The sequence below is a fragment of the Trachinotus anak genome, unplaced genomic scaffold, assembly GCF_046630095.1.
Source record: "Trachinotus anak isolate AG129_WGS33_773 ecotype Australia unplaced genomic scaffold, CSIRO_AGI_Tana_v1 ptg000024l, whole genome shotgun sequence".
Classification (NCBI taxonomy): domain Eukaryota; kingdom Metazoa; phylum Chordata; class Actinopteri; order Carangiformes; family Carangidae; genus Trachinotus; species Trachinotus anak.
In genome coordinates, this window is record NW_027273875.1 from 8,901,994 (window position 1) to 9,397,782 (window position 495,789).

The window sequence follows — 495,789 nt, forward strand, 5'->3', positions numbered from 1 at the left end:
GAGGCTCTGGGGTCAGCGTATATTGTATCGGGCTGTTTTCTTCTACCGTGCATGTTGATGAGGTCGCAGTCTGATTTTCACTTGTGAAACTGACAAGACATGTGGCCTCACATGTTGGTAGAGACAGGACCCTTTCATCAAGGCTGACAAAATATTAAAGAAAATACCTAAACGGTTGACAGATCTGCAGTTTTCTCTATGGGTATTCATCACTTGTCTTTGCTGAAGTAGAGAATGATCACGCATTGACACTTTTTCCAGTACGTGGATTTGATCTTACACCAAAAAAAGATCAAGACAAGCACTTTTATTTTTGCTCATTTACATCACAGTCATATTGTATATGACACTCAGACATCATATGTATGTTGTTATGGGCTTTGAACTGCATTTTTTATGAAGTTATTTCAACCTCTATAGCCATCTAGATGCACAATGTGTTATGGAAATCTGAAAATAATAACAATATGTGTATGTTCGGGTGAGATTTTTGTTGACTGTGCTATGAGCCTAGAAAAAAAGAGACTGAAAAAACACCAGTTGGTTCAAGCTTTTTTTTTTTTTTTTTGTCAATAACATAAACATATTAGCATCTCTTTGAAGACTTGTTGATTCATGAATTACAGATACATAGATTCTTGTGGAATAAACATGTCTGTCTGTAAGTAAATGTGTAAGAGGAATTGGTCAGGACTTGCTAAATGTTGTACAGTTGTTTGGAAAATTCAAAGATTTTGTCTATCCTCACCATTAACCACTGTAAACCTTGTTCCTTATCCATTTCCTCAGAAGAGTCACATTTTGAGCCTCTTGCCTTGGAGCTTTCAGTTTACGTGGTGTGTAGATCCTCCTGTGGAGTTGGCTGGTCAGTCTGTGGAGTAACCCAGGGTGACCTTGAGTTGTAGACAAGTGACACCTCACTTGGGGTATTTGACAAACTGACACTCACTGATACAGAGTGTCCAACTCAGCTTGTCAAATACACTAAGTGGGGGGCCTGATCTCCCACAAAATCAAAGATGGCTCTGCAGAATAAATGAACAAGACACTGGTACCAATCAAGCAACACACAGGACCAAATACAGAGGAATGCATTGTACATATATATCTTTTTACATAAAGATGTTGTTTTTCTGTGCTCAACATTTTAGAAATTAGAAGCCAGTCTGTTACCTGTTGATGTTGAAGCAGACGAGTCCGAGTGCAGAGCTCTTCTTTCCTCTCACAAGAGTTCACAATGATGACACTGCGCACAAGACATTTCGTTTGACCATTAAGCGTCAAAGCTGAAAAGAGGAAGTCAAAACAAGGAAGATAACTGCAAAGCTAGCGCTCAGGAAATATGTGGAAATAAAGTGTCAACATGTCATGGTTGTGAAATGCCGTTGAAGGCTCTCGTGGCTCGTAGTGTTTGAGATAATGGTTTGCTGACACTTATTTGTCAGTTTTGTTCGTCTTTTGTGGCATACTTGTGTTCTCACTATTGTGCTCAAAAAATGTTCGTGGACCTGTATGTATATGGGTTCATTGTAGTTCATAGGTTCATAGTATTGAAAATCAAGGAAGTAGCAACCTCTCATGTCAGATTTAGTTCACTACATTTTAAGGTTAAAGTTGCACTTAAGAGCAGTCTGAATACTATTGGATGAGATTTGTACCTTGGGGCTTCTATATGATCATGATCTTGAGTCAGTATCTCCATCAATGATAATGTCAGCAACATTTTCCTCTAATTTTAGAGCATGCTTCCTCCTGCTCCCTTAACCATCACTTTTCCTGCACCAAGGACAAGCGTCAGTATTTAGTCTGCACTGCTGATTGGTGGTCCATCTGTCAGTTTACCACCCCTCCCTCTGTGCAGGAAAAGCCACAAGGAGCCAGGCAAAAAAAAAAAAAAAAAAAAAAAAAGACTAACATCTGTTTTTTCCAACAGCATACATGTGGTGGGGAGCATCGCTTTACTTTAACACAGAGCCCCTAACAACATCCTGTCAGTCTATGTAACCAGCCCACCCAGTACCCAGCCCCTGCAATTATTTCATAATGTCTGGACTCCCCAAGGAAGACACTGTAAAAGTTATCATCACTTTTTATTGCCAGACAACAACCAGAATGTACTAGGTACCATAATGTGTAACTTCCTCATGTCACTCTGGACCAATACACCGTGAATAACTCACTCGACTTCCCTCTATGCCTACAACTGTACTGTACTTGATTTACAAGGTGACTGGGCATTGAATGCACTGTATACCAACTGTTTGAGTGGGCTGTTGTTTTTGTGGAGGCTCAGCTGTTTCAGTGAATCTCTATGTACCAGCCTAATCAAAATGTTCTGCCAATCAGTGTTCTTTGCAGAAGGAAACATCAAGGCCACAGGGATACAGGAAAGAAAAAGACTGGCAGTGATGAGCCCAGACAGCTGGGAAAAGCCAAAGCAGGGAAAAGGCCTAAACTGAACTTGATATTAAATAACAACTCCCACCACAGCTGTGAGTGCAGTGTGGGAAGTAACTACAATGCATCTTTAGCTTCTACCTCATTACATCAGTGTATGACAACATACACATACACAGAAATGCACACAGCCCTGTATGTGAACTGAATGCTGAGGTCTAAAATCCTGTCTCTCATGCAGAAGATGTGCAGATGTACAAGTACCAGCGATCGACATCTCTAAAGCAAAGTGAATGTTCCTGGATGGTCATGGTATACAGCAGCATAGACTATGCTGCTGCTATTTTAAAAGTGCAGCCTTAAGAGGATGTTTCACTCTTTCAAATATCTAGTGTGCTTGTGTTTGATACTTTCTCAGATAACTGCCAGTGAGTCTAAAGTCAAATCGTGGCACTAACCCTCCATACCTGCAAGAGAGGTTGCAGAAAAAAAGCTCCTTTAAATGAGTTATTAGTCACTTATATGTTTTCTTCCAGAGAGCTTGACAGGAGGACTGATATCACTCTTGTATCTGTGTGATAAATATAAAGTTACAGCCGGCAGTTGGTTATCTTAGGGGGGGGAACAGTTAGTCTGTCAAAATAGCAAAATCCACCCACCAGTATCTCTGAGGCTCACTATTAAACATGCAGACACATAGTGGGTTTTAGAGGCGCTGGTAGGTGGATAATGATACCTGACACAGCCCGGCCAGCTGCTTCCCTGTTTCCAGTCTCCAGCAAAGTTAAGCTAACCGTCTGCTGGCTGTGGCTTCATATTCAGAGTACAAAAATGAGAGTGCATTTATTGCCAATTTTGAACAGTTCCTTTCAAATCTGCCAACAAAATGGCCGCAGCAGTTTCAGCCCTTTTAAAACACGTTTCCTCAGATTGTACCAGTGCACAGTGCTGTGAGTTAAGAAATCCAGTCGTTAGACAAAATCCCTGTTTCACCATATTTAGAACAAGGTATCTGAAAACCTGGAAAGTGGGTAATACAGGAAGAGACATGAATGTAACATGAAGAAGAATAAAGTGAGGAAGCAGGGCGGGTTGTTTGCTGAGTCCTTCTATGTAAAACACTGAGGTATCTGCTGTGAGTTTTGTTCGCATTGTAACTATCATGGCGGCTTATCTTCAAGTAACAGCTCAGAGTGTGAGTCATTTCAACACCCCTTTCAGGCCACTAATACCACACATATAGGGGAAGTTGGAGATGAAAAAACATGACCTCCCTTTAGTGTTGAGAAAGAGATGGCTGATTTTCATCAAGTAGTTAAACAAGAATTAACTGAATTTCCTATTGCAAAAATAGCTGAATTCTTACCACCTTAACTTATTTGGTGAAATACACCACAAGCAGAAGAGGGAAGTGTTGCCTTCATACTGGAATTATTTTTCCACTGTTTTTCATTTAATATATGATATAATAATATAATGTTATGAGAAGTTGAAAGTTGTTGAACTTTCAGCTGGAAGGAGCATGTGGTTGTGGAAATGTGCTCTTATTTAGGTAGACAAGGCAGATGCTGTCTGCACTCTGCACCCAGATTTAAACTGCCGATCAGAGAGGTTTTTTATCTGCTTACCTGTCAGTCACTGGGTTTATTATATACCAGTATTTGGGTGTTGAGTCTAAACCTGAATGCTCCAAGTGGGATTTCAAAAATGTATGTGACACTATGTGGCACTTGAGTCTTTTTCAAAGAGGGAAAATCATCTCTGTGCATAGTGTTAACCATTGTGTTTGCAGAAAAATAATTTGCATTTTGTGAGGTTTTGCATAGTTTGCTATGAAGCCATGTTTTAGAGATTTTAATAGTTGGTTGTGGTAGTTTCAAAGCTATTCTAAGTTTGCAGACATAACTTTAAAAATCAACCTCAATGCTGCATTTCTTTTAGTTAAGTTCTTGAACTGAAGTTCTTTAAACACACTATGTAGCACTATGTTCACTACTGATTAAATTACTTTGCAATTCTAAGAAACCAGGGATCACTGACTAAATTGATGTGAATAAGCTGAATCAATTTCATATTGGTGCCATGTCACCCTCATTGGAGACTGAGGGTAAAGTGCCACCATGTGGCTCATTGCAAGACTGCAACTAGAAGCTTGTGAACCACAAGGCCAAAAGCAGATGAGTGATTGCTGTGGAGTAATGTAGAGATATCAATATATTGCGTGGATGTCAAGATAAACCTAAATCAACATCTGAGACATCACATAAATGAAACCGTTTTCATTACTTCACATATCACAGATATAGCAGCAGTATTAGTAAAATGCAGGAGAAGAGGAGGCAGTTTAATCTGATTTTTATTCATTTGTGAAAGGAAGACTTTAAGCAGCAAGATCTGATGAATAACCTGGGCAAGGCACTGTCCGTCAATTTACAATATTAATTATGTTTCAGTCCTTTTTGCTTCAAGACAAGATATTGAGTAGCATCTTTTAATACATTTCTTTTTCACACATGATGACTTGAGTTCAAATTGTACTTGATTCTTAAAGGAAGGCTGTCAATACATGGTGCTTCAGGTAGAACATTCAGTGCAGCATAATTAAAGTTACTGTCAAAGGCATGGAAAGGTATCCAAAATCCAACAACTGCATTTTTATATTTCATGGCAGATACAAGAACTACACGCAACAATGGGCAGAGACACAGTATATCAAAATGCATCTTGGTACAAATGACAAATGTTCATTCAATAACAGACGTAAAAATAAAATAAAAAGAAATATTTATCACTAAAATGCATTTACTTTGAACTTAATAGTGTAAATAAATCTTTGAAACACTAATTTCTAAAAATCTATGAACAAGCAAAACCCTCTGCATGTCTGATTGCAAAAATGTAATGGCACAATAAAGTAAGTTACGTTCATTTCTATGCAAAATGATTTGGCCTGGTTTAAATTTCCATTCATGGTATATAGCCTGCCTTTAGCAATATACCATTAATAGTAATTCCTGTAGCATCTGGCTTTCATTCGTCCTATCATAGGCTTTTGGGTGTTGCTTGTTCCTGAAGCTTACAACTACAGCAGTGAGCTGTTTAATTAGTTAACAACAAAATACTATTTTCAAATGCACTTCATTTTGAACAAAAACTGTCCTTGACAAGTACTTGTATAATACAAAAATATCCTCAGAGGTGTCCTTTTTTGCACCTTACATCATTTTATCATATCTGAAAAATCCCAATTACAAAATACACAAATGTAGTTAAATACATACAGTATATCAATAATCAATAATGCATGCATTGGAAATAGTGCCCGTCTGGGACAGTACATATGCTGTGACTCATCTTTCAAAAGTAAACTTTCCAGTGCATGTTTAATGAAATTATTTTTATTTTATGCATCAAATTCTAGGAAGATTTTGTAGAAAAAAAATGTTCTCTTCAGTGAAGAAAACACACGACCAAGCAGGTCAGATTAAAACCCAAACTTTCACCTTTACTGAGAAATTCACTGGCATTTGCTGACTCACAAAAGCCAACTTGAAATGTGATAATTACAGTGTAATTCCTTAAGCTCTACTGGTTACGTTGATAGCAAAAAAGTGTATTTTGATGATCGAACAACATCTTCACTGATGGCCAGAGTTAAAAATTAAAAGAAGAGGCATAAAACTAAGATAAAACACTTTAAGGTACAGTAAAAATAACTTCAAATATCCTATAAACTGAAATGCTGAACTGAGCTGAAGATGAAGCCAATTTACACCTCATTTAAAAAAAAAGTGGGTTGATGTGGGCTGTGTAGATACAGAATATGCATTATATTTATTTGATTTTGGAGGAAAAATGTCAGCCTTAGTTCTTCAGTGTATGCAGGCAACAAAAAACATCACCGAGCCACTTTCTTTTTTATGGTGCATAAGAAAGAGTTAAATTGTGGACAATACATTTAAATTTTAAATTGAAAGATGGTTTCAAAAAATTGTACATAGCAATAGAAAAAGATGTGAAGCTTAGGTTTCTTAGTTTTCTTTTAATGCTATTTTAAGTTCATTTAGTCTACAATTAAGGGTTTTTCATGCAGATTTGAAAAGAAATAAGAAATCCATGTGCTTGAGCTTTAACAGTAAAATTTACACTGAAACCTTGTAGTTACAAAACTGACTTGAAAACAGACAAAAAAAATCTAAACAAAATTGATCACATTGTGAGTGGGGTGTTAATATGGTTATATTTGTAACAGCTAGCAGATTCTGAAAACAGTCAAATGAAAAGTAAATACATTGTAAATTTACAAAAAGTAATACTGCTCTATGAATGCTCCACGCTGACATTTCAGAGTGATAACATATGTATTTGCTTGTGTAGATTACAGCGCATTTGATTTTAAAACGATGGGCAACACCTCATGGGAGGAATATTATTGTTTGAAAAATCCATTTGTTGTGACAAACTGTTGCATATGTGTACAGCAGAAATATGTTTAAGCTGAAATTTGGATTGGTCTCCGAGTTTTTTTCATTTGAAATCATGATACAAAAATGTGACAGAAATATATAAAGTCTGAAAATTGAAAATTCTAACTCAATGTGTCATGAAATGAGGCGTGAGCCCATTACTAAAATGCTACATAAACCCCTTGTCAGGAATGTACTAATAAAATACAGTATGTCCCTTTTCAACCAGTGACTTGCCTAAATTCAAAGTTAGGAACAATAACAAATGGAATTTTCCAGATCCACATTTCTACATTGTGCTGTGCTTGTGCAGCCATGTCATGTTGTGGATCTGATTTATTTGCGTACAGAGAAAACAGCTTGAGTGAGGCAGGACTGCAGTCCAGGCAGAAAGGCCCAGCTGTATGGGCTTTTGCATTACTGAATGCATACATCACATGCATTCGAACTCATCAATGCGTTGTTTGGTGTTTCCTGACCGGATCTGTCTGAGGGTCTTGTACTTGTCTCGTCCAGCTCGCATGTTCTCTGCGTGGATCATGTCATTCACCGTTTTCTTGGTCTCATCCCGAGCGTTGGCCAACTCTGAGCTCAAAGCCTGGAAATACAGTTATCACAGTATTAATACACCTCACACCACCAACTTATCATGGACATATGAGACTCATTCCTATCTCCTAATATGCAAAATTACTTACAACAATTTTAGTGATTTGCACCCGTTTCTGCACTAACCACATTTTACTTGGCTCAAAATTTAAAATTCCTTCTTTATGATCGGACTCTCGTTACCATTCTCTCTTCTCCTCGATAGATCAAAGTGAAGAGATGATGACTTTTACCTGGTTTCACCTTAGTAATTGTAAGTGTCCCTAATTATTAGTGCATTCACATTATTTGCACTACAACAGTGATGCTGTGTAACTGACATGCTCCTACAAATGGTAGCAACTCAAAAAGTATGTGTGTGTCCTATTAGATTGAAATTCTACAATTATCCTTCTGATCTATCAGTCTAATAGTTTATTGACAGATCTACTGAATCTTGTACAAGAAATCAGAAACTTACAAGTAGATGTTTCTGCAAACGTTCATTCTTCTCAGCCTCGGTCATGCGCTCCTCTTCACTGCGGTCCTTGTACGTGGCAGCAGCTGTGAACTCAGCGCTGGCCTCAGCGCTGCTCTCGTCATTCTCGTCATGCTCGTTCTCTGCGTTGAGAGGCTCCTGAACATGAGCTGACATCACTTTGTTTTTAAGCTCTTCTTTGGTCTTCTCCAGGTCCTCCTGCACCGTGGTGGCCTGAGGAAACACAGAATAATGAGGTGATTATGTGCCTATATTTAAGTTCTGCTACAATTTCGACTACATTGTTAAGAGAAGTAGTGTAACTTGTAAAGACAAGTTTACAAGCAAAAGGCTCTGGGAGGCTTTATCTGTGACGCATTCAAAGTCAACTTGGAACACAACATTTTCACAGCCTCCACCTTGAATAATATGATGAATGGATGCTCTGGGAGTCAGAACTCCAACTTGGAAACTCAGGGCTGAGAAGCTGATGCTCTGACATCACTCACTCGCCATCCACAAAAACTGGTTTCAAATGGGCTTGAATAAACTCTCCTGTGCCTGAACCTGCCTCCTGTGTGATTTTCTTGATGTACCCCACAGATATTTTCACATCTGTTTTGATACTGCTGTGGACCAATAGCTTTGGACTGTTCCTGAGAGTTCTGAATATGACTCCACTGTCTTCACTTCTGTAGTTGGTTGCATTGGTGTTTTGTTTGTTTTTATCTTTAAAAAAAAGTTAAAAAATAAAATAATAAAAAATGAAAGAAAAGAATAAAACTCATCAAATGATGAGTATGTTCTTGGGCTATACTAGTAAATGACATTTGAAATTACTGTTGTGTGTAATATTCTGACTAAATTGACGTAAAATAGTTTGTGACAGCCTCCTCCCTTATCTCTCATTTTTCCTCCTCAGTTTCTTTGATGTATACAATTAAGCTCCGCTGCTGTTACAGATATTCATGTGCCGCCTGCCATAAGAAAACAAGTTTCTTGCCATGTTGATCATTTACATTTGCCTCATTTTGCTACGAGCTCAGAATTTGAGATTTTCAGCTTGGAAATTTCTGACTGCCGATGTGACTCAAACGCAGCATTAGGCACAGTGGCGCTTGGAACTAAATGCTTAAGGCAGCATACTTACAATGCTTAATGCTCTCAGTGACAATGCTAACAGGCTTGTAATGTTTAATCCCGTAAATGTTTACCATGTTCACCACCTTTATTTAGCATGTTAGCATGCTAATTACTCAACTGAAAATGAATCAACTAATCATTTCAACTCTACCATGCTGACTGTACAACATGGTTTCTATTATTTTAGACACTAAAATGACTACAATAAAATTTACACAATCCATTAAATACACTAACAGTCCACTTCAGCCATATTGCATGGGAGGGCAAGTTCTGTTACAAAAGAGAACAACAATTAAAAAGAAAAATGAAACAAACAAAAAAAAACTTTCCATAACATTCCTCACTTACTTAGAAAAGCAGCCTGACTGTTTTTGTCTGGACGAGACTGTTTTTCTTAATTTATTTAATGAAGTGATTTATTTCTATTGCTTTTAATGATTGAACTATACACAGGAAATATCATAGTACTTGTGCTGGTGTTGGAAAATTAGAGCCAATTATGAGTAAGACTGGAATGGCAGTTAAATGTTAGCTAACAGCAATCCTTAATAGACCACAATATCATGAAGGGGCAAAAGAGTTAAACAGGATTTCCCTCACACAAAGAGAGCCGTCACCACCACAAACAGTATGAGTCACACTGCCCAAAAACATGAAGGGGCTGGGCTGGCACACATGCTTTTTACCAAAAAAGTCATGAGGCAAGCTGGGAGCTTTCACCCCTCCCCCAAAAACACACAACAACAGGACCCCAGGAATGTCTGTCCTCACTGCATCACAAGGGAGGGGCTTTGTGATCAGCAGAATATCCAACAGATGCCATCCAGTTTGTATCTATGTTGTAAATGTATAAATGAAACAATAATTTGTGAGATTATTTCATAATATTGAGTCGAGTTTTCACAAATTATTTGTTCATTTATATATTTTACACAATTTATCCATATGATTATTTATTTCATAATGTCTTTTTTAATGTTTTTAATATTAAAAGAGTCCATACTATGGAGGCAAGTAATTTTCAAGGGTTCAAAAGCCTTTCCAAAATGATCCTGTTATTAATCCTTTTTCAATAAAAAGCATTAAACAAACATGCTCTCTTCATGTCATCAGTCCTAATGTTGAGTGTTTATTTTCAAAAACCATAACTGTCATTGCAATCAAATGAAGGTGAGTATTGATTACTACAAAGATAGCAGAAAGTCAGACCACACCTTCTGTTGCCACTGTATTGCCTCCTCTTCCTTCTTCTTTTTGGCATCCTCCAGGAGAGAAATCTTCGAAGTCAGGTCAGCCAACTCCGTGGCCTAAAAGGACGACATTTTCCTTTAACTGTCTCTCTTAATGTTTATATTTAAAGCATCAGAACACAATCAAACCTGTACATCTATTCAAAACGTATGATAAGTGAAATAGGTATTGATAACTGACCAGGTGCTCTTGGTTCTTCATCTGGTTCTGTGACTGTTGCAGCAGTGACATCTTGGCATCCTCAGCACTCCTCAGGTCACTCTCGAGGCGTTCAGCCTCCTCCTGCGCTCGCTTCCTCTCAAGCTCCAACTCCAGAGCCTTCTGTGTTTGCTCCTCCAGCTCTGTGCAGACACACATTCAAACACAGAAAAGTACTACAGGTAAGCATCATGTGGAACAAAAACCCACTGTCACCATTCATTACAGTATGACAACCAAACTTTCTTGAATACTGTCAAGTCACCCACCTTGCTGGGCTTTTTTTGTCTGCTCCTCAATCTGCTTTAATCTCTCCATTAACTCCTCCTTTTCCTTTTCAATCTTTTCCTTTTCCTTTTCTGCAAGTTCTCTTTTCCTCTTTTCATTCTCCAGCAGAGCTCTAATGGAAACAGAGATAGTACACAGAATACAAGACGTATTAGATTCTACAGTAATCAGGTACAGCAGATAACCCCCCCATTTATACACTGAGTATTTAAAAATACATTAGTTTACACATCCCATAACCATCACATACAATGCAGGGCTTCAGTGTTTGAATTAAAGTCTCTATAGCTCCATAGCTGTTGTTGCAAAGAACAAAACTGACCCTCTTGTTGCATGATATATTTTTAAAGCAGGTCATTCTGCTGCAGTATACAACAACTAACTGTGGTCATTAAATGTTTGGTATATTTACATTATTAGGTTATGTCCTTAATTTACTAAATTATTTCAAACATCAGAGGTCACATCGAGTTGTCAAATCTGTGTGCAAAATATTTAAACATTTTTCTGATTCTTACCTTTCCATCTTCTTGTGATTCTTCTCCTCCCGAGCCTGAGCCTTCATCTGCTGCACCTCAATGGTGTCAGGTTTGCGGCGGCGCATATACAGCTCATGGTTGCCCATGCACAGAGCGAGAATGCGCTTGTTGATACGCAGTCTCGGAGCATAGAATACAAAGTCCTAAAACAGCAACATTAGAGGTTTTTATCAGAGCTCATATGTAAACTTGTACAGCGTCTTTAATTGTAACTGACTGTCTGTTATTAAGGGTTTACGTACAGGTGCTTTCTTGTCAATTGGTTTAATGACAAACTTCTTGTCATTGAAGGAAATGTTCCTTATTTCACTCCAAGGAAATCCAATCTTGGGTGTCATTCTGTTGAAGCAAGTGCAAATACAAAAACTCTGGGTCAGCTGGGTTACATTGGACAGGAATTTGTAATATACTGTATAACAATTATACAAAACGTGTAGAATGGTAATTTTTATTATTACACTGTCACTCACTTGTCATTCTGTTCATATATGTTGAGGCCCAACGCGTCCACTCCCAACCACAGTTCTGTTCCTTTCTTATTCTTAATGTTGAAGTAGTTGACTCCATACATCTCAAGGTCTTGAGCTATCTTCAGATACTCCATCATGGATTCCTCTCTGTGCACAAATAAGACATGTCTTTAACTAGCGCTCGCTCACCCTGATCACCACACAGAACTAATCAGACAGCACTGAGGTGAAGGTGGCAGGGATGTGTGAAATGTGGAGCAGCAAGGCTGAAAATAAGCCTTGGCGAGAACAAGACAATGAAGAGGAAAGTTCAAGCTACACATTTTCAAGGTAGTAGATTTAGACTGTGACTCTGTGTTTGCTGAGACCTTTCAATGACCAATGAGTGAAACACTAAGGAGAAATAGTTTGGTAGAGACTCCAGACAGGTAAAACCAGGTGCAATATTCTCCCAAACACACAGATTTCAGTCAGTATTTTGGGGTAAGAGTGTGAAAGATCATCTTGACATAGCATTTATTGAAAAAGCAAGGGGGCAAAGATGTTTCTGTCCTTCAATTGTTTGTATGTGTTCAGGCAAGTGAACATGTGTGCCAGTGGTTACCTAATCATGCCCTTGTGCTCCTCATGCCACACTTGAATCCTCTCCTCCCACTGGTCCTTGTTGAGTTTGTGTTGGTCCAGAACTCTGTGAACATGGGAGGTCAGAGCGTCACAGACACCAGATGAAAGGTGACATCTATCTGACATTACCAACCAGACTGAACTGGTGATGAAACCTGTGTTACCTCTGAGGGAGCAGCTGTTCACTGGACAGATAGCCCGGTGTGTGGACTTCCTTATTGTAGTCAGCATACTTGGCCTGGACTGCGTAGGAGGCCAGGAGGACTGCAGTCTCTGGAGGGCAGTAAATGTCGTCATTTAAGATTCCCTCCTTCACCTGCAGGAAGAACAGTCGCTGTGTGGCGTCCTGGATTAACTCCTCTGACACATCCTCGGGGTAGAATTTGGCACGGAACTTAAACAGCAGCGGGCTTTCCTTCCTCACATCCTGGGCTGTCACCTAAAATAAATCGTGACACGGGTGAGGGGTAGAGGTTATAGTTCTGTAAATAGACTTGAGTTCACTCTTCACAAAGGAGGGAAGAAGAGTGTTGTAAAGGAAAACGATGAAGAGCTCACCTTCTTATTGAGCTTGAGCCATGTAGAGAAACCCTTTGTATCCTGGTATTGGAGTCCAAAGTACCAAACCTCCCGCAGCCCAATGGTCTTAACGACCTTCAAACAGAAGAGCAGAACTATTATTAATGTGCCCTCTCCCCAGCACACTGGCACACTCCACTCCTCACAAGCATCAAAAACGAAAATTATATTTACAAATAATTTTAATCTATATGTGACTGAATATCAATAAAGTATCATTTTAATTTCAATTCTAATTTGATTACTCTATTAATCATTTAAGCCATTCTTCTTAAATGACCTTTGATGACATCACCTCAGAGAAACTGTGATGGACATTTTTCACTATTTTCTGATGTTCTCTAGGCCAAATGATGAATAGATTAATACAAAAAAATAATTATTAGATAATCAATAATGAAAATAATTGCAGCTCTAGTTTTTTCGCACACTTACAAATATCAAATACTACAAATACAAATTATTTTGAGACCTACAGAACAGGAATTTTTTGGAACCAAGAACCTTCAAACATTGCACATGTGATTAAAAATAAATATAAAAATCTAAGTGTGACTGTATTCTCATTTGGTGTCTCATTTGGTCTCCATACACCATAGAATTCCCTTTTCACATCCGCAGCTATGTACTTAGTATGGTAATTACACTGTAGTTACAAATACAACTAACTGCTTATAGTTTATGTGTTTTTGACAGTAACTTGAGGGTTAAAAATACACATTATCACACACAAAACAAACTATTTCTAACAAATAATAAATAAATACAATAACAATGATAACCTCTGCTTCCAGATAAGGTTTGATTCAAAAGTTTGTTAATGTTATTAGAAAGCACATAACAATGGTTACAAGTGAGAAGTTTCTCATACCTGGTCAAAAAGCTGCTTTCCTGTTGTATTGGGCTGAATGGCGAACTCCAGTTCAGCATCCATTGTGGTGACTCTTACACTAATCTGAGGAGGAGAGCAAATTGGAAGAGTGAGCCATTTTTAGATATAGACACCATTTTGGATAGTTCAGTTTGGATCAGTTAAAACATCTTGCATATAACACTGAGCTAAAATCAACCTTGCATTTCTTCATTATTACTCGTGGCATGATCAGGAGATTACTGGCTCTTGTGTCTCAAAGAAATCGATCCATGCTTACTTCTTCGATTATGAATTTGTTTTACGGTTTCAGCAATCACTCTTGTGATTGATTTTAATGACTTAACTTCATACAATTTACACACAACTCGAACATTGGAAAGTCATCCCAATCTGTAGTCAACGCTCAACACTGAAATCCTGGGGAACCATTTGATGTTTAAACTGAATAAAACACCATCTCTTTTTTTTCTTATTTTTTTTTTTTAAAACATATGTACGAAGTGAAATGTTCCCCTCATGCAGGTAAAAAATTATTAAAAGACTTCTACGTATAGAAAATAAAAAGATAATATCATGACATGTAAAAGATATTTGAAGATAAAAGATATTTTGATAATGTGTAGATTTCATAAAGGATCATGTCTTCTGGTTCCACACAGTGTATGACAAATGCACCAATCTGGCTCTGTCTCAGTATAGAACTTATCTGCAGGAAGTAACCACATCCTCTGGTGGCTGGGCCTTGTGAGGCGCTGCTGCTAAACACTGAGCTCTCATGAGAGTCGTCTACATCCTGCCATGTATCAAGCAACCTGTCAGCTTTCTGCTAAGCTATCTGCCTTTGCAGAATGTGACAAAAACCGACTGTGAAGTAGGTTTGTTTCTTCTTCAGGTAACAAACAGTAAGGCATTTCTTATTATTATTTCAGTTTGTGGATTGCACAATTACATGTCAAAAGTTGAATATATTTATTTAACCGCAGAATTCCCCTCAATAAAGAGAATACATGTATTTTTGTACTCAGGAAACTGACTATGTAGGTATTTCTCATTTTGTCTGTCTCTTAGACGTGACGAGAACAGCAGCATGAATGTCTATTGGGAAATAACTGCGCAGGCTGAGGCCCACGCCTGCCCTGAATAACAATGGTATGCATTATTTCCCAGTTGCGGGGCTGATTAGAGTTGCGTTCTTTTCCATTCATGTCAGCAGGCCCCCATTTACTGCCCAGGACACTTGCCCCTCTGTCACTTCCTGTCCTCACCAGCAGTTTGAGTTGGAGAGAGAAACCTACAATCTGGGCCTACACACAGCAGCACAGATGTTTTGAGTCGTCTAGACACAACTCTTTAAACTGACAACTCTGAACTTCGATGAACATTTTTCCATTTATGCAGATGAGAGCTGAGTTCACCCTGCCACCCTGTTGTGGGTTTAAACGGTTTCATTTCCTGAGTCAGAATGGCTAATCTTGCATGAAAAAGGAACTACGCTTATACATTTTTCTGCCTGGTTAGGGTGTGTCTCTCATGGCCAGAATTCAAAAACACTTAGCACACTATTATTAGCACATGCTCAAAAAAACCCTCTCAGGCCCACGTGTCATGTTTCCATGACTTGTTCTTAACTGTTTTTTATTACACCAAAACTTTACTCAACAAATAATTTCCTCAATTTTTAACAAGCTAAACATTTAGCAGGATATCTAAAGTCCAATTTTGCGACAATGTTATAATAATTTGCTTTTCAATAAACAATGGCCTATTGAATGACTTCAGGGATATGTTATTTTAATATCTGCTTTGTCCTTATTCATATGGCTGTGTCCTGCTATGACTACTGGCCACGCATAAATCATAAAGGTATCATTTCCTCTTCTGATAGTATGACTGCCCTTTGATTGATCAAACTAAATCATCACTTCATAGCTTATCACCTAATCAAACATAATGTGATGTTCTCAAGGCAATTATTTATCTCAAAGTGTAATGGGAACATGTTAAGTCCTGCACCACAAAAAGCAGTGGTATAAAAGTTGACTTGCTACTTAAAATATACAGATTCACATCTAGTTTTGAGATAATTGTACAAACTGCCTTGGACTGCGGTACATTATTGGGCATGATAACAAACTCGTCTTCCATATCTTCCATGCCAGAAGCTGTATGAGGCTATACTTGGGCACAGGAGTGCTTTGAGCTAAATGCTAACATCAACATCTTAGTTCAGCATGGTAGCATGCTAAGAGTTGACAAAGAGTACAGTACAGTATGTACAAAGCCTTGTCAAAGCCTTGCTGTTAGCATGGCTCAATGGAAATGGAAAATCCATTTAATTCACAAATCTGCCTAGTAAGTGAAGGACTAGTATCAGTTTAATTAAAGCTCATATAAGTTTTAAAGTTGTAATGCTGAAAATATAATCTGTTGAATTCAAAAAGTCAATGGAAGGTTAAAACTGAAAACATGAAAGCTGTATCACTGCCTGAGAGAGAAAATTAAAGCACCAACTATCATTTGTAGAAATTGTACATGTTTGTTATATAATTATGTCAAGATGAAGAAAATAACCCCAGAGTGAACCCTAAGAAACACCTCAGATTACCTTGCCAGAATCAGGAAGCGAAACTGCTGAGACTCACAAAAAAGGTGTGATTTATATATGCAGAAGAGTCCAGCGCAGAAACTGTGATGGAAATACTGTTTAGCTTATTATTTTTCTCCACTGAGATGCACTTTGATCCAAAATCATATAAGTGGGAACATTCCCTTAATATTCAAAAACATCACTATATACTGTATGTTACAAAAAACCATTTGATGAGGTCATTAATAGTGAAAATATCCACTGAGAACACTTCAGCTCACCACCCTTATATGGCCACACCTGTGTTATCTCATTGTGCTGTTCACAGCCACAATCTCTCTAACCAAAGCCAAGGGAACAAAGAAGTTATCACTAAGTTATTTTGGTGTTGTTTTAAGATGGTCCCTAACACTGGTTAATTTTATGTTACCATGCCTGGTGCCCAGAAAGGTCCAAAACCGCTTTAGGTAAGTGGTCAGTTGAGCACAGCAGCACATCTCATAACAGGCTGTACCACCTCAAAACGACAGACATAATCAGAGTAACAATTCATATGACGGTTGATAAATCTGAGTCACAGATCTGAGTCATGCCATCCTTAACAGTCATACAAGGTCAGCAAATAAGGTCAACAAGTCCTGAACAATGGATCCACCCTGGTTACCACAGCAACCATGCTGAGAACCCACCACTACCTGATTCAAAGCTTATCTGACAAACTGAGGACAGAAACAACACAGAAAAATATATGTTAATTTAGAGACATAAATTAAGAATACAACTAAATTAGCTCATGTTGAACAGTTTTGTTAAAATGTGCAATTAGACTCTACCCTGGTCACTGCCAGCAGCATGCAGTTAACACTTTAGGTAATGCCAAGCTGAATATGAAGTGTGAAAATGTGGGAAAATGTGACGGTGATGACCTATCCTGTGTGAAGCGCAGTATAAAAGCCTTGTTATGATATCGCTTAAAGCTAATAATACAGGGAAAATCATGTGAAAAGGCTTGTGAGCAAGACAACAAGCATGTTTATATCCTCTAAAGACAATGTACAAATATCACCCTCTACTAAAGCACTGACTCTGGAGTAAGCCAGCAGGATAAATATATATGCAGCAAAAAAACACTTTTCTTCCTATGTAAAAGCACGACTTTGATGCGAATGGCCGGTTAAGCAGAGCAAAAATTGCTTGTCGTAATGGGGCTTTATGCAGACAGAAGTTTACAGGAAGAGGGAGGACGGAGAAGAGGATAAGGTTTCTTTCTATGTGGGGGGGCAGTCCATTCAAAGGAGAGAGGTCTTCCAGAACTGTTTCCCACGACCACTGTTTCTTAAATTTATTTAATGTCACTATAAGCATAATGGAATAGCTTACTTGTTTTTAATAAAAACAACCATGACCGTCAGAGACTGTTGCTTCCTCCTCTCCCATCATCTGCAATCTGTTGACTTGTAATGTCTCCAGTTACTGTGTACGTTCACCTGACTTGTCACCAGCTTGCACCACCTGTCCTATGTTTCCCCACTAGTAAAGGTATTTTATCTGCTGGACACTGCTACTCCTTACCAAACTGACTATGTTGCCTGGGCTTTCAAGCACTTGTTGTGCATGTAAGCCTTCATTCTAATGACATATTGGCTTCCCTTTCATTTAAAATCCTGTGTTGTCATAACCATACGCAAAAATATGTAGATCCAATAAGTTAAGATTACACAGCAAATATTTTTTTAGGTATGCCTCCACCTAATACACCAACATAGCTTTTGATTATGAACTTTTCATTACCAAATTTTGTTTTCCCAGAATTGTTTAATCCTGCTACCTGCTCTGTTTGTTTTGTTTTGTGTTTTGGTAGATTCAAGCCCCTATTTTAACAGGTCAGTACAGTATTTACTTAATCAAACTTATTAACTGGGACAAGGCTCTGTGAGGAGTGACTCTGGATCATGAGCAGATTCGGAGCAGGACACAATGTTTACCACACAAACACACGTCCACTGATACAAACCACCAGCCCTTCAGTTTGCAGTTTTATATTGGCTAATGCTCACTGTAGTGCTTTGCTTATTTAATTCTTTTATTATGTACACAGTCTGAGCTTTGCTGACTTGAGGGTTGTACTGGACACTATTAAAATGACAGCCAATTAATAATCATTTATTCGTTTTAAGTTTAAATAATCTACAACATCTAATGGTTATGGTATTTTAGCATCTACAGCAGTAGGTTATGCCCCTGACAAACTATTAGATGATTTAAACTTAAAATAGTTTATACCAATGTTTTGATTCCAACAGCAGCTACAGACATAAACAAGAAATCTGAACAAGCCTATGAGAATAAATCAATAATCAAGCACTTACTTTCAGAAGTTTGATTTTCTCACAACCTCCAAACAGAAAACTTTAAACTACCTACATGTGAAAAACCCCTAAGGTTTTGACTGTAGATTGTCCACCACTTGTGGCTCTACACACTGTTAATCTGCTCTGCTATGTACTCTACAGACCCTTTTAATCCCCTGCTGGAATACCTCTGGCTCTTTCCATTTCACATTTCTCTATGTTAAAAGTTTGGTCGTCCTTACAAGAAAACTGCATCTGTCATGATTTCTACTTTATGGGCTAAAATGGTAAGTTATGCTTCAGTTTTGTGTGATAATAATCATAGTAATACTCTGCTTCTGTATTTGTGGATAGAAGAGTGTTAAGTGTTAAGGTGATTAACATTATTCACCAGTTGTGAATAATGAAAAACTGGTTCAAAAACAAGCTGGTTGTCTCCTGCACTAACACTGCAGTGGTTCTATTGTTAAACCAGAAAGTAGGAAGCTAAGAGAACAAACTATTACAGCAATACAGGTCAGTGAACTGGAAAATACGTATCTTTGTTACAGCATGGGGTCAGATTTTAGCAAGAAAATCAAAATAGAATATTATTTGTGTTTGTTTAGTGCTTGAGAAAAAATTTAATATTATGTAACATGCTTCCTTGATAAAGCAGATAATAATTTGCAACTACAGATTAAAGAAACATCAAAACAATCAAAATGTAGGACTGCTATAGCTCCATTAGGATGTAAAATAACACTTTAAAGACTGACAAACACAGACATACAGCAGGCCCTGTACTAGCTGTGCTGCTGTAATGCAATCTAAAGTGGAGCATGGCATCTGAGGACCACGCTAGGGGAAGCAGGGAGGAGACCAGCTAGACCATGATGTGAAAGTCCATATAAGGCTGCAGGCGAGGAAATTACCAGAAAGGAACTGATGTAAGTGCAGAAACCTTGAGTCACAACATGACTTCCTTGGGAAACTGAAGCACTGCCAAGAGGAGTGCAGCAAAGGCAGAGTTTCACAATAATTATAACTTTTGTGAAACATCAAGGTTTTTGTATAACTAAAACACGGAATAAAAATAAACTATGTTTGAAAAAACAGGGTATCAAAACGGTTAATGAAAAAGAAAAAAATTTAAACCATTAATCTTTTAGTTCTTGAGCCAGCTTGTTATGGATGTGACTAGAAATTGGGAAAACAACTTTCACTGGGTGTGGAATGAGTTTCAGAGTATTTGCTGAATCAGTGTGCTCAGCTTCCTTCTTTCACATGCGTTGTCTATTGCATATTCACATGGCGCAGCGAGGTTCACTAAAGGAAACAGATCACTGAGCGCTGCAATAACAGGTCTGGATTTTAACCATTTCATTGTTGATATCAGCATCCGTCAGGTGTAATGATGTTGGGAAGAGATGATTTCACAATGCAGCAGCTTATACTCTAATGTTTTTTCGGCATTTGCACAAAGGGAACAAAACATCTCCTTTATGGCTCCCTAATTTATATTTCTGTCATTGGCAGCACATCACATGTTGCTCATTAATGAATATAGGCCTTATTGTCTAACTTATCCCACAATCCTTTCCTGTCATCATTCGTTGCCCCTGTTTATTTTGATAAAATCTTGCTACTTCCTCTAGACCATCTATTCTATCTAACTCGTTATCATGTCCTCCACAACAGAACTGCTCTTAACTTGCAGTATCCTCGTGTTTGTGAACTGATCATGACAACTTCTTTTGAGGTCTTTAAGGTCCTTAGCTGTTACTGCTGCTGCAGCTGCTGCACATACAGTACCATAGGCTGATACTCTGGTGTTGTTGAGGCTAACAGCGTCCCAGCTGCACTCTTTAGACATTTGGCACAAGTAAAGGTAAAATACATATCACCATCATAGTAAACACCTGCAGTGAGGAAATATAAGCGTCAGAACATTGGAAAGTCCCCTTCAACTGCAGCTATAGTTTAGCTCCATTTACTACAGTTTATCAACCTTTTATGATACTGATCAATAATGTATCACTGCTCAAATGCACACTGAACATAAGAGTTTTATTAACTAACCTAACAGCAACATTTTTTACTACCTAGCAAATTCCCTCCATAAAAGGTTTTAAATGCTGGCATGATTAGAGGAATTTTCTTTTGGAAAGATGGGGGTAGTACAGGCTTTAAATGCCAGGATGCTATAACTTTTTTTTCTGGTTGACAGCCAGGAAAAATATTGAGGAAGTACTAGCAGAAACAATACTGCAGGAAGAGACCAGGTACAACCCTTGGTATCATTTTTCTTTCTGTTTGTAATTTGAAATCATTCAGGTATTTAATCAGTGAAAGCTCTAAAAAAAAAGACCTAGTATCACAGTGGTTAAGTTACCAGCTGCCCCAAAATATGGGCCTAATGCAAGTACCCTGGGAAGAAATCAGACAAGATGATCTGATGTTGCTCCTTTAAAAATATATATACTGGTTTAATGAATTACTGTCTATATTGTACAAAGATCACCTTCATTACATGGGTCATAAGTGACTCTTTTTGTAGCATAATGTTGCTTTTATTGTCAAAGTGTGTATCACAGCTCATTACAGACTGAGGATAAGAAGGCTGTCCACACACACACGTTCCACTCCCTCTATCATCGTCTTATTTCAAAACCTTTATGCTGAGTCAAAGCCCAACCCACACTTCATCAGGGGCAAACAGAGGAGATGGGGTAGAAATCACTTTCACTTCTGTTTGCCACTGATGAAGGCAGAGCTCAAATGCTGGGCTTTGACTAATCACAGTTTTGTTTGAGCAAAAATAAAGAGTAAAGTCTGTGTGCAGTGAGCCTTTCCCCTCCTCTTTGTTCAGAGCCCATTCACCACCCGCACAAATCTGTCCTCTAGCTCTGGGTGCTGCATTTGATAACGCAGCTTGGAGAGCAAAATCTTGCCCCTCTTTTCCCATCAGAGGCTCTTAGTGCCTCCTGGCGTGCCACCTCCCTGTTTTAAATTTGCCTCCATTAGCTCCAGATCTGGGCAGCACAGCTGGCCTGAGTGACAGCTCAAATCCCTCCTTGTTAGACCTGAGAGAGGGAGGCCTTGGGAGGACTAGCTCGCCTGCTACTGCAGGCCACACGGCGGCTTCAGCTGAAAACCGCCTCCTGAAAACGTGACTTCAGGCTCCTCAGTTGTGGACAAAAGCCCGCAGTCGTGTATTATAGTGAGGTATCAAGCCTGAGGGCCTGGATGAGAGATGTGATTAAAGGCGCTAATTTCAACGAGCACGCCAGCGGGAGCGCGCACACGCACACAACTAACGGAAAGTACAACAATAGTCCTCCGGTGAGTTTGAGAGGATGTAAAGATGGAAAAACACCGTGAAATGTACCGGGGCTAGGTGGTTTCAGTGTGAGTGCTGAGTATTGGTCAGACACTCGGTCCCAATGAAAGCTGTACGGAGATAAAAAGACAGAGACAGAGACAAAAAGACAGATACATGATAACGTTAATGCAGTTTCCAGTCTTACCGTTTTCGGCATCTTTCCTTTTCTTTTACGTCTGGTTCTGTTTTTTTTTTCTTTTTTTTTTTTTTTAAGTTATTAAATCAGACGAGCAGTTAGCGAGACCAACAAAAAACTTTTTCCCATCAGAACAACGGCGCCAAACAAACGCCCTCCTGTCGAGAGGGAACCGACGCTAGTTTTAGCTTGACTGCGATGAGCTGTTTTCAACCGTGCGCTTGAGAAAATATTTTTTCCTTTGTTACGCCTTAAAGTGAAATGGACTGGAGCTTGATTTCCTGCTAACGGTACCCCTGCCTGCAAAACCACACCCAGGCCGATGACAGGACAGCAGCCAGCCAGACCGAGAGAGAGGGTTCAGCCCTGCAGACTCCGCCCGCGGCAGCCGCATCATCATGGCCGCGGCTCGCTTCACTGCCGTCAGCCTCAAAGTTCAGCAGCACTCCCGCCCTCAGCAGACACGGTACACACCAAACCCCAGGTAATGCTTCCTCAGAATAACTAGGATGCTTTTAAAAATATGAGAAGGCTGCAGCAATATGGGTTTTTTGTTGTTTTTTTTTGTTTGGTTTTTTTTTTTTGTTTTTTTTTGGACACCACATCACTTCCGTTAAAGCAACAACACAAGGCGAGTTTATTTATATAGCACCGTTCAGACATAAGCCAGTTCAAAGTGTTTTACAGAGGCATGGAAACACATGGAAATAGAACACTTTAAAAACAATAAAAACAACTTTGAATAAATGAGATAAAAATATTTGGATATTCGCAGGCCAATGGAGAAGTGCAATTACATTTTAGAAAGTAAATAGTGGAGGTGCAGGCTTTTTAAAGGGTCTTTGCAGTTTGCTAGCAGCTATCACAAATTATATATGAGGTAATAATCATAAAATTCCAATAAGTTTGAGAGAAAAACTTAGACAGGCTGACTAATTGTAGCCTACTTGGCATGCACTTCAGCTTAAGTACATATTCCTAATCAATGTATTTGTTTTTTCATTTAAAATTAAGGTGTCTTATCACTTCAATACCTTATGTACTGTACGTATCGTGAAAATCTTAGTTGTCACTGTGTGTCTGTGCATAGCCGTACATCCTGGTTGGCTACATCTAGTTTTTCAATCAATTTCAGTGCATTTAACCCACATAAATAAAGTTAATTCAGTGGGTAGTGCAGTCGTGGTGGGCCCAGTACAAATGCACAGCAAGGATATTACACAGGGTTTGAATCAAATATGACATTTACGTCAGTGTGTTAACCACATTTTTAAGTAATTACATGAGGAAGGACACAATAATGCATGGACAAGAACTTTTAACACTGAGGTAACTTAATCACAGTTTCACTTCTATAAAGCTGGGTCACATTAGGTTGAATGTAAGTCAGCAGTTGTCAGCTGTAACAGCTTTTTACACAAGGGTGTAGGTTTGGTCTCAGAAGAGTGGTAGTTGGAGGTGGGGGTTCTTCGACAAACAAATACAAGCTATAAGTAATATAATTTTTTTCCCCATTTCTGTTTTTTATCACCTAAAAAAATGATGATTACATTTGTTACCATGCTTTCTATAATGTTAGTTTAGAATAAAGAGAGACCTGACACTTTAAATAAATGATTTGTTATTTTCTTATGTAAAAATGTTTGACAAGAAAAATCCAACCAACAAAAATCCACTGTCAACACTGGACCTTTATACTCCATAAATAATGTTTTATTTCTGGTGTTCTTGTGTCTTTTCAGGAGAATTATCTAAATACAAACAGATAAATGAATTCTTTTTCTCCTAGAAATGTAAAGGAGTTTTTTCAGCCCTGAGTCTGGTCTTCCTCAACTAGCTGCATTCAGACCCAGCAACCTTCACTATGGCAGAAGGGTATGTTGCCTGAGAGGCTAAATCCTGGGCCAAAAAGGTCTGCAAAACACTCTACTTTTTGTAAAGCTTAAATGCTGTGAAGGCACAGTAATAACTTAAAGCATTTTGACATTTTCACATTCAGCTCAGAGCTTTTCCTATCTGGATTTTGATAGTTGGACAGTAGGAGGACATGCTGTAGTGGTCTGTTAATGAATGAATCAAAGGCAGAACATGAAATCTTATTCCCGTTGAACTTGCAACCACGCTGTCATATGTGAAGCAGAAAGACACAACTAACCACACTCTCAAGCCAAAACAGCAAAAACAGGTGGTATGTCACGTGAAGCACAGACAAACTACAACAGTAATGTAGGAACTACCCAACCAGTTATGACACACATTTACAGTAGGAATGTGGTACTGCTAACTAGTACTGCTAACTAGTATTCGGTTTATAACCAAAGTTGAAGCAGAAATAACAATAGCTCTTTTCATTAAATGGTGCTATATTTTGTTGAACTAATGTGGTGGAGATAATTACTCTGACTACACACTTTACCAATGGTGTTAGTAATTGTAGTGTTGGCAAAAAAATCCAGGCACTGCACCAGAAAATTCCAGCTGGGCGGTGTGATGACCGGGGCGGCAGTGGAGTATAGTGTGATGCTAAAGTTGTTTTCATGGTTATCCAACCGTTCTGTGACCTCTCGTGCCCTGTCGATGGATAAATATCATCCTGGAAACTCCACCTCGATGAGGACACAAATACTTCTTTAAAACACGACCCAGATCACTCAGAATAGCTTTGTGTTTTCTTAAATTTACTTTGCTCTGTCAGGGGTTCAGCTGGCCTAAAGTGTGTCACATAACATTTCCCTCACCATAACAGAGTGAGTCCATACTGTTTCAACATGAGAGACAAGGCTTCAGGCCTTTTGACTTTTTGTTGTGCACTCCAGATGGAGCATTGTGACTCATCTAACCATATTTTTTCCCCACTGCTCTGTAAACCAAAATGTGTCTTCTTCATACCACTTCACTGATGAAAACACATTTTTGTGTGTGTAGAATAGATGCTGTATAACTCTGTCACAGCATCTGTCTCTGGCTGCTCTGGATGAAAACTCATGCTTGCTCACACCAGACTGAGAATTTGTGGTCAACACTGTCAAGCTGAGTTGCCTGCCTTCTTTTCTCTGCAGAATGATTGTAGGTCATCACAGTTAAGGCACAAAAAATGTTCTCCACAGCAGCTCCAAGCTGATGATGTGTTATTCTGTTTCCTTTTAGCTTCTCTTAAGCTCCAGCCTTAGCTAAATCTTCTACTCCTGCTACACATGCTCCAAGGCACAAAGGTATTTTGTTCATGTTGACTGACTCTGTCCAGCATTTTTATTCATGTAATTTTCAGTTTGTGTACTTGATGAAAGTTTAGGATTTAGTCTGAATGTGGCCCGCAACATGTGTATTGTTGTTATTATTATTATTTTCTGTTTGTTTTTTGCATATTTTAATTTCCAATCAATATATATATTAAAAAATGAGCAACAGAAATATAATATGTTTCAAGTTTTCTGCTATGAAAAAAACCCCAAAAACTAGAACTTCAAGCAGTTATGAACGGGGTCCAAGCCCCCCACTCTCTACATCATGCATACCAATTTTTGTACAAATCTGAGCAACTGTTACATGTAAATGTCCGATTTACATGTATTGTCCGATTAGTGCCAAATTTGGAAGACAGACTGTGAATGGAGTATGTAAAGTAACATTTTCTTTGACAGAGATTTGCAACAATATGTGTTTTTTAGGTCATTAAAAATATTTTCTTGCTCATAACTTGGGAATTTTTATAGTGCAAAAATTATTTTGGTAACTTTTAATCAGACACATGTGGAGATGTTATGTGCAAATCTTCAGGCAGGTCAGGCTTAAACTGTAGGAGTAGTTCGAAAAATTAAGTTTTGCAATGGTAGCAACTTGTCAAAAAATAAATGGAGGAAGTGGGCGTGGCCTGTGTCATATGATTAAGCCCCATTCAGGGAATGCAATGATATAAGTTTTTTTAACGTACCACCAAAAATGTGAGAGGTATAAGGCAAAATGCGTTTACCTTGATTATGGCGCCCCTGGTGGAAAACAGATGTAATTTTTGTTATGAGAGGTCTCTGTACCAGTCAACAAGTACCCTATGAATTTCATGGCTGTCAGATTAATATTTCTAGTGAATGAAACAGTTTGGCCTCAGGAATGGTCTTGGAACGTCCCCACCAAAATTTTGTAGAAATCAGTGCAGCCATTTATGAGATATAAAGTTCCACATTTGTAGCGCCCCCTAGTGGCCAAGGTTCACCAAATTAGGTCAATTTCCTTACAGTCCCATGTTTTTAATTTGGTGCTAATAGGACTTTGTTTAGGGATGATATGTAACAATATGTATTTTGATAGGTAGCAATAAAATTTAGTTTGTTAAGAACGTGTGGAATTGTTGAAATAACAAAATTATTTTGATAACTTCAGATAAGGTGGGTCTGAAGATTATACGTGCCAAGTTTCAAGCAGATCGGTAGGAGGAGTTCGAAAAAGTATGTTTTACATATTTCGTGATTTTGCAAAACAGTTGTCAGGCTGAAATGGGCATGGCCTAGCTCATGCGATTCAGCTCAATTCAGGCAACACAACAATATAAGGTATTTGAATGTGCGACATACGGTTTGGGGGTTACAGGCCAAAACATATTTACCTTGATTATAGCCCCCCTTACTGGTGGGTGTGTGTCGTTTTTTTGTGTCTGGGTTTTTGCGTTTTTATATACAGCCTGTGGTTACATGCCAGCCCCCATGAGGCAAGCATCGGGAGGCACGCCAGCGCCAGAGCTGCAGTTGTCACTGTAATGGGAAGTGTATTGTAACTGGTAAAGACTAATTGTGGTATGAATTAGAATTGTTGGAATAGGTCCCGCCCACTTTGACCAATCATCACCAAACTTTTTGCGTGCACTCAGGAACCACCCTACATCATGCATACCAATTTTTGTACAAATGCGAGCAACTGTTATGACGTAAACTTTCACCATTTTTGCCGCACCCTATTGTCCGATTTGTTCTAAATTTGGAAGAGAGACTGTGAATGACCTTCCAAAGGAGTATATGAAATTTCATGTTGAGAGCATTTTCTTTGAAAAAGATTTGGAACAAGATGTGTTTTTTAGGTTGTTTAAAATTTGTTTTTGCTCATATTTTGGGAATTTTTTTATTGTGCAAAAATTGTTCTGATAACAGGCATGTGTGAAGATGTGCAAATTTTCAGGCAGATCAGGCTTAAACTGTAGGAGGAGTATATTTCATGATTTTGCAAAAAACTTTGTAGGCGGAAATGGGCGTGGCCTAGCTCATGAGAGTCAGCTCAAGTCAGGGAACATGCAGATCTGAGGTTTTTAAATGTGCGACATATGGTTTGGGAGTTACGGGCCAAAAGGTGTTTACCATGATTATAGCGCCCAGTTTAGGCTGTGCAACCTGTTTTAGTGGTGGAAAAATAAAAATAATAGAGGAGAATAAAAATCTGTACAATTACAATAGGGCTCCCAGCACCGCTGGCACTGGGAGATGCATTGCCTTGCACATGCGTCCCCCAGCCCGCTGCAGGCTTGGGCCCCTAATGACTACATGAAGGAGTTCCTTGACTCTGACTGGTGCCTTACTACTCCCAGAGAGAGCACAGCACAGAGATGTCACTGCGTCGTATGCTGACTCATCCCTACACTCCCAGGTCAGGATGACCTCCCACAGTCTTACGCTTCTACCACTTCTCACAGCAGCTGAATTAACTCAAGTCAAAATGTATTTATCCACTTATCACATTTTTTGTGGATATTTATATGACGTCTCTGTGCTGTTTAAAACAATATTTCAGGTTTCATGTTTTATATTATTTGTTGCAGTACACTGAGTAAGAGTGAAACTTAATATCTAAACTTTCAGTTTCATAGTTATCTAAAGACACTCCACTTACATATTGATACTAAGGAATTTGAGTTTTGTCTCTTTTTGAAAGCTGTTTCAACTCTTTAATGTGGTAACATTTCAGGTAGTGCTAACAGACATGATCACATACAGCTGTCTTCTTATGATGCTGTACAAGTCAACATGAGAAAACTGTAACTTCCTACATGAGTCCTACATGTCTCCATATGTTTTATTATTATTTATTGGAGGAATGTTTTAATTTCTTTGCAATAGTTTAACAGGCAGTTTTAGTGTCTGTTCAGTTCATGTAAAATCATGTAAGTCTGTTAAAGTGTGTCTTAGTGACACATGCTATGAGCTATTGCACCATTTAACCAGCAGATAGTGTGCATGTGATGTGAAACTGTAACCTGTTGCACAACTACAGCTGCTGTACTTACAAAGTGAAGCTGAAGATATTAGATAAAATAACTTCTCAAGAGCCATACAAGTTTTATAGATTTCAGGATGGATTCAAATGTTTTACATGATCATTTCAAAGTATTAAGTAACATATTATGTACTTTAGCTACATTGCTCTCAATTAATTTACCTTCCTCTAACAAACACTGGAGACTTTTCAATGAACAACAGTTTTAGCCATCTATTCAGCCATCTCAGAGAAGGCATGATGTTATATGTCAGTGTGACTGAGATCAAATTTGGAGTCATCTAACTTTTTCTATTACAGGGTAACTTACTCAAGATGTGTAATAGTTATTGAATAGGTGTGGCTGACTGCTGGAGCTATTATACACTGCTAGAGAATGACAGCTATAAATATTACATAGCATTTTCTTACCTTTCTTCACTTCAGACAGAACTATTTCCAAAGTGTAATAGGCCACTTTGTTTACATAAATGACTGAGGTTGCCACATAAAACTTTCAACATAGTTGTTTCTGTAAACATGTCCGGTTTTGTTTCTTGTCTCATCAAAAAAGATAACACACAGTTTGAACAGAATTTTGCTTTATTTATGGAGAGAAACACATTTTGTCATTAAGACTTACATTTCGTTTGAGCCCACAGACCCAAATAGTCTATTTTTGTATATTTTGGTCTATAAAAGCAATGCTATCCAGTCAGTGTGGATTACAATACTGCAGATCATCACAACACAAAAAAACTTGCTTTATATTTCCCTTTTTACATTGCAGACACAATGGTCTACTCAAACAGGAGACCTACAATACTTCAAAAAGGTGACCACTGCATTTCTCAATATTAGAAAACAACCAAGTATGGGATTTAAAATGTTTGTGGTTTAACCTGAGTATTACACTGTATATATGTACAGTACAGTCAGTGTTCAAATATGTGCGCCTCTTGTTGTAGCATTTTGTACACCAACAATTCAATATTTAAATTATATAGTAGCACAAGATGCAAGACTTCAAGTGGCTCACAATTATCTGACCATAATTGTTTGTGTATGTGTGTCTGAACCAAGTATTGTAACAGGTACGCAAAGTGTGCACATCAAAAATCACTTTGGTCTTGATCTTAGCCATTAACAACCGATTCTGACCGTAACATTAAATTGACAATATCAGTCTTAACATCTTGAAAATAGCACTAGTCTAATGCAAACTGGCCTCAGATACCAAAAATTATTAAATTACAATTGGTGAATAATTCAATAGTAAAATAATTCACAATTTAACACACCAATGCTTTGTCATCATACAGGGTTAGTCATTAAATCAACTGCCAAACACTTCAATAAATCCCAGTTTTAAAAGGATCTGTGCCTTGAAAGAGCATTAAACATCAAAGACAAATCTGAGTAGAAACTGACACTGGATTTACCATTCAGCATCAGGGTGCTACTGATACTGTCATCTGCTTTCTTGTTGCTCATCTGGAGGGCATGTGGTGACATCATCTGGCACCCAAAGATCAGCCACTGGCAGAGTGTAATTTCTATATTGTTCATGTAACCTTTTTGAACTGTCAGACTGGACTCAGATTTGCATTTAGTGTTAAGTTACTCTTAGTTTACAGTGCATGGAAAAGAAATCCTTTGTCCTCTGAAATATAGAATTCATTGCATGACAACCCATGTGTTGAAACATAAGAAATTACATTTGACAAAGCCACCCTAGAATAACTTTGGCATGTTTTATTAGGCAAAATATATTCAAAAATATTGAAATTCCCATTAAAATAGCATAAAGCAGACATGTCAGCTTAGAGGAAATAGATGCACTTAACCAAGGTGCACAGTTTACAACACAGAAATTGTCTAAGTATTTGAACAACTGAAGTAACTGTTACATTTACAGATCGCGTTCTATATATACACACACATGTGTGACTATGTACAGAGAGGACATGATGCTTACTGCTATACACAGGGTATCTGTGCACTTTTAGGTAGCACGTAAATGTCCCTGTAAATTAACTACTGTACCCAGTAAGAATTAGTACATACCAATGGGCTACTCCCAGTGACACACAGTGTCACAAACATTATGGCATTGATTGTTTTCCCCTTTATTTAAATAAAACTATTTTCATATTATACATTTCATATTTTGTTACATTCAAGGTATAGATACAATTTGTATCAACAAGCAAAAGTCAATTCTAGACATTTGTGGCTTAGTTGTTTGCGGCACTTACAAAGGGAGGGTGGGGACAATGAACCACCGTTCTGTAACCTTTTGGCAAAGCAGTAAAATACTGGATTGGTGCATTGAGAGTCTTTTGCAGTGATAATGAGGCTTTTACTTTTAGCTTGGAAACAATCTATGGCCCAGTGAAAACAGCGCGTCTTTCTAGAGGTAGTGTTACGTAGTGTTGTTAAAATTGAACTATTTGAAATGAACATGTCCTATATTTCCACACTCTTTTTCATTAGGGAAAATGTCCAGAATGGCCAGATGGAATTTTTGAAAACAGTCGTTGGGGATTAGCAGCAACCATCAATGCCATTTCAGCATTATGGGCACACATTTAACGGCCACAGGGCTTGGAATGAATTTGCTCTAATACTCGTTAAGCCCACGTTGTCCATGAGTGTGTTTTATCTAATGACAGGGAAGTGCAAGCAGGGTGGCACAGTGCCAGAAATAGTAATCACAAGTTTGTGAGCAGAATGAGCAGTTAAAATTAAACGTATACACATTTTTATGAAACCAAAAACTAATTGGGTTTTACGGACGATATAACAAGATTGATCCAAATTTAAATTGATTTGACATTATTTTCAGTTACTGTAAATCACAGCCAAGGAATCATATGTATTAATTGATTTATTATCTGGCACAGATGTCTGTGAACATCACTCAATATAACCACTGATTTACCTGTTGATAGCAAAAATTTAATTTGCTATCAGTGAACAAAAAATTCAATTTTCGGTTTGATTTGTGATGTGAACTGTATAAGTGTTATTAATTCCTTAACACACCTAAGAAAAATGTACTGAGTTCATCAGGGCAATTGACTGTTCCAGTGTTCAGGTTTAAGAGGGAGCTCACTTATCACTAGAGAACCATATTACTTAATTTGGTCTCTCCATCAGCAACAAAGCTGACATTTTTAGTTTAATCAATGACGGCATACTCTGTGATTTGTGCACTGAGAATATTTTTTTCTAATCTATGACAATTCACCTATCTCAAGGGAAAGAACGGCACGCAAACCTTTAGCCAAATGCCAGAAACAACCTTGACAGCAGCCTTGCAATCTGATTGTTTCACATGAAGAAACATTTAGGCAGTTTGTTTCACCTTCTCATGAACAGACAGTCAGCCTCAAATGGCCTTGTCTTTTTTCATGAAAAAACAAAGTCAGCAAAACCCAAAACTCATTTGGGCAAAACACATTCAAATGTTTTTTTTCCTTTATGTCTGTTCATATACCACGGTTGTACCTAAACATTATAAAGAAATATATATTTTTGAAGCACCACCAATGAGACAGTCAGGCTCACATAATTAGCCCTGTTAAAGAGTAATACCACTCAGTTTAAAAATTCCCACTGATTTTTCTTGAACACTTTCCTAAATCAAAGGATAAACTTACAGGTCTGCGATGCCATGAAAACATAATCTGATGCTGCATGGGAGCCAATCTTTCTGGACTTGGTGTTTGAGCTCAACATCACTTCCCTGTGTTTTTAATTATTTATTAAATCAGTAAAACACCAACACAATAAACTGTCCCCTTATTATTTTTGTTATTGACTTACAATGGAGTCTTTAACACAAATCTGACATTGAACATTATGGGGGAGACTCATTTGATACTATACAGTTAATTTGTAATGCGCAGTCATGCAATCCAATAGCAGGCTTGGGGTTACCATTACTGAATCCTGAAATTAAGTGGCATTTCCCTTTAAATGCGCTCAAAGCACGATCTAGCTATTAGGATTGTCTTTACATGTCACAACTTCTCTGCAGTTCAAGGCTGAATGTTTCATGCACCACTTGGGTGGGAGTAGAGAAAAGGCAATGGTTCATTAAAATTAAGGGAGTTAATCCTCTTGGGAGCATGAATGTGTTTAGCAGAACTGATGGTAATGTGTCCCATTAGTTCAGATTTATTGTGAATAAGTGGTAGGTTTGACCTGATGACCTAGGGGCCATACCAAACTTCATGATTAGCATCCAACATTACCATCCTTAATCCCCCATTCATCTTTAAAATGTAAGGGTCCAATCAAGATCACTGGCTTAAAAACTGACAGGCCGTGGGCATACTATAAAATGTGAGCAAATCAAATGATCTTTAAACAGTTTTTTAAATCCCATGTTCATTCTTGGCTACATGGGAACTTTGCACCCTTAAGGACACCAACATTACATCATCTGATTGAAGCTGCATCACATAAATCAACCCTATTAGCCCAGCTTTCTAGATCTCAAGGTGCATAACAAGGATATACACGACAAGTACAAAGTTTTGCAATGCCATCTCCTCATTTTAACTGTACATGACAAACTTTAACTTTAAGGTACTACATGTTACATGTAGGATTTTCACAAAATATATCACTACTTGAGCAGAGTCTTGCCTGTAATCACTGTTTTTGGCAGGAAAAGACTGAAAATTAGAAAACTGAAAGCATCCTGAGAGCAATGTGCTGCAAGGCACAGCCAAACCCTTTCATAATCCTTGGAGACTGGTTGCATGTATGCATACTGTACGTCTGTATTTGAGCAATTCAGTCCCCTTTACCCACACCACCACAAAATAACAAAATTTCATCTCCAACATGCTTTCTAGCATTCACTTCATTTTTTTTATACAATTATTGAAGAGTCATATTCTACAAGATATCACAAAATGAGTCCAATATTTAATCAATCGCAAGCCTAAGTGTTACAGACTGATTTTTTATCATTTTATCTGACAAATGTAACATCAGGCAAATATTCAGTCTGTTGCAGAATTCCTTGTGCAAACATTTAACCTGTGATGGTAAACACTGTTTCCATCTATAATAGAAAATTTCTACAACTTGTCCCTATCTAAGTCACATCACAGCCCGGTGAAATGAATTCTCAAAGTTTCACTACATTTACATGCACATAAGAAACGAGGTAACTGTCAGAAATCAGGTAAAGGCATGAAATTTGACAACTTGTTCAGATGAACTGCAATTGTATATATTTTTTTAAATGCATGCATTTATCAGAAAATAGTTATGTCCTGTCTTTCCTCCACATGTTGAACCCAGTTTGGATTATTTTGTTTATCTAATACGTTAAAGGACCAGTGTGTAGGATTCAGTGGCATCTAGCGGTGAGGTTGCAGACTGCAACCAAATAAATAACTCGCACCCTCCCACCCCCTCACCCCACCCCACCCCACCACCACTTCCTAAGTGTGTCGTAGGACCTTTGGTGGCCTTCAGACAATGTAAAATCGCGAAAGGCCCTTTCTCTAGAGCCAGTGTTTGGTTTGTCTGTTCTGGGCTACTGTAGAAAGACTACCCGCTCCCTATGTAGATATGAAAGACTTATTCTATGCTAATGAAAACACAATGATTCATTGTTTCAGATTATAATACACGAATGAAAACATAATTATGGATAATATATTCCATTTCTGCCAATAGCTCCACCTTAATCCTACACATTGGTCCTTTAAATAAGAAGTTTAGTAATAGGATGTTGACACATTGACATTTAGACTGATAGTAAAGTAAGAGGTTGGGCTCTCTAATAGGACAGCATGTTTTATTGTCTGCCAGTTGGAGGCTGTTCAACATAAACTGGATTTTGGATTTCATTATTCTAGATGCAATGGACACTAGTAACACTATTCCAGAAAGTGTACAAATTTTCATGGCCCTACAGAAATCTATAAAGGTCTTAATGTCTCTAACTGATAAAGGAAAGTGGGTTTCTCATATCTGACTTGTGCGTCAGGAATCAGGTCAGTGACAAAAGCTGGAAATCATCAGATTACTTAAGTGCATGTAAAAGTAGACTTTGAACCAAAATTAACCTGTTTATGAAAACAAACTGCTCCACTGACAACCTGAAGGAGTCAATTAGAGCTACTGTTTGAAACAAAGATACTTTGAATATTTTCACATTGAAAAGAATCAGCACAACAACTTTGACAAATATATAAATAGGAAAATCCTGGATGTGGCATCTAATAAAATCAGAAAGGTAACTATACAGTACACCATAGGAAATGATCACAGATGTTAGTTAATACTATAATCGAATCAACCCTATGAACCATGTTTATACTACAATTCAATCAGTCCTGTGCACCAAAATGTAAAAATTATGTACTGACACTATATAAATTCTATCTTTTTTTGGCATTATTTAGCAGCTTATAAATGACTTTGAAATAATGGCTTTTGTGTGATTATATGTACATAAATATGTGCACATGCATACAAGTCAAATCTCTTTTTTGGCTTGCTTTGTGCACTGTCAAAATCTACCAAAATAGTAGCTTTGTCAAGTGAGGCTGAGAAAATATATCTCTTTAGATACTGAGATAGTGCTTTACATTTGAAAGTATAGGAGGCTTCAATGACTAAGACTTCCATTGAAACCAATCAGACAATGACTAAAGCGTGAGGTCATTCAGATATAAGGCCATTAAATGTCATAGTTCATGCTGTGAGGTATGTACCTACCTCCCTCTTAATTATCTTCAAAATAAATGCACAAAAAAGACAAGAATTATTTACAGCAGAGGCAGACCTAAGCTAGGTTATTTATAGTTCCACTGCACCAGAAACACTTTAGATTCCTTTCATAACACATTCACAGGGCCTGAACAAGATCTTCTAAAAAGTACATGGTGTACAAATGTTGACATACTTTTATGTCAGATTTAATAAGGCAAATGTGGGAGATGTTGCTGAGTTATTACTTCCTATCTCGACCATGCTGCCATGTAGCTAACCTGTTTACTGATACACTTAGTTCACACTGAATCACAAAAGGACAAAGTTCAGTATTACACTAGCTAGCTACATTAGTATATTTAACACAGTTTATTCATTTGATTATTTATTTCATCATTATTCAGTTATACAATACTGAACAAATGTATATTCTATAACAAGTAATTAATTAAAAATCAACTGATCTGAGGGACATTTAACAGTCCTGTTGAATGTTAGCAGACTAGTCTGTGTATTGATTACGGATATGGTGGAAAGCTGCTATGTAGCTCCTGCTCAGGTTGTATGAATGTGTTATGAATCAGATTTCCAATAAGGTATCACCTTATATCAACTTCACCACACTTCATATAAAAATGTAGATTTCATATGTGAAATATCTTACAATTCAACTTAAACTTATTAGACAAACTTCCTCTATGCTGATTATGTCTGTCATCTTAGCGATGTAAAATGTGATCACCAGATTTCCCATCAGAGACATTTAAAAAATTATTAACTCCTGAGGGCAGATGTTGCACATGCAGCAACACTTAACAAGTGCCTATCTTTGCAATCAAATTCCTTCCTTTCCTTACCACGTCACTTTTGAATGTTTCATATGGTTAACTGCTCAGTGGCATGACCTCAGTTTTGTAACAATAACAGCGGCAAGTTGTTGTGGATCTGTCAGATGAGGGTTCTTCTCCATTACTGAGTGCACTACGTAAGCAGGAAAGATGTTACAAAGGTTCCGATATGTTTGATACTGGTGGTCTGGGATGACATACCGCTCTTGGTGTTCAGCTGCAGATGGGGTCTCCCATGGTGAGTTCCATATTTGTTCCATTTTGTCTGGCATGCTGCGGACCATCACCCGCTCGCAACAGGGCATCAGGCTGTTACTTAGTGGATATGAATGATATCCATAGGACTCATTACCACAAGGCAGAGGGTCCCAGCTTGCATGCTGCTCACGGCACAGTGGAGGTCGCCTCTGTCTCATTGGGTTACTATCATATAGCCTTGAATCCGATATACTGTCCATACGAGTCATACCAAGAGACCGTGTGGGCTGTGAGGACAAAGGTGGGAGGACATTCTGAGTTAGGGGATAGTCTCCAGGGCAACTGGACCTGGCTCCCACTGCAGCATGCTGGATATGTGGTGCTAGATGAGATCCAGACTGCTTACGGGGACCCTGCTTGGGCTCCTCCGGTCCGTAACTCTGTACCCTAGTCAGTGCTTCATGACGAAACCCATGGGAGAAAGACTGCATTCTACCCTGTGCAGAAGACTGCTGCTGCCCTTTCATGCTCTCCTCTAAGCTACTGTCCACAGAGCTTGGGTACAGGTCCCCGTAAGAGGAAAACGAGTCACTGTTTGAATGGCTGAGGCAGGATTCAGGGCAGTGGCTGGGATTTCTCTGATACACACCATGCTCGTGCTCCATGCTACAGAAACTATCGACATTATGCATGCTGCTCATGCTCATGTTTGAAAAATCACTGTGCAGTGAATAATATCCATGGTCGCTAACTGAGTCATACTTCGGGAACTGTTCACTGTATGTAACAGAGGCGCCATGACTATTAGTAACTAAAATAGGAGGATACTGTACACTAGACATGTGCTCCAGAGAACTGTGTGCGAACTGCAAAGAGCCTGGCACTGGGCTGCTGGCTGATCGTGTGTTCAAGGCCCCAGCTGCATGGCTCTTGGCAGGCTGCATGGTGGGCACACTAAGAGCGGACACAAGGGAAGGCACTGAATTTGTCTCAGACTTCCGAACAACGGACAGTGCCTCTGGAGGTTCGCAGGCCACTGAACGAATACTGGGGTCAGATTGACGTTTAGGTGCCACACGTTTGGCCTCAGAGTTGCTGTCCCCCTTTGCAGTTGCTGGACCAGCACTGCATTTAGCTAAAGCCCCCTCACTCATTGTCTTCACTGCAGACAATTTGGCAAAGGCTCGTAGTTCATCGGCCACTGACCGCTGCGGCTGGTTCACACGCTCTGGATGATAGTACTTGCACTTATGTCCATATGTGCACTTTTTCCCTTGTTTAAAGAAAGAGTAGATAAAGTCAAGAAAATGACAAACTGACAAACATACTGACAAAAATGTACCATTATTCAGACATTGCTTTGAAAAGACATCTGGGGAACTTACCATAGGGGCAGGGTTGTTTTTTGTGCTCTGGAACAACAGGGCGCTTGCGAAGGAAATTTTCTAGGCTTGGACCATGTCTTCCCAGTGGATCATCTGGTGGCATAAACCTATTCAAAATATGCCATTATTAAATAACCAGTCTATTATTCCAGCATGAAAAGTCCCTGCCACAAAATGCGACCAATAACTGGTCTTCCCAATTTTTTAATTTTCTAACAATTACAAAATAGATTATGTCACAGACAAAATGGTTTTAAAAGGTTTGAATAAATAGCCATTTATACCACTAATCAATTTTGATATAACAAAGTTTGTATTGTAGTAAATGGAAAATGCACGATGGTCTCTTACTTGTCATTGACAAATGAGTACATTAGGAGACGCTCTTCTATGAACTTCTTCCACTCTGGCTTCTCATTTTGCAAGTCCCTGTAGTTGTCATTTGACACAATAATTCCATCAGAATCATAAGCCAGCTTCACTATGAAGCGATCATCATAGCACACCACCCTCCTGCCTTGAACTCTCCGAGATGGGGTGAAAACCAGGATCTTCTCTTTTTCCAGCTTGCGTAATATTTCTTGATCTGAAAGAGATGTTTCAAAAACCTTTTAAGTTTGATCAATATCTCATTCATGGCTCATTATAATTCAGCCAAACACAATGAATACCTATGTTATATTGGTATATATTTTAAATGGCAATTGTATGCAATAGGGTGAATTGTCATACTTTATCAGTCAATGCGTGCACCCACTTCTTGCCAAGCATGACCACATCACAAATTCATTCTTCCATCACATTAAAAAAACACCATATTTCTCTTCTAACATGGCTGACTGCCACCAGGCCTGTCCTACAGTAGATATTTATACAAATATCATCAACTACACCTTATCAATAATTACATATAGCTTAACTACCTGTGATGAGGGCGTCAGGTCTTGACTGTTCCTTCCTCCAAGCTGGGACAAACACAGTGATGTCTTTGTGTCCTTTCTCCCGAAACCACTCAACAGCAAGTTGGATACCACGACAAGAGAATACTTCTTTGTTTCCATGGCTAGAAAACAAAACAATGTGGTATAAGGTCTACTTAAACTTCACAAAATGGGAATCAATTAGTGGAAAATGTTTCAAAACACAAATACACTTTGTATAAATCACAGACCAGTTAAACAGGAGTGTATGTCTGGTAGCGTCTTACCTCATTGCCACATTTGAGCCATCAATGACGATGGGCCTGAGGTTATCAAAGGTATCCACAGATTCATCCTCCACGGACACTTCTGGACTAACGGTCTCTTTAACACAGGGGGACCGTGATATTAATGTGGCCGTACTGCTGCAAGGTTGAATTTCAGGCTCTACTTTGTTTCCAAGCCTCACTAACTCAGCAAGAACATCGTTGATTAAAGCAGCAGCCCCCAACTTGTTGAGCACAGTCTCCACCTGCTCTCCTGAATAGCCCAACTTCAAAGCGAATTCCATCTTACTCTGGTACTCCCTCTCACTGGCATGCTTGATCCCTGGTCCCGAGCTGGTCTCATCCTCACGGAAATCTTGCACAGTGCTACTCTGGGAAAAACTAGGCCGGTCAAGGCATGGAGAGCGACAGAGCTGTCGATGGGGTTTTGTGACAGCCAAAGGCTCCCGCTTCTTACAGCTGCTGTTGTTCACCTGAACCCTCTGGCATTGCTGCTCCTCCGACTCACTTTCTGAGCTGCTTCCATCCTCAGACTCGTCAGTGGCATGCTGGGCCTCAGTTGAATCAATGTTCTCCTCCCTGCATGGGCGTTTTTCCATTTTGAGCTTCTCCACCATGGACCATGCTGTCATCACGTTTGTCTTGACACCTCAGATTTCCACCCCATGCTTCCTCACCTCCACCGCAACCAGGGAATCATATTCAATGCTGGACTTTAGCACTACAGGCAATTTGTGTAGGGCCAAAGTAACACACTTTCCCCTATGTGAGCAGGCTAAATCAAACTATTCCTGAAAGAAGAAAAAACATGTTGAAAGTATCAGTTAGTAATGTGTTAAACCTTTATTTAACCACAAAATAATTTTGAAAGGAATCATTTGTCTGTTCCCGTACATTTATTTTGTTGGCCCACCCAAAGAAACTTTTTTGGAAAAAAGGCTCCTGGCAAAGAAGTTCAAAGTGTAGCAAGAAACTAGAGCCTACTAGAATGATACATTCCTGTGCAATTGTTAATTGACTTGAGAGTCTGGTAATCTTTATATGCGCTCACCTTCCCACCCCTCTTGTGGTAGACCACTCAATTTTCTACCTATGGGAAACACTGCTTTCTGGGGCAAGCGACAGAAATTCAGACAAATGGAACATATTAGTCACCTGCCCACATAAACAAGTTACCAAAAAAAAAACCACAGCGATGCAGGAAAAGGGTTGATCAGAATGTGTGAAGGCTTAATTTTTTATTCAGTGTGCATTTTTGCAACGTCTGCCAAGACTGCAGGCTATACTTTTTGTATGACTGTCACTCCTTATCTGAGTCACACCAACTAAACATATTTGCAACTAGTGATGTAATTGAAGCTGTAAGCTGTAACTAACCGCAAACTCAAACTATAACAACACGTATACAGCAGTGTTGCAGTTGTAAACATGTTTCCCCTGGTTGTTGTTTGTATGCAGTGAGAAAGCTACCAACAAAACAGGTAATGAAAATGTTAATATTTACTGAAGTTAGGTGGAAATAGCATCAACAGTTCTCAATAAGGTGAAACGAATGACAATTTCCTCCATTTCACTAACTTCTTAGAGGTAGTCTTATTTTTCAGATCTTTCCATCTCATTAAAGTTAAATGTACTTTTCTCTGTTGTGGATATTCGTTGGTGTATTTATTCACAATAAACAAATACAAACAACAGTGTCACCGGTGCTATAGAGAAAACAAAGTCTACACTTGTCTTTCCTGTCTCTCAAGCTTATTGTTTATTAAATGAAAACTCGTCTTCCTGCACAAAATGTGGTAATGTCCTTTACCACAGAACAACCCTCAGCTTTATGAGCACAAAAGGCTTACTGGCTCACAAACAAAATTCAAGCATGGGCCAGACACACACTGGGGTAAGTGCATGAGTTAATATAACCTGAGTCAAAGTGTGGGCTGAACAGTGTATCCCTGTGCCTCCAGCCCTCCGACAGACAATCTGAATTGAACAGAATTCCTAAGAGAGCAAAGCTGTTTTATGGTAAAGCAGAGTGAGACTTCAAGAAGGTGTGTGTGAGTGAGTGAGTGAGTGTGATTGGGGGGGGGGGGGGGGGGGGGGGGGGGGGTACAAACCTTACAACACTGTCAACAACATCTCCAAGTGTACATTTTTTAACATACGGATGTTGGTATTAAAAATAATGTTAATAAGGATTGCAGTCATGAACAGAAACACTAGACTACTTTCCCCCAGTCTTGCAGAGAGTATAATACAGCCAGCTTCAAGCTTCAAGAGGCGCAGCCCATGATGTGCGTTGCTTAGCAACACAGCCTTGTCATCAGCTAACTCCTTTTTACCAGTCACGACTAACACAAACACAGCTCATCATCTCTCTTCAGGCAGCCAGTAAATGCAGAACACTTACAGCTACACTACAACTCTACACTGAAACTCTTGAGCCAGCATATTTTGCAATAAAAAATTACATTACATTACTTAGACATCTATCAGTGCTGACCATTGAAAAAAAAAAAAACAAACTCACTCTGGATTCCTAGGTGTGTGTATGGAACAAATGTTGACCAATGTATTTGTCTGAGATATCTACTTTCAATGTTGGTTCATGTAATGAAATAGCAAACACTATGTCACTCATAACACCCTCCACAGCCACTGACATTTATGGGAGATCCTTAAGTTTGACAGATATTCTGAGGGTCAATTTATGGCCCTTTAATGTCCCTTTAATGTCAGCGCTTTGTGTAGGCATACAGCATTACAGCACTTCCTGTCACACTACTGATCACAACTAGTATCACAAGGAAGACAACAAACTAAGGTTTGAACATTGAAAACAAATACCTCAAGAAGGAGGGATGTTGAGGTACTATTGTGGAACTTTTGGATTAGCAACAGACACAGGACAAAAGCCCACGGAACCCACTGCCGTCTCAGACATTTTATGAGCACATCAATGCATGGTTAAGGGAGCAGAGCTCTTCCAGTCCTTTCCCTTCCACCTCCAGATTCACAGGCTTAGACTCAGCAAGGCCTCCAGACCATCTCTGCACATGCACAGCCTCATGTAGTTCTGTTTCATAGCAACAAGTGAAGCGGGTCCCTGAAGCCATCTTTTACATTGGTGACCCTACATAATATTCAGCAGTATGGAACAGAGATAAACTGCACTATGGTCAGTTAGTGTTACATTCATTGCTTGGGTAGTGAGAATCTTGAAATCAAGGGCTGATAAATTTAGAGATTCTGAAGGCTGACCACCACTGTATGAAAATGACCCAGCAGGAAAACAGAAGGTCACGTAATGTTACTGTGACATCAGCACCACCAGCACTCTGTTACCTTACACAGAATAAAGTCATTACTAATAAGGTGAAAGGCTGATCACTGACATAAACTCCCACTATGCTTACTTTTAAAAAGACTCATCACTTCAAAACTACAAAACAAAGCTGCCTTTGAACAGTGGCTCCTGTAACACCTGGTTAATGTGTTCTGAACCACCAACTGCGAAGATGTGAAGATTATTTAGACCTTTAAATAACTCAGTTACTCCATTCAATAAGCAATGGAAGGACACAGTAAACAGTCATCCAGGACATGGAACCAAGAAAAAGAATCTGATCTTATTTTGTTATGTACATTGATCAGATGATGGCACTATGCTGCCATCTCACTTTATATTCACTGTAGCAGTGACATCTCCACAATCCTCTATATAACATTGGTAGATGATCTGTTCCAGTGTGTCAAGCTAACACTAACACACAAGAAAGACAGATGTCTGTTTGGTACAAAGCTATTCAAATGTCCTCTGTTGCTCAACACAAACCCTTTAAAATACACATTTTGTGTGTGATTGCTTCATCATCAGCGTAGAGATCTAAAACTATTACAGCTGTCACTAATCATTTCCAATGGAAACATACTGTAAAAGTCACGCTTAAAGGAAAGGAGAAGGAAAGTATCACTTGGAAGTCTTAACATTCGTTTTTCTTTAAAAATGACTAATTTAACCATGTGAGTTTATAGTACGTAAGCATTAAGGCAAATGGATGATTACTATTCACATGTCTTAATGTGGAGGTTCAAAAAAACCATCCAGTCTCCCCTCCCTGCAAAAAAATCTGGATTATTACCTCATTATAAATATAGAAAATAAAGATGTATCTATTCTATGTGTTTGTATGAATTAATCAATACACGAATCAGGGAACAGATATCATGAATATGATCACACACAACAACTTGCTTCAGTCATGTCATGCCCACCCCCTTCCCTATTTTTCTCATTTTGAAAGTATATTGTTAGTCATAAACATTGCATCAAGTTCTTACCAACTTTGCTCAATTGATGTGAGCCTCTACTTAATCAGTTTTAAGTTTCCATTCTCACTCATTTGGGCATATTTCAGTCGAGTTTGAACTTTTACAGACTTATCCAAGTACGTGGTTAACCATGTCAGAAAATATTTCAAATCAGAACCGAGGATATTATCCCTTTGGTAGGATGGTATTAACAGTAAGCAAAAAGTAAAGTGTGAGCTGAACCGTCCTCATGTTCTGCCAGTTTTGTCTTTACAGCAAACTCAATGAATGTGAAACCAAATCCAAAGACTGTATTTATCGCAATGACAGTGACCTTACTGGAAGGCTCCTTAACTGTTGCATTAACTATGTTGTTGCACTCATCGGCTCACCAGTTGACACGTCAATATAAAAAACTGAAGTGCTTGAAATCATTAGCATCATTTGAGAGGGATGAAATGGAGGAAGGTTAAACAATATGACAGTACAACAAATCTCATACTTACAATCCTCTACATCGAGTAGCGTTACAGCATTACCACTGCTCACGACGTCACCTTTGAGGATCAATTTGATTATACTTAACTGGTTTGATACCCTTAGGCCCCGAGTTACGGTTAGCACACGCTAACAAGCTAATGTAACGTTACTAAGCCAGCTGGAAAGTCAACATTTTAGCGACATAAACTAACCGGCCTACTTCGGCTCATTTTGATGGCCAACGGCTGGACAGCGGTTGGATAACGTTAGCAGTGTTATCCAACGTTGGCAACGCTAGGTAAGCTAACATACAGAAATGATAGCCAACTCCGTGGCTCCACAGGCTAACTTAAACGCCAGATTGCTAACGTTGGTTAGCTTTAGCTGTTGAGCGTGTGCTAACATTTTTGCCGGAATACTACAGTAACTTGAGACAAAGTTAACGACGATTCAATATTACAGACGGAGGTGAAACCACAGCAGCGCGACATGATTCTCTACATAATCTGCACATAAATCACTGCGGTCGTGCACTTCAAACGCTGCTCATCTCACCTTGTTGCTGTCATCCTCCTCGCCTGTAACACTTATGTTTTGCTGCCATTGGCGCTGTCGCAGTTTGGTCAGGGTTGCCAGATAGCGCGAAGGAAACAAGTAACTGAAGCTGCGAAAGAGACACCGGGGTCAGAACACCGCAAACTTCATTTCTACCCTCAACATACTTGATCACATATTTTATCAGAGCATGATATTGAGTCTTTGTGGCTTGTAACACTAGTTTGAGAACTGTCAGTAACCTATACCTGTGTGAATGCTTCCCTCTGAAAATGAGGGACATTTAACCAGAACACTGAGTCTTGCAAACAAGCCAAAACAGACCTGTCATAGATTCCTACTAGGGTGCCTAAAATAGGAATAACTATTATGAACTTAAATTGTTATATACATTCTAATTTATTTAAGACCATAACAGCTAAACCTACATGACTGACTTGCTCCAGACTCCAAAGAGTAAGTCCCATTCAGTTTTAATCACAGGTCCGGTCTAGCGGACCATAGTAGTTATGATTTGGTTTTTTTAAAATAAATTATGTTTCTAATGTTCATACATACACAAGATTTCCAAATTGTGTGTAGTCATGGATCTCAGGAGCTCGACTCTAAGTCAGTTTCAGTCCTGAACCAGAATAGGGGTTTTCATGTACATGTTCTCTGCAGGTGTTCCTGTGAACTTGAAACTCTAAACCGCTCATAAGTGCCAGTGTAAATTTGTTTTCCTATGAGTAAGATATACAACAGACTACTAATCTGTCTAGGTTTCCCTGCCTTTGGCCCCCATTGGTGCTGGGAGAAAATTCAGCTCCCACTGACTCTGAACAGGAAAGTGAAAGAGAATGAAATCAGAAAGAAACTATGTCTTGTCATGTTTATTTTAGTGTAAGGCAGTGTTCCACTCTGACAAAACTGTAACAGACTTTCAAGAGGAATCCTGTAGTGTAACACGTTTGTAACTTTCAGACAGTAAAAAAAAAAAAAAAAAAAAAAAAAAGAAAAATCCAAAATTAAAAAAGAAAACTCAAAACTAATTTTGCCAATTTGTAATAACCATTCTAAATACAATGTTACAGTGTACAAATAGCTGATAATATAAATACATGTTTTGACATTGGTTCAATATTACACCATATAAAACTACATCATCTGACAGTTTAACCTCTGACCAATCAAACATTAAATTCACAAGAAAATGATACAAGATGAAAATACCAGTTTTTCTTTTTTTAACATATGGTTTCAACTCCAAAACAAAAACAGATTTTTCATTCCATAAGCTTACAGTAACACAAAAATGGAGTGCATCATAAGAATTTTGCACTTCACAGGTGGTCATACTGCTGGAAAATGGACCAAGGAAAAACAGCAGCTACAGTAAGGCCAAATTGGTTTGTCAGAAACAATCAAACAAACAATTACGCTCTATTAGCTTTTTTTCTTCGATTTGTTTTCCTTTACCATTTTATAGATATTTTACTCTGGCTGCTTCCTATATGTCTCATGTAAAGCACATACACAGAGTAACTGTGTGTGAAATGTGTTAAACAGATAAAGTTGCCTTGTCTTGCAAAGCTATGTAAATGAAATGCTAGTCCATCTGTACATTTCCTGTAAAAGATTTTGAGATTAAGCCAAATACAGTGACAGCTCAGTTCATTTTAAGTATAACCCATGAAGGTAGAAAGAGACATGTTCACTATGTGAAATTGAGATATTCCCCTCTGAGATACTCATCATCTTTTTGTTTCCTAAATCCAATCTGGCCTGAAATGAGGTAAACCCAAGAAAACAGCTAGAAATACCCAATTTGAGCATCATGACAGGCCAACAGAAAGCAAACAGAGCAAACAGAGGCTGTGAAAAAGCAGTAAACACAAACATAAGCTGGCACTTAAAAGCATAAGCATACATGTGTTTAGAGGCAACTGGCAAAGTAAGCAAGACTTGGCTAGCACCATTTGGCTGAACTATGGAAACCAGGCTAATGATAATCTAAGTGTGGCATTACTATTGAGACCTGGATACTGAGGCTACATATGAGTAAACACATTCTAGTAATATTCAATAGCTTAATGAGATGAATCTGTGAGCAATTCAAATGCAAATCAAACAATTACTCCCTTAAATACTTTCAGTGACTTGACACGTTATGTGATCTGTGAGAAACAAGCAACTGTTACTGTGCAAATGCAGAAAATCCCTTTCGACTTCCCAGTAAGACAGTGTCATAGATGATGCAACATGATGGCAAAGACTCCACCTTTCAGAATCATTTCAAATTTGAATTCGTGTCCTGTCCGTCACAGCGTACAGCTATTTCTCAAAGGAATCAGTTGTGCAAGTAAAAATGAAACAACAGTTACTCCTCTGGGTATGACATAAAAGCACTCATTGGCACATACACATGTGATTGTAAAGCCAACTGCATGATTAAGAGCCTTTCAATTAAAGGTCGTCTCGGGGCGTTTGTCGCAGGCTACAGGGCACGCCACATCCCTGGGCGTTCTTGTTTCGCTGAGGACGGCCATTTCATCTTTCAGCACACCTGCGTTTAAAGGACTCCCAGTATGAGCTGTTCCTTCTCTATTAGCCACTGGTCTGCTTTTACCACACTGGTTGTAGGACTGCAAATTATTGGCAGCTTTACAAAAAACATCATCATCAATATCATCCGATACCTCCTCCACCATTCCAGGATAAACAAAGGTGCTATGAGGTAAACAAGAATCTGACTGTAAAGGAAGGTGACACTGTCTATTGTAAAGCTCTGCATTCTGAGACGATACATCACAGGACACTCTGTCTGACACAGCAGAGCAAAGACGTTGCGCTTTACTGTCAGAAAAATCACTGCTGGATGAAGTAGAAAATATCTTGTGTTTTACTTGAGCTTGACTAACACTCTGTACTTTTTCAGTGATTCCCCCATCTGTCAGGGGAAGGCTTAAAGCCATCTCTGACCTTGTTTGCCATGATAAGGCCATAATGCTGCTACTGTCTTTAACCTCCGATGCAGACACGAGTACATTCTTTTTGTAATATGGTGAAGAGTCTCTTTCAGAGTCCTGTTCAGTTTGAGGACTCGAAACGATAGCAGCTCTTTCCTCTCTGTATGTGTCAGACATCTTCAACTCAAGGCTCTCTGTGTCTAGAGACCTACTTCTCCTGTCTAGAGACAATGGATTAGGCATGGACTGGCTGACCCTTGTAAGACCTAGGTGCCGTGGGAGACTAGCTATTGCCCATGTATTACTGATCAGATTCTGTTCGTACAGGTCTAACATTTGATAGTCAAATTCGGCGAATGCATCTTTTTGTAGGTAGCTTTCCTCAAATTCCTGATAGGGCGACGAAATGTCCTCCTCCAGTTCCATGTGAATCTGCTCGTCGTATTCACCCTCATTATGCATATCCACTACATCAAATGTGACTATGGTGGGTAAGGCCTCCATATTTGGAGTGAAGGCAGAGTTTGTCTCCAAATCATCCACACTGTTGTGCAAGTTACTCAGCATCTGCGAGTGTTTTGTGTAGTCCACGAGTGCTTGAGAAAAACACACAGTTTGCCCATCATCCAAATCATTGTTACAATCTGGAGACTGAGAATTGATATTTCTGTATGGTAAAGCCACAGGCTTATTTTCCTCAAGATGCTGCTCTTTGGGTTCACAAAAAGTTTCAAAATCTGGGTCAGATGTGCTGCCAAATGAAACGCTGCTATGTCTTTTCTCACAGTCAGCATTAATGGATTTTGTTCTTTTTTCTGTGGAAGCAAGCATATTTCCCTTTTCATCAAACACATCTGGTTCTATATTATTCTTGTTGCCTGATGCTTGTGGTTTTGCATTCAAATTGCAGTTTTTATTCAAGCCGATTTCTTGCCGAACAAACACATTTTGTGGCAATTCTGGGGATTCGTTGTTCTCTAGAAAATCGTGAACTTTATACAGTTCAGCACTTATTTGTAATCGATTCATTTCTGGAACAAAGGCGGAATCTGACACACCAACTGGCTCACTTAAATACTCGCACTGTTTTGAAATGGGCAGTTTTGATTTATTTTCATAATGTGGACTGATGAGACTCTCATCAGGTGCAAAAAGTTCGTAGAGGGCATCACCGCTGTAACTGTCCCTGGGTAATCTGTCTGTCCTTAGTCTGTCAGTTTTTTCTTGACCTTCATCTGGCCCCGGGGTAGTTGAATCATAGTAACCCTCGTCACTATTGGGAACTGATTCTTGATGCTCGCTTTGGGGAGTTAACACATCAGCAATTGAAGAAGTGTCCATGCCACTGGCTTGCTGTACACTGTTACTGTTCAATGCATCCATATTGTGAGAACTTGTCAGCTCGGCAGTCATATCTGTGTGGTCTTGGTTGCAAGCACAGCAGATTTCTTCTGAAGCATTATTTCCCCAGAAATCTTGAAGACACTCTTCATCCAGATTTTCAGGTGAGGCCATTTCTTCTCCGCCACCCTGATAAGTAAGGTAACAAGAGGCCCTCTTTCCTCCATTCCTGCTCCTTTCTCCAGAAACCGTGCTCTCTGTGATGCTGTCATCTTCTTGATCTGCAATAATGTCCCCACAGCCTGTGAGCGAATCAAAGCTCTTTAATGATGCAACGTCTCCAAAAATTATGTTTAGCTGATCCGATGAGCCAGCGGGTGTTTCAGACTTTAGTACAGGTTCAGACATCATCTGAAGTTTGAGGCATGGCTCGCTGTGTACTCTAGGAGTCTCTTCACAATCACTGGAAACTACAGCCATCAGATTCATTTCCTCCGTTTGATCATCACACATCTGATCATCAAGCTCAGACTTTGGACTTTTTTGCTCCACACTCTTCTCTAATGCCGTTGCATCAGCATCACTACATTCAGGACCAACAGAAATATCACATATAACATCTGCAAAATCAGGCACATCAGGTTCAGATCCCAGGCACTCTGTGACATACTGCTTGGTGTTGTCCTGGACAACAGGCACCTTCTTCTTGCAGTTGGGGGAGGACATTGCAATCATCTCAGTTTTATCCAATCCAAAATTTCTATGGTTTCTGTGATGCTTGAAACTGTGAAAAAGACTCCTCAAACCCTTTTTCTGCCGGCCGAGAGTCAGTGATTTCTGGTCAGCAGTGGGATGACTACATTCATTGTGGCAGCTACTGTGGAGCTCTCCAGAAGAGTCCCTCTGGCTGTGGTATTCAGAATCTGCAGCAGAGGTGCACCGACCTCTCAGACTGTCATCATGACCAACCTTACTCAGCCCATCGTGCGTTCTACTCTTGGTGATCCCTTTCTTAGATGACCACTTGTTCTGATTTTTATTCCTTCCTCCAAAAAAACTTGGTAAAATGCAGATACCTTTACGAACTCCAAAAAATGTCAGGGCAGTCCGCCTAAATTTGCCAGATTTTTGAGGTTTCGCTGCGGCATTCAGCGTATCCGACTGAAGCTCTTCCGTGATGTCATCGGGGCCACATCGGGAAAGCTGTTCGGAGACTTTAGCTAAGTCCTTGGTGTCACTGGGTAGCTCGTCTACCTTGCGAGAAGCCATGCCTACCGCATTTACAAAAGCAGTCCAGTAGAAGGCATAGTAGCTGAATTTTCTAGAGCAGCTGGTTGGATGGTTGCAGTGAATTTCTCCTCCATCCGATTGAGCCCTGCAATGCGAAAGTTGATACCAAAATCAATGATCAGTTAAAATTGGCTACAGTGATACGATGTGAACAAAATGCAGAATTTAATTATATTTCCAATAGAGGGTTGGTATTTCTTATGTCCAAAATACCCATGAGCTTATTTTACTTTTGCCATCTGCTTGTGTATTCTGATATAAAAACATATTCACACTGTCAATATGTATTTCCATGAGCCACTGTCTCTGCTAGTCTTCTCTCTGGGTCAACTCATTCCAGATAGTGGGTTATGCTTTGTGTAGCCATGTGTACCTTTCTTTAAGCCTCTCCTCTTTTATTGACACTTGTGACTTACAATGATTTCACCTGAAGTGAACAGAGGCCCCAACTTTGCTGAGTGTTTAGGTTTTTATGCCTCAGTGGGTTCTTCTTCATGGTTTATTTTAATGTTTTGTCTTAGCACCTACTGCATGCACATGTTCTGTTGTATTTCCTGGTACAAGGTCATGTTATGGTCTACTTTGTGTCTTTTATGTTATAAATGTTTATTTTGTTTAGATCTACTAGGATTAGAGCAACTCCTTCTCCAAGAAAATCCATATAAATAAACTGGTACCAAAAAAACTGTATCCCAGCTGTAAAACTACAGACCAGTGAAATTGGCTTTAGCGTATACATCATCAATAAAAAGTTTCCAGCCCTAGGCAAGTTAAGGCATTAAATACCCCATCCTTATACTTTATTAAGTATATCTGTTGTTTTTTTTATGCATAGTTTTTGGCAGAATAAATCCAATAGAAACAACCGTATCGTAATGTTTGTCTAAACTTGAAGGCATGCAAGTGAAGGATACACACAGACCAAACTATCCTGTGTAAAACTGTCTTGACTTTTGTTTTGATAGAAAAATGCAACTATGCCACTGCTGTGCTGCTCTGAAATCAAAGCCTTATCAAAGAAGGCAGCTAACATGAAATGAAATCCATTTATTCAGCCTTCGCAGACCTAATCTGTGATGTAAATTTTCATCTAAAGCCAAACTAAATGCCACATGAGCACAAGCGAAACGATGCGTGCTTAGCTAACTGAGTCACAAAGTAAACAAACTTACCTAATACAGGCGAAATCGTGCAGCACGGAGCCGGTGCTGGTTTCTCCACCTGAAGACGAAGTCACCTCTCAGTGCATAGTTTCTGGCTTTAACTTTGGGTTACAGCGGTCGGCTAGTGGTCGACTCGGGCCCCGGAGCCGCTCAGACCAGATACGGTTTCATTTGTTAGCTTGCTGCGGTGCTTGCTAGCAACGTTAATCCCTCTTACCAGTGTGTGTCCTGCAGTCTGTGGCTGTGATGTGGGTCTGGCAGCTGCCAGCTGCACTGGGACTGGATTAATGTGTCTAGTTTAGCCACGCATGCCGATTGCACTTGAGATGTTCACAAAAAAGCCCAGCGTTTAAACGCTGGATGCTGACCTCATCTCCACACTCCTCAGGTAATCTCCTTTTCAGGCTCTCCTCTCGGCGCATGCTAGTGACGCAACATGTGTGTAACGTGCTTACTAACGTAATCATATTTTTGTAACAATTACAATGGAAATTTTCTATTATTCACAAATGTTAATTTTTAAAAACATTACCAAAATCTGAACGTTTATTTCGCGAGTTTACAAAACGTATTAGCTTTCTAAAAATGTAAACAAACAGTATTTTAAATTAGGCTAAATTACTGTATTATTCCTCTTCGTCTTCTTCTTCTTCTTCTTCTTCTTCAGATTACACAATAGCATGGGTAATCTGGAAACCTATAAAAAACCTATATAATTACGATGGACCAGTGAAACGTCTTCCTAGACAAATAACCAAGTCCAGTTGCTTTCGTTTTAAAATTCCTTTGAGATACCTGGACAAATGAGAATATTCACAGGCTTTTGAAATACCAAATAATCCACAAATCTATAAATAATAATGTACTATCATTAAGTTAAGTATGTGTAAATATGTGTTAACTGTGGACATTCAAACCTTCAAGTGAATACATAATCATACCTTAAATAAAATCCTTCATTTGTTTTGTTAATAATTTGGACTCAGGTATAACATTTTCGAATTAAAGCTTTGCTGTTCTCAGAGCTTTGACTGTTAAATGGATTACTATTTCAGTAAAATACACATATTGCAAACAGATATTGTTGCAAACGCTTGAAGAATGCTGCGTGGGTAATTTTATGCCTTCTATGAAACTCAAACTCGCAGATCTGGGAGGGTTTTAGGAGAAGCACAAGATGGATCATTTTGGTTCATGGTACATAATGAGGGAGAAAAATGTTTTAAAAAACTTTTTATCATTAAAATATTTGTCTTCTTTTCAGTCACAATTACTATACATAAATTTACAGCAAGGACCTTTTTTAAATGAGGCAATGTGATGCCCTTTTTAAAATGTGGTCAAACCTTTTGCTACAGTAAAAATTACTCTGAACAGTGCATGATCAGGCAGTATTTACAATATAGATCTACTGAGAATTAACTTAGTTTTTACAGTGCAATTGTGTGTTTCCTCTATACAAAGAAGTCTCTAACTGCTTATTATTTACTCTTACATACTCCTACGTACATCTTAATGTCAATGCTGTTTTTCAAAGTGCTTTTAAATTGTTTTTGGTCCTCTTCATAAATATCCTCTTTGCTGGTGTTTTTGCTGATCTTCTTGAAACCAAGTGTTCCTGATTTTTTTTCCATGATGTATTTTCCATTTATGTCTTTGACTGTCGCACATCTGTCCACTCCATTTTGGTGTTTTGTAGTGCCTGAGTCTTCTTCTCATCCACCTGTACATAATCCACTTTGTGCTCATCAGACAGAAAGGGCTTCTGCTAGACATACAGAGGAAGAGAAGGGATCTTGATTTACAAATCGTGGATTATGCATTTCTCATTGTTAGTGATGTTGTGCACAACATTAAATTCTTCAGTGCCATAGCAGTAGCATTCTTGCAAAGACTGCTTCAACATGATATCGCATATATTGGTGTGCATTTTATACAAGACAAGTTCTTAGCATTTTTTAACCTTGGCGTAACCACTGATTTGGTAATTTAAAAGGTAATAAATAGGGTCAGTGGAGCTATAAGTAAGTAGTGATTATAATGCTGTACCCCCTGCTGAGTGTGGATGGGCTGAGCTGAGGTAAGTTGCAAGAAAAATCATTTTCCAACGTCAAAGATCATTAATCCCTCCCCACTTCAGACAGTTATTTTACATTCATCTGCAACATCTGAAAGCTCGTGTATTTAGGTGGTGTGAGTTAACTTTTCCAGTCAAGGAAAATCAAAAAGTCTGTTAGTATCTACAGAGGCTCCATTTGTATAATGTTCCAAAACGTGGTTCATTTCTGTGATTCTGTGATTTCTGTGATTTATCTGATCGTAACATACCTTCAGCACAGGAGAGGGGGATGCGGAATTGAAATCCAGGGACAAATAGTCAAGGTTTGATTTTCTTGGCCAGGGTTGAACTGCTCCATCTGAGGTGAGACAGAACTGTTGCCTCGACTCCTGTCAGAGACAGAAAGCAGATCAGTACATGAATACGACACACGCATTTGAGCTGCTACAAAGATGGCACAATCTCACTATGCACTAAATAAAAAGGTACTCTTTCATTTTAAAACTGAGCAGAGGACAACATAGGAAACAACTGGCAAGGAGAGCCCAGCTCAACAACATGTGACTAACATGCTTTTCCTAAAACTCTATTCCAGGGAAATGCATAAAATATGCACTATTATAAAGACAAGCCTTGTACAACTTCACACTGTTAAAAATGTTCATAGCCTGGAAGGTCCTCAGTGTGACACATGAAGTTGTTTTCCACGCCCACAGTCTTAGCTGTGCTCTTAGCAAATCTTTCCACTCACTAATGTTCCCACAATTATAGAGAATGTCAGATTTTGTTCTTTTCAGTGTTCTGTAAAACAAACAAGGTGTTGATATCAAACATATTAAAGATATCAAAGTTGTGTATGTTAGTATATACACAAATGCCCAAACTCTGAAAGATCAGACATAGATCCACATTATGGTGGAAGAGTGCCATTAAATTCCACTCATTTTTTGGAAAATTCAATCCAACTTCTCTTTAGGCCATCAATGCCAGATCAGGTCATATTGCACAATATTTTTCTGGTGCATTGAGGGAAAAACAGAAAAAAAACACTTGCTGAAGTGACTTCATTAGTCTTAAATCTGAAAAATGTACAGTCAAAGGTCTCATTTAAGCTCTAGTAGAGAGAGAGAGGTGCTAGCATTCTTAAAACTGCCATAGTGTGAATAGAAATTTTACCATTGAATCTTCATCTCTTGGAATGTGTCCATTCTCACGTTTTCTTTCAAGAAGTAAACAAGCTGCTGAAAAGCTGAAATTACACAAAAACAGGAAGAATTAACATCAGATTAACAGACAGCTGAGGTTTTACAGAAATTGAGAAACAGGATATTATCCTTGAGCTGAGTATACTTACTTATAACCAAGGTCGATGATATTTAACTTGTTATAATGCAAAAATAAAAACCTTGATTTATTGAGTTAATTGTAAGAAAAAGGTTGCCACTCAACTAAAACACATGACTGGAACCAGCTATTAGTCTCAATTTACAGGTGATAGGTATTACATATTTTAATGCCAGAATAACCTGTAGACAACATCTACATCTAAGTTATCAATGTTTTCTGATGCTGGCGAAGGTTTGTTAACATCATTGATGCTTGTAAACACAGCTGTATTTTTCAATTTTGATTTTTGTTCACACACAAAATGCTGTACTGTGAATTTAAATCATATCCAAAAAAAAGGAATGGGCCTTGATGGCAATTTTAACATGGTCATGTTTATGTTATCAATTGTGTTGAGGTACTGTACTTATACAGTATGTGAAAGAATCTCACCATGATTCAGTCATTGTTCTGCTCAAAGGAAGATGAGTGGGACACTCTGTGATTGTAGAGAGGCCTCTCAAGTCAAGAGGTGGGGGTCGAGCTATGAATAAAGAAAGGACAAAGTTATCAGATTGGTTATAATTCTCTTATGTGCCACAGTTTTCAAACAGTGACAAGTAGTATCTTCTAGTAGCAGTAGTAGTAGTAGTAACAAATCATGGTTAGAAAAGGGTCTGTGTATCTGATGTCTGCATGAATCCTATACTGGCATTTCCCAAAAATTTGCATGTGACACTGAGTGAGCCACACTCAAAAACATCTTGAAGGACGCCCTCCCATCAGAGATGAAATAAAAGCTCAGTTTTCCACAAAATGCCAAAAGAATTTCACATGAACTATGCAGGCATGTTATGACTCTCACCTCTCCTCAAGCGAGGCTTAAGGTGCCGGTGAATTGGAGGTGGTGTAAGCTCTCCAGACTGACACATTAGCTGGCTGAGAGACATGGAGGATTCAACATTGCAGTTTGCGTTGAGGAAACTGAACGTCCTGGGGCTCATGGGGATGTAACCATCAGATTCAACAGCGGTAACAGAGGGAGATGGGGAAGCCATGGGGACATATGACTCATCCTGGTAGCTTTGAACTTGAGTGGCACTTAAACAAGGCTGCAAAAAGACAAAGAATCACGAGATCAGACAAGTGCACAATGTTGTCATTTTGGTGTAACTGGAAAATTTGTTAATTTTTATGGCATGTGTTTTCATTTTTTAGAAAAATGAGACTCCCACTTGGCGTGCTTAAAGTGCACACTTTTAGATCCTGCAGTGGCTACAAAGGCATAGTTTGATATTTTGGGAAATGCACTTATTGGCTTTCAAGGGAGTTAGCTGAGGAAATCAATACAACTTTCATGTCTTTTATTTATTTCTTATCGTGGGATTTTTCTGCTGTTGATTATCATCTTACCAAATTTAGACTCTGCCTTCTGTTCCTCATCAACCTGCTATCAGCATCTCCTAGAAAAAAAAAAAAAAAAAATTATTATTAAAAAAGTGACATGACTGATTACTTTCTCAACCATTTAAATCAGATGTGGAAGACATTTTTCCATATACTGGCTTATCATAATAGTACAGGATAATGTTTACACTGAGAATGTGTTTTTATTGAGGATTTACCCATTCTGAAATGGTCCAGGCTCGACAAAGACGTCCTCCGGGGAAATAGTGCAGAGTGGCTTGAGAAATGCCGGACACTCATTGCCCTCGGCTTGTGAGCTCCTTCATCATTTAGTTGTTCTGACAGATGATTAGGCTTAGGTGGCAGCGGGGGAGGTGTCTGTCTGTCGCTCGTCGCCTCAAACGAGGCAGAAGAATAAGGTTTGTCAAACTGGAAGACACTTGTGGGACAGTGACGTAGTGGAGAGGAAGAGGATGACGGTAAAGCCATGGAGGTGCATGGAGCGCTGAAAGGAGGGTTAGTCAGCCTTCCATGGGGGAAAAGAGATGGGCTGGGGCTAGCATGAGAGATGGATGGAGAGGAATCAGTGTAGAGAGGTGAGGGGACAATGTCCTTGACAGCATCGTCTGAGGACTTCTGCTCCAGAGAGATCTCAGAGTTTGAAAAGCTGCCATGTCTACAGATATGGAAAAAATGAAAACATTACATTTGTTAGACATGAACTGTTGCCACCATTTCATCTTGTGTCAAGGGTTTTAGAGATTGTACATACCTACTGGTGCTTACAGTCCCTGTCTCACACTGCGACAGAAAGAGGTAGTCCAGTGGATGACTGGAATCTGGTTGGCTTGATAAAGATGCTCGGTCAGAGCTGTCTGGTGACATCTGAAGAGAGGTGGGGGTGTGTGGAAAGCCTTCTTCTGAGCTTTCTGTGGAGAACAAGGGGAGAGGGGCAGAGAACATTTAGTTTCTGAAATGTTACAACCACTAAGAAGTGATAAGAAAACATCATGTTGACACCAAAGAGTGGCACGCAAACCATATGTATGCACGCATGCAGGTTTCTCCAAGCGTGTACTCACGATATGCTGTAAATGGAGCAGGTGAATTTGAAAAGAGGAATGGTATTTTTTGCAGGCATGTTGAAAATAGACATATGAGCCCTGTTCCTTCTTTTGTTTATATAGTCTCCAATCTTTCAGTCAGGTTGGCCCTCGTTCAGAAATTTGTTTCATTCCATTTCACCCAAGGCCACTGAGTCAAGGCTGTTCCTCCAGAACCATGAGGGAAAAACATCCAAAAGTCTTTGCATGTTCTCATGAAACATTTGCTCTCCTTAACTTGAGGTCACCTTTTATAGGAATATAAAAGGTTGTACTACAACCACAAGAGAACTGTGGTTGCAGAATAACCTTTTATATTCCTTTGCAAAAGTTATGAGATGCCGTCTCACAGAGCTCTTTTGAGATCCAGGTGGAATCTACTGCTGCCGTCCTACTTTCTCTGAATAAAAATTAAAGCAACATACCTTTAGTTTAGTGTGTGGAATACAATTTAGCATTATAATCAACCACTTGTGTGTGTTTTTCTGAGTGCCTAATGTGATTTATGGTGACATTCAGAGCGGCGTATCAGCAACTTTCTGCCGTTGCTCTATCTCCTTCACACAGATGATAATGTTCTAACAGACAGTCTCCGCAAAAAAACATCACTGTAAGTATGCATTTTAGGCAACAGTAAAGTAGAGGCCAAAACAGCATCATCCTGAGAATAGTCTGTAGAGTGATCATGCGTCAGCAAAAGAAGTGATAATATAGAGATAAAAGTAAACACCCACCATAAGAATTCAGTGCCCTTTATTACCAATTAAAGTCCCCATTTTCATGGAAGCAATACAAAAATCTCATTATTTATCTGTTCATTTGAGGGTGACGTCAGCTCCCTGTTGATCTGCTGTTATCTCCTCGATTTCAGCTGCAACGTTAAGCTGCACGACAGGCAAGCAGCAACTACAACATTTTAACTGTAGGAAACATCTTACAGCATATACTACACACAAATTTGAGGTCACGTTTTAATTTCCTGTCATCACACCATGTACACTGCTTGAGTCGAGCACTGGCCTGTATTCATTTACATTCCAGAGGAGTTCTATGGAATAACAGTAGTTAAAATATTTACATATTTATAATGTTAACATTTTGCTGTATTGCTGTATTTACTTGTGATGGTTGTTGTTGTTGTTGTTGCTGTTTAAAAAAAAAAAAAAAAAAAAAGAGCACATGTGATTGGTATCAAATGGTGAACCGCAATGTGAAGATACGTGATTGTGTGTGGGTTTAGGAGCTCAGTTACAGAGAAATTTATCAGCATGTTTGACTGATCTAAAAGGAAGACAGCACATGATGGTAAAACTGTTGTATGTTTTTCATTATTAGTCAGATTGACTGCAATTTACTTCTTCAAATCTTGATTGTTCCCCCTTAAATTTTCCCTCTGGTGTATTTAAATTTGGAAAAAACCCTATTTTCTTGTGAAAAGGGAGAAAAAAAAACCTAGGATTAAACATAAAATGATGGCATTCCCCTGAGGTAAAGGAATGTATCAGATGTCTATCTGCGCTAAGTTGTACTTAATGTTAGGTTCCTGCTGAGTTGGGAATATGGACAGAGAAGTAATACAGGCTTCTGGGATTGTTTGGAGCCTCTTAAAGGAAAGTAATAAGTTAACCTCTCTTTCATCATTGTGGGTTTTTCCCTCTCCTACTCAATAATTTTATCAAAGTTTCATGTGATATTGTTAGTTGTTGGAGTTGAAAAAACAAACAAATTCAGAATCACTATTTTAGGATCAAGATGGAATAATCCCCTTTAAAAGCTGCCATGAATCCTCTGATAAGTAATGCACAAAATGTTCACTATTTCCCATATCACAAGTTAAGAGACTGGATTTTTATAATAACCTCTGATGAAATATATACCTTACAAATTTTGTGAAAGCACTTTTAGTAAATGCTGAGATAGATACAATTGTCAGAGCTCTAGCCATAGACAGAAGCTTATAAAGACTCACTACTGTCTTGATCAATCACATTGAAAACTTACATTGATAATCTACAAACACTTTTAATGAAAAAAAAAAGTGTCTGATCATTACTGGCATTTGAGGATTCCACAATTATCAAACAAAAAGGTAACAAAAATAATAGCTTTGGCTTTTCTGTTTGGAAAAAGAATCATTCTATCAAAGTAATTTGCAATAGAAAACTCTCTTTGGGATTTAGTGTTTTAATGTTTTGAATATGGAAAAACTGATTGACAAGTTGAACAACCATTTAATTCCTTTGGACCAGGTTGAACCTGGTTTATTAGGTCATTGTTTCTTTTTGTGCCTTTTCAGTATTTTCTTTCTCTTAAGGCCATTGAAGGCTTTAAATACATCATGATAAAAGGTGAATATTCATGTCTAATTCAACTAGACAGTGTACATATTAACCATATAATCCTATTAATTCAAAAAATGATCTTTGTCTCTTTCTTTTTTGTATTTGCTGGGCATATTTTCTGTTTAAGTTTGTATTTGTATATTATAATGAATAAGCTGTAAATTTAAAAAAGAAACAAAAAAAAGTTCAGCACTCTATCACTTACTCAAACCTGGGAAACCATGGAAAAAAATTGGTATCACCATGGAAAAACTGGTATCATCAGTTTCATTTATGAAATAATGCACAATGCACATGCATTGATCTACACACTATAATCAAAGAGCAAATTTACACAGTTTCTCAGTAAAAGCTGCACTCTGAACATTGATGTAACTGAAAATGAATGTAAAAGTTTGAAATTCACTGACTTCACTATTGAAAAATCGTGTTAGTGATCAGCAAAAATTACCCTAGTGCATGTTTGAAACGTGTCTGTCTGTCTGTCTGTAATAGTTTTACCAAAACCACACAGCACAAAAGGAACAGTTTGTTTTGACCTAAATTTAAAGTCTGACTTTCATTCCACAATTTCCTGTGAGGGGACAAGTGACACCAATTTCATCTGGACCAGAAGAACGAATCTACACTAATACTCTGTGATTTTCAATGGGACAGGTATATACAGGTATATACAGGTATATGCTAAAAATCTTGCCAAGTGCAACTTTAACACAGCCACATATCAAAGTGAAAAGATTGAAGTCTTTCTGCATATTTACCTGCATCCTCCAGGCTCCCAAACTGACAAATCTGACTGATGCTGCTGATCCAGCTGTTCATCTCCTCCTCAGTTTTGGCCACCAAGTAAAAGATGCGAGATGAGGTTTTCACCACAAAGAGGTGCTTCCCATGGAAGTCTCGCTTTATCCTGAGTTGACCATTCAGCATTTCGACCTCACACTCTCTCAGGTCAATGGTGCGGATTGGCTTTTTGGAGTTCTTGCTTTGATAGTACTCCAGCACATCAGGATTACCACTCATGCGACCTCTGCGAAGCACAAACCAGCGTTTCCTCCACGCCTGAAGGAGAAAGGAACAAACAGTTTATCATGGAATTACTCTTAAACTTACTCTATAATATTATTCCTTTTAAGCACAGTGCTTCATGATTCAAGCAGTAATGCCTCCCCCCATGACTACCATTAGTCATGACCAGTCATGGGAATTAGATCACAGCTCCTGCTCACAACAGCTAACCTAGCAACTTTAAACTCAGTTTTTTTGCTTTTGATATGGTCAGTAAGCGGAACCTCAACTCTAATTTCCCAGAAGTACAGAGAAGAGGAAGTTCACTGTATTTAACAGAAAATGTCGAACACGAACGAAAGAGGTATTTATACAACATGGTCACTGCTTCATACTGACAATTTACTGAAAACTAAATTCTGAGTTTGTTAACGGCTATTTATAATGCCTGAGCCCTCACTGCATGGAGGATGCCAGTCATGATATGGTTAAATATGTGGTACTGACTAAGAACAGTCCATAACAGTAAGGCTGAATGTATAGCTGTGAATACCATTTTCACACGTTGTTTTTGTGGCTTTGTTTTCATTGTATGGGTGGTGCCTCTCCTAATTTGTGCAGTGTGAAACTTAAAACACAGCATGGGAGGGTGATGTGGTCCTGCACAAGTCAGTTGGTAATTTATGTGTTCATACCAGGAAATGGTTAGACACACCACACTTACTGCCAAAAACACAAGCTTAAGAGGAAACCGTAACTAGACAGATGGTAATTTGATCCTATAGATGTTTTGAATATAGACATTTGCGTTATGAGGAATAAGTCATTGTGTATAAACAGGTGCATCCAAAACGAATGATTTGCTTAAGCTTAAAAGTTGTTGTATTTTTATTTTGATCTTTCAGAAAAATAGAAAGCAAGTAAATACAGAGCAAGTCAGAAAGTTTCACCTTCACTGTCTCTTGGTCTTACTGAGCAGATGATAAACATTCCTGCTCAAAAAGAGGTGTCACCAACAGTTCAACACGTAACACGCTGTTTCACAACAAACATTTTGACTTATTAAAAGCGTGGGCGTTTTGATTAACATGAATGACGCCTATAGTTCTATTCAAGCGTCCCAGTAAGACAAGACAGTGTGACAGTGAGCCAACATACCAGGACCCTGAAGCTGAAGCAGCTAAATGGAATTCAGTCATCATTTATTTTATTATCACACCTCTGCCTTTCCTACTGTGACCTGTCAAAGTGTTGTCAGTGGAAAAGGCATCCACATGTGCAGGTTAGAATGATGCCAATATCAGTTCTCACAAATCTCAAGCTTATTGTATCAAAAATGCTGAATATGAGAAAATAAGTGTAAAAATACAGCATTCAGTCATTAAAATCCATAAGAGTTTTTCCTTTCAGGATTCAAGAAATGGGAGTGAATCTTTGGCAGGTGGTCTTTATATTGACATATATTTCATCAAAAGTAGGAGTGAAAAAATTAAATAGCCAAAAACCTAAATAATAATAATAAAAAAAGGCAGGAATAACACACTGTGGAATCAAAAGGCAATATTTCTATAACCTTCAAGCGATATGACAAAAACTGATAAACCCACATGTATATCTTGATAAAAGAATACAAGCACTTGTGAGTAAGAGCCAACTTCACCACCCACTGTAGTAGACTGGACACAGCAGATGAGTGTTAAACACTCATTTGTCAGGGCAGTAAGTGGAAATGCAATGTTGGCACAAAATGAGACAACAAAAGTTGTTCTATGTCAGAAAGGATTTGGTTTGAAGTGTTTTGATGCTATTGTCTCTGAAAAAGGTGCCAAAGGGAAACTAAGGAGCGTTTGATGGCATCATATACCATAATAAATGTTACCCTGATAATTGAAATTTCCATAATGGCATGTCCCTGTACCTGACATTTGAATAATGAGGCAGATAGTGTACCTGTCCTTACAACAGTCTGAAAAAAACATCTATTTACTTTGTCCTCTGGCATCAACAAGATTTGCATGATGTGCTAAAATAAGTTTCTATTTCCCGTCCCACAACCCAAAACCCCAAACCCCATCAGTGCGCACTGACACCTCTCCACACCCTCTTCCCTGCATTGGTGTTGATAAGCGGCCCTCCTCCACCTCCATTCGCACAGGGGAAGTACAAACAGCCATCACGGAGCTGGACTATTTCTGCTTGTCGCTTAAGTCTGAAGTGTCTGACTGCTGCTGACACTGCTTTCCATGTTTCACAATACACACGGTCATCACACAAACACATACACACAGAGCAGAGTGAGTGGCCAACATTATCACATGACCTCAACAACCACATAACAGTGAAGGCTCTATACTGTCCATGTAAGCAATTATGTATATGTATTTGTTGTAAGTCTGTCTGAAGTACATCTGCAGCTTGTGACATATTGTTTTTATCATAATACTGCACGTTGTTGTTTTAACTATGAAGTCCCCCCACGAGCCAAAACACAACAATAAGGTGCTGTTATAGAAATGAGGAAGATGACATAAAGGAGACTGAATTACAGCTCAGTTTAACAAACGCATATTAGCCTCTAGTATGTTTCCAAATCCTCATTCCACATCGTGACACACACACACACACAAACACACACACAAACACAAGGCACAACAGCACAACCTGGAATTCCTACAGAGGACGTAAACATGTGTCCAGTGTGTACTCCTACTCACAAATCTCTTTAGTTTCTTCTCCGGGGGGGATTTAATGAGCCAGCCGGTGCAGACCACATCCCCAGCACTCATCTTGACTGCAGAGTGTGTTGTCCTCACGGCGGCGGCTGCTGCTGCTGCTGCTGCTGCTGCTGCTGCTCACTGCTCACTGCTCACTGCTGCTGTGAAACTGAGAGCACTGCGAAGCATATCCTGTGTTCTGGTATTCAGCCCAGCTACTCCAAAGGAGGAAGTCAAGAAACTGATCACACTGACAGAGAGAGACAGAGAGAGGAGGGGAGAGAGAAAGAGAGAATTATGTGTTTATTTTCTTAAGTGCTCGGGGCAAGTGGATGGAGCTGTTGGCCTGTGGGGAAGGCAAACAAATAGTGAGGTTTGACAGGTTTGAGGTCTGAGTTGTGTTGACCAACTCTATAACACAGAAACGCCGAGTCACATGTTGGTAAAAGATCTTATCTTAAGATTCATGTGTAATACGATAAATGTGTTATTGATTCCATGTTACTGTTGTGGTGATGTTTGTTTGTTTGTTAAAGTGGTTTGTGAACTCTACAGAAACAAGAAGTGGTTTTCACTGTGAAAACAGATAAAAACAGTGACTTTAGGGTGGTTTCTCTCATGGTTTCTGGCTAAGTACCTCAGGTTACATCTATGAGGAACCGTAAACCCTTATCCTGTGCTTAGGGGATCAGTACATGGAACTCATTATGAATCATGGTAATTTCATTGGTCATTGGTTATGTTGTGTGTTGTTTTTGTGTATTTCTATGTATGTTTTTTCTTGTTGAGTTTTGAGTATTCGTATACAGGCACGTCTAGGGACGTCACGATAAATGCTATGGTATGTGGCATGGGCCCAAAGTAAACATTAAGAATTATTAGTAGTAGTAAAATTACTATTAATTTATATAGTAAATATAGTAATATTAATAGTTGTACCAGAGGTAAGGTACAGTTATATAAGATCAGACAAGCCCTTAATTTCTGTTAAATGTTCTAACCTTAACATCATTATCAGTCCTGTTATGTGACTGTGTGTTTATAATCAAATACATTATAAACACATGAGACACACACATGCTAATGAAATACACAAAACACAACATAGCGACAAAATGGCTTCTTTTCCTTCATATTATCTTTCATCAACTTCAACTTCTCTTGACAGTAAAAGCACTGACATCCCACTAATCATTTACATCTCATCATCGCAGTTTCAAATTTCCTCTCTGAAGGGAAGTACATACATCCTTGTTGTCATAATGAAAACTATTTCCTATTAGGGAAATTAACTGTTTTAACATTGACAGTTTTCAACAGATGAACACAGACCACTTTGACGACAACACTGTGATCTTCCAAAGTTAGCAGCTCTGTGCAGCTGATTGCAGTCGGTCAATAAATGCCGTAAACAGACTCAATGTCACCCCTTTTCAGATTTCAGAGTACCCACCAGAGGGCGACATAATGACCTAGTTTATCACATTATCACTGGGTAAATTTCATATTCATACATTATGACTCAGTGAAAACCCAATGAAGATTTGTACATGGCTTATATTACACCCACATACACTGGCCCACATATACTTAATATTACAGTGCATAACATCAATATTTTCATTTAGTTAAAATACAAATCCATGGACATAAAGACTTACATGGTGTGAAAAAACAAACGCCAGGGGCAGTTTTCTCTTGTTCTACTTTTATTTTTCCCCTTATATAAATTTCTGTTAATCACTGACATCATTATATTTTCATGTGTTTTGTATGGATATTTAATCATATCATAATAAGTCGTTATTATGATATGATTAGCTGTGATATTCTTCTCTCCCAGACCGTTGTCTCAGTTTCTTTTCTGGTGATATTGCCTAGAAAACTTCCCTCGACCAAAATGCAGTACATTAAACAGGCTGTGGAGGGCAGCAGTACACCCTGGCTGCATTAAAGCTGTAGACATGTCGAGAACAAGAAACAGCGTCGCGACAGTCACCAAAGAGCCTTGAGGGAAAAGAGCCTTAAAGTGCTGCCACTCGGTGTTACACTATTCAAAACAGAGCTTATCTGTCACCTGAAATGACAATAACATTAACCATCCAGCCGATGACTATAGGACTGTAAAATGCTGTGATCCATCATAGCACAAAATAACAACAAAAACAGTGTCCGCTCGTTTAAGGCTTTGCGGAACTCACATCCATCGCCGTCGCCATCTTTCCTCCATAGGCGTTATCCCACTTGCGTTTTCTCATGGTGACCAATCCTACGTGTTCAGAGAGTCGCTACATTACCCATGACTCCCTTCAAACGTGTGACCTGTCTCTGGCCTTGGCGTGTAGCGCGGTGCTGCTAGCTGTCAGTGAGGGAGGTCTGCGGGACTTGGTCTGCGTTACCTAGACGGGGTCCTATCCGACAAGTCCGCTACTGAACCGGGAACCGCTGCCGCGGAGCTGAGCCACAATGCTGAAATGTAGGACTGTGTGGAAAAAGCTTGCCCCTCTAGCTAGAGACTCATCGACTCTGTGCCGGCAGGATGTGAGGAGAGCAGGTCAGTAACTAGTTACAGTAACTTGCGGTCTTCTTGCTAGCTGGCCTCAGTTCAAACACACGTTGCATGATGTTACACGGTGTCGCCAGTTTGTTTATCCTGACAGGTTAATGTCCGCTAGCTTGGTTTGTGTGTTGTGATCGTGGTCTGCAGGTTACAAAGCTAGCTTGGCTAATTAGCAAAAAGCAACGTACAGAAGTGACATGTCGATAATTAGCTAACTTCAACCATGTTGCATCTCACAGGTTGTAGCTCTTGTTTGAAGTCTGCCAGACAGCAACGATAAGGAATAAAAGATTAACTTGTGTCACTGCCATGTTTGCATTCAGAGCTGGTTTGTGCCTATTAAGTGTAACCCTTCAGATTTTGCCATGATTTGGATCACGGGGTTCTTGTTTTTTCACCCCCTTGTGACCCTGACAGGATAAACACAACAGGTACATGCCTAAAGGTTGCTGGAGTGTTTAATAATGAAATCAGGAAACAGCGGGGAGTTGTCAGAGGAAAGTAATTCATGAGAGAGGGTTGATCAGAATGGAAATCCAGTCCTCTGAACCCAACTCACACTGCATGTGTGTCATTTCTTTAATTAACCCAATCAAAAGCACAGGGATTCTCGTGCACACATGGCACCAAAGTGTGCCAAAGCACACGCTGAAATTTAGATATGAAAATGTGCTTGCATTGGGGCCCATGTGATATAATGATAAAATGATATAAATATAAATGTTGTTTCTTTTGTGTCTATAAGGGCACTACATGGCTAGCATTTGTATTACTTAGCCATAACATATTGTACCCATACCTACTTTTGTTCATTACACCGATGCTGCCCATGTTTTGTAGAAAAGAAAGTTTAAAAAAAATAAATAAATAATAAAATGATAGTAAACTCTATATAGCCCTTTTCCCAAGAAAGGTGCAAAGTGCTTTACAAATCAAATATCTAAAGAAATGAAAACAATTTATGAATAAGATCAAACAAATACGAGTAATCAGTGTAAATGGCAACAATAAGTCAAATGTTACTGAATGCTTTCACAAAAATAAAAGTTTTAAGAAGGGATTTTAAAGGGATTTTAAAAAGGGATTTAAAAGGACTTAGTATGTCGAAGTTCAACGGGCAAGCAGTTCCACAGGGTGGGGGCTCTAATGGCAAAAGCCTGGTCACCCTTTGTCACAAGCTGTGACCTGGGAGTCATCAGGAGGGATCCATCAGCAGATCTTGGTGGCTAAATCAGAAAGGTATTTGGGAGAAAGTGTATTTAAGACCTTCAAGATGAGCAGCAAAATTAAAATCAATTCTAAATCGAACAGGGAGCCAATATAAAAAAGCAAGTACAAGGGTTGTGTGATCATGCCCCTTGGTAACAAGCCTAGCAGTAGCATTTTGAACCGACTGGAGACGGTGGAGGGAGCCGCGGCCGATACCTGAGTAAAGTGCATTACAGTAGTCAAGCCGAGAAGAGATAAAATGACACATGTTTTCAGTGTCAACATCCATGAACATATTTTGCAGATGTATTGTTCAGCCAGCATTTACACAAATAGTTTCAACCTTTGGAAACTCTTTATTAGTTATTGCTCAGTCTTAACTTGTCTGTATGTTTCACATTGTTACCAAGCTAGCAACTCTTTGGCATTCAAACACCATTTCACACGCTGTAAACTACCAGAAAAGATGATGGAACACAGTGTCGTGCCTCTTATGTCTCGCCTCATCGTTGCTATTTGTGCAACCAAATACCAAAGTGAGATGCTATTGACTGATCAGTGAATATATAGTTTAATTAAGTGGCTTTGTTAGTTGTTAGGTGTTTTACCATAGTCCACTCAAAAAAAAGATATTTTAATCATCAAAAATGACAGATTTCATCTATAAATCCAAGTTCAGTGTATTAGTCGTGTGTGTGTAATACATGGCTTGGAGATGTGCTGCAATTTTAATTGATCTCTTTGGATTACTTTTGCGAGGACTGTAAGAGACTGAAGTTTATACAGGTTTGTCCAATTTATTTGTTCTGTTTACTGTTTGCAGGGTTGAACAATGGCAGTGCAGTACGTGTACCAGCAGCTCACATGTCCAGTGGGTCTGCAGGGGGAGGAGGGGAAAATAAGCTGTACGTCCTCCTAGTTGGAGCTGCCTGCCTTGGTGGGGGAATATATGTAAGTTATTACATGCACAAAAATATATCAGTGTTCATTTGAAATTAAGCATTTTTTCTGGTGTTTGTTCCTTCTCGGTTCAGATACTCACGCCTGAGAACTGACAGTGCACACTAGGTCTGATTGGCAGATTTCGGCTGTTGAGTAAATCCAGTGCATTTTTTGTTTTCACAGGCCTACCGAACTGTAAAGGGAGACCAACAAAGATATATGGAGCGTATGGCAGAAATTTCCTCCAGACCACATAAAGCAGCTTCACAAAAAACAGCCGTACCCGCCCAGTCAGAACCGCCTGGTGAGCAATTTTTGTTAGTGATAATAACATTTTTACCTGTTTACTTAATTCCACCAACAAGTTCAAAGATAATCCCATCAGACCAAGAGCATTTCAATGTGTTACTCTTTTTTTTTAGTTGTAAACAATCAAGAATATCACATTTATTTTTGTTGTGTTTTGTTTTAGCTGCAGCAGCTACTGAGACAGGAAGTGAGTTATTTCTGTCATTTCTGAGTATATGTCTCTTAACATTTATCGATCAAACTCTACCTCTATTAATACCTGAATACATAGTAAGACTGACCCATGATATAGTCATGGTAATGAAGGACGAGCTCGTGCATTAGCTACAAACATCTGATGCAGACTGTATATATAGTATTTTCTGCATAACAATTTTGAGGGAAAGCTTTTTCTTTTTTAAATTGTAGTAAAAGGTTATTTGCTTTAGAATCAGCTGACTCTGTGGTGCAGTGTGGTGTAGCTTCCTCTTTATTGCCATGTAAACAGCAGATTTTGAGACAGCAGAAGAAAATGTATTTAAAACTGTATTTAAATGATTTTTATGACCAAATTGCTTCTTAGTTTTAACCCTGATCTGTTGAATTCATTGTCTGAATGTCACATACTATGCTGAATAGCAGTCTGAATTGACACCTCACTTCATAGCTTCTGTTTGGTAATTCTGGTCATTTTCTCTCTCAGCTGTCCCTGAGCCAAAACCTGGGGCGGCACCTTCACCAGAGGAGCCGAGCCCTGCGGCCCCTGGTGCTGAAGCAGCGGCCCCCAGTGAAACAACTGAACCACCTCCAGGTAGTCTGTATTCATTTCTACACACCTAAAAGCATGCGTAAAAAGTGCCTCCTGTATAAATGATCTGTTTGAACTAAAAAGTAATAGGAAAAAAAACTTTAAAGCACACAAGATACACTTTGTACACTTTGTACTTTGATGAGGATTTAGGTGAGAATTGGTGACACCAACTGGTAAAATCAGGTTAGTGCAAAATAAGCAGGCTGCAAATCACACCTGTCTTTTCACTCTTCTTTATACCCTGCTCATAATTGTCCCACATCAGTGATGTGTTAAAAATATAGTTTTATGATGATGACAGGATTTGTACACGAGGCCGTGTGGATATTTTTAACTCGTATTGTCTCGTCCATGTGAGTGTTGTCTATGTCCAGAAGCTGAGAAGTTTATTGCATGAACTGTGACTTCTTGTTGCACGTGTTCATTTTCTTGTTTCACCTTTTTCTATTTAGTGATGCACGTGTCATTGTCGGCGTGTTTTGCCTGATGTCATTTATTTTCTGTCCTCACATTGTAAATTAACCCTTTTACAGTTTCAGTGTAGGCTTCGGACGCTCACATCCTCTCCTCCAGTCTGAACTGTGAATATGTGGTTTTTTTGGAGTTGTCAGTATTTTCTACAAATATGTTGGCTCCTTCTGAACTTTGCTGTCATATTTGTGATATCAAGTGGACCCCCTTCTGTCTAGCATTTTCTGTGAATGTGTCATACCTTGTGAAATTCTTTTCCTGGGATTATACTCAAAATATTTTTTTAATTTCAACTGTTATGTGATAATATTGTTCATAATTGGAAGCTGCCCTTGGATTACAGTGGATTACATTTTCCTCCAGAACTTGTTCCATGCTGTGTCCGACATGTAGATCGTCTTCACAGCAGCTTCTAATCTAGACAAGAAAAGTACTGGTACTTGTGAACAACAGTGTTGTAACACATGAGCAAACAGTAGCAGTGACACTTGATGAAACATATTACTGCACGCTCAGCTCTTTGGTAATATTTCTGTCAGATACAGCCATGGCTATATTTGTTATTTGTTTCCTAGTAGAGGATCAATGTGTGGTTTTGACAACACAAATGGGTACTTGCTAAAGAACTTGGTAAATATGCAGACAACATCTACATCTGGATGACTTCAGCACACACAAGAGGGCAAAACAGAATCAACAGTAAAGTCAACAGGCTAACAAACTTTCAACCAAAAAGCTGCTGGAATAATGTGGTGTACATTATGTATGTTTCTGTAGAGGCTAACCACAGAATGGGCAACTTCCAGTTATTATTGTGATAGTTTGCATGTTCTCCAGAATATTCCTTGGGTAAAGCTGAAGAAATGCATGGATCCGTCAATGATCTCTAAAGAATTTAGTCTAAACCCATATCATGGATTGCCTCAACAGCAGATGAGCCTGTGGTAGAAGCATCCCCAGAGGAGGCAGCAGAGCCACCTGCTGCACCTGTAGTTGAGGAGGGTAAGATTTGAGAAGATACTCTGATCTAATTCGTTCTATTGGAGATATTAGACTTTTCGTAGGTACCATTTATGTCTTCTTGATCTGACCCAAGTCTCTGCAGTAGACACAAACTACAGCTCAGTTAAAGATGGAGTTTACATATTAGGTGTGGTGCAGATTAGAGGCGATTACGTAACCTTTGCCACTATACTACCAGAACCAGCACCGCCATCTGAGCCGTCCCCGGTTGAGCTTACAGAACCCCCCCCTGCACCTGTTGAGGAGAGTGGTAAGCACTCAGTCAGACCTGTGCATGGAGCCAGTGATGCACTTTTACCACGTCTGAGGGTTTATTTTGTCTTAACTGGTTAAATGATGCGGTTGTACTAACAGAACCTACAGCAGCAGCAGAAACCCCCGCAGCAGAGCCAGCCGAGCCTCAGCCTGACGTTGTGGCACAGAGTGGTAAGACCATAGTCCAGCTTCGGTTGGAGCGGGGAAGCGGGCAGACACGACACCGATACTTTCTCCTTTGATAATGTTAATGTTAATTTCACACAAACCTTTCCTCTATTTATATTTTTAACATTTTTTCTCATTACAGCTTTTCTTCCTGCCTGTTCATGTCTCTTTCACATTGTTTGGGTTCTTGTAATGATAAAGGTTAATTTCACTCACATGAAAAATTTTATTTCTTTTATTTACCAGGTCCATTTACTCCTTTCAGGTGTATTTATGTAGGTCATGGGTTGTGATGAACATGTAAGATCATGCACTGACTGTGTCTCTCTCCTGTTTTTTGCTTATTGCCCGTCTCTCGCTTCCTGTCTTTTGCTGCCACACTCTCATGCAAACTCTAGCAGTGGACTCCACACCTGCCTCTACCAAGGTCCCCTCACACGCACCCTATCTCCTTATCGGTGGAGGCACCGCCTCTTTTGCTGCTGCCCGGTCTATTCGAGCCAGAGACCCCGGTGCCAGGGTCAGTCCGGCCTCTGTTTTCAATTCATTATCCACCTAGTTGTACCTGAGTTTCTCAATTAAACTTGAGTGTTTTTCCTCATGTTTGCTACCAGGTATTAATCATTACTAATGAGCCAGACCTTCCATACATGAGACCACCTCTGTCGAAGGAACTGTGGTTCTCTGATGACCCCAGTGTGACAGAAACACTGCGATTCAAACAGTGGAATGGAAAGGAAAGAAGGTGTGTTTAAGTCTCTTGTATGACTACTCTGTCACAACACCTGTCTCTGTCTCTGTCTCTTTGCTGTGATGATAAGTGGTTATTACAGTGACATCAGTCAGACTGTCTTGTCACATCGCTTTCATTACAAAGTAAAGCTTCCTTTGGTGGCATTTTTTCTTTTCAGGTAGACATCACTGTTCAGCTCAGAACTAAGAAATTCTGTTACTACTGACTTCCTTTTTTCACAAAACAAACCACTGTTGATGCAAAACAAAACTTGCATCACGTCCTGTGTTGTAAATGGGTTTTTTTTCCCCCCCAGAAAAGACCTGTTAGATGCAGTGTCTTGTTACTGTCATAATACCAACTAAAATTGCAAGTGTATAGTGAAGATCTTGTATTACTCGCTGGCTGGTGTATGCATAAGTTGCTGCCCAATGAGTTGTAAAAATTCAGCAGGATGTGTATAAACATATTCTTAAGAAGAAAAAATGTTCCATCAATTTAACATCTTTGTATTTATTTGCCAGTATTTACTTCCAGCCACAGTCATTCTACATTCAACCAGAAGAATTGAATAGTGCAGAAAATGGGGGAGTGGCTGTTCTCACTGGCAAAAAGGTTGGTTTGTATTTTTCTATCAGACATCACAGTGCACTGACTTCATAATTACATACACTACATGTTAGCAGTCAGATAAATTATTCATACCAGAAGTTATGATTTATTTTTTATTTTTTTTGCAAATGTAAATGTACTTCTCATGAACAACAAATTCATGATTTAATCTGTTTTAGGTGATTCACATGGATGTGAGAGGAAACAAAGTGAAACTGGACGATGATACTGAGATTTTATACGACAAGTGTTTGATTGCTACAGGTAAGCCACTGTAAATGCGTTTGTCACTGCATGTGGCTTAAACCTGGTGGATGCTGATTTGAACTTTGCTCTTTAGGCGGCGTTCCAAGAAATCTACAGGCCATTGAAAGAGCAGGAGAAAAGGTGACGAAGAGGACAACTTTGTTCCGCAAGGTCAGTGTTTCGCCACAAGGGGGCTTTGTTTCAGATTGGGAATTTCTGGCTGCAAAGCAAAGAAGAGTAATATTTTACACGTGAAGGTGACAGTAAAGGTATGACATGAGGAAATACTTACTACTCTGAAGTAAATATGATAGAAATTTTGTTCTCCTCCACAGATCGAGGACTTCAAATCACTGGACAAGGTCTCCAGAAACGCCAAGTCCATCACAATCATTGGTGGCGGCTTCCTGGGCAGCGAGCTGGCCTGTGCCCTCGGCAGGAGATGTAAGACTCCTGGACAAGATGAGAACATGACAGAATAGGTTATAATGCTGATGTTTAACACGAGTGAGTTGTTCCTCTGTTGTTCATTTTCTTTCTCTCTCCAGCTGCTGACTTTGACCTGGAAGTGATACAGATGTTCCCTGAGAAGGGCAACATGGGAAAAGTGCTGCCTGAGTATCTGAGCAACTGGACAACAGAAAAAGTCAAGAAAGGTTAATGTCCCTTCTGCTTGTCTGAACCTCATTTCATACAACTAGCTGAATGGCCAAAGGAAAGAGACAGCTTTCCTTTATATGTCAGATCTGTTGTTCTTCTCATTAATATATAATAACATTCTCCCTTTGGTTTTCTAGAGGGTGTAAAAATCATCTCAGAAGCTTTGGTGAAATCTGTGACCTACAAAGATGATAAATTAGAAATCCAACTGAAGGATGGCCGACTGGTAGGTTCAGATTTCTGTGCAGCACAATTCAGGAAATTAAGAGACTTATTAGTCACTTATTATTTTGTGCCTTGCCCTCGTAGGTGAAAACAGATCACATTGTTGCGGCTGTTGGCTTGGAGCCCAATGTTGACCTTGCTAAGTCAGCAGGTCTGGAGGTGGACTCTGACTTTGGTGGTTTTCGGGTCAATGCAGAGCTGCAAGCGAGGTCCAATATTTGGGTGGTAAGTTTAAGCTCAGGAGGTAGTTGAGGTACCCCAGTAACAACAGTCAACGAGACCATGAAGAGCTGTGTAGGAAAGATGAATAATACATCATTCTGATCAAAATCAGATAGTTGACAGATCGTCCTCCTGCCAGTATTGTGACAGTTAGGACCTCTGCCTGCAGTACATGTACTGTGTCCATCTTTGGAAAAATAGAAATTGAAAATTAAAGAGCATGTTTACCTGATCTAGTAAAACTGATCAGAAGCTGTGGTAGCAATTTTGCTGTTAATGTTGAACCTCATGGGCCAGTTTGACCTGGATCTTAGGTCATTTCAAGATTTCAGATTAACCTTCATGGACTCAATAGATGTGACTCACCCCAGTTTTTTATTTTATTTAAACATGGAAAACATGGATACTTTTGAGGGGAGTTGGTCTAAAGCGATAAATTATTGACTGAATTTAAATATATGGAATAAATAAATCAGTAATTTATAATAGGTTATTATTAAATAGATTTTTAAGGTTTAATATGTTTTATTTAGTAGATCAAGTTGAACTGCAGTTTTATAAGCATGACATGTAATGTTGGATCCTTTGACCTTTTCAGTTTTTTCTTTGATTATAGTGCCCTCTACAGGAAAACTCAAGTCATGCTCCAGACAAAATACACCTCTGTAAACATGTTGTCATGTCCAGCTCTTCCTTTGAGTTTAGGTTTTTGTTTGTAAACGAAAAACTTCTCAATAGCTTTTAACGTGGAATAATAATCACACATTCTAATCTATGCCACATAAACTCAAATATCCTCATTTTAGGCAGGAGATGCTGCATGCTTCTACGACATCAGACTGGGCCGCAGACGAGTGGAGCACCACGATCACGCTGTTGTGAGTGGTAGACTAGCAGGAGAGAACATGACAGGAGCCAGCAAACCCTACTGGCATCAGTCTATGTTCTGGTGGGTATTAGACTACTTCCCGTTTCCTCAGTCACACATCCAAAACCGTTTTCTAAATGAGTGGAACGATGAAACCAGCTTGAAGTGAAGGAAGATATTTTAGAAAGCGAGGGCCAGTCTGAATTGTTAATTGCACTTGTCCGCATTCATAGGTTATATTTAAATAAGTGGGCACTGGGGCAGCATGTACAATTCTGCAAATGACTCAGATTTAATCCTTTTAGAAGTCAGATGAACATGCTTGATTGCTTTGAAGTCTTGAATACCATTATGTCCTAAAATATTTAAAATGCCTTTAGAGGACATTAAGGCAGGAGTTGGCAGCGGAGGGCTGCGTTACTCAGCCAGACATTTTTCAAGCCCATCATAAGAATACTGACTAAAAATCGTAGTACAATGTGGATTGTGACCGTCACTACACAGATGACTGCTGCATTTAGTTTTTAGCAGCTGGTGAAATGTGACACACTGCTCACAACATGGGCTCACTGCTGTCGAGAAAAGAAAATCAACACACAGGGCCGTTAGTCAAGCTATCTTGACTTACACACCAGCAGATGTAGTTAGATAATATGTTGATATTCCTGTCAGTGTAATGTTTCATTATCAGGCTGCTGCGGTGCCTCTTATCTTTGCCTCCAAAGATAAGTGAAGGGGACACACAACACCACAATCATTATTTAGCAGCACTGGTCAGTTAGTTCATTTAAAGGTCACCAGGTCCATGTCTTTATATTTAACTTGTTACAAACAAACAAAGTTCACAGCTAAAAGTGCTCTCCCAGCCCTGTTTGCTCTGTGTGTGTGTGTGTGTGTGTAGTAAATGGTACAAAATTACAGTATATATGCATTGTCAATATATAATATGTAGCTCTATAATGGATATTATCAGTAGGTGAAAATAATAATACTGAACACTGAAGGTCTCGTCATAACGAATGCTTCTTGCTCTGAGGACTATAAATGATATTATTCCATCAACACGTTCTCATGTGTTTTCTCACAGGAGTGACCTGGGCCCTGATGTAGGTTATGAAGCCATCGGGATAGTTGACAGCAGCCTGCCAACAGTAGGAGTGTTTGCCAAAGCCACTGCCAAGGACACACCCAAAGCTGCTACAGAGAAGTCAGGTAGGAACGTTCACTGCGTAGTGAAAAAATGTTAATCCTGCAAAGCAGAAACAAACAGCGAATTTAATAACAAAGGGTCAGGTTGAGCCTTTCTCATTAAACACGCTGCAGGAACCGGGATCCGCTCAGAGAGTGAAACAGAGGACACAGCCGTTAGCCCAGTGGCCTCTTCAACACCTGCCCCCGCTGTGGAGCAGCAGAGAGACAACTATGGCAAAGGGGTCATCTTCTACCTGCGAGACAAGGTGGTGGTGGGCATTATCCTGTGGAACGTGTTCAACAGAATGCCGATCGCAAGGAAGGTACGCACCGTCCCTTTAAAAGGAAAATCCATTGTCATAGTGAAGTTTAATCAATGGATTTAGTTCATGTAAATTGTCTTTGTGTCTGTTATTTGTAGATCATCAAGGATGGAGAGGAACATGCAGATCTGAACGAAGTGGCAAAGCTGTTCAACATCCACGAGGATTAAGACGATGGAGGCTGGCACTCATCATGGGAGAGGAGTTGTGCTTCATGTGAAGACTGAACTTTGGCAGCCATTGCCACACTCTTTAAGACACAACTGATCACGCATAAAAAAAACAAAAACAAAAACTGGACGTTCAATGTAAATTATGTCATGTGGCTGAAATATTTTCATATTTGGAATTTGTATCTGCTGCACCTGTTTGTTTTTTTTTTTTGTTTGTTTGTTTTTCTATTCAGGAAAAATCACCGTCTCATCTTCCTGCTACGCCCAAACGTGTGTGATGGTATATCCGCTCTCCCCACCAGGCTGAAAATGTTAAACATGGATAATCGTTTCCCTCTGTGTGATCAAAGCAGCTTGTCGTGAGAAAAGCTGCAATAAAAGCTATTTTTAAATTGGAGTGATCCGTTATTTGCTTCTAGATAGGAGCAGTGATGACAAATAGGTTGACCTGCATTAATCTGAGCCTTGACTGTTTGATTTTTTGAAGTCTGTGTGGTTGAACTCATCTGTCCTGGAACATTTAATCAGTATGTGCTGCTTGGCAGATTCACTATGGTTGTAGTGTGATTGAACCTTAAAACTGAGTAAGGCATTGTTGAAGATCTAGCCTCAGCTAAAAGCACTTATTGTTATATAGGTAGGTTAAGGACACCTGACAGTACATTTTACAGTGTGAGGAATTACAAACAAGTAGATCCAGTGTGTATTCCAAGAAAAACAACATTGAAAAGAAGCTTGGCCTATTTATCTTCTCCGGAGGTAAAGATGCTCAAGCATGCAGAAACGTTTTTTTTTTATATATATATATCTTCTAACTGTGGGCTTCTTGTTATTAGGATTCATGTTTCATATTCTCACTTATTTCTTATCCTATTTGACACTGTGGGCTTCAGAGCGAAGTGTGGAATGGCCTTTCAAGTGTGAGGCAAACACGTGCAGCCATAACGTCCCATCGCTGTCTTTGACATTAATTTTACATGAGTAAATGGCTGAACTGCCTCCCCCTCACTATGGGGGAATAAACATGAGCTTCAACATTTATGTCTGAATTTGACTGGCGATTTGTAGATGAAATAATTAGACCAGAAACTTTGGACGGCTCTGCCTATGACAAATAACCTCTGGATATGTATTTATACTATAAGAAATGTCTTATACTTGAATTCATTGGAACTTAACACCTTCATCCTTTTACCCTTTTGAATGCAACAACAAGCTTCTTAACTTTGTTACCTCTCTGCTTTTCTCGAACCTTTGTCTAAAATCTGCAGTTTTGTAAGATATTTTATGTTCTATAATTGCTGACTATGATTTAAATTATGGTCTTAGTTGATCCAAATTATAATCTATCTCAAAGATCTATACACATATTTAAACTACAAGATGTTATATACAGATAATGCTGTGTTGTTGTTTTCAGGGTTTTTTTTTTTTTTTGCTTGCCACACTTTACAATCAACAATTTGAAAAATTGAAAAACAGAGTGAAAGCCCAACATGGAGGATGTCAGGATCAGTTCTCTACTGAGAGACAATAATGTTGAATTGGTGTTGGAGTAGAGCAAATCCTGGAATATTTCATATTGACTGGATTCTTTCAAGCTTGTGGATTTGTGGACACAGCAGTCCAAATAATAATTTGGAGTATGCTTGATCAATATAAATATGTCTTTAAATAAAATACAAATAAAAAATAAATAATATTTATCTTTAAAATAAATTATACTCAATAGTTTTATTATGTTTCAGCAAAAATCCTGATTGTAAATCTTATGTTTATGCTTCGAATCCTGCCAACCTGATGCTGTCATGATGATGATGATGAGCAATGTGAGTCCACTCTGCTATGAAAATGGTCCTGTCTCTTTAAATGTTCTTGCAGTAATTCCTTCAGCATGCATATGGCCATAAAAAAGAGATAAAGCTTGAAGTCATCCACACAAACACGGGCAGAAAAAAAAAACTTCCCTTGGATTTTGAATTATACAGCAGCAGCACTATTTTACACCTGCAGAGAGGGAGGCAGGCTCAGCCGAGCCCAGAAGACAGAGTCTGACTGGAAGAGCAAACAAGTTCCCTGCATCTCAGTTTTTTTTTTCTTTTTCAGTTACTTTTCTCTCCTTTGCACCAATCATTTGTTTTTTTCTGGCAACTAAGAATGTTATTGCACATCTTGTGTATGGCATGGGTTTCATCTTTCATTTCTCTACAAGGCAGGTAAGACACGATTTAAGGTTGGAGTATATCAACCTTCCTTAATTTAATTGTAGGAGAATTCTGCAAAACTGCTGTTTGGTTATCCACTGTAATGTATAAACTGTATATTTATTTGACTGTGTTTTTACTGTATTTAATAAGATTTGACACTGATAGCAGTACATAACTACTGATAATAATGTGCTTCTTTGACCCAGAGGCATATCAACAGCAGTTATCTTAAAGTGAGAAGAATCATGCATTAAATATTTTGTAATCTATAATTAAAAGACAATGGTTCCATTAATTGCAAATGTTCATTAATATAAGATCCAGGATTTAAGTACAAACAAGTAATTTCACTGACAATTTCACTGAACTAAGTCTTTGTATAAAGATATTAAAAAACTGTTTGATACATCTGATCTGAGCACTGTTCAGTATATTAAACCTGCTAATTACAAAATGCATGTAATACCGATATCTGTAACTCTTCTAGTTAAATTGTTAGATATTATATCATCTGTGGCACAAATTAATTTCCTGATTGGATAATTGGAGGTATTAGTAAGTATTATTAAGTCGAGGAAAAGGAAGAAGAAAATGTCAGGACATCCACAGTTTGTCGTCCCGTCACCTGGCAGGTCTGTGCTCTGTAAGGAGATGAAGTTGCCCAGCAGAGCGGCCAAGCCCCCCTCTCCATCTGACTTCCTGGACAAACTAATGGGACGCACATCTGGTTATGATGCCCGCATCAGACCAAACTTCAAAGGTAACACAGTGTGGCGGGCGGTGGGAGGACCTCGTCTGCCAGGACAGGTGTGAGAAAGTACCCTGCTCAATTTGCATAGCAATCTGGCCAGTGAGGCAGCACAAATCATTCACAGATGGGTCAGGAGTGAGGGATACTGCAGGCTATGATTTTTTATTTTTTTTATTTTTTTATTGTCATGTGTTGCCACTGTTTTTATGCTGACCCACAGCCTGAGGTTGTGATATTTTTACACAGTCTTCTCCTTCTCAGATCTTTTTTTTGTCAGAAATGTGCAGTTACCCTCGTACATTACACCACAGGCTCATTTCAGTCCAATCATGATCTCTCATGAGTGAGGCCGGCAGATTCTCTCTGACACACTTCCCCCTCAGCCTCTGGGGTCGCATTTCATATTTATTTTATAGTTGCTCCACATCCTTGTCAGTGCATGCCGGGTAAATCCCGACCGATTATCTATAAATATACTAATGTAACTAAAGGAGAATCAATAAAATATTGCCTCCTAGGAAATGAGTCACTGAAATATTTAAAGTTTCAGTGGTCGACAGATGGACTACGCTAATGGGGGCATAGTGGAAGTGACAACACAATTTCATGCTGGTTATCCTGGATAAGTCTATTTATCAGGGCAGAGTGTGGCACATTATGGGAACAAGCAGATGTTATTTTGCAGGAACGTTCTGCTCTTTACTGATCTCAGTACTTCATGTGGTCTCCTCAGAAAACATCACCAGTGGTATTAAAGAAACCAGTGTGACTATGATGTGTGATTACAATCTGCTTCCTTCAGGTCCTCCTGTCAACGTCACCTGTAACATCTTCATTAACAGCTTCGGATCCATCACCGAAACAACTATGGTGAGAATTTCACAAACTGTATAAGCCACAGTGGTCCAACTTTATTTGGATGTCTAAAGGTCATGAATTCAATGTTTTACTTAAGTAAGAGTGCATAAGTATTACAATCAAAATATACTGAGTATGTAAGTATAAATATACTAAGTGAAAGACTCATTTTAAGGTTGCAGTAGGTTAAGATGAGGCTCCTTTTAAGTACTTTATATTCTGCTTGGTAGCTTAATCTATAATAATAAACCATCATTTATTTGTTGACTATATTTTGTAACAATATAATCAGCAATGATTTTAATCTAAAAAGTAACTAAAGCTTGTGAACGTAAATGAAGTGGAGTAAAAAGTAAAATATTTCCCTCTGACATAATAACTCAAGTACAAAGTGCAAATACCTCAAATTTGGACTTTTGAATAAGAAAGATCTGAGGCAGAAATATTTAGGTTATGTTGTACCAGCAGTGCTGAATACTGCAATGCTACCAATGCTGTGGCTTCAGTCCATGTTGCATCAAACTCTTTGGTGTTTATTCATTTGAAGAATTTCTGGCTCTTCCCTCTCTGTTTGGAAAGGCCAGGTTTCAGGATTCCTAAACATGCTGTCATTAGATTGTGACTAATAAGTGACTGTTGTGATTTTCTCATATATCTGTCAAATCTTGGGCTATCCTTTATTTATGAGGCCCATAGAGAGTGTTTGGGGATGAGCTTGTATGTTTTTATTTATTCAAGTTTAGAGTTAGGAAGACTAGTGCATTTTCTCTTGGGAGGGCCATTAAATTTTAATTGATGAAATTGAAAGTGGAGTTGCTGTCATTCAGGCTATGAGCACTCCAGTCTGTTAGTCAGCATTTATGCTGTGTTTTCCCTCCCACAGTTAGAGTTTGTTTTGGCACAGTGCCTCTCACCTGCTGAGCAATGCTGCAGGTTTATTTGTTTCTTGCTTGCTATTTGATCCCAGCCCTCTCACAAGATTTACTGAAATGAATGATTATAGTTAGATGCATATGCATATGTATATGTCAAATGTTATTGATTTTTTTCTGCTTCCACTATGGCATGAATTACAGCTTGTGGATAAATATTTTGTTTCAGTCATTTATAACTAGTGTGATGTCTAATTATGACTTAACTCTGTACTGTAGGACTACCGCCTCAACGTATTTCTGAGACAACAGTGGAATGACCCTCGTTTGGCATATAAGGAGTATCCAGACGACTCTCTGGACCTGGACCCCTCAATGTTGGACTCCATTTGGAAACCCGACCTATTCTTTGCAAATGAAAAGGGAGCAAACTTCCACGAGGTTACAACAGACAACAAACTGCTTCGGATATTCCAGAATGGAAATGTCCTCTACAGCATCAGGTGATCCTAAGTTGAAACTGGGAATCTGGCTGAATAATGCACCAGGATGTGTCTGTATCAGACAATGACCATCCAGATCCATGGTTTGTTAAGATAGGCCAAATGAATATGAACTTCTACCTCTACAAGTTGCAGTCTAAACCTCTAAGTGTGAGGGCAAATGATATGTTTGTTTCACTTCAGTTCAGCTCATTTGTAATTGTACTGTACAGCCCACACTGTGAACGAGTTCATGTAAAACAGTAACTGCAGGCTGAAACTGGATTAGGTCAGTAATGTGGCACTAAAGCAGTGGTGAATTGTAGCGTAATGATAAGGAGTATAATGAGAATATACTGTAAAAAAAGAGGAGGCAATGTTTAAAGCTCTATTAGTGCTTCTGTTGAACATGAACCAGATGATCAGTTGCTCTGGATGAACCCTTAGGGATCAACCATCAACCAACCAACAAAATAATAGACTCAAAAAGTTAGTATCTGTTTTGAAAAAGTCCTTGCTTACAAACTGTATGGCTAACCACAGTATCTGTGGATGATGCTGAAGCTTCGGCACCACTCACTTTCCTCCTGTCTGCAATATTGCTCATCTTCACTCTGTCCTTACTGTAATAAAGAGAAGAACGGTACTTAAAATAAGCAGTGAAGGACATCACAACTCAACATAGAAAGCTGTGTTAGCGGAAGAAACACAGTGTATTATCAGTAAAGTCCTTGCCAACACCTCTGTTGAGGGATGGGGATGTTCTTTTTTTTATCTGGATCTCTGTGTCCTATAAGGGGCGGGGAGGCACTCTACTATTTTTTTTTTTCCACTGATGATGGTGCTGTGTTCTCGGCCCATTTTACGTCAGGCCTTTCAAAAGGCTGACATGTTGTCTGTCAGCACCTGCTGGCCCTTTGTGGTTTGTGTGGGGTTGGAGTGGAATGGAAAGATGAAGAGGAGGACATTTGTCAGAAAGGTTAGAGCTGCTTGATGTGTCCCTTAATGTACGGTGAGTGTGCAAAAAGGGTTTGAGTGACACCTGAGCAGGAAATATCTGGTGCCGTGGGGTTTAGGAGGTGTTGGTAAGGTGGGTATCCACTCATTTTTTTTGTCTAGACATGGGTTAGAGTGTGAGGGTATCACCTTTTCATTTTACACACCATTCCAGTACCATAATGGAGGTTTTGTGCCTGTTTTCCAGGCTGACGCTTACTCTTTCCTGCCCCATGGATCTGAAAAATTTCCCCATGGACAGCCAGACGTGTACCATGCAGCTTGAAAGCTGTAAGTTCACCTTTCATGGCAGGGATGATTTCACACATAGATTCTGTCATAAACTAATTACTTGTCATATATATATTCTCTCTTTCTCCCTTCTAGTTGGCTACACCATGAATGATCTTATTTTTGAATGGCTGGATGTGGGGGCGGTGCAGGTGGCTGATGATCTGACACTCCCTCAGTTTGTGCTGAAAGAGGACAAAGGCCTCGGCTACTGCACCAAGCATTACAACACAGGTACATGACATATGACGACCTGCCATCCAACACGCCTGATAGATGCTGCCCATCAACTTCTAATAAGACTGTCAGTTTGCACCTGTATCTCCTCCTGTGGTTAGGTAAATTCACCTGCATTGAGGTCAAATTCTACCTGGAGCGTCAGATGGGCTACTATCTGATCCAGATGTACATACCGAGCCTGCTCACTGTCATCCTGTCCTGGGTGTCGTTCTGGATCAACATGGATGCGGCTCCGGCCAGAGTGGGACTGGGCATCACTACAGTGCTCACCATGACGACGCAGAGCTCTGGCTCCAGGGCCTCCTTGCCAAAGGTCAGTGTGTAGAAAATGCAACTTCGTTATTGTTCATTATAGATTCTGGGATGATTTCAAAAATGAAAAAATGGTCATTGGATTGAATGTGTGCATTGAGCTTTTTTCATTTAAATGTAATTACCACCTAGAAACCATCCATATATATAATTTCCATTTGTTTGTTTTTATTTGGAGCAGAGATGGTAATAATCTCAGGAAAACAAAGGTAAGACAGCCAATAAAATCAGAGAAATGAACATTATAGCATAGCTTCAGACAGGAGTCTTGGGCATCAAATGTTAATATTCAAGTTAAATATTTTAAAAAGTACTTGAGTAAATGTATTTATTTACTTTCCAATGTTAAAAATACAAAACAAAAGAGAACCAGAGGTCATAAAGATGCAGAGTCACTGTTTTGACAACCATCTCAATCTTTTAATGTCTGTACATTTACTTAAGCCCTGTACTTCAGTACAGTTTCGATCATTATCAATGATAATTAAAAATTGAACTCTGACAGGGATCATTCTTCAGTATGGAGTAAGTGGCATATTTACTTAAATTATACTTACACTACATCCACTGTTTAATATCAATGAACATATACGGAGTAATCTGACATGTAATTCTCAACATAGAGTTTTAATGTCGTACCATCTTTCTTTCATGTCACTGCCTCACACGTCATGACCACTAATGTTAACTGAGTGAGTCTAGTCATTTGATTTTCATGGTTTTACAGGTTTCCTATGTGAAAGCAATAGACATCTGGATGGCAGTTTGTCTTCTTTTCGTGTTTGCTGCACTATTGGAGTATGCAGCCGTTAATTTTGTTTCACGCCAGCACAAGGAGTTCTTCAGACTGAGGAAAAAGCTCAAAGAGCAGCAGCGGCAGAGAACTGTGAGTGCAACCCACCCACTCAGCCCCTCAGGCGGCTGTCACCTGCTATTCTCTGTGCCCAGTTATGCACGAGCGACACAACTCAGCTGCATGTTGCACCATAGCCAGGAAATGCAGAGATCAATGACCTGTAATTAATTCAAGCCATTACCTTATCCCACTGTTGGCTGAATATTCTCAGCATCTTGCTGCCTCACTTTGGATTTCATTAGAAGAAGAAAGATAATAGGGGAGACAAAACAGGCTAAACCACCTTTAAAAGTAAAATATTTCTTGAATGTAGCAGCATGACAGCAGCTGGAGGATTCATTAATACCATTTAATATTTATACCACGGTACACAAACCATCTGCTTGAATCTTTTGTATCTATTCATTTGTTGGGATCATGCAATGCGACTGAAATTTGCTGTGACGACATCTCCAAGCTGTCTCATTTCACATTAATGTCAGACTTGTATTCACTTTGTAAGAAACAGACGATGATTACTTGTTAATGTTCAAGATTTGAAACATATATGCAGCACAGCGGAGCTGAATCGTATTTTGCAAACGGTGCAGTCTGTTTGATGATGAAATTCACATTAAATTTTTTGTGCCCATCAGCAGGGAAGTGGTGACAGCAAGGTGAAAGGAAACAACACGTCAGGCAACAGTGCTCCTCATGGGAGCGTAGCACAGCAGTGCAGTGCCTGTGCCAGGGTATGTACTGTCACCTTGTTCAAGTTTACCACCAGCTGATCACTGCCTCAAAAAGACAGCAAACATCCGTTAAGGTGGGTGACTCTCAATGTGAGCAGATAATTATTCTACGCTGTATCTTTTTCGTCCAGGAGGAGGAGCTGGCACAGCAGGGTTTACTCTTCCAGAGTTTTGGACTTGCGCTGTCAGCAGGAAGCGCGCCGGAAATGGATGCCACACCAGTATTTGCTGATTTACCTCCAGGTTTAGGTTTCTATGACATACGCAGGCGATTTGTGGATCGGGCAAAAAGGATTGACACCATCTCCCGAGCCGTTTTCCCCATGAGTTTCCTCATGTTTAATGTTCTGTACTGGCTTACCTATAAAGTTCTACGACATGAAGACGTTCAAGCCACATTGTGACGACACAACAACTGAGGACCATAAAGACACTGGATACCTTTCTGCTCTCCTCACTGAAACATTTACAGGCTGAGAGTCCTCAGCTGAGCCATGCGAGATGCGTTGTGACTGCATGTCCAGTGTCATTGCGAAACTCAGTGACATGGAAGAGTCCATCGGTTTGTTTAAATTTTTAATACTTCCAAAGAAATGCACTTTTTATTGGCACTGGTGCTTTACATATTACATACATCAGTGTACAGTCAGCATCTTAACTATGTCACCTCACACTTTTTGGAAACATTTCTGTATGTGCACATGTATTTGGACTGCAGCACTTCCCTCCTAGGACTGCTTTTTTTTATATTGTGTACCAATTTTCACTGGTGCCATGGTCAACAGTGTCCTAGGCCATAGGTTTCTTATCACAGAGATTTAACATTTATGACATTTATCATGTAAGTAGAGATCACATTTTGGAAAAACTGTTGTGTTTCTCACCTTAACTATGCTTTACAGGCCTGGGAAATACATTAATCAAATTATTATTATTATTATTATTATTTTTTGAAAGCTGCTGACCTCTAGGAATGAATGCTATTTTTCATGACATGACTATTTTATCTGAAATAATATCTATCAGTTCAATTACATTTTGAACCACATGACAGGAAGCATATCTGTAATAACTACCAGGATAATCTGCTGTTGAAATGGGTTTCAGATTTAAATTAAAGTACTCAATCACTAAAGAAGTAAAGGATTCACTATCCAAAGATAGATGTCACTGTATAATGATATTATGGCAAGGCACTCAAGTCAAAGTGCGTCTTTTATTTATCACTTATCTCCACCATTTCAGCCATCCCTTCAAATCTTTAGTTTTAAACCTGATACTGGCCCGACATTTATATTACCAATATTCAATCCTTCAAAAAGAGTAACAAGTTAAATGAATTTAAATGATGAAATAAGGGATTATCAGATGATAAGTTCTGGAGAGTGGTGCCGTATTGCAATTAGTTTCCATTCACATTAAAATCAGCAGAAATATTCATATTAAATATATAATTTCAACAATGAGGTTCAATTCAGTTTGTCTGAGATTGACTTGCTTGGTAGTGGAAATGGTTTATTAGGGTTCAAAAGACCAGTAACATTCTTCACAAGCCTGCACTGTGAGTGCTGCATTGGTGTATAAACAAAGCCCAACTAAGTTACACACTGAGAATACATTTTCTGTGTGTATTTTATTATAAGAAACAAATATACTTTCTCTGAAACTCCATAATCTTTGGTCAATGTAAAATAAAGAAATGCTTTAATTTGAAATACTAAGTGCACCATAGTGTATATGTTCATTTTAATCCTTATACACAATATAAGATTTTTTTCCAAATCCAGGGATTTCCCTCAATGTGAACACCTAAAATCAGCTATGATATTTTAAATTTCAAACTGTGTCTTTCTCTGTGGTCAGAGGCATCCAACCAGCACTGAACTACTTTTCACTACATCTGTCTTCCCTCTAATACTTTTCTCAGTCAAGGTTATTCTAAACCCTCACTCTACTTTCATGTGGTAAATGTGCAAAATGCCACCGCGGTAACTGTCTCCAGTTGTTCCTGTGGCTTAACATATTGCCGGATTAACATCTCTGTGTGCACATGCCTGAAGACTATGTCCATCTCTCGAGATCTCATCTCATTTTAAAAATAAATCTTGACATAAAATGAAGCTGTCACATTAATATTTGATTTAAATGGTAGCTGTCACATGCATATACAGTAGGTGGAACAGGGCTGCATTTATCAGTACTACAAGTCTGAGACGGGTGCTCTACACAGCAGTAAAGGGATGTTTTGTTGTTTTTTTTTTTTTCCTAAGAATAATGAAATTTCTATTGTTGTTGAAGTGAATACTTAATTAAAGAAAGTGTCCGATATAATAAAAATTATCTTGGAAAAGTAAAAAATACATCTTTATTTCAATCATTTGTTGTGATACATTACGCTTGTCTTCCTCAGTCACACAGCTGCAATCAGCTAACCGCAACTAAGCCCACACCAGAGAGAGACAGGGACAGAAACATAAGAACTTACCACAGTTTATTACACATACACAACACAACTTTCACTTGCGCTGTAGACCAGACTCAAAGACTTGGATCTCTAGCCACAAGAGGGAGCTGTTGGTTCTTTTATGTCCCATGTGAGCAACATTACACCATATCACACTTGCCCACATAGATTATATAAAGGACAGCATGAGAGACTTTCCTTTTTACCCAGTCTGAGGTGAAAACCTCATATTGTATGGGGTTGACTTTTACACTTAGTATTACTAAATTAAATTCTAATTTGGTATTTAGCCCATATTCATGGTGTGTGACACTGACTGGGAAAAGCCACTCTTTTCCTACAAATTATTAGTTACTTGCTAAAGATTTAAATGTGCAAAGTCTGATATAATACCTGCCCTTTTTTTTTTCTCATTTAATTTCTCATTTTTAATGAGGCTTTAAATAACTACACCACATGCTCTGCAAATGTCAGCCTGCACTATGGCTTTCTCACAGAGTGGGTTAGTTTCTCTAATCCAACTCAAACTCTGGTAGTACACATTTATTCTTTTTTGACTTGTCAAAACAAGCAATTAGGCCAGATCAACATGTTATATAATAGGGTGATATGTCAAAGTACAGAAAATTACTCAGCCAGCTGCTCCATCCAAATACTCACTGAGGATAAGTGCTAAAAATCTTTGCACATTTTATAAATTCACTGTCCACTTTCTGAAGGTGGAATACTTTCTAAGTGACACTCGCCATGTTTTCTGGATGCAGGAAGAAGTGGATCAGAATCCTGGCTAATTATATATATATATATATATATATATATATATATATATATATATATATATATATATAAGGTGGAACTTATGTTAATAAGCTGCTAATAGAAAATTGAGCAAGAAAGATACATATGGCACATAAATAAGATCACACAACACAGAAATATAATTATGCAAGCTTAAGTATGCCAAAAATGTGTTTTGCATATTACACATTTCTTATTTATTTACACGTCCTTGCTGATTATGGTGTTTTATTTTGCTCATCTTGGTACAAATGCAAAAAATAGCAACAGTAACATGGCTTTTCATTCGAGATGTGGTAAAATACTTGCAAATTAATTGGGACTGTTTGAGAACACAGGTATTGGATTTGCATTAAGTTGGTTTTCCATTTTGGGAGTGGGGTCGCTCTCCCCGGGACCCTCCACCAAAGTGTGTGCACCGGCTGGAGACGTGGCAGAGCCTCCGGTCGTATGATCCCAGCTCTGCACGAACCCCACCCCGTTACTGCCCACCCTGAACAGACTTTTAAATATCGCTTGTCCGTTATTTTAGGCGGAGATGTCAGTTTAAACATTTTCCAAGGAGAGAAAAGTCCTGCACGATATCTCCTGCATGTCTCAGCACAAATACTAGACATGAATTTAGTGGCGGTGACCACCCAAAACAGTGCCATTTTTAGACGTTTACTGCTGACGTTTACAGAGGCTTCAAATAGCTTCCGTTTTACACTGGTAGTGATTGGACTGCTCTCTACTTACCCACTGAGCTAACGCAGTGGCTGAGCAAGTCCGACATCCTACACTTCAATGGAGGAACAGCCCAAAGATCGGGCACAAGACAGGCAATACCACCACCACGGAGAGGACAGAAACTCTATTCAACATACAACTTGTCTAAAAAATGATCAGAGCCACTTCCAGCGCCAGCATCAGGAAACGCAGACGAAGAAAACAGGTTGGGCCATCCGGAAAAGTTAGCTAACGCTTTGCTAGCCTTAGTCAGCTAATGTCAACGAGCCGACTAGCATTTGCTAACTAATGTGAACACCAGCGTGATTGAGGGTTTAGCCTACTCGCTAGCTGTTAATTCAAACTGTAAGCTGTTGGCCGTCATAATTTAAGAAACGGTAAAAAAAAAAAAAAAATAGTGAGTAGCTGGCTGGTCAGAGCGATTGTTGACCACTGTCGGACGAGGACCCAGTCGTCAAGTTAGCCAGTTTGCTAGCTGACGTTGCGTGACAGTTGTCGCTGGTGGTGGTTTGACATATCGGGGATTGACCTTGTGCGCCGGCTTCACCACCCATTTTTCTTTTGCAAACGCAATTAAATCATTTCAGAAAATCTCGCTGTGTCACCGTGTGTTTTAAACGCGTTACCTGTCATATGTACACGGCGACTCGTCCTCAGCAGCAGTCAACGCTTTCTCTTATTCATTTCAGCATGCCTGTGTCCAGTTTAGGAAAACGAGCCGGCTCCACTGGAATGTTCTGAGCTGCCATTTCCTGTCGGCCATGTTAGAATATCACTGCTAGCTAATGCTATTATCTGTTACTGGCTAGTTAGATTTTTAGTCAAACCACGGTGCTTTGCTGCACTGGCATGTGGTGGTGGGATTTATACGTACTTTGGTCGCAGGTGTTGGGTGGCTATCTTCTGTCATAAGCAAGTGTTGGTGCCAGGGCGTGTTAGTGCCGACCAAGCCGCTGGTTAGTTGACATTAGCTAACGCTAGCCATCTCTGGCAGGCCTGTTGCATGTTGACCACTAAACGTGAAGCCACGCAGCAGCTTGGTTATGACCACTTGATGAAGCTATGGTTTGCTGCTGCTGCCGAAGGCGTACTATAACCATTGACCTTGCTTTTGCACGCAGCTATCATAGCATGTTTGCTTGCCAACAAGTGAAAAACCTACCCCTGTGTGCTACAGTGAAGCGAGGCCGTGTGCAGAGGCTTGTGTGTGCTGTGGCCCACAGACATGAGGGGCAGAGACACTGAATGGGAAAATCCCACGTTGACACAGCAGTTCCCATGCCTCTGTGCAATGCATAGACCTATTTGTGGGTCACTGCCAGTCCAAATGTATTTATAAATGCGGCTGTGAGTCCTCTTTTTACACCTGGCAACAACTGCTCTTTGATGTCACATCAGATATTCACAAGAAAGCTAATCAAATAACTTACAAGTTTGCAGTCAGCAGTTATCTAGAATACATCACATCTCCATAACTTGTTAAAGCTCGTCGTGGGATGAGTTAGGAGGTACATTTCAGGCAACACTAAAAGCATTAACTGACAAAGTATTTTATTCTTTTGTCTGACACTCATCCTGTCCTTGTCTCACCTTTTGGGATAGAAGTTGCTGGACAACAATTCATAACATGCATTTCATAGCTTTCTTAACAACACTGACTGCTGCGATAATTTATCATAAATGAAAAAAGTAACTGAACAGTAAGTGCATAGTTGTGAAACCTATGCTGCGTATTTCTGCTATGCATAGAAAACAGCAGTTCAAATCTGGTGGATAGCAGAGGCATTTTTAATGAAAGAAGTGAATATGAGTTGCGTATTAGCTTGATAGTAGCATCTTTATCCGTATTTAGGTTTTATGACTCAGGTTCTGTATTGCTCATTATTGTATCATAAATACTTTTCCAAACATTGGGTTGAGTACTCAAAATGTAATGTGGGGAAAGGGAAAATGAATTGATGCAGCCTTTTTGTAAAACTTTGTAAAAGCAGTTATACAAAGTAGTTTAAAAGAATGGTTGAGGTGTTCTATCATTTCACTATAAACTGATTTTGTTTCCCCTTTCAGGCAATAAAAAAGTAAACATCAGTGACGAGGAGGGGGAGAAGAATACACATCTGTCTGATACTGTTGGTATGTCGCATCCCCCCAACAGCAATGGTAACAGACACACAAGTCATACAAATGTGAAGCAGAAGTCAACACAAAAGCTGTACACGACTGTTCCAAAAGTGAGCAGCAAAGGATTGGACCATAAGAAGAATATGGACCTTATAAAAGACAAGGAAAAAGCCCTGGATTTGAATCATCATGAGGGCCAGCCTTTGGATAAGAAAGACTCTGTGTTGCTTCAAAATGGCGTTGTAAACTGTGGCTTAATTACAAATGGCTATTCTAGCAAGGACAATGATGGAAGCGGTTCCGAAGGTGGATATACTACTCCGAAGAAACGCAAGGCCAGATGTAACAACGCCAAGAACACTGATAATGTGATGAGAGACAAGGAGAAAGACATGCAGCAGGGCAACACTACACAGGAGCCTGGGGCTTTTAATCTTGAGACAACTGAGAAGGGGGTGACTTCCAGACTCGATGGCTTTAGAGCCACCCATAAAGTAGAAACTCAGACAGCAGCTAGACGGGCTGTTGCGACAGAGGCTACAATGGGTGAATCTCAGAGGAAAAGCTCTGATGGCAAAACAGTTGGCACCTTCGGTAAAAAGACTGAGGAAAGGCACAAAGCCAAGCTTTCCTCACCTTCAAAAGAGGACTCCTGGACTTTATTCAAGCCCCCTCCAGTATTTCCTGTGGACAATAGCAGTGCTAAAATTGTTCCCAAGATCAGTTATGCAAGTAAAGTAAAAGAGAACCTCAACAAAGTAGCTCAAGGTGGAGGAGAGGCACTGCCTCCTCCTGTTAGACTGTCACAGGTCCCTATGTCTGCTATGAAAACTATCACCTCAGCTAGCTTTACTAATGGTCCTGTTTCTGGAAATGGAAACGGCTGCCCATCAGTGGGTACCTTCTTTGCTCCTGCTGCTAGTAGTATTCCACCAGCCCCGTCTATCCCAAGTGGCGAGAATGTAGCATCTCCTTTGGAAAGTAACTGTAGCTCTACAACCAGTCCTGTAGATGGAGAAGCATATGAGCTTAGAAAGTGTACTCTTTTAATTTACCCTTTAAATATGCAACCTGTGCTCCCTAGTGCTCGTCACCTTGACCCACCGGCTGCTCAGACAAATCAGAAAGCCTTGGGAGACATCTTCCAGAATCAGTGGGGGCTTTCCTTCATCAATGAGCCCAACTTGGGGCCAGAAGGAGGAAGTGGGCAGGTGCCTGCAGAGGACAAAACTACTGTGGTCACACCTCAAAGCGAGTGTCAAGCTGTTGCAGCCAAGGCTGCCCAGCCCTGCTTTGATGTCAGCCCATCATTCTTAGAGCCTGGCACTTTGGCTCAAGACCCTGAGAAAAGAACTTGTGCCCCTTGCAATGTGTCTAATGCTTGTTCTCCTGCTTGTGTGATGAGCGAGGAGGAGAACAAGCTGCAGCCATGTGGCCAGGAAAAGACAAAAGTTGAGGCCAAGGGTGCAGGTTCTGCTACGCCGGCCCCCAGTAAAGACAACGGTGCTAAGCCTGCACAGGGCCAGCTAACCACTTTGCTGTTTGGCTCATCTAAAGAACAGGCCCACTCTAAAGACATTGGCAGAAGGTGTAGCTGGGGGTCCTTCGATGTTAAAGCTGCTGTCACTTATCACACTAAAGGTAACTTTAACTATATACGCTGTTTATTAAATGAATTTGTCAAATCATTAAAGTTGTAATCCTTAAGTTTTCACTCAAAAGGTGACACCTGTGGTTATTGGTGGTAATGGCAAGCGCAGAAATACAACAGAAGAGCAACTAGTTTATCTGTTTGCAGTGCAAATAAACAAACTTGCATAATTTTAGCGAAGAAGTCAGTCAATCATTACAATTGCAGTCTAATTTCCTGCTGAGCAAGGCTCGAGTGGTTTATCACATGACAGCAGGGCAGTGTGACAGGAGTTGTTTACCTCTGAGAAGTTAGAGGTGTGTAGCCTGTCGCCTGCACCACTTCATCTAACAGTTCACTGTGAAGGCTCCCACACTTTTCATTGTTGCCTTGCAAAAATTTTAAATGATCCCTGCACAGAAAAATGTCCAAAATGATGCGTTTTTGTTATAATTCAGTATTTCTTGATTTTTGATGGGCAATCACAGTCAGTCAACACAATATTAAGGAAAAACTGACATTGACATCCAAACAGTTGCCACCCCTACCCAAACATGACCAACGAACAATCATGTATTAGTGCTAAACCTTGGTGACAAATATATTATGTCTTTTGTTAGTGCTTCACAATAAGAGCCACCCTGCGTTTCAGCAGTTGACTGCTTTTACTGTGAAGCATGAGGTTTGCATTGGCATTTAATTGGCCATTAACAGCTCTGATTTGACAGTTGGAGAGTGAAAAGCATTTCACCATTAATATAAATACATGAAACATTGTAGAAAAAATTAGTAGGATACATTTTTTTTTTTTTTTATGAAAATCTTAAGGATTATAACTTTAACTTTGGGGAGATCAATATAGGATTTTGATCAATAATTGTTCATTATAATTAAATGCATTGATACTGAAATAACATGCATTTTGTTTTCCTTCAACAGAAATGGAATCCATTTTCAACTTACAAAAACAAGGTAAATTAAGCCTTTTTTTCTAACATCCATTTTTAGAAACGTTTAGACAGTTTTGTCAATAAGAACTGGATCTAGACAAGTAATGACATGTTATAAAAGTTTAAAAAATCCATGAATTTATCACTTTGCAATATTCAGATTAATGTTACTTACACCCACAAATGTGCAGTAACTGGAGTTAGCTTAGTCATTTCAAGGTTGCAGCTGGAATCAGATCGCCTGGTAACAGTGTGCCTGTGACAGTTGTTTAATCACACTTTTTTGTGTGCTTACAATGGAATTATCATTTATGTAGCTCCTGACTGACTTTAATTCATAAATACTTGTAACCTGCTTAACAGCCTGAAGCTTCTTTATCTACAGTCCTCATGTAACACTCTTAGGACATACACAAATACTGCATTAATACCGTTTGACATCACTAGAGAACAGAGAGCTGTGGAGTAAAGTACACCAAATCCTTGAACGACAAAAGGACATATTAGTTTTATTACTAAACGGCAAATCCAAGATAATCACCAACCAAGACACTGCTGAAGTTACTGAGTGTGAGGTATTGCTCCTTTGCCTCCTGCTCCTCCAAGCTGTCTGTTGATATCAACGCAGACATGAGTTCAGTGATGTTCTAGGATTGGTTTGCCAAATATCCAGCCACAAGCCAGAATGAAATATTCCATTATTACAAGGGCTGAGTTTTGTTTTTGTGTTGGATATTTCAATACTAGTGTTGGTTTTCCTAAGTTTGCCTATATAAAGTATTTTCAAATGGGGGAAAAAATGTGATAGAATTAATAGATTTTCTCATTGTCAGTCACCAAACCAAACTTTAACCAAAACTTTTGCTTCCTGTCTTCCCTCTCTGCTGTAGATCCAAAAAGAGTAGTGGTTTATGATGAAACCAAGGATGGACCTGATCAGTGAGGTAGATGGTCTACAGTACTTACCTTCTTCTCTTCTGGGTGCTGCAGTTATCTACCTTGGAAATCATAAATCCTGTTGGATAGATAAAAGTGACAACTGTGAAAACATTGATAGTTTAGCATGACAGATTTTCCTTGGAGTCTCGGGTGGAAAAACAGACTTCTTTGGGGGCATCAGACAAACACACACACACACACACACACACACACACACACACACACACACTCTCACTCTCTGAAGGGACGTTAAAGGAGCTGATCGGTGCCTCTCCAACATGATGAATGGACACTTGCAACTTTAAGCTGTTTGTCTCATGGCTCTTTAAGGATGACGTTCGGGAGTTCAACAAAGGAAGGTGTCTAGGACTGCACCTCCCTAAGCCTTTATCCTGTTGAACTGCGGCAGCCGTCAGTCTGACTATGGGATGCCTCAGTCATTGTCTTTCTTCACGCATTCAAATGAGTTCATTGTAGATATGTTAGACGTTATACATACACATCTGTGTGCAAGCTTGAATTCATCGTGAACGAAAGGAGAACACACTTTGCAAAGAATGCCTTGAAGTTGTGGAATAAGGATCTTTGGAGTCCTGTTAAACTGTAAGTTAAGTGGAAGCTCGTAGGTGAGGCCCCATCCAGGAAGGGAGAACCTTGTCTTAAATCCTTTACGGGAAATCAGAGCCCAGAAATTAAATGCTTGCTTTTTCTTTTATACTGTTTCGTCTGACCTAACATGAGTGTTATCTGCACTGCAGTATGACCCCAGAGCACAGGTACAGAAGTGCCCAATTTGAGGGAAAGTGTTGCCCCTTCATTTCATTGTTTATTGTAGGTTTTGGCTAAGATTTGAAAATCAGGTCTCCGTTAAAAGCAAAACCTTTTAATCTTGAAGCTTTTCATACATTTCATGTAGATTGTTGTCAGGTCAGTGCATACAGTTCTTAAACTCAGATTCATATACCTACTGATATATGAATTTTGACTTTAGGAAAAAACTCAGTGACAAACTGTAAAGTAAGAGACATTTCTTCCCACAAGGTCCTCTGTGTTTTGTGCTGTTTGTTCAGCAGCGAGACTCCAGATGTCCATACAGATTATTTTGCCTGCATTTCTGTCTAGTTCTACTCCTCTTGTCAAAAGAACATGTGTTGCATTTTATGACTTTAGGATTCTTTTTATTTCCCTGACTCAGCATTTTGTCTTTACTTTTTGGTCTTATGGCATTGTATTTCTTGCATGTTTACTGGTGGAAATGAATGAGTCAGAGGTCACTGTTCATCGCCACACAAAGATTACAGTAACACAACAATTGCAATACTAATCTAGGTTCCCCCGACTAGCCACTTTGTCAAACTATGTTGAAATGTGAAGATGAGTTGTACTATTATGTTTTACTGTGGATAACCTTTGCAAACCAGTGTGCAATAACACCATGTGATCCATGCAACGTGTGAAATGGGTTATATGGCGCTACAAGATCATCACCCAAGATTCTGGTGTGGCCTGCAGTTCGTTCATTTGTTTGTTCAAAATGTTTAAGGTGCATTTTCAGTTTATTGCACGAGTGATTTATTTTTTTTAATGTTGTTTTTTTTTTTTTTTTTTTTTTTTTTTTTGTGTTTTTTTCTCCATTTGTGCAAAAGAGCTCATGTTGAAAGATCTAATTAAGTCCATGGAGCCCAAATTTGCTAACTGCTAACTGGCCAGCTGTGACATCACTTTCATCACCATCTCCAAATCAGGATTGGTTTATTCAACATAACAAAGGAACTGTCCAGGTTTCTTTACTCTAGAAGATATGATTTGGTTAATGTGTGGATTAATAGCACTTTATGTAAACTAATTGCTTTTATCTTTTAATTACTAGAGAGATCTATATGTACTGACAAGAAATACTCCTTGAAAGAATGGCTTTGGGCTGTTACTTTTCAGAAAAAAATAAGTTAATAAATACAGAATTATTAAATGTAACTCAGGTAGTGTTGATAAAGCCATGACTATGTTAAATATTGTTTTTGCCAAATGGCCCCTGTCATGTAATGTTCTCAAAATTGGAAGTGTTGAATTGGAGTCCTATTATATAGAGTCTCATATGATGTTGTGACAAAACACCAAATAATTACTTTTGAGGAAAACGCTCATGGCATGCAAGGTGCTGTCATTGATCATTTTGGGCTCTATAAATGTTCATTTCCCCTTACAACAAAAAAAGAAAGGAAAAAAAGACAAACAAAAAAAACAAAAACAAAAAAAGCACATTGCTCCATGCGCTGTTTCCAATGTATACTAGACTGTAATCTTGCAATCTTTGATGGTTCATTTTCTTCCTCATGTGTTCATAGTGAAGCACCTCTTGATTTTATTATTGCTGAACATCAGTGGTGTTTTTATGGGGTAGCTACAATCTGGGAATAAGCTTTCAAGTACACTTCTTTCCACTGTGTCCTGATTAGGCTGCACTGCAGCTTGTACCCGTGTTCAGAGAGAGAAAGTCGTAACTGCGGCCGTGTTTTTGTACAAGTTGACATTTAACTTCCATGTCTAATCACCGTCAGCTCTCTGGTATTTAAAATGCTTTGTTTTGGCTTCCACTGTATAGCGTGTGATGGATGAGTGTATTATCAGATGCTGCCCTCTGAATAAGAACAATTGTGTCAGATCTGGTTGATGAGGACGCAAGGGTATTTGAGGAGATATTTCCCATTAGCATTTAGACTTTTATGTTTTTCTGTGCTTGGTGAAAATTGACATTTAATCCGGCATAAAGTTACTCAAAACTCACAATTTAATTTCTTCTGATTGCCCATAATCCATAGACAAAGTGATATAATCAGGTTACCATGCAGTTAATGCCAAATTGTTCAGGCTGAAAGCATTATCAGTGGACAGTAATGCATCTTTAGGCGTCTAAATGTAAAACAGGGTGATCAAAATGAGTAGTATGTGATGTTACTGTAGTCTTACGATGAATACCTGTTTTTTTAAAATTTTTAAAATATTTTTGTGTTGTCTTTAGAGAGGATGGTTCTGGTACAGGGAAATCGGAGAATCTACCATCCTCCCACCCCAAGGCTCCTCTTTTTCAAGCACTTAATACAGCAAAAAGGCTATGTTGAATATGCATTTATAAAGATAGAACTATTAGCATTGTAGCCTGCAAACCAAAAACAGGTTCTTGAAGCTGAGTAGATGTTTAATCAGTGACGGGGGGGGGAGGGGGTTGAGTGACTGACTGTTGGTGTGTGGAGAAAGAAAAGCCTGGTCATGAGGAGTTTATACTCTCACCCCCTCAGGATGTGCAATCACCTCAAGGATGCTGAAGCAGGCTTCCAGGTTGAGTGGCGAGTTTGGCCTCATTTTGTTATTTTTGTTTAGTTTTTTTTGTGGGTGTGTGCATAGAGAGTTCTTCCTATTATATGCAAGTTCCTCATATATTTTGACCCCCCCCCCTTCCCATTGTTTCATGTTCAGGTGCCTGTGTGAAAAAAAAACTATACTTTTACAGCAATTTTGATTGTTTAAAATCTGCTTCCAGCATATATCCGTGCCATTTTTTTTCTTCTTTTTTTTTGTAACATTTGCAATGCTGTTAAAGTTTTCTCACAGCTAATCCTAATTTCTTCTTTTAAGCGACATGGACGCAGCTGAAAGCAATGAGCGTATTAATGTGTTTTGTAGGTTTTGAAATTTTCATGGCTTGTGTTCAGAACTGTGTGACCTAAAGCCAAAATCTGTTTGACTGGGACGGATGACAGCCGCTCGCTGGTGTATAATCATGCCAGTCCATTGTCAAGTTCATGTCTAAAGTAGCACATAATTAATTTGAATTGATTTAACAAATTAATGTTTTAACATATGTTTTAAAAACGTTTTATTTTTGAGTTATAACCTAATTTATCCATAGATGCACAAGTAGGATGAGTCTAAAAGGAATAAATGATACAGAAAATCATTTTTGATGAGTTGTAGATGATTTAGTTATTGATTAAGACTGATGTAGACCTATTTTTTCCCCAATAGCACCAGTGTTAATATATTTGAAGTTACTCTTTTCCAGCAGATTTTATACAAATTACTTTAATGCATTTCTTCAGATAGTTGTGATGGAGTGATGAGCATTGAAATACACTGCATCCCAGAGTTCCTCGTAATATATTTTTATTTGTCGTAGTGTTGTTGATCATGTTGTGAGGGGGAGTGAGGTATTAACGTGCAGTTCAACAACTCTGAATCTGCTTTCGCCAAAGGTACACTACTCAGATATTCAGCTACTGAATGGCAAACGCACAGACGGGGGACGTTGTTGATGATGTCACAGCCAGCTTCCTGACATCGTGCTGGGTTTGGAGGAGTTTTTAGTAAAGACAAGTCACTACTGTAGCAGCTGAATGTCACTTTGAGCGTGGTGTTATACGGTTTGAGAGAGGAGAATCTTAAAAGATAAAACAAATACCGAAAGTGCTGCTTCTTCATCCAGTAATCAGTCGTCTGTAATGGGAAATGCTGGACTTGGTGTTTGTGCTCGACTAAAAAAAAAAAAAAAAAAAGAAAAAAGAAAAAAAACTGTCCCTCCTTTAAACTGTCATCGCCTCTTGTGGAAATGTTTTTGTTTAGGGGGCTTTTTTGTTGTTTTATTCAATGACACCTGAGAGGTACAGTGTTTCTGATTCCACACATGGGGAGAAAACTTGGGCAACGTGTCTTTAGAGAGAGGTGATGATGTTGTGCCGAGACATTTTTTGTTTTGTTTCTGTCATCTCAAATGGCTGTTGTAGTTTTTTTTTTTTTTTTTTTTTTTTTTAAGTCTGCTCCTCCTTTATCATTTTTACACCTCTTGCCCCCCTAAAATAAGAGGCAATAGCATTTTTTTTTTTCTCAGATGTCTTACAGGTTGACTTTTTAAGTGAGCAGTCTGATTATTTAATTTTTTGTTTTGAATTTAACAGAAGTGTCACATTACAATGTTCTTTTTTTTAAAGCATGATAATAACCCTCAAATTCCAAACAATGTAATAGAGTCAATAAAAAAAAAAAAGAAAACTCCAGTGTTCACAATTTTAGTTTCCATTAAAATGTCAAATTTTCATGAAGAATTCAGTGTTTGTGTGTGTGTGTGTGTGTGTATGTTTGTTTGTGTGTGTTTTGTGTTTGGTTTTCCTGCATCTGATGTTGATTTGGACTGAAAATGTGTTCAGTGCTTGTAGCACACAAAGTGTTGACAGTGGTGTGGCTCCTGTTCATATATTGCAAACTGACTGTACATGGCTTGTTTACTATGACACATCATCTTTATCACATGCGCTAGTGCAAATAAGTCAGAATACTAAAATTGCTCAGATTCACTCATTTCATCTGGGGCAAGAAAGAAGCTGCAAAGGCTGTGAGGGGATATCAGCTGGCCTCAGGTCTGCTGTGTGTCAGGGGCAAAAATTTAAATTATTAAGTCTGAAACAGAGTCCTGACCCCTTACTTTCTCAAAAAGGGAGATAAAAAAAAAAATCCATCAGTGCAGCAGAGGAAATCCAGCCAGTTTTTGACACAATCTGTTTCAAGCACTGTCTAAAATCAAGTTTCATTCTTCATAATTCTACAACAGCAACACACCTTTTACGTTCTATATGTTGTGTCGAGATACAGTTCTTTGTTCTCTGTTCATTTAAATCAAGAACAGATTTGAATGCACTGTGCGCTGTTTTCTTTGTTTTTGGAAAATAAGGTTTTTAGGACCCAATCAAAGCCTGAATTGTCTCTATAATATCAGCTCCACTGCACTGTTAGAGACTGAAGCAGCAACTTACACTTAAATACATCAGTAGTGACTGACCAATATATTTTCTCTCGTCTAATCTAATAGTATATAATATAACCTCTATAAAACATTATGAAATGGACTGTTGTACAGTACTTCGACTTTTGATGCTTAAACGAAATTCTGAGGACTTTTAATACTGACTTTTACACAGTAGTTTACGTTGTTATATTATCACTTGAGTGCAAGTGCAAAGTCATTACTCCCAGATTTTGAAAGATGAGCTCATGTCACATATAGATTTCTTTAATGTCTTATTTTTTGTTTGGCTGGAAAATCAGAGTCACCAGGGAAAATGTGTAAGCACTTCAGGTGGTGCAGGGATTTCATTGCTTCGTTGAGTCATGATAATCTAACTCACCTACTGTAAAATCTCAGTTACAATAAGTTCAAATCAGACTCAGCCATCAAATGCACCTGTCTGATGCAACTGCAACTTAGTCACAGGTTAAATGTAACTAAACGTTTTGGTTGCCCGCACCAACAAAAACAGATCAGACTGAACATTTTCTAGGATGTGCTGACGTCTCTCTCTCTTTGCTGTCGACAGCAAATGTCAGGAAGTGCTCCTGCTCAGTGACTGGTGAGTTCACATCCACTCTCTGCATTAGCAGAAGCCATGTGGTCACGATGAGCTCAGTTTGGCTCAGTCAAAAGGCCTTGGGGAGCTGCTGTATCATCATCGGAGGGACTGAGTGTTGTTCAAAGACGCCCCCTTGTGGATGAAGAATAACTACACATGAACTGACAGAGGCCGGTTTAGTCTCAGCTCTGCTCAGCTCAGATTTCATCTGGTTTCCCCAACTGCTTCAAGCCTTTAAAAAAGTTAGGTTTAGAGTTTTTCCCTGTAGTACTTGGAGAGAACTATAAATCATTTTAACTTCAATTTTAACTTTGATGTTTAACATATAGAAAAATGCTAAATGGTCACTTTCGTATCATATGATACCCTGAAAACTATTTAATTCATCCCATATGATATACAGAGATGTTTTGAACATTTTTTTTCCGACAAGTATAAATCCTAGATTGATACTGTGATGACTCCGGCTGCCATTGACACTGCAGGTGGTGTATTCACCACCAACACACATACACATATTTTTCCACTCTGTCCATGGAATTGAACCAGTGTTTACTGCCACCCCCTCAATTTTACCTTGATTACTGTGTACTTCACGGAGGCCACATGGAGCTCGATGGTTAGTGCACTGGTGAGAGATTGTCCACTGTGATGGAAGGTCACTAAAAGGTTTGATCTTTGTGTCAACAATTCATCTCTGCTGAGGGGTTTCTGAGCAAGACGCTGAACTCCATCTCACTTCAGCACTGCTGCAAAAAGGGTGAGCACTCGGTGACCCTTTTGGCAAAGAAACGAAATGGTGACAAGCAAAGAAAACAATGTTTTTACAATAAGGAGAAGATGCTGCAGAATTAAAATGTAGAAAAGCTTCTTTATCGGTCATAAAAATACAAAATGTGTTCCACTAGTAAATTGCATGGCTCTGGTGCAAGACTGGTGCAGACTTTCATTATTTTGCAAGATGATCTGAAATATATAAACACAACATACAGTATGTGCTGCCACCACTGGAGAGCACACTTTTAAATGAAAAATACATGATTATGCCAGGACTTGCACTCCATCAGCAATATCAAAAAATTATATGAAAATGAACTTTTTTATTTTTTATTATAAAGCCCTTATTCCACTATTTAATCAGATTTAATCACAGATTTATTTCAGTTTGAGCAACAAGCAGCTTTGTTTCTGCTGTCAGTGAAAATTATGAACCTTAACCTTAACAATAAATAATACAACAAACAATATTTACTTTGCTAGAGGGGCTGTAAATGAAATTCCATCATGACATTGTTGCATTACTGAGGAGTGGTCATCAGTAAAAGTAACAAGTTAAAGTTGCTCATTTAAAACATCACTAAAGTAAAAGTACAATAAATTTGCGACAGTATGTAGGTAAAGGGTCAAAGTTAAAAGTAGAGGGTTCCATTAGACTATGTGTAACCACATTAGATTGTTAATACTGCATGCATCAGTGAGTAAGTTTTCTGCTGTAGCTGCTCAAGTCCAACAGTTCAGTACTATGGCTCCCAACCCAAGGTCAGGTCTTCTCCACAGGGTCACAGGATAAATCTGGTTTGATGATTAATGGGCAGGAAACAAAACAAAAACTAAAAAAAAGTTGTGCTACATAAGTTGAGTCTTACAAGCTGTATTTTTATTTTTATTTTTTTTTACTTTTCACGAATCCTTGCATTTTTGTAAAGTATTGGATAATTTCACCTCTTTGAACCTCAAACACACACCGCAAATGAAACCGTTTGAAAAGTTTAGATTCATAGACATCTGGAACTAGACGAGCTGCTTCTTCACAAGCTAAAAACGCTGAGATACACTGATGTAAATCTTTTACATTGCATTTCTATTTCATAAGCTTATGTAAAATCTCAATCTGAAAAGCACCCTGTAACTATAGCTGTCAAAATGAGTTGGGTACGCATCAAATGGAAATACCTAAGTACAGTAGTTGAGTAAATGTACTTAAGTTGCTTTCCTCCACGGGAGAAAACTGGAGCAACTTGCAGAACAAAACAGTAAAACTGAGGCTGAACAATGCAGGACATTTTTTCAATTTAAAAGTATTGACGTGCTGAAAAAGTGCATGAAATGTTTCAGGTGAGGTAAAAACTCAGTATTGAGTCAGCACAACACTATGAATTAAACGTTTACATCATTCTGACTTTATCTGACCCACAGGATGAAGGATTTCATATGGACGCTACATTTGCATTCTGCTCGAATGGGGCATTTGAACATTAATCTGCGCTGTGGCAGAGAATGTCAAATATGACACTGAACGGCCGGTTTCTCTAAAGCCATGTGTAATTGTGCATCTGTTATCTGGCCTCACATTTGTGCGAAATTGTTCTGTAATCTGTCGTCTTCCCCCTCTGTTGCATTTGGTTTAGTTCTGAAAGTTCCAACAGCAGAAATGTGATATATGACATTTCTCAGTAGTGCAGGTCAAGAGCTGTTTTATAGAGCCGTTTTTCTATTGAAAGCGCTCACACATTTTGATGAGTCCTTACCTGCTGTTCATTCTTGACAGAAACCAGGAGCAGTGTATCATCCGAGTGCATCTCCTGCTTTCTGGGATGAATACATCAGCTTTGACCAGACAGTCCCTGACATTTAGTGATCTGTGATGATCACCGTAAACCTTAAATCATCAAATGTCAGACTGAAGCACTTGCCAGAGTTTGCAACTGATCTGATGTACTGGGGTGGGTGGGGGGGGGGAGTGAAGTAATGTGCAGAGCTCATATTTCAGTGTTAACAGTGCTCTCTATATAAATTCATATCTTAGAAACATTCATACTTTCTATGATATTATTTTGTTGACTTGAGCACTGCATCATTGAAATGTTTTGAATTAAACTGCCAACCTCATGTGAATGGACAACCTTATATTGTATAGGAAAGCTACATGGATAAATGTGATGTTTTATTTTTGAATTAATGGTAAAAGACAACCTCCCAGAGTTGAGCTTCATGTGCAACAAAGACTGGTCTGGTTGACCTTAGCTCTGATTTCTCAGGTTGATGCCAGTTAGGATACCACCTAGAGTATAAACACTGCCATGACCTCTCCATCTAACAAATTAGCTACCTGGAGGTTGGATGACTTTCTGAATGGGTTTAGAAAAAAAGGGTTACCGCAGGCTACTGTATAATACTCGTCTTTATGGCTGGCAATGTCAGTTCCTCAGTCAGCTGGCCACTTTGATCCAGGCTGAAAAATCTCGACAATTTCTAAAAAAAAATGCATTTTTCTTAAAACATGAGGTTCTCTTTTTGTTTTTTTGCACTGTAGGGATTGCCATTAAATTTGCTACATGTCTGTGTCTCCCTCAGGACAAACTGTAACAATGTAAGGTCTTGACCTTACCCTGTAAAATGCCTTGAGATAATGTATATTATGATTTGGCGCTATACAAATAAAATTGAATTGAATTGAATTGAATTAATAACTGGTAAGTCCTTCATAGACTACTCCACAGATTTAGCATTGAACTCACTGCTGACTGTTAAAAAAAAGGATCAAAATCTGTAGAATTGCAGTGATATTATTTCTTTTATTCTCCTCCTGTCAAAACCTGGTGTCTACATTACCCACAGTGCAACTTGACCGCTGAAAGTTCTGTTGGAGATTCAGCTCTGTAATGCTAGTGGTGGCTGGTGTAGCCACAAGCCTCTAGCCTAAAGCAGAGTTTCTCCATTTTCAAACACGTGGTTTTCAGACCCAACCGATGCTGACTCTACTGACATCACTTGAGGCAATTTATCAGCGCTGGGGCATCTCCCTCCGGAGCCGCAAAAAGCTTTTTTTCACATATGCAGTTGCAAAGTTATATGGCCAATTTTGAACATGACATATTGTGCCTGTGATGTAAAGGGGCTCTGTAAGACTCTTAATGTGAGCTGTAAAGGAGGAGGCTGATAGTTGCACATCCTCAGTAAGGCTCAATGAAATCCTTTGATTATGCACTAGCTGCCATCATCCATCACAAACCCTGTCCATATATTTAAGCCCAGCGGCCTCAGGAACACAGTATGTCTGCTCATCAGTTAACTTGCTCTCCATGGATGTAATCCCACAAGGCCGTGCATTCCTTTCTTGTTTACTCGCACTTCTCTGCGTCCACTAAGTAAGTTATAGAAGACTGGATATCTATATGCACAGACAGACACTGTGATACTGCTGTCTCCTTAGCTCTGAACTACAGTGATCCAGATTGATATGATTGAAATCAGACATGAAAACATCCAGCTGCATTGACGATACTGCAGCTCAGAATATCTAAAACAGGTACATGATGAGAGGGTGTGCCCTGCGGTGCATCCACATGATCTGAACGACAGGGCACCTTTGTTGCCTCAAGACTGTGGCAAGTGCAGCCGGCCCGCTGATGACATCCGTTTGGTCATCAGTAATATTGTCTCTGCAAACTGCTGCATATTGTTTGCTGCTAGGTGGAATTAAGCTTTGTGTGTTGGTGGGCTGTTATGGAGGGTGGGGGCTGTGGGCATTTTGTGTGATATGGGCCATTGACTGCTTTTTTCCATAGCTCAGGAACAATAATGAGATTTTTTTTTTTTTCCCAGAATATCAGTGCCGCCATTCAGCGCACTGATTGTGTTTATGAAATTGTGCATACATCTCTCAATGCTGGAGCAGGGGATGGGAAAGCTATTTTCAAAACATTAGCAAATTGTTTTCTGTTATTGTGCAGAGATTGATAAGAGTATGTGTTTTCTAAACGCGCGCGCGCACACACACACACACACACACAGGAAAAAAAAAAACATGAAAAAATAAAAAGCATGCTGTTGTTGCTTGGAGTTGCCTATTGCTCTTACAATCCACAGAACAGACAAAACCTATTTAAAAACCTATAAAAACGGTATTACCTTTCCTTCATACTGCTGTTAAGCTGTAACCACAGTAAATCTAATTGTTTCTTTGCACAGGTTTAGGTGTATTTCTACCATAAAATATCTTTGTGGATAGTACAATGTAATTTACTATTGTCCAGTTTATGTGATTGGTGATTATTAGTATCTTTTATTTCTTAATTTACACATATACATCATGCATTTGATATATTACTGCATTACCGTGCTGCTTATCAAATCTTTCTGGTGAGATGTAGAAATGACCTTGAGCTTGACCTTGCCTTGGTAATCTGCGGTGTATCTATCATGAGCAGATATTGAGACAAATTACCTGAGATTTCACACAAATCACCTTTTATCTGACAAAGACCTTTTTTATGGCAGCGTTAACCAATGAAAACGCTTTCTTCTCCCTCTCATGATATTATATCACATCTGGATTACAACGTGCTGTGATATGGCTCTTTGTTGCGAGAGGCTCCTGCCATTTCTCTCACTTGTATTTTTTTTTTTTTAATTCTACAAATACCATACCAAAGCTGTTAAACTCTTCTTCTCAAAGACAATATCTGTCTTTGTGCGGCTTTTTTTTTTTTTTAAGTTAGTGTTTTTACAGCTAATTTATGTCTTTCAAGTGGAGTTCTGCAGCGTGAAGACAAGGGCATTAATGTATTGTGATGAAAAATATCAGCATGAACATGCTGTGTATTATAGTAAGTGTTCTGATGTAAAATGTTGTATCAGAAAGTGTTCTACTAAAACAATATTAGATTTATCAGGCCTCTTGACCTGTTGGCAGTAAACAGTCTTTCCACCTACACATGAACTAAATCATCTCTCACTCCTTTAATTGCTGCCATAATAGTTCTGGGATGCCTCTGCACAGGGAGGTCTGGAGATGTACTGAAATCTCACTGGGCTCATGTATTTTTCCAAAGCAGAGATTAAAGGCTGTAAAGTGAGCTTTAAAAACCAGAAGTTTACAGCAGACAGCCAAGTAATCATTAATCTTTTGGTAATGATCCTACCAACACCAATACTCCCCTCACTTTTTGGCATTTACTTTGTGTTTTTGCTCTGTCCTCCAGTGATAATTGACACTCATACCTTCGTCTACAGTCTGTTGCCCACTAGTTTGCTCTAAGGCAGCCATCGATTCTGGAGCATCGGATCCATGAAGACAGGGAACAGACAGCTGCATCCGCTGTGATCCGGGCCAAAACTGATGGTCTTAGTAAACATGCAATGCCTCATCTGGTGGAGAATACAAGAGAAAAGAGTGGACGCAAGATGTACATTTTCTGAGTCAGTTAGCTCATGGCCTTATCTGCTTTTCATGCTGTTGGCTTCGCACATTTCACAAATGATTGAGCCTATAATCACTTTGATTTGAGAAAGATGTTTCTCTTCTGTAAGAAACGCAGTCTCCTCTCCGCATATAACCAGAAAACATAAAGTGCCTGAGATAGTGATTGTGATTCCATTTCAATGATGAAGCATTTTGTGAAACGCATGAGTGACAAAGTATAAAATAAACTAATATTATATAATTGCATTTTAAAATTTGATTAAATAATTAAAATATGCAGGTACAAATCCAAACTTACATTTTTTAAAGTAATCTACAGCTCATTAACTTAATCTACAATTTATCAAATGGCTGTTTCTGACTGCAATTTTTGAGGTTTCAAACAAAACAATCACTCCAGCCATGTTTAAGATTATCTCAGTGCCTGTCTTATAATAACGGAAAGGCAATATGAGCTCAAGAACAATTTCTAAAAACAAAAAAAAGAAGATTAGGACACAATAAAAGTCATTCTTGAAAGTAACTCAGTAGTCTGACGCCACAGCACGCTGCTGTTTGTTTCTTATCTCCACCTTCTCAAAAACAATCCAGGGACCAATTTCACATAGGAAGCTGTCTGCGTTCTTGGCTGCAGACTATTTGCCATTCCCAGAAGGTCATTTGGTTAATGCACATTTGAGTTTTCATGGACTCTTAACTAGTTTTTAATCAGCAATTATTAGTGAATTGGAAGGCTGTGCAGGCGCATGACTCTGTGCTGGCGGGAGAGTGCCCATCAATGTCACGTCAATTTCCATGCCAAGGGCTACATTAGGCCTGGAGTCTGGGAGGAAAGAGCCACCTGAGTGCCTCATCTCCCCATCCACCGCAGTGTTCCCATCAACTATTGACTCTATTACACAGCTCTGTCAAAAAAATTTTCCGCTTCAAAAGAAGGGCAACTATTACATGGCTGTGCAGGGAGATAATTTAGTGATGCACATAAAATTAAGGGCATATCCATTGAACATTGCTCATTATTGCACTTGAATTCCTACAATGTCAGGCTTGTGTGAGGATCCTGGATGCTTCCCAACCTTTCATTCCTTTCCCATTTTCAAGGTATAAACACAGCTTGATTATTTAGGCTTATGTACTATATAAATAGCTGTCATTTTCATCTATATCTAACCTACCTGTAATTGGCAATTAAACATGCCAGCATCTCAGACTAGCTCTTAATTACCGTTAATAAATGCAGAGGGGCCCTGAGGTGTCCTCGCAGTCTGATGATAGGGGATGTGAGTCTCCTGCAGCACCGCATCACAGCATGAATATGCATGGCAAGCCAGGTATTCTTCAGCTCGCTCCTCTGCTTTTCAGGCTGACGCACACCGAGGTGGCAGCAGTCCGCCTCTTGAACTACCACTTCTTCATTACACCTCCACAGCGGCCGGAGCCGTTGTTGCCATGCTGCATCCTCGCAGTGGCATTTCTGCACACTGCGGCTTGTTTGTGTTTGCCAGGAGCTGTCACATTCAGCCTGTTAGCACTGGCCCATGGGAAATTTACACAGAGCCACAGGTATGAGGTGAAGCCATCAAATGAGCCGGTGACACGCTGCTCTATAGGCACATATCCTGTTAAGTTGATGTGCGTGTGTGTCACTGTGTGTGTGTGTGTGTGTGTGCATGCTGCCAGTCAAAAAGTGGCTTGGTTTGGGTGCCCTGACTTTGAGCTTTTCAGGTCAAATGTCAGGATATTATAGATGCACAATTATTGTAAGTGCTCTAGAAACATAGCAAAATGTAAGAAATCAACAGGTTTTGAGTGAAGTGATAAATGTTTAGGATCTTCACCCATCACTTGTAGCAGACAGCGCACCGTAAAGACCTTTTTATGATATTCCCTTCTCAGTTTTTCATGATTATATATGAAGATCGTATACAGGTGACATATTTTCATAGCCTAGGTCCATGTGCTCAAATATTTCTCACAGTATTTCGACTTTAAAACAAACTTTAATTCCACAGATTAATAACAGCTTCCTTTTCTCTGCTGTGATCTGACATTTAGCTCCCATAATGACTGCTGATTGTCTCACAGTGTTCCACCAAAGACCCGAATCCTCATATTTAAGGGCCAGTGAGTGCTGAGCTCTCTGATCGTAATGGCACTTTTAATTAGCACTTAATTAAAGGCAGGTGGACTGGAAAGGTCAGCTAGTTAGGCCTGTAAGTTAAAAACACAGACACCGGCAGGATCAGCTGTTTGATGAATTTGTCTGCTAATTACAGTGACCAGGATCTGGCCAAACCCCAGTCAGTCAGTGATTATTTAGAATATCACGGAGACATTTTTCAATCCTTTTAAACATATTTGCATGTTGTTGTTTTTTTTATTGTAAGGCCGCTTACAAGAATTCTACATCTGTTCATAGTTTCTAATTTTTGTGTTCATTTACAGTGAATTCAAATCTGTTATTTTTTTAAAAAAATGCAAAAATACTTAGCATCCAAAGTCATAACTGTCAGTATTAATGTATGAACACATGAGCTGCTGTATTTAACCTGTTTATCCATCATGGTTTTTGTGTGAAATGTCTGCACGTTTTGTATGCACATACCTTGTGACTGGAGCTCCACACTGTCAAAGAAAGCAAAAAAAGTGAAACAATAGTCCAAGCTGTCAACTGGATGATCATTCTGCTCATTACACAAACACAGAATAAAAAAAGAAAAAAGAAAAAAAGAAACACTGCGATGAGATCTAAACTTCTAGCGCCTCGCCTCTGAAAAACAGAGCCGGGAATAGTATCGATCTCAGTCAGCATTATAGATCACCTTGTCTGAATGAGTGATGAGGCTGTTGGACTGTTAGTCTCACCTGACAAGCACCCACATTAAAATCCTGATCCCTGAATGTCAGTGTAACAGTAAAGTAACATAACAGTCATAATTCATCACAGAAAACATGCACAGGAAGATATTTTGATCTGATGGAGAATAATCATTACATATTTAATAATACACAGTGAAGTCACTTTGGAGAAAATGGAATAATCCAGCTGTCAACCTGGACCTGGCATAATCTTAATCTCTAGGAAAGAAAAAGGGTCAAGTGGTCAAGAAATGATTTTTACACTTTCAGTGGTTCAAACTCAAAATGACTCAGAATCAGATTTTTGTTTTTGGCACCTGAAATGAAATTCTCCGTCTCAGGTAAAAGGAAAGTGATCACACTGTTACACACAGATCAAAGGCAAAGCTTAATATTTCCCGATATTTTCTGATCACTATTGTAAGCCTGTCATGCAGCAGCCTGTTTGCTCATCTACTCATCACATCCTCGGCCGTTTACACACTGAGCCTCAGCTAAATATTGATGCTCTCCATGTGAAGCTGCTGATGGAAAATAAAGCACTGGTGGGATGCTGTTGGTTTTTCCTGAAAGCGCTGCATCTTCTCAGGCGCTGGGAGAGACCACTGAGGGGCAGCAGAATTACACGCCAGCGCTTGTTTGTTCACTGTTTTCCCCGAATGCATCTTAGTAGTCAGACTCTATTAATCCTGCTGACTTAAGAGCGACCTGGAAGGATCCCAGGGCCAACATGCTGAGTGTGTGGTCGAGTGAAAACGTGGAATGAAAAACTCTTGTTTGTACTAAACGGAAAATACACATAAGAGTCCTGCCCGGCACAGCCAAGTGTCTGGTTATGGGATGTCGGCAGATGCTACACAGTATGGAAAGTGAATGTCTCTTTGATGTGATGGTTCTCTAAATAATTACACGTGATATCAACATGTTGAGATAAATATATTACAAAAAAATAACAATACAGTGAAACGCTGAAAACAAGTAATATAACAATTCAGTTTATTTTATTTATTTTCCAGACAGACACATCAATTTCTGGACCACAGTAGAGGATGGAAACCTTTCACAGACATTTTTTTGTCAATATTATTATTTGAAAATACAAATATAAAATTAGACTTTCCACATTTGATATGTGAGAGACCCCCATCCATTATTATTATTATCATTATTATTATTTTTTTTTAGTATATTTTACAACAGGGCTTAAGCAAGCCATATGATAACCTGAAAGATGCTTTCAGATGTCAGTCAAGTCTGTCTGTCTCTCGCCATAAAAAGTCGGTTAACATAAAAAAAAGGGGCAAGTGTTAGGAATGGGCAGACAGCAGTGAAGAGAGCTCTGTGCTCAGCCTGCAGAAACATGGAAGCACAGCAGAGCCTCGCACTGCCGTCCATGCAGTCTGAAGAGCTTCCAGGCTCCCCTCTAGGCCATGCAGTCTGCTCCAAACTCGACAACACGCCAGGGGTGAACTCTCGTGTTGGTGAGCAAGCTAATCATGACGATTTGACTATTATGAACCTGGGTGTAGCTGCGTGAGGGATATTCTGTATACAGCTGAGGTCTCCAGTCTAATATTCTTCAAATGAGCAAAAACAAAATTGCAAATATATATTCATCTATACACATATATATTGCAATTGTATGTATATATTTAATAATGAGCATGGGTGAGATGGCAATGGTTTGGACTGAGGGGAAATTCACCCTAAAACGCAACAGTACAGTTGAACTTGTGTTATTTCTGTCACCTTGTAGAGCTCAGTCTAGATTTGTGAACATGAACAGATCTCTGTTACATCCTGAAACGAGAGGCGACACTAGAAATGGTGGTGTTAGCGAGAGTCACTTTGTGGACTGGGAGACTAACTTTGTGGTCACCGTGACAGTATCCAGTATCTCTCAGAGATAAGGGCACATTGTCTGGTTTAAAACCATTAGCACCACTATGAATAAGCCTCTTTCGGGAATAAATACGCAGTAACATTCAATGAGCCTTCAAAGTCAGTCTAATTCATTAGAAATGGAGCAGAGCCTGAAACAGTAACTTGTCTGATGCCCCATCTTTTGGGAGACAGTTGTTCATATCCAAAATGATAGACAGATGTGAATCCAAGATGACAGAAATCTCAGAAGTGTGTGTGGTTTCAGGGTGGGATTTTCCCACAACGGATAGGATCAATTGTTTGGCCATTGCCTAGCACTTGCCTCAAGATTCAAGTTTAAATGGATACGGTAGTACACTACAAATGTCAACACCTTCCAGGTTGACTTTTTTTCTTTTTTGATTATTTTTTTTTCTTAAACCAAGACCCCTCCCCTCTCCCCAAATGGATAAGCTAGTCTACTAAGATGTGTAACATTCATCAGCTGTAAACTGCTGTCAGTTTGAGATAAAATGAAATTACAGCAACAGAGCCATGCTACCTTAAAGTCCAAGCTACAGGATCACAAAACAATAGAATAGTCAATTTTTGTATATTGTTTTAAGGGAAAATGAGCCATTTCAAGCTGGTTTTTTTTCCAGTCAAAAAGGGTTAATTACAGTCCAATTACAACCACCAGGCAATGCAACAGTGAAAACACAAAACAATATATTTTACACTTGTTGCACTGTTGTTTGTCTTTCAGATGAAATGGCAATAAAACTGCTCCTGGTGGTGGTTCGAGTTTATTATTTAATACAAATTTCAGATAAATTCAAGGGACATTGCTGCAAATGAACAGGAGGAACACATTGTTTGATCCTGTCAGAATAAACCTAACTAGTACTCATACGTTGGTACACTTAAATGATTGATTGACAATTGTATTTGATGTTTTTTTCTGTTACTGAGATATTTTACTTTTAACACTATAATGTACAATTGAGGTGAACATAAACATTCATTCTTGGAACATGTTATTTTTTTAATAAATGACTTTTAGCTGTTGTTTGTTTGTCAAATTTTGGGCAAATACTGCATTTTTCCGAGAATCAATTTCTTTTACCATTTTACATTCAAGTTAAATATTATTTGACTTGTGAGACATGTGGACTTTATCAGTTTAGGATGATTCATCTTCAGCTATTTTTCAGTAACACAGTGTTTTGTATACTTGCTGGATTCATTGGAATAATTTCTCTATTAATGTCGAAGCTAACGAAGCTGCCATTACTGTATATACTGTATGTAATTTGACAGTCTCTATTAGATGTGAAGAATGAATAGACACAACTGTTATTTGTTAATGTAATGTGTGTAGTATTAAATTTAAAACCTCACGAGGTGAATTAAATAACCTAAATTATGCTTAATTGAAACTGTACTCAAAAAATAACTCAACCTGTGAATGTGGAGTGCGTACACAGCTTGAGCTCTGGAAACTGAATTGGCTTTATAATTGTTTTCTTTTTGCTTGAAATGCAGCAGCTTGTGTAAATCTCTGAATTCTGGACAGGAACTTTAAGCATTTTTATTCAAGTTTGATCTAATCTTTTCTGGTTAGTAATAAATGACAGCTTCAGGGTGCTGGGCCAGTATCAGGACATAAATTTAACCACCTATTGATCAGCCTCGATACACACCCCGTCCTCTAGCAGCTACGCCTTTCGAGGTTTTCTGTTTAATGGAGTCTTTAGCGGGTAGGTATTTTCTTTTCCATTTTTACAGTAATGCCTCTATAAAGTCAATATATGTGAACAACGTTGATAACGGATTCAAACGAAAATTAGCTCCCAGAATCTGAGATTAAAATAATTAAAACTGCTAATAAAGGTTTTGAGAGAAATAAGAGATCAGAAACAGTATTCAAAAAACAAAACTACACCAGAGGCATCTGGGATATTTCCAAAGTGTATAAACATTAAAAGATATAACAGGTTATTTAAAGAGCACTATGACTGATATCATGACTATTGTGGTCATCATCGGTATGTTTCTTAAAAAAATATGAAATATTTTTTACATAAAATGTTTTTCCGTGATTATAGCTTGTGTCCCTCTTAAAAAATAATCAAAAATAAAAGTTTTGCATATCTAGCATTAGCATTTAAGGTAGTATGGCACACCCCTTTTAAAACATTCAAGGGTGGGGATCCAAATAATGCCTTGTGTACAATTCCATCTTACAGCAACTGTTTCTCTATTGTTCATCCATGAGAGCTTTGGTTAGCTGAAACCATGTGAGAGTGGCAAAACCAAAACCAAAAATAAAACATACAGGGAATAAATTACAATGAACCTCTATCAAAAGAACTGTCTGCAAATATCAGAATAACATGATCATTTAGAGAAAGGTCTATCTCGACTGGTCCTAAATCCACTATTCACTACAAGTATTATATTAATGAGTCCTATATAACATCTACTTTGTAATTACAGGAGATAGAAAAAGAGCGCAAGAGGGAGAGGGATAAATATGAGAGAAAGGAGAGGTAGAGCAAGGGAGAACAACAAAGAGCACTACACTGGTATCAAAGACAGCACTCTGTTTACAAGTTAACTGTGATTTCTTTACACACTAATGAAATACATGAATGATCAACAAAAGATAGTAGGATCTCTGAGGATGGGGAATGGAAAGAGAGAAAGCAATGGATGCACAGTACATTTTAATAGTATATTACAATTATTAATATATAAACCACAAAGTATCAATAAAACTCTGATTAAACTTGAAATCAGCAAAGAAGCATCTTTCTTTTTTTTTATAGTTTTGTATTTCTTATTTTCTTTTACATTTGAACATTACAAGGGTTTTTTTTTCTCTTTACTCTTTATATTATTACTTGATCAACACCTCCATATCATTTACTTTAGAAGTATCCAGCATATTTCTTTACCTGGTTGTTTTGAAATAAAAGAAATGAGACAGGAAGTGGGTAAAATGAAAACAACAAATACATCTGCAGCAGGTAAAGTATTTCAGAATACACACCATTCATTCCATCAATGATGTTAAAAACTGGACTGCACTCTGGAGCATATTATTACTAAATGTTTGTCATGAGTAAAATCATTAACCACACATACTGTGTAAAACCTGGTGCAGTGACAGATAGTGAATAATTCAGTGTCATCTTTTGACCCTGTATAAATATCTTTCGATGAGGCATGGGTCTAATATATATATATATATATATATATATATATATATATATATATATAAAGAAATCCAAGTGTACACTGCAACATATCAGTTACTATTTCCCAAGGTGTTAACTCACCACAAAACTTTGAAGTGTTTGTCGCGTCAAGAACACATTAACCCCAAAATCCTTCATACTATCCCAAAGCACAGGGCCGTTTTTAAAAAGCCAACATATACATGTGCAAATAGGAAAATGGCCTGTACTTCACTACTCACAGTGCAATGATTACTCGCTTTATTACCTTTCAGTGTTTTCATTTGTTTTGCCACTATAGAATAAATTAAACCTGCCAATGATTCCACAATAGAACTCACAAAGGCTGAGGTATGGTATCAAAATGTTTACTTTCCTAATTCATTCAAAAAGAACTGATTCAGAGAACAAGCATTACATAAAGGCTCTAGCACAGAGCCCAGATATTGTGTTCCAAAAACGAATCAGGAACAAGCAGGATGAAACAAACAATAACATACATCTAACAAGTTCCTCTCAAGAGTATAAAAGTGTCAGGATGCACAGAGCACTGGAAAATGCCTGGTTCAAGTTCTAATCATCACATCTAAGTACAGTGTGCTTTGGATTAAATCATCTTTTTTTTTTTCTCTCTCTCTCTCTTTGAAATGATACTGATATCTTAACAGTTAGACAAAAGATACCAATCAGGCTCTTTTCTTTTTTATTTCTTAAAACTGTGTTGACTTAACTCACCGTTTGTAAATTTGCTGGTATGACACTTGTAAAATTATTCAGCTTCAGTATTTACAGAGCAAGTGTGTTCTGTTTGTCTCTGGGGTCGTTATACCGTCTTCCAGCAGAAAAAGTATAATAATAACTGTTTACAGCTTTTTCTTCTATTCACACGCTATAACATGTTCTTTTGACACACCATCACAAAAATATGCTATTCTCTCACTGAGTTGGTTATATGCAGTGACTGGAATAATATGTACAGCTACATTTCTTTTTCTCAAGTTTGAATTCACAATGTAGTTATATGAAATTTGTTATAGCATATATATATATTTCTAAACAACAAAAACAACACTTATAAAAAAGGACCATAAAAATATTGGAGTCCTCTTTGTATTGCCCAAAAATAGGTAATTATGGTTAACAATGAGACATCACAAGAAATAAAACAGCTACTAAGATTTATTACTTAGATACCTTCTTTAAATTTTCCTTAAAATTGATTATTTTTTTTCTCCGAGTCTTTCTCTGAGCTTCTTTTTTTGCGGAAAGACTGGATGGAACATCCCATCGTTTTTCCTTTACACTAACCCATACAAAGATGAAGACATGACTTGCAGATATTCTTGGCTATGACCCCCGCACTTCAAACAAAATCCATTTACACAAATATACTAGAAGAAGATAAAATAAAATGACACAAAATTAAGGTTAAACTAAAATGACTTTCTACAAACTAATCAAAACAAAAGCTAACAGAGGAAGAAGATAGGTGAATGAGATTGACGTGAAACATCATACCAAACCAGGTTGTAAAGTTATAGGAGGTTTGGATTATAGTACAGCAGTTGTTATTTTTCTGAGATGACTAACGTTTTCTTTTCTTCTTCATATGGTTCCGACTTTCGTTCTTTTTGCCTGGGTGACACTGTAGTGCTTGAAGTTGGATTAGCATCACCTGCACACAAAGCCAATTAGAAACTTCGTCCTGTCTTTCCTGGGCCACCAGATATACTCTGCTGGATAATAAAGAAGAAAAAGGAACAGCAACAGCATTAGAAACACTTCATTTAGTTTGTTAAATTCCTGACCAAGAATACTCTGTAAGAGTTCCTGTGACATTTAATGATAGAAATTTGTGGTCATTAATATGACTTCCAAAAGCAATATTCTGGATGCCTACTGAGGCGCAGTAGCATGAAACAAATGTGAAAGAAAATTTCATCATTTGCAGCAGGTCAAAACTTACTGTGGCTGCAGGCATGACATACATACTCATAATTACAGTATAAGACACCCTGTATTTTAAAAAGTCTATGCTTCTCAGTTACACCACTTTTTAATTTAGAAGTCATGCTCATGCATGTGCCGCAACTGTTGAGTCTTACAATAGCTGTAATGCTTAGCTGGAAATAACCCATAATACAATAATTAGACTCGTGTGCACAAATGAACTCAACACACATCACACACTGTCTCTACAAAAATAGCTGGAAGCAGATAAAAAGCTCAATACATTCTGACAGGGTTTCATAGATGACAGTGCTTCTACTATACATGAGGGATAGTGTTAGTAGTGAAGATGTACCGCAGAGACAAAAATAGACATTACTGAACTGAAATATTCAGTTCATCGTAAACATTTAGAAACACTTAAAGATTCTGCATGTTTCTACTTGATTCTGATTTTACATTTTGTTTCAGCCCTGGTGATGAGGAGGTGTGATCGTAGTTGTGTCCTTGGACAACCAACATGAAGTGGTATGTAACATACTGTGCAGTTAACAAGTAAGTGGACATATGGTTTGCACTAGTAAAGTATGGGTAAGATTATTTTAGGATGGAAACATTTGCACATGTTACTAAGACACAAGAAAGAAAAACTGCAGAACTGGTAGTATAGGTGTGTGCGTGTGACTGAGTAAAAACTTTTCCTTTAGTAAGTCACACAAACAAACTGACCAAGATTCAAATTCCTGCAATGAATGATAACCTCTTCTACTTTGTTTTTTTTTTTTTGTTGTTGAGGCATCAAACAGACCACCCTGTGAAGAGATGAACCTTCCGTCACACTCACGCTTTACTACCAGCTCCGCCATGTTGAGGAAGGTGAATAAACAACAAATAAAGTGATGAACATACATTAGACAGAGGAGAGAGAGACTGATAGAAATGCACAGTAAATAAAATGCAATACCTCTGATGAGATGGCAACCGGCCACCTGTTCAATGGTATCCATTTGTAAAAGCTGTTGCAATCAACGGGCCCTAAAAGTGTACAGTTAGTGCTTTTGTCAGTATGCATTTCAAGGAAAGAAAAGTGAGTATCATATCAACTTTTTTTCAGCTAGCATGAATGTGAACTTTTTGATTGAGTTGGATCATGTTGAGCAACAGAGAAGGAGAATATTTTCATATATATATTATACAGATTCCTTCTATATTATTATAATGGGAAACCAGTGCCTGTAGCGATACACAGACCTCAATTTTCTATGACAATTAAGTACTCAGGTTACAAAATCCTCAGTGGAAAATGCTTAAACAAAAATATATATGAAGGAGATAATAATAATACATGCAATCCCCATTCATGCTAACATACACAACTGATTTAATCTGAGAGCATGCAGACGATAGGATCATAACCACCTCTCAAAAAGATCAGTGTGGTTTTGAGCTGTGTTATCACTATTATTGTGAGCTTTGCTGCTGATAGGTCTACAGAAATCCTCAGATTCAAAAACACCAGTAAAAAAGAGAAGCACTTTCAATAGCGATTATCTGTCTTTATCACCTCAATCAACTAATTGCTCTCTAATTGTCTGGTATAAAAAGACAGTTAAGTTCATTACTGTTTCTTCACAGTGGCTGTTTTGATATTGGCTAAAGGGATTAATAAAATCACTGGAGCGTAAGACTGAGGGACAGATCAGTGAATCAGTGAAGTCATCCATGAGGTTGTGGCATATGATGAGCTTACATGTATTCAGCAGCATCCTCAGTAAAGAAAGGAATTATTAAGCACATTTTAGTTCTGAATCATTTCCTATTTTAATGTTCTGAATTGAGAGATCATCTCGCCGAGAGCAGGAAGTCAGAGGGCTGCTGCATCACCTCTCCGCTTTGCTGCACTCTGTTTGATTCACTGGGTAATTCTGAAGTGAGGTTTTAGTACCCAGTAGTATCCCAGGTACATTTGCATTCTGTCAGTGAATCACAAAACCTGTCCTTAAAGGTGCTGTATGCAAGTTTTCTCTGCTGCCAAACACATTTTCTGGCCAGGAGCGGGTGGGGGTGGTGGTGAAGGTGGCTTGCCAAGAGCTTCAGCCATCCTTGTGTTTGCAAGAAAGAAGGTTAATATACCCCATGATCAATGCAACTTCTTCATTCTCTAATGCTGAACTGGACCAGAGCTAGCTGGTTAGCATGCTAACTTCAGTAGAGGAACAGAAGTAATAGGAATAGAGGCAAAAGAAGTGGGTTGCTTTTCACTGCTGTGGCAGTTCTTCTGGACTGGTAACTGTTGACAGCTGTTAATGCTGACACCGACTATGTAGCAATAGCAAAACTTACATATAGCACCTATAATTATATGGTTAAAATACATTATAATTTTCACCTCTCTGTTTCATTAATGAAATCTTTTAAACAGTTTTAAGGTAAACATGCCACATTTCTTCATATAATTTGCTGCATTGAAAGACTTGTTCAAACATTCTCTAACTCAGCACTAAGCTACGGTTATAAACTGTTGCAACAAATGGAAAATAATGGAAACAAATCGCCTCATTTCCATCTGTAAACTATCTGCTGGTAAATCTGCTTTGAAAATGAGCCAGGCTGGTCTTTCATAACAAATATTTTGCTTCCTACACTGAGACCAACAGATTATGGCAGATAGCCAGTGGACCTAAAACAATTAATAAGAGAGGCTTTGCTTAGGAAGCAAAAAGCCAATAAAATGTATTTTTCTGTTAAGCTGTGTGTTTGTTTGGATATCATAAATCAATTACACATACTTACTAGAATTAAAGTTAGCTGTTTTGCCTTGTCATGCCTTTTTGCTCCCAGTGGCAATATCCCATATCAAGCATGCATGACTACTGCGCTATAAGTCTCACATTCACTTCATCCTTGCTTAACTGTTATTAGTCCCCTTAATTCCATGTACTACAAAAAAGTGACAGATCTCCTGTGCTGTTTCTCTCTGAAAAGATGCACAAAATGTTGTTGCACAACCACAATGTGGGATTCCAAAACAAGTCAACGCAAGTCAAAATTTTTCACAAAAGCACAACAATAAAATATCGTGTTCAGTCAAAATGATACACATGCCTTCAACTCAACTTAAAAAATACCACGTCTAACTGCAAGAATTATCTTTCTTGTACTTACTGATTCTGATTATTTAGCAGGAAATTCAAGTTAATGATGTGGACTGTAAAGTTTGGAAAGACTGTCTTCACTTTGTAGTCCTTGCAGTGCTTGTTTGCAGCACTAATGGGCTTGTCGTTATTCCACCTCAGTTAAGCCATGCATTAATTAGCTTCTTTCAGAAAGCAGGTGTTATTTTCATAACCTATACTGTGTCACTCAGTTCAGTCATGTACGACATTACAAACATGCCTCAGCAAGCCTCGCAGTGAATCCAAGAGCTTAGCCCTGCTGCACTGCTGCTGCTTTCTAGGAGCCATAAAATTCAGATGGTACGATTTTAGATTAATTATCCAGTGAAGTCCTAGGTGGACTAACACACAAGCTATATAGTTTGATTATGTCTTCCTTTGGGGAGTTTGAGCCTCATCCCTTCATTAAAAACAAGGTCCTAAACATATGTGAATCTCTGAGTCACTCGCTAAGTAAGGCAGATTTAATTTGGCTGGATTGAGAAGCTAACATTTGAATGTCTGGGCTCTACAATATCTCTAGTTTTTGCCTGTTCTTAGACAGCTAACGTAGCAATACCTGAACATGTCCAGCTGAACATTAACACAGTGAATACGTTATGATGCAGTTAAGAATGACAGGTAAAATAATTTCTTTTAAGTCATGTTTTTGATGAACTTGTAGTAATGCTAGTCACTGATGGTACCACCCACCTAGATGGGATGAAGAGGGGGTCTCCTGACTTCTTCACCCGCTGCTATGTTGGGAAAGCATTCTGGGACAGTGGGAGGGGCCAAATGAGCGGCCATGTTTAATGCTGCAGCTTAGCTATAGCTAGATGATCTTGCAACAAAAGATGTGCCTCTATCTTTGGGTCCTTGTGTATTCTTGCAGTGTGAGCAAGAGGAAGGATTCTTCGAAGGGCGCTGCTTATGCACAAAAGGCAACACTGTCAGACTGAGAGCACTTCTTTCCTACTGTCACCTCTACTAGCCCTGATAGTCTTACACTTATGAGTTGACATGGCAACTGGCAGCTAACTGATCTGCAGGAGGGGGAGTGCAGCAGCACCTGGCTGAGCAACTCAACAAGGACAGTGGGAGAGACAAGACCTGCTCATGAGCACTGTCCTAGTGACGGATCAAACTCAAGCCCTGGGACAGCTGGGGTTCTAAAAATAAAGGAAATTTGTTCTGGGAAGGTGACACAATGTCTGAAGTGAGGTGATATGTGCAACTTCTGAGGGGAATAAATATTTGCATTTGACACAGATAACTTTCAGAGCTAAGACTGGGTTTACCCTGATGTACACAATGCTTATGGGACCTCTGAACTCACTGACAGTAGAAGAAATGAACCAAACTCACACTCTACTAAATGGTTACTTTGGATTTAGGATACATGCTAAGAGGCAGGTACTGGTTATTTTAATAAATCCGGAGGCGGGATGTAATGACCTATAATGAGTAAGCTCTACTCTTTGTAATAAAAATCTTATGTCGGATCATTTTCCCGAACCTTACAATCATAGGCAGTGTGCATTGGCTTAGTGTCTAATTTTAGTGGTGGTATTCTGACACAGAGGAGGCAACTGAGCTCAAAGTGCGGTCGCATGTGACAGAAAGTTTGCATTTGATTACTCACTGTGATGCTGGGGCCAAACCCAGAGCCAGGCTGAGGGCTAGCAGCACTGATGTAGTTGCCCACAGCTGAATCCTGGCTGCTAGGTCCATACAGGTCAGCCACGGGCCCTGGACTGTTAGCACCGGGAAAACCTCCGGGCCTTGACGGGTTGGTGCCTGCATACAAACACAGCAAGGGAGCGGAGCAGCTCAGAAACACCCAACAACGATGGGTACAACTCTTACTCGCTATGACTCAAATGGACACATTTAAATCAAAAGAACACATTACTGGATTCATGTTTTTGTCTCAAAGGACTTGCTTAAAGTTTCATATATAAGGTTGAAGTACATATTCAATTTCATCTGAAAATTGACTGGCAAAATAGTGCGGGATTTAAGTTTAAGACTTTAAACAAATAAAAATTAAGGGTGAATCCAGTATGATATTCTAAGTATAATCTACATGCTGTGTGTATTATGCACAGGAGTAACATTCACTTTGTATAATCATGCACAACACAAAACAAGCACATTGCTAGAAATACTTCCACCATGCTAAGAAACTAGTAAGGTTGCAGTGTAAATGTTGTCATGCATAATGTGAAGGAGTACTTGTGAAACAACATTGGCTGTTGAATAAGAAGAGTAACACAGGATTATTAAGGATTTTGGATTTCACTTTAGCATTTTGAACCCAGACATGGTGAAATACTTGATGCTACTTTATGCTCTTCTATGTGAACGGATTCAGAGACACCAGCCGGATCGTCTCGATACTTTCAGCTGGGACTTTCAGCTTTTCAGTCTGCCAAAGTAACACTGGCATAAAGCAAAAGAGGTGAGTGAGACAAGAGAGGGAGGCATAAGGGGGAAATATAGAAGCTTGACCCGAGTTCATCTGCAGGCCCAAACTCAGGGGGGGATAAAAAAGAAATACTGCACATGACTTACCACCTTTGCCCTGTGAGTAAGAGAAAACTCTGCCTAATAAAATGTCTTTTGAAAATCCAGATGCCAACTAAAGGCCAATAACACTGGCAATACAGGAAAAAAACAGTCGAGGAAAAAGAAAAATGCAATGATCTCTTAACAGCAATCTCCTCCGCTGTCAGCTTCACATAACCCTCCATTTCACCCTTATTCACAGACAGACTGTGAAAAAAAAAAACTGTACAGCTGCATTAAAAAGAAAAATGTTCCGACCACAGAAAATGCTCGATCTTGTGTATATGAGCTCATGAACCCTGAGATGCCTGAGAGGAAGTCTTTGTAGGACATGTAAAGAAAATACAGTTGAATTGCAGCACATCCACACAAACGGTAAACAAAGTGTCATTGTCACCATGTTTAACATATCACTGCTTCATTTATCAACACTACATTAGACAGGGTAGGTCTGTTAGAAGCACCTGAGAAACATACTTTAGATATCTGTGTATAGTGCTCTAGTAAATAGAAGCCATCTCACTAAACACACATCTAGTGGAGTTGACACTGCTGTTTCACTGTAAGGACTTTTAAACAGTGAGCAGCTACTGCTCTTATCTTGCCTGCACAGCCCCCAGTAGGCTGGCTTATTATATAATTAAGGATCTTTTCAGTTGAAATGGCAATCCTCATTTCCTATGACTGGTGATTTTTATTAGAGTGTGGCTCACCCCTGTTCCTGTGATACTGCTTCTTTTTCCCATTTAAATTTTGGTGCTGCACTGGTCCTTCATTTAGCTCTGGGAGCAAAACAATCCCAAGTGCAAGTAGGGTCCACTGGAACACCTATTAATGTGTTAGTATTATTTTTTAATATATTTATTTCATTTTTTTTTTTAAATAAAGAATGACAGGTCTTTCATATGCTCTAGCTTTTGGTACTTGTGGTGCAGATAGATTTGACTGAAAAGACAAAAAAAAAGGACTGAAGAGAAAATCATTTGATGCTAAGACTGACTTATGTTTGTCAAAGAAAAAAAAAGAAAAGACCTGAATTAATGAATGTCTTATGTCTCACTCTATATAGAACATTGTGTGCCACATTGCCTCCCTGTGTCTTCCAAGTTATATTTCTTCACTTTAATATCGTGCTGAAGTACAGATGTGGGCACTGTGCACAACAGAAGCATTAATCCATGAGCTTTGCCATCAAACTGCACAGGGACACTATCCTATTCTCCCTTTGGGCAACTGTCATCTGTGGACTGAGCTTGTGTTTGTGGGGAGCAGTGCTGCTCACAATAGCGTTTAAACGATAATGAAGTGATAAATGAAATATGGATAATCTATGACCTCCAGTTTGACATCATCATAAGGCTGCTGATGTACACAAAAAATCAATTATACTTCCTGAAAATCACTCATATTTGCTTTTATCTACTTAAAGTAAAAAAAAAAAAAAGAATCCAAATAAGTGGTATCATTGTCTCTGAATTTCATATCATTAGGGTCAAGGATGGCTACAAATATAAAGTCTATTCCACAAACAACAAGCATGTAAATTGGGTTACGATGCAATCAAGCTGTGTTGACTCACTGGGGATTTGAACGTGTCCTCTCAGGCGAGACAAACCTGTGCTCTACCAAACAAACAAAACTCACAACAAAAAAGCAGCCGTGCAGCAACAGAGTCCAACAGAGTGACTAACAGTAGCTGCTGATAAAAAAAACCAAAAAAAAAAACAACAAAAAAAAAAAAAAAAACAACAAAAAAAAAATACAGGGCTGATTTGACTTGTGACACACAATCCTTTCTACTCTTGTGTCAGATATAATGTTCTTTTAAACAGATCAGAATCAGAGACAATGGCTTCACTGTGTCTATTTGCAGTGAGAAAAAACTAAAACCCTTCACAGTCCTTAACAGATCTACAGGAAGCAAAGAGTGTAGTGAACCATTTTATGTTTGCAGTGTGACCAACAAAGGTAGTAAAGCAACAGGCCCGCTTCAAAACTCCAGAAAATCAGTTGTATTTGTATAGTTGTTGTTGTATTTATACAGTCTGCCTTTGTGTGTCTTGCTGTTTGCTGTGCTAAGAGTCATGCCAACATTTCTCCAGTGCAGCTGGCCAACACTTTAACCATTAGGGGGGGGAGTTGGCCCTACACATACCCTCTTACTTTATTTGTCCAAATTTTTTTTTTTTTTTTTTTGCAGCTGTTGTTGTGAAGTGGAGACGAAGGCACAAGACTGAAGGCTGTGGCAGGATTCAGGCCTGGCTGGGCCACATGGGTCTCACACAAAAACCTAACTGCTGAGTGTGGGTCAGCACATTCACCTCAACCACTCCACTAAACTAGACCTCCTTTACTTACAACTTTACAATAACCACTGGTGGTACGTCATGTCAGTGCAAACGTGATCATGTAATATTCTGAATAATAATAATAATAATAATAAAAAAAAAGATAAATTCTGTAGCATGTCAAAAAAGGTTGATAATTATGTGGCTCTCAAAGAAATAGCATGAATTTATAATATTTTTATGCACTGCAGTCATTGAAATGTCACTGTGAAGTATATTTTACTTGTCAGTGGAATCTCATCCTTGGCTTTTGAAAGCTATGATTACATAAGGTGGATAAGAGAACATCAGAAAAAGCACAGAAGAAGAAAATGTGCTTGTGTTGCAGAGTAATGGATGTATTATGCAAAAATGTTGTCTGTTAAGTGTTCAACATTGTGGAGCATTTCTACTGATTTCACACACTAGGAACTCGAGCAATCATTCTTACACTTCAAATACTTAAAGGGCTTGACTAAAAAAAGATTCTCACACTTACTCGCTCCTTTCCTGTTCAAAATCCACATGAACCTGAGCTCTGATGGAGAGGCCAGTGTACTCTCCAATATCATCAGTAGTTATTTTGTTCACATGCAAATGAAGGATTACATTCTGTACTGTGTGTGTCGGCCCCCTATGTGCAAGCAGGGGCTGGAACATAACTTCACAAAGAAACAGAAAATCTACATTAAAAATTGAAAAAAAGGAGGAGAAACATGCAATGCTATTTTGTCAGCAAGACTTTTTAAAAGTTTTTTTTTTTTTTTTGAAGGGGGGGATTTTTTTTCCTTAACAAAAGCAAGAGAAAATGTAAAAAAAAGAGAGAAAAATTATTCTGCATGGAATAATGTCATGAGTCAAACTGAAAAGTCCAAAACGTGGATGAGATAGATGCGCATATACAAACCTGGGTTCTTAAACTGATCCGGGCTGTGTAGGTGCTGGAGGGGGGAGTTGCAGGCGGAGGTGGCATGCTCACTGTGCAGCATCTGAGCCGCTTGGGGCCCCAGGGAGCCATAGTCAGCAAAGGAGCAGGGCCCCCCCCTCTGGTCACTGGGCGCAGAGTAAAACCCATAATCGGGGAGGCCTGGGAGATACAGTATAGGGTGGGGAGGGGGAGGGGAGGGGACTCCATCATTGTGGAAATCAACTTTTTCACTGTCAAAGTCAATGTCCAGATTGTTGAGCATAGCTTGGTGGTGTGTTACACCGTTTTTAGGTTACATCCTTGGCGTTTTGTCTGCTTTAAGTGGCCCTCCCTGCCCTCCCTCCCCAGCAGCTCCTGCCATGTGGCCAGGCCCCCCTGGCATATGTTCTGTGCTTGATATGTTCAGCTGTATGTTATATACTAGCTCTACAATTATAGAAACATATTATCTCTCCCGGAAAGCACACAATTAAAACCTCCTCAGATTAATTTGATTCCTTGACTTGATTCAAACGGTCCAATAACAATACACAGTGAAATTTACAAAAATATAAAAGCCACAGCTTTGATACTTTGGCTTTTGCAGAACTGACCTGTGTCCCCCATGTTTTCTTCCAATCACTATGGAGTGAGATAAAACTAAAGCATCATTAAAACACAGCTCAATACATTTTTCATTTCAAACCGACAGTTCTTTGTCAAAATACCTGAAGGAAGCTGTTGTCATTTAAATGAAAAGAAACACAAAGCGCACCAATCAATAATTAATTTAAAGCCTTTCTTGACCAATAGCAATAGATAATAAGGTTTTTATGTGAATGAGATACAGAGACATTCATGTTTATTGATGATTGGCATTCTGAAATCTGAGCACGTCTCACATTGGCCTCCTCGAACGGTTCTCTCTTTGACGCAGATGGTGGATTATCAACAGTTTAGAAAATGTCATTTAGCAATAAGTCGTTCTGACATTTATTGCTTGTCCTCTTAATCTGAGACAAGCTGCTCATATAAAGACTGCAATTAAAAGAAACTGCTACTTCTCACACCTCTTTGATAACAGAGTTAATCTACTCAGGAGGGACTGAGATTGGTGACACCGGCTTTTCCATGCTGGGTTTCCCCTGCTGTGTGTTTGTGTTTTTTTTTTTTTCTTTATTTGGGTCCTGGAGCGAATAGCCATTCAAAGCCACTTCACCTCTACCCATTCAGAGTGAGACAGTCCACTTCTGCCAAATGGAATGTAAGCACCAGCCATGTTTCTCCCCGCCAATGCTTTTTAGCACTCTGATCTCACCACTTGTGGGCTGTCTGCCCACTCATCAAATTATAGGCTCCAAATATGGCAGGCTTCCCACGTACGTCACATAATGCCTGACACATTGAACAAAGCTCAAGAAGCAATCATTCCATTTACTTCACTTAGACAAATGTCACTGAAAATTGATTGGCCTTGCTAATGAGGAAAACTGGATCAATGGAATAATTATAATGGGGGAAAAACATTTGACAATAGCACAAACCGTGTTATTGGGAATTCACAAGGAAGCTATTCTAAATATGTCACAAATATAGAACAGTGTAAAACTGGAACCCTACAGGCATTACTTTTCATTTCAGAATATTTTCACTATGCCTCACTGATGAACTGTATTTCAACATATTTCACAAAATAAAACTGACATAAAAACAACTGAACATTAACCACGTTGCAATCAGTGTAATGTTGGTGAAATTGTAGTCGCAGCATTATTGAAGGGGTTAGATGACATGCATAAAACATGCTGCAGACTGGTGGCAATCATTATTATTATTATTATTATTATTATTATTATTATTATTATTACTGTGGATATTGTACATTGTGTTAACACATGTTACACATGTTAAAGGGCCTTTCTGCTCAGCTGGAACCTGCTCACACTTTACAAATGAATTGACCGGCAACAATGTGGAGCTCACACTTATCGTAAATATTGAATCCCCTGACTCATTTTGTCCATTGACAATTCTAATAAAGTTTGAACAAACCTAACGACCACTCCTCAGCAATGTTTATAGGCAGCATTACTTTGTGAAATTCTATTATGAAGGAAAAGTGAGAAGACAGACACACACACACACACACACACACACACACACACAAATAAAAAAGGACCTGCAGATGGCTGGAAGATGCAGACAATATGGACTGTCTGTTTGGTGGCGAAGATCAGTTTTCTATCACAGCTGACTACAGACTTCGCCACAACATGTAAAATACCACCCCATTAATATTAAAACAAGCTCACTACAGTTTGTTTTGACAGAGGCAATATGGGGAATCGGACTGTGGAACTGCTCAAACTGCAAGACAGCCGACCAAATTTCTGACAAACAGTCTCACAGAAGCCCGATTCGAAAATTAGTCAGGAGCAACCAATTTGTGCTTAAAATCGGTCTGAATCCACAGTGTCTGCCCGGCTTTATGAAAAGTTCAGATCTCATAAAGTGCCTTTCAAAACAACAACTATTTCTGAAGTACCAACCTTATTTAATTTACCCTTCAAATCAACCCCAAACACCACATACTGGGCAGCGCCAGGTGTTGGTGAGTGGTCAAATACAATAAAACATGCATACTGCATACATGTATTTTTCCTACTGAGGTGACGTCACGACATCTTCCTAGATTTTATGTAGCATGGGGCCAGGTAATGAAGTTTGAGAAGTTTTCAGACAGCGCATGCCGCTGCATTGTCTGCAGGTGTGGCAGGCTCAGGTGAGAAACTGGCTTTGTTTACCACACGGAGGCAGCTGGACGAGAGCACGACTCAGACGCTTGTGCACAAACTGCAGGCACATATTCTCAAAGCCATATATTTTCATCAGTGGCTATCTGATCTGTTATGCAGGATGAGACTGGGCAGAGTGTGCCCACAGCTGCATTAGTATCACCGATCATATCACTGTGCCTCAGACCGTCCCACTATTAATATTCACACAATCTATCCAGAACAATGGGCCTTTCTTGGACTCCCTTTTTTCCACTGGCCACTAATTGGATGTAATTACTCATCTACAAAACAAATGAGCGTGGTGAGGTTGCCTTGGAGACTAGATCAGGGGACCCAGCAGTGCGGATCGTTCGCAGGGCTTCATTTATACTGATAATTATCTCCCCTACCCCCATCCTCTTTCCCTTCTGCCCTCGGTGACCAAAGCTGGCTGTGAGGCGATGGAGAGGGGAGTGTCTTGCAATCATCTGTTACTGACATCATCGGGGTGGCGCTCTTTAAGTGGATAAATGCTCTGCTCTCGTTCTCACTTTGCCAGGTGACTGCCTTTAAGGAGGAACCACAAACCTTGAAAGTGCTGCTGCTCTTTTTCTCGCTAGTTGGAAAATAAAACTAATCATGCTGATGATAAAAAGCAGCGTCATGCTCCCCAGGCCTGCTGTGACTTTGGGATGTTGAAAAATATTTTCATAAGTTTGCCAGTGGTCTGCACCAAGTTTGTGATGATCCTTATTTATATTCACACACACACTTTTAAAAGCACAATCAGTGACCCAGTTGTTAACAAAAAAGTCACCTCATCAGGACAATTAAAAACTGATTTTACCCTCAAATAGACTGACAGGTCTTGTAATACAACAACAACAAAACCTACACTACTCGTCAAAAGTTTTAGATCATCCCCATTTTTACAGTTTTAATTGAAATTCAAGCTGTTCATATCCAGTGAACAACCTTGTAAGAGGTAAACTGCCCAAGGTACATTAAAAAAAGGTCACTAAAAACTGAAAAACCATGTAAATGTCATAGAAAACAGGTCTTTTTTGGGTTTTGGTTAACTTACAGTTTTCCTGCAGGAAGTAAGTGAAGCCCTCAAAGTTAATGCAAACAATTCCCACAGGCTGATGACTTACTAACCCTCTGTCTGTACAAAGGCAGTGTTGGGACAAACTGCACCCTCTGATGTGTTATCAGGACAATGCTGTACTGCAGGAGATAGTACTCTATATTTCAAAATGGTGAGAAAAAGTCATGTAACAAAGGCAGACAGACTGGTCGGTCTACAACAAGATAATGACCCAAAACATTAGAAGAAAAGAACCAGACGGTGGCTTCACACAATGGAGGAGCAGCACAGACTTAAACCCCATGGAGCTGTTTGGGATGAACTGGACAGAAGGTGAAAGCAAAGCAGCCTGAAAGTGCAAAACATTTGTGGGAACTTCTGCGACAGTGTTGGGACAAACTTTCTAAATAATATTTGATTTCCGCTGCAGAGAGAGAGTGTTCTGCTGCTGAATGAGTCCAAATATTTAGACTTGATTTAATTTAACAAGAAGGTACCATGATTTCTTGTTTATGTGTCTGATGCTTTAATTTCAGAAACATTGAGATACCGAATCATGTAAATGTAAATAACACACTGGAACATCTTTTGACCAGTGATGTATATTTGTAATTTTTTTTTTTGTTTAAGATTTGCTAAAATGAGTAGTGTCTGAAAATACATTACTTAAGGGCCTTTATTTTGAACTCTTAATCAACAATGATGTTGACTTTTCATCTATAAGGGGACTATTTGAATATATATGAATATACTAATTTTTTAAACAAACAAAGGTTCCTGGGAATTGGGGAATATAAAAATCTATTACCTGAAGTTATTTTCATTTCCGCAAGTAGTGTTTTTTCATGCAGTCGCTCCTCCATTCCCATGTGGTGCCAGTGAGATTCCTTGGTGGCCATCAAACCACATCACTCTACAGAAGATGTCAATAAACCTGACATGCTGCTTCTCAAATTAGCTTTGAATTTTAGAGCTACCATAATTAGCTTTTCCATTTTCACCAATGTCATTTAAAAATAGCGTGAAAGAAACTAACAGCTCTTTTGCTGTCTAGCCTTGCTTTCACTTTCCATTTGAAATAATCTTTTCTGAATGAATGGCTGAGTAATTAACAGCACTAGACACCCTTTTCAGAGAGCACAGACATTTCATAAATAATACATATTTAATGTCTTGTCATTTTGTGTTCAGAGAAGCTTGGCTAATGAATTTTAACAGATGATTTCTTCTTGCATTTACTCACCCATACTCAGGCCTCTGTTTTTTTACTTTTCATTTTATGCCTGCTTTTCCCTTTTCTTGCTGTTCTTTCCAGTGATGGACAAACTCAACAGAGCTACTTCTTTATATTTACCTTCAACCTTAGTTGGGAAATGATTGTGGAAAGTCTCAGGGGAAGAGAAAACTTGAACACTGAATTGTGGGTAAAGCAATGTGCAACAGTGTAGTAAATCAGTTCCCACTAATTTGCTGCAGGGAAGCCCACACAGACCACACTAAATGATTTTAATGCAGATTTTAACCTGTGTGGGATCTGGTCAAGTTGGGACTGAGAAAGGGCACTCAGTTATCGACAGTCGGCACAGATTATCCTATCGTGAGTAGGCTCAGAGCTGACAGCCGTGGCCTTTTGGCTCAACACATTTTTTCAAACATGTCTGGTCAGGCTTATGTGGTCTGAAGAAATCTAAGACTCACTGTGACTGAAATCTGAGAGTGACACTGGCTACATCTAATGGTCACTTAGATACAAAGGGAAGAGGAATTATGCTTCACTCCAATGCTTACTAAAATATTGCTTACTAAGATGCTATCTTCTTGGACCTCACAAATTTAATTTTAGGGCATTTATGTCATGAAACAGTACAAGATGTTATCATGTATATTGAAGTAGGTATGCAGGAAATTATGCAATTTACTCTGCAATCTGTTTTACAAATAGGTTAAAAAATATGTCTATTCAAAATAAAAAATGTAAATTTAAATTCATGTACTGGTTAGACAGTATACAACATATTCTGTATTTCAGAACTACATTTCCAGGAGTGACGAATAAATACCATACTCCCAATAAGCATTCAGTAAGTTTTCTTTGGAGAGTGTGTTATGTATGCAGCCCCTGGAGGGCAGAGTGGTGATGTCCCTGAAGGCCTGTGGCTGTAACCTCAGAGCATCTGCTACCCACAGCTGTGAGAGCCGCCGCTTCATGGTGGAGGCACAAAGGGATACTTTGCCCTCCCCGGTGTGTCACATCTTTCCCTGGGCCTTAGACAAAAACCCAGGCAGGATGGGCTTGGCATGCCTGCTCATGTTATTTTGAACCAAATACATGTAGAGCACTTCTGGCCTCAGAGCTGAGCTCTGCAGATTAGCATCTGGGACAAATAGACCTGAGCTCACTAAGAGCCAGACTGATAAGTCCGGTGCACACAGCCATTCCTGGTCTTCTCTCAGGCAGTGCTGAAGATCACAGAGCTTGGATATTGATAATGATCTTAATTTGGAAATGCCCATCACATGAGTTTCCATATTTTCATTGGTGAAGAAAAAAACAGGTGAGAGAAGAAGTGGGATGAGTAAAAGAGAGAACAAAACAAAGAACAGTAACAACTAACTGAGAGGGGGAATGGGGTTTAAAAATGTGAAGACCATCTTGAGTCCCAATAAAACTGGACACTGGACACCTCTGCAATTCACACTGACCACAGCAACACCTGAGTCAATTCAGGTATACTGTACATAGCAAGTACCCAGACCTCTAAAAGCAGCTGAATGGGGATTTGTGTACTCTGCAGGTAAAGCCGAGATCTGAGACTGACATTTGAGCTTCTCAGAAAGCTCAGAGGACTCAGGAAAACACTCAACCAGGGTAGACTGGGGCCTGTGAAGTTCCCTGGACTGTCAGAACCATCTGCATCACTTGCATTTTTCACTGTTTTTATCTGACAATGCTGTAGCACTGGAGATTTCAGATAAGTCTACTTTAAAATGAAGAAAACTGAATGATAACCAGTATTCTTTTAAATTACTGACCTTCTCATTCTGTTTCATCAGCTACACATCCATTACATGTCTTTAGAATGATTTTTCAGGGAGGATAACAATAAGTAACTTGTTGATATAAATGTCTAATGTTAGCATTCAGTCCACCAATAAACTACCTGTGAGTAATACTTGTACAGTACGAGAACACAGTGGACATACACTGAAATGCAGCCCAGGTGCTGGTGCATCCATTAGTCATCTTAAAATTAGCAATTTCCTCCTTGCTGGCCTAACTGTGCAGATGTTCAGCCCCTCAGACTGATACTATGTGACTGCCTTCTGCATCCTCCAGTGGCACTGTGTCCTGGTTCAAATCATGTTCAAAACTGTGATTCCAGCCTACAAAGCCAAGTATAAGTCGACACCACTTTACCTCCAGGCGAAGGTAAACTCTGTCCAGTCAGTCAGATCTCTCAGATCTGCTTCTTGCCTGGAGCTACAATCTCTCAAACGTCCTCTCAAACATGCATCAACATTTGCCCTTCTTCTGGCACTGTCGAGGTGCAACATGCACCCCACTTGACATTAGGGTGGCAAAAAACCGACTGAAGACCAACGTCTACAATATGTATCTGGTCTGACACCATCTTTGTTTGAGCTTTTACTTAAAGATGTAGCCTAGCCTGTCTGAGTAGTAACCACTAACTCTGTGTTGTCTTTCTGATGCTTTTTCCTACCTTAACACAGGTATCTTGTCTACAGTCACTAGCTTTCAAATTTTAGTAATGTAGTGTAAGCATTTAATTTTGATAGTATGAGAAGATCCTCAGATGTAATATTTAAATGTTAATCTACCAGAGAACTACTAGTATAGTTAAGAAGTAGTTGCAAAATTTTGGAATGGAAAAAATTAACAAATATGTAGGATATACAGTATCTTAGTAAAGTTGGACAGATGGTGCAGAGTCCACATCTTCAGTAACTTTTCTCATTATGATACACAACTGCCACTGCCTCTGTGGTAGGCTATAGTTTGCCACAAGTGCCAGGCCACAGTGAGAAGTCTAAAATACACCTTGTCATCAGCAGCGGTCTGTCACAGAGAGGGAAGTCAGCATGCTGTCATTTTGTCTGTTGAGCATTGGGAGCAGGGTGAAAGTGCCCTGTGTCAGGGATGGAAAATGTCGTCCACATTTTCATGACACTCTGTGTCCATCGCTGACAATCTACAAACAAGCGTCCCGGCTCCCACAAAGGCAACGTCTACACAGAAAGGTTTCTTTTAAAGAAAACTCAACCAAGCTACAAACGAGGCTCAAGAGTCAAGAACTGGTTTTTATTTTTGAGTATTTCTAATGAAGTTTTGTTTTTGTTTTTTTCAAATTAACTTTTTAGGAGGCACCGTGCCATCCCTGTTTTTCTCCTAATGGGTCAAGGTAGACAAAGTATACAGTATGTGGTGCTCTATGGGAACTGTAGGTGGAGTCAAAGTGCAAAGAATCCACACTTACATCATACAGGAGGCTTTTTCCTCTTACAAAAAAACCCTCATCTGCACTAAAATTAGAAAATTTAGTACCAAAAACGAAACCACTAGAATTGCTGTCCGTGAGTTGATTTTGGGCTGAGTGTGTTGCAAATTAAACTGAGATAGGATGGAGATGCAACAACATCCCCAGATGATAAAAAGGGAGGAAGGTCAAGACTAAACAATCTATGTCCTCTGTTCTGTCTGTGTCTGCACAGACAGAAGAGACTACTGGATGGATTAATCCATGTGGCATCACCTCAAACACTAAATAAATCAACCATTTTTGACTCCACAGACCACATAGGAAGAGGTATTGGTGAAGCTTTTCTCTAGAGAGTAGAACAGTTAATAAATGGCAGCAATAAAGCAGAATGCCGTTGATTGAGGTAACAAGCTACAGATATTTCACGACTTCAGTCAAATCTCATTTACAATCCAGACTTTGTTGTTGTTATTGTGATAATGTTCTTGCTTTGCAGACAGATTTGCCACATACTGAGGACGCACAGCTATTTCTCTGAGTGATATTTCCCTTAAAGCTGCTTCATGGCTGTTTAAGCACTCGAAAACAGGCCCATGATGTCACTGTTTACCACTCTAACCCTCCATCTCCCGCCCCCTCCCCTCACCCCCTGTTCATAATCATTCACTTGTCTCCATTCCTTTTGCAGCTGTCAGAATTAAACTGTACATAATAGTCGCCATCATGTCTCCTGCTCCCTGGCTGCTGCTAACCACAAATCAACATTCCTGCTTCTTAGTGATATTCATTGCAATTGTTGGGGAAATTGTTTGTTTTGAAATGCAAAATCAAACAGCCCGATGTGAAAGAAAGAGCATCTGACTGGCTTCCAGTGTTCCCTCTGTCGATTTGAATTAAGTTCAAATGAGGACAGGTGGGTTAATTTGCTTGTCTGTATGTGTGTGCATATGCAGGTGGCCTGCATACAAGCCTGTAGCTGTCTGCGTGTTGGTGTGCAGGTGTGTGTGCATCCTCAGGTATCGCAGCACGTGGCATTAAATAGCACGTCTTTGCATTTTATATCTGTGAGTGACTGCACAGACCAGACAACATCTGAATTACAATTAAAACAGATTTTCTCCAACAAGCATCTAATAGTATGTCTGATTAGGAAAGACACACTTCCCTAAAGCCCGGAGGCTGTGTGTTCAGTCAGGGGAACTATTATTGACACTTATTGAATGATCTACAGTTGTAAGCGGGGAAAAAGCAGGATGTCTAAATGAAGCCCACAAGAAAATCAATGCTCTGTTAAAGACAGACAGAAACTTGCATCCTGTTTTAGCTAAAAATCTCTTGGCAGATATTTTCCAGCATGTTAATAAAATGTGGATTATGCTTTATTGGAGAGTGTGTATTTTAAGTTGATCTCTACAGACACAGAGGCACTGATTTATCTCTCTATTTGAATCTTTAAACATTTGTATTTACTCATATACTAAACAGAATATACTTAAATCTGTGTAGCGTAAGTTGTAAAATGATCAAATCATACTTTATAGTTAGAGAGTGGTATGGATAGAGTGGCAGAAAATATGACTGACTTTAGTTTAATCTGCTTGACTACAACTGCTGCTGCTGCTGCTTACCACATATATCTTTCTACTCACTGCTACTGTAAGGGACAGACATAACAGATCATTAAATATCATATCAAACGACAGATATAAGAATTTTTTATCTGGCAAAAAAAAAAATATTGAAACTGGAAGTCAAATACTTAGAGTGGAGAACTGCTCCTTAGTTTCCAGAGATTATCCTCATCTTTTAAACTCATGATGTTTACCAACATGGTTGATGCAAAGAGATTTCAAGGAAAACCTCCTTGAATTGCTGTAACATACTTTTGGCATATTATGTGTAAACATATCCTTTTAATGTCAACAAGCGCAAAAGATTGAAGTACAGATGTTTCAGACCAGAGATTCTAATTTGACTAAAGTTTTGTTCCGGGAACGACAATGAGAGAAATAGTTTTTCTCTCTATAATTCATCTAATTTTGTTGTGATCCCAGGAGCCCTTTTAAAGCACGCTTTTTCAAGACCGTGGACCATTGTTGGAGAAGCACTGGTATAAGAGTGGTCCTGCTGTGGCTGAGAAACATCCTGTTTTTTTGATCCAGAGAGGCTGAGATGGGTTGATGAGTGCGCCATATGGTTGGAGCCTCAAGTGCAGATTATACCTTCCAGCAATTTAACCATGTATATATCAACCATGAATATATATATTTAAAGATCTTGGATATGTGTGTGCAACGCTGTCAGTCTAAACCAAAAATGTTACTGACTGTGTGCGTGGGGGCTTGGGGGACTATGTCTATGGGGGGAAGCAGAGCAGGAGAAGTTGGAGAGAGAGCAGCAGCCACACAGAACATGGACAGAGCGTTTACCTGGCCCTGTGCTCTGTGGGTACGCCAAGTAGCCGCCTCTTCCACGGGCCCCCCTACCTGAGCCACGCGCTGCTGCTACCGCCGCCGCCGCCACCGGTCCGTATGCTGTCGCTGGGAAGCCTGCAGGCACATACACACACACATACACACACATACATCACTTCCTGCACATGGATGAGTACTTCCCAGAGCTACAGGAGAATGTTGATACCTGCGCTGAGCTACGGGATAAAACTATAGCTGTCAGAGACGGGGGCTCATGTCGGAGCAGACCCCACTGTGATATTCAAAATCCTGCAGATCCACTGATCCACACAGAAACGGAGAGGAAGCCATGAGCAACTCACTGAGCAGCAGAAAGAAAAAGGTGTTTAAAATAACTAAAGTGCAGCTTGCACCCCAAGAGACGTCCTGGTTAGATAAAGGTTAAATAAAATAAAAATAAATAAAATAAAAAGTACTTGCCATGATCATGGCTTGAGTAACAGGTTAACTCAGCCAACAGAAAAATTAAGTACTTCTGTTCCTGTAAATTTAATCCTGCACATGTGTTAAAACTTCACACTTTATAATGGATCACCCATTCAGGTGTGAGGAGTTCTTGTGGTCTTTGACCCCACGGCTGATGAATCACGCAGTGACGAGTATATGCCCGACACCGGCACAGAATACACATGAAACACTCCTTGTGTGTGGTTTCCACGTCAGTGAAACCCTCAACACTGATCCTGCTTCCTTTTTTATTGATTACTATTGTTTTCAAACAATCCATACAATCCATTATGTGTTGTTTGCAAAGATACGAACGTAGACACTGGAGTGATCATCGATGCAGTAAAAACACACAAACAAAGCCATATATTTATGATTTCAAAAATTAAGATACAGTGATTTACATGTGATGATATTAAATATGATGTTTACTATAAATTAATATCTCTTATTTTTTCTTTCATAGTAGATTTCTGTTGGATTGAGAAGGAGCAAATTTGCATTTGTAAACTGACTTTGGGTGTGTTTGCAATTCACCAAGTCCCTGATTATATTAGTGAAAGAATTTGGCTCTGGGGGGTGTTTATGTCACATGCTTTGGATGAAAGATTATAGCCACTTCTGAGCTGCATAGACATGGGCATAATAGCACTACCTCTGGGGACTATCCCTGCATTTGTTCGGGAGTGCTCCCAATTACAGCGAGCTTCTATGGAATCAGAATCAGCCACTGTAATGCAAGAGGCAAAGTACTCACTGTTTTTTTTTTTTTTTTTTGTTTTTTGTTTTTTTTTTATTCGGCTGGAAGATACAAAGTAGAAAAAAAAACATCTTCCACAATCAGATGGAGACATCTGTTGGATGATTTGTCACTCAGAAGAGATTTCAATCTGTTAGTTTACATGAAGACTGAACATGTCTCTTGTGTTCGTTTCTTCTTATGTAAACATTTATAGTTTTCCAGCGCTGAGATTTTTTTTTAAAGCTTCAGGCTTTAAAACTATATCTATATAGACATTTACAAATCTGTTCAAAATGTCAGTTTATGATTCACTAATAAAATAAGGACCCGGATACCACACAAATATAAATCCACTTCTTTAGGGTCTGATTATTCCAACAAATATCAGGCTAATAATCAGTGTGTAATTAAGCCAATGCAGTATCTGTGAATTGTAATTACATTGTTGGCCTTAATGAACACAGTAGTTAGAGGTGGCTGACAGAGGCTAGTCCATGCCCAGGGCCTGGGCTCTTCTCTCAGCACAGGAATGGCATGTCATTAGTGGTGGTGATGAGATTCCTCACTCTGGGCTCAACACCGTCTTTGCCTAATCAGCCTCCTAAAATTATCTCCACAGGAAATGCTTTCCTCACTAGCAAAAAATGATCTCAAAATGCCCTCAATTGAAGTTTTTCTTGATTTTTTTTTTTAAACTGAATGTGTGTGCATGTGTGTGTTTCTTTTATGTTTTGACCATATTCTGGAGACTGTGGTTTAGACATAACAAAATGGCACAGGACACCTTAGAGGATTATTTTTTGAATGCTGTGGAGGTGAGAGGAGCACCAGCGGGTGACCTATTTTCCGAGCCAGCCTTGTACTGCTATTCCACGAAGAGGGGCTCACACAAAGACTGATTGGGGGGTGGGAGTGGGGGTGGGAGGGTGTTGGCGTGTGTGTGTGTGTGTGTGTGTGTGTGTGTGTGTGTGTGTGTGTGTGTGTGTTGTGTGTATGTGTGTGTGGGGGGGCTGGGTCAGATGAGCTGCAGCCGAAGAGAAAAACACATAGCTTTTCATCAGCCGGCTGAGAAGGAGGTAATTCACAACTCTGTCGACACAATATGACCATGAATGTGCGTGTTTGGGTGTGAGGTGCCATCACGCTGTGATGGGCAGGCAGGTGAAGAAGAGAAAGAAATACCACTTTTCCCCCCAACTATCTAACAGCTCAGGAAAGAATAAGGGACTAAGGCGGTATTGTGACAGGGGAAGAAGAATGCACAAATGACAACAGAGAGTTAACTAAAATCAGCTGCATTTATGCTGCCCCACCCGCTCTGGACCAGGATCTGATTCCAGCGGCACAAATGATATTCCCCGCCTCTTTCCACAAAAACACAAATCAACTCTCATACTATGCTAATGATGGCCATGCACCCCTGCATTTCCACTTAGAGTGTCCCCATGGTTGCTGTGCGGAACAGTGTTTCATGCAGCACTCTCCACCTCTTTCTCCCTGTCTCTCCTTTCCTAAGTGCTGAATCTATCTTCCCCTCGCTGCCATTGTCATGACACCCCCAATAGACCCACTGGCTTGGAAGTTAGTTGCGGGCAAAGTTGTGGTGAGAGATTAACTTTGCAGGATTAGGTGGGTTAATTAATAGATGGCTGCTGCTCATTGTTTTGTGCTCACGCTGTAAGAAGCCACCCAAGAGAAGCGCTGCAGCATTAAATCAATTTCATGGCCCTTTTATTACTGAGGAGATAAAGCCAATATTTAGCTTTCAATTCTTCACAATTATTGGGCCCCTGCTTTGCCACTTGAGTGGCTGCGCTTGGCTGGGGACAAGGACACATCTGTTTATGAGCTGTGGAGGCCTGGGGGCCTTGGTGTCCGGACTCCGGGGAACTGTCCTCAGCTTTCTCTCCTCAAGCCCACAGCCTTTATGTTTGCCTTCTTTAGGAACGCACACAGGAAGGAAGAAAGATTAAAACTAAAGAACGACGTGGCCAGTCCCACACTTTACAGACATTTCATCTTCTCTCCAAGCAAAAGAATGACACTCTACACAAAAACATTAAAATTTCATAAAAATATTTAGAATCCTAACAGGAACAGCTGCAGATTTCTGCAGAGATTTGCTCTATGTAGTAACTCTCTACACTTCCCGCAAAAAGCTTTAGCTGACTGTCCTATCCATCCACATAACTCCACTGTTTACAAATAATGACCACTATTCAGAAATTGATACCCTACAATATACCTTTCTTGTCAAAAATAAACCTTCAGCTGAGGTAACTTGCCAAACAGAATGGCGTGTCCAATTCATGCTGTTGTCAGTTGTGTCCTGAAGGAGCAGAATGTACATCCAGAGAACATAAAGCTCTGTTTCGATGACAGTGCATAGTACATACTGGTGCTTTATGCCAGTAAAGTGGCATTTTTCCTGGGTGCATACCAGTTCTTTTCTTAGCTGCACCTGTATTTTGTGAGTCTCTGTGAACTTGATTGTACTGAAGTAGGAGGAGAGACGCAGTAGGGGCAGTGTCAGTCGTGATCAAACAGCATCGTGCCATTTTTGTGTCAAGGGTTCCCGGGATTTTTGCGTGCCAAAGACTGGGCTTGAAGCTTTGTTTTCCCCATTACAAAACTGTCAAAACACTTTGCTGAATTTCATGCTGCTTTTAAAGTGGCAAAAAGGAGGCGATGTGATTGGTTGAATTAATTCTGGCCCCAATCATGACCACTGATGTTATATCTCTCGTAATGTCACTATGGTTTCAACCTGCTTTGCTCATCAGTCCATCCACTATAGACCTATGTTCAACCAAGCACAGGAAGAAGGTGACAAACTGACTTATTTGTATTATATCCTCTTAAACTCTACACACACTGTCTAATTTTTATCCTGAGGCACATTTCTGCAGATCTTTTTTGGCGTACTGCCTTTCTATGCTACAGACTCACTTTCTGATCCTATTACTCAGAAAACCACACAATGAAAAGTTGTTGCATTATGCATCAATAAGGTCCTATTTATGTCCTACGAGTCTGACAACAGCTTGACTGATGTTAATGTAATCTGTACTGTTCTTTGGCCCAAAACTGCCAGCAGCAGCTCCCCCATCACAGACAAAGGAGCTCCATCAGTCACAGAGCACTCCACATATTTCTGCTATACGAAGACTGTCAACTATCTAATGCACAGGAGGAGCCCAGGGACAGCTGATTCTTCTATGGAGGCCACATGGATCAAATATGCCCACATTTTAATATCACTATGAAATTGAAAACTAATAGAGCCTGGTTCTACATTAATACTTAATTTTTTGTAGTCAGCTGGTGTGAAGTAAGCGGTGATATATGATGCATACAATGTTCGGATTGTATAGATAATGTAAATAATGTTCAGCATCAACATTTCTGGTACCCAAGACATTAGATCAAGCAAGGAAAAACAATTAACTTTCCCAGACATGCTTGTTACATCAAGTATTGTCTTTGGAGTGTAGTTAACCAGGGTTAGCTTTCTGGCTAACAGAGAACAATGAAACAAGCCCTTCATTCTGCAGCTCCTGTGGATTTTGGGGGCAGACAGAAGGAGTGAGACAGATGAACAATAAAGAGCGGAGATGAGTGAGACAGATGAACATAAAATGACATTAGCCACATGAGTAGGAGAGTGAGACAAAGAGAAGAAAGGACGATGCCAATGAGAAATTGAGGGAGAAATAAGGCCAGGACACGGGTGTCCAATCCATTCTCATGGAATTCTGTAAGGGGTTTTGGACAAGAGAGAAATACATCAAGAAACAAGCGTATATTATACTCAGGTAAAAATAATAGCCACACCTACGGTGAAGTGCTATTCATCTACATTGCTAAATCAGTGTAAGTGTCATGAGGTGTTATTACACAGAAAACAATTTTTTTGTGAAAAAAGTGGTATAAAAAAAGTCAATTCCTTGTGTTATAAAAATACAGAAATCTGTAATGTTAAAATACTCCCCTTAAACTGTTGCATTGGCTAGTGAATTTCACTATTAAGTGAAAGTGAAAAATAACTGAAAAAAACGGTAATAAAAAACAAGTCAAAGTATTTCTTTTTGAAGAATGGTCTCTCTCAGAGTGCTGAATTATTGATCAGTTCTGTTTTAATTATGTACAGTAGGAGGCCTGGAGGAATTGCATCAGTTTAAATTGTACTGATGCATCGTATTTTTGCATGTAGGGTCTTACATGTACTTTGCAGCAAATATCTAATATAGTAGTCAGAAAAATGCTCATACTTCAGTAATGTTGTTACTTCCTAACTTTGCTGCAAAAAAGTATATAGCTTAAATTAAACCATCAGAACCAAAATGTATTTAATTTAATGGACTGTGGATGTGTCATGATAACTTGATGTTAGAGTTCAGTTTTATTTAACCTGCTTCCCATTAAAACTAATATCAGTGATAAGCAGATAAATGGAAACCAAACAGAAAAAAATGGAAATCAGTTTACTTGAAAAAATAAATATATATATATCCCATTTATATTCTTCTTTCTATTTTGAATTTGCATTATAAGAATGTGGATGAATTATTCATATAAGTTTCACTACGTTACAGTTTTGCAAACTAGAATAGCAAAGATATCAAAGCACTGATGCTCAACACCTTCAAGCTGCTCTCTAAGTGTTGAAGCAGGTGGCCCCTTTATCACATGTTGTAGTTTACCGTCTACGCTCGCTCTATTTAACTGAGCAGTACATATAATGTTTAAAAAAAATGAAGGATGAATCAACACAAAGATCAGAGTGAATTTAAAATGTGATAAAAATATAACAAATCATACAGGAGGTGCATGTTTTTTCCGGTCACTGATAGTGAGAAGGACAAGCCAGCGGAAACAAGTCAGTTGATAAGTCACGGCCGAGGCAGTGAAGCTCACTGCCTCCTTCTCACAGGAGGTGGGAGGCACTCTGTCAGAGATGGAAAACTGACTCCACTTCACATTTTGCCTCATCAATAACCTTTCATAAGATATCGAGAAACATATAGACACAAATAAACAAAACCAAAGAAAAAAAATATATATCAAAGTTACAAAAGAGACAGCCACCTAGCAAGACATCTTTTCATCTCCAGACTGACAAGTGTCCCATTGTTGTCATCCTTCAGCGCTACTTTGTTGTTGTTGAAAGCATCTCTGGGTCGTTGTTATCAAAGGCATAAATCACAGAGCTGGAGAGAGCCAGGTGGCTTTCATATGAACTGCTGCACACATGCTCATGTCTCACCTCTCCTCTGATCAGCGGAGACCTACAGTACACACAGAGACTTCCCCTCACATAAAATACAGAGACTGCTGTCTGGGAATGAGCCAGAGAGAGAGAGAGAGAGAGAAAAAGAGTATTTACATGCACACCAATAATTCAATTATAACCAGACTAATGCAATACGCATATTATTGCAACTCTCATGTAAACACCTTAACCGGGTTATCTTACTCACATTAAGGTCCTAATCAGAGTGAGCATAACTTGATTAACAGAGCCGGGTTGCTTGTCAATCATTCAAATTAATCTTGCCATGTGTATGTCTGGTTTCTTTCAGTGTTTGGATTCTGTGCACGCATTGCAAAGGTCACACAGAGAGCAGGATGCCAAGAGGTAGGTTTGAAACTATGGCTAGAGTAGAGAAAACTAAACTAAAGCCAAACAGGTAAATGGCACATAATCTTGTAATAACTCAAACATTTACATGAAGATGCTCCATAAATTCCTCCTTACAAATATATTATTCCTTTGCTCTATTAGCCTGTATTGCTACATGTCCTTTTGTACATCAACTTAACTATTATACACTTACTAGCAAAGTCGGAATAAGTAACTTGAACTTAACCACCCCATTAAAGGAACAATCCACCAATTTAACACATTAAGTTTAGTTTGCTACTACTCAGTGCGTGAAAGCAGTTGAATAATCACTTCCATGGTTTGTGGGGAAGGAAACTAAAGATTTTTAAAACAAAGCCTCAGTTGGATGTGGAGCTGAAAGTCATGGGAATTTATCAGACAGGGATAATTCAGTGAAATATGCTATCAAGTAACATTATAGGGAGTGTAAGATCCAATGTTTTTGAAGCCTGACTCACAGCAGGGACTTGGAGTCCACCAACTTCATCAAAGATGCAAAACTAAATCACTGGGGTATTATTATTATGATAATGTACTGAGAAAAGACAGAGCATATACATGTATATAATGTATATTGTATTGTATAACAGTTGTAGTTAACATTAATAAAGTATATGAATGAAAAGAAATACAGCAGTATCCCACTTACAATACAAAATGTCACACATCCACTGACATGTATGATGTTGAGAGACAAGGAAAAAAATCAATGATTAATAATTAATAATGCACAGCTTCATATCATGAGCCAGTCAGCGTTCTCCCAAATAAGAATAAAAGTTGAGAATACTGTGCAAGGTGCATATGTGGTGCTGTTAGTTGTGCTCATGGCCAACATATTGTCAGTAAGACCCCCAACGTCTGTACAGTACGATAAGAAGAGTTCATTTTCTGTTGCTCACCGATACGATCATACACCTTTTCAGTATGTACACTGTATATGTGTGGGTCTAGTGTGTATGTGTTTATTTGTCTCTGTGTGTGTCCCTTTACCTAAGTTGTGGCTATTTTTTTGACAAAGGTTTCTTTATAAAATGAAACCATTTGGCGCACTCATCCTTTGCCATCAAGCTTTTGTGGCGTCTGATTGAGGAGAGAAAAAGTCAATTACAGAGGCGGAGTGAGCCCAGGGCTCAGAAAAGCCTGGCTTTATGGAAGTAATTGCACCTGTATCTTATACTGTACCTTTGAACAACATGATGAGGAAGGAGAAGGAGATACAGTGTGGTCCAAAAGTCTGAGACCACTAATTTCAACTGGGTAACCCTCCAGAAGCAGAGAGAACAAAAATCCACCACAAGTGCTCTGTCCCTTTACAAGACACAATCATGGACGAAAATTAGTTTGACACATCTAGTCACATCATCTTATCCACTGTAACCACTACACCTTGAAGAGGTTGAATAGATATGTGTAAATGACAGTGCATACACATCCCTCTGCCTGCAGTGTCTCTTAAAGCCACCAAACCGCAGATTGTAAACATATGATCTGACTCTTGTGGAGAAATCCACAAGAAGGTCAGAGGTGAGGTAAGACTGAGCTACTGACCAACCTTGCTGGAGCTAGTAGGGACTGAGTGATTTGCTCGAGGATACTTCAGCAGGGTGGAATTTTTTTGCCGACGAGGTGGCTCGACCCAGAGCCCTTCAGCTGAAGAGCAGTCGCCACACTCACAACATACATACATCTGGGAAATCTGGCGTAATGATTGCAGATCATTGTCTAACCAGTTTCTATTTTACATGAATGTATATGACACAACTTTAGTCCTGAATAAATAAACCATGAATTAAGATTAAAAAAAAAAAATACCTCACACATTTTATTACAAGGTCACAATACCCTCAACTTTGAAATAACTCCAGCCTCTGAAAGTGTGAACCTTGTACATGCATCACACAGATATTTGCTGTGTGTAAGTGACTGTGATGTTGTGATGTGGTGTGTTGAGCTCAGGAAAAGCTCAGTGTCTTTTTACTTCAGTTCTCAGTGACAAGAGTGCCGTTTCTTTGTAGCTCAAGTGCATGGCAGCATAGCATCAAAGAGGACAAACTAGACTCTTTATTGAAGTGTAGCCACACTTTTAACCTCTTCTTTGTACTCCTTCCCATGCACTTCAGTAAAAAGGAAACTACTCCCATGCCACAGAACTGATCCCATTCTGCTCCCACACACAAGCCTCAATATACCTCTCAGTCACTCACACACATGCAGTAGTTAAAGATAGTGGAATGGAAACAATAAAGCGATGGAATAAAAATGCATTTCAAAAAGAGAAGGGATATCTGGCAGAGTAGATAAGGAAAAAAAAACATTTAAATCATTTTGGTTGTGGAAATAGTGGCGCTGGTTTGTGAGCGGGACAGGGTCTTGGTTCACAACCTTAAATCCAAGGCAGTCTATGATGGTGACTTAAATAGAGACACAGACAGGGAGGACACAGATGTCTGACCTTGCAGTGGTGCTTATGTAATGGTCTGCTTCAGTGCATTTAACTGCAGTGCTCCTTTCCAACCTGGGATCAGTAAAGGCAACATGTCTCTGCAGTCCAATCTCCTCTGACATCAGGTCTGACACTCAGAGACTATGAAAAGGTCCTGTGAGCTCTGAGTGAATCAGTTGTTATGGCCCTGCCTGTGTGGTCCCCATGGAGCCAATCATACTAATTAAAGTAGACTACTTAAGCCTCCTCTCATTAGTGTCCAAGTAAACAGCCTTAATTTTTTATGCATTTTAATGCCCATCTCCCAGTTCTGAGGGTGGCAGTGCAGGGGACAGATGAATGACGAATGGGGGTAATTTCAGGTTTTCTTAAATGTAAGTGAGGGCATTAAGTGTCATTTCACCATTCAAGTTAAATATGTGTTTGTGCATTTGCACTGATCAGTGTGTCTCCAGCACTGAGTCGCACTCGCTTTTTGCAGATGATTAATTTGCATTGAAAATAAAATAAGATCTATCCATGTTAGTAATAACACTTACAAGAAGAAGCAGCTTTGTAGACACTATTTCATGAACGTGGTTTTAAAGCCAAGCACTTACAGCCAGCTCCATGCACAGCAGTTACACAATCTAGTGCTGCTCTAGATACCAGGGGCAAGCAGGGTAAAACTGTGGCATGACCCAAAAATAGCACTGCAACACTGGCTTCCACTTGATTACTGGAGCTGTGAACAATGTTTCCACATAGAGTGGAGGTATGCAGAAGGCTGTGTGCTGTAATTATGAATATATGCATCCATGTTTATATATGCTTCCATGTGTCCCTGCACTAGGGAAAGAGGGGATGAGAGCAACGAGAGAGCTATTAGCACAGTCAGCAGGAGGGAGGGATGGAGGGATAAAGAGAAAGGAGGGGGGAGCTGGGTAAAGACGGTGCAAGTACCCGACTCTCTGAGCCTGGAGCTCTCGAACAGTGGGTGGCATCAAAACAACAGGCAGTAGACACAAGAGCGCGGTCTCGCAGACACACATATTGAACTCCTCTGCCTGTTTCTATGTCTGTGCACCCTTTCTGTTCTCCTGCTGGTCTCCAGCAGTGTCCGAAGGTGGCAGACATGTACGAGGCTGGGCAGCTCAAGTTTCATTTCTAGACCAGCAGCTCAACAGTCGAGACATAATGAGCTTTAGCGTTGCCACACTGCCTCTTACAGCAGCTCATCTTCCCCACCACAGGAACCTAGACTGTGGGTCTCCATGGCAGACTGTTTGCCTGCTTCAGGCAAGACACTAAAGGTGAATGGGGTAAAAAAAATTAACTAATAGATATCACCATGACAGTTCCCCAGTTCACTACTTAGATGAAGACTATTATTTTTGCTATTACAAGTTTTCTGAAATGTTATGTTTATATATGCAAAAGAGTCATTAGCTAATTAAATATGCACTAATTTACATTTCCAGAACACAAATCTCAACATTGGATAAAGCCAGGTTTCATTTTGTTGACATATTAGGGTCAAAGGCTTTTACTGAGGGGATTTTGGATATCTTTTTTATGACTCCTAAAATCAGAAAATGCTGTAAACAGCCATAAATAAAATCCATTTTGCCATGTTTTACGGCATAAAATATTATATAAGTCAGGCTATGAATGATATATGTACAAACCCCTCTGTAAAATCCTTCAGAATATAGATGGGAATAAACCAAAACTTTGGTGTATGTAGTGCTACTGAGGCCCAGATTTCTGTCTCAGAGTGTGAGAAAAAACTAATTTTAAGAAAACAGCCTTTAAAGTTATGAATTGTAAAATTCCATACATTTTTATTGGAAACCTCGATTTACAGACAAGTGTGTGTAAAGTGGAAATGATCATGTTTGGATCTGATAACACTGCAGGAGAGAAAAAGAGCTTTATCATGGGATGACATGGTGCAGACATGCTGTGTTACAATAGTGAATTTAGGTGAAATTTACAGATGCAAAGACAAAATAAACACCTACATGTATATTCTGTCCACTAGTCTGGAAGAAGACACATTCTGGAAGCAAAATAGCCCAAAATCTCAAAACTAACCAGTGCATGTTTTTGCCTGCCATGCCTCACCTTCAGTGTGTCTGCTGTCCTAAGGTGAGTTAAGACCTGGGCAAATGAGGTGAGCCTTCTCTTCCACTTTCAGGAAATAGCCAGCCTTTCAGCGCTGCCTGTGTCAGAGTGCACTAGCTGGGTTTGCGGAGACAGGTGCGCACACATCTGAGTGGGACACACAGGTTCATATGAACGTGACCTGACTTGTGTGCTTGTGAGTATGCAGACAGACCAGTAAACACTGCCACTACGCAGACAAGTAAAGGCATACCACAAAACAGTAATAAAGAGAACCACTGGGCCCATAGCTGCTGCGGCCCATGGTGCTGCTACACCTGTTGAATCCATCCGGTGCTGCTGTAAAGCACAAACAGCACAGTGGTAGCTTATATTGACAGAAAAGCACATGTACATAAAAACAAATTTGAGGGCGCTTAATACAGAACAAAGCCGATCTGGGAACAGTCTAGCTCTACGACTGCACATACAGAAGTAGACAGGGCGTGACATACTGTGCTGTCCACTGACGTCACAGCAGCACACACACACTGCTGTCACTGGGCACGGAGTCATGGCCTGGGGAGGTCAGAGAGATGTGTGATAGTGTGTGTATGTGTGTATGTGTGTGTATTTGCAGTCAGCATTGCTGTGGAGACAGTGAGTCAGAGAGGCAGACAGGAAAGCAGAGAGAGGCCGCTGGTAAAGTCTCTCCACCTCTTTTGCCTTCATAGGCAGCCTTGAAGAGTCTTTGATTTTGTCAGTTTTATGCCTCTGTGTGTGTGTGTGTGTGTGTGTGTGTGTGTGTGTGAGCGTCCGAGTGTGTGAGACAAAGATGTGCTGTGCATGGTCGTTCAAGCGTATGAGATCACAACGCTCCTCGTCAGGCCCTATTTTAAGGCCTGCGACTCATGGAGTGCCCTGGCCTCCACAGACTCATTGGGCAAATGATCAGCCTTGGCAATTAAAGCCAATCTGTGAGTCAGTGTGGCATCAGGAGGGCCATCTGCTTCCAACCCTGTAGCACTCACTCTGGCCTGTGGGACCACTTGCTGGGGTCACAGCTCACCCAGCTTATAGAGACATGGTCACAGTATCTAAGGGACAATCTGCTGTGTAACTCTAGTTCAATAGAAATTTGCTCTACCAACAGCACCGCTGTGTGCGCCACTGCCACGTCTCATGAGAGCAGTAAAAACACAAACAGTGGGATCTGTCTCATGCAAGACAATGTGGCATGCACCCATGACACAGGTAAGCTCCTCATCAGCCTCAAGCCAGTGATTCTTTCCACCTGCTCCAATACTGCAGCCAAGTTGTGTACTGACAAGGGAAATATTAGATATCTGAGTACTTGATAATGTCTGTGCTTGGTGTCCAAAACTACATTATCATCCACGCAGGAGTTAATGAACTATGGCCAGCAAGAGGGGAGTTTCATTGGACAGAAAGTTTGAAAAGGCCTCTTCCACACTTTTAATTAGTCAAAGTTGATACAGTGGTGTCTTCTCTGGGTCTTCACAAGGCTACAGTCAATTATGTTGAAAGAATGAAGCAGAGTTGTAATAGTTTGACTCCAGTTTGACGTAAATACATTTTCAGTTTGTCTTTGATTCCTCACTGTGATAAACTGTCACAGTCAAAGTCTTCTACGCCTGAGGGCTTTTCCTATGAAAAGGAGCTACTGGAGGCAATGACTTGCATTAACATCATGTTAAAATAGTCATGCTCGTTCTTTCCTGTGATCACTTTTGCTCTTCATCAGAGATTTTTGCTCTTGTTGCTTATCAGGACTTTTGTTTGTAATTGTTTGGCATATCCAAAAACCAAGTAAGAAAAAAAACTAGAATCACCGCCTTGTGGTTGTATGCCTCCGCCACTCAGGCTAGTTTGAGATTACATCACCGTTTGTCCAGAGTCACAGCAAATATTAACCATTTGTGTGAAATTTTGTCATAATTGCTGTGTGAAATCTTGAGCAATGGCTAAAAAGTGTTCTGTGAGGTTACTGTGACCTTTGACCTATGACCACCAAAACCTAATCAGTTAATCCTTGAGTCCTAGCGGACATTTGTGCCAAGCTTGAAGAAGCTCCGTCGAGGTGTTACTGAGATATTGTGTCCACGAGAATGAGACCAAGATACGTACATACAGATGGACACACAACCTGAATACAATATGCCTACAACTCTGGCTGTCGCCGGTGTGAAGATAATGTGAAAAAAATAATCCAGACATAGCTCCGCTCTAGTACTCTGGACTCTACTTTCTCCATCAAAATATCCTCTTGCATAACCCTGCAAAATACATTCTATATCAGAGAAATAGACTGTAAAACACCGACCACGGGGACTCAACATCAGCCCACTGTTGACCAGGACCTGACTGATCTGCTGTATACACAGGATGCAACTACATCACCACACATCCACCATATTCTCTGTCTTGGGCCACTGAACTTGTAGAATCCATCTTTGTTCAAAGCTCTATATAGTCCATGTCAACACATTTCCATCTCCCAACAGAAGACAATTGCTAAACCCTGGAAGGCTAAATGATGTTTCAGGCCAATGCCCTGGTGTGACCTCTGGTGCATTTATCATACGCTTGGTTGGCTCTGCCCCACTTTCTTGGGTCATGCAGCCCTCAGGAGCAGTAACTATCATACTAGTTGCACAGGTCAGCAGCTCTCTTTCCCTGTATGCCACCTGCTGAGAGGACAGCACACTTCACCTACAGGAAAGGGGGGGGGGGTCAAAAGGTCAGCGCCCTGGCTTCCACTGTTACTTACAGTTGTATAGAGCAACACTAGTGTCTCTAGATTCTGACAATGTAACTTGTTTCCTTGCATATGCCTTTGGATTGTACATAAATATACAGTATGCATTTCAGCCAGATGTACTAGGCCTTAAGCAAGTAGAGGTTAAATAACTTGAATAAAAACAACTTAAACCAACCAGGTCACCCTGCAGATTCTCATTTAGTGGCCTGAAAGAGAAATCTACTCATGCCCGTTTAAGGCTTTTGAAATGTCATTTTCTTGTCAGGTAGGTATGATGGAGGGTGCTGTTGTGTCTTAGGCATGGTTGGTTGGTGGAGTTTGCGATACAGAGGGATGGAGACTACCATAGTGCCATCCCACACGTCATATCTGCCAGGGAAACAGATCTGACACAGATGAAGCGTGTGACAAGGAGAGGATTTGGCAACAAGACAAGACAAACAGTTGGAAAACCCAATCAAAACACTGCACACACATACACAAACACTAGTTATTATAGTGTGCTGTGAGAAACAGACACAAGATTCAGGATGTTCTTAGAAAAAGCATGGGCAGTTCATCTCCCTAGTGTTAAGATAACTGGTAACCTAAAACTACCCGCCCCTCTGTCCTCATTGCATCCTTGCTGCACTTACTGCTGCCCTCTCCCCTCCTTAATCATCCTTTTCCTCCGTTCTCTTACTACTTAAGAGTCTGACTCACTGGACCTGAACTGCTGTTTGTCTGTCATGACATCTGGAGTAGCTGGATGACTGAGTGTTATGTCTTTCTCTCACTCAGCCTGCGTCTCTCCCCTGATGGGACCCCACTAACATCTTCATCCCTGGTTTTTCAGTGTAGCATAATGACCTCCTGGTAGCAGCCCTAATGGAGCCATAATGGTCATTTATGCCAGGGGAGGCTCTGAGGGCACGGCTGTGGAGGCAGCAAGTCGCACAAGAATACGGGAGAGTGGAGAGAAGCTCTCTGAAGTCCCGTCATACACAGCTCCTGAATCTCAGTCCTTCTATGAATACAGCCTTTTCTGTGTGTGTTGTGTGTGTGTGTGTGTGTGCGTTCAACTGTGCATTCATGTGCGCGTAATGAAAGGAACTGATACAAGACTGGTTAACAATAGAAAGTACAATATGAATGTATGAGGGGTGTATCCCTGCTTTTGATGTTCACTTCTCCAGCTTATTCACATGCATTATGCACACATGCATACACCATTTTCTTTTTTTAATTACATTTTGCTCATACGGACAAGCTTCTTATTCATGCATACATCATGCACACAATAGACTATACTACCATTCTTAAACCGATTCTTATTTCTTCTTCCACATTTGCTGCTACCATTAGCAGAAACTATACTGTACATAAACTACAGTGCATAAACTTGCAGTTATTGCTAAAAACTATTTTCGTCCTCGCCATTTGCATTTTAATATCCACAGTAAACAAAAGAATCTTTCACTGCATACAGCCTTACCCTGAGGTAATCTAAGACAAGTGAGACAACAGTTCAGTGTACTGTAAAGCTCAGTGCACATAGGATACTTCTTTGAACGTGGCTTTCAGTGCCTTAATCATGTTAGGTCCTCCAGACGAGACACCTCATGCCTTGAATGTAGCACATCTTGGGATGTTCCCCTGGGCGCTACAAGTTGAATAATACAATAGCACATTTATCAGCTAACTAATGCTAATTAGACTGCTGCATAAAAACGAGAATAATGTACAGTAATGTTCCTCATGCCTTGTCAGCTCAGGCTTTCACAGTTTCGAGCCATACTCTCGGCTGCATTTTCGGTAAAAAGAATACAGCAGCCTATCTAATCCATTAGGTATCCACTTATAAAAATGTAAAGCAAAACATGTTATTATCCTGTGGGCTTGTGTGATTATGTATTTTGTAACCTCTACTCAGGTGGAATGAAGAAAGTAGACATGGTGCAAATATTTGAAAGAGTGAGATGGATATAGCTTCGCTCTAGGTGGCAGAAATTGTGGTTGATTAAATAAATTTACCAGATGCAGCACAGCAAAAGTGAGTCAGCTAAGAACGGGGCAAATAAATTCCTCACTCTTACTACCAAAACATAAGAATCTCAGTGTCAACCAAACTTTAAAATTTCTCCCCTTTTGAAGCTGAAATCTGAAAATCTGTGCTGACTGCTAACTGTTTTTAACTGAGGTACCTGGGGAATGGTGTGCTCTTTAATGTCTGAGAGAGGCAAAGCGAGGTCCTTCTGTAGCTCATTTTAATTCAAAGATCATTTCAATTTTAGTTTGCTCTTTGTAGCCTGATAAATGTTAGCTCTGAAGTCTGATCGCTTAAGACTAGTCCTGTACTGCCGCATTTTCATACTTTGATTCTTGCCTCATCTGCCAATAAAGAACATTATTAGTTACTTCAATCGTGAACAAAGTGATAGAGTAGGAATGAATGATTATGTATGAGACTGAAGAATGAAAACTTTGTCAGTTTAAATCAATTCAACGTCACATAAACAACAAGTCCTTATTGAGGTGCACTGTGATTCTACAGCTGTGTCTTCACAGAAAGTTGTCTGCAGATTCAATCCCTGAAAATAAACTGAAGCTACATGACTGACATGTCAACTACCTACCTTAGCTCAGCCTAAGTGATACTGATACCTACACTCAGAGATATGTACCACCCTGACATCACTCTAAAGCTATCTGACAGTGTTATAGAGGATACCTGCCAATGTTGTCTTCTCACTGTAACAGTGTATTTATTATTGCATCCAGCTGAATATAGTAAAAGTGCAGAAGCTGTAAAAGGTTAAACTGCAAAACCACAAATAAAGATATTTTCTCTCTTGGTGAGTGGCAAAATTCACTGATTACAACTTTAATTTAAGTGTATGTTGCAACAGGACACATCTCAGAGGCTGATATTGCAAAATCTAGGCAAATAAAACCAAAATAATCCTCATGGCTAGACACCAGTAGATGTAAGGTAGAACATGTTTTGGTTTGTGACATGGTCACAAGGTTGTTATTCATCATTTTGATTTGTTGTCATTCTCAAGAGTGCAGGTGTTACCTAAAATTAGCCAGCCTGGGGGAAAATGCCGTGTGAGAGTGGGGAAGAAGAGAGGAGAGCGGTCTGCTGTGGAGAGTGCAAGTCATTTGTTTGAGACCATGAAGGAGAATAAATGATAACCCTCATGCCTGAAGTATTTTTGGTTTAGTTTCTGTCTGGGTCTATTTGTTAACCTAAAGGAACTGAAACCAACTGAGCTCAGTGCACGGTTGTTAGCACGAGGACTGGAGTGGAATTGAATGGGCTGGTCGTACCACGCAGTTGAGTGCACTGCTGATGATGAGTGGAGCGATGGCGGGATGCTCGCTCGAGCTCGCCCGGGTTTCAGGTTAGGGCTGCATCCTTGATGTGTTGCCCACCAAGGCCTTTAGCATATGTGATGACCTGTTAGCTGGTAAAGACCTAACCATGCTTTGACAGTTGCAGTTTGGGTAAACTGACCCTTTAAGTAACATGCTAGTGTAGGATGGGTGTAAAATGTTGTTAACTACTGCATCCACTTTTTCACTAAATGAGGCAAAACTGATGCTCAATTCAAAGTGAGGTTAGTTCAGGGACTAAAAATAAATATGGAGACTCAGCTATGACTCCAAATTCAAAGATATTAGCATTATTTCCTTTTGATAATCACGTGGTGACAGCAGCATTACACCACCAGTCTGAGGGGGCCGGTGCTATTTGAAGGTAAAGGCAGTAACAACCTCCAGCACATGTCCATGGGCTCTTCATCTTAAACAGCGGGGATGTTTACAGTACATCCTCACAGAAAACGACAACATGACAGCACTGACATATCGCATGTCACATTTGCATGCATACATTACGGTTCCCTCAGCTTTCACTTGACACTGACAATACCACTGCCATCAAAATCATGTGTGTGCATTAGCACAATCTGAGAAAATGTTCTGATGTTTTTTTTGTCACAGTGGGATCGCACAGGGATGACTACCATATGTCAGGATGTATCAGTGTGTTACAAGTCTCACAGAAGAGCCTTATCCAACTAACAAACACATGGATGTAAAGGAGATGTTACTTAAACAATCAAGTGGCTGTAGCTATTATCACAAAGAAAGGCTCTGATGAATAGAAACAAACAAAAAGAGTTGTTGTTTTCAGGAGGTTGCTAATCATCTGCTACACCTCCTTACTGTTTGTAATTCTGAGGTAATGGTAAAAACTGCTGTCTTCTTGATTGTCACTACACATGTGGTATGCAGCGTCATCTTTGAAATTCAATTAAACTTCAGCTTAAGCGGAATGCTGAGACCATGCTGCAGCGAGGTAAACAGCGTGTGATTACAGCTTATTAAACACAGCTCGGGATTTAAAAACAGCAAAAATCAGAGAGGGCATCTTTATCAAACACGTCTCTCCCACAATCCTCTTTCTGTTGAGTATGAATGCGTTCTGAAAAGGCTCAACAATTCAATTCAATGACTAACTAATATATGCACAAAGATGACTTCTATGCACTCGTGATAAACCAAATTTCTGTCCTTGAAGTGCAACAGAAAACTTGTAGATTTCATATTTTAAGTAATGTAAAGAAATCGATTGGGGAACCGCATTCAGCAGTCAGCAGAAGTCTCATAGTATAGCTATCATGGGTTAGCCCTAACCCCAGACACAAACACAATACAACAGACAGACTTCATATATATGTAGATACAGATAACTACATCTATATCAGTGTGGTTTTATGTGACTCAGCCATTTCTGAGTAGTTGTTCTTCTCTCTGCCACAATCATTTTATAAGGACTAGCTCTAATAGATACCAGTGATACCATGTCTGAGTTTGCTCTGTGGGGCTTTGCTGTGATGATGCTCACTTGTATGGACAAGTTTCTGACAAATAGAGGATGATCTGATTTACATCAGTAATATGTGAAGGTCTCTAAGTGCATTAAATAGTAATGACGCCCAGGCTCTGATGGAATAATTCTGTAAGCAAGTCACGGCATACAAATACCGACACAGAAAAATACTGTGTGTGATCGATATCAAACACATGTTGAAATTAATTGGGAGTGCCACAAGGACCAGAGTGCTAAATTGTCAGATTCTGTTAAACAGCTGTTGAGCTGGTGTCAGTTTTGAGTCAAACTGGCTGCACTGAAAGCTTTTTTTTCCCCCAACTCAGGTTCTGTGTATTTCACATCTCTTTTAGATTCTGTTTTCTACTTGAACTGCAGGGATGTCAGCTCTGGTTTCGCTTTTTCTGTGTATGTCTTATTGAGTTTTTGTACTTAATTCAGTGTTTCATCACTGATCAATGCTTTATCACTGTTTTATCTTGACAATTGAGCAATTGCCTAACCACTTTTTTCTGTTAACAGTGGACCCCTGAGGTTTACTGGGAATAAAAAAAAAAAAAAAAAAAGCCTTGAAATGCTGCCCACAATTTACACCTCTTGGATCCAGCCGGCCTCGTCCCAGCTCCATTTATTTATAGGAGTGTTACAGCGAGGTTGTGTACAGTGGGGAAAAAAGCCTTTGATCTGAAATTGAAGATGCCTTCCACATCTTAGTAAGGAAGGACACTAGTCAATATTTGGCCTGAGGTTATTTAATTTGGACAGGGAGTTTGATTCATACATTAAAAATTCCAATTACCCTGTCAAGAGTTGAGCGAGCCCAGAGGAGGCTGTTTTAATCATACAGCTTTATCAAACTCTTTAAATTGAGTTTAACATGGACAGGATCATACATTCTGCCTCGGGGAAGGTGATATCCCTTAATTTGTTGTAAATAGTAAACATTTTGAAAATCCATGTTTAACTAGAGTTACTTATACAGAGAAAATACTGATCAGCCCTTTGCCTTTAAACTCTTCTCTCTCTTTCTGTAGAACCAAGTATACAAATTTCTTTACAGGACGCTTTTACACAACACGAAGGTCTGATAAATACTCGTTTTGGCTAATTCTAAATCAGTCAGTTCTTCACATTCTTGATCTTCTTGATTCATGTTTATGCCAATCAGTAAATGGTTAATGTGCCATTAAACAAAACAGACAAAAATAGCTAGATTTCCACATCTGTATGCTTTTCATGTTCACCCACATTGATGAGTAGGTGCTATTCCCTTTCTTCTGTCAAATAATGTTGTGGTCAAGTATAAATCTAGCATATGTGTGATCTGCAGGTGGTCACAGCTGGACCTCCTGTCTTACCATTCCTGAATCTATTTCACAAAGATATTACAGAGATCTGAGCAGCTGTCAGATATTTCCCATTCCATCTTATCAGTGGAAGGAATATCTGGCACGGCAAACAAAGTATGTGCAAAGTCCCTAAATAAACCATGAAATTGACGGGATGCCTGTCTAAGTGAGGCCCCCTCAGAGCCAAAGGCCCCTCTCGCACCAGACAGGTACAGCTGCTCACCCCCAGACTGCACGCCTCCCATTTGGACTCCCATTAAAGTGGCCGGCACTCTGAGTCAACACTTTTAATGCAGAAAATGACTTCATTCATTTTCCATTATAAGAACCACCATTTTAAAAATCTGCCTACACAAAGCGCTGCTTATTTTTCCGCTTCTCCACAGATGAATTTGCATACATTGGGCCACGGAAGACGAAGAACTTTCCACATTTTAGACATGTGGTCATGGTTGTGTTCAAGTATGGGATAAAAAGGAGTAAGCAATTTACTTCACTACAAGTCAGCTTTCAAAATAGGTTTAGAAATCCACACACGTAACATACTTATAACCCTGAAGATTACTTGAAGACTGACGTGTATATTGATGAGCGTCTCTGTGTGTGTTTGTGTGTGTGTGTGTGTGTGTTGGTGTTTGGGCATGAGTGTCTGATTGTGCTGCTTGAGGGTGCGTAACAGAAATCAGCTGCAACACTGATATTTTAAGAAAGCCTTTAACTCACCAGGGAACTGGTAGCTGTAGCTCGGCGCGAATCCAGTGTATCCACGGCCGTACGTTGCCACAATATTAGGGTAACCTTTGATAGAGAAGAAAGAGATATAGATAGATGAGAGGGGGACTACAAATAATGTATATCTTGTATACAAATGTGATATCGGTATTGCACAAGGACACACAGAGGCAAACATCGGGATATACACCTTGAAAGACTGGCGTTAAAACTACTATCAAAGTGTTCACATCTTGTCAAGCAAATTTTAATGTTATTTAAAATATAACACTTCAGTACTCCAAATGCAATATGAATATACCTAAATAGTTAGGACTACCATTCCACATTTTGGAATAATACTTTGCATATAAAAAGTCTTGGGTCTATTATGTGTAATCTTAGCTTGCGTTGTTTGAAGAACTGCAATAAGCAAGAAGAGATTTATTTTTATGCTTCAAGCCTAATAAAAAGGTGGCACGTATTTACAGCTCATGATGTTGATGGTAGATTGTCAACTGAAAATCATTTGCTGTGTGTGCAGTTTGACAACAAACAATTACACTCAATTACACAAGCCTCTAATCTTGATCATGCTGCTCTTGCTGCTTGTTTTAAGGGCACCACGGCTTTGTGAGATATCCGCCAATTAATTTAGTGAGTAAAATGGTTTTATAACCTACAAGAGTCAAGGCCACAACTATAAAAATTGGGCCTGGATGGTAAAATAATTCTCGTTCCAGAGAAGCAGACCTGGTGATTTAAATTGTGAGTCTTGACAATATTGAACACAATCTCCTCCTTCTTTAAACTGAGCACGTTTTTTTAAAGCTACGGCAGGATGAGCCTGAGAGCGCCTAATTGACAGAACGTTTACCAGTTCCATCTTCATGTATTCTTCATTATGGCTGGGCACCAAGACCTGGTAAATACTTGGAAACCAAAGCATTAAGCTCCTGAACAAATAGTAGGCCACTGCTCTTGGTTCTTTACCGTCTAATTCATTTCCATTTTTTATTCAACCATAAGCTCTCAGGCATTTTTATAGCCCAGTGTAATAACATTTTATAGCAGGTGCCTTGAAATGACGTTGGCGTCTGTTTATGTTCTGTGTGTCTTCAGCATAGCAGAAAGGTTCATGTGTTAATACGTCTACATGCAGTTTGTTAAAAAAGGAGCCACGGGGAAGGAAGTGATAGCTGCTTCACATTTACACCTCCAGCGTGGCATTCACTTGTGGTTTGCTGTGATTTTTTCCCCCCACTGGTTTAACAAGGTTTGACCAGTAATTAACTTGTTATCTATAGTAGCTATCTCAAGAGTTACCAGGGCGACCACTGCTCTACGGGAATCATAGCTCTGTGTTCAATGTGTTTAAATAATCAGAAACTACCTCAGTGAGTACACCAACATCAAGAGAGAGTTAAAGCACCTTGCTTTAACTTTTCTCAGTTATTACTATTACACTAATGATTAAATGAATTTATTGTATTTCTAATCCCACTCACCACAAAAGTCTTTTACTTTACATCTGTATGTGGACGTATTTTAAATTTTCAACGACAGTTTGAGTCGTCTGCTTCATAAAATTATTTGTCTCTTAAAAAGGCCCAATCAGTAATATTTTATAATTTACAATTTTAGATTATATAAACAAGTGGTATATTAGCATGAAGAATTTAATGATTTTATAAATATATTTGATTTATCTATGTATGACTGTGTGTTTATAAGGTCCTATATGCAGTACATGACTTTATGATCAGTTATATCAACATTTTAATGAGTGATCATGCATGTAAGTCGTGTGTGTCTGTAACATCTGTGATTTACCAGTGCTAGAAACCAATGATAGTTAGTAAGGGATACGTTTTATATAATTAAAGGCTAAATTTAACCACAGCCACAAAATTAGAAAACTTGGTGAGGACTGAAAATGTAATCACGATTCGTCATCTGTAAACCAAAGTCAAAGTGAGAGGTTACGGACTTGTTCAGAAGCTGTACAGTCCCCGGGTGGATGGAGAGTTGCTATGAGGCCCAAAGAGGACCCATTGTCATTAGAAAAATTTAAGAGTAGCAGATGTATTGTTCATCTGCTGTCATGATTCTTATTACGACCACAGACCCACCAGTTAATTAGCTGGACAGTTTTCAGACAGAAGCAGCTGTGGGCAACATATTGAGAAACGGGGTGTGTGGGAGAAGGCAGATAGGAAGTGGGATACAGACAAAACAAGAAATTTGAGTAGAGTGGGTGGGTGAGTGAGTGAGGCTATGTGTAGAAGTCGGTGAGAATTTGAGCATCATCAGAAGGTAATATAAACATAATTAACCCTCTAATTATGGTATATGTCTCAGTCTTTATCTGTTTTCCTCAAGCTATTATCACCTTCAACCATAAGTCTGGACTAAATTACCTAATAAGAGGAAGTCCTTTAGGCCAGGAATGAATCACAGGAGCCTTGATAACTCTTTCTTCCTTGTGTGTAAGCTACACCTCAGAAACTGACCTTGGAAACCTCTTTCAGGCTTCTGTGTCCTCACTTCTCGTTAGTTGTGTACAAGCCTGATAAATTACCCCCTGAATGTCTACATTGTAAATGTTGGGCTGCAAATTCCTACAGAAACTGAAGACTAATAGAGCTTATAGTAAATACAATTAGATGAGACATTTATAAATACCAACTAGAAAAATTAACTGTACAATGCAAATACTGTAGCACATCGCAGTTTTGCAAAGGAAGAAATTTCTACATTTCGTCCAGAGGTGCTGCATATGCACATGCATGCTTGAGTCTACAGAATGAAGGTGTCAAAACATATTTTGCATGCAAACATATTGTGTGGGTGAGAATGTGCATGAGTGTATGTAGACTTTGTGCGTGTGTGCGTGTGTGAGCATGTGTGTAGATGCTCTGTTCTGTATGCCTCAGAGCCTGTGCCAGCTGGAATCAGAAAGGTTGACCTTGGTCATAAATATCTAATCAGTGTTTGCTGTCCATGAAAAAGTTCAATTTATTCCTGACCCAATGGGAAAATGCCTCTCCCAGACCCTCTCCACTCTCTCGCAGACAAAAAAGAAATGCAACTGAGATAGGCGACGAGGGGTCTGGTCTGGATGAAGTAGGACAGAGGCTATACCAGGAAAAAAAAAAAAAAGAAAAAAAATCCTCATTAGGTACTGATGAGAAGTCATCACTAGGAAGCTACAGATGGATAGCTTTCACAAAAGCCCTCACTGTTTGTTTGGTCTGAAAAGACCTGTGATATGATACAATGAAAAGCTATCACGGACCGAAAAATATTGGATATTATGTGTTTGATACTGTCTTACTTTCAACCTGAATAAATGCCAAACTGAAATTGTTGGCTTAGATACAGCAGCTCCTTAGACTGCCTTATTTCAACATTTTCTGAAATGGCAAAACCATTTTGCTACTCCGATGTACTGCATTAGAATGGGTTTTACATGGTGACTATAAATGAAGAATTTGCAGCCAGATATGCAGACCAAGTGTGTAAGGAGAGAGCCATCGAGAGGAATATAAAAGTGTCGGGAAAGTGGATTAAGGTACATGTTAAGTTAGGCTACTGTCTCATGAAATTCTTGCACGTTTACAAATACTTTGAAACAAGAGAGTGGGAGGAAAGAAGAAAAAAGGAGAAAACATGCTGTCTTTTGTACCATTTCACTAAATGAAGCCTGCCATTGTGTCTGGCCTGGTGGTGGCCTCTTAGTGCTCTTATTTGCCTTATTAATATGCATGCTAATGTATCTATTTTATGGCTCAACAGTTCTGATTCACTTTAAAATCAATTATCCATCTGGTACACCCATACCTCGCCCCGGCTCAAATGTGTATTAATTTCAGCAAACATACATCGGGCACAACACAATAAAGATAAATGCCTCGATTAGAGGCAGTAAACAAAGGAGCCAGGGATGGCTTTAATGAGATTTGGCACAAAAGGAGCTTACACTTTCTTAAATAATGAGCCTAGGGTCCCTTTTTCCAAATGCAAATTATAGAAAGGAATGTTTCGCCGTCCTTGTTCCAATTTCATTTAGATAAGAGTGTCTCCAAACAAGTTGGCTGTTAATATTCTCACATGAGCACATCACTGCCTTCCTGGCTGCCATCTCCCAATGGAGGGGAAGAGTGCTTCCCTCTTTGCAGACACATTAGACTGTAATAAGTTCTGAAAAGTTCACTGTGCTTGTTAAATACTTCTCTACAGATGAGATGGAACTGGGAACGACTTAGATAGAGCCGACACAAGCACCCGGCCAGTCTTATCAACAGTTTTACCACAAACAACTGCATAATCAGTCTCATGAAAAGGTCAGCCTGCAATAACCCTGACAGTTTACGCAACTGTATATAGAAAGATGGATACATGTACAGGCAGCCAAATAGATACATAAATAGTAACTACAGATAGATAATTAGTTTATTGTCCCATAATTCTCCTTGTTACAAAAATACAGCTGAATAACTGGTTAAATACACTGGTTCCTGTCCATTTAAAAAAAAAAGAAAAGAAAAAAAAGAAAAACAAAAAGCAACATGACTTGCGAGCGGCTTTCACAGCCGCTTTAACATTACATTACACAATACCTCTAAAAATGCATGAATGTGGCTCTGCCTGCACCTGCTACAAGAAGGAGGGGGAGGGGCCAGTTGCATGGCAAAACGAGTCTCTTACAATCAGCTGCGTGTCTCTTCTGCTTTTGAGGCAAAAAATAAATCTTTTATGTGGGGGAAAATCCATTTGGTTAGGTCGCACATACAAATTATATGCATAGGAAATGCACATAGACAGAGATAGATAGATAGATAGATAGATAGATAGACAGACAGATAGATAGATAGATAGATAGATAGATAGATAGATAGATAGATAGATAGATAGATAGATAGATAGATAGATAGATAGAACAGAGGGCAGGTAGGGAGAGTGTGCAATAGTGTTAAATAAAAAGGGCCACAGGCATGGGCTGGATGGTAATGAAGGGGGGTGGGCCAGCAGCTGAGGTCCCTGTAGATGAGATCTCTCCCTGACATGTGTGTCCCCTTCATTACCCATTAAGGGGGGCACAGTGATGAATCCTTAATATGACATTACACCAATTTTCCTCTTCATTTAGTCTGCTAATGTGCTGGTCTGCTCCTATATGCCCAGGGGCTGCCTGTACCAGACTCCACCAGAAATAGACCACAGTGGCCACTGGTGGCACACCTTGAAGCAGCCTAATTAGGGGCAGCGCCCACCTAATGGGGTTATCTAGACGAGAGTTTGCATAAGTTGATTTTTTTTAGCAGGTAGAAACTGATGACTGAATGGCGTGCATGTCTGACCCCCCACCCTCTCCTAAGCTTACATTTAATGTTTTCATTTGCCAGTTGATAAAAATATATATATATAACTCACTATACACAGAATTCACTTCCTAAACTGTTGCCTGATGGACGCAGGATTTCAAAGTTATGTGTAATATAAAGGTGTATATAGTTGACTTGCTTGGATATTTGCATATGTGTGTGAATGGTTTTGTGTAAGTGGATGTGTGTGTGACTCACTCAGCATGCCCATCCCCAGCATGAAGGCATCCATGGTGTAGGGCAGACCCCTGGCTCGCCCTCGTGTACCTGGTGGGAACATCACCTCCTTGGGCTGGGCCTTCTTACATTCTACCTATGTAGACAGACAAAACACACACATATGCACATGTACACACACACACACACACACACACACACACACACACACACACACACACACACACACACACACACACACACACACACAAACACACACAGAGACAAACCATTAGACTGTGTAGGTACACAACCAGACAGTTCTGACAGGCCTGTCTCAGCTCTTTAAGGTGGTTTTCTATTTGAGTTGCACAGCTAGATGTTTTCCATAGAGAAAAACAAGACAATCTGAGCACCTCACATTTTAGAGGAAAGTCTCCGAGGAAAACTTACAATCATGCTCCTCCTGCATTAAAGCAAAGGTTATTGCTCCAGTGAGCATGTGTCCAATGCCTCAGGGAAATACAAGCTAAATACTTTCCAAGAGTTTCTGAGACATCAAGGTAGCAGAAGCTCTGTTCTCCATTGTCATTATCAAAGTCCTGCTGTGTGGCAGTATGTCCAGTCTCTTTGTGAAAAGCAGTTTTTTGTTCAATCTAAACACAGAATAATCTCAAAAGCAATAATCTATCTTGACAAAATGTCTATTTGTTCAGTCTTGTTCCTTTCATTTAACTTAAGTGTTGCCAGAGCAGTGCGTTTAAAATCTGACGCTGGCAGAAAATGTGTTTCATAACTGAATATGGTTCTTTCTTTCTTTCTTTCTTTCTTTCTTTTTATGTGTATTGTGCATTTGTGTACGTCTGCTGGTCCACAGTCCAATTCCACCTGCAGCATTCATCTCTCTCCTGCATTTCTTTCTCTCACGCCACTTCTCACACATGCAGGTTTGTTCATTTCCCATCTTGCAAGACTGACATCTCCTCCTCCTACATAACACATATCAAATGAGGGATGTGACAGGGGCAGATGAGGAGAAGGAGGAAGATGAGAGTCCTATTTACAACATATCTATCCTATCTCGATGAATTATAGAGAAGCACAAGCGGCTGACAAGGGTGGCATGGTCTTGCGTCTGTTGGTTGTTCTTTGCTAGGCTGAGTCTGTTCACCATGCTGCACAATCTATTTGCTCCACTGCCTGCTTGGCATCAGCCTGTCCATCTGTTTGTCTGTTTGCCTCCTGGCTCTTGCCTGCTTCTCCCTACTGCCTCCACTTAAGCAGGGTTTTCTCGGCTGCTGCGATTCACATGTCATCCTGGCCTGCTGCACAAGACAGGCTACTGCGCCAGTGCTGTGTACACCTCAACCAAGGTACATCCCGGCATCCATACAAAAAGGCTTGCAACTCTGACAGGCCAGAGGTGCGCATTATTATTCACACACAACTCGTATACACATTCAAACATACACAGCAGCAGACACAATGTGCAATTGCAAGTTGCCAAACTGAAATAAAACTTCACATCTGTGAGGAGTTGTTGTGCTAAATGAATAGTGTAACAAGCTCTCCCTGCTATCCAGCGGAGAGGTGGAAATGTAAAAGGGGGACACTAATGAAAAAGGTTTCTATCACAGAGGGAAAGTTGCTGCGTTGCAGAGCTGTGATTTGTTGCTGTTAGCAGCCCTTTCATTTGAAGCAGACCAACTAAAGTACACAGTTCCCTCAGCCACTTTGTAGCTGTCACAGCTACTCTGCCCTCCTTGCTCGCCTAGCATGGTTTGACATTGTACTGAAGAGACCACAGGCACCTTTATTGTCAGAGAAAGACCCCCGGCATGGAAGCAGGAACCAGGTGGGACAAATGGGTCTGTTAGAAATCTCAGCACACTGCTGGGATCTACGCGCTCACATAGCTGGGTGACAAATACAGCCAAGTCCTGCCCACACTGCAGACATGATGATGTCTGATCAGCGTCCTCCAGTAGCCCCTGCCACATCCAGCATGTTGAACGCTCAGGTAGCCTGCTGGGAGTAAGACAGACCCGGGTGTGAGTCATGCCTACATGCTCTCAGATGTGGGTCTTTGATATTCAGAGAGAAGGCTCTTTGTCATGGATTTAAAACCAGCCAGGAGCCAGGATCTGTGGTGGTGTGAGTGTGTGGGTGTTCACCTGCTTCAAACACACAGGACTGTTTGAGGGAAGGAGGCAGGAGCTTTCAAGAGTGAACTAAGTCAAAGAACAAGAAACAGAGAGGAGAACAGAGGGGACAGCAAGACAATTCTGAGTCTGACAACGAAGCACTGAAAAGGTTCGACAGTTGTGAGTGCACAGATTCAAATTTTGCCATGTGGAGGGATTCTGCAGACTGCACCTTCTGCTGCATGATCTGTGGAGGAACACTACTTTCACAGGCTCTCATTTTAACTCCAAGTATCTCCCTGAATTACTGCTTGTGCAACTTTGTCTCGGGCTCTTGATGCTGTGAAGGCAGCACTATGTTGTGTTATGAAAAGTATTGGGATCCTGCATTCAGAGGTCATGAATGGAGGTGTTTGAGCACCATTGTGCTTTGTTGAGGAAAGGCACAACCCATTAACCTGCCTTACCTTCACTGCCTGGAAAGTTATACTGTTTTGTGCAGAAATAGCAAACATGAGATCTGAGAGCCTCAAACACACACAGACACACACATACAGTTTTCCAGACAGGTGTCTGTTGAAGTGAATTCCTGTCACACAGCATTGACAAGGTATGGTTACCTCAACCTGCGTGCTTTTGAGATGTTGCCCCCTCTGCTGCACTGATATACAGCAGCTGAGGGCTTATCATTGAAATTTGTGTCACTCTGTAACCCAAGATAAAGTCAGGGAGGGAGGGAGACAGAAAGCCAAACAGTAGAGCCTATACACTCTTAAATAAATCTTTTTAGTAATGTATTTGAAATGCTGTTTGTGATTGCTACAAGGACTAAATTGCCAGGCAGGAGATTTATTACAACAACCGGGGGCTCTTTGCCTGTGTTAGTTGTGCGATCAGAGCGATCATTCAGACGCCAGCATGCAACATACAGCTGTTTAAAAAAGTGGGCCTTGGATGGCATCCAAGCAACCTGCAGCCCAGTTTGTCGGGAGTAAACAGTAATCCAAACCAACATCAGGAAATGACCCCAAAACGCTGGGTGCTATAAGAAGACAGATGTTGACATAAAGTAGCAAGTGGATACTCGTGCTTGGAGGGTCCAGGGTGATAAAATGAAAAAAAAAGCATCTGGAGTAATTAGAAGTGCAGTTTAATTTTTTTTTACATGAGAACAGAAAAATCAAAAGATATTATATTGATAGGGCACAAGCTAATTCTGTCACATCGATCGCTTGCTGTTGTTCTGTTGTTTTTTTTCTATTTTTTTTCTAGTTATGAAATCAGGATTGGTCTTTTTATTATTCTCTATCTACAAATAATCAAACCTGATACACATGCACACAAACATATGGCAACATGCATTTGTAGGAGCTCTAAAGCTCTACTTAATCAGTGTAGCAAAACAGCCCACTGATGAAGGATAAACAAAGAACTGCCTTTCTATGTACAAACCCTATGATACAGGGCAGTGAAACGCTCCAGTTATGACCTTTTCAATACATCTCCCATACAAATTAACCTTGTAGGTATAACGGGGAGGTGTGGGCGGGATGGACTGGCAATGACTGTCCTTCAGGGACGAGTGTTGTGGGTGTGGTGTGTGTGTGTGTGTGTGTGTGTGTGTGTGTAGTGTGGGAGGTGTACGTCTACTATTAGCTCCACTAGTGAATGGATTCCATCTGTAGACTGGCAGGCTGAAGAAAAGAAACAGTGTGATTCATTTACTCCAGCTCCCACTCCCAGCTCAACAGTCAAAACACATAGACTGAATAGTTAGGAAATGTCATGGCTCTGAATGCACAGTGTCAGGCATGGTGGGGTGGGATTATTCACTTAGGAAAAAGGCTTCTTGCCAGCATTTAACAAATGGTTTATTTAAAAGATCAGAAAAAACAAGTGAAATTTATATTTTTGAATATTTAAGAATCATAAAAGAAATAAAAGAAATATGTGAAAAAAAATCTATTATTTTCTACACTCGAATAAAAGAAAATCTAGTGGATAGAAATGCTAGATATAAAAGTGGTTTTTGCATGTATGTACACAACTTGATGCTTTATTCTCCTGGTTAAACTCATCACTATTGTAATTCCTGTGAATCCAGAATGTTCCTGTTCCCCATTATTGGTCCCACTATAAATGTTTCAAGCCTCTGCAGGGTCAGTATTTGATATTCAAAAAATACACTTGGGTTAGAGGATGGTTTTAAGACCTCTGTGAACCACTCAAAACAAAAACTATATGTCATGTATTTTATAAAGTGGGTATTTACAGCAGACTTTCCATTCTGTAAGAAGTTTTGGATAAAACAAAATGATGCCTTCAATGGCCGGCAATCTTGCAGGAGTCATTATGTCTGATGACATCTCAGCATGGTTCTATAAAAGCTAAGGAATATGAGGTCATTTTAAGGACCTGGGGCTCCCTGTGGTGCCAGCACTGTTTCCTCATCACGCTTCTATGTTCAGAGATGATATTGTCACCGTACCACCACACATTCAGTAGTGAGGCCATGATCATCAGGTTGACGTCAAATGGCTTCCATCACTTCCTCAATCAGCAGATCTGAACATCATTGAGCTTTTATGTGACGTCCTGCAGTGCAGAGTGCGGAGTGGATTTCCACCTCCTTCATCCCTCAAAGCTTTCCTTCTTCAATGAAGGGTAAACATCCAATTACTTACAGTCCAGAACTTGTAAGGCAGCACTCCACCAGGGACTGAAACTCCGCTGAAGGGTGGTCCTACTCCCTTATTAGGCACTTGGTGTTCAAACTGTCTTAAAGATTTCCAGTCTTTTATAAAATATTTTCCAAGACAATTTCAACAACCCCAAGATTCAAGTTCCTCTCTGAAGAAATATCCTTTCAGAAGTAACTACACCCTGAATTTCTTCTCTCCCGGCAGGGGTGAGAAAGAAACGAATGTAGGAGGCGTGGCCATGTGGCTACGTGGAGGGTCGGGGCACTGACCACCGCTCAGTGTAGCATGGACAGAGATACGCGCTAACCAGCCATGACAAGCTTCTGTCGGTCAATGCACATAATAGACCTCGGAGTCTTTTGTGTGGGAGGGGCAACAGGATTCGTTCAAATCCAAGCAGACAGAAACTACCTAAGTTTGAACAGATCTGTATGAACATCATATGACAACAACAACTCAATGTGATTATGCGTTTAGTAGAAAAAAAAAAAGAATTAAAACAGTAATAACTAGTTTAGTCTACAGCTATAACCAAGAGTGTTTGAGGGCAGTAAACTTTAATGTTTAGTGGCAGTAGAACTGACTGGTTTGCTGGTTTCACAGACAACAACAGAACTGGTACAGCTGGCATTAACTATCTCAGAAGGTGGGTATAATTACAAGTAATTAGGTTTGGTTAGCTGATCACAGACAACCCACTGCTTATAGCCATAGCTTACAGCCTCTATCGCAGCTAAATGTATAATGTCTGACTGTATAATGTCAACTTCCATCTAAAGACAATACTGAGAGAATTTGTCATTGGAGTGTCTCCCATGTCCTCACAGAAGTCCTGTTTGTCTTGTGCAAATACAGATCAGCTGTAGGGCTTTCTGAGCTGTTGATGTTATAAAAAACTATTTTAGGAGGTGTGCCTCCTAAAAATATATGGGAGCTGTGGTCAAATGAGCTGATCAAGCCAAGGTAAGAGCTGGGTTGCTAATGCCAAGTGGAACAATGCTCCACCTCACCATTTGGGCTGTGGTAAACATTCACACATTTATTCAATTTATAAGTGCCTGAGAGGAAAACACTGTGCTAGGTTCTTATCAGCCAAATGCAACATCTTACCGTCCTTAAAGTAAAGTTGTAAGCATCTAAGCAGGCTACAGCATTGTATTTTCATTTTGACTAACGGCAACTTTAAATTTTTATTCCAACTTTTATATGAAACACTTCACAAAGTGAGTTTAAAAGTTATCTCAAAGAGAAATTAGACAATAAAAAAAAAAAACTTTAAAATGATTATCATTAATATCATTTAATATTATCCCTGCAGAGAAAGGTGAATTAATTGTTAAAAAGGAAATCAAAAAAATAGTAAATTATGTGCCTGTTCTAGATTTAGAAGTTACACCGTATTGAGGAGTAAAGTAAAGAAAAATTGTTAAGGAAAATAACACTTTTATCCTGCTCCTGCATTAAAGCACCACAAGATGCTGTTATTACAAAACAGAAACATGCACTCAATAACAATGTTAGGGTTACATGATACTATATTATTTTTATCCTGCTTTTATCAATAGAATGTGCAGAATGTGCACACGTGTGTCTACATATTAAAGGCTAATGTATAAACGCCTTCCTGTGCTCGTCTCTTCCCTCAGCGATGGAAGAGTCAGAGCTTATTCTCCTCAGCGCAGTAATTGGTTGGTCATGTCAGGAAGACACAGTGAGAAATTGACAACTAACAGAAAATTCCTCCCTCCTGTTGTGATCATTTGCTACTGCTGAATATTAAAAATGACACATTAAAGAACATTACCTTGAAGCACTTGACTAAAACCAATGTGAGTCCATTTTAATGGCACACTGTTCGCTCATCAGAGCCAATACTTGATAGGTATTATTATGAATTAGCTGCACACGCATAACAGCAGGGTGAGGAGTGATGGGCAGTATCCTGTCTTAGAAAACGGAGCTCACAGCCTTTCCTTTGCTGTATTAAGGTGCCGTCTAGCAAGTGTATGAAACCAGCATTATATGTATATATGTGGAAACCAGAGGGTTTGATAAACTGTTAAAGTATTTGAAAACCGTCAAGCCATCTTCTGCTTATTGATTTTTACTCCACAATATTTACTGGTTTTAATACAAGGTGCTGTGGCTAAAGGATGTTTCTGCAATCATGTGGAGTCATGGAGAGGATAATCCATACTTTTATCACATCCTGCGTTTGCCAAAGCAGGGCGGTCGAGAGGTGAGAGCAACGTAGAAGTCAGTGCAGCTGGTGGGGCAGGTTGAGAGCTTCTTGCTGAGCAGCACCCTGTTTTTAATTATATATGAAGCAGAACTCACAGTGACAGAGAGGAAGTGCTCCTGAGAGTGAGGCCTTGGTGGCACATGAACACAGGGTGACTGACCAAGTCACTAAAAGGTCCCGTCACTCACATCTGAGTGGGCATTGACCCACTACACTGCCAGAGCCCTTGAGAGGACGGGCAAGGAGAAGGTGGGGTGCCCTGTACATCCACAGCCCTCCCATGTGGGGTGGAATTTCTGTCTGCATCAATTATTCAAGAACCATCTTAGATAACACTCGCGGGGAGGATGGATGAGGTCTATTTCTGTATGGTACTTCATAAGGATGAAGACAGGAGGCATTTTTTATTTTGTGTGCTGGTGCTTCAGACACTGGATAACCAGTACTCTCCTCTGTGCAGAAGAGAGTAAAGGTAAAACCTGAAGTGTCTTTGAAAAATGCTCTTAACACACTCTTCATTCCTTTCTCTTTGCCGACATTCTCAGATGTCAGCACTTTGTAGAAGATCTGAGGGACACACTTATTTCCTGCATCCTAGGAAGTTTAATAAACAGTGGGTGTTGCCAAGAGGGACCCCTACAAAGGTGACAAAAGCCACAAAACCGGCCCTTGCTCTGCGTTTTCACACTGTACTGCCCCCAAAATAATCCTCATCTTTTCTGGTAAGGTTTCTGGGACTCCCAGGTGGGTCACATGGCTTCCATATGTGTCATTTTCTTTCATGAGTATTCCTGCAGTGGTGGTTGATGCATTTTCTGGCCACACCCTGTGAAGTACAACATGTCACAATGCACAAGAGTGCAGCACATCACAGCGGTGTGTGGTCAGAAGTCAGAAGAGATTTGATGCTTCAAGCCCATAGAGGTCTACTCTGATTTTAAACTTCACATAGCGTTGCAATCGTCAAGGTTTACTGAAGACTGATCACAATAACTATAACTGTCTTTTACCTCAGACATTAGCAGGTCAAAGGTACACACCGACTGTTAGATGATGCATCAGAGACAGTGTTGATGTCAAGATTGATAAGATACACAAAGTGAAGATTAAAAAACAAAACATTTCCTCACTCTCTTTATTTATTCACTCTAATATCTATCATTGGAGTTGCAGTGCATGAATAGGAGGTACAATGCAACCTAAGTATGCAAAGGGAATAGGAGGCAAGTGGTTTTAATTAGTCTGAATAATCAATACAACAAAATGGGTTAATCTTTGACCTGTCCGGCACAGATACTCTGAGCTAATTCATGTTCTTTGAAGAGGTCTGTGAATTATGCAGACTTATTGGCAATGTTTGACATTTGGGGTTTTGTTTGTTGAATACTAACAAATAGCATGAGCAACAATTTTGAGATGATATTATTTTGTCTTAATTAATAGTTCAAATATTTGTCTTTTTTATTCTTGCTCAAACCTGATTAAATGATGTTGTGCTGTGTGAAAATAACTACTTTAATTGTTTAAAGGAATAAAAAAAATCTGAATTTATAATTTAATAATGACGACTACAATATTGAACTATTTATTAACCAAATTTGCATTCATAATTAGAGCCACTGTTTACAATCCAATTATTATCTAATTAGGAGTTCTTACAAACAGGCTGTTAGTTGGACTTAAATGAGGCCCATTTTTCTAAATGGTAAAAGTTGATGAGGGAGATTCTGTATTAGATTTGTTGGTAAACAAATGTCTTATTAACTATTTTTGAAACATAAATTGTGCAAAAATAGGTTTTTGAAAAGCAGACAGCAATTGTTTTGCTTTGTGTGCATAAATAGATGCTCTGGCCTGTGCATTCATGCCTGATGTTGATGCGTGAGATTTGTGTGTTCACACAGTGCTATGCCTACATGTCAAAGGATCTGAGACATTTGATTGTGACAGAATATCTTCCATACGCATACACTTATTTCTGTCACACTCTGGAGTTTTTGGTTGCAGTCCTGAGCACCGACTGTGATGCAGTGCAGAGACACGGAGGGATGTATACTGGGGTCATATGTGACCTGGGCTGGTCCCTGGTGAACATGGTTCTACTACACTGGTCCTGTCAGTCAGACAGCCAGTCGGTTTCAGGAAAAAGCTGGGAGAGAGTGAAGAGACGCAGTGAGAGAAGGAGCCCCACCGCACGGCAGTAAGACAAGTATTCCCTCCAGTCAATCACAATCCACAGAACCGCTCAAATGATGCAGGATCTTTCAAGAGGCCTGCAGGGTGGAACCGGGTGAGGGAGGCCCTAATGTCACACTCGCTACACTAAAGTCGGTTCCTGTCAATTATCATAGGTGACATGATGACTTAGAAAGCTTCTACTGAACTGATCTGTAGCACTGTGAGATGACCATATTAGTGGTTTAAGTAAAACAAGCATCACTGGGACTCTGTGGAAGGTGTTAATCCCTGACTAATGAACTCTGCCTCTGCCAGTAGCTTCCCTGTTGCATCCCTGGACATCTCCACCTGTGTCTTGGTGTGTGTGTGTGTGTGTGTGTGTGTGTGTGTGTGTGCGTGTGTGTGTGCGTGTGTGTATTAGGGGATTCAGAAAGAGAGGGACAGGCTCCAGTCTCCCGTCCCTCAGCCTGACAGGCAGAACTCAGCCACACAATTTCACGGTTTGTGGGCAGTACACACCACTGCCTTCCCATCCCTGAGACCCAGAGACCCACAGAGTGTGTGTGTATGTGTGTGTTAGCCTGTGCATATGAACATGAGCACACACACACACACACACACACACACACACACACACACACACACACACATACACACACAAATACCCACACATACCAGCTCCCCTATTAATACTAGGGGAAAGAAGAAATCAAATATTAATCCTTCAACGCCCACCTGGAATTGAAAAAAAAAATGAGTGGACTTACCATTTTGTTATTGATTTCATGAAAATGAATTTCACAGACTTTCTCTACGATGTCTTCACTCTCAAAAGTTATGAAACCAAATCCTATGCAGAGAGAAACAGAGAAGAGAAGGGAGGGGAGAGAGAGAATGAGTTACGAGTTAGTGGAGAATCTTAACAAAACTTCAGTAAGTAAAAGAAAATGCACCACAAGATGGAATATCGTCATGAGCCAGATCCAGAGACTCAAACTACATCTGTGGAGATTGGCTTGAGCATGGAAAAGAACAAGTGAACAAGACAGACATTGTCCTCTTTAAATCAAGAATATGATGAAATCTGCCACATTATTAAGGGCACTCGAGGACCTCTTCTACAAAGAGAAGATGGAAAACAGCACAAAGCTCATTTAATGAGATTCAGGGAGCTAGGGCCCAGCATCTGAATTTCATTAAATGCATTTTGTGTTCTTTTTATTGAAATCTCACTGTATAACAAGCCCTCGTTTTTATGTTAATGCCAGCCTTAGAATGAATGTGTCGTTGACAGTGGGATTTTCATGCCATATTTATAGGATAAAAGCTTAACCCCTCGTTTAATACAAAGACAGAGAAACAAGATGGTTTCAGACTTCTGAACACAAGTGGATTGCAATGCTCTCCTCTGTGTTTTGATGGTGATGCACAAAGCAATCTAGCTTCTGTATAGCTGCGGTTGAAAGGAAAACTGATATTCTATTACTTTTGCAAAAAGGGGAAACCGCACAAAAGAGAAACAGTTAGTGAATAAAGCAGCAAGTGGGACTGAAAGGAGATGAGTTTCTTTTCAAAATGGCAAACACCCGTCGATGAAATAAAATCACATCGGATTGAGCTTAAACAGCGGTCACTCTGAACAACAAGCCATGTGACCGGCACACACTCCACAGAGAGCGCCGCCAATTCATTTTCATGGAGTGTGAGATGATGCAGTGAGAACAGTCACCTGCTGAATGTGGGAAGGCACTAATATTATCAAATACTGTCCCATTCATGCAGGTTAAGGCGAATCCATGTGTTCATACATCAGCTTCAACTCACCATCCACTTCACAGGACAAATCTCAAGGTCAAAGAAGCATTTCAGAGCCGAGCATCCTGCACATGTGCACATATTCACACAACAACACATGCTGTATAGTAGGTTGTGTGGTAGATTAGTAGATTTTTCTGTACTGATTTTACTGAGGTAATTTAACCCTTTAATATATCTGCTTGTATCGAGCCATTGCTGGCTATGTGGCAAATCAGTGAGCAGGGCAGCTTTGTGGTAGTATTAGTTTCACCTGATTTTTTAATTGATATGATCAAATACCTTTATTAGTCAGGTTGGGTATTTAATTTACTGGATAAGCCAATTCCCATCAGTTTAGATCTAAACAGTATATCATACTATATAACTATAACATATGTCATGTATACCCTAGCATATTTTTCATCTATATCACCCACTCCTACTGTTACAGCGAATATTTAGCAGTTAAAAATCTCCATATTCACATCCATGCACAAGTAGCAAAATGAAGTGTATTATAATACATTAGTCTCCTAAGCAGCTTATTCTATTAATTCATCAGATCATCCAGAAAAATACAGATTTATTTGTCAGTAGCAGTTTGTGCTGCTAACGTGGCAGCCTATCACAAGCAGTGACATTTATACTTCTGTCATACAGTCTTTATCTCTCACTCGCATTTTTCCTCTCTGCTCCTCCTCCATAAATAACAAAACACACTCCTCGAGCTGCTCTTCTGCTAGAACCCATCAAAACCGTCTTGTCAAGAGAAGGGTTGGAAACCTAGCGTGTGAGCTAATTAAACACGGACACACATCTAATCTAATGAGATCTTATGAGACAGAATATCAATTTCCATTGAGACGTCTCAACGCTGAGTTGTGGAGAGAGCACGTTGCACATGTGTGAGGTTGGGGGTGGAGGGGGTGGGAGGGGGACAAGGGACTGGTGATGACGACATGCCGGAACGGGGGGGGGGTGGGGGTGGGGTGGGGGGGTGGGGGGGGGTGGGGGTGCACCCTCTTCTCCGGCTCACCCCACCTTCATGCCAGCGCAAGGAACACTTTTGACAACCAACAAATCAACCGCCAAGAGTAATTTGTCACAGTGGAGTGTAGGTAGAGGGAGTGCGATCTGGGAGGAATGAGGGCGTAAAGGGAAAGAGGGAAAGGTGGAGATGAAAGGAGAGGGGGGTGGAGAGGAAGACAGAAAAAGTGACAAGGAAAGAGGTTAACACACATGGCCCCTGTCGCCACACTCCTTCCTGCTGCCACAGGCAGCTCCTCCATCAACTGACAGGACATTTTCCAGTGCACCATTATATCCACCGGGGTCAGGGCCGAGCCACACCACCACATATACCACCAGCAGGGCCCTTCCACCCATGACTGGATCTGTTTAAATGAACAAAAAGACATTTTGCTGCAGTGTAAACTACTCTTGGAATGTGTCTTGTACACATACACAAAACCTCCACAACAACCATCCCCTATTTTTCTGTCTCCTTGGCTCAGCACACTCCTCCTTGGTCAGTCCCCCGTGGGCTGTCTGAACCTCTAGCCCCACCACTGCAGTCCTTCCCTCTACTATCCTATTTTACAGACCTTACAGACAATTACAGGCCACAAAATAGCACCAACAGAAGCATTTCTGTCTCCCATCCTCCTTCTGCAGGATGTCAGCAGAGCGAGATTATCCTCATGTATCCTAGCCCTTCTCCTCCAACTATCCACACATGGCATGAGGCTGACCTCCACGAGACTATTAAATGCTGACAGCACTGACAGACACAAGGAGAGAGGTGTCAACACGCTCACACTGAAGAAGCTTCCCACAGCTTGAACAATACCCTGCAAATGGAAACACGTGGATGTCTGATATGAAGGCTGATAATAGGTGTTGTGTGGCCAGTGGCTGAGGCCTTGTGGCTGCACTCGCTCACACTTATTAGCCAGAGCTGGGCTTGGCCTCATCTCATCGCTCCACAGAATCGGCAGGGAGCCCAGTTTCACGGCCTTTTACCAGCTTCATCATACTCGCTCTTTATTTCACACTCATTCCTGCGTCTCTGCCTCTGTTGCTCCAGTGGAAAAAAGCTCATTCTGCCAGGAGCAGATAATCATAATCCTTTTTTATAAATTTGCTAAATTTTCTAAAAATTCTGTTTTCCCTTTGTCCGTGTGGGCGTATTGAGTGTAGATTGATAAGGGCAAAAGTTAATTGAAATTATATATAATAATAGATGTTCATCAATCTTTTCTAATTTTTCCAGATGTGTTTTTTTGTCAAAATATGATCTAGTAGAAGTAGAAGCGGTTGTGGGACCATTCTCACCTGTAGTATGACTGCAGCTAAATATACTGCAATAAGTAAATGAGAATGAATTTAGTGCACATCTGTATTATCACTTTATATAGTAAGAATGGCAATATTCTCACACCTTCATAGGTGTCTTATTTAAGAGTGTGTGTAGGGATTTTTATTGTTGACACCAGTTCGGATACACACACACACACACGAATATTAAATGCCGCCGAAAATTCAGTGAATTTGTATTTTAGCACAGAATGGCCCACATATGCCAGCATACATTAAGATATGCTACTAGACTTAGACGTATATCTAAAGACTGTACTGCTCCTGATTAAAACTGCATCTAATGAGAGGAGTCTGCTGCTGAGCTGCTCTGACTACCAGCACTGTCAACACAGGGTAAGGAAGTGGGGCAACCTGGAGGAAGTGTCAGTCGTGTCCTCTGGTACACAGCGTGAAGGGAATGCAGCTCCCCTGCCATGCACTGCTCAGACAAATACACACACACACACACACACACACACACACACACACACATATTGCATATGTGCATGTGTTGTGACACATGCAAATACAAGCACATACGTTCATGTACGTTTGCATCCTAGGTCACAATTTATCTGCAGTTACAACTGCTCCTCCTACACTTCCCCCTCCTGAATTGGTTATCCTGCCCTAAATTATGCACCATCAAGCCTTCGTCTGTCCAGTCAAGAGAAAGTCTACAGAAAGTTCCTGCTCTGCATGTCTTGTCTGTGTGCCCCAGCCTCCAAGCACCATCTTCTTTTTATGCAGAGAAGCAGACAGAGGCAGTCCGAACACCCATGGCACAGTTAGAGGCCTTTGATCAGTATTTCCGTCTGCTATTACTAGAGATCCCAAGCCCTGGGCGTTAATCTCCTGTTGAATAAAGTTAACACCAGGAACTTTCTAACGGCACGGGGCACACGCAGCAGAGAAAAGAAGAGCAAATTTGAGAAAACACTGGTTCATTTTTAGAGGTGGAAGAATCAGTATTACTGTTATTATGAAGGTTAAAATAGGCAGTTAAAAACAATACAAGGTCTGAAAATATGTGTGAATAATTCTGTACAAATCAACATCCTGATGTAAGCCAAGGCTGCTGGGGTAACTCCCATGATGCACTGAACTCTCTCTCTCTCTCTCTCTCTCTCTCTCTCTCTCTCTCCCCATACCTCTGACTCTGAAGCTGCTGAGTCCAAATCTGTAGCTACTACTCAACACACATCATCATCATCATCATCATCATCATCATCATCATCATCACCACCATCATCATCATCATTATTATTATTATGAATCATTACTACACCTAGAAGTATCTCCATTATCATTTCTATTATAACAACCAGCCTGACAGTGTCTGAAAACAACAGTATAGACAGCTGGTCCTGGTCTCTGTCTCTCTTCTCTCTCCCCTTCTCCCTCCTGTTTTCTCTCTCCTTCATTTCTCTCCTCTTGACCAAACCGGTCGAGGCAGACGGCCGCCCGCTCTGAGTTTCGTTCTGTCTGACTTTCTGTTGGGTTTCTCTCTATAATATTGTAAAATCTTGACCTAACTGTAAAGTGCCTTGAGATGATGTATGTTATGATTTGACGCTATATAAATGAATTTCATTGAACTGAAATTTCATTGAAAAGAAGTCGTGTTTTCTACATGTACTCAATAAACATACAGTTTACTTACATTATATCACTAAAAAAAAGTACATGCAATGTCCACCTGCAACATGTTCGATCAGTGTATCATCAGTGTCTTTGACACGTGCTGCAAATGCAGCTTCCCTCCGATAATCAGATTTGACACCGAATTATCCAGAAGCAAACACAAATACAGATTTGTTTTATTAGTGGTAAATATAGGGAGAGACAGAGAGACAGACACACAGAGACAGATCAGGTCCCACAGCCATGCACAGATTCCCTAATCACAAATCAAGACAACAGCTGATAAAAATCCACAATAAATAAATGCAACTGCTATGATGCATCTGAGTCTGACGGGAAAAGTGAAGATGGACGATGTGAAATGAATCCCTGAAGTGTAAAGTACATTGAGCCGTGAGCACTGTTTCACAAAAGACAGCATTCAGAAGATAAGACTCAGGATTTTTTGTGGGTTTAAAGTTTACAACATAAATGAATCCTGTTGTTTTTTCTCGAGGCATTTGTTCTCCTTGTTATGTACTGTGCAGGGAGATATGGTTTTGAGGTTCGGAGTTGGGACTGGTTCAAAATTTTTAACCAGAAATCATGAAATATCTCATCATTACAACAAATGACTGCTTCCAGGAAATAAAACTGGTTTTCACTTCCAACATATTATTATTTTTTTTGTCTTGTTCATATATTCTGCCAAGAATCAGACACATAAAATAAATTAGATCCACAAGCAGAACCTAAATACGACTCAATAATGTCAAAATGCAGCCCACATCCTTCATTAATCTGGACCCTGCTGTTTATGTGGACTTGGTCATGTTAAATAGTTTGATGTGGAAGTGACAAGCGCATTTTAAATGGTGAACACATAACATTCAGTGACTGAAGTAGAACCAGTTCTAGGCTTGAATATCATAGTTCGGTCCCAAAGAAAAGAAAAATGAACCCACAAAATAAAGACAAATTAGTGTATTTGTAAGTCTTGCTGAAAAAAAAAAAGTATTTTTAAGAAGCAACAAAAGAGCAGTATGACATAATTTTGTGGTAATACAAAGCATACAGTAAGGCCTTAGTCAATAATGTAAATGTATGCACCCTTGTGTATTTTATTTACTATGTAGTAGTCTGACTCATCCACTGAATCCCTGTTAATGTTAATCAAATGAGCCACCAGCCTTAGCTAGCTGTGTTTTCACCACTGTCATGCAGGGCTGCAGCCAGAGAGCTCGACAGAATGTTGTTGATGTAAAATGAACAATTTCTAATGGGAAGTGCAAAGAGTTGAGTACATTGATCTGAATATATTTCATCTGGGTTCTGAGACCCTGTTTGCAAAATGATGATGGAAAAAAGGAAAAAAGAAAAAAAAAAGAAAACATCACAAATACAACAACACATTTTGTGTAGGCGTGCAAATGCGGTCACCCCCTATGGGACTTGTTGTGCATAGTGTGCAGTATGTCAACCCTCAATCTGACCAAAACATAAAGGTGATCATTATGTGTAGGTGAGTGTATGACTGAGTGCCAGGTGGTTGAAGAGCTGGTTTAAAATTGGGCCACAGATACCACATATGGTGTTTTGTTTGTTTAGCAGCAGCTCTGAGGCTTTTAAATGCTGGAACTTATTAGTTTAGACAGCATTCTAAAGGACAACTCATTATTGATCAGTGAGAAATGTCTCACAGGAATTTTTAATAACACAATGAAATGAGGAATTAGGCCAGAGAACTATTAGACAGAAACAGTGTGATTGTAAATTGATGTGATTAGATTCCAGTGTGATTGTTGTTGTCTTCATGCTTGGCCTTTATCATTTCATGGTGCCACATTGAGTTTGTACTTATCAGGTCAGAACCACTCCTCTGGACATCTTTTCTCAAGTTCTGGTCAATCAATTTTATTTCCAAATTATTATTATTATGAACTATTATGAAAGATTTTTGCAAAGTGAGGGTAGAAAATAGGAACTGTAACTGTAAACAGGTTATAGAAGAAAAAGCTAAAAAGCTTTTCCTTTAAATTAACAAAATACTCTACCAGGGTACATATACCTCTCCATCTGTGGTGTATATGCAGTGTGATATATAGGGACAATATTTGCAACTACCCACCTATGAAAGACTTCCAAATGGATGGATGAGCTATATATGTTTATTAAATGTTTACAGTACCATGCAATGTGCCTGCTTCCTCTGCATTTTCTGCAGAGCAACTGGGCTCAGCATGCATGCTGAGGGAACTAGTTTGTCTGTGCCTCTATGTAGGTCAGCTTTCAGAGTTGGCCATCAATTTCTACTGTCCTACTTAAAGAGACACCCCGATCTCCATACAAACACACACAAACATGAACACACACGGTTACAGCGTCTGCATTACATATGAAGACTGGAACTCGGGACTTGTGACCTGGACTCGTGCAGTCATCGATTTTATTCAGGCTCTAATCACAGACATTTATTCAAGCCATAACGGTCGACACAAATCTGGGCCGTCAGCACACGTCCTGCTGTAGTGTGGTCAGCGGTAATAGGCATCTCAATAACAACACAGAGTGTGTACTTGTGAAACGAATGCAGCTCTCTCCTCCTCTTCAGTACACTTTCAAACACTCTAACTCAAGAAAGACCCTCATTACTGCTAAACAATGTATCCATAAGTGTGAATTTCTCTCCTCCTATATGATCATAAAGGCTCCTCTAGCAACAACTGAATGGAAGCAATTATCCACAGAGAAGGTGACTAACTACCCCCTTTGCTCAGTAGCACCCAGCAGTAAGCCATAAAGAGCTAAAAAGACTACTTGATGATGAAGACAAAGAAATCTGAGGAAAAAAAATCAGAAAATTATTTAGAATATTTTGAAATTCACAAAGGCAAAGTCTTTGTTGAAAAGAGGCAAAACAGCAAATTTGTTTCCTCATCCTATTTGTGTCATGAGATGGATGAAAACCATCCTGCAGGTTATACCTGACTAAGACCCTCTGTCCATTTGTACAGCAGCTCAGGACCTTGCCTGGAGACTGAGCAGCCTCCTTACAAGGTGCCGGGGTCTTTATGGAGCAAACAGGCGAGAAAGAGAAATACATCTTATAAATAAATCATCTGTAAATAAATATTATAATTATTAGAAAAGTATCTGCACAACAATGCACAAGTTATGCCATTACAAGTAAAATTTCTCCATTCCTACATACCTACATGAAAATAATACAAGTGGAAGTAGAAACAAAATGTACTTCAGTACCAAAAGTAAGACCTGTTTCATGGTTTAAGTTTTACAGTTTTTCCTGCATAGAGAATTACCAGGCGGTCGCCTCTATCAAATTATGTGCCACCTCCAGCTCTCAACAAACTCTGACGGGTCATTTCCCAACAAGCATTGCACTCATTGGATTTCTGCCATTTGTAGCGCGGTTAGTCCGATTCTGTGGCTCCATATCGTAATCAGCACAGTGCACTGGGAAAGGCGCTGCCAAAAGTGCAGAAGAAGAAACGAGTCGTAACTTTCCTTCAAAGAGTGAATGTTTAGCATCAGTGGAGCTAAACTTGGTGAATGACAAAAGAGACACAAGTCAGATAAATCACACCTGACAACCTGGAGGACATGCCACCAACAGTAGTAACACTAACACACTAACACATATCCTTAGAGGACAGCCAGCAGTAGTTGAGGAGGCACCAAGTTAAAAAACACAATGGGCCATATCTTAACTGTTGCTAAGTGGTAGGTCTTGGGCACATGGACAGTGTGAACATCACCAAGCTCACCTGCTATTTTGGGTCACATACAGTATGTGCAACAACCTAAAGTGCAAAAGGGCTGGGTGAGGTGGAATATAGATTGAAGGGTGCAGAGATAAATAAATGTTCTACACTCTCAGTCGCATCACTGGTCTCATCGCTGTAACACAGCTGTGCCAGTCACGGGGAAGCATGGCAGCAATAGCTCAACAAACGGAAAGATGCTTCTTCAGGAAAACACATTATTGTCTGGATGGTGCTAAGCGGACAAGACGTGAACACACAGCACCACAAATCTGCAGCCAGAAGCAGATGGTGTTGCTTTTTATTTAATTTGTACAATGACAATAGAAATAATTCATAAAAAAGTTGATGGAGCTGTTTGTTTGACTACACCAGTCCTACTCTTTTTTTTCAGTTTTGATTCTACTGTATCTCGCCTTGTAAATGGTGACATCATTATCTTGAAATGTGACACAACAACATTTGCATCATTACACATTTCAAGAGCAAAACATGATGCTTTTGGTAAAAAGAAAATATGAAAGGAGACAATGATACACTGCACTGATTAGCAGCTGTAATCCAAAGTGTCCTGCATGAACAACACAATACTGAGTTATAACAGACCGGTCAGATGTGTGTCGAGGTGTGTGGGTTTTTTTTTTTTTTTGTTTGTTAGCAGCATGGTGTCTTTTACACGTGATTTAATCAAAGTGAACACAGCAGACAGCTGTGCTTAATGGCACGGCACTCTGGCACAGCACTTCTCAAATCACAGGCTGCAGATTTATCAGCATATCTGTCCTGCTGCCTTCACACGACTGCTGCCGCAGCCATTTAATGAACTTACAGAGACGGTTTTCATATAACATCAGCTATGGATAACAGATACTGTGAGAGTCACTCCTGTTCATTTAAAGATAAATGCAGAGTGATTTACAGACGCTGCTGCTTTAGCCGCATTAAACTTTTTGATTGCTGATGTTAACGCATCTACTGGTTGAAGAGTGTTTAATTAATAGTTTATTTACATTTCAAATGAACCTTCCAACTGTTTGCGACTCTCCTCCCACCTGAGCACCGTGTGCTCTGTGCTGGGCATCCTCCAAATTTCAATTTCAAACTGCTGCTTTCGCTGGTCGTTGCATGAAATGAAGACAGGGCCAAATGTGTTTAATACGATTGATCATTCAAAAAATAACAGACCGACCGTAAGTAATGCACCTGAAAACAAGACAAACAAGACAACTAAGTAAAAGTAATTCCTTAACTGGAGAAGCCACTTTAAGTCTAGACATAACTCTTCATTTGATGAGCCATTTTTGTTATGCACCACTATGAATTTGCACATATGTTTAAATATGTGAGAGGAGTAACATCTCTGGCTTAGACGTTAATGATTAATCCCTGTGCACTCTGATTCATTCTCCACTTCACCCTACTTTTTCGCACACACAGGCCTTTTATCAACAGCATTCACATGGATACACTGTCACTGCTCTTGCATTAGTGATCAGGCCAGACATATATAGACCTGTGCGGTTTTCACACCTGTAACAACCTGTTCAGGTAGTCCATGTAGCCTAGAAATGTCCGGTAATGATACCTGTGAGTCAGATTGTGAGTGGTGAGAGGGACACATGTTGGTAAAGCAGGGCTCAACACTGACACTTTACTGGGACAAATACAGTAAGTATTTTTGTAGTTTGTGGCAATTAGGTCATGAGAATACTTGGGCTGGTTCCCAATAAGCTCAGTCCATTTGGGAAAGGAAAAACTGCTCTCTCCATCTCTGTGTCTCTCCCTGTTTGTGTTATTATTTTCCTCTCTCTCTCCATGTATAATATCTCACAACAAACCTTCTCTTGGCACTAGCTGCACAGATGATCGCTGGGATAGCACCACCAGGCAAATCCACTGTTTCAATGGAACCACAGACCACGATGCACAACCAATCAGCGATCAGCAGCGATTGTAGAAACAGAACAGAATCCGATTAGGCCTTAATATAATTTCAGCCCGGTCTGACTCAGGCCATGAGGTCTCTGTTACCAGGAACCAGGTGCACCCATGAAGACTCTGAGCCTACAGTAAATGATGTATGCTAAGACATTATTTAAAAAAAAAAAAAAGTTAATGTGAACCACAAACATAATCGATGAAGAGACCTCTATCCACGATAAGGTGATGGAAAAATTAATGCTCTCTCTTCTGGAGTAATCCAATTCTGGCGGCTAATATCCATAGCACAAATGCACATTCCCACACACTGAGAGAGAAACAGGGGAAATAACCAAGTGAGGTCATAACAGACATAACTGTGAGGGAGCAACAGAGCCCCTCTGCTTGAGCCAGTATTATCCCTCCATCTCTTCATGGTGCCACTGTACTTGCCTGAAGACGTATTGCATTTGTGTGGACTACTACAGCAGGACATCTCATATGCTGAAATACACACAGAGTAAGCAGCTACAGATGCAGAGGCCCGAGACAAATACAAGCACGGTTAGGTAAACTCTGCTGAGGGTGAGACAGCGAGCCAGTGAGACAAGTGGATAGAATATGACTTATAAAATTGTGCAAAACTAACCTGAACATAATTGCTCACACTGATAGAATTTCTTTAGTACAAATGGAGTATGGGTGTAATGAGATCCAAAGGTCTGAACCACGAGGGGATTCTTCATTCAAGAATGTCAGACTCTTTTGTGCCGAGCAATAGGCTGAGCTTAATAGATGTCTCAATTTCTATCACATATAGTAACAACCAATGCAGGGAGGAGGCGGAGGGAGAGGCGGGGGCAGGAGTCTTACCAAAAAGGCTTTGAGTCACTGTGATGAATTTCTTTTGAGGCGTGCAGCAACGTGGGACTGGGAATGAATGAAACAGATATGCACCTTTTGTGTTTTCTGACCTATTGATATAGATATCAATTTCATTCAAGTTAATTAGCATTTCTCCTTCCTGATGAAAGTGGAGAATCAGAAAGGGGAATAATGTGCGGCAGGTGAACGCACAGAGATGGAAAAGCTGATCACTTAGAAGTTTGTGCATGGAGAACAGTGTTTGGTGTGAATAGAAGAGAAAGGCAGGATGTTGTCGATGCCAACACCTCTCACAAGAGCCTCTACAGGGGAATTCACTCAGGGACTCAAAGCATTTAATCAAAATAATCTTCTGCAAACAACAAGGCTTTACAGCACTGAATTACGTGCAAGGAGGTTGCAAAGTAAAATTGATTTACGTGAATTAGGCCTCTCACTGCCTGTACGGCCAGATTGTTATTAATATTTAAGCATGGGGTATATTTAAAGGCATGACACAGTAGCAGTTCATCTGAAATGAAGAACACTGATGATGCCACTTTGCAGAGGCCCATTACCATTTAGCAGAGATTGCTTTCATTGAGTGAGCCAAATGCTTAGAGGCGGAATTGCCACTTGTGTTTACTTTACAGATGCTGTTATAGTGTTACGGAGAGGTAGAGTACTGTTCTCACAGAAAGCCTTTCTCCACATGTGCACATCTCACACACACACACACACACACACACACACACACACACACACACACACGGGTGCTCAAACCATGACATCATGGACTCATCAAGCAATGCACCATGATGTCACTCTGATACTACTGACCCTCGCAATCAAGACATGCTTCGCTGATTCACCAGCACCCCTCTTTCATCAAATGTCTCTCACACACACCAGCACAATTTAAGAGATGTGGATGCTCAAAGTCACGCAGCACAGTTCAATTGCAGAAAGAATCTGTTCACAACATCTAGGATTTGCTTAATTGCTTACTTGCACTATAATTGGGTATATAATCAAAGGATAAACTGAACACAGCGCAGCGTCTTCATAAATTCAGAATATCCTTTCATCAGTGCCTTTGGGCAGTGATTAGTATAGATGAGAAGGCTCCACGGACAGCCATAACTGCTGCTTACTTATGTCTTTGTTGAAGTTATTCATCTCGTTTATTTGTGTTTGTCTTTTATGTTTGCTCTTCCAAAGGAACACCTGAGGAAGGGTAAAGAAAGGTCGTGATCTCATACTAGAACCACTGGCCGCAAAAGGCCGACTGGAAGACATCATGACAAATCTACTGTCACTCAATTTCCTTTGAGGTGTTCTACATAAGAAGTTCAGCGACTGTCTGAAACTGAAGATGACTGCTCAGCCCTCAAGTGAGGTTTACCACCCAGACTCCAGCTCCTTCACTCCTCAACTGTGTTGCCGCACACAGCACAATAAAGCCTCGGCTGCTGCTTGGGTTTGGTTCCATTCTTTAAAAAGCCACTAAAACAAGCTGGATATCATCACTGTTTCACTGGCATCACAATGTTAATGTAAAAACACTCTAAACACATATATAACCTTTGCAGACCAAATGAGTGATAACACAACATGTCAGTGATTATTTCCAAAGTCACTCCCTGAAGCCCTCAGTCAACCACCCTGACGTAAAGTGGCTACACTTATGGAACTGAAAAGACTTTGCATCTCTGTTTAGTTTTTCTCTCTTCCCCTTTCTGAATTTTAACTTTTATCTCAGCCTATTTGCAGAAGGGGAGCTCATTTCAATCTCAAAGCTGACATCTGTGGAGGCAATGCAAGCTCTAAATGAGTGGATTTAATCCTGTGCAACAACGCTAGAGCAAAGGAGGTATTCACGCGAGAAGCTGGGAGAGAGCGAGCGAGTGAGCGAGCTGCAAAAAGAAAGAAGAGGGAGAGGGGGAAGAGTGAAAAGGTGACAAAAAACAAGGGAGATAGGATTTTGTGACTTCCGCTCATATCTTTCCATCTCACCAGTACCACTGTTAGCTCATCCAGGAGAGAAGAGGACAGAAGAAGGAAGGGACAGAAGAGCAGCTTTAACAGATATTTATTCATGCAGTGAAGCAGATGAGGTATTGGAAAGGGCTTCAAAGCAGAGGATGGCTCCATGTCCTGCATGGCCTTCTCCTCTGGCTAGGCTTTCGCTATTTGGCCTTTGAGTAACGGGCTGATCAATCCCCCAGCATGCTGCCAGGCTCTGGACCCCCCATTACCAAGAGGCTGCTCTTTGAACAAATCCTGCCAGGGGTCACTCTCCCTACGCTTCATCATCTTAAAGGTCAGACACAACAAATGGCATGGAAGACAGTTCTGTCCCTGGCAGTAAGCCCACAGCTGACCACTAAGAGCGTCTGCAGGCAGGACAGCTTGCAAACTGGGCTGCCATTGTCAGAGCTGACGGGACAACTGGTCATGTCCAGCCAAAAGTTGCATACATTTTAGACAAATTTACAAAATTTGGAAAAAGAAAATGCAAATTGGAGCGTGATTCCTTCAGCCGCTGTTATGCAAATGTTCCCATGAGAACGTAAAAAGATTATCATAATACTCAAATAAAAGCTGATATTTAAATAATGCCTGCGTCTCATATGACAGCCCGGGGTGCAGTCTGTACAAACAAATGAAGGCCAGAGGAATAAAGTAAGAGGAGAATAAAAACACAAAACTTGTGCTATAGACTACCGACTGTCACAGTAGCACTTAAGCACAGAAACATTGTTCAGATTCACTAATTAATTTTCTTTCTTGGTGTTAAGCTTATGCCAAGAAACTATAATTAACAAAACTAATACTTCCTGCAGCTGCTTCACAGTAAAAGCCTTCTAGTGGAGGTAAGGGGTCATGCACGCTGAACTGCTGGATGGAAAATGGAGAAACAGTTGAATACAACAGCAATCTAACTCAGCAACGAGAGGATCAGACAACAGGGTGGCCTCTTCGGAAAATTTTGTGAAACACACACTTATAAAGCAGCGGAAATTACAAATAAATGCCTGTCTCCTCTAATAATAGCCTGTCCTCTCTGCAGTTGAGCTAAATCAGCCACCATTTGAACATTTATGATACATAATTAAAGGAGGACCAGTCAGTGCTTTGGCTTTTTATTGTTGCTTCCCACCTAAAATGAAATGTTGTATAAATTAATTAGTTTCACTCTTCTGTACACACACACACACACACACACACACACACGCACACACACAGAGTGCAGTGGGTTTTTAGCTACTTTCTTTTGGAGAGGAAATTTAGTGGAATTTAAATGAGAAGCGGCAGATGCAAATCTCATAATGTCATTATTTATGCAAAAACAAAACAACAACAACAACAAAACAGTTCAATGAACCTTGAGTGCATTTTCTCTTTGTCGACAAAGTGAAAAATTTTGGTCCTTTCCAATTTTTTTCTGGATTTCCATTTCAATTTTTTTTGTGCAAATTCAAAACTAGGAAAAAAAAAATTTAATAAAATCTAATTAATGTAATTAATGAGACTGAGCGCCAGTCCAGGCCAGGACAGACACAAAGAAAGAATAGCATATGGAATGGAGGAATGACTGAATATTACTGATGCTACCTCCACACAGCCACACACATCATGCACTAATAAAATAAAAAAAAAAGACATTTCTGAGACAACATTCAAAGAAAGCAAGCTAAGCTGCAGAGAAATAGGTGAAATTACAAGACTCTTCATCTGGACTTGCACCTGCACCTTTTCAGTGGAGGCTGTTTACTTAAAATGACAGCTTTTCAATTTGATGAAATGAGTGTGCACACCTGATCTCTGTGTTAAGAGGCAGAGATCAGGTGTGCACATTTAAATACTTAAGACATGAATTTGTTCCTTTGAAAAACAAGGTGCAACAAATGGGCCTTCAGTGTGGTATCTGATAAAAATGTGAAATCTGATAAATTGTATACTTGTGATATTCCCTACTTTGGGGTAAGAGACTGGTGCACAGTATTGTAATATTATTCTTGGCAATATATGCAATACAATGTAATCAGAAGATACTGTGTACTTACAGATGCAGCTAATTAGTATATGAATATATTTTTTGTCATATGGGGAATAAATGTAGATACATGCTCAACTGTTCACATGTATGTTATCATATGTAAGTTAGCAAAAGTAGCATGTTGTAGTTATAGTCATTGCTATGTTGTTGATAACCAAATTTGACCAAACATTGCTGAGAGTGTCTCAGTTTATAAAAAAGTGAATTTTGGTCAATGGACTGTCTGCAGAATTTGTTTTCCTCTCAAATATTGAGAGTGGCATGGGCCCAAAAATCTGGCATCACTTTGACTCTGGACAAGAGAGGAAGCTCATCCTAAGGGGAAATACTGAATTAACTAGTACACTATCACTGCAGAAAATGTTGAGCTATGCTACATTTGGTAGAATCAGTTCATTCAGTTCATTCATTGAAATGAATCATAAAAGTGTACGTTGTTTCACCTCAACAGTCAGGGAGCTGTCACTCAATCACATGTATATATCACAGTGTATATATGTCCACACTGATCAGAGGCCTAATTAACCGAATTAGTTGAATCCGGTCCTGCACACTCGCACAGGTGTGCTCAGTTATCCTGGCTGATTAGACCTCAGAGAAGACTGAAGCTATGTGGAGCCATGCTGTGAATTAAGTGGGGTCACAAACTACTTGTACTAATTAGAAAACCTAAATGTTTATGTCGCAGCAACAGGTGCAGTAGAACCAGCGGGATGGTTAGATGTCAATCAATGGCTGTCTGGTCTCGAGGTCTAATCAAAAACAAATTCTGAAAACCAAAAGTGCAGGTGGACCATGAGTGTTTTTCACAGCAGACATTCTGACATTTTGTCATAGTAGGAAAAGCACAGGTGCTACTAATAACATTAAGGATAGCTTGAGGTGTCTCAGTGAACAGCGTAAGCGAGCCAGCATGCACGATACCAAGACTCCGGACATGGAACAGCTGATTGGAACGCAGCCATTATTAATCAATATTATTAATTACACCTGTGCATTTCCTGCCATGACAAGTTAAAATGTGTGCTGTGAAAAAGCACTTACAGAGGGTAATCACGTATCTCACTTCTCCATGTGAGACCAACGCCTTCACAATAAGTGAGTGGCTAAATAAACTAGCAGGTGGTTTTTAAGAATGGGCAGAGCTGATACCATAGGAAAAGTATTTTTGAAAAAAGAAAAGCCGCTGGATAGTCAGAACTGTTGAAACATGTACATGAGCTGTATACATGCTGTACATACAGTATAGCTCAATATTAAGCAAGTCATCAGTAAACTTAACAAAGACTGCAGGCATACAGACACTAGTTTCCTGTGTATAATCTTTTAATGTGAAACAACAGTTTAAATGGAGACACATGGGGACACCCTTCATAGTCAGACTGGCTATTGGGCATATCCTACAAATCCCGGTGGGCCGCCACATTGGTGGCCACTTTTCAAAAAAATAGACAAAGCTTTTACTGGCCCTGTTGTATCAGTCTCTGTACCAGCCCTCTCTGTGTGCCTGTCATTCAGGGTGCACATGAGAGCGTACAGTGTGCATGATCCAGGACTGGGTTCACTTCACTGACATTGGTGTAGTGCTGTCGTATGCTCAGTCATCACACATTTTCACATTTTTTAAGCATGTGAAAATCCAAACATCACTAAAACGCAGGTCATGTAAGAGAAGCAATAGAAACAAATGAATTTGGTCAAAGCTGCCATACTGACATTTAAGGTGTATTGATAGATTCACAATGTGAATCCGGGTCAACTCATGCACTGACTAACGTGCACGAAAAAAAAAAAAAACTATGGTTAATTAGCAAACATGAAAAGGCAGAAAAATCTCCTTTCATTCATCATTCACTCTTCTGCTTCTTTATTTGTGATGCATTTGCAAAGAAACATTACGAAGCCAGACTATTAAACTTTGACTGCATGCTGCATCCACAGTGCTGCTGGAAATGAAGGCCTGCTTGTAACATTGTCAACATGATGAAACTATTCATGAAGTCAGTTTAACATTTGATAGTGTGGTTGGGTATCCCACAACTCCCCGCCTGCCCTGATCCCGCCGCTGCTGTAAAAAAAATGGGTAGCAAACACTGTGGTCTCATTCTAAAGCATTTTATTATTTTATTTATTACTTGTATTATGCTTCATTCAACTTAGAAGACATAGTTTATATTTATGTCTTTACTTTGTAACAAATTGTGTATTCAATTCCAAAACAAATTTCTTTGCAGCAGTGCTTTCAATGTTTTCTTGACATGGAACTGGTACATGTAGGTTATACAGAAGCCAAGACCATGTGCAATCAAGCATAAGGAGACACCTGGATACCTTACTTGCTAATACAAGAAAAAAAAAAAAGAAGGTGCACAATGGATGAAAATATTGCCACTTCATGCACCATGTGATATCATGAAAATACATGCTTTGTGTAGTGTAAAATACCATAAAATCCTGTGTTTTTTCAGCGGCCAAGGATGAAAATCTATTGGCAGTGTGCTGCATGAGCTTTGACAAGTTTGGCCATCTAGAAGAGATGTGTGGTGATTATCTGGATAGGGCTACTCTGTCTGTCTAGCTGCCCCAATAAAGCCATGATGCCAGAATATTCGCCTTTGGCTCCCAGGACTGAAATTGTCTCTAAAACTGACTTTTGTCACTGCTACTGCACAGTAGTGACATTAGACAACTTCTAGCACACAGTCTATAAATTATTTAAACAATCCTTAAAAAAAAAAAACAGCCTTGGTCTTTCTCATTTTCAAATCAGATGGAAACTACAATAATCTTGGTGTGGATGGTGGTGGCATGTGTTTGTGTTTCTTGGTGTCTGTGGGAGTGTGTGCCTGTGAAATGGGCATGCATACAAGCGAACGAGACATCTCGAGATATGTAATATGACATAATGTCTCCCCTGCTCGAACCCCCAGCTGCTCGCCCACATGCCACAGATCCTGCACCATGTCTAAACAGATGCTCTATCAATAATGCTTGCTCCAGTGCCACACACCTCCCTGGTGGCCAAATTGGGAAGAGGAGAGTGGATGAGAGTGTGAGAGCGAGAGAGAGAGAGAGAGAGGGAATGAGTGAATGAGTCAGTGTTTGGAGGGAGGACAAGAGGGAAGGAGAATGGGCCAGAACCCAGAAGCTAGAGTGACTACTGGGAGATGGATTGGCCACGCCAGGAGAAGCCAAAGGACCAGTGAACCTGGGGATGAAGTGTTCTCCTTGTCCCATCTGCTCCGAAGAAGGGCAGGAGAAAGAAAATTCTGCGGCATTTGGGGTTCTCTCCTCAGTCATCTAGTCCTCTAATGTTGTTAACCTGACTTATTGTCCTGACTTATTGTTGATGAAAAGGAGAACCACAAGTTAACAGAGGGAAGAAATAAGAAGAAGAGGTGGAATGTGACCGTGCATTCACTAATCCACATATTGTGCCAGATCCTGTGTTTTACCCTACGGAACATCACAAGTTAGGAGAGGTATCTTAAGTGGTAAGTGGAGAGGATTCAGATTCAGCCCTTTAATACCCATTCACTCTAAATGGTGGGTACAGCTAGAAAATAAAGGCCTCACTTTCTCTCTCCACATACACTCACATAAACACACAGCAGAACGATGACAATGCAGTGCAAGCTAAAAGTTAAGAGAGTGTGTGGTGGTCAGCAGTCTTGTGCAGCTGTTCAGTTTTCACCAAGAAAAACAAGTAGTTTTTTTTTTTGGTTTTTTTTGTTGTTGTTGCTTCGATATTTTCTTTGATAATACATATCCTTCATAGCCCTTTTTATATTAAAAATGAGACTGAAGCTTTGGAAGACTGCAATTAACTTTTTATCAATAAACTGATTAATTTTTCACTTGGCAGGGGAACTATTCATGTTCATGAAATAAAACTGTATTTACAGGAAAACAAGAAAAGCAATGAAATCTAATTGTTTGGGTTTGGATAACTCTCCCCAACCAATAAGATGGTTGAATAACACATGAGTAGTATCGCAAAAGCAGATGAAATGGAAAACAACACAAATGAATTTTTTTTTTCACAGTGAGAGAAGTCCGTTCAGAGGCATAAGAACTTTTGGGGTTGTGACGACAGGGTCCTGAATGAATTCTGCAGGTATGAAAAATTGCAACATCATTTTGAAAAACATTTTAACATACCCATCAGGCATCTCCATTTCTGTGTGTGTTTGCACACCATCACCCAAACTGTCCCACATTAGGTGTATGTATTAGTTCTTGCATGAGCAACAAAACACATCAATGCTCCTTCTGCACCACCCCTGTTGTCATCATCCATCATAATCTAGCCCTGCCTTCCACTAGCTGTCAAAACTGCTCTGGACAATTCACTTAGACAGCGTCAGCTGAACTGTAATATTTTACCAGCCACCGTAATGAGGACTGGCCTCCAGACTCATGGTAACAAACACATGGCTCCCCGCTCGCGCCCTGGTTGTATCCATGACTTTGCCACAGTCATTCCAATTTTCCTGTTGCTGGAGGCAATACTACTATCCTAGTATGGTCAGCCTTTGCCAGCTGGGAACCCAACCTGTCAGCCCATGCAATATTGTCCTTTGTCTGAGCTCTAACATTATCTCCACTGCTACTGTGAGCTTTTCCGCGGAAAGAATAATCCTTTTGTGGTTATCGCGGGTAGCTCTCATCAGATAGGTTACACATGGAGTCAAAGATGCCAAAGTTACAACCAGACCCACAATATTGCAAGCAAGTTGCTTTTGAGCTGCAACTAATGTTTACATACCATTTTTGATTAACAGATTATTCAAAAATTGTGCAAAATGAATATAGTAACACAAAGCATTCTATTTACAATGATATGAAAGAGGGAAAAGTAGCAAGACCTCACTATCAACCTTCACCTTCACTCAAGTCATGCTTAACATCCCAAATATATCTAAACCCTGAATAACATTATAATTTATAACTGCTGTATCTGCGCTGGTAGATAAGTAAGTTCTTCCCTATGCGTGTATGTGGGAGTGTTGCCGTGTGTGTGTTTGTGTGTGTTTGTCAGCAAATCTGCGTCCTCGGTAAGTGCCACCATCAACAACATTACCTTGGAGGACAAAGGAGGGCACAGAAACACACTGAGCCACACCCGTCAAGACAGTAACAGAAAATAGATGGAGTAGCAACACACTACTTTAATTATCCTCATGTCTAACCTGCCCTCCAATTACAAATAGGGATGTATAATAATCCATCTATTGATGCATGAAAGACAGGACAATAACACAGAAGCTGAACATGAGCAGGATAAGAAGTGGTTTGAAAAATGAGCTCAGAGAGGCTCAAACCTGAGGTCGAGCTGACTAAAATAAATGGAATATCTCTGATCTGATTCAATCAGACACACAATCATTGCATTTTTGGTACAGGCTACATTAGAGTTGAGAGACAGTGTTTATCACCATGAGAGACTTCAAGATAGAATACATGATCACATTTATGATAGCGCAGTTAAACAATAAAGACACTGCAGCGTGTGCTGTATTCCACTGAGAGAGAGAGAGGCATAATGAATATACTCTGGCTAATTTATGCTGGCTAATTTGTCTACATTTGGTAAATCTTTTTAGGATTGATTTCCTCAGCAAATACAAACTCAGCTCAACATTAAGTAAACGGGAGTGAGAAGGTTTGCTCTTACATTTTGCTACTTTAAATTCAATGTTGTGCGACAGTTCTCTTTCCACTCGGTGTCATTTATGTGTGAGAATTAACAGGCTGTGCTGCAGACACCTGCCATTTGTCTTCCTCCTGCTCATGAGAACGCTACTTTAACCTGAGCACCAGATGATTTTGTGCTTTATTAGAAGTGGCACTATGAAAGATGCCTATATAAAAAAATATGGGGAAAAAAATGCCACATGCGAAAACTACCATGGTCTGGTGAAGGAGAAAAGAAAAGTAAATAGCCAGTTTGGGGAGTTTGGGATATTCACTGCTAGGTGTACAAATATGCACACACACACACACACACACACACACACACACACATATGAGTTTTGGAGGATGACACAACACTTTTGTTCAGGTGTCTTGGATGGTTCTCTGTGCACATGTCATGTTGCTTGTCTGTGCCAATCCTGCTCTCTGTACATACAACATCATGGCCCTGACAACAGCTTACAGAAAGCAAAAGTGCAGCATGAAAGCTTCCACTTAGTGCAGAAAACTGAGAGTTCAAGAGCAACATGTAATATCTGCCGGTCAGTTTGGCCCCTGAGGCACCAAGGACAACTCATGTTCTTCCATCCTTACGCTCTTTTCCTCCTGGCTCTCACTGGTTTGTCTTCAGGCACACCTGCTGCATGTTCATGTGTCCACTTAAATCATCAATGCAATCTTAGTGACAGCCTTTCTGTGTGGAGACAGCTATGGATGAACCCAGGACTCTGGATAACATTTTGTTATGTTGGTCTGACGCTTGTTGTACTGCGCTCACAAATGGGATCAGTATCTGCACTGATACTGACCTTATTAAGCGTATCGGGTCCGAGCAAATACGTGACTGGTTCACATTCAATACAGCTCCTCTGTCAATGTCATCATAAAATTTAGGGTTTTCCACTATCAGCGACATTCACTCAGTCGTGACAGGCGGCCAGCTCAGTTTTTAGTATCACAACAATCCCTGGCCTCAGGACTAATAACATAAAAATGAGTCCACACAGTGAAGTATACAGAGTTTAACTGTAGGAGACCGAGATGTCTGGTGTTGGCAGGTCTGATAGAGAAAAAGCTGGACTGATGCATCCCTACTCACAACCTGCTTTTCTTTAACTGGATCTTTCCCCTTTAACTTCACATTAACGATGCTGTGTAGTCAAACACAGCCTCTGATTGCAGTGGATATGTGTAAAAATCGTCTCTTGCCTGTTTAACTATTCCCTTCTTGCATTGATATGCAAGCTCACACACACACCCACCCACCCTTATGTGAATACAAAGCAATACAGTGAGAGGTAAATGTTTGGGACAGAAGAAGACAGCGTAGGACTTAGTGGTCATTCTCCATCCCTGCAGGCAGTAAAGCAGGCTGCATGGCAGCCCTGTCTCCCAAGACAAGTTAATAAGATGGAGCAGTCCCCAGGGGCAACAGCCAGAGAGCATTATCACTTTGAAGGCAGCCAGAAAAACTGAGACATACTAGGAAAGAACTCCCAAAAAGGAGCCATTAATTACCCCCTCTCACTAGCCACTGCTGCAGAAAAAGTTAATTTGACAATTTGGAAGACAGGGATTGTTTCGAAATAAGGGATTTTCCCTCCCACTTGGTTCGACGAATCTTCTGCAATTATTTTTTTGTGCAACTCTATTCATACATACTTCTCAATTTGCATTTTTTTCCCCCACTCAGCCTCCCCTTTCCTCCTTCTCACACATGTATGACGAAGCAATGTTCTCGACTGTGAAACCACAAGGAGGTGTGGGGCAGCGCGGCGCATATCTGCACATGTGAACTGCCCAAAGACCACTTCTACAGACATGTGGCGTGATGAATAAATCATGCAGCATAAAACCAAGAGGAGAGAAGTTCCTCTCCTGAGGGCCCACATTCACTTAGTGCAGCTTGACTCAAAACACAAGTATCTCCCTGCCATCTAAATGAGCCACACATGGCTGTGCTAAAGCAAATAAGAGCAAAACTGTCACCTCACTGAAGAAACATTGATCATTACACAATTTGTTCCCTTTTATTACAGCCATTGTAATTAAAAATAATTGAGTAGTGGGGTGGGCAGGTGGTCCTGTCAACAATTTTTTTCACCAATTAGCACTACAATAATATTGCCCTGGATATTGCAGAGGATATTATTAGCATTTTGATGGAACACAAGTGCCTGCATGCCTGCACGCCAGAGAACTGTTCTCAAGTGGAATCTTTTCACCGAGATCCACCAGGGAAGAGTCACTTCTGGTTTGACAAAAACAGGCTCAGACACAGAAAGATGAGGCATTATATCATGGTGGTGCATATAGTGTTCTGTGGAGCCGTGTTTCAAATCCAAGAAGTCCACCGCCACTGCTAAAGTCTGGATCCACATCACATATCTGATATATTGAATTGGAGAGGTGAATCTGTCATCAAGTCTTTTCTCAGTTGGTCACGACTGACAACATTTACCAAAAAAATCCACAGCCAAGAATCAAAACCAGAAACACCATCACGATGAAGCTGTGAACCAAAAACAAAAACAAAAAAAACAAAAAAAAACAAAACAAAAAAAAAGGTCAACCGAACATAAATAAATTTGGTCAACACAGATCTGACAAATGTATTTTAACATCAAGGGTAAGACCTGTGTGTTCTCATCTAGCCGGCTCGTCTGTTGTCAGAGGCCTAACAAATTGGTTCTCCAACCACTTGGGAGTATGTGTGCAGCATGTGATGGTTTACCCTGCACAGAAGAATCAGAATCAAATTTGAAGCATTGAATTTCTGTGATACATCTTACCAATTTTCTCCAAAGCATCCAAGCTAGATCGGAGCGTCTGTCTGTGACAAGGATTATCTTACAAATAGCAGAGGGGAGCGATAACTGACAATTGTTCTGAGTTTAAATGACTTTCTTTCTCTGTGCTTGCTGGCTATGTAAAGTGAATGCAGATGCAAATATGCAGTTTGACCAGGGGTAGCTAAAAATGGAACTAGTTTTCAAGTGATAGCAATTCCATGAATTGATAGATAAAGAGAATTTTTGTTTCTCATTGGTTCAATTTTTTTTCATACAGGGCTTTCCAACAATGAATTCAGCCACGTTACAGCACTTCCCTGTCTCACCAGCAGGCTGTGAGTCACATTCTGACACTGAAATACATGCAGCTCAAAACTTTTGCATCTGTGTGTGAACAGACCAAAACTATGTTAGTCTTTCTGGTGTTGCCTCAAGTTTATTTCAGTTGGAGTTTGATATTTAAATTCTACCACAGCAATGGTTCATTTCGGACATAAATCACCTGAAGGAGACAAGAGCCCCAAAAAAGAAAAAGATGGTTGTAGACAAATGGTTGACTCAACAATACCTGCCAATGCACATGCATGCGAGTATGGAAATTTAAATTTTCTGATTGGAACTGAAACATACACACAGTGTGCCTCACACAGGCAGACACGCACAATTATGTAATGTTTGCACATATTTGCACAGACAATTACTGCATTCTTCTGATTTGTCTTCTCTTGTGTCATTATTAAAACTATGATTTGGCAAAAATACCTCGCCTTAGATCCACGCCAATATGGCATTTCAGGGTTGCAATGAAATAACTGGTGTGCGTGTGTGTTTGAGGGAGAGGAATGGGACAGGAGAGAGAAATGGAGCAGTGGAGTGTCAGAGACAGAGACAGAGAGACAGACATAGAGAGGGAGACTGAGACAGAGAGATCAGAGAGCTGGGGACAGAAGAACAGCGAACGATAAATGAATTCCCAGGAGAAAAGGAGGGACACGAAGAAATTACAGAACAAAAGGAGAAGACAGAAATGACATTTCTTAAGGGACTGCTGTGTGGCATTTGTAGAAGGAAAAATGAAATGTGAGGACCAGAGAGAGATGGAAGGCGGGAGAGGGCATGGGGAGAATGGAATGAGTAAGAGCAAGAAACAAAAGAGAAAGTGTGTGAAAGGTAAGACTAATTTATGAGAAATGAGGCAGGAGTCGGTGAGGCTGGCTGCTGCTGTCTGATGGATTGGGTGGGGGTGGGACAGGGTGCTGCAGGTTGGTGGACAGAGGAGAACCTGTGATATGGATCCTCTGAGGCAGCATTTCAAAAAAAAAAAAAAAAAAGAATGAGCTCTTCAGAAATAGGGGATGAATATAAAACAAAAAACATCACTTCTCTTTGGAGAAGAATCTCCCTGGCAGGTAGGTAGAGCAGAGAGAGGTAAAGGTGAGAAAGAGACTGGGTAGGAAACAAAGAGAGGAAAGCGCAAGGGAATGAGCAAAAAGAAAAAAAAAAATGTGTGAAGTGACAGAGGCGAGAAAGAGTAAGCGAGGAAAAGATGACGGAGATAAAGTGAGATGAGAGAAAGCCGCCTTTGATGCAACTGCTCCTCAACTGTGGCAGTTTGGAAGGAGGGGTGCACGTGTGGTTGTGGTTGTGTGTGTTTGTGTGTGTGTGTGTGTGTGTGCGCACAGGCATGCACGTGTGCAACCCTCTGAGTGTATGCAAGTATCTCTTATAATAAAGTTCACATAAGCGTGAAAGGTGGGATTGATGATAAGGCAGCTGCTCATTTGTAGTGCATAAGGAGTTGATTCCCACATGCTCCAAGTACACAAACACACAGACACACAATCGCTCACGCACAGGCAGACAGAAGAGCTGCCTCTGAAGGTATCGAGAAACACTTGGGGCCTACAAAATATTCAAGGCTCTCCTCTCGACAGCATCCCCTCCCAAAGCTTGCTGACAGAGGAGCAATGTGAACCTCCTCTTTCAAGCAGCGCACTGTCTTTATTCGCCCTAGTCTTACAGCACGCTCGTACTGTATCAAAGCCACAACACACTCTGCCGTGTGAAGTGCCATCAACGTACATGGCGACGCACACCTTCTCCTCCTCACACACGCTCTGCGGTCTCTTCATGTCTCTCTTTCTATCTCTCTCGCTCGCGCACGCACAACTTTGAGAGAACAGAGAGGGGAGCAGAGTGGGGCTGGCGGTGGCGATGAAAGACGGTGATGAAGGTGCGGCAGTAAAATACACTGTAGATGTCATCTATCTACTGATGGAGAGAACACATCACACAGGAACACGGCCTTTTAAGTTCACTCTCTTTGAGCCCAATATAGACGTGGGCCAGCAGCACACATTTGTGTGACCACGTGGGCTGGTACATACACAAACCGACACATATAAACAAACACATATAACCTCTTTTCCTCCACCTCTCTCCAATTACGCAGCCAATTCCACAGGGACTAAACCCAAGGGAAGGCAGCTGGACGCAAGGCTTATTAATCATATCATCACCCTACATGCATTCCTTTGTGACCTCATGAACTATTGATGGGCTGCCATGTCAGGGGTCTCTTACAGCCGTGAGTTTTTTTTTGCTGTGGAAAGCTGCAATAGCCAAAAAAAGAAATAAATAAGATAATAATAATAGGCCTAATGATGTCAGATGTCATCTCTGACCCCTATAATTCCACAGATTCAGATTTATTGCAGATCATTATGCACTGTGCCTGTGTGCATCCACTGAGATGTTGTGTTTGCTTGTTTGTGTAAAAATACTCGTGTTGTGGTCAAAGTCATATAAAGAGGGTGGCTGGCTCAGGGTTTGTTATCTGCGGGACTCCACAATGGGCCAAGGCACATAATACAGAGCATGAACCCCAAGGCAGCCACCCATTTTTTATGGCATTGTACTACACACACACAAACATATACACACACACACACACACACACACACACACACACACACACACACACACACACACACACACACACACACACACACACACACACACACACACACACACACTCCCTTGTATAAATAAACACGCACAGCACACCTACACCGAAGCGCACAGTTAAACACACAAAGACCGACTTGGAACCTGTCAAGTGCGAACAAACTGATGACAAGACGGCGACAGATGGATTCACTGAGGAGAGACGAGCCACGCATTCAACTCAATTAGCAACGTGCTGCTGCATGACGCCGATGGGATATGGAATCTTACCATGACTGGCAACCTGTCAATCGAGCAACAGAGCCGCAAAACAAGTATCATGCACGACGCAATGAATTAAATTTAATAAACCAATAAATAAATTAATTTATGAATAAATGGTATAAACCCATGGAATGGCAGCTCTGCATCAAAAAACAGGGCATAATGTGACCAGGGAGCCTAAATATCCCCAGGCGCGCACACACAAAGAAGAAAACTGGCAGCGGGGAAAGAAGAGGAGGAGGAGGAGGAGGAGGAAGCAGTGGGGAGAGACAGAGAAGAGAGAAGAGAAAGAACAATGGCTGCTTCCCTCTTCCCCTCTTGCTCACACACGGTACCTGTGTGAACATTCGCAGGCTCTGTTCATACATTATCCTGCCATGGTACCTAATGAGCCAGGCATCTCCACCCTGACACTTACGCTTGGCTAGGCAACCCTTATTACAGTGTGGAGGCACACACATACACACACACACACAAAATATTCTGAACTGACCACCACCGCAGTGGCTGTGTGATTAGGGAGCCTGGTTGAGATGTAAAGGAGCTCGCCATATTCAAATGCATCTTTATTGTCTGTCAGAAGGAATCCGTGTGTAATGGTTTACGTGTGTTTGTGTGTCAGTTTCACATACGTCAAGTTCTTAGTTCTTACAAATACATGAAGCAGTGTGAAGGCTGCTGGCGAATATGGGGACAGACACCATGTGCCCCTTCTGAGTTGTTGGTTATTACCGAAGCTTCATTGTTCATGACGGCAAACAAAATTGCTCTTTTTGCTGCTTTTTTACGACGGCATACTTAAAAAAAAAAAAAAAAAAAAAACACAAAAGCATGTCTATCTTGTCTGGCAACATACCAGTCAGTGCCAGGATGTACCCTGCAGTGCTATGATTGTTTTGGCTGCTTCTATATAAAAAGCCCTTCCATTTCAAAAGAGCCTCCTACAACTGTGTAAGTGGTAAACCAGCAGGAGTGTGGGAGGCCAATCAGCTGCAAGTAGGGGCAACACGGTAAAAGTTGGTCAAATAAACATCAAACGTCACAACAGCATGCCAGTGTGGAGTGGAGGCGGGAGAACTGCTTTGAAATTGGGGATGAATGGCTTGTTGGTTAAACACATGAGATACTCAGTTTGACCCTCAAAGCTCAAAGAATAAGAAGAAAAAAGAAAATGTAAGAAAGAAACCAGAGATTGTTCTTTTTTTCACTTTAATCTAAGATTAGATGCCTGGACTGGAGGTGATGTAATCTAATTCATCTTGCAATCTTTCTGTGAGAAGTGATTGCTGTGGCTCAGCAGCTGATTGTGATTTTCAGCAGTGGGGGGTTGGTGTAGTCTGACCATCATTACACTTAAGAGGGATAAAAAAAAAAAAACACTAACTTCAAAGCAGTTGCACCGAGACTTGATAGCAAGTCTTCTGTTGTCCCTTTTTCATTGGAACTTGATAGCTTATACTGAAATTATACTGAAGATCTTTTCCTGAAAAAAAAAAAAAAAAAAGTATGAGGAGTGGGATGCTGTCATATTAAAATACAAGGTATCGTTGTATCATTCAACAAAAAATCCCCAACTGTGTTTTCATAAAAAGGAGAAATAATTGTGTTGATTCAGTGAAACTACAATTACTGGTTTTTAATATGATTTGCGTAATGTAAGTTAATATCTTATGCCACTAAAGTAAGTGGATCAGAGAGTATTCATCATTACACAGTTCTGAGAAATATGATGCCATATCAGATTTTTGTGTATCAGCATCAGGAACAGTTGACAAGCACTGTTTCAAGTCATAAAGCTATTAGAAATGTAGATGTACTGTAAATATATGCAGAAACTTTGACTACAGTTACTGCCTTATCACATTTACTTTTCGCCTGTACCAAAGCAACCTTATTTCTCTTGTGTTCTCTGTTTATCTGATGAGTAATTTCATTTTTATCTATGAAAGCAATAGAAATCATTTTTGAAACTCTTTCAAAAATGAATTAGGATTCAAAAGAGGACAACTGTGGGGAGTACAGATGTTCCTGCAGTGCATCTGTGGGCGTGATGGCTATCACAAACACACCCATGAGATCAGCATGTTTTAAAAAAAAAAATGTTACATAGACAAGAAGCGACATATTTTACTAACACTGCACAGCCGACACTTAGCTAATTCCCTCATGTGCTGTGCTCAGCTGTAAGACGCCTGGGTAGGCACCAATCAGGCTGTAAATACAGGGGACAATGCAGAGGAAAGCTACCACTTCCCTTGTCTGTCTCTGTTACAGTCTCATGCACATGAGATGCAGTAATATTATTCCTGCAGTTGTATGAACATCTCGCTGTGCCATTTATTATTTTTTTTCAATGTCTTGATTTTGACACTTTGTAACGGCTATACATTATCCTGATTAAGGTGAGCTTGTCTGCGTAGAGTGTAATTTCAAAAACCCTGCGTGTCAGTGTGTGTCTCTCACATGCGATGTGCGTGCATGTCTTCTGTTTGTGTCCGAGTGTGTGCATATTTGTGCGAGCGGATGCAAACTCAGTATTCCAGGTCACAGTGGCTGCAATCTCACAGGAGGTTTAACCTTGGTAAATCCACTATTAGGTGTTCAGAGAATGATGATGTGAGCAGTAGATCCTCCCCGATGGTTTCACTTTCTATGAGCATCCAGCAGGTCACAAATAGAGAAGCTACGGGGGTATTACAAGGTCAAAGGTTGGCTAACTCTCAATATGATGACAATTCCAAGCTGGCATTTTCATTTCCTGAAGAGACTGATTCCCCCGTGGCAGCTGAGGCCAAAGATGTTTGCTTATTTTTTTGTTCAAATAAGTTTGCTTTTAAGACGGAGAATTCATAGCGCAAATACACAGTGTGGTATCGCTGTGCGCACAAGTAACTCTCTTTGCATTCACATACACTGCATACCTGAAGAAAATTCTGATAAATATGGCTTTCCAATGCATACACATGCATAAAATCAGACCATGGCTATCTTACACAAATGTGCCTTTTTTTTTGTCCTTTTAATTTTGTCCTTCAAATGTCTTCAGAGGTGCAGCCGTGCAGCCGACCAGCGGGAGTAGCTGATGTTTTTAATGGCACATGGTTTGTCTCCTGGTGGTGCGATAAACATGGGGAAGAGATTAAAACCCCAGGCTTTCTTCCACAATCTCCTGCCTTCATCCTCCTTCCCCTTGCAGTGGTCATGCAGGGCCAGCACAGCAGATTCTAATTCAAAACCAAACCCATCCGGCTTATGGTGCATACTGGAGGCTGAAAATACACATGACTTCAGTAACATTGATAGGGGTGGGTCAGATGACAGACAGGTGACAAGGAGAGGAGGCTTCTGTACCGTTTAATCACCAACCTGTCTAGCATGTCTCATCGGGGCTCGTTGCAGCAGGAACGCGCGCAGCTACTACTGTAATGCTGACGCTGATTTTGAGATGGGCCTGTTGGGTCGCTGATGTCAGGACGTGGACCGCAACAAACGCCCTGAAGAGGAAGAAGCGGGGTCAAAAGCCAGGCTCTCTGCTTCAATGCCATGCCTCCCTAGTGAGCCGCAGGTTGGCCACAAAGCCAGCTCACCTGGGAGCTGATGAGCTGTAGCAGTTATTAAGAGTGGCTAAACACATCATTTCCTTTGTCACTGTGATTAGGCCAAGGCGAGGGGCCCCCAGGTGGAGGTAGACCCGGAGTGTATGATTAGCTCTGCCATTTAAATGACATTCACACTAATCGCTAATATCAGGTCTGTCATGGTGAGAGAATACAATGAGGAATCTGTCAGCTCATGTTGGAAGGCTGGAGCAATGCAAGGAAAAGCGCAGGAATATCTGATTCCACTTGATGCGAAATGCTGTGTCAATCAGTTAAGTCAGGCACAGCGGCTGATTGTTTTACTCTGCATCAGTGCTGCTATACAGTAGTCACAGAGCACCGAGGAGCTGTGATCTGTAAACACTACAACTCCCGTGGAACCAACAGGGATTCGGTTGTTTAAAAAGGGATTGGCGGTGGAGGATATTAACCACCAAAGAAGACCTGGCCCTTGTAAAACAGAAAAAAAAAAAAAAAAAGCTTCTGAAAAAACCCTGTATTGAAGCTCTGTTCAAATGGGGTTTATTCTCTTGTAAAACAGCACCAGACATTTGCTTGCACAGCTATTTGGACGAGAATTTAAAGAATTGGTTAACTTTTCTTCTCCTGCTGGAAATTCATGTCTGAAGTCGAGCCATCTTTAAAACTCAAATGACCCTGCTCTCTCTCCCTTGCCTGAACAAAAGAAGGCATTATCAAACCTCACTCTCAGCAGCGCTAGATCCATTTGGTAAACAGCCTGTGTCCTACAGTAGTAATCAGAGGGTATTTTTGAGGGATTTGCAGGCTGGCCAGGAGGCATCCGCTGGAGTGATCTCTAATTGCTAGAAGCGGAGGCCTAGACTGCCTGGCGCTCTTTTGAAGCCATCGGCAGCAGCTTCCAGCCAGAGAAGCCAGCAGGGGGAGGCTTCCTACTGAGCCACTCTCCTTTTTCTTTATTTCCTTCTCTTTCTCCCCCTCACCATGCCTTCATTCTACTTTTCCTGCTTTTCTCGCGCTCAGTCCACCTTCTCTCCATCCTCTTATTTTCCTTCCCATTTCTTCTCTAACTGTACTTGTTCCCTTTCCCCACTCCCTTTTTCCCCTCCTCTCCTACTCAGTCAATGAGCCAGCAATCACTTTGCAGACAGACATCCTCTGCTCAGTCGGCCATGTTCAATCCCCAGCACCGGTGGCTGATGAGGCATTGTGGTGACGTCAAACACCGGGGCTTTTCAGGGAGCAAGTTAACCTGTGGAGGTGCAGCACTGCTTCCCAGGTTACAGGACTCATACTGGCAGTCCTTGTATAAAATAATGAATGTAATATGCCAAAGAGATGAGAGATAATGAGGCCAATTATTTTTTTTCTTCTCGCCCAATGAGGTGGGAGAGGCGAATTTATGTCAAATAGTTGGTGTATAATGGCACCTAATACCACTCAAGTCTTTGTAACTGTATAAGCTTTTCTATCTTGGGGCGAAGACTTTTGCTCTCTAAAGCATAGTTTTGAAATTGTGACAAACACATACACACAACACCACAGCCACTAAATAATAATATGATATTGTTTGACAGTTGGGCAGTGTTGCATATTTGTAGGCTTGGGAATACAAAAAAGGTTAAAAAAAAACTGCATCCACACACGTACAGTCGCACAGAGACACAACCAGTTTTTTGGTTGTTTGGAAGGCAGCTCGCTCAGTGTGACATTGACTCCTCAGTGCCAATTCCACACTGGGAGCTGCACTTGCTAGCTTTGCTGCCAATCCAGGTAAAGAGATTACAGACACACACAATGCAGCCTTCTGTTCGTCTGCCAAGAAGAAAACCAACCCTTTAAGCCCATAGAAAAAAAAGGCCTATACACAAATTCACACAGCATTGGCCCCGACCTTGCACAAAACCAAGAATCCCCTTCTTCTCCAGGAACACGGCTTCTAATATGCGCCTCGCTCAGTGGCTCTCTCATACAAAGCAGCCTCGTGACTGAAACAATTCAGCCTCCATTTCTTTATCCTGGTCCCTAACACTGTTGCGCATTACTATTACTTGCATCATTCAAATAAAGAAGGAATTTGGCTTACAATCAGTCACACAGTCTTTAAAGCTACCCTAATGGGTGCTGTCTGGTTACAAACTATTATAAAACAATATGAAAGAAAGTTACACTGGGATTTCATCATCTTTCTTTATGGCGTAATTAAAAAGGTGAGAGAGGACCTGCGTTATCACCCAAAATAGACACAGGTGCCACCTTCAATATTTTTACTCACAATAATTAACAAACTTGTTGAAAACTGAGAACTTGATGAGAACTGCAGGGCTAACGCTGGTTTTTAGGAGTACAGATTTTTGCAGCACATGAATCAAACAATCACTGTGGTGTGCAGTTTTGACCCAATTAATCAGCTACTCATAATTGTAAAAGAGTAATTTAGCATTGCAATGTACTAATTTGCATTGTATATACTTATCGTTTTGGGATTCATGTGGATTAGTCATGATGCTGAGAAGCTGCTTGTGAATAATCAAATCAGAGGAAGTGTATATCTATGCTACGTATGTCCCCTAGAAAGGGTCCAATGTGGATTATGTGCTTGGAATTATGCTACAGAGATGTGTTGATGAAGAGAGTGGTGATGTGGTGGGGTGGGGGTGGGGGTGGGGTCGGGGGGGCCTAATTATGGTTGTGACAAAAGTAGCACTTATTAAAGGATGCCTATCAGTAGCAAGACAAAGAATGCATCTATCATCTGCTTTACTTTTTGAATCACAAATGAAACCCAGACGCGTTGGCGGATGACGATGCACGCTACTGTGCCACTCTTTCATCGCCACTATCTCCATCCCCTCCTCTAAAACATGCCATTTCTCTCACCTCAGCAACACTCTCCCTGGCACTACCAATTGTGTTTGACAGTAAAATCACATTTTAGATCATAGATCATATGTCAGCCTGTAGGACGGGAGTAGGCAGGGGATGACAGAATGATTTTGACTCGGGGCTATTCCAAAAGCTTTTATTTCCCACCCGTGTAGCTCGTCCTGTCATCCAGCGCTGGCACGTGAAGTCATGTTGAGGGTGTTGGGAATGACGACTGGTATGTGACTACTGTACTCATGGAAAACACACACACACACACACGCGCACACACACACACACACACACACACACACACACACACACACACACACACACACACACACACACACACACACACACACACACACACACACACACAGAAATCTGGACCTCCTGCACTGGTGAATAAACCATCCAGAATTTAACAGAAGAAATATGTGATTACAAATGTACACATTCCTGATTTCCTATTTTCTGTCACAAAATGAGAGTCAGGTGAAGAAAAGAAAGCTGAAGGGAGGCGGAGTGGCGGGGGACACTGCAGCAGAACGTGGAACAATAGGCGCCCTCTGGCATCAACCTCTGGACAGCCCAAGCTGCTCACCAAAGACACTGAACTCACCCACAATGAACTGCTGCAGTGGGAAGGGAAGGCTTTAGAGAGTTCAATTTCCAACACAATTGGCCGTATTCTACTCCTTTAAATGCCAAGGAGATGGTGTGCAGCGTGTGCCTTTGTGAGGAGCTTTGCTTACAGCGAGTGTCCTCTAGCAGGAGAGACAGAGAGAAAGACGAGAGAAACGCAGGCATGGCGAGGGCAGGCAGGGTGGGGAGAATGGTGTGGGACAGAAATAGTGCAACTGTGTAAAAGAAAAGGAAGAAAGAATAAGACTGAGTGACTGGGAGAGACAGAGTAAAAAAAAAAAAGAAAGTATGGAGAAAACGAGAAGGGTAGAGAATGTCTCCTCTGGCTGTCGTTTCGCCTGCCTCCCAGGGACCGACCGTCTGAAGGACAATGCTGCTACTAGTGGAGTGTGACGTTTGTCCTCTATCCAATTCACCACAGGCCCAAAGAAAACACACTTACAATCAAGTGCTGATCATGCATCTCATACACAATAAACAAACAAAATACAATACAGCCTCTATGTAAAAAAAGCTTAATGGGAAAAATAAAAAGGCACTGAGATAACATTCAAATGAGGTGATATGAAGTCATAGTGTGAGCCACAGCAAGATCACCTTTAACTGCTGTGATCTGATAGCCAGCTCCTTTGTTTTTGAAGGAGATATTTCACTTCACATCTCCATAATATAGTGTTACTATTTGCTCCTTTCTCTACATTGTTTTTAATTTGCTTGTAGTAGAAGCATTATTTTTTGTAACCTCACAAATGCTCGAGTAAATATAAATGTGCTTGCTGGCCGCAGGGACATTTGCTTCCCATCTCCTTATTTTAGCTCAGCAAAAAGGTAGCTACTAAGGCCCCTGTTCTTCAGGGTTTTCAGTCAGAGCAGATTTAAAATGAAGTTGTAAGCCAGGCGACACACTTGTAAAGTACAGTATGTTTGTGCATTTATAACAGCATTTCAGGCTATCAAGAAAAACAGTAAAGGTGGCATCAGCTATTAGAAATACACTCTTTCCTGTGGGGCTTTGCAAAACATGCGAGTAACAAAGTGGACTGTTATTTTAGGGAGTTGCAATTATGGAAAAGGCACCGTGGTTTTAGAAGAATTGCAGATGTAACATCTGAATTGTTAAATAAAGGATGTGTTATTTCTATTGCAGTGCTGCAGAAAAAAAAACAAAAAAAAAAAAAACAGGAATTATTTTTTCATGAATCAATCTGTAAGATAAAAATGAACACAGGTGGGGAATTGATTTGGACTGCAGGCTGCCAGATGCCCATCACTAGATCGGTAGGGAGTGGTAAAGTGGGCCCAGGCACTGGTTTCACTGATAATATATTCAGTGTCCTTTCGTTTGTGGTCACAGGGCAGCCGAGCCATTAATATTACACAATCACACCAATGGCTCTGATGAATTATTCAGATTTTCTTATGGGTCTGTAATATACTATGCAATTCATCTGGAAGTCCTGTTGTGTTTTTTAAGATGAAAGCAGTGAAAATGTACTGTTTCAAAATTCCCATTGGGACAAAATATCAAGATGCTACTTAGAAGAAACAGAAACTGCAGAAAGAACTGCACCTGCCGTCTGCCTCAGTGTCACACTCAATATGAATACGTCCGCTGTCATCAGAAAAATTGCCACAGAGGCTGTTTCTCCATCATTGTCTTCATTTGAAGGGCATTTTGCTGCCCAAAGGCAAACGCCTAACACACTCCCTGAGCGCGGCGCCCATCCCCTTGCACAGAGGGCTGGCGGTGCAGCAGACAGAAGAGAGAGACAAGCGAGAAATAAGGGAGAGAGAGACAGAGACAGAGAGAGAGAGAGAGAGAGAGAAGCCTTCGTCTCAAAGTAGACCTCACACTGGGTTCTGTCACTACAGATCAAAATCCCCTCAAAGCCATAGATCACTTCCACTATAGTTCACATGTTCCGCACTTAGAAACTGTTTACCAGACTCAAAGAGTTCGTCTGCACAGCGTACACACATGCAGAGTACACACACAGATACAGATACAGTAGAAGAAGGAAGACGGAGAGAACAAAAAAAGTAAATAAAAAAAACGCAGCTTTCAATCCAACCCAACTGCACTTAAACATTTATGCACATTGTGAGGATGAGTTGCTTGGTACAAAAAAAAAAAAAAATAAATAAAATAAAATGTTTACATCTATATGGCAAAACAGTGCTCAGCTCAGCTCAGCTCAGTGAAATGGTGCGATGCCAGCTCTGCCTACAAGTGAGCTGAGTGGTGTGACAAACAGAGAAGTGTCTGCTCCTTTTTCTTGTGGAAATACCTGTCAGTGCCTGTCGACTGCTCACGCACACAATGATACATGGACACAGACACAGCCAGGGACAGTCTGTCTCCTAAAAGTTCCTTTAACGTACCTATGCGAGGATTCATAGCCAATAATGGCCACTGCACGGGGCTCAGGGTAAGTGACAGGCTTGTAGATGCTTACTGGTGGGTAAGTCAGGCCTGCAAGCAGAGCGCGCTTGCCTTAAATACACAACACCGCATTGTGGTGCAGGGAGGAAACCTGTCTTTGGAAAGTCCTCTGCTTGAGAGAGAAACGTCCCCTCATCTAAGATAAGGAGCCGATGAGAGAGAGAGATAAAGTCAGTGCTTCTACTGGGTCTTATCTGATGCTGTTATCTGACTGCACAGCACCCACCATCTCACAATCTTTACACCCTTTAAGCACCTCTCTGAAACACTCACACCAGCATCATCACAGGCACATACACACACACACACACACACACACACACACACACACACACACACACACACACCATCTAATGCTCAAACATTCTAAACACCGTACCAGCTTATTGATTACTTTGACACGCTCCCATTGTTGAACAGATGGTACACCTAATATCATGTGAAATGGAACTGTTCTGTGTTATCTCATGGGGAAAGGACATAAAATGACTATTTTCTCACCTTTCAGAAAGACAGAGCAAAAATGGAGCGAAAGGGAACAGAAGCTGTGCACTTACCTCTATGTCTGTTAGTAGTCTTATCAAACATAAGCATGGCATCATCAACCTGGAAGACACAAGAGAAGTTCTGACATGAGCATCTTTTCAGCAAGTACTTCATGTCACCCCCCCCCTTGAATCACATCCCTTCTACTCTCTGTAATTACTCTTAGAATATATATTCTCGCTGATTTCTTTCCAAGCACCTCTCTGCTACATAATCATCCTACGGTCACAGGATTATTGTCAGGTTACCATTTTCATACCTGACTGTAGTTTTAATAGTAAAGTACTTGGAGCGATCTCAGTGGATTTCACTCATTGTCTGGATTAAATGTGTGTCAATGAAAAGAGGAAACAGGAGAGACAAATGGTAATAATGACAAGCAGTGGGAAAGAAATGGAGAAATGTGTGGACAATATGTTTATTTTGATGAACACCGATGTCCAGTCCTGAGAGAGACGGATAGACACATACTACTAAATGAGCATGAGGGGGAAAAAAAGGGATCTGTCCTCATCTCACAGCCGCAGCCACAGCAGCTTCCCCCATAGTCTCATCCCTCATCATGTCCAATAAAGCCACACACAGGCAGACGCCGTTTTTTCCTCACACATCCCTGAAAAACACATCTCTAGGTGCACTCTGCTTCCTATAACTCTGAAGAAATGTTTAAAACACAGAGTGAGGCACGCTCATTTAGCCTGTGATTCTGTGTTGGGAGAAAAATAAAAAGGACAGAGGAGTAGAGAGCATCAGCAGACAGAAACAAAGAGGGAACACTCTGCACCATTTGCTCCCTGGTTATGGTCTCTAGGTGAGTGCGACTGTGTACCGACGAGGCTTGATACTGTGCAGGGGGGAAAGGATGTGCATGCATGCATTGGTCTGTGTTTTTCATGGGAGGGTGACAAAGCTTCGGGAGGAGATAGCAAGAGACAAGAATAGGGGTCTCACTCAAGCCGAACTGTCTGATTGGATAAAGAGAAGTGCCTGGCAGCCAGGCAGACTAGTGCTGGCACACTGTTCATGCCACCCTCTTGCCACACATTTGGCACACAAGACGTTGGCACAGCTTGTAGGACCCGGTTACTCATTGCACGGCTCACAGGCCACATGCTGCACTCAGGCACTTTATGTGCACCGCCCCAAAATATTTCCAATTTGCCAAAAATATCCGGCAACACTCGTATGGATTTGAAGTAACCTATATACACAACACACCTAGATTGAACACATTTAAATCAGCCTCTGTTATGTAAATGATATATTTTCACCCCTTGCAAGAGTATGCTCACCTCAGCACCTGAAGTGGGTGGGGAACAGGTCGACAGGTGGATGCCGGGGCAGAGGTTAAGCACACAAACTTATTACAAAGGATACACCCACTATATGTAGTGTGTCATGCGTGAGTGAGCAGTGCAAATAGTGTTGTCTGCTTTAACTGGAAGGAACTGCTCCATCAACTGTCTTGAGTAAACAATGAAACTAAAGCATCACTCAGTCATGCCCACACTAGGAAAAGTCAGGCAGGCGGCGTGTGTGACGTTTCACAGTAAACATCTGAGGGCGAAACAGAAATTAATTATCAAGTGTGAAAATAAATTCACTAGCCCCACAACTGTGGTGCTGTAGCTTGCACTTTTGCAAAACCACTAATAAAGTCGTTAATTTCCCCAGAAGTGTTTCCTCTTGACGCAGCACACAAACACAAAAATAAGAAAAAAATAAATTAAAAAAATAGCAAAACTAATGAAGTTTGCTGTGTCTCTGAAAAATGTGCTATCTGATGACTGCGTGGTGGGAAAACATATAAAAGTGGTGTACAAATAAACAGCTGCCAAGCAATATCACCTGCAGCAACGGTTTTATAAAGACACATTTATAATGTCAGGTAACCTAACCTCTATCTCATGCCTGGCCATCTAATGAAAATCACATTAAAGTGACAGGAAGTAGGATAACTGGAATTTGTAGCACAGGAGGCTGTGATTTCATTGCCTTAGTATGAAGAACAAAGAGAAACTTTTGGATTGTGTTTCTGCAGTACAGTAACTCCACTGTCACATTCAGTACCGAGCCAGATAATTACACTGTCCCGGAGTTAAATATGAGAAAACTTTTGCTGAAATTCGGCTCATAACACCAGAAACAATTTATAACGTCTCCACATCTGACAGTGTGAAAGCTTCACTGCAGAGCAAAGATGGAATGTCATGTTTACCAACTATGGTAAACGTTTAATTTGACAAGTGTGGCTGACAGCTCGTGATCACTTACACGGGAGACAGAAATATATAGCATTCGACTTCTGTCATCTATTATAAGTAATATTGAAACAGCCAGAAGAGTCTCTACGCAGCGTGCATATGCAGAAGTGGAGACAAGATGGCCAGCACAGATTATTTTGTTTTCTTTGAGAAAATACTATGATGACAACTGTTATTGATTAGTAATGTAGCAATGTAAAAATGATACTGCACCCACAAAAATAATGAACACAACATAAGACAATTTAAGACTTCTGTGCCAATAGCAAGTTTCTTTTGTGAGGTAGCAAACAATAATCACAGATTTGTCGTTGCTGCTTTCAGAGTAAAGAAATGATCTAGTGTCCACATAAAATCTGAGCCGTTTGTATGACGGAAACAGCCCACAGTATCATTACCCATCAGCCACCATGAGTCCTTCATGCAACATGACATTCAAATATCTGCACTCTGTTATTGATAGTATTGCTACTGTAAAGCCATGTACAACCAGACAGCAGAAAGACTGCTACTTTGTAAAATGAAGTGAGGTCTATTAATGGAAGTGTATTATATAAATGTGTGAACTGTGTTGTTGTGACATTATTAGTGGAGGACCATCCTGTCAGCGAGACCCATACAACAAAGAACACAGATTCACAGTAAAGCACTGATGGCCACTTTAACAAAGAATGTGCACATCATGTGAGGGTCACACTCCAGCAGGTCATACAATACAGTCTCCCCTCCTCTCTGTCACTCCCAGTCTCTCTCTCTCTCTCTCCCTCTCCCTCTCTCTCTCTCTCTCTCTGCCACTTGCAGAGTCTATAGAACCATCTCCCGTGCTTCAGGGCTTTTCAATGTAGTTATTCAAGCAGAACACAACTGTGTGCCTCCATCTGATAGAAGGTTAAGGACCTCTTCACTGCTCACAAAAAAGCCCACCACACAGAGGTGAAGCCAGGCTCACCTCAGGGAAGAAATCTTTCTCTGTCCTCCTCCTCCTCCTTCTTTTTCGCTCTTCCTTTTCTCCTGGCTTGGTGAAAAGAAAGGTTCAAAGGATAATGGCTGTCTTATCACTATGTAAAAGGGGAATGGGAACTCCAGCGAAGTGCCTGGCCTTTTGTGACAATGAAGAAAAGAGCAAAAGTCTATTTCACTGTGGTATATGCACTGGAACAGTCCATGACCACTTAAAAAGAGAAGGCTGGTAGAAGACAGTTGGGGGGCAGAAGGCCGGGCAACTCTTTAACTAAACCTGCAGCAAACACATCTGAACCAAATAACCTGCTCCTAAAAAAAAGGGGCTGACAGGAGTGTATTAGGTAGGTGAATTGTTGGCTTTCGAGAAATTCAACTTTAATCTACAATTCAGAGTGAAGTGATATGACCCTTTTTTTTTTGTTATGTTTTGTTTTGATCCCATTCAGTAAATTGCAATTTGATTCACAAGTATTAGCTAAAATTTTAAACCCATTAAATAAATGTGTTTGAGACTATCATCCCTCTTCTGCGTTGGTCACATTAATAAAACAAAACAAGACAAATAATTTCCCACTTTTAAGCACGTAATAAAGCTAGCATGAGCTGCACTGACCTCACATAATAGTGCCAACATCAGTAACAGTAGTAGCAGTAAAAGTAGTAACAGTGCCAGTGGCAGTAGAAGTGGTGGTGAAATACTGATTTAAACAAGGCTGTGGAAGTGGGTGGGTGGGTAAGTAAAGTGAAATAGTTTCAGTGGAAAAGCTGAATGAGTAAATTTTAGAGATACTATTACTTCAGAATGTCTTTATAATTTCTTCCTTTTAGTGTCTGGACACTAATGCTAACAGAGGTAGCAGCCAGCCGCAGCCTCCACAAAGACCTGTTTAAACAAACTAACAAACTAGTCTTTTACAGGTGCTTTGATAGATGAGTAGTGCTCCTGCTGGATGTTGCCATTTTGATTTGATTCATAGTGCATGTGTGTTATACGCAGACGACGATGTACTGTGTATGGAATGTGTCCTCCAAGCGGAGCTGAATGAAAGCAAATACATATTCATGGTGTCCACAGCTGTCCATGTACACATCTGCCACCCAGTGAAAGTGAGGCCTTAAGCACAGCTTACAGACCACATTTATGTTTTGCATACTCCGAGTTTGTCTGATTTTCTTTAGAAGCTAAAAGGTGACCATACTTTCTTTGGTCTTTGGTTTCAGCCCTGGTTGTCCTCTTTGCCTGCCATGTTTGCTTGTGAAATGCAGTCCATTAGCTTCCTGTATTGTGTCGCCTGCGGATAATAGACATGAGTTATTAAGCTGCTTTTCAAGAAACTCTTTAAAAAGATAATAAATAGTTTGAGTTAAAGAATTTGAAGGAATTTATAATGGGTGCACTGACACATCCCATTGAGTTCATCTAAGGTTGTCTGTGGTGCAACCTATGACTACATTTGAGAGTAAAGGAGCTGAGGGGCATATGTCACATGACCCCGGATGAACCCTGTAACACTGCATAAACACATCCGTGCATTTTCTCTCACATGTGCTTGAGCAGCAGGGCTGTACGGTACCTGATTTTAGGAGTGAGAATATGATGACAACCAAACAGAATGCATGGAGTTTATAGGTAGTGCAGACAGATTCAAGTGGAAAAAAAAAAAAAAAAAAAAAACTTAATGCGAAATTTCTGTCACCCTGGTCTGACACAGTGGGAAGAACGACTTCTGTTTCTGTCATATACCATGAGAGTAAACTCCACACCAGGTGCAACCTCTTCCTCTGTATTAATCCATATGTTTGCGCAATCTCAGAAAAATACATAATAATTCAAAGAAAGACTCAAAAAAGACTGCTGAATGATAAATTATGTATCAAAGGACAAAGGCATCAATAAAGGCTAATGTGCTCTGTTTTTGGACAGGAAAACAGCAGAGGTGCCAGGTGACAGGGAGAGATTTAAGAGCTCTGGAAATGAAATATGACAGCGATTTAGATAGGTGTCAAATGCACATTTACATTCAGCCCATGGCTGAAGGCTAGCAGAGGAGCTTTCCTGCAATTTGGGGTTGACACTGATATAGATCATATCTGATGCCAAAGGAATGGAGACGTGAGCCGCAGATAGTGACCTGGGACTGGTTGTGCCCACCCTTTTGTTGAGGCTTTGGGCCCTGTTTAGGGGGCTTTTGTGTTTGGTGCACAGAGATTTCTTCCTTCATCCATTACACTTGCTCTGAACTTCACTTTTACCTGAGTAGAAAGGTGTGTGTGTGTGTGTGTGTATTTATCAGGCAACTTTAATGTCCATTTTGGTGTCAAATTTTGGTTTCATGGTCTACTGGGATTTGTGCTCATCCTGCCAACACTAAAAACAGAGTCTGTGTTATTTTCAGAGCAGATCATTTTGTCAATATGTGGCTAATTCAACTTAAGCAAATTCTGGTATAAATATCTCAAATAAAAAAAGAAAGTTTCCATTTTTACTTCCAGATAAATGACTGTGGTTTGAATTATTGTCATCTACAATGCAATTATGCAAAATCACATGTGATTTTGACCACTGTGTGGTGAAATATTCACAAAGTGGTTAATAACATTAACTTCCATCATAGTGCTCAGAGAGGATCACACTTGGTTAAACTAAAGATCAAGGAGCAGGATTGCTCATGCTGATTAACATCTCGTTCATTTCACTGTCCAGTCAATAGACTCATTAGACTTCCCCCTTCAAAGTGTGACTTCAATATGATATATAAAAGTAATAACCAGACAGATGTAAATTGTCTGGGATTGAGCCAGCAGCTGGTGCTTCGGGAACCCTGCCAAATATGTAGATGGACGACGTATAGAAAACATGCAGTGGGAGACTTCCCATCATTTTATTCTATTTTTCAAAAAGCCCAATTACTCATGGAGTCCCACATCATTTAGAAAGGCTCTTTGCCTATAAATAATAATGATAATAATAATAAACACCTTAATATTGGCAGGTGTGTCAGATAAATATGATTGTCTATTGGCACAACCCAAACCTCAAGAGTCACAAGAAATACAGGTCATATGAGCCACTTCAATCCTGATGTACTCTACAAAAAAAAAAGAAAAAAAAAAGAAATCACATCTTGAGTCGAGAGACCACTGTTTAACTGGAGGATCCAGTTTTAAGCCCCCTTGTTGGCAAGCAACAGTTTTCTTTAAGAGTCTCTGAGACTGAAGAGACTGAATCCCTGCCTTCTCCAGGGGCAACAGTCTGTAGCCGAACCCGCCCCACAGCGGGGCAAAGAGGGTAAAAAAAAAAATCCCTACAGGGATCAATGAAGTATCACATTATTATTATCATTACTATTATGACAGATAAGGGTCATAGTCAAGGAGAAAACTCAGCTGGCACTGCCCCTTCATCAACACTCCCTTTGCAGTGTAGAGCATCTAATATTCTATTACAATGATGGCAATTAACAGAGAAATGATAGCGACCCAGTGACAATGGACAAATTTGTGACAACCCTTTCAATTGTTCTTTTGTAGAGGAAATCTATATCATTGTCTGGGAACGCTGAGCTGCAATGTGCTGCATCCACGCTTGAGCGCTTTTACAAGTGGTGGTTTAACGAGGAGCAGAGGGCAAAATTTTAGCTCCCTATAAGCTCTTGCAATTACACAAGGTGGCAAAAGGGACACTGTTCTTAAGTGTGAGTCTAGATGGACGAGTTGTTTTTTCAGTTCCACGGCGGAGGCCGAGCCAGCTACGTTTAATCTGGAACACAAACTCTTTCTTTCCCAAAAGGAGTATTCCTTATTATAATGGATGAGTGGCAACCCTCAGAAGAACTGATAAAAATGCACGACTGGAGTGCAAATTTAACTCACACATATGCATCTCTCTCTCAAACCCACACACACACACACATACACACACACACCCACACACAGAAAAAGCGTAGTGATGTAGGGTGAACAGGCGCTAGCTTTCAGCCCCATTTCTCTTTATTTTTCTTACAGTAACTGTCTGTTTTATAGTTTCATCAAGCAAAACCTGGTCCTTCTTTTAATTTATAACTATAATTTTTCTACTAATGCCAATTTGCATACAGATTTACAAAGCAATATGACTATTCTATTATATTTTTTGGACTGTTGATAGTATAGATAGAGAGATGGGAAACAAGGGGAGCCACAAGGACAATATAAAATTTCTATTAACGATAGATAATCATATATTTGAGGAATAATTAAAAGATCTTGCACGTCATATAGTATATTGTATATGATTATACTATGAATGACGCCCACTGTATGGTAACACAGAGAATGAGCTGCGAGGGTTCATGTACAGAGTTCATCCATTTTTTATACCTAATTATCAAGAACTGATAGTGACAGAAATATGTGTTTTTTCAAGTGTTTTTCAGCAGTCATCTGACAGAAATTATTGTGTATGTAATTATTAATGATATACACCATGGGCTGAATGTCAACACTTATTCCAGTAACTTTCCTTCATGTTGACATTAACAAAATGGCTTGAGAGGAACACTTGAGGAAGACAATTCCTCATATCTGTCAGGATTACATATTTATGAGGTCCCCAGCTCAGCATCCAAGGAGGTCGCTATGGTGATACAAACTGATGTATATTCTAACAATGAACTTTGTGTGTCAAAGAATGCCTCAGAGCATTGTTGAAATGGTTAGTACTGATCCCACCACAGAGCTCTGTGCAGCTTTCAGATCAGCAAATACACAATTAAAAAGGCAGTCATGCTGAGGCCACTCTAATCAATGTACTGTTACAAAGAAATGTAATGAAAGGATGATGGAGTGATGCCTTCAGGAGGCTGCTACATTGTTAGGGCAGACCGTAACACTGTTGTGGCAAAACAATATTTTATTAGCACATCTCTAGTGCTGGCCAAAGCACTGTCAAAACAAAAAAGCAGTTCAAAAACGAATAATATTTTCTTGTAAACCAACCATATTTCTGGTAAATACTATTTTATGTCTGCTGCACTCTTAAGTAATGCCAATTATGCTGTATACCAATGTAATACTGTCACACTGGGAGTGTTGTTTACCTTACCATTTTCGTACTTCTCAGTAAGATGACAATTAAGGTAGATTCTGTCTGGCACCGTCCTTCAAATCAGCCATCGCTATTACACAGCATATTGTATAATTTGAGAAGAAGCCTGAGCTTTTCATATAGCATTAAAGCCAGCTCAAGATAGCTTTGCAACTAGGCTTAGAGGTGATGTATAGCTCATTTAAAGCTCATTATTTGCTGCCACTTTGACCCTTTTATGCAAAACAGGAAATCATCTGTAAGGTTCTTCCTTCCTATATGAATGGGACTTCAGTATGTTGTGGTGTCTGGGCTTGTGTTTGGCCTCACAGAGGCATGTCCACACAGTTGAGCTCAGTATGCTTGAGGAAGTAGGCCTTGGTCTCGTCCATCAATCCGCCTGTCTTCCTTTGCCAAGCTGCAGGGAACTACCCATTATGGAGTCATTTTATTAATAGGGCCCCTTTCCTCTCCGCCACACTCTTGCAGAGTGCCTCCTCATTCTGTCAGAATGGAGTATGCCTGCAAGCTACCTCCATGAAACTGCTGCACCAGGGCCCTCCCTCATTCTCCCATGTGAAAGCACAGGCTGGGAAATATTGTGCTTTCAAGCTAAAATAGTATTTGGAGAGGTGAGCAATCCCTAAGCCCTAGAGCAAACAGTTTAACATTGAGGACTTATTTAAAATGATGTCCTTCCTCCTGGAAAGCCAATCAGATTTCTCTTTTAGTAGAAACACACACATACACAGAGACAAATACACATAAAACACGTTTTACACAACTGGCCCTTCTTCCTTCCTTGTTAATGTAAATATAGCTGCAAGCAGAGATGACTAGAGGCCAGAAAGAGGTCAGAGGAGATCATGAACTGTTTGGGGAGACTGTGTGAAAACACGATGCAGAAGGGTGTTAGGGAGGGGCCAGGAAGAGGTTTGTTTAAATGGACAAATGGGTTGAACATGTGAGGACAAAAAGGACTACACTGCAATAGTCAACGTGGGGTTAGATACGACACGACATGTTGCACTTTTGATATAGAATAAGTTCATATGTATCCCATATATGATGTTGTGCTTATTTGAACCTAAAATATTCTGACAGTCGAGCAGTCTTTTAGTGTCTCCAGTGTTTGGTGATGCTTTCTCAGTTTGCATCCCTAAGCACTGAAAGTGAAAGGGTCATTTCTGCTGACTGACACATAAAGGTGCTACCAACATCTTCAAGAAGCCCCTCAGATACATATAACTATCATTTTGAGGCATAAAGCAGCCCCATTAGAATCTGTTAAAAACTGTTTATATACAGAGCCAATTGTTAGTGTAATTATTCCTACCTGCTTGCACTAGGAAAGGCCGGCTCAATATTTATAAGCTTTCCAAATTTTAACTCTATACTCAAAATCAACATGCAGAAAATAAGCGTTGTGGGTGAGTCAGTGATATGCCTCAGTGATTCACTGAAAAACTGTCTGAGAAAGTTTTCACTTCTCTCCCAGACTCACGCATCCACCCACCTATCCATCTTTTAGTCTTCATTTAATTGTCTGCATAGAGCGAGGTGAAAGGAATACTAATAACAAAGAAACACAAGTATTAGTACTATATATTGAGACCAACACTGATAACACTGAATTCAATATATTAGTACTATACGTATTATCATTAATTACTAATAGTCGTATTACCACTGATAATAAATAGGTGATATGGTTTTTGAAATTGATAGTGCCATCATACTCTGTCATTTTGAAGAGACACCTGCTAATAATGCTGCATGTACCGAGGCACCAGGGAAACCAGTGCAGCTTCAGCAAACACGGAAGATTTCAGTCACACAATGGGAGGAATGAGCAAACATGTTCAGATTCAATCAGCTTATTAATGAAACGAGAAGCCTCCACGCTGCAGAGTAAAATATACAGACATGCAGTTGTGAAAAACTGGCTTAAGTGAGCTTCCTCTTCTTCTGAGTCAAGAGGTAACTAAGTAGAAATTAACCTAGTCTGAAAGCGAGCAAGTGATTCTCAGAGAAAAAAAAGTGTCTTTGCTCTTTTCCACGTGAATCTAAGCGATGGCCTTGAGTCGGGGAGGTCGATATCAGCTCCTTTGTTGGTGATGAGAATACTCAGGAATGCAAAGGGCCCCTTACTGCGGCTGTCTGAGCTTTAACTAAATGACAAAGCTAGTAATGCCTTTGAATAACCATCTGGAAAATAAAATTTAATAACAGACTTTCTGTATTCATGAATCAGTGAAAGCTCTCCATGACAGTATGCTCCAGTGTTCACAGATTCGATGAACATAAATCTCTCTAAGGAGACAAGGTGTGTATTATGTACTTTGATATCAATAGGTGAACAAGAGGGATAAAATGAGCTGCTAGCCTGAGCTGAATAACATTCATTTCACTCACAATGGCCACCATCCCTAATACCTGCAGTGTTTTACTTAGATTAGGCTTAAGCTTTTTTTAAAAGGCCATTTCAGTAATTTGACATTTCTCCCCAGAATGGGAGAGAATGAGCACCGATAAAAACTTTTTTTTTTTTTTTTTTCCCCCTTTTCATGCAAAACACTTTCATCTGTCATTTTGTGATAGCCCGTCTCTCTTTGTCAGCATAAATACGGGAGCCCCTATTTGAATATGGTTACACATCCCTCTATTTATTAAAGCTTGGATTAACATGACAGGAAGTTTTGTCTGGGGGCTCTTTAAGATGGCTCAGAGAGGCAATCTGGTGACAGTAATAGGATCCAGCTAATATACTTGACTGATGCTCCTTTCCCAGTGTTATAAAGCAGAACAATGGGAGTGGGGTACTGGGAGTGAATACATTGTGTTTTGTAATAGTGTGTGTGTGTAAGTGAGTGAGTGAGTGAGTGAGTGAGCGTGTGTGAGTGTGTGTGCGTGCGTGTGTGTGTGTGTGTGTGTGTCTGGGGGGACGAGAGTGCGCTAATCAGCCAGAATACCATCACTTAGCAAATATAAGGGCTGGAGAAATAAAAATACTAAAGGTCACAGAGCAATTCCATCAGGACAACTATGCTACAATTAACTGAATAGACAAAGGCTCTGACATTAGTGAGAGCTATAATCATGTTTTACTCCAGTCTCTGTGAGTTTGCAGAGATTTGTTAAAGGTTGGCTTTAAAAAATAAATAGTAATTCTTTTCATTACTGCTCTTCCCCCACCAGTTAAGATCATTCTTGGGTTATTTTATTTTATTTTTTTGCTCTGATGGACAGTGTTCAGGGAATACTGATCCTACTGAGTACAGGCATGTCCTCTCTTTTTATTGAGAGCATTTTAATATGGTCATTTATAGCTTTATTTATATTTTTATAAATAATAATAATTATTATATATATATATATATATATATATATATATATATATATATAAAACACGAAAATAGAGATACAACAATTAGTCGATTACTTAGTTAGTTGGGCCACAGAAAATAAATTCAGTCAGTTTTTAGACAAAAATCCAAACATTTGATGGTCACAGTTTCTTAAATGTAAGAATTCACTGCTTTACCTCATTCTTAACATTACAGTTAATTGAATATCTAAGTTTAACACTGTTGGTCGGACAAAATAAGAATCTGATGACTTCAGCTGCAGGAAATTGTAATGGGCATTTTTTGTTTTATAGACCAAGCTATCAATTCATTAATCAAAAAATGTCTTAGCAGAATAATTAGTAATGATCAAATATAACTTTTCACATTTTATAGTACAAGAATAAAAAAATATTTTCCAGTCATAGTTTGTTTTGCATTAAACCTAAATATCATGTATTTATTGCCGTTTACATTCGGCAGGCTCACAACAAATTTCACTATGATCCATGTTTTGTGTTTTCCTGTGGTTAAATCTATTGCTGTCAATGTCAGCGTGCTGAGAGGCACTTGCTCATAGACATTTCCATATGTCAGATAGTTGCTCTGGATGGACAGTTTGCGTAAGTGAATGTGTGCATGTGTGTGTGTGTGTAAGCTGGGTTAGCAGATCAAACACACATCTGTTTGAGAGATAGAGAGGAATCTGTGTTTCTCCCCCAAACCTCTCCATACTAATTAACGATCCACTGATAGTGGCCAAATGCCAACTGTCATTAGCACCCAAAACAACACAAGCACACAGATGTAGATGCACACACACTCAAACACAGATGCTATGCGGTCACCCACACCCAGACCACCACAAGCCATCTGTGGATTAGATACATAAACACAATGTTCTCTATTTCCACTCACTGCTCCCAGAGAACCCCCAGCAAGAAAAAAAAAAAACTTAGGTAAAATTTAACTTGAGAAGTAACGAATGAAAATAATGACAAAATACATGAATCATAACATACAGTTCAGTAAATGGCAATCTGATCTGTACTGTATAAAATCTGATAGCAAGCTATGCCCGTTAAACAGACTGTTTGCACTTATATGCTTTAAGACATGAATGACAACCTCAATTCTCGAGTAGCTGTGGACCTTTGACTTCTCCACTGATAGTGCCATTTGCGTGCTCTCAAGCAGTATGCGCGGTAAAAGCGTCTGACAGCTATCTTTGATTTTATTTCGCGAGGATTTCAGCTATGCCTGCATCTAAAAGAATATGCCACCCACTCTTTCTGTCTCTTTGCGTGGTTTCGCTCTGCCTGTATCTGTCACTCTCTGCCTGGTGACAGGGTCAGATGGAAAGAGCAAAGTGGTGAGAGGTGTGACACTGCGAGCAGATGAGGGTCTCCCTGTATGGAGGTCCCCAGCATGACACCCATCACAGCTACACAGACAGCCACCAGTTGGTCCGAATAATGCCACCCACACTGGCTCTAGCGGGGAGGCCAGAAGCCAATGGACCACTAGGAAAAGATTGATATTTCTGTCCTGCTATCGGTAATCAAATGGAGCCATCGCTAACATCCATTAACATCCCAGAGCAAAATACTCAAGGATCATATACACAGCACATACCGTACTGAAAATCACATCTGCTTTGTACATTTCTCTGCTGTGATATTTTCCTGCGTGTTGTGCTGTGTTTAATAGGTGCCTGTGCGAATAATGACAACAGCTAAGGGGAATGCATCAAGCTAAAATTCTTTCTTGAAAACCGGAGTGGAGCCTTGTTTCCTCTCGTCTCTTTTCCTCTCACTCTCTCTCCCCGTGCAGCCTGCCTGCCGCCATCTCATGACAGCATCTCTCCATCTCTCACAGCCTTCTGATCTCTGTGTCAACAGGCGACACCAGCAGCTCACACTAACTCAGCGTGCATCAGCCCATCTGCAAGGCATACCGTCTACAAATGCATTTAGCATAGACTTTGGGTACGATTAATGGCACAGTTAGCGAATACTGTAAGTGCTGATGTCTTTACAGCTGACAAGGTACCACTTGAAGGGTGCCTCTCCTGGCAGTAAAGACAGCCAGTGAACCCTTCCGCAGATATTCTCCATGAGGCTGGGAATTTACGAGCCGCAGGTAGGAGATCAAAGCTGTTGCTCTGCAAACACAAAGATTTATTCAACTCATCAAGAATTGTCGCAATGTTTTCGCAGCGGCCTCCTATCTCGGTGTGTGTCTGCGCTGACGGGGGTTTATTAGTTGTCAGTGGGCCAGGTGGGAGGCTGCGCAGTTGTCCAGCTCAGGTCCAAACTCATACAGAGGTTGTGATGACAGGATCCGAAGCACTCTGTGGTAACTCAGTGGAATTCAAATGCCAATCCCCCTGCCCAGCACCATCTCTCTCTCTCTCTCTCTCTCACTCTCTCTCACTCTCTCTCTCTCTCTCTCTCTCTCTCTCTCTCTCTCTCTCTCTCGTTTGTCACATCTCCCTCTCTCTTCCCTCCCCTCTCCCCCAGTGTTTGTCAGGGTTGGTGATTAGCTGTCACCCTCTGCAGAAGCAGATAACACCCCACACAGCCTGTTTCCCCTCTGGGAGCATGCACACACGTAAAACAGAAAAAAACACACAAACAAATACACAAGTGTGTGCACATGCATGCAAACTAAAGACACTTAAAAATTATGTCGAATGCAGTCAAAAAGGTCGGGTTTATCACGTTTGTGCATGCATTTACAAAGTCACACTCATCTGTACCACTGCTGGAGCAACTTTGGGTATCATTTAGATTTTATCAATTCCGATGTCAACAAATATTATACATCAATTAATATTACACATAATTCCAGTTCTTATCTAATTCCGGCTCCAATTCCTTCATTTTCAGCAGATAATGAACAGTTATTTGTCACAACTTGTGATACGATTGTCATGACTGTCTTTGTGCAGAAAAAACAAAATAGAAACATTATCTGTCTTGCCATGCACAAGTTGAATGTCCTCCGTTTTAGACTTGTTTTTACTCGAGTTGAACTCACTTGTATTGGCTGATTTTGAAGCTGTATGACTTGGCATTCTTTCATCACATTGTATTTCAAAAGACTAATTTTTAATGTTTTTTGTTTGTTTTTTTGGTTTTTTTTCCACTATAATTTCCTTTCACTCTGTTACTTCAGTTGTTTGGAAGGTGCAGCCCAACTTGTAATTTCCACATCCACATGGTTGTTAGGGACTGTGCGGCACAAATCATTTGTCTGTGTGTGTCGAACTCCACATGCAGACTGTGGCTATCAGCTGTCCATGTTGAACTGTGTCTGCCCCTTTAGCCACTCTGCTGAGCTTTTGCTCTAGTCCACCATGTTGTAGCCACTATGCACTCATGCTGTAACAAGCAACAGGCCCAAACTTTGCTTGTGGAATCGATGTGTTTTCTAACAAGTCTCCACTTCCTGTAACTGTACCAGTTCAAATTAAGAAACCATTTTTGATATCCAATCCCAGTTTATAGTTTTTTTTATGTCTAAGTCAGTAATAATGTGTCCAAAATTCCCCCCAAAAAACATTGTGTCAGGGAGCAAAGCTTCAAAGACCCAGTAAAATATGCCCCTCAGTCTATCCCCCTTTCATTATTGTATGCTATTTTCATTACACTCTGATCTACTTGTGTCAGAGTGTACTTTGACTAAAAGCTAAAAGCCAAGTGGCTCATTAGCAGCTCTCATGAATCCATCCAGCTAGCGGGCGATCTCTCTGTGATTCAGACTACTTTCACAACTTCAACTCTAGACACACAGAGATAGGTTTATCTGGATGTTCTCCACTTTCATGTTATAAGTCAGTTCAAGCTTCCAGCACAAACGTCCTCTAGTGCACACTGTTTTTTGTGTCTTGATCCAGAAAAATGCCCATTGCTCCTGTCTAATGATAGTATAACATAACAAGTTAAACATAAGCTTTTTAGAACCAAACAGGGCAATGACCTGCATATTAGATATTAACTAAACATTGAAAAAACATGAGGAAAAAAGTCCGTCTTTGAACGCTTTGAGAACACAGCACAAACTGCCTCCTCATCCAGCTCATTCCCACACTTCTACACAACTTCATCTCACACATAAGTCACTCAAATTTGTGAGGAATCATCAAAAAAGACGGCATAACCAGGACACACAAGAGGTACCAAAAAAAAAAAAATAGTGCTGAGTCTGACAGACCCTTATTCATGTAGTAATTACAAACGGATAGAGCTCAAATGACTAAGGGCTGCTATTTTTGAACCACATGTGCAGGCCCAGACAGTATTCCTCCAGTGTTACTCCAGGTGACTAGTGCCCTTTCCATCTTGGCGACAGGTGCTGCATTAGTTGGACAGGGTGTGTAAGGAAGTTTTAAAGTATTAAAGTACTGTGTACCTGCCTATTTCCCATGCTATAGTAATTGTTACAAATGTGTACAGTCGCATTTAAAGACACGCTACCATAAATGGTTGTTAAACTTCCTGCCAGCACTTGTATACAAGTAGGAGAGACAGTTAAGTTAAGTTAACAACAGTTAAGTGTTTGCATGATGTCATCCAACAAAGTCCATCACTCTGATGTTTGAGCGTACTGTACTTACAGTTACATTCAAACTGACTCAAGCTCAGAGTGAAAAAAACACAGCCCCCTCATTTGGGGGTGTCCACACATGGCTGTCTGGCAAGAAAGTTTAACCTGGCTCAACTTTTGCTGGACCCCAACACAACATCACCCCACAAAGTGCTGTGTTGGCCAACGTAATACATGCAAGTGCACATTCATGGTAGATTGCACTGCAACATGAACACTGTGTTTCCACCGATTATCAGGCGACTGTTGTGACAAAAATTGTGACAAAAGATATATTATAAATCTCTGCAAAGTGTTTGGGCATCTGATAAACCTCAGAACTCTTGGACCTGTACCCAAACTGGACTTCCAGGATCACAATTCATGTCTCAGTTGTACCTGAGGCAGCATACATCCCAAAACTGCAGTTCCTCACAGTCCCTCGCATTGTTTCAATGTAGAGCTTTCTCTGGGCTGAACACTGCTGAGGGTGGCAAGTAAAAGAACAAGATCTCCAGGTACAGATACAGAGATACAACTCAAAGATTTAATGCAAATGCTACTAGTTACTGAATTGACAGTGAGTTGTCAGTTTTTTACCCACTCAGTGGGTTAAAAGAGCAGAAAGTGTCTATAGATATATATATAGAATCACACCAGATCTTCATTGACTTTCTAGGGACTGCAACTGGCCTGAGGTTTCTCAAGAGATTGATATCATTTCAAACTAGAGACCATCTCGTGATGACATCACACCAGTTGTGTCAACATTACGACGTCATGTTACATCTTTACATGAGTGCTCAGTATTGATGGGTCGGACGACACCCATCTTCAAACTTTTTTTTTTTAACCTAACCCTAACCCTAACTACACCTGTAAAGTCTCGTCACTGCATCTTGCTCGGTTGTGACGTGACAAAATCTGTCCACAGACATAAATACATAGACTAGGGCTGAATGATATGCAAAAAAAGTCATCTTGCGATTGAGTGGGAATTTCAGTTGAAATGGTCATTTTTGCCTTTTCATTTTAACTGAAAAAAAAAATACAAAAAAGATTATTTCTGTTGGGTCATTGTTGTTCCTTTACATCTTGAGAATATGATTTGTGGGCCGTGGGCACATCTGTGGCACCACAATGCTTCATTTATAGTGTGTTGTGACACATTTTACCTCTACGAAAAGAAACTGTAGCTCCTGCGACTGGGATATTGCACTTGGCCATATTGCGTTTTTGATAATATTTCAATTAATTGTTCAGCCCTAATATAAACACCTGCCAAAGTACTCAACTGTCTCTGCAGTAGTTCCTGCCAAAAGAGATGTCTCCAGGTCCACATTTTCTATAATGAGACACACACACACACACACACACAGACTCACAAGGTGAAAACAATACCAGCCACACTGTCACAGCAGGTAACAGTTTCCTGTATTCTGGTTATGTTAATGCTATGGAGCTTCAAGCTGATGCAAGCACAACTAGCAGTCAGATCCATTCAAAACCCTCCCTATGACACCTCTAGTGAACCCAGCAGTGTGCTTTTCATTATTTAATAGAAAACACCAGGACTCTGATTTAACACCAAAGCGCATAGTATAATTCAGCATTAGTCGTATAATATTTTGTTTGATCAAGAGGTTGGGCAGATAGTGCCTCTGCCCACTTCACAGTACAGCTTTCCATTCACATCCAACAAACAACGCCACAGGTTTAACTTTAAATTAATATAGCAGGATAGGATCACCTTGCCATCTTCTCCTCGTATCATCTCTGCTGCCACAATACAAAGAAGGATTGAAATGTAGCAGATAAATATACAGCGTGGCTTTATCTGCTGCCCCTAAGCAGCTTTACTCAAAGGAAAGCTCAAACAATGTTGGCTAATCATAGCATTTCAAGAGTCAATGTGTCATCTTGAAATTGTCAAGAACAAGAGGTGATTTCCTAGGAGATGACAACCCTGTTATGGATGCACAATAGAAAAGTAGGAGGAAAGGGGTGAAGCAGCCATGAAACAGAGAGAGGAGAGAGAGGAAAGAGAGAGAGAGAGAGAGAGAGAGAGAGAGAGAGAGAGAGAGAGGAAAGACAGAGAGAGAGAGAGAGAGAGAGAGAGTGCACGGAGCACAGAGAGCACAATGAAGACAGCAAGACAAATACAGACAAAGAAAGACATATGAGATCGTGCCCCTGCCTCTGTGTACATATGGTGAAATGTGCTGGAGCAGAGAAAGACCAACACATTGAGATAAGCCCCTTTGCTCAGGCTTCCTTTTAAGGGTGATTTGGCAGCTCGGCCTCATGTCTGTTGGCAGGCAGCAACGTATGCCCCCAATCATCTGCTGATCGCTGAATTACTGCATGCCTTTTTTTTTTTTTTTTTTTTTTAATTTCCTTTTAACACTATTGGATGATTTGCTGAGGTATTTGGAACACATGCGACGGGAACAAACAACTTTACATTCATCACTGGCATAAAGCTGGCTGGCTTTACAGGCAGGTATTCAGCTCTATTGGCACAGCTAATCAAACTCAACCGAAACCCGCTCAACAATACTGTTCTTTTCTCATCATAGTTGTATTATGTAGTGTTTTCATTGAAAACACTTAGCTGTAATCAGTTTGGGCTCGTCTTCAAATATTCCTCGAAGAGACGCCTGAGTTTGTTGCATCCCTGGCCCCTGTGGTCGGATGCTGCTTCCTCTCAGCGTATACAGGAGGTGATGCATTTCCCATATTAGGTAACTACGTCAATGAAATTACTTTACAGTCAGCAGGCTATATTTATAGTAGATGCACTGTATGGCAGAAGCAGCTCCGCAGGAGTGTCTCCAACAGTCTGCCAAAAAAAACAACATGTTTTTTTGCCAGTTCTTTTCAGTTTCAAAATACTATCTTAGCCACATATGAGCCAGCAGAAATGAAATGTGTTCTAAAAAGGCCTCTACACATGAAAATGGGTTGATGCTGTCTGTCCATTATATACTTACAATAAGTTCTGATTACACGCCAACTAATGCCACCTACTATCAATGTATGTAACTAAGGTATACAGACTCCAGGGATAGGAATGAAGTGTGACTGTGACCAGACAGGAAAATAATCTACGTAATCCAGATCGAAGCCCTAAAGGCTTTTATAGATCGACGGCATAGATTTTCTCTCTGTCCCCATTTCTACCTGGCTTAGGTTTAATTCAACTCAATTAAATCAACCCATGAGCCCAGGAGTTCGCAGAGAAAGCAATCATTCATCTTTGTGGTGAGCCACTTCATCTGAGCAAAAAACGGCCCCTACTCTGCTCCATAGACACCATTAGGCCACTCAATATGGTTACAGCCATGCCAGCTCTGTTATAATTACTCCAGTTGACATCTAACAAACAGCTCTTTATGGATGCGCTGGCCTCACTATTACTTAAACAAATCTGGTCATTTTGTCGTAGCTGGCTGTTGTCACCATGAATTTGATGCTTACGCGGCTCTTACATTTGAAAAAAAAAAACAAAAAAAACATGCAATGTGAAGGTGGAAAAAAAAAGGTTATCCCTGGCACAGAAACATAGCCTGAGGTAAATCTGTTATCTACACTCCACACCACAGCTTTAATGTAAGACAATCAACACAACAATCAACACAACCAAAACAGGTATAAGGGATTGTCCTTGAGTGACTGCCACAGAAATCTCTCCCTCATCATGACTACATCAGGCAGCTGCTTACACACACACACACACACACACACACACCCATTCAACAGATACATATTTCATGAGCTATGGTAAACACACTTCACTCACCAATGCCAATCTAGCATTGAATAATACATTCATAGTGGATCGGCTAATGAATTGAGAGCTTGCCCGAGTGAAAAGAAGAAAGCAAATAACCAATACTCAAAGTAGAAATAGAATTAATGAGCGGTTGTGAATGCTCAAATACACGGTTGTGAACGCTGCTCAGAAAAAGCTGGGCCATTTCTGTCCTCCACCTAACCTTTGTCTCTGGTCAAAGTTGTACATTAATGAATGCAGGAGAGGTTTCATAGTCTTCTGTATGATTGTGGATTTCACAGATGTGTAAATGACGCTACGTGAGATGCTGTGAGTGAAGCTTTGATCTGCTATTCCACAGGCCAGGTTCTACAACAAAAGACGAGGAAATCCTGAGCTCAGACAAGCCTTGTGTAATCTAGTAGAACCTCTCTCTATGTCTGATCCTCCTCCGCTCTGCTGGCTGTCTCAGCAATCAATCTAGCTGCCCACACTTAGATCTGCCCCATTGGCAAGAACATAGACCACAACTGGAACCTCCTCTTCCCCGAACACACAGTTGGATGCAAAAATTTTGGGCACCTGTGGGTAAATTACATATTTTGTTGATTTTCCAAGTGAAAAGAACTAAATGCAAGCCCTGCGCCAAACAGACATAAAAAATGAGCCTTACTTCAAATGCTCATACACTATTACTTACATTTTTACAAGAAACAAACCGTAAACCATCACCGAATCACTCAGACCTTGATTAACTCATTAAACCTTAATTGACTTGTTAGGACTCGTGAGACAGGTCAAGAATTGACATTAGGAATAATCAGCTGATCACATTCCCAGAGCTGATAATTTCTCTGACTCGTCAACAACCATGGGCTCCTCTAAACAACTGACTGACTGTGGATCCAAAAATGAAGCTGACTGATGCCTACAAAGCCCGGGAGCCTGTAAAATAATATTACCCAAGTGTTTCCAGTTTGAAATTTCCACTTTTCAAGTGTCATTAAGAGATGCCAGTAAAGAGGGAGTGTGGAAGTCAAGACAAGATGTGGAAAACCAAGAAAACCTTCAGGCAGAACTGCATTTCTGCTGGGCAGAAAAGCAAAGCAAGATACCCACATGACTAAGTACTGTCTTTGTAGGATGCCCAAAGTTTTTCCACATGCCACAATTATTTTCATGTTCATGAAATAAAAAGTAACAGTGCATTAACATTTGTCAAAAAAAAGGCTCGTTTTAATGGCTGTTTGCTCCAGTGGTTGTATTTACTTATTTCCTCTCTCTCCAAGAAAACTGAGTGAAATGAAAATCTCTGTAAATATTCAAACCACCTCACTCTATGAAAAAAATTAAAAAATAAAAAATAAAAATATCCCATTGTCATGTTTTGTGATATAAAAGTGCATTTTAACTCTCTGGACACATCACCTGTACCTCGTGGTGCTGCTTGAAAGAAAATGAGCAAACAAGTAAAAAGAAAAAAAAGCAGACAAATAGTGACAAAGGTTACATAAGACGTCTGTATTTGCACAACAAAAAATATTACAAAGATATTATGAATCCATTGATTCCTAAACTCTAAAATAGGCCATTATGCAAATGCAGTGTCAAAACAACAAGAAGGAACAATCAATAGGGCAAACTTTGTGTTTATGGTGTAATTCAATTATTCTTCTGTCTGGACGTGATGTATCTATAGGCTGTTTAATCCAACAAACTACACGTGGATGAAATTAAATGGATCCCACAGTAGAACTCCTCTTTGCAAGGTATGAAACAGAGTCCAAGCACCAAAAAAAACCTCAACACTGAGTCAAATCCTGAGTCACATGAGCACCTTTTTTATGGGTTGAGGAGTCAGCACCCAACTGGAAATGCTTGGCACTTGTTCTAAATATGGGACCCATTGATGTCCGCTCCCCAGGAAGTTGCCTACAACTTACAGATGTTTTATTTTCTCTGGTATTGCTTGTAGAAAATGTTGTTCTTTCATTTTTTATATTTTTTTGCTTGAATTTGAATAAAATACAGTACAGGCAGACAAGAAATGTGGAGAGAATGAGAATGAGGATGACATGCAACAAAGGCCCAGATTCAAACAGGGACATTACGCATCTGCGATTACCAGGCCACTGCGCTCGCCCAATAAATTCTGTTCCCTAACTAATATAAATGCAACATATGTAGCTGTGGATCTACTATCTAAATACAAAACACTGTCCCCAAGAGAAATGTGCTACATAATACTATAAAAATGACAACTGACATCATACTCAGCTTTGTGGGCTTAGAACATCCTTGTAATATTCTTAAATGGGAAAGTTTACCCACTTAAAAGCTCCACTGCATTTCTCCATCTGCCACACACTGTGTGCTTTCACAGAGGCATGAAAGGAACCCGGAGTTTCTGCTGCAAATGCATCTCACCTAACCCAACCACTCTGCCAGATCTTCCACACCAGACTGCGTGAGAGGGCAGAGAGAAGTATTTTGGGAAATGAACAATTTCACAGGCCTACACCTACCCTCATCAAGACTCTGTAACCCTATGGAGAGGTGCATACAGTAGAGGTGAGAGGTGGAGGCTGCTTGTCCATCAGCTGCACAAACACCTTCATTAAGGTGGGAGGAAATGACAACCTACAGGTGTACACTATGTGTTCCTGGGAGAAGCCGGGGCAGTTAAGACAAAAGAACGAGGTCTGGTCAGCGAGCAGACCGACGGTGTCGCAAGTCTCTGTAGGTGTCTTACGAAATTAATTAGGAGAGTGAAAGGAAAATGTCTGTCAGATCACAGATCATGCTGTGAAAAATACCTTCCCCTGCTGTGATCTATTGATTGCCATTAAATGTTCCAGCTGTCACTCCATAAATATTAATACTTTAAATCTAGCAACTATATAGGGGATTTCTAATGTTTTCCACCTAAATACCAGCTTACGCAAAGTACATCATTAAGCACAGGAATCAAATGCATTTACAGTAAAAAAAAAAGAAAAAAAAAGAAAAAGTGCACAGCGTGTACAGCGTTGTGGCTGCAATCTTTCTCTTTCCATGTCTCTACTGAGCCTCTTTCATTTTAACTCACGTTGTACCGGAGTCTGTGACGGCTATTTCTATCACTCCAGTTTGAGAGGACAGACACTCATCCCAATAGGCTTGAGGGAGAGAGGGAGAGAGGGAGGGAGGGGGGGTTGGACTTCAGAAATCATTCACTGGTCACTAAGCATATAGTAGTATTTAGACAGCTTTAGCATAATGCCACAGCTTAATGCGTGTTGGCTAATTTGCCAACAGGCTTGATGCGAACAATCTCTCTGCATGTTCTGGTTGGGCGCATGGCCTGATGGGATGGCACACCATTAGCCCAGTCAGACTGCAGGGCCCCGCTGTTAACATTACAATGTGTATTGGAGCATAACAAAGTGAAGGAGGGCTTCATCTTGCCATATTTGTATGCTTTCCCAGCACGTTGTGGTCAATGTGATAACACAGATACAAGGCAATCAATATTAGTAAATAAATTGCCTCGCAATTAGAGCTATGGGGTATTAGTATTTTCATAAAACCCCTATTATATATTCACATTCTCTATCAGGGTTGGTAATCACTTGTCTCAAACAGTTTAATTACAGCTTGACAATGACTACTTAACGTGATTAGATGTTATACCTTATTGTTGCGTGTGGCATATTACATCAATTATATTAAGAGTTATTATTTTCATGAGGGTGCAGTGCTTGCATGTGATACAGGATGCAGTGAGAGCTGAGTGACAGGGACTTCTTAAAGACTTAATTTTACAAATAAAGTAATCAATATAAGCTACTGCACATCACGTCTCACCACACAGTGAGCTGTAAGGTCTTTTGCATAATTGCAATAAAAAAGTGTATTGGCCTGACTGATTGAATTCAGTCTTGGTAATTGCAGCATAAACAATGTAGTTGACTGTCACAGCTACTGTGCCACTATGCTGTCAGCAATCCAGATATTTTTCTAGTGTCTACTAGCATATCATGCAGATCCACAGCCTGCCGTGTAATGAGTATAATTACATGGTGCGCATGTGTTACCTGTGGGGGTAACACATACACACATACACTTTCACACACATGTGGAACACAACACATATTTTTCCATCCCTATGACCTGTCACTCAAAATTATCCCCGATGAAAAAGGCACCCGGCTTCTCTCTGCCTCCCTGTCTCCTCCATCCAGTGGAATATTCTTTTCTCTTCCTCCTCCAAGATTGAAAAAAAAAACAAAACAGATGCCAACATTAAACCTGCAACATTTCTAATAGCCAACTAAATCCCCTCTGATGCTGCTGTCCATCCATACGACCACCCATATTCTCAGCCCAACCCCCACCCTTTGATCGACATTAACTCCACGGCTGCCCACCAAACACCTCCCTCCATTCTCAATCTTTCTTTCTCGCCCCAGTTGCTCTTCCTCCTCTCTACCAGGAGAAGCTCCGCATGCTTCCAGGCAAAGTCAGTGTCTATCTCCTCTCTCCTTCGTGCTATCCATATCCAGCACACTGCTCCCGTTCCTCACTGCTGTGTCTCGTGCACATCTAAGGCATATCCGAGTTGTAAATAGAGTGGAGCTTAAATGACAACAGCCTTGCTTTTGTAGGGATTTGGGGAGGAAAAAAAAGGAGCTGATTTGTGTGAAAGACTGCTGGCGAAGATAAAATGTTAGGCTTTGGATCTAAATTCCACATGAATGCCTTTCCCTTTAGTGTGCATTATGATGGCAATGGACCATATCATAGTATTTGTTTTGCTTTAGAGCTGTCCCCTGTGATTTATGTTCCCCGAGTGCAAATATTTCATGTCACTATACAAGCAATGTTTCTGTCATGGAGAATGCAGGGGGTATTCAGAGACTGAATATTAGAGATTTGTGTACATGTGTGTGTGTGTGCATGTGTGGGTTGGTGGTGAGGCACTTGTGGCAGTGCCAGTGTGTGACCGCAGGCCCCCCTGGCTAGGGAGCAGCGCCTGGAAAGGTTACCCAGCAGAGTGGCTTTTGTATGGTAATGTGACCTCCAGCTCCCTAAGGAGTCCCAACACCTGCCCAGCACCCCCCGCTATCCTCACATCCCCAACATGTTAACTGTTTTCACTGATAGGAACATAACTGCTGTTCTGCTGCTGCTTTGTGATGTTATTATTTATCGGACATTTATTATGATAAAGGTATTTAACAGGAACAGGAAATTAAACAGTGGTTTTTACTCTAAGGAAAATGTACAGGGCAAATGTCTGTCTCGTGCTCGGATCACCTATAAGATATGTCACCATATCACTAAAATATAACAAAGGATTATTTTAATACTTGACATTTGTGAAGCATTCACTTTATGGTCGATGATTATAATTTATCGTGTTAATCTATAGCATTAGTATTTACAGAATAGTTACCATGAACTTGATGCTTCAGGTTTAGTGGTGGAAAACTGTGCAGTAATACGCATGCCCATGCCCCCCCCCCCCCCCCCCCAAAACCTACACACAACTGGCTGAGCATAGAGAGAGGGGCTCTAAAGCAATTATAACAAATTAAATGAATGCCCCCAAGTTAAATAGTGTTAATAGTGTTCAGGGAGACAAATTTGAGATGCAACTCACAGTGTGATGGCAAGATCCACTTGGATTGCTGAGTAGCAAACAGTAGCGTTAATTATATTCAAAGCCTTTTAACAGAGATTCAATTCATAGCATGCTGTGACAGGTTGTTCAGTTTGGAAATGGACTGCAAAAGCAGTGTGCATCGGACTCATTTTTGGTGGCACCAAAGTTAGCTTGTCTTACGTTATAGTGAATAAACTCGGAGATGAATAAGTAATACTTGAGAATTGTTTTGTCCCGGATATAATGGAAAACAATGAAACAACTGGCAACTAGTGACACCTTCAGAGAGCTGCTCCATGATTCAAGATGACATTGATGAAAATGAAGAATAACATAAGCTGTCAGGCATGAGATGATACAAAGATACTACTCTAAAGATGAAACTCTGCACACCGGTTCCATGTCTACATTTGAAAATATTTCACTGAAAACTTTGCCATAATTTGCCTCGCTGCTCACCTCAGTATTTTAAAGCACATTCGTTCAGAATACTGACTGTACGGCCCCACACTCTCAGACACCCACTGTGGTTCATGTCCTTTCTGGAAGACCAGCAGATCCTAACAAAAGTCCGCTCTACCCTTTTTATACAAGGTCTCAGAGCTGCTACCCACAGGCTGGTGCATACACTTGCACAAGTTGCCCAACCACCAACCTCTACGCCTGAGGCAGCCCACCTACTGAACTCATTTCTCCATCTCCATCCTGCTGCGCAGCATCTCTAACCCACCCCTCTCATTGCGCTCACACTAGACTTAGCTACTATATGCATTAGCTTTGCACCGGCTATGGTTGTCCCCTCTTTAAATGCTTATTCTGGTATTGTCATTAAATATGACTTGAATCCACATCAATATGTGCCATGTAAAAACCCATTGCCCTGCTACACTTTTGTCTATTTATTTATCCATTAAAGAAGTTAATTATGAATGAATGTCACCCTGAATAATGCATGTGCGCCCCAGTGCTGCGAATAAATAGCTAGTACACCTTTGCTTCCTCCCCTTCAATGTTCCGTCAGCCCTTTTAGTAGCACCATGCACTACTGTAGGTTATTGGTCTTTCTCCCTCTCTGGAGGGTTCCTTGCACACTTAGTCCTTATTAAAATCCCTATGGCATATAAACACACACACACAATGACACATGCACGCACGCACACACAGACACACGCGCACAGGCCAAGGACCGTCTGCTGGTACAAACCATTTATTAAAGCTCCTGTGAAGGTCCTGGCAGTCAGCCAGAGGGAGACATGACTTTGGATCCCATTCATGTCCACATCAGCAGAGTAAAATGTTTCTAGGTGTTGATCCATGACAGCCATTATTGCTGCAATCCAGTTTTATCACTGTCAAATTCTACAAAAGGGAAAATAAGCCCTTTTTCTGCACTTTAACAGATTGTCAATACAGTTCAACCAATCCAAACAGCTGCTGAGGGAGTTTATTTGCTTTTGAAGACATGTTTTGAATAGGGAGGAGAGAAACTGCCCCACTGTCATCTTATCTATACAGGGCCACAACCTCCCTGGAATTGTATAATATAATGGGAAAGTGTCACCTTCAAATAGACCTGATCCAAAACACATTCCATAATTACTTCTGAATCCACAATATTTGGAGAAATATTGAAAAAAAAAAGGAGACAATGTTAACACGTTTATCAGGGGTATCTAATGATATAAAAGCCAGTTTTGGGGCACTGAAGAACTTGATTTAACTCAAAGCTCAGGAGAGTTTGAGTGTGGATTTAACCAGAAGCTATACAAAGACAGGGAAAGAGAAAGCAAAGGCAAAGTGAAGAAGTCAGATTATGTTTTACTCTAGTGTTTAAAGGCAGGAGATTTCGGCATCAAATTAAGGCCGTGCAATAAATGGTCTTAATATTTCCATTTAAATCCATTCAACTTCCAGTGGTAATTTGTATTGTGGTGCACTGTGCGTCATTTCCAATCAAATACAGTGACTTCCTCATTGATCTTGTTGCTATTGGACCTTGCTGCTATTTATCCATGCTCATATATCTCATATGCCAAATATGCACTTATACTGTATATAGGTAGCATAGTTATTTCTCATATAGCTATGTTTTTAAATCGAAATGTGTACAGTTAGTCAGTTATTTATGTGTACAGTTAATCAATTTGCACTCGTGATGTCTCTCCCATGTTGTCATTCTCATTATAATATCACAGGTTATTGTTTTTGCACTGTTGTTGATTGTTTTTGCGCTGATGTTGTTTTTATGCCATTGTTGTTTTTCTTAATGAGTATAGTTTGTCTCAAACTGGGTGTGTTTTTATGTGTTTTTTTATGTCCGCCCCCTTGGGACAAATAAAGTTTCTTGAACTGAACAGATATTGTGACGTAAAACTTACAAAATAATTGTTGAGACTGGTTTGATTAATATAGAGAATAACAATGAATCAGCAGATTGTGATGATGAAATTATTTTTTATTATTTTATATGTGACTTTACAATATCATTATATATATAAACTATATAAATAACATTGATTTCAACCATATCAATCAGCCTTACAGGTAAGACACGTCATGATGTTGTTCTCCAACAACATATATCTACTGTATCAGATCCCTTTAGAGCAATGGGTGTTTTGTGAGTGAACATGAAGACCATGGCCAAACTTGTTTTTAATCTCCATTCTTTAAAAAAACAAAGGTGCTAAATGCCAGCTCAGCAAATCACAGGAAAACACCAAAATAACCACAATACGAAAAATGTTGCCCCAAAGAGTTAAACAGCACTTAGAACCAGTCCAATCAAACTAACTCCTCCGGTTCATTCAGCTCTCTGCACTCTGAAAAGCTGCAACCTTGCTCATTGCCCACATGCCATGCAGAAAAAGTGCAAAGTGGTCTGAAGTCTGCTGTGTCATCACCATACATTATTACCACGGGTGACATCAGGTAATACCACAATTTATTCTTCATTCACTGACAGGCATATATCGTATTTAATTCAAAATTGCAGAGAGGGAGCGATTGTGCAGCCCAGGGGTGCAGTAATCATTAAGGGGCATGAAACTATACAATCCTAATTTACAACTTCTTCTTCACCTCCATTCTGTGCAGAGGGAATGATCTACAACAAGGTGGTCTGTTTCAGCGGTCAGAGGAGGTCTAATGCATTTGGTAGAGGCTGATAACAGTGCTTCACTTTCACACCGAGCACTCAGAGGGAATTACAGGGCTGCGGAGAGGAGAATGTTTGAGTGCTTTAGTTAAAACCAGGGGTAAATGCTATCTCGTGCTTACATACTCCCTGATCCATGCACACTGAGGCTGCCTGATCGTTTCTGAGCTCAGTCCATTTACATTTTCACTTGACACGGTCACTCATACTGTATATTCTGCTTTACAGAAATCGATTGCACAGCCAAAGGCCTCTCCGTTTCTACAGAGTACTGGTAACCAGCCAAGCCTTACCTGGATTGAGAGATATGAGGATGAAAGGATCGGGTGCACAGAGACCATAGCCGTGGGGGAGAGATTTTAGTGCAGGGTTGAAGGTGTTCCCGTAATGCTTTACAGAGGATGGGTATGGACCCTCTCGGGGGAGGAGCAAGGCAGCAAGTGTGTGAGTATCAATTAGCTTTTTGGTAACTGCTGCCTGTTATCTGAGAGCCTGTATGAGCCCTCAATGACTAATCTATCAGTCTAACGTAAGGTGTCTGCCACACGGCTCGTACTCGCTCGCTCTCTATTGCTCCAGCTGAGACATGTCCTTTCTCCTCATTACGAGTGCTGTTCTTTTAACATGCCCACCCAGCAAGTCCAACACTAGACGACACCCTGACCAGTCACCCTGTCACTTTCTCGGCCAGTAACTGCTTCTACACTAGAGGAGAGAAACTGAGCCAGCGCTTCAGCGTGGCACAGGCTTGGCCAATGCTGTTCATCACCCTCACAGTGAAGGCTAAATATGAACACACATATGAATATATGAATAACTGAACAAGTGGTTATTGTTATTCACCTGCACGCACTCTGCCGAGCCTGCAAAGTCTTTTGTTTGGAGCCTGTAGTTCTGCTGAGCATGGGCTTTCTGACAGAACGTCTGAAGTGGGGCAGAGGGGAGTGGGAGCACAGGTGTTACTGAGTGGATCTTTTACCAAGAAAGAATGACCTGTGTCTACAAATGCCCCCTCTGTCTGTCTTCGGAGCCGCCTGACTATGCCCCTGTGCCCTCTTTCTTCAGTGGCTACCATGCTGGCATAAAGACCTGCCATTTGGGCAGATGGCGGACAGCAGGGGTCCCCCCCCCACACTTCCTATGTCAGTGAAGTGCTACCCCCCTGAGTGTGTCTAAGATGCAGCTTTGGCCCATATGCCCAACTGGAAAAAATGATTAGAGCAGAGAGATGGACATCTGTACTGCTCAAGATGACCGAGCTAGACAGGCACATAACAACATCTTACCTTCCTGCAGCCTTCTTATTATAGCCTTGGTGTTTTATCTCAAAACAAATGTCACCTCCCACAACAGTAACAGCAACTGATTCGAAGGACCGACAACAAATCACTTCAACATAAATCTTGAGGATATACACTACATCCATCCAAACACCCTTGACTGGTCCAAAGCTGGCAGGGTGATACTGGTATGAGGGGGTATAAACACACCAATATGTTAATGCTTTGGCTGAGTAAACTGCAGAAAGAGAAGCTATTAAAATAAGTTCGTCCTCAGACCATAAACGTCTCTATTTTGCCCTATTAGCCACATCCTTCTTCATAAACCACCCCCTCCTCCTTTCAGATATGCCTGTGCTGTTGCCCCCGCAGCTTAACCTTGGCCTACAACACCTGTCTGTTTTGGAAAGTAGTTTCATGGATTAGTAAGTCTACACATGGCAACAGGTGGACTCTTATTCAAATCAAATTATAAGGGCATGCTTAGCTGAGAAACTGACTGCAAGTCTTTGCCTCCCCCTTCGGTCGGGTTATGCTGCTGATTCAGCATTCAAAACACATGCACACACCAGCAGGCTTGCACACGTACAAGTCATCTTTTGCCAATTTAGTTCTCTCTCCTTTATCTGTGAGGCTGTGCTATGACAATATGTACAAGTCTATGAATTTCAGTTTTATTCAGTTATAAGACTGGGACTCAACAGACAGTCAAAATAATCCAACCATTCAATGTCTTATTGTAGGACATCTATTGATTTAAATGTAACAAAGGACCTGCTTTAGTAGCTATGGAGTGAAGACAGTACAAGCCATCATCATACCATCACTTCCTTTCTTACTGGGCTAGTAGTGGTGTCTACTGAGTATGGGATGAAAGCTGGGGAAAGTGGCTTTGTGCCTACTGCTACACATCAGGCTCTTCAAGTTCATAATGTCATACTGACACCAGGAGACAGGCAGTGCCAGGGGTGATGCCCAGGAGTGAAGGGAAGGTCAGCAAAGCTTCACAACTGAACTGGTGCTGATGCCACAGCATGTATGGCTCAAGTGCTTGGCAGTGCATCTTAACAACAAAATGTGACATTTTTAGAAGCTGTCAAATTGCAGTCTAAAAAGCGGTCTTGACTGGGGACTGAGCCAGAGCACTGCTGCAGGGCTTTCAATCTGCCCGTAATGGGAAAGATGGAAGAAGATAAGATTCCAATTCAGCCATTTCTGCACGGCCCAATGTGATCACATTGCAATCCGACAGGGCATTCGGGGAGTTGAGAGAATTCTTACAAAGACAGAATATCTTCAAGTATGGCTTGATACTCACACAAATCCCATCACTGCTCCTAATTGTTCAGCTCAGAGAAAGTAAGTGATATAATCTGGTAGTATTACCAACTCTGTCCTCTTTCATAAATGATACAGCCTAGATGACAGTGTGTCTGCATGAAGAATGTTACACACATGTACACAACAAAAGAACAGATTACATGTTGACAAATTGTGTTGCTATATTAGTTTTTAAGAATCTCTTTGGTTTCTCAATGCTGCTTTAATGTTTGTGTATTCAAATTGTATTTGTCTTATTTCCACAAGTAAAGCATACTGTGCATTTGTTTGAGGAATCACTGCAATTCAGTGTGCAATTATAAATCTTGCAAATGCACCAGGATCTATTGTGATTTCAACAATGCAACAATTATAACACAATGACAAGAAAGGAAACTATTTATATATCCATTCTAATTTATTTTGTGTTTTATGCCTTGTACTTGCATTTTATCTTTTACTGTGTGTTGTAAGGTGTCCTTGAGTGCCTTGAAAGGCTCCTATAAATAAAATGTATTATTATTATTATATTTGTGAATTAAAACTCAACTTATTCAGTCTTTCCTGTTATTATCCTGTCCAATTGCATTGTAACACTAATCCTATGAACACAAGCAAAGCTCTGAAGAAGAGTCAGGGCTTAGGAAGCAGAGCCTGATATCTGTAGGATCTGCCTTGACACTGCACGCATCTAACATGGAAATTTCTATTCTGTTCCCCAAAAGAGACGCATAGAAATAAGCATATATGTCTAAGGTGGGGCAGCTTGTGAGCACTTGAGGAAGAGGAAGAGGAAAATGCATAAAGATGAATTCCAGTTACACGGTGCAGATGTAGAAACAATGCTTGGCGTAACTTGAAGCACCACTGCTGAACACAAAGAACGCAAAGATATGAGAGCAATTTCAGATTTTTAATTAGCCACTCAAAGAATAAGTAATTACGTATATTTGTTGTCTTTGTACTGTTAATAACAAAAAAAAAAAAAAAAAAAAAAAAAAAAATTGGCACACTGCCAAATCACACCAACAGGGTATCATGTTTCCCAACTCCCCATGCACATATACATGCTGTCGAAACCCCATAAACTATCTTTAATTAATCTTCAGGATTCTTTTTTTTTTTTTTTGTCGCCCTGGCTTGTCTTTATAAACGGGCACAGAGAATGGGCCCCAAATACAAAGAAAAAAGAGAGAGAAGGAAGAAAAAGATTTTTTAGTTTCTTTTAGCCAATCTAAATTCTCACATTTTTCTAACAAAAAGCTCACGAGTTGCTGAAACAATACCTTCTTATCTGCAGGAATTGGGTGAAATTTCCGCTCTGTCTCTCTTTTTATTAGGCCATATTCAACCTGTCTCAATTGAGAACGCAGCCTGAAAAGCTGCTTTGTGCTGCAAGGACTACAAGCTGCTGATGTCTGGTTAGTTTTGGACTCATCTCTTTACCTTTACCCATCAAGTCCAGTTTAGAAACACCACCAAACAGACCGCTGTTTCATCAATCACCGTGGCATGCCTGCGCTGGACAGTGTTCACTTATGATACCCCGTGGTTTACTGTTTATTGTTAAGAAAGGCATTTACAAGACAGCTATCCAGTCACCTGGCAGTACAGTACACATCTGATAGCACTGCCTAAACATTTAGCCAGGAGAGGAGAAGAGAGGAGAGGAGAGGAAGGGAAGAAGAGAGGAGAGGAGAGGAGAGGAGAGGAGAGGAGAGGTAGGGAAGAAGAGAGGAGAAGAGAGGAGAAGAGAGGAAAGGAGAGGAGAGGAAGGAAAGAGTGGAGGACAGGAGAGGAGAAGAGAGGAAGGGAAGAGTGGAGGACAGGAGAGAAGAGGAAGGGAAGAGTGGAGGACAGGAGAGGAGAGGAAGGGAAGAGTGGAGGACAGGAGAGGAGAGGAAGAAGAGAGGATAAATATCTATTTGTATGTGGTAGAAGCCTTTTGTTGGCAGTCAGCATCAAAGGATTAGCTTCCATGTCCTCTCAGCCTCTGTCAAATTGTCATCAAACCTTCTTGAAAATCAAAGAAACCTTCCACACACTTGCTGTGACATCAACTCACTCTCTTTGTCTCTCTTTCAATAACACAGACACACATGCACATTTCATCTTGTCTTTGGGGGCTCTCCAAAGACATACCACTGAACAAACTGCACTACACTCAGGCTCCTGCTCATCTCCTCTCTAACAGACTTTATTCTCTGCTGATGCTGTTGGAAGCAGCAGGGAGGTAGCATGCTGAAAGAGACTTAAAAAAGAAGGATGACAGGAAGATGATTGTAAGAAATGATCCCAGTGATCCCATTAGTGAGCTATTTAGCTTTTTAATTTGAATCCCTACATAAACCAGGACCAAGATGTCCAAGCTGACTGGGAGTACTCACAGTGTGTAGCTCACAGTCTTTTTTTTTTTTTTCCTCTAACGACTGCTCCACCAGTAATGACGAGAAGGCAGAGTTTGTAATATAAGCTCAAAGAAGGAAATGCATGTTCCTCTAATCTCTTTCAGATAGGACTGGAAAAAGCCTGCTCAATGTTGCATTTGGCTGCTTTGTGTTTTGAGTGAAGGATCAGACTAGAACTTCTGATGGTAGAAATATGCTGCCTTTTGAAGTGAAGAGCGTTTTTTAAAGAAAAAAAAAGAAAAAAGAAAAGAAAGATCAACAAGCTTAATTTTTATCTGCAAACAGATTTGCGTCTGAAAGGTTACATACCCTTATTTTGGTGAACTACTACTTCTTTTCCAACTATTTTCCAACTTTTTGGACAACAAGGGATAGGCTAGTGCACCCATTGGAAATACTGGGATGTTGGGTCTGGATCTACAAACAGTGGCCAGGCTATGTTTGACAGTTTGGTGACTAGAGGTGCAAAGTGCTCCTGTTGTCAAACTGGAGACTGTTTTAAGAAGAATACTGTGTCAGCGGTTAATGGCAGCGATCACAACCGTAACATGTTTATTCCGAATATTCCAAGCAAATTTGCAACTCATAAAAGTCTTTGTTTACAGGTCGGAGGTACTTATTCAAATACCTTGAGAGGATTACAGAAATTGATTTTTTCTTAGCTAAGTAACTTTCCCCCTGTCCTGCCGCTATCAAATTTAATCACAACAATTACAGCTTTGACTCTGCCCGAGCACATTATACTGTATATTGTTTGTTGCAACCACAGGCCTTTCTCTGTTTCAATTAAAACTGCAGCAGTGCCTTCAAAAAGAAATCTGTTTGTAAAAAATAAAAAGTGCAGCCTCAGGTGCAATCCTTGGGTAAAACCACTGGAAAGAACAAGATGCAAGCAGCTATTGCACCTTTTAGCATCTTTGTGTGTTGGATGAGGATATGAAGGGGGGCGTAGAGAGAGAGAACTTTTTAAATGTCCTATTGGAGCTGCGTCAGCCGGTGTGTTCAATGTCAATGTCCACGCTTGACGGCCCCTGGTTTGATGGTTTAAAGTTATTATCAAGTTGTAGCCCACTGTATTGGATACCTGTTTGCTGTCTCAGTCTAGCTGGTTAGCTACAGGAAGAATTATAAGAAAAGAGAGTTGGTGAATTGACAAGAGATTACTTCTCAACAAACAAAAAAGAAAAATTGAGCTTACCCTGCTTTCAGTTGAGTCCTAAACATTCCATCGTTATTATCAAAATAAAAAGTGCTCTAAGGACATATTATTTGGCCTCTGTATTGTTACGTGGACAGATCTGGGCCACTAGAAAACAGCAGCCTATAAGCATCTGTGGATGACAGATACTGGTTTAGAGTCAGTTCTTGATCACAAGCAGTAATTCTGTTTCTAACTGTTAAATCTGTTTACGCATGTAAAAAGATATCTATTTGTGCGCACCTGATATCGGTGCTGAACAATACTGTGGTGTTCAGCACTTCCCATATATATATATATATGTATGCATACATACATGTATGTACATGTATGTATGTATGAATGTATGAATGTATTTATTTTACAGATATATGGCTTATATTCATACATCTATACCATCTGAATGAGGGTCTTTAACTATGTTTTCGGTACAACACCTAAGGAAGATTTTAATGTAATAAATCGAAAGGAACAAATCTAATTTTAATGATATATTCAATCAAGCTTAAAACTGCTCAAATGCCATATGCAGTGTGTTACTGAAGAGAAAAGAGCGATGATGCATTCTGAGCCTCAGCTCAGCAAAGTCGAGTGTTCGCTGCGCTTCATGCCTCAGCAAAGACATTTAACGCAAAGGAGACATAAGTCGGACCTTTAACTTAAAGCTGTCACAAGCTTCACAGACGGTCTTCAGCAACATAGCTTCAGCACGCTAAGGATGCCGATGTGCAGTATGACCTTTGATGCATCTGTCGCATTTTGTGTATTTGTGCACATTTGTGCGAGTAGCTCTAACAGCCATGGATGAAATCTGATATTTTCATCCAGGAGATGGGATGACTCGGACACTAGAAAGCATAAGTCAGGTATTCTGGGAGAACTGTTACTGAGGTCATCAAATGTGATACACTAGCTTAAGGCAACTGCACCCACTCTTTAAAGTGAGGATGGAGAGGAGACAACATACAGTGCCTGTCTTCCAGTCTGGCAATATCTGACAGCCTTCCTTTAGCAGTCTGCTTTTTCTCTTGCGCCCTCGTACACAAGCATATAAATATACAATGGAAACTGCTACTAACCCACACAGACGCAAACATCAGTGCACGCACTCGCTCTGTCAGTCTGTTTCAGAAGTGAAATTATTCCATCTCTCAGGGGTCCTGTTAAGCTCTTACAAAGCCTCAGTGCGTACAGCAGGTAGATTGATTGTGACTTATTAACTGTGAGTGAGCCTAACAGAGTGCATTAAAACAAAAGGAAATGTGATATCCCCAACCATCAAGTGCTTGTTAGAGCTTTAATCAAAGCCCTTCCAAATCTGCATACAGAGTCCTGGTCATGAATTCCAAATGGCATCTTTAAAAACAAGAGGAGACCACACCACAGAGCCTTGTTACACAGGAGGACCCAGAAGATATTTTACAAAGATCTAGCTCACCAGCGGTAGAATAAGAAATTGTTCTCGATAATTATGGCTCTGGCTTTCATTGTCATTGCCATCTAAATCATATTTCTCGAAGGACTGTGGCACACGAAGAATCACTCAATTTCTTAACGCTCTTCCTAAATGAGTCTAACGATTATCATTATCACAAACAAAAATACCTATAACTAATTCATACTCGAGTGGCACAAAACAGCACCTGACCTCATTTGATCTGGGATACGTGCTGCTTTTCACGATTTGCTGTTAAATAGCAGGCTGCCAGCCAGCAATGAGCAGCAGTATTGATGACAACACTTCTATTTGAGCTGTGCGTATATGACTGAGAAGTGTAAAACACAGCCATCATATCATATCTGCTCTGTTCAGGCACAAAGGTTCAACATGTTGTCCTGTTGTGAGAAGCAGAAGAACAGACAGACTGAAGAGACAGTGAACAGGACGAGTCATTTTTGACCCAGGGCTGCACATTTTAATACTGCAATAACTTTTTAATCACAATTTTAACATCCACTATTTATTAAGTGCTTACTTTGGTATCAAATCAACCAATCCCTATTTATGGGTGTATTACCCGACAGGTGTTTGTTCAAGGGCACAACAACCAAATGCTCCATGTGGTGTTAACCACATTTTCTATAAAGAGATAAATTATTTTTATTTTCTTGATTGCAAATGGGCTGCATTGTTATTCTAAACGCACTGTGAACAGTTTCCACGGGGACTATATATTTTCTAGGTGGTAGACCAGTGCAGCTGGGACACTCTTTCAGGTATGAGATGTTGCTGCTGAATTTTTTAAATGTAATTTTTCAGTGCTGTGAGCATCACAAAAACAATTCCATTTACCCCTATTGTACTGAGGTGGAGTCAGACATCTTAGAGACAGAAATCTCACAACATGGGCATATATAGAACCAAAACGATCCGCATGGCTAGACACCACAAAAGGTGAAAAAGATTTTTGTAATCTGGGAGCACAGACCTTTAAATTCAATTAATTTTTTAAACATACATTATTACATTATCGTTGTATCACATTATATATACGAACATATCTATAAGCTTTGTATACTATAATTAAAGCAAGATTAATGTCTTGGTATTTCAAGTGCACTGTGTCAGTTTCTGTCATTTTAAAATGTTCTAGTTGAATAGCTCAATAGAGATAATCCTGATTATGCAAACAATTGTGATGATCATTTTAGCTATAATTGTACAGCTGAGTCGGAAGTAAAATTCGACTTAAAGCATGTTAAAGAGTAGATAGAAAAGGCTGATAATTTCTTCGGCAAACACAAGAAAGGGGGAAAAGTAACAGGAACAAGCACAGCTATTCACAACAAAGTTAATCAGGCTTGCCTGAAAACAACTGAAGCTTCAGTGGATGTCTAATTGGATTAAACCAAAACAGAGGATGTGTTTTGTGTGCTGTTGTTGTGATGGCTTGACCTCTAATGGCAGTCCTTTTTTTAATTTCTTCAGATCCCCAATCAGACTAAGACTAATGAGTACTGGCACATCTGACACACCAGACAGTTTTCTGGAGAGCGACTTATAAGTTGACTGAGGGAGAATTGGTCAAGGTCATTCAGAGAGGGCGAAGCAGCTCTAGCAGTGTAAAACTCACACAAATCACAGACTGTCTGGCGTGCCGCTCTCTCCTCCAGGGGACATTTAACCCACTCCTGCGATGACCTTTCCAGGCAAGAGGTGCCGTCAGTCACTTCAGAGGTTTATGTGGCAACATACCTGCCAGGACAGCTGATGACACTTTTCAAACAGAACGTGCAAACACCTTGGTGCCGTTGAGGAGAGTTATAAGAAGAAAGGAGGGAGGACGCCTTACAGCTCCCTCAAGCTGATGCTAATCTCATCCATACCACTACAGAGGCCATCTCTACTGTAACCTGATGTACTGTTCCAGGCATATTATGCTGTAATCCACTGTTACACTCCATTAAACTAAATTAACATGAGAGGAACTCAACTAAAGAAAGTGAACACAGTACATATTAAAAGTGAGGGAAATTTACTGCATTTATTTAAAGTTGGGTCATGTGGTTGGGTTCTGTTCAAGGTTTCTGATGCTCATAGGCAAATGTTGTGTCTCTGTAAATAACATTACAAAGAGTATGGTCTGGACCTGAGATAACTTCTGTTATGATTCTATAGAAATAAAATTGAATTATCAGGAACAAGCAGAATAGGAATATGCTGCCTCTGAAGAATGAGGAAGAATTCCTCCTGACCTCCTGATCAGGAACAAACATGTTTTGTTTTGAGTGTCAGTTATTGTGCACCATCAGGCTAATCACTAAATATTTTGGAAAGACGCACAATGTCCCCATCTTGTATGAAATTAACTCAGCAAACGGACAGAGACCAATCCATAGTCCTCTGAACATGGCACCATAACTAGTGTGGCCATGATTATTCTCCTCAAACTACTGCGTCTCTTATTTCACTATTTTTACAAACACATTACTGCCAAATTGACTGAGCTGGTACGACCTCAGTAGAAATGCCTCTATATTTACTGTGAGTGTGGCAGAGTGTTTCAGGATCAATTAAGTGTGTGTGAGTCCTTGTGTGTGTGTGTGTGTGTGTGTGTGTGTGTGTGTGTGTGTGTGTTTGTAGGTCAGCGTTTTAAGCAATGCCTATAATCTGAGAGGCTGTGAGCCATCAATGACTAATGTGTCAGTCTGTCACAGTCAAGGACCTACCATATGGCGCCAGTGCCCCCCCATTTAAACTAATGGGTGGGCTGGGAGAAACAGCACAGCTAACTAACCACACTTACTTAGCTGAAGAGTCTGTGGCAGGGATGAAAATGTTATGCAGTTCAATCACTGTCCATATTAGCAATTTATAATTGATTAACCACGAAAGATTATAAAATACAAAATGCATGTTTCTCCTTGATGAAAATTTTAAACAATCGACGTGAGCTATTTTTGCTGCACGGCCCGAGTAAATGCAGCATTTGATTGATCAACTGAATAACCACCAGTACATTTATATGAGCACATATTGATAAAAGATTCCTGATTGATCAACATTAACTTGTCGTCAATGAATTAGCAACATAGATGGTCTGTAGTCTCAGTGCATGCTATGCGATATGTGATTTGCAGTGCCAATTAGAGCAGACTCGGTCTGTTGAGGGTGGCCCAGAGGTAAAGCGGAGCTGTGGCCACCTCTCCCAGGAAGCCCTCCAATTACCACCCAGCAGTGCAGTGTCTGGTTGACTCATGAGAACACATGATGCACAGGAGGAAGCTCATAGATTTGAGGCCCTCTATCTGTCTTTCCGGCATCATCTCGTATGTCTGCCCCTCCGCTCTCTGCCTTTGTGACTATTAATTTAAAATTTTCCATCATCTGTTTTTACTCCCTTCCTCAATTTGTTTCTTCTAAATTGAAAGTAATTTCAAAGATATCAACCGAGAGACATCGAGTGAGAGGTTTTTTTTTTGTTTTTTTTTTAAACTGTATTGCTTTTCACCTCAGCATCTTCTTTATATGAGAGTCAGAGGAGGCTGATGTGACCTAACCTTGCCACCACATGGTGACTACTGTGCCAACCCTACTTGCATTCCTGCTGATGACACGCCGGCCATGACAGTCCATCAGCATCTCTCCCTGGTGGGAGGCACTCCAGTGCTCTTTTGTTTTTACCACTTAAATCTCCCCAAAGTCACTTTCAAAGTCCGTATTTAATAATCAGTTAGCAAGGAGATGTGTCACAGGTCAAGCTGGCTAATGTATTAATATCACTATCAGTGACTGATTAGGTCAGTGTTGCCTCAAAACACATGCCATTATCTCCATTATCAAGCTGGAGCACAGGCCAGGACAGAGTGCTGTCTCTGCCTGGTTTATGTCAGTGAACTACAGCAGAGATGTAGCAAATGACGCTGAAACTATGTTTGTTAAATTGCAATGTTTTTAATATCTAAGAACTGTGAGCATCAGAGTGATCATTTCTACGGTTTGAAAACTGGTAAGATTTGTAAACTTCAACTGACTTGAACCATAAATTCCATTTATATGGACGTTATGTATGAAACATAACTGCAACTGATTATTTCTTCTAATAACATACTGAGGATATGTTGTTGTGTATTTGGCAAGTCATATATTAGTAAAATGTTCTCAGAATTCTTTTTTTTAAGTCAAATACCCAGCATTGCAATGCAATATCCACTTGTAGTGAGTACAGAATGATTTAAATTCTTTATGGTTATGTTTAAGCCCACACAACCAGTGTTGTTTGCAGTCTTTTGTTTACATCCTTCACTTGATGATTATTTCTTGAACATAAACTTTGAAAAAAAAATATGTTAGCATTAATACCAACTCTTTACTGTGTTAAAAGTACTGTACCCTTGTATTTAAAAAATAAGATGTGATGATGTTGGCCATTTCTACAGAGATTCACTACCACAACAAAAAATTGTCCTTGACAAATATGATAGTATTTGTATCTATTTATACCATAGTATATTGTATTAATAGTATTTGTTACTATGTGCTCCACTGCAACAGGGATCTCTGTTTTTTCCCCAGCAGATTTAAGCTGACATGGTGAAAATGTCAAATAGAGAACAGACAATAGAGAATAGCTTTTCTTTCTCTTTAACGTTTGCTGTTTTATACACAGTTTCACTTCAGGTGGTCCTGTCAGAATTAGCTGATTGTGGGGCATCACCACCACACCATGGGACATTAGGGGACAAATACTGCATTCTTAACAAATTCTTAGTGAATGCAGACAATGAGAATACAACATATGCAAATTATATAACACACATCAGAAATGAAATTATCTTCACTCACTGTTTACCTTTAGCTGTATCGCTCCCGTGTTTTGTGATGCTCGAAGCCACACTATTCAGCACTAGATCCAGCACATTACATTGATGAATGTTTCAACAACAAAGTAGAAAGAAGTGTAGCAGCTCCACAAGTTGCATTTAGGGACCAATAAACAAAATGGAAAAGACATTTCTTCACAAATCCCCAGATCTTTTTTGTTTGGAACCAAGCCCTGCTACTGAGTCTGTCATTACAATTTACGTGAACATGTTTTTTTACCATGGTGAATCACTGTGCCCCATGTGCCTGGCCCACACTGTCTAAAAGGTTAGCAGTGATGGCAGAAGCCATGTCCAACCCACTCACCAGGGCTTCCCTCGGCCAACGGAACCTGCGTCTCATGAAGCTGTTCCACTGACAGAGCCTTGGCCCCGATCGTACCTTGCAGAAGCAAGCGTGGCAGCCATGCACAATGAAGAACAGATGTGCTATATGGGTAGAGCAATATAATCTTAGGCTGCCTCTGCTGCACCTGATGATATGGAGCCAATAGTAGCATTTGTCAAATGCGATCAGGTGTGATGGAGGGAAGAGACAGAGAGAAAGAGGGAGGGAGTGGGGGGGGGGGGGGGGGGGAGTTTGGCCCTGCCAAACTCTCTTTGGAGCATCAGCTGTGCGGGGACAAAGACAGAAACATGAGCCCACCCCTACATGAGGACAGCTCTTTTCTGAAAGGAGAATATCGCTTACAACAAATCCTAATCACAGAGGACAGAATCTCAAAATCACACCCCTCCACATTTCCATGAGAATATTTAAACTGTGGATGATTCACTGTGCACACTGAAATGTTAGGCTCAAAAAAGGTGCACCTCAAATGCACAAATTTTCTAAAATGCCATAAGGTCAGATTTTAATCAAAGGTAAGAAACACTCAGTTCTTCATTTCTGTGTGAACTATGGAGCTATCTCCTTTCTGCTGCTCTTTTCTAAGCCTATAAAAAGGTCCACAAGGTCAGAATAAAGGCCAGTCCAGTCCCCTGAGTAGGGCACTTGAATGGAAAGTCTGAATCTGATTTACAGTTTGGCCACATGTGCAAGCTGCCAATGACTGGGCAGTCAGCCAGCCAGAGTGGGAGAGTAGAGGAGTGAGTCAGTGAGGCTGCAGGTGGCAATGAATGCCGGGCCTATCTCAGTATTCTGGGTACAAAAATTGCGGGGTTATTTTATACACTTACACAATCATATTAATAACACAGATTATTAAAAATGCAGCATAAATGCAGCATGTTAGTGTGAGGAAATTAATTGTTAACAATCAGATCTATGTGCATCAAAGAACCTTGTATAACAGCTTTTTTGTTTGGCTTGGGTAACCAAATCAGCCTCAGCTCGCTGGAATTTTCCATGTCCATGACATGTGTTACTCTTCTAAAACTCCATTCATAATGACAAGTTTATCTCCTTTACGTAAATGGAAGATTGCATCTCTTTTTCATGTATTTTTTTCCTCAAACCAGATGGCAATGTGGTAATTTAGTTAAATGATTACTAATTAAAAGAGGAACACCACCGGTGCTGAATTTGCAATAAACCATTTTTTTTACTTTGCCAAAGTAAAACATTAAACCAATATCTGAACATAATTCTGATGTATGTGCCATTTTACTAATTCAAAGCTGTTGCACCATGGGATGAAACTCATGTTGTTTAAATACCATTCATGTCCTAAAAAAGTGTTTCATGTGTTCATATTCCTCTTTAAGGGTACTTTGCCTAAAAGAGGAAAGAAAACTGCCACAGATTAAAGCAGAAGGTTAGAGTGACAAAGATGGTAATAAGCCACAGACATAAACAGACATGAACCAACGTAACTGGCTTTATGAATTAAAAGAGGTAAAGATACTGGTGTTGATATTGAAAACTTGCAATCAGTGCAACTCTTTGCTTTTAATAATCACATTAAAACATCCTCAGATGCTCAAATTGCACGAGTCGTGCAGTAGATCCTGGCCTGTTAATTGAGGTCAATATAGGGCCCATTATCAGCCTATGAAAGATACAGACGAGTGAGAAATTAAGGAAAAACTATTAAGTGTATTAGTAAGGTTGGCTACCACCTGCCGCCAGAACAGCGTCAATGCATCTCGGCATTAATTCTACAAGTCTCTGAACTCTGCTGGAGGGATGAACACCATTCTTCCTATAGATAGTCCCTCATTTAGTGCTTTGATGATGGTGGTCTAACACGTCGATCCAAAATCTTCCATCTTCCATGATTTTCATACTCATCAAACCATTCAGCGATAGCTCGTTCTTTATGGATGGAGGCATTGTCATCCTGCTTCTTCACTCATTTTTCAGTGTTTTCCTTTAATTTGCCACCCATCTGTACATCATATCAGCATATATGGCAATAAGTAACAACAAATACATTACAGAAATGGTATGTTTGAGCTGATCTGAAATGGTGTCTCCATTGTCCAACAGAGAGCATTGACAAGTTTATTTTTCAGCTGAGCTGTAAAATTACCCATTCAAAGCACGTTTCTTGGTCAAAACACCAAAAAAATTAAAAAAAAAACGTTTCAAAAAATGACAAAAAACAAGACATATCCTTCTACAGTATTTGCTATGTGTTGATGTAAAAATAGTAACAATAGTATGGGACAATATATTGTCATCTGATCTTTCAAATATAAATATCTCTCAAATCTCAAATATCAATATCGGTACCAGCATCCGTCTGTGTAGTATGAGTTATACAGACATAGTGTATTAAACTACATCTAGACTCAGTACCACTGGTCGTAATGCAGGAGAATATAAATCACACCATAGTCTGTGTGGGTGCTGGTAATGTGGTCATCTCCAGAGTGGAAAACACTCACTGGCATCACCACAACCTAGACCGGCACACAGCTGGAGCTTGGCTGGCTGGATGAAGGCAGGGGCACATCAGGGCAAGCAGGGCACACAGCCACATCTGGACTATACATGGGGGCCAGCTATTCATCTTGAAAAAACACATTTATGCATGCTTTAAATGGGCAAACTATGGCAGTAAAGAAACTGGATAAAAGCACCACATACCCATACAAACACACAGTGAGTGTGAAATTAGAACAACGTATTTACTTAGTGATCATGGATGTTGCGGGTGGCTACTTTGATTCTGGAATATATATTGAAAATAGTGCAAATGTGTTTGTTTGGTGTGTGTTTTGTGCTTTTCAGTTATAGCAGACACACTTCTGTGTGCCTATTAAGATGTGCCATGGTTTTCAGCATGTCACTTCTATTCACACACCATTTCCACATTAAATAAGGTTTGAGCCAAAGTAGACACGGCACAAGCAGATGGTCGAAATGACAATGACTTCCTGAGTCTGTTTCGTCTAGAAACAGTATACCCAAATCAGATGCAAGCACACACAAAATACTTGAATGAATCTCTGTGCCAACTTCAAGAATGACACCTTGTCTGCTCAGGAAAATCACAAACAAAACAATCAAATTGATGCCCACAGACACTGAGTTCAATATATATATGTTTTTTTTTTATTTCTTAGAAGATAAGATATATTATATACATTTTTGCATATGGTCACCAAGCTAAACTATTGAGGGCATGTTTGATTAAAAAAAACAAACAAACAAACAAACACAAAAACAGCTGCAAAGAGCAAATGAGCAGCTCCTATTTCTTGATAGGCTTAGTTTTGTTCATACAAAGAAACTTTTCATCCTTGCATTCAACACAGCGACTTGGCAGCTGAAAGACTCGCTGGCAGATGATTTAATGCAATCAACCCATCGCCTGAGCATGGTACCGCCTGTCCATTTTGTGTAAACCTCGTATCAGATTCAAATAAAATTCTAATCAAATCAAACTCAAAGCTGTTTCAGATGTAAACAGCCCCCACCCCACCCCTCCTGAACACAGTACCAGCAGCTAACACACACACACACACTTACACGATACCATAACATAGTTCGCTTGCTGAGTTTTAAAGACGTGCTTCCCAGTCAAACAAATGATTGTGCTCTGTGTTACCACTAGATTAAAAAAAAAAGAAAAACACAGACAAGCTTGCAGAAAATGTTAAGCGACACTAATTTGGTCACACCAATTCAATGAATTTAATGAAATACAATTTATGCTGGGACAGTTGGGCCGACTGTCACTGAGAGGGAACATTAACATATTCCTGTCTATAATACAACACATCCGAAACAGATGCCTTGACCTAAACCACTAGAGGGAGAAATAAACCGATTTAGCTCAGGAAGAGAATCAGGTATGTGACTCGTATGGAGGGGTCAGTTTTTCAATCAGATCTGAGATGTATATTCATGTATTTGTACTGACACACACCTTCTCAGCCGACCTAATTTTATTTTAGTGGGTAATTCATCTTTAAAATGGATGACTGCTCCTTGGTGGCTTTAACAATGTGTGTTCAGCTGGAGAGGCTGATGCTGGGCTGGCGGTGGGCTTATCAAAAACAAGTTGAGGCAACCCTCCAGGAGGCAAGATGGAGAGAAGGATAAAATCCATGCTTCTGCTCAACTAACCATCAAACCTAATTACATGTGGATAGGACTTATGGGCCACATGTTGGGTTCAAAGTTTCCTGATCAGGAAGTGGCTTGGGAGGGAGCTTTGGTGCATGTGTGTGTGTATGTGTTTGAGTGTGAGCCTGGTCAATGTGTCCGTGACCAAAAGATTAGGCTGAGAGACAAGACTTGGTGCCAGATCTTGGCTCTGTGCCATTAGTTCAATCAAGCAGACTTATTTAGCTTTTAGACAATTCGACCAGAACCCTGAGATACCACTTCAGAAAATAAGCTAAAGATTATTCATGGCATGGCAGCTAAGATAGGGATCTGTTGTCACTCTCTAGCATCCTCTGCACGTCCCCCTGCTCACTACATTATTCCTTTCTAAGGAGTGAGTGTGCTGTTTAGAAAGGCACACAGACACAAACACAAGAAGGCGTAGAAATCACAGTATCTCAAACACAGAGGTCAGCAGAGCAAAGGAGAACACAATGACTGCCACGCCAAAAATGGCTACACAACTCCACCTTCGACTGCTGTTTAACTGCTGATACAGGGTGTGACAGAGATATTCAAAATCCACTACTCGGTGGATCTCCTATTTTAAAACACATAGCTTTTGTGTGTCTAAGGTTCAGTAGTGTTTTAAAATTATCATTATTATTATTATTATTATTATTATCACCATTTTCATTATTCCATGGTGATTTCCTTTTATTTTACCATGTGTCTAGTTTCTGGCAGTAAAGGTTGCCCATGTTACTGCAGGTGAGACGCTTAGGACAGGCGCAGGTATGCTGATTATTTCACCTCCAATGTAAATGACAAATAACATAAATCTTGTACATGCATTGCTTGATACAAATAACAAACTACAAGTAAAAGTCAGCATCACATTTTGCTGCTTCATACAGCTTAATCAGAAGTGGTTGCTGTAGGTGTCTAGATCTCTTAATTCCAAAAAAAAGTTGTTTTTCTAAACCAAACACTATACAATTAGAAATAATTTCAACCAAAGCATGCATTTGAGTTAGAAATCTTAATTGCATTGCATGATGTTTAAGCCACCTTCTGTCTCTTTGATTGTTTCCAGCGCCTGGGAATCAAATGAGTACTTTTATTAGCTCTATTAACTGAACACACATTCAAATAGGTGGATAAGTGGACTCATTTTAAACTCGAACCAATAATGTGAGACACATAATCAGTGGTCAATTTACATCTGAGTAAATGTTCTTTGCAACAGTGTGCATGCACTCTCTATGCCTTCCCCACTCTGTGAAGTACAGGAGATGAATACTGAAATATCTCAATAACTAAAGCACTGATGGTCAACAGAGGATGAATGAAAATGACTTAGATGATCATCTGACTTTTCCTCTAGTTTCCATGAGATTGCCAAAAAAAAGACAGTTTGCCATGAAATTTGGCACACGTGATCCTGAGAGGTTGAATCCTTTACTGCCTTTTGATTTCCCCTGACTATTAATCTCGCACCAAGAGGTCATGTTTTCAATTTGTCCACAATGGCATGTTGTCATTGTAGCAATGTTAGCAACCTAATGTTAGTATTTAGTTTAAAGCAACTTCAAGTAGAACTAAATTACATCAACAAATACCCTTTGTGGTCGACTGAATTACGTTTTCTATTAACATAATGAGGAAATGTTGTTAATTTACTTACTCAAGTCGCAAATACATTTATACTGCGGTACAGCATTATGACACTTTTTAATAGTTATTTTAGGCACTCACAGGACTTGGTTAAGGTTAGGGAAAGATTGTGGTCTGATTAAATACAAAAAGCACAACCATTGCCTAATCTTAACCACAGTGCTTTTGATGTTACAGGCAGGACTGTGGATGAGAACACTGGTGTAACAGTCATGAACTTTACACACCTCAACCACCAGCCAGCTGCTGCCATTAATAAATGTGACACTCCGTTCATTCAAAAATAACACTGCCTCTGCACATAGTTTCCTACAAGACATTTCCACACTTGCAGTTTCGTTGTATATAAACGTAACTGCTGCTGATCAGTGCAGCCCCACAGGCTGTAGAGCAGCAGTCGACTCCTCTAGTTTTAGCAACAGTAAAGAAATAAATGCTGACAAAACGGGCAAACTTCTTAAAAAAAAAACAAAAACATGATAAGAATATGGAATAACACACAACAATGTGTCTGAAAAAAAGCTTTGGAAGACATAAGACACTAGAGCAGGATGGAAACAAAGCTGGAACCTCTGCCTTCACATATTTTGCTGAAACCACATTTTTTGTTGCAATTACCCCATTTTGTTTGGCCTACTTACTCTGCTTCAACTAAATATTACTGGATCTAATGAGTCTGTCACTACCAATGTTGGATTTTACAGCTGTATCGAAATGAAACCTAACAAGCAATTTCTAACAAGTGTATTTAAGATAGTGGATGACTTTAGGCCCTCAATATCTAGATAATCTAACATTTTTAACAGACCTGAGGATATCTAGACACACACAGACACACAGGAGTAAGCAGTAAGTGTTCCAGATAAGTGAAACCTTTGAGACTTCATTAGCCCTTCACATCAAACTGCAGAACATTGTGTACATTGCCATGTAAGAACATTTACCCGGTGATTTCAAGAAGGCTATGTGATGTGTGGGAGGCACTCATGGCATGAGCTGGAGCTGCCTGTGGACCTGGTCACATTGCAGTAGGTGGCTGAAGAAGCACAGGCAGTGGGTTACATCAAGTAATTTTTCAACACCTAAACCAAAGTCACATTGTGCTATATGAAAAAAGACATACTGTCAGTGTCGTGGGACAACAGTCAATCATGACACACACTCACAGCAAAGTGTGCTCTCTGTGATTTCGTTTAATGGCGCTGGTTTCGTTTCACAAAAGGCAGGTATATCAAGAGGATATTATTAAATCTGATTGCAGATGCATGGGGGGCCAAGGAAGCAACTTATTCTGACACTAAAATTCAGTCATTCATTTTTTTCCCCTTTTTTTATCCAGACTGTAAATTGGCAGTTAGGAGAAGGGCTCTTGTTTTTTTTTTTTTTTTAGATAAGTGTATGGATTTATTTTGAAAGATCCACTGCTGGAGATGGAAGAGACTGTCACAATGTTCCATCTAGTGGCACATTAAACCGTTTTTCTTTCCTGTTCACTATGTACCTCTAAAATGTGACTAAAGCATCAGAGTTGCAGCTAAAACTCAAGCATTTCTATTGTCACCACCTTGCTGTTTAGGCATTTGGGATAAATCCATACAGAGGGCCACACAAATACCTTTAACAAATTTCTCAAGATCTTTAAAGCGGTGTGTGCATCGGCTCAGATGCACGGTGAGCTTTGTGCATCATCATCATCTAAGCCGTACTGTGTCAACTGCCTGTTCTCCAGGTGTTTGCTGAGTCATGTTTCATGATCACTGGTTTCCTGGAGCTCGACAGTCTGGGGATGAGGACCGCTGACAACCCTCTGTTAAGGAAAATCTCTGATGAGCATGAAAAGGGTTATTTGGGTTGAAAAGCAGTTTTGCATCCTCTTTAAAAGCCTATCAGATGATAGCTGAAATTTGACACAGTCATCTTGTTTCTCATTTGGCTGTGGCACGCAAAGACACAAGGTCTGTCACTCAGGGGCCGACACTGGATTCTCAAATATGCTTGTCTCTACTAGTCTTAAAAGACGTGCTTTAGCCACAGAAGGAACTCACTACCTGAATCTATTTATCTATATCAAGACAAAATAACTAATAACAATTAAATCATTGTATTGTTCTTGTCCACACTAAAAACATCCTTCAAACACTCACAGTGTAGGTTGGAAACAGTATTGTCTAATGGCAGAGTGGAGCTAATCTGACTTATAACAACAATAATAATAATAATAATAATAATAATAAAATAAAAAATAAAAAATAAAAACACTTAAACGTTTTGAGTTTGCTATTCACAACAAACATCTGCCAACGTGAACCATGCCTTGCAAGAAAGAGATCTCAGAAGGCTTCACAAATTGCTGATGTGCATACAGCTGGAGAGGGCTTATTTATTTTCATGCTCTCCAAGAATTTCAGAAGTAGCTACATAATTTGAGCCAATCTGAAGCCCAAACCTGACAGAACTATTTAACACTTGGTTTGCACTACCAGAGAACATGCTCAAAACATCATTTTCCTGGGATCTCTCGTTGCATTAATGTTCTACCAAGCTCCCACCCTTCAGACCCTTTACTCCATGTGCCAATCTTTAGAACACATGCAGCACACAGCAATACATATTCCCCATCCATCTGGGAAATAAAATATTCTTTGAATCTTGGAAGTGTTCTCCCACATAGAATTCCCTGAGGATTAGGCAGAAGTTTGCATGGCTGAGGTGGAGGCATTGAGGTGGAGGCGTCCACCTCCACACCAGGCCGATGGTGAGACTGCTGCAAATTACTCATGACACTTCCTCTGATGACATTTTTCAACTGCCTCCCTGTTGAATGGCATCTCTACCCCCACCCACCACCACCACCACCATCTATCCACCAACACCCTACCTCAGCACACACATTAATTCCCCCCTTTATTCATGTCACAATAGCACAGCAGAGATTGCCGCCTCCTGCCTTCACCTGATTGACCCCTTTGAGCAGGTGCTGGATCTGATCCAATCACAGTCAATCTTCTTTAAACATTTCATTCTTTAAGCAGAACAGGGGCTCAAAATTCCATCATTCAATGACCCGATCAGTTGCCGATAACACAATCAAGCCAATCCCGGCTTATCCTGAGGGAGCCATTTCAGGAGGACAGCTGGGAGATGAGACTACAGACCTACAGAAAGGTGTCAATCTCCCCTGATCCACAGCTCTCTTTGTGAGCTGCCCATACTGCATAGCACCCAGTTGTTGGAGGAGGCTGTCGGGTAGGTATTTCTAAGGATCAGCAATAGTCAAAGATCAATTGGATTTTTTGTTAAAGGTCTAATCCTTTAAGTAAAAATTCAGTAACCTGCGGTAAACACAAGCGTTTGCTCTCTCGTACAAAGACAGACATGCACACACACAAAAAAAAAAAAAAAGATGTGAATACATAGCTCAATTCTTCAGCGGCCATTTAAAAGGTACTCTATTGGATATGTTGCTGGGCCACTGGGCAAATAAAGGTCAAGGGGGATATGAAATAGTTTGTCTAACTGGCCCTTTCCCCCTGTGTGTCCCTGCAGCACCGCAGCCGTATCCACATTCATAGCCAATTCATTTATATTGCTCTGCCCTTCTCGCTGCTGGTCTCAGTCACTAACTACAAGTGACTGCAATGAGATTGAAGCCTCTGGCTAAATCTCCACTGTGAGGCACATGCTCCATCAGTGCTGCTCTGATCACTCCTTATAATCACTGGAACCAGACTATATCCTCAGCTGATTGGCTAAGTCACAGCAGAGAGGAAACAATCACAGAATGTCAGCAGATGATGGACACCCAGACGTTGGAGTAGTAGTGGTCACTGTGAGCTACCATGTAAATGGCATGCAAATGTGCACCTGCACCAGCAGAAGGAGTGGAATGAAGGACTGTAGCCTTTTGATTAGGTTCTTTTCGCTCATATGAAGTTTATTTTTTTCTGCAGTAATCATCCATGTTGGCTTTTTCAGCCAATGAGCACATCACAAAGGTCTATTCAAGTTTTGATTTCTTCAAACCTCCCATCGCTTTTAATAGAAGTCTAAAGTGCATTTCATGTCCAGCTTCACAGATTCCAGTTGAAGCCCCGTGTATGTGATGTAAAAGCTTAATTGCGTTGAAAAAATTTCAATTCTGCAATCAAACAGATAACACAAGGACAATGATACAAATGTCACATCAGTAATTGTTGGTGGTTTCTAATCTCTGCAGTGATTCAGTTGCACTTTTAAAAGACTGATACTAAAAGTAGCTCATGTTTCTAATGATACAATGCACCTTTACAACATTAGAATAATGCAAAAAGGCCTAATTCTCAGAAGCACACTAAACTATTTCACAGATACCTAACTGTATAGTTTATTCTGCTAACTTCTCCTCAAGAAAAAGTATCATTTTACAACAATATATGCCACTGATTTTGTTAATTGTCACCAGGGTTGCTTTTTATTAACTGGAATACCTGTAAACCTCTAGTGCTGTTGAGGGCCGACGCACTTCAGCAAGTATGCAAAATGAATTCATACAGTCTTTAAAGATGGTCACACACAGTTATTTTTCTGCCATTTACAAAATCTAAGGGCATGCAAAATGTCAGCTGTGGTATTAGATTATCAAAGCCCCAGAACAAATTTCCTGCAATAACAAAGGAATCTTTTTCTGACGCTCTTATAATTTCACTTCCTCCCCTCATCTGCTTCCTCTCAGTGAAAGTATGAGAGAAGCATGCAGACGCTTCCCTGGCCAGAGGTGAAACGCTACAGAAACAGCACACATCTTTCCAGTGTCCTCCAACAGGTGTCATCACTGTCTCAGTCACATCCTATGACTGACTTTTTTTTTTTTTTTTCTTCACTGAAAGACCATTCTCTCATCTTAGGACTCGGTAGTGACCTTTGTGAGTCTACCTTTATCCCTCCTGAGCCCACTGGCAGTGAACTGGTTAAGCTCCTCCTCCTCCTCGCATTCAGCTCCACCTCCAGGATCTGGCTCTAGACCAGTGGAGCATGAGAAGCAGGACAGCCTGGACATAAAGGGGCGATTGTGGCAACCCAGCGACATGGAAGCAAGTAGCTGTGATGAAAACTAAAAGTCAGCTTCAAGCTTGCGCAGCCCAGCCAGTGGACAGGAGTGCAGAAACGGAGTCAGCGAGCAGGAGATGGTTCAGCTTAGCCAAATAGGGGCACTATGAGATGCACTCAAAGCTGATTACGATAAACCAATGAGGAAGCATTAGCCACCACAGCTAATGATGCCTTTAATTGTGGGGAGAGCTCCTCTCATGTCTGGGCAGGGCTCTGCTGGTTCGTCACATCCAGCTTTAGAAAGGTGTCATCACACATCCTCCATCTTTAATCAAGTCCTGGCCTCAGTGGAACATTTTGGGATGGTAGGTGTTTTGGTAACAGGTGTTTGCTTTATTGGAAAATAAGAGGAGGGTTTATGCCAATATACAAGAAATAAATAAAGAAATAAATTTCCACAAACCAGAGTCTCTGTACTGAATTGTTTGATAGGTTTGTAGAACCTCATAATACTTTACAGGACACTGCATTCTAAACAAACACATCTACCGCTTTGACCTTTGGCCAAGCACAGAGTCAAAGTATATAAAAACTGCTGCAACAATTACTCAATTAATTGATTAGTCAATTAGCAAAAAACTATTTTGATTTTCAAAGACTCATGTTAGTTAAAGCACAAATATCAAATATTTGCATTTTCTAGCTTCTCACATATGAGGACTTAATGTGTTCTTTGTCGTAAACTGAATATCTTTGGACTGTTGGTCAGACATCACCTTCATCTGTGGACAGTTATAATGAGCATTTTTCACTATTTACGGTCCTTTTATAGAACAAACGATTAATCGATTAAATAATAATCATCACATTAATCAATGATAATTAGTTGCAGATTTTGTGCATAATAATATAACATCTTTTCAGTGCAGTCCCCTCTGTTCTGCAGGCTGATATTTGGGGGTGTTTCTACTTGTTATGCAAACCACAGGCAAAGGCAAGAAGGTAAATGCATTAAAATGTCTATAAATGACTGCACATATTGCACATCTAACAACATTATTAGATAAAAATAGTAACACCATGTAAAACCAGTGAGGACTGCATGTGAGGAAAAAACAAAAATGTGATCTCTATAGGCTAACATTGTCTTTTCTCACAATATATAAGTATGCACAATAGCACATAATAGCACAAAGAGCACACTGATTAATTTGACTTTATTGCAAGACAGAAATAGCAGCAGCCTCCAGTGAAGAGTCCTTGAATATAAAGGGAGGCCAGGCAGTGCTGATAAGATTGTCTCATCTGGCTTGCAGGGCTTAGGTGCAGTGTGCTGCCTGAGAAAAAAAAAAAGGGAGGCGGGATGTGGCTACTATTAGGCAGGTAATGGGATCCATCTGAGGTGCATTTGAATCAGTCAAACACAACCACACTTCAGTTCTATTCAAATGACTGTCACAATCACTTCAAATGCACACCTTAAGCATGTACTGTAGACGACAAAAAAAAAAAAGTGGCTCCGACTGTGGAGCGGCTCCTCTGAAGTTGTGCCAAGCTCGGGCATGTGCTCTTTCCTAATGGTGATGGCTGGGAGAGTGGCAGTGAGACTGATGTGCATGAGAGCTGTCAGCCTCTCCCCATAACAAATGCCACCTCTCCCTCTGACAGAATGGAGACAGAGGGGAGGGGCGGAGGCGGGAGGACGGGGAGGTGTGGAGGTTACAGACAGAACCTGTGACCCAATTGTGGCCACACCAGCTGTTTCCCCTCCACTGCCTCCCAACCACCACCATCTCTGCAGACCACATCCTGCTAATTGGCCTATGCTGCCTCACACACACACACACACACACACACACACACACACACACACACACACACACACACATATATAGACTACTTGCAAAATAATACAACTGAAATGGCTTGTTCCAAGTGAGGAAGAACATTTGCTGATGCCTTAAGCTGTAGTTGCATAATGACTGATAAGTGCTTCAAAACATTACTTCCCAGAAACATACATGACTAGCCGCCCTGCCACCATGCTGGCTAATGTCCCCCTTGACATGCACACAGGCAGACAGGCAGACAGAGAGACAGACTGATGACTGACACACATACTGCCACCAAGATTCTATAGAGGGGAAACTGAATTAATTGCTTTTCCCTTTTGTGAATAAGTCCTCAGAGTGGTGTGTGTGTGGCGATAATGGTAGGTTGCCCTGACAGGCAGGTTATTTAATAAATCCTGGAATGTGTAAGGCAGAAAGGAAGGACACACATAAAACAGAGAATGATACCTTCTTTCTTTTTTTTTTGGCTCTGTGTCTTATCTGCCGTAGGCCACAACAACTACTCTGATTTCTACTCTGATTTCTGATTTTGCTGAGGACACTCAAACCTGCACACACACACACACGCACGCACACACACACAAGCATACACACCCCTAATCATGCACCCACATAAATACACTTAATCGCTGACACACTCACGCATGGCGAGAGCAGTACGGCAGACACATCCAAGCATGCACAAGTAGGCTATAAAAGCACACACAGAAACATGCACAAGATCTTGCTCAATCAGTCTGATTTGTTTGTTTCCTCCTAAGCATTTGAGGATTCCTCAAGGAGGAAAAAAACTTTGTATAATCAAGTCAATTATGTCATTCAATCAAGTCGAAAATCATTTCGAGCCCTTTCTCAGATCAACTGATTGCAAAGTCGTGCTAAATATTTGCTTGCTGCGTTCTATTGTGCAAATAAGGCATCTTTATTTGGAACGGCAGACCAGGCCATGGTGAGGTCTTCAATGCCACTTCCACAGCAAAAGATCAAAACAAAGCCCTTCACCTTGTAGGCTTGTCAAGAAAATAACAGTGGATTTTAAAAGAGAGAGCTGGTGGCATATTGTCTCTGAACAAAAAAAAACAACAAAAAAAAACAGTTTCTATTAATTTATAACAGTTCTTTTGTCTCCTTCAGGACATGGAACATTATGTGCCGATGAAAAATCCATCCTCAGTGAAATTGTTTAAACTCAAGGTCAAGTGCTGATGTTACAGGAACAGTATCAGCTGAAGGTGACCTTGACTGATGTGGAATATGACATGAGGGAAATGGATCTCTGCTCAGTATGGGGAAATTATCTGTGAAATGCTGCCACTGTATCAAAGCCTGTTTGTGTGTGCACATGCTTAAGACCCAGCGTGTGTGTGTGTGTGTGTGTGTGTGTGTGTGTGTGTGTGTGTGTGTGTGTGTGTGTGTGTGTGTGGTATGCATGTTATTGTACAATGGAGTGTGCATATATGCCTCACTCATCTGGGTGTGTTGGTCATGACAACAGCAGGCAGAAACTGCTGCAGCAGACAGGAACAAACAGCTGAATATGAATGAGGTGGGCGTGTTTTTCTTTCAGAGCACATTAGAATAATGTTGTCACAATATCAGAAGCCTAACTTTGATTCCAACACCAAGTTACATTTGATTGTAAAGTCATACCACCGTAGACAGGAAAAATCGTTATTTGCTTTTCCTCTTTTTTCCTTGCAGAGAGATTTGGTCATGGCAGCCGGTTGTCATTGCTTGTTTGCTCTGTAAGCAAAATGCATGTTGTAGACCATGCATGGTGGGCTGTGTGAAGCCATTGCTTGTCGCAATAGAAATGTATTTGTCTTGCTGTCAGGAAAGGAGCCAAACTGGAGCTGCTGGCTTCTTTTAAGGCTCAAATTTGCGATGGCTACTGCTGGAGTGTTGGCCACGTGGGCTAAACCGCAGTGAAACTGTTGGAGTGACAGGGGGTGCTGTACACTGACTGTGGACTGAGGCTTTGATTCATCGAATGATCAAATTAACATATTTTGGGTCATCTTAAAGATGATAAGAATTTCATTTGTTGAAATAAGCATGCAATGGAATCAAAGAGTGCTGAAATTCTGGTTTTTGTGACGACACTATGCAGAGTAACAATAATAATAATAATAATAATAATAAACAGTCTTACCTTCCCAAACTGTTCAAAATACTGCTTCACATCTTCCACTACTGTATTGGCTGACAAGCCTCCCACAAATATTTTCTTTGTTCTTGTGACCATCTGGAAAGAAAAGGGGCCAGAGGAGAAGATTAGTGACTAGGCTTCAAATGCATTGCACAACACCTTTAATGAGGCTTCAAACACAGAGTGAGCAGCACCTGTGTGCACCTGTGACGAGGACATGAAGGAGTGAATACGCATTGTTCCTAAACAGGGATAAAGAGATTCAAACAATAAAGTTTCAAAAACACTTTAGTGTTATAATATTACAGTAACAAGGAAGGTCACAAATGCTGAAGGTTTTGGCAGGAAAAAAATACTCTGTTCTGTGAATTTCCTTCACAGTGGCATTAAAGCAGACTGTCAAAGACTGCCAATTCATCTGTAAAAGTTTCTGGTTATCTTGAAGAAAAAAACACACAAAAAAAAAAAAAAAAAAAAAAAACACACACAAAAAAAAAAATTTATGGACTTTGAAAGGACAATTAATGAGTGCTGTAAGATGGAATCAGAGTGCATTAAAGCCTCATTTAGTTTCAAACAGCAATAATATTAAGGATTATTACCCACAGCATCAAAAAGGGCATGAACATCTGCTGCAGAGTACATGCTAAATTTAGAAGGACAATTTCTCAGGGAACTACAGTAACAATCCAACACGAGTGTAAGTGTCAGATCTGTGTGGGACTATTTCTCTTCTGCATACAAGGTTGCACCGGTTAAAAATTAACCAGTGAACTTATCAAATGGTTTTGATGCACCAACATTTAAAACATTACACTTAACATTTGCTGTAGATCCAACTTTGTTTAACCGTGACATTTAACTTGAGACAAATTAAACAGAACTACGGGGTCTGTTTCATTTATAGGAGTAAATAGGTAGGTATGCAAATGTGAAAGGATATACAGTAATACTGAGGCTTCATGTCTCTCTGGCATCTGTGGTGTTACTGTTGTTATTGTTTAGGTGTGATCTAACTCTGTAGTGAGAGGCTGCTCAAACACTGCGGAGAGAAGGGCTCTCACCTCAGCCTGTTTCAGCCGACCTCTCGTAATAGACATACAAAGGTGATGGTATTGCAAATGATTTAGCATGTTTGGCGTGGACAGATATGGGAAACAGAATGACTAAAGCTTGTGACTAATACCATGATAGTATGAACTAATGGTATAACAAATTATAAGGTTGACTTGTTTTTTTCTGGCCGCTGAAGGAGAGTACTGTGGGTTATTGTGGATCCAGAACGACAATGTCCCCATACATAATCTTTACCTGTCTCCTAGATAGTACCAAATCTTAGCTACACTTGGAGAATTTACTGATATGATGTGGAAAATAATGATTTTTAGATGCACCGCTCTGCAAACAAAAAAATAAAAAGCAAAAAAGGTAGCAGAGAAAGTCGCAGCTCTGATCTCCCTCGGTTCGCCAGAATTTAACAAAAAGAAATGATGGGAGCAGGAGGAACATACTCTGGAGATGCAGAGCAAACAATCAAGAAGGTTGAAAGAGTCTACCTTGATCAAAATGCTGACCGTAACACTTTCGATCTATAAAAGAAGCTTAACACCGAAAAAAAAGCAACATTCAGCTCAAGCTGAAGTAACCATCTGTCAAGTGCTTTCCAGGTGCACGCAGTCTCACAGGCACATAGCCCGCACATATGTACACAGCCTCCCACACATGGGCCCTCTCTTATTACAGGATTTTTTTTTGGCTCCTGTGATTTTCATGTTTTTTTATTATACTTTTTACAACAAAATTCAATTAAGCCAATGTTTGTTAAAACACAGAAAGAAAATAGGAAGACATTTATCCAAATGTGCTTTGAGTTCAGACATTATTAATAATACATAATACAGATACATAATTACACTGCAGAGGTCTCCATTTGTCCTCCCTTACACCTCCAATTTAAAAGTGAAAAAGAGAACAGAGCTCTGTGCACAGCATGTTCTCCAGGGCTTGAGGTGCTGGTAACTACATGAGGAATATGGAAGAGTTTGACATAGAGAGTACAAACTCAACCAGTCCAAATACAATCACGGGTGTTTCATTACACTTACAGGAGCAACGTATTTCGCGCAGCGTGTCATCATTCATGATGAAATGTGCAAACACAGTTTGTGCGGTAATTACCAATGGCAAACAGGAATGCATTATAGGCTTGACCATCTGAGACGACCAATATAGGTGCAAGTGTCATTACAAATAATATGCAGCTATACCACAGAACAATACACACTAGAAATAATTGAAAGGTGTTAAATATAGATTTCAGTTTTGAGCCTTACAAATATAATTTGACACACCATGTGGCTCTTGGGGCTCAACCACATTCTTAAAGAGAACCTATTATGCTCATTTCCAGCTCTATATTTTTATTCTTCTCCACTACAGTAGCTTTGCATAATTCATAGTTTAAAAAGAAGTCCTTATTTATCTCAGACTGCTGCTTATACAGCTCCTCAGTTTGGACTGGAGCAGGCAATATTAGCTTGGGCCTCCTTAAGAGGCCTCCTTAAAAGCCCACTTTTTTTGATTGGCTGAACATCCAGAAGCGTACTGAGCGCTTGTGAGCACCACCTTATCCTCTTCCCAGTGTGAAGGCTCTGAAAGCAAACTGCAGTTAAAACTAAGTAACATAACTGATTGAAAATGGCAACGTCTAAAATCCATCTGTGCATGTTTGAGCCTGAACCTGATGCAGAATATGAGAGTGGACAGCACAAGCATCTGCAGCAACAAAGATTACAGCATGGGGTCTCTGTTCTGTTCTGGACAAGAATAAATGCCTCCAATACGCCTCAAGTAGACTGTGTTTGAGCTGTGCTTGGAGCAGATGACCATATAAGGAAATGCAATGAGGTGATGTCAGCTTTTTGAAGTAGAAAGAACAGTTGGAAACCCAGTGTTCAGAGCAGACTGACACCCAAGCTTTTGTCTCACAGGGGTAACCTTTACTTATGCTTAGCTCATTATTTGAAACTCTAGCTACGTTTAATTAGGACATCGGATGTAACATTACGTATGAGAGAAAATAAAGAAAAGCATGGTAGGTCAACTTTAAAAATATGAAAGCAGCCAAATGACTTAAGTAATCTCTTGACTTTAAATGTAATATCAACAAGTTTCCATTTGTCCTACAGGATGTGACACCTGTAAATCCATGACCAGATACCCGCTGCTAACATAAGCATGTCACACTGTTAACTGTACTGTACTATAATGTGCTAACATTAGCATGCTAACATTAGCATGTTAACATGCTAATATTAGCATGCATATTAACATCCAGGAGCTCACATGCAGCTTTACCATGCTAAGTAATGATCACCTCAAAGCACAGCTAATGCAGCACGCCCGAGGCTGACGGAGTGCGGCTTAGTCTGACAATGTGAAGCCGAGCCTGACAAAGTGACTGGTGGTGTCCTGTGAGGTGTCCTAACATGGTCAGCGTATAAAAGATGAACTCTGGTCTTTCCTCAGGCACCACCCTCAAAGTGAATCTCTTTTCTTCGCTGTTGTTATAAGAACAGCAAAGTTGTGTCATCCATCCAACAATTTAATTCCCTGCTGTGGAATGAGCATTAATCCTATGGCAATAGTGTTTTTTTTTCCTATTTCACATTGTTTGACTACTTGTGGACATGCAAAATATCAACTGGCAGGTTTAAGGTTATACGTTGGCCAAGACCCAGCAGCTGCATCATCCTCCACTCCCCCCTCCTCCCCCCAACATCATGCCTCAGGCCTCAGAGGTTATCAGGCTTGGATGCTGCCGCCGGCAACCCCAAGCCAGACAGCTGCTGATAAACTGGCTGTGCAAGTATTTATCAACATCACTCACTTTTATCATTGCCAATCTAGGTAAAAAAAATAAACAAGTCAATGTTCATCTCTGCTTGCCTCTCTACATCAGCTGTTTGCCCCGCTTCCCTTCTGGGCCACCCATTCCCACTCATTGTACGGCCTTGTTCCATCAGGCTGCAACCAGTCAAGTTCTCAGCCATGTCTTTATACTTTGACATGTCTGCCCAATAGCTGATGGGATTGCTTGAGTCCTGGTACAACACAATTACTTTCTCTATTTCTCTCTCCATGGTGACAACAGACATTAAGCCCGTATGGCTATACCATTTGGTGCTGCCATTGTTTAAGATGCTAGAAAGGTTATTATTGATCACATGTTTTTGGATGTTAGATGCATTTTAACTAACACACAATCTATCAGTTAAATAAAGACTACTAAAAGAACTTATTTTTTTCCATGTAAATAGCAGCAAGCGCAATAACAGCAAGGTGACTGGATGAAATGACTTTGGAATTGCATTAAATTTGACATGCTCATTTAACATTTTAACAAATGCATTTTTTTTTTTTAAGCATATCACACAGTACGCATTAATAACCACTGGGGAACAGAAAATTTCCCTCACTGCAGCATTAGTTCTGATCATCTGGATGTGGCTGTAGTATCTGAAAAGTCTTTTTCAACATGTCAGTTCAAGCTGACAGATTTAAAAATGGACCACTCCTCAACCCAGTTTTTCCTTTAACCCAATTTTTCAAACATTCAGTTATTTTTGCACATCCCAAAGAGACAGTAAGCAGAGTTATGAGGGTGCACGAGTGAGTGCGTGTGTGCTTACACATGAATGTGTTTCTAATTTCTTGAGTGCATGAGGCTGCGAGTGTGAAGGGCTGCAACAATTACTGCCCTAGTGCATTACCATGGTAATAAAAGGCGTGCCGTAGACTCATAAAGGCAGGCAGAAAAAAAACGTAGAAAGCTTCTGGCGCACTCTTCTTTACACCTGTTAGCAGTTTTTAACAGCAACAGACGGAACTAAATGACAAACCATACACCTCTAAGAATAGCATGACCTTTCCTATGAGGTCATCAAGAAGAACCTGCTGGCTCACAATGCCTGTCACTTTAGCTCTAAACCATTTTAATCTTTCCAGAAGTTAGGAAGACACTAGTTAAATTTTGTGACTTGTAAATTCCGTGACTCATAAAACTGCCATAATGAAATCTGCACCATCTTGATTATAATAAAAGCACAACCGTCTTTTCCATGACTAAAACTCTGCATTAAGATTCTAACTTCAATGCATCATATTCTGTTTGTTAGCTAATTGAACATTCAAGCCAATAATAGCCATTCCCTCAACTCTAAAATCACTACCAATGTAATAGCAATAGCAGTGTTAATAGTTTACATTGCAGAGTTGGTGCTGGTGTTGTAATGCTATTTTCAGTCCTCTTAGGAAAAAAAAAAAAAAAGCACCTGATTCAGGTCACGTAAATACTTTCCAGAGAGTGCTTAAAACTGACTGCTTTGTCCATACACCTAAACAACAGTATCCTCCTCCTACCCCACAGCACACAGACACACACACACACACACAGTGAGACACTCTTGGCTGTTGAGTAGCCAGGAAGTGGATGTGAAGGCTAGCATAGTGAAAGCAAAAACTTGACAGTAAATCCCCGGAGCTATCAAAATTATTTATATCCATCACAAAATATCATATAAACATTTATATTGCATTGTCTTCATCAGTTAGACAAAAGCAGGATTTATCTGTCCTCACACCCTGCAATGCTTTGTGGTGCGGCAAAGGGACAGGAGAACGGCAAAAGGCTGTCTTTGTATGTGTATGAGTGGGACACCACAGTGCGGGCAATTGTACATGATATGTCACAGTCTCATTAGGATGTTTATTGGACTTAGGTCAAGTTCAACACCAAAGACTAAAGTTTGTGCCCAAAATTTAGAATGTTGGCCTGCTGCACTCCGTGTAAGTGCTGGTATCAGCCAAGTAGAGACAGTAAGTTGACCTTGTCAATAATGCAAATGACCCAGGTTCAAGTGATACTCAACTTTTGTCATTCATAAACAGAAGTGTCCAAGTAACTTTAGAGGTGATCTATTAGGCAAACTTCACAATAAGGACACACACACAAGTTTACACAATTGCATGCAACACACACCAGCAGTTTGGCTACTCTAACACATCCCTCTGATACAAAGCAACAGAACAAACATCTTTTTGGACCACAACAGGCAAGTAATTACATGTTACTCCAACATCAATTGTATCACTCAAGACCAGACTACTTTGTTTTGATGGCCCTGATCTACTGTCTGATTTACGTGTGCGCGCGTGTGTGTCTTCCCTCTTTTCCTCACAAAGTGTAAACAATGCACCTCATTGCACACCCTTTGCTTTTGTGCTTCAGTGTTAAGTATGTGCTATAAACGTAGGGGCTGCTGTGAGCACAGCGGAAGTTGAAAAAGCTGAGCCTGTAGCAATACTGCAGAATACAATATTATTGTTATTTGTGGAAATTTTAGGACTTCTACCTGTGGCAGCAAACTCTTTGAAATTAAATTCGAAGAGCTTCTGTGTTACACCTGCAAAAAGCTATTAGTGTTTTAACCATGCATACAGAGCTGAGCCTGCAAAGACAAGCCGTGAATGGCATTAACTCCCCAAGTAGGAGTTTTTCCCTGCATGAATATAGTGTGAAACAATATAAAACAAGTAGGAGAGAAGCAGGTAGAGTGGAAGAAAAAATGTGTCGCGTATTTATGGAAATCTTGAGATCTTACACAGACACTCTCTACCTCTGATGCTCTGAGTATGTTTTCTTTTAAACTCCATTCAGAGAGGCATGGCTATGACAGATAATGACAAAGACATCTAGTAGTTTTACTGGAAAAGTTGTATGCTGACACTATTTATGGTGAGAGGAGGGGAGGATGAAAGTGTTCATTCTCACATTACAGATCAATTCCTTCACCTTTCTCTGCCCCCTTTTTTCTAATGTGAAATTTTTATGACTTCGATGTAAAGACTCTTATCCACTAATGTGGGTAAATGTTCATTTTAACAATGAACTATATTATTACTGTTTAAACACTTTATATTGGTCATTATTCAGTTCACAAATACCTCAACATCCATCTTATTAAAAACTGCCATAAAATTTTGCATTGGTGCAATTTTTCAAATTTACCAGGGTATTTATTACGACAGTGGATGTAAACGAGAACAGCTGGACTGATGCACATGTCTGGAAAGTCTGGAAAGAACAGCATGCAAACATTTTTCTGCTGCTGAACTTGAACTATCGGTTGAAAAGAAGAAGCTTTTGGAACTTGGAAGTGTGATTTCACAAGAAGGAGACTTTATGTGAGGCAGGGATGAAACAGTTACCGGTTTCATTCTATATCACAGAAGAAATGCCAGACGGTTAGTATTACCATTTCAATTTTAATGATCACTCTAACTGTGGTCGATTACCATGGTTAATTACTGGGGTTAATTTAAGTCACGTTAGGTTCTATATGGCATCAACCAGCAACTGTCTCCCAGACCCATGCACGGCAAGCAAGGTGGGGGGTTTTTTGTGTCACTCAAAACATGGCAGAAGGCTGTGACTGCGCTCCTCCCGAGATTTTTCCCCTTTTACAGCAAAACTGCCGTTTATAAGCAGTTTTTTAGATGTGGGTAAACCCACTCAAAAGGCGATTGACTCCTTTTACACTGCCAGACGAGTTTGCCTTTCTGTTTGGAGAGGACACAAACACAACTGCACACAGAGCACACACACAGATGCAGGAGAGACACAGAGAGCTGCTGGCCGACGTGCAAACTGGGTAAAATAGATCCATAGATCCGCGGGTTGGTGCTCCTGTCAGTGTCAGAGCCTCCGTGTGAGACACTTCGATCTGTGTTTATTTCTGAAACTTATTTCAGGGCTGCAGCTCACTCTGTCACCCCGAACTCAGTGTAGCCACTCTGTTTCTGGTTTAACAGCAGGTGACAACTGTGTTTACAGTGTCTGTGCTCTGAAAGACGTCACAGCTCGGAAAATAACAAAAAAATAAAATAAAATAAATTAAAAAAAAATAAAAATAAATACTTAAATAAACAAATAATAATACATTTGCTATTCCCTTGTTTACAAAGTGGGCATTCAGCAGGTAAACCCAGTACTACTGCTGATCCCTGGTCTCCATCTGTGCTGGAAATGTTATTATTTTAATGTTTAAATGCTGGTAATTACTCATTTGTGGTTTCCATTATAAAACTAAAATAATTATTTCAGTTTGTGTGTTATTAGCTACTATTTAGACATTGTCAGCATTTTTAAAATACCATGATAAAACTGAAAACCATTATCATTTTGGTCGCTATAATTATGATATTGAGTTTTATCTCTATGGTGAGGAAATGTTGGTTAATTAGCCTGGTGCCATCAACTAATCAAAAGAAAAATCAGTGTTGGAGATTTGTAGTAAAACTTTTAACCTGTGGATAAGTACCTATTACTGGCAGCACATTGGACTGAAGTTGGTGTGAGCCATTAAATGTCAGCAAAAACACATATTCAATTAGGAAGCCACAGGGGGAAACAGAGAGGTAAAATCATGTTGCTCTTCATATATTATGGTACTGAACAGAGAGCTCCAGTAAAGTCACTTTACAATGCACTTTTCAGTTTTTCTGCGTTGTATTTTTTACGAGTGTAAGTAACATCTGAGCTAAACTATCACAAATTCAAATTCTCAAGCAATCACCAAAAATAACTTTGCTTTCTGTAAAATATTTCAATAGGACAAAATATTCACTGTACGTTATGTAACACATACGTACACATGTTTAAGACATTTGTGCTGAAAAGTAATTCTTTCCTTGTACTCCTGTCAGAGCTTTCAAACTTTTTGATTCCGTCATGTTGAGGATTAACTGACTTCTTTATTGCAAATGTGTTTTTAGTAGCTCCTTCAGGCACCACCCACTGTCCTCCAACAATCATACACACACCACATGCACATCATTCTCTGAGCCAGTTCTCAGGCAGGTCGCTGAGATCACACATCCAGCTATGATTACAAGGTGTAAGCCTTTATCATGGCCCTCACCTCTCACACATACAGGCTCACAAACAGCTGTAAACACAGAGCCCCAGACAGGGAGGAAGCAGACAGGGGATTTCGATGTCATTTCTCATACCTAAAAATAATGGGACAGGTAGAAAAAAGCCATCACACTTTGTTGTATAAGCCACAATTGTTATCGTTCTAGCAAGGGGATATAATTACTGGCATTCAGATCCTGTCTGTGGCTTCGTTCATAAGCAACCAGAAAGCACCAGAGAGCATCTGTCAATGCAATGTAGCATGATCAAAGGCCTAGACGTCGTGCAGGCACGATGTACACACACTCACGTTCGTGCAGAAAAACACACACAACCACATACACACACTCACACGGGGAAAGCACGGCCAGTCCAGGTAAACACTGCCTCTGCTCATTTGCATCACTAGAGCTGACTCACAAAGAGAAAACACAGCCAATGAAGCCAATGAACAACAGCACAATCACTTTTACTTTGGGGGGGCTGCTGCTGCTGCATGGGATAGAAAACAGAAGTGGAGCACAAGCTAGCAAAGCTGGATTAGATCATCAGTGAGAGAAAGACAGATAGCTGAGCGATTAGCAGCACTGGTGTCTTTGTCCAGCTACAAGTTAAGGATGAGGGGCCCTGCCTGGTCCAGTTCCACTCCCCTACACGCCCTTTCAAAAAGTGGTCCAATCTCAGCTCTAGTGTGCATAAATAGATCTGTAATTGCTTATTACAATACAATTAGGGCAAAGGAGATGAGAGAGGGAAAGATGCTTAGTGCAAATGTGTAGTGACAGGCCCAAGCACCCAGACCCAGGATTACAGTAGCCATTTGCACACAGACAGAAAATGAGAGCGATAACAGAGAGACAAAGGAGGAGAAAGAGAGCGAGAGACAGGAAGAAGGAGCTGGGGGTGGGGAAGGGCTGTCAAGCACAGGGCAGAAGCTAATGACAACTCTGGCTTCGACTTGCACAGACGTCTTTGAAGCCCAGCTCTGATCAGAGCTGTGATTGCCACCGCTGCAGGGCCACCACTCCTATATTAACCTACACTAACAGCTATTCGGTGAAAGTCACAGGCCTTTTCAAAACCTGACTCCTGCTGGAGCTGGCCATCTGCGGAATGGCCCTGTGCGATGTCCAACATGTGAGTGAGGGACATACATGTGAGGGACACTGTTTGCATATGGCCTTGCTATAACAGTGACAGTCAGGCTGAACACGGGGCCAGTTAGAACTGATTAGCTCCACTTCCCTCTTCAACCCACTACAGTTATGAAGATTGATAGAAGCAGCTTAGAGCTGATTATAGGGCCCTGGAGATGCATGGGCCCATACCCAAACAGCACATTCACACTGCATTCACAATGAGCACAGCATGCGATCGCTAGGCACAGGCCAGGCATTAAGCAAACGTTACAGCAATAAGAGGCAAATAAGAGAAATGGACAATGCCAGAAGTGCTCTTAAGAGCTTTTCAGTAATATGAATATTATGCTAATTAGATGCTTGCTTGTGGCCAAATCTGGGACATTTGAGGAAGCATGTTATGAACATTTAACAAATTTCCTAGACAATATATCGAATAGATGCCTAAAACTCACTTCAGGGTTACGAGACACAGCAGGCCCTCATGTGGCTCTGGAGGCCTATTTAGCATGCAGAACACAGAAATTAATCTTGTTTTGACATGAACCAGTCATGCAAAACAAAAATAGTGAAAATTCATAATGCTCTTTAATAACAAAAATATCTAGGTCCTGCTCATGTCCAACAAAAGGAGAAAATTTGTTGGGTGTTGCTGTTGAGGGACAGAAAATGTACTGAGGTTTAGTTTAATGTCACATGCAGGTGATGCAGCATACAGTCCTGCCGCTGGTTTCATGATTCTTCCTTCATCAACAGTTGGTGGCAATAAGGTGGTAACATGGATGTAAACAATACAGAATTTACAATATTCAAAAAAAAAAAAAGGTTTAATGAGGAAAAAAAATGCACTTAATTTTATTACACCTAAAAATATATAACATTCATATCAGTAACGTACATTTTCATATCGTAAATCATAAAAACAAAAATATTAAATGTGTAATTATATGGACTGAACGTGGGGAAAAGATTTGGACCTGTGATCTGTTCTTTACACTATTGTGCCTCCTGGTCTACTTTGGGTCTCTGCTGCCCCCTCCCTGTCTCTAAACTTGCACCAGGTTGAGGGTCCTCCAGTACCACATACAGTGCGTCAATGGCCTGTACAGCCCGAGATTTCAAAGAAGACGAAATGATGCAAGTCCAAAGAAATAAACCAATGAACAAGGGAAGGACAGGTAGCATAACAGAGATGTATGTTACACATAGAGTTTCAGTGCACAGCAGTAGTAAAGTATTTTAACCTTAAGTCAAAGCCTAGTATATGGACCATATTGTCCGCTATTTGCATTCTGCCTAGTGTCAGTCAGTTACAGGCCTTCATCTGTTTACATCTCTGCTACTCTCTGTGCTCACATATATAATATTTTAATACAGTCGAAGTCCCACTAAAGCTGTTCTCATTCACATGTCTTTCTGTTTCTGTTTCTGCACAAGTATGACATAGTAACTGAAACGCAGCACATTAAGACTACATGTTAACCAGCAGTCACTGCCAAGCCATTTCCAAGTTGCGGTGCTCTGGATTTTAAACCACAACCTCATCTGACAACATCACAACTTGTAAAATGATCATTCAGAGACAAAGTCAGTCGCTCGTCAGCTCCTGTGTGGGCAGCTGGGAGAGGTGTGTCCAAAAAGTTGCTAAATTTCCCACTAGGTGCTTTTTTGTTAAGAGTCACTACAGAGGTCTGACAAGTTGGTTAACCTTATCGCTCAGTCATGCAGCGTTGGCTCACCAATGGTGTAACTTGATCACTCAGTCAGTCAGCGACAGACCTGTTTATAGGCCCTGCTGCTGCAGTCCAGCCAAGAATCACCATCAAATGTTCACATTCAGGAGAATCAAAAGTGAAAACCTACAGCGCATTCAGGAAGTAGCCAGACCCCTTCAGAGGAACTGTGGAGGCCACTGTGCCTGTGCCTCAACACAATCCTGTCTCAGAGTTCTTACTCCTCATGGCTTGGTTTTTGCTCTGATATGCAGTGTCAGCAGTGAGACCTTATACAGACAGGTGTTTCCCTTTCCAAGGCATGTGCAATGACTTGAATTTATATCTCTTTCAATAAATTTGCTGAAATTTCTAAGAAAAAAAAAGTGAAGGGGTATGAATGTACTTTAGCAGTTGAACTGTTGTTATCATAAAGCTGCATTTCACACTGAACAACTAAGAGTCGTAGAAAATATTCCAAATCAAATAGCATATAAGAAACATTTTCTATACAGTAAATAATCTCTCCTGCCTCAGCTGTTTGAGTGGCAGTTCTTTTGCTTGACCCTTGACACTGATACCAAATGTTAATTTCTGTAACAAGGCCCCTGTCTTAGTACTGACAGTAAGCACTAGAGGGGAAAACAAATGGGATTTTAACTCCCAATTACAATAATGGCTTTTTGTGACAGGCCCTCCAACTACACACCTTACCCCCACCCCTGCCTCTCTCTCTCTCTCTCATACACACACACATAAACATTGTAGGAAAACAATGCAGCTAATCATCTTGGAACCTTCATCTCTCGCTGGAAATGTGGTCATGTGACTGACATGATAACAAAAGGAGGAGGAGATAAACAGGAGGAGGTAAGGACACATACACAGTTGGCAGTTTATTAGATATATGCAGTTTGGCTAAATAGCAAAAACATCTCTCTGTATTATGGGATACAGGTCAACAGCACCATAAAATGCATCCTCCAAAATTATCATACAGTTCAACAAAAACTGAGCATTAAAACCTTCAGGAAGATTTATTGCAGGACTCTTGTATTTGTTTCAGCTAGGTTTACTACAAGCAGGGATATCCTGTTTCCTTTTTTAACCCTCTCACTATCATGAATTTATAATGTTTGACAAATTGAAGAATAATGATACTGCTGATGAATTTGCCAAAAAAAAAAAAAATATATATATATATATATATCAGAATCAGTTTTATATATATATATATATATATATATATATATATATATATATATATATATATATTTTTTTTTTTTTTTTTTTTTTTTTCTTTTTTAACCAAGATTATGTAGTTTGATTTAAGAATAATTTTTTTACTTGTTATCCATAGCTACTTGAATGAAATCCCTACATAATAGATACGTCGCACAGTATGTGCTTTCCATCTGCAGTCAATAATTTGTGGGACCTTGTTTGCAGTTTGAAACCATGTTCTGACCCTTCTTCCAACGTGCAACTCAGAAGGCCATGCAACAGTGAAAATCACTGGCTACACAGAGCAAATCCTCAGAGAGAAGAGAGCACAAACAATGACATGTGGAGGATGTATGAGTAAAATAAAACACACAGCTCAACAAAAATCTTGCTAACTTTTCTCTCAACTATCACTGAATTCCCTCGGGGCTGCCTGTTTCCACCAGCTTCACTCTGCACGCTCATCCAAAAAAACACCAGGTTGCCATGGGAGCGATAAAACCAACCCTCGACTCTCTCTAAATAATCAAAATAAACCGTTCAGTCTTGAACACAGGATTATTTCTGGGGCCATTTAATTAATGTTATAGATGAAAGGATTACTCGATTAATCTCGAAGTTGACTGACAGGAAATTAATCTGTAACTATTTTGATAATTGTTTAATCATTTGAATCACTTTCCATGCAAAAGTCCAACATCTGCTAGTGCCAGCATCTTAAATGTGAGTGTTTTCTGCTCCTCTCCGTTTAAAAGCCTTGTAAACTGAATATTTTTGGGTGGTTGTCAGACAAAATAAGCATTGTTAATATGCCACCTTGGGCTCTGGTAACTGTGAAGGACATTTTTCACAATTGTCTATCATTTTAAAGGCAAAATGATTGATCGTTTAAATAAATGGCAGATTACCTAATGATGAAAATAATCGTTAGCCGCAGCGCTAATTAATTATGTAACCATGTAAATGGTTTAAACAGACTTTTACTCACACTGGCAGTAGCAGCTTCGTTGTCTAAATATAAATGCAGCCACATATGACTAACTGAATGCAACCTTGTTAATCATTTATAAGTAAAACAAACTCCAGGCAACTGCCAAGATGATGGAAACACAATTCATTGTACTACAGAGTTAATTACGTGGATCATTGTGCTCCAAAAATAAACTAAGTGTGCATCATTATGCATGGCACCAAGGTCATCACGCATGCAGTAACCTCAGAAACATGAATGCAACTTGCCGCCAGCGGCATCTTGGGTGTTATACATTTATGGTTTCTACTGTTCACCTCCAGGACAAGAATGTCAGTTTTCCCAAAGGAGGAGGCCTGTCTTCCTATTAAAAAAGTCAGCGCACCATGGTGTGGTCTGCTCTTTGTGTCATACGCAATGCAGTGAGCTGCTGTGGCTGAGGTGACTTTATCCTCTCACATTTTATGGGAACTCACAGTTGGTTGTTTTTTCTTATTATTATTTCACTTATCTATTGGCCATTTGGGCTATTTGTTTATATTCAAGCACTGAAAAGCCTTCAGTTCATTCACACAACTTCCTGTATTTGTTATGCATATTTCAAATTCTGAAAATTTCTGCTTCCCCTGTGATTTCCTTTCCAAATATTTAAATAGTTGATATTTGAATTATCTGAGAGCAGCACACTTAAAAAACACATTCAAAGACATACAGACTATAGCAATGAAAAATAAATGAACATGATTTATGTAACTTAGCAAAAACTTACAACATATTGTATTAATCTGCTTATAATGCCATAGTATTGGACACCCTATATAGCAACATTATGTGCACACATAAAGTGAGCACCCCTGAACCTCTCTTTTAATGTTTCAATGACTCACCTTTATTAACATTATAAACCAAGAGATGAACTATTATTTTATTAAAGAAATACAGTCTATTCCCTTTATTGACAGTCAGGTCATCTGGCAGCTATCTTAACCTAACAGCAGCACTTCCAGGACTATATCTTATTGTTGTGCTTTGTCAACGCATTTTGACACAGTGTTTTTAGCCACCCCCGACAATGGTTGTGGTCCACTTAATTGATGTAATTAATGTTCATCATGGTGAGTGTTTGCTGAATGACTTCTAAACCAAGAGCCTGTCGGCTCCTCTCAGGAAGGGAATTGGGGGAGCATGAAGCACTCAAGTTTTTTGTCATGCTTCACAGGAACCTAGAAATGAGTGGAATAATTCCCAGCTCTTAAGCATGCTCAGAGGAGCTCAGCAGCAGGGCTCAACTAAGTTATTCTCCATGGTGTGGATAGCTCCCAGGCAATCCTGACCCGCCAGCGTCCAGCTACGTGGACACACATCCACTAGGCCCACAATACACAATCATTTAGTGGCAGGTGATGCATGGTAGAGCAAGCACAATGATCCTGACTAGATGTCATGTAAAAGGGGACTGTTTACACTCTGTTGCACTGTGGCTGTCTGTGTGTGGCAATGCTGCAATGCCTTCTTGTTCTGTCCTTGATGCACCCAGGTAGTGCTGTCTGGAGGTGACTGGAGTAAAGCAGAGGAGGAGGAGATGTGGAAAAGCTGGGAGGAGGAGGAGAGGGGAGTAAAATCTTACTTTGTGTGGTAGGAGATATTTTGTTCTCTCGTCTCTGGAATTATAGAAACTGCTTGTGGCTAGTGGAGGCCTCAGCTGCGGTGAAAATAGGCCCCAACTGCTTCGCTCCCTGCTCCACATCTCCAAATCTTCCATCTCTGCCCCTGAGCAGTGGCAGAAACAAACAAAAACCTCCTGCTCTCCTCTTGTTGTCTGTATTTCATTTCCTCTGAGGAAGAGGACTCTCTTAAAATATTCAGCCACTTTGAAGTGGCATGTCACACTGACCAGGCTATTTTCTTTGATGAGCTCTAGTCCTAATCCTTCAATGATACATCTTCTCCCAACCCCATCACTCAAGTGAGGTACCCTACAGAATAGTTATTGGTTGAAGAATCTGTGCAAGAAAGAAGAAATGCTGGGTTTCCAAGAAGCTCTTACACATCAGGCTTATGAAGGGAGCTGTGTGACACTATGGTCAAATGGATTTCTGCACGCAGTCCACACACACCCTTAGCATGCTGCTGGGCCACAATCTCAGCCCCCCAGTCTTGGCTCAGCCCACCTGCACCACCTACAGTGTAATTCACTCTCCAGCTAAAGCTGGGTTGTAGGCCTGACCCCCACAGCTCTGGCCGTCAGTTACTGCTGACCTCCAGCAAGGTGCCAATGAAACATGTCCATTGAGTGGTGAGCAGAACAAACTGCCTCACCCGACTCCTGCTGACAGCTCAGCATTTTAAAGAGTGGTAACGGATCAACACAGGTTCATAGCCGCACAGCCAGGCCACCTTGCCTCTGGCCTGAGCAATGCATGACAGCAAAAGCTTGCACTGAGGAAAAAAAAGGGCGAGGAAGGGGGTTCATACTTGAAAGATGTAAACCAGTCAAAATACTGATTAAATGACAAATTCTGATGTCATGAAGCCCTAATTCTCATTGACATTACATTTTATATAAGTGATATTTTAACAAAATTATATTAGTGTTAAATAATTTAACTGCAACTCTCAGGTGGCCATGAATACTAAACTTGTAGCTGCAAATTATGCATAATCTTAATTTTAATGCATTACCATTGTTTGATTTAGACATTTTCCAGCCAGCAAACATAACAGAGCTTGAGCACGTTTTGCTCAAGACAAGCAAACTCACCAGTCCAATGATCCTTGAGCCTATCTATTTGTTCTGGCTGGTATATTAGCTTATTGTCTCCTCACACATCCCGCGGACACAGAGCGACACTGACATCCCTTTAGCCTCCTTTTTTTCTCCACATCTGTTGAATTTAAGTCCAATACTGGTTCTCTCTGGCTGGCTACAGGTTTGATTTTCCTGACCAACCTCTTCTCTTTTTTTTTTTTTTTAGTACTATGCCCTTTTCACACCAGCCATGAACCATTGTTTTGGTGTTGTCAGTCTGGAAAACCAAGTCAATGAGCTATGAAACAAGTGAAAGCTGCATACAGCCGCTGGGATGATCGGTATTAACAGCTCTTTCACAAAACCGTGACTGTAATTTGAAAATACTGCGAAAGAGAGCTTTAAATAGATAAAGGTGACAAGTGACTTTGTGATAAATCATCCAGGGTGAGTACATCACCCATTTACTAAATAATGCTGAGAGAAAAGGTTGTATTCATTTGAAAACATACCGCCTTCCTGTGCATGAATTACGAGTGTTTACATTGACATTTCTGATAAAATGAAGCAGCACAGATTACATGGACAAAAGGCTGTAGTGATCAAACATCAACATCATTCAAAGTGATTCTACTATAAAGACAAATCATACTTGTTAAGGTGAAAACTACATGTACTTTTGTTGAGCCATTTCCTAAGTGCAGACTTTAATTCTAGAAAATAAGCAGGCTAAAAGAAAATGAGAAAGAAATATTAAAGTGTGCATTTTAGTTCTTGCATGAACAAGAAAGATTCTCTCCTTTGAGTCTCAGTCATTAAAACAACAGCAGCTTCAGTGCGTTTTTTTTTTCCTACTGAGCTGAGATCCAGAAATATTTAAATATATGAGAATAAAGCCCCAATTTTACAGGGTCATAAAAGCTTATTAGAGCGTTAGCACAGCGTCCCTCTGATCTTTCGTTCTTCTTCCGTTTACTTCTGAAATTCAGTGAGAAAAATTAGCCTTTATGTCCTGCAAATATTTTGACCTTTATAAAATGGAGCCTGTTCAACTTCAATACTTCCAAATATTCAACTATTCTTTTTCTCTGCATACACTGATTTTTTGTCACCTCTTTCTCTCCCTGTCTGTGCTCTCTCTCTGCTGTGCAGTGCAACGTCATTTACATAAACGCACGTGACTGAACAACACACAGCAACTGGAGGACCCAGCCAGACTAATAACACTCCAGCCTGCATCTGACAGCTCACTCTCTGTCAGGTGAAACTCTGGCTGTAGACTAATGTCTGTGCCCACAAAGCAGCAACACCAACGTCAACAATTCAGAGTGTGAGAAATAGGAGGTGCAGGGAGAGTGTGTCAGATTAGAGTCCATTGCATGAGTCTCACGCTCACTGCGGGAGATTTGGCCTAGGGCCATGTTCCAGATTTGGGGGAGTTCCAGGTGTTACTCAGCACAGTTATCCAGCTTATCAATCCTGCTTCATGACTCAGGCCTCTACTCTTGCTTCCCTCACAGCCAGAAAAACAAATTCAAATACAACTGCAGTTAACAGATGCACCCTGCGTTTCCAAAAATGGAAACTGGCTGGTAAACTGTAATATATTAGGTACCCAGCAGGTAGCGAAGATGGACAACACTATTCACACACTGCTGTTTTCAAAGTCTATGCTAGGAAGAAAATGTTGGTTATTATCTTTTAAAATGAGCTCATGTCCCTTTCACAACTTCAAACTGGCTCATTTACAGCATTTCATTTCCAAAGGGGTATATTTAATGAATTTAATTTCCTTGTGCATAAGAAATGTGATAATTCATTACAGATTATTACATTACTGTCAGGTAACGGTGGCAGGAGATATATGCTACTGTGAACCCATTCATTTAGAGATTGTTTTTTCTTTTTCTTTTTTTGGTATAGCAATGAAATATAATGTACCTATGTTTTTGTAACTTTTGGGTGGCACTGTCCTCCAGTGTCCACTGGGCTACGTCATGTCTGGCACCAAAAGCTAAGTGAAGGTGCATAGTTAACAAAAAAACGGTGAACAAAACTGTCTCAAAATTAAACAAAGCCTTTCTTAATCCACTCTTGTTTCCGAAGGCAGAAATCTTTGGAGCATGTGTATTGTGACTTGCAGGGTAAGTAGGATTTTCTGATCTTAAGAAACATATGGAGGGACTTCATGCTAACGTAAAACTGGGCCCAAATTAAGTTATTCATGGGTAGTAGACCAGTAACTGTTGATCAATTTGCCTTGAGCTAACATTAGCTTTAGGCTTCATTTTATTTATGTATCTTTACTGCAGTCAATCTTGCCTTGGGCTTTAATATGTGCTTGTGAAAATTATAAAACAAGATGTCATTAAATGTCAAAATCAGGTCTCAGAGCAATAACATACTGTTCAGATCTATCTTACATGGGGCTGAGCTTGAGCCTCTGTCATTACTACTCACAGTGCTGAGTCATGAGTTTGGTACATTATAATTAGAGGGGAGAGTGTAAAGCTTTACAAATTTGAAGTAGCATACGTGAAAAATCTGGTAAGCTTCCAATATGCCCATCACCCCCTCCCCACCCTTGTTGCAGGGCATGTGCCAGCTCATCATGCACTAATACAACACATCATGCATGTGTATAGTACAAACACACACATACAAACGGCCCCGCACAACAGACATTTCTTGTCTGTCTGCACAGTAGCCAACCGTAGGCAGCACAGAGCTGCAGAAAACAGGCTTAGACACACAGTTCTACATGAAAACCCTTCTTTTCCATGAGCTGATCCTTCTTTGTTCTGCATAAATGCCAATTACATAATTCTCTCTGGCATGCAAATCAGATTAGATGAGGCCATGGCAGATCACCTATACCGCTTGGTCTAGTGCTGCCTCTAAATCCACAAGAATAGAACATTTTGGGACATCCCATTTCTATGCATTAAACTATTTAATGACATTTTTGTTCGAGATGCAACAGACAAAATATTATTCTTTAAGATATATATCACTAATAATTTCACACAGTTCATGGATGGTACTATTTTTAGTGCAGAAGGACATATTTGACATACACAACGTGGTATTTGAAAAAAGAAAATGCAACTTGAAATTCTGATAGTGAAATATCAGGGGTATTATCAAATGTTAGAGATGTCCAGGAGTAAACATGACATACTATATCAGGGGGATATTTGTATGCTAAGAAGAGACACTGACATTCAGCTTGTGGGCACTGATACCCAGAATCATGCTGGGAAAAGGAACCAATGCAAATTAGCAAATCGAAGGAAAGTGACACTTTGCTGTTGGCTGTGGGAAGTCATCAGTAAAATGTTGCAGCGGTGCACAGTGCCATCAAGAAAAGTACGAAGGGGCTCTCACTGTGCTTCTCTGAGTGCATGTGTGCAAGGGCACATGTGTGCACTTCCCTGTGTGTGCGTGTGTGTGTGTCTCAGCCCAGGGAACTAAAGAGCAGAACAAACCAGAAGTTGCCTGACAGCATAAGACCCTACCCAATGTGAACTTTGGGGACACGGGGACAGCTGGTGGAGAGGGAAAAAAAAAAAAAAAAGAAACGCTAACGGAAAGCAGAAAAAAGGAGGTTGTGACTGCAATGCATTACTTGTGATTTTGAGCTCGTATCAAAAACCTCTACTGCGTCACACAGAAGCCGCTATGATATGTGCTCACTTATGTATGTGCTGTATAACGTGTGTCAGACAGAGAGTGGACACTGGGAGGGAACCTGTTCACTACAGATGTGTCTGAGAGACGAGATGCTTAAAAGACCCATTGAGCAACAACAAGCATTGACATAAAATAATATGCTACAGGCTGTGCTGAGAGTGAATATGTTACCTCTGAAAATATAATGTGTTAATACAATTTTACATATAACACATATTACAGCACACAGCACAGTCAGGCTGCAGGCAGGTCTTTGACTATCCCATAATACATGCTCTAAGTGCACAGGCTAGACAGCTATATACAGTATGTACGTTACATTTTGCATTAATAGATGCAATCCCGGTCCCACATTCCTCCGGGCTCTTTCGTTAATGATATTATGAAGCACACAAGACCAGTGACATTTGCTTGATATTCAGCTTCCATCTTAGCACATAAGAATGCTAAAAATATATAGTGAAAAGAAATGACTGTCAGTGACTCCCTGTTGTTGATACAGAGAAAGAAATTGCTTTCTCAATTTTGTAATCCATCATAATCTGTGTCATTTTTGTATTTAAACCACTTGATAACATTTGTATAGAAAAGCTATTTCCTTTAGACATTACGACACATGAACATCCTTAGGATTTTTTTCTCCATATTGGCCCTGGGCTGAAAAATGTCCCCTATTTTTGCGAGTGTTTAAAATGTCCTTGTAAATCATGAAGCTACAGTGCAAAGTCTTAAAGGAAACAGTTTTTCTCCTCAGGAGATGGACTAAAAGTAATGACTGTACAATCCTTCTACCACTTGTTACCAAAAATGAAATTTCGCCTCTCATGTCGTTACCTTACACATCCAGAGCAACACCGCTCTATGCTGATAATTCCTGCCAGTTGTGAGCATATCTGGGTTGTGCACATCAGTTTAACATCTTTTACGCAGTAGCCAGTGGACATACAAAAGAAAACACACACACACACACACACACACAGACAAAATAATAAGTTTGATGTGTCTGTCCCCATGTGCTCAGCTATCAAACAGAGCAATGTATTTCTGCTGGAGGCCTGGCCGCCGGGTCCTGGGGACAGATATAGAAAGATACAGATCTATAACCTGCAGTATCAGGACCTAATTGATGCAGGTCTAGCATGCAGGGGAGATCGACATGACAGGCATCAGCCACATGTGACAAGCTTTATCGGTTTGTCTGGGTCTCCTGGCTGGGAGGAGTTACACAGAAAGTTATGTCAACACACATGCATCACGCACAGCTCATTTGTGCTGTTTTTGCCATTTCCTGGTTTAACAGTGTATGAAATTGTGGAGGAGTTTTTGCTGTTTGTGGAGCCTGTGGAAGGCGGGGCTTATGAAAACGACAGCACAGATTGCGGCACCAAATCCTGCTTGAATAGCAAAGCTCCTGCAGTGTGAATGTGAACTGTCTGCTTGGAATGCCCCCACAGATCAGCGACGAAATGTGCTAAAATTTGCAAGAAACATCTGAAACACAGATGTCTGACGGATGTTTCCTATAACACTTCCTCCTCCTCTGACATAGTGAGCTGTCTCTCTTCTATTCATATGCTAATGCTCAATCAGGCTGCCCAATCCGCAAGCATTTCCAACCACTTTTTTTTTTTTTTCTCCAAGCAATCAATTTACCTTGGAGAGAGATAAAAGCTTAAAGAGTCACATAAGAGGCGAGCTGGAGCAAATGGTGATATGAACTGAAAAAAAAGGAGAAAAAAAAAACTACCAAGACGGGAAAGAGGCAGTTGGGGAATAGCTGGATAATGTAGGTATAAACACACAAGTCTGTGCCTAGGAAGGCTCGACTGAAGCTCATTCTCATCTAAGCTGAGTTTCCCCCCACTGCAGGAGGGACTTCCAACACCTTCAGCTGCAATATAAATGTTAATAGAGTTCAGGGAAAGAAAACGAGGCGTAAACAAACAAATGTGGTATTCCATGCTTTGGGGCAGCAGGAGGGCCCTGCCATTGAGCAGTATGTCTGCGCGTGTTTGTATGTGTGTGCATATGTGTGTTTGCGTACGCATGTGCTACGGGAGTGAAGAGAGAAGAGAGAATAAAGATGGGGCTTCTCACATACTCAGTATGAGCTACGCTGTAGTGGACCTCCAGCAGTGGAGCTCCCGCCTCCCCAAAACCCCTCCTAAAAACTCCAGTGAGACTCTGCCATAAGACAGTCAGATCATTTTCTACATGCTTAAAAAAAAAAAAAAAAAAGGGGTGAGAGCCGCTCCAAATGGAAATCCACTGTCACTGCCGCCACCAGGAACTACACACACTGAGCATTCAAAACCAAAACAAAAGTAGGTCTCATTCTAAATTGACTGCTTTCGAAAATATCAAAGTATATCAAAGTATTTGTGCGTTTCATACGAGGCTCATCTCCGCGCTGCTAACTTTTCGAGGTTCACCAGTCACTGTACAGTACACAAAAGTGGTGGAAAAGAGTGCGAGAGATGAAGGGTAGGTGGGTGGTAAACACTTGCATCCTCATTCTAAGCACACAGGCAGCCACAACTCTCCGTCCAGACTTGTTCAAAGGGTTGGCAACCTTCAGACCAATTAGACATCACAGGGCAGCCTGCACAGCACCCAGCTTTCATATAAACGGCTCTCCATGAATTTTTAATCAGCTATAATTTAAGGATTTAAATAAAGATCAAATTCTTCCAGCTGCACTGCGAAAGAGGTGTCTGGCTGTGGATGTGTGTGAGTGTGTGCGTGTCTGCATTTTTATGCAATCAAATGGAAGTGAGTTTGCATGAATGTGTTCATCTGTTCCACTCTCTGTCTTTCTCCCATCCTTAATGTCTCCTCTTCTTTCTCTCCCCCTCTCCCTCTACTCTACCCAGTCCCACCTGCTAGTGTTATGAGCAGAAGCCCGGCAGGTTGTCTAACCCACAGCAGAAAATTTCCTGACTGACTGGTTGACTGGTTGGCTGGCTGAGTGGCAGCATGTGAAGAGCAGGAGACAGATCTGCAGGGAATCACTGACAGATGTAATTAATGAGGTCATACTTGGAGTTGGCAGTCCCCTTCATATCCAATTCCTGACGATCACAACTGAACACACCTGCAGCTCCAAGAGCAAAAAAAAAAAAGACGATAACCCCTTTTACCAGACAAAGGGAAAGATAGATGTAAGGGGAACAGAGACTCGGCCAGTATTTTTTTTTTTTTTAGAACACACTGTTGCTTCTGAACCTCAGATAAGACTTTATGTAGCACAAACCCTAAAACATTATCTACACTGTAGTGTCGCACAGTAAAATGTATGAGTGGCTGAACTTAAATTGGTTCTGTGAAAAAAAGAAACATCAGAAAGGACAAATGTACTTTTTTCACATTTATGACTTAAAACATTTTTTAAAAAGCAGTTGCAAGTAAGCAAATCGTTAGCTACTCCTCCTGAGACACAGACTTTTTACCTCATAATTGGAAATGGTAAATGCTGGTCCTCTGTATCCCATTTTTCTTAATTTTCAACTATTATATTTTTTTTCCCTTTCATACTCTTGATTCCGTATTGCTCAGTGGTGCCAAAGGGGCAGGCCAGGTAATTGGACAGCCTGGAGCTGTGATCCTTCTTGTGGTTTTGTAATATGTTGCTCACAATTCTTATTCAGAATGTTTTGGTTTTTTTTTGTTTTGTTTTTAGGTCTAAATACCTTTTGTTTGGGAAGAATGTCCATTAATAACATAACATAACATAACAGTGTGTAATATAATGTATATTTCACCAAATAATAAAGATAGATCCAGAGAACACAGAAAATCTATCAAATGGAGGTAGTACCATATACCATGGCACTGTGGCTGTACACAGAGGCACTAGCCAGAAAGTTAATTATGCTGAATGTCAATGAGTATTCCTCCATTTCCACCTAGACCATATTATACCATCCCCTGGCCTGGTTTCTAACTTCATGGTGGAGAGTATTTATTACCTGTAAACAAGCAGGAAAACAGGCCTTGTCACATTTCACTGGGGCTCCCTCACTCATCACTAATACGTGAAAATATGTATTCAGGTCAAAGATTTCAGGCCTTCCCTTGAGACCCTGTCAGTCCTCAGTCTTCCTCAGCGCAAACATGCAAACAAACACATGTACTAAAGGGCACAGGATGCCTGGCAAATACTGTATACTCCAAGGAGGACGCAGAGATACATGCACACACAGAACATGACGCACAGGCATGGTCATGGTTTGCATGAGCTTGTGTGTGTGCACTTACATTTCCCCCTCTTTTTCCACGTGAGGCTGACCAGCCGATACAGCATCAATGGAGCACCTACTAACCCTGAAAACAAAGGGGAGCCTTGGCAATGCTCTTGTTATCCATCACCTCTTCAGTCTTGCATAAATAACTGTTAATAAATAGCATCATCTTGTCAGAGAGCTTTCAGCTGCATGCCCACAAACCCCCCCTCCCTCCCCCTTTTGCAGCTCCAACCAATTTTTTTTTTCCTTCACTCTGCACTTTTATCCTTGGTTGTTTAACATTTTTGCCTCGCTTAGCATTAAGGGTTACAAAATATTTCAAAAACCAGTGTTCGAGTAGCTTTTCAAGGATACAAGATTCAATTTCCCAGGAAGGTTTACAGCTCGCCGTAGCAGAGTGTAGATTGTACTACACTCTGCTACGGCGAGCTGTAGACCATTTAAAACCATTCTGACTGAGCACGTTTGCCCTATAGTGAGGCATTACAGACCTGATTAGAGTGGTTTATTTTTGGATGGCGACACCCTCATCTAGAAGGCATGGTCAATCACCGGATGGTTCGAAAAGCATGAAAACAATGTAAACCCTTTTCCATGACATGTCTCAGTCAACATGTCTCATTTCAATTGAATTCTCACTATAGATTTTAAACTGATCTCCGAAATTATTGCATATATAAATAGATTATGATTTAATGATTATTTTTCATTTCATATTTCTTTTACATGGTTATCTTCTGCATAAATGCAGGTGTTTGTATACAAAGTAGTCCTTGCTGTTGTTGAATAAGAAGTAAAGGTAAATCTAATGATTAGGTGATCAGAGCAGGACCATTTACATGCAATGTGACTTTGTTCAAACATTGCTATTTAAAGTGATGACAAGGGGACGGAAAGTAAAGCCATCAACAGAATCACAGCAGTGACTCTTAAATTAACTACCTTAACCTTGTTGCATTTGCTGCTGTTCCTCTCTGTCTGAAATTATTCTTCTGCTTAAGTTAATGTGAGTGTGTTAATGTAACAAAAGGCCTCAGGTGTTGTAGCTTGTTTGGGCCCTTTCGGTGTGTAGCAGAGTGCAGCATTACAAACAAACTGGAAGCACTACATAAAGCTCTTTAGTGAAGTAATTAAGAAATAGCATTTGAGTACAATTACTAATAGTTGCTAAAGGTACTGGAATTATCCTCTAAAGGCACTAAGGTTGAGTGCAAGGCAGGATGACCCCATTTAATATTCGCTTATTTTGTCTTCTCTCCTTATATTTCCCTCTTTTGTCTGTTTGATGATGACACACTCACAGGGACAGCAAGCATTTCAGGTGTTATCATTGTTTTAACAAAGCTTTGGCCTGCCATTCATGTCCCCTGCTTTTTTAGTTTCCTTTTTCACACTGCACCTCAAAGAGCAGTGACATGTTTTATCTGACCATCTCACACAAAGCCTAGACAGCCTATCTCTTTTATCTGACCACCTCTATCTACCTCTCTTTTTCTCTGTCTTTTTTTTTTTTTTTTTGCAACCAAACACACACACACACACACAAGCCCACCAGTGACGTGGGGTGTGGGGTGTGTGTGTGTGTGTGTGTGTGTGTGTGTGTGTGTGTGTGGCAGGCGGGTTCTTTTAGTGAAAATATGGCAGAAAGTCAAAGGTTAAAGGTGCCCTTCAAGGGAAAGGTTGCCTTGAGATGTCATGGCAACGGCCTTTGGAGGAAAAGAAAAAAAACAAAATCAATCAGCACTTAGGGTAAATGAGATCGAATAACATCACAAAGGATTATACAAGGAGTTTAAATACCGACATGTGGCTGAAAAGGTGGAGACAACCCCAGCTTCACCTGCACAAGATCTCCCCCCTCCAGGCTTTCCCCTTTCTTCTTCTACCCTTATATAGAGCTATTTCTTTCACTGTGAAAGACACTGGTTAAGCCCTCTTGACTATACACAAGTTATTTATAGACAGAGGTTCCACAACAGATAGCCGTTGTCCAAAGTAGGAAGTGGAAGGTTGATAACTGGTCATTTAAACTCAAAGTGGCAGCACAACTTCGACGAGAAGAAAATGGACTGACTCAGTGGCTAAGCCCCCTTGTTCACAAGACCCCTTAATGTAGCAAAGTAGACAATGAGACTATATTAAGTGCTCAACAATGGGTTTTCTAAAGTACGATGAGCCCCACAGGGTGTACTAGAGTTAAAGGCTGTTAAGGATTCTGTCCATTGGTCTGTGATGAATGATGCGGTACCGAGCGTACTTTAGCAATGATAGCTTATAGCTCCATTAGCCTGTAACTACCGAGAAAGGGTCAAAGAAAACGGTGAACTCCCTGGCTACATACAGAGCTTGGGCTTGCTGCAGTGGCCTGAAAGATTCATTAATCTAAGATGATGAGTCTTGGTAGGTATAATTAGGCCTCCTGACACACAGAGCCTCACTAGAGTTGTGATTAAGCCCTTTATGGCCAAAAAGAATCTTCCCTAATGTGCTAGCCAGTGGTTAGCTTTGAAACAACTAGAGCAATGAAGCTGTGATATCATTGTTTACGAGCATGTGTCTGTATTTTCCTTAGGTGCTGCACTGGGTCTGTGGGAGTTAATCATTCATAGGTGGCGGGTGGCTTTAAGACACAAATGCAGCTCTCGCTGGCACCAGAGCTACCAGCATCACCCACACTTTCTATATATAACTCTTTTTCCATGGCTAGGCCATTTGTGGAGCAGAGTTCACAAGGGCACTTGCCTGAGGAGATCTCCTCTCTAATATTGTTCGCTAGACCTAAGAAAACATTACAGTCAACACCCTTTTCATAAAAATAATACTGTCATCACCACTTTATACACTTCAGTGCCTATATGACCAGAGTCACTGGAATTTGTTATAGGAACAAATAGTAACCTCAGTGATGGCTGTTTGCTAATCTAAAGCAACATGTTGTGGATTATCAACAAAAGTCTGAGGGGAAGGAGACTAAGAACCAAGAAACTATGGACAGAAAATAAACTATCAAAGTGATGTGTGACCACCAGGAGGCAAAATTACACCAACACAGCCCTGAGACATAACAGACATTCAAGTTCATGAGGCTAAGATCAAACAACTGCCCACTTAAACATCCAGCTGTAACAGCAACATCTTCGTCCTCTTTTTTCAGGTCATTCTAGGAGCTCTGGGAATATTGTTTTTGAACTGAAATAAAACAGTTACTCGATAAAGACCAGTTTGTATAGTATATGTGTACATGTTCAGTATATGAAGGGGATGGGATTCCCATATTGCTCTGCTGGACAAGCAAGAGGGAAATTGCTTATAATTATACCTTAACTCCCACAGGCTGGCCCACAGTGTTATGGCCTTGAGGTTAAAAGTTCACAAAAATAATGAACAAATCGCTTTAAGGGTGGAATTTGAATTCACCTTCCTGAATTAGGCTGAACAACATGCAAAAAATATATATATATATATATATTGCAATAGATTTGACATATACTGGGATTGCAATATGGGTTATGGTTATAGTGGGAATGGTAAATTTTGCATTTCACTTTCACAAAAAAAAACAAAAAACAATGTTTTGCTAGTGTCTCTACCAAACAAGCACGTTTCCTTACATCTAGAGAATATGAATTGTAGGTCAGGGCATATCTGTAGCATCACAGTGCCTCATTTATGGTATGTTGTGAGACATTTTATCTTTATCCAAAAAAAAAAAAAAAAAAAAAAAAAGCAGCTCCTGCAATTTGGATATAGTGCACTCGGCCACATTGCCATTTCAATTATATTTTGGTTAATTGTTCAGGCCTATTCCTAAGCCAGTGATTGAGCCACTCTGTATTTGCATGTTACTGATGGAGACAAAGCTTTGATCATGTTTCCATAAAATGAAATACATTTACCAGTGTGCATGCTCTTTGGTAGGAATGGCTGATTAATTTGAAAGCATCAGTAAATACAGAACCTTGCTGATGACACTTATGTGAGAGCTGCTCTTACAGCCCTCTTAATAACCACTGCCAGCCGTGCCCTGGGTATAGCACAACAAGCCACAGCCGAGTGCACCAATCGGGGACCCATTCCTTAAAGAACAATTAACACGACCATTTAAAAAAATCATCCAGCCCACACACTCAATTAACACAACCCACTTTTGCACTTTCCCCTCCATTGTGTCCTAGAATAGCCCAGCTGAATTGGCACGATTAAGCTGTGTTGGTGATGACTGCATCATGGTGGGCCCTTGTGCTATTCCCCTAGCACCCACTCTGTTTGCCTGTAGCTTTAAAGAATACTTAACAGCTTTGGGGATCAACTATCAAATGTGTGTCTTTCAGGGGTCTGAACGAGATGTAATTACACTCAGCTTTTTTCTTTTTTTTTTTTTTTTTGCTGTTGTTCCAGGACAAGACAGGCTAAATACATCTGTTTTACAAATGAAGTTGAAGAGAGCAGACAGACTGAAGCTGGGAGATGAGAGAGCAGCTCTTGTGCAAATATGTATTTGAAACAGAGGAAGAAAGAACAGACTGGTTTTGTGGTTGCTTCCATTGCCCTTGATGCCTGATGACTGAAAAGCTTTGAGTCAATATTTATGGTCATCAAAAAATTATCTAAAACTTCTGTGCTGACTAAGAAAATGTTGGCTGTCCTCGATATTGTTGAACACAGCGTCGGAATTGAGTGTACAGTGAACCTACAGCAGAAATGCCTCCCCAGTACTCTGTAAAATGCAAACACAAGGTCCTAAAAATAACTCTTATCTTGCAGCTGTCATTATCATTGGGAACACTTCAGAAAACAGCAGCCCCAGTTGTGTGTAAATAAACAGCGAAAAGCAGAGGAAGAGGAAAAAGATAACATACAGCAAAAAATTCTATCAGGAGGCAGGGTGGGATGACTCATGAAAATAAGTGACTTTGAGTTTATGTGGGGAAGGACAATAAGGAGCTTTGAAGCTCTGAGATTACAGAGAGGTGGCTAATGGAGCAGACTAGGGAGGCTGGGTGTTACGGCAGCAATGTAGCATACACTGTGCAGCAGCTCTGGTACTCACTCTTCTGGAAATACATGTAGGGCATGGCTTCATCAACCCCCTGGAGGGATGCAGCCATTACATTAACACAGCTCACCTAGCGGGCAGAGGGACAGGCCAGTGTCTTTGTTGCAGTGCGAGTTCATCCATGTTCATCCAAGCCAATACCCTCCACTCATTGGTCATTTGTCATCATGAAATGACTGGATATGCTCCTCCTTCCATTATATCATCAGATAAAATTAAGACACTCTAAATGATGCAACTTCAAAAATAAAGTGTGGGATGTAATAATCCACACTTCAAAAGGACATACACTTGAATCTCAAACCGTTTACTTATATGGATGCACAAAAGAACAGCTGAGAACAAATGAGATCACTGCATGATCTGATTATTAGCTGAGGGTTTGTAATAGATGTAGCTCAGTGCATCAAGCTGCTAATCCTCAGGAGGAAAACGTCTGATTCACACATGGCACCGGTTTCCACACCACTATGAATGAGAGATTCTCCAAGAACCTTGGAGAACGCTAACAGCTGCACAACTGCTTAAAGTGTCCTTGTGGCTGACATGATTAAGTGAATATTTTAAATGAAAAAATGCAGGTCAATTCTGGTTAAGATATACATATGGGTCACTCAAATTCATTTGAGCTTGATTTTTGGGAAAACGAGACACCCCTAGTAGTGTATGTACTGCTGTTTTTGCATTGGTTTTAACCCTATGAGCCTGCTCAGGATTGTTACACCTTGATTGTTGGAACAAGACATATGGTTGCACATCGTAATCCTAGTTCTGTGACAATAGGAGAACCCCTCAGATGTGACTCCCTGCTGAGCCACTAGTTGTATAATGAATGAATGGCTTAAACACATACATGCAAATTTCTACAAAACACAACAATGAGTGGATAAGCTTTGTATAAAGCCTATAGAGCCTTGTTATCAAAGTATGCCTGTGATCATAGGACTAGGGTTACATACTATCCCTCAGTCCCTTTGATGCTTTTTATAGTTCTGCCCAATTGGTTATTTTTCACTGCTCATATGTAGTGAGCGGCATTTCAACCTGTGTCTGAATTGCATACAAATAACCACTGGCCAGCCAGAATAATTACTATACAAACTACTTAAGAAACCCAAAGTATGTAAACTTCTTTTCAGTGTCAAGAAAGGTGCAATCATTTTCTGAGTAATCTGTAACACAACCTACCAACCTCTCATTAGGCCACTTCAAGTCCTGTTTTTGCTACGTAAGAGGAATTCGTAAGTTCACTGCAGTCAAAAACCTGCATGCAGGAAGATTATATGTTTGCAGTACAAGAAGTTGGCATCAATCACATTTATATCCCACCAACCATCAAGGATGAAAACAATGTCTATACATGATTGAAAATGATTGGTGTTAAAAAAAAAAAAAAGCAATCAGCAGTGAAGTGTTATAACAGAAAATGAGCCTGGGATTCTAACTTTTTTGTGTAACACCCAACAAACAAGCTCGTTTTAAAGGAGACCTATTACGTTTCTCCTTATTTTTTGTCAGCATAATGTTACAATGTCAAATGTCCATATTCTTTTTTTTTCCAGTTTTTTCTACTTCTGCAATGAGCTGACATTGTGACTTCATCATGGATTTCTTTATACAATCATCTGCTCCAAGCTCAGCTCGTTCTCCCAAAACATCTACTTGACTGGCGCTATAGCCAGTACACTTATACTTCACTCCTGTATACAAATAGCCTACGGTGCAGGTTCACTATACAGTCATTTTGCAACAGCAGAATAACATTTTACTAGCAACATGAGCTTTTGTACATTTTCCACTTCAGTTGGCATTTTAGCTCATTTCCCATATGTACAATTGTTAACAGAGGCATATATGTAAACAATGATACATACGGGTTGTGATTGAAAGACTTCATCCATCATTATGTCACACAATAACCAAGTAATGGGCATAATATTTACAGAACAGAGACGACCTGCTGTAATCTTCTTCTCTAATTGAGAAGTTGCCATTTTAAATCAATTATGTTACTTAGTTTTAGTTACCAGTTATTTAGTTTTACAGTTTGCTAAAAGGTGAGGCGGTGCTCACAAGCAGGCTTCCGGATGTTCAGCTAATCAGAGCAAAGTAGGCTTTTAAGGCGGCTTCTTAAGGAGGCCCAGGCTAATATTGCCTCTTTCAGTCAGAGGCTCAACTGAGGGGCTGGATAACTGGTAGTTTGAGATAAATAAGGACTTTTTTTGAACTGTGAATCATGCAAAGCTTCTCTAGCGGAGTCCCAGGATGAAAACATAGTGCTGAATGTCAGCATAATAGGTCCCCTTCAAGTATGGCCGGTGACTCAGGTGACAGTTAACATTTACACACAAGTCCGCAAATACAATCACATCTCAACACATATTTAGAAAAAAAAAAAGTCACATGTGAGAATTCAAGTGGATTCTCAAATTTAACTGTACCATTAGCCCCAGTGTGAGGACTACACCAGTCAGGGTGAGCAATGAGTGCTCATGAGAAGGGCAGAAAGGGAACTCTAGATCATGGGTTCAAATAACAAACTCACACCGCAGGTGGTGTTCAGCTGCAGTGCACCCCTAGGCTCTCTGCAGCATGCATGAGGGCATCTGTCATGTAAATGAATCAACTAATGAAACGGAAAGAGACTCTAGTACTGAAAAGACCAGATTGAGATGGCAGGTTGAGACCTGCTCTGTGAAAGAGATGAGTTTAAACATCGGACGTGGGTGGAAATATCAAACAACATAGCCCCATAAAGACGTACAATTTTCAAGTGTTAGGTCACAAAATTATTATTGCTTAGCTGATGTCTGTGTCAATAAAAATAAGTCCCGAGCAGTGAAGCAAGAAACTGAGCCATAAAGTCTGTTCTCTTTGTGGTATTACCGGGTATCATATCAACATCTGACATCACTTGGAAGCAGAGATTTTACTTCAATGAACAGGAAAACAGGGGTATCTTGGGAGCTCAACAAATCAAACTTGGTAAATATAGTCCTCTGATAATCCTCCTGAAGCTTTTAAGTAAGGGAGAGGCTGTGTCAGAGTAATTAGTTCCCCACTAATGGTAATAAAATTACATATTTAGAAATTTTGAAAATTGAATTTGAAAGGATTGTATTGGTATAGACAAAGAAATCTGGACAAATTTAACATTTATCGTGGCTGATAAGAAGAGAGAAGAACTACAACTTCTATGCAAGTACGAGACAATTTTATTATCCCTTCAGGGAAATTCTGCCCACCATGTGTGATAAAAACAGGACACTGCAGATAATATAATAAAAAAGCAATTTACATTCACCCTCACTTGTAGTCAAATGTCACCCAAACACTCATCACTGAATGCCCTCAGCACATATTCTGACATGCATGCAGACAAGATATGCACATACTCTATTGTGTTGGATCCAAAAAGTCTAAATAGATAATGTTTTATAATAAGAACTTGAAGGAAGATGAAACAGTGGGGTGAAAACACAATCAAACTAAAAACCTGGCTCGAGAAAGAGCAGGTAATTATCTATACGTAATGTAACTACACAAACCCAACCTATAAAACAGAACAATGGGCCAAGTCAAATCAGAGGTGGAGGTGTCGGGCTCTGGAGACACTCCTTACAGCGGCAATTTTTATGTGAGATTTAAATGATAGGATTCAGATTGAAAATCGGTAAAACGGCTCTTTAAGTACTGTTGGGACATTTACTTCCTCATTCTACTTCCAAATTATGGTGTTAAACAGGGTTGGGACAAAAAAATCAATATGGTGTTATATTACAAGATTACAATATTTCCTCTTGCCTAATGACATCGATGCCCTTGCACCAAGTATCAATATTTTTATTAAACTAAGAGTGCTGTAAATGGGTTTTCTAACATGGAGCCTGCTTCTGTTTTGGCTTTGAGCGTCACCACCTCATGATTCCTCCTTGTGGTGCTTGTCCATCAGATTGATGATGGAAGGGTGCGGTGAAGCTTCCAGCTAGGAATGAAAACTGGGGAAATGGCAAATCATAGGATGTAATGTATTTTTTTAAAAAAACTGTAACAGAACATTAATCTGAATTAACCTAAAATTCATATCTCAATGTCTATTTGACTCTCAGTATTGAACAAAAATAGCCTTGGATGGTGCTTCAAAGCCCATGATATATATATATATATATATTTTTTTTTTTTTTTTTGAACTGCAGGTATGCACATACAACAAAACGATAATGAAACTTCAATGCTAACGGTCTTAAACCCGCAAGCAAAACTTTAAGCCAGGATTTTAAGCCTTGTTGTGCCATACTGATTAGATTTCAAGATCAGACTTAGGATTTGCCAGCTCAGCAGATGTAAGGGTCAGTGCCAAAAGCTGGCATTTCTTATCATTTAGTCTTTTGCCTCACAATTAAGTTGCAGACCAGCCAAGGGCCTCTAAGTCTGGAAATCTAATTTTTGACCGTTATCTCTAGCTCATCTCTAGTGTGTATACAATAGAGAAAAGGGAAATCTGTTAACGTCTGTCATACGGTATGAAAGGCTTTTCATTTTCAGAGTCTATTAAATCTAATAAACCAATAAATAAATAATAAATAAATAAAATAGCAATTTCCTGGAGAAACAGCTGTGGATATATATTAAAAGAAAACTGATACAATCTTGACAGGCAAATTTCCTCTCCAATAAGTCAACTGCATTCAAAGTGAGGCATCTCCATGCAAAAACAAGTTGCAAAATTATTAAAGATTTTAAATCCTAAATCACCCGTTTCCTTGAAATGGCTGGCTCAACTCTTAATTTTGCCAGTGTAGTCGGTCTAGTGTGAGACGACTCAATTTGTGCTTCACATGCGTATAAAAGATCAATAAGGAGAGAAAACCAATCACGCAAGTTTGTCTTGAAACTGTCATCAAACACATTTAGTTTCATTCTCAAATACATTTCTCCTCCTTACCCACGGTTACCAAGAATGTTTTATGTATACTGCAAGTGGGCTTTACAAGTATTGACTATCAACACAGTAAAGAAGAAGCCAACATTAGCCTCATTACCTCAGACGTCAGACATTACACTGTTCGGATCATCTACATTTTTGTATCCCACTTCTCTGTGATTACTGCAGTAAACATTTGTGTTTATTCTCTGCAATCAAATACTGTATGGTGTGTGCACTAACTATATGTATACTATACACGGAGCTTTGGGTCGCAGTACAAGCTGTATGCTCATGTAACTTAGCAGAAACACTCCAAGTGAGCTAATAATTTTGCTCCTGTTTATATTCAAACAATGTGAAGAGCTGCAGCCAGACAGACCGGCTCAGTAAACAAAGACAACAGCACATTTTCTCATTACCAGGATGCGTGAGGGAGGCCAAGGCGTAGAAATTAGTGAGCAAAACTGCAAGAAAAGCAAACCAACCAGGTCATCTGCGGTGTTTGGCACCCACTGATTTTAATTTCAATATTACCGTACAAACAACAAGAGAGGAGTGGATTATACGATAAACATGCTCTTCACCCTCCCCACGAGTCACAGATAGTGGTGTATGTGTTGGTGACAGGCCAGCTTACCTTTGAAAATAAGTCTTTACTCTATTCTAGGTAAAGCATTATTACTGGCAGAAAAATAAATCCACAGCCTATTGTTTGCCCATTGTTAGAGGCAGGACTATACGGTATGAGGGGCAAGGCCTCGGAAAATAAAAACCACAATCCCCATAGTAACACCTGCTTATCCTCACATCCCCCCAAGGGAAACCACAAGCCCTTTCCTACATATTGTCAATACACCATTCAAAACCACAGTTTCAATATCTGTTCTTATTGTGTGGATGTGCACACTCCACACAGTGTCTTTTCTCCAGGTGCACTGTGTCAATTGCAATAACCTCCTGGAGTATAGCAGCTATCATCAGACCTTCACACCATTTACACTCAACTCTTTTTCTTGAATGTTTAAGCTGTTGCAGTACACAGGTCATATATAGGTCAGTACAGAGGTCCACTCGTGTCCGCCCTCTGATCAACCTGTCTACCATTTCACAGTGGCGCCGTCTGTTTTCACTCAAAACTGTGGCTAACATTCTGCCCAGTATCGCAGTATAGCAGTGTTGTATATACACCAAGACTACACCTGCCTGAGGATAACTGCCAAGCACCACAGACGGAGCATAGGGATAATATGCATTCTTTTAGGATCATGCTCAGAGCGAGCAACAGGACCCCCTGACCCCCCCTCACTATTTCAATACTGCCTCATATATACAGTAGTAAATAAGCCTCTTTGGCTGAGTTTCCTCCACGGTGGGTAGATTTTTTTCTAATATGGCCAAACTGAGTGAAAACATAATACAGCAACTTTCAAACAATAATTGCTTTAACCATTGAACAACACAGAGCAGCAGCCTCTGGTAGTGGCTGGCTTCATTTTTCAGCCCTACTCATGTGCGATGGTATGAATATCAAAGAAATAAATCTTGCTTCAGTGAATTGGCTTGGCATCACACAAATGACCAAGAATAGTCTTCAGCCTGTTGAGAGATGAGAGAAACCCTAATGGCAAGTTAAAAGTAGCAGATGATGAAACCTTGTTGTGCAGTTATGTACTTGTTATAAACAACATGGCCAATTTTCATAATCTCGGTTTCCATATTCGCCAATGTGCCATTAACAGTTTTCCTTTGAACACATGTCAAGGTGTTTGAGAGGAGCCAGTAAAAAGTCATATCAGATCTTCTTAGATAAGCCAAGCTGACATTTATCCCCATCACACATCACACTATAAACTACAGCTGAGTGAAAGTGCGGTGTGCAGAGCACAGTGCTATTACACAGGCAGACACCCACCGCATCATTTATCCTGCCCATAAATCAGCCCTCTGCTCTACTGCACTACCTGCTCCTCTTGTCCCAGCAGATCTCACTGACGTATCATTATATCTCATATACATCCACTAAAATAACCTCTACTGAGCCTAAGAGCCTCAGATGTGTGAAGAGGAGAACCTGTACCTTCTCTCCATCTGTCTGCGTGGATGATGCTTTGCATTAGGGCGTCAATTAGGCCTGTGATCTACGCTTGTTGTTTTACTGCCTACTATTTTGTCTCTGTCTTCTGGTTGGGATGAGTAATGTTTGGGGTTGTATAACACACAGTCTCTTCATGGCAAGTCTAATCTTGGGTCTATGATGTATCACTGCAGGTGAACGTGTCTGCAAAATGAGGACATACTGTAATAATGAGGATAATTGAAGGGCTGAGCTGACACTTGGTCCTGCATCAAGCTCCAGATTGTCTTTGCTGCTTACCTTATGTGGCACTCAGCCCTGAATTTAAATTGCATGCTCCCACAACCCACTTATGTCGCCACTCCTTACATATATATTTAAAGCTGGACACCCTCCTCTCTGATCACAACCTGACTGCAGAGACTAGATTTCATCTGAAATCCTGGAACGCACAAATGGGGGCAAGCCCACACACCATGTGCAAAGTGCCTTTGCAGAATCTAGCATTAATGAATTTCTTGGCAGTTTAAGTACGAATCTCAAAGCATGATCACAAAAAATAAATCAAGATCACTATATTTAACACATTTACTGTCCTTAAAATAAATCATGACTGCTTTGGTCTGTATGCAACCTGTCATACAGTTAACACTCAAAAGATATAATTGTACATTACAACTAAACATGTGGTGTTGGACATATACTTCTGAGATTTGTGACATTTTCCTTTGCTTTTTTTATGATGTACCAGACATACATAGCAGAGAGGAGGAGCAATGATTTTTGAGGTTTTATGGCAGAGGAACTGGAAAGCAAAAAAAAAAAAACAAGACGTCATCAAATTGGACAAAGATGAGTGAATGCTTTATCTGCTGAATGGAGATGATAGTAAAAGAACAGAAGCCTCAAGGGTTAACATCTGTAGGGATTAGAGATGCTGCTCATCAGGCAGGCAGGGTGGGGGCTGAGCAAAGCCTGGGTCCCCTATCAGCGGGGGCTGAATCAAGGCTCTGTGGAGAAAGGCAGCAAAGCAGTGCAGTACCACTCAGGCCTGCCTAGAGCAGACACACTATGTACCCCTTCACTTAGCCAGCACTCAACTTCTGATTCAAGTGACAGTGTCACAGAGAGAGAGAGAGAGGGAGAGAGAGAGAGAGAGAGAGAGAGAGAGAGAGAGAGAGAGAGAGAGAGAGAGAGAGAGAGATGAAGCAGTAGAGAAGGTAAGAGGCTGTCAGCACCAGAGTGAAAGAGACAGAAAACAGACATTTTTAGTCAAGGTGAGAAAAAAAAAACAAGGACCAATTCATTTCTCCAACCTGTGAAATCTAAAATGAAGAAATAAAAGGCTGACAACTACAAATATGAGGAAAAGTTTAGGAAAACTCCACAGATTTAACTACAATTCCGCATAAGAATGACACTTTCGTTTTACTCGACCCCCCCGTCCACGTATTCACTTCTCTCCCCTTGATTGCCCATGCCTCCCCCATTATTTCTTCACTCTCCCTCGCCCGGCGTCTCTTCCTGTCTCCACTTTGAAGAGCAGCGGTGTGTTTGTTTGGCTCTTGCATCACACCTGTTTGTTTAAGCTGCAAATGACGCTAGAGACAAAGCGTGCCTGTCTCTGCAGACTGCCCAGATATAGCCCGTGGTTGCCAACAACACAGGACTCCCTCTACCTCTCACCCTTTCCCTTCATTCTCGCTCGCCCTCTCTGTCGTTTTCTCTCTTGCTGTCTAACAAGTGAGACGCAGAACACTGAGTCTCAGTAATAATTCCTACAAGTACAGCACAGAGCTAAATACTCCCACAGCACCTTGGCTTAGTCCCATGGATAATATGAGGTTAAAAACACTTAATGCAGATGAACTCTGGCTCGTTTAACCTCGACTTGTCACCCCAATAACACCAGCAGCCTCCATCATGAGCAGTAACAGACCAGTGGAAAATCAAGGCAACCACCTCTAGGCAGTGTATTATCATCTATAAATAAAGTGTAGGCTAAAAGCCAACTAAATCTGGATCACAGTGTATAGCAATAATCCACTGTGAAAAATCTTTACCTAGAGCCATTTAGAATCACCTGCTTTCCAGTCTTAGTCAGCACCTTTAGATCCATACTATGTACAATACGATAACTAACTGAGATGTGGAATTTATTTACCACTGCATTATCAAAAGAAAATGCCGAGCACTTCTGATTTTACACTCACAATAGGTTACGGATCAAAGCCCTGCTATCAGCAGTCAACATTATTCTCTCAAATAGGCCTGAGAGGAATCACTCCATAACCTCTGCTGTGCATGTAATTTTTTTTTTTTTTTTCCAAATGCATCATACATAAGCAAAATTCAGACTCACACGCATAACCAAAGCTGCAGCACATGGACACACAAAGGGCAAAGGCTGTTTTTTTATTTGCCCTGTGGAACAACTGTGTGGGTAAAAGGGGAGGTCAGAGGTTAAGGACATGAATAGACTGTCAAGGTTAATATCCCTGCTTGTTTTGGCGCCTAAAATGGACTGAACGTGCCATCTTTTTATTGACAGAGTGTAAAGCAGAAGCAGAGGCAGGCAGCTATTTCCTAAGACACAAAAGTCCAGTGTAATAGAAGGAACAGCGGGAATCCGAGGACTGGGCGGCATAATCAATATTATTAGTATATTCGGGATAATTTGTGTTGTAAACACTAAAGAAGGCTTCATTGCAGTAATCTCACTATGTTTTCATTAAGTTTTAAAAGCTAATGGTTTGTGAGACTATTTGACTAAACCAGTTCAGGTTTGGAAAAAGGGAAAATAATAATTTGCCCACCAAATTAAATATCTTTCCTACTTTCTTTCTTTTGTGTTTTCTTTCTAATCTTCCTTTCTTCTTGGTGCTTGTCTTTTTTTTTTTTTCTTTCTATTTTTTTCTCTTTTTTTTTTTTTTGCTTGTTTCTTTTTCTGTGTTTCTGTATGTGCCCCTCAGCTTTGTGTCTACCTGACAAGAGTGGAATTGAAGTCAGATGTGCACCCCTAGGGGGGCCTCTCTTTCTTTATTGCTTGGGTGAAATTCTCTCCAAATATTTTGTCATTTGCAGCCACTGATGGACAAAATCACAGTGGAAACCAAGACGGTCTCTTGTACTGATTTAGTGCTGCGGTGACCTACACTTTAAAGCACTGTTTTCACTTAATAACTAAAGCTTCACTTCAGATTTGTTTTCAGCTAGGGTTGGAAATGGTGTGTGCCATTATTTAAGGGTGCGGTATTTGCTCTGTTCACATTAATATTCAGCTACAACATTTGCTCTTATAGTGGTAGCCAACCCAAGTGTAAATAAATCATTTACAGCTTCAACATTTTTAACATGCAACTGTTCCCATGCTGCTTGACATTTAGTGACTAGGCAGGTCGATACATTAAAACAGCACATTATGAGATCTATGTCACCGCTGAAAAAGACACAAGAAACATAAGTTTCAGACCACACATACAAATAATGGAAACCATTTTTATTAGGTTAGGCCTTTAGGCTTTAATAACTAGTTCTAGTAAAGGAATCAGACCATACATCCCAACACACACAAATCTGCTCTCTACCACCCTTGTCACCATTTCCACACTTGCCTTCATAAATCAGTCAAGAACTTGTCCCGGCTGCCTTCTCACTCTCCCTTCAACTCTCCCATGACTTCCAGATGTGAGTCACTCCTTTCTGAAATCAGGCTCCATTATTAAAGCTTACTTTAAGTTGAGGAAAACAAAACAATCTGCATTTTTCCTGAAATCTTATGAACGTTGCTAAATCTGGTTAATATAAATATGACACTGATTCAACCCCACCCCAACACTACGTGCCTTCAGGCAGGAAAAAGCACTCTAGGGAGATTGTTGTACATGGTTTCAATTGCTCTAACCTTGTTGTCACTCCAGACACAAGATGGAAGGACAGGTAGGCGGCCCCCAGCTCTGAGCACCACCTGCCATCCACAGACCAGACCAGCTTACGCCCTCTAGACCTCTCTCGTCCTTCCTCTCCTCCTTATATCACGAAGAGTCCCCCTCCACCTGGGAGCCCGAGGGAGAGGATACCTGCGACCAAAGGCCGGTAACATGGCAACCGAGTCAAAAGGCCTTCATGCCTGTTGCACGGCAGGGTGCTGGCATTTACTTCCCTCGCATCCGCCCCCTGTTTCATCCTCAAGGCCCCTAGCCCCACCCAGGAGCCTAAAAGAAATCCACTGTCCTTGCTTTCTCAGCTGCCTCCCTCTTCCCGAGTTGGGAAAACAATATTCCACAAAGGAGAAAAAGAGGACTTCCTGTCCTTTTTGTTGTGCAGGTTAAAGGTGCTGTTTATTGCTGCATGATCCCTGCTTCAGCACACACACACTCCTTTGATAGAGAAAAAGTACAACAGTGAGAAAATCATTTATCACACAAAGAGTAGTGAAACTACACATGAACGCATGAAGTTTAGATTTAGGTCATTGGAAATGTTTCGTTCTGTGTGTTTTTTCCTCAAGGCTGTATTTCCACAAGCACTCCGAGCAGAATGCACTGTGACAGAGCCAGTCTGTGTACAGCTGCTTGTTGCTTCACAGTATGTGGGCAAGATTTCCTCCAAGGTTTTAAATGGGTCACATTCTGACTAAAGATGTTAGAGGTTACGTTTACAGAATTGGATAATCCTGACTGCTTTGTTCAATATTGTGATTATGATTTTATCTCATTTCCAGGAAACAAAATTGGTGCATCATGTTTTTGCACCTGACTGTACTGTGCCGTATATCCATACAATAATACTCAAGGCAGTGAGGCAAACATGCACTGGATCTAACCTCTCTGGTTTGAAATGGTGATATACTCTACATATCTGTGAATACAACAACATCATTCACAACTGACTTCCTCAGCTTCCCTGCAGTGTAATCTGTCAATATTTTTAAGATTTTATCTGTATATAGTTCAATTTATCAACCTATCTGTGTTCAGATTAACTGAGACTGTGGACTATGCAAGTGTGTCACTGAAGACATTTTCTGAATAATGAAGTAAATGAGCTAAGTGTTGTGAATTCTAATTATATTGCCGTATGAAGCTGCATTTGACACAAAGACTACTGCTGCTACATAATGGTGCGAACCCTTGCAATTACTCAGCTCTAACACCCCCACCCCGCCCCACCCGTTCCTACATAACAAATCCCAATTTAACCCAGAGATTGAGACCAAATTACCTCAAAATGAAAGATAATCACGATGATTCACTGTAAGGAACCGAAACAACTTACAATAAGATTTGGAAAAAGTCAGTACCAAGAGTTTTACATGGAGCTGCCTGCATCTTTTTGCACTGTGCGGGTTTGAGGGGACTACATAACAAGTCAAAATCTGCACAGTTATTAAGTAAGGAAATTCAAGACTGTGACATATCCATCTATATCTGTGTTTCATTAGTACTACAGCAGGATGGCAAGAATGCAAATCAAAGACAACAACATCTTGATGCCATTAAAGAGAAACTTGGGCTTGTTACACTAAAATCATGCATCTATTCTGAATTTACATATTCAATGTAATCAGTGATAGTCGTGGCGCATCTGAGACTTAGTCTTAACACAACTGTTGCAGTAATGCAGTATTGGGACATAAAGTAATCCAGTGTACACCAGGCCAACTGGGGATTCCTCCGCTGCACCGTGTCACACAGTATCTTCAGAGAAGGAGAGGTGTTGTGCTTATAATCTTGCTTGGAGAGGTGCTAACCTCACCATCCTGTGGAGTTCTCAGTGACAGAGAGAGAAGGACTTGCCCAGAGTGAAGGAGCGAGTGGCAAGCTCATCGATCAAAGACCGGGAAATGTCAGACGGCAAGTACAAGGCAGAGTTTTTACGCAACCCTCACATCTGCCGAGGCCACACCTCACAGGCAATTAAAACAGTTAGAGAGCAAGTCCTGCCAAAGAGTATTGGTTACAAAACTGTGCCAACCATCATGATTCTTTTTACTTCATCTATCACTTTGATATAAACTGAATTTGAGTTTCCGCCAGGTATTTGACTGGCAGCCTCACAGCAAAGACAGGAATCAGAAATCTGCAATCTAGCATAGTATAACTTTACATAAATTTTACATGTAGCCACATTATTTGCAACGACCTCAAAAACTGACTTCTTTGTCGATACGTTCTAGCTCATGAGAACTGATTTCCCACCATATTGTCATCTCAAGCACAGCTCACTCTGTGCCTGTGAAATAGAGCTGCAACAATGAGATGATTTATCATTTAGTCAATTAAAAGGAAATTAATTAGAAACTATTTTGATCTTCAATAAATTGTGCAAAATGTTCATAGTTCCAGCTTTTGAAATATAAAGATTGTCTGGATTGTTTTTTTTTTGTTTTGTTTTTTTTGTCTTGCTTGATAGTAAAAAATCTGTTTATTTTGGGTTTTTTTAAACAAACAAACAAAAAAATGTTTTAAATACATCAACCGAAAAAAAAAAAAGAAAATTAAAAAAATCAACAGTAGGTTGGTTCATTGACCTATGTAAACAGCATTTGTTTGTATTTGTTTGTTTGTATGTTATCCAATCAAATGGCAGTTGTAAATTCACAATGACCAAGTGTGTCAGACCAACTGTAAAAATTACAACAAAACATTCTACATCCTGATAAGATTAATCCATAAAAACAAGACTTTTATGTTGGATTTAGGAACAAGATTCATCCACTGATGTTGTTGATAATAAACAAAATTATATTGTAATCAGTAAAGATATTTAAAGTCATCTGGTTAATGTGCCTTTCTGTGAAATGTCTGCCTGGCCTCACTTTCTCAGGGACTGACACTGTTTACCTAAAGGCACCTGAAACGTCCCAGAATCCAGCAGATGATTGCGTTGTGAATCCAAATGGCAAACTAATTACTCTGAAAAATGCATAGCAAAGTGTAATGGAGGGGCACTACAGGACACCACTTTACTGCACACGGAGGAAATATTCCACCCTTCAGATTCAACATAAACAAGAGGCAAAGATGTGCTATAGAGGACAGGATAAAAGAGAAGTATTTCTGGCAACAGGCAGATAAGGAAGTTATAAAAGCAGCGAGGAAGGGCGAGAAAAGACAGAGTAAAATGAGAGTGAGAGAGAAAGAGACAGAGGAGGGAGTCTTCTGTCCAAGCCATTACCTTGCTTCTTGAGACACTGCAGTGAGGGATGTGTGTATTGTTCAGCGACTTGATCCATTCAGTACATTGTGTAGAACGAGGTGGAGGAACTGCACTCTAATTATAAACCATCTTGCTGCAAACATGAGCTTTACAAAATAAACTAATACAACAACAGGAAGGCACGCTGCACATTCCTCTGATAAATGTCCGTCATCCATTCCTGTGCAGGCGTCACACTTTTCACAGCACTCACCACACGGAACCATCGATATATAAACAGGTAGAAATTGCAGATGAGAGCAAAAAACAGGAGTTGAAGAAATTGAAGAGATTGCCACATAACAGAGGGACAGTATTTTCTGTTTAATTAATCTAAAAGCTCGCCATGAGTGGTTAAGCTCCACTGTTTAATACTTTCATCCCTACTAAATATGCAATGTAAGAGCTGTCTGAAGATCTGAAAGCTTATGGTCTCATATTTGGATTTCCATTCACATGCACTACTGGTAACAAGACAAACATCTACAGTAAATAAAAAAAACTTGCTATATGGATGTGTTGAGCCACCACCACTCACAAAGCCCACGTTTGACATGAATGAGAGGACATGCAGGCCGAGCTTAACGGACACACACACATGAAGTGGACTAAACCGTCTGTTGTTGCTGAGCTCCTCCTCTCATGTCCTGTCACTTCTCTTGCTCCTCTCCATGAGAAAAAATAAAATAAAATCTTTCACAGTTTTGTAACTTTGATTGTATGGTATGTTCAGTCCTCTCCTGTGCTATCTTTTAATAAACATCCCTGTCCCTTTTAGCTCCTGTTCAGTTCACTTACAGACTCTAAAACACCAGCAAAGCTCAAAATGTTCTTTTAAAAGAACAAGAAATAAATGTGTCTTACTTTTTTTTTTTTTTATGTGTCCATGTCTGTGTTCAAGTGCTTTATTACTTCTATAACTAACAAGTCTCTTCACTAGAGTGAGAAGGTTGTAAGGTGCAGCTGAAGCCACTGCAGGGTGGACACATATTTTCTGTCTTCAACAGTGGGCGCCATATTGTAATCAAACAATGTTAGCTCTAACAAAGAATTTGAGAAATAAGGGGAGCGTAATGAAGGCGGAGCTCAATTACAGCACATTTGTATCAACTGTAATTTCAATGGCAAAGATATTCTATTATAACCTCAGCAAGCTCTAATTTTATGAAGCACAACCCCACTGAGCTCAGCTGACTGATGTAATTTAAATATGCTGTCAGTTTAAATCTGGCCTTATGAGGCAAGAATGTGGCCGCTGACATTTGACTGGAGGACTGAGGGGAGAAAAAAAAAAAAAGTTATGGCAGCAACAAAGAGACAAAAGAGAGAGAGAGGGGGGATTTCTTCGAGGACCTCGCATTTTTCAAAGAGATAAATAAAAGATGATAAACATGGATTAGAGAGGCCATTTTGTCTGTGGTCCTCTCTCTTTCTAGTCCTGGTGACTTTGAGAAATATGTCTCTAAATTTAGCATACGATTTATCAAGCCGAGGCAATCCAGGGGAAAGAGGGACTTGGGAATAGAGAGAGCAAAAGAAAGAGACAAGGTTGAAAGGTATCTAAAAGACAGGTGCAGCAGACAAAAAGATTGAGGGTAGTGGAGGGAGGGGCATTGTCTGTGAGATCCTGTCCATCACTTGCCACTTTTAGAATGAAAATACATCTCCACTAATATCCCCTCCTCCACACACACACACACACACACACACACACACACACACACACAGAGGCTAAGCAAGACACACGAGGAGAAAGAGATGTGAATTTCAATTAAGCAGGTAAGGAAATTAAACTAGTGTTACAGTTATAAAGTCAACCAAGCAGATAAAGACTCCAATACTGCAAAGAAGCTGGATAGATTAGACAGATGAACAGAAAGACGAACTCATTCACTCGCACATATGCAGACAAACACAAATATGCTGCACCCATCAGAGGGCCAGCCGGAGAAAAAGAATGAAGGTCAGAAGAGGTCAGGGTAAAACTCCTCTGCTTTTTCTGCTGTCTGTCTACTAACTGTCTCTGCCTCATTATGTGCTGCCGCGATATATAATTACCAATAATGTTAATGAATCCTTCGCCACTATTTACTTTTAATGCATTTTTAGTGGAGATCCTGTCTGCTTTATGTAAATTAAGTGCCTCAGACAAGGCAACTTTTCACTTTTCAAATCTCAGGACTCTTATGAACAAACTTTTAGACTAAGTTTAAAAAGGATTCACAGTTCAGCCACAGTAATACTTCTTTCTGTGGTTGAATTAGCTTCAGACACATGCTGCTTTGCGGTGGACTCGTCAAGTGGACTGGTCAAGGCGCCATGTTTGTCTAATTAAAAAATTTGTGCCAACACAATTTTACTGACTAGCTAGTGCCATTCAAAAGCTAACTACAGGTCAACTTTAAGTAGCAGAGAATTGTGTCAAATAAAATGTGTTTTTACCGCTCTGGGTAGTCAGCCTTGCCTGCTCCTCACTGCTGTTCTTCCATTTGCAATGAATAGAGTATTGTCATTTAACTCTGCTTTACAAGTGGGAGTAAAGTCCTCTCCTCTCGTCTCCTCTCATCTCCTCTTGTCTCCTCTCGTCTCCTCTCCTCTCCTCTCTTCTCCTCTCCTCTGGTGTCAAATTATCTCACTTAAATCCCATTTGAACTGAAGATTTACATGGGATGCAAATTCTCCAAAGAGTAAAGCACTCCACACTCGCACTGTAAACACCTGACTGCCAGGTCTCAGACGGAGACTCTCCGTGGTGCTCTGCCACATTGTGTCGGCAGACAATGTCACCAGAATAGCTGTCAGACCTTAATGTTTCAAAAGTGAAAGAATCTTTTCAGGTGGAGATGGCTGCACGTGGTGGATGCTGACATGCATGAAGTCCAAATGAATACTAAACACCTACTCAATTGAGATTCATCTGAGGTTGGTGTTTATTCATTTACCAATACACACATCTGCTCAATATTACATGGGAGATTAACTGGTTCCATACGAAGGATTTATCTGAGTGGAGAGTCATCATGCACCTGTATTCCCTAATGACGTATGTAAGGGCTTCCCCTCTTAGTCAATTAGACAGCTAAGTGGTTGTTCCAGCCTCATTCCACCAAGGTATTTTTATTTACTTATTTTATATTCCTCCACGGTGTCAAAGTCCTTTACTCAAAAATCTCTCTGGGGTCAAGAGCATATAAAAGATATTCATTTCACAGATGATTTAATTGCGTGTAATCAATCAAACGATTAATGTGACAGAGCCTTATCAATTCATTCGAGTCGCACCATCTTCCATACAGTGCATGTATTTTACAGTTTACAGTGTTGTAAATGCCCGCACTCATTTGACAAAAGTTAATGAAGAAAGAAGGTGAAAATCATTTGGAGCAATATAAATGCAAAGCGAACAGAAGGTCAAAGTTGGCCTAATTAAAAGCGCTATAAAATTGTCTCGTGCTATAAAATTGCTGCATGTAGCTATCAATTAGAAATCACAAAATGGTCTTAGGTGATAGCAGCAAGGAAATGAATCTGTCAACACTTTTCATCATTGTATGATAACACAGGAGAAAATGAAGTCACAAAATAACTGTTACAAGCTGGACTTGACCTGCTTATGCATTACCTCTGATTATTTCACCGTCTCCACTACTCTTCAGTAGCAACAGAGGAAAAAAAAGATTTTTTTCTCTCTCTCTTTGTGAGGTTGTTTTTGCATTTTCTGACAGTGTCACAAGGGGTCTTCTTTTAATGAATCCAAGCGAAAGAACAGGCTGTGGTGCAAATGCACTGCCACATGTAGAGCATCTCTAGTTTCAAGAACACATTTTTGGTCATTTCGTGACCGAAGACGCTGGCGCAGCGGTGGCACACCTGCAGTGCAGTCGCCAAAGGGGCTGGATTAGAAGGAATTAATTACCGGTAGATATGGTAGGGGCTGGTGACAATCACACTCAATTAAATTAGGTCCTCTCATTCCCTTTAAAAGCACTGACCTCTCTACTGTGTGGCAAATACAGTTTGAACACAAATGAAACACCAAACTGGCTGAACTAGAAAACCTTCTGAACAGAGGAAAGCTGTTGTGAGTGGCGAATATTAAACACGGAAAATGTCCTGCCAAGACATATGATACCCCATTTAAAGTTGAATTAATTGTACTAGAAATATTGAAATCTCACAATTGGCACAATAAATCAAATCTGTGCACAGCCAAGCTTGACACTGACATTAACACTGAATATTTTTTAAGAATGGATAATGTGCAGTAATTACTTCTGTTATGTGTTGGCTTCAATTAGATAGAGCACATTTAAGTCCTGCCTAAAACAGTAGTTAACATTTCCTTTTATAAAAAATAATACCATTCATGATCAGTGGAGGGGATGTGGTCAGACTGACACAAAATGAGTTGTCACTGACTCAAAAGTGTGTCAGTTGATGTGTGAGGTTATGGATTATGATGTTATTGTTTGGTGCTGTGGAGATAATTATCACTGTCATACATTTAGTGCAAACAGTATATAGCCAAGAGGTTACTTCTATTGTTAGGAAAAATGTATAAAGACATGTTGTCTGTCTATAATAACTACTGTTATTACATCAATTAAACAACCATTACATACGTGTTGTGCATTTAGTGTTTTTATTCTTTACCACTTTAGCACAAAGCAGCTCGATGCTGTTTCATTTTTAACATTAGAAAATCAAAACAGCCACAAACATGACTGTTTCTGTGACAAGGTTGAAGCCAAAGCACTCAAATAAAAATAGTGGTATTTGTGACTTCTAAGCTTGGAGGCAGGAACATACTGTATAAGGTGCATTTAGAAACAACATCACTCAGGAGACAGTTTCATTAAGGATGAAAAACATTAATGTGGACTATAAAATCTGACTGGAAAAAAAAATGAGTATTTGAAAATTGTTCATCCATATGTAATAACACCTATCATTTAGTTACCAGTCAAAATGGTTCAAATAATCATACATAAAATTATTGTTTTTCATTATTTGTCCCTCCTCCTCTCGTTCTTTTCCCCGTTGGTCTCAGTATGTGCAAGCATGGTGTAGATGTGGTGTATTGTTTCTGTGCAAACACACTGTTTAATAACCATTTCATCAATACACACTCACATGCACATGTATTCACATGTTTTTCTACATGCACACTTTACCTATTCATGTTACATATCACTCATTTAGCTACTGACTAAGCTACATATTTTTCCCCACTGATGCCAGACTGTGTTTACACCTGAATTATTTTCGGAGTTAAATTAAATGCAAAATCTAATCTCTAGGACAGACACATAAACAGACAAATACAAATTATGGAGAGCCCACATGAAAACACAACACAAATTTATCCAGATGATAAAATATGATGTGGCTGACATTGCCTCCTATGAAAAATTATTGGCATAAGCCAACATGTCAGCAGTATAATCATGAATGATGCGCGGAAGAGAAAGGTCACAGCTGAGGACCGAGGCATTATGTAGAGGAACAGCTAAGCTCTTTAGCGCCCTGACTTAGATGCAGTAATTCAGCATTGGAGACTTGGTGTCTTACACATACATACCGGATATTTTTTTTTTGTCACACAATATGACACACTGTTGCTATATATATATATATATATATTTATTTATATTTATATTTATATACATATATACACACATATATATATACACACACAAACACAAACACATATAAAAACACCCATCTTCAACTAAGAGCAGGTGTTAACAAAAAACATTATTATGGAAGCGAATGAATGACAGACCACCTTGCAGAGAAAAAGCAGGTGAGGGTCCCCACAATAAATGTGGAGCAGCATGCCTGACTGTCGGCGCTGCCGCACATCCTTCCTGTCATGCTTTGTTACAGCTCAACCCACAGATTCCATCTAGTTCTTCCTACTACCAACAATACCATGCAGATTTTCTGCCACTGCGGCCGTTTGGGATCTATTAAGCAGTGCCTGGGCAAAGTACAAGCCTAACAGGAGCCTTTCAGCGGCTCCCACATCAGGTGGAAATCGCAGAAATATAGCATGAGAATAGGAACGGGCTGAATGGTGGGCGTACGATTCTTATCACAAGCAATTTCAACTCCTGTGTCAGAACTTTGCATCCGTTACATAGTTTTATGTTAATACTCTTTAAAACAGTTATATCCTGTTCATTGTTTTATCTTTGATCGAGACTCATCTGTTGAAGCGACACAAATAGCTGATAATTAAGGCATATTGTGATTAAACAACAAAGAATCAATGTTCTAAATGCTTTCAGCTAATTACACAATATTTATACATCAGAGTGACAACAGACACACCACAGTCACCTTCTAGTAAAGATATTTTGAGGTTTAACAGAAAAAAAAAAAAACACATCACACAGCTGCTGAGGATGACAAGTAAAATAACAGTGCAAGTTCTGAAATATGTAATTACTGCATAGAATATATTTCTGTTTGCTGCTTGTTATTTCTTGCCTATCCAGTCATGTTTGGTTATTATTAGACTGTTGCTCTATTGACTGTAGAAGAATAGTGACAAAACCAAACATTAGACTGGTTTTAAGAATAGCAAACCATGAACCTAGATATTTAGTGGGGCTAAAAGTGACACTACCACAATCAAGTAAAACAAAGTAGTCTCACGATCCAAGAACAGGGCAAATGTATTTTTTCATTGGATGAAAGGATGTAACATTGCAGCTTCTTCAAAGCAGGAGTGTGGATTCAGTGACATGTTGCAAACAAGCAGTTCAACCAGAAAGCAGAATTACAGTCTCGTGGTTGTATGCCTCCGCCACTCAGACTAGTTTCAGGTTACATCCCTGTTTATCCAGTCATATAAAATGTTAACCATTTGTATAGAACTTTGTCATAATTTCTGTGTGAATTAATGAGTTAAGGCTAAAATTAAAAAACTCTAATAAATAAAGTAAAAATAAATGTAATCAAAAATTAAATTTAATGGCTAAAAATTTGGTATGGTCACAGTGACCTTGACCTTTGACCTTCAACTACTAAAATCTGTTCAGTTTGTCCTTGAGTGCAAATGAACCTATGCACCAAATTTGAAGAAATTACCTCAAGGTGGTCATTGTGACCTTGAACTTTGACCTTTGACCTCCAAAATCTAATCACTTGAAGAGTTCCAGAGAAATTATGCTCACAAGGCCAACATTGTATTTTGTCAGGTCACCGTGACCTTGACCTTTGACCTAATCAGTTTGTCTTTGAGTCTAGGTGAATGTGTGGACCAAATATGAAGAAATTCCTTCAAGGTCCTACTGGGATATTGTTCTGATTGGGCAGTTTGTAGCCGCATCCTGATGTGGCCATGTTGTGATTGGTCGGTGGCAAATATGGCTACAAACCAATAAAAGTACTGCTACAAATTAACCAATAAGAATAAGGCTATAAACCAAGATATTACATTCACAAGAATGGACATATGGACGGACGGACGGACAACCCAAAACATAAAGGGCATCAAAAGCCATTATCCATCACTATTAATCACACCACCAACAATGGTACACCTAATAACCTGACAGGCTTGTCTTGCTGAAAGAATATCATTCTTAATCTGAGAGGCTGGTGCCCCAGAAAAAAAAACAGGACAGGACATAAAAACTAGAGAGCATGAACTGTCACACAAGTGAGAAAGAGCAATCTGGCCTGTGAGATTCCAATATCTTACTCTACAATGACAACTGGATCCAATCATGGCAGAACACTTCGGTGAGCCGCTCAGGCAATCCTCCAATCAGACAGACACGTCCAACACAAAATGACTTTTGGCTTTACGTTCACAATTACAAATAAACTGAGATGCACTGTATACATGGTATGTTTAAAACCTCACTTCTTGGAGTTGACTGAGTAAAAGAGACATAATAAAACAACAAATAAAAAATACAACACATTTAGGCAAATGCTGGAAAAACGCATGAACCATTTATTTTTGCTAAGTAAACACACAGTGTTTGTGAATTATCATTTGTGTAATTACAGTCATATTCATGCAGTGTTACACTTATAGTCTACATCTTTATATGCTGGTTCAATAACCAATATCTGTTTTGAAATACATGGACACAAAATATATAATGCCGCTATGAAGTTGTATACAAGTTGCATGAAAGTCACAATCATATTAGATAAAATACACAAACATTGTATTTTACACAGAAAAGATACAAACTGTTTAGTATATGATTGTTCATATAAGAGATGCTAGTGCTGTATACAGTATATACAGTGGCTGTATGTCTGCTGGCAATACCTACACACATTGTGACACACCTGCGCCTCTCTTGCTGTGGATGGCATATTTCACTCTTTGTTAAACAAATCCCAGACAGGATGTTTGAGAGCAGAAACACAGGAGGTGAAGGTGCTGAGAAGTAATGAGAATTCAAAACTGGACAGCAAGGTGATGCGTCTGACAACACAATGGAACTCATCATCCTGATTAAGCTGGCCGTCCCTTTTTAATTATTTCCAGTATTTCATTCAAACGCAATCTCAAAAAGGTCACTGTTAAAAAATTAGAAACGCATTCCTCATCTGCCTCTCGAGCTGCCACAGGCACTCCCTCGAGTGATGACTTTCAGAGTTAAGTGCCTCTCTGCTTCATTCAAAATCTCAGTTCTTTTACACTGGATGGGTGGAGACTGGTTGAAAAAAAAAAAAAAAATGCGTTCATATAATGTAAAAACTGAACAAGCCTGGCTGCTCCGCCTGTCACATCATCAAAGGTCAGAGTCACTGTTGGTTTGTGCTGACCCAAGCCACTTAGATTGTCAGTGACATTGTTCTGATGAGACACCTCTAGAAATACTAACATTTTATTACTGCTACCTGCTTTTTACAGTAACTATGGTAACACACACAAAATATATTAAAGTACTGGCTGAAATGTACTACTATGTATTTGAGGAAAAGCAAAAATAGTAAATATATGTTATTTTTACTGTTTCTTTTGTCATGTCTAAACACCTACAGGCTTGAATGAATAAAAAGTCACAACACTGCTGCTGCTATGACATACTGCATCCTGAGTGGTTAACAACTGATTTTATTTTATGATTCTTTCTATAAGGTTCATGAGTAAAGCCAAACAAGGCTGATATAACACAGCCCAGTGATGCATTTGCTCTGATGTACCTAGCACACATTAAACGTGTGTGTGTGTGCTTGTGTTGTTTTTGCTGTGTGTACATGCGTGTGCGTACACAGAGCAGCTTTGATAAGAGGTCTTGAGAGGTATAGTGGAGGACCATGCCCTCCTCTCCTCTGCTCTCTTCTCCTCTCTATCCTGGCTAGCAGGCTGTCCTCATTACTGTCAGTCAGCATCAGGTTTAGCAGTGCCAGGCTCCTGCACAGCCCTCTGTCCTCTCTGCCCTGCCAGCACTAGCCTGCCTGACTGCTGCCATTGGTAAGCATTGTAAGAACCCCTCAATCCCCTAGAAAACCTAATTACTCTCCACCCGCAACCAAGGAGACCGGAGCAGAAAAGAAGGAGGCCGGGGAGAGAAGAATCACACATATGTAAACTCTATTTAGAGGCGCCCTGGCAATTATTCAAACAAAAGAATTGTGTGTTCATGTTGTATCTGCAGTAAAAATAAAAAAAATAATTACACTAGCATCTACATTTACACATCATTTATCTTTGCATTGAAGGATAACTTGAAAAGCTTGCAGGAAAGCTTGAAAAAAGGGACACAAGATACCGTTAGAAAGTGTGAAACGCACAATAAAAAAAAAAAATAAAAAATGGAAGAATCAAACTGAGCATCGCTTTGACTGGCCGTTAACTGGGTCACTCAGTTGGTGATTGTGTCTGACCACCAAACAAACAGTCATTCATATGTCTGTGCTCTGGCCCCATTTTCATCTGGAGCAGTTCCACTGAGGCCAGTGAAAGCAAAGGAGCTGACGGGTCAGGGATTTAAACCTATCTCCAGCTTCAGCACAGCAGTCATTACAACAGGGGGAAAAACAACTCCTTGTGACATCCTCCATCTAAAGAAGGGTTTACTTATGTTGGCTGCACATCTGTTTTTTTCCAGGGGTGAGGGGACAGTGACAGTGAAGAATTCCCATCAACTCGCTTGTCACTTTTCCGTCATCCTGCTCCAAGTTTTCTTTGCTCACTATCAGACTGGCTTGGTCTCAGTGAAATGTCAGCGCGTTTAATGTCAACTGGAAAACCCTTTTCAAAACTGTATTTATTTTGGAAAAACACAGCAAATATCTTTTCATTTTGCACATCGTGGTCACTCACTGGGATAAGACCTGTGTCATATGCCCTGATATGTGACATATGTGGTTTTGGATAATAGCTTTAACATTCCTTCTCCTTCCCCACTCAGCGTTTCTGTCTACATAGTGGAAATGCCTTGAATTTAAAAAAAATGTCTGATATGAAATAATCTTCTTCCACATTATAAATATTTGGGAGGGCTCAGGGTCATAAACGGTGAAGTTGAAGAAGCAGTATTGATATGACACTCGGTTCTACATTAAGGACTTTTGTCCTTGAATATTCTTTCAGACTCGTGCAGCTGTGCAGATCTGAGTTGGAACGGGGGAAGCTGGTGCTTTTAATAAAATTCACAGGGACATTCAAAGGGGCTGGCAGCTACGGAGGTTTCATTTTCCCAGCAGTGAGCTGTGTCATTTAAAATAAGGATCATTTTGAGAAGGGGAATATCATAATGCTAAATCTAGATCAAATAACTGAGCAAGGTGTAAGACTGGATTTACAAGGCCTTGTAATCCTGAAAGACTAAAAAAGAAGCACAGAGAGGGAAAGACAGAGACAGAGAGAGGGAGTGAGAAAACATGTTCAAGTTTGTTTTGAATTTGTATATTAAACTACACAACTGTGCCTCTTTATTACAGTTTGTGTACATGCGGTCTTATGTGTGCAATATCATGTCACACAGTACAAAGGCACAGGGGATGAGAATATGTATTTACTTCATGCAGCTTTATTATTAGACTTCATTAAAACTTAAGACTTGAAATCTCTCTCTAGAACCACAATACACCTGAGAGTCTATTCTGCAGGTAAGAACATTAAGTACACACAGTCCCAGAGAGACATGTGTGGGATGCAGACAAGTGGAGGAGGTGGGGGAACTGGTCAATTTGCCATTCACAGAGAGTGCGTGTGTGTGAGAGAGAGAGAGAAAAAGAAAGACACAAAGGGAGAGAGAAAATGACATGGAGAGACGAAGAGTAAGACAAAAGAGCGATGCAAAAAGAACCAGAGAGCTCCAGCTGCCAGAGACACAGCAACACTAACAGTAGGCCATGAACAGGGAAGCCACACAGTCACAGCTGTCACAGGCTGGAGTAAAATTTGGGACAGCGCTTTGATGGTATTTTTGACTGATAGCCCAGAATTACCTCAGCCAATGTACTATCTCAGTTAGCCTTGCTCCTCGCTGACATTGATGCAAGCGGTTTAATACAAGAGAGAAGTTGCAGGAAAGAAAACTGTCATTACAAAACAAAAAACTGTCATCACAAATGAATAGACGTGTGCAGCACACATCTATTTGTGCACAAATACAGTCTTCCTTCTGTAGCGTGAAGACTGCCAGAATCACAGTGACAACCTGTTCAGGATGGTTTACGAGGCAAATCCCTTTATGAGGTGCAAGGAAAGGGTTATGCCCATTGCTCTGTAAATGGCAACCATTCACATGGCCCTGCAAATGCTCCTTCCTTTCATTTCCATAACAAGCTATCAGAACTCATCTCCCACTGAAGTGGCCACAGTCCCGCTGGCAATTAAAATCATGCTGGGACATGCCATGGTTGTGTGTGACTCCACTGTGGGAAACAAAAGCAGCGGCAGCAGCGGTAATGACGCCAACAGTTGAGTGGTAAATCTCGAGCAATGTCGGCGGAAACCGGTGCTTTGATTCCTCAAGGAAACTGAGAGCAGGCCTCGTTTACATCTTTCACTATGAGCCTTACTGGAAAACATCAAACAAGGAGACAGCAAGAAACAGCATCATCTTGTCTTCATCTTCTTTACCACTTCCCATATGCAGCTACAGCAGTAAAATGGCATCTGGTACAGTACCTCAAGAAATTTAGATGGGGTATTTTAAAGAACACGCTTGGATAATTTTTGTGTAAATTTGAATAATTTTATTTGATTTAAAATGACTATAGACATGAAAACGTATGAACCTCTCTATTAAATGTCACATACAAAATAAAAGAACTGACCAAATTATAGAAAATATGCTACCAAAACAATCTTTCCTAAAAGCTCTTTAGACATCAGGGTTTCCCACAGGGTTTTATTGTGAAGGCATCACAATGCCTGAAAAAAAAAAAAGAGTGCCTCTGCTAATGTCAAAAGAAATTATTACATCTTTATGAAACATAGTACCAGGCATGTTAAGCTTAAATGGAAATGAGCAGTAGTGATGCATCAGGCAGCTATGGCCACACATTTAATGAGTGAGGCGGTTGTTTGAACCGGCGGTGTACATACACTGATAATGAGATGAGATGCGTCAGGTTCTGTCTGATTCAGCTCAAAAGGTGATTGACTGATCGATCACATCTGGCGTTGGCTTTGCAGTTATTCACGTGTAATGTTGCAATGTCAGGAAAAATGTTTTTACTCTTAACAGGCAGATTCCTCACAGATTCCCGAGGGAAACCCCGGGCATGTCTTGTAAAGATACTTTGGAAAACATAATATCAAATAGTGCTAATTTTGTTAATCATATCTATAGTCACATAAATATGTTAAAAACTAGCTCAAATAAAACCATTACTATACATCTACTGCAAGGAATGACGTCAAATCATATCACTTTTGCCACTGAGAGAGTGGACTGAGAACTGAGGTTTGTTGTGAAACTAAATGTTGAGATGCTGAAATATTTATACTGAAATCCTGGCATTTTAAAGCTACTTTAAGATGCCTATCTAATAAAGCCATTGCTAGCCCCAGCCTGGCTGAATAGGCTAGAAGGAGACAAGGCATAAATGAATGTGCATAAAGCACTTTGCATCACATCATCATTGTTTAATCCTTTTCATTCTCATCTGTCAATCATCCACAGATGCAACCTAATCCCTGAATATTTGTGGCGTAGCCTGCATTGATACCTTCAACATGACTTGTAAGCACAGCTTCTTTTTCTAATACAAAATGGTTTTTAAGTCTTAAGATAAGCTTTATCCATTTGTAATGTGTGTGCCAGTTTGCATTTGTTTAACATGTTTTTTTGTTGTTTTTTTTTAACAACAGGACTTGTGGTTACCTAACCTTCTTGCCTTTTCTATCAGTTTTCTGGTGCAGATGGACACATTTAAAAAAAAAAAAAAAAAAACATTGCTATTATCAAATATTCACAAGACTCTCAAAGGAAAGGAGCAAAGCAGAGGCATTCAGCACCCAGTGACTGATTAGTCACACAAGAACACATCTACATCTTAACATGACAGTACCCTGCAATCCAAGTATAATGCTGGCCTTACAAAACACAAATGATTCACTTTAAAATCCTCCAGCATTGTTCCTACCTATACAAATCTTCTTAGCAAGTCGACTTTGTCATACGTGTCACATCAGATTTAAATTATATGTTCGCAAGGTTGTCTGCTTTAGTACAGCCTAATGATTAGCTGTTGCCAAACTCCACTCTGTCTGTCTCTGACCGTCTCTTTACAGTGGAACTGCCTGTGGTTTTCGGGCAGTGTCAGTTATTGCTGCTGATACAAGTTGTTTTTCCTGTGATCCTGTCATCATGGTGCAAACACCTTCAGTTGTTTACAGTGAAATGTCCTCTGTGTTCACCTTCACTTCCTGTCTGTTTTCAGCATTACTCTACGTGCTGTACATACTGTATAGTTTTACCATACTGCAGCATTCAGCAGTGGTAGGTCATTGGCAGGGTTACCTGTGAGGTCATTGTTAGCCGTGAGAAAATAAACGCTGATTGGTCTCGTCACGATTTGCTCCCTGAAGCCCGTGCTACTGAGGCACCTGCCAAGCCGAGATTCTTTAAACAAGAGCGAAGCCTATTCAACAGCTGCATAAGCAGCCAGGCAGACAGTGGAGGGGAAAGAGGGACAAAAGAAAGCAAATGCAAAACAGAGAGGACTTTCTAAATGGGAACCGCAGAGTGGGACCTCTTTTAAAGGTCTTAAATCAATTGAACATAAAGTACAAACCCATGCAATGTTAATCTATCTGGCTTAATCCCATTGCTTTAAGATCCTTTATAATCCACATTCAATACAACCATTTTTCTTCTCTAACAAGCATGCCCTATAGCCATTTTATAAATCATTCGCACAAGGCTTTTGCTGTGCCACAAATTCTGTAATGGTGTCATTATTTCACTGAGTTATGAATCAGGCAAGGTAGAATGATAAATATGTTTAAGACCTGTTGAACAGCTCAAAAATATTGTATTTCCATTTCTGAGTCACTCCTGAAAAAAAGAGTGTAACACTGTTAAGAAAAAATTAACAATAACCATGACAGGAAGAGGAGTTTCTTGTTCACTTAAAAAACCTGAAGCATCATCAAACATCCGAGCTGGTTTATTGCACATTCAACTTTTATGAGCGAGGCTCAGAAGAGAAGAAGTTAAAGTGATATACTCGCCATGTAAGAAAACACTGGTAGTTTCTCAACCATACGCCGATATCCTTAAGTCATGTGCTCTGGCTTTGAAAGCCTGCACTGCCAATTCCTCATTTAAAACCTGAACAACTCTTTAACAATGGCTCTCTCTGATCTGGTGGGAAGGAGAAAATCTATTATCGATTTCCACCTGGTGTAGGTGGAAAAAGCCCTGATAGCAAAGCTGAATACCGCGACACTGTACTGTGCTGTGCTATAGCCTGCACATTAAATGCTGGGGGATGGTGTGAGAGGGCATGTCAACAAAGCCCTTGACTACACCACAGCACCATCTGCACACGCTGAATATTTAATTGTCATTAGAACTGCTCAAGACCAGTAATCAAGAAAGGAAAAGATAATACGCATCATGAAGAGGTCATACGACAGCTCCTGTGTGATTGGAGTTTGGCTCATTTTTTAAATCATCCATTGTTTCCGTGCTAATTGTGAAAAATCTCTGCATGCATGTGCCACAATTCAAGATATTGCCCAAATCACTTATGTCATTCAGTCCCATTCAACTCCACATGGTACAGAAAACAACTCAACAGACTTATAATTCAGCCAGCAAATGGGATTTGTCACTGTCAAGTGAGAAGAGAAGTCAGCAATCATTTCTCGCCAGTTCAGTCAAGCTAATATAAGGCTATTCACGTTTTAAAAAATAAATAAATAAATTAATTAATTAATTAATTAATTAATTTAAAAAAGCCTTGCCATTTCACATTAATGTGCACCTTCAAAAATGTTGCAACCCAGCCAGCACAAGAAAGGAGGCTCTTGATTCCACTAACATTTTCTGCACATATTTAGAGGCTGTCACAAACCCATCAAGCCAACAGACAAGTTGCCAACAGACAAGATTATTTCACAACTTACTGTTTATTCTGCAACATTAAACAGACAATATAGCTTGATTTTATACAATGGCAGACTAAAACTGGAACCCGCTGCCGCAATGGAAATATACTGTAGTGACAAGACACTTCATTTCAAGGCATTTGCCATTAAAAACAACTATGATGAGGAATGAAATGCAAAGGTAAGCTTGACAAAAGCACTGAAAAAATGGAGTAGATATAAAAAAAAAAAAAAAACATAACTTCAATCATGCTGAAAATTCCCTTTAAGTGTAATATGTCCAACTTTAATTGCTTTGGCGAAGCAGCGTAGACAAGGTGAGAACGATGGAGCCAGACTAGGTATTTCTCTACAATAACAAACAGACAGACGCTGCCTATTTGCATCTGCTATGTGAGCACACAAAATTAGGTAAGCTAGTGACATGAGACATAATCATTTTCTTTGAGCAGGGTTAGTGACCAATTTATTCTTACCTTAGGCTGGGCGCGACGGGGAAAGGCAACCTTAGGATCAATCTGAGAATGAGAAGAGAATAGCAAAAGTGTTGTTAAAGGAGAAACTGTGATATTTCAAGAGTGAAAAGCAATGAACAGATGTTGAAAATATTTCTAAAACTCTGAGCACCCCCCCCCCAAAAAAAAAAAAAAAAAACAAGAGTATTTTGAGCTGTTTTATTGAGCTGAGCACGAGAGACCATTCTCATGGTTACAATTTAAGTCCATTTTGGTCAAGAATAAATACTAGTATTTTCATGGCAGAAATACATGTTTGTAATTTAATGTATTAAAATGTGATACTTTTAACTCACACTGATGACAATTTATCTGAGCCATTAAGATTTACAAAAGCTGCATAATCAGTCTGTGGCGATGCAGACAGTCTGCTTTTGAATTTGAGAAGCATTTTCAGAAACCAACGCTGCATTCAAGAGCTATCGAAATTATGGCAATTGCATATTAAGTACACATGAATGACCCAACAAAGAAGCAATAAGAACTTAGAGAGGAGATTTTTTTTGTTACACAGTGGATTTGCAACATCAGACCTGACTTTTGTCAAATGTGAGAAATCTCTCCACCCTCTCTCCCACAGTCTGGTTAAGGTTAAGTTATTTTCATTGAGGAAAGGAGGGGTCATGATCAGGTAGCTTTATGTAAACCAATGTAAACCAATGTAAACTATTGAATCTAAACAAATAAACAGCACCTAAGTGTTGTAGTTTGTCATTTTATTAAACATTAAATCACTTCCTAGTTCAATGTATATTCACACTTACCAGTTCATTTGTAAAATACCATTTAAAGCACTTTGTAATAACAGAACCTTATTAGTCAGTGCATTAATCCCTACTCTAAATGGCCAATCATTCATATGTACTGCGGGCCAATTAGCTGTCTCCTTATTAATTATGTCAGTGCAGATATTTGGCCCAATAACTGCTTTGACTTCAAGTTAAGTAAGTCAGGATTTTCACTGGGAAGACCTTTAGGTAAAAAACAAAACAGCATTCATTTTAATAATTCATATCTAATGGCAGCACAAAATTTGTTATAATGAGGATTTGAAGGAAGCTGGCCAATATCACTGACCTCATTACTTACTGTAGCAAATTATCTACAACTGATGGTGCTCAATGACACATTCTAGGCACAACATTCATTGTAATGGGCAATGTACTGTAGGAAATCACATATTAATTCAAGCTAATTTCTGTGCGTGTCTCCAGACCAAAATATTGGCACTACCAAATGTCTGCCAAGGCTGGCGACTGATATATATTAAAAAAGAACCACTGCTGTTCCAAAAATACTTGTTGTGTTGAGGCCGGCCTGACCGTCGCTCTGCTGGTCATGGTTGCGGCAGAGACTCACTTTTATTTTAGGCAGGAATCCCTGATTGAATATGACAGGGAGAAAATGAGAGTCTGAGGCCGGTGACGCCTCCAGATATTGCCAAATAACCAAGAGGATGCGTCAGATCAGCCTGTTTCTCCATCTTGTGCTTGTTATTTCATTAGCTTCATTTTCCTCGTTAATTTCACTTGGATGAAGGTATGCGCTGGGGTGTCTCATCAACCTTGCACTTAGAATGAAGAGGAACTATCACAAACAGCAATGTCATCCTAAAATTGTCCTTGCCTGGATACCCATGATTTCGAAAAAGAGTGTTTTCAAAAAAAGAAACGGATCAAATTTGCCTTTTGGCAGAATATTACTCATTTGTATTTAACAAAGAATCCTTTTCATGTTGTTCCATATTCTTACTGTGTGTCATACTGATATATTTACAATCAGTGCACCAATTCTATGCATTGGTTAAAGTTGCTCCTTGAGCACAAATGGATTTATTTTAGAAAAAAAAACAATGCTGAGGAAAACAATGGAGAAAAAATGGTTTAAGGAACACAAGAAAAAAAAGACACCATCTGCACAGATCAATTAAGCCCATTGAGACCGGCTACATTTTAATGTGTTTGAAGGGAAACCATGATGTGCAATGTCATTGTCATCTTTTCTGTCAGTCTCAGTTATTACTGTTATCTTTCTAAATCAGGTCAAAATGAGAAATGAATTCAATAACACCTGGGTATGGCAACCCTGCTTGTAATGAATTTCATTTAAAGATTTGTTTTAGCACTTAGCCCCAGGCATAACCAATTCAAACTCAATTATTTTGTGCACCCTATTTGAGCAAACACAACACGTTATGCTTTGAATACCAAAATCCTATACTTGGTAATGTATCTTACTTTTTAAGCCAATGCTAAACATATCAAATCTCACTTCATTACACTGCATAAACCAATACTTTTTCAGTCCTGCTGAGGATTTCTGTTCACTCTGAAGATCCATGTTTGCACAACAGTGCACTTTAACAGGGCCACAATGGAGCTCATGTAGTTTGCTCATAGAGCTCATATAGTCTGTCGGTCTAGTTTTAAATATTAGAATTACTGCCACAGAAGTGTATTAAAATGAGGCTGATACTGAAGATTGTTTAAATCACACTCAGAGCAATGCAAGCAAATTAGGCAATGAGGACTTACAAACCAATCCTTCTGAGAAATGCTGTAGCTGTACCTTTTTAGGTCACAACTGATGATGAATGACTCCTTTGAGAAATTTAATTTATGAGGGAGGGAGATGTTGCAATTCTTTTTCTTTCGCTTTACATATTCATGCGATTTCTATGTTGCAAGTGCTTTCATACTAAAGGCCAGATGTTAACATACAGATTACACTTTGCACTGTACAACTGTACCACTGAACCAGACATTATGCTGTCTCTGTTTCACCTGATACTTCCTTCCTGAAACCTTTCTGTTATGCAACATGTATAGCACCAGCTTTAGGATCACTCAGCCAGACCAGGGTTCTGCACTTGTTTCACTAATTCCACACACACGACTTGCACACTTTATTTCACTGAAGTCTATTTTCATCTATCAATACCTTAAAAAATGTTAACACTATTTAAAAAACCCATTAAGAAAAGTACTTTTCTTAATGGGTTGGAGGGAAAAAAAAAGCACTCTCTTGTTCTTTCTGTGCTATTGCTTTCACTTTAATTCTGCTTTCCTTCCCAGCATCAGCATGAATGCAACAAGTTTAGGTGTATTCTCTGTGGCTTGTTGAAATGAATTCTGGGAACAAATCACAAGCTGATGTCGAAGTAGAGAAGGCAATTTTAGGGAACATGTGTACCAAGAAGCATATTAAAGCACTTCAGCACAAAATAATTCCCATAACGTATTAAGTGTCATAAACTGACAACACACAACCGTAGTGTAAAATGCTAGACCTCCCATCCAGCTGCAGCTGTATCGTTATCATCTAGTAGCAGTAAAAGTACTTTATTAATCTGCCTCTAGGAAATTTTTATCATGAGAGCATCATCAGCAGTGCACACAAACTAAACAGCACATAGATATTCGGAAACCTGACTCGGAGCTGAATGAACAATCTGCTCTGAATTTGAATGTGCTCCACCTTTGAACATTAGGTTTTACTGGTTGCGAGATTAGCTGCTCAGAGCAGCGCTATTAAGCAGGTAAACACCCAGAATTTACCGTTTGTTTATTGTTTTCATACTGTGGAAATGTGAAGGTCACTGGGACCATAACAAGCATTAAGGTTTGATTTGACCATTGTACAACAACATAAAAAAAAAAAAAATCTACTAAATCTGTTTAATCTGTGGTGATGAAGTCTGTTGTTGTTGTTGTCGTGTAAAGGGGTAAAAGCAGGGTTTCTACAATTGGACTTTCACACACCTGAAGGGTCCAAAGATACCCTGGGCTGGAAGATATCATATCGTGATGGACAGAATGACTATAAATAATGGTACAATGTAGAGCTGCAATAATCAGTCCTCATATCAATTAGTTGACAGAAAATTATTATGCAACTATTTTGATAATCCAGTACATTATACAGACCAAAACAAAACAACACGATCTAACTGACATATGTGATAAATTCCATGTCAACGTGTTCTTTGTGAGAAAAGGAAAAAAAAATCCTATCTTATTCTTACAGGTTAGATTAGGTTACAATTATCACCATCATCTATTATCTACAGCTGTCTGTAGGATGTATGAGGTCCTGTTTTCCATTGATTAAATTCATGTAGCCATCTAATGGTAGCAGTGCCTGTTACGTACATTTGTCTGGCAGCCTCTAATGTGATGTCATCATCACAGGCCTCTGCAATTACAGCATGTGTGACTTCTGCAATATGGGCATCTCTGGTAAATCTTAAGCATCTAACCTCGGTCAATGAGGAGCGCAAGAGGATCGATGGTGACACGTTAAAGAAGTATCTCACACATTCGTTTTACGTTATATGATGCAACGTGATCTCACACAGAATAAAAGTGTAGTTCCTCAAGACATCACACAACATGATATGTCAGCGTAATAAATGAGAACAGACCAAGAGGAATCCCTGCAACCCCTACCCCCGATCTTTTATCTTCCACAGCCTTTTACAACAGGGTCTCAGAGGGCTGCTTTTGCATGTGACTGTGGGAGATCGGGGCAGGGGGAACAGCATATATCTAAAGTTCACATCTTACAAAAGGATTTCATATATTAATGCAGCTCCTGGGTAAACTCTCTTCCTCTCTCTCGAGACATATCTACGCAGGCCTGATGATGTGGTGTTTAAGCTAAAAGGAAAAGCCTTATCAAAGCTTGCAGCTTCTCCCAATTTAAGTGTGTGAGCAGGTCCACAGGTGTGCGTGTGCGATACCAAATGGAATAGACCAGAAATTACAACATAAATGTTTCATATCTGTGCTGTCAATCTCTACTGATTTTTTGCTGTGGAGTAAAACCTTGAAAAAGCAAATTTAGCCATCTTTTTTTCTTTTTTTTTTTTATCTTAAAAATATGCAACATCATTAACAGCATGATCCAGATTCACTGATATCACATATTATATTACAGCCATGACAAATATGTTACGCTGTGTATGTATTGACAAGAGACAGATACAGCATGAACCAATAACGCCTTCAGCCATAATTAACTGTGGAAAACGGAGCACCTGCTATACTTAAACAAGAGCAAGTCGGAGTATAGCTCACTAATTTGACTTTATTTCCAAAATCCTGTCTGATGAACACACTTTGGATTTGTCCAGAACAGCTGTTCATCCAAGCCTTTTCTCCTCCTTTCCTCTTGGGTTGTTTCCTGTCTCACCCACAACATCAAAACGGCGAGCACAGGCTGACCTGGGGGTCATTCAATAAAGACTGGAATTACGCCGGCACCACATAGAATATGTTTATCTTACAAGAAACATAGATGTTTGTAGGTCTTACAGGTTGCAGTGAATTGAGACTGGGGCCATATTTATGCAGTTTCAACTACAATGAACGGTATCACACTGACATGAACAAATTCATATTATGCATTCAAATATCATAACCTTTGTTAGATCCGACGAGCCCGGATAAATATTTCAGCAAATTTTATTTTTAAATTTTTCTGTATAACTGCTTCACATTAAACAATAAAAACGACAACCTGGAATCAATCTACCTGCCTTGTAAAGCTCTGAACTGTTCTTAAATACTAAACCATGTAATATGATCTCCCCTGTTCCTACCGGCCTGCCTTGAAACATCTTCAGGAACAGATGCCATGAGTTGCATATTTCTAAACTGAACAAAGCATCATGAAAAATGGTAAATATGTTCTGAATTACCAGCATGTGTGTTTTGAAGCCCCAGGCTGTTCTTCCCCATATGTCTCATTCACATTCATCCTAGTCTAAGTGTTTTCATAACCGGACCAAAAGCAGAGCATGCTGGGGAAAAAAAAAAAAAAAGTGAGGCCCAAATGCTGATCCATACCAAAATCCATTCGAGGTATCAGTACAAGTGCTAAACGTATATTTTCTTAATAATAGCAACTATACAATATCTGTAAATGAAATGGTGTGTGCCTAATTTAATCCACACATCCAACTATATCTGTAAAATTAAATGAGTTCAACATAAAAAAAACAAGGAGATAAATGTAAATTAGGTATGATTTACATTTTCCCTGTACGAATACTCATAATACTGCATGAGTCAACTTGTTCACAGTCACAGCACCTCCAGCCACTCGTTCCGTTCAAGGTTACGAGGGACAGAAACACTGGGAAGGATTCATTCAAGCACTGCAAAAGTAGGAGGCTTGTATCAAACCAACATCTGCAAGCGCATCAAGAACCATCCACATCCGCTGGACCAGCTCATCCTTTTCTTTATTGCTGAGCAACTTCATAAGAGATATGATAGATCCCAATGCAATGCAATCTTGATAGTGTGAATGTTAAGATATACAACAGCTCATCAGATACAGCCCAGTGACTAATGGTTAGGAAGGCAACAAAGACAGCTGCCTTAGGTTTGTAATCTTCTACTGCACACAGACAAATAAACAACAACACATTAGTAGCTAGAAAATATCCATTTCTGCATGCATTTGAGTCAACAAGGTCTTTGGTATGTACACTGTCAGACACTTATCCAATTGTAGTTGTCCAGCGGGAAAAAAAAAACAAAAACAAACTGTAGCTTCACTGTCTTGTTTATTCTGTCAAAGCCATTAGATATCCCTATTATTACAGGTCTATCAGTATCAATTCATGTTTTGCTGTATGGAAGCAAAATACATGCCCATGGAAACAAAGCAAATAAATCACACACTAAAAATTTTTTCATTAACACCAGCCAGGAATGGAAATCTAATTTGGCTTCATATCTTTTTAAATACAGACTGTGTAAAAGTCAACATCCAAAATGACTATGTTAATGGTCATTAAAAACAATTTATTCGGGGTAGCCTGGTGGCCTAAGGGTTTAAGAAACTGACCATGTAATCACAACATCCCCTGGTCGAGTCGGGCCAAGCCTCTCTCTCATTTCCTGTCAGCTCTCTCCTGTGTGCTGTCTAATACACGGGGAAAAAAAGGTCCCCGAAAATTTTGGAATAAAAGTCCACCACCAAAACATATTGATTTGTGGAGGACAAGAAATACCTGAGAGGGGTAATGATGAAAATAATTTAGAGCAAGGAAATGTTTTGAGGAAATGTTTAGAGTGATTTGCCGTTTAGGTTAGCATAGCATGTCCAACAAGTTTAGTAAACTTTGCTATGCCTCTGCACTAAGGCCACAATTCAGAGACAATGATGACTGGATGTCAAACCTTAAAATGTCAGCGTTCAGTTCTCAGGCTGAGCTACTGTCAAATCTGAGGAATATGATACAAGTCTGCCAAATATGACCTATAGTCTACAGTAAGTGATATACTTTGTTTATGTACCCATCTGTAGCTATGCTTGAACCTTTTCATATGGATATAAAACAAATTTAGCCCACAATCACAAAACGGTAATTTTACATTACTGATTTTGAATGCCAACGGACATGCTTCAGAGGAGCAAGAAAAACCTGTACTTTAATGCATATGAAAATAGGCCAACAATATTCCACATATGATTATGACATTACATATAAGCTGCAGCCAAAAGTTTGCTCATTTTAATATAAGAAAAAAATATATATTTTGCAATCAATAAGTCTGCTGCAACAGAGAAATAGCTGTGGTTTAAGACTGTGGTATGAGCAGGAGGTCACTAAGTTAAATCCAGTGAATATCTTAACTCAATAGTTAAAAATGCTCAAGGAATTTAACAATTTCCTGTTGCCACTGCACTCAAAAGTGCCTTCGGGCAAGGCACTGCTCCATTTATATGGCATAAGTACAAGACTAGGCTGTGCAGGCCAACGCCCAGGTGTAAGAGTATTTTTTATGTGCAGCCTACTCTCACACGTATCCTCCCACCCACCCCAGCCCCCGCCCCTCCGACCTTTGCTGTAAATATATATGCTGTCAAGCTGTCACAAAGTTGCTCATTCAAAATGTCAAGTTTGAAGTTATCAAACTGCTCCAGATTCTGCATCAAAGTATGTTTGCATTGTTATCCCTTCAAGCAGGCCCTTAACCTGCTTCTACGCATGCTCCTCTACAGATGTTTTGCAAGGTTTGCAATGCCATTAGTCTTTCTTATTGGTCACTTCACTGCCAAGAATAATGCCTTCTCCCTATATTCACTCATTCAAAACTGAAGGACCATTGTATGTTCTTACCACCAAAACATAATAATAGAGTTTTAAGAGCCTGTCATAAGACTTAAAATGTACATACATAGAAACACTCAAGCACAAAGTTTGAGTGAGGCATAAAAAAAATATCTAAGAACAGGTCTGATTTAGATTTCAGGGGTTAGGGAGAGGAAGCTACCTATCTTACAACCAAGGGCCCATAATGTATTTTATTTAGTGTTATCAATAATTTGGTAAAGGTATGTGTGTCTTTTTTATAATGGTAAATAATTCATTTTTAGACCAGTAGAAATACTAAACCCATAAGCCCCTTTGGAGAAGTAAAGCCTCCATCACTGAGCTGTTCTGAAAACTGGCCAGAAAGCTCAGAGCTCCCTTAAAAAAAAAAAGCACCCATATTACTAAAAACTTTGTAGTTGAAAGCTCTGGAAGGAATATAAAGTAAGGTCCACTGCACGACAAAGTAGCAAGTTTTCTCAGCTCTGTGCCAATCACACTTGAGCTCCAGAATATGAATAAATGAACAACAAATGTTACATTTACATTATTTGCCATATCCTTTGGGGATTTCAGAGTATTCTTATATGCTGCTACCTTAGCTACCTTAAGTACAATTCATTTGTCTCTCAAAATCCAGAAATATATCTTGGGTTGCCTTCAGCAGTGGTGGCACACACAGCAAGTTCCCTCAACGTGCACTATTCCATTTCCAAAACTATGCTGGCGTATCTGGATAGTAACGCCTACTGAGTGGAAATCCTAGACAAATATTCAGCTGAGCCATATCTAGTCCATCACCATAGACATTTCTCAGAAATGACTAGCATGCTTAATTATTCATGTCTTGATAATTTCAAGACAAGTAAAATCCAACATAGTTCAAAGTTTTTCATAAAAGATTGTCTGGGTGTACGAGGGTGAATGAATTGCCTTTTTTATGAAAGTAAATTCAGGAGATCCTTTCAAACTAAACACACACTTATAGCATGAAATGTATTGACATACTACCAATGGATTGTTGTTATAGCGCTGCATTTACATAGCAAATGACTTTACATTACAGTTAGCAGTTATTTAGAATGCCTTCTTTGTTGTTAAAAAAAAAAAAAAAGCTGGTTTAGTTCACTCACAAAAAGAGAACTCTGTTTTTGACATGAGGGCAGTGTTTTTTTTTGTTGTTGTTTTTTTGTTTTTTTTAATGGGAAGTATTGTTTTAAACCTAGTTTTCACACTCACAGTATCAGTGCAGCAGGCGTGATACAATGTAATATCTGCCGGGTCAAACAGTAGCGAGGCAGCAATTCTGGACAGCACGCCCTTCAGTGGAACATGAGATATGTGCACACTGCACATGTGGCTACAGAGAAGAAGGGGGCGTGTCTGCCCCATTCATCCACAGAAGCGAAAGTGAACACATAATATTCACCTTAGAGTTGTGTTTTATTGCGAGGCTTAGTGTTGATGGGACGATCATACATTTAACCCTTATACATGACCTTGATACACACAGCCTGTTAACCTAAGAGGTGTTTCCCCACAAGGCCTTAGGCAGTCACACATCTAGGACTGAAGGTCTTCACTGGCTAAGCAGTGCAAACACAAAACAAGAAATAAACATTTATGTAAGTGTAGATTTAAAAAAAATCAACTCACCGTCTTTGAGTCTAATTCATGGTGCTGTTGAGCTAAGACTTTATCTACACTGGCAGCATCTGTAAACGTAACAAACCCAAATCCTCTGCAAAACAAAGACACAAAGATGAAAACAACAACAATGTTAAAATGCATACATACCAAAACAAAACACTACAATGCATTTTGCTTCTTGCAAATAGATACTGAAAACTGAAAAAAAAAAAACATTGCCACTTGCCAGAATAAGCTGCGTAACAATAGGCATAATATTCATATGACCTTATTATTGTCAGAATATTTCTTTGTAATGTCATTACAATCCACATTATGGACGTCCTGTAGCAGATTGGAACCTCAAAACTGAGGACACTGCCGACCAGTATTCGGTGTGTTACGATATGAGACGACACTACACCAACATTGCGGTGCAGTCACAAAGTCAATGTCAAATTGCATTCGGCCGCAGCTTTACAGCAGTGAGCATTTAAGCTTATCTGGCTTGCTGTGAAAACCACACGCAGGCGCGCACACACGGGGACACACACGAACACATGCGCGGAAACACACAGAAACACACACACCCGCTGGATTAAATACTAAACAGGGACAAAGTAAGCGACATCGCCGCATGCACTGTGGAGAGGAGAAGTAGAAAAGCCCCTATATTTACCTTGAGCGTTTTGTCGTGGGGTCTCTCATCACCATACATTCTCTTATTTCTCCGAATTTACTAAAATAGTCTCTAAGGCTGTCTGTGAATAGAGAAAAACATGTCGGGTCATTTGACAGAAACATATGGGCAATGCTGTTGTCACTGTATTTCAAAAACAAACCCCCCCCCCCAAAAAAAAAAAAAAAAACACCCCGCGATGCGCATAGGGGTCGAATAGAGGACTTCAGATGGACGGAGATCAAAAATAACATCGTGCGCACACACTAGTGAGATATCCCATACAGTACACTACCGCACATACACCGCCAGCAGCCACACCGAGCACTCAGTCACAGCGACAAAACAACAAGAAATGCTGGACACGGTGTTAAAGAGAATAACAGTCTCACCTGGTGAGGTTTGCCAGCTGAGGCCACCGATAAACATTTTACTGTAAGGGGAAAACACAACAGAAGTGAGTCCAGATGTCAGTTCGGCCATTTTGACGACTAACTACTTCTAAAAGCGACCTTAAAGGATAAAGGGAAGACTATGAAAACACATTCGCGCTCGGTAATTATAGTCTCTCCACATAAAAGGGGGAGGCCACTCTCGATACAAAGCTGAGGTCTTTAAAACTGCATCTGGAAACAGAGCCGTGCACGGTTTAAGTGCGTACCGGGGGACGAATCCAGCACGGCAGTCGAAGTCCTCTCCAAGATGTTGTAACATGAAAAAAAAAAAAAAATCGTACCTAAGGATTAAAATTTAGGAAAGATTCTTACCCCGGGTCATGTTGTGAATCATTTAGGCTTCCGGATGTGGCTTGACTCCCGTCTCCTTCCATATCTATTCCAAACTATAGGCTGGGACTACAGTAACAGTGACAGACACACACAGATACGGCAGGAGATATGCAAAGCCCCGCTATGAGAATATTACTGAGCCGGGAATGAAAGCGTCACACGTGGGATCAGCTCGGCCCCCTTCTCCCTCCTCCCTCTCTCAGCATGCTCTACCTTGGCCCACAGGGGGCGGAGCCTGGCTCTGTCACCTAACCAATCCAATTGACGTCAATTCAGGCAATCTGCAAACCAATCCTCCGATTTGTCATTTAATTAAGCAATAAGCCACTAGAGGTGAAAGTGGCTTATTGCTCTTCTAAATCAGTGGACGCATACCATTGTAAAAAAAAAAAAAAAAATTAAAAATAAATAAATAAACAAACAAACAAACTTTGTCCAATAAACGTTGTTCTTAATTAGTCATGTCTGTGTGTTATCATTCAAATAAAATCCTTTTGAAAGCACCGGCGTGATATCTTTTAATTACAATTGTTTGTTATTCTTCCGCCGTGCAATATAGTCCCTTGGAACGCAGCAAAAAAAAAAAAAAAAAAAAGTGGGGCAATCCTTATTTGCATGGTAATATTTAAATTGTCTTATTTGTTATGGCTCACATGTGCTTTGTGAGCATGCTGAAGTCAAGAAATAAACATAGTTTCAGTTAGCTAAGCTCTGGAGACAATGTACAGGTAAGTGTAAAATATATATGTTTATAAAATATGTTAATAAAATATATGTTCTGCAGTATATATATATATATAAATATATATATGTGTGTGTGTGTGTGTGTGTGTGTGTGTGTGTGAGAACAGTAACTGAATCCAAACAACTAAATGCAATCCATTATTGAATGTTATATCCCCAGACAGCATGTATTTTTTTAAATAATAGCCAACAACATCATCTCAATGATTTGTAATACGTTTGGCCAATTAGAGTTGAATTATAGTTACTGTATTTAAATGTATGTCTTAGGTGCACATTCAATCAGTCTCCCAGCTTTAAATGTCTATATGATCATGCCGTATTCCCAACAATGTGAGCCATATTCATTAACAATGCTGTACATACTGAATTAAAAGATGACAAATTTCAAAAACAGCTGAGAATACACAGAGGATCAGATTTTAAAATGTACTAAAAGACAATGTAGCTTGATTATTGGAGAAAGTGTCCTGAGCTGTAAAATCGGTGCTCAGGCAGGTTGAAAGCCTGCAGAAAGGGCCCTGAGAATCTCTGTAGATGACCCCCAGGTCTGACCTGTAACTGCTATATTCATTAAGAACGTAAACAAAGAATTTTCCTGTGGGGATCAATAAGGTACGATATCCATGCATACAGTGGAGTAATTATGGATCTCTTCATGTAGATGACCTATAATACGCTGCCAGCCCTGCCCTCTGTACAATGTACAGTATCTGGAGATAAGCTGGCCCTGCCCTCTCATGACCCTGAAGAAGAAGAAGCAGCAGGATAAGAAATTAAGAATAATGCACAACATTTGCAGCAGAAAAAACATTTTGTACATTATTCACACTTCATGCTATTAAAAAGTGGAGAAAAAAAGTCTTGTGTATAAATTACGTTTTACATGGTATACAACACATTTGGTTGTATCCATGCCAGATAGCTGTTCACAGACGTCAGAAGATATAAATGCAGTTTTCATTCATCTTAGCTGGCGAATACAAGACATCCCAAGCTCTGTACGAAACGTGACTGCTAATCCTATTTCATTATTCACACTCAGTGAAGTTTTTTGAATAGGCCTGTCTGTGCTGACTGTTCATGGCTCTACCAGAGGGAGTTTCTTATCTGGCCAGGTAGCATGTTTTTGAAACAATGACTTAGATAAAACCTAAACAGCAACACTTTTGACAGTTAACAGCTAAAAGTCTCATATTAGTTAGGAGACACTCCACATTGCAGCTGTATGCGTCCCCGAAACCAAGGTATAGAAATGATTGGTGGCAATTCTTTGTAGCACAGGAGTGTCAAAGGAAATGGAAATATGACATCTTGTGTGGAAGACTATTGCTTATTCTGCTCTCTGTGCACTATTGTTCTGTCCCATGCCATTTAGTGATACATTTATGATTACATCACTGTTGCATTTTCTGTAAGTTGTCAGATGCGTGGCAGCATCCTACAGTATATGCCTAAAATGTGAACATAGGGAAGTCACATCCACTTACTACAAATGGTGCTCTGGGGAACAACAGGCTTTCAAAGCTGATCACGAGGCAACTTCTGTCTAAAAAAAAAAAATCCTGGAGGCAGAAAAGGTACAGTAGGTGTGATGTCTCATAACATCTGATCAAGGGTTGTGAACCAGATTTGAACGCAGAACAATCTCATACCAAAGCAGGCACACCCTATTCTATTTAAAATACTTTGGCAGTCAATAGTGTGTCATATTTCAGTGAAAAAGCTCTCATAAGTTATGAAGTAAGAGTAGTGCAGGGTTTGGGTCTCCACATCTCTTTTTTACACTGATTGAAGGAGAAACATGTATAGATTTTTAAATTGAGCGGTTCTCTTCTTTAATCCGAGCAGCCACCACTGCCTGATGAAAGTGCCTAAAATGTTTATCCCCCTTTAAACAACTTTAGGCACTTTGACAGCGATGCTTTCAGAGCAGTTGAGCATTTATTTCTGAGTGAGGAGGAAGGAGAAGGGTTATTTACTACAAAGTATATATGAACACAACTCGCCATTGCTCACGCAGTGATTTCATCATGGCTTGGTAGCATGTATAAAGGTGACAGCTGTTTGACATTTTGATGAATGAGTGGATGAAGAATCCCAAGAGACACATTTTATATCCTCCATGCTTTGAGCTCATCTTTGTTGCAGCATAACTCGCTACTTGCTTTAGATCAAAGGCAAATGCAAAGATTTCTGGAGCCACATAGTTGTATCAGTGCGACTGTAGCTTGTATTCAGTGCTGAAAGATGATAACTGCTTCTCAATAGAGAGGAAACTCAGCATGCAAAAAAAAAAAAAAAAGCTTGTAACTAACTGAGCCTTTGCATGAAAACTGGAGGATTTGGGGATTGAGAGTGAAGTAAAATTGATAGTGTGTGAAAGAGCTGAGGGGAAAAAGAAAGTGAGAGAAGCAACAGACTCGCTGACAGTGTTATGAGATGCCGCTTCGAGAAGAGGCATCCTGTTTCCTGTTGCAGTAATCATTTTACACCCTCAGAATCTTCACTTGACCTTGGAGAAATTGTTCTTGGATCACGTATAACCCCCTTCCCTGCACAGATTCCTACATATGCTGTGATCTCTGAATGAATAACAAAACTCTTTTCCGTTATACACATTTGGCAGCATACATATGTGTCATGATAAATAAACCCCTCGTACTGATACTTACTTTAAAGTGAAACTTGAAGTCTACGGGGATTTTACATTTTTAAACACAATTTGCATAATTATCACAGGGGCTCAGAACATGTTTTAAGCATGCATTGATGCGTGACATGAAAGAATCCATTATATACTGTATTAATCCAACACTAAAAGAGAGCTCAGAGTGAATACCTTCTATCACCTACATGCATTTGTTGTGGGTATTATTCAAACCCTCCTGAGATGTTGTTATTTTTAATCCGTCAAATTTTGTGAATGATTTCATATTGATCACTGGGGATTGACTGAGCTCTGCTTTTCTCAGGGGGGGCTATTACAGTGAAATTCAGCATCCTGAAGAAAGCTGTGCAGAAGACTGCAGATGGGAACAAATTGTCTCCCTCTAGTGTCCTCTCCTCTCTGCTTCGTCTTTGCTAAGCTAAAGCGCCTCTGTCAGACTGCAGGGAGAGGGCCAGACTCAAACATGCATAATTGACAGTCCTATTTCAGGAATTAGCCACCCACCAAACTGCAGTCTACCTGCTCTTTCATCTTGCCTGGAACAACTTAGCATCTTATAAAAGACCATTTCAGCCATATAGGATTATTGTAAACTGAAGAATTCAATTTAATTCTGCTCTCCTGATTGATTTGAGAGTTTCCCCATGGGTGGCTGTATAAAAAGAACCTTGTTGACTGATCATGATATGTGAGTACTACTGGAAATGTGTACCTTTGTTACCACACAGAGAAACTGTTTGAAGTCAGATCAGTAGGCAGGCTGTTCTGGTGATGAGTGATTTCTCTCCCCCATTATGCCTCCTGTAACTACACAGATGAGTTAATTAAGCTGTGCCAGAGGCTACACACTAGCATTCCAGGTAGATGGGCCACTGTGATATTCAGGCATCCACATTATTAAAAATTAAACTGCAATATTGACTACTAAAATATCTAAAACACATAAGACTCCTCAATGCTTGCAAATTATGCTTGCAGACATCCAAAAATACAGTATTCCCATGTGCCAGATGCCCTGAAGCACCTCAAGGTACTACAGAATAGCCTGTAGTGCCACAAAGGATCACAGATCCTTCCTCAGAGTGTTACGAAATACCCAAGGTACTTCAAAGTATGCACAGTAAATCCCAAAATACTGCACAAGCAGAGGATGCAACAGAGGTTTTCCAGAATTAAATGTTATATCAATGCTATCCAAGCCACTTTATCTGCATTTTTGACCTCAATGACCCACAGTTGCGTGTGGGGGGGGCCCTTTTAGTCCAATCAGGCACCAACTCAAATGGATGATGACGACATCATTTACCTGCTCCAGTGGGCTGGGAGATAAGCTCATGCCCCCGCTGCTCCACGGAATTTTTCTGGCTGCTGTTCGCACGGCTCCAGAGAGAGCCGGGGGTGTTACAGATGACGACGAGTGGCATTAAAGCGCCGTGAGGAGCCATCCTATCACCTGTACAGTCACCACTGGGGAGAAAGATGGGCATGTTTGCCTTTTGGAGCGCTTTGTCAAGACAGAGGAAATATACACCCCTTCCTATAGAGAAACTGAACTTCTAGTCAAGTAAGTTGTATTTTGGATTGGCTGAACATTTTGAAATCTTTTTTTCTTTTTATCTGTCAAAGTACATTAAAGCCAATTTTGCTGAAATCCTTCTCAGAGCACCTGTGCACCATGTTCTCTGAGTATGCTGCAAATTTACAGTACACACTCAAGATTGTGAGTGTCATCTGCAATTGTTTTCATTACTGGGACAAACTGACACACAGTAAACCTATGGACTACAAGCCAGAAGAACTCTTCTAACCAGCTACTTTCTCCAAGTTTGTTTAAATGAGTGCATACGCTATGCTGCAGACATTTTAAAAAATATTCCAGAGGCCAAGAATGGTAAGCAGGCCTCTCTGGACATGCCAGTTAAGTAGTGCTTTCTGGCTTCTGGCTCATTCTTTGTTTTCTACAAGAATTTTCTCTCTCTCCTTTCCGTTTTACTTTCTTTTTTTTTATTTACCCTAACTGGCTGCCATCATATATTTTCTCAGTTGCCAACCACATCCTATTCTGCAACCACTGACCTTAACACTGACCTTGCCTTGTCTGTGCCATTGAGACAAGAACAAGAGATACCGTATCCGCAGCCCCCACCCCCCACCATGCTGCAGGGTTGAATTTTGCCTGTCTCATCAGTCTCCCAGCTGCTGGAGTATGCCTTGTTATTTCTTCCAGATTCCTACACATTTCACTTTTTAGCTGATCACTGCCCGGACTGGAAAACATTGCTCTTGGCTCAAAGAGATGGCGAGCCTTGGCATATAGACCCAAGCTGTCAATACAGATTAGGTTTATCAGATAAACTTTATCTGCAGCATTTGAGTGTCCTTTGGTTGGGAACCGGCTTAATTCTGGGTTACAATTGATATTGTGACGCAGGCTCAGAGGAGGTCGAAATTGGCAGCTACTGTTTTAGCCACAAGCAGGCTGCAGTGGCCTTTCGAAGGCACGCCACTGCCTGTATCACCATGTGTGTTAGCTTTAATGCTCCACAATAAAGGGTGTTACATTAGGTGTAGATTAGGCCTGTAGGTTGTTGGTTATCTACAGTAATGTCCTGTCATGTTGGTGTTTCAGTGAGGCATTCAGGGAGAAGAATATCATTCAACGCAAACAGCCCCAAGGGTCTGCTCACGGTGTTCGGATGTATTTATTTAAAATCTTAACATTAGTTGCATGTAAGTCATTAATCATAAAGTCCTGTTATTAGTTGCGATAGTGTCTCTTAAGTCGAATATTTTCCTCTATAAGCAGGTTGAAAAGAGGAAACATGTGTCATAGCTTTTTCTTCCCTCTCGAAAGTAGTTTTTTTTCAAGAGGTCCTTGAGAATAGTCTCTGTCAAGGGCATGTTGTGTCCTGCTGAAGAACTCAATCCCTCTGCAGTGTTTTGGGATAAACATTCATTTCTGTCCCTTCACCACAAGAGGGCACCTACAGCTCGTGTAATCATAAAAGGAACTGTCATTTGTGTGTCTGACATGTTCGTCTACATCTGCCTTCATGGGCATGGTTCAAAGTCTAAAGTCACCCTAGGTTCACCCCAGTGACCATCTGACCCCCCTTTCTTGACAGACAGACAGACAGACTGTATGACTTCCTGCAGTAAAGGCGACAGCTAAAATGCTGCTCTGTTTCCCGGGCTGCCTTTTCTTCTCTGTACAGTCTCAGAAAAAGTTCAATTGCAAACTAAGAACAAGAATCTGTTAGCTTGGCGGCGAGCCAGCTTCATAAGTGGTGCTCTTCAGAAATGACAGAAAATTGACTTTTTCAGCAACAAAGATGTATAAAGCAAAAAGAAAAAAAAAAGTTTTTACACACTCACAAAGATTGTCCGCAGATTGTAATACACTCCATGTTCTTAAAGCTTTTATGTATGCCATTGCCTGAACACTGTGATGGATGACGCTGATGGGGAATTTAATGTATGAGAACACAAGAGGGCAGTGGGGCTGCCGACTACAAAGAAGTACACTGAGGGTGAGTCTTATTGAGTACGGTTGAAAGAAGGATGGCAGCTCACTCAAAACAAGCCTGGGTGGAGAGACGAAGAGGGGGGGGGGGGGGGGGGCATGGCAGCAGTAAATGATGCTGGCTGTCTGCACCTTGTCAGTTATCAGCACAAGCCAGAAGAGAAATCTGACATTACTTTGTGTTATCCACAGAGAAAATAATTGGCTTGCAGGTCAGCTCACAAACACATACAGTACTTGAAAGAGATGTTTTAAAGTTCTGCAGCCAAAGGGACACAGAAAGTTAAAAAAAAATAAAAAATCCTAAAACAGTCTCAATAAAACGCAAATGCTGCAATAAGAATTCAGAATCAGAATCTCAGTTGCACTGAATTTGTCCACATGTTGTCTTTTCACACTTCATAAATTATGTTTATAGTAGATAAAACTGCTTCTGCTTTTGGCTTATACTGCATACCGGCAGGATTTTACACAGAAAAACAGTTATCTCTATGAAATAAATGTTTAATAAATAACAATTGATTAAACCTAGATGCAAGTTAGAAGCCTAAATCGAGAACTGAGGGAAGAAATGAAAACCAAGTTAACGTTTTTAAACAGTGAGTCATACTTATATATAAACAGCACCCTAACCACATGTTACTATCTGTTTGGCTTCTGTTTCTAAGCTATGAATACATGGTGGCTGGTGTGCAGCTAAAATGATCACTTACTTTTGTCCACTCTCTCTTTTATTAAATTGTGTTTATTCAGTAAATCTAAAGAATGATCTATCACTCTTTGCTAAATCGCTGCACTATACTATTTATCCAGTTGTACAGCATTCATTTTCTGTCGGCAACAATATTTATAAAAGGGATTGTATTTTTTTTTTAGTCATCCTCTGTGTGGGCGCGGGCAGTGACTCCTCATTGCTTTTCTAGGCTGTGCCTGGCCGAAGCACAGGGTCACCTGTTCACAGACTCACAGATGTTCCCACGTGTGAGATTTTCTCACTTCTCCTCAAGACATCAATAAAGGATATAGAGAGCATGCACTTTCTGTTTCACAAAGTATTTTGACACTGACCGGATTATTCTTTTTTTACTGATTTTTTTTTTTTTTTTTTTTTAACTCTTTGATATGATATTTCAGAGTGATTACTCAATGACCATCAGATAAGACTGTGTTTGCTCTGGGCAGTTTCCAGGTGTGATTAACTGTTACACAAGGACTGACTGGAATAAATGCTTTTGTGTGCACAGCGAACCTTCCCTTGATAAATACATTTAAAAACAAACTGCTAATTAAATCAGTTTGATGCACATTTTATTTAACTTCATTAAAATCATCCTGGAGAAGTATCCAAAAGAGAACTGACTCTGTGTTCCTCTTTAGCTTATCGAATGCAGCTTGCTGTAATGCATCTCTCACTATTGGGACCGTATGTGAATGCATTACTGAAAAGTTAAATCTGTAGGCTGGCACATCACTGCCGTCTCCGCTTAACGCAATCAAGATTTGAATATCTTAACATTTCACATAAATAAGCTGAAAATGTCTGTGCTTTAATGCTCTGCAGCAGATATACCAGCAGGTTAGCATTCCTGGAACGTTCAATCACCATGCAGATAATTTTCACGGGCGTCACTGAGTCATGAAGGACACTTAAGTCTGAGATGTGATCAAAATACAGAAGCAGTTATTCGGAACTCAGAGTTTGTTAAGAATAGGGACACAGCATTGTCCATTTGTTTGAGCAGAGCTCCACAGAGTCTATGTTTTTTTTCCTGTTATGTAAATGTCACTACTAGTTTCTTACACCACAATGTCCCAAGGGAAGCTCACTCCTCTGGTGAGTAAGATCATTTGTTACATGAAACAAGCATCAAGGGCGTCAAAGAAAACAGGCAGAGGCATCACTAGGAGTAAAAAATATGACCTAGAACACATCTGTCAAATTCAGCCAACAGTTATACAAAAGTGGATAAAATGAAAAGACACACAGTAATTCATGGGCTATAACATGTACCAAAAAGCAGCAGAAAGACTGTAGTTGCAGATGAGAACCAGGCTATGTTCACTTACATAATAACCTGGTTACCTGAATGTATAGTGCCATCATGTGCTTAGCTATATCCATTACAATGTTAATTATGAAATCAGGGGCATTCCATGGGAGGCCTGTAAAAAGCATCATTAGAAAAGTGGAAGCACTGTTTTTTGATCTATAATTATAAAAGTAGCATCATACTACATCAGCATAGCAGGAATTATGAAATTTATCCTAAAGCCTGTAGTCTCCATTTTTAATGGACTTTGTGTTTTTTATGCTAGAGAAAGCTGGTAATATACAAACAGTAGTAAAACAGTCACCAGTGTTGTGTTTGTGCAGTAAATTGACACTGAGCAGTCAGTGTTTCCCATGTGTCCTTCAGAGGACGTGTTGCAGGAGGAGAGACAGAAGCCCCAGGTTGTTAAGGAAAGGCAGCAAGGAGCAAATAGCAGGAGCCGGGCTACTGTTGCTGATGTCCCTAGGGTGGGACTGATTCTGCCTCCTCACGCTCCTGGTGCGAAGTGTGGTTGTTTTCTTTGTCTGGACTGATGGGCTCTCTGTTGTAAAGAATCGGTCTGTGGCCAGCGTCATGTCAGCCCTGATGGGGCTTTCAGTTATGACACTTGTGTCAGAAAAAGAGGATGTGTCTGTGGTGTGGGGTGAGTCACTGGGTGAGTCGTCCTTTGTGCCAGAAAGGAGACGGGAATCAGTGTGGAGCATGTGATCGGCGGCAGCTGGGCTAAAAGTTGCAGAAAGGTGATTAATAGTTAGGTGAGTGTCTGTGCTCCTGGGTCGCACTGTGGAGATGCTGATGGGTGTGGCTGTGAAGGGGTGGTGCTGTGTGTACAGGGTCAGCTTGGGGGTGTGAGGGGTACTTAGCAGAGCTGAAACAGAGTACCACCACCCAGTAACACTGGCACCAGGGGGCATGGAGCTCTGGTCCTGGGCACTCGCAGCCAGAGGGGGCAGGTTGTAGGAGGCAAAGTGCCATCCTCCAGTCCTGCCAGGGCGCACCCCTCCACAGACTGACTGGGTGTGGCAGGGGCAGCCCAGCACACGGGCAGGGGTATGTTGGCTCCAGGACAGCAAGTAGGTGATGTCATCATAAAGGTGACAGGCCCAAGGGTTGTCGCCCAGAGTGATGACTCTGAGTGATGTCACCTTGTCCAACACTCCAAAGGGCAGTGTGGAAAAGCGGTTAGCATGCAGGTAGAAGTGGGTTAATCTGGGAAGCCGGTCCAGAGAGCCTGGCAGCACCTTCACAAGCAAGTTGTGGGACAGGTCAATAGCCTCCAGGTATATTGGCATGTTGGTTGGCAAAGTCCAGAAGTGATTATGGCTTAGATTGAGGGTGCACAAATTGATCAAAGTATTGTTGATGAAGATCGCCCGCTCCAGCTTGTTGTTGGAGAGGTCAAGCATTCTCAGATTCCACTGGTAGACCGTATCGTTCTTGTCCAGCAGCTGCAGGTGGTTGGAGGCAGCGTAGAGATGCCAGAGGGAGCGAGGCAAGCCGGTGGGCAAGTGGCTCAGCCGGTTGTGAGACAAATCAAGGACGCGGAGATGGGTGTACGTGGTGAGCTGGCCGTCCAGGTTGTGAAATCGGTTGTGGGACAAGTTGAGGGAGCGCATGTTGTGCTGCAAGCCATCGGGCAAGTGTCTCAGACCTCTCCAGGAGCAGTCCACCTCCCTGTGGCTGCGGCTGCAGGAGCACATGGAGGGACACACGGCAAGGGTGTGCAAGCCCAGCAACAACACAAGCAGTAGTCCCAGAAGGGCCTCATTAGGAGAAAGCTTCAGGAGCACATGCCTGCTAAAAGAGATACAGGGAGACAAGAATATTAGTGTTTGTCTTATGTAGCATCTTCTACCTGCAGGAGGCACACTGTGACACCTGCAGTGTGCTTTGACAGTGAACACAAAACATAAACATTTGCTCCTTGCAGGAAAGGCACAGGAACTGCAGGGAGGCTGTGCTGAACAAAACTGGTTTCAGTTTTTCTTTATAGCTCCTCCCTTTACAAGCATGTCTCTCTCTTTTGCTCTCACACACATCTCTTGTGCACATACACACACACCAAAGTTTGCTGCATTGCTTGTAGGTACACACATAACATTACATTGGGGTTGAAGTGCGTCCTTTTCTATGACTAATAAACATTTGACCTGATCTATGAGAGAATATTCTATTCAAACATATCCTTCTTTGCAAAGGATGAGAAGTCCCTGAGGTCATTTTCCTTGGCATCAGTTTGCATGTTCAGTCATCAGTGGTTGTCAGTGCAGTCAGTCCTGTGCTCTCAGAGGAGGAGAACTAGCTCAGTAGATGGGCTTTATTATTGACTCCAAAGAGAACTCATGCATCAGCTGGTCTGCAAAAAACGCAGGCAGGAGTGTTACACTGCTGAAACTGCAGGATACTGCATGTCAGCCAGGGTGCGGCAGAATGTGTGTGTAAAAAGAGTCTTTGAATTTCTCCATAACTTACCTCCTCATCTTATCATTCCAGTCACTTTTCTCTGCTCCTGTTTGCTGTCCAGCCCTTCTTCCCCTCTCCTCTCCTGCTCTCAGCACCAGCTGCTGCTCTGCTGAAGGTGATTTTTTTTTTTTTGGCTATGCTTGAATTCCCCTCAAAGAATTTGACCCTTGCTCACTTGTCCAGAGCAGGTTTTTGAGGTTGCCCCCACAGTTTGGTCCTTTTGTCCTCTTTGAAGAACAGAGAGTTGAAATTGCCTCTTATATGGATCCTTTGGGTTAGCGCGATCAGGCACTGCAGACTCTGGATTTGCTCTGTGCTGTAGAAGTGAGAGATGGGAGGGGTGGGGTGTTGGTGAGGGGGCGGGGGGGTGTTGGGGAGGGGGGGTAAGGAGAAATGGAGCGCATAACGGAGGGGTTTCTGCATACGAGGCAGCTTCAGAGGAAACCCCTCAATCCCTTTTAAATCTGGCAGCTTTCAAAAATTAATTCTGCATTTCAAGTGACAGCTATTATTGTGGTTAGATTAATTCACTGATTTCATTCCTGCTTGTGTTCAAAACACATTAAACCGTCACCTAAATCAATATTGTTCCTTTCTAAAGTATCCCTTTGCAAAGTAATACTGTGCTGTGATTTGTTGTTATTTTTCGAGTTAAGAGGCTTCCACTAAAAACCTCAAGATTTATTGCAGAGGGCTCTCCTCCACTGCAGCTTCCCACCTGTCATTAGCAATACAGGCAACTCTCCCCTCTGCACTGCATTGCTGTACTTATAGCACACTGAATTACACTGGGCCCTAAGGGGAAGACAAACTCTGATAAAGATAACATGCAGCAAATTCGACAAAATAATGTAATATCACTGCAGATTCCTGATTTATGCAACCGCTGCAGCAGCTGAGAGTCCTTGTTCTTCTTGTATTCATTTCGTCCTTGTCTTTGCTCACTTGTCATGTAAGCTAAGCAAAGTGGCTCTTTTGCAATACGTTTGTTACTTCCTCACCCACCTCTCTTGCCTGGAGAGAGTTTAGATTCTGGCCCAGCTCAGCTCAGCAGAGGCTGTGCTGCAACAAGGGGAAACTATTCAGACCTCTTAATGAAAGGTGCACATCCATCATGACGTCACAAGTAAGTAGATGGACAAATATCTGCACAAGACGGCGGAAACAACCCCATATTGGTTTTGTGAAAAGGTTTTTTGTGTGGCTTTGTCAGTTCTGGCTGAGGTGAAAGGGAGCGTTCTTTCCGAGTTGAGTGGCACTGCCGGGAAGAGGCACATTCTCTGCTTGCTAATCAAGTAGACCTCTCTCTCGCTCCATCTCACACAAGCACAAATCCACACACTCACATGTAAACAAATTCACTTGCTACATAGCCATAACTAAATGGAAATTGATTGTATAGCAATCAATCTAGGTCTGAGGTTTGGATGGTTGTTTTGTTTCTCCGTCATAAATGCTATACATTAATGTACATGCAAGTATGTAACACACACAAATTGACCTGCACAAAAGTGTATTACAACTGTAATATATTTTATTATTTAAAACACACAGACATTCGATGGAAATGCTGTATCAACCAATCATTTTCAACCAGAAATGCTCATTTAGCAACACACACAGTTGTTCAAATGGCTGCAAAGTAAAAACTGCTGAAAAAATGCATGCTTTGTGTACAGTGAAATGGTTGCAAAAGCTATAGAGAAGTGAAGGCAGTCACTTATAAAATTCTTTGGCACACACACAACTCTACACTGCAGGCTCTGGTTCCTCTGTGCCCTCAGAGGAGGAGGCAGCCACAGCCTTAGTGGACTTCGAATCAGAGGTGTCCTCTTGTGCCTTTGAGGAGGAAGGATTTTCAGCAACGGCTGCTGGTGTCTCCTTCTTGTTCTCACCTGTTGGAGCTTCCTCAGTGTCTCCCACCTCCTTCTTGTTTTCCTCTCCCATTTGTCCATCCTCATTTACCTTCCCTCCTTCTTCCTTGGTGGTATCATCAGCAGTATCCTCCTGTGTTTGACTCAAGTCAGCCATTAATATGGTGGTCTCTTTGGTTTGTGTCTCAGACTTGCTTTTGTTCTTCTTGGCAGTCCCCATCCAGTATTCAGAGGTACTGACCAGGTCGCCCTCGCTGCTCAGCATCTTGAGGTGTCTGCTCAACTGACACACCTTCCACGCCAACAACATGGTAGAAACCAGCAGAATACTACAGGCTATGATCAGTGCGCCAGTCACCATGTACACTGTGAGACATTCCTGCCTGAAAAACAGCCCTAAAGGTGTGCTGGGCGTAGTAGTAGCAGTAGTAGTAGCAGTAGTAGTAGTAGTAGTAGTAGTAGTAGTAGTAGTAGCAGTAGTCTTGGGGTGCTGTGGGCCAGATGAAGTGCCAGGATTTGAGAATAGGGAGACCGTTGTAAATATCTCAGCGTTCATCAAGCTGCTGGTTTCAGACAGGACAGTACTTGCGAGATGAGATGGGGGTACTGAACTGCTGTGTTGTTTGGTTGAGAGAGTTTCATCATCTTCTGTATCTTCTCCATCATCCATCTCTCCAGAAGTAATTTCTGGGTTGCATTTAACTCCACACAGTAGTGCACCCAGGATTTCTATGCAGCACAATAGGAAGAGGAGGCCATTCATGTTGGTATCTGAGAAGACATGGCATGACACTTCAAAATGTGGATTCATTTGAAAAAAGTATTCAGGCCTGAAGGATCTATGTGCTGGTGGAAGGTTTGAATTTTGATGGGGTTACTGAAAAAAGGGAACTCTCTTTTAAGATTTATTACTGACACATTTTGGTTTCTTGTGTCCATTATCATATTATTGTGTGTTTGAAAATAAATGCATGAACACATAATTGTAATTGTATGTTCCTGAAAATGAAATAAACTGATATCAAAGTGATGTTAAACCCTAAAACCGTTAACTGTATTTTTTGTAAAGGCTCCCTTCAAAATAATAAAAAAATAAGCAAAATATCGAAACTCAAAAATCTAATTTTTATCATCAGAATTTAGAACAGAACAGTTCAACAAAACAACTATGAACAGAGATGTTAACGCTTATTCCATCTTCTAAGAGTCCTTACCTGTGTTATCAATCAATTTGTCAGTGTTTACAGGTTTCAAAATAAAAGTATGAATTAAAAATTGCAATCACTTACACTGCTGATGGTCTTTATATAGATGCAAGAGGAACAGGGTTTTGTACGAATAAATATGGATGAAAGTAAAGAACGAAGAAACGCTGTGTACGGGGGCTGCGATAGAATGAGAGTACTCCAAATCAATGGCATGCGCATGTGGCAGTCTTGTTCTTACTTCTGCATTTCTATATATGTCTATATAAAGAAAAGGAAGTGTTTCTGTCTGACAATGTATTTGGTCACAAAGACATCTGTGGAGAGTGACTATAAAAAGCTGAAGGTAAATGCTTACCGAGAAGCTCGCTCATCATGAACTATTTTATTTGAGGTCATTGCACAGCATGCAGTGAAACTTGCATATGTCTTTCTTTATCGGTCATCTATTTATTTTTATCCGAGCCACAATATCCGTAAGATGCAGTCTACCAATAATAACAGGCCTTTAGACAATGTGGCAAATGCCACATGTGGTTCAAATAAATGTGACATGTAGTGGGTGTAAGAAGTCTTGTTCAACATCATGTTTTCTCATACACAGTATATCTGAGTAGCCATGGCTTAGTAAAATGAATATTATTAATTTAAATTGATTGCAAGAGTATCTCTTTTACACAGTTCCTCTTCTAGCTGCCTCTGTGATGGCCTGTTTCTGTTTCCTGTGTGATTTACATTCATTTCTGCAGGGTCTGCACCTGCACGTGTAACTGGAACATTTAGTGTGATGTGCTTGATTTGGCAAATCTCCTCATCCCTGCAGGTCACACCAACAACATGCAAGACCACCAAACTCAGCAGTCAATCATCAACAGACTCCATGCTCCGCCAGTATCTTTCTAGCTGGTACTGAAGCACAGACTTTGGGGTGTATGTCTTCCTCCTACACAACACCAATTTTCACCGGATGAAAGCGTTCACACTAGTTTGTTTTTTCCACAGAACTCTGCTGCTAACATTGCACAGCATCTTGTTATTCTTGTTCAGGCAGAAGGACGCAGGCAAGGTCACAAGCGTGCAAAACTAATGTACTAAGGTACTGTTATAAGTTACTGTGGCTGACTGAATCAAGTTGTTGACCTCACATAAATTCCTTTAATCACACCCCAATGCCATTCTCTATCATCACACATTGGTGTGTTTTATTTATTTATTTATTTTTTGAGGAAAAAATATAGTTAACTTGTTGTGTTAAGTTGAAAAGGAAAACTTTTCTAAAATGTTCCAGTGCAATTACAAATTCAAAATCAAACGACATAGGTAACACTAAGTATTAATTCTGCTCCTACCCTACAGGGGGAAGAAGGAGGCATCATCAAGACAAATAAGCGTGAGGGGAAGTGAGAACTGAAGGACAGACGACTTAATCTCAAAAGCACCTTCCCTTAAGAGATGGAAAGCCCCACATTCGGCAATAACAATCTTTGTGTTCTGTATCTGTCCTCACAGTGAAGGTGTACGTGTGTGCTTCTTTGTGAGTATGTGTGCAGGCTACATATGCATATATGGTGGATGTGGTGGTGGACATACTCACGAAGGACATGGCTTTGGTGTCGCACATTTAATGAAGACGTTCAGCAAAATGCAAGATTATCAGTTCAGCGTTATCCAACTTCCAACTTGTAAACCGAGATTCTTGTAGTCTGACTTGCTCACTTTAAACAATAACTAGATAAATACACAAAAAATAAAAGACTACACCAGCTCTCAAGCCCTTCAGAGGCTACATTTCCCTAAGGAAAATCTTCGCCCGACATAACACAATGTTTCCTTATAGACAGTGACACAAAATGACAAAGGGTGGCTGCCTCACCTGAGGGTTCGTTGTCTAGGTTACTACCCCAACAACATGGTCTTGCAACATGGTCGTATCCCAGGATACCTTAATAACATCACCAGCTCACCTGCAAAATGCAGGAATATCACTTTAGGTTCACTACAATAGCCAGACAGTTACCTGTACACACGTGATTCTCATTAACAGACTCACGCGAGACTTCCCTGCGACCCTCCCTGACACCTATTCGTGATTTACTGATGCTGGCTACTTCCCAGCATCAACACTGCTAATGAAAAACACTGTGACCTGAATTCTAACTACAAGTGAACACTATCTTCCCATTAATGCATATAATGTAAAAAAAACAACCTTAACTTACATTACATCCCCAAAGTTATTACCTACACCTGACTTATTGTGCCACACAATCCCAAGGCCATCAACTAATTGTTGACAGTTGTAGTCAGGCTCAGCAAGTGTCAAAATGGTCCACTGAAAGCTCTCGCTCTCTCTCTCTCTCTCTCTCTTTCTGTGTCTATCACCCAGCTGTCACAACAAAATGTGGTGATATATTCATGCTGGCTTGTCTAAGAATTTAAAGTCTGCTGCAATTCTGACATTCCAGCATTAAACATAGTGGACATGTGGTTCTGCACACATGAGATTTTGGTAAACACTGTTAAATCATCAGGTCCAAAATTTGGTAATGACACATCACAAAAAAACAAACAACTAATTGTCATATGTTTTGATTGACATTCAGGGAAGAAAGGCCATTCTGTGGCTGGTCTCCCAGTGAAGGAAACAGTTTCCCTTCACCAAATGCTGGTCATGTGATCCAGTACCAGTTGGAGCCAAAGAGCTTTTAGTTGCAGTACAGGATACAAGGTCCTTTCTTTTCTGCTGGATTGATACCAGTATTCAGAATCAGTCCATCATTCTTATTAGTCAACGCCACACTTGATGCAACCTCACTGATAACAGGTTTCAAGGTCTGAATATGTGCAATATTTCACATTTTACAGACAGATCCCAAGGCCTCATTAAAAACGTTTGATAGATTCATCACTGAAAGGCTGACTAAGCAGAAAAGTGAAAAAAATTGGCAAACACTTTTTTCTGAAGCTTATGAAGAATTGCTTATGCCAACAGTCCACACTGTTCTGTTATGGATGGCAACCCAAAAGCCAGATTTGAAGAGTTCAGCTGGAAGAAGTGTTACTTTACAATACTTAACAATCTGGAACCAAATAACGCGCTGTTATCCAGACAGCACATTTAGTCACTTTTTTCATCTCTCATGATTTGATTCTGGAGCAACTTCAAACATTTAAGATAACAAACCTACAAGTTCGAGTGGTTTCCAGATTTTGGAACTAGCTCATTTTCACATAAGATGATTCAGTTGTTCCAGGATATATAAAGATGACTCCTTCACATTTGAATATTACACAATACACAAATGAAAAAAAAACCAAACATATAATGCCACCAAAAAGATTTTCCCAAACTTAATGTAAAATGTGCTGTAATACAAAACAGCCCTGCCCCTGTGTTGGGTCTTTATGCCACCTAGAGGCAAAGTGGGATTTTGATCATTCTGCAGCTGTTACATAACCTTCTACTCAAATGAGCTTCAGGGTTCATTTTTGACCTTAGAAAGAGTAAACTTTGTTTCTATCAGTTTTTCTATCTGCAGGTCTCTCAACCCATTCAATTCAACCCTGATATGTGTAGAAGACTCAGCTGAGTGAGAACTTACACACCCCTGAGTGGTGGCTTCTTATTCTCCTGGGACAACAACCAGCCTATTTTCACCCCACTTCCCTGATGAGCCTTTTGTAATACCCCGTTGATTGGTTGATGAAATGTAGAATTATTGTTGTAAATAAATATATGGTTTGACTTCCACATATTCATGTACCTCCCATCTTTGTCCCAGTTTAATAACTGTCTGTAATTACCATCTTAGACTCAAAAGTCGTTTTTGTTTCTTAGATAACACCAAATCAACTCAATAGAAGAAATTGCAAATAGATTAAATCTGCATATTTTACGACATTTCTTATGTTTGTCTGCATTTCTCTATGTCTCTGTAAAATTGCAATTTCAGTTATGCTTTTTATTATTGATTTTATTACTCACCATTTTACTGCAGTAAAATAACTGCGTGCATTCTGTTGTTACATGACAAGCCTCATTTTATTGTCTTCCATGGATGAAAACAGAAACTGCGTGTACAGAATGGTAGTCACATGCAATACAAAAATATGAATTTTTACAGTAACATAAAAAAACATGTATTGGCCCATTCTAAAAATTGTACAGCATTTATACAGTTTTATACATGAAAAAAATATAAATATATATATATACACATCTGTAATAGCCATAGCAGTACCTATTCAAAAATGTTGTGATGTAGTTTACATAGAAAATGTTTATACAAATATTAGAAGAATCATGTTAATTTGCTATACATTAAATAATGTATGTACATTACATACCATTGGATTTTGCAACACATTTACTGCAATCTTTCACAAAAACCAACTCTACGTGTTCCAACACAGTACGCTCACTCAGTCACACGTGCACCCACCCACACACACACACACACACACACACACACACACACACACACACACACACAACACATAAATACAAGCACACCAACTGAAGCCAGCAATCACAAACAGTATGCACAAGCGCGCACAAGAGGTAATGTTTTAGGAAGATATAGGACACTTTTGCGCCAGGTTCCTGATTTATCTCTTTTTTTTTTCTTTTTTTTTTTGGCGCAGAGAATGAAAATCACTCAACTTCTTCAAAGAAGGATCTTTCTAAGGAACTCATGTTCTCATAAAGTGCACTTTACACTTCAATGGATGGATGCTATTATTAAAAAGTCTTTAATCATAAATAGTCAGCATTTATTCTATTCCCATGTGGATTGTGAAAGATGTAGGGAATATTTCAGCAGTTTCTTTTTCCTTTCAGCTGTCATTTAGCAAGTCTTCATCAGTGCCCTGTTTTCAAATGCATCCAATAAACAGTGAATTTAACAGGTTATACTCCAAAAGACAACATACAAGTGAGCATATCACACTGTCTGAGCCTCTGAGACCCTCCTGAAGAATAAAAGAAAACACTGCAAATATGACTTTCCAAAACCAAACTAAACAACAACAAAAAAGAGTTCATGATTATTTTTCTCCTGTTGACAAAGTGCATATTGTGTCTAGACACGGGCAGGTGAACATCTCAGCACATGCCGTCACACAGCCATTTAAAAAAAAACAAATGAGGGAGAGGAACTGAGAGGCAGCCGGTCTGAGAACATCACTCAAGCAGCCTGTCAAATGCATGTCAACCCCTCAGGGAAAACATAGATAAATGAAGTGGTCCATTTGGTAGTGGGGTTCATTTTACGTCCAGCAATGTTTGTTGTGTGCGTGTGTGTTTCAGAGGAAAAAAAAAAAAAAAAATCAACAAAAAAAACAAAAAACAGGAGCCGCGTGGTCAGGGGCCCCCGGCGAGAACAACCACATCACAGCAGCACAGAGAAGGTGAGCAAGGCTGAGGACAGGGCAGCCATCAGCAGGCACAGACCACAGCACACCAGTCAGTCTCAGCACAGACACCACAAGCCAGTTATTCACAAGCCTCCGAGTCCCGAACGACATTACAGAACAAAACCAAGGAAGGCAAAGAGATATTAGACGAAAGGAGGGAAAGCATGGAGGACGATGGTGGTTGTCCCCCCACCTCCCGCCACACCTCAGTCCACCGATCCTCTCTTCCCAACAAGAAAACAGTTAGACATGGAAGATCAGACTGTGGATTAGTGGAAGCAGTGTCTGTTTCAGGCAGCGGCAATGCTTTGATCAATCCTGTAAGAGTTAAGGATTCAGGAGCATGCAAGGCAGACCCAGGCTTTGTTTTGCATTGCTTTATGTTTCAGAGTGACTGCTACAACCTAGATTAGAAAAGAGAATAAGAAAAGAGAGGAAAGAGCAAAAGGAAAACACAAACGTTAGACGGTTAGTGCAAGTGAAACAGGATTACAGTGAAGAAAGCATCATTTGAAAAGCAGCAAGATATTACACACATGTAGATTAGTTTCTGCAAGTTCACTCAACAATAAAGCAGACTTAAGTCATTTGTATTGTTTTCTTCTAAGGAAAACACCCCTCCAATCATCCAGCTAATCAAACCCAGCATTTAACCATTTACAGGATCATCAGTGAGGCCCTTGATTACTGCTTTTACATTCAAAATAAAAAGGCTGCACGTAGTCTCTGAGCAAACATGACGGAGGTTTGTGAAAAAAGCAAACCATAAACAAGGAGCAGAAAACAAGTGGGAAACATGGTGTGAAAGTGAAGCTGTAATGAAGGCATGTAAATAAATGTGATGGGTGTGTGGCTGCAGAAAGTGGCCTGGGTAAAGAGAGGAAGAAATCCAGCCCAGTGTGGCAGTAGACAGGATTAACATGAACTAATAAAGACGACAACAAATGAGGTAAAAACTGAAAAAACAAAAGTTAATTTTTGTATACAACTCAGTTTTAACTTGATCGTTTCACAGGATGGACAGTTACTCTCATCTTAAAGTGATGTGTCCCAGAATGGTCCATATTTATACCTTGATTAAAGTGAGTACAAGGAAATGATTTAACTGCGATCACCAGGAGATTACGACAGGAAGACAGAAATTAATATGAATATCATGAATGATTTTGTGTATCTGTCATAATTTGTTTTGCTCTTCCTGACAGCTTTGTTTAAGGAACTGAAAATCGCCATGACAACAAACTATCCAATCACATTGTGCGACAGTCTGACGTTAAGGCAATTGTACACACAGTATATGAGATGGTGACATTTTTCTGTCATAAATGCGTAACTTCAGACAACTGTCAACAGTTGTCAACAGACAACTGTTAAGGGGGCTGTGTGATCAAGAAAAAATGAATTCACATCTACATATATAAACCACAAAGTTCACATTTCATTTGAAAGTAAGCAACAGTAGCTGAGAGGATTTACAATGTGCCATGGCGCAGTGACATTTGGTCATATGTGATGCTGAACAGAAATTATGACATAATTCAAACCTATTTATCTTGTCTTATATTCAAATTATATCAAACAAATATAAATCTCATTTATAAATAAGACTATGTAACCACAAGGCTGAAACATTCTGCTTTCAGCCTCATATTATTTGTAGACTTGACTAAAAGGATCTTCACTGACAAGCCAGAAGAAATCACAAAGTGCACAACAAGGACTAAGGGATCTTTTGTTTGTTTGTTTGTCCAGTGTCTTCGCATCGTCCTTCATTCCTGGATACCTACTCTGCAGACTTCCAGAAGTGTCCAGGGTGGGAGAGCCTGCGGTTGAGTTTGGGTAGCTTCTCCAGCATGTCAGCCAGCTGGGTGAAGGTCGGCCTCTCTCTCAGGTCGTACGCCCAGCAGGCAGAGAGGATCTCCTGAGACGACAAACCACTCTGGGTCAATGAACTTAACAAGGCACTGAGCCATGCTCTCACTGCACTGTGCTCTATGAATGATGATCGAACTTAAACGTTTCGCAACATCCTGATATCTCTGCATCAGCAGAGCGTGGCTGTTAAACATTTGCTTTTTTGAATAACTGCTTCTTATTCAACTCACAGTGACCTCCTTGCCCAGGCTGATCTCGGCCAAGACCTTCTTTATGCCCTCTCCGCTCCCCACCTGCCAGATGGTAGCTTCCACAGGCTGGTTGGTGATTGGCCAGTCCCTAGCCTGAAGCTCATACCAAATGGTGCTTAAAGGGGGGAAAGCAAAAGTGTGATTACTCTGTCTAATGGTAAAATAAGTCTGTTTAGGTCCCCAGAGCTTCAACTTAAGTAAACTACTGTGTGAAGAGCTTACCCAAAGGCGTACACATCTGCTGCAGTGGAGAAAGGAAGACGGTCCTCATTGTTACCTGGGCTCATCCTGCGCACAATCTCTGGTGCGAGATAACAAATCCAGCCATGTGGAAGTTTTAGTTTATTCTCACGCCTGGACAAAAAAAGAAAAGTACACATTTTTCAGTAACAAATCAAATGGAGTGGAAAATCTAAGTGGAAAGATGCATTAACTTGAGTGGAAAATGCATTAACTAGATGCAGTCCATCTCCAACTACTGTGTGCAAATCGGTTATTCATGAAGCCCTACACAAAAGGATGAACAAAATTAGCAAGCTGTGTGCTCACAATGTGCTTCAAAAACAAGAGTGTGCTGGAAGTGATTCAGATTTTATAACCAGGAGACTTCTGTAAAGGGACGTGCCTGCAGCACTGGAGTCACTGTGGACCTCAGCAAATTATTATCAATCACTGGACCTCCCCGGGTAATAGCAGTGTGGTGTGAACAGCACTTTAGCTGAGGTTGTGTTTTTAAGGCCTCTTGAGTGGCGTTTCTCACCTCCCCTCCTGAACAACTCCAGAGATCCCAAACAGCCCGAAGTCTGTGATCACGACTTTATTGGTATCGTGAAAAACGTTCTTCGACTTCAGATCTTTGTGAACAATGCCTTTAGCGTGCAGGTAGCCCATTCCCTGTGTCGAGAACAAATGGTGACACTTCGTTAACAGCTGTCATACGGGCTGTGGTGTTAATTTACACAGGAATGTGATGTTTAAACTGTTCCTATTCACATTTTCAACCTTTCAAAAGCTTTGCTCAATATATTATTTTCCTAGTTCTTTCCATTGTTACAGAGACTTTTTGCTGTGGCATTGGCTCTTCATGCACATTAAGACTTGGACTGAACTAGCAACATGTGCTTGGACATTAATTACACACTAAGAGCAAAATCTAGAATATATTTTATTTTAAAAAATTAATAAACAACATTTAATATTTTTTTTAAGTAGAATACAGATTTCCTGTTTCTTATAATGAAAATATATCTTGACATGTGACAAAGCCAGTTTCTGGACATGAAATCTGGCACTTCTAAATGCTTAAATCATGGCCTGGATCTTACAAAATCAAATGCATGAAAGAGAGCTTTGGAAAGATATAAAAGAAACATTTACCTTTACAATCTCCTGAGCAATTTGTCTTGTCTTATTAATATCCAAAGTGTTTTTAGTGTCCCTAACAACTGAATACAGTGTCCTCCCTTTACAGAAACTGTGTGGACAGAGAGGAAAAGATTAGCTTGAAGATGAACACACATATTTGGGTTAAAATCATTTTAGAGGCGTGCTTGATGTTTCTGATCTCACCTGGTGATGATGGCTAAGTGGGGTGGAGCCATGCAGGCGCCCATGAAGAGGACCACATTCTCATGCCTGGTCTGTCTGTAGTTCATCACCTCCTTTTTAAAGAGCTTCAGATGGTCCTGATTGTTCCCATCGATCTCAAGGAGTCGGATGGCTACTTCGCCGTGCCACCGACCCTTATGCACTTTGCCCCAGCGGCCCTGCATGGCCAAAGGACTGCTTCAGTAACAGTGCCTTTTCAGAATATGATACTGTCACTGCTACAGTCAATTTCACATTCCTCACCTTTCCTATGAGCTCTCCGAGGTCCAGCTGCTCAAACGGGATGTCCCACTCCTGAAGGTAAACGCTGGTCTGACTCGCCTTGCGGGAGATGGGGCCCTTCCACTGGTTCCCTCGAGAGCTGGGCAGATCGTCAAGCTCATCGCCATCCAGCTCCCCGTCCGAGCCCATGTTCATCATCATCATCTCCTCCCCATCTTCCTCATCTTCCCCTTCGTCTTCATTCTCATCCTCTTCTTCCTCATTGTCCTCCTCTGCCTCTGGGTCTTCATCCTCATCCTCAATTTCCTCCTCCCCTTCCTACAAGAGTGTGGGGATGGCTTAGTTATTATGTAGAAAAGGATAAAACTTTTTCTATTCTTACAAATTAAAGGAAGAATATTTATCTGCATCTCCCTATTTTATTTGTCAGGCAGTTTATAGTGGCTTAAATCATCTTTACACAGTATCTTCAATGCCTGGGAACATATCTACATGTTAATGGAGGATGAGTCAGTTGAAAAATGTGCTGTTGTTCTTTAATATATTCTGTAAAATGTGAGCCAGCATCGACTTATAATTTTTTTTTTCCTTTGTGTTGCTGTCCCAGTTGCAAAAGTTGTAAAGTCCATGTCAGCAAGACTCTCCTGGTTAAATTAACAGCACCACAGTCCCAGCATAATAACAGGCAAACAGGTCAGCCTGGTTCCAGTAAACAAATAAGGGCTGACTTCCAGTAACACAGAAGTCATTTACTAGAAACCCGTCATCTGGGTATTATAATGACACGAATAATTGCTATTATCATATTACAGTACTGGCTAAAATGACTTGATGTAACTGAATAAATATAGCTATTGCCCTTTTAATTGCTCAATATAGAGACGAGTTTGACCTGAGCCGCTCTGCTTTGACAGCTGATATTCATAACTTGTTTTGCTGCCACAACAAACATCCATTCAGATGTTCTAATGTGGCTTTGATCTGGGTCAACATCACCAGTTTTAGCTTTCTCGGAGGTTAGAGTGCTACTTTGCATCCTGTGGCTCCAGCCCCAGTGCTTTTCAAACTTCTTAACACTCATTGTTACTCTACAATGACATCTGACTCTTTCAGTCCTTCAACTCATTTTGTTTCAGAGATGTGACTCTCAACAACCTCATTATACTGACAGCAAAACCTGGACTAAGTGTGGTTTCATACACATGGCAACATTACCTCTTCATCTTCATCTTCTACCAGCTCAGCATGGATGTCATCTGCTGACTGCTCTATCTCACTGCTGCGATACAGAGAACTGATATCAGAGAGGTCAAATACAAGAAAAGAAAAACTAAATAATTAAATTACTGTTTCATCGCTGAAATTAAAATTTTAATTTAAAAAAAATGTTTTGTTTTTTTTGTGTAAATGTCTTACACAGTGTCTTGTAGGACCTCAGAGTGCAAATTAGCAGGACTGGAAACATCTGTAGAGAGAAATGAGATGGTTTATGAAGGAATGACAGGAGCAAAATGTTCTTCCCCTCTTGTGTTTTTGTACTTGTCCTTTAGGGACGCCTTATGGCCCACCACATACAAAACAAGACCGCTCATGCAATTCCCCACTACCACCAGCAGATGGTGTCAAAAGGCTGCTACTTGTCAACATGCAACCCCAGTGCTGGCACACAGTGAACGATGGCTACAGAAACTGCTACGACCCTGAAAGCAAACATGCAGAGGACAGAGAGTGCTGCAGGGAATCTAAGGTTTGCAGAGAGGGATGATGGGACACTAGCAATGCAGCATGACATTTCAGGACTGTCAACTCACCAGGGAAGATAAACTGCTGTCTATGCTGAAAGTAACAGGCAGCTTTTGCAAAAAGAGAAGGGAAAGACCATCAAGCATGGCACAGAGAAAGACTCTCGGTAAGAAAAGCTTTGAATTAACATGTCTGGTAAAAAAAAAAAAAAAAAAAAGCGCAGTTGTTCTTCAGTGTTAATGTCATATATGGAGAGAGAAGAGGAGAGACAAGTGTGTGTGTGTGAGGACCATACTGTTACACGCTATTAGGCTGGAACAGTGATTTAGGAACAAAAATCTGTATAATGAGGAGAAATCAAATGTAATTCTAGCATGCACATTTCAGTATGTGCACTATGTGTGTCTATTTGTTTATAGACTTCTCCCATGTGCCCTTCTGTGTCCGAGCTTACCTGGGAAGTTGAAGCGACTGTCCCGATGACCTTTGGGCGAGGGGTTGGGTGGCGGTGTGGCGCTGGGGGGGTTGCTCTGCTGGAATGGTGCTGGGGAGGAAGGTGTGGATGAAGTGGTGGAGGACGGATTGCTGCTGGAGTCCAGCTGGTTCAGCACTGGAGGATGGTCCTGGTGGAGCAAGGATGCATGCACACAACTCTAATCAGGCCTGATAGATAGTGGTCGTATTATATATTAAATGACTTTTACAGCTTTTACATTTAATTTCAGTTTCAATTGCAGAAATTTCAAGTTAATTGGACAGGTTGCATTCTGGCAGAAAAGCATCACTAATCTGAAAAATGTTTTGTGAGGCCAGGTAGTGGAAATACTGACAAGCCAAAGACAATGAGATCAGGGAGAAAAAGAGGTTATATCTACAGCAGGAATAGTGATACTATGTGCTGTAATACAGAAGTCCTAAGCCTTTTTTTAACCTTTTTCGTAATGGCCTTTGGTAGCGTGCCAAACTGCGGTGCTTCTGGCGGCCGGTCCACAGGGTTGTTTATATCAGATGGAACAGACTCAGTCCTCCGAATTTTGGCAACTAGAACAGAAGTTGGCAATGTCATAGTTTATGTAAACAGGTGTATGCAAAATACACAGTGTCCATAAACTGCAGACTGAGAATGAAATAAGACTTACTTGGTAGAAAGGAGATTCTGCAAGATGGAGCTTCCTTTGTGCATTTGTTGTGGCACTTTAACCTGCACAGAAAGTCGGCAACACATGAGACCCAGTAACGACCAGCACATGGCTCCTAGCAGCACTCTTCATGTCCAGATCAAGAACTACTCAAGGCTTTAGGTTCCCAAACTCTTAAATCACACGTGTCCAGTGATCCCAAATCAATCAAATCAACCCCTGACAGAGCTTTCTCATATTACGTTTATAAAGTCTCAAACAATGACACAGTCACTTCAAGTTGATTTAAGTACCCTTTAAACAGAAAGTGCTCAACTCACCGACAGTGTTTGCACTTAACCCCAAACATCATGTTCTTCTGACACACCTGGCATGTCTGGGACAGCCAGGACTTGGTTGAGAACCTAGACAAAGACAAAAACATTTGTTAAACCTACAGTACTACATTATTGCAGAGTTATTATTATTAGTATGGTTATTTCAATTTAGCTTGTTTGCTTTATTAGGCTTAGGAAAGAACACATTTTGTGTGAGACAAAGATCTACCTGTGTGTGACTGCTAAGCCTATGTCCCTCCTCACTGCTTGTGGGGAGCTGCGATGCACTGCTACGTTATCTAGAAAGAGATGGAAGGAAGGAGAGAAGGGCGGAAATATTAAGAGGGGAGGATTGGTTTGTGTCAAGAAAGACTGGAATCTAGTGAAGTGACACCAGTGGTTAATCACATACAAAATGAAGCATTTGGAGATTAAGAATTTGCCACTGGGACAGGGTCAAACCACATTTGGAAGATAAGGAATGGTAATTTTCCAGAACCCATTAGACAACCTAAACTCTATCTATCCCAGTCATTTTAGACCGATCCTCGTGGATGAACAGTCTAATCTAAAACAGACTCTTTCTCAAACATGTGCATTCACCAAATCAGCAAAATAAAAATGTATACAAGTTAATAACTCACTCTTAAGGGTGCTGTGCTCTTCCAAGAGGGTAGGCGTGCCAGGCAGGGTGTAAGGTGCTGTGGTGGCAGCAGGGGTGACTCCAGGGGTGCGCGCAGACATAGTGGGGTAGCGAGAAGGCAAGTCCTCACATCCATTCCCGTTGACTTGCATATTTAGGAACAACTTATTCTTTCTAACACATCTGAAGAGAGGGAAAGCAACAAAAAATAATACAGAACTGAGTGTCTGTTGGTCTTGTCCAGAGGCAAAAGCTAGACTGAATACCTCCAAAGGTCCACAGCATTGCTTGCACACACCATAGTGTACGATGCAGGTTATGTAAGGGATAGAGAGAGACACGTTGGGATACTTAAATAGCACTGGCATGGGATAGAGCCAGGGTGACATCCTTAACACCCAGACTCACAAGGACTGAAGCACCAAGCAGTGCCAGTTCTTTGGTTTATACACACACGCATGCACATACGCACGTGAGAAATCTGAGTTCTGTTCAATCAGCTATCAGACCTGTGACCTGGATAAACTAGCAGGATTATCTCAGTGTGCGTTAGAACTGCTGAATCTATGTCAGGCATATTTGCTTTGCCTTTTTCCCAGTAAAGCTTTGCATAAACAGACAAGATATTATGGATAAACATGTGGCTTGTTTGTGTGTGTGCATCCAATCACAATAGAGACAGAGAGAGAAAAAAAATGAGGGAAAGCGAGAGAGAGAGAGAGAGAGAGAGAGAGAGAGAGAGAGAGAGAGAGAGAGAGAGAGAGAGAGAGAGAGAGAGAGAGAGAGAGAGAGAGAGACAGAGAGAGACAGAGAGAGACAGAGAGAGACAGAGAGACAGAGAGAGAGAGATTGTATTTGTGTTGCCACCTCTGAGCATTAGTCCGAGGAAATACTTCCTGTTTTGACATGACTCATAATCTCTTAGAATCTATGTGGGGATTAGCTCCACTCATATACAGTAAGAGCAAAGGAGCAACAGGCAGGATGTGAGAGGATGTGAAAGAGGAAGAGGGAGAGAGAGTGAATGTGAATCTAAGCATAGCTCTGCTAATGTCCTGTAAGGCTGAAGCGAAAAGGACACCCTGGACAGATGGCTCCAGGGAAACTGCACCAGAAACTCTTATCAGTAGGTGATGGGAAAAATGACAATAACTCGTTTGCTGCTACTAATCCTACCATGATCATGCTTATTTAAGTGGGACGCAGCACCCTCTACTGCTATTTGCAGACATTTCAGCAACATTTGCTCCCCTCATTTCTCCACTGTGTGGTAATTGTACAGGTTTAATGTCTGTTCAAGGACAGTTTGGCCATGTATGTATAATATTCATCTCTGTGTATCATAGGTAAAATAAAAGTGGATAAAATTTGCATGCAGACAAATACAGCTCTGGTTACGTAATGTGTGAAGTTACTGTATCTGTAAGAATTCATACAATACAAAAAAGAGACGTCGTAACTAGATAATGTTTGCTAGTATTAATCTGTCATTGACCTTGTCCTCATTTAACAGCAGCATCACTGACTGACCGACCATTATACACAACATAGTGTGTTTAAGTTGTAAGAGAATGAGTCATATTGTACATTCTATTGGTAATGGAACTGGTGTTCACCTCAACAGGTTTTTTTAGTAATAATATGTAGAAACTGAAACAAGGTTATAAAAGAGCATGCAGTAAACATCAGGCTGTGCTAATTCCTGCTTACTGTAGCTGAAGAACCGCAAAGACAAGCAACACAGCTTGTTTTCCCACACTCCCCAACGCCTGCAAACCTGTGCTAACAAAGCCAGCAGTGGCAATCTGCTATAATAACAATGTGATCTGAGGATTCCCATCCAGCTCTGCTCTGACCTACTTATTAAAAGCTGTGGACAAAGTGAATGTTGTAACAGTGTGTGAGTCCAGACAGTTTGATCAGAGCACCTACTTGGTGGGAGGGTCTTCAATGCGGTTGCCCAGCTGGGACTCGTGGCTCTTGCTGCGCGTCAGGGTTATGTTGGGAAGTAGATGCAGCACTTTGCGGGATGGAGGCGGAGGGGTGCAGGGCGGCTTCAGTCGGTGACGCCTCTTTGAAGGTGGGGTTATGGGTGGGGTGGACGAGTGTCCGTGAAGCCGAGCTGCACGAGCTAAGGACATGGGGAATGGATCTGTGAGGGGGCTTTCACTGTAGACGTGTGACGCCAGCGCCTCAGGTGTGGGTGCCGCTGACATCGAGCCTGAGCGGGGATGATGGAAGGTAGCGCAGGGTGTGGATGGGGTGGACTGGATGGCAGATGGGCGGGCTAGAGGCGAAGGACTGTGAGGGCGGAGTGGAGTCCCCAGGCTGGTTAGCTGGTCTGCAGTCAGTAGAGAGCCGCTGTCCCTCCTGGTGGGCTCAGACAGCCACGGACTGCTGTCTTCCCTCAGTTCACCTCCTGGACGCGAGTCAGCACAGAACAAACACACTGGTAGAAACCCAACAAGAATACAATGTGATGCATCTGATCAGGGAGCCTCCCGTAGAGCGAACACACATACCTGATTCGGTGGCGCTCTTCAGACAGGAGAGGGCAGCAATGAGTCTGGCACATTCCTCTGAACTGGACCCTAGTCTTCGCATTGTATCTCTCACCTGAGCACCTGCCATCTGCAGTAAGGCATCCAGGGACAACTTCGCTTCCACTGCCTGCAGGGGAGCAATACAAGGGAAAATGGTGAGCACACAAAAACTGCTCAAGAAAAACACAAGAAATATACACAATATATCACTGGGAAGCTCTATGACAAGAAAAACAATCATATTTTTATGCCACATCAATAAGTCTTTTAACGCTTCAGTGTCCTCTGCATCATGGCCTGTAGTAGGCTGAAACTCAGTATTAAAGGCTCAGCATGTTATGGCACTAAATAGGTCATTCATTGAGATAACAATGTTTATTTAAGAATATAGAGAAAAGTGCAAAAAAAAGTACCACCTTTTTACTTCACAATCAAAAGTTAAATAGTCTGATGTATACATATTCATATGGACATGCATATTTGCATAGATGCTGGGACTGAATACACTGCAACCTGCTTTGCTTGACCTTATGCTTGCGTGCTTACTTGTCACAGTAGCAAAGACAAGCAAGGACCTCTATTGAGGCTAATATTCTTATTAAATTTTAACCTAGTTCCATGTCTCCTGCAGTAAAGTATGTAGACTTTTCTCTGTCTTCCCTCTTCCTATTTTATGAGTTTTTTTAGTAAAGCTGAGGAGCAGCTCTGGGTTAAAGACAGAGGCTATATGGATGGAGACCTACAAGCCTGAGGTATATGCTGTTTATTTCATGTTCACTTGCTGGGACAGATGGCAAAATGACAGCACAAACAACGAAGACGGAAAAAGCAGATAGTCCAGTGATTGCACTGGGATTTTAGGATGTTTTTTTGAGATGGGAAGTACGCAATCGCTTATCAGTCAGGTTAAACCCTTGCTCTGAGAGGGCAAACACTGATCAGAAAACTAGGGCAAGCTCCCACACTCATGTGTACACTGTAAGCAAAAGGAAGTATACACACACACACACGCACACACACACACGCAAATACGCAAACTCAAGGGTGAGTGATGTGATATTCAGAGGTGGCTGCGGGTCCTCTGCTCCCCTCCCACCTCCTCACTCATAATAACATTACAATATTAGCACCATGAACAGCACAGCTTGGTCAGGATTATTATGGATACATAATAATTCTGGATACAGCAATTAAAATCACATTGTTGTTGACTTTACATGTTACATGTTTATTATGGGCCCCTTACTGATGGTGTATCTGAATATAACACTCCATGTACCTACACTGTAGTTAAACTAAGCACAGAAAATGAATGTTGGAGATGTTTCTGGCCTGGGGTAAGAGTGCTGTGGAAACCTTTTTCAAGTGACCAACCCTGTGTTACAAGGCCACTCATTAGAGCCACAGACAAATTTAATTAGTTCACAGAAAGATACACATGCTCATTTAAGAAGCTTGCCAACATGGCAGCCACATGTTAGTAGACCATTATGTAATACCTTACAGTCAGTTTCAGTGTATAAGCAGAGAGGGTGTATTCCAGATTTTTTTTAAAATACACTCGTAATGTTTTTGGACCATCCCTTACATAACCCAGGCTTCATGGTATAGAGTGACATCATGCATTGTAGCCATCTTGATCTAATGTTTGATCTATATGGGTCGTCAACATGCCATGATGGCTCTACATCTTTTGGGAAATGAGCACTTTTCCTATGCTATCAAAACCTCTTATTTTCTAAATTCTTAGAAGAGAGAGGTGGTGAGGCTTAAACTGAAAAGCAAACACTCACACTGAGAATGAGAGATATGACTAAACAGAAGACGAGTAATCAGATATGGAACGTTGCCGTGACACGAAATAAAAGGCATAAAGAGGATTCAGACATATTAAAGAAAAACAAGTGCAGAAACATTTAAAATAAGCAGATCAGAGTTAGGTCCCAAAACAAAGACAAACAGACAAGATCAATACAAACATACAGTAGCCGAGGGGGATTACAACAGTTTACAGCGGCACAGGAAGGGGAGCCAGTGGAAGGAGAGAAAATTACAGTTAAATATCACAAACAAATCATGTGGGTGAATGACTGTTAAACTGAAGTTGCGACATAACGAAAAGAATGGATTTGATGTGTTTTTGTCAGGAGTGTATAAGCAGCTGGTTGCAGGGTGCTGGTGTAAGGAAAAGACCGGCACCTTAACTGCAAACACTGGAGCTTCTTCTGCAGAGGCACAGGCATATTTTACTGCGATGCAATAATACGTTTGAGAAAGGAATGCAAAGCAGCCATTATCTCGTAAGTTAGAACAAGATAAATAAAAACCACAGCAATAAAACACAGCAAAGGGAGCAGTTTCCTCATGATCTGAAGTGACCTCTTTTTAGCAGAAAACACTTAGGGGGAAATGTTTGATTTTTTAATACATTCATAATCCAAAACAACAGTATTGATAATGGAACTTTCCTCTGTGAAATCTCTCTCCGAAGAGAGGGCATGGTTAGTGTGGCTGAGCAGAACACTTGACCACCATGTGGCTGACACATATTAAACATAATCACTGAACTCAGGCTCTCAGCATAAAGGTTATCTCTTGCAGGGCCACCTCAGGGCAACCCAGCTGCCATGATACTTTTGGTGTCATCGTTTTCATACACTGACTCTAAACTGAAGCAGAAATCAGGCTGATCAGGTTCCTCTCCAACCCATCCAATACTACCACAGACAATAGATGACTGTATTACTTTGCTGGTCTGCTTAATATTGCTGCACAGCTGCACTTGTCCACATTACATCTGGAGCGCTGTGGAGCGTCAATCGTGAATCATATTACATAAACAAATGTCTCACATTTACAGCAATTCACTCCCGAGCAATGATCTTCAGAGTTTATGTTTAGACAAGTGCAAGTTCAAGACAGAAGTTTAGGAGAAATCATAAATCCACAATGACTGGAAGACTTTTGAAGTGGTAAAGTCAGGAGCCCGGAATAAAAATTTTCAATGAAATAGTTTAAGAGATCAATTCACAGAATTTGTTTTCGCCTGGAGAATAGATTACTATCAACTGAGCAACGAAATGAGGTTAAGAATGAAACATATCTGATATATTTGTGATACACATACAATTTTTGAGAAATATTCCACTCCATTCCACTTTTTTTTTTTATGGAAAAATTTCTCACACACTTGTACAAAAGGCAGTCTCCAGCCTCACTAACATGGCATACAGATATAAATGGCAGCAGGCTGGGAAACTAGATTTTAAGGCAACCAACAGGGGTTTGTTTATGGGAGGACAAGCATATCTTGTTGAAGTGACAGTGAACACTGTGTTTGCTTGCCATATTAGTCTCATGAAACATCTTTTATATGTTACCATGAAAACACAACTATGGGAAAAAAAAGCCCCTTCAGCCATTATCAGTTCAAGTTCAGATTTGTTGCCACTGTCTGCAGCTTAAAAATCATCATCATCATAAAAATGACTGAGCTTCTTTTTTAGAAAGGCATTTTGGTGGTCACTGGTCAAGCATTCCTCATGCACATGTGAGCACGGACTGAGTTCACAGACTGAATGCAGATAAATGAGACACAAACACAGTCAGGCAGGCTACAGAGAGTGAGCGAGAGACACTCACGCAAAAACAACATGACCTACCTCGATGAGCTCCGGCCGCAGGTTGATGGTGCGTAGCCAATCTCGTAGGTGTGGGTAACTGTCCAGGGCCTCGGGCCTCTCTGTCTCTGGCACTTTCTGCTTGCACTGCAGCTGTTTACAGATGTATTTCGTCAGCTTCACCTGCAGGGAGCAATAGAGAACACAGTGCTGAATGGGAGGGGCAGGGTAGAGGGGAGACTCGCAGCATGCTAGGAGCTACAGCTAAGGAGCGGGCCCTCACTGACACGGATATCTGTCACACCTCTGTGTTGTCAGTGGAATTTTTTTTTTTTCCCAGTGAGATGACACAAACGTCATCCATTATATGTATTTTACGATTACTGCACTTTCCATGTATAATTTAAGATTTTCTAAATAAATCTCTGGTGACGATTGCTTGATCCAATCAAGCATTATCATCACCTCATCTGATTAAAACCACTATATCTTTTCCATCAGCAGCTGCCTTTTCAATACAATAAGGGGTAACCTGACGCAAGTGGCTGTTTTTTCCATTCTGAACTCAATGCACCTGCAGTAATGACTCCAGTGTTTGTTTAACCCAATTTCCCAGTGCCCCCAGTGCACAAGAGAGTTAATTAGATACAAACAGCTATTATTATACAGTGGAACAATGAGCTGGTCATCTAATGAGAGCATCTGCGGTGCTGGCACAAGGAACAAGGAAGCAGCTTAGTGGCATCAAGGTTCTCGGTGATGGGAGAAAAGTGCCAAAACAAGTCTCCACAGATGATATATAAAGGTGTGATACTTTACCACCAATGCTTTCCACTACCAATGTCAAGTGCAGTGGTCCTGTGAGTGAGTATTACAATGAAAACCATGGTATTGGTTTGCAGTGGCCCGCGTTGTGCAGCTCAGCGCAGCCGTATAGTGTGTCTCCTTATCTCACGGTCTATCTGTAAAGAGTCCATTACAGCAGGCAGCACCTTCGGATGAGCTGTGCAACACCAGCCAGCTCTCTCGACCCACCGCGCACCTCTCGAGTGCCTGAGCAACAATGAGGAGCGCGTGTCTTTCTCTGCTCATTCAACTCTCTCCGTGACACATCCACTCTCCAAGTGCACAGATGCACTCATTCAGCCGCGCTAGTCTCAGAAAGTGTGGCCTTGGGATGTAGAAAAGGCTGCTTCGTGGCAGCTGACAAAAGCATCTCCACTGTAGGCCAGAGGAGTGAAAGAGAGAGAAAGAGGATGGGAAAGAGGTAAATGCTCTACTCTGTCTACTCTGACGCCTGCTATTCTGCCCTGCTATTACTCGTCAATTATCAGTTGCACTCAGAGCATTAGGAGGTAGTAAAACAGCTTGCATTACTGAATGTAAACTAATAAAAAAGTTTTCAAAACTTAGAAGCAAGGAGTGTGTTGCAAAAGCCGCTACATTAAGATAAATGCAAAAGATACATACATACATATCAACACGTAAACAGCTTTTCCTCAAAGTAGAATATGTCAGACATTTAACTGGTGTGTTTGTCTGATGCACTGGTCTTTGTAGAGGTTGAACCTCCTTTTAGTTGTAAGCATTTGACCTTTGAGGGAGGCCTGTAAGAGCAGCCCCTCACCATGAGTGGAAGAGAGAGGTAGGTAGCCTGCTCCCCCATCTGACATCTTCATCTATACACATTTGAGCTGGAAACAGAAAATGTCCATGAGCACATATGCAAACATGCTGGTAGCATGTTTACTAAGAAGCTGGGAGACTAAACAATATGATAAATGCTGTGATAAATTCCATATCCATTACAAATCAAAATTCCCAGAGTGATTCACTGTGGTCCGATCACCTGTCTGAATTTAGTGCTGAGATCTGAACCAGCATGGCCAACAGTAAAAAGGCCTGTACTGTTTGTGGCTAATGAGCTGGCCTCTTGCTTTACCTCCCTATACACTAGTGCTGTCCTGTGACGTCAGGTTACCTAGCAACCCCTCTTCTGAGTCGTCAGCAACATTTCAGTGGGATTTTCCCATACATGTGAAACACGGAGCTCAGACACAATACAGCTCAACATACAAATGTCATTGTGCGTCTCCTCAGGACATTAACTAAAAACATGACCAATGTTTTTATCTCACACGCCGAGCATTCACTTTAACCTATTATCATCCTAAATAAGTCAGGATTACACAAGCACACAAGTTCCCAAATCCCTCACTGATATCAGTAATGTGCGTATTTGTGCTGCGAGCACAGTCGGGCAAATCGGCAAACCAAGAGATAATGACAGGCCCCCCTTGCATATTATTTTTGGTGCAGAGTGGAGAAAGCAGTGTTTGACGTGTGGCCTGGAGGTGGGAGGAGGGGGAGGAGAGATGGCGTCAGAGCCCACCTGTCAGCAGAGCTAAACAACACCATGGTAACGGCCTAATGCTGCGAGGAGATGAGTGACAGCCGGTGTTTCAGCCACCAGAGAGGGGAGAGGAGTCCCAGCAGCGGCCTGCCTGACAAAGCAGACTCGGGGAGCAGATCTCACTGCTCTAATTGTTTTCTCAAGGCTCTTGTTGACACAGCCACTTTGGTGCACCTGAAAAGGATAGCACGGCCAATCTGAGAACTGAGCAACCATGCTCCATCCCAGAAGATGATATGTGGTCAGGAAGGTCAGTTCATTTCTCTCAAACTGTGTCAAATACAAGTGAGTAAGAACAGCAATACTCAACCAGAATTTTTGGGCTCAAACAAAAGATTTAACTTCAAAAGCAAAACACATTAATTCTCTTTGACAGACATTTTATAATCAATGAGACAAATGCAATGTGACAAAAACACATCCGTGCACAGTACTATCAATATCAGCCACAAAGTGACACAACAGCAGAAATCTTGTTTTTTTTTTTGGTTGCAGCCTCTTCTGTCTTTACATGTGGCAGCTGGAGTCAGTGTCACAGTCAACATGTGACAGTAACAACTGAAGCACTGGAGCTGGGAGATGATGCAAAAGAAACGCGCATCTTTAATACTGCTTTCAAGAGCACATTCTTTAAAAAGGTTTGTGCAAGCCAACAACAGTGAGTAGACTGATGCACATTTTAATCTACACATAAAAAAAAAAAAAAATGACGCCAATGTCAAAAGACAAAAACACAATGGAAGCAGGCAGGTCTGGTTATGCAGGGGTCAGGTCACATGGACTTTTTAAGGGCAGTGGGGTGGATATACACAGTTGACAGTCCCAGACAATGGCCTGCTGCCCCTCCTCCATCATTGTTATCACGAGCGCGAGCTGACCCCTACGCTGGGCTGGGGGAGATGAGGGGGTTGAGGGTGATAGAGTGGCTTCCAACGCTCTGTGTTAAGGTTAGTGTCTGTTCAAGCCTTGACAGCCTGCACAGAGACAGACGGACCCTTGGCCTTATTTAACACACACACACACACACACACACACACACACACACACACACACACACACACACACACACACACACACACACACACACACACACACACACACACACACGAACATGTGGTCAAAGGGAATATTTCAAATATCTCTAAACAGATTTACAGCTGATAATAGTAGACAATAAACAAGTTTTAAAAAATATCTAGTTTAAAATTAAGGTTGTCTTATTTCCAAAAAGGACATACTTCACAATAATTAAAGTGCATTACATATTCATATATAGCTACAACACCCATAATTGTAACCACTTCGATCAGAAACACCATGTTAACTTCCTTATGATTTGGAGCTAGCCCCCTCCCTCCTTTTTCCACAAAAGAAGTACAGCAGACCTCAAAATTACAGGATGTAATGCAACTCATCCTGAGTCAGTTTAAGAATAGATCAAGGCCTGCCTACACTGTTCAACCATCCTGATTTCAACATCATGGAGCCCATTCTTACTGACTACACCTCCCATACTGTAAGACAACAAAAAAAAAAAAAAAAAAGGGGAAACAGAGACGGGGTCAGCGTTGTTTCAGTCACTAAAGTTGTGTTTCCTCTGTACCCTCATGTGAACGACATTCTCCATTGTCTTTTCCTAGGCCTCTGATAGACACACACACACATACAGACACAGACACACACAAACAGCGGTTGTCATGTCATAAGAAGCAGCCCAGCGGATTGGCTTTGATTCTCCCCTCCCCTTTCCTCTCTGCTCTCCCCTCTTGCACAGGCTCCTTGCGCGTCATTTGATTTTCTTATTTAACAACCAACCCTGAAAACGCGTAGGAAGAAAGATGTCTAAATATAGACGCAGCCACAACAGCTCGCGCCACGAGCGCACAGCAAACTCTCTCCAACACCACAAGAGGAGACAAAACAGAGTCACACTCTGCTGTTTGCTGATCATTACAGAGAGCAATGCTTAAAAAGAGAAGACGGCAAATTGCTTTTATGTAAACACTTACGGCAATGATTACATATCTACATAACATTTGACACTTGTTAAAGGTTGTGTAAAACACAGCACATAAACAAAACACTTGAGTTCCACTGTTTATTGTGTGTTTTTAAGTTAATGTGTCTGGAGCATATGAACTGATTTGGATCTGGTTTTAAAATAGACAAGCTACAAGGCTTTGTAAGTGGATGTGATGAAGAAACAATCAGGAATACACAAAGAGCTACAGTAAAAGTAACACAGAGGCAGCATGAGAGGCAGCAGAGACCAGGCTGAGTGGGATTAACATGTGAAAAGTGAAGTACCAGTTAGCACTCCATTTGAGAGGCCAGTATCATTATCCTCTCACTGGCAAGGCTGAAAAAACACACAGTTCAAGTGGAATAATAAAGCTCTCTCAATGAAAGTATAAAGTGAGTTCAAGCCTCTCTTGATTGCCCTCCAGTGCAATATGGGAGAGATACCCATTTGCACCGTGAGTGCGGTAACTGCTCTGACCTCACACGGTTCGCTCAAATTTGTCGCGTCAATTAAAGTGGTTTAAAATCTTTAGTAGGAACGACATCGATCATGTCAGAACGAGTCACATGGGATCACCTGGACGCTGATAATGGTGCGTTTGCTAGAATTTCAACACCTTCAGGGCTATTTCACACTCCTCACATCAGCGGGGAGGGTTCAGGAAATTCCGGTTCCTGGCTGAAATTTGGAAATATAATGGCACCAGGATCTATAGAGTGGGCCAGAATCTAGGAAGAACTCACCAATCTGCTGACTTTAAACATACGAGGCATGTGAAACCTAACGGAGGGCTAAAGCAAGAAGTGAAAGTGCACACTTATGGCAAGAAGTGGTTTCAAAACACTGTGCCAGTAAAGACATAGGAAGTAAGACTGCTGATCAAGACATGTGGAGCAGGCTTCTTAGAATGTCAAATAATTATTTGAATGTGTATGTGAATGTTACGAAGATCCTGATCAGTAATCAGCAGCTGATCATGGATCCCTGTTTCAAACAACAGAATGCCAAACTGGAAGAACTGCTCAGAAGAGCTTTGATGGATTAGTTGACTATAAGTCCTTGACAAATAAACTGCCGCTATCTATTATTAATAAATGTTTTCTGTTCTCCAATGAGAAATCCTCTTTTCTCCTGTGCCCTCACGGGAAGCTCAAAGGTCAAGGACAGATAAATGAAGCTGGCAGACTCAACCATGTTTCTAAAACTTCAGTTTAAAATGTCGGATGGGTTTTAAAAGGGAGAAAAATGTATAAGTCGATTGACACCAACGGTATTGTCACTTAACCTTAAAAGTGAATACATTTTTTCCCTCATTTTCAAGTCTGTCTTCTCCATTGTTTTTATCTCTGTTTAAATAATTGTGACTGCTCCCCTTGTTTGAATGACAGGAAATGATTTTCAAAGCAATAATCTACTTGCTTTGATTATTACGTATTTCCGAATGAGTGAAAAGCAAGAGGAAGTGCTCATACAAGCTGCACTTAGCCTGTAACTGTGGCATACAAGCAGTAAGACATGAAGTAAATGATAAAGGATCATATGACCGTAAAACATGTTAGAAGCCAAATTAATAAAAGCAATTAAAAGGAAGACCTGCAGCAACAGTAACGGTAAGATGATGTGCAGCCGGATCTGTTTACACTGAGTAAAGATACCGCAAGAATAACAAACAGTGATATAATCAACACATCATAAGAGAGAGAGAGAGAGAGAGAGAAAAAAAAAAGCTACTGACACTGATAAAGGCCTACACAGTGGAAATAAAAATCATGCCAGATTTCTTGAAATGAATCAACAACTCTGCTGACACAAAACGAGACCAACATCAAATCATCAGCTCAAGGGAAGTTTATAAAAAAATATTCGAGTTGAGCTGTGACCTAAGAAATTGCTCAGAAATCATTTGACCATTGAGGCAAGAGTACTATCTTAATCTGTGTAAAAAAAATTTAAATTAAATATGAATAAAAAGACCTCAAAGGCCTACATTTAGCTGTTCTGTAAACTAGTAAGTATCTACTGTACCTGTTTCCAATGCAACTAAAAGCCAGTGAGCACTGATAGAGGATGTCATCACTATATGCAACAGGGTCTGGCTGGAAGTAGATTTGTGCAAGTTGTCTTGGTGCACAAGGTTCAACAGGGATGAATACTGCACCTTGCAAAACCACAAACAGGCAAAAGCTAACTTGAGGTAACCAGACCCACTGTTTGCACTTCTGACTTTCAGGGATACCCCCTAACATCGGCCTCATAACCACAGGAAAGAGACCACAGGCCAGTTTTCATAGCCGTCGAGAAACATGTGTGACCAGCAGGGCCTGTCCATTGTCATGTAGAACAATGCTGCTGCAAAAATTCATCTACAGGACAGCGCACCTCAGGAAGTACTCTGCCAGATCACGTCCTGTTCCACACGGTGACGTGGTATACGCATGCCAACAAATAAAGAAGAGTTACAGCATGTAGACGAGGGCATGCCATGAACTTCACTCTCTCATTTGTTTGTGCAAACTATTCAAGCAGACCATGTTCAATCCAGACATGCTTTAGCCTGTTAAGGCCACCATTCGATAAACTGTAATTCTGCTTTATGAAACAAAGATGTGACTGAAATGCTAAGTTCAGCAAATGAGCTTCATTGTCACTCATTGTGCTAAAGCAGCGGGGTGGAGGTGAGTGTGTGGGGCTGGGGAGGGTCAAACGGACAACCCCAAACATGCAAACTTGATCTGGTCTCGTTTCTACTTCAGTTAATACTTTGAATTTTTCATAGAAAACCGGGCTTCTTTACTTGAGCCTGTGAAAATGTGTTCCCACACAGCAGCTTGCCAACTTGCACCTGATGCCTGCCAGCCAGCAACAGAGCTAACAAATTATTTTCTAGACATTCATACAATCCAACAGGATAAAAAGCTGCACCAAAAAACAAACAAAAAAACAAAACAAAAAAAAAAACAACACAGTACTGCTTTGTCATCTCTACCTTGTTCTGAGGCATAGCTTTTCCTGCAGACTCTGATACCACCGTCACAAATGCAAACGCATGTTTTGAGCAGGCGATATTGTCTGAGGCAAACAGTCTGCAAGTAACAAGATTGCAAGATACACTAACTTTGCAACTGAACAATGTTGCTTTAAACTTTCCTCACCACACACAATTCTTGACCATTCTGAAGGTCACTAGAAAACCATTTCAGCCAGGCCGTTGCATCGCTGCGTGGCTGAAACTAAATGCTCAGAGCTTTCTGGAACATTAGTTTTTAGGGGCAACAGCACAATTGTTCATGGGGTGTTTGGTTATACAGAAATAAAACAGACATGGATAATTGATAGCCTCCAGCCAATCAGGAGAGAATATTCCTTTTACCCAAGGTATAACGCTTAAATAAACCATGAGCCAGAAAACCCATTTACCATTGTCTCTACACTATCAGTATGACTGGAGCCTGTTCCAAAGATACAGTCATCTATCTGCTACAAGTTCACGTTTGTAGCCATTAAAGTTGTAATATTCCACTGCTTTTCACAACTCCATGTCACACCAAAATGTACTGTATCAGCCTTTTATACTCCCCTCCCCACACACACACACACACCAACCCTTCCCAGCAGAAGCAGGGCCTGTTGTCCCCTCATTGCATTGTTACTAACAACATGAAGCTGTACTTTCCATGACAGGATTCCTTCTGTCATCTTGCAGCTGAGAATATTACAAAAAACAGTATGTGACCATAAACATCCCATTGGTGGAAACTCGCAGGCCTGAGGCTAAACTGATCCTTATGAAAAGGGACTATATCAACATTACTATGAAATTCACATAGGAGGAATGATAGAAATTGGGATTACAAAACATTTTAGGCCCACTTTACATAAAAGGTACCATCTTGAGAGAAGTATTTCCAACCTGCATCTAATGTTTTAATATGCAAGGTAATGGCTGAAAGGCTACAAACAGATAATATTGTGTGCATCCGCTGCTGATGCCTGCATGCTACCAGGCATGACTTCTCTATTGTACTGCCTACTATAGTATAACATGCTGAGGCCCTACAAAGCCGTGGCTCTTGCGCAAAGCAATGTCAAGTCATCCCAACACGACCGAGCTGAAGCTGCATCCAGATGCAGGAAAGCAGCTCGTAGCTACATCAACCCTGCCTGCACACGGCTGGGGGGGGGGGGGGGGGGGGGGGCAGATAAACACATGGAACACGTCGTACATTTCGTTTTGCACTGGTCTTGCAAGGGCCTATGCAGTCCAGACATGAAACTCCGTGCACAGAAAATGAACACAGTCACATAAATACCAGCAGTATCAGATTATTGAATGTGTGCCATTAGGCCAGGCTGAATTCAGCTGCACAGCGCGGCGCTGTGAACTATCGAGAGGCTCCTGATCCTGACAAATATTTCCACCTAGAGAAAGAGGTCACACAAATAACTGGATCGGGCATCACTGATACCTCGACCGTTTAGGGATATTCTAGAGAACTAATGAAGCCCACCATAGGAGGCAAAACTGGCACAAAAAAAAAACCCCTCCATGCATCGACCCTGTAGTAGCCTTTATATTGTAAGTGAAAAATGTGCTCAGCCCACTGACTCTAAGTGATAGGGCGCCTCTCCTGCAGCCAATATTCAGCCTACATGAGGCGGACGTAGCGTTAGGGCTTCATGACTCCGCAATTTGACTAGGCTGCTTTCTGTGGCAGGACGGGGCTCTGACATATCTGAAAAGCTCATTACCTCTAAAGTGCGTATTTCTTGCTGTGTGAGGTCGTTGGACGCGGCGCATTTGGTCCGTAGCCCCTGTAAACTGGAGATGGAGATATCAATCATATTCTGGATGAGTTCGCATTGATGTAGTGCGGCCATCGCTGCGCCACCGCCACCACTATCCCTCTCCGGCTGATCATCACTCTCGACCATCTTCCCACCTCTCACAGACACACTATCCATTCCTCAGCATTGGGCACGGCTGGAAGGGCTGGAGTCAAACTGTTAAGCTCAAATAAAACATATGCAGCCGTCCAGCGACGCAGCGACCTATCGTGGAAGTTAGCTGACACCAAATGTCCCCAGCTGGAAAAGTCAGGATGAAAACTAAATGGTTTTTTTTTTCTTTTCTTTAACGAAACAAGATAGTCGACGGCAGCCCAGGTGGCGAGGCGGTCTCGTCCGGAAACACTCGGCTTGTATTTTCAGTCCGTTCAGGATACCGACGAGTGGATACTCCACCGACAGCTCTGGCAGAGGCTTTCACCGTCTGTCAGCTGTTGGGAACATCATGGGGCGCGGTGCAGTCTGGGAAATGAAGTCACATAGGTTACCAAAAAAAAAAAAAAACTACACTCCACGGTACAGCTCCTCAACCTCCCCCCAACCGCTTGTGCGCCTGCTCACACACGTAAATGAACATAAAAGTACTTGCTTTGTAGTAAATGCAGTAACAATAGTAATTATTATAACAATTAGCTAGCCAATTTCTATGTTTTTCCTTTATCAGAGAAACCATGCCGCCGTCTTCGAAGCAATAACAGGAAAAGCGCAGGTGTATTTAAAAACACCAATAATGGCTGCATTCCATTTAGCTGCAGTGATGCTACAGTATGGGCGCTTTTCAAAATAAAGCGCAGGTATAAATGAAAAAAAATAAATTAATTATGGCGGAATCAGTTCCATTTGGCTGCTTCGATTTCAGCGTCCTGCAGAGTATTGTGCATGCTGACTCACTTTCACACTGCCATGGCTTAATGGGGTACTTGAATATAATGGAGCCATCATTAATGTTATTAGTAGCCTAGCTAACACCTGTGTTTCCCCTGCTATGACTGAGTAAAATGGCTGATGTGAATAAGGTCTGCTGAACGCAGTGGCTCACTGGTATGGTTTACTGGGATGCTTAAATGCAACAGGGCCATCATTAATGTAGGCCTATTATTTCTGTGCTCTACCAGCTGTAGCAAGTCAAAATGTCTGTCCTGGAAAAAAAAAAAGGCCTATTTTGTGACACCAAAGCAGATTTTAAAAAGTGCTTTGAAGTAATATGATAGGATCTGCATTACGGGTGCAGTGAGGCCCCAGAGTGCTCCTCTTTTTCCTGTACCCGAACATCACAATTGTATAGCAGGGCTGGCAACACCACAGTAGCTTTGGGCCCCAAGAATAATCACCACCTTTCACCTCACTTGCAACATCAATGCAGTGCATAGAGCTCTGTGTTGAGCGAAAGAGATGCACCATAAGGCCTACAGGGATTATATAAGGATTTTAGCAATATGATTAGTAGGCCACGGGAAGTCAATACTGAGTGAGCTACATAATAATTTCAACTGTGATATTTTAATGTGGTACCATTTAATGTTTATCTAATAAATGGTTGCTTTTATATTATTTATGTACTTCATTACAGGCACAGTCTGTGATTACTGAATAGCCCTGTTCCCGTCACAACAAAGTACACATTTAAGATTAAGATTAAGATTAAGATTAAAATAACCTTTATTAGTACCACAGTGGGGAAATTTGCAATATACTTTAGTTACTAAAAATAAGGTGGTTAAATTAAAAAATGATTGCTCAATCCTCTGACTTATTTCACACACACTAAAGGCCAAAAAGAGCAAGCAATCGAAAATGAAGAAATAATGGTACTGCAATTTCAAGACCAAGGTAAACCGTCTGTCCTCATACCAGGACAGTATATCATATTTATGGGGGTGGGAGGAGTGTGCAGGTTTCCACAACCATTAAGCAACAGTACACATGGCTCATTGCTGCAATGAGGGTGTGATGTTCCTTCCTTTAATATAGCCTGATTATACAATGGTATGTGAGTCACTTTTCATGGAGCCTTGTGTTCTTCCTCTCCATCTGTCTATCTGTGTCTTCTCTGCTGATTGCAGGGGGAATTACACTGTATCTTACACTGGGTAGATATTCACCAGTCCAAATTGCAGCCTTGCAGTAGCATGTACACAAATAAGGCAGTGCAGAAGTGAAAAATCAAACAAAGGAATTAGAAACCTCACTCAGAGTGTTTTTGGTGTACCACTGAATCAACCTCCATTCAGCCAAAACTAGCAACATAACCTCCTCAGACTATACAATGAACTCTGACACTAACATAACATAGAATTTCGAGTCCATTTAACATTGCAACAATGGAATGACATATAAGTAAAGCCAAACTTCAATCATAAACTACTTGTTGTTCTTCCAGGACTGGAAAATCAGTATTAGCAGCACAGATTTGATGGTGACATGCCAGGTGGATACTATGCCAATTTCAGCTCTTCTTTGCTTTCAAAAATCAAGTTACAAAGTGGCAACAGTGGGATCAGAGTGAAGGGAGACTTTAAAGAAATATTTAATATTGCTGACACTGAGAGGAATTACATAATAATCACCTAAATATCATACTTCAAACACATACAGCACACTTTGTACGGACACCAAAAAAGTGAGAAAGATTGGTGTTATTTCATGTTGTTCAGTACGATGGCAGCCAATGCAGGAAACAGAATGTTGCAAAGGCGCAGAGCTGTGTCTGTAAAACCTTGTAATTTAGGGGAAGTCATAATTTAAACCTCTTTTGTACCACGTCTGTTGCATCATCTATTGCATAGATTCACCACAATGACTCTTGCAGTGAGTTTATCTTTATGACAACTTAGCAGCAGTCCAGTCGACAGGTCACACAGAAGGTGCAATGTGAGGACGACAGAAGCCACTATTCTCTCAGAGAATCAAGTCAAACATTGTATTTTTATGCGCAGTGTATTTCACCTCCAGTATCTCTGATGGAAAACATGTCAGTGCCTCACCATTTGTTTCTCCTCCCCTCTATGTTCTCTCTTTTTGCTGCAGTTCTCTTCAAAACTTCATTCTCCTCTTAAAAGATACCTGAGGATTATTGACCTCTTATTAGTAATAAATAATGTGCATGATGCAGACAATCAAAAGAAAGCAAAACAAACAAACAAAAAAGACCCTTGCAATATATACAAAAAATGGCATGAGCAATGTTCAGGTAGGCACTTATAAGCTTGCTTACAGGACTCAGAGCTGAGGATAGCATTATCCTCTCCCAGCCTGACGGTCACTTAAGCCGTTTAAACTGTCGTACTATTGGACGACGACCACACCTACCATGGAGCTCACAGCTTCAGATTAAATTAGGCATGAGGACGATCTGATCCCATCGTCTTTGCTGGCCAGGATTTCCAGGAGCCAACTTCTCAGGTCTGGGGAAGTTGAACCCCTTTGCCTCATAGTCTGTCCATGAAGGCCCAGCACTGCTTACAGAAGACCTGCCTCATTGCACTATTTGGATACACATTCTTTATTGCAGGTCGAATCATTGTCTAATACAAATAAATATGACAATTAGACATGTGTGCAACTAAGTCTGTATGTGAATGTGTCATATCCTGACTGCCCATTTTTTCAGAATAAAGTAAACATCTTAAGCGAGTCATAATTCTGCACTTTTATTCTTAAATGTGATGATACGTTCCATGCATAGGTTTTCCTAAGATTTAGGTAATGGCCTCAGCTCACAAATAATTTCACGGATCTGCAGAGGCCTCATGAGTGAGCTAGAAGTGACCAGCAGAGGCAGCAGCAGCAACACACCTGTATTCTAATGGGTTTGAAATGACAAATTGAAATGATTTGTATGGAAACTTTTTTATTATCAACTAAACATGTCATGTCATCATTTGCACATAAACATTTCATATGACCTCTAACCTTTCTGTTGATGAATAATATTCTACCCAGTCTTAATCATGACAAGATGAGCATGAGCATGATGCTGTGATGCAGTGCTGACATATCACCCCTGGAGTTATGCTATTGGTTGGTTCAGGGACTCGAGGGAAGGTGTACTTTTTTACTGAGAAAAGCTCAGGGCCACTCTTAAGAGCAACATTTATACTTTTTATACATATCGGTCCCGGTGGCCATTTCTCTCCACACCCACAGCCACAGTGTGAGTTGTAGGAAATTATATGTCAATAAATTTCCAGTACCCAGATGCAGTAAGTGTCATAGCTGGTGGTAGGGGCACAGGCAGAGGGGACACAGGTAGGCAGTTGCTGCGATGGAACTTTAATAGAGAAAATCAGGCTCACAGACGACACGTTACTACACACAGGTACCAGGCACATGGGAAAACACACGTAACCAGGTGCTGGCGGTAAATGGCTGGTTTAAGCACTGACTGAGATAATGAGAAAACCGAGAACAGGTGTGTGGGTGGGCAGGGAAGCCCAGGTGATTGGGAATAGGAGGCAGGTGAGCAGGTGGTTGTGGCAGTCAGGTGACTGGGATAGGGAGGAAAATCTGAGCACATCTGGTGGGTGGATGGAGAGTGGCGGGAGATGGAGGCCAATATAAAACAGGGCAGAGACAGACATAGCGAGAGTGAGGATGGTAGGTCCAGGGGAGCAAACAAGGAATCATGACAATAAGGGCAGAAAAGGTCCCACTTCATTATGTCATGCATTCATACCTCGCTACTGATGATACAGACCTCTAGGTGCCTACGGTCTATACCACTCAAATTTGTTCCTAAAAGCACCGTATGTTCCGCAGATCTGTGGAGAACGTACTAGATGTGTCAGCTTTTGGTCACATCTAGAGCACAAATGAAGCTAAATATCAACTGGCATTCTGATATGGAGGGAAATTTGTATCGTTCTTTAAGAGAGCAACATCATGGTATCATACTGTGATATAATCACTGTTATTTGTTACTTGTCTGCACAGCTTATATCATAAATCTTTGTCCATTTGTCCATTTTTTAGTCAGACAAATCCGGTGAATAGTCATCATCCTGCTCACATTTTCAGTGAATGAATTCACTGCCTACTGAATTCCCCAGTGCTATGTGAACACACAGAAACCCACTGTGAAAACCTAAGAGATGCCGTTGAGAGCGCCATAGCTCTCGTTTGGAAATGTCCTCATTTTACAATTTTGTCCATTGCCTATTTGATACTATTGCATTAATATGAAAACAGGAAGTAAGACAGAGCAGGCCTCCTGTGAACTCCAGTTGAACTCCCCACCCCACAGAGTAGTACAGGGCAAGCTTCCAACCTTTACTATTTTTACTGAATACATACAGCTGGAAAACAGAGATGAAGGCAGCACAGGGGGACACAGAAGAGAAAGTCCTGGTGGGCCTCAGTTCTTTACTAGCAGGGGACGTGTGCTGCAGCCCTGACCTTTTGACCACATGGTTATATTTTAATGCGACAAAAAAACTAATGCAGACGTTGCTGGAGGCTTTCAAGTGAATGGTACTTGTTCACCCCTTGTTTTTCTTTCATTTAGAAAAGTCAGTACCTCTAGGAGGACACTGGTGTAACAGAAGTAGGATGTAACATTACCACAGTTTGTGTTGAAATCTAAAAACAATCTTTGCACATGTGAATGATGTGAATTATTCTAGCCCAGACATTGCAGTGATCAACTCTTTAAAATGTCCACCACCAGATAGCGTTCTCTAAAGAGACTCAGTTGCTTCCATTAGTTGCTTCCCTGGGAGACAGGATAAATATTATCCAGGCAGAATAAGATTCAAACTCTGCTGTTAAGTGAGTGCTATCATACAAACTGTATCATAGCTGCAGCAGGAAAATGTAAATTAATTTGCTGACACTGGGGACCAGTTGGCTTATCCCTTACAGGAGGATCACAGTTGTAGATAAAACAAAGAGTGGACTCAAATGGCAGGGAGCAGTAAAATATGCATAGACAGCACCATCTGCTGGACAACTGTGCATTGCAAAAACAGCCAGATTAAAGTAGCTCACGGCGCTAGATTCTATGAAACTCTTTACATAACTTGATTTGAACCGGAAACAGTGAAAACCCCCCCCCCCCCCCCCCCCCCCCTTAAAACGAAATGATCAATAAGGTGGAACATCATAGTGCCACACCATCTCCTGGAAATGAAATGCATCAACATGACATGTTTTTCTGATGGCTTTTATGGTTGGTCACCAGCCGCCTATGCTAATTGTCCACCATTAGGAACACCTGCTCCAACTGTGCTTTCCTGTTTGGTTGCGACACAGCCAACACGCAGGCATCCTGAGAAGCCTCAGTGGTTTGACATAACAGTGGTCAAGATGCATGATCTAAGTGACTCTGAATGTGGCATGATTGTTTGTGCCAGATGTGGTGGGCCCGCCATCTCAGACGCAGCTGCCCTCGGGGGATTTTCATGTGCAAGCTCGTGTTCGGAATTGACAAAGAATAGTTTGATTAACAGTCAGAGGCAGTTCAGTTGGCTGAAAACAAATTGTCAGTGGGTGAGATCAGAGAAGAATGAGCGAACTTATTCAAGCGAACAGCCACCATGAGCACGGAGCAAGAGCTGGTCTCATTTGAATGTGTAGCCTGGGAGGCTTGAATTATTATCCCTAGTCTGGCCTCACAGACTATAAATTGAGCCTCACTTCATTGGGTCTTTTTCTCCTTAGGAATTGAACTTTATGCCTTTCTAAATGTGTTTAAATGACAGCAATGGCACCCTACACCCCTTTACATGTCCTGTGTTTTCAGCCCTATTTGTCACTCACAACCACCAACGATGGAAGTGTTCAGATCCTTTACTCAGTAAAAGTACCAGTAGATTTATGTAAATGTTGTGTTAAATATCACAAGCACTGATTCTATAAAAAATGCACCATGTGACTGATTTATTATGATGCTACATTATTAGATATTATTAGATTGGTAATATTGATGCATCAATGAGTAAGTAGCATTTTACTGTTGTGACATTTCGGTTTACTTAACTGGTTCACATTTTAGGGGTCAGGCCCCCTCCTAAGGGTCACAAGATAAATCTGAAGGGTCATGAGATGATCAATGGAGAAGAAGAAAAAATCTCTTTTGTAATATTATCTAATCTTTGTTTTTCAAAGACCTCACAGAACAAAATGGTTGTGAACAACAAGTAAAATCTTTAACAATGCTTTTTATGAACTTCTGTTTCTCCAATGTAAAATCTTAATCTGAAAAGTGTTCACTAAAGCTCCAAGATAATTGTGGTGGAGTAAAAACTACAATATTTCCCTCTGAAATGCAGTGTAGTGGAAGTGTAAAATAATACCTCCCCCGATATCAATACAGGCAAATATAAGTCCAATATCCACGCTTAGGTTTCTACCAAAAATACCTGGAGCTTTAGCTGGTGGCATGTTTGACTTTCTTCACTAGCTTGCTAACTTTAGTCACCAACAATGGTTAACTGCTGCTGGCTGCAGCTACAGTATACAGCTACCTGCTATGTGCTAAAAGAGGCTAAAAGGTTCAGGAAGCAGAATTGGGTGAAAACTGAAAATACTTAGTGCATACATATAGCAAGGAACAGTGTAATATATTTATTGTTCATAGAAATATTTGTTAAAGCTGTTTTTCAATTTCCTATTACTCAAAGACACAGTGGTGTTCATTCACCTCACTGAGAAATTAAAAAACGATTTGATCTAGTTTAAAAACACACTGCTGGTGCATTCAGTTACAATTTGACATGCGAGTGTTGAAATTCACTTGATAATGTTAAAGCTGTAATTGAGGAAACACCATAAGTAAAACCACTCTAAATCCTCAGCCCTGAATGCCCCATTAAGATGAATATTTAAAACAGGTTTCTGCTGAAGACTTATAGTCATATTGCAGTGAAGTGAATAGAAACCAGTTGTTGCATAGAGGGCAACTCGAATTAAAAACCAGCAATGTGTTTGGAAAATGTTTGCCAATATGTAAATGCAAATATTAATCAAAAATCTGATAAGAGACCTATGTGCAGGTGGCAAAATCTGAAATACTACATTTTTCTCAAGTTAGTGGGTTATTTTGTGACATTATTTGTTTACTGGTTAGGTTTTTTATAAAACATATACCTCAAGCCTTAAACATTGTTCAATGTTAAATAGTAATAAGCTCCTAAGTATTTTTAATGGTGGTGCTGTCTTAATACTGAACAGTACTTAAGATATAAACACATTTGATAGTTTTCTTTTATTTAGACAACCCAAATAAAAGGCACATAACATTGCGCATGTTTATGTAATAATTTGACAAACATACATTTAAAAAAAATGTAGGAATGTTTGACCTTTCTGCTAATCAGAAAGCCTAGCCTCTCATATATACAAAATTACCATTGTTAATGTTCTAATACAAAAGATTTATAAAAAAGGTTATCTTATCTTTCACATCTATTGTAACTACCATATTCTTGGAACTAAAATAGTTTTGTACAAAGATATACATTCAACTGCTTTCACAAGGGTCCTGGAATTTCCAATTTTTTTCTTTTTCCTTAAAAATAAGAGATGTTCAATTCCACAAGAAATGTTCAGTTTATCACATTATTATTGTATCAAATTTGGCAAACAGGCTATCATAGTGTATCTACGTAAATGCATAAGAACAAAAGAAAAGCTACACTAATATTTTGTTTAAAACAAAAACTTGGGAAAAATGACAAACATGCACATTGCATTTTTCAGTATAAACTGAACCAACTCAAAGAGCTGCAACACTGTTGAGATAACATGGCATTCATTAAAAAATTGTCGATGTTCAACAGCTAGTGTTTGGGGTCATGCAACATCAATCTTGTTCCATTATTTTAATGGACACAAACTTGCATTTTTAATCAAACTCATCCAGATCTCAGCCACATAACTATGCAGCCCCGAGACTGAACTCCACTTTAAAAGGAAAAGTAAAAAGGTACAGCATGTACTCCGTTGTACAGGAAATGATATTTCAAATGGACGGCTATGTTTAAAATCAATCATTCTTGGACTTCTTGTCCCTCATGGAGCCTGGTGAAGTCTTTTAACACCACAATGCCAAATGATTTAAAAGGAACCAAGTTCATGAGTAATGGGATTTTTATGTGCGTTTCCTGAGTGAATGGTCCTTAGTATCATCTTGGGGCTATCACAGATAAATGATTAAAAAAAGAAAAGAAAAAAAAAAAAAGGATACAGAAGAGTCAGACAAAACTAATTGGTCACCATTATGATGACAGTAACAGCCTGAAGAAGCTTCACTACAAGGCCAGGCCTTTCCATTTACAGCCACTAGATGGCCCTCAAGTGTAGGCTGGCTAACCAAAACACTTAAGACTTCAATTTGATCTTTGATAATACTGCTGCTCACCTGTATGTAGGATATGCTTTCAGTGCAAGACTCATTCGATTCTGACTTCATGGAAAAAAAATGAACATTACAAATAGACAAATAAAAACAAAACCTTTGTGTTTCTATACAAATAGAAAACAAAGTACAAATATTTCAGTCAAGAGGACAGTTTCGAGATATCCACTTGAACGATAGAAGCAAAAATTAAACTGCTGACGTGAAAATACATTACTATGTCAACTGTACAAGTTAGTCACTGTACCTCAAGAGCATACCTACTATCTGAGAAGAAAAAGAAAAAGCTATGCACTGTGAAAAAATATTCTTCCATGCAAGTGGAAGCTGCTGTCCCTTTTACTAAACTCATTTCCTATAACATTAAATAGTGATTAGCAGGCTATAGTTAAAAAAAACAAAAACATACAAAGTAACACCCAGAAGCTTTGGGAGAGAACTTGTAAAACATCAAAAACAGCAATTTATAGTTATTGCTTCAGTCCATTTCTCATCTCCCTTTTACAAAAGCACAGGTGTGTTTTCCTACAGAGTCCTCAAGGGTGTTTGAGGAATTCTATCCTCTCATTTGTCATGATACAAATCACAGTTTCATCATTCTAACTGACTACACTAAGTCTTACGGTTGTCCTGATTTCAAGAAAAATCCTACTCGATTTCTACTTAAGTGTCCTGCATCTCATGCCAGCCACTTAACGTTAGTTGGGACGAGGCTGTGACTTGGGGAGCTCCTACCGGCCGCACAGCTCATGTAAATATTCACTTCAGCGTTTGATGAAGTAAACAGTGTTCGGGGGGGGGGAGACAGAGCTGGGCTGGAGGTGCATATTATGAGGACAGGAGTCTCTTGTTTCACTTCATTTTCCCTTTCTCTCTGGCCAGTTCAATGCTCTCTCTCCCTCTCCTTTTTACCAGGGTGGAGAAGAAGGCAAGACTTGGGACAGAAAAGGCATGCTATCGACTGGCCTCATGGCGATGTTGAGCGGACCAGCTATATTCATGGGCATGGGGGTCGTTATTGCGACTGGGTGGGCAATATTCATGGGCGCCGTGGCAGGGATGTTGACAGAGGCAATGTTGACGGGCCCGGTGATGGTGACTGGATGCTGGAGGCTGACTGGAGATGTGATGTTGACTGTGTTAGTGCTAATGTTCATTTGTGCAGCTATGGTGACAGGGTTGTTGTTGTTGGAGTTGCCCCGGTTCATCGCCGTGGTGATGGGGGCAGAAACGGTCACAGGTGTAGCTGAGGAAGAATTGCAGACTTCGTTACCCTCTGGAAAAAATACAACATAGAGCATTTAACTCTAGTTTCGCAGCAGGAGATAAAGGGATAGTCGAATGGGCAACAGTACCAAAACATTATATTAACTTTAATTATATAACATTTTAATGTAACAACAAGGATTAGAAGAGGCTTCAATAAGCAGGGACTTGACCTCATGACTACTACAGCAGTTCTGTGACCCACAAAGACTGCTTGCCGAGTAAGGAGATACCAAAATGAGGCAGAGGTATTTAAGCAAAATTATCAACAAAAAAAGTGTTGGTAAAGAAGGGAAAAACTAAGGAAGATAATGGAGCATGAGACTTAATTAATTTCGGCTAATTATTCAGACAAGATTTCTCAAGATTTGTCAAACGTGCCATTTTGGACAGGTGCGACGTACCTTTGTTACAGGTGTTAAAGTTGGCCTGCCCGTGAGTCTTCAAATGGCTGGTGATGTAGGCTGCACTGAGCATCTTCCCACAGATGCTACAGGTCACCTTGCCTTCATGCCTGATCATGTGGGAACGGAGTCTGTCTTTGGTGGCGAAAGCAGAGGTACAGGCCTGCAGCAGCACAGCGGACAGGGTCAAAGGTCAGTGGAGTCAAACAACAACAACAGTAATAATAATAATAATAATAATAATAATAATAATAATAATAATAATAATGATCATCATCATCATTTGGAAGCTGACAGTAATGATTCTTACCGTTACTTGACATTTAAACGGTCTTTCTGAGGAATGCACATGCTTCACATGGCAGCTCAAGTGGTCTGGCCTAGATAAAAAAAAAAAAAAAGAAAAGAAAATACAGAAACATATTTAATCATTGGACAGTGATGCACCGAGCTCCAGGAGTTGTAGATGAGTCACACAACACTCACAGCATCAAGTTGACAGTGATTTTGCTTCCAGAGAAACTTACTAGAAAGTAACTACTAAAGAGCTACAGACTTTTGCTAAATTAAGGTTCTTGGATTATATTTATTTTCTAATACATTTTTTACAGCAACTTTACATTTACTTAACTTTTGATTTAACCAGTAATGCTAAAATATGGGTTGTTCAAAAGCTTGTATCATTTACTGACAATGAGCACCACATATCAGTGCACAAGCACACATGAAAAGCCCATTAAGCTGTGTTGTAGAATCTTACCATACCTTGCAGTAAAGAAGCAGCATACTGATGTGCTCTGTTTGCTTTGATAATGAGGGGATGGGCACAGGAAAAAAATCCCTAAAATTTCAGTCAATGACCGTTAATTCTCTATGATCAATCATGCGTGAATCAGTTTGACCTAGTTTCAAAAACGCACAACACTGAAATGGTGATTTTTTTTTCTTTTCTTACATTGTTCACTTGTTTTCCATTAGTAAACTGACAACTTGGCATTCTACTACATTACTTCTGTTTATTTTCTAGCACACTTGAAATTACTTTTTCAAATATTAAGGGAGCGTTAATTTGAGTTTCTGACTAAAATCAGAAAAATGGTCGATTCTGACTAAAATCCTGGACTGAATTTGTACATGTTTTTGAGGATTAGGGAGAGACTGTGTATGCCACAACATTAATTTAACTTCATTAATGCCATGGGGCAGTTCAATTATTGTATTTCTGACAATGGTGTTCTAAAATAAGGGTGTGTACAAAAAGCCCTAGTGTATTTTACTATTAAAATCAACAACAAACAAACATAGCTGACAACAAATTCCAGTTTTTATCTGCTGTATAATTTTCAGAGTTCACTGCATATCAGCAACTGCAATAAAACAACTCTTTGCCTCTTGACCTTTACAGTGAAACTCCAGTATTCACAAATTCTTCTTGGCACTGATCCTCCTCTGTCAGCTTGTTAATTCTACTGAAGCTGTGAGCTGAATCATGTTAGAAGTGCAATAATGGAGTGAGTAAGGGCCACGACACTGGCAGCTGCTCCCAAACCGGAAAGTTTCATGCTGCTGGATTTTTTTTTTTTTTTCTTAATACAAATGAGAAGAGTCAAGTGGAATCTTCTCAGTGGTGCCATGAACCGGAATCAAGACTTTTTTCTTTGTGCCCCTGACGTGGAGAGCAGACTCCAGACAGTGCCTGCCTACAGATCTGGCTGAGTGGCAGTGACTCAGTGCCCTGTTATTCAGTCCCCATTCTCACTTTCCAGTATGCTGATGAATCCCTGCCCCACGTCACTGTGTTGGAGGCCTGCCTGAAACTGCCATACACAGCACAGTGCTAGTGTTACAGCTTGGCCCGGGTACACTGCTGATGTTTTTGTCAAAGTTGTGTTGCAATACTGAACTCACTTATGTCGTTATCAATATTCTTTGCTCACGTGATGCTGATTTACATACACAAGATATTTTGGCTCATTAAAAAAAAAAAAAAGGAAATGTTTGTTGTGCTGATAAATTTAAATATGAAGCCATCACGAGACCCTCTTAAACAAAACATTTATTCATTAGATAGTAAATGTGTTGACCTGAACATTACCACATGGTTCACTGAATTCCCGGGGGAAAGAGTCTGTGACATGCTGGCGGGAACCACAAAGTGACAAGTGACCCCCCCCCCCCACCCCCCCCGATACTTAACCACTGGTGCGACTGTTTAAACATGTGGTTGAAATAGTGTGTGTGTGTGTGTATGTGTGTGTGTGTGTGTGTGTGCGTGCGTGCGTGCGTGGGGGGGGGGGGGTCAGAACAAGTACAAATCTAAACTGCTTGGCCCAACTATAAACATTAGCTACTGGGAAGATACGTAGACAGTACACGGCCATACAGTCATCACTCTGTATGAAGTCACGGTGCGTCCGAATAACCCAAACACTACTGGTTTCATTGTTCACATACAGATTGAGACTTGCTACAAGCAATGGGACCACTTTTCAGCCTACTTTTGGTCAAGTAGAAAATATTCACTGCCAAAAAACATTCTGATGAACAACTGCAAACATGAAAGGTGGTAATTTTAGACTACACAAGGTTACACTTAGCAAGCATGTTTTTTTTTTTATGAAACACAGCAAAAGCTAATTTGCAAGTGCCAAGCAAACAGACCAAAAAAAGCTATGTTTGTTAGAATTTGTTTATCATGCTGTTCTTAAATTCCATGCAGACAAGTAAAGACTTCTTTCTTTGACCCTGGAATGCAACCATCAGAGGGTGAAATTACTTTCTGTCTCCACTCCCATAAGAATAAATTAGATCTCACAAGCATACTTCCTGTTTACAGTAGCCTGGTTACTTGTTGATTGAAAGCATATGAGTAAACTGGAGCAGTTGTAAAAAAAAAAAAAAAAAAACAAAAAAAAAAATTTGGGATTTGCCCCCATTTTCTCACCACGCTAACATTTGCTATTGTCACTATGCATTGCCCTGGTTGCTGCTGATCCCCTTGCCTATCACACACCTCCTGAGATACACATACATTAGGGTTACACGCCACCTCCTCTTTAGGTTAACAGGCCAAGACAACCTCAATTAAGACACATCCCAAACAAACCAGTGGCTAGTGCAGCGATGAGGACATAACACCCAGCTGGACCCCACTGGAGAAGACTTCCAGTTATATTTGTGGGCCTGTCTCGAGGAGAAGGTTTACTGAATTAGCTGGATAAGTCTGGTCTATGAAGGAGCATAACAACTTACTCCACTACCTTAAGAGCTATATGAGGAATGTACAAAGACATCTGAAACGAGTAACATAATCTCCCCATGAATTCTGTCGCCAGCACTTAACAGCCATCCATTGCTGAGGGTTTGTCAGTCTGAATCCCTATGACAAGTTGGTCTGGTAACATGATGAAAAGGGTGAAAATTCATTTCACCTCTTCCTCCACATCTTGTACAAACTGTTCACATATTGCTGAAGGTATTAGAGAGCTATTGAATAATTAATTTGTAGTGCATTATGGTGTAAAAACTTTTACAATTATCACAATTAAAAACCCTTTTAATTAAAAAAAAACATTTTGTTCAGGCTTATTCCCATTTTAAGCGTGTTCTTGTCAGTTGTGCATCCTACAGAGATACTGGCGCATTCCATTGTTTCCATTAAAAAAAGTGCTACTTATGTCACAGTGTCACTTTCAATGTTTTCAGCTGTTTAAACCATTACTTGGCCACTTTCCCCACAGATCAAAGCTTCAAAAATGTGATCCTTACCTGGAAAAGCCTTTCCCACACACAGAACATACATAGGGCTTGTGGACTCCCCCGTCATGAGAGCGAACATGGTAGGTCATGCGGTCCTTCCTTTTGAAGCGTTGCTGGCAGATGGGGCACTCAAAAGGCTTCTCATCTGAATGGGACAGCTTGTGGCGATTCAGGTGGTAGACATCACGAAAAGCCTTGCCGCACATCTCACACCCGTGGTTTTTCTTGACAGGTTTGGCGGGTTTCTTGATGACATTTTGCTGTGGCAAATTGCCCATTGCCGATGATGTCATGATACTTGTGCCTGAGGAAACAGAGGTGGTTGCTGTGGAGAGGATGCCTGCTACCGTGGAGATGTAGGAAGGGTTGCCGTTGTTCTCTCGTGGCATGGTAGAGATCATGGGTACCATGGTGGGGGCTGTTTGGGCTGTCTTCTTTGGCCGTGACACCATCTTGATACCAGTGTGGCTGGACTCATGACGTCGCAGGTGGTAGCTGTCGCGGAAGGCCTTGTTGCAGTAGCCGCAGACGAAAGGTGTTTTCCCCTTGTGTTCCTTCTTTATCACAGGCACTGGCGGCCGTGCACCTCCTCCGCTGGCCACATTATCTTTCAGGAGATCAGCGGCGCTCGAAGGCGGCTTCTGGTCTATTTGGATGGGCAGGATAGGCTTCTGGTCGACTTGTTCAGCTCCTGCATTAAGAAGTGGCAGCAGGCTGTTCTGGGCCACCTGGTGCTGGTGGTGGAGGGCTTCATTGGCCTGCTGATGAAAGAAACACACACATACAAAAGATAAATCTTTGGTTGGGCCACAGTAAATTCCAGACATTTGTTGCTTTAAAGCACTACAACGGGTAGTTACACTGAAGGGTGATCATTTATTGTAACACAAAACTGAGGACTGTATATTATATACTCTGTATAAAATACACTTGAGTATTGGGGATTATAGTTTTAAAGCAAGAGGAATTTCCCACTGTATCATTACTTTCCAAACTCTGCATGAGAATTACCACAATAAACCAAGTGTTGATGACAGATGTAACATGAGTCAGCTTTGAGAAATCAAGGGTCAGATAGGTAAGATGTTACACAATACAACATGTGTACCAGATCTTTCATAATGAGGCTGATGCAGCATGTCAGTAATGCTAAAAGAATCCACATATACTGGATGAAAAATTATCCCATCGTGATGATGTTGAGTCATCATGTGACTGTAAAACAAGCATACCAAATTAGAGGCGTAGCAGGGTCCAGTTTACCTGCCAAGAAGGCTCTGAAGAGCAGGCTGTCAGCTCAGCAGAGCTCAGTAAGAGGACATGTTCGAGCCAAGTTGTGGGTCAGTAAAGGAGTGAAGTTTGCATATACAGAAACTACAGAAAAACACGATAAACTAACTGGACTCTTACATTGTGTTATTAGGGTTTCATCGGCTACAAATCATTGCACATTACTACCACAACAGAAACAAGAGGACATGGCTGGGTGCAAATAGCAGCAGCAACAACCAGTTGCTAAGTTGGGTTTCACTCATTTAAGTAATCACGCCTCCCAACTAAGGAGGGCAGACACAATTCACATTGCTTCCCAAAGCCTTGACCTAAAACAAGATACATTTTTTCCAAGAGAGACTGCTAAAATAATCAGGCAGCTCCTGCTAAAATGATTCAGTGCATTTTGTTTGGGCATGTTTTTCACTGGGGAAGAAGGATGATGACAGCCAACGGAGAAACATTCAAATAAAGTTTGCCCCTGCAGTAGAGTTGTGGAAAAAAACAAAACAAAACAAAAAAAGCCCGATGTATAACAGAGACAAAAAATTACTCATGACAACCGTGTACTAAATGCTGATACGGGGAAAAATCAATTCATCCTGCGGCTGCCTTTAGATTTAACAACTTCTAAACCATAGCTACCTCTCCAGCAAAAATAATTATGGCTTTTAATGTAAGGCAGCTGCAAGTTATTTATATCATTAGGGTTTATCAGCTTAAGTTTGTTATGTTCTAACCAAGGTAAAAACTAAATTTACTTTTTAACAAGTACACAGCTCAGATCAGCTTTTAATGAGTTACCCCCCTTCATGACCCACAGGTTCCTGTTGTCTCAGGAACTATTCTGCTTATATCCGTAGAGATGACCAGAGAGGCAAACACACAATCAGCTGGGACAGATGTTATTGGTAAATGACTGATTTCTATTAACGCAGATTCCTCAGTGGTTTCATTTTACTTAATTACATTTGTTCAAGTTGCTAGGGGTAACTCTGCTGTCAGCTCTCTGCTACACACAGCACTTTTTTTTTTTTTTTTTTTTTTTACATATGATACCTAACAAAAATTGTGTCACAGTTGACACTGTTCTTTCTGTAAATGGACACATTCACAACGGTGTTGTCAACCACCAGCAAGAAAAGGGCAAGGTGAAATACTTGACCTTTCCCTTTGAGGTTCAATCATCCATCGAAGAAGGCCAGCCAAGAAAGGACTTGCAAAGGAGGAGGCAGGGGAAAGAAAAGAAAAATGAACCACACAATGTCCTCCTTATGTCATCTAGCCTATTGTGAAAGACACAAATCTGAGCAGTGATGCACTTGGGCCTCAGCAGGGGATCTTTGTATGCTCATCTTCATTGATTTGGCTCATCTATTCATGAGGCAGGGACATTGTTTATCCACACACTACTCAGCTAAACTCGCCGTCATTCCCTCATACGCAATCGGACCTGGGAACTCAAGGAAAATGCCACCAGGCCCACCCATCCATTTGTCCAAGCACCTGCTCACACTTGCCACCTTCCAGGATTAGTCATCATCATGCCAATGCTAACCCATCCACTGGCACATCAAGGGTGGGGTAGGTGAGGGGGGAGCTGTATGTTTGGGTGGAGAGGGGGGAGGGGGGTACCAGCCGGGAACCCTCTTTGTGAAGCTTGTGAACAGCAGACATAGTCACTGCAGACAGCCTGGCCTCTATACAGAGGTGCAGGGCCTGTAAGCTGCTGTGCTTTCATGCAGCTCTGACCATTTTGACACAAATGTGCTCTGACAACTGGGACTGCTCCCTCATAAATAACATCAAAATGGAGGGAGTGTCCTGATGGCTCCACGGGCCACTGTAGACTTGAATTGAACCCATGGTTTGAGTCAGATTATGCACTGTCTTTCTTCAGTCTTTTGTGTCACACCCTACAGCTGCTTGCCGAAATCACAATTTATACAACACAAACAAACTATAATTGATAACATTAAAAAAAGGGAGGGAAAGGGGGGAGATCATTCTGCAGGGAAAAAAACTGAAAATGGTAAATATAATGAAGTTGTTCTGGTACAAGTCTTCTCTTTTCACAAAGTCTAATACTTTGTTGTAAACTGTTACTAATTTGTTTACAAGTACTGAAATCTTCAGCTGCTACTCAGATTGCCAAGTTGACACAAGTTCTTACAAAATATCCTCCGGATTTTTTCATCGCCTGTAAAGCTATATGAAAACTGCAGGGATTCAGTGCCCTGCTCGTTGATGCTGGAGGTTGCAATTAGAGGTTTTTCAGTTCTGCTTATAGTGAGCAAAATGATTTAGAGGATGTTTTGATATATCAATTCTTTCACTTGGGGTCGGACTGCATCATACAAGCCATTTCTAAAGTATTCACCATGCCACCAATCTCCCCAAAAAAAGTGAAATAATTAAGCAAGAACCTCCAAACTTGTTTTCATTTAATACAACATGCTATTGAAAAGAGTCCAGTCCTATGAATTGGTACCGTGTCTGACACTCAGATGGAAGGTAACTTATAAAGAGTGGCCCAGCATTTAAAATTGTGAGCCAACTCACACAGACTAATAGTTTTTTTTTTTTTTTTTTTTTTTGGTATTACAGCGATGATGAAATTGCTCATCTTGATGGACTGGAGAATGGCATATCCTCTTACATTACACAGATAGAGGCAGGACAAAAAGAAAGACAACACCTCTATGTTGTACTGAGATTATTTGGGTGCTTAACCCAAAAGCTCAAGGCCAAAACTTAATACCCAGACCTGACACGATATGCCAAGCAAATAACTTTTTAACAGTCACCTAGAAAGTTCACCTTTTGTCAGTGTAATCACTGCAGTTACAAACACACACACAGTGATGAGAATATCTAGTGAGCGGTCGCTGTGACGGTGAGACAGAAAGACCACCCATAATTTGAATCTGTGTTGCACAATAACATTCACTCACATTCCATTGTTATTAGCTTTTGTTTGCTCAAAAGGCATTATTACTACAAATCTGAAAGGTAAAATACTTTTATAGATGTTGGCTCGTTATTGCAGGAAAAGCACAGGTGTCATTGAGAACATTAAAAACCACTACAGTCCAGTGAGGTAAGCTTGGTCCATAGCCTTGGTATTGTGCATGCTGGCTAACTGGGGCAAGTTTTTAAACCACTGAAACTGAAAGTTGTTTCACCAGAGCTTTTTGTGCTGAGACAATAAGTCTGCCTCAAAAGCAGTACAATATTAGAAACTATTTAAAACTTTTTTGTAAAACAGGTTGCCAAATTTTTTTGTTTTTTTTTGCAAATTTTGAATGCATTAAGTAATAATTATGGGTGGATTGGGCTACTGACTAGCAAAAAGTTGAGCCTTGAAACAACCTTTACTCTGGAACTAAGACTTAAATGTAAAATTTATGACCGAGGCTAAAGCTCCATTCATTCAGATATTTTACATAAATAGTGAATCAAATTACTTTCTTTATTTTAAATGGGTTGATTGTCAGGATGAACATAAGGTCTAATTACAACCCACTGTAAGCTACCTGCACAGCACCCAGTGGTTAGTGATTAACTGGTAAACAAAGTTGAACATCTAGAAAATCAAACAGGAGCCGGTGGAGAACAAACCAGAGCTAAAATATTGGACTTGTATTTGTCAGGTGGCCATCGACATGGCGGAACAAATAATATTGTGCCTTCATGCTTGGCGGATGTGTGAGCAGGCAAATATCTGCTATTATGTTAGCCACAACAGCTCAGTGGTTGTGTATCTGTCAGATTGATTTAGTGTGTTTCCATCCCTAACGGCAAAGATGATTAATGCGATCTCAAATATAACTGGAACACTTTTCTGACATCAAACTATCACTGCACTGAATGTGAATAACCAAAATATGATTTTGTATCCATTTGGCCATTTATTTACTGTTTTAATAAACAGATCTACACTAGCAAACCAACAACATGGCTTCCAAATGCAAGGTGCACCACCGACAGCTTTCTTTAAACCATGGTTGCATGTCTTGCAGTGTCTTGTAAGGCCACTGTTATTAGTTTAAGATGAGTTGGTCTTTTAAATATTTAACATCTTTAGTATAGTGTGTCCACCTGTTGAACGTAATTTTCTTTTCGACATCTGAAAACTTGTCAGCTGAGTGCTTTGGTAAATCAGCCAAATGCCTCTAGAATGAATGGATATATAACATCTTTATAATTTTTCCTATTATTACAATAATGTTAATACAGTTTCAGGCATACATTGTGACTTTATTACTGGCATATCACTGAGCATTCAGAGCCACACTGATGTGGAAAAGAAAACAAAACTTGATTCACATGGGTCTTACCTGTAGCCTACCGCACACAGAGCTGTAACTATGGTAATACTCCAGCTCATTCCCAAAACAAAATGAATCATCTGAATAAGAATATCAATCATCATCTTTTAATTTTGAACTTTTGATAAAATACCTTTTGACCAAAGGTAGCACAGTAGAGAAATAAGAAACCTAAATTACTGCAAAGCAACTGATACTAGCTGAATGAAGTATCGCTCCCTAAATGTGCACACAGATTTACATGACACTGACATAGTAACAGTGTGAGATACATAATACATGCAGGGCCTCTGGCTAGATGCCAGATACTACAGAACAAGCCACAAAGTCCATCTGCTTTTTTCATCAGGAAGAAATTGTGCTCAAAGTCGTGAGTAGGCGACCAGACTCTGACATCAGAGCGAAACGTTCCAAATGCCACAAAAAACATGATCCATCCCTTAAGCATTTGATATGTAACTTTGTCACAGCATACCAAGGTGAGTTATTCACAGTCTTTCCAACTCTTGCTTGCACAACAGCAAGCAGGGGAAGTGATAACACTGGACCATTAATGTTAAGTTTTAGCCACACTTTTAAGAAACATCTAAAACGATTAACATTTTAATTCTCCAGCATGAAACCCTCAAGTTATCCAGCGCTGCCCTCCACCATATTCCATCACTGTTATCCCTTAGCACCAGTTTCACACATTTTTACCTGATCGATAATCAGTACAGAAGATGGCAAGAGATTCAAAACAGACACCAGTATTTTATCACATATTTGTCATCAACATCATTGGCTGGCACTGGCAAGGGACTGAAGAACAGCACTACCAAGAAGACCTCTGCACCTGCATCTGCTCCCTCAGTTACAATCGACTCATATGAAGCTGCATCAAATGAATAAAATTAGCAGCCAGCAGCTTGCAGTGAACATGTGAGGATGCAGACGTGACAGTTAAAAACAAACAAAGTATTTGTAAAGAATATCGAACTGCTGCAAAGTTTATTGAGGAAGTTTTCCCACAAGGAGTCTGTCACCCCCGCTACAACATACTGGGCATAACTTCATTGATAACACACAGAAAAAGCCCCTTTAAAACTTGGCAAGACACCTGAGAGAGTAGGGTGGAGATAAATTTGATATAAGGGTTCGTATATTTATTAAAAGCTGGCGATATAACAGCATTAAAATAAAACAATCGAATCCGCGGCAAAAACAGGATTTGAAAAATACCCTCTCCATGAAATATCTGGGTTTTGTATTTCCAATTATTCCACCAGGCTTAATTTTTCGGTGCTAAGTAAGGCCATGGGAATAAAATATTTCATTCATGTCACTGAACAATGGCCTTCCATCTTTGCACACACAGAAAACCGTGGCAGATATCACTCTCAACAGCAGCACCCGCTTTCTGGCTGAAAAGGGGTTTATAGATTGCACAATGTCGTTGCTAATTTCAAATCTGGCTCTTCGTTGCTAGTGTTAGCTGATGATATGTGCATAGTTCAAATTCCTTTCTACCGCGGTCACCGGAATAAATAGCTAGTTAATAAACAGAGCTGTGCTCTACTCAGCTTGTTATCAAGTCGTGTGACGATAGTTTTGCGAGCTCATTACAACAGCCTCGCCCAAATTAAGCTAAATTAGCTAGCGAGTTTGATGAAGCCAGCCCAAACATCGTTAGCTAACTTGGCTAGTTACTGACGAACCGGCTGAGGCAAGCGGAAAGTTCACCGCGGACTTGCGAATCGTTGTTAGTAAATCTCAGCAGCTCATAACCAAAGTATACACTTATTCAACCTTTGGGAGAACGAACCACTTTACATCGAGATTATATGTGGTATTAACCGCATTACAATGAAAATCTTCTACGTTGTTACATCTCATTATCCGATAGCGTCCGATCAAAGCCTTCAGTCAAAGGGGGAAAAAAACAGGTCTGTCTCGATTGTAACGGTGCAGTGGCGTCTCCAGCTTTAACGTTACTTCAAATGATCTCGCATGTTTTGCTGACTTCGACTTGGCAAACAAACTTAAAAATTACAATCGCTGTCGAGATATCTTATACCCACGACCTAAATACCCGTACAATATACAAACAAGCCACGTTTTTCAAACACTCGTTCAGAAGAATTGATTTTTTGTTCTAGCGTCATTCCCAAGCCTCACAGCTGGAAGCCTGGATTCATATACCATTGTTTTGCTTGGTTACTTGATCTTGGCATTACTCGTTTAAAAACTGGTTTTACCGCGAACATAGCCAGTGCTTACGTTTTTCTAGGTTGTTTAGCGAGCTACCCCAGTTTCCCTCCTAAAGAGTCAACTTACTTGAAAAAGAAACGTACTCCAGCTCGGCTCCATTTCCACACTTACTAATTCTGTAGGAAACCTGGTAGAAGCCTACAACAAAGCAACCAAACATGGCAGCTGAAACAACTTCCGGTAACCTCAAGGGCTGAACCACTTTGCGTACTATTTAGGGGGAGGGTTAAATTTAGTTCGGTAAAAAAAAAAAGTGTAATCGTTTACGCGCCCCCATAAAGCAAAGATAAATAAATAAGGGGCGTCAAATTAAAATTACCTACTAAAGTAGATTTGGAAACGACTACCAGAATCGTTGCTCTCCTATCACGGAACTAATTTGATGTAGTTAGATTTCTGGACACCCCTTTGAATGGTTTTTCGCTGTTTCTGCGAGGGGCATTTGTTATAGTCGCCCACTGTCGCATGTGGTGGGGCTATGATTGTGTTTCGCTAACACTCCGTTCTTTTTTAATAAGGCGACATTGGAATTGAAAAGCGATTTCCTATACATTACAAACATTTAATTTTTTTTTTCTTTCCTATTATGGGGCTGTGTTCCAGTTCAAACAAGGGAAGAAATTATCCGCGTACGCAGCAGTTTATTTTCATTCATGGGCTGGGAATGAATGAAAACGTCAGAGCCCATAGATTGGGCGAATTGCCTCCAGTGGACCAAAATAACATACATTCAGCCTAATCCCGCGGTGAATACACCACTTACATTACATAAACTAAAATTTTTTGCACGTCATATTTTACAGGCTTATTTCCTGGAGATTCTCATGTGTGCATTTATCCCAGCAGGCTGAATCCCCTGAGGTGATGAATGAGCCTCACCCCCTTGTTTGTCAGGTGACAATGGTGTCCAATGAACGAATAGGCTGTTTCTAATGTTGTTCATAAGATATTTATTAAGATAATTGCCACAGTGCATTTTTGAAATGTTTATACTGCAGATTTTGTTAAAAGTACAAGTGGAGTATGTAGCAAAGAATACATTTTCTACTTAGCTGTAAGTACTATGAAAACAGGAAACAGGTGTCTTGTCAATATACAACACCTATCTTGTCAGCATCCTTTCTACATGTGGATTTATGAATGAATCATCTCTGGGCTCAATGCAGTTTTGTCTGTAATATATCTTTTGTCATCAAATTGTATAAGTAATGATTATCTAACATGTAGTTGAGCCAAACCTCAGAAACAATAGTAACGGACTTGCACACTGGAAATGCACACAACAGCCTTGTGTTATCCTGATGTTTGGCATCTGTCTCAAAGGTGTTTCATGCTTTAGACTGTAGTCATTTGTTAAAATGTGATATGACATATTCCGGAAAATATCAATACATAACCGTGGTTTCTGTTGGAGCAGGGTAATAAGTCTTTCTAAATACAGGCAGACAATATTTGGTATATGAGATGCTGGTCTGTGGTCAAATGACAACTTTAACCTTGTGGACAGCCAAGAAAAAAGTACAAAAGTGCAGAGCCTCTGGAGTTACAAGAACAGTAAGTAACGCCAGATGACCTTCATAAGCACCGTGGGCTGTGCTGGAGGCTCAGATAACTAAGACACACACGATTGTATGTCATTGCAACAACTTTCATTCAAACCTGGTGAGAAGTGTACTGTATATAACATATCAATCCCCTTGTGCCTTTCTTACTCCATCTTTGCTGAAAAATATGTTAATAAAGGAAACAATAAAACTTCATAGTGAGCTAATAATTAGTTTATGATGACACAACAGTTAGTTTCGAGGCAGCAGAAGAGTTGCAGTTTAAAGATAATCACCTGATATGACCAAAGCAACGGGGCCCAGATTGCTTGGCAACACCAGACAGTGTACACACCAGACACTTGGGATCAAACAATGCTACATTTTGCATTTTGACCAGGGGACCACTGTATCGGTAGATGAAAAGATCATTGTTATTCCACAGACAGCTGACAACAACAGAATTTGACAATTATATGGCCACAGTTATCACTGTGTCTCAAATTAAGTAAGACATAATTCCATAAGAGTAAAAATCTTGTAAGAAAAACTGAGACTTGTATTTCATCTCTAAAATTAAACTGGACACAGACCCATAGATGAGTCAGTATTGTTGCACACTGTTTCCAGTAGCTTCTTTGAACTCTCTGCTCCTTTGTGAATGGCTCTTCAGTGAAGGTGCCCCCATTGTACATTTCAATCTTTGTCCCACTGTACATTGAAAGCCTTTATTCACATACAGTGCAACGAATGTTTCAGTTTGAGTTTGGGAATATGTGTGGTCAGCCTGTTCTGCCCTCATCCAGCTCAAAAGATACAATAACATCCAGCAACAGGCTACGCTTGAAAATACAGTTATGCAGATTGCTCCCTCTGATATCTTTCCAGTTTTGGATAAGGAAGGCTCAAATTCTCCAAAGGTAAGTTCTTCCAGGAAATACAAGTTCATTATGTTTTTGGCTTCTTCTACTTTTTTTCTGAGTAAAAAGAATCGTTGAATTATGAGGTTGGCTGATATTTGAATTTCAGTTTCGTGGGATGTAACTAAACATTTTGTGAATATGAGAAACAGCTGGTCATATGCAGCTTAATGTAGTTTCTGCTCTTACGGAATAGCATATAAAATACACACTTGATTATAATGAATGCAGATTATCCTTTTGAAAAATCCATAAAAAACTCAAAGTACACTGAATTTTGTGCCAGATTGTGACACACAAACTAGAGACCATGACACACTGACAAAGCCATTTTATGGTATTTACTGTGTAGTTACAAGGGGTTTCTAAGTCAATATTCAAATTTAGATCATCTTTGAAAGTTATACATATGCAAACCTGGTTTCATGTGCCAGCTTTCTTGGTAAGACTACTAATATTTAGTCATATTTAGGGCAATTTTCTTTTGAGGAGGGCAGGGTGTATGAGTAACCTCTGCAGTTTCATTAAAAGTAAGTTATTGATAAAAACATTATGCCCGGCTACTGTAAATAATGTTTTCACTACTGTGTTTCCACAGAAATGGGAGACTGGTCCATTCTTGGCCGCTTCTTAACAGAGGTTCAAAACCATTCCACAGTCATTGGTAAGATATGGCTGACAATGCTGCTTATCTTCCGCATCTTGCTCGTGGCCCTGGTGGGGGATGCTGTCTACAGCGATGAGCAGTCCAAGTTCACCTGCAACACCCTACAGCCTGGATGCAATAATGTATGCTATGACACTTTTGCTCCTGTCTCACACCTGCGCTTCTGGGTCTTTCAGATTGTTCTTGTATCCACACCTTCCATTTTCTACGTTGTCTATGTCTTGCAAAAAATTACCAAGAATGAAAAGGTAGAGGTCAAGAAGATTGAAGTGGTACCCAGGTCCTCACCTGCACTTGAAAGGGACAAATGTACAGAAGGAGACAAAGAGTCGGGAAGTCCTTATAGCGCAACCTATAACACCGAGGACTGGAGCTCACAGGAAGGCGAGTGTGAGGAGAGGAGCCAGCTGGAGGAGGAAATGAGAGAGGTGGGAGAGGACCCAACCCAGCTCTCCAGCCAAGTACTACTTATCTACATCATACATGTTTTGCTGCGCTCCATTATGGAGATAATCTTCCTCATAGGACAGTATTACCTTTTTGGATTTGAAGTCCCACACCTTTTCCACTGTGAAACCTACCCCTGTCCAAACCGAACTGACTGTTTTGTGTCTCGAGCAACAGAAAAAACCATCTTTCTCAACTTCATGTTCAGTGTCAGTCTAGGTTGCTTCATCTTGAACATTGTGGAGCTACATTACTTAGGCTGGATTTATATTTTCAGAGTACTGTTCTCTGCTTGCTGCACGTGCTGTGACTCAAATAGAGACCCTGTGCAAGTGGAACTATACTCCGACAACAACCCACTGTTGCTTGAGCTCAAACACTCTTTACACGGCAGGGTCGTCCTGCAGAGCTCATCTACCATGTCCTGTGACAAGAGCAGTGGTGTCCCAAGCCGGGCCCCAGCCATCTCCTTCGAGACAGACTCTACATTGGAGAGCACATCGAAGAGAAATCCAGATGAGAAGGACCGGACCAAAACTAGGCTGCACAATATGGCAAAAATAGGAAGAAGCAAAAAGTCATGGCTGTAAAACAACAGTTTTCTTTTGTGTTTTACTGTACATTCTTTCCACCTTTGACTGCACTTGTGTTACTCAAAATGGACTTGAACTGAACTCTTTTCGAGATGGATCACTTTAAGAAAGCTGTGGTTCTGTGATCAGTCATACGATTTCAGTGAGAAACTATAAGAGATTCGGTGAATTTATTTCTAGCCTCAGAAGACTTCAACTGTGTAAGTGTACTTAGCATTAATAGGCAGGGATTTTTGGGTGATTTGGAGGTGATGCAATTTGTTTAACATTCTTGGTTTATCAGAGGGAATGATGTACAAATGTAGTGCAGCATTTTATGAAAGCACTTTCTGTGAATATAGTCAAACCAAGTATTTGCTGTGATTCATTCATATTCATCTACTCCAACACTTACACATGGATCATATCCTTTTAAAAAGGTAGATGATGCATTTAAACACCAGTAGCTTTATACTTAACTGGCCTGTTAAGCAGCAATGCACAAGAACTCTGATTCACTTCAGAAGTGCATGTCTGGTTCTCATTGTCTTGTCCTTAATTTCGCTGCAAGAAGCAACATTTCAATAAAGTATTTGTAATGAATCTGTGCCACAGTATGATAAAATACTTGATGTCTTGCGTGTATTTGATCATTTGAATTATTACACAGGCCATCATTGCAAAAGTCAAGATTTAAAGGGTGCAAACATGGGACTAGTAGAATGACACAAAGATAATTTTAAAAAGACCTTACAATGAGCCTAAACTCTATAATCTGACAAACAGAACTGGGCAGCCTGGTGACAACTTACCTGTAACCGCACTCTGTGTGTTCTGGTTCAAGTGAATAAAAACACCAGGAGGGGTCACTGCTGTCCAGTTTACACTGGTGGTGCCTTCAACCACTGTTGGAATTATTATTATTTGGAGCCGTTTAAACATTGACGACCCAAATACGATTGTACTCGTCCACATATGGCGTTTAAAGATGAATTGCATTTTACTTTTTTGGTATTGAACAGATCGCTTTTTGGCAGTGTAGGAATAGCTTACTGCAGTTTAAAACCTGGTTATAGGCTTAATTATACACATGTATTACAGGCCTATCTATAGCCTATTATTAAACGTCTTTTGAAGTCATTCATTTATTCATGTTTTATTCCTCTGCTCAGGACGGAGCATTAAGCTACACGCCTCTTGTTTCAAGTGAAAACAGAAAGACAAGTTCAATTGCATGCCTATGGGCTGGAATATCCGTCCGTAGTAGGATACTCGGAAGGCGGAGCTTACAGCAAGCCTTTGAATGCATCACAAGTACATTTCCTTGCACCTACTGTCAATTCCAAGGAGGAAAATGCTGAAAACTTCTAGTAAGATAACAGCGCTGTCATTTGCGGGCTGTCACAGGTAGGTCACTGTCATATCATTCAACAGTATTTACTGTCTGTTATTTTTCATGAATGACATTTCTACACTCTCTACTGAAAGTGTTCCCTAAGGCCACCGGTGCTAGAGAATGAGGGCAAAGCAGCTTAAAGGGAGAGCATTACGGCCAAGCTGTGGACGAGTCGCAGCGACAGCCTAGCTATGCCATGTGCAAAGTAATTCCAGTAAAGCTAAAAAAAACAAAAAAAAAAAAAAACAAGTATATTTTCTCATTTCCTGTCTTTAAAAAAGTTACCACGAGAATATGCACAGAATGTTAAGTAATTGTAAACAGCTTTTGGCTGTGTCATAGCCTGTCTGACCTCAAGACATGTGATTAAGTGTGGATTAAGTGCGAATTTACTGTTCATGGGTTCACAAAAACAAAGCAGGGTTGCTGCTTATGCATTTGCAGGCTATACAGCTTCAGACAGAGAATCTCATGCATCAAATGTTGAGATGTGTTGCATCACTTTAATGGTGATGCTGATCATTTTGGCAGCAAGACAGACGAGGTCAGGCTCTGTCAACAGGCAGGGGAACCTTAAATGTGTTGTTTGATAGACGTGTCAGTGTATAGGACCGAGTGAACACACCAACTCTACAGTATATTTATGCCTGAAACGGTAATCTCATCAAGTGATGTCAGTTCCCAGCTGACACACACCTGACAAAGTACTCTCTTCATATGATTTCAATTGATTATTGATTTGGATGTAAATATAAGATTTAAAGCATAAGAAAACTGAAAGTAGAGAAGAATAATCATGACATGGTGTCACATAGGACACTATCTTATAAAATGTTTTAGGTTTTCCAGCCACAAGGTATAGGAAGAATGTTAAATGTACATTTCAACACTTGTGGACGTAAGTATTTGGTTGTGAACCTTGGCAGCTGATGTGCCCTGTGTTCCTCTCCTTGTGGAGATGTCAAAAGAACATGATCGGTGCTGGATATTTCAAAACCAATATCATGCTACTGAACAATAAATGAAAACAGTCAATCCACTTCTAATGTAGATTATAAAATCTCATCAAGTTTATCTTTCATCATTTGTCAGTTACTAAGAAATATCTTTGGGTCACAGATTCAGAAATCATACAGGTTTTATTGACAGCTACTAAACGAATCAACATTAACATTAATGAAACTAGCCTAATGACCTGAAAGGTGAACTGAGCAGCAGAAGATCTGACATACTGATTACTGATTATTGTAATACCGTGAAATAACAGTCGGAAAAAACTGACTCACAAATGATCATCCAAATACCCTGAGCTTAATGAGCTCCAGATAGTGGGGCCCTCCTGTATTTAACAAGCTGTAATTAATCCAGTGGTGGTTGTACACAAATATTATCATCCTCGTGTAGTGAAAGTATCAGCTGCAAAAGTACTGGTTCTGCAGTAGCATGTCTCCTGTGATCTGTGATTCTATATGACATTGTTGGACTGTTGATACTGATATGGGGATAAAGAAAACTTCATTTTCTGTTTTATTTGAATGAAACAGTTTTAAACAATCTCTGCTCATGGTGCTCATAGCTCATAACCTGTGAGGTGAACCTAAGATGTCATCATAGTCATATGACAGTGCTCGCTGTCGGATTATATTTGATATAAATTGACTGCAAGCACAACACAATCAATTGCTGTACAGCGCTGTCTACCAATGCTTACAGCAGATGTTACAGGAAATTAAGGAAAAATCAGTTTAAATGTTGGGTTTGAGCCATCATGGCTGTTGCATGCCAGTTCTGATGCATCTCTGATAATATTAAATACAGAGCCTGCAAGTGTCATGGAGGAAAAAAACAAAACTAAACGTGAATTTGTGTCCTTTATTTTATATCATATAATTTGGCCTCCTCCCTGGAGAGCAGCAAACCCCTTTGGCACAGTGTATTCAGTTGGCCGGACATTTGGAAAGGACAATGAAGAAGACATTTATGAAGCGCTACAGAACCGTGAAGCTGAGTGTTTATGAACTGGATGACACCCACAGTATCATCAAAGTTTCTAGAGCGAAGCTGTCCATTGTTCTGTAAAATACATTACACAGGAGGAAATGTATTTAACAGGGTGATAACATAAATACTATTTTGATTAGTCTGGGTCTTAGGTGGTGTCATATGGATAGGGTTAGGGTTAGGGTCATAGTTTAGATGTTATCCAGCTCATATAAACAGAGCTTCTGTAGTACACATTAAATGTTACTCGAAGAAAGCAGGATGTTAAATAAATAATACGATATCAATTTAAGTGCATGAAATAGTAATTTGTGTGCTAAAGTTACTAGTTCAAATATGAATGATTATTTCAAGAGCAAAACTATTAAATTATGTGCACAAATTATTAATTCATGAGCACTGATTCTTAAATCATATGCAGAAATGATTAAATTGTGAGCACGCATTAATTCAAAATCAATTTTTATAAAATAATGTACATTAATCAATTCAAGAGCACTATGCTTTTTGGCTATATTGTTATGTTATCCCTCTAAACAGAAAACAAAAAAAAGAACTCCAGCAGGGTAATTGTCATTGGAATCAGGCACAGAGTTGTTAAAGAGGTTGTTAAATGCAGAGCAGCGAAGAAAGACACAAAGCACAACAAAGTGCTGCCGGAGGAAGTTTAACACCTCGTGAGCAGAAGAAAAACTGAGGTTGAGGGAGAGTGAGGAGAAGCTCAGTGGAGAGGGTCGCGTACGATGAAATGCTCTGTGAGACAATGGAGTTGTTGGAGAGGGTGCGGGAGACGCTGCTGCATTTACTGGAGGACTGGATGAAACTTCAGCAAAACCACAAGCTGGTGAAAGGGCTCCTGAAGAGTGAGACTGAGACTAATAACAGCCTTTGTGGGAAGATCATACACCTTGAAGAAAAATGAGGCGGATGGAGATGGCCTGTCAGACCACAGGAAGACAGAGCAGCCAGAAAAGCCTGGCAATTTGAGAAGAACCACTCAACTCGAAAGCATCGACAACCCGAGTTTGAATCTGGCACAGTTACAGAAGTCAATATGGCTGCTCTGCAACCGAAACTCCAAACACAAATCAGCTCTCATCTGGAGGGGACGGAGGTCAAGAAGGAGGAGGTGCATTAGGAGCTGTCTGCGGCACAGATAAAGAAGAGGGGGATGTTCCAGAGATGTTTATAAAATCCAGACAGTCATTTAAAAAAACTTACATTTATCTGAAGGTATATCCAGAAACCCCAAAGATTCTTTAACCATCTGGATGAATAAAAATATTGTGTCCACTTGGTAAAAAAAAGTTGTACCTCTGTTTCAGAATCAAAACAAACACAGCAGCTTAGATTGTTGTATTATACTCAAAAATATTTTCTTAATTTTCTCTTTTTCTTCTTCCTTACAGATGACATCACTGGCCTGTTCATCCTCTTTGGTGCTTTTATGATATTTATATCTAAAACTGTCCTTTTTCTGGCTGTAAACAATTCAAACTGGTAAAGGACTGCAGAAAAGGTCAAGCATGTTTCACCTAATTAAGAAAGACAAGGAGAAGGAGAAGGACAAGGACTTGAGTAAGAAGGAAAAGAAAGACAAGAAAGAAAAGAAAGAACGTATGTCCCAGGCAGAGTTAAAGAGCCTGGAAGAGATGAGCATACGTAGGGGCTTTTTCCACCTCAATCGAGGGAGTTCTAAGAGGGACTCTAGGAGCAAGTTGGAGATCTCTAGTCCTATCCCTATTAAGGTGGCTAGCAGTGCAGAGCTCTCCCTGACAAACCTGGAAGCTGAGCACCTTCACAATGCACAGCAGGATGTGGGGCAAATAAGTGCCTTCACCAGTAACTCTGGTGAAGACGTGAAGGGAAGTGAAATGGACCATAATCGGCGCTCTGTAAAGGAGAGAGCAGCAAAATTTGGAGAACTGGCCAAGTCGAATTCTGCGGTGGGCCAGAGGCAGGTGTCTTTTACCCAGAAGAGCAAAGAGGACAAAGCTTTGGATGCTTCAAATCTTTCTGAGTGGAACCGGAATACGTCTTCTTTGAAGTCCCACCCCAACCTAAAAGGCACCAATATGGTTCACATTCCTGAGACGGTGGAGAAGACCTTCCCTGGTGCAGACCTACAGTTGCCTATGCTTGTTGCTCCACCAATACCAGACCCGAGAGAACTTGAGCTACAGCGGCGCAACACTGGGGACTTTGGCTTCTCTTTGCGAAGGAGCACCATGCTAGACAGGCACCCCAATGGAGGAGTGAGTCGACATGTGGTACACTTTGCCGAACCAGGTGCTGGGACTAAGGACAGGGCTCTAGGCCTGGTGCCAGGAGACAGGCTGGTGGAAATAAATGGGATCAATGTGGAGAACAAGAGCAGGGATGAGATCGTGGAGATGATCCGTCAGTCTGGAGAGTCGGTCCGGCTCAAGGTGCAGCCCATTCTGGAGCTGAGTGAGTTGAACCGCAGCTGGCTGAGGACCTCTCAAGACCTGCACAAGGAAGTGTTTAATGTAAGTAGCACTGTTTCATTTTCAGTCCATTGAGTGAACGCATTCTAAGTGGAGGAAACAAATTCCACATTTACTGATAATGTTTCTTCAGTTGCATTGCATATTTTCATACCCATAAATATGCTGCTTGTTGCTTTCACTTTGGATCTCGTGACAATTTCAGACTTTGTGGAAATTATTGTCCACATTTGTACTGCTATGAGAAACAGATGTTTCTAGATATATGTTGTTTGGGTCTTTACAGAGGTGAAATTTCACCTAAAATGACTGTATGGGCCAGTATTTTGGTATCATTTGGGTATTTCTTGCTTCAGATGTGTGGTTTTGCATTCGCATTTTGTGGATTAAGAATGTCTGGATCACTGGTGGAACTGTATTGACACTGGTAATGAGCTTTTGTGTGTTTGTATGTATAGGAGAGTGTGTGTGAGTGTGTGTTTTGAAAGAGAGAATGGGTTCTGGAGTATATATAATCCCCCTTCACTCCCCCCAGTCCTTTGACACTAAACAATGGGATGCTGAGGGAAACAACGGCCCCAACGCCACCACAGCCCATGGCCATATGGTCGTGTAAGACTTGGCTGGCTGCTCATTCAGTCCTTTTCGCTTGGATAATCATGCAACAAGTAAAGGAGCATCAAGTTAAACTCTTTATTAGCCAGCACAACAAAACACTTGAATTTCTTGAGTGTTTTATTTTGTGGTAAGAAAGTTTAGACAGTGGGTAACATAACTGGGAAGTACACTGTTATTTGAAGCAGTCATGTTTTCACAGTGCTTTATAAAAATGTTACTGTGTAGATATAGGTTTTCTTCTGTAATCCTAAGATTAGAATAAAATAGAATAAAAGCCCCAGTATATTTGTTACACTTAAAGGATAGAGTTGCATGTAAAAGGGACCTCACACGTGTAATTTTAGTTTAAAAAGTGTTAGATATCACGGAAATTAAGAAAATGACATAATATGTCCCAATACTTTTGCCTATTGACAGCCCAGACTTAGGCTAATTATGGTTGTTATATTCATTATGATACAGATTTATCCAGAACATAATAGGCTGAGTGCCTTATTAACTCACTATTATGTCTTTCTGTAATGAAAAAGATTGTCTTTCAGAGGACTTCAGGTTTAAGACCAGGGTCATATTCGACTTGGTATGAAAGTTCAGTGCTTAACCCATGTTATGGGGCCACAATTGGCTTGTTGTTCTGGTACATAAATGAAATGTAAAAGGTGCACTGTACAAGGCTGGAGTTGAGAAACCTGAGACGTGACAGCAGTGACAGCAATACTGGTGTCTCTGGTATCATTTTATGGAGGCTCACTTGTTTTGACAACCATATGTGTCTGTTGTGAGCTACTATGGTTATCAGAAAGTCACTCATCCACTTTTGATGACACTGATCACTTATAGACAAGCGACAGTTAAGCTTTTTTTTCACATGCATTGTTCCCAATGTGTGGGATCAAAATATTAAGTTAAAGGAGCGGAAGTTGTGTATCTTAAATGATGTGATATCTGTGTCACATAGTCTCTTCCTGTGTGTATCCATGTAACCATAATTGTGAATTACTCTGAACTGTGGGAATGAATGTGTTTACAGCCAGAGACACAGTTCATTTGCCTCCCTAGAGGAGACGCTTGTCTCCCTGTCTTACTTTGTCCTACATTAAACCAACCTTGATGATCATTATAACACAGGCCATTTGAAAAAGGCAGAAAATGTGCATGTGAGGCTGACCTAGAACCAACAGCACTATTTTTAGGTGGTTATAATAAGATGTGGATTCTAGATCTAGAGCTCTGCAACACGGTTAGATATCATGTGTGATGCAAGAACATGTTGGCGAAATGTATTTAAAGGAATAGATAAAATAACGAGTTTGTTTTCTGACTTGCTAAGAGTTACATAAGAAAGTTAGTGCCATTTTCATGCCTGTCTGTTAAATATGAAGCTATAGACAGGAGACAGTAACTTAGCTTAGCATAGTATGAAGGCTGGCTCTGTTAAGAGTTGTTCCAATACCAATACTAGCTTTGGAAATGCTTCTGTTACTCCCTAAAATACTACATCAGTATTGGAGAATTGGTGAGTATGTGAGTCTATGCTCTGGTCAGACACCATGTTATTTATTAATAAACTTTATAGTTTCACACCCAGATAAAATAGATAAAATGGGAGTTTTCCCAGAAATCAATTCTTCTTTGCCACTAAAATGTGTGTTTTTCCAGGGCTTTATGTGTTAGACTCTTTCTTGGCTGGGAGCAGGGACTGTCTAGAGTCATGCCAAGCAACCAGCAATGATCCATCTACCTGCAGTCAGAGAAATATAATAAAGAGCCTGTCACTGGACAGAAACTACCTGTTCAGGATGGGTATCAGTTAAACACCGCTCTCCATCTGTCTGTTGGGTTTTTCTTTTATGGTTTCTGATTACAGTACTGTCAGATGGTTTGCTCTAGGCTGTTGAGATGGCCCCTCCACTTTATACACTGTCCGGCTGGCTGTCAAAAAAAAAAAAAAATCTCTTTACCTAGGTAAAGGTTTGTGTTTTCAAATATTTGCTTATTTGCTATTCAGGAGGTCAGTAGTAGATAACTTACAAAGTGAAAGAAAGAAGTTTAAATGTGCCCCTACATTAATGCTTAAATTATTTATTTATTATTTCATTATTGATTTGAATACATGGAGCTTTTGTTCATTGGGTGTCAGCCACTGTCCACAATACATGAGGCCAGAGCAGCTATTCTTCTGTTTTGTCCCTGTTTTATTACCTCCGCCAAGGAGATTATATAGTCACCTGTGTCTTTTTATTTGTCAGCAGGATTACACAAAAAGTGGTGAATTGACTTGCACCAAACTTGTCGGAGGGATGGGCCATGGAAGAAACCACAAAATGTTGGGGCAGGTGTGCATCAATTACTATGAATCTGATTTCTTTTCTCTAAAGCCTTGTGTATGTTGACACTGGCCTTGGCAGAGGTCTGCACTCTCTGAGTGCCCTTCTTTGTTTGTCAGCAGGATTACACAAAAGTATTGAACTGATTTGCACCAGACTTGGAGGAGGGATGAGGCATGAGCCTGTGAAGAACCCATTAAATTCTGGTGGCGATTCATATAGGGGTGGGTCCAGGAATTTCTTTTATTATTTTCCTTAACAATGAGGGAACAGGGATTTTTCAACACTTTCGTCAATTTAAATAAGCAACGGATCTTGATGTCAAAAGTCAGACATATTTATGATGTTGAGATCGGATTGGAGGTTTGAGCTGAGTGCCATTCTAGATTTCAGAGATTTCTGTTTCTTTCCTGATTCACTGTGAGCTCTTCATTACACACACACACACACACACACACACACACACACACACAAACACACACACACGCACAGAAAGATTTGAGGACTTAAAGAAAGCTCAAAACAAACAAAACCAGTCTGGGTGGGAACTAAAGGAGGATTGCGTAATCCTGTGTCTCTAAACAAGGTGTAAAATTAGTGCTTGTTCCATGCATCTGCTCAGTTCATGTACAGGAATCCTGCTGCACTGTACATGTGTGAGCAGGTGTTGGTCTGTGAGCCTTTGTGACTGCCCCTGCGTCACTCTGAGGGGCGGGGCACTGCTTGACAGTTTTTCAAATTTGCAGCTGGTTGAGGTAAATCAGCAGGTTGAAAGCATTGTGGAAGCGGGCAAGAATGCCGTTTTGCAGGGTACGCTCAACAAGTCACAGGCGCCAAAATAGGCACTGATGCTCATGTCCCTTGATCTGGATAGTTTGTTTGTTATTACTGTGTACCTGAGTCTGTTTCACTGACTTGCTAAATATTGCTCCAGATATATCAAGTTTGAAACAAAGTTTGATCTCTGCCTTTTTTTTGGGCTGAACAGTGTCATTTTGTAGTTTATGAATAGTCAGTCACCCAAGCTTGCAGCACCACCTTTAGTTTGAAACACTGAGAGCCTGAATGCCAGCGAGGCCCATTGCTGACTTGATGTTGCCAAATGTTTCATCTAATATCCCTGCATCGCTTATCTCTCATCCCATACATTTCCTGTCTCTCTACAGACCAGACACGGTTTCATCATTAGGAAATTAGCAAATGGTGTAATCCAACCCCCCCCACCCACCCACCAAACTGCCCATTTAAATTACATCATCCTCATTTCCAGTGTGGAGTTGCTACAGTAGCAGAGAGCATTAGCACAGACATGGATTAGAAAGAGGTGGGGCTTCGAAGGATAAAGCTGTTTGGTTTATGATAGAGGCTACACTTAAGATGTTATTTTCTTTCCCTCCGTTTCTTTACATATATATTCATAATGAAATACTTTTGACACAAGCTTCTCACGTTGATCTCTCGTGTAATGTTGTCAGCTGAAATGAGGAGCTGTGGCTGCTTTGACAGTGGTTTGACATAGACAGGCGGTCATACTTGACATTCTTGGGTGTGTCGCTGATAGCACGTCTGTCATTCAGTGGCACACTCGTCGGACACACCCTCGCTGTGGCAGCCATGAGGAAGGGCTGTTTTAATTGTGCATCGTTATATGTTTTCACGATACTTGGATCAGTGTCACATATACATGTATACACATTTTGCTGTTTCATTGAGATGATGAATATCTGCTGTTACCACGGTGCTCAGTGTTAGCATGTGAAAGTCAATGGGTTGCTGGCTTTTTCATCTACGCGTCCAGCATCATCCCCGGTGCCTGTGCGTGTGGTGTCTGTGTCCTGTAAGTTGCAAATTGTCTTTGGCCGTTACATCAGCCCCTTTTTATTTTCTGCCTCCAGACGCAGACGCTACAGGTGAGCACACACCTGAGTTTGAATTCGCTGCTCCTAAATCGTGTTCACATGGCCTACTTTCAGAGAGAAGTTCTGATTTTCAGGCCTATTTTCTATTACTGAATAAAATCTGGGTCACATCCTGGAATTTTCAGAGGACGGCAGAATGTGATCCCATGATTCATTTCTGCTCCCAAAAGCACGGGCGCTGGTCAAATGTCTCATGTGATTTCTGACTTGTTTTCGTGGCATACACAGTATGGAAATCTAAGTCTGAAATGGTGAGCTTCTCCCATTCAATGTAATACTTAACATTCCACAGTTAAACAATTAAAAGACGTTAGTGATGCTTTAAGTTTGTTTTTTGGATTTTGCAGTCGTGTCTTTAGGTTTCTTAGTTTGTCTGCTGTCCTGGTCAGCTCTACCTTTTTATTTGTAAGAAACAACAACTTACAAAAATAACCGTGAGGTAAATAAAGAAGTGGCAGTTATTGTACAACACTACAAGAGTCATGTATGTTGTATTTTTCAAAAATGTCTCTGTCAAAATATACATTCCTTTAATGTGGTATTAAACTCCTGTTTACAAGACACAACAATTCACAACATGATGCAAACAGATTTGATATGATGGAGGATTTAACTGGGTCAGAATCAGCAGTGTTTATAGTGTATAGAGTCCTTAATCTTTGGTCTGCACTAACCATGTGTAGAGAAACAGTCGACATGGTGCTGTGTCCCAGTAACTGACTCTGGGGATTAGCAGACTGCGATAGATAGACCAGCTAGACTCTGTGTTTGGCTGTGTCTTGTTCATATGCTCATATGTCAACTTGTGGTCTTAGCTTGAGGAAGTAATGCCTTATATCAGATAGATTTATTTATTTTATTTTTAAATTTTTTTTTAGAAAGGCTTTATTGTGGCGCATTTCAGTTAAAATGTCACAGGTGCATTTGGTTGTGATGATTCTGGATCAAACAGTTGAACAGACATCCACTTGCTATCACTGTCTACTTTGAGCTGGTTATTTGATGGATGCAACTCTTGATGAGGGAGAGGAAGATTGGATTAACTCATCCCTGCCCAGCCGAGCCTGTTGCAACATTTCCCTGTTTGTCTTGTGCGACTACTCTCCTGGGAGTGCTGAGCTGAATGCCTACCTCCAGGCAACTCACCCTTACATGCGCTTTTACCTAACTGGTTTTACAGCAACGCAGTTTTGACAGCGCTTACATTTTAAGCTATGTAAAGAAACATTTTGTCTTAACTGAGAAAGAAGTATCATTTCAAAATCCTGTGTCATTTCAGAATCTTTACAAATCTTTATTTGCACTTGACTACAGATATACATGAAATGAGTGTTATATGTTGTATCTGCAACCTCTGCTTGTTGCCACATTCTTGTAAGTGGTTGCCACAGAACAATACAAAACCTTGAATTTAGGTCAGTAGTGTGCCCGTGCTGAAGCTTCTCTGAAATAGAGAAATCAAATACATTGTTTAATAGCTCCCTCTTGTGGTGCAAAACTTGTGGTTAAGAGCGTGACTTCCACAAATATTTAAGACATGGTGTGGCCTCAGATCAGTATTTCTATACTGCACAGAGAGAAAATCTGCCCCTTCACGGGCTCATCTTAAACTTGTTTGATGTGCAGTCATCTTCACCCTGGAAGATTAAATAAAATTTCATTCACTTTGAGATCTGGTTGGAGTGGAAAATTGTTGCACTTAGCACTGAGCCTTACATCATCTCTCGATCTTTTCTTGCGTTACTGTGGTTTTTGTGTTTCCCTCAAACGGGAACGGCATGTAAAAGTTTATAAAGAGTTTACCTGATGACAAACCGCCTCTCTGATTCCCTGTCACCAAGAGAAGAGAGGGGAAAGGAAAAGTGGCAGTGGTAATTGATGTGGTTATGCAAATTCTATTTATAGCCCCTGTGTATATCAGCAGCTGTCCCTCTTCTTTCTCCCTGCCCAGCCCCTCTCACATTACCCTCCTCCACTTCTCCGACCACAGCTTTACCATGCTGTGCTGCCTGTGACCCTGCCCCTGAAGTGGCTGTCCCACTCACTCAGGACTAGTGAGTGTGTGCTCTTTGCAGACCCAGGTCCTGCCCTGCCTTGGCCCTGACTGCAGTGCTCCAGTGACAGAGCGAAGATTGGAAGGTTAACCAGGCCCAGAGAGAAGGTAATGGGCTCGGGCCTCTGGTGGACTGTGTGTGTGGTGCGCAGTGTGATCTGCTCATGGTGTACACGCTCTGCTTAGCAGTTCCATTTGGGCACTGATGGCGTCTCAGAATGGCCTCCTTTGCTGCTGAAACTATTTATAGGAGTGGACTCAGACTGATGAAACCATGACTAGAGATGGTGAAACATGTTGCTGCGCAATTTACTTTGCTCAGTGACTAAAAGGCCCATTTTTTACCTAATACTGTTCATGAAAAGTCATGATGGGTGTTTTAACAAGTTGCATGTTTGACTGGTCGTTAAGCGTAGTGGTGTGGAAGTGTGAAAATCTCAAGTATGTTTGTTTGATTCCTTTCTCCGTTGATCATTTACATTGCTGGCTTTAATGGTTTTTGCTCTCTTAGGTCTCTTGTGTGCAGTAGTCATGTTCTCTAATTGAATAAACAAGTGACCAGCTTTGAATGTAATCATTTTGTGTGCTGACTGAGGTAAAGGGTTGTTCTACATGCTCAGTTATAATAACTGCTTGAGAGTCAGACTGATTCTGAGTAAGGATTTATAGTCCTGCTTGCAGTGTAGGTCTTGTCAGAGCTTTGTGTTCATCTTTCCCACTCATCTGTTGTCGTGCGAAGAAAGCAAACTCTCCATTTCATGATGTTGTTCATGTCTTCTGTTCTCAGTGCTGCATGGTCCCACAGCCCTGTTGGTGTATGACCTGTTGTGTGCAGAAAACGAGTTCACAGTATCCCACCGCTCACCCCTAAATTCCCGTTCTTCATCACTCCATACAGTACATCCTCCTCTTCCTGGCTGCCTCTTGTTTCTTTCTCTCATCATTCCATATATTTATTCTCCACGCCGCCCAGCTTGTTCCATGACTTCTGGCCAGTCACCATGGCATACAAATCACGCTTTTCGTTCTGGGAGCAAAAGGGAAGTCTTGCTTTTCTGGATTTTTTTTTTTTGTTTATATCTGCATCTTGTTGCTTGTTAATTTTGTGAATTGGTCCTTTATGTTGATAGAGAAAAGCTTTGGTCTGAATCTGTGGTTTGATTTTTTTTTTTTGTGTTGCTTTTCCTTGTGTAGGTTAAAGTTGAGAACAAGCCAGATGTAAGTGTTGTTTCACCTGCATGCGCTTGGACACAAATTCATATGATACAAACTGTTGTGTGTGCTGAAACAAACAAGGCTACTAATCATGATCACAACCTTCTGTACGCTAAAGTTAATTTACTTTACCATGGCCCTGGGAAGTTAGCAAGTGAGTATTGGAATAGGTGATGACAAGTACAGTATTTGTTGTATACTGCATAAACAAATACTGTATAAGCAAATATATACATATATACATATATACAAATATATATATGTGCACCAGCCACTTTGAGTTTAGATTCTTTAATTTTAGTCTTAAAGGTGCCCTGTGGCGTTTTTTTGTAAACAAACAACAATGATGATGACTTTCTTAGCAGAATGCATTGTGTTTACCCCTGGGGTCTATGAAATGTGTTATGTACATTTCCTTCCTCATAAAATGTTTACAAAACCAATTTAAAAAAGATCCTATGTTAAAAGTCTGATTGCGTATGCTAACTAGAGTGGTTGCATACATGAGCTTGAGTGATAGTTTTAAGATACACAAACAGAAATACATAAGATACTAAAAAGACATTTTTAAATAATCTTCTATGCAGAGTTTCTGAGCCCAGAACCTGCTGCTGAAATCTCTGACAGTTTATCTGCGTCAGCCATGGGAATAATCTGCACTCTTGTCTGCCCTGCTGTGTTTGTATCCAGTCTGATGTAGATAGTAGTCAGCCTCAGGCAGTCACTAAACCTGGGCTAGACGCAGGAAGTGGTCCACAGTCAACTGCATCAACAGCTGAAGCATCCAAAACTAACGTTACCATGGTCGGACCAGACCCTCCAGGCGAGGAGCAGAGTTCTAGCGGTAAAAAGGTGGTGCGGGTTGTGAGAAGAGTTGTTAGACGTGTGGTTCCTGCTGGGACGGGAGAGCAGAACCAGCCTCCCGTTCCTGAGGCTGCTATGGCTGTTCCCAAACCCACGAAGGCTCCTGGGGAGGATAAGGATGATATCTCCATGGGCCTGACCAGCCTAATGGGCAGAAGTCGAACCAAGGAGCACCGGCCTCGCACCCGCACCCAGGACCGCAAAGAGGACGTGAAAGAAGAGGTGAGGCAGGAGGAGGAGAAAGGAAAAGTGGAGGAAGAGGAGGAAAAACCTACAGTGGAGAAAACAAAGGAGGCCGAACCCACACCTGTGCCCACTACATCAGCATCAAATCCTGCACCGCTAAAGTCTAACCCCCTCATCCCACCAGCTGGATTCATCCCTCCACCCAAACCTGACCCCTTAGCTCCGCCTGCTGGTTTCCTCCCTGTCTCCAGACAGAATCTCCTGACTCCTCCACCTGGTTTTATTCCTGCCAGAAAGTCCAGTCCGGTTCCGTCAAAACAGAATCCCCTTGCACGACCTCCAGGATTCATCCCCGTCCCAAAGACAGACTCCCTTGCTCCCCCGGCTGGCTTCATCCCAAAGCCTCGTACATTTGGGGTAAAGAAACCAGAGGTACCGTGTGAAAAAAGAAGTGCATGTTCACTACTTAACCTCGGGGTGGAGCATGCTGTGTGATAATAACACAGACGTTACTGTCCATATCCATGAAACCTCATGAAGTTTACCCTACAGCTCGAGCGTATTTGCTTCTGGATATAGATGGTGACTTTCGATCACTGCTGGCACTACAATTAGGCTACATCTAATCTTTGTTATGGATAAAATTAATGGAACCCTTTACACTTTCTCCAAAGTACAAGTTGCTCTTCGTTTCTGACAAAAATCAGCCTTGATATAAAGAAGCCAGCCTGAATAAGTGAAGCGAGGCAGGGTACATGTACCAGCTCATGATCAGACTTCATCAGTGGGTATAAGGGCATGCTCATGGCCCACACTCTGGTTGTCTGGTCAGTTGGAGTTGTCTACGAGCACTGAGCTGGGACTCATTACTGTCACTTTCTGCAGACACAGCTTTGAAGCTGTGCTCTGTCTGCTGTAGTGTAGACCACTGAGACAGGGGCTTTAAGGATCTTTTGGGATGCTTTTCAAAGAAAGGAATCGGGATAAGAATTCAAATGATATTTCTTATAGACTAAACATATCAGTAGCTGTTAACATGCTTTTCCTAATAACAGTTGATCAGAGATCCAATTCCCAGTTTGTCATGTATCACCATGTGTAACTTGCAGCTGAAACATAAATAATTAAATTCATCTAAATGTGTAGTATTTATATTTATACTCACAAAACAAATGTAATTTTGTAGCAGTTTCAAACCTTTTGTCCTTGTTTGAAATTGTACCTCACGATAATGTTTTGTCCTGTGTTTAGCTTCTTTGGCATTCAGTTTGGCCACCTGAAAACGTTATCAACAGATATCCACGAGATCTGGCGAACAGTTGGGTATTTGGCAATAGAGCAAGGGATTTGACTTTCGAGATATGTGCATTTTTGCTGCTCTAGGAAGAGATTCAGATTTCAGATATCAAGAACAAAAGGCTGAGACCATTTAAGTGGACCCCACTGTACATTTATGTCTGACTAAGCATTCCTGGACGTCTGGGCTGTCGAGTTATTTTGCTTTTCAGCTCTAACAGGAGCTGCATATCAGGAAAAAAAGCATATTTCTGTTGTTGGCATGGCAGATGTCAGCCATTACCAATAAAACAACTAAAATACCTCTGAAAAAAAGCAGTATGACGTGTGCTGTAATTTGTTTTGCTGAAGTTTGTTGAATTCTAACTTTTCACATATAAATGAGAAATTAAAATTAGTACTGTCAAAGTCGAACTTAGCCTTATTGTCATCTAAAAGTAAAAAAGAGTCAGGCCTAGATATTTTAGAAATAATTATTTTATCATGATTTAAAAAGTTTTTAGCAGCACAGTCTGAACTTGAAATATAACTTAGATGCAAAATCGAACCAAACTAGAATTATTGATCCAAGCATCTCCACAGCAGACAGTTACAAAGCAATGCCACAGAACTTTTGATGCTTTAATTTCAGGTGCTACTCGCAGATTCCTTGGATGTCGTTCCTTGTTGTATAACAGTTCAGCTGTGACAATACGAAATGATTTAATTACTTTAAAAAACTCATTGTAGCTTAAATAACCAATCACAGACAAAGCCATTATTCTTTTGCTGCAGCGCGTAATGATCCATTTAAAAAAAAAAAAAAAAATTTTCCCTTACTCATTTCCTGATTGAATTAACTGGAAAATTAAATGTCACTTGAAGTTGGTTGTATTTCTGGATGTGGTACAACATAAATATCATGCTCATCGTCATCTTCCCATGTTAATTCCATCTCTGTGTGCATGTTTGTCTGTGTGTTTGTGAATATTTACGTACATTGTGTAAAGGTAAAGGAGACATCTTGTCCCCCTGTGGCTCCCAATGGTAAACCGTCCCTTGTTTCACTGCCCCAGGCCCAGTCCGCACCGAATGAACAGGTGTGTCTTTATCTTGCTGCAAAGCTACATGTGACAGTGTGTTTTTTACATTCAAAAGCATGAGACTTTCTTTTTTTTTTCATGGTATGCTTCTACATGCCCGTTCAGTTTTTAGTTCTTCTGAAGTGGACACTTTTAGCAGTTCATTCAGCATCATTGATTTTACTTTCTGGCTCCCCATTTGGAATTGCTGGTCCTGCTATCTAACTGTAGGTCCCACAGCTGGTCCCCTCTGAGGAAGATTACAAGCGTGTGAAGAGGATCTTCACTGTCAATGGCAACGATGTAACATCTCTCGCCCTCACTTTGTTTGGTTTGCCCCTGCAATGCTTTACCAGCCCTGTGACCAGCCTGAGTCAAGTGCTTGCATCCCCAGATAGAGAAAATGTGTCCAAAGAGTCCAAGTCCCATGTCGGGCTGTCCCGTGCTTTCCCACTGCCAATAGGTTTCCAGTTACAGGGATCCCCTAGGGTGTTGGCCACTTAGTGTGAAATCTGAAACTTTGAGACCACAGAGATCATTTCTGTGACTCACAAGTTCTGGAGATTACTTCAGAGTCACTTCAGGACAAAATAAAGGCATTTTTGGAAATATGAGCTTAAGTAAACATAACATCAGTGTTTGATCATAATATACTGAAGAGGAAACTATCCGTGGATAGTTTGTTAAAACTGATTGTAATTTCCAAAGTTGGACCCCGTAAATATATATGTATAGATGTAATTGTATGCTATGTGATTTATTGGTAACATGTTTTTTTTTTGGAAAAGACAGCAGCATGAATTCTTTTAGTCTCTCAGCTGACTTGTTCACTTCCAATCATGGATTTAGCCTTAGTGACAGATCCAGCTCCTTTTGCTTTCTGCCTTCCTCTCATTCATTCTATAGTATTACTTGCTTTATTTTTACCAGGTCGAGAGGTGCAACTACTGTGTGACAGTACACTCTGTCCATTGGGATTTTGTGATTATTTTGTTGGATTATATATCCGTGTCAGGTTACTTGTCGTGATTCTTATTCCTTCTCCTTGCTCTTGTCTCCTGTTTTCTCAAATTATGTCCCATGTCTCTACTTCTGCTTCTCTGTGGGTCATTGGATCCTGACTTGCTGCTGTCCTCTTTGCTGTTTGCATGGCTAGCGTGCCAGAGGCCACAAATCCTCTCAGGTACAGGCTGCTCAGCCGTGAGTCCGCCGTACTCCCTCGCCTGTGGAGAGCTGGAATCTATGCTTGTTCTCCTCTAATGACCCCTCTATGCCCTACTTTGTCTTTGCCTGCCTGCTTGTCTTTGTCCCCATGCTGCTCTCTGCGGTTCAATTCTGGGTTCATGTGAGGGTCTGGAATGTAAGTAAAGTGACATAAACCAGCGGTTAAAGTTAAGTCAGGAGCTTCTCATCCAGCTTTTGGAGGCCCTTAGCAAAAACCAATATAAGTTTTATTCTACCAGTGTTGCATTCAGTTTACAATTAACACCTTGGTCTTTCTGCTTTTGCACTCCACACCAACATGTAGATATTGAGGTAGTCATATGCAACTATAAACAGTTTCTCAGATCCCTTGCATTTAAAAAATCTTATCAAATTTGCATCTGTGATGTAATAAACCCCAGGAATCCTTGAATTTCTTTGCAGTGATCCAGTATCTTTGCATATTAAATTACATGATATCTCTGTGTAAATGCAGCACAACCACTATAGCTACAGTAGATTTATTACAATTGACTATTACATTACATCACAATATTCCACACTTGGCTGCATGGTGTCTGGCTTTTATACCTTACTGTGTGCTACTGATCTTGTTAACTGTGACTGTTAATATGGCAGAACATGGATCTTGTGCCTACAGACCAACACACTGTACTTTAATGCACCTTGTAATCCCCGCTCATTAATGCATTGGTATTTGAATTATTTTATGGTGAATTTCTTAAACGGCTCACTTACTCTGCTGCCGTAGCTTGACTTATTATGCCACGATATGACTGCTGCTGGTCTTGCTGCAGTGTTTTGCATTTTGTTTTTCACTCGTACTAATTTGTGACATCCTATGAAATTTTCTCACCATAATTTGCATTGTCTCGATTCTGCGCTCAGAAATTGCAGTCGAATGCAATGTTTAGCTGTTGAAAAGTAACTAAAAAGATGCCGACGTCTCAGCTGATTTCTGCTTCTTCCCTTTTCCAGTCCAAGCCTGTTGAAGACCCCGTGGCCATCCTTCAGGCAGCGCACTCAGCTGCAGCTAAGGTCTGGCCATGGCTACAACTGATTGTAGTTCTGGTTGCATCCCTCTCGTGTTTCAGAGTGATGTGTGTTTTGTGGTTTTCATGTGTGATAGACTAGTGAAGGGGTGTGGGAGGTTGGTCCAGTAGTGTGGCAAACCCACCACCAAGAAGGCCTAGGATTCATCTTCCCTGTAGCTCTACCTGTTGAAGTAGATAAGAGAAGTACCTTCCTCAAGATCAGCACTCAGCAGTTAACTGCCTGCTGTCCCCACATCTCAAACACGGGGAGGAAATAATAAAAAATGCAGCTTTGGTGCAGTTGTCCATTCATTATTGTGCTTTATTTAAAACTAGTTTACTATATTTCTGTGAAATCACCCAAAACCCATGCCTTTTTTTGTGTTTTTGTTGTGCTTGTTTTTTTTTTTGTATATGTGATGTACTTGGTTGTGATGAAACTGCCCCCTCTCACCTTATATCTGTGACATCTTTTTAGTGAACACATTATACGCACCCACAGTGAGTTCAGTCAGCGCTCTGAAAGCTGCATCAAAAGAGGAGGTGTGGGGACTCTTGTCCTCGGACTTGAAATGTGAAAACGAACCAGTTCATACAAAATCATACATGTTTTCGCACTGGAAAAAGTCTCATGTGTCTCGTGTGAATGTGACCTGCATGTTAAGTGCTTGTGATAAGAATCTATGTTGAAGTCCATCTTGCAGTTTTCAGATTTAAAGTTCAATAATTATTCACACGGTTTAATATCACACTGATTGTAAATCTGCTCTAACAGGTAAAGACTGAGGAGCAGATATCAGCAGAGAAAGCCTGGTATACCACGGAAAAAGTATGGCTCGTCCACAAGGATGGATTTTCCCTGGGTTAGTAAATGCTTCTGTGCTTTTGTATCATCTGTTAATATGTATTTCAAAGTATTTCAATTCTCAACTCAGTCCTGTGCAAGTGCTGGTATGTCTGTTTCTGGATGCCATCTGATTGCAAAATTATAGAGATGGGCGTTTAAAGCGTGGAGGATGCTTCTGAAATTCTGATGTTAAAAAAGGGCACCTGAATAGTCTACTCCATTTTACCTCAGGCTGTGTGTAATTAGATTAGCCATGTTTTCAACATCAAATGCTTGTTGAGTTTTAATAAAGCGCAGACATTATTGAAATGGATACAGCTGCCACACATTATCAGACATGTAAGATAAGATGAAGCTTTTGCACTCAGGGTGAGATCGTATGTCGTGATAAATTAACTCCATGCTTTGTGGCGATGCAGCAACTCTCCTGAAGACAGAGGCAGGCAGTCTGCCAGAGGGGAAGGTGAAAATCCGCCTGGAGAGTGATGGATCTTTATTGGATGTGGATGAAGATGATGTAGAGAAGGTATTTAATCATTGGCTCAACTCTGAACCTCATCAATTACGAGTGGCAGTGGTTGAGTTTGTGTGTAGCCTCTGACTTTGAACTCTAGGCAAATCCTCCGACGTTTGACCGAGTGGAAGACCTGGCCTCTCTGCAGTATTTGAACGAGTCGAGTGTGATGCATTCCCTGCGGCAGCGGTACGGCGGCAACCTGGTGCACACCCACGCTGGGCCGAACATGGTGGTCATTAACCCCATTAGTGCCCCCTCCATGTACTCTGAGAAGGTAGGCTGCAGCTTGTGCACATAATGACACATCTCTTGCAGAATATGAGAGTGTAATCAGAAAGAAATAAACTTACAAAGATAGGAATTGATTTGTATAACCACTTCTCTAGGATTTTTCCCCCTCTTTCGCTCTTCACTGTTTTTTTTGTCCTCTTTCCAGGTGATGCAAATGTTCAAGGGCTGCAGAAGAGAGGACACTGCCCCTCACATTTACAGCATGGCCCAGGCTGCCTATAGAAACCTCCTGACAACGCGCCAGGATCAGTCCATTGTCTTGCTGGGAAAGAGTGGTAGTGGCAAAACCACCAACTGTCAACACATCATCCAGTATCTGGTTACCATTGCTGGCAGCACCAACAAAACCTTCTCCAGTGGGTTGGAAAGGATCCAGATTTCCAAATATGAGTGCATGTTGTTGTTAGTTCCTACAAATGACTGTGTGTGTCTCTTTGTTGTCCGTAGCAGAGAAATGGCAGGCAGTCTACACAGTTTTGGAGGCATTTGGAAATGCCTCTACCTGTATGAATGGTAATGCTAGTCGCTTCTCCCACATTGTTTCTTTGGACTTTGACCAGGCGGGCCTGGTGACCTCAGCCTCTGTCCAGGTACATATAAACACATATTTTTAGCTATTTAAGCCATCGGCACTCCATTGCTAAATCTCCTACTACTATGATCTCAAGACAATGTCATAAACTAGTATAGACCTCCAGTAGGCTTTGTTATTATGCTAACTTGCCCTGCCTAAAATGAATGTTATTTTCTATCATGCAAATATCTTGCTCTGCTGTGGCCTTGCAGACCATGCTTCTGGAGAAGATGAGGGTGACAAGAAGACCAGAGGGGGAGTCCACTTTTAATGTCTTTTACTATCTGATGGCTGGAGTAGACAGCTCTCTTAGGTCAGGATTAATACTGTTATGCCCATTAAACACACAACACACAACAATTCCGCACTGATTTGATATACTGATATATTGCAATAATATATTAATGCTTTTGGAGAATGGAACCACTTTCTTCCCCAATTCTAATGATGCAGGCAAAAACAGACATGAAGGACGTTGATGTATTTTTTTTTTGTTGTTGTTTTCATTTCATCAGAACTGAGCTGCACCTCAACCACTTTGCTGAAAACAGTGCATTTGGAATCATGTCTCAGACCAAGGTAAATGCTACATGTTAATAGGAGATTGGCCTGTTTTCCAACCACCAGAAGTGGGAAAAAAAGCTGAATGTTTAACATTACTTCTATATTGATGCAGATTGTCTGTTTATCTGGTGGCAGACTGTACATATCTGATACAATCCCTGTGTAACTGATATGCACAGGGGTAGGTTGGTCTTTTGATCAACCTGCCTTGATAAATTGATCACCACTTTGGAGCACTAAACAGCCTTTGGCTTTTATCAACATTTGTCAGAGGCTATGGCATCGAAATGACATCGACTTGCCTCAGCACAATTCACTGTGGCTCATAACAGACTAACAGTATAAATGAGAACAGGTCAGAAATTGTATTTTGAAAACTGCTAATCCTGTTTTAACTTCCAATCTGACAGGTCAGTCAGCTTCTCCTGAAAACATCCTTATATGTTACTTTAAGACATCCTATGACTGATAACTCAATAAGGAATTTTATTTTGTTATTACATATGTGCTATCTGTCAGACTGAGGATAAGCAGCGGGCCTCCCAGCAGTTTTCCAAGCTGCAAGCAGCCATGAAGGTTCTTGGGATCAGTGGTGATGAGCAAAAGGCCTTCTGGCTTGTCCTCGGGGCCATTTACCATCTTGGAGCTGCAGGAGCTACTAAGGGTAAGATTTCTGAACCCACCCTATATCTGCATCACTTATTGATGTGCTTAATGTTATTCATAATAGAACTCAAGTCACAAAGATGTAACGGATTATGATTTAACACACACACACACACACACGCACACGCACACGCACACGCACGCACACACACACACACACACACACACACACACACACACACACACACACACACACACACACACACACTTCAGTACATGATGAATTGCCCTGAAATTACCCCTGTTAGCAGAAATCATTTTAATTACCCTCGGTGTAATATCACAAATGTAAAGCCTGCAGTATGTCACTGTAGGTAACATCCTCTGTGTGATGCAAGACAGCTGTAATTCAGATAACTGAATAATGCATTTGCACTTTAAAAGAGTCAGTGCGCAGGTTGTTGAACTGCTCCACCACATTGATCTACAGCTCAAAATAAAAAATTCAGGCAGGAACATTTTGGATGACTGAGGTGATTGGGGACTCACCGCCACAGATTTATCCTACAGGATCTGCTCTTCATAGTTGAGGCTGCTGTTAGTGCTCACATACATCTTGATACATGTTATTGTATTCTGGTAGACTTTATTAATCCTCACTGAATGATCATATTAAATAAACAAAGCACTGTCTGTGTTACAGTAGCTGAAAAAAAAACACTGGCAAACTGAGCTGAGTCATTGTTAGGAAACACAGTCGCACAATGACAGAAAAAAAACCCCATCAGTCTCATTCTGGCCCTAAGGCCTGACAAAAGTTTCATCTTGAGTGATAAGAATGCATCAGATGACTAAAGGCAACAGCAGTCCTCTTAAACACAAGGATTTGTTCTTGTCTTTCAAACTGTGTGTATGATGAAACCTAACATAAGAGAGTCGGCTTCTTCTTTTTTTTTTTTTTTTTTAGCTCCAAAGTAATAGATATGCCTCTCACAGCATTTGACTTTCATTTTAAAATTAGATTTCTGCCATTTAAAAAGGCTGGAGCCGTCAAAAAGATTTTTATTATAGTGAGGTTAGTATTAGTCATATTTTATTCCTAAATAGGAAGGGCCCTTAGGCTTTTCAAGGACAGAATTATTTATATTTTTCAAATAAATGCCTGTGCAAACAGAGATTTAAAAGTCTTATTTATTCACATATGAAATGACTTCTTCCGAGTGCTTTAGAAGTTTTGAATTCTCTATATTATTCATTTGAACTCTCTTCAGTGCAGAACTGATTTGCAAGTTTAGCGAAGACAAACTAAGGATGCTTCATCTTACAAAAATACTTCTATCTGACTGACATTGCAGTGCAAATCAATTAACCTGATGTTTCGGAAGCTGTTAACAAATACAGCATATTAGAATAACATACAACATTAACTGCATAGTAGCAGTGGCAGGATCTCTGTATATTGTTGCTGATATGTTTGTTCATTTTTCACTCTCTGTCTGCACTGTTATTGCCAGTCACTTATGCCGATTTGCTTGCCAAAGTATCTTCAGTGATTCTCTCCAGCTGGCTGCCAATCTTTTGATGGCACCATCCAGGAACAGTTTTTAAAATTTCCAGCAATGAATATTGTCCAGCGTAGCATCTGCTGTTGGGAATACAGACCCTAAACAACTTTGTTCTGATCCGCAAATTACTGTGCGACCTGTGGACTTGGGATTCCTGTCCTCCCATTAAACACAAAGTGGTTGCTATGAGGATAGAATGGATGATGGGTAAAAGTTATGACCAAGAATTGAGCTCGATTAGATTTTGTCTCCCTGTCATGAAAATACTCTACACCTTTCAAAAATGCTTCTGCTGCCAGGACTTTGTTTGCATTTTGGCAACGGCACACACTATCAAAAAGTATATGAAAGATGTTCACTGGCAGCGCAGCTTCACAGTGAAACACAAGAGGGCAGCAATGATCTCTAATCCACCAGAACTAATTAAAGGGGCCACCGGAAACAGGCTTTTCTCAGTATACTGTGCAGTCAACACTTATGTCTGATTAGTTCAGTCAGAAAAAGGCTTACTACACAGAGCCTGGATGCTTTTTAAGTGCAAATGTTGTACATATGTAGTTTTTTGTCTGTGAGAGTAATAAACTCCTTAATGTTTTATTCAGTAATATTCAATTATATCGGCAAACCCAATTACTTGTTTGATGTTTCACCAGAATTTAAATAGCTGTGGTGGCGACTATCTATCAAAGCAAATATTTAAATGTCTTTTGCTTGTCTTCCCAACCATCCTGCTTATCATCATGAAGAGTGTGCAGGGCTTCTGCAGCGCTGATGAAACAGATAGAGCCCACTACTCTCTGTGTGAAATCCCTCAGGTTCTGTGTTATGTCTTAGAAGATACCACTTCATGGTGGATTAAAACGGAAGCTTGCACTCATATCTGCATGTTTCCATCACTCCACCAATAGATTAAAGAGAAAATTGTCTTTTCTGACAGAGGTCTTTATGTAAATAAATGAATTGGGTCCACCCCCCCCCCCAATGATAAGTTTTGCTTTCATTCTCAAGATGATAAAGGGGACCGTAATTACTTCAACTTCATAGACATTTTTTCAACATTAAACAATAGAAGCTTTTACTTGTCTGACTATCTTTTTTTTTCAGTGTATGGAAGTATTCAAGCCACCAACATTTTCAGCATGCTTTTAGTGCATGTTCTCACCAGCTGTGTCAGTGTCAGCTTGACCAGAGACATAATCCCACCCTGTCACAGACAGGATTGTCACAAAGCTACCAGGCTAGCCATGTGCCTGGGGTAGTTGGCAGAAGGGCTAATGGACGTTTTCATGCATGTGTCTCAGCTGGCAGGAAACAATTTGCACGTCATGAGTGGGCCCAGAAGGCAGCCTACCTGCTGGGCTGCACCCTGGAGGAGCTCTCCTCCTCCATCTTCAAGCACCAGGCCAAGGGCACCCTGCCCAGAGCTAGTACCATCCGCCAGGCTTCTGACGAAAATGGCACAGCAGATGCAGGTACTCCTCAGACCGCATTTACCAACAGACTCTTTCTTCTTCATTTCTCACACCCCCCCCCGTACCACCCCCATCCCCCTCTCTATTTCTCTTTGTCACTTTCACTCTGTTTCCACACACACACACACGCACACGCATTCGCCTCTGCTCATCACCTGAGGGAAATTGCATGCTCTGGAGAAAGTAAAGCTTATCTTAGTAATGAATACCACAGCTTTACAATGGCTATTGACAGATAAGTGCACACACTATGTAGGGACACGCAATTTGGGATCCACTCTTCATTCATTGTCCTTGAAATCATAATTGCCTCACATTGATTTTTCACATGTGCAGGTCCTCTGACTTCCATCAGGGCTGCAACATACTTTGAAGGGCAGGAGGATACAGTTAAAACTCCATCACAGCGGGGATGGGCAGAGTTGACCTCTGCTTCACCTTCCCCTCACACATGAACATAAAGTCATAGATGTGTGTGCACACATGCATATACCGCCAAGCACCATAAACTCACTATTTTGTGTGATAGTGGACTGAATTAGGAGAACTTAACAGGTGGCCATTGCCGCTAGGCACAGACATGAGTATGCGCTGTTTGATCTGACCCATTCAGAAACACCTGAGTCCCTAAATGACACTGCTTTACAGAGACAATTTCAGACTCAGTTTGAATACTTAATGCCTTTGGGCATAATATGCTCAAATGTTGTACATCCTTGTAGAAGCAAATTTAGAGACTGTCGTTTTATTCATGCTTTTACGGCTAAAATAAAAATTGAATGTCTTCTTATAATTCATCTGGTTCTTATGTTGTTTGTTGATGGAGATTGTTGTGAACTGACTGTTTCTGATTTGTTCTGTGTCTGGCTGCTTCTCATACCAGGATCCAAGGCTACAGCCATGGAGTGTTTAGAGGCCGTGGCATCCGGGCTTTACTCTGAACTCTTCACTATCCTCATCTCTTTAATAAACCGGTTAGTATTTCTGATGCAGTAGTTCACTGAAGCTGTATCAAATTGAAGATGACACGGTTTTGGCTGCACCATTATAAAGTGGAAATGTGTAGATGCCTTGTGCATCATTTACTGAATATTTCCTTTTAATTCATATGTGATATCTTTTTAAATTTCGACATCTTGAATAAAATTTGTGTAGTACAATGAAATGCACATTACCACATTTTTTGGGGTTTAAATTGTCGAGACAATGTTGGTTTGTAATGGGTTTGATGGGTAGTTCAGGACTATACGAGGCTATTTTTAATTCAGGACTTGCGTGTAGGTTTTTGACAGAATTTGGATTATGTTTGGTGAAGGTTAAAGTAAGGGATGTGGTGGAGAGAGCTAAGGTTAAAGCAAGGGGTTATATGCAGTGAATGTAATCAATAGAACATTGTCTCAAAGTGTTAATGTTTGTGTGTACGTGTGTGTGTGTGTGTGTGTGTTTGTCCTGTGCTTCAGGGCCTTGAAATCCAGCCAGCACTCCCTGTGCTCTCTGCTCATTGTGGACACACCAGGCTTTCAAAACCCCAGGCTGGCTAAGCGCGAGTGTGGCGCAACCTTTGAGGACCTCTGCCACAACTACACTCAAGAACGTCTGCAAACCCTCTTCTACCAGCGTACCTTTGTTCAGGAGTTGGAGAGATACAAAGAAGTAAGGACACATGAAGTGTTCAGCATACATGTGGCCTCATTCTCTCTCTTCCTTCTCTACCTTTGTTTCTCTCCTTTTCTCTGCCGCTTTCTCACCAATATATCAACTCCAATAGTGTATGTGTTCGCACATCTGATACACCGTCCCTCCCACCTGTCACAAGCTGTGACAAGCCAAAGTAGTTCATGTGTTAGACCTTCTCATTAGTGATGCCAGTCTTCACCTCCTCTGCAGAGATCAAAGTAGAGCCACTCATAACTGCCGTTGGGAGACACGCCCACGTGCGCAGCAGTGGTGTTGCTTTATGATGAAGGAGCAGTGCTGGCTGGACCACAATAACTGGCCACAGTCATCCCTGAGAATTTAAGATACTTGAAGATAATTTTTTTTTAACATAAATATATTTGCCCATTACTGCTGTCCCTCCTCTGATCTTAGAAGCAGTCTTCCTATTCAAAACTCAGCTGATAGTGCTCTAAAGTTAAGCAGAAATCCTGATCATATTACTTTTAATACTGTGAAGAAGGATCCTGGGATTTCCCACCCACATTCCCACCCACATCCTCTGCCTGGGAGAAAGGGATTTTTGAGTGAAATGAAGTATTGCATAAATCTGTGTAGTGTAATTCTCTCGTTTCAGTGCATCTTCAAAATATAAGAAGCTGTGAAACTGTCATTGAAAACTAGGTCAAACTCATTTGAAACAGCACAGAGTATCAACAATGGCAGTGACAGGCAGGTTAAACTGTGATCCACACGACAGGCATATGTTTTATATTTTCAAATTAAATGCGGTTGATAGCTTTTGTATTTCTTCTGCACACTGACTCTCCACAGCAGAGGACAAGAATCACTCAGGCTACTTCTCATACACGGTCAGCTTGAACACTGGCATCTTTCACAGCCACGCTATTAGCACAGCTGACATTTTCCCACATTTCTAGCGCAGCATGCACTTTGTCTCTGTGAGCCGCTGTATCCCTGTTTTGCCCCAGCAAAGGTAATCTAGTACATTTATTTCCACTTTATTCCACAAATGTTATCATCTGCAACAGTAATGAACTCTTCTAGCTTTTCGATTTACCTATAGGAAAAACTGTTTTAGTAAATGCCAAGCGTTCTTGTTAGTATAGTAGATTTGCTGATACTTTGGGTTTTCTTACATTTAATATCAAATTGTTTTTTTCTTTTTCGATATCCATAAAAATCCTTGGAAATAACACCCACATAGACATGAAATGAGTCCTGAAATTTGAGACAAATGTTTGGCAAACTATTGACAAGATTAATACACTGATTCACGGTTAGACATGGCTGTACCTGAGACTCCCTGTTCAAATCAACATTCATGTGTGGTTATGTCTCTGGACCTGTCAACAATGTTCTGTCCCACAAACTCCACAGTTCTTGTGTAATCTACCTCAAAAACTACTACCTCAAGACTATGGATTTTTTGGGGGGGACAGGGGCAGGAACTGGGTTCCTGTGGTCAGACTGTTGCTTCATTGTTTCCTGGGTTCCTGGAAAAGGGACAGTAGGTTCTTCACCCAGAGAAACATAGTTACACACTGTAGGAAACCGTCCCATTTAAATGCTGAACATCTATGAATGAATTTGTGAATGAATAAGGAAATTTATTTTTCAGTTTCTCGTATTTTTAGTCTGAGAAGAATAACACTATAAAAAAGAAACATTATTCTAATCTCCTGTAAAAAAAGAAAAATTGTCAATTTGCTTGTCTGTCTTCCTCCAGGAGAACATAGAGCTTGCTTTGGACGACTCAGAGCCTAGCACATCTCTCTCTGTGGCAGTGGTAGACCAAGCCTCAAGCCAAGCATTGGTAAGTTAAATGCTTTATTGTGTCTCTTTTAACATTAGACTCTATTCTCACTTGCACAGTCACTTATTTTTTCTTGATATTTCCATGTTTTAATCCGGTATTTGTATAATAATTTGCTTCTGAATGCTTCTCACAACAGCTAAGGCGCTTGCCTTTCATGTTCTATTTTCACACAGTACTCTCCTGGCACCTTGTTTGTATTCAACAGTTTTAAGCATCAGATGTTTTTTTTTAAATTTTTTTGTTCTTTATGTGAGTTTTTAAATATTGAATGGTGTTGTTTGGCAGAAGCTAGAAAGAGAGGGTAGCAGCAGGAAAAGAAAGGTTAGAGAATTGACTTCAAGAAAGAAAATCAATGTTTGGCCTTTGCTGTCTGTGATCTGTACCATGGAAACAGAAATGGCAGAGTTTAGAGAGTCATAGATCACGTTGGTATAATTTCAGGGTGTTTGATTTGAGTGCTTTACTTTTAAAATGGCACCCACTCTAATGGGAACGTCATCAGAAGCAGTGAACTGTAGTACATCACACTAAAAACCAAAGGAAAAAATATAAACACTGATTCCTTTAAGTCATTTCGAAAGTCAACTCGAACGATCTGCTGCTTTAGAAAAAAAGACCTTTTGATCAAAGATTTTTTTTTTTTTTCACTCTCAGACAGTTTTTCTTCTGTTGTTGCCCAGATGTCCGTTATCACAAACAGCCTTAATGCTCAATTCATTGCAAGCCTCATAGTTGTCATATGTCTCCTCCAAAGTGACACTCTGTGTTATATTTGCAGCCAGTGTAGTGTGCACTGCTGATAAGGATATCTCCAGTGTAACTTCCAGATAGAACAGTTTCTGGTTTTGTGGGTTTGTCTCCCAAGCCAGTATGTATGTATGTAAGTGTGTTGTTTAATTCTGTAAACATAAATTGACATTGAATGACTGTAGTAAAAAGGGTTTAAGAACATTAACCCTTTTATTCTGTGTACATTATTTTTGGAATTGTAATGAACCAGATTCATCCTTCACTTCCACGTCACCACATGTCCAACACAGTCTGTTTGAAGGGATATAAGACTGAATTTTTTGGTGTCTGGTAACAGGTTGAACATATGCTATGGATGCTAATATCCTTGCTGCACTACCCAATAGAGTCACATTTACATTTTCGTGACTGATGCCATAAAAGAAGGCAGCAAAAACCTTTCCCATGCACTTATTCCATGATCATCAGTGCTGGAGTGGGTTTTATTTTCTTCTCTGTGTTCACACTAATTAAAATACTAATTGTATTACTTTTTAATCCCTTCTCCCTCGCTACTCCTCATATTCATGAACTCCTTTTTATTTCCATTTAGATTATAAGGAAACGCTAAATTGATGATGCTATTATTGTAGCAACCGCTGAAGGGCACAGAGACCACAAATGCTTGTGAAAGTTTAATTTCCAATGCTAATATTAATATTAGCCCTGTGACAACTGACTCATACTGGGGAAACATTCAGCAAACTATTTTTACTGACATTTAGGAGAGCAGCTAATATTTAATGAACCACTGGCTATAGAGACCAATACCCGGTATTTGAAGGATGATGTTCAGACTCTGTCTGAAGTAGCCATATCTCGCTTTTTTTCTGCACCCAGGCAGCATATAAACATTAAAGACAGAAATATCCCTCAATTCATCTGTGTGTTCTCATTAAATAAAGTAAGCTAAATGTCCTTGAAGCAAGGTGGTTTGTTACTTGGTGTACTGTATTTTGTACTCTCTAGGTTTTTCTTATATATGGGGAGTTAGTAATCATTTTAGAGGCCAACCTCCTAGTAAATATGCTTGATTAGGTAAAATAGAAACTAAGCTAAAGGTATGGCTTTTGGTTAAATTTCTACTTGTACTCATTTCTACTTATGTAAAGCATTTTTTGTCCACTTCAGGATTGCTCTATTTGCATTATTTGACAGGTACGGACAGTTCGAACAGATGAGGCACGGGGCCTGTTGTGGCTGATGGAGGAGGAGGCACTGCAGCCTGGGGGATCAGAGGAAACACTGTTGGGACGTCTCTTTAGCTACTATGGACCTGCAGAAGGCGAGAGTAAAGGCAAGGAGAGGACAAACACACACACATACACACACACACACACACACACTTAAAGCTAATTCTTCTCTAATGGTTCTATTGATTTCCTAATAGTCTTTAAAGAAACTGACAGAAAATTACAATCTTCTAAATAAGAAGACCTAATATGAATATTTATTCAAAATATAATGCACATTATATTAATATTAATGATGTTGACAACTTTCATCTCTGTTGTTCTGGCATGAAATTTGCATTTTTTGATCATTTGTGAGAGCAGAATCATTCTTCATTCTACACTCTCTATACTTTCACAATATTTACCACTTCTTATTATAGGTTTAATTTTAGCTAAAGACATTTCTCCGTGTGTTACTGAAAGTTTTTGAGACTTACATCAGTAGCAGCACAGCACACTGTGTTGTAACATGGAGAATGGGCTCCTCATGACAACATAACAGGCTGTACACAATGCAGTATGACAGACTGACTAGTATCTTACTGTAGATGAGTCATAGAAACCCTTTTTGTGTATATTGTTGGTAACCTTGACAACACTTGCCAAGGTGACAGCTTTTAAAAAGATTAGAATTCAGGAAAAGAACAAGGGGCAAAGTGTGATTCTAGCCCTCTAAAAAATAGCTGAAAGCTTTTCATTCAAGCTCTTTATGTAGGGCAGATTTGAGCTTTTCTCTCTAGTTTATCACCCATATCTCTTTGATAGTCTAGCAGATCATATTTGAGGCCAACCATTGCATTATTTATGAGATACCGTACCATGGATCTAAACATTTCACACAAAAATCGCATGGACAGACTAATGGAATCCATGAATAACTAGGTTAGGAGCAGACTGTCTGTTATTATCAGACAGCTTTGTTAAGCCCGTCCTGCAGACTGTATATTTTTGTCATCTCTATGTACAATGAGCCAGGGAATCTCATAGTGCCTCCTACTTTTACATCAGGTCACACTTTCCTCTTGAAGAGTGAAAAGGACAACCATTTCCTGCTGGGGCACAGTCATGGGACAGAGTGGGTGGAGTACAATGTCTACGGATGGCTGAACTACGCCAAGCAGAATCCTGCCTCTACCAATGCTACGAGCCTCCTGCAGGACTCCCAAAAGTAAGCTCCACACATGCAGGAGGAGTCTTATCTTTGGTGACATGGACATAAAATATTACTTCAGTGGATTATTACAGAACTTCATGCCGAGGTATTGCATCTCTTGCAGGAAGATCATCAGCTCACTGTTCATGACCCGAGCGGCTGGAGCCACCGTTTTGTCCGGTTCCATCGCAGGCCTTGAAGGTGTTTCCCAGCTGTCCTTGCGGCGGGCCACTAGCATGAGAAAGACCTTCACCACAGGGGTGGCTGCTATCAAGAAGAAGTCCTTGTGCATCCAGATAAAGCTTCAAGTGGTAAGAGGAGATAAGGGAACTAACCAGCTAGTCAAATTATAAGTTGGTTAGTCAAAATGTCAACAGTGAGCTGGAAGTGTATTTGGGGATGTATAACAAAATCACAACAAAACCAGCTGATCTGTCTTTAGTATGAAAATGTAGGTAAAATAAATACATCAGAATAGTGTAGCTCCATTAGCAACATTGATGTTAACATTAACTGAGCTGAGTCCCTGTGATGTACTAGTACTGCCAAGCCCACTGCGAATCAACAGCCCAGTGTTCAGTTTATTGTTTGCTATCAGTTTGGCCAAAGAAGCATGACAGATGGAATATATCAAGGTTCATGGCTGTAAATTTGTTTTAGAATCTGCTTAGCAGTCACAAATAGCTTGATGCAGCTTTAAATAAAATGGATGGGATGAAGGCCAGTATTTGGGCTGCAGCCTGAGATAAATCTGAAAATGATATTAGGCCTGGTGTTAGTGAGCTATGAGAACAGCTCTGCAGCTATTTAGCTTCCAACTCCATTGCATGATTGGAATATATTTATTAAATAATTCAGCAAAACCCTACATATTACATTTTTTGAATCCAGTACTATGTCATTAAAAAAATTCTTGCTTACAACAGTATCGCTGCACAACATGTTTATGGCAAATAAATTACGGTGAAATATGGAAAGGTTAGGGATGTAAACTGAGACGTGGAAATCTGAAGGATACTGGGCTCTTAACTGCCCTTAGTCCTGGTCCTTATAGCTAAAGTAGCAATAAAAAGAAGAGGGGAAAGGGTTAAAGAATACTTCGAGGTAGGAAATTGCCTAATCAAACAATACCATAATATCCAATAGTACAGTAATCAGAGTGACACAAGCCAACATCTTCATATGGTACATTATTCTTATTGAAATTTTATAATTTTAATTTAAAAATTTATGTTTCTCAATAAAAAGTTGGCATAAAAGATTTCATGAAATGGAAGCCTTATATGAAAATATACTTTCTATGGAACTGACATTAAGCTTATACAGTAACACACCTTCATATAAGGTAGGATATGAAAATTAAATTGAGATGATAAAGTCAAATTTATTATCTGTCTTCCAGCATTTGTCATAAAGGTGTTAAATGCTTGATAACCAAAATTGTACAGAATAAATATTAGATTTAACTTGTGTTAGAGACACAATCTTTTTGAAATATTGGGAATTGAGAGCCAGAAAACAGAGCATTTGTTTGTTTTTTAGTAAAGAAGTCAAGCTACTGATTATATGTGGATACATCAGAGGAGGATATTATTTGCTATTGGCCCAAATAGAGTCTTTTGGCCCTTCTCTGTCTTCCTCAGGATGCTCTCCTTGACATGGTGCGGAGGTCCAGGATTCACTTTGTTCACTGCATATTACCCAAAGCAGATGCCCTCAAGGCTCTGAGTGGATCCATGTTCAAAGGAGGGGAATATGAGGCTCAGGGGGAGAGTGGAGATCCCGGCCTAATGCAGCTAGATGTAGCCTTGCTCCGTGCTCAGCTGCGTGGCTCTAAGCTGCTTGACTCTCTCCGGATCTACAGGCAAGGTGAGGTGTCTGCTTTCATTACCATACCAAGGACAGGTATAGAAATACAGACTTCCTTGTCCATTAGGACACAGGGTGCCTCCCCAAAATACCCATTATTCTGTACAAATATTTGCAGGATATAATATTGTTATCCCATACTGACCTTCACAGGTTACCCTGATCACATGGTGTTCTCTGAGTTTCGACGGCGCTTCGATGTGCTGGCGCCGCACCTCACCAAGAAGCACGGGAGGAATTACATAGTGAAGGACGAGAGGAGAGTAAGTCAATCAGTGAGAGAGGGAGTAAAATGTACAGCTCTGCCAGTGGCCAAGCACAGTGAAGATTAATGTTGTGAAGAGGCAGCTTCATTACATCTGCCCCTGATTTGTCAGCAGCCTACTGACAGAGAAATAAACCTGCATTCATCTGAGCTATTGTAATGATCAAATCAACTTAACCTCAACAGTATCATGGCAGTAAAAGCGGCAGATCAGCACTATGGCTTAGAAAATGCTTCACTGCCTTCAAAGCTACAAAATAGCATTCAAATCATCCTTTGTAATCTGGGCATTGGAAACTAGCTGCCAAGGTTTTCCCTGCTGCTTTGATGGTAATTTAGGAATAAAATCTTAAGGTGAAGCCTGGTGTGAGTTTTAGTCTTAGAAGTCAACCATCAATGAGGGTGTGCTGTGCATTGGTCCTCTGCAAGAGTTGAAGTGCAGTGGAGAGGAAAAAAAAACACAAAAGTTTGTTTCTGGAGAGAAAATGAGAGAAAGAGTGAAAGAATGGTGTTAAGGGGGAGAAAAGCTCTTTTCCCCTGTGCCGGTGTATTGGGGCTGAGTTTCTGTGGAAACACTGGCAAACAAAAGCCCCTCAGTGCTCATGGCAAACCATTCCTGCTGTAATCTAGATGTGGTGTTTCAGGCTGGGGCTCAAGTAGACAGAGCAGGCCATGACAATAATACACCTACAGTATACCCAGGCTGATAGATGGACAGGGAGATGAGTGGCTCCATGCTGGCTGACGGTGTACCTCTGCATAGGCTATACATGTTCAAAGCTGCAAAAGGGCCAAGACCACAAGGGGATCATGAGGAATAAGCCAGAAGCAGGTGGATTGTGTGGGACAAGTAGTAATTGTTTTGCTGTTGGGGTTGGGAGGTTCTGGAGAACTGAAGCTGCACTGTACCACTAGTTCAGGATGGGAAGTGTGGACTAATGAACTGTTGCTGTGTCTGTAGAAGTTCCCACTGGATCCAACAGTTGAAAGACCAAGTGTGTGTGTGTGTGTGTGTGTTTGTATACATGTGTGCCTTTGCCCAGGCTGTGGAGGAGCTACTGGAGTCCTTGGATTTGGAGAAGAGCAGCTACCACATGGGTCTGAGCAGGGTGAGTAATGCCACCACACCTCAAATCAATAAACAGCTTTAAAATTATTGTATAAACCTTTGTGTGCCTTTGTGTGAATGGCTGCCAGTTTCACATCTCTTAAAGCTCTAAACACAAAGCTGCAGCACACAGGTCCTTTTATTCTTCTATATATTTTAAAGGACACTTGCTGTCTTGAGGAGTGTGCCTTTCATCACACTTGTTCCACCTTGAGGTTTTTTTGCCATCCTGTTTTGGAGAGTTGCCAACACTTGTCCCTGCTTCCAACCTTTTAGCCAATGGCTACCTGAGTGGCATGTCTCTACCCTGCCCGTTTATGTGACTGTAATTTCCCCTTTTTTTCAGGTCATTAGAGCAGATTCTCACAACTGATGGCCCTCTTTGTTTTTCACCACGGCCATTGTAAAGTAATCACAGTAAACACTGTCTGGCACACTGAGGCCTAATCCTATCAGCCGGAAAGTGGCCATCAGCCAAGAAGGAAATCAAAGGAAACAATAATGTACAAAACAGTGGAACTTGTGCTCCCAGATATGTGCATTGTAAAACACATGACACAAGAATGATTTGGAGACAGCTTCACATGGTGCGACACTTTGGAGTGTGAAATGGGCTCAGAAGTAGACAAGCACATTTGGCCATTCACGAAGCATTCCACTGGCGTCTTAGCAACCTGTCTCACTTGCATGCCAATTACACCAACCCCAAATAAGCTTACAGCAACGGATAGAAGCTCTTTACCAGATAAAATCTGCCATTAGTGATTGCCATGTCTAAAAAACAACATAGCTATATACATTTTAGAAAGTACTACATACATCTGATAATGTTAATGAAAGACAAACTGCTTCTGCTCAAGCCTTACTCAGCAGTTTGGAAAGCAACATTCACTCCTCCTTGTTTCCAGAGTTCCTGACTAAAGCTGTTTGATCATTTCCAGCTTGTGCTTTGTTAACAGGTCACATATAGATTTGGAAATTCATAAAGCATTGGGAGGTGTGCAGAGAGACCTTGGGTGGAGACGGTTTTTCTGTCCTCATCCATCCATTTTAATACCTTACTGCCGTCATATCTAGAATGCATTCGCAGTACCTAATCCCTCGGAGGTATAGACAGGCCGTGACGTGATCTGCTTTCTGTTGGCTGTTGTGTTTTACCTTTGGCCCAGATTAGAAACAGACAAGGCTGATTGCCCGAAATAATAACTTAATCACAGCTTTCTCACTTAGATAAGACTCACTTGTCCACAGATTACACTGTTTCTCATTGATTTACTTCTTCAGCGCACTTATTTACCTTTTAACTCCTGTTTTTATTTTGCTGCTGTACTTCACATTAAAGCAGAGCCTCTAAATCTAATTTCCCCTTGGCTAAAACAACCATTACATGATCTCTCAATAATTTCTATCCTTTACTTATAACCAAATTTGATCTTCTGTGTGTGTGTGTGTGTTTTGCTCCAGTTGTTCTTCAGAGCTGGCACTTTGGCTAAACTGGAGGAACAGAGGGATGAGCAGACCAAGCGTAATCTAACCCTGTTCCAAGCTGCCTGTAGAGGCTACCTGGCACGGCAAGCCTTCAAGAAAAGAAAGGTAGGCAAGAGGTCACGCTGAGATCTGAGAGGCTTTGTCCAAAGTTAGTCCCAGCTGGAAACACCAAGGATATATTTATCCAAATTGAGTAAGAATATATTTATCTGTTACAAATTATATTATATATAATATATAGATTATATTATATATTATATATAAATTATCATTTGAATGCAAAAAATCAAATGGATTCATTTTGATATATTGCAAGACCAAGTTACAAAACTACATTTTTTACTTGCAAAGGTTAACAAAGTAAGTATTGAGATCTATTTTGCTGTTTAGCCATTTTTTTAATAAAGTAGTTGAAGGATGTGAGCTCCAGAGGCCTTGTTGCCTAGGAGTCCACCAGGAGTTGAGAGTTCCTTGTTCAGAGCTAATTTTAGTGCCTGTTTGCTCTGCTCTTGGGGTAGATCTAACCAGCTCTGCTGTAAATCTTCAGCTAATTACAAATGTGTTCTCTAAATCTATCGCCCCTTCCCCCCGTCCTACTGTTCTGTAATCCATCCAACCAGTTTTCCCATGGGGATAATTGATAATGACATGTCCATTTCTGTTGCATTTTATCAAACCGCTCCCCTTGAATGCAGCCACATCAAACATGCTGCTCCACCCATCTTCCATTTTTCTCCCAGTATGTGATAGGTCCATCTCTCTGGACCTCATACATGTCCTCTTGTGATGTATGAAGGCCTGCAGTCCTTCTACCGCTCTGTGATTACTGTTGACTGTAAGTGAATGTGCTGCTTCAGTTGCGTAGTGATGAACCGGCAGAAACAGACTCAGCATTACTGGTCTCCATCCACTATGTCTTGCTGTTAATGAGTAGATATCTTGTTCACTTGTATAATGCCAGTAAGATCATTAAATTGTCATCTTTGCTATAAGGTAAATCAATATGACCTTTTATATTGCTGGACTTCCAGCTCTCTTCTGCAATTACTTTTTTTTTTTTTTTTTACGATAAGTGTACCATAGTAAAGGACATTGGTTAAAAATGGGGGAGCAAGAAATTGTGTGTACTAATACAGTTTATAAATATATGTATTTATATACTGTATTAAGTTCGAAGGTCACAATTCAAACAGTGAAGCAGACTAAGAGCCTAATGCTTCATAATCTGCTGGAACTTGAAGAGAATTAACAGAGGAACCATTCAAAATTGCTAGGCAACTGTGCAATTACAAAATCCATTAGCAAAGAGACATTTTTTTCCCTCTGCCCTCATGTGGCCCCTATCTTCTGCAAATGTATCTATAACAGAAAGATTTAGACTTTATTTTTTATTTCATCTTGTAAATTTTTTTTGTGCTTAAACTTAATTTAGGTTGGCAAGGTAATGTGTGACATGCCGTTATGAGGGCTGCCACAGATTCTATCAAGCCACAGGTACAGGATGATCCAGTGTAGAGGCTTATTTAAAGGAGCTATTTGTAAGTTTTGCTATTGCTACATCCAACGTGAACATTAACAGCTATTTACTTGTCGCAAGTTCAGCATCAAACTTCTTTCTTTTACCAGAGGTAGAAAACAAAACCAACGTCAACTTTAGTTTTGCTTTTTGTTTTTAAAGTTAGCATGCTAACTAGCTAGCCTTGGCCCAGCCGGCCCATCTCATCACATTGTAGCGTCTAGTCTCCCCTTAAGAGGTAGTGCAGCTCGGAGGGTGTATTATAAGCTCTTGGCAAGCGACCATCACCACCACTTGCTCCCAGCAAGAAGCCACGTTTAACAGCAGAGGAAACTCACATCTAGCCCCTTTAAACTGTGTACGTGTCAATGCACATTACTGTCATAGCACTTTCATACCCATTTCCTCCCAAAAATCTGTCAGTTTCATTCCATTCAATTCAATTCCATTCAATTCACTGAACTTTATTCATCGCCAGTGGGACAATTAAAAAATGACAGGCAGCAGAGCACACACACACACACACACACACACACACATCTCTGTAAAACACATAGAATGGCCGCAAATTTCAAGGACCAGTTATTTATAATTTAAAGGAATAGTTTAACATTGAGAGAATGAATGAATGAGAGCAACTGCAGAGAAATCAAAAGTAAGGTGTATTGCCAAAACCAGTGTGCTTTCCCCCTTTTGTCACATACTGCTCTAGTAACGCAGTATGCTAGATTTATTTCAGCTGGTACATGTATGATATATACACCTCTTGCAATGATTACCTGAAAGGCAATTTTTTTTCACATTGAATCTCATTTTGTTTTGTTTTTTTCGCTGATTGAACTAGTCAACACCAGAGTTGTAGAACAGAAGCAGGGCTGTGGTGGATTACTGAGTAATTTCCAGCCCCCTCTTCTCTCCACAGACAAGATTTACCGTGTGTTGAGACAGAGAGTCACACGAGTTCCCTTGATTGATATTACCTGGCATGTTAACCTTGTGAAGCTGTGCCAAGCCCATGTGACATTAAATGACAAAAGCACATTTTTTCTTGTTTTTTTTTTTTTTTTTTTTCCTTCCTCTTTCAACTGTCTCCTCAAGGGGACAACCTGACATTTTAAAAGTCTGTTATTTTGCCTCAGCAGGCACTTGCTGCACTGGGAGTTTTGTCCTTCAGGTACCCTACAAATGTTTTTTTTTCTTCTTTTTTTAAGTTATATGCATAAGAATCAGTGTAAAGCAGCAAGCATAAGCCAGCTTTTGTAGTGGCTATTTCTAGTAATAGTATATGTGTTTAAATCCTTACCCTTCATTGTGACAGTTCTCACTGAATATTACCATATACCTTTTCATTTGAAACATGCAATCCCATAGTTCTGTATCAAAGAAACATGAATTCTAATAGTATACATAATATGTCTGTGAATAATAAAGCCCTTGGAAATAAATTTATATTTCAGAATTGAAAAGTCATTAGATAGCATAGTGACATAAGCATAAGGCATGTTAAACCACTATGTTTCTGAAGGTTGGCTGCTGTCCTTTAGCAAGGCATGATTCCATGTTGAAGACATCCCCAGAAAATAAGGTGCAGGATCAAAGTGACATCAAATGGTGCTTCAGTCACATAAAGCAGCCCTCAGATGTCTTACATGCCAGCAGAAATATGAATATAGACACACACACTAAAAACTGTATATGTAGAATATTGAGGAAGAGAATGTTTTTGTTTTAATCTTGGCTCACAATCCTAATTCCCATCATACTGTTTTACAGTTGTCACACCCTCTTAATGTGATATGAATACCAAAATGTTTATCCACGGTGCTCATGTGGTACAATCTTTTTTTTGTTTTCTATTCATTTTAGACTAAATATGACAAGTGAGACCTGTTTAAATCTTCTGTCACACATTTGCTGCATTTTGGTCCATGTTAAGGCTTTCACTGTGTGACAAATCCTAATTGGTCATAGAGAGTACCTTCAGGGCGAAATGTACCTGATGCTGAGAATTGTGTTGCTCTAATTGGGTTTGCCCATAATCTGCTGCTTCTAGAGAGCCTCATGCATAAGCAGCATGGAAATCGTGTAATACTTGGAATTAGCTGCCAACATGTTTGATTTAATTAATCAAAAATTAGCTTCCAGTCTTGGAACGCACTCTGAGAAAGTCTCCAGAGGAGGCTGGCAGGTCCTGGGATAGCTGCTCGTCCATACACAGGCAATATAACACAAGATTGAGGAATGCAATGTTTTTCAAATATTTTTCATCAGTGGCGAGGATGATATGGTAACAGGAGATGAGTTCTGTAAAGCATTTATTCCAGGGAGTTATTAAGATTTTCCTAGTTTTATAGCATCCTTGCATGGCCCTCTGGACACTGCCTCCGTGTATCTCTGCAGTCAAACTCTTGTTTCCATGTGCATTTAAAAACACATACACATTGGACACATTGCTACAGTGCAGTTATTGTTGTTATTGTGAAGCACTAATTCATATCAGAAAACTGAGTTGCATAACAAGTAATTACATTATCATTATATTTAATCAACTCATCAGCCCAATCTGCGTGTCTCTGTGTGCAACAAACACCTACATTCACACGTGTTCCTCTTTGGTGACTGCTTCTCCGTGTGTGTGTGTGTGGGTATGTTGGTGTGTGTGTGTTTAGATTCAGGATCTAGCAATCCGTTGCATCCAGAAAAACATCCAGAAGAACCATGGTGTGAAGGACTGGCCATGGTGGAAGCTGTTCACCACAGTCCAGCCGCTTATTAAGGTCCAGCTCACCGAGGATCAGATGAGAAGCAAAGATGTGAGCAGGCCTCTCGATACACCCCAACTTATAGATTCCTCTCAGCTTGACAGCCTCTAGTACACTTTGAAATTGTACCACCTGCCATGGGAGCAATGCACCCCCTGTTATTAACATTTAATATTTCATGTAGTACCTAATATTTTAGTCAAACTGTGACATAACATGTAACATATATATCTATGTTCTGAAGGAGGAGATACAGCTGCAGAAATCGAAGCTCGAGAAGGTGGAGAAAGAGCGAAATGAGTTGAGACTGAACACGGATCGATTGGAGAGCAGGGTGGGTTCCTTGGCTTTTGGCAGTGCATGCTGGGAGGATGGTGTTTGAGTTACTCTTTAAATTTCTTTCACTTCAAGATTTGATCGCTTACTTGTACCAGAGCCACGGCGGGTACTTTGTAGCTTTGCGTTACACCTTCTGTGCTTCTGTGTGTCTGTGTCTGTGTCCAGATCGCAGAGTTGTTGGCAGAGCTTGCTGACGAGAGAAGCACTAGTGAGTCGGCATCCCAGTTACTGGAGACGGAGACTTCAGAGAGACTCCACCTAGAGAAGGACATGAAGGATTTACAGGCACATTAACACACTAATATGAAAAAAAACACACTGTAACAAGATACTATTTCAAAAATTCAGATTTTAACATGACCAACATGTTCTGTTTTTGTTTGGTGGGTGAATCTGTGCATTCCAGGCTAAGTTTGAGGCCATGAAGAAACAATTAGAGTCACAGGAGATGGAGGTGATGGAAGCACGGCTCATGAAAACATCAGAACTCAATGGGGAGATGGACGACGACGACGATGATGCTGGTTAGTTGAGCCAGAAACTGTGAGTTATCATTTGTGACACCACAGCCGCCAGAGAATCTCATCCCTCCATGTATTTCTATTCTTTTCCCAACATTTTAAAAATTAAACAAAAGTAGATGTTGAGGATGTGACTTGCAGTGACATCTCTCTCTTTTTGGTTTCACAGTCTTGCTCTCAAACGTTTGCTTTAAATTCCCTAATTAATTGTACCTTATGACACTTAAAGCAGCTCGCCCAGGCATGCTCAGTGGGTATGTCAACTCAGGTCAGAAGCATAATTTACCAAACTGCTCATACTTGCATTATTTGCACAGTTTGAAAAATCTCTCTTATACTAATTGTAGCTGCGGGAATGATTGTCTTTGTTCCACTGTTTCAGCAGGAGACATGGCTGTACGACTTGGTCACATCTTTCATAATGCTATTAAGTATATTTTCCAAGTTTGGGATTTACCGCTAGGAGATTAAGATGTTCGCTCTCAGGCATACAACTAATGCCTGTTGCTGATTGGTCTCCCCCTGCTGGGAAAGAGAGCTCCCGCAGAGAGCATATTGTCCGTGAGGCTTTTTTCTTTTTTTTTTTTTCTGTGTTCCCACCCCCTTCAACCCACCTCAGCAGACAAGCCATTACAGAGCATATCAGAATTCTTAGATGAATGAGAAAATAATCGTTGGGATCAGAGCCGGTGGCCCTGCAAGTTGTCATTATGCTATATATATGCTAATGAGCGGCACTGATGGAGGAGCCGCTGTTGGTATGAGAAGGAGAAATGGACAGCCTCTAAAATGATAAGGCTTGGAAATGAACCTGAATGAATGAACCTAAACCTGGATGTCTGCCTGGCCGCTGTTATAGTTCTGATAGCCTCTGACAGCTCCAGAATTAGGGTCGGCTAAGAACTGTGGAAAGTGCCACTTAGACATGTCCTTCTCTAACTACTATTGTGGTGTGCTCTGAATTCTTACCTCAGGTTTAACCAAGATTAGAGCTGAAAAGTAAAGGCTGTTTTGTAGTTTTCCTGTTGAATCTTTTGACCTCATGAGGTCGGGATTTGATGAAAGAAGTTTTATTTCCTGAAAGATGATAATATTTTGGTCCTTGAATGTGATAACCATCGCAGCCAGTACATTGCACTCCATAATCCGCAGCATCAATCATTTCTGAGCTTTTGAGCCTCTTCCTCTGTACACCCTGCCAGGCCTGCATTAAAGGCAGGAGACACCCAAATGTCATGCAGACTTTTTCTGAATTGCATGTCTTTCCTCCAGGAGGCGAGTGGCGGATAAAATACAACCGAGCCATTCGTGAAATGGACTTCACCAAAAAGAAGCTCCAGCAGGAGTTTGATGACAAGCTGGAGACAGAGCAGCAGAGCAAAAGACATCTTGAGAGAAGGGCAAGAAACTTTTTTTGCAGTATCACTTCACCACACACTTGTAGCCTGTTAGTTGTAATAATGAAATGCATAAAAAAATAATGAAAAAATGTGTGTTTGTTTGCATGTGTGTGTGTGTATGCACGCTGCAGTTGGCTGATTTGCAGACAGATAATGAGGATGTGCAGCGCTCTGTGCAGCAGCTGAAGAAGAAGTGCCAGAAACTGACGGCGGAGCTGCAGGACACCAAGCTTCACCTGGAGGGACTACAGAACCGCAACCATGATCTGGAGAAGAAACAGAGGAAGTCAGTTTCAACTAACTCTCCAGTCCAATCTGTCTGTCTATGTATCTAACTATTTGTCTGTGTGTCTTCTTTTTTTCCATACACACACATTACACAGAACATGTTGCTCTTTTCTCCTCGGATTGCCCAGCACAGACACAGTGGCCCGCTCGGCAGAACACAAAAGTTTTCTTTAATTTGAATAGTGACTGAGATGTTCTGTAATCTGTGGAATTGCATTAGCTGAGAAAATGACTCAGACTTTAAGCACTTGAGAAGCTATCGCTGTGGCAGAATGTGATCTCTCCCCTGTGGCTAATTGAAGATGCTCTGTGGGTGAAATTATTTTCAGCTGTGCTTCAGAGAGAAAAACAGGGAATTACAACGAGCTGACAGCATGAGACACTTAGCTTTTAAGTTCACTAACCATAAGTGCTTCTGCCCCAGACAATTGAAGAAAACATTTTGCACATTATTACAACCCAATTGTAAATTGATGTCTAATGGAAGAGGATAACAGTTGAGGCTAAAATAGCGGCAGTGCTGAGCTGATGCTGGGCTCTGTGTCGAGGATAGCCTCGCCATTACACTTTATTATGACAAATGACTTGATGTTCACTTTGTATTACATCTCCTGCACAGTTTACCATGATACTCAGCCGTTTAACCCTATGGAACCCTAGTCTCAACATTTTGCTGACTATCAGTGTGTGTGTGTGTTTGTATGTGTGTGTATGTTTGTGTGTGTTTATGTGCGTTCCAGATTTGACCTGGAGCAGAACCAGTCTCAGGCAGAGGTACAAAGAGAGAGGAGCCTGAGGGAGAAGTTGGCTCGAGAGAAAGACATAATGACTGGTGAGATGTTTAACCTCCGCCAGCAGCTGCAGGTAAGCTACTTTACAGAACATACTCCAGACGCTCTGATGTCCTCTCTTGGGGACTACATGTCTGGTCTCTCTGCTCTCTGTGTGACATAACTGGGCTGGTCCAGATGTGCGCTTTACTGTGTCTCCTCCGCCTGCAGGACAAGGACAGTGAATTGTGCACCGCAAATATGAAGGTGCAGCAGCTGGAGGCAGAGCTACAGGATATTTCCTCCCAGGAGTCCAAGGATGAAGCCTCCCTGGCCAAGGTCAAGAAGCAGCTTCGTGACCTTGAGGCCAAGGTGAAGGACCAGGAGGAAGAGCTGGACGAACAGGCTGGCACCATCCAGATGCTGGAGCAGGTACGGGGTGGTGCAGTGTAATAGTGTAATTGTAGATCTTTAAAACCTAAACTTCACAAAGAGCTTTCCTCCACCCTAATATCCTTCAAAAATGTATATTTTATTGTTTAAGAAATCATTTTATAAGAAAATGTCTCTCATTTTGGACAAATAGCAGATATCTAATTTTGGAGGTAAACCAAAAACTCTGTATTCTTTTCATTGTATATGTATATGCGTGTCCCCTCATCATGTACTCAGGCAAAGCTGCGGCTTGAGATGGAGATGGAGAGACAGCGGCAGACCCACTCTAAAGAGATTGAGAGTAAGGATGAAGAGGTAGACGAGATCAGGCGCTCCTGCAGTAAGAAGGTAGGTGCTGCTTATTCATACTCATTCATTTGTGCAAACTTTATCTTTATGCATAGCCCCGCTACCCTGAACCAACGAATAATCACACCTGGTCAAGGAAGCACTGAAAGACACACACTTGAGTTCACAAGTGAGAGTGTTGAAGTTTGTTGTACCCTTAGATTCCTGCACAGCTCGTCTTCTTAAGTTCTTGAATTGGTTATTTCAAGTTTATGTATAGTTTTCAGATTGTGCCCCATGCTGTGTGCAAATATGCTGTATTCCTGAGAAGAGAGTAGAAACCATGGTTTATACACCACAGAGGTTGCCTGTCACTCATTACCCTGGATGACAAACAGCAATCATTCAGCAATCAATCAGAATTAAAATTCTTGCACACACCCAACATACTAGATGCGGGCTAAATAAATACAACTTGACAATACAACTATGATAAATATAAAAAATTGAGTTTGATAGAATAAAAGATTTTCTTTTTGAAGCTACATTTGGCTGGCAGATCTGCTCGGGGGGGGGGTCCCTTTGTTTTTGATGTGTGAGAGCAGCCATGTCTAACAGGATGGTTGATGGTGTGTTATGTCTGACTTTGTTTATCACTGATCATCTGTTTGTGCATCCTGACACCTTGTGCGTGTGTCCTGCAGCTGAAACAGATGGAGGTGCAGCTGGAGGAGGAGTACGAAGACAAGCAGAAAGTGTTGCGTGAGAGAAGAGAGCTGGAGTCCAAACTGCTGAACGCCCAGGACCAGGTAGTGCCACTACTCTGCCCCTGGTCTCTGTCAGTACAGTTAAGTGTGTGCGATTGAGTGCGGGGCCACTTCTTTTGATTGGAAAGAACCAGCTTTTGAGACTCGAGAGGCGCTGTGGGTTTTGAAGGGGGAGAGAAAAACAGAGTACAGAGAGGAGTGTCTTGTCATTCACAGGTGAGCCACAGGGATGTGGAGACAGAAAAGAGGCTGAAGAAAGACCTGAAGAGAACCAAAGTCCTTCTGGCTGATGCGCAGATTATGCTGGACCACCTGAAAAGTAACGCCCCAAGCAAGAGAGAGATCGCCCAGCTCAAAAATCAAGTACGCCACTCTGTTGTAACACGTTCAGTTTGCCTCAACACGTGATCATTTAAACTGTGATATACTGATACAACAAGAAACACACATTTGGTCTCAGAGCATGAAAACACATGCACAGGTTGATAAACCCTCTGTCCTCTGCCTATCCAGGATAGATCCTTGATCTTGGCCTACTAATGTTTGCCCCTCCTCTCCTACCCGCGACCTTTTCTTCCCTCCTGTTTCTCACAGCTGGAGGAGTCAGAGTTCACCTCCGCGGCAGCAGTGAAGGCTCGAAAGAGCATGGAGATTGAAATAGAGGACTTACATATCCAAATGGAGGACGTGGTCAAAGCTAAGATGTCGGTGAGTTTTGACATCTGTTGAGCTGTGTCTTCCAGTCATATCCTTCTGCACGTGTTTCTAACGCGTTATGTTTTTGTGTGTATATTAATACACATTTATAAGGAATGAAATATACCTAATATACCTTTTTATGTCACAATGTTGATGAGAAAGAAATTGTTTGTGTAAATGTTTCTGCACCCTTCTTATAATGAGCAAATTAAACCAAAAGCAACAAACAATATTTAATTAATGGAGGGCTTCTGTCGATCAAATTTTCACTCTTCGAAGTGCAGCAGGGCTCTAGCATTAATATGCATACATCATCAAGCCATGGTGGGATATTAAAATAATAAATGCCCTTTGGCACATGTCTGATTTTAACATTTTGCTCTAATGGATAAATAAGCTTTGTCGAAATGTTTTTTTTCTCCATCTGCTCATTAATTGCTGTCTCATGAGAGTGCCGCCTGCATTTCAGACTTGTAGACTGAGGATGTTTGTGTCTCTGGGGATGACGCACAGAGTGCTGTGTGCCTGTGCTTTGCTTGTTAATTGCTGCATTTATGGCAAGGGAAGGTCTTGTAAATGTCTCAGATTAGAGAATGCATATTGAGGGCCCGAGTCTCCCCCCTGAACGCAGAGGATGAACTCTAAATAGGACATCACCAGTATGCTGCACTGGCTGCACTTTTCCCTGCCTAAATGAGCCAATTGATTATCTTCAATTGGTCTCATCCTCCAGCCAGAACCCTGTCCAGATTGTGTTTCATTGCCATTAGATGAGATTCCAGAACTGCTACGGCCTGGCCAGCTAATGACCATTTATCATATTCAGTAGCTCATGAATAAATCCTGTCATTCTAAACGTAAAGTGTGTGTTTCCTTCTCTCTTTGTCTTGCAGGCAGAGGAGCAGATCAGCCGTCTGCAGAGAGAGAAGAATGACCTACAGTCTCGTATGGAGGAGGATCAGGAGGACATGAATGAGCTGATGAAAAAACACAAGGCTGCAGTCGCCCAGGTAACTCATCCTGCCCAGCGAGCTGTTCAAAAGCCTTGGAAATGTATTTTAAGTCCCTCTCTTATCAGGGCTAAGACTTGCCCCTTTAGGTAGGAACCTGGCCAGTAGCCATGTGAAGGAAATGGATGACACGTCCACAAAAGTAGCATAATTCCTTTACTTACTTGTTCATGCTTATTTAGTTTGAAACATGGTGGGATACCACCTCTAACATCGACATTAACATTCTGTTCTTTTCTGCATGTGTGGCTTTGTGGTTTGGAGGACACACTCCCCTCTGAACACAGTGTGTGCGCTGCAGTCACAGAGATGCAATCTGTTCTACAGTAGATCACATGACAAATTATTTGGCACAGATGTATCACATTCATTAACCATTTACATAAAAGGTGTTTTTTTGTTTTTTGTTTTTTTTTTTTTACAGATAATTGAAGTCTGCACTGACAATTGCACTTAATCTGTCTCTCTCTCACACACACACACACCTTAATATACCTTAATTAATATGTCTGTGTGTGTGTGTGTGTGTGTGTTCTAGTCTGCTCGGGACTTGAGCCAGATCACTGACCTGCAGGCCCAGCTGGAAGAGGCCACAAAGGAGAAGCAGGAGATCCAAGAAAAGGTACAAAATATTCAAAAGCACTCTGGCTCTCTGTCAGGAACCTTCTCTCTGATTAGACTTCAGCTTCTCACTCACTGATTATTGTGACCAAAAAATGCTTCGTTTCCGTGGGGGCTTTCTTTTCAAAATTTCAAAGCAATTTGCATTTAAATAGTAGGAATCAGCAAAGATTTAGAGTCAAGGAGAGAAACTGTTCTTTTGTCTCTCACTACTCATATTCAAAGGAAGGGTCATGTACATAAACTGAGCAGCTCATTTCCATGGTTTAAGCAATTACATCAAATTAAAGCGCTAATTCTGGTCTTAATACAGCAGCTTCTGTCTTTGCAATTTATCTCATTTGTTTTGTTTGTTATTCCACTGTCAGTGTCAGTGTGTCATTTTATTTTAAACTATCAGAACATATTCAAGTAAATGAGAAGCTGGCAATTGGAAATAAGTATGAAAATGGAGTCCGATGGTGAGGTTTGTTTGTTCATCTGATGATGTGATGAAACACAAACGGACATGAAGGCAAAACCCTGTTACTATACACTGGCTTTTCTCTGCATGATTCATGTGATTATTCTAATCAGCTGAAAAACCCCTGAAGGTACCATTTTACTCTCCCACATGGAAATGCTCCATGTAACCAATGCTCACAGTGGAGTCGTGTTTGAAATGTCAAACTCCTGCTCTATGTGACTTTTACATTTTGATACACAATTAATATCCATTTAATTTAACGAACAATCAAAGATGACACAATTATAACCTGCATTTTTTTTTATGACTCATTGTCACAACCAACAATCCTGAAATACAAAATTATTACACCAAAGTCAAGTTGCTTTTCACTGTGGACATTATTTCTAAATGTTTGTGCAAATTGCTCTTGTCCTGTTTGCATCCATTACTCTCAGTTCAATGTTGTGTGTCCAACCAACTAACAGCAGCATATGGCTTACCAAAGCCATGCGTGGGCCAGGCATATCGCACTCACTCGTAGTTGTTAATAGTGCTAGCATACTGCTGCAGAATTTGCTAGATCATGAAAAATGCAAATGCCCTTTTTTCATAAACATGGTTTTGAGATTTTGCCTTTCTCCCGGGTCTACTATAAACTTTGGATATGTTATTTTCTAAACGGTATAATGATCTGGTTTATGTCAAGTGCTGTCCTAAAATGTATAGCTTTAGCTCCTTTTTAGCCTTTTGGTATGGTTGTAGGACCATCACTTTGGTATGAAATTTCTCAACAGCTATTGGATAGATCGCCATGACATTTGTGGCTGTGAGCACAATTTTGTTTCCCACGTTGGTTTATGACGGGGTACATTTAAAACCAATAACACTGCCGTCACCATCAGCTGTCTTTTGTGTTTTGTGAAAATATGCAAACGCTGCTAAGATGTGAAATTTCGATGGTGAACAGGGGAAAAATGACACATGCTAAACATCATCATGCTAACATTGTCATTGTGAGCATGTTACCATAGTGACATTAGCACCAGATTTAGCTTATTTATGGGCTGTTTGGTTTAGTTACTGTATACTGTCAGCTAAATGGTTGAGGCTCAGCATAAATGTGGATTCATGTTGTAAAAAGGTTAATGCACCTGGATGAAGCCTATATTGATAATGGTGCTTTTGTAATAATTGTGTTTTTCTGCTGGAGTGCTATTTGTTCAGAGGATAGCATCTAACATGTCATGTGTGTCACGTATTAATGTGTGCCCATTTTCTTTGTCGATGCATTTGTCTGCTAAATGAATTTGAAGATGAACTTAGCTTGAATATAGCAATCTTTAGTGTGTGTGTGTGTTTTTGCGTGCACATTATCCACACGCTGGCTCAGAGTTGGTGGATTTTCAGGGAGTGTTTTCCTCTAAGTGCTGACATGCAGTAGACCAAACAAATAAAACCATCTGCCTTGAACAGGATGTATTTCAAATATAATTTCACATGAGCTCCTGCCACTTCCTAACAGCAGACCCAGCTTCTATTATATTAAGCTATACACATACACATCTTTTGTCCACTCAAATCTCAGCTGTGAGAATATGTTTGGTTACATTAGAGACTCACAACAAGCTGTAAGGCATTGTTAAAACCTGCCAGAGAAGGTAGTGATAGCCATCTAAAGCGTCTGACCTTGAAGTGGTTATCTCATCACCAGGAGGGAGGGAAATCTGGCTTCTTTAGTAATATCAAAGGAGAACTCCAAATCCTCCTTGTCTTAGATGCAAACTCCCTCATTAGGTGCCGCGCTGCTTTGTGGGCCGGTGTTTTTGTGACGTATCTTTCTTCCTTTTATCAGTCATGAGAAAACGATTTAGATGGAACAAACGTGCTTTGCATGAAACTCAGCCCTTTCCCAAAGCCTGTGAAATTACTGTGACTCGGTGTTACTGAGCCTGAACCACGAGCTCTTCTTTTGACCGTTTGTGGTAGATTGGGGGCTTATCTGGAGCTCATTATTCAGACTGGATGCACAATATTTACATGGATTAAATTTGCACGAAAAGGGTGAGAAAGTGAACATTAATTTAGTTTTAATACGTACACATAACATCAGCGCAAAGTATTTCACAGTCCTCGCTTAAAGAGGAGGTGGAAAAGCAGAGGTCAAAGCCGGGGGTATGCAAAAAGTGCTGCTTCTGAGGGAGTGATTGTGTTTGTTTATGTGTATGTATGTGTGTATCCTTCCTACCCCCAGCTCCATTCGCTGCAGAGCCAGCTCGAGTTTCAAGAGCAGTCCATGGTGGAGAAGTCTCTTGTGAGCCGTCAGGAGGCCAAGATCCGTGAACTGGAGACCAAGCTGGAGTATGAGAGGACACAGATCAAACGCTTGGAGGTGAGACAATCCTCCGTGTCTTGCAAAACGTAAAAAACACGCTATGTGAACATATAAATGGAAATTTTATATTTATTTTTTTGATTTTTTGATTTTTTATTGAGAGACAGAGATAATATAAAGTGAAGGTAGAGCGTGCTGTCGCTTGCATAGCTCCATATCTTTAAAGTGCTGGTTATGAAAAGCATCAACCAGAGAATAATAATATTTATTCATAACTGAGGACAGTACCATGATAAAAACACAATCAGTCATATTTGACCACATGAAATTAATGAGTATTCATATTTCTTATATATACATATGCCACGTAACAGTTTGTGTGTACATTTGCTGCGAAAAAGCAGCTCAGACTGGTGAGAACTTGAATTTATAGCAGGCTTTATTCTTTCAGGTTTGGCTAGAAACAGTTCAAATCAAAGTTAATGATGGTTGACACTTTACCTTGCAGCTTGAAACTCACTTGCACTGGTAAAAAAACACTTTTATTATGGAAAAAAATAAATGAGAAGTGGGTGGAAATGGACAATTTACCTTGAGTGCTATTGTCAGTGTTAAAAGCACACCAACTACAGCGGGAGAGGAACAAACATTTGAGGGTTAGTCCAGAACCAAGGAGAAAATTCAGCTCAAGAGTTGTGCATTGGTTGATGTGAACTTTTGAAGAACAAGTTCACCCATATCATCTTGACTCCCTCCCAGAGCCTGGTGGGTCGTCTAAAGGAGAATCTGGAAAAGATGACAGAGGAGAGAAACCAGCAAATCGCTGCAGAAAACAGGGAGAAGGAGCAGAATAAGCGAATGCAGAGGCAGATAAGAGACATTAAAGAAGAAATGGCAGAGCTGTCCAAGAAGGAGGGCGAGGCCAGCCGGAAGAAGCACGAGCTGGTAAGGCCTGTGTGTGCTGGGAGACTTGAAAGCCATTCACTGGAGTTTACACTGGAAGAGATAACCCCCACCTCTTCTGTGCTGTGATCCATTTCAACAGGAAATGGACATCGAGAGTTTAGAGGCGGCAAATCAGAGCTTACAAGTGGACCTTAAGCTGGCCTTCAAGAGGATAGGTGACCTGCAGGCTGCGATCGAGGACGAGATGGAGAGCGATGACAATGATGACTTAATCAACAGGTACAGGACGGCTTCAGTGTTCTGTAGTATGCTTGGTACATTAGGGCATACTGTACTGTAGCGTTGTCTTCATAAGTTGCAAGGCAGTTACCAAATGAGATCCGCCTTTTTTTTTTTCCTTTTTTTTTCCAGTCACCTGTCAATCAAAACTTGTATCTTTTCATTCTATGTCTCCCACATCTTCCTACATCAATTTCTCTCCAACCTCTTTTGTACTCTGTGAGTCATACTACTCTCTGTCTGTTCCCCAAATACTTCTCACATGGTTTAATTCAGCTCCCTGCTTTTGATCTTTTGTCTCTGAGCTGGTTTTCCCTGTTTGGTTATTTCTTCCCTCTTTGCAGTGGGGTTGAGGGTTATACTAGCTCTGAGCCCACTGAGGTAAACACTGACTGCAATAATACAGACCTCTAAAAGGAAGACATTACACACACCAGCTCTGTTTGAGAAGGAGGCCAGCAACAGCATGGGTTGATTTACCAAGGCACTGTTTTGCAATGGATATTTACAGTATTTTATATGTGTTCGTGGAAGTGTAAAACTATTTATTTGCTGTTATCTCATTTTGTCCTCTTTTTGCACTGTTGTTTGTGTATCTCACCTTCTCTCGTTCTCTTTTTCCCTGCTCCCTTTTTTTCGGTGTCTTCCACACTTCTGGCAGTTTGCAAGACATGGTGACAAAATATCAGAAAAGAAAGAACAAAACGTGAGAATGGAAAATGCATCCTTTGTTTTTGTCATAATGGTTGTTTTCAAGTTTTTTTTTTTCCTCACCTATTTCAACCACAAGAGAGAATAATGCAGTATTCGTATTTGTTTTGTTCACAATAGCACAGTGAGGAGAAGTAATTTTGAGGAGAATGGAAATCTTTGCCTGTTGTATACATCTCTGATAAAAGCTATGCTTAATGGATAGCCCCAATGTTTCATTCTGTTTCTTTTTACTTTGTCCCCATTGCTGGGCTTGTTTTCCTTCCGTCAGAGCAACAAGAAGTTATTTGAAAAATCTGATGGCACAGAGTTAGATTTAGAGGAAATGTAAAGAGAGTGGTAAATAGAGTACAACTCTAAATGACACCAGTATTCTCACTGCTTTGGGAAATATGATTCAGATGAAAAACAGCAAAGTGTTACAGACCCGCGGTAATACTGCATCATTGTCTCCATGATTATTTTTGTGTCAAGCACCATCCTCTGCTACGTTTGCAGCTGCAGCAGCTTCATCATGCATTGATTTGGATCTGGGGTTAAAGCAGTTTTGCACTAAGCTCCACTGTTTTACCAGTCTATTGTTCTTCTGTGGCTTCTCCAAAGCACATGCAGGAAGTTAGTCAGTGAGTTAGTTTGGTGAAGGCACCACAGACGTCCTCAGCCTATGAAACATCCATAAATACATTCCCTGTGTTAGTTTGAGAGTTGGGAAGAAATCTCTTTAATGGAGATGAACTGATTTCATTTGCTGATAGTTTTCATCTTTAGTATTACCTTCATATTGTAGTCATTTTTTTTTCTTATGATGAAAATGAGAAGAATAAGGACTGAGATTTAGCTGTGATTTAATTACAAAGTTGAAATCATTACAGTACAAACTAAAAATGAAAGTAAATTTGGAAATTCAGGGATACTTCGGGGTATTTCAGGGTTCCTGTGACACAGGATTACTCAGACTACAAAACATATCTACTGTATATTCACAGTTTGTCTTTCAAGCTATTTCAAAAATTACATTAGATTACATGAATTACATGTTAGACAGTCTTGTATGTGGTGTAAGTGATGTGTTTATTTTCTATTCTTGTATACATTGTTAAAGTAAGGCATGAGGAGACGAGCTGCATTGTGCCCTTGGCACAGTCCTTAGCATGGTGGGAGTAATTTACATGTGCTCTGGAAGGCCTTAAGCACAATTGTGTGAAGCGATGCCTGTGAGTGTGTAATGGCTGCGGCACAGTGTGACTGTACACCCATGGCTGCACAGTCAGCAAGTGGTGCGCGACAGCGATGGCACAGTGCACTACTGAAATGATTTCACCCAAAGCTCAGCTGTTGATTTCCGTGCATGCAAATGCTCCACTAATCCAATCTCATTTCATAGTGTTGTGAAACATTTAACTTTAAATCCAAATGTTGACTTGTTTGCAAAACGTGTAGTCATCGACTGTGAATGCTAAATATGTTCTTTTGACTGACTAAATCCCATTTTCTTCCAGTTTTAGTACAATGAAAGGAATTTTTGTGGCATGTTAAATAATTGAGCCCTCATCAGAGCGTGTCTTTGGTTTGTAGCACATATACCCGTCCATTATTTCCCACTTTAACCTCTGATCGCTTCCTCAAAGAGACGCGGTTAGCACACTCTTTATCACTTTGTGTTCTGTTATCCGTTTGTCATCAGGAAACCTGTATGTATCAGTGCTCTGCTTTTCTTTTTGTGCAACTCAAGGAAAAGAACAATGATTCGCCATGTTTACTTAATTGCATTTTTCCCTCCTCCGACATTATTGCATTAGCAGCTTGGATGAACAATAATAGAGGGGTGATTTTTCTTCTAATTATGAAGTGGATTTTCCAGATGATTTACATTACTATTCAATATTTCTGTACTTACTGCTTCAAAACAATGGTTATAATAGCAAGATTGTTATTATTTTAGGAAAGAAAGTGGCTGAAAAATGTGTTTTTCAAGCGGTGCTTACCCTCACAACTGTAATTAACTATTGAAAACTATGTAACTGTCTCCATCAGCATGGACTGACCATGAGGGTTACATTTTTTTCACCTTTAGTACAAGGTGCTAATTATCCTTGAGTATGAAGTAAATTACACCAAATGAGTCAAGTGCACACTCCTTTGTTAACATAAATCGAGACCCTATACGCTTTTTTTGTCATGATGTAATTAGCTTGTGTTGAATAGATGACCGTAAAAATATGTTTTTGTCACCACAAGCGCTAAACTGATAGAACCAAGCCATACAAGATTTGATGCTGAGTGTAAGTATTTGTGACAAAGATTTACAACCGGTGCAGGCCGATTGTCAGAAGCGATTAATGTCCGCTTCTAAATTCTTGGGGCTTGTTTGTAGCTACGAGCCTCAGGACTGGTTAGCTAGTAGTGTGGGGCCAAGGACAAATCGTTTGTGACACCATTTGCACAGGACTCAATTGCGAGCCACCTTTTATTTCGCGTGTGTGTATGTGTGTTAAAGAGAAGGGGTAGAGGGAAATGATTTTGCTTTGGGCTGGCTTCAGTGTTCTGTTGTGTATCATGTTAAAAAGTCAGAGCGTCACCGAGCTGACAAATGGGCAGCATGTGTAATCAACTTGCAAGTATTAATGAACCTGTTATCTTATTTTTATTTATTTATTTATTTTTTGCGGTGAGCTTTTATCTGTTGCATTTAGCGTGCAGCAGCGAAGATAGGGAGTGGAAAATAAAGCGATGACATATAATAGAGAGGTCGCTGATGAGAGAAAGTCAAATATGTAAATGCTCCTAGAAAGCTTGAAAGCCTGAATACTACATAATCCAAGAATCTGAGAATCTCAGTCCCTCACAATCTTCATTCACCACCGGCACCAGCACCACCTTTATTGTGTAAAAAAAAAAAAAAAAAAAAAAAAAAGAAGCACCGTTAGGCAGACCACCAGAAAAAAGAAGGAAGGAGAGAGGACACTGTGTTCTCTGAGGAAACATGACTGAATGTGTGACACAGGGAATGGTACACTGCTCACTGGGAGACCCACATAGATGGATACGTGGAATGTGGACAAATGATAGAGCGAAGCAGTCTGGCTGTCATCACACACCTTGTGTTTGCTTGTTCTAAGCATTTTGCAACGTGTTCCGAGGTTTAGATAGATAAGCTTGTCCAAGATCTGTTACCTGTATCGCCGTCTCATTCTTAATGATAGTCAGCCCTCTGCAGACACTAGATGAAATATATCTACAATTCAGTGATACACAAGGTAAATATTTCAGATTGATGGAGCGTGGCGCTGAAAGTTACTGAAAGTAAGGCTGTGTATAACAGTAAGGATGAAACTCGAAGTCTGCTATAAATCACGAGGAATTGGAATTTTTAGCTCATCTTCAACACCTTTGTCGTCAGTAATATTAATACACAGGACGTTGTATTGCTTTGAAATCAAAAACTATATCATGGAGAATGTAATTTTCTCTGACTGAGGTTACCATGGCAACACACATCAAATGTAGTTTATATCTTAAGAACATATGTGCCTCCGTGCAGTATTTTAAAATCTGTTCGTGTGAAATATGAAAATGTATTTTTACACATCCTGTAGCCACGGAGGATGGTGCTTCTAGGGCTGCCGTTGCAAGCGACGTGTGCTCAAACAAATGGATTTCTCACGTAATGCATTGCTCAAACGCCTTTCGAACCACGATGGCGGCACTGGCTTAGAGCTTGTGCCGCTCTGCCCTCCTCTTTTCCTCACCTGTTTCCTCTCACATTAACCTTCTCAGACAATGGGGTGTATCACTCAGAAAAAGCACCACAGATTTGAAACTAATGAATGAGTGGGTGACCTTATGCAGGTGGGCTCTACTGTGCTTTTTCACGGCGATCCACAGGTCTCTGTATATTGATTGTTATGTCAAGCATTGGGCCACGGGGCTGTCTCATGGCTCTACTCCAATAACAATCACCAGGAGCAGGTGACATGCCACACAGATGCTCGCAGCCCAGAACCAGCCAAACAAGTTAATTATGCCTCCAAGAGCTTCATCTACATTCTGCCGAGATAATGCATTTGCCTCACTCATCTACATCTGTTGAAAAACATTTTGAATATGTGGATATTATTGTATCACATAATCACAGCCGCCTGTAGCCTGCCTGCGTTGCTTTGCATCATACTGACCCTTGTTATTTTGAGAGAATGAATACGATTACTAACGAAAAGCTTCGATTGTGAAATTACTAACAAAAATCTTCTGGGTCGTAAAAAACTAATTATTATTTTTGCCTGCGCAATGACTGTGATGCTACACTGCATAAAATATTCTCATATCAAGTCATTTAGTGTCATTGCTTGTCTGAGAATCTGTCTGAATTGTTGCACAAGGCAGATTAAGACAGTGTGTTCAAGAAGCTGAGCAAGGATTTAGGACAATTCCTCTTAAAATAAACTGATTTGTATTAAAAACAAGGGGAATGATCTCCTTTGATTGGAAGATTTTTGCTCTTGAAGGCGTAAAAATGACTTGTTAAGGTGAATGTTTTTACTGTGCTGTGTGTTGAGTCTCAGATGCTTCTCACAAACTCCAGCTGATTTTGTTTCCTCACAGTGGGGATGAGACAGAGACAGATTCAGAGGTGGAGGACCGTGTGGATGGCGTTAAGTCTTGGCTCTCGAAGAACAAAGGCTCCACCAAGACCCAGTCGGAGGAGGGAAGCCTGAAGAGCGCCAGGTTAGTGCTCACGTTCCTTTTGCATCATGACAGATTACCATGCATATCCCTGTGGTGACGTGGTGATTAAGATTCCCAGGCTTAAAATTGGCCAGAATTACCTGGGGCAGTTTGTAACGGAAAGATGGGTATTTCATGTGATTAGATGTCATCCCTCTCTCCCAGTAATCTGTCTAATGACAGGAGGCGGGATGGGAAAATGGCTGCTGTCAAATTTATTGAAGTGGCCCCTGGCCAGTTGGCATGCCTGCTAAATGATGCCTCTGCCAGAGTTAGATAGATCTTCTCACTGGTTGATTGCCTCACTTCCTACAGTGCATACTGTACATAACAGCAGTAGCCAGGGGTATTGTATCTGTTCCCTGACTCTTGACTGGTCCCAAGGACAAAATGAATGAGTTACACAGCTGTGGATATTGTGTGTGTTCTTTTGGTTGTCTCTGGTGTCAATTTTATTACGTAACCCTTCAGATATGCAGCAAATGCAGATGCCAGGGAGGTGAAAGAAGGTAAGGAGAAGGTGAATGATGTCAACAAAGATGGGAAAGAAGTAGAGCAGAGCAGATCAGTGTCTGTCATGAGTTCCCTGAGCTACAGGAAGCGCTCCAACCTGAAAGACTCCATAGGTGGGACAGGCGATGAGAGCTCTCTGTTTAGCACACTCAAAGAACAGCCTGACACACCACACCATGCCTCAATTCGTAAAGCCAAGGCTAAATCTGGAGAGCTCCAGGAGGATTGGAAGAAGAGCCAGGCGCAGGAAGACTTAGATGACAAAAGCTCTGTCATCTCCATGGCCTATTCTGAGGCCACCAGCAGAGCCAGGAAGGGCCTGGATTCCCGCTGGACCTCCCGCAGCAGTCCTGAATTTGATAAGGAGTCCATGGTGTCATCAGTGGCTCCCAGCAGGATGTCCACCAGGAGGGGCATGCTGGATATGGATGATGACAATAAGTCAACTATCAGCAGTGTGAGTCGTTCTAGCCCCCGGTCGCTGAATCGCAGCACTTCTTGGAAAGACGACAGACGCAGTAGCTCACGCTTGTCCCTTGCCCGCAGCTGTGGCCTCAGCGAATTTGGCCTGCACGTAGATGATGATGATGATGATGGCCAGAGTGTCGCTTTTGGTGAAGGGGGGACTTCATCTTTCAGTCCCCGCTCCCTGAGTCGCAGCTTTTCTACCCCGGCTCAACCACGCTCCTCAGACAGCAACCTGCCAGATACATCTGATATTAAAACAGTCACGCACCGCAACTACTTAGACCCTGACTTGGAAGCTGCGATCAATGAGGTGCTGAGCTTCAAACCCATTAAATTCAAGCGCAGTAAACTTGATGAGTCAAGTGGTGAGGAAGAGGATGACAAGAAGACGCCCGGAAGTGAGGACAGCAGGAAGAAGGGAGATGACGAGGGGCTCGGCTGCAGCACATCCAGCCTGCGGCGCTCCGCATCTGGCTCCGCCCTGGACTACAGCAGCCGGCCATCCAGCACCCTGAGCACCAGCAGCTCCCGCAGTCGCAAAGATAAAAAGACTAAAGTCTCTTCATCAGACTCCTCCTCCTCCTCCTCCTCCTCCTCCTCCTCCGATGATCGTCACAGCAGAAAGAGCTCAAGGAGGAAGAAAGGCAAGAAGTCCAAGAAGAGATCTAGCAAGAAACAAAGTGAGTCTGAGGATTCCTCTTCCTCCTCAGAGTCGTCGGAGTCCTCATCCTCCGACTCCACCATCTCCTACCGCAGCTCCAGCAGTGTTAAAAGGGCGCCGAAACACCCGTCTGATGATGATGAGAAGGAGTTTGCAAGTCGTGTGTCATCTAGCAAGAAGGAATCCAAGAAGAAACAGAAGAAGATGGATAGCGTGGTGATGAAGTACCTCTACAGGCCTGACAGTGACTGACACCAATAGAAGAAGGTGATGCTTGGTGTGATAATAACCCCGGAGCGTCGCATAACTGAAACTCATTCAGGATCTTTCACTTAATGTACTAACTTAGTTTGCTGTGTTTATTTTGACCCTGTGTATAATCCCTGTGATACACTAATGCTGACTTGTGCTAGATAAGCCATAACTACATTTTTCAAAAGACAGAGCCTATATTTTTTTTCCTTTGCTCTTGCTTGCATTTGCCTTCAGTTAAAAAAGACCAGTTTATTATAGTATACTGAAGTTTGCCTCTTGTCTGCATGACTGACACACTTCCAGTCACTTCTGTTTTATTCCTAAATTCTGTCACAAACAATGGCTGATACAGTGCTTGAGATACACAGTAATCCGTTATTGTAATTACTAATCAGAGAAGTGGTTGTGTTTCTGTTTCTTCTTTGTAAGGATGGATTACATCTCTGCAAGTGTGAGTGTCTCTCCTAATGGTGTGTTTGATGTTGTTATAAGCACATAGTGTTAAAGAGACACCTGTCTGGCTGTGGCTGTCCATTGACAACAAACAGATGTTGGCAGTGAGACAAAAACAAAATTACCCCAATTTTTGCCTCCACATGTCAACTTAGAAGAGTTTAAAGAGGTGCGGCACGACATTTTGCATCATAATTAAAATGCTAAAATTAGCTCTCAGCTTCAAAAGCTGTCTATTTTCAGAGCAATTTTACTCACAGTTTGAGCATCACTTGTTCTTGTGTGATTGTAAATAACGCCAGCAGCTTGGTGGTGGTCCTTGAATATGCCTTTCCAGTTGGGCACTGGCTCTGTTAATCAGTGGAAAGTGAATTGAGGAAGGTTTAGTGGGGGGAACATGGTACTGGCTCATTTCAACAAAATAAATGCCAGAAAAACACCATATAGCTTCCATACTAGCATTTTGCCAAGAGTGCTTCTCTCTGCACAGTTACAAGGCAACAACAGCTAAACTCTAATATTGATTTAAACACTTCCATTAAACAAAATATCACTTTCACTGTAGATAGACACAGCTTCAAGTTTTCGTTTTGATGTTTCACCTTTGATGTCATGCTACCCGGAGAACCAGGGTTACACAAATAACCCAAAGTTGTTCAAGTACTTTTTTTTGGTATCTGTTGCTTATATGCTTACATGCTTCATTTACATTAATTAGTTTGAACAAAGAATCAATTTATTTATACATTTCTAAATTGAGGATCACCCATTACATTAATTACAGCAACACCTTTTTCTCACTTCTAGATGCCGTGGATTGTAAAAATTCAATTTTCATCTCATACTGACAACTGTCAGCGCTCGTCTTGGCTAACTTAGACATATTGTGACACCAAATCAGAGATGTCACTGCCTTCCAAACGGATGACACGCAGCGTTTTGTGTGACAAGGCTAAAACGCAGGAACTTCAACCTTCTTCAGATATCTAGTATAATATATAATACATAGGTGTCGGGTTATGGATAGTGCATCACATGCAGACAGGGCCCCCCCCCCCCCAAACCGTGACCTGGTTCAGATAAGTGGTACAGATAATGGATGGATGGAAATCTCTACAACATAAGCCAAAGATGCAAAGCCACGGTTTTAAATAGTAATGTGTGTGGTAGGTAGAGACAAGGTTTTTAATATCTTGCTTGTTAATATCTGACCCCTGACTTTTTGTACTTGAACTGCACATATGCCTGGGATCATGGACCAAGAATATTTGTGATGCATTTCTTGTATACTAATTAAAAATAAATAATGATTATGCACGCATATAGGAAGCTATACACGTTTATGTTATTTGCTGCCTGGGGAAGAGTGTCATTTTATCACCATTGTAAATTGCTTGTGGTGTCTAGCGCCATAATTGTACAACAACCTTTTCATCTTTACACCATTCAGTTTTGTTTTCCTAGTAAGTAGTCCAGTAATGATATAATGGTATGTCTGTGTGTGTGTTGACCCTTACAGCCCTCCTGTGTACCGGAGACACCTGAGTGTTGGCAGATCTGATGAAGAGGATGAGGTGGACAGAGACTCCAGCAGGCAGCAGCTGCGGCCGAGCGACAGCGAAGGCTTATTGGCAGAGAGCACATCGTAACCCAACGTCAGGAACTCTTGTGCTTTCAGTGTCATCAAACACACAGGGGAGACATAACACCCCCCCCCCCCACACACACAACTTTTACCACCATTTCCCAACCACCGAGGACAGAGAAAAATCACACAATGAGCACTGTTTTTGTATAGCTTAGCCTGGCCGTTTTATCTTACTTTACTTATTATTCACACCATGAAGCGATTTTACTTCCATGGCTAAAGTGTGCTTTTTCTTTTTCTTTCTTATTTAACAGAACACATTGAATAAGTCAGTCAATACTGAGCAGTAAAGTTGAGCACTATCAGAGGAGCCTGATAGCTGCTGCTGCTTTATTTATAAGAGCTGCTTTTCAGGCAAATTTAAGCACTCCTCTGCACTCGCCTCTGACTATTCAGATAGCTCTGCCAAGAGGATTTAGATAAGCCCCGCTCTGGCTGGACTTCTCCAAGAAGGTCTGACCAACTATTAAGACTGTTCTTATCTCTTCCCCATTAATGTGGACTAGCGTGGTGGGAAGAATTAACCCATTTTCAATTAATTATCTTGCTGTAAGTTTACATGTGGCTCTTGTTCCAAGCTGAGATATCCATCATTTCAGCAAAGTGATGCTGGGTCATGACTGGTGACATGAAAGTTAAATCATTTTTCTATAAAAATGTTTAAAGGTAACCCCACTTTATGTCTTTGAAGTGTTGAGAAATGATTTAAAGCTAAAGCTGATCTAAGAGTGTATATATAGTATGCATAGATATCTAACATTATATGTGAAATCAAAGCCTTTAAATGAACATGATATTTGAATTAAATAAGATTTTCTAAAGTTAGTGAGAAGTATTTTATTGAGATAAGATTTATGTTATATTCCTGTTTTATTCTTATCTGTGAGAGGACTGCATGATGGAGTGTGTTTAGTTTGGCTCTTTTGAGGCTCAGTCATGCTTTTGTCCGATTTCATATTTCTGAAAGTTCAAAGGGAATGCATTTGTTTGCTGTTATGAAGGAGCTTTCTGTTGAGCTTTTTAAACCTTCTAGATGCAGAGATGCAAAGAAATGTATGGTGTCTTTTTTTTAAATGCACAAACACTGGACTTTTACTGTATATGAGAAATTAAAGCTCCTTCAAACGTAATATCTTAAAGAGTAATATTCTCAGTTTGGATATTCAGTATAATAAAGTCAGTTTTTAAGGTGGAGCTGCAGATTTTGTTATGGGTGTACAATGCGGATTGTCTTGAATTGAGGAAATAGTTGGCCATATTGGTTCAAGCTGTAAAATAATTACATCATTTTCAGTGCATCATCCTCTTCCTATTCCAAGGTGCCAAAAATGAACACAAAGAGACGGATGTTTATTAATCTGGTGCCGCTTTTTTGCATATTAGCAAAATTGGAATCTGGACTTGTTCATAACCATCAATGAGCGGCCCTCAAAATCACATTGTGACAAAGACTATATTGGCTCTGTTGACTATGATTTATTTTTTATGCAGAGGCATTATGCAGAATAGGTTTTTTATAGACTCAACCTGTTAGGGAATCACAAGTGTCAGAAAGATTTAATTCATTTAACCACCCGTGTAGCCTATTACCTCATCAAATGCTGCCAAAAACACCCTTAAATTAAAGCCAGTCTGCTACTGCAATGGAATACCTTAATATAATATCAGACAGCCAGGCCTTCAGCATGTTGCTGTCCAGGCACACATGAAAAATGCTGGGTATTTCTATATTTAGCCGTACAGAATGATAATTATGTCTGGGTAGATTTGAATAAGGAAGCATATATAGTATATGTGCATGTGGTTTACTCAAGTGTCTGACTTGCTATTTGCATATCTTCTCAGAAGAGGCTAATCTGCATTTCATGTCTTATTTTCTCTATTTTTTTTTCTTTGCTTCAGACATGAATATTAATGTGGAACACAGAAAACTTTGATGTCAGTGATTCAGAATATAGTTGTTAAATGAAAAAAAAAAAGTATATGTTGTAAGTCTCATTGCCTCAAAGTTGGAGTTTCTGGCATTACACATTACACGTCAAACGTTTGTACACGTCATCATATCTTTTGAAAGGCTTGTCTATTTTCATTATTGAGCAGATCACCATTTGTAACATGAGTGATTTTGGAGTTTTTTTAGTAAATAAATTCAGCTGTTTGTTTACAGAATCGATGTTGGCTTGCTGTAATTGCATAGAGGTATGATTTGGATGCAGTTTTGTTTCGTATTCAGACAACAGTCAGAGAGAAGGAGGTTAGAAAAGAGGGAAGACAGTTTCAGCAAAACAAGTCATTGATGTTTTTGATTAATTTTAGCTCATCTAGCCCAGAGTAGCTTCTCGTCATACCCATCCAGTTTTCCCAGGAGACTACAAAGGAAACAAACAATTCATAGAAATGATTAATTCTGAGTAGTTGGGAAGGCATACTGAACATTGCTCAGACTACCTTGCAACACTTGGGGTTGTTAATATGAACTGCTGCACAGCTACACAGTTCAAAACCAAGCTCGGGGCGAATTCAGGAAGATCAAAAACCGAGAGCAAGCGCAGTCTTCCTCCCCACATCAGTCTCTATTCTACATAGGTGAAGCTTACCTAGATTCAAAGGGATTGATGGTTTGAGATTACCACCTTGGTTGACATTCACACTCAGTTTGTTTTGCTTTAAAGAATCCCCTATTTATCCAACCAATCTGTAATCCCCAATCCTATATACAACCTGTTTTGGTACTTTACTCTGCCAGGGAGCTTTTGCTGTAATTTCACTTCACTTGCGTGTACCCTCTGGGTGGCTGTATGTTTCTGCTTAAAGGCTTTCCATTGAGTGACAGATTAAATTCTGCTCCCGATTTTACTTATTTTGGCTCTAACACTGTTTCACAAGCCACTGGAGCAGGAAGTCATTAGCTCGACAAAGCCAAGCAAGTCTGTGTTTACGATGCCACCCTCCCTGTTATTTAGACAGAACGGTTTGGCCACAGATATTTGCTGCACTGCAAGTCTAATGCTGTGCTTCCGTTGACAGGGCTGCCCTGCACAATAATGTGGAATGTCCATAAGCTTAACATTGCGGCTCATTTGCTTATTGCTTAGAATAGTGAGCATTGTTGTTTCCTCATTTCCTTTATATTTCATCTGGACATCTGGATGAAATTGTGTATTTTTCTCAACATATTCATGGAAAGCACATGTCTCCTCCAACAAGATTCAATGCCAGTACAGACAAAGATGCACCTTTTAAAATTTCAAAGCAGATGGAGAATAGCCAAATTGAGTCAGAACTGACTTTTACATGAAACTCGGTGCCTGCTTTTGTATAAGCAGCTCTGTTTGCCAAGCAACTCCATATTCTGACCTTGGTTGGAGGCCACCCTGCCAGGCAGTAAAATATGTGGGGGTGCAGTTAGAGGGGAGAATGTGTTTATCAGGCATCATCCTCAGCTATTAGCACTCCCAGTTTTCTGCTGGGTGCCTGCTGTCAATAAAGCACTGATTGGAGGCACTGGGACACTGCCTGCAGAGACCAGGTGAGGAGGCAGCATTCATTTGCAATTCTGAGATGAAAAGACGCAGCAGAGTGAGCTGCTTGGGTGCCTCTCTTTGTTTGCACATATCATTTCCACTCTAATGAACACTGCACAGTAGTGGGCCCTTGTAACAAGGCTCAAAGGTAGGCTCAAACATTGTTTACATTTTGCATAGGTCTTTGCAGGGCCTGGGGAACGTTAAAAGCATTTTTCTTTTCCTGTGTGGGACCTACCATAAAAGTGAATCAGTTTTTGCACCCAGAGCAACAGCACATCTTTGATTTATTTTGTTTCATGCACGCTCCTCGTACCTAAGCATAGAGTAAACCTTGAAAACAAATTGCTAAAATCCTTGGAGTGGAAAAAAGGAAATGTTGTAGTGTCTATCACCAATTTCAATGTTGGATTTGTCTCTCTATCTCCTCTCCACAGTATGCAGGTGGCCAAAGCCTCCTGCTGTGCTCAGAGCTGTTCAGTGCTTAGTGTCCCTGCCAAAGGAGAGTTGCTGCCCCTGTCGCTGTTGTGTATGTGTGTGTGTGTGTGGCTGGGTGAGGGGGAAATGAAGACTTAAGGATGTACTCTACAGCAGTCCATGACATCTGAAGGATTTGAGAGGGGTGGAAATGGTCCTTCCTCGTGGCCTCTCTCAGTGGGAAAGTATTGGAAAGATCATAGCTTCCACACTTCATTTTTGTTGTTTTTGACTTTCCCTTGCTGTTATGTTTTTAGTTCTGCAAACTCCTGTTTCATTCTTGACAAGAGATGCAGGAGCTCCGATCATAGCCCCTAAGATCAGCTCTAAGATCATACCATATAACCATCAACTTAAAATCTGTGTCTCACAGGTCAAACACAAATGTATTATTCCACAGATACATATATAGCAGAGTGCACTGAATGATCTCAGAAACCAAGTTTTAATGTTGAATGATGGTTCTGGTTGTGTGTATAGCAGAGTATATACTCTTGAGCATGAACCTCTTTTGAATGCAACAAACAGGAAATGTATACACTGTATGCTTTATATATATGATTAATGATCAGTCGTAATTGCTTTGCCACGTGCTGAGATTTATGGCTTGTAGTCAAGATGACTCTCAGACACCTTCTCACCTGTAAGAATTTCAAACCCCTCCCTCTGTGTGGCCTACATGTGTTTCCAGCTGCTTAGTGGTGGAGAACAGTATGAGAGAGAGAATCCATATGTTGGATTTTCTGCCGCAAAAACCTAAAAAGCTTTATTTTCAAGGCCAAATGGCCCATGACAGAACAGTTTTACTGCAACAGTATTTTGCATCTCTTGGATATCTGTTCTTATTAGCTCATCTCTATTGTAGAAATGCAGATTTATTGACCATATCAATTAGTAGCCAAGGGGAGGGTTGACATGGGTGGGGGTGGGGACAGGAGGCTGCAGCCGTAGTTGCACTCCCTTCTTGCAGAGATCTATGCGGTGATAGGTTACTAAATAGCCATCTTACCCCTATTTTTCTTTACAGCAACATTCACGCATTAAGGCCAATTTCTAATGATCCTTGAATCTCCAGATCCCACTTCCAACCAGGAGGCCATGCTGCTTCCTGAGAGCTGCTGCCAAGCTGTCCAGTTCCACTTCATGGTCTTCAGATTCTGCACATGAGCTTGTCCCTCTCCCAAAGATACCTCAAGAGGCTGTTGCTAATTATTTCAGACGTTCTCTTGGCAATCTCATTCACTGCAAGAATATTGCTTCTTGAGTGAACACTTGAAAATAATCCATCCTTTTAAATGCTGAGGTCTTTAATGATAAAGAAAATGGGTAAAGTTTGAAAATAAAGTGTGAAAACATACATCATGGTGACTTTAGCAGACACTTTGTGAATTCTTCGGCCCTGACACTGCACGAGTCATTGCGCTGAGAGATAAAATGTTCTCGACTTGGTGCCAGCACTTGACAGCTTGGTGGTCTTTACCACCAATCTCACATATAGCACAATGGCTATAAACTGATAAATAGCAGGAATTAACTATGCATCTAATTGTAGAATTTATAAGCATAACTCATTGAGCAGATGGAAGTCATTGGTGTATTTGGAGTCATTTTATTTTATTCAAACCCCTGAGTACTGCACTTCATCAGTGCCCAGAGGAACATAGTGGGATTTATTTAAAGTGGGATTTATTTAAAGTAATACAAAAGCCTAGTGGCCATTTGGCTCTGAATTGGTGTTGTGTCATTGAATCTTGGCATGTGCAGGGTGAAAATGCTCTGCTGGAATCTATACCAGATTTGGATCGCTGTCATGGACCATATGCACATCACTGATGTCTCACCCATAGTATAACGCTACAATATAATATAACAACCTTTGGAAGCTGAAATTCTTTGCTCAAATGTTCTGCAAAAAAAAAGAATGAATAAATAATGTGAATAATAGTTTTAACTCAGTGAACAGTGAAGTCTCAGAATCAACAGATAAAGGAGCTAATATCAACGAAATGATCTATTTGCAGAAATGAAATGAATGCCACAGAAATTAAAGTGTGAAAGAATCAAAAGCTAGATCAGTTTCCTGATCAGACATCAACAGTAGTGTTGTTGTGGTTTTTGTTTTTTAAATGTAGCCATGGCTAAATAGCTACATATCTATATCTCTATATATCAGGATGTCTGATATATGTAATGATGTTTTTCAGAGGTTTAAGCTTTCATTTCTAAAGTGATTGGAAGAAAGATATTTTCACTCACATCTGATCCCTGAATCTAACACATCATTTCTTTTCCATTTCAACTTAACCCTGCTGAAATTGGGGAAAGCAATTTGAAGCCGTAGCCAATTGGAAGACCTTAAACTGTTATTCAAGGAGGAGAACCAATCAACATCCAGCAGTGAGGCATTGAATAGAGATGATCAGGCGCTGAATAGAAATTTGAAAATGCATAAAGTGGTAAAGTGGTGCCTCAAACATATCCAGAGATTGACAGTTGGACACTGAGCGAGTCAGACAGGATACTAATGTCTCTCCTGTCACTCGGTCTTCCCTTTTAGCAGGGTCCATCCCACTGCTCTTGTGGGACTGAGTGACTGACAAGCCACTGACATTTACAATCTCTCGCCCTCAACCTGTGGGCAAGCATGCCAGTATCAAAATGCACAGTGCACTGGATGGTCTGAGTCATCATTAGTGAATTTTCTATATCATGCACACACATCATTATCCTGGTGCTTGTTCATTGTTCTCTGTTGATAGCGTGTGGCTCGGCTCTGTGTCTGCTCTCATTGTTTGGTTGGATTAATTCTTATTTAATTATTTCTCAGTGCAAGGTCATCACAGAATAATATTTTAGTCAGATAATGATTAAATAAAATAAGAAAGGAACGAGTTGGATATTTATCCATCTAGCTGTCACACTGAAGGTAATTGTTCCTTCTTTCCATAAATGTTTGACCCTAAATTTTTCTCTATTTACCTTAAAGATCTGTAATACAGTCTATGGAAGAAGTGTTGATGTAATGGTGGCAATATGAATTGATAACAGTTTCGATAATGTATATTCTGCAGCATTTAGATTTAGCCTGATCACAGACAGACATAAACTATAGGCTTTATTCTGGGACGATACTGCATATGGGGATATCCTTGTGACATAAGACCTACCTAGCAATGTTGCTAGGAGACTTTATGTCCAGGCAAATGTTAAACTAATAGGCACTGAATTATTCAGTATCAGTAATGGAGGTGATGCTGTTAAGAAATGCTCTATCAGCATGGGAGGACTATTTTCTTCCCAAGACCTTTGCAAGAATAAAAATGGGCTGCATCACTTGAAGTTCAGGTGGATCCATTTATGTATAATTTCCCCACCTTCATCTTTGGCAGTGCTCATTGAAGGCCATCCAGTCAGAAGTGCTTCTGTGTTTTCTCTGCTCTTTTCTCTTTCCCAGACTGCTGCCCAGGCTATACTGTATTGCACATGCACAGAGCCCTCCTTTTCTAGTGGCACAAATTAATCTACACTACCTGTCCACCTGCAACAGGTCTCATACGATACAAGGGCACATGCTTTTTTATTCACTTCTTCCTGCGGGGCCAAACATACAGCGACATCTAATTTAAAACTGTCGTCTCTTGCTATCTGCTGTTTCCCTGGCTAAACAATACAGCATTTCAGTGAGAGGTAAGCTCTTACCTCCCTGTTTATGCCTTACCTGGAGGAAGAGGCTCTGGTTTCCTAAAGACATGAAAGATGTGACTGTAAAGCCTCAACATTAGGAGTGATTAGATGATTACAAAAAATTGCAAGCTTCCTATAATTGGCCCAAACATTAAAACCAGTCACCAGTTTTAATATTGTGTCAATACCTTAGAAACAGTGGGCAATTTTAGGGGGAATGAAGGGGGATGAAGGTGGATGAAGGGGTACGCCATCCCCCTTGTTAGCAGAATGACCAAATTGCCTCCCCCTTGTTAACCTGCCACCCCCATTTTCCATCCTCTAATAGCAGAGAGAGCGCAGGGACAGAACATGTTTGTCTAGTCTAAAGGACTCACTGATCCTTTATCTGACTGAGGTTTGAGCAAGTAAGAATCTATGACCCTGACCATGGCTCTGAAATATCAGTAGCTGTGTGGCGTGTTGGTAAATCCATAGCACTATCCTTGGTGCTGAAGTCGCAGATGGATTTCTTATTGTTCCTCTTTCTCTTTCAATCCCACCCTCCTCTCAGTCTTGGATCTATAATAAATACTCAATTCTATACTGTATTGGAATGTATTGTCTATAGTTTCACTACCCCCATTATCAAAATGACAGGAGGACCACAGAGACACACTGCTGCCTGTAGTTTTCCTATAATATGTCTTTTGTATTTCTTCACTAGCTCAGTAGCGTCTGTGCTCCTCTGTTCCCCAAGATATTATGTGAAGTGTTGGCTTCAGAAAAAAACATGTCTTGGCAAGGAACCTCCAGGCAAAAGCACGTGAAAACAAACAGAAAAAGGATGACTACTAGCCAATACGGAGTCTGTTGTGAGCAGCTAAATGATATCACTGATAGATAGCGAAGATTGGATTCAGTCTTGTACTTTGATATGATGCTATGATGGTTTTCACAGAGAACACAAATGTGTTCTTAATTCATATGGTTCCACTCCCTTTGCTGGTTATTTCAGGGGTGCAAATATTTCACATCTATACAGAGTTTCAAGTTTTTTCAGAGATGACTTTTTTTTTGACAGTAACTGCTGTAAGGTAACATTAGGCTGTAAAGTTCTCTTTTCTATTTTGCACAATGTTCATTGGAATTTAGATGATACAAAATTCCAAGGGGTCATGTGGGTCATGTAACTTTAAATGCCGCTGCTCTCAGCTTATTGTGAGAAACATTAGTAAGCCCTGCCTGAATAAATTCATTCTGCTGTATAAAAGTTATGTATTTACTCATTACTTTAATACACAGTTACACAAAGACAGTTGTAGTGGGGAGGGAAGGAAGATAGCTGGGGTGCTCCCATTGGGATATGGCCACCTGTTAAAAAAATAACAAATCATTTACTGCTTAGAACTAACCGATTTACAGTAATGCTTGTGAAGCAGCACTTACAACTGTTTCTGCTGTAACTAAGAGCTAAAAGGAAATTGCTTGTAGCCTTTCTTAAGAAAATAAGAGACTGCGGACATGTTGAAAAATACAGCTTAAGTGCTTCTTTCAGGTCCAGAACAGTCTACAAGTGCTTATTATGTTTCGGCATTGCCAGTATGTACAGATAAATAAGTGGTGGAGGTGAAGGCACAACAGTGTATTTGCTGGGAAGGCGGAACCATATCGTGGGCCGACATCACTATGACATGTTCCAAACACAGTTCGAACACTTGATTGCCAATCTCCATTATCTCATCCCATCATCACTGGGTCAGGACAAGGAGTCCGCAACTCAAAACACATCAGTACTATTTATCTACTCAGTAGTCTCACATAGCCACAGCTCTATCTACACTGAACTTATATGAATAGCTAATTAGAAATGTATAGCAAGGCCAGTCCAACATGGGGCCCTGGTTAGTACTGTAGGTCCTCTCAGCTCTACTAGACAGTGTGGATTTTCCCATTAGATTGTATTGTCTAATTTAGTGATTAACAAGATTACCATCAGCATTAGGTAACGCTAGGACTAATTTTTATTATTTATTTTTAAAACAGATATAGTTCTGTGTTTGTTGCTATACTGTTGTCAGTATTACTTCCTCGTAAGCAGTCCTTTCCTGAAGTCACCTTAATTCTACACAGATCTTCCTTGGTGCAGATATTCTGTTATATATGACCCGTACTATGATGACTAAATTCAGGTTCACATTATGTTTCGAATTGTTCATAATAGCTTATTAGGTTTCATGCTGAATAAATCATTACCACATTAACTGATGAGGCAGTTGGCAGGATTTTGCATTGTGTGGCATATATTGGGTTTTGAAGGAAAAATGGCTGCTGTTAAACCAGTGTATAAACCATTTAGAGTTTAGAGAAACAGTGACACTAGCACTGTTATTTCCATGAGTGGAAGCTAGAAATCAATACAGAGATATCGTTAGAAATTAAAAATGATTGACTGATATCAGTATGTAGGAGGATGTCTTCTGGATTTCAGCATAATATTTTTCGGAGAACATCAGAAACTGCTGTCACTCATGGATTCATTTCCATTCATCCAAAAATACTCCAGTTACTGCAGAACCAGGCTACACTTCTGTGACCACAGGCAGGTTCTACCCGATGGCTCCATATAAAGACGATTTGCTGTGCTGGGCTCAATCTGCATATGGCATCAGCGGATCATTGCCACAGTCACTATTTAGACGCGGTTGTCTCTCATCCAAAAACACCAATATCTTTCCATGTATTTCCTCAGAGAAAATAAATACCCTCTTTTTTGTGTGTTAAAGTATTTAATGGCTGGTTTCAAGGTTAGGTTACACATCTTGTCTTTGCCTGGTCATGCTACTAGAATAACAGGAACAAGAATCATCTCAATTAAATTTGTGTGATGCAAGTTCATCCCCTGACATTTCTGACCTGTGTATAAAGAGTCCAGCTTGTTAGAGGTATAAAGTGTATATATAGGAGGCTCTGTCACCAGGTAGTCCCTCAAGGGCCGGTGGCTGCTGCAAATCTCAAAGTGGCTGCCTCAGATCGAACGGTCTGGGTGATAGATGGCCTCCGGCGTGATGTATAACTGCTGCTTTCTTCCCACAGGCCTGCATGGGTTGGGTTTGGTCAAGTGACCTCCGCTTCCTGTGCATCCCTGCTCGTCCCTGGAGCCTCAATGTGCTGTCTGGGTGTAAATATGATCCATGGTACTACATGGCAGATGCTGAGTGATGGGCCTCAGTGTCCGTTGAATGGAAATCAGATTCTCCGAGCTTTGTTCCAGCATCCTTTGCACTGATGCACACTCATCAGTAGAAGTGGGATCCCTTTACTTTTGTTCAGTGAAGGACAGAATGAAGAAAATCAGTTCTGCAGAATTACTGCTGTGCAGTGTTTTGCAAAATAAATGCACTCCAGCATTTACAGGATAAAGAGATGAAAGAAATAAGTATAATCATTTTAAAGGAAAATGCAACAGAATTTAAGCATTGAGACAGACCTACAGTCTGTTTCATTATATAATTTAAAAAATGTTGTGATCCTTCATTTCTTTCCAAAAATGTCAAGAGGTTGTTGACATTGATCATAGTATTATTATTCATAATATTAGTTATCCAAAAGCTGATAATCAAAGTTAGTATCACATTCTTTGAAAGTTTTAACCCCATTTGGCACCAAGAATTCGCATGTTTAAGTCTGGGTTTAATATCTCTAACTGTGGGACAGTTGTGGTTTTTTGAAGTGACAGGGACGTTCAGGTCTGTTAGAAAACAAATCCCTCCAGCATCCTCACACAGCATGACCTTTCAGTGTGGCCAATCAGCCAGCCTGTGCCATACCAAAATATGTAATTTCTCAGTATACAATTAATGTTGTGATTCTTACTTTTGCTGCTATGCACTACAGTGCATACCACACCACCAAGTAATGGGTCACTGAACTTCCATAACAGAGAGACCTGCCAGGCGCTGACACAATACATTTTCCCCTGCTATAGCGACTCTGGTAAATACACACACTGAGAAATTAGATTTGGCAGGTCATTCAACACTCCCCCTGGGGATCAGCAACTCTGTTCTTTTGTTTTGTTTTTTTTTTGTTTTTTTTGTTTTTTTCAGCTCAAAATAAATAGTTCACCTCAAGTGCTCCAACTGTTTCACAGATTTGACCATTTCCTTTAACCTCTTCAAAACTTTTAAGGCAACGGCAGGGGCTGAAAACATGCGTACTATCTCTGGCTAATCAAAAAGAATGTAAAGGTAGCATTGCAATTTCATCCCTGACTTGTGGGCGTTTTAAAACCCCACTCTTGTTGCAGCAAGTGAACACAAAAAATGACAAGGTTTATCAAACGCACAACAAATTCTAGTACATCCAGGACAAATTTCAAATCATGACAAACATTTATTTTTACCACCAGACTTTTATCACATCATTCTGCTGACTGAAGGTGTTAAAGCTGAAGTTTGCTCCCTCTAATTTAATGATGGGGGAGCTGCTGTTTCTTTTGCTCCACTGCTCAGGAACATTTCTTTGGCATTAACCTCACCTCCAAGTTTGCCCTGAGCTGGTGGCACTGCTGGAGGATATACTCCTGCTCACAGCTCCTCCAGATTATTCATGTATGTCCACTGCAGCTCCCTTGGCAACAGTGAAGGACCTAGTCATTCAACACATGCTGCTCTTAATACTAAGGTGGTGCTCTCTGTACAACACACACAATGAGACCTCAGTCCATTTATAATCTAAAGATATTACTGTGTCTGCTAATCACAAAGGAAAGCTGACATTTGCTGCTTCCACAATTCCAGCTCCGTGGTTTGTTTGTTCTGTGTAGCAACAGGAATCAGCACTGCTGACATGACAGAGGCAACTTGATTGTCTGCCTGATTAAATAAGCTTTTTTTTCTTTCAGTTTTTGTCTTCATTAGGCGCAGTGGTTCATTAAATACACACATAGTTAATCTCTCTATTATCTAATAAGTTAAATTTTTCTAATATTAGGCCAACCTTTCCCATTTTTTGTTGACACAAGCTACTTGGAAAGGTTGACATTTCAGTTGCCCTGGGCAACCAAAATCTGATATATCAGAGTCGCTCTGACAGAGAAAATCTACTAAACCTGAAGATGTGACACATGGATATACACACTGATATCATTACCTACAAATGATTCCCACTTTTGTCATGATTAATTATGTCATGGTTTTATCTTCATAACTGCCGCTAATACTGCTCCGTGTTACAAAGGGCAACTCCACCAATTTTACACATGAAGGTCAACTTATTTGTCATTGAGAGGACAACTCAGCTTGATTAATGTCTTCTGTGGATCTGGAAGGACTTTTCTAAAAAAACAAAACAAAAACAAAACAAAACAAAATGCAAAAAACTGTAGTTCTGATGATGTCATCAGTGCTGAGACTGTATTCCAAAAGAAACTGGCACTTAAGGAAGCAGGGGGTGTCTGATGAAAGATGCTGTTGACTGCATTATGTGAATTGTAGGGTCCCACATTTTTGAAGCTAGTGACTAAAATTCTGGCTTATGATGCTTTGACTTTCAGATTTTGTACATTGGACTTCAGATGAATGAATTTTATGCATGGATGAGTTTGATCTCCCATGACTTTTCCTCTCGCTCAACACTGTAGCTCATCACCAAATACCTGCAAAAATAATGACATTCCCATCATCCTCAGTTGTAATTCATGTTCAGTGCTAATGAGTAAATATTAGCATGCAATCAAAACTAGGTAATATTTACCTTGAAGCACTGCTGTGCCTAAGTTCAGCCTTAGTAGCATGACTCTAAATCTTGTTAATCTGTCTCTTGTTAAACCCTCCAACTTTCTGGGGAACTGCTTTATTTCACAGCTAACCACTTAGATTATACTATTGAGTATTGTTATTTGATATTGCTGTGGATCATTTGTGAATGACAGCATTACATGCAAGTACTTTGAAAGTCAGCGCAATAAAACCAAACGTTTTTGTTTTAGCTCACACAATATTCACTTTGCAGTCCTGTTAATCTGTGGTGATTCTGTCTGCCTCCACTTCCCCTCAGTGTCGAAAGGTCTCCATAACAAAAGAACCTGACCTCCTGAATCATTTTGTTTTAATTCTAACCTCTCTGTAAGTTCAGTGTCAGGGTTGTGCACATGACAAGGGTTGAGAATGATGAAGTTAAGACTGGATGGAGATGGTTAGGAGCCTCTCATCTTCCTGCCCTTTCCTCTAAACTCCATAATAAGTGCAGATGCTTACTCTGAATAAAATCCACTGCAGTTCCTTGATTTTCTAAGTGACTAATATGCGCCTGCTTCTTGGATTCTCCTGCCAAAGGATCACATTGACCGATTTTCAAATAAATGAATGACATTATCATTTGTTTTGATGATATAGATTCTTTTATATGTTAAAACATTACAAAGTGGTTTCAAGCTGAGATGGTAGTCTACAAGTAGACTGCCTGCTTCATCCATGATAGAGAAGGTCTGTCTGTCCCTCTCTAACTCTCTCACTCTCTCTCGCTCTCTCTCTCTCTCACACACACACACACACCTACCTACCCTAACACAAAGCCAGGGTGATTTGTGTATAAAGTGGAAGGCATCCTGCTGCTCCTCCAAAATTGCATTCTGGCAGGTGTAAAAATTTGCTCTGCGAGAACACTCCATGCAGGTTGATTGTACACCTGCTTGGCTATTTTACAGGAGCCATTCATGCTAGCAAAGGCGGCGGCTTCCTCAGAGGATCTCTCCCCAGTCTCAAACCATCAAGCTCTGAGCCTGCCAGCATGATAGAAAGCTCATCATGTTAATTCAAAAGCTAACTGAATCAGCCGTAGAATTGTATTTCTACCTCACAGGTGAGCTTCATTAACTTTTTTCCAGCTCGGTTGCACTGGCAGGATCATTTTGCTCTCCCTAAAACGCAGCAAATAATTAAATTCACTGGGTAAAATATTGAGTTTAGACTTTCCAGAGACACATAAATATTTCTGTAACATCTATGGAAACCAGTAGCATCGATTTATGTGTTACAGAGTTGACTGCAGAAATGTATTACCCTCAAATGTGAACGCGGAGGTTAGCTGGGCTGACTGGGAACACTTTCCCTATGCTTCACCCCTCAACAAATACAATACAAATCAAGCCACCTGCAGCTCCAGTACAAGATGTTGGTTTCCAAATTCAAACAAAGCACTTATATATGAATTATACATAAACTGATAAACACGCTAATTCCTCTCAGGCGGAAATTAATAGTTAAGGTGAGACATAGTATGCATAAGCATTGTTTGAGATTTTGGGCTATTTTGCTTAACGCAACATGTCTTTTTTTGAGACTAGTAAAAAGAAAGAACATATTTAGTTGTTTATTTTACAACACTTTGTCTTTATACATATAGATTTAACCAGAATTTACCAAAAGTTAGCAATCTAACACAACCTGCAGTACTGCGATTGTTGTCTGCACCATGTCATCATTGTAAAGCTCGCTCTCTCTTGCACAATGTTATCGGATCCAAACATGGTCATCTGCGTCTGTATTGTGTCTGTAAATAGTGGTTTCAAATAAAAATGTATGGAAATTTACATCTAAAAGGTTTTTTTTCAAAATGAATTTTTTCTCTCACACCCTGAGCCAGGAATCTTCACTTCACTGGCTCGTACATACACCATTTGAAGGTTTTTACAGAGGGGTTTGTAAATATCTGATTCACAGCCTGATTTATGTAAATTTTATTCCTAAAAAAAAAATAAAAAGATTTATATGGCTGCTGACAGTAAAAAGATATCTAAATCCCCTCTAAAAACTGTTGACTCTAAAATGTCAACAAAATGAAACAAGAATTTTGAATCTGGCTTTATCCAATGTTCAGATTTGAGCTCTGATATTTGATATGAATTTGTGCATTTTCTGTTAGCCAATGCCTCATTTTCATATTTAAACATAAAATTTCAGGCGGGAAATAATATTCTCAATTTGAGTCATAACTGGAGAAGTTTCATGGAAAAATCTTTATCCTATTCACCTTTAGCGTCTTGCCCTAATTTTGGTTAATTTCTGCTGACTTTCTATGTATTCATTTTTCATTTGTTGCCATGTTTTAAAATTTATTTTTAAAAGTTTACTTTGTTTTCGCTCACTCATACAGTAGGTATAACTTCTCATTTTGATGAACCAGAGCTCATACTGCTGATACAAATGTACAGATCTGCAGTGACAAAATATTTCTATGGATGAGTTAATGGATACAAAAAAAAGTAAAGTAAAGTAAATAAATAAAAATAAGCAAATAAATTAATTAATAAATTTATATACTAATGTGTAACTGTGAATCACTGAAAATAATAACACTAATAAAGTACAGTTACTACACTACACATGCTCAGTGTATTCACTGATGAATTGAAAGGCTCGAGAGGGTTTCAAGTAAAAATCTAAAAGTGATATTGACAAGTGTCACACCCAGCTGCAAATTGAGTGCATGAATGTAATAGGTTTCTTTTGTGATCACGTGTGTGGCTGCAGGGCCACACGTCTTAATTACCAGTCACACGCACGTCCGAGTCACACTGTTTATTTTTGGACCTGTTCAAACACAGCTATCTGCTGAATATTAATGGTGCACTCCAGGTTGCACACAGGTTAATATGCGTCCTTTCTGATGAATAACTAAGGGCTAATGTATAATGCATAAGACCTGCTGCTCCCTGCTTGGGGCTTTGTCGTTGTCTCAGGTGTCCATGTTGAAAAGTGTGTGAAGTCACCATCAGGAGGAATTCTTTCTGAATGTCTAAAATATTGTAATGTCTGGAGGGAGGAGTTCAGTTTGCTGCTTTGAAATATAGTAATACATTTGTTTCTCATGTTATAGTCATGATGCAGATTTGAGCTAAGAAAACCAAAGCCATTTGGTGCTATAAATTGTGTATAGCTGTTACCATTGTTGCCTATATGTTCTCCTTGCTGCATAATATTTATGCTACAGGCATTTGATGTGAATACTCCCACCATTCTGGATATACTTAGAGTGCATTTCTCTACAGTTTTAAGGGTACTATAAACCAGCAAAAGCCTCCCCAACATAGTACGGAAGTCTCATCTCCAGACACTGTTTAGTAGATAGAGATGGTGACTGCAGAGGCAGAGCCTGTGGTGAAATAATGGAGGGAAAATATGAAAATGGCCAGAGGCGCTATATTGTTAGCCAGCTGAGAGAAGCTGCTTTGCTGGACTAGTTAGCAGACCCCTGTGCAGCCTGTCCATGTAAACAGAATATTTATTTAATCGTCGTCTTGGCATGTGGGACTGCGCATAAAACAAAAATACTGCACATAAATTTATTTTATCCTCTCTGCTGGCAGAGCTAGGCTTCCGATCGTGTGTAAACCTTTCCCTGCTTATTGATCAGCGGGTGTATCGATTCAAGGGAGCATGTCAGTGGAAGATGCTGTTGTTAGTTTGTTGATGAAAACATTTTTTGCTACTCAGCTATTCAACATGGCTGAGCAATTTGAAACGCGCTCTTTCTGAATGCCGGAAAAAATTGCATTGTTTGTGCGTGTGTGTGTGTCTTTGTGCTCGGTCCTATCTCGTGATGGCACATGTCTTGCCCCATGTTGTGAGTGCTCCCACTGAGCTGTAATAACACACCTCACTGCTGTCTGAAATATTCATAGCCAGGTAAGCCCATCACTCTGAGTCAGTCACTTATTATCACCCCCTTCTGCGCTCGCCCCAGGTCACTTTATTCCACCTGCCTTTTGCTGCATCCCACTCACTTCTCAGCTTCTGGCTGCACCTTGCACAGCTGCCCAGTGTTGAGCCTTAAGCTTGAAAATGCCACCGTCCCATTCTTTATTGAATTTTTTTTCTATTGGTTTTCAGACAGTGTTCGTAGGATTCTGTGGGATTTGGGATGCATGTTTAATCAGCGCTTTATTATTTATTTATTCAGTATAGAAGTTTTAAATATGAGTGGAAATCTGCGAGAGCCTCATTGTATTTAATGCCTCTTTGTTGCTGCTCACTCTCAGTTTCAGAAAAAAAAACCACACATTTTTGATAACATTTAGGATCGGCATTCTCTCTGCAATAGCAATTTGAAACATATACATTCTGTGAATACCTCTCAATATTGCAGTTACTATTGAGTCGACCATTCCCACCCTGGATTTGAATTGCCTACCTATGCATACAACAATGGGAGGTTGTTTGGTTGCACTGTAAACAGATACACCAGTTGCCCTTCTGTTATATTCCTGACAAAGTAGCTGCTCAGTGAGTATTTGCTGTAGTATTAAATTGCACTTGCTGTTACATGTGAATGTAAATTACACTGTATTTATTATAAATATACTGCATATTGTATCTATTCATTGTATGCATAGAGACTATAATACCTTTTTTTTTTCTTAACAACTATAGAAAACGTGTGTCAGTACATAAATGTGTGTTAATTGTCCATCCTGGCTTAGATGTTGTGAAGTTTTCGTGATTTGTGTGAGAGGTGGAAGAGATACAGAGTTGTGAAGCACAAACAGAGCTGTGCAGAAGGTCCATTAGTAACAGCTGAGAGCTCAGAGGCAACAGAAAATTTCATTAACTTCATTAATACGAAATAATCCAGTTAACACGAACCAAGTTACATTTATACTGTTGACATAAACAATGCTATTACAAAATCTAGTTTATGCCTCAGCAAGAGTACACTTTGACTAAAGTATTTTCACTGGATCACTCAAACCCAGTATAAGACTATACTGAAATAATCATACTGTAACCCAGCTCTCTAAGAGTCATTCAACAATACTGGTTCATTTGAGTCAGATGGAATTTAAAATAAGGATTTCAAAGGCAGAGTATTTGTACATAAGCAGCTTTTCCTGGCCAAACTGCACTCATCACTGCTCGACAGCTAAAGCCATTCAGGGAGTTCAAAGTCAACCTGCACCAGGTCAGGGCCTCAGCCATGCACCATTAGTCAGATACAGGCATAACTCTGAACAGCAGCCTTTTTAATTTCACTGTATTTTTTTTTAATACTGAGCCAAGCTGTTTTTTTTGTTTTTTTTGGAGTGGTTTGCTCAAGGGCACATAGACATTGCCTGTTGAGGGAGGAGTGAGCATTCAAACCTTGCAAATCATTTGCAAACAGTAATTGCTCACAAATGATCTATGTCATGTCGCAGAAATGAGACACAGACCTCTGACAAAACCAACAAGGCAGAACTAAAAATAAATCAATCACTGGAAATGTGATGATGCCCCTAGGTAACAACGGTGTGCTCAAATATTGTATCTTTAAGATTTTTTAGTTAATATTGTTTATTCAGTCAGTGCTTTATGCCGGATGAAAGCAGACACTAAAATCGAAAAAAAAAAATCATGTTCATTTTGGAGGGCAAGCAAGAAGCATGTATGTAAAAGAAGACTTTCATCCTTGTACGGAGGATAAGAAATCTAATCTCCCGTGTTTACATGTGAGACTGTTAATTACATTACAGACAGGGTCATTTACAGTGTGACTAGAAAAGAGGTCAGTTATATAGACTATTTGTCTCTGAATTCGAAGCCAAAACATTCCTGCATTTCTGTCTTTGTCTCAGTTTTTAAATCTGGTTGCTGCAATTCAACAGAAGCTTTTCTTTAATGGTGTTTACTCAGTCGTGTTGTGAACCTTACCATCATGTCACTGTCATGATTACAGTACAAGAAAGGAGCCCAGCAGTGCCATGGGGGCCAACTGAGCCATATATCATGCTTTGAACAAAGGAGCGGGAGAAAAAAACAAGAGAACAAATACATCAATAAGCATCCATATCATGGTCCTGTTGACTGTTACATAGGGCCCAACACAGAGAGGCCATTAAGAATCCAAGTACTCACACAGAGAAGGAACATTAAAGGAAATAGTGAAGCATGAAGCTAATGGATGCAGCTGCCAGTGTCAAGCACAAACCCCTGTGCAGAATGAGATGTTTTCTGCTGGGATGTCACAGAGTGAACTTATCAGGAAGTTGAGATTGTGAAGCAGGCTACACAGTGTTACCACTGATAAAACTGAAAGTAAAATAAATGCTGATGTCTAAGCTTAAAATGTAAAGAAAACACAGCAATGGTCGCCAACCCTGAGCTACTGCTTTGGAGCTGTTTCTGAGGGGTTTTACCTATGATGACAGTTCACATGCAGGAGGACTGACAAAGGTGAGAGTTAAGCATCTATAGAGAGATATGATCTGGAACAGGAATACAGAAACAACCTTGTGTGTGTGTGTGTGTGTGTGTGTGTGGGGGGGGGGGGGGGGGGGGGGGGGGGGGGCAATGACAGAGCAGGACTGAAGCAGTATCTGTGCGTTTTGCAGTGGAGGCTAGTGGAGGCAAATACCAACTGACACATAAAAACACTGAAAACCCAATACTGTGATTGTTGCCAGTGAAATGTAAATTTGGAATTAATTTGTTATTTAACATTAACATTAACATTTAACATTAACTTTCATCATTTTTCTTTTTCTTTTATTCAAAACAACCGTAGAGTCCTGTGTCCCTTGTAACTGATTCAGTAGATGTCACACAGTCATAGAAACATGACTATACTGTTGAAATAATTATTCTCAGGGCTGTTGTGAAGAGATTGATTTTTTTTTTCTTTTAATGTATGCAATTATTACACAGATGTTTACTTACTGGAACAGTCCTTTGGTGAAGTGAAACCAAATAGACAGAAGTCAAGATATGTTTCAAGATATAGTCATGCTTAAAAAAACACACACAAACAATGTAAATAACGCATAAAATAATGTGCCAACAGCCGTTAGTCACACAGCGGCATATGAATGTTTTTTTTTTACCTGCCAGCTCCTGGAAAATGCAGAAAAAAAATGTAATAGTGAACATCTGTCCTCCTTGACATTTGGTATTTCAGGACCACTTCAAAGAGGTCCTCTATTACCTCTGTATAGCCACCATCACAATCCTCTTCAACAAGACATACTTAAAACTGAGCCATCTCAAAACTCCTCATATTTGGTCAAGAAGCCCATCCTCAAGCGGTTGCATTTACTGTGGATATTATAACTATACATATATATGTACACAAATAAGATAGATACATATGTACAAATACTATAAACTGCCTCCCATTGCAGTAATTGGTAATACCCTTTGACAAGAATAACATAACTCTCCCATCATCTCAGCTGTCAAGTTTGTGAGAGTTTGAACGATGATTGTTGGCTGGGGACGCTGCTCACTCAGGGACGGCAGCGCTTTTACAGCTGAAAGTGGAAAACTGCCACTGAATTGAGAAAAAGTGAGGTGAGCAGCCAGCAAAGATGAAAGCTGAAGCCAAAGTGGCAGGACTTGGATTTCTGTGACTCAGGGCCTGCATGGTTTAACAGGATGTCGCTGAACCAAGACACACAGTGCGATCCCTACACACACAAACTGCACCCAGCAGTTTGTGTGCGTAGGGAAAGTGTGTGAATGTGAAGGTGGGGGCAGATCTTTTGTCTTGTGCAGTCGCCCGCCTTTATCTGCACTTAACTTCTCATTAGGGGCTCGTGTGACATAAGGCAACAACCTGTGACCAAGTAGGCGCAGTACATGGCCGATGTGAGTGGGAGGGGGAGATCAGGAGGATGGAGGTGGAGCTGTTTCTGTGACTTGTTGTCACTTGTCAGGTACCGCGGCCACTAGCCTTGAGATACTTGGCTGTTGTCTGGGAGTGCTTTATCATCTTGATAAATGCAGCCTTGAAGCAGTGCACTATCAGCATGCTCAGAGGCATGAGACACACTCTGACTAATGAAAAGAGAAGGTCAAGGAGAGGGAGGGGTACACAGCGAGAGGAAGGGGAGAAGTGCTGAACAGAGATGTGGATGTAAAAATATGGGACAACATGTCACACACTCCATGAAAGGTTTGTGTTTGTGTGTGAGAGGGAATACATTTCTAGATTCTAAATGCATAGTTTAGCCTTTTGTATATGAACCCATGAAGCACAGCATTTATTATACTTCTGGACAGAAACTATATCTTAACATTTGCCTCTGCAAAGGCACACAGCACACAGTTATCAGGGCAAAGAAGAGTTTCTCACTGAAGCAATAATTTCTCCCTTCACCCTTTCAAAACATTCATTGCACCATATCTGTGCCACTATGGTTCTAATTACACTTGACAAGAGGGGTTACATTAATTTTCTTGTACCTGTATTTCTGAAGACATATTCCTTCTATCTTGAATGTTATTACAGCAGGTGTTGAGAATTTCTGGTCCAGTGTTAATTTTGGAGTCATCAAAGTGACAGCACTGAGCTTGGGAATCCTTTCAGGCTCATTACCATAGTCTGCTGAATCTATTGGCAGGGCCCCGCATGACTGGGCAGACGCTGCTCCAGCCTAGCCGTCAGATAGAGGCAGTGATCAGGGGGTTAACAGATGCTGCTCAGTCTTTGGGGTCACATCCACTCTATTCCCACTGCTGGAACTCACACTGAGCTAGAGTGAGCACAACAGCCGTCCATACTGCTAACATGCAGTTAGAAACCAGAAATGGACAGCTAAGAGATATGTTTCCGCCGACAGACTGTCTCCCAACGCTCCTGTACCCAACTGTTACAAATCCATGAAGCAGTTTGTGAAATTCATAATTTGAGGTCAAAGGTGAGGTGGAGCTTGATATAACCTATCCTTCTGTTTTCTCCTGTAGAAATTGGATTTGTACAGAAAGCTTTGAAAAACTGCCTACTGCACACCGGACTTGCTCAGAGGGAGCTCTTTTCCAATACATGGTAATGAGGAATTTGCAATTAACCGGGCTCTGCCAGGAGGAAGAGCAAAACAAAAGGGAGGCAGTGGGAGAGAAGGAAGACAGTACAAAGCTGCAAACTAAACTGAACTATTTATGCTTAGCATGGGCAAGTTCAGAAGACATGTGATATTAACAGGGAAAATGGGTCATTGCACAGGCATGACCAGGGTGTAGTGCTGATAAGAATAGAAAAACAATACATTAAAGACAATACATTCGTGGCCAGTTATTGTGTGTTAATTCATTGTCAATCTGATAATGGAACACTCTCATTCATACTTTTATATAGCATTGTTTTCCACATGTGATGCTGTAATGGATATTTGTTTAAAGCAGTTTTGGTTTATTTGTTCTGAAATATTTGCATATTTAAGAATGCAGATTTTATGCAGCACTTTGGTATCTGCTCTCATATACACCCTGATAAGTTAGAAACAGCACCTTAGGGCTCTAAGCATAAGGAATTCAGTTACTCTCCTCAATAGACATCATTCTCATTTGCCAGTGTTGTCTATTAAATATGTAAAAACCATGAAGAAATGTCAGCTCCAATGGAAATAAGAAGCATAAAAGTTATCTTTGTTTTATTCTGTATTCGTCAATCAATCAAAACTTCATTATGGACCCAGGGTCCAGATAAAAGACAAGATATTACAGAGAATGAATTATGCAAAATTACAATAGAAAACATGATTTGAAAAGAATATAAATCAGTGTCCTACAGAGAGACTACTGTGATCCTCCCCTCAGCAGGGGTATGGACAATTCAATAGTGAGGTGAAGTTTTACAGATTGTGGTAAAAGGTTGTGTCATTGAAATCAAATCCAATCAAACTTTCTACACAGATAACATAATTTGTTAGGAAATTTCAAAATAAAAGAAAAAAAAATTACTTTTTCTTTTAGGTTTCTTTTTTCCTTTATTGTGAAAGTTGGAAAGGACAGCCACAAAATCTACTATCAATACTGACATGAGCCTCAAAATATTCACTGTTTATGTGATTAAATAATAGTGACTGCCATAAAAAAAACAATGTCAGTATGCATTCATGGAAAACACATGAAACCAATAATTTCACTGTTGTGAAAAATGTGTAATCTGTTTCCCAGAATGGTGTTTTGCTGAAGAAAATTGCTTACAAAAAAAACCAAAAACAAAAAAATACAAAAAACAAATCTACGCTCCAGCAATCATAAAAAGAAACTCTCAGAGGAAATCAATGCTATTACAGATCTGCGTCCCTGACAATCTTGAGCAGACAAAATACACAATAAGACTGGTTGTTCTGTTCTCTATGATCAAGCTTCTCTGAATGTTTACCATAGTTAAATAATTAAGACTGTAGCACTTCTGTGGTAATGATGAATATTTTTCTTAAACTCACAAAAAAAAAATAGTCATGAAAACTTTAGAAAAAACTTTTAGAAAAAAAAAGGATTCAGTTGAATTAGATAAGGAAAATTTGCTGTTACCAACTGCGCAGATTCAGGTATATATTCATTTCTACGCCAAACACTGATATTATACCTCAGTTTCAAACCCTAAATCTCTCCCATTTCCCTCCCCTCTGACAGCTGAAGTCTGATTGGTGCAGCCTCATGCAAGACAAATAGCAGTAAATAACAGTGAACGGTGCACACATTTCGGCACAGCACTCTAATTGCGATTGTTGGCTGAAAGGGGTCACAGTTCTGCGCTGTGAATGTAATGCACAATGATTAGCCCTGCGTGCATTTGTGAGTCCTGTAACTGTGATATAGTTGTTGTCTGTGACTATAATACGGGCTGTAATTTGTAGGTTGTAATACTGCGTGGGTGGAGACTCATTGATAGCATTTGGCACACAGCCTTGCTTGGATGAAGCACTTAGCCAAGCCAGTCAATCTAAATATCACAGATAGTGCTCTGTGTCAGTAGGAGTGTGTTTGTTAGCTGAACATGCCGTGTAATAATCAGTCAGTCCTTTGCTATCTAATGAACAGTCATCATAAGATGTTTTTACATAATCCTGCCATCTAAGATTACCTTAATGCTTGTAAAGACTCGCTGCTGATGTGTGCCTCATTACCTTGGGACATTGGTCATTTCATTTCAAGAGTCTGATTTTCATTAACTGTTCAACCCCCCCGCCCCCTTCCTCCTCTTACCCATTAGCAGAATGAAAGCTCGGCTGCAACCATCTGGCTGCCAACTAGACCTCAGGGCTGCTTTATGGCTCCACCGAGCTTCACTAAAGGGAAAGTTGCACTATTAGAGCCTTTTCTGAGTCAGGCCAGAGGGACTACGGGAGTGAAGCAAGGAGAGTGTCCCACGCTTGGGGGAAACAGAGAGATAAATTTAGAAGAAAAACAGACATTGGCGCAGTGATAGAGGAGACACAGAGAGGCAAAGTGAGACAAAGTCAAACAGAACCTGAAAGGAAAGTCAACATAAAAAAGAGAAAATGAGACAGAGAGAATAAAGCAGAGAACAAAATGAGTCTTTGTGCGATGACACTGACACTCACATATTTCTGAAATAAAATCTCTGTTAATCCAAGGCGGTTGAGTCTTAAGGGCCAGCGGGGTGACAGAAAAGTAAGTGACTAATG

The 495,789-nt window shown here is 40.3% G+C and overlaps 13 protein-coding genes and 5 long non-coding RNA genes across 51 annotated transcripts; 6 read left to right on the forward strand and 12 right to left on the reverse strand.

The window, feature by feature from the left end:
- Positions 1 to 292: 292 nt before the first annotated feature.
- On the reverse strand, positions 293 to 1,262 carry LOC139608015 (uncharacterized). The gene is made up of 2 exons (XR_011684938.1): positions 1,174 to 1,262; positions 293 to 1,025 (listed from the first exon to the last, which is right to left on the reverse strand). It is a non-coding gene; the product is annotated as an uncharacterized lncRNA (long non-coding RNA).
- A 3,473-nt stretch (positions 1,263 to 4,735) lies between these two features.
- Positions 4,736 to 22,643, reverse strand: msna (moesin a). Its single transcript, XM_071461231.1, has 13 exons — positions 22,346 to 22,643; positions 13,896 to 13,979; positions 13,004 to 13,099; positions 12,610 to 12,884; positions 12,426 to 12,509; positions 11,822 to 11,968; positions 11,594 to 11,690; positions 11,331 to 11,494; positions 10,794 to 10,924; positions 10,507 to 10,667; positions 10,290 to 10,382; positions 7,933 to 8,163; positions 4,736 to 7,461 (listed from the first exon to the last, which is right to left on the reverse strand). The coding sequence occupies exons 1-13, from the start codon at positions 22,355 to 22,357 to the stop codon at positions 7,297 to 7,299; spliced, it is 1,740 nt and encodes a 579-aa protein (XP_071317332.1). The 5' UTR covers positions 22,358 to 22,643; the 3' UTR covers positions 4,736 to 7,296.
- LOC139607905 (uncharacterized) lies at positions 22,015 to 25,791 on the forward strand. 2 transcript variants are annotated; one of them, XR_011684916.1, is made up of 3 exons: positions 22,015 to 22,160; positions 22,594 to 22,820; positions 24,126 to 25,791. It is a non-coding gene; the product is annotated as an uncharacterized lncRNA (long non-coding RNA). The 2 variants fall into 2 exon arrangements; XR_011684915.1 differs by having other exon boundaries at positions 22,594 to 25,791.
- Positions 25,792 to 26,508: 717 nt separating this feature from the next.
- On the reverse strand, positions 26,509 to 45,002 carry zc3h12b (zinc finger CCCH-type containing 12B). Of its 2 annotated transcripts, none has more exons than XM_071461227.1 (6): positions 44,296 to 45,002; positions 38,956 to 39,746; positions 38,672 to 38,811; positions 38,100 to 38,334; positions 37,749 to 37,855; positions 26,509 to 37,636 (listed from the first exon to the last, which is right to left on the reverse strand). In XM_071461227.1, the coding sequence occupies exons 2-6, from the start codon at positions 39,585 to 39,587 to the stop codon at positions 36,210 to 36,212; spliced, it is 2,541 nt and encodes an 846-aa protein (XP_071317328.1). In that variant the 5' UTR covers positions 39,588 to 39,746; positions 44,296 to 45,002; the 3' UTR covers positions 26,509 to 36,209. The 2 variants fall into 2 exon arrangements, with proteins under 2 accessions (XP_071317328.1, XP_071317331.1); XM_071461230.1 differs by lacking the exon at positions 44,296 to 45,002 and adding an exon at positions 43,767 to 44,289.
- A 150-nt stretch (positions 45,003 to 45,152) lies between these two features.
- Positions 45,153 to 52,124, reverse strand: LOC139607901 (APC membrane recruitment protein 1-like). The gene is made up of 2 exons (XM_071461226.1): positions 51,047 to 52,124; positions 45,153 to 49,959 (listed from the first exon to the last, which is right to left on the reverse strand). The coding sequence occupies exon 2, from the start codon at positions 49,851 to 49,853 to the stop codon at positions 46,737 to 46,739; it is 3,117 nt and encodes a 1,038-aa protein (XP_071317327.1). The 5' UTR covers positions 49,854 to 49,959; positions 51,047 to 52,124; the 3' UTR covers positions 45,153 to 46,736.
- A 131-nt stretch (positions 52,125 to 52,255) lies between these two features.
- gab3 (GRB2 associated binding protein 3) lies at positions 52,256 to 63,276 on the reverse strand. Of its 2 annotated transcripts, none has more exons than XM_071461232.1 (10): positions 62,997 to 63,276; positions 60,036 to 60,336; positions 56,602 to 56,758; positions 56,048 to 56,505; positions 55,836 to 55,885; positions 55,288 to 55,534; positions 54,876 to 54,966; positions 54,273 to 54,345; positions 53,366 to 53,485; positions 52,256 to 52,805 (listed from the first exon to the last, which is right to left on the reverse strand). In XM_071461232.1, the coding sequence occupies exons 1-10, from the start codon at positions 63,066 to 63,068 to the stop codon at positions 52,686 to 52,688; spliced, it is 1,689 nt and encodes a 562-aa protein (XP_071317333.1). In that variant the 5' UTR covers positions 63,069 to 63,276; the 3' UTR covers positions 52,256 to 52,685. The 2 variants fall into 2 exon arrangements, with proteins under 2 accessions (XP_071317333.1, XP_071317334.1); XM_071461233.1 differs by having other exon boundaries at positions 52,256 to 52,802; positions 62,997 to 63,268.
- Positions 63,277 to 65,292: 2,016 nt separating this feature from the next.
- On the forward strand, positions 65,293 to 76,373 carry aifm1 (apoptosis inducing factor mitochondrion associated 1). Of its 7 annotated transcripts, none has more exons than XM_071460096.1 (21): positions 65,293 to 65,550; positions 67,589 to 67,716; positions 67,891 to 68,011; positions 68,180 to 68,203; positions 68,699 to 68,806; positions 70,208 to 70,279; positions 70,479 to 70,550; positions 70,655 to 70,726; positions 71,122 to 71,243; positions 71,338 to 71,468; positions 71,981 to 72,071; positions 72,248 to 72,332; positions 72,409 to 72,485; positions 72,650 to 72,758; positions 72,863 to 72,970; positions 73,112 to 73,200; positions 73,284 to 73,424; positions 74,228 to 74,370; positions 75,377 to 75,501; positions 75,613 to 75,803; positions 75,902 to 76,373. In XM_071460096.1, the coding sequence occupies exons 1-21, from the start codon at positions 65,463 to 65,465 to the stop codon at positions 75,971 to 75,973; spliced, it is 2,169 nt and encodes a 722-aa protein (XP_071316197.1). In that variant the 5' UTR covers positions 65,293 to 65,462; the 3' UTR covers positions 75,974 to 76,373. The 7 variants fall into 7 exon arrangements, with proteins under 7 accessions (XP_071316197.1, XP_071316198.1, XP_071316199.1 ...); XM_071460097.1 differs by having other exon boundaries at positions 71,125 to 71,243; XM_071460098.1 differs by lacking the exon at positions 68,180 to 68,203 and having other exon boundaries at positions 65,294 to 65,550.
- On the reverse strand, positions 72,174 to 72,747 carry LOC139607368 (uncharacterized). Its single transcript, XR_011684840.1, has 2 exons — positions 72,607 to 72,747; positions 72,174 to 72,534 (listed from the first exon to the last, which is right to left on the reverse strand). It is a non-coding gene; the product is annotated as an uncharacterized lncRNA (long non-coding RNA).
- A 150-nt stretch (positions 76,374 to 76,523) lies between the features above and the next one.
- On the forward strand, positions 76,524 to 87,009 carry glra4b (glycine receptor, alpha 4b). Its single transcript, XM_071460106.1, has 10 exons — positions 76,524 to 78,192; positions 78,816 to 78,943; positions 79,737 to 79,804; positions 80,944 to 81,167; positions 82,351 to 82,433; positions 82,530 to 82,667; positions 82,772 to 82,986; positions 83,713 to 83,871; positions 84,477 to 84,572; positions 84,704 to 87,009. The coding sequence occupies exons 1-10, from the start codon at positions 78,134 to 78,136 to the stop codon at positions 84,974 to 84,976; spliced, it is 1,443 nt and encodes a 480-aa protein (XP_071316207.1). The 5' UTR covers positions 76,524 to 78,133; the 3' UTR covers positions 84,977 to 87,009.
- Positions 87,010 to 88,481: 1,472 nt separating this feature from the next.
- Positions 88,482 to 99,299, forward strand: nufip2 (nuclear FMR1 interacting protein 2). 2 transcript variants are annotated; one of them, XM_071460104.1, is made up of 4 exons: positions 88,482 to 88,768; positions 90,631 to 92,325; positions 93,254 to 93,286; positions 94,155 to 99,299. In XM_071460104.1, exons 1-4 carry the CDS (start codon positions 88,621 to 88,623, stop codon positions 94,205 to 94,207), a joined length of 1,929 nt encoding a protein of 642 aa, XP_071316205.1. In that variant the 5' UTR covers positions 88,482 to 88,620; the 3' UTR covers positions 94,208 to 99,299. The 2 variants fall into 2 exon arrangements, with proteins under 2 accessions (XP_071316205.1, XP_071316206.1); XM_071460105.1 differs by lacking the exon at positions 88,482 to 88,768 and adding an exon at positions 89,309 to 89,519.
- Positions 89,145 to 89,667, reverse strand: LOC139607367 (uncharacterized). Its single transcript, XR_011684839.1, has 2 exons — positions 89,438 to 89,667; positions 89,145 to 89,315 (listed from the first exon to the last, which is right to left on the reverse strand). It is a non-coding gene; the product is annotated as an uncharacterized lncRNA (long non-coding RNA).
- Positions 99,300 to 110,641: 11,342 nt separating the features above from the next.
- On the reverse strand, positions 110,642 to 338,715 carry LOC139607759 (RNA-binding protein Musashi homolog 2). 10 transcript variants are annotated; one of them, XM_071460929.1, is made up of 15 exons: positions 338,401 to 338,690; positions 338,026 to 338,066; positions 337,634 to 337,715; positions 336,982 to 337,066; positions 327,177 to 327,218; positions 267,183 to 267,275; positions 210,645 to 210,693; positions 173,197 to 173,279; positions 163,206 to 163,320; positions 157,633 to 157,707; positions 136,470 to 136,589; positions 125,678 to 125,857; positions 121,518 to 121,672; positions 117,682 to 117,752; positions 110,642 to 116,500 (listed from the first exon to the last, which is right to left on the reverse strand). In XM_071460929.1, the coding sequence occupies exons 1-14, from the start codon at positions 338,460 to 338,462 to the stop codon at positions 117,711 to 117,713; spliced, it is 1,224 nt and encodes a 407-aa protein (XP_071317030.1). In that variant the 5' UTR covers positions 338,463 to 338,690; the 3' UTR covers positions 110,642 to 116,500; positions 117,682 to 117,710. The 10 variants fall into 10 exon arrangements, with proteins under 10 accessions (XP_071317030.1, XP_071317031.1, XP_071317028.1 ...); XM_071460930.1 differs by having other exon boundaries at positions 110,642 to 116,503; positions 136,527 to 136,589; positions 338,401 to 338,688; XM_071460927.1 differs by having other exon boundaries at positions 110,642 to 116,503; positions 338,401 to 338,688.
- Positions 338,716 to 344,519: 5,804 nt separating this feature from the next.
- On the reverse strand, positions 344,520 to 350,181 carry LOC139608007 (oligodendrocyte-myelin glycoprotein-like). The gene is made up of 2 exons (XM_071461424.1): positions 349,883 to 350,181; positions 344,520 to 349,207 (listed from the first exon to the last, which is right to left on the reverse strand). Exons 1-2 carry the CDS (start codon positions 349,888 to 349,890, stop codon positions 347,773 to 347,775), a joined length of 1,443 nt encoding a protein of 480 aa, XP_071317525.1. The 5' UTR covers positions 349,891 to 350,181; the 3' UTR covers positions 344,520 to 347,772.
- A 1,204-nt stretch (positions 350,182 to 351,385) lies between these two features.
- On the reverse strand, positions 351,386 to 353,219 carry LOC139608047 (uncharacterized). Its single transcript, XR_011684940.1, has 2 exons — positions 353,037 to 353,219; positions 351,386 to 352,518 (listed from the first exon to the last, which is right to left on the reverse strand). It is a non-coding gene; the product is annotated as an uncharacterized lncRNA (long non-coding RNA).
- Positions 353,220 to 356,967: 3,748 nt separating this feature from the next.
- On the reverse strand, positions 356,968 to 382,293 carry ksr1a (kinase suppressor of ras 1a). Of its 4 annotated transcripts, none has more exons than XM_071460754.1 (21): positions 381,514 to 382,293; positions 372,371 to 372,511; positions 368,688 to 368,835; positions 368,098 to 368,584; positions 366,167 to 366,348; positions 365,752 to 365,821; positions 365,526 to 365,609; positions 365,206 to 365,267; positions 364,998 to 365,107; positions 364,521 to 364,689; positions 364,135 to 364,176; positions 363,740 to 363,788; positions 363,539 to 363,617; positions 362,345 to 362,641; positions 362,063 to 362,259; positions 361,871 to 361,967; positions 361,254 to 361,387; positions 360,716 to 360,847; positions 360,473 to 360,608; positions 360,155 to 360,288; positions 356,968 to 358,771 (listed from the first exon to the last, which is right to left on the reverse strand). In XM_071460754.1, exons 1-21 carry the CDS (start codon positions 381,724 to 381,726, stop codon positions 358,765 to 358,767), a joined length of 2,970 nt encoding a protein of 989 aa, XP_071316855.1. In that variant the 5' UTR covers positions 381,727 to 382,293; the 3' UTR covers positions 356,968 to 358,764. The 4 variants fall into 4 exon arrangements, with proteins under 4 accessions (XP_071316855.1, XP_071316856.1, XP_071316857.1 ...); XM_071460755.1 differs by having other exon boundaries at positions 363,539 to 363,602; positions 381,514 to 382,292; XM_071460756.1 differs by lacking the exon at positions 364,135 to 364,176 and having other exon boundaries at positions 381,514 to 382,292.
- A 7,500-nt stretch (positions 382,294 to 389,793) lies between these two features.
- LOC139607740 (vascular endothelial zinc finger 1-like) lies at positions 389,794 to 404,449 on the reverse strand. 2 transcript variants are annotated; one of them, XM_071460887.1, is made up of 5 exons: positions 404,313 to 404,449; positions 396,403 to 397,154; positions 392,945 to 393,014; positions 392,635 to 392,797; positions 389,794 to 392,210 (listed from the first exon to the last, which is right to left on the reverse strand). In XM_071460887.1, exons 1-5 carry the CDS (start codon positions 404,343 to 404,345, stop codon positions 391,873 to 391,875), a joined length of 1,356 nt encoding a protein of 451 aa, XP_071316988.1. In that variant the 5' UTR covers positions 404,346 to 404,449; the 3' UTR covers positions 389,794 to 391,872. The 2 variants fall into 2 exon arrangements, with proteins under 2 accessions (XP_071316988.1, XP_071316985.1); XM_071460884.1 differs by having other exon boundaries at positions 389,794 to 392,240.
- A 104-nt stretch (positions 404,450 to 404,553) lies between these two features.
- Positions 404,554 to 408,997, forward strand: LOC139607632 (gap junction delta-2 protein-like). The gene is made up of 2 exons (XM_071460675.1): positions 404,554 to 406,710; positions 407,309 to 408,997. Exon 2 carries the CDS (start codon positions 407,311 to 407,313, stop codon positions 408,412 to 408,414), a length of 1,104 nt encoding a protein of 367 aa, XP_071316776.1. The 5' UTR covers positions 404,554 to 406,710; positions 407,309 to 407,310; the 3' UTR covers positions 408,415 to 408,997.
- Positions 408,998 to 409,682: 685 nt separating this feature from the next.
- Positions 409,683 to 472,881, forward strand: LOC139607631 (unconventional myosin-XVIIIa-like). Of its 11 annotated transcripts, none has more exons than XM_071460663.1 (48): positions 421,121 to 421,286; positions 421,966 to 422,216; positions 422,371 to 422,396; positions 423,084 to 423,875; positions 425,729 to 425,818; positions 426,032 to 426,103; positions 426,957 to 426,983; positions 428,003 to 428,062; positions 428,834 to 428,921; positions 429,325 to 429,431; positions 429,520 to 429,696; positions 429,859 to 430,069; positions 430,161 to 430,303; positions 430,500 to 430,600; positions 430,803 to 430,866; positions 431,371 to 431,515; positions 434,324 to 434,494; positions 435,378 to 435,468; positions 435,955 to 436,147; positions 437,901 to 437,987; positions 439,938 to 440,076; positions 441,023 to 441,182; positions 441,292 to 441,478; positions 442,811 to 443,036; positions 443,190 to 443,299; positions 444,345 to 444,410; positions 445,874 to 446,002; positions 450,083 to 450,226; positions 450,420 to 450,509; positions 450,680 to 450,799; positions 450,921 to 451,038; positions 452,308 to 452,435; positions 452,567 to 452,721; positions 453,464 to 453,587; positions 453,725 to 453,925; positions 454,166 to 454,276; positions 454,921 to 455,025; positions 455,200 to 455,346; positions 455,578 to 455,691; positions 456,576 to 456,692; positions 457,231 to 457,314; positions 460,013 to 460,150; positions 460,853 to 461,038; positions 461,139 to 461,278; positions 461,940 to 461,984; positions 466,592 to 466,714; positions 467,186 to 468,623; positions 470,584 to 472,881. In XM_071460663.1, exons 2-47 carry the CDS (start codon positions 422,180 to 422,182, stop codon positions 468,606 to 468,608), a joined length of 7,512 nt encoding a protein of 2,503 aa, XP_071316764.1. In that variant the 5' UTR covers positions 421,121 to 421,286; positions 421,966 to 422,179; the 3' UTR covers positions 468,609 to 468,623; positions 470,584 to 472,881. The 11 variants fall into 11 exon arrangements, with proteins under 11 accessions (XP_071316771.1, XP_071316775.1, XP_071316764.1 ...); XM_071460665.1 differs by having other exon boundaries at positions 423,084 to 423,860; XM_071460664.1 differs by having other exon boundaries at positions 422,077 to 422,216.
- The last annotated feature ends 22,908 nt before the right edge of the window (positions 472,882 to 495,789 follow it).

What these genes read in the sequence shown, in the direction of transcription:
- msna (XM_071461231.1), bottom strand. An exon ending in CAATACAGTGGCAACAGAAG is followed by an intron (nt 8,164 to 10,289) that starts GTGTGGTCTGAC and finishes GTGTTTCCTCAG; the next exon opens with GCCACCACGGTGCAGGAGGA. An exon ending in GTTTGCAGAAACATCTACTT is followed by an intron (nt 7,462 to 7,932) that starts GTAAGTTTCTGA and finishes CTGTATTTCCAG; the next exon opens with GCTTTGAGCTCAGAGTTGGC.
- zc3h12b (XM_071461227.1), bottom strand. Translation starts at nt 39,587, where the DNA reads ATGACAGCATGGTCCATGGTGGAGAAGCTCAAAATGGAAAAACGCCCA. An exon ending in ACCTGACGCCCTCATCACAG is followed by an intron (nt 38,335 to 38,671) that starts GTAGTTAAGCTA and finishes CATCTCTTTCAG; the next exon opens with ATCAAGAAATATTACGCAAG. An exon ending in TACTCATTTGTCAATGACAA is followed by an intron (nt 37,856 to 38,099) that starts GTAAGAGACCAT and finishes TATTTTGAATAG; the next exon opens with GTTTATGCCACCAGATGATC.
- LOC139607901 (XM_071461226.1), bottom strand. Translation starts at nt 49,853, where the DNA reads ATGGCTTCTCGCAAGGTAGACGAGCTACCCAGTGACACCAAGGACTTA.
- gab3 (XM_071461232.1), bottom strand. Translation starts at nt 63,068, where the DNA reads ATGAGTGCTGGGGATGTGGTCTGCACCGGCTGGCTCATTAAATCCCCC. An exon ending in GGGACTGTAAGCACCAGTAG is followed by an intron (nt 56,506 to 56,601) that starts GTATGTACAATC and finishes CCATATCTGTAG; the next exon opens with ACATGGCAGCTTTTCAAACT. An exon ending in GAAGGCAGAGTCTAAATTTG is followed by an intron (nt 55,535 to 55,835) that starts GTAAGATGATAA and finishes GTCTTTTTGCAG; the next exon opens with CCTTGTTTAAGTGCCACTCA.
- aifm1 (XM_071460096.1), top strand. Translation starts at nt 65,463, where the DNA reads ATGCTGAAATGTAGGACTGTGTGGAAAAAGCTTGCCCCTCTAGCTAGA. An exon ending in CCAGAGACCCCGGTGCCAGG is followed by an intron (nt 71,244 to 71,337) that starts GTCAGTCCGGCC and finishes GTTTGCTACCAG; the next exon opens with GTATTAATCATTACTAATGA. An exon ending in AGCTGCTACAGAGAAGTCAG is followed by an intron (nt 75,502 to 75,612) that starts GTAGGAACGTTC and finishes AACACGCTGCAG; the next exon opens with GAACCGGGATCCGCTCAGAG.
- glra4b (XM_071460106.1), top strand. Translation starts at nt 78,134, where the DNA reads ATGTTATTGCACATCTTGTGTATGGCATGGGTTTCATCTTTCATTTCT. An exon ending in CATCAGACCAAACTTCAAAG is followed by an intron (nt 78,944 to 79,736) that starts GTAACACAGTGT and finishes TGCTTCCTTCAG; the next exon opens with GTCCTCCTGTCAACGTCACC. An exon ending in CCATCACCGAAACAACTATG is followed by an intron (nt 79,805 to 80,943) that starts GTGAGAATTTCA and finishes TCTGTACTGTAG; the next exon opens with GACTACCGCCTCAACGTATT.
- nufip2 (XM_071460104.1), top strand. Translation starts at nt 88,621, where the DNA reads ATGGAGGAACAGCCCAAAGATCGGGCACAAGACAGGCAATACCACCAC. An exon ending in TGTCACTTATCACACTAAAG is followed by an intron (nt 92,326 to 93,253) that starts GTAACTTTAACT and finishes TTCCTTCAACAG; the next exon opens with AAATGGAATCCATTTTCAAC. An exon ending in TTTCAACTTACAAAAACAAG is followed by an intron (nt 93,287 to 94,154) that starts GTAAATTAAGCC and finishes TCTCTGCTGTAG; the next exon opens with ATCCAAAAAGAGTAGTGGTT.
- LOC139607759 (XM_071460929.1), bottom strand. Translation starts at nt 338,462, where the DNA reads ATGGAAGGAGACGGGAGTCAAGCCACATCCGGAAGCCTAAATGATTCA. An exon ending in CAGCTGGCAAACCTCACCAG is followed by an intron (nt 337,716 to 338,025) that starts GTGAGACTGTTA and finishes CTCTATTCACAG; the next exon opens with ACAGCCTTAGAGACTATTTT. An exon ending in GCTGGGGATGGGCATGCTGA is followed by an intron (nt 157,708 to 163,205) that starts GTGAGTCACACA and finishes TCTCTATCAAAG; the next exon opens with GTTACCCTAATATTGTGGCA.
- ksr1a (XM_071460754.1), bottom strand. Translation starts at nt 381,726, where the DNA reads ATGGATAGTGTGTCTGTGAGAGGTGGGAAGATGGTCGAGAGTGATGAT. An exon ending in ATTGAAGACCCTCCCACCAA is followed by an intron (nt 366,349 to 368,097) that starts GTAGGTGCTCTG and finishes CCCTCTCTTCAG; the next exon opens with ATGTGTTAGAAAGAATAAGT. An exon ending in ACAGCAGTTTATCTTCCCTG is followed by an intron (nt 363,789 to 364,134) that starts GTGAGTTGACAG and finishes TTCTCTCTACAG; the next exon opens with ATGTTTCCAGTCCTGCTAAT.
- LOC139607740 (XM_071460884.1), bottom strand. Translation starts at nt 404,345, where the DNA reads ATGGAGCCGAGCTGGAGTACGTTTCTTTTTCAA. An exon ending in GGAGTACGTTTCTTTTTCAA is followed by an intron (nt 397,155 to 404,312) that starts GTAAGTTGACTC and finishes TTCTTTCATCAG; the next exon opens with CAGGCCAATGAAGCCCTCCA. An exon ending in CGTTTAAATGTCAAGTAACG is followed by an intron (nt 392,798 to 392,944) that starts GTAAGAATCATT and finishes GTGCTGCTGCAG; the next exon opens with GCCTGTACCTCTGCTTTCGC.
- LOC139607632 (XM_071460675.1), top strand. Translation starts at nt 407,311, where the DNA reads ATGGGAGACTGGTCCATTCTTGGCCGCTTCTTAACAGAGGTTCAAAAC.
- LOC139607631 (XM_071460663.1), top strand. Translation starts at nt 422,180, where the DNA reads ATGGCATACAAATCACGCTTTTCGTTCTGGGAGCAAA. An exon ending in ACCACATGGGTCTGAGCAGG is followed by an intron (nt 444,411 to 445,873) that starts GTGAGTAATGCC and finishes GTTTTGCTCCAG; the next exon opens with TTGTTCTTCAGAGCTGGCAC. An exon ending in TGGTCAAAGCTAAGATGTCG is followed by an intron (nt 455,692 to 456,575) that starts GTGAGTTTTGAC and finishes TTTGTCTTGCAG; the next exon opens with GCAGAGGAGCAGATCAGCCG.